The following is a 522626-nucleotide window of genomic DNA, read 5'->3' on the forward strand; positions in this document are numbered from 1 at the left end:
TAGAGGCTAAGTGAAGTCCTCAACCAGAAAAGAGTCTTGCCTGAAGCTGGGGAGTACTTCGCCTGTATTCGTTTCCTCTACATGCTGCAACAAGTTTCATAAACTTGGTGGCTTGAAAGCCGCAGAAATGTCTCCTTTCACAGTTCTGGAGGCCAGAAGTCCAAAATCAGGGGCTAGCAGGCCTGCACTACCTCTGCAGCCTCTAGGGAAGGGTGCCTTCCTAGCTTCTCTGTGCTTCTGGTGGCTGCCAGCATTTTTTGGCTTGTGGCCATATTACTCCACTCCCTTCCTTGGTAGCAGGTCCTGTTGCCTCCTCTTCTGCTTGTCAAATCTCATTTATTTCTCTCTCCCTGTTGTTGTTTGTTTGTTTGTTTTTGGCCACACTGTTGCATGTGGGAAGTTCCTGGGCCAGGGATCAAACCTGTGCCACAGCAGTGACCTGAGCTGCTGCAGTGATGATGCTGGATCCCCAGCCCAGTGTGCCACGAGCGAACTCTTTATCTCGCTCTTTTAAGGACACTTATAATTGCATTTAGAGTCCACTCAGATAATCCAGGATAATTTCCCTATTTAAAAACTATTATTTTATTGTTTTTAATTGAAGAATGGTTAATTTACAATATTGTGTTAGTTTCAGGTGTACAGCAAAGGGGTTCAATTATATATGTGTGTATATATATATATATGTATTTTTCAGATTGTTTTCTGTCATAGGTTATTGTAAGCTATTGAATATAATTCCCTGTGCTATACAGTAAATCCTCATTGCTTATCTATAAAACCCCTACTTTAATCATACTTGCAAAGCTCCGTGTCCATATAAGGTAATAGTCATAGGTTCTGGGGCTTAGGATGTGAACATCTTTCTTTTTCTTTACTTTGAGAGTTATGTTTTATTTGGTAGACATTCTGAGGACTCAAGCCTCTGATAGAGCATTTCAGATAATACGGAGAAACTGTTAAGAAGAGGAAAGGGGAGGAGCCAGGATATAAGGAAATTTTTGCAAAAGAGTACATGTAGTCAGAATATCAACATCACTGTTTTTTGTTTTTCAGCCTCTTGGTCTATTTTGTTTTCATGGCCCACATTGTTGTTGTTGGTTTTTTAAAAATTATTTCCCCAATCCAATGTTTTTCTTTCTACCGTACAGCATGGTGACCCAGTTACACATACATGTACACCTTCTATTTTCTCACATGATCAGGCTCCAGCATAAGTGACTAGACATCGTTCCCAGGGCTACACAGCAGGCTCTCATTGCTAATCCATTCTAAAGGCAATATCTTTCTTTTATTTTAAAGTATAGCTGACTTACAGCATTGTGCCAATTTCTGCTCTACAGTCAAGTGACCCAGTCATAAAACACATACATTCCCTTTCTTATATTCTCTTCCATCATGGTCTGTCCCAAGAGACTGGATAGAGTTCCCTGTGCTGTACAGTAGGACCTCCTTGCTTATCCATCCTAAATGGAATAGTTTGCATCTATTACCCCCAAACTCCCCATCTATCCCACTCCTTCCCCCTTCCTCCTTGGCACCCACAAGTCTGTTCTCTCTGTCTGTGAGTCTGTTTCTGTTCTGTAGATATGTTCATTTGTGCCATATCTTAGATTCCACATATAAGTGATCTCATGTGGTATCTGTCTTTCTCTTTCTGACTTCACTTAGTATGATAATCTCTAGTTGCATCCATGTTGCTGCAAATGGCATGATTTCATTCTTTTTTAATGGCTGAGTAGTATTCCATTGTATGCATGTAGGATGTGGATATCTTTCAAGGGGCCCTCTTTCATTCTATCATACCTCCTCAAGCCAAGAAAGGGTGGCATTGAGAGGGTGAGCTGGTGCTGTCATGGGAGCATATTCCAAAGAGATGGTCAAAGCCTGGCTGAGGAGCTAGGGCACAGAGCTAAATGGAGCTCTGAGGGACAGAAGTGAAGGTCTGGACAGTTCTGCAAATAGTTGGGGATGGGGCTGTGTGAGGGGGAGAGGGGGAAGCAATGCCCATGGCTGGGTTGGTGCCTGTTTCTATGGGAGGAGGGTCTTAAGAAGAATCAGCCTCTCAGGAGCCGGCTTGATGCTGCCTCTCTGTGAACGCACAGAGCCAGTAGGAAGACTCTATGTACCTGCATAGATATAAGTGCTCACCCCACATCTCTGTCTTGCCTTTATCCATTCATGCCATCGAAAGGCCTACTCACGTGTTCCTTTCACCCCATGAGAATTCCCACTACCTGTTCCTTCTAAGGTGCCCGTGGCCCTGTCCCCAAGTGTGCCCAGATCTCTAACTTAGCCTTTCCAAGGTTAGTCAATTGCAGTAAGGTAGGAAAGGAAAGGTTGATTGGGGGTGGGGGGATGAAAATTCAGAGTTCTCTTGGACTTGACTTCAACCCTTTACTTTCTACTGGAAGGTTGTTCTCTTTGTAGCAAAGACGACGGAATCAGTAGCAAACATGGTGTGGAAACTTCTTACGGTGTTTGACTTTATAATGCTTTCAGTGACTGAACTGGGGACGTGGTTGGCCAAAACAATGTTTTCTTGGATTTTGCCTTCCTTGTAGCCTTGAATGTATGTTTTTAAAAGCCAAACATTAATACCATATTTAAGCTGTTATCATTTCAAAGTCACTGGAAGGACAAAAGAGCACCTAATCCTTGGCTAAATCTCGTAACTCATGGTACCATCCAAGACAGAGACCTTAACAATTCGAGGAGCTACTTTTACACCTTTCTGGCTTTAGCTTACTCTCTGGAGAAAATGAAAAAAGGGTTTTCAGAATGCCACCGTCTTTCAAATTAAAAAAAAAAATCAGTATGGTTGATTTACAATATTAGTTTCAAGTGCATGGCATAGTGATTCAGTATTTTCATAGGTTATGCTCCATTAAATGTTACTACAAACTAATGGCTATATTTCCCTTTGCTGTACAACGTAGTCTTCTTGCTTGTTTATTTTATACGTGGTAGTTTGTATCTCTTAATGCCATACTACTATCTTGCCCCTCCCTCCTCCCCTCTCCCCACTGGTAACCACTAGTTTTGTTTTCTCTATTGTGAGTCCCTTTCTATTTTGCTGTATACATATTTGTTTTATTTTTTAGGTTCCACAAATAAGTGACATCATATAGTATTTGTCTTTCTCTGACTTATTTCACTAAGCATATTACTCTCTAGGTCTATCCATGTTTCTGCAAATATGTATTCATTTTTTATGACTGAGTAATATTCCGGTGTGTGTATGTATGTGAGTACCGCTTCTTTATCCAAGTGTTGATGAACACTTGGGTTGCTTCCATACCTTGCTATTGTGCATAGTGCTGCAGTGATGGTTGGTTGCCATGTGTCTGTTCAAATTAGTGTTTTTGTTTTTTTCTGGATATATACCTGGGAGTGGAATTGCTGGATCATACAGTCACTCTGTTTTTTGGGGCTTTTTCAGGGGTGTACCTGTGGCATGTGGAAGTTCCTGGGCCAGGGATTGAACCTGAGCCGCTGCAGTGACAATGGCGGATCCTTAACCAGCTGCGCCATAAGAGAACTCCTATTTTTAGTGTTTTGAGGAACCGCCATACTGTTTTCCACAGTGGCTGCACCAATATTACATTTCCATTAACAGTGTAAAAAGGGTCCCTTTTCTTCAGATCATCAGCATTTGTTACTGGTGGACTTCCGATGATGGCCATTCTGACAGTTGTGAGGTGATAGCTTATTGTGGTTTTGATTTGCATTTCTTTGATGATGAGCCATGTTGAGCCTTTTGTCATGTGCCTATTGGCTAGCTGTTTATCCTTCTTTGGAAAACTGTCTATTCAGGCCTTCTGCCTATTTTGTAATTGAGTTGTTGGTTTTCTTGACATCGCGTTGTATGAGCTGTTTGTGTATTTTGAATATTAAGCCCTGTGGGTCACCTCATTTGCAAATATTTTCCTCCCATTCCATAGGTTGTCTTTCCATTTCGTACATGGTTTTTGTTTGTTTGTTTGTTTTTGCTGTGGAAAAGCTTTTAAGATTAATTAGGCCCCATTTGTTTATTTTTCTGATCTTTCTTTTGCCTTAGACAGATCCAAAGATATATTGCTGTGATTTATGTCACAGAATGTTCTATGTTCTCTTTTAGGAGTTTTCTGGTTTCAGGTCTTACAGTTAGGTCTTTTATATCTATTGGGTGTGTTATTTTAAACGGTGCAAGGAAATGTTCTAATCTCATTCTTTCACATGTGGCTGTCCAGTTTTCCCACCATCTCCTTGCACTGGGTGGGGCTTCTTCGGAAAAGGCCTTCAACCAGGGTCTCTTTTTTTCAAAACCTGGAATCACAGACATCAGTTGCCATACACGTAGCTCACAGCTCACTCACATAGTTATCCAACTGCCCACTTTGCCCAGGAAGAGCAGGAGGAAAGGTAACACCCCTTTTAGGAAGGAAAAGTGCATTCCATATTTGGAAGGTGCCTTTGTAGACTAAGAGCTAGAGTCTCCAGGGGCTGCTCTCTGCAGTCTGATTTCCCACAGAGATAGCGCCAAGGGCATCTAGAAAACCAGCCTTTAAACCCTGCACTCACTGAGGCAGACAGACCCAGGTCCGCAGCAGAGAGATTCAGAACATGTGAAAGCCAGGATGAAAATATGAACAACCAGAGAGGATCCAGTTCAAATTAGTCCCACAGAGAAAGACAACTACCATTTGATATCACTTATATATGTGGAAGCTAAAATATGATACAAATGATAGAGTTGCTGCTGTAGTGCAGCGGGTTAAGGGTCCAGCATTGTCTCTGCTGCCGCTTGGATCTCTGCTGAGGCATGGGTTCAATCCCCAGTGGGTTAAGGATCTGGCATTGCTGCAGCTGTGGTCACAGCTGCAGCTCAAATTCAGCCCCTAGCCTAGCACCTGATACAACTTCCATGTGTCAGGGGTGCAGCAAAAAAAACCCAAAAAACAAAAGACCTTTCTTTACAAAACAGAAAGAGACTCATAGACGTAGAAAACAAATTTATGGTTACCAAAGGGGAAAGGGAGGGGGGAGGGTTAAGTTAGGAGGTGGGGAACAATAGACACATACTAGTATATAGAAAATGAATAAACAAAGAGGATTTTTTTTTAATTTATTTTCTGTCTTTTGTCCTTTTAGGGCTGTACCCACGGCATACGGAGGTTCCCAGGCAAGGGGTCCAGTCGGAGCTGTAGCTGCCGGCCTACGCCACAGCCACAGCATTGCAGATCTGAGCAGCGTCTGCGACCTACACCACAGCTCAGGGCAGCCCCGGATCCTTAACCCACTGAGTGAGGCCAGGGATCAAACCCGCAACCTCATGGTTCCTAATTGGATTCATTTCTGCTGCGCCACGACAGGAACTCCAACAACAAGGATTTACTGTATACCGTATGGACCTATATTCAATATCTTATAATAACCTGTAATGGAAAAGAATCTATACCTGTATACCTGAAAGTAAGATAATATAAATCAACTATAGTTTAATAAATTTTTTTAAATTAAAAAGTGTACTTTCATCTCTATTGATTTCCCTTGTTGTGGGCATTTTATTAAAATGGAATCATATACGACTTTTTGCGACTGGCTTCTTTTATTCAGCATAAGGTTTTCAAAGTTTATCCAAGCTTGGGAGTTCCACTGTGGCACAGGGGACACGAACCTGACTAATATCCAGGAGGACGTGGGTTTGATCCCTGTCCTCGCTTAGCAAGTCAAGGATCTGGTGTTGCTGTGAGCTGTGGTGTAGGTCACAGATGCTGCTTGGATCTGCTGTGGCTGTGACTATGGTGTAGGCTGGTAGCTGTAGTGCCATTTCAACCCCTAGCCTGGGAACTTCACATGCCACAGGTGTGGGCCTAAAAAGCAAAAAAAAAAAAAAAAAAAAAAAAAACTCATCCAAGTTATAACATATATATATATTTATTTATTTATTCCTTTTTATGACTGAATAGTATTCTATTGTATGGACATAACACCTTTGTTTAGCTATTTATCCATTGATGGGCATTTGGGTTGTTTCCTCCTTTTGACTAGTGTACAAGTACCTGTTTGTGTCCCTGCTTTTTTTTTTTTTTTTTTGTGGCCTTTTAGGGCCACACCTGCAGCATATGGAGGTTCCCAGGCTAGGGGTCGAATCGGAGCTATAGCTGCTGGCCTACACCACAGCCACAGCAACACAGGATCCCAACTGCATCTGTGACCTACACCACAGCTCACGGCAATGCACGATCCTTAACCCACTGAATGAGGTCAGGGATTGAACCCGAAACCTCATGGTTCCTAGCCAGATTCGTTTCCACTGTGCCATGATGGGAACTCCTGTGTCCCTACTTTGAATCCTTTTGAATATATACCCAGGCATGGAATTGTTGGGCTATATGGTAATTCTGTTTGGCTTTTTGAGATATTGCCAAACCATGTACAAGTTTGTATGTGGATGTGTGTTTTCAATTCTCGTAGGTATATTTGACCTAACACTCAAATTGTTGGGTCATATGATACCTCTGTGTTTGACATTTTGAGGAACGGCCAGATGAGTTTCCAAAATAGCTGCACAAGTTTACATCGGCATCAGCAGTGTAGGGAGCTCCAATTTCTCTACATCCCTGCCATCACTTATTCTTTTCCTTCTTTTTTTTTTTTAAATATTTATCCTAACGGGTATGAAGTGGTATCTCATTATGGTTTTGATTTGCATTTCCCTAGTGGCTAATGGCAGTGTTGAGCATCTTTTCAAGAATTTTTTGGCCATTTGTAAATCTTTGAATAAATGTCTATTCAGATCCTTTGCACATTTAAAAAATTGAGTTTTTAGCCTTTTTATTGAGTTGTAAAAATTCTATGTTTTTGATATATATCCCTTATGAGACATGGTTTGAAAATACATTTTCCCATCCTGTGAATTGTCTTTTCATTTTCTTGATGGTTTCCTTTGAAGAACAGACTTGTTTTTTCTTTTTTATTTATTTATTTTTTGGCCACATCTGTGGAATGTGGAAGTTCCTGGACCAGGGATTGAATATGTGCCATAGCAACAACTCAAGCCACTGCAGTGATACTGCTGGATTCTTTGTTTTACTTGTTTGTTTGCTTTTTAGGGCCGCACCCTCGGCATATGGAGGTTCCCAGGCTAGGGGTCAAATCAGCGCTACAGCTGCCAGCCTATGCCACAGCCACAGCAACATCAGATCTGAGTCACATCTTCGACCTACACCACAGGCAGTGCTGGATTCTTAACCCACTGAGCCACTGGGGGACTCCAAAGTGCACACTTTTAAATTTCAACAATGTCCAGTGCACATATTTGTTGTTATTTGTGCTTTTGATGTTATATCTGAGTAACCACTGCCAAATCAAATGTCATATGGATTTACTCTTGCGTTTTTTTTCCCAATAAAGTTTATTGTTTTAGCTCTCCTGTTTAAGTCTTTGATGTATTTTGAGTTAATTTTTACATATGGTGTGAGGTAGGGGTCCAATTCATTCTTGTGCATGTGGATATCCACTCGTCCCGACATCATTTGTTTTTTGTTTTTGTCTTTTTAAGTTTTATTGGAATATAATTGACTCAGTTGTATTAATCTCAGGCATATAGTACAGTAAATCAGCTATACACATATATACATATCCATTCTTTTTCAGATCCTTTTCCCAAACAAGCTACCACATAGTAAATCTCCCTGTGCTATACAGTAGGTGTAGTTATCCATTGATTCCATATATAATAGTATGTATCAATCCCAACCCTGTAATTTATCCCTCCCCACCCCCCATGTTTCCCCAAGTTTGGTTTTGAAATCTTTTGAGTCTGTTTCTGTTTTGTAAGTTCTATTGTATCATTTCTATATTAGATTCAACATTTTAATGATCTCATATGATAATTTGTCTTTCTCTGACTTACTTAGTATGTTAATTTCTAGGTCCATCCATGTTCCAGCACCATTTGTTGAAATAGACTATTCTTTTTCCATTGACTGGTCTTGGCACCTTTGTCAAAAATCAATGTATAGGAGTTTCCACGGTGGCACAGTGGGTTAAGAATCTAACTACAGTGGCTCTGGTTGCTGTAGGGGTGTGGGCTCAATCCTCAGCCTGACTCAGTGGGTTAAAGAATCTGGTGTTGCCTGCAGCTGCAGCTCAGGTCACAGCTGTGGCTTGGATTCAATCTCTGGCACAAGAACTTTGTATGCTGCAGGTGTGCCCATAAACGGAAAGAAAATCAATGTATACGTTTATTTCTGGACTCTCAGATCTATTCCATCGATTTATATGTTCAGTACTATAGTGTCTTGGTTTCGTTGCTTTATAGTAGTAAGTTTTGAAATGGGGAAGTGTAATTCATCCAACTTTGTTCTTCTTTTTCAATACTGTTTTATGAGTCCTCTGCATTTCCATATGAATTTTAGGATCAGCTTGTTAATTTCTGTCCAAGAAAAGACTGGCTGGGATCTTGATAGGAATGGTGATGCATCTATAGAGCAATTTGGAGAGTATTTACCATCTTTGCCTCTTTGGATTTTTTCAATAGCACCAGGCCCTGCTAGCTTCCCTATCAGTGCCAGGCATTTAGGGTGGCAGGTGTTGGAATAGCCAGAGAAGCCAATATTTTCCCATGATTTGAATTTCATATTAGTCCTAGGCTGTACTGTCCATTTTCAGAAGCCACTGGCCACCTGTAGCTATTGAGCATTTGAAATGTTGCAAGTCCAAAGTGAGATGTGCTATATGTACATTGTAAAGACATATCTGATTTCAAAGATTTGTACCCCAAAGGAAAATATTTCATAAATATTGATTATATATTGAAATGATATTTTATGTATTACTTTAAAATATGCTATTGAAATGATTTTCACCTGTTTCATTTTACTTTTTTAATGTGTCCTAGAAAATTAAAAATAGCTGCATGGCTTGTGTTATATGTCTGTCGGTCATCATTCGTCTAGGGGTTCTTAACATGGAGTTAACTTAGGCCATGGCGTGAGATTTAGGATATCCTGGAATGCTCTGAACATCTGTGCAAAATCTTGTATGCATGGGTCTGTGTTATTTATTGCTGTGTTACAAAGTATCCCATAATTTAGCAGCTTAAAAAACCAAGTATTTATTATCACATGATTCTGTGTGACAGGAACCCAGGTGTGGCTTAGCTGGTGCCTCAGGCTTAGAGTCTTTCATAGGCTGCAGTTGAAACCGAAGCACCTCTGACTCAAACCCAGCCTAAACTCAGATTGGGACTTCAACCCATGTTTTTTTAATTAGAATCACTTACCTGGTGATCCGGACTTATTGAGGCTCAGGTTCTTTGTATCTCAGCACAGAAGGAATTCAGCGAGAGGCAGAGTGATGGGCAAGAAATAATTTATTAAGATAGGATGCTTGTGAGGGATACAAGCAGGCAGGCAAGGAGGCTCTGCCCCAAGGGTTAGGCGGGCTACATTTTTGTAATCCAAGGAAAGTGGGGAGGGGGAAGAGACCTCCTTTTCTCATTCTTTGAGTGGATGTCAGGCGTACATCAATAGCTCCTCCTTTGTATTGGCTACGAGTATTTGACCCTATGAAGTCAAACTAGGACCGTCGTGCTTATTCACATTGGCAGAAGGGTGGGAACAGATGCTAACATATGTTAAATCATCTCAGGTTTCCATATCATGAGGGTCTCCTACTTTGGAATGTCTCTTTCCCTTAAATTCACGTCCTTGGTGTCCCCATCATGGCGCAGCAGACACAAATCCAACTAGTAGCCTGAGGATGAGGGTTTGATCCCTGGCCTTGCTCAGTGGGTTAAGGATCCGGTGTTGCTGTGAGCTGTGGTGTAGGTCGCAGACATGGCTTGGATCCTGCATGGCTGTGGCTGTGGCGTAGGCCGGCAGCTGTAGCTTGGGTTCAACCCCTAGCCTGGGACTTCCATATGCTGCGGGTGTGGCCCTAAAAAGCAAACAAAAATAATAAAATAAAATTCATGTCCTTGGTTCTAAGGCTCATTATCTTGCTGAACTTGAATGCAGGCCTCATTTTATGCAGGCTTCACTTAATGACCTGAGGCATAGCTCATGCTTTTATTTATGGTTTTATAGTTGAGCAAGTCTGCTTCCTTCCACAGTGTTCAGAGGGCTTACTTGAGCGATTATTAACTTACGGTGGTCTCCCCAAAATTCTCTCTCTGTCTTTGTTCCCCTACTGGGACTTCTACAACTACCTGGGTAATTATCCTACTCTATCACAACCAAGTATCGGCCCGTGCTGCTTTCATCTCAGGGCTTGTCTGAAACTGAGTCTGCTTCTATACTCACTTGCATGGCTGTTGGCAAGACTCAGTTCCTTGCTAGCTATTGTCCAGAGACATTCGTTTTTTTGCCGTGTGAGTCTCTTCGCTGTGTACCTTACAACATGGTAGCTGGCTTCTTCAGTAAGAGCAAGCAAGCAAGATGCAAGTTATGGTCTTTTGTTGTTATTGTTGCTATGGGAAAATATACATAAGGAAGCCATAGTCTTTTTATAACTTAACCTCATCTCTTTTTGCCACATACTATTCGTTAGAAATAAGTCACTAAGTCCAGCTTCTACTCAACAGGAAAGAATTACTCAGGGGTGTGAATATCAAGGGAATATTGGGAGCCTTCATAGAGGTTGCCTGTCACAGGGTATCTGTGCTATTTTTTTCTAGAGAGACCTAAGCTGTCATATGATTCTCAAGGACTTCTTGTACCATCCTCAGTGCTCCCCCTCACCCCCAGGTTAAGAGCTAGTTCGGAATGCTATGGTGCGATGGGATCAGCAGCATCTTGTGAGCACGGGGACGTGGGTTTGATCCCTGGCCTGGCACAGTGGGTTAGGGGTCTGGCCTTGCTGCAGCTGTGGCTCAAATCTGATCCCTGGCCTGGGAACTCCATGTGCGTGGGGCAGCCAAAAAAAGAGGAAAACCGAAAAAACCCAAAGTTATACTTCAGTGAAATGAGATGACAAGGTCTGTTTTCCCGCAATTTATGTAGTTTTCCCCCAGGCTCATTCCATTTTCTCAGCTGCTGATATCCTGGGTTCCCACCGTGGGGATTCACCTCTCAGAAAGGCCTGATGGATAGTCCCATGCTTTTCTGTGACAACAGATTTGAGATGCAAATGTAGGTTGCTCTGGTCCAGATGGTTTTCCAGGGTCTGGAGCCTTCTCTGGAAGAGCCCAGTTTCTCCCCACGGTCTCTCGGGCAGGGTCCTCAGTACTCCAGAGCCAGCCAGGGCCTCTGGAGATGGTTTACTGCGGCCCTGGGGGAGCCACATCCTTGTGGCCCCAACACTTAGCGTCGCTAGCGTTATGTTTCCAACCCACTTAGCTCCTGCTGCAGATGAGGGTCGCTTTCTCCCCACTTCCCAGCCTCTGTCAACCTCTCCTTTTGGTTCTAAGAACCAAGTGCATGAACCCCTCCTACAGCTGTGATTTCCAAAGGCCTTGGCCAAGCCTCAGTGACAGGGGGGGGGTGTATAAAAGGGAATGCCCAGCCTCCTTATTCTGCCAGCAAGTGGAAGTGAAACAGTATGTTGGGCCAGATATGCTGTTATTCTTGGAAAATAGTTGCTGGAATCAGCGGTTGAATTCTCCCTCCCTCTAATGAAGGGCTGAGCACACATGAGGGAGGCCGCTCTCCAGATAAGTGCGTTACTAAGCTTCCAGGGCAAGAGGCCGGAGCCTGGACTTGAGTCATCGCAGAAGAAAAAGGCGGCGCCATGGGTGCAAATGTGTTTTTTCTTCTTCTGGGCCCTGGAGATGAATCTCCATCTGTTTCTCCAAGGAGAGTTCATGGCTTTTAGGGCTCGTAGGAAATACTTATTAGAATAAGCTCTCTATCGACTGCTCCAGCCCATCTTCCAGTTTCCAGGCAATTTAAGGATGCCGCAAGGTATTTATTGGTCCGATTCTCGTCGCCGGCACTGATGACAGGAGGGGTTAGAGGTAAGACGCCAGCGACTCTAAGATGATAGAGAAAGCTCTAGTTTCTGGCTTGGCCCATGCTGTTCTGTTTGTGATCCTCCCCACAGGCTTAGGACCAAGAGAGCCCTGGGACTGGGAGCCAGGAGGCCAGGCTCTAGAACCATCCTCCATGTCCCCCATTTACCCTGTGGCCTGAATTTCCCCCTCTACTGGCTGAGGGGACTGGACTTGACCTCAAGGGCCTGCCTGCCCTGCCCCTGCATGACTTCTCTCTGTCCGTCCCTGGACGCAGCGGCCAGAGGGGGACATGCTGAGAATGAGGAAACCCAGCCTCCGGGCTGGCCGTGGAAGGGAGCTCTGCCAGTGCCCTTGTTTGAGAGGCAGAAGCTCAGCCACTCCCAGGCCCTGGCCAGACTCTCACTGGATCGCAGCCCCCTGGCAACCCCGGCTCCCACACCTCCAGCTACCATTCACAGCGGCCGCCCGGATCAGCACCGGGAAAACTGTGTTGGGGGCTCAAGGCAGGAGAACCATGCTCCCCAAGAGCTCAGACAGGGCTGAGATGCTCATTTCCCCGTGAAAACCAGCCCCTGAGAGTGAGGGGGCCCTCATCATCTAACTGATCCTTTTTTTTTTTTCCCCCAAATCTCACGTGTTTTATAAGAATGGTTAGTGGGTTTGGAATTATTACACGTGAAAAATGCCAGAAGATTTTTGGATAAGAAGCACTAGGCTCTGCATCTTCCAGAGAAGTCTTTGAGAGGAAGAATGTGGAAGGGGCCGGGCCTGGCTGGCTGCCCGCTCTGAAGCCTACGGTTTCATCTGGACTCGCAGGAACATTCTGGATGGCACCTTCTGAGGAGCGTGGCAGCCGAGGCCCATGGCATTTAGCTGCTGCGCTGCGCCTTTTAGATCTTGAGGCCAAACGCTAAGGGGCACCCTCAGAGGACCTTTCTCTGAGCCCCATCTGCTGACTGGCTTCACCCCACCTGCCAAGTGGCCTTCTGGAAGGGGCCTGGGCCAGGTGGCGTGCGAAGGCCTTCTGAGTCACTCCTTCGGAGCTCAGACCAGGCCGAGAGGTGTGTTGTGAAGCCAGAGGAGCAGGGCCTGTGGCTTGCAGAGCGGGAGCGGGGAGCCGTGGATCAGCTCAGCCAAGCCCAGGAGCAGGACTCCCCGCAGGCCCCGTCCGGAGAGGGGGCGTCCTGTGTGGGCATGGGAGCGGGTGGACTGCCTGCCTGCCTGCCTGCCAGGAAAGCCACTCTGTAACTGAAGCTCTGGTCAGGGTTGACGGGGTGTGCAGGCCTGGCAGGCCCTTGGAGAACGCGCCTGCCTTTCCCTTGGGTCTGTGGCTGGCTCAAGCACAGGCCTCAGCTGTTCTGGTCAGCTCTCGGGAAGCTTAAGTTTCCTCACAGTTTGGCTCTACATAACCTGATCTTTGTGTATTTTTTTGGTCTTGGTAGGGCCACACCCTCGGCATATGGAGGTTCCCAGGCTAGGGGTCGAATTGGAGCTACAGCTCCTGGCCTGCACCACAGCCATGCAGCATCTGAGCCGCATCTGCGACCTACACCACAGCTCACGGCGACACCGGATTCTTAACCCACGGAGCGAGGCCAGGGGTCGAACCCACATCCTCATGGATACTAGTCTGGTTTGTTACTGCTGAGCCACAACGGGAACCCCGAACCTAATCTTTAGATACACAGCCCTTATTCACAAGGTCCTGTTGGGCCGTAACCTAGACACACCTCTAAGTCGTAGATGGCTTTATAATGAACACAAGCCTTCTGGAAAACCTAGATTATGCGCAAGAGTGGGTTGGTGACTTCAGTTGGCTTTGACTGTGCCCTGCGGGTGACTATGGTGAATGAGCATCCCTTTGGGCCTTCCCTCCTGCCCAGCTGAGGGACAAAGCAACAGGGACCAATAAGAGAGATGTTGGAAGATTCCTGAAGAGGATTCTTGAGCCCCTAAGTGCAAAAGATGGAGGGACTGGATTTCTGTTGCATTGTCTGGCAGAATCAGACCACTGGTAAGGCTTTAAAAAAGCTATTTCAGGAGAGACAAAACAAGAGAATGAAGCAAAAGAGATGAACAGTTTTTTTTTTTTTTTCAGCAGCAGCAGTCATGTGGGCTCTTGGCCTTGGCCCTTTGTGAGTTTTCAATAATACTCCCTTCAAAAGGAACATGGATTCTTGGCATCCAGTGAAGCCAGAGCGTTCAGTTCTCAGTATCCATCTTATTCTCCCCCTTCTGAGGTTGACCTCCGGCTTCAAGTGCGAAATGCTTGCAGGAGGGGGAGGAGGGCGGGGGTCTGGAAGCCGTAAACCTTTTCCTGTGCTGTCTCTGAGACATTCTTTTGATATGAGGCCCAGAGCCTGTGGTGACAGGAAGGGGTCTGAGTATGGCAGGTGCTGCTAAGCAGTTACATGCTCCTCACGTTGAAAATTTGGTACCTTTTTTTTTTTTTCCCCAAAGCCTCTAATGGACGTATCAAGCTATCGAAAAACGCTTTGCTGTCCATTCCCTCCCGTGAGCTTTAGGACAAACAGTGCAAGGCTTAATGGGATCGATAATGTGCTTTTCCCCCCCGCTTTTATTGAGCTGTAGTTGACATTTACCATCGCGTAGGTCTGAGGTGCTCCAGGTGAGGAATACGTGTACATCCAAGTTGATGATCATAAGAGGTTTAGTGAACACCCATCACCCCCACATAGTTAACAAAACTTTTCCCCTTAAGATGCAAACTTTGAAAATCTACCAAAACGGCGAGTTCCCACTGTGGCTCAATGGGTTAAGGGTCTGACATAGTGTCTGGGAGGATGAAGGTTCGAGCCCTGGCCTTGCTCAGTGGGTTAAGGATCTGGCCTTTCTGTGAGCTGGGGTGTAGGCCACAGATGTGGCTTGGATCCCGCTTTACGGTGGCTGTGGTGTAGGCCGGCAGCTAGAGCTCCCATTCGACCCCTAGCCTGGGAGCTTCCCTATGCCCTGTGGGTGTGGCCCTAAAAAGACCAAAAAAAAAAATTTTTTTTTTTTTTCCAAAAATCTACCAAAATGTTCTTGTTGAGAGTTTCGCTGATCCAACGATAGGCAGTGAGAGATTGCTGACTAAAACGTCTCCAATTTTCTAAGATTTTCTCAAAACTCACATGAGGGACCCATGCTGGGGAAATCATAGATTTTATATTTTCAGGTGCCAAAGGACCAAATGAGTATCAGAAATCACAGGGAAATAGACCATCAACGCTGGAAATAACCATTAACATTTTTTAAAATTACAGTTGATCTACAATGTTCTGTCAATTTCTGCTGTACAGCAAAGTGACCCAATCATACACATGTATACATTCTTTTTCTCACTTTATCCTCCATCACGTTCCATCACAAGTGACTGGATAGAGTTCCCTGTGCTCTACAGCAGGACCTCGTTGCTTATCACTCCAAATGCAATAGTCTATACCTACTCACCCCAAACTCCCAGTCCATCCCACTCCCTCCCCCTCGGCAACCACATGTCTATTCTCCATGTCCATGGGTTTGTTTCTTTTCTGCAGATAGATTCATTTGTGCTGTGTATTAGATTCCAGATATAACTGATATCTGGTATTTGTCTTTCTGACTGACTGCACTTAGTATGAGAGGCTCTACAAATGGCATGTTGCTACAAATGGCATTACTTTGTTCCTTTTTTATGGCTGAGTAGTATTCTATTGTGTATATACACCAACACCCCTGTTTTTACTTGTGCTCCGAGACAATACTTTTGCCCTGTGGTGGTTTTGCAACCGTAACCATGAACAAGTTCCAGAAAATTGTGAGAGTACCCAACTTTCTTGTTGGTGAAACGGCAGAACACAATATGATACTATTCCAAGGTTAGCCTGCCCTCAGTTACTGCCGAATGCTCCCTGGGTAGGAGGTCAGATTTCACATCTGGCTGGTGCTGGGTGGCCTCGCTATACAGATGTAAGGATTTAAGGTACTGTTATTGGTGGGAAAGTGTGTAGTTTCCACCCTATCTGCCAGGGCTGTGGCCACTCAAATCGCTGTTCGTTCCGCAAACGTCTTCTGTGGCGCTGCCGTGTGTAAGGGGTAGACCTCAGTGCCGTGGGCGACCCCGGGCTGAATGGTTTCATTGACAGCAAGCCTAAGACGCATTCTTATTTGTAGTTCTCTGCGCTCCAGAAGCTTCTCCCGTCACCAGTATGGTGTCGGGGGAGGCTGGGGGGGGGAAGGATGCCCATTTTAAGAATTTCCAGAAGGGTAAAACATTGTCACTACCTACCGACAGTACATCGCAATGGCAACAGCCATCAGCCCTGTGAACCGTGAAGGGTAAATCATGCCTCTCTTTGTCCTATAAGAGTATAAAAATTCGGAACAGTTGATATCAAGAGAGCAAATGAAACCCTGTGAAATCTGAATAATCTGTGCCCTCCCCCATGTTTTTGTCTTGCTTATACATATTTTGGCTATTTAGGGTAAAGTCAAATCTGCAGATCTGCCTTTGTGACCTTACTCCAGAGCGTAAGCCGTCTCTGTGATCCAGGCAAAGAGAGACTTTCCATTTCCAGGGAGACAGCATTCTGTGCTTTGGCGAAGACAAAAACATGGGCAGCCAATTCATCCCAAGTGCAGAATGAGGATCACTGGGGGGCTGGGGGTATTTTCAGAGACAGAACGCTGCCTCCATCTGCCATTGGTGAATTTGATGTGTTCGTTTTCCAGAACATTCTGCCTCCGCGGCTGAGTGACGGGGTGGGGGCAGGGGGGCTGCCTCCCTCCTTCGCTGAGAGACCAGCATCAAGAGGGTTACCCAGTTCCACTGTGGGAGTTGTTGCTGCCTCCTGGATGGTTCCGTGGAGGCCCATGTCTAGACTGATTACAAAAGCACCAACAAAACAAAATAAATACCTAACATCTTACGGGAAAGGCACGAAACCAAACAGGGTGAGTGAGGAGAACAAAGCCCCTGTTGTGACATGGAGTCTTCCTGGGGAAGATGGAATTCTCGCACCCTGGGTTCCGATTTGTAAGGGCAACATTCGGCGTCTCGAAGCAGGCCCTGGCTTGAACACATTAATTTGGGAAGGCAATGTGTTCTGTTAGATAAGGGAATTTATTTTTTTAACTGCCGCTAGGATCAAAACGAAGATCAGTGTAGCTAACTCTGGATGCACACAGATTTCAGAGAACAGCCTTGACTGTCGCTCACCAGTGTAACCAACCATCTGTTAATTCTGTCCTTTCAAGGTGATGAGGTGTATACCATGCGATGCGAGAGGCTCTGGTTGAGTCCGTCTTGATTTTGCACTTACCTTGCTGTGTGACCTTATGCGTGTCTCTTAGCCTCTCTGGGCCTCCCTTTCTACATGTGCAAAATGAGTGGGTGGGAGCTGATCGTCTATCTCCGTGAGCTCAAGACTCTAATAAAGCAGAATAAGTATTACAGTTCTTGCTTAAGCGTACTGGGAACCGGGGGTTTTCACCGCAAAAGAAAGCGCTAATGGTCACCTGTCTTAAGGAGCTCTTACGTGTGTTGTCTCAAACCAAAGCTTCTGGGAAGTGATGGGTCGTTTTTTATTTTTTGTCTTTTTAGGGCTGCAACCACGGCAGCATAGGGAGGTTCCCAGGCTAGGGATCGAAGTGGAGCTGTAGCTGCAGGCCTACACCAGAGCCACAGCAAGGCCAGATCCTTAACCCAGGAATCGAACCTGCGTCCTCGTGGGTCCTCGTCAGATTCGCTTCCCCTGAGCCACGGCAGGAACTCCTATGGGTCACGTTAGCATCCCCTCCGCAACTGCCGAGCTCAATGTGTAACTGGGTGGCAAATAGCCACATCTTGAAAGCATGTTTCATGAGCCGATAGGTTCAAGTGGCCCGAGGTGGACCGTGCCGTCTGCTCATTTGTTTATTCTCTCCGTATGCGTTTCCTGAGCACCTACTCTATGCCAGGCAGCCCAAGCCCCCTCCTTTCCTTCTCCACATCTGGTTTCGTTTGTTGCCTCAGGTTCAAAGGGTCAAGTTAAAGATCGCCCTCCGTTCATCATGTATCATCTGAGTTGGTGCAGAGAAGGCCCCTCTCTTGCTTTGTTAGATTTACTCATTTATTCCTTTTTATCCCCAAAGCCCACTCCCCTTCCCCTCCATGCAAAGGCAACCCCTCTCATGTGCTCAGTGCATGTCTTTTGGTGCGCAGGTGTTTTTTGGTAAAATGTATATTATCTTCTGTGAATATATCTTCATTCATTTCAAAGGTGAGTTGCGATATAGCCCATCTGGTTTCTTGCTTTTTCACTCCATTATGATTTTAAGATACACCAATGCTGCTGGGTGTAGATATTGCTCATTGCTTCGAACCACTCCCTGGTGCTCTGTGCGCCCTCCACGTGACACCTCTCCCCTGTCCCATGGATAGGCGCCCTGCTATCCTGCAATTGCCCCATGATGGCAAATACCAGGACAGCCTTGCGCATGGTCCACTGTGGACCTGTCATACTGTTCTGCCCAAGACTCTGCCCCTTTGTAATCTGGAGAATTTCTATGCTTTCCTCAAAAACTGACAATATCTCTCCTTTCTTCTACATTTTCTACAAGGGCTATATCCCTGATCTGTTGAACCTAAGATGTTCTCCATTCTAGGCCGTCTGCACATCCCACGTACACCCTTATTGCAGTGTTTATATGGTATTGTAATTTCTTGTCAGTCTCCCCCAATAGATGCAAAATCCCATGAGAGCTTGGACTGTGTCTGTCTTATATGCTGTATCTCTAGGACATGACCCAGGGTCTGACAAAGCATTGCTCAATATTGGATTCATCAGACATGTCGTTTTTTTCAAGCTTATATTTCTCCCTTTTTATTTCCTAATTTTATTTTTAAAATTAAAAAAATTAATACAATTTTTAACGATTACTTTCCGTTTACAGTTATTATAAGTACTGGCCGTGTTCCCCATGTTGTACGATATATCCTCGAGCCTATCTGACCCCCAGTAATTTGTATCTTTCACTCTCCCACCTCTATATTGCCCCTCCCCCCCCACTTCCCACTGGTAGTTCATCACTTATTAGAAAATGACTGCGTGCCAGCCCTGTACTCCATGTTTGTTTTTGTGAATTGAAGTATAGGTTGTTTACAGTATTAGTTTCAGGTGTACAAAAGTGCGATTCAATATTTTTATAGACTCTACTCCATTTAAAATCATTACAAAATAATGGCTGTATTCCTCAGTGTGGTGCAATATACCTTGTAGCTTACTTATTTTATCCACAGTAGTTCGTACCTGTTAATTTCCTACCCCTATCTTGACCTTCCCCATTTTCTTCTCCCCGCTGGTAACCATTAGTTTGTTCTCTGTGAGTCTGTTTCTCTTTTGTCATAGTCATTTGTCTATTTTTATTTTCTAGATTCCACATATTTGTCATAACTAGTACAGTATTTGTCATTCTCTGTCTGACTTATTCACTAAGCATAATATCCTCTAGCTCAATCCACATTGTAGCAAATGGTGGGATTTCATTTTTATGGCTGAGTGGTATTCCATTGTGTATGTATAGGTATATGCATTTTCTTCATGTGTTGATGGACCCTTAGGTTGCTTCTGTGTCTTGGGTATGGTGGATAGTGCTGCAGTGAATATCAGGGTGCATGTGTCTTTTCAAATTAGTGTCTTCGTTTTCTTTGGGTATATATTCCCAGGAGTGGAATTGCTGGATCCTATTTTTATTCTAGTTCTATTTTTATTTTTTTGTGGAACACGTATACCATTTTCCATAGTGGCTGCACCAATTTACATTCCTACCAACAGTGTACAAGTGTTTGCTTTTCTCTGCATGCTCTTCAGCATTTGTTATTTGTAGCCTTTTTTTTTTTTGGTCTTTTTGCTATTTCTTTGGGCCGCTCCCGCGGCATCTGGAGGTGCCCAGGCTAGGGGTCGAATTGGAGCTGCAGCCACCGGCCTATGCCAGAGCCACAGCAACGCGGGATCCGAGCCACGTCTGCAACCTACACCACAGATCATGGCAATGCCGGATCGATAACCCACTGAGCAGGGGCAGGGACCGAACCCGCAACCTCATGGTTACTAGTCGGATTCATTAACCACTGTGCCATGACAGGAACTCCTATTTGTAGCCTTTTGATGATAGCCATTCTAACAGGTGCGAGGTGATACCTTGTTGTTTGAATCACATTTCTCTGATGATTAGTAATGTTGAACATCTTTTCTTGTGCCTGTTGGCCATCTGTGTCTTTGCAAAAATGTGTATTCAGGTCTTCTGTGCCCGCAGCATTCAAAAGTTCCCAGACCAGGGATCAAACCTGCACCACAGCAGCAACCCAAGCCCCAGCAGTACCAATCCTGGACCCTTAACTCACTGAGCCACCAGGGAACTCCTTTCTGCCCATTTTTTGATTGGGTTGCTTTTTTTTTCAAATTTGGGTTGTATTTGCATATTTTAGATATGAACCTTGCTGGTCACATTATTTGCAAATACTCTCTCTCATTCCATAGGTTGTCTTTTCATATTGTTGATAGTTTCCTTTGCTGTGCAAAACCTTTTATGTTTAACTAGGCCTCATTTATTTTTGCTTTTATTTATTTTGCCTTAGGACTGATCCTTGGATCCTTGGAATATTGCTCTGATTTATGTCAATGAGTAGTCTGCCTATGTTCTCTTCTTGGAGTTTTATGGTTTCCTTCTTACACTTAGGTCTTTAAACCATTTTGAGTTTATTCTTGTATATGGCACGAGAGGATGTTCTAATCTCATTCTTTTACATGTGGCTGTCCAGTTTTCCCAGTACCACTTGTTGAAGAAATTTTCATTTCCGCATTGTATATTCTTGCCTCCTTTGTCATAGATTAATTCACCATAGGTGAGTAGATTTATTTCTGGGCGCTCTGTTCCGTTCCATTGAACTATTTGTCCATTGTGTTCCAGTACCATGCTGTTTTGATTATTGTAGCTTTGTTGGATAGTCTGGAGTCATGGAGCATACTTCCACTTTTGTTCTCTTTTTCTCAAGATTGCTTTGGAAATTTGGGGTCTTTTGTGGTTCCATGTAAATTTTAGGGTAATTTGTTGTAACTCTGATAAATGTCATGAGATTTTTGAAAGAGATTGCACTAAATCTTTAGATTGCTTTGGATATATGGATGTTTTAACAGTATTCTTCCAATCCATGAACATGGAATATCTTTGTATTTCTTTATATGGTCCTCAATTTCCTTCATCAGTGTTTTATACTTTTCAGAGTAGAGGTCTTTCACCTCTTTGGTTAAATTTATTCCTAGGTAGTTTATTCTTTTTGATGTGATTTTAAATAGGATATTTTTTTTTTCTCTGCTTTCTGTTTCTGTTGGAGACTTTAGGGTTTTCTTTATATAGTATGAGTTCATCTGAAAATAATCAGTTTTATTTCATCCCTTCTAATTTAGATGCCTTTTATTTCTTTTTCTTGTCTGATTGCTATGGCTAGGACTTCCAATACTGTGTTAAACAGAAGTGTGAGAGTGGGCATCTTTGTCTTGTTCCTGATTTTCACCATTGAGTATGATGTGGGTTTATCATAAATGGTGTTTATTAAGTTGAGCTATGTTGCCTCTACCAACTTTGAGGAGTTTTTATCATGAATGGATATTAAATTTTGTCAAATGCTTTTCTGTCTATTGATAGAGCATGGAATTTTTATATTTCCTTTTGTTACTGTAGTGTATTGCATTGATTTTGTGTATAGTGAACTATCCTTGCATCCTTGGAATGAATCTCATTTGATCATAGTGTATGATCCTTTTTATATGTTATCGAATTCAGTTCGCCAATATTTTGTTGAAGATTTTTGCATTTATTTATATTCATCAAAGCTATTGGACTATAATTTTCTTTTTTGTGATATCTTTGTCTGGTTTTGGTGTCAGGGTAATGGTGGCCTTGTAGAATGACTATCAGAGTGTTTCCTCCTCTTCAATTTTTTGGAATAGTTTGAGGATGGTAGGTATTAGCTCTTTTTTATTTGTTTGGTAGAATTCCCCTGTGAAGCTGTCTGATCCTGGACTTTTGTTTGCTGGGAGTTTTTTTTTTTCTCTTTTAGTAGCTTCATTGAGATGTAATTCATATACCATATAATTTACTCATTTAAACTGTAAAATTGCATGTTTGTTTTTTTTCATAACCACAGAGAGGTACAATCATCATCATGGCCAATTCGGGATCATTTTCACCACCTCAATGAGAAATCCCAGACCTTTGGCAGTCACCCCCATTTCTTCTCAGCACCTCCATTCCCTGCCAGGCCTGGGAAAATACTGATCTACTTTCTGTCTCTATAGATTTGTCTGTTCTGGACATACCTTATTAGAATCATATAATGCATAGCATATTTTTAACTTAGCATATTTTCAAGGTTCATTCATGTTACAGCATGTGTCAGTAATTCATATGTTTTTATTGCTGAATAATATCCATTGTATAGATAATCCATATTTTATGCTTTTATCTATTTTTAATGTCTGTTAATATTGCTTTATGTATTTAAGTGTTCTTATATTAGGTGCATGTATATTAATTTGTTATAATCTCTTTGTATTGATCCCTTTCTTATTATATCATGTTCTTGTCTTTTGTTAAGACTTTGTTTTATTGTGTCTGATATGAATATTGCTACCCCCACTTTCTTGTTTCCATTTGCAGGAAATATCTTTTTCTATTTTCTTTCTTTCAGTGTGTAACGTGTTCTTTACCTCTAAAGTGATTCTCTTATAAGTAGCATATGGATGGGTCTTGGTTTTTTTAATGCCTTCAGCCATCCTATATCTTTTCATTGGAGCATTAGTTGAAAATGCTTACTGATAGTTGTTTACCTATTGCCATTTTGTTACTTGTTTTCTCATTGTTTTCATTGTTCCCTTCATTTCTTCCTTTGTGGTTTGATGATTTTCTTTAATGGTATGCATTTATTCCATTGTAGTTTTTGTGTATCATAAGTTTTTGAGTTGTAATTACCATGGGGTTTCTGTATGTTGACCTGTAACTGTATCTACATGTTTTAAAATGATAGGCATTTAAGTTCAAACACATTCTAAAAGATCTACTTTTTTGGGGGGCTGCACCCATGGCATGTTCCTGGGCCAGGGCTCAAACCTGCACCACAGCAGTGACCCAAGCCACTGCAGTGACAACTCCAGATCTTTAGCCTGCTGCACCATAAGGGAACTCCAAAGATCTACATTTTTGGAGTTTCTGTCCTGGCTCAGTGGAAACGAATCTGACTAGCATCCATGAGGATGCAGGTTTGATTCCCTGGCCTTACTCAGTGGGTTATGGATCTGGCATTGCTGTGAGCTGTGGCAAAGGTCACGGACGCAGCTTGGATCCCACATTGCTGTGGCTGTGGTGTAGGCCGGCAGCTACAGCTTGGAGTTGACTCCTAGCCTGGGAACCTCCATATGCTGTGGGTGTGGCCCTAAAAAGACAAAATAAAGATCTACATTTTTTATTCCCTTCCTCCACATTTGGTTTTTGATGTCTTATTTTATATCTTCTTAGTTTATCTTACAAATTTTTGTCTTTTTGCTATTTCTCGGGCCACTCCCGCGGCATATGGAGGTTCCCAGGCTAGGGGTCCAATCGGAGCTGTAGCCACCGGCCTACGCCAGAGCCACAGCAACGCGGGATCCGAGCCGCGTCTGCAACCTACACCACAGCTCATGGCAACGCTGGATCGTTAACCTGCTGAGCAAGGGCAGGGACTGAACCTGCAACCTCATGGTTCCTAGTCAGATTCGTCAACCACTGTGCCACGACGGGAACTCCTATCTTTTGATCTTTGTAGTAGCTTAATTTTTTTTGTCTTTTTGCCTTTTTTTTTTTTTTAACCTGTGGCATATGGAGGTCCCAGGGGCTAGGGGTCTAGTTGGAGCTGTCGCTGCCGGCCTACGCCACAGCAACACCAGATCCAAGCTGCGTCTGCAGCCTACACCACAGCTCACGGCAACACTGGATCCTTTACCCGCTGAGCGAGGCCAGGGATCAAACCCGCAACCTTCATGGTTCCTAGTTGGATTCGTTTCCACTGCGCCATGACAGGAACTCCTTTGTACGAGCTTAATTAAGTGATGGATCCTTAGCTTTTACTGTCTATTTGCCTTTACTACTTGGATTGTTCTTTTCCTATAGATACTTCTTATTGTAGCTTTTTCTTTTCCCTTAAAGAAGACCCTTTAATATTTCTTTTAGGGTAGATTAGTATTGATGAACTTAGTTTTTGCTTGTCTGTTTTCTTTATCTGTCCTTTAATTCTAAATGGTGATTTTGTTGGGTAGACTGTCCTAGGTTACATATTTTCCCCTTTCAGCACTTTAAATATATAATGCCACTCCCTTACAGCCTTCAAAGTTTCTGCAGAAAACTCAGCTGATAGCCTTATAGGGGTTCCCCTGTGTGTGACTCTGTTTATCTCTTGCTGCCTTTAGAATTCTGTCTTAAGCTCCAATTTTTGCCATTTTAATTATGATTTGTCATGATACAGGCCTGTTTGGTTTCATTTGGTTTGGGACCCTCTGTGCGTCTATTACCTGGATATCCATTTCCCTCTTCATGTTTGTGAAGTTTTCAGCCATAATTTTATCAAGTACATTTTTTTGGGGGGGGGAGGTCTTTTTGCTATTTCTTTGGGCTGCTTCCGCAGCATATGGAGGTTCCCAGGCTAGGGGTCCAATCGGAGCTGTAGCCCCCGGCCTACGCCAGAGCCACAACAACGCAGGATCCGAGCCACGTCTGCAACCTACACCACAGCTCACGGCCACGCCGGATCGTTAACCCACTGAGCAAGGGCAGGGACCGAACCCGCAACCTCATGGTTCCTAGTCGGATTCATTAACCACTGCGCCACAACGGGAACTCCCTATCAAGTACATTTTTGACTCTCTTCTCTCTCTCTTCTTCTGGGACCCCTATAATGCAAATGTTGGTGTATTTTATGTTGCTTCAGAGATCTCTTAAAATTTTCTCATTTTTCAAATTTGCTTTTCTTTTAGCTGTTCTTATTGGGTGATTTCCATTATTCTATTTTCCAGATCACGGTGTGTGTCCTTCTGTATCACCTAGTCTGCTATTAATTGCTTCTAGTGTGTTTTTCATTTCATTCATTGTATTTTTCAGTTATGACTAGTTGTTTTTTATGTAGTCTAGTTCCTTGTAAAATTCTCATTGTGTTCATCTATTCTGTCCCCTTAATTTCAGTTTGCGTTCTTGTTACTTACCAATGCTTTGAGCTCTCTATCTGATAAATCATTTTCGTTTCTTGAATTGTTTTGGCTACACCCACAGCATGTGGAAGTTCCTGGGCCAGGGATCAAACCTGCACTGCAGATGCAAGCTGCGCCCCAGCTCTGGCAATGCTGGATCCTCAACCAGCTATGCCACAAGGGCACTTCCTCCTTAGCTCTTTTTTCAAGGGTTTTCTCTTGTTCTTTAAATTGGAAAAAAAAATTCTCTGCTTCTCAACTTGCTTATCTTTGTCTCTATGAAACTAGGCATAATGAGTTCCCTATTGTGGCCATGGAGGGGTATCCTTGTGTGGGAGTGTCCCTATGCCGTCTGCATGTGCTCAGTGGCTTGGGTGGGATAGCTGGATCTGACATGAACACAAGTTACATCTTTACCTGGGATGTGGGGGCACTATTACCTTTGGTGGGAAGTGGAGCTGGAGAAGAAGGGGCTAAGGACATGGCCAGGTGTGATCTGGAACTTCTCCTTTGCTCAGGGGCCAGCAACACCCTATTGGAGGTGGGGGTTGGGTCTCGAGTTGCTGGAGCAGAAGCCCTGAGTTTGGGACTGAGCTGCCTCTGTTCCCTCTAAATGTGTCCTCTCCCTACTCCCAGCCCCCGAACTCTCCCTCCAGAAGGGAGCAGTGCTGGAGGAAGAGGGGCAGCTGGGGGTGCTTGATGTGGGCCTGAGTGTGGGCTATGGCTACCTGGCCAGTCAGAGTCTGGGACCACTTCTGATGCACTGCCTCTGTAAACTCCAGTAATGGCTGTTCAGATGCTGTTCCAGGTCAGGTTGGCCCAGTCCCTCCTTCATAATGGAGCATTCATCTCGGGTGCAGCAGCCCCTGCCCTAGTGTGGAGGTGCACCGTGAAGCAAGCAGGCATAAGAGATGCTTGGTTCAGGCTGGAGAGCTTGTTGGAGTGGTCCTGGGAAACCAGCCAGAACCCCGTACAGATTCGCTTTTTTTTTTTCCCTGCCTTGTTTCAGAAGTAAGCAAGCGTGTGTGTGCACTTTACTAGCGGAGCCTAGGCTCCTTAGAGCCTCCTTGTTAGTCTCTCTGGTTTTCTAACCAACGAAGAGGATGCCTCTTTCTGATGAGGAACCCCCGAGCTGGGGTACCCAATATGTGGCTGGAGCTGCCCCCTCCCCAGGGAGGACCTCTACCCTTGTAACCACCCCCGCCCCCGATTCTGTGTCCCTTCTGAAGGACACAGGTCCAGACCTGATCGCTTCCCTTCCCTTCCTGCCCGATTGTGTATGGCTCTTTCTCACAGCTTGGGTTGTACAGAAATCTTTCTGCCAGGCTCCAGCTAGTGTTTGCTGAGGACGCGTTAGTTGTATTTGTGATGTGTTTGGGGGGGGAGGGGAGGGATGCTCCCCATCCCCCTGCTGCGCCGTCTCTCTCTTATCCCTCTATTTTTTATTGTGAAACTTTCAAAGTCAGTATATATATATATTTTTTTTTTTTTGTCTTTTTGTTGTTGTTGTTGTTGTTGCTATTTCTTGGGCCGCTCAAGCGGAATATGGAGGTTCCCAGGCTAGGGGTCCAATCGGAGCTGTAGCCACCGGCCTACGCCAGAGCCACAGCAACGCAGGATCCGAGCCGCGTCTGCAACCTACACCACAGCTCACGGCAACGCCAGATCCTTAACCCACTGAGCGAGGGCAGGGACCGAACCCGCAACCTCATGGTTCCTAGTCGGATTCATTAACCATTGCGCCATGACGGGAACTCCTCAGTATATTTTTTAATATATAAAAGTGAATAAAATGGAAAGAGCTTATTTTTTGGTTCCTTGGCAAACCGAGCAGACCTTCTATATCCGAACTAGTGCTGTGTCCTTCTAAGATGTACATTGTCCTCAAATATCGTAAAACTTTTCTTTGGGGGTTAAAGAAAAACAGGCCCTCCATATCCCATAGCATGTTCTTTGGAATCTTCTCAGGGAGGCCTTTGTTTCTTGAAGGCAAATTTGGTTTTTTAGAAACAGCTGAAAGTTACTTGGCAGCAAATCCGGTGACTGAGGTGGGTGATCAAGCCGAAGAACATGATTTTTGCTTCCAAACAAGGTGTAACTATAAAGAAATGAGGCTGATTTTCTTGTACGGTACGTAAACTAGCTCAACAGCCATTCCAAAAGAGGACTTCCAAAAACGTGTGGCCTTGGCAAGAAAAAAAAATTCCCTACTCCAGTATGCACACACACAGCGTATAGCGTCTGGCCCAAATAGATAGACAAGTAAATTAAAAAGCCCTTGAAATTTAGTTTCAAACCATCGATTACACAAGTATGGGATGGAAGAGACCCGACTTGGAGGCCACTGTTGCAAAAGCATCTGGGAATTTCAGTTGGCTACAAGCTCATGAAGAGAGTGACGTGGCTTCTGGGTAAATGTCTGCATTCTAGAAGGGCTCTCTGGTGGGGGTCTTGGGCTCTATGAGAACAAAACCTGTGCTCCATTCTGCATGGCTTCCCACTGTACCATGAGCTCAGCTCTGGGCATAACAGCGTAAAAGGACCACTGACCACACTAGAGCATGGACCGGGACTGAAGGGGCTGAAAAAACCAAGCCGGAAGAGGCAAGAATCAGTGATTGCAAATTATTGTTGAATTGACAGCAGTGTTGAAAAGTGGTATCATCTTAATCTCATGTTGGTCTTTACGGAAGAGCCAAGACCAATGGGTGGGAATTATAGGAAGGCAGATTTAGGCGCAACCTACCAGAGGTTGAGTCATATTATAGAATTACACATTAATTTTAATCTCGTGTGTGAATATACATATACAGAGAGATAAAAGTGATTGAAAGGGTATAAGCCAAGTATTTAATAGTAAATACGGGGCAAGGGATTATGGCATAAATATCATTTTTAAATGTTATGTTGTTAGATTTTTATTACCTGTATGTATTTCTTTTGAGAAAAGCTGACTTTCTAAAAACTGAAGGGGAGTTCCTGTCATGGCTCAGCGGTAACAAATCTGACTAGCATCCATGAGGACGCAGGTTCAGTCCTCGGCTTTGCCCGGTGGGTTAAAGATCCAGTGTTGCCGTGAGCTATGGTGTAGATCACAGATGTGGCTCAGATCTGGCTTTGCTAAGGCTGTGGCATAGGCCGGCAACGACAGCCCCCATTTGACCCCCCAGGCCTGGGAACATCCGTATGCTATGGGCGCAACCCTAAAAAGACAAAGAAAAGTTGAAGGTGTCCAGCAACCAAATTAGATGGCTTTGTGATCCAATGAGAGCCCAGCCTGAGATGCTAATCAAACACTGATTGTGGGATTGAACTAGTGGGTCCTTTTCAACCTACGGACTCGGTATATTGTTCTATGATTTAACCTTGTTCGAATACCAGAGTTGAGCTGGTGGCAGTTCCCGCGTGTATCCAATGAGAAGGGGGCTGGAAACTTCCCAGCAAGATGGGGCAACTTCCCAGCTGCCAGGCTTGTTCTAAGGACAAAACAGTCATCTTAACAAAACTCAGGGAGGAAGTTTAAATCAAAAGGGGTAGAATAAACACTTCAAAGATGACAAACCACCACCAACTGGCTGTGAACCTAGATTGTGAACTAGAAGAAGAATAAATACAGAGGGATAGGAAAAGGCACGAATAAAATGCTAAGAGCCAGGCTACTGGGGAGAAGTAGCATGTCAATAGGAGATGGTGGACTTGGCGTGTTTTGCAAATGTCAATGGCGATCCATTTTAATTGCACCAGGCCAGCAGGCCTTGGACATGAACGACTCTTCTGGCTCTCAGCACTCAGCGTGCTTGGACCATAGCTGGCAGACACTGTACCAAGATCGCAAGAAACTGGCTGGTTTAGGTCATGTTTTGAGACCTGAAGTATATCAAATATGACCCGAAGTGGGCAAAGTCTTGAGAGGCACATGGGAATAGCACATGCACAACACCAGCGCTGGGCACAGAGACGGGCACTTACTTCCTTTCTGGACCAATGGTGCCACGAAATTGGAGCAACGAAGAAGCTAGACCTTTTGATCCCATTCTCCACTTTTCAAGAGGGAAACTGAGGTCCAAAGAGGGGAAGTGAATGACAAGCGTGTGTGTTTATTTAGTTTTTTTTTTTTTTTTTTTTTTTTTTTTTTTTTTTTTTAGGGCCACACTCCCAGCCTTTGGAAGTTCTCAGGCTAGGGGTCGAATTAGAACTGTCTTTGCCAGCGTGCACCACAGCCACAGCAACATGGGGTCCAAGCCGTGTCTGCAACCTAAACCACAGCTCACGGCAACGCTGGATCCTGAATCCACTGAGCGAGGCCAGGGATCGATCCTGCATCCTCATGGTTACTAGTCGGAGTCATTACCACTGAGCCACAATAGGAACACTTGAGGAGGGTGTGTATAAACTGACATCCCCCTGTCTCCCAGAGAGGAGAAATGGACTTTAAAACACTTTCCTTCTGGAGTTCTCTTGTGGTGCAGCAGGTTAAGGATCCGGTGTTGTCACTGCTGTGGTGCGGGTTCAGTCCCTGGCCTGGGAGCTTCCACATGCCCTAGGTGCGGCCAAATGAAAACAGTCCCCTTCTGTGTGCAGGCAGAAAACCTGACTTTAGAGTCACACATTAAAGCCTTCGGGTGGAATAACAGGGACAGTGATTAAGCAATAACTGGGATCTAGAGCCTTCTTCTGGTCTGGTGGTGGTAGCGTGTCACACTCTTGAGTCTAAGGACCAAGGCTTTGCAGTATTTAGGTGTCCTGAATCAGAGTAAAGATTTTCATAAATCACTTGCAAATACCAAAATAATGATGGTTTAAAAGACAAAGGTAGTGGAGTTCCCGTCGTGGCGCAGTGGTTAACGAATCCGACTAGGAACCATGCGGTTTCGGGTTCGATCCCTGCCCTTGCTCAGTGGGTTAAGGATCCGGTGTTGCTGTGAGCTGTGGTGTAGGTTGCAGACGCGGCTCGGATCCCGCGTTGCTGTGGCTCTGGCGTAGGCCGGCGGCTACAGCTCCGATTCGACCCCTAGCCTGGGAACCTCCACATGCCGCGGGAGCGGCCCAAGAAAAGGCAAAAAGACAAAAAAAAAAAAAAAAAAAAAAAGACAAAGGTAGTGCCCTGTCAGGTCTTACCAGCCACGGCAAATCACTGGCATCATATTAACAAACACAACCGATTGTCGTCCTGCTTCAACAAAACCAACCAACCAGAGGAAGCGCTAAACCAAATGCTTCCAGTTTGTGCTCAAAACTTTCTGCAAAAGGTGAAGATGGATGTGGGAAACGCGGGCTCCGCAGGAGAGCTGGACAGAAGTGCCTGGTGACAGCGGGAGGGGGACAGTGTGAGCAACCCCACCTCCTGCTTCCTGTGAGCTGATCTCCTGCCACCAGGCAGAAATCGGAGCTCCGGGCTGGGACCACGTCCTAGAATCAAAGGGGCTTGGGGACATCTCAGGCCGCCCTTGACCTCCGCTCCCACTCTGTCCCTGCTCTTCCTTGCCCTGCCCTCAGATGCCAGCTGCGCCCCCTTCTTCGAGTGGAGGACGTTTCTGCTGACCTGACCAGGCCAACGGGTGGGAAGCCAGGCTTCAGAAACAATGGCCAGTTGGTTATTCCCGAGCTTCTTTGGCAGCAGAACGTCCAAGTATCAGCATCACCCCCGCTTCTATTTGAGACGTTGTCTGCGTGCAAAGCAGACTTAAGTAATAATCCCGGGCCTATACCCCCGACAGGAAGCTGCCGCGGAGTGAGTGCTGGTGCCAGACCTTCAGCTCCGTGAGAGTGGGGATCAAATCTGTTTTGTTTTCTATTGTCGCCTGCAGCTGGGACGGCGCCTGACAGCCAACAGGCCCGAGGACTGTCGAAGGAGCCCAGGTGAGGCTGCGAGCCAGCGTGGCTCCAATCAACTGTGAGTGTCCCACTGACCATGTCTGTGACCAGACCCTGGGGGACAGAGAGCAAAGGAGCGGGCGGGGGGGGGGGGCGCAACTGCTTCTTTGCGCTCTTTGGGGGGGAGGAAGAATATCAATTCTGTGTATGACCCACACAAGATTGCTTTCTAGGTGGGCAGAGCGTTTTCAGCAAAGTGACATTTGTAAAGAGAAACGGGGCCATTTTTCTGAGCTTCCCAGGGAAGCTACTCTAACCTGTTTCTAAGTGGAGACTGCGGACTGGGTGTGTGTTGGGAGGGGAGTGGCTTTGACTGGGGCTTGGGACCAAGACGGATGCTCACCCAGGAGATGGGCAGAGAGGGAGGCGGGTTTCTTGGACGGAATAGGAGGCTAGGCGAACAGCAGGAAAAGCATTGCACGGTCCACATGTGAGGGCTTACCAAAAAAAGACCCAAGGCATTTTTATTTGAGCATTTATTATTTTTTTTCCAAAGAAATCCATGCAAAGGGAAAGAGAGACAGAAAAAACATGGTAACCATGTGCTAGCAGCCAAACATAGGAAAATAATTTGGCACAATTTGATTTTTTTTTTTTCTTTGCAAAAGGACAATCTATGCTACCACTAAAATTTACCTTCCTCGCAAAGATCCATTTGATTTTCGAAAACGTCACGCAGGGTTAGTCTTCTACTTAATGGCTGGAGGAAGTAAATAAGGTAAAAAAAAAATAGAAAAGAAGAAGAAAGGTGGTGCCCTTCAGAGAGGGAGAACCACGGGGCACTGAGGAGCAGTCAGTGCACCAGCAAGAAGTAGCACAGCACAGAGACCGCAAAGCTGGGGAGGACCTTGGGCGCCGAGTGGCCGTTCCCCAGGTTGTGGGAGGCGGCCAGCTCATTGTCCTTCTCATTCGCCTGCTGCTTGCTTCCGGGAGCATCGTCCATGTCCAGGTCATAGGCCAGTTCTGCCGAAAGAAAAGAAAGACTTCAAATACCGCCTTACCCGCAGCGACAAGCCTGGACCGCGGCCAGGCAGGCCGGGGCTTCCATGGAGATGGGAAGACGGGGTGTGTGTGTGCGTTGCGGGGGGGCACCTGAGGAAGATGGGAGTGCTGCTCCCTCCGCAGAGCACACCAGCAGGGAGCCAGCCGGCTGCTCTCCTCCCCGCCTCAGGCTCCGCCCGCACCCCAGGGTGCACGTCTGTCTTGCGCCTGGCAAGGCTTCACGCTGAGGTTATTTTCAGTGATTTCACAGGTGTCAAAACACAGGTGTGCCGTTCCCGTTGTGGCGCAGTGGAAAGGAACCCGACTAGCATCCATGAGGATGGGGGTTCGATCCCTGGCCTTGCTCAGTGGGTCAAGGATCCGGCGTTGCTGTGAGCTGTGGTGTAGGTCACAGACACGGCTCGGATCTGGCGTTGCTGTGGCTCTGGCATAGGCCGGCAGCAAGAGCTCCGATTCGACCCCTAGCCTGGGAACCTCTATATGCCGAGCGTGTGGCCCTAAAAAACAAAAAAACAAACAAAAATCCATATAAGCTGCCATGTGTGTGACAATGTGTATGTCCTTGCGCATGTGTGTTGCAGGGAGGGGATGTGGCGGCCCCCGACCCTGGTGTACCTTTCCTGGGCCCTGCCTCCCATACAGATTTCCCCCTGGGAGCCCTGCTCCAGAGTTGAGGGCAGGGTCCTTTGCCACTGAAAGTTTTGTTTTTCCCCAATAATTCTTCTTTATTGTCTTTTCACTACCCCTCCCCCCCAACACACACACTTGATATAATGCATAGGATTTAAACTGATTATCAAGTCAATTAAGACCCTAACCTCCTCCTTTGTCTGCCTACCGTTTGAGACATGCTCATGATTCTGAAAAGAAATGGGGGATATTGGGGGGTTGGCCTGATGTGCAAGTCTCCCAGCAAGCAAATCTAAGTAGATTTGCCTTCCCAGATTTAGAGGTCAAGTCTCCTCCCTTGACTTTTCTAGATCTGGTCACCAGCGTTTCTATTTCAACAGCCTGTGAAGGTGATGTGATGCGAGCGACCTCGGCAGCCAACTGTCCCGTGGCCGATGGAGCCAGAAAGATCCCTTGAGGACACTGAGATGCTTAGCAACAGGCACAGGGGAAGTGACTCGGGATTCGGCAGAAGGAAGGAAGGAAGAGCTCCTCTTACAGAGGATGAAACACGCAGTAAGTCACAGGAAGACGGTGTGGAGGACTCAGCTGGCCCAGGACGTGTGCAGAGCAGGGCCCGGGACCAGGGCTGCTGGCGTTGCTTAGGGCAGGCAGCAAGGTCAAAGCGATCCAAGCTGGGGGGGGGGTCTAATTACCGAGCCCGAAACACTGCTCGCCAAAGGGCGACTGCAGTTTATAGGCCACCGGCAATGAGGAGGGACCCACAATGACTGTGCCGCAATCAGGAAAAGATACTGTACTCAGTATAAGACGAGAGCTATTTCAAAGTTTCTTTAATTGGCATACATTTGATTACTAGTATCAACGAACTTTTTCTACGTTTGCGTTTACATATTCTATTTTTCAGTGACTAAGAGTTCACATCCTTGGCCTTCTCATCTAATGGGTAGTAATGTGTTTCCTATTCATCTGAATATATATCTCACTGGGTCCTTTGCCTATCATCTTCCATACAAATAATTTTGCTATTTTGTTATTAACTACAATTAGTTTTCACTGCTCTACAAACGATGACCTAACTTTTAACATATGTGAAATCTGGCCACATTTGGCCCTTCTGAAGCTGAGAAAGTTTTTCTGGGGAGCTGATGATAATTCAACATTTCCAGGGAGCCCTTTTATGGAGGGAAAGGCAAATCAGCAGACTAATCTCCATTCTCTCTCCCCTCCAAATAAATAGATACAAAGAAAATAAAAAGAGGAAAGGAACAAAGGGCAACGCTCTACTTAGAAATCAGACCTCTTTGTCTGAAAGGTGAACTATGCCCAGCGCACAGAGAAGGCGGAGGTCAGCTGTCAGGCCGCAGGGACAGCACAGGCTTAGGTCCTGATCAGATTTCACCAGAGTTGAGAACACATATGGCTGGAACTGTTGAAAGGCCAGCCTTGAGTCTCAGGGCAGCTTCTCAACTTGAATGAGGAGGCGTATTTTTAGGGCCGACCTGTACGAACGCGCTCTCAGCAGCGCTTTTCAGATTCCTTGTCTGGATGTTCCCCTTTTGCCCAAATTAGGATGAAGCAACATCTTTAAATGTGGCTCCACGGCTCTGCTGCTATTTATCTTGCTCTTCAAGTAACCCATGACCATGACACAATTTTGTCTACTATAGTCTGTATGGTCAACTCAATGGTTACAGTAAATCCAGTAGTTTCTCATCTTTTTGCCACCAAACACTTTTTTTTTTTTATTTCTTTGGGCCGCTCCCGCGGCATATGGAGGTTCCCAGGCTAGGGGTCCACTCAGAGCTATAGCCGCCGGCCTACGCCAGAGCCACAGCAACGCGGGATCCGAGCCGCGTCTGCAACCCACACCACAGCTCAGGGCAATGCCGGATCCTTAACCCACTGAGCAAGGGCAGGGACCGAACCTGCAACCTCATGGTTCCTAATCAGATTCGTTAACCACTGCGCCACGACGAACACTTCTTCTGTGATGTTTCTCTTGCTCGGACCCTACATTTTGAAATGATCCATTATTGAGTCCTTGTTGTGTGCTAAGTGCTTTATGTATATCGTCTCATTTAATTGAACCTTCTCAGCAATGTTAGGGAGTAGGTATTATAATTCAAATATACATATACAAGTATGCATATGTGTATGTGCATATATATGTATGTACATATATACAAATTGAAAAATTTTGTACACCAAATAGACTTCAATGATTAAGCAGTAATAGATTCCTTCTCAAAAAAAAAAAAAAAAAACCAAACCCAAAACCTTGATTAGTGTAATATATCCAGTGTTTCCACATACAACTGATCACATACTTGATTAAGGAGCCTTATTAAACTTTATGAAATACTAAAAAGAGCTCTAGGTGTGGGGACCCAGAATGGGAATTATATTAGTTCTCTACCTGAAGAAATTGGCAATCATGGCTGAAGCCATCAGACACATCTGGCACAAAGCTGGGCCAAGTGTTCTACCTCCAAGGGGGCCCAAGAATATTCAGAATAATACCTCCCTGTGCTGCCTAAGCTGCGGCTGCAGGTTTCCTGAGGCTTCCAGCTCAGCAGCAGCCAAGCTCTTCCACCCAACCCTACAGCTGGGCTCCTGGGGCTGATACTGATGGGCCACCATCCTGGAGATTAGAGATGAAGGGGACAGCTTAGCATGACAAGGAAGCACTATGGGAGACAGAAAAAACAAGAGTTTTGAGAAAGAGAAATGTGGATATTCCTGAACAGAGGCACTATACGCCAATTTAATTCAACAAACCTAATGGTAGCCTGTTCTGTCCCAAGCACTGAACTGGAAGACTGGCGAACGATCGAGTGTGTGCCTTCAGGAATCCCCCACCCTGGCAAGGAAAACAGACCACCAGAGACCCCAACACGACCCTCAGCAGAAAGTGGAAAGGGTTCCAAGAAAGGCACTAGCAGAGCGCCAGGAGGATGGACGGGGGACAGAAACATTCCAAATAAATGGCTCTGGGAAGGCTTCTTGGAGCCACTGGGGAGGTCATTTAACGCAGGAAGGATGGGCGGCCCCAGGGCAGGGCCAAATGAAACAGTGATGCATTTCAGGCAGAGGGTCCAGCGCCAGCAAAAGCAGCTCTGTCGGAGAAGGCAGACAGGGCCTGTACTCACAAGAGCAAGGAGCCTCTCCGCAGGAAAGGAGCGCAGCGTGCACACTGTTGGGGGCATGTTCCATGGCGGGTGACAAAAGCTAAGGCGGGAAGGACAAGTGAGGGCCCAATCATGGCGGGCTGGGATGCCAAGACTTGATGCTGGGGGCCCTAGGGAGCCAACACGGGTTTTTTTTTTGTTTTTGTTGTTTGCCTTTTCTAGGGCCGCACCCGCAGTGTATGGAGGTTCCCAGGCTAGGAGTCTAATCAGAGCTATAGCCGCCGGCCTACACCACAGCCACAGCAACGCGGGATCCCTAACCCACTAAGCAGGGCCAGGGATCAAACCCGCAACCTCATGGTTCCTAGTCAGATTCGTTAACCACTGCGCCACGACGGGAACTCCCCAGCGAAGGGTTTTAAGTAAGACATCCGTACAATGTGTTTTGTGTTTTTCAGAAAGAGGACTGGTAACAGTTTGGAGGACAGCCCCAGGTGGCTCCGGGGAAACTTGTCAGACTTCTTGTCGTGGGAAAAACAAGAAGCCTTGTGGGAACAGTGTCTGGGGCTCAGCCAGGAGCAAATATTAAAAAGAAAAAAAAAATTGTAGAAACCAACAAAGAAGCTAAATCAACACCAAACCAAAAACCTCATTTTGCTATAAACCAGATGCATTCTGGGAATCACCACAAACCATACTCTTAAATCCTTCATATTTTTGTTTATCAGTGATTTTTTTTCCAGAATGTATCTTCGTTGTATTAGGCACACATCATAGAAGGCAGACAAACTGTTTCTGTCTTGCAGTTAAATGTCCGTGAGAACCGTTTGGGCCAGCAAGGAGACTTTCAGGCTAAATCCAAAAATCTGTTTCTATTTGTAATCAGTTTAAAGATACCCAGAGGGTAGACCCAACAGTCTGTACTAATTACACACTCAGCCCTGACTCTCATGTCCCTTGTGTTGCAGATTAGATAATCCCTTGAAATTATCCTCCATCCTTAAAATCTGCACTTTGGGTTGAAAAGTTTCTCTGCACTGGGCGAGGCCCTCGGTGAGAAGCCCCCCCCCACCGAGCTGTTCCGTCTCCCAGTGGAGTTCCTAAGACAGGCAGTACCATCCTGGGAGCTGGGCTGGCTCAGTTACTGGCCGACGGTTTCCCCTTTGACAAGTTATGTCCCCTTGCTCTGGGTTTTGGTCTGGGCAAACTGGATTTCCCTTGAGTTTTATGTCTGATTCTGAAGCTCTTGAGGCCCAGCGAAGGGCACAGTCGACTGGAGGCTGTGATCTTTCCCCTACGCACAGCAGCCGAGGTGGCTGTTCCCACCAGAGCATCTGTGCGCGCACAGAGTCAACCAGTTGCTTCTCCCGGGGTGTGAGTCTTCCGTGAGGTTCACCAGCTCCTGAATTCTGAATCCTCTCTCTCCTCGAGGTGGTCTGTGGTCTAATCTTGGATGAGAGACCCTGGCAATAAATAAACCCATGCTGGACTGTGTGTTTTCTTTAAACCTCGCATAATACCTTCTCCTAAAGGCAGTACACACACAGCTCTGGGGGAGAAGTTGCTGGACCTGGGGTGCATCCAGCAGGCCTGCACCGGCAGCCGAGAGAAATCTGTCAGCCAGTGAAAGAAAGAAAAGCCTTCGGGTCCTTACAAAGCAACCTGGGTCTGGAGCATATGAGAGGATGCCAGGGCTGGCCCTCTGGGGGCATGGGTGTCAAGGAGGGCCTATGGGGGCCTTACCCACTCCAGCAGGCAGACGTCACAGTGCAGGGGAAAGAGGAGCTGCTGTCAAAAGTGCCAGGGGAGTGACTGCTGCTGTTGAGCCAAGCACAGGGGTGTCTCTCTTGCCAAGCTTACACCAGCAGCTGACTAATCCAGCCCTCACCGAGCACCAGAGAAATACTGCTCTCCCCGCATTGTGTGTTCGCTGTATACAGCTGGCCTCCAGGACGTGAATATGCAAAACCTTCCCTGCATTGCTGGTGGAGCCCAGGGGCTGGAATTTGAGAAATGGCCAGAAATCCCGTTCATGGCATTACTACGCACTCTTGCTCCCCTTCCCGCAGAAGCCTGCTGGCCCTGCCGTGGGCTTCTGAGTCCCAAATAGAGCTCGGTTCCCTTGTCCTCTCCTCAACACAATGTCCTTCCCTGCCACATCCACCCCCCTCCCCAACCTTTGTGAACTTTCAGGTGTGAAATGACTACGTGGGCTTGAAAGCAGAGGAACGTGACTTTGCTAATGACCCGCAGGTCCCTGGGAGTCTAGATTTTCTTCTTCATGGATCAGATGCCGGGGAAACGGCACACTTGAGGCCTCTGGTTTTACTGCCTCTGCTGGGACTCCCTTTAGGGCCCATTTCACAATATGTCTTCTTGACAAATAACTGAGCTGCCCATTTCACCCACTAAATGACTAAATTCTGGGAAGACTCCAATGGCCTCTTCTGGATTCCCATTGCCCCAGCCCTCTGGGGCAATGAGCTGCCCACTTCATTTCTTACAGCTGATTCCAACCTGCGAACACCCTCAATCCCACTGCTGGGATGTTCAAAGAATACCATGGATTTTGCCATATAGACGTAGCCTAACTTCCCTGTTGGCCTCTTTCTCAATCTGGGGTATCTGTAGCTTTAGGTTCCACTGCAGTGGGCTATGGGTATATGAAGCCGCAGCGTGTTCTTCCTGAGGATTTGGGGGAAACAGCCTATTTTATACTGAAACATACAAGGCTGGCTGTCAGAAGAAATACACTATTTGTCAAGACTACAATCAGGTACTCACCTCACACCCATCAGAATAGCCATCATCAAAAAGTCTACGCATATATACACTAACAATGAAAAGATCAGCAAGAGAAATTAATAATCCCACTTAGCATTGCATCAATAAAATAGAATACCTAGGAATAAATCTACCTAAGGAGGCGAAAGACCTGTACTCTGAAAACTATAAGATGCTGATGATGGAAAGATATACCATGTTCTTGGGTCAGAAGAATCAATATTGTTAAAATAACTATACTACCCAAGGCAACCTACAGATGCAATGCAATCCCTATCAAATTACCAATGGTATTTTTCACAGACCTAGATAAAATGTGTATGGAAACACAAAAGATCCCAAATAGCCGAAGCAATACTGAGAAAAATGGAGCTGGAGGAACCTGGCTTCCTGACTTCAGACTATACTACAGAACTACAGTCATCAAAACAGTACGGTACTGACACAAAAACAGACATCTAGATCACTAGACCAGAACAGAAAGCCCAGAAATAAACCCACTTATGGTCAACTAATCTATGACAAGTGAGGCAATGATATACAATGGCGAAAAAAAGTCTCTTCAATAAGTGGTGCTAGGAAAACTGGACAACTACATGTAAAAGAATAAAATTAAAACAGTCTAACACCATACACAAAGATAAACTCAAAATGGATTAAAAACCTAATAAGACTGGATACTTTAAAACTCTTAGAGGACAACACAGAACACTGACATAAACCACAGCAATATCTTTTTGGATCCATCTCCTAGAGTAATAACAAAAACAAATGAGACCTAATTAAATGTAAAAGCTTTTTGCACAGCAAAGGGAACCATAAGCGAAATGAAAATACAACCCACAGAACGGGAGAAAAATCTTTGCAAATTATGTGACCAACAAGGGATTAATCTCCAAAATATATAAACATCTCATGCAGTTCTCTATATTAGAAAAAAAAAAAAACCTGATCAAGACATGGGCAGAAGATCTAAATAGACATTTCTCCAAAGAAGACAGCTAGGTGGCCAAAAAGCACATGAAAAGATTCTTAACATTTCTAATTATCAGAGAAATGCAAATCAAAATGAGGTTATCACCTCACACTGGTCAGAATGGCCATCATCAAAATGTCTACAAACAAGTGCTGGACACGGTGTGGAAAAAGAGACCCCTCCCATACTGTTGGTGGGAATGTAAATTTGTACAACCACTAGGGTGAACAGTATGGAGGCTCCTTGCAAAACCAAATATAAAACTACCATATGATCCAGTAATCCCACTCCTGGGCATATATCTGGATAAAACCATAATTTGAAAAGATAACATGCACCAGTATTTACATTGTTCATTGCAGCAGTATTTATAATAGCCAAGACATGGAAGCCACCTAAATGTCCATCAACGGATTGGATAAAGAAGACGTGGTACACATATGCAATGGAATATTAGCCATAAAAAATGAAATAATGCTATTTGCAGCAACATGGATCTAGAGATTCTCATACTAAGTGAAGTAAATTATAGACAAATACCATATGATAGAAGTGGAATCTAAAATATGATACAAATGAACTTACCTATGAAACACAAACAGACTCACAGACTTAGAAAACAGACTTGTGGTTGCCAAGGGGGTGGGGGGTAGGAGAGGGAAGGATTGGGAGTTTGGGATTAGCAGAAGCTAATGAGTATATATAGGATGGATATACAAGCAGGTCTTACTGTAGAGCACAGGGAACTATATTCAGTATCCTGAGATAAACCATAATGGAGAGAAAGATGAAAAGACACATCTATTACCGAGTCACTTTGCCATACAGTAGAAATTAACATTGTAAATCAACTACACTTCATTAAATTTTTTAAAAAGTGCACTATTTGCATACTCATTTAAAACTTGATAAAATATTTCATGTTTTCTAGGACCTTCAGGTCATGTTCCGGGTGCTTAGGAACAGGTGTCACTCTGTCTTCACTGCTGGAACACTTGGGTCACCTCGGCTTTCTAAACTACCAAAACTGGGCATTCTGACTCACATGTTCCTGATTAATGACTTAACAGCTTTTTTCTATGACAACTTGCTTGTCAAGAAAGAACGCGCCAGGAATTGCCCTTAGCTGGGGCTCAGACTGTTCAGCGTCTGACACAAAATGGTTTCCAGGGGATTCAGCCACTAAATATGCTTCAGTATTGCATCCAGCCTTTGAGAAAGGAACAAATCAAAATGTCACATAAACCCTTTGGAAATCAGATCCTCTTACTGTAGAATCTTACTCTGACATGGGCCAAGACTACACTCGTTTGGGTACATCGTGAGTCAAATCCTATTCCCAGAAACAGAACCACTCCCTCCTGGTAAAGTCTGATAATATGAGTTTGGCTTGTGGGCGCTGGCCTTCCCCACCAGCCCTGGAATTGTCACCATCTTCCACAGAAGTGTCACGCCTGGTATGCGCCTGTCTACACATCCTTCTCACCTGAGGCTGCCTCACAGTTCCACTGGAGTCACAGCCCATCAAAGCCTTTCCTTCCCACAGGAGAGGTTACCGCATCCCCAAGAGCCAGTGGAATATTCGAGAAGCTGGTGACAGAGACACTGTTCAGCCAGGACCAGGGAAGAAGATAAAGAGAAGAGGCTTCGGGAAAGGCAGAAGGGAAGAGAAGGCTTTAAAGTAAGGACTGCGAAGAAGCTACGGGAGATGTTTGAGAGATGTTTCGGTCAGGTGGGTGGGTCAAACACCAGACGGTACTGAGTTGAGAAGAGAGTGGGAGCGGATGTGGATTCACTGGATACTCATTAGCCTTGTGGAGAAGTTCGAGAGCGAGTGCAGTGAAGCACCGTCACCCTGAGCGTGCTGAGGTGTCGTGGCAGCACCTTGAGCGTCACGACACCTGTGCAACCAAGCTTCTTGGAAGATGCCTCCAGAGTTCCAACTCAAGGTGGCCTTTGGCAATGCTATATTCTTGTTATGTCTCATGCATTAACAGCCTGTAGACACCACATACTTGTATGCCAGTGTTTGCGCAGATTATTCACAGCAGCCAAAAGGTGGGAGCAACCCAAGAGTCCGTCAGTGGATGAATGGATAAACAAAATGCGGTACATTCACACGATGGGATGTTCTCAGCCATAAAAGGAATGAGATACTGATATGTGCTACGAGGTATATAAGCTCAGAAACTTGATGCTGAGAGAAAGAAGCCAGTCCCAAAATAGCACATAGTAGATGATGCCATTGACATAAACTGCAACTGGACAGAAGAGGCAAATGTTAGCAACAGTGGTAACGGTTGTACAACACTGTGAATGCAATCAGCGCCACTGAATTGTATACATAATGGTTAGAATGACATGTTTTGCAGTTGCCTGGTGGCTCAGTGGGTTAAGGACCCGGCATCGTCACTGCTGTGGCACAGGTTTGATCCCTGGCTTGGGAACTTCTGCATGTCTTGGACTTGGCCAAACAACATTGACAAATGTCTTGTTATATATATTTTACCATCAAAAACTATAGAGAGGGAGTTCCCGTCGTGGCGCGGTGGTTAACGAATCCGACTAGGAACCATGAGGTGGCGGGTTCGATCCCTGGCCTCGCTCAGTGGGTTGGGGATCCAGTGTTGCCGTGAGCTGTGGTGTAGGTCGCAGGCGTGGCTCGGATCCCGAGTTGCTGTGGCTGTGGTGTAGGCCGGTGGCTATAGCTCTGATTAGACCCCTAGCCTGGGAACCTCCATATGCCACGGGAGCGGCCCTAGAAAAGGCAAAAGGACCAAAAAAAAACAACCAAAAAAACCCCCAAAACAACTATAGAGACCAAAAGATAATGGCATCTGGGGCGCATCCTACTTCCTAAGGGGAAGGGAGGGCGAGGGCCCTGTTCCTCTGGCATTTTACTCGGTAGAGGGGCGAGTGTGCCTGTTTGTACCCGATGCCAGGGCAACTGGCCCTAAATGGCACTCCTTCAGCGCTTTGAAAGTCAAGTTGTCCGAAAGAGTTAAAATGGATATTTAAGCACTACCTCAGCTCTGCAACCGTGGCTCCTCGATGAGGAATGAAGGAAGGGGGCAGTTTTTGTCAGGGATTTTTAATCCGAGGCTCACTATTTTAAGGGAACTTACATTTACTTTCCTGAGTCACACAAATGATGCTGAGTTGAAAATGCCTTTTTAAAAAGTCAATGAAGGAATGAATACACGCTGTCCTCATTACTTTAAAAATGTAATGGCTTAGATTCACAGAGCTCTGCTTATAATATAAATTGTAAGCATGACACAGCTACAGAGGTATGCCTCTTTGGGTTCTGAGGCTGTCGAAGGAAAACACAAAATGTCACTTTTTGAAGCCAAATCAGATGGCTGGGCGGGCGTGGTGGTCAGGAGAGTGAGGGAGTGGCCTTACAGTCTCCTGGAGCCCAGAATCCAAGATGCTCAAAAAAAGCAGGGCTTTACATATCCGTTGATGGGGAGACCCGAGGGCTTCCTTTTCTCTTTTTTCTGGCCACGCCCGAGGTGTGCCAGGAAGTTCCCAGGCCAGGGATGGAAGCCGCGCCCCAGCAGTGACAAGGCTGAATCCTTCACTGCTACGCCACCAGGGAATTCTGGTAGTCTTCCATTTTTAATCAGCCGTGGTGGACCTTACAATGTATCCGAGAACTAAAATGCATGTGATATCCTGCCACTGTCCAACAGCAAAGGCAAGTTGATAGTACAAGAGCCATTGGGTCAACATGACTCAAGTCCCTGAAAACATTTAGCCTGAGTGTGGGAACATCATGGGCCAAAAAGCAACAGCAGGCAGATGTCCTCATAGAGGAAAGATGAAAAGCCTCGCTAAGTTGTGCCATCTGAATCTGTCCCCTAAAAACTCTCTCATCATCAGTGGGAAGCTGTTTTCCCCTTAATTTCCTTGGAAGAACACAGCGTCATTCCGGCTCCATCCTCTTACAGTTGGGATCCTCTGTTTTCGGATCCGGACTGTCTGTGAGTCGCCATTCCCACGTTCCCACAGGTACCATCGCCTCTGTCTTTGGACAGGGACCACGTCTCCTCTTTCCTCCAGCCTCTCTCTCCCCACTTACTCCCCTCCCCACAGGGTCCTCAATGCCCCAGCTAGATAAGGTACCCCTGCCTCTCCACTGGCCACGGCTATCCTGTGACAGCAGCAATCAGACCATACTCTTTTCCTAAGTCACATGTTGAGAATCACATTTCTCTTTCTCGGAATCCCATGACGGCTCCCTCCTGCATGGGGGATAAAGTCCTAATTCCTCAGCGTGGCATTCACACGCTTCTCCATCTCACCTTGTCTTGCTTTCCAGTTGCAACTGCCCACATATTTCCCCAAGCACCGTACCATCCCACGTATCATTTGCTGAAAATGGCAAGTACTTTGAGGTTCCCATGTCTTTCTTCATGCTGTTCCCTCAGCCTGGGATGCTCTCTCTCTCAGGCTTCAACATACATGCCACTTCTTAGAGGAACCCTTCCATCCTCCCCCTAGCCCAGAGGAATTACTTCCCTCTCTGACTATGAGTCAGATTGTACGCCTTTTTGGGCCATACCCATGGCATGAGGAAGGTCCCAGGCCAGGGATCAAACCCAAGTCACAGCAATGACAATGCCAGATCCTTAACCCACTGAGCCACCAGGGAACTCCCACTGGGACTGTACTTCTACCAGTGGACTAGTTTCATTCTGCAACACAGTAGTCATTCAGCTAGACTAGGAGCCCCATCAAAGGAAGACACGAGTCTACACACAGCACATGACTGGCATAGACACTGAAAAACTGAATGAATGCATGCATGAATCAAGGGCTACACAGATGAACCTATATTCCCAGTTTACTGAGAATACGAAGGTGAAGGGCTTCGTCCTTGGCAGAGACCCTTCCCATGCAGACTGTCCTCATCAACTGATGAGTTCCTTGGGGGAAAGAGTCCCACTGAACTAAGATGAAGAAAAGACAAAAGCAGAGCCAGTGGTGGGCGTGGTGCAGGAAGCCAATGGCAGGACTCAAACCCCGACCTCTAGATGCTAAAGCCCTTCTGACAGCAGCCAGTTCTCATTACCTGTAGCATCAGTTCACTCCATGTAGATGGATGCAATCAACAAGATCATTTTCATACTATCTTTTGCTGCCTAGAACTTGATGCTCTGCCCGGGGAGCAGGGGACATATGCCAGCATTCTGTGTGCCATGCTGGCAAGGAATCCGGATTTCCGGTGAGCGGGTTTCATTTCTTTATCACTTCAAACCTTGTGAGTTGGTTCCCATACCTCTGACCCTTGCTTTTGCCTCATAATCTACCCACTGCTGGGCCACACCCTGCCCCCTCCATCCCCATGGATCCCCAAGTGCAGGGGTTGCTGGCGATGGACATGACAGTGCCTGTCTCTGTCACATGAAAATATAGCTTCATTAGTGAAGTCGGTCCCTCGCTTGGCTGTGACAGCGCGAAGCACTGAGACTTCCATCCGCGCAGTCCCCTCCCCTTGCAGAGTCTGCGGGATGACTGCCAGGAAAATACAATTACGGGCTGGCAGGGGAATAAATACAAGTCCTTAACCTAAAAGTTCTGTGTTTTCATTTTCCCCCCTTTCCATGTCTCTATACACATCTTTTTCTCTTTCCATTGCTCCTTAAATTCATTTCCTGTGTCCAATTATTCCCTTCTCTGCTGTCTAGTTGGTGCTTTCCTAAACATTCTCTGCTGTCTCCAGAGTGATCTGTTCCATATCCCGAGGCCAGGGGCAAGGTTGGACTCCTTTAATGGATTCGGAATGTTACAGATGCCTGTCTGCTCCTCTGCCCTTTGAGGTAAATCTCTAACCCGGGTTCCCATTGCTTTAGAAGAGGTTCTAGTATCTCCTTCCTCCGTCTTCCCTCAGCGTTTCCATTGCCTTCCTGTTTACTCTGCAGCGCCATTCCTGCTTCTCAGCTCAGATTCCCTTATTATGGCCCTGGCTTCACCACCCTCCTCCTCTGGCACTGCCAGGCCCTGCGCCCGCGCATGCTCCCTTTGGTACTTCCCATCTCAGATGCTTCTGGCCCAGAGCCATGCCATTTGAGTACTGCTGTTTCACGGCCTCGTCTTTCTTCTAAGGGGAAAATGATTTGGACTTAAAAGAAATAAACTTTCTAGTAATCAGTGTAATCTGACAGTTGTGCCGGCTGCCCGAGGCAGCGAGACCCGCCTCTCGAGGGGGGTCCATGAGCGTTTGGACAGCCATTGGGCAGAGAGATTGGTGAAGGGATTCAAACATAGAGTGAGGGGGTGAAGGTAAATAGCTCCTGATGACCCTTCCAACCCCGAGATTCTAGGATTTCACTCAGGCCTTTAGAGGGCTCATGGCAGGGATGAAGGGGGAAGGGACAGGGTTCAAGTGACCTCTGCATTCCTCCCTTTGACACAGACGCTGTCTGGAGAGGCATCTAAGGCGAGCGTTGTGGAGTCTCTCTCAAAGAAAGGGAGCAGTGTTTTGGGGAGACGAGGACCAGCTTAGAGAGGAGGGCGTTAAATTCGCCAAGGAGTTCTCAACCAAGACATAACTTTAAGGGCGTAGCTACTGACCTGCCCATCCTGGGGAGAAAGAATTACGCAATCTGCCCTGCGTACCAAGGTAGCGGCTGTTTATCAGGCAACGTGAAATGTACATGTATAGTATGGGACAGTATAGAAGACAGAGCAGCCAACTCAGGAATTGTTTCCATGGATTTTTTGTTTGTTTGTTTCCTACCAATGGGAAACGATGCTGGACACCTTGCTCAGTGCGGCCATGACGGTACCGCTCAGGAGCCAGACAAAGAAAAGAAGAGGCATCAGATGGAGAAGATTCTTTTGGGAAACATGATGAAGACAGGAAGCCGGAAGGACTCAAGGGGAAGGCAATTGAGGAGCCAATGCTGGATCATCCCCACACAAATAGCTCTGTGGCATTAGAAACAGGTAGGCAAGCACAAAGGGAGTCTGGGAAAGGCGAAAAGATGCCCAGTGGCTCAAGCCCCCAGCTACAAAGAGGTAAAGGGGAAAAGGAAAATTCCGACTACAAAGAGTGGCAGCCGGGGTCCCTGAGAAAGAGCAGCAAGGAGATACTGAGCCCAAATAAAAAGAAGATGCAATTGGCAAGAGATCAACTTTAATTTAAAAAGGTCAAGGGTGGCCTCAGTTCTGCATAACTAAGACGGGGCCAAAGTTTTCCATGTCGTTGTCACCTGTCTACAGAATGTGACAGATGAGCCTGTTAACTAGGACAGGAACATCTCGTTGACCAAGTCCGTTGAAGTAGGGGGATGGCTGAGAAGAGCAAGGCATCGGGCTATAAGCATATCAGAAAACGATGCGATTTCAGAGTCAAAAGGCCTTGCAGGGCCAAGAAAGAAGCCACATTTAAACACACAAAGATGCAGTCAACAACAGTAAAAACAGACCAAAACTAGGGCCTTAGAGCCTGGCTCCCTAAACTTCTGGAAAGACATGCTAAAAGAAGAACAAATACAGCAACTATAGTTGCAATTCTCCAAAGAAAGAGAGGGAATATGGTGGCAATATTTATAGCTCAGGGGAGAAGCAAATCCAACACAAAGTCGTCTTTTGCTCTTGCAAGGGAGTGGGGGAGGCCAGGCTGCGGCGGGAGGAAGGCGCCCTCCTGCCAGTTCCCAGTTAATCCCCCGATGGCCTGGCTTCCGTTTTCCACGTCCAGCTCTCAGTCTTGGAACTTAGCGTCCTCCTACCTTTTCAACGCCACCTCTGCCCTCCTCCGTCCTTCCTCTAACTGTTCTCAGACTGCCCCGCGGGCTGTTTTTCTTTTAAAGGGTCCTCTCCTTCTTTGGCCCTCCACGCTTCTCACTGGACGAGCGTTCTCGAATGCTCTCCTCGGGGGCCCTGGTTTTATTGCTCACCCAGGACTCCCACATCCACCTCTCGCTCACACGTCTCAGGAGATGGAACCGTTCCTGGCCACTGCTGCCCGGATGTCCCTTAGGCAACTCAGACGCAACACAATCCCCGCAGCATTTCTATTCCTTCCCTCAGCGGCTCCCTTCCTGCGGGTCCCTGCCACCCGGCCCCCTCCCCGGTGCACGGAGCGGTCTCCTAGCCGTCCAGCTGCCTGCAAGTCACCCTAGATTCCCCCCTCCTTTTTCGTTCTCCAGGTCTAATTAATTAACACATCCCATAAACTCTGTTCCCTTAATATTCCGCCAATCCTTTCCCTTCCGGGGGCCAGGGCTCGCTAGGGCTGCTGCTTAGACAGAAGGTCATTCAACTGCTTCCCTACCTGGTCCTCAGGCAAACCATCCTCCCCGAGTTGACAGAATCCTTTTATTTTGTTAATTTTTAAGCTACTCAACACATGAATACATCCTTGAAGCTAAAGAGTCAAACAATACCTGCGTCTGTAGAGTTAAAAAATAAGCAAGCTAGCCCCCTCTTCCCCTTGCCCCCTTCCACAACCCCCCAGGGGTAATTGCTGGGAAACTGTACTGTCTATGCATATGCATATGCTAGGAGGTCTTGGCAATCCTTGCATATTAATACAGGTAGGACTGCTTCATTCCTTTTAATCAGAGCGAGAAATGCCATGGTGGGAATGAATACAATCACACTGATAGGCCTTTCATTTGCTTTTCATTTGTCCCTGGCACCAACAATGCGGCAGCGAGCATCCTCTGACTTACACCTTTGACTACCTGGTGTATTTCTGTCAGGTATATTCCTAGAATAACCCCGGCATGTAGGCATGGAGCTTGCTTGGGAGACAAGTGGCAGAACAGTAGGACAGCAGTTGGGAAGGCTTGGCTGGAGAAGATTTTGAGAGTAAGCAGATTAATGTATTTTTTTTCTTAGAAAGATGATATAGAGGATATCAATGAAATCAGATGATATTAAGGCATCTTTGGGAGAAAAAATCATCAGGTTATCACCCTCCTGCAAGAGCTATTTTTAAAACAAACATTAATTTAAAGCAAACCATGCACTTTCAACTTAGGACAAATACGGATGGGCACCACTGCCCTAGAAGACAACGTGGGAGTGACAGTGGCCCGCCGCTGAACATGATTTGGCAATAGAGTTTCTTTTCATCCAGGTCGTGAATATTATACGCTAAACTACATGGTCTGGATTGTGGAGCGAACCCTAGCCCATAAGCGCTCAGTATGGTCCTTGCGTACACCCGTTTTACTATCGTATATTCCATTTTTATTTTCGCAACTTTGGGAGGGTCGTGCAAATACTTGTCCGGGAAGAGAATTGAAATCATGAAGAGGGTGGAGAACAGATCTTTTCGAGGAAATACCAAAGAAATAGGATTGGCTCGTGACCTCTGATTCACTTCTAAAAGTGGTGACATTTTGGTCCCGAGAGCCACTTGGCTGAGTTTTTAAATTTTTTAATTTTTTATTTTTCCCTGCTGTACAGCATGGGGATCAAGTTATTCTTACCTGTATACATTCCCCCCCCCACCCTCTGTTCTGTTGCAATATGAGTATCTAGACATAGTTCTCAATGCTACTCAGCAGTGGCTGAGTTTTTAATGCCCGGAATAAGTTCACTGCCCTGCCTGCAAATCCACAACGGCATTAGCAGCAAGCATCGCGTCAGGGGAAAATCAAAGTGAGCAAAGCATCATTAGGTGCGCCGCCCCGTGTCACCAGAGAAAGCAATGTACTCAAGGGATTACCCTGATTAAAGATGCCTTCTCCTTAAACAGAGATTGTTTCCTTCCACCGATTTGTCCCCCATCAATTCTCCCCATGTCACGCAGCATTCCCGTCCAACAGCAATTGCTGGTGTCTTTTTAGTTTCTCTGCCAAGAGATTAGAGGCAGCAAGTGGAGCCTGGGCAGTCACCGTCATTTCCTCCCCGATGGAAGACGTATGAACGGAGGGCTGTGGAGACGGATTACAGTTTAGGTCACCCAGGGGAGAAATCTGAAGCCCCCTTTTGATGAACAACGAGGTAAGTAATCCTCAGACCTTCTTTTTTTCCCCTGAGTATTAAGCCTAAGACCAAGTTTAGGAGGCCTCCTTTTCAATTTGATTTTTTTTTTTTTTTGCCTTCACCTTTCTCATGCCCCAGGCAGGCTGGCCGGCAGCAAGGAGAGGGTGCGGGGGGTGCCCTGAACACGAGCTCCTGCAGCCTTCTTCAGGGACCAGACTCCCAGCCTCTCTGGTTTACCGCGCTATTTTTTTCTCTTTCCCTAAAACCTCTTCTAACCCTTGCCACTTCCAGAGTATTCTTTTAGGGGAAGAGAGGGTTAAAAATGTATCAAGAGTCTGGGTCCTTGTCTCTGTTACCACTACCCGAGTCTTTCTAAGACATTTCAGTTTACTGTGTTATCACGGGAGTTCCTGTTGTGGCGCAGCAGAAACAAATCTGACGAGTAGCCATGAGGATGCAGGTTCGATCCCTGGCCCCCCCTCAGGGGGTTAAGGAGCCAGTGTTGCCATGAGCTGTGGTGCAGGTTGCAGACACATGGCTGGGATCCATCATTGCTGTGGCTGTGGTGTAGGCGGGCAGCCGTAGCTTCGATTCAACCCCTAGCCTGGGAACCTCCATATGCCGTAAGTGCGGCCCTCAAAAGCAAATAAAATAAAAGAAAAATGCAAGTGTTATCACGAATAACTGCTTGAAGTGGAGGAGTGGTGGCTGTGGAAGGGTGTGTGTTGCGTCTGTTTAGAACAACAAGGTAATTAATTGATTATCTGTTGAGGACAAGGAACATTAGTGATAACACCCAGAACTGTGCAGACCAGGCCCCGCAGATACAGGAGATCCGGAGCCTGACCGCAAGGCCTCGCCATCTAGCGGGAGATGCATACGTGCTGTAGGTATCAGGAGGGGCGGCAATGAATTGGGCACCTGCTCTTTGCCAGACACGGTGGCAGGTGCTGCGGTGCATACAGAGATGGAGAAAACTCAGTTGTTGGCTTCAAGGAGCTCTCTATCCATCAGGAAGACGAGATGGCTACAAAAATAACTGCGTGCAAGTGGGAATGTGGTAAATGCCACCAGAGAGCCAGGGACCAAGGGCTGCGGGGACTCTGAGCCTGATCTCCTCCTTTGTGCCCTGCCTGCAGGCAGGGCACCCTTGGTTATTTAGTCACAAAGTCGTACTCCTTCTCCAGTGAGATAAGATCGATCGGTAAATGGGACTCCACAAACCTCCACAAGCATGGTATTTCTGGTTATTTGAAGAAACCATACTTAGTAGATCTTTCTCTGGAGAAACACTGCCTTGTGCGCTGGTCGTAGTCACAGACTAACAGGAAAGCCAGGTCAGTAGCTCAGGGCTGGCTGTGCAGAGGCTCAGAGGTTCCCCAGGACCGCCCTCGATTTGCAACGCGCCGCCCCACTGGTGTTCGGTGTATCTGAGCCCAGGCGTGGTGGGGCGCAGCTGCTCTTCAAGTGAAACCCTAAACCCTTTCAAACACTCGGCAATCTTTCTACTTTCTCCGCTTGCGAGGCTCTGAAGATTTCCCTCCGTGCATTTTTCCAGCATGATGTGAGATGCCTGTGCGTCCAGAGAGATTTACGAGACGGCCTTTTAAATGTAGCCTCTTTTTCAAACGGAGGTCCCTTTCCCCTGGAGTTTTGGCCATTAACTCTCTGTCTGTTTATTTGCACATTTTATGAACCGAGGGGCAAGTGCGTTCTCACGTACAAACAAACAAGACACCCCTGGATGGGTTATTCTGCCAGTCCTGACTCCTGAAAGGAAGACAATGAAAAGCCAGACAGAGATAATCAAAGAGGTGGGATGCAAGGAGATAAGGGAGTGACAAATCCCGAATCTCATGTTCCCATTCCTGCCTAGACAAAGAAAAGTACATTTACTTCAACAATGCAGGGCAGGTCTTACTGAGGAATTAAAGACCTAAGCCTCTTGCCAAAGAGTTTCTGGCCGACAGGCTGCGGCTACCCTTGATCCCCCTCCCAACTCCCCCCGCCCAGTCGTCTATCTAAAAATACCAACTCACCTTGGGTGAGAAGCTGTAGTTATGGGAAGGTTTCATCCAGCAGATTGGTAAACAGACTATCAGCTTGAATTACTGAAATTAGCAAGGCTAATGCAATGTCACTATTCAAAACTGGGCCAATTTGGAATTTCTTAATGGCCTTAGGAGAGGGAGTCTTTATACATCCTACAATCTCTCTTCATTCTTACCTAAATTCCTTCTCAGATGTTATGAATGGCCTGTTTTGTAGCCAACACAAACTTTGTCCGGTAAAATAATGTAAGGAACTCAGAATGAAAAGAGATTAGCTGTTCCTGGCTCCTGTTATTTTACAGCAGAAATAACTTTGGCTTCTACTGATTCATAGACAAAGCTTGAAATGCAAAGCATGCTCAACTCTAGATTCAGCATGAAAAGGACCTTAAAATATGCCCAAGTGCAAGTAATGGACTTATTAAAGGGAAGAAAAGAGGCACTTTTCACACACTCCCGAGCTCTTTAGTCCTGTCATATCAGTAATCTTGCTTAAGAATTTCATTCTATTTACATTTCTCCTCCCTTTAAATATCCTCAGGACTCACATGGCATCAAGTACTGAAGCTTGTGAGACATTAATTTCTTTATGTTAATTACAGGGAAGGCATGTAAAGTGCACAAGTGATAGAACTTGGGGGCACTTGCAACCATTTCAATAGGAATTAAAAATCAGTTCTGTAGTTTTAATTGAACACCTGATAATTTAGCCAACAGCTATTTTGGGAGGCAAACTTCAGGTATCTTCTTTGGACTATTTCCAGACCAAGTGCATTTTCCATTAGGAAATCTAGTTTATATTTGATGACAAAAGCATGAACTGCCACATTTGGGTGATTATGAAACATTTTATAAAATCATAATAAACATGGGAGGCTTTCAAGCCACAGTACATAAAGCACATGGTTCTCAAATACGCACATGAACGCACGTCTAGGCTTCCTGTTTTAATTTTAAGAGAACTCGGAAGAATAAAAATAGTGCCTGAAAAATTTTGCCCATCTTGGAATATTTGTGTGCAATTACAAAACAAACAAACAAACAGGAGTTCCTGTTGCAGGGCAGTAGAAACGAGTCCGACTAGGATCCATGAGGATGCAGGTTCGATCCCTGGCCTCGCTTAGCGGGTTAAGGAGCTGGTGTTGGCACAGCTGCGGCATAGGTGGCGGCTGTGGCTCAGATTTGATCCCCGGCCCAGGAACTTCCATATGCCATGTGGCGCACCCGCCCCCCGCCCCAAAAAAGAAGAAATTACTTGATGTCTGTGCCTTAGTCTCCATCTGTAATATGGGGAATGTGGTACAATAGGACTTGGAATCTGCAAGGGCAGATGCATTCTGAAGAGGTGCCAGTCTGCTTCCACAGGATTCTTACAGTGAGGACACTACCCTGGACCCGCCAAGGGACCGTTAGGATCTGGAAGAGCAGTGTGAGGGATGGAGTAATCCAGGTTCCTAACCCCCGTCCTCCCAGGTCCCTCACCTACTAGCTATGTGACCACAGTCCTTTGAATATTGTTTTCTGTTTAGGGCCACACCTGCGCCATATGCAAGTTCCTAGGCGAGGGGTCGAATCGGAGCGGCAGCTGCCAGCCTATGCCCCAGCTCATGGTAACACAGGATCCTTAACCCGCTGAGTGAGGCCAGGGATCGAACCTGCATCCTCACGGATACCAGTCGGGTTTGTAACCCGCTGAGCCACAACAGGAACGTCCATGAGCTTTTGATTACGAGCCTGCAAAATGGACATAATACCAGTGGTTTCTGTCTCTGAATAGGACGGGGGGGAGGAGTACGCAAGGGCTGAGTTTGGGTGTATTTAAATTTTAAGAACCAGTAAGCGCAGCTGTGCTAGATTCCAAAACACTTGGGGGGAAAAAAGGCAACCGGCTATCTAACGCTATGCACACAAAAGAGTTACTGTGATGAATTCCAATTTCTCTTCTAGAAAGTTAATCCAACTGCTTGGGTCTAGCTAGGTAGATTGAGTTTGAATACAAACTTAGTGGTGCTTAGCGTTACACACATTAGAAAGACTCTGATGTACAAATTCTGTTCAAAAGCAAAGATGAAGAGGTCATTACAGGTAATGATTAAAACTAAAGCTATGGGGTGTTTTCTTAAATGAAGTTCCAGCAACTAGTTTGAAATGCCAGATACTAGACGTTCAGATATAAATCAAGCTGTCGTCTTCAGAGTTTTCTGACTGGTAAAAAACCACAAGCCAGAACATCAAGCATTTTGGCAATGACAAAGTTCAAATACTTGCTTTTTCCTTTCCAGGCAGGTCAGTCTCCTTAACCCTTCATTCTCTGACAAGGCTTCCCTAAATGTTCTTCCACCACAGCCAGGACCCTGGGCCCAGGCCTCTGGGAGTATTTGACTTAGCCAGGCTCAATCCTAGTTCCCATTCCTTCTAGACGTGCCAAGATGGGGTGTTCTCTGCCCTGGCCCCTCTAAAAGCAGAAACGGGGATCTGCAAGGCACCAGACTTCATTTCCCACTCTTCTAGAAGGGCTTTGGAAGAGAGTGTGCTGGAAAGGTGAGGACAATACCAAAGTAGGAATTTTCCATAACTTAGAAGAGGAATTAAGGAAGGTTAAAGGCTCCTGGAATGGAGTCTGGGATTTTGCCCGCCCCCGAGTGACCTGCCACTGTTAGCTTGGCTTGGGGTCATTTATCAACCTGGAGCTCCCTGACTTCCCATCCACCAGCTGCTTGGGAGAGGCGGATGCACAGAAGTGATAGGTCGCTGTCCCCACCAAGAAATCTGACGTTGTTATACTTCTACCTGGGACAAAACTGAGAAGATGACAAGCGTATCTTTGTTCCCCTCTCCATCACATCGGCCTGGTGGTCCTTCCTTATCCTCGCAAGAGATTTGTTGACTCCACGCGTCCTGTAGCAGATCAGAGCAACCTTCCGAGCATCTCATTCTGTTCCAGGGATTCATACTGTGTATCCGCCAGGAGGGCAAAACAGACCAGGGAGGGAGGTGCTCTAGGACAGTGGTCCAAGTCCTGGACTGGGAGCCAGAAAACGTGGCTGCCAATATCGGCTCTAGTACCTCCCAACTCTGATTGAGGGCAAGTTCCAGAACTTCTCTGCACCACAGTTTCCTCACCTACAAAACAGGGTGGCTGAGAGTTTATGGCAGACCATCTAGTCTGGTGTCTGACACAGAGTAGGTGCTTCCAAAATATAAACATTCTTTTTCTTTTTTTTTGTCTTTTTTTTTAGGGCTGCACCTGCAGCACATGGAGGTTCCCAGGCTAGGGGTCCAATCAGAGCTGTAGTTGCCAGCCTCCACCACAGCCACAGCCACACTGAATCTGAACCGTGTCTTCCACCTACACCACAGCTCACGGCAACACCAGATCCTTAACCCTCTGAGCGGGGCCGGGGATTGAACCTGCGTCCTCATGAATGCTAGTCAGATTTGTTTCCGCTGAGCCACGACGGGAATTCCTAACATGTAAATGTTCCATGTGGAGGGCAACAGAGAGAGGAGATTACTGCCCCCCCCCCCCCGCCCAAGCCCTGAAGATGTAAAGGCCATTGCAAATCTTATATCCTTCATCTGTGCCTGCCAGGGCACCAAAGCTGCAGGGAACTTTAAGTCTTGTATAGATTTAAACCTGAATCACTTTGTTGTACAGTGGAAATTAACACAACATCACAAGTCAACTCTACTTCAATAAAACTCTAAAAACTGAACAGAAAAATAAAGTAACAACTTACACCTTCTTTTTCTCTCTCAAGGATTCTTTTGGCGGAACCAATACAAATATGCTAGGAACACAAACCAGAAGAAGAATGGCAGATGAACAATCGCTATAACCACTACGAAAATATCAGGCAGCTGCTCTTCGCTCAACTGGTTCAAAGTCGCTAAGTCTTTGTGCTGGTGTCTCCTTTTTAAACAAATATGTTGCCGCAGATGGTTTGTATCCTCTCCCTTCCACTGTGGGATTTCACATGCATGGGAGGTGCTAGGCAAAGATGCAGACACTGCTGCATCCCAAAAACCCCAGCAGAGCCCAGTCAGGCTTTTCCAACACCCACCGCCCCCTGCTCTTTCAGGGCCCCGTGCTCCACCCCTACCCTCTGCAGTAGCCTTGCGGGCAATGGATAAAGCATACCCTGGGAGCAGGGGTCACATCTCTGCTCGAAAGTCACCAGTGCCTCACCGCTGTCCACAGAATTAAGCACAAAGCCTTTAGTGTTTCTGTACCCGCCTTCCTCCTCGAGAGCAGGTGTGGCCTCTTTATCCGCATCGAGCCGCACACTGTATGAGGCACAAGGGAAAGGTGTGAGTTTGAGCTGAAACAATGGGTTGAATTGAATCCTCTCTCTGAGCACCTTCTCTTCATTCCTGGCACCTGCCCATGTGAAGGGAGATAAGGGGAGTTTCCTATGCCATCAGGAAACTTCTACTATCCACAGACAATTAACAGAGAGGAGGAGTTCCCACTGTGGCCCAGCGGGTTAAGACTCTGACTCCAGCGGCTCAGGTCACTGTGGAGGCACGGGTTCAATCCCTGGCCCAGCAGAGTGGGTTAAAGCATCCGCAGCTGAGACGTAGGTTGCAGCTGTGGCTCGGATTCAATCCCTGGCCCAGGAGGATGGTATGAGAAAAAGATGCTGTGGGCGTGGCCATTCAAACCAACCAACCAGCCAACCAACCAACCAACCAACCAGAGAGGGACTTGGGACACTTTGATGGTTGCCACTAAAAATCATGAAACAGCCTGTCCTCAAGGGACTTTTGTAAGGATGGAGCCCTTAACAGACGTAGGCTTTTTGGTAGAACTGAGATATGAAATAATTTGACATAAGGAGAAAGAATTCCTGATTTGCCCCAGAGCAGAATAGGGAGCAACAGAGGAGACAGACCTGAGAGCAAACCCCAGCTCCACCCTGAGCAAGTCCCTTCTCTTCCTTCTTTTAGCCTCACTCTTGTCATCTCTAAAGTGTGCCTAATTCCCTCCCCGCAAGGCTGCTCTCATTCAATGAGAGCACGTAGGCCAAGTTCCTCACAGAAGCCTTGGTATTTAGTGGGATCTCAATAAACGCTTGTCGATGGAAAGTAGAGGAACGACTCATCTTTCCAAATAAAGCAGTCAGGGTGGGGCTGGGCTGGCCATAGTGCTTCCTTTTTAAATTCAGTCATTATTTTTTGCCTTTCATTTCCTTTTATTATAGTTGGTTTACAGTGTTGTGTCAATTTCTGCTGTACAGCATAGCGACCTAGTCATATATATATATAAAAAGATTGTGTGTGTGTGTGTGTGTGTGTATATATATATATATATATATATATATATATATATAGTCTTTTTCTCATATTATCTTCCATCCTGGTCTATCCCAAGAAACTGGACAGAGTTCCCTGTGCTATGCAGCGGGACCTCATGGCTTATCCATGCTAAATGGAATAGTTTGTGTCTGCGAACCCCAGACTCCCCGTCCATCCCACTCCCCCCGCATCGTGGGGCTTGCCAGGCTCTACCATGATACCCACCCCCAAAGTGCACACTGCTGGCCCAGTGGCATCTTCTGAAGATGGCCATCTGTTGGGACGATGCTGTGTCTCCTAGGACAATGAGGGACCATTTCTCTGGGGCGCAGGTGTGGAGGAGGGAGGAGCGAGTCAGATGGGTAGCCCAAGAACTATCATCCATCTCCAGACTCCTGCAGGGTGGCCCTCCCCTTGAGAGGACACACGAGGCCTGACCTAGACGCACTTCTCTTCCTAACACGGGGCACTAGGGCTTCTTTTGCTTTTTATATTTTTAATGAAAAACACCCCCAACCCCACCCACATGGTGAATGGAAGTCAAAGGGGCAATGGTACCACTTGTTGTCCCCGCTTCTTCCAAAATCTCCAGCTGTCCTGCAGCTAAGCCTGGGAAACCCACTAAGGCCACAGGGAGAATCGAGCTGAGCCTAATGGGCATGCACAGCCGCAGGGGTCTGATGCAAATCAAATACTCCCCGCGGGCTTCGAGCTGGAAAAGGTGAGCAGACTGTAGACCAAAACATGGCCTCAGGCCTCTGCCTCCTACAGAGCCGGCCTCGGCCCCCTCAGCTTCAGCTCACCCCTCACCATGCACAGAACCCTGTGACCTCGCTGCAGCCTGACTTCCAGGCCAGAGAAAGAGGTTGGTCAAAGTGATGAACAATGAACAAAACCCCAAGCCTTCAAGTCTGTCCAGATGTCAGTTGCTCCCAAGTAGAGACAGGGAAGATAGAAAAACATCAAAAAGGGAGTCTTTTCTTTTCCTTCTACCTTTCTTTTTTTGTCTTTTTGCCATTTCTTGGGCCACTCCTGTGGCATATGGAGGTTCCCAGGCTAGGGGTCGAATCGGAGCTGCAGCCGCTGGTCTACACCACAGCCACAGCAACGTGGGATCCTTAACCCACTGAGCGAGGCCAGGGATCGAGCCTGCAACCTCATGGTTCCTAGTTGGATTCGTTCCGCTGCGCCACGACGGGAACTCCTCCTTCTGCCTTCTTCCTAACTTCAGTGATGCCCAAGCAGGACTCATCTCAAGTCAGAAGGGTGGAGAAAAGATCAGTGTTTTCCCAATGGTTCTCCTACACTGACGCTAGCAGGAATCAGTAAGGAGGCATTCTCATCAGGCAAGGGCTCTCCTGTCTGTTCCAGTGCTGGGGAGTGCCTACAGCGCCCCACATGATGGACTGAATGCTGAGTCTCCCAGGTGGGCCCTGTCTCCCCGCTTCCTAGAGCGCTCGGAAGCCAGCAGAAGTATGTGTCTGTGGCACAGGATTGCACATCGTCTGTCTCGCCACTGGACCCTCACCTTGGCTCTGAGAAAAGAGAAACAACTACACAGACTAAATGCCCTGAAGACTTACAAATGATGGCCAAATGTCTGGATGTGGTCCAATCACCCCCCCCCCCCCGAGCATCCTCCTCCAATTCGGACAGCAGTTAAGAGGTGCACATCTGGCCTGCGAAGGACCAAACGCACATTCTCCTTGGCGGACAAACCACTGGTCCACAGCAGAGCCCTGTCAGCGGGGACTTTTCCTCCATTTGGGTTCCCTGACTCATGTTTGGATTTATCTTTGCCTTTGTCTCCTGAAAATGTGGTCAAAAGCTATTGATCAGTGTCTCTGGCACTGCAGATTTGTCTTCCCTTTCCCCTAGGGGTACTTTTCTGAAGGAAAAAGAGAAACGCAATTGAATGGAAAGTGAACTTGGAATTCAGCACACCCCATGCATCTGCCAAAAAGGGATGGCAGAGAGTCCCAGATCCAACAAAGAAAAACTAGTGCGCATTTACTACACCGCGTTTTCCTCTTGACCTGACCATTGGGGCACTTTAGGAGAAACCAAAGCATTTCATGACTTTTGAAGGTGTCACAAACTTTACAGAACCTTTCAAAGAGATATTGAGAGAAAAGGAAGTCATGGTGGCCAATGATAAACAAACTACCAGACCCGTTGAAATTGGTTTAAGACCCAACAAGGCAACATAATGAATGCAGCCCTTGGTAAAGGAACGGTTCCCGACGCTACATAGGAGAACAAAGCCACTGAGAGGAGCCAGGTGGCTAGAATGAAGCACCAAACAGCCCATTGGCATTGCTCAACCTGATCACCCGCTAAAGAAGAGAGAGCTCACAAGGAAGACACTGGAAGGCAGGTGACAGACACTGCAGATCATCTTCTAGAAAGCTCGGCCTCCGTCTCCACCACGTTCCTTGGTTAAAGGCTGCCTCCACGCTCCACGTTCACACAGTACCGCTCCAGGCCAGGTACAAGGGCAAGCGCCCTGAGGCCAGAGCTGAACGAGACATGATCCCGGACCTCAGGGTGAGCCTTATAAGGATTCGATGATGGCCTTCGCTCGTGACACAGTGAGTGGGTTAAGGATCTGGCATTTTCACTGCAGCGGCTAGGTTGTTGCGGTGGCACGGGTTTGATCCCTGGCTTGGGAACTTCCACATGCTGCAGGTGTGCCCCCCCCCCAAAAAAAGAATCCTCTGAGGCAGGCGTGTGTGTGTGTGTGTGTGTGTGTGTGTGTGTCTGTCTGTCTGTCTGTCTGTCTATCTTTTTGCCTTTTCTAGGGCCGCATTCACGGCATATGGAGGTTCCCAGGCTAGGGGTCGAATCAGACCTGCAGCTGCCGGCCTACACCAGAGCCACAGCCACGCCAGATCCAAGCCATGTCTGCGACCTACACCACAGCTCATGGCAACATCAGATCCTTAACCCACTGAGCAAGGCCAGGGATGGAACCCACAACCTCATGGTTCCTAGTTGGATTCGGTAACCACTGCGCCACGACAGGAACTCCTGAGGCAGGTGTTATTATCTCCATTTGATGAATTTATGGCCTGAGATTCAGAGAAGTATCTTCTCCAAAGCTGCCCAACTTCCAAGTGGCTGCACTCTTATCCACCGTGTTACAGGGTCTCAGCCGGGTACAGAGAACCGAGGAAGTTTAGAGGCGGGATGGACCCCTTATGGATTGGGTATGTGAGTATTTTAAGATCAGGGAAGACTCTATGGAGGAAGACGCATTTAAGTGGGGGCTGGAAAGTGTGGGTAGGTTTGGGTATGTGGAGGCAAAGGGGAAGGAGGCAGTGGGAGGACAGACGTAACTATTTCAGATGGAGAAAGGATGGTATAGAGAGAAGCACAGAGGCATGCGAAACTGAAAACGACTTGGGAAACAGTCTGGCTGTGTTGTGTGAGAAGAAGCAAGGGATTCGATGGAAGAGGCTGCGTAGGACGGAGGTGCAGAGGGCCCTGAAAAAAAGGAGTAGCAGATGAAGAAATGAATGAACAAATCTAAAGCAGTTGTCCAAGGAAGATGCGTGTTTAACCCTGGAGCTACAATCCTTTAAAAGCAGCTATGTTCCTGCTTTCCTTCTGTCTACAGGCAAACACTAGAGATATTTTAGGACCAACTCTGGGTTGCTAGTGTGTGTGTGTGTCTGTGTGTGTGTGTGTGTGAGAGAGAGAGAGAGAGAGAGAGAGAGAGAGAGGGAGAGTGAGAGTGAGAGAGAAATTCAGGAACTATGATCCCAATTCTCAGAAATTGGGGACAGAAGTTGCCTTTGCTCATAGGGGAGTCCACTGCCATGGACCTGGTTCATCCGCAGCACTGGAAACTTTAACTGAAGGTACAACTTTAATTAGAATAGCCTCGAAGCATCATTCCATAAATTCCTCTCCAAGCAGAGGTTTTATATTTTTCTGAGCAAAACTAGCATTTGGGAATTAAAACGTTGCATTTCAAACTACTCTGTGCTGAATGGATGTTAGTATCCATTTTACGGTTAAATGTGAGACACATGTGGCCATAAACACCTATCTGTGTAGTGTCCCTATAGATATAAACAGTGAGCTCTTAAGAGCCATTTCCATATTGCCTAATGAATATTAGCAGATGGAAGTTATTTCTAGATTACAAAACTTTTGGTTACGCTAGAAACTTCAGCTTTAACACATTTGTATGAAAAAATTTTCTGAGACAGAGGGATTAATGAATGTAATATGCAATGGGCACATGTGTGGCTGACTCATTCTAGATGAACAAAAGCATTCTCTTAAAGGCATCCATTCTCCAGGCTCCCCACAGCATTAGGCCCTGTTGAGTTTGGGCTTCTGTCTTTTCTCAGCATGAAATTCACTGCCTTTACTAGCCTGATTTACCAAAAGAGAAGTAGATACATGGTCTAGAGCTGAGAACCTGGTCTTTGGTCCCGCGACCAAATGCCAAAAGTGATTCACCATTCCAAGATGGTCTTTGGCCATCTTTATATTGCAGTAGCCAGTGTGTACCCAATTTGATTACTTAGAGACAGGATATTTTGTGGTTGATTTTAAGACTATTCATGTAAGAACTCCAAAAATCTCATAAGGAAAGGTTCTCCTGTGTTTCGATTAAACTTACCTACTGTGACAGTCTGTAATTTTTACTATTGCATACTTTTAGAAACTTATACACATTTGCATGGCAGAAGTATCATGAGAATTTAGAATCATGAAAAGAGATTGGATTTGTTTTCTTTTTTCTTTTTGTCTGGAAACCCACATCTTAATTGATTTCTTTGATGTTTATTTGCAATACCTTATAAATCTACGAGTGAGAACATTTCCCTGATAAAAAGCAATATTGAACACCATTTAAAATGGGAAATTGGTTCCAGAAGGTTTTTTTTTTTTTTTGAGGTATAGCCAGCTTTTTAAAATGGCATAAATGATGCCAATAGATAATTTAGGCATCACATTTGCCGTCATCCAACCACTCATACTCAGCCATTGTGCTCTATGCATTTAGTTGGCTACTTTGCTCAGGTGTCTTGGCAGCCATTTTGTACAGCTGATCCATCTGGTCACCAAGGCGACTGAGAACGCTCGTCAAATGGAGGTTTCTTACTGGCTGAGGCCTTATGGCTTCAGCAACAGACTAACAAACCACCATGTTCAGAAACTCAAAATCCCCTCTTTTCTCTGCTGGCTTACATCAGCGGCCTCAGCCTGGGAAGAGTGGTTCTAAATGGCAGAATTGAAATGGAAAGGAAAAGACTTCCTGTAGGTCTGCTTTTCACTCCTAAAATCAAATGGTAATTGTGAATCACATGCCCTCTTCTGAAGGACATCAAAGAAGGATTATTGATTGAATCTTGTTTTGAAATATGAAGCTGAAACTGAGAAAATACTTGACACATCTTCATATCAACTTTGTAGATAAGTGGATCAGTTCCCAGCAGAATATACATTCTTTTCAAGTTTACATGGAACATCCTCCAGTATAGATGATGTATGAGGCCATAAAATAAGACTTGGGGAATTTGAAAAGATGGAACTCATGCAAAGTGTGTTCTCCATGCACAATTTAGTGAACTTAGACATCAACAGCAGAAAGTTGTTGGGGAAACTCACCAATATGTAGAAAGTATACAACATAATTCTAAGTAAGCTGAATCAAAGAAGAAATCACAAAGGAAATTTGAAAATACTTTCATTGAGGTAAATGAAAATGAAGATACAACATATCAAAATTTATGAGATTCAGGGAAAGTAGTGCTTAGAGGGAAATTTATCTATATTATAATCACCTACATTAAACAAGAAGAAAGGCTTTGAGTAAATAACCCAATCTTCCATGTTGAAACATGGGAAAAAGAAGAGCAAGTTAAACCCAAAGCAACCCGAAGGAAGGAATAATAAATATCAGAGGCAAAATTAAAGAAATAGAGGGCAGAAAAACAATAGATAAGATCAATAAAACCAAAAGTTGGTTCTTTGAAAGATCAAAAAATTGACCAACATTTAGCTAAACTGAACAAGGAAAAGAGAGAGAGGAACCAAATTACTGAAATCAGGAGTAAAAAAAGGGACATGACAACTGACCTTACAGAAAAGAAAATTATAAGGAAATGTTATGAACAACTGTATACCAACACATTAGATACCCCAGATGAAATGAATAAATGCATAGAAATATATAAACTGCGAAAACTGTCTTAAGAAAAAAGAAAATCTGAATAAACAAAGCCCAGGCCCAGAGGGCTTCATTCTATCAAATACTGAAGGAAGAATTAACAATAATCTTTCATAACTCTTCTGAAAACCAGAAAAGGAAACAATTCTAACTTATTCTATGAGGCCATGATGCCAAAGCTGTTAAAAACCCTACAGACCAATATCCATGATAAATATAAGCACAAAACTTATCAACAAAATATAAGCAAAGCAAATCTAGCAACATGTAGAAAGAAATATATACTGTGACCAAATGAGATTTATCTCAGGAATGCAAGGCTGGTTTAGCATACAGAATATAAAAAATATAATACACCAGGATATCCTCTTGAGGTATAGTGGGTTAAGGATCTGGCATTGCCACATCTGTGGTGGAGGTTTGATCCTTGGCCCAGGAACTTCCACATGCTATGGATGTAGCAAAAAAAAAAAGTAATGGTAAAAAATCATACTGCTAGAATAAAGGAAAAACCCCACATGATTATTTCAATAAATTCAGAGAAAGTATTTAACAAAATTCAATATTCTTTCATGATGAAAACACTTGACAATCAAAGAAGAGCGGGGAACTTTCTCAAATTGATAAAGGGCATCCACAAAAAACCCAGTGCTAACATCCTATTTAAGGGTGAATGTATAAAAGCTTTCCACATAAGATCAGGAACAAGAAGGCTATTGGCTCTTGCCTCTTCTACTCAATATTATATTAAAAGATATTGTGAATGCAGTCAGGCCAGAAAAAGAAATAAAAGATATCAAGACTAGAAAGGAAGCAGTGAAATCTTTATCTGCAAATAACATAATCCTGCATGTATAAAATTCTGAGGAAATCACTAAAAAATATTAGAACCAATAAATGAGTTCAGCAAGGAAGCAGAATGTAAGACCAATATACAAAAATGAAACGTATTTCTATACACTTGCAAAAAGTGACCTGAAAATTAAGTTATGAAAATGACTCCATTTCCAATAATAGCAAAAATAATAAAATATATAGGAATGTATTTAATAAGAGAAGTGCCAAGTCTATACTCTGAATACTACAAAACATTGTTGAAAAAAATTAAAGACCTAGATAAATGAAAAGTCACCCCATGCTCACAGACTGGAAGGCTTTAATATTGTTAAGGTGTCAACACCTTCAAATTGATCTACAATTTGCAGAAATTAACAAGCTGATCCTAAAATTCATAGGGCAATTCAAAAGACCCACAACAGCAAAAACAATCTTGAAAAAGAAGAACAAAATTGGAGGCCCCACATTTCCCTGTATAAAAACTTACTACACATAAAGAAATCAAGAGCATGAGGAACTGGTTTAGGTATATTTTGGTACAACTGAGAATCTAGAAATAAACTCTCACATTTATAATAAATTGACTTTTTTTTTTGTCTTTTTTTTTTTTGTTGTTGTTGTTGCTATTTCTTGGGCCGCTCCCGCGGCATATGGAGGTTCCCAGGCTAGGGGTTGAATCGGAGCTGTAGCCACCGGCCTACGCCAGAGCCACAGCAACGCGGGATCCGAGCCGCGTCTGCAACCTACACCACAGCTCACGGCAACGCCGGATCATTAACCCATTGAGCAAGGGCAGGGACCGAACCCGCAACCTCATGGTTCCTAGTCGGATTCGTTAACCACTGCGCCACGATGGGAACTCCAATATAATAAATTGACTTTTGACAAAGGTATGAAGGTCATTCAATGGAGAATACACAATGGTGGGATAACTGGATATCCACACGCAGAAGAATAAATTTGAATCCCTACCTCAAACTATGTGCAAAAATTAAAATGGATCAGAGACCTAAATATAAGAACTAAAACTAGTACTGCAGGAATTGGCACATTATAAATCAACTAGACTTTATTATTATTATTATTATTTTTTGTCTTTCTGCCATTTCTCAGGCCGCTCCCGCAGCATATGGAGGTTCCCAGGCTAGGGGTCGAATCGGAGCTATAGCCACCGGCCTACGCCAGAGCCACAGCAACGCGGGATCCGAGCCGCGTCTGCAACCTACACCACAGCTCACGGCAACGCCGGATCGTTAACCCACTGAGCAAGGCCAGGGGCCGAACCCGCAACCTCATGGTTCCTAGTCGGGTTCGTTAACCACTGCGCCACCACGGGAACTCCTACTAGACTTTAATTTTTAAAAAAGAACTAAAACTATAAAAATCCTAGAAGTGTAAATCTTCCTGACCTTGAATCAGACAATTATTCTTTAGATATAGCATGAAAAGTACAAGTGACAAAAGAGGAAAATAGATAAATTGGACACCAGCAAAATTATAAACTTTTATGCCTCAAAGGATACCATCGAGAAAGTGAAAAGACAACTCAAGAATGGGAGAACACATTTGCAAATCATATATCTGATAGGGGTCTTGTATCCAGAATGTATAAAGGCCACTTACAATTCAACAGTGAAGAGAAAATAACAATTAAAAATGGTCAAAGGATCTGAATAGACATTTTTCTAAAGGAGATATACAAATGGCCAATAAGAACATGAAACGATGTGTAACGTCATTAGTTACCAGGGAAATGCAAATCCAAACCACAGGGAGACACCACATCACACCTACTAAGATATATTCAAAAAGACAGGGAGAACCTTTGTTGGGAGAACCAAGGGTAAGGAGGCTTAAGGGTTGGCCAGTGGAGCCCAGCATAGTTAGAATGACCCGTTTCAGGCCCTTAGTGCTGAATCCTGGGCCTTACATTTCTGTGGACCTCAACACTGGCTGAAGCAGTGCCTGTGTGTCTCATGGGCTGCCAGCTGAAGGCTTACATGGCATAGACAAGTGTATTATGAAGCAGAAAGTGGGGTGTCAGGGCAGAGGTTAGTATTAATAATTTCATGACCTTTGATACCAAAAAGGGATGGGTTTGAATCTCAGTTCGACCACTTGTTAGTTGTATGACCTTAAGACATTTACATATTTTCTCTGAGCTTCATTTTCCTCATCTGTAAAATGGGGATTACAGTATTACCAACCTCTCATAGCATGTTGTGGAGATTAAATACGGTAATACTGAGGCCAAGGTCAGCATAGAGAGAATGATCAGTGTTAAGTGGTATTGTGTTTCTGTTATTCTGGTTCTTGTTGTTATTGCTAGAATGAGATTCACTTCCATAATCATGAATGTCTAGAACATGCAATCCTCTAATGCACAAAAGGCCTACAAAAAGCCAGGCCCACGCACGAGTATGCAATTTGTTTTTTCCCCCACTGTATTGTGATTCCCCTTATTTAAAAAAATTTTTTTATTCAAGTATAGTTGATTTACAATGTTGTGTCAATTTCACGAATGCAATTTAAAATTTAGAGTTGCCAAAAAAATAAATAAATAAATAAAACTTAGAGTTGCACTAAAGTGATGATGAATAATTCTAAATGTATTATTTTGGCTCGTCTTTGGCACTGGGCCCAAGACGAGCACACGTGGCCTTTAGCCTGGCTGCTCAGTATCCCAGAACTAAGATTATACAGGTATCCATAGTACTACCATATGACCCAGCAACCCTACTCTTGGGCATATATCCGGACAAAACTTTCCTTGAAAAAGACACATACCCCCGCATGTTCATTGCAGCATTATTCACAATAGCCAAGACATGGAAACAACCCAAATGTCCATCGACAGATGATTGGATTAGGAAGATGTGGTATATATACACAATGGAATACTACTCAGCCATACAAAAGAATGACATCATGCCATTTGCAGCAACATGGATGGAACTAGAGAATCTCATCCTGAGTGAAATGAGCCAGAAAGAGAAAGACAAATACCATATGATATCACTTATATCTGGAATCTAATATAGGGCACAAATGAACCTTTCCACAGAAAAGAAAATCATGGACTTGGAGAAAAGACTTGTGGTTGCCAAGGGGGGAGGGAGAGGGAGTGGGGTGGATTGGGAGCTTGGGGTTAGTAGATGCAAACTATTGCTTTTGGAATGGATTAGCAATGAGATCCTGCTGTGTAGCACTGAGAACTATGTCTAGTCACGTATGATGGAGCATGATCACGGGAGAAAAAAGAATGTATACATGTATGTGTAACTGGGTCACCATGCTGTACAGTAGAAAAAACATTGTATTGGGGAAATAACAATAAAAAAATAAAAAATATATGAGTAACAAATAAATAGATAAATAAAATTTGACTCTAAAAAAAAAAGATTATACAGGTTTCCAAAGCTACCTTCAGGATAAGCTGTTTCAACCACCTGCTGCCCCAGCAAACAAGAGCCTAGGAAGTACTTGGGCAAGATGGTCACGGAGCACAAGAATGTGCCGTGGCTCCATAATTATAGCTCTCAAGTGGAGCAGAGAGGAGTGAAGTACTTGAACAGCGTGTGCTCTTCAGTCCCTCCTTTCTGGGGCCAGGCTCAGGCACCCAGAGGGACTGTGATTCACGCAAAGATACTGCAATATGGAGAGAGAGAGACAAAGGAGTTCCCTGGTGGCATGGTGGGTTTAGGACCTGGTGGTGTCACTTCAGCAGCTTCGGTTACTGTTACTGTTACTGCTGTGGTGCGGGTTTGATTCCTGGCCCGGGGAAGAGAGAGAAAGAAGAAAATTCTTCTGGGAATCCATATGAGCCCAACAAAATTGGGCAGAGCCCTGTGCTTTCCTAATACCACTTAACCCCTACACAGCCTGGAGGGGCCCCAAACTACTCCTGTGAAGGCTGGATTCTGATTCTGAGAATCACCTCCATGGGAAAAGTCAAGGACTATTTACTGGCCCAAGAGGACTGTTATCATCGCCGTCAACAAATATTTATCGGCTCCATGTGAAATGCGTTTTGTCATCAGAAAGAGCTGGGCTCCAAATCTTACTATCCATGTGACCTCAGGCGGGTCATCTAACTCTCTCCGCCTTGGTTTTCTCCTGTTAGAGGTTGAACATTAAAGCCCATCTCACAGGACTGTCGGGAGGATTTAATTAGATGCTACATGTGAAAGGCGTCTGTAAATCACAGTCTGCTCCCCGATTGTTGTTACGTGCAGAAGGGTGGATATAAGGCCTTTGGAAAAGAAAGCGATGTCATGGGCAGCCGAGGCCCTCGAGTATGAGTTTTGTGGAACAAGAGGGTCTTGAAACACTGGCAGGTGTGAGGACGGAGAATGGAGAGCATCGCAAGCAGCTGTATGAATGACCTGAGCAAAGGTAAAAGGGGTAATGAGACCAGCATGTTCAGGCAAAAGACGCACATTTACAGCTCTAAAAAGCTCCAGAGAACACTGTGGAATCATTAGCAAACCCACGGTCTCATGGTCTAAGTTCAGGGTTCACAGGCCACCTGATCTGAGGATCCGGAAATCCAGGCAGCACAGTCCTCCTTGTCCCTTGACCCCAATGCTGAGCTGCATGCTCGGGTCACAGGGCAGGGACATTTTTCCCTCCTGGCCAAGGCACCTGTCTCCTAGGAGTGACTGCCACTCTGCCGCTGACACAGCCCATATAGCCAGACATGAAGCTAAGATGAAAATAACAATATGTATATTAGCCACTGAAATAGCCTAGTCCTTAAAGCAACTGGATTCCTGATTGGAACACTTAAGTGGGGAAGGAGAAAGTCCTTTAGAAAAAAGCAGGAATCTACGAAACAAGTGGATCAAATATATACGTTTACATACATACCTATGCGCATTGTGTCGTTATGGAAAATAAGAAAAGGTTAATCATTGGGAAAAAAAAAGCACAATTTTTTTTTTGGTCTTTTGTCTTTTTAGGGCCACTCCCACAGCATATGGAGGTTCCCAGGCTAGGGGTCTAATCGGAGCTGTAGCCGCCGGCCTATGCCAGAGCCATAGCAACCTCAGATCTGAGCTGCACCTGCGACCTATACCACAGCTCATGGCAACGCCGGATCCTTAACCCACTGGGCGAGGCCAGGGATTGAACCCGCAACCTCATGGTTCCTAGTTGGATTCGTTTCCACTGCACCAAGATGGAACTCCAGGAAGAAAACAGCACAATTTAATGTGATTATTCTCTTAAAAGTCCAATACCCTTCTAACCTTGCTCTTTTAATTTTACGAATGCTAGAGGTATTTTATGTTTGAAGATACATTTGGAAATCATTTAGGTTGTCAGTTGGCTAGGCTTGTTTTAATTCACTTTCCTACTGATGTCTGCCCCTGTGAGCAGAACAGATGTGGTGAAGGCAGGATGGATCTATACCCACATCACAGAGCTCTTCTTCTAAGAACCATAAGTGCTTTGGTTTCCAAACATTAAAGATGAACTGATAAACCCTAGCACGGGTGCCTGGTGACCTCGTTGGCTCTATCCATTTTCATCCAAGTGACTCAGTGACATGTTTTCAGCTCTTCTTGCTCTAACCTTCTCCCTCGATGCCATAGATTTTGCTAGCTCTTCAATATTTTACACCTTTCTGTGCAGTTGCTTTATCTGCGAAACAGAAATGATAATATGACCCACCCCATAGGGTTGTTGGGAGGATAAAATCAATTGCTTCACATAAAATGCTTATTAAAACAGTGCCCAGCATGTAGTAAGCACTCCAAAAAAGTGAGCTATTATTATCACACCAAACCTATCATTACCTCCTTCACTCTCTCTGAATGGCACTGGCATCTGCCCATTTGCCTAAGGTGGGAACGATGACCTGGTCCTTGACTGTTCTTTCTTCCTCAACCTGCCACATCTGAAGAATCGGGTTCTTAAGTGTGCATGGAGCTTTCCGAAATGCAAGTCTGCCCACGCCATGATTTGCCCATAACCTGCACTAGCTCATACTCCCAAGCGCCACATACACACGTGTAAAGTCTTACAACCAGCAAACCGGAGTGCCACCTCCAGTCTCTTGGTGGTGTTCCCCAAAGCACTCTGTCGAGCAGGATTATGAGGTCACATATGGGTCCAGTGGAATGGGGTGCTGTGATTGATTACCAATGTCTTCTATGAGAAGGGTGGGGGTTGGGGAGGCTGATGACCCATATGTTGTGAATTTGTAGACCCTACTATAGGATCATGGGCAAGCTCCTTACTTAACAAGGCATAGAAGGCTTTCATGCTCTGACCTCTAACTAATCTAGCTTCGCCTCTCTCCTCTCTGCTGCAGTCACGCCAAGCTGCACATTGTTCCCAGAACCACCATGCTCTTTCTCACTGCCCTGTCTTTTTTGCACACTATCCTCCCAGCTTGCAATGCTCGCCCCCTTTCACCTGACCCCTACAGTGTTCTGAGACTCAGCTCAGCTTCTGACCACCCCAGTCTGGGTTTGAAGCTTTTCCTTCGTATTTCCACAACCCCATGTGCATATTGCAACTAGCACTTGAACCACATTACATTATAATTACCTAGTTATATGTCTGTCCCCCCGTCCCGCACGGCTCCCAACTAGACTAGCAGCTTACTGTGCTCATGGCCGGGGCCATGCAACAAAAACTTACTGAGACCCAGTTAAATGCCAGGCACTAGGGATTACCTGACTTCGAATTGATAGCTGCTCGAATGGGTACTCACACAGCACTCTGCCTAGGACAAGGATTCACTGAGGAGGAAAGCACATCTAAGCTGGGTTTTAGAGGCCGAGGAGGGGAGACTTTCATGGGCTTACGAGCCAGCATGTGCACAGTATGATCGGCCGGCATTTACTAGAACCTACCAAGGTGCAGGCACTGAGCTAAGTGCTTTAGGTATATTGCAAATACAAGCATCTGTAAAGGCCCAGGCAGGCCTTAAAGAGCAGAACAGCCAGTTCAGGAACAGTGAGAAGTTCAAGGTAGTTGGAGCAGAGGGCAGGGTAGGGATTAGTGGGAGATGAGACTGGCGAAATAGGCTGGGCCTGACTGAGGAATGGCTGGGCCGAGAGACTTGGCCGCATCCTTCCTCATTCCTGCTGGAACTGGGACGGGTCAGGTGGGGTGGGGTGGGGTGGGTGCAACAAGGAGAAGGCCCTTCTGCCTTCAGGTCGGCAGAGGAGGAAGACTCTTCCCAAAGGAAGGCAGGCTCCTTTCTTTTCATTCCTTAAGCAGAACCTCATTCTAAATTCCTTTGAGATGCTAAAAATCCTCTTTTAGGCTGAAGAATGACCTGCGGATGCAGAAAGCCCCAGAACTGAAATGTGCAGGATGTCCACAGATCCCGCCCAAATCCTGATCACTGCCCAAACCAAATCCATCTGCCCCGCTCCAATGACCATTTTGTAGGGAGTGGTGTGTGGGGAGAAGGAAAGCTAGAACAGAAAAAAAAAAAAAAAAAAAAAAAAAAAAAGAAAGAAAGAAAAAGCAAAGAAACGGAGAGAGAAAGGCATGGCTCCATGCTCCAACAAGCCTGAGTCCAAAAGATACTAGTGCAGAAAAGTGCTCTCTCTCTCGGGTTGTTGACTAAAAATGATAAAGAACTTATGAGCCCACAGCACGAAATCCCTAGGTTCCTTTTCTGGTTTAGACTTCTAGTGCTGTGTGCACACACCGGGGGCAGGCGCTCTAGAGCACCGCTGCACACTCTCCAACCAGAAAATCTCCAATTCCCCAATCCAACCACATTTGGGGACAATGTCATCCCTCAGTCCTCTAAGCAACTGCTGCTGTTATGTGAGTGTGAGTAATATGTCACCTCCCTACACAAACAAGAAAGAAGTGTTACCAAGGAGAGTGGGGGTGTGTTCCAAATTTAGCTTTCAACCTCTGCCCATATGGTTGGTGGGTAAAAAAATTATTACCAAGCCAACACAATGTAACCTGATATTAAGAGTTCCATTCTAGCTCTGTGAAACCAGGGCTAGGACCAGCCCAGGGTATTCATTTGTCCTAAGGCCCGCTGTCTGGTACAGGGAGACCCAACTCTAAAGGTGGGTCTTGCTTTGGTGCCCCATGAGTTGGCCGATGAGACTCCCATCCAAGTTTGGGATAGGGGCTGAAGACATTTTCATTGGTTAGCACAGAGATTTCAGTGGGAGTCTGTCAAGTTCAACAGGAAATAATGGGTTCTGAGAAAAAAAAATGTATCTGAATCTGGTTAATTCCAAATTCAGTTTCCAATTCCAGGATTCCTACTGCTAGATTGCAGAGGAACTGAAAATGCGGGGCTCTTTCATTGGCCGGCAGAACTTTGGAAGAGAGACATTTTCTCCCACTTGTGGTAGAAAGAGCTAGCGATTTAATCCTAGAAGCTTTAAGGATGAAGGAAGGAAAACAATCGTTTAAAGTACCCCCTTTACCCCATGTGTGCTAGTAAAATGTTTAACAACTGGCTCTCAAAAAAAAAAAAAAAAAAAAAAAGCATACATGTTGGTTTATTTTTAAAGTTTGCTGGAATAAAGGATGTGGAACATACAATTTACAAATAATAAAAACTATATGATGTTCTTTGTTGTAAATTCCATATAGCCAGTTGGTTCTCAGAGAGCTTTCACTGATTTTTTGCCAGATTCTGGCATCTATGGCCAAACCAGGGATGCGATTAACAAGCAAGTTCCTGCAAGAACACACTTGATGTGTGGGTTTACATTAAGGAGCAAGACAAAAATGAAATAACAAAGGTGTATGCGGGAACGTCACTCCTTCATCAGTGATAGGAGTGACTTTTCTTGCTGAATCGGATAACAATTTTCCAATACAGGAAGAATAGTTTCTCAATGTATTGTGCTATTCACAATGTAACGGCTATAGAGACAACACGATATCAAGTTTAATCTGCATTATTAAAATTTTTTCCCATCACTTTCTTAAGTCTAGATTCTAGACAATCAACAAAACAATAAGTCAAGCCCTGATGTGCAGTTTTTGGTGACTTCTGGGGTGTAAATTTTCCATCATGGTCTATTTCTTTGTTTTTTTTTTTTTTTTTTTTTTTGCCTTTTAGGGCCACACCTGCAGCATATAGAGGTTCCCAGGCTAGGGGCTGAATAGGAGCTACTGCTGACGGCCTACACCACAGCCACAGCAACGCCAGATCTGAGCCAAGTCTGCGACTTATACCCCAGCTCAGGGCAATGCCGGATTCTTAACCCACTGAGTGAGGCCAGGGATCGAACACACAACCTCATGGTTACTAGTTGGATTTGTTTCCGCTGCACCACAATGGGAACTCCTATCATGGTCTATTTCAAGCTACCCATGTGAAGGTACTACCCACAGGGTTGGGAAGAGTATATAGTACTTCCACCGGCCAGGCACAATTAGACACAAATAACCCTGAGAACATAGATAATAGTACTTCTTATAAAATAATGATGATGTGATGAGTTTTGAGTATTTTTTTTTTGTCTTTTTTGCTATTTCTTGGGCCGCTCCCGCGGCATATGGAGGTTCCCAGGCTAGGGGTCCAGTCGGAGCTGTAGCCACCGGCCTACGCCAGAGCCACAGCAACGCGGGATCCGAGCCGCGTCTGCAACCTACACCACAGCTCACGGCAACGCCAGATCGTTAACCCGCTGAGCAAGGGCAGGGACCGAACCTGCAACTTCATGGTTTCTAGTCGGATTCGTTAACCACTGCACCACAACAGGAACTCCTGTTTTGTTTTTAATAGCATATATCTAATTATAAATCCATAGACTTTAATTTTTAATAACAGCTAGGTTTGGAGTTCCCTGGTGGCCTAGTGATTGAGGATCCAGTGTTGTCGCTGCTGTGGCTTTGGTTATTGCTGTGGTGTGGGTTCGATCCCTGGTCTAAGAACTTCTGTATGCCACAGGTGCAGCCAAAAAAAAAAAAATGGCTGATGAAAATTCTGAAAGGAACAATGGCTCTTGTGAGCCAGTGCAAGCCAGGGCTCCAACACCACGGCCCAGGCCCTGTTCATGAGTCTATTCCACCACGGGGTCCAAGGGTAAGGAGAGGCACAAGGCAGAGACACTGAGAACAGGCTAGTCCTCCCCATACAGCCTGGGGCCTGCTGCTCTGCTCTTTACTGCCAAGCTCTGAGGAGGAAAGTTCAGAAGGTAAAGTAAGCACTTAGACATTTTTAATTTATTTTTTTGTCTTTTTGCCTTTTCTAGGGCCGCTCCTGTGGCATATGGAGGTTCCCAGGCTAGGGGTCTAATCGGAGCTGTAGCCGCCGGCCTACACCACAGCCACAGCAACGCAGGATCCGAGCCGCGTCTGCGACCTACACCACAGCTCACAGCAACGCCGGGTCCCCAACCCACTGAGCAAGGCCAGGGATCGAACCCGCAACCTCATGGTTCCTAGTCGGATTCGTTAACCACTGCACCACGACAGGAACTCCACTTAGACATTTTTATAGCAATTTGTAAGTGATTTTTAGGTCTGCTGAGTCTCAGAATTAAAAATTGTGGCTTGGAGTTCCCATCGTGGCGCAGTGGAAATGAACCTGACTAGGAACCATGAGGTTGTGGGTTCAATCCCTGGCCTTGCTCACCCATCGCTGCCGTGAGCTGTGGTGTAGGTCACAGACCTGGCTCGGATTCGACCCCTAGCCTGGGAGCCTCCATATGCCACAGGTACGGCCCTAAAAAGACAACAACAACAACAACAACAAAAGCAAAATAAATAAATAAATAAAAATGGTGGCTTGTATTCTGTAGGCCTTTTTGTCATTTTATTTTTGTAGCAATTCATTTTTATTTTATTTCATTTTACACACGTATTGGTCCCCGACAGATGTGGGAGGAACCACAACAAAACAACAAACAAAATAATCCAGTCCTTATCGGAGACGCACTCACTGGTCTATGCTGTGAGGCCGGAGTCGGAAGGAAGATAGGTGTGAACGGGGACAATGGCCAATGGACATTGGCCACTCAGCCCTCGGGGCTGACCGTTTGTAGCCAGAGGAGGCGCTGTATCCCAGTTTGCTTTTCTAACATGGGGGCAGGAAGGCCACGAGCCTGGAAAGAACTGGGAACTCATGGTAGAGAAACAAATTTAGAGGCTGTGAGTGACAGACTGGGATGTGTTGAAAAGAACTGCTCTGTGGAAAAGTCTGCCTGCCCATCTTTCTCATATATGGTTACTTAAGCTTTAGTCAAATACCTCCAGAGTCAGGAAGCTGACTGCCTCCTGGAGCAATGCATTCCACCCAGGAAGAGCTCGAAGGGTTGGAGGCGTCATCCTTTTGTCAGTCAAAATAGATCTCCTCCTAAATTCCATCTAATGGGTCCAGATCTACCCTCATCTTCCATATGCTAGACCCATAAATAGGAGAAGACAACACGCACGTCTCCCGAATTCTGCCCTGGTGTAGACCCAACATCACGCCTTCTTCTCACGGTCCTGCCACCGACCCCATTTGCAGAGTCTTCACCCTCCTGCTGACTCTCTAAGATGCACCCGAGGCTGCGGACACACAATGTCTCACGCAGCGTGTCCTCCCCCTCACAGGAGCCCCTACCCTTGTGTCGACTGGAATAGGGAGCTCCTATCTCTTTGCTCACAATGTCACTTCGGCTGCCTGAGGATGAAGGATGCTTTGAGGAAGCTAATTAAAGAAGCACTGAGGGTGAGGGCCACCAAATAGGAGGCAAAAAGAAGCAAATGCTGACAAGTAAACATAGCACATGGATAACCAGTATTTCTCAAACATCTGCTAAGTGACAGTTACGGGGCACGGCAGGTGACTGAGCGCTGATAGGTGTACACATAGGATGACGAAGCCTTTTTTTGCTGCCCTGAGGAGCTCGTTGTGAATCAAGGAAACCCCTTTCCCCAGAACGCCATCCTGAAGCTGCCAATGAGATTGGCCCCTGCTCTGACACAGACTCTTCTTAGATACTAGCAGCCTCTACTCCATTTTTCTGTACTTGGTAATTATATTACTGTTGAAATCCACCAATGAGCTACAAATTAAGAGATTCTGTCTGCACTGGTGTTTCTCTTCTCACCTTGAAAGGTTTATTTACCATCAGCCATACGATTAGGCTTGTAAAACAAAATCCAAAGGCACTTTTTAAAAATCAGTAGGGGGTGTTCCCCTTGTGGCTCAGTGGTAACAAACCCACCTAGAATCCACGAGGACGAAGGCTGGATCCCTGGCCTCGCTCAGTGGGTTAAAGGATCCGGTGTTGCTGAGAGCTGTGGTGTAGGTCGCAGACCCGGCTTGGATCCTATGTTGGTGGCTGTGGCGTAGGCCGGAAGCTGTAGCTCTGATTCGATTCCTAGCCTGGGAACTTCCATATGCTGCGGGTTTGGCCGCCAAAAGGTAAAAAAGTAAATAAAAATAAAAGTCAGTAGGTATATTTAGAGATGTTAAGAACCATCCCTGCTATGGATCATTTTGCTGAATCACTAAACATCTCTTAGCTCGGTGTGTATGTAGGCAGGCTCTATGACGACAGTTCCTTTCAGGGAGTTCCCACCGTGGCACAGTGGGTAAGAATCTGACTGCAGCTCGGGTTGCTGCTGAGGCGCAGGTTTGATCCCTGGCCCAATGACATGGGTTAAAGGATCTGGCATTGCTGCAGCTGCAACTCAAATTCAATCCCTGGCCCAGGAACTTCCATATGCCATGGGTGTGGCCGTAAAGAAAAAGATTTCCTTTCCAGAAGACTTACCAAAAAAAAAAAAAAAAAAAAAAAATCGCCTGTAATTTCATTCCTACGAAAGCAAACGAGAAACCTCCTTGTGCCTGGCACAGGCAGATAAGGGGGAGAAAGAGGTGATGGCTGTACCTCTATTCTTTTCACCGTATTAAGAAAAGCTCAAGGACAGCAGTGTCTGAATCAGAAAGAGAGACTCGATAACATGTGCGTGCACGGGTGGCGTTTCAGGGGCCGTGCGGAAGGTCACTGACTGCAAGGCGTTCGATGGCTCTGAGCCCCTCCTCCTCCCAGAGCAGGACCTCAGCCTGGCTTCAGATCTGACCTCCACCTGCAGCCACGAGGATGCTGCTGCTCTCACCCTGCAGGCTCCTCTGATTCGGCTCCCTCGGGACCACTGTTCATCAGAGGAACTTCGGACCACCACCCAGGTTTAATTAGACATCCCATCTTTTCTCTTTAGGATGAGATATTTCTTTTTGGAGGGAGCACTTCCCATCAGAAGGCACCCAAGCTGGATCTCCCAGATCCCGTGGGGACATTGTTCTACTGGGACGGCTTCACTTCTACCTGGCAGCCCAGCTAGAGGTTTGCGGCTTGCCACCTTCCTGCTGGCGCTGCCTCCCCTTCCCCAGCAGTGAGGGGAAACCCTTGCCCTTCTCTTCCTTCTCTCTGCACCAGACGACGACTGTTCAGCGGAGGCTGTCACTCAACTGGCCACCATGGCATCATTCAGAGAAAAGCAATTGCACCCTTCAGCTACACTCATAGTCACTGGTCACCTTTTAATTTGAAAATTCATTATAAAATATAACACAGTGGTCACTGATGGCTGACACTATCCCCAACACTCTCCCAATTCTTAGAGTTACGTGCAAGGCCAAGCAACAAGTCCAAGTTTTACAGCACGGCTCAGACGGGAAGTGTCGCAGGTTCGCCCACCAGCGTGAACCCCAGAAGATGTCCTCTCAAAGAACAAGAAACCAACTCCCTAGAGCATCTCAAGGGATGGCAACTTTAGAGGAAGATTTTCCCTTGCCTCACTCTCAGCCATCACCCACCCACCTGCAGTAATTCTCTAGTTGACATGGCGTGGGGATGGCCCCTTTGGGGGTACACTTACTCAACTGGCAAGTACTATCACGTGAGCACGTGCATCTAAACCCCTTCGCGAGTCAGGGGGACTGCACAAAGCTCTGGGGTGAGGTGGGACTGGCTGTCTTGTCAGTCCATTAGCAAGAACCTCCTGGGTGGATCTGGGAGCCAAGCGCTTTTGGAGTGAGCTCTGCTTGTGGCATTTGATCTCTAAAAGAAACGACCAAGGCAGGAAAGCAGACTGCTTGGAGCTAAAAGCAAGAGAGAATGGAAAGAATCAGGGCCCCTCTCCTGACCCCTCCCCAACTCGTTGTCCGCCCCTGCCCTCCCTGCCCCGCTAATACCAAAGAAAACAAAGCAGAACTAGCCTAGATGCTTTCAAGATGTAGGTGCCTTCCACTTGTGTGACTGGCTATTTACACAACTCAGCAGACATATTTGTCATTGTTTAAATACCTTCTCACTGGGCTGAAAACAAGTTAATGAGTAACTGAAAATGCCACCTTGGGGATGAAAAAGAGGGAGCACATTATAGAGAAATCTGTTGGCCAGAACATCGGGGATGTGATTTATACTTTTAGCTGCGGGCTCTTGGCAACGACAATTAATGTATGACCCAATGGTACGAAATAATATTAATAATAGTACCTAAGTGGGCAACGGCTTTACAGTTTATAAAGGACTTTCATATCCATTATCACGTGTGTTTCATTCAACAACTTATGAAGCGGGCAGGTCAGGAAAGATTTCTGCATTATTTTTGCATATGAGGAATATGAAGCTTGGAGGAGGTGAGTGACTTTGTTCACGGTCAACCCTGGGAAGTGACAGAGGCGGAACCGAGACTCAGCTTGTCTGACGATGTGGATGCAATGCCCTTCTTTCCCTCTATGCCTCAAGCTTCAGCAACCCAAGGGTAGGAGGGTATCCTGTTCACCCACCAGATGGGATCTACTTTCCAGTGTGCAGGACATGGGGTCCCCTTCCACTGAGGTCACATGTTTGAGGGACCAATATCCCAAGAAAGAAGGCTGGAGGGAGTCACCACAAGATCTCGCCTGAGAATCCCAGAGGTGGGATCCTGAGTGGGAAGAAACCTGCTACGTACGTGCCAACGATCTCGACTGGTGCGTTTCCAAGGAGTGCAAGGGAAGCAGGACTGGGGTGTTCACACCAGAAGACATCGCGGGACAGCTGTCATGATCGAGCCCTGGACTTGTTACCAGCAGAACAGTAGAAATGGATATATTACTATATCCACATGCATTTGGAGCTCTGAACAGGACCCAACAACTTTTTCCATTAAAAAAAAAAAAAAAAAAAAAAAAGCCAGGACAGGAATTCCCATCATGGCTCAGCGGAAACGAATCCGACTAGCATCCATGAGGATGCAGGTTTGATGCCTGATCCCACTCAGTGGGTTAAGGATCTGGCATTGCTGTGAGCTGTGGTATAGGTAGAAGATGCGGCTTGGATCCGGCGTTGCTGTGGCTGTGGTGTAGGCCAGTGGCTATAGTTCCGATTCGACCTCTAGCCTGGGAACCTCCATATGCCATGGGCGTGGCCCTAAAAAGACAATAAAACCAAAAACCAAAAAAAAAAAAAAACCCCCACCAACAGGACATTTCATTCTCCTATGAACCTTGTACTCATTCTCCAGCAGGCAATATGCTTTGTTCTAAAGCCTGAAAATGTTGCCGAGGTCACCCATGATAGAAGGCCCATCAGAGGGTTCCTCCTTCACTAGTCTTACCCTTTTCACCAAACCAACCCATTACGAGTTTATTAAAACCTGTGACTGCCAGCCCACACGTGTGAGGGTCTGATTTCACAATTTAGAAGAAGAGTTAAGCCACTGAAGAGCCCTCTACCTCCTCTGTGGGCACAAGCCTGGTAGGAGCAGGAATATGAGGTTACATTTGATCCCCTAAAAAAAAAATAATCGAAATCATTGACTTAAAAGATGTTTCCTAAGCTCATCTGCCTCGAGATTGTAGAGGCACGACTGGAGGGAGGGGATTTTGGGTGCAGGGCCTCAGGTGGCCACAGCTGTGAAGTCTTAATGGCTTCGTTTCAGTGCAGCTGGGAAGGGGTGACCGGGGGCGGAAGCCTGGAGGTGACAGAGAAGAATGTGGCAAGAGGGACACACCTAGGCCTGGATCTCACTTTCCTCCTCACTCCCAGACCAGGAACAAGCCACAAGTTTTCTCTTTTCAGTTCTCCCACGAAAAGGGAGAGACTGAAAGTTTCTTGAGGGCAAATGTTTCCATGAGAAACATCTGTTTCAGATGGCAAGAAATGGCCATTTGTTTTTGTCTTTTCTTGGCTGCACGCAGGGCATATGGATGTTCCCGGGCCAGGGATCGAACCTGAGCCACAGGTGGGACCTATGCCACAGCTGTGGCAACGCCAGATCCTTTAACCCACTGCACCAGGCTGGGGATCAAACCCACACTGCCACAGAGACAAGGCCAGATCTTTAACCTGCTGTGCTGCAGCAGGAACTCCCCATTTAATTTTTTGCATTATTAATTATTTTTTTTTTGCTTTTCAGGGCCACATCTGCAGTATATGGAAGTTCCCAGGCTAGGGGTCAAATCAGAGTTATAGCTCCAGCCTACACCACAGCCACAGCCACAGCCACAGCCGTGCGGGGTCCGAGCTGCATCTGCGACCTACATCACAGCTCACGGCCACGCGGGATCCTTAACCCACTGAGCAAGGCCAAGGATCGAACCCATGTCCTCATGGATACTAGTTGGATTCATTTCTGCTGTGCCATAAATAGGAACGCCTTCTGCTAGGTTTCATTCCACAAATTAAAAGAAAACGACACTCTATTTTCAGAGCTTAGGTATTTTTAAAGGGCCACAAAAGGAGAAAGGACCTGTTCTTGCTCCAGCCCACACTACTCTGGGTACAGCCAGAGCTCACTGATGAGCCTCCTGTCTTCCTAACAAGGAGTCAACAGCATCTTTGCTACCTGGGAGTTGACCCTGCCCTGCGTGAGCCACGGGAGAGAAATTCTAAAAGGCTTTTCAAACCTACGGTCTGTTTCCGCTTTCCTCATCCAGAGAACTAGGTTTCTGCAGTGTCCATTCCTCGGCCCAGCTTGAGACAAGAGTGTCTTTGTTTTCTGACTCACTGTTAGGAAGGCAGTAGGCTCATCAGGTCCAGGGAGGACAGCAGTGAGGGAGTGGTGAGACAGATGTCCTTGAGATAGGTATTTCTTGCTGGGAGGTATTCTGTAAGTGTATATTTCGATTGTGTTTCCAACAGCAGGTATGCACGTGTGCGCACACGGCTGTGTGCGTGTGTTTCTGTGTGGGTGAGACTTGATGGAGACGGGGCAGATGTTTCAGAGGCTTAGTCATCAGGTCTTGGCCAGGGACACATGGCCGGAGCTTGCAGAGCTTCTCAGGGATCAGCCCCCGCCAAAGCACTGGGAGTAGTTAGCTTCCCAAACAGCTTACAATGAGAGCTCTGACAAGGCCAAAAACCAGGAACAATGCTGATGGCAACCTGGCAACAAGACGGTCAGCTTATTGTACCAGGTCCATCACGGATCATCTAGCTTTGGAAGGGAGTCTGAGCACGGGGGTTCAGTTCGAGTGTTTTTTAACTCATGGGCTCAATTCAATCTTTGGAGAAAAGACATGGCCAACTAGGGCTGCTGAGAAAGCCAAAGAGATTCCAGAGAGTTTGGAATAAGAATACTGGTCTTTTGGTTGTTGGAAATATTTTTAGTGCTTCAGGGGTTACAAATACTTTCATAGCCATTATTGCATTTGATTTCACAACTCATGGAGGTAGGCAAGGATTATTATCCCATTTTACAGCTGGAGAAACAGAGGCTCAGAGCTGCTACACAACTTGCTAGAGGTCCCACTGCTAGCAACTATGCTGGGACTAGAGCCCAAGCGTCCTCATCGGTCACAAGGATGACGGGCCTCAGACCTCTCTTCTACTTTCTAGAATACTTTGCTCACTGCGGCACAGGTTAGTGGCTTCTTGGATGCCTCCAGCATTCAGCCTAAATGCCGCAATGCCGCGAGAGCTCAATTAGAAGGTGCTAACGGCTGTAAACCAATCAAGTAGCGATCTGGTTAATATGACCTTATGAGTTGCTAGGTCTCGAGGTGGGCCAGGGATTCTGCATTTCTAACAAGCTCTCAAATGATCCAGATGTCACCGCGCTATGGACCCCACTGGGAGTAGCAAGGGGTAAGGGATATGGCTGAATGTTGGCTATCTGGTTTGAATTGCCTTTTATGGGTCTTAAACAAACAAACAAATAAACAAGGCAATTACTTCTAATTTGCGTCTGCAGGCTCCTGGAGCTCTCGTAGGTCAGCAGCAATGGCAACAGACCGGTTGCTTTAATGGCAGGTGACACTTCACTTTTTGAGTGCTTGCTAGGTGCCAGGCACTGTTCCAACTGCTTTGCATGGATTATTTTATGTCATTGCCACAAGCCAATGAAACAGGCTGCGAGACACAAAGTAACCCACCCAAAGGGAAGCACGTTAGCCTTGTTCTGAGACGTGAAAAGGACGAGGTCAGGCTGTAACTGTGGGTTTGAGGACATTGTGTGATGGCCACCTCAGCAGCAATTAAATTCACTGGTCAGAGAGAAGCGTCAGACGCTAAGAGTTCTGTGTTACATTTAGAAATAAAAATTATAGAAAGAGAGGGCATTTGGGGAACTTTAGGATGAAGAGTTTAAAAGTGAATGTAGCCCAGAAGCCCTGGAAACTACTCAGAACGTCTTAGCATCCTGGCATAGAGGTGTGCCTCGGGCCGGGTGTGGGCAGCTCTTGGTAAGAAGTCTGGCTTGTCTGATTGGGAAAGTCAAAGGAGCTGGGAGTGGGGAAAGGGAAATCTTTTTAAAAAAAAACATGTAAATAGCTTAGGAGAAGAAAAGAGTGGACCTGCAAGGTCAGAAGGTGTCCCCAAAAGGCCAATGAGCACCTGGCCAGGGACCAAAGCCAAATAAATGAACATCATCGGCTGGCACTAGAATGGTCTGAAAAACGTCTGGCATTCTCTTCATTTTACAAGGGGAGAAACTGACTGCTAAAAAGAGGAAGGGGCTTTGCCCTGGGACACGTGGGGGTTAGAAGTAAAGCCAAGAAGCAAAGCGAGGTGTCCTGCACTTCATCCAGGGCATCCCAAGAAGGGAACGAGTGGGCCAGGGAAGCCAGCCAGTAGGACCACTCACCGGTTATGGTGCGAAAGAACTGTTCAGGGACAAAGGGAGATGGAAGAGAGTCTGGACATACTCTGAGCCTTGTTTTTGTATTTGCAACTTGGCTCAGGGGGAAGGAATTTGGAAGTTCTAAATGAGATGGCGGTAAAGGCACGCAGTGTTCCAAGTCTCGTTGACTAAGTGGATGTTGATGAATCACCGGGACCAGATGGCATCTACCCAGATTTGGGGTAAGATTGTGTAACAGCTGACCCAAGTGTATAGCTTGTTATTCCAAATAGCGATTGTGCCACGAGCCTGGCAGATGGCCAGCGAGGCTCCTCTCCACGAGAAGCATTTCAAAGGGGCCCAAGGACGTCCCGGCTGGTAGGATCACTGAACATGTTAGGCAAGTGTAACCTATTGGGAGCAAGGCATCATTTTTCCTGTAAATTAAATTACCCACCATTCGGGTAGCGTTTTACAGTTTACAAAGCACTTAGGGTTAATCATGCCTAACTAATTGACTAGAATTCTTTGAGAGAATCAATGCGCACGTGGACAAAGGAACCCAGTGGATGTAATCTATTCAGATTTTGAAAAGGCCCTTGACAAGGTTCCACACCAAACGCCAAGTTAAGAAAGTTAAGCCACCATGGAATTGTGGCATCGTGTTTTGAAATGGATAGGGAAGTGGCTTATGGGCAGGGAAGCAAGACGAGGGATGAGTGGGGACTTCTGGAGAAACACCAACAGTAGCGTTTACTACGGGTCAGTGTGGGGACAAGCCACCCGTTTGCTGAATCATCTGAGCAACCTTTAGATGGCCAAAAGCTTGGGGGGGGGGGTAGCAAAATGCAAAGGAGATTTGTCCAAAGAGAGGCCTCTGAAAACTGACTGCTTGGCCCTGAATCCTGACTCTGACCTTAGTGATGGCATGACCTGAAGCCAATTCCTCTACCTCTTCCAGCATCAGTTTTCTCATCTGTGAAGTGGGAAGGAGAACCGTGGTGTTGTGAAAATGATACAGGCAGTGCAGGTAAAGCTCTGCCACAGTGCTCAGAGCATGGTAAGTGTCCAATGAACATGAGTGCCTATTATTTTTACCTACATTTATTCAACATCTTTTTTGGTAATTATTCTTCCCCCCCGCCCTTTTCAGCTGCACCCACGGCCTATCGAAGTTCCTGGGCCAGGGATGGAACCTGAGCTGCAGCTGTGACCCACGCCACAGCTGCAGCGATGTCGGATCCGTAACCCCCTGTGCCACAGTGGTAACCCCTCCACATTCTTTGTATAAGATGCCAGGTTTTGAGTGATCATGTTATGCCCTAGGAATGGCACTTGGGAGCCACTGCAGACTATCTCTTGAACACATTGGCAGAATTTGTCTTAGTAGCTCAGAGCAAAGAGATAACTATAGACGGAGATGGTTGTGAAATAGCTCATTGCTGGAAACTAACAATTACGGAGCACTTAGGATGTTCTAGCTACTGGGCTAGATGCTTTACACATTTCTCCCTTGATTTGCTGCTGAAATAGTCCTGGGAAGTTGGGATCGTGATTCCCATTTGATGGGTGGGGGAACAGAGACTTGGATAGGAGGTTAAGAACCCTCCCCCCAAGGTCGTGCTAGCTCATAAGGAGTAGAACCAGAGTTCAAATACAAGTTCGCTCTACCCCACACCCTCTCCTTTTCACTGCATCGTACCTGAGATGCCCTTTCAGGGGTGGGCGTAACTTAAGAAAAAATAAAAGAGGGATGGATATCAACATAGAAGTACATGTGAGCAATGGTATGAAGACAGAAATAAGAACAGTACGTCTCCTCACGCTCACGGGGCAGGAGTCTGATTGTTCTTGCCAAAGGGCAGGGTTCCTGTGGGGCTAGTGGGGGGAAATGAAGCTGCCGGAAGGGCACTCGAGGCTAGACCAGAAGGCCCCCAGAACTCTGCAAAGGAGTCTGAGCATTGTCCTCTAGGCAGTGGGGATAGGATGAGGGCAGCTGAGCTAGGGAGAGGTAGGAGATGCTTCAGAAAGACTAACCTGGCAGCTGTACAAGATGAATTTGGTAGAATCTTCTGCCTGGGTCTCTGATTCTTTGTTTTCTAATCTGCTAGCCTAAGGCTCTCAATACTCTTGTCTTAGCCTAGAAGCCAGGGGACCTCTTAAGATGTGACTGAAATAGCATATGCAGGAGGTGAAAGGGGGGACAGAAATGAAGCAGAGAGAGCAGCAGAAAAAATTACAAGTAATCTAGAGTGATTTGGTGCCCAGCTCTATATGAAGGCAGGGAGACGAGTCCAAGATGACTTTAGTTTTAAGCCTCAGGGACCGGGAAGATGGTAGTGGTATTAGAAAAATAAGGATATTAAGGGAGGAACCAGTTTGGGATGGTCTGTTGATAAATTTGATTTATGACACATAGAGTTGGGAGTAATAGTGGAAAAGCCAGGAAGAAATGCCTCGTCAGCAGCTGGAGATGTAGGATGGGAGCTGAGAAGAGCAGTTAAGATTGGAGGTAATGGAGTTCCCGTCGTGGCTCAGTGGAAACCAATCTGCCTAGCATCCATGAGGATGCGGGTTCGATCCCTGGCCCTGCTCAGTGGGTTAAGGACCTGGCGTCACGTGAGCTATGCCGTAGGTCGCAGATGCAGCTCGGATCTGGCGTGGCTGTGGTTGTGGCATAGGCTGGCAGCTACAACTCCGATTCGACTCCTAGCCTGGGAACCTCCATAGGCCGTGGGTGCGGCCCTAAAAAGACAAAAAAAAAAAAAGGTAGTGATTTTATGAATTATCCTCCCAGCGGTACAATAGTTAAAGAATGTTCACTGCAGCCTTATCCAAATAGGCAAGAGGTAGGTAAACAACCTGTGTCCGTCGATGGATAAATGGATAAATGAATCGGGGTCCGTACACATTCAGTGGAACCTAATCCTGTCCTCATACGGAGAGCAGACGCGACCGGCCTTTAGTTCCCAGTCATCGGCGCTTCAGCTCAGCTTTGAGCCAGCGCTCATCAATTACCTGCCAGGAAGCGGAGCTGATTCTTCACCTTCATCATTCCATCCCCAGAGCCCCCGATACACTCATCTTCATCGTCGCCGCAGTCGCCGCTTTCGAGCCCCTCCTCGTCGAGGTTTTTGTCCGGCACTCTGCCTTTTGGCACAGACATGGTTCTCAGGAGCTGCAAGAAAATAAGCAGGAATGCTGCAGCTCTTCAGATTTCACAAGTGGGTCTCACAGTGTGATGAAAGGGATGATGGCTTCAAACGTTAAAAGAACGTCTTAACAACCATTTCCCATTTTACGCAGATGTACTCTGCTTATACTCTCTAGAGGCTCATCCTTCTGGACCTTTCCCTAGCCTCGGACAGGATTCGCCGCTCTTCTACTCTGCTTCCACCATCCAGTAGCCAGAGCACACATTGCATCAGACCTTCACTAAATTAACACAACACATGGGAGTTCCCTGGTGGCCTAGTGGATGAAGGATCTGGTGTCATTGCAGCGGCTCGGGTTGCTGCTGTGGCACGGGTTTGATCCCTGGCCTGGGGACTTTCACATGCCGTGGGCATGGTCAACTCCCCCCACCCCCAGAAAACAAACAAAGAAAACCCCCCAAAATGCATCCCGCCAAATGAAGAGAAGAGCAGTGACATTTTATACACATTTAAATGAATACTTATCATTAATTGCCTTGTCCTATGCCCTGACTACTGGAAACATTTAAAAAATATTTCTTTCTTCCACAGTTTCCACAAGATGCTTTGAAATTCATCTTGCTTTACTGTAGATACTATGCCTAACGAGAGGCATGTCTGTTTTGTTCTTGTGTCTGGTTTTCGGGTCCCCCAGTCAATGCTTTTCTAATCTCAGGGTTTCTCTCACCTCCCCAAAGTCTCTCCACTGACTCGGACGCCCAGCTCGCAGCATGCGTGGGCTCTGAGGGCAAGTCTCGACTCCGTGTTACCTTTCCTCGCCATCTCTCTCCAGGGCTGTATTCCCACATTCCATCCTGCTGCTCTGGCTCTTGCCCTGCCACACACGTCTAGTCCTAATTCTCAGCCCCACCTATTTTTAAAGCGTGGACAACGGATGGTGCCGGATATGCAGAAAGCAAGATTTTTGCGACTGTAGAAGAGGTATCCGGAAAAAAATGCCACACACACACACACACACACACACACACACACACAGGCACATTTTGGCTTCTGTGGCTTTCACTGTCTGTGTTCATTATAACTGCAAAATACACCTGTATCTTCTGCACCTGCCATCTAGCTGGGACACCAGTCATCGGAACCAGCTATGTACCATAGTGAAATGTGACTCCAGGTTTGTTTCTCTTTAAGAAAAAGTCCACCACAAAATTTGGGTTCTTTTCTGCCCAACCATCTCTCATGGTATCCGAGCAGCCAGCCCACCTACCACCTCGCACTCCAGCACCATGTCCACACTGCCGCTCCAACACAGTCCCTTCTCTACGCCTCGCCCCCGCCTCACCTGACCCATCTAAACATATAAGAGAGACCCACAGGCTAGGATAAGCGAGGCCAGCGGTTCTCTTTTATTTACTTATTTATTTTTATAATGATTTCTATTTTGTCCATTATAGTTGTTTTACAGTGTTCTGTCAATTTTCTACTGCACAGCAAGGTGACCCAGTCACACATACATGTATACATTTTTTTTCTCACATCATCAGGCTCCATCACAAGTGACCAGACATAGTTCCCAGTGCTATACAGCAGGATCCCATTGCTTATCCATTCCAAAGGCTATAGTTTGCATCTGTTAATCTCAAATTCCCAATCTATCCCACTCCCTCCCCCTTCCCCTTGGCAACCACAAGTCTGTTCTCCATGTCCGTGATTTTCTTTTCTGTGGAAAGGTTCATGTGTGCCGTTTATTAGATTCCAGATATAAGTGATATCATATGGTATTTGTTTTTCTCTTTCTAACTTACTTCACTTAGGATGAGAGTCTCTAGTTCCATCCATTTGCTGCAAATGGCATTATTTTGTTCTTTTTTATGGCTGAGTAGTATTCCATTGCATATATGTACTACATCTTCCTAATCCATTCATCTCTCAATGGACATTTAGGTTGTTTCCATGTCTTGGCTGTTGTGAATAGTGCTGTAGTGAACCTATGGGTGCTTATACCTTTTTGGATGAAAGTTTTGTCCGGATATATGCCCAGGAATGGGATTGCTGGATCATATGGTAGTTCTATGTATAGTTTTCTAAGGTACCTCTATACTGTTTTCCATAGTGGTTGTGCCAATTTACATTCCCACCAACCAGTGCAGGAGGGTTCCCCTTTTCTCCACACCCTCTCCAGCATTTGTTATTTGTGGATGTATTAATGATGGCCATTCTGACTGGTGTGAGGTAGTTCTCTAACTTTTAGATTTCAAGACCCCTTTATACTCTTGCTGGGAATCCTGGGGAACTTTTGACTATTTAGGTATCAATGTTTACCATCTTAGAAATTATAACAGACATTAAAAATTATTTAATCACTAATTTAAAAACAACAGTAAGAAACCCATGATATATTAACATAAATAGCATTTTAGTAAGAAATAAATATATTTTCCCCTGACATTAAACTGTTAGAAGGAAGGGTGGCATTGTTTTACATTTTTGCACATCTCTTTAATGTCTATTTTAATATGATAGCTGGATTGTCATATCTGCTTCTCCCTTCAATCTGTTGTTATAGAGAATTCCCATCATGGTTCAGTGGAAACGAATCTGACTAGCATCCACGGGGATGCAGGTTCCACACCTGGCCTTGCTCAGTGGGTTAAGGATCCGGCATTGCTGTGAGCTGTGGTGTAGGTCACAAACGCAGCTTGGATCCCGCGTTGCTGTGGCTGTGGTGTAGGCTGGCAGCTACAGCTCCCGTTCAACCCGTAGCCTGGGAACCTCCATGTGCCTCGAGTGTGGCCCTAAAAAGACAAAAAAAAAAAAAAAAAAAAAAAAGAAACCTGTTGTTATATGTTGTTTTGGTTGAAACATCTGCAGAAAATCCAGACTCTCACAGATATGTAATGGGAAAAGAGAGAAGTATTTTAGTAGTCTTTGAGATAATTGCGGATATTTTTCATTGGTACTACATAAAAATTAACCAGTGGGAAAGATTCGTTGAAATACTGAAAATGAAACCCTGTCAATAAACTTTTTATGTTCTGTTACATTAAAAATCCATTGGCATGTTTTGAACTTTGCATGGGCCTTTTAGCCACTTTGTCTCATCACGCATGGACCATCTGGAAAATACTGCTTCACTGAGCTCTGTACATCTTCCAAATGTTGACACCTTTCATTATAGGATATCAAAACAATCACTTTCATTAACATCACCTCCAATCTCATTAAAAAAGTCTTTTAAGTATTGGGACGCTCTCAAGGATATTTGTTCCTTTTGAAGATAATGTCTAGCAAATACTCAAGTCTGTATAACCATGGCTTGTCAGCCTTTATCTCCAGTAAAATGGCTTTGCATGAAAAAAGAGGCTAGTTGAGCTCATAGCTAAAATAATCTCGCAAGTGCCTCTCCTTAAGGAGCATATCAACATCGCTTGCAGCAGAAGTACCTTAAACATACTGCAAATTTCATAACGCAGAGTATTCTTTAAAGGTATACACAAGGGTTAAGGCTTAATCATATTTATGGCCAAGGATAAAATTCAAACTTTCAAGATAAAATTATAATTTTGGAATTCTTAGATGTGCTACCATGACCTTGAGTTTGACTTTTATCCTTGGCAACACATACTGTCAGTTTTTCCTTTAACTGTCAGGCTCGGTTTGTTCCTTTGGAAGAAAATGTCTAGCAAATACTGAAGTCTGTAGAACCATGGCTTGTCCGTCATTATCTCAAGTAAAAATGATGATGCATGAAAATATCAGCACCATGAAAGTGGCAAATAACATTTTAGTATTGTCGTGCATGTGATTTTGACCTTGGGACTCTGTGGATTTCATGGACTGCCGGGGTCCCTAAATTATTCTTCAAGTACTGCGAGAATGGACTTTATAGGATTTCAGCTGGACCCAAACACCCTGATTTCCTCTGTTACCATTATTTCTTACAGGAAAATTGCTCTTGACATACACGTTTTTAGGTTAATTTTGAAAAATACCTCCTTCATGTCTGTCATGGATTACCTGAATTGGAATCATTCACGTACCGGGAGTCGGTGGTTGCATGCAGCTCTGTGAACTTGCTATTTCTTGAGCACGGCTCACATCCGTGCCTTTCATGAATCCCTTCAGCAAACATTAAGTGAGCACCTAATGGGAGCTGTTTTCCTTTCTGACTATTGAAAGCACGCCATCCTTTCACGCCAAGTTCAAATGTCACTTCCGAAAGCAAGCCTTCCTGGCTACCACAGATGGTCTTTTTCGTTCTCCTTTTCCCTCTTCCACCACTGCTGCCTTTATCTGTGCCTCTGAAATAGCGCTTTCCGTATGTATCCTGGTTTTATGTATCTGCACACGTGACTTTGCCCCACTACCAGACTGTGAGCTGCTAGGGCTTGCATCTTATTTACCTTTGAACCCCACAGCATTTAATGCAGTGTCTGTCACATAGTAGGAACTCAATAAGTGTGCCACTGACCTGAAGCAAAATGAAATGGCATGCATCTTTAGTTCTTTAACAGCTGCTTCCACAGGCTTGTGAAAAAGGAGAAAGTCAAAGCACAGATTCATCATAGGAAAACCTGGGAATGAATAGCTAAGCCCATTTGGACAACCCTGGCTAAGATCTGTAGCTAATCTCTGAGAGGCTGTTTTCCAGCCTGGTATCCTCAATGCCCCCAGTATCCTCTGGCATTTCAGTTTTCTAAAGTGAAATTAAAAAATAAACTTTAGGAGTTCCCTGGTAGCTCAGTGGTTTAAGGATCCGACGTTGTCACTGCTGTGGTGTGGGTTTGATCTCTGGCCTGGGAACTTCCACATGCAGTGGGTTCCGGAAAAAAAAAAAATAACAAAAACAACAACAACAAACCCCCAAACAAACCAAAAAACCCTTTAAAACTTTGCAGAGAAATGACTTCTTTAGTTCTTACTCCCATGTGGGAGACAACGTCAGCTTTGAAGGATTAAAGCACACTTTCAAACTCTATTCCACAGACTCTGCTGACAAGTCTAACCCTCATGCATTATCGAAACAAATCCAAACCTAGAAAGCTATTGTTCATTCAAATGTCTTAAAGAAAGAGTCTGAAGCTCCAGAAGGTGGAAAGAAGGGTAATAGGTCAGAGCTGAGGACCTGCCAGTGAGGATGGTGGATCTAGCACAGCCTGGTATTTGGCCCAGAATTCAAATCAGCCAAGTACAATTCACAATACCGCCCTTTTCGTTCCTTCTCTCACTCTCGACCGCGTCTTCCAGACCGAATGCTCACTTCACAAAGTGAGGAGGGCCTTGCACACACATCCGTGAACTCGAAGGGCCTAACCCTTTACGTAGAAGTTCCCAGGCCAGGGATGGAACCCGTGCCACAGCAGTAACCTGAACCACAGCAGTGACGATGCTGATCCTTAACATGCTGTGCCACAAGGGAACTCCAGGGTACCTAGCGTTTTGATGAACTGTTTGCCATTTTCACAGGACACTATCCTGTTAGCTTTTAAAAGCCAGGGCTCAGAATAATGATTATCGAAGTAAACTACTGTATGAAAATCCAGGTCTGATGATTTCAGTCCACGACCCAGAGCCATTGTCTATCCCTGACATTTCTGCCAGGCGTGGCTGGCCGCCTAGGTGGGAGGGACACGAGGCCTCTCCACTGGCCAGCTCTGTCCATTGCTTCCACCCTCCCTGCTTCTCTGTTTGACTCACACCCAACCATCACAGTTGCTTGCATATACAAGAATATTTTCATTATATAAGTATTGATATAGAAAGATGAAAGGAAAGAGAAATAAGTGAAAAAAAACAGTTTTCAAACTTGAAGAACTAATATTTGTATTTTCAGGGTCGGGTTTGTTTTTCATGTCTATTTTTGTATGGTTGAACTTGTATTTCAGCATCAGACTAACTGGGGTTAGAATCCTGGCTTTTCCCCCCTTACTCACGTCTTTCTTTTTCCACTTATTAACGTCACTGCACAATTTCCCTAAACCTCAATGTCATCTGTAAAATGAGGAAGCTAATGCCTGCCACATAGAATCGTCGTAAGGCGTAGCTGTGATACGTGTAAGGCTTTAGATGCGATCACAGCACCTACACAGCGCCCTTCAGAGATCGACGGGCACTTACGTAACTATTCTCTTAATCCTGGATGTTGACATTGCTTCTTCTGCTCTTATAAATTGAGATGGAGCATCAGGAGCATTCGGCAACTCTTGCCAGATTTGGGATTATTTCCTTCGTTTCCTATGAGCAGGATTACTGGGTCCAGGGTCTGTGCATTTTTCTCCACGTGGGAGTGAGTCTTCAATTTCCATAAGAATCACCCAGGGTGTTGGTCCAAACCTCTGGCTCCCAGGCCCCACCCACTGAGCTTGGACTTCTAGGTCTGGGGTGGAGCGCAGGTCCCCACTGCGAACTAGATCTGCCCCCAGGTCCCGGCCCCCACCTTACTGTGAGGGAACCACAGACCACACTTTAAGAAAGGCTGTTTCAGGGTCCCTCCGCTTCCCAGAAACCCAATGAAACCATCTCTGGATGAGAGTCACCTCTGCCCCACGTGTGTTTGCATCCTAATGCATATGCTCTTCAAACCATTTGATAAAAAAGTAAATGCCATCTGCCGCTTTCTTTTCAGTCAGGTATGGACTGCATGACCTTTTGTCTTTGTAGTTGATGAAAATACCCTTGCGTAAAGTGAGTGACTTCATTTGATTAGAAAGGGAAATATTTAAAGGTAGCCTTGGAACAGGAACTCAGGGTTGTGTGATAAAAGGAAACAAAAAGCCTGCAATAATTCCTTAAGAAAATTAGAGCCACCGTGTAAGAGAAGGGAAGGCTTTCTAGAATATAGCAATTTCATGTTCTTAAAGCCATAACCAAGATAACAAAAGAACACTGCAGCAGGGGACAATGAGAGTTGGCCCAAGCTCTTTTCATGCTTGGTTGACAGGAGAACAAAGATCAAATGACATACTTGTTCTGAGGGGGATCAAATATGCTGAAATGAGACCGGTGAGAGCAGCAACTCGTGATCTGTCTATATGGTATAAATAATGCGCCTTTTGGAATTATCTTGATTGCAAAGATAGGAACCTTATCAGCCACATACTGTGCTAGAGCTGAACATAAGTTCTCTCACGTGATCCTCGAATCCACACCATCCATTTGTGTCAACGAGGAAGATGGCCAACCCCGTCTCCCACGTCAAGGGAGGCGCCGCCGAGAGGGGATAAAACTTGACCGAGTCGCTAAGTAAGTGAGAGAGACCTCATTACAGATAAAGTCTTCTCCCAGAAGAGTTTTACTATATTCCGATAAAGTAAAAAAAAAAAAAAAAAAAAAAGCGAACATGTAAAAAATAAATAGTTTTCTGCTCCCCAGTCCAGAGGTCTTCAAGAAAAACATGGCCTTCTGCAAACCCCAGTTCAATCTCACTTTCTCAGCTGCTATCCAGGAACTATCTACCTTGATGGGAAAGTCTTTTGTTGCTGGGAGGGGGACATGGTGATTGGATGCCTCTTGTGTCTTCTTCCCAGCCTTGCCATCTCCTGTGTTCAAATAACCCAATCATCTCATCATAACACAGGTTCGTTTCGGAAAACTTCAGACAGCTGGTTAGAATAGAATGAAAAATTCCATTACTGCTGCTACATGGCTAAGCGTTTTCTTGACTTCAAGCTCTTTAGCATTTGAAAAATAAAGGATAAGCAGCAAACCAGATACTACAAATACAGGGCTTGGTACATATTTTGAGGATTTGGCTGGTTTTGTCTCTTTTGGCTACTCACATACCTCTCTCTAGGCATGAAAAAAAAAATATCTGGAATCCAGGTTACATTTTAAAGCTCTTAAGCTGGGCTTACAAAACTGATTTGGAACTATCTGGATGCTCAGCTTTATACAACCTGGGAGGAATGCTTTGGGGGCTCGGCTTTCCATGTCCACAGCAATGTAAATACATGCTTTACTGTTTGTATTTGAACAGCATAAGCTAATGGGAAACAAATGTGGTACCTCCAATGAATTCCAGCTTGTTTCGAATGCCATTATTATTTATACGTCGTGCACATCCACAAGACCTAGGGCACATGACCTCTGCTTTGCGTGTACACTTTCTTTGAACGAATGCACCAAACCACAGCCACAACTAATTGGAAACAATTGCAACGCCACACATTTGAGAGGAAGCCAGACCCAAAGTGCACAGGGCTGGAATGAATGGCTATATAGGCACTTCTCACATTGAAGAGGCAATAAAGTAGAGCCGTTAAAAGTGTGAGCTCTGGAATCTGACCAGCATAGATTTGAATTTTGACTCAGCCTAGCTGCTAGCTGTGTTACTTTGGGCAAGTCACTTAACCTCTCGGAGCTCCAGTGTCCTTGCCTGTAAAATAGAGGATAATGCTATGCATTAACACCGCAGGGTTGCTGAAGAATTAAATTCAATCGCGCCTTTCACTTTTCATATCCCATGCATCCTTCCTTCATGGAACTTTCCAGAGTTTGTAATTACATATTCTCCTGTTGCACCCCACTAGACAATCAGAAGAAATAACGGTCTGATTCGATTACCAGTGTGCAGCACAAGGTTTGGGACAAAATAAATGTGCAATAAATATTCACCCAATGGGTGACTGAACAAATAAATAGAATAATGCGTGTAAAGTGCTTAGCACATTGTCTGGGCAGGGTAATTGCTTCTCAGTCATGGCTACTCTGCTGCTCAGGGTAACGATGGGGATCTCGAAGAGGAAGACAGGGAGGAGGAGGAGGAGCAGCGACAGCCACAGTAGCAGACACGGAGAGCTTCTTACAGAGGCCTGGTAAAGCAAAACAAGTTACACGCCTTTGGCCGAACACGGAAGCATCAGAAAGAAGATCGGGTGAAAGGTTTCTAAGAGTCTGAGGAAACCCTTCTGGATGCTCCCGGTACAAAGAAGGGTCTCTGCATTAAGGATGCATGCAGAGATGTGCAGTACGAAAGAGCAGAGGGACCAGCTAGAGGCTGTGCTCCCACGTGGTGACAGTCAGAAGGCCAGCCACACCCAGATTAACTCTTGTCTGAGCGTAGCTCCCATATCTGCCTCTTACCCACAGCATGCGCTGCCTCTGCCACTTCCCCGGTTGTCTCTGGATGTTGGTGAAGGCAGCGTGGAAATTTGTGAAAAGAAATCCTCCCAATTAAAGAAATACGCAGATGGTAAAACCAACCAGGATGTGAAAGAAGCCAACTCTGGATGAAATTAAAACTATTTCGGTGGGGCTCCCTCCCAGTGGTAGAAATGGTTCATTGCAGTTTCTGGAAGCTGTCCACTGCCTTCAAATGTAAAAAGTTTATAATAATGTTACCAATAGCTCACAACTGTGTAGAGTTTTATGCTTTTCCAAGAGGTGGCAAAACATGGTGTTTAAAAGCTCACATTCTAGGAGTTCCCATCGTGGCTCAGTGGTTAACAAACCAGACTAGCATCCACGAGGACACGGGCTTGATCCCTGGCCTTGCTCAGCGGGTTAAGGATCCGGCATGGCTGTGAGCTGTGGCGTAGGTTGGAGATGCGGCTTGGATCCTGCATTGCTGTGGCTGTGGTGTAGGCTGGCGGCTACAGCTCCGATTGGACCCCAAGCCCGGGGACTTCCATATGGCGAGGGTGTGGCCCCAAAAGGACAAAAGACAAAAGACAAAAAAAAAAAAAAAAAGCTCACACTCTAGAGACAGAAAACGTGTGTTCAAATCTAGACTTTATTATTTCCTAGCTTTGTTGTTATAACTAAGTTATTCTTTAACCGCTCTGAACCTTGTATTTTTTTTATCTATTAAATGGGTACAATAATGCCTCTATCTATCTTCTGCTTTGCATTATCGTAGGGATTAAATGAGATAATCCATGTAAAATGCTAAGCTTGCTATCTGGCACACAGTAAGTACTCATATAGTAATGTATTAAAAATATGTAAGATCTGAACCTCGGAGTTCCCGTTGTGGCTCAGTGGTTAGTGAACCTGACTCGTATCCATGAGGACATGGGTTCGGTCCCTGCCTTTGCTCAGTGGGTTAATGATCTGGTGTTGCCATGAGCTGCGGTGTAGGTTGCAGACATGGCTCGGATTCCGAGTTACTGTGGCTGTGGTGTAGACCGGCAGCTATAGCTCTGATTGGACCCCTAGCCTGGGAACCTCCATACACCGAGGGTGTGGCCCTACAAAGACAAAAAAAAAAAAAGATCTGAATCTCTGAAGAGGATGAATTCAGAGTTTTTGGTTTCAGTTAACATTCAGTTATGGCCTGGGTAGGATTCATTCTCTGGGACATTGTAGGCTCTCAATAAATCTTAGTTATTATGTCATTACAATCAGCATTTCATTTTAAAAAATAATTTTAAAATAATTATATATATATATATATATATATATGTTTGTTTTTGCCTTTTTTTTTTTTTAGGGCCGCGCCCACAGCATATGGAGGTTCCCAGGCTAGGGGTCAAATCGGAGCTGCAGCCACTGGCCTACACCACAGCCACAGGAACACGGGATCTGAGCCTCATCTGCAACCTACACCATAGCTCCCTGGCCATGCTGGATCCTTAACCCACTGAGGGAGGCCAGGGATTGAACCTGCGTCCTCATGGACGCTCGTCAGATTCGTTAATCACTGAGCCATGATGGGAACTCCTAAGTAATTTTATTTTTTATCATTTATTCTTACAACCTCCATATCTGTTTTCTTGGTCAATCCATCCCAGACCCCTGTGAGGCAGCAGGGAAGGTATTACTAGCTTCATTTGACAAATAAGGAAATTGGAGCTGAGAGCAATGTGAGGCAATGTGCCCATTTTTAGCTTGAAAAAAGTTTGTGTAGCTACTGTACGGCAGCTGGGATTTGGCACGGGGCTGGGACGAGGGCTTCTGCACTCCAGGATTAATTGGAAAGGACGTGGCCCTGGGACCAGCACGGTGCCTACCACATTGTAGGTGCTTAGGAAATGCTTGGTAATTGAAAGAATGAAGGAACCAATGGGCTAATAAAAGAAACGAGCCATTTATTCGCCAACTCTTGATTCTCTCAATCACTCTCTCTTCAGCCCTGGTCTGATCTGCCGTTGCTGCTGCTCCGGTATGGTCATCGCTGACCTGCCAGGGGTCCCTGGATATGCTGAGGCTAGACAGCTAGACAGATGTACAGACAGACTGAGTGACTGACTGCCTGTCGGTCCCACAGTCCCCTCCAGCTGAGGGAGCGTCCTCCTTTGAGAAAGCGGACGTGACGTCAAAGAGGATCTTTTAAAGCAAATGAACCAACTAATTCGAAGAGATGTGGCCAAGCAAAGTGCTAGGTGGCTGAACGAGGTTCCCAAGGCCACCTGGTGAGCCTCCTCCAATCCCCAGATGAGCACTCCGTTTGCTATAGCACTTGGCCTAATGTGGTTAATTCTGACCTCTTTCAGGATCTCTAGCATTATTAGAATAAATCTCAGTTTCAGGGTCCCAAAGCCTCACAAAATACAAAACATAAGGCTGGCCTCGCCTCCAGAAGCCGGCCAGATCTAGCTGTTTGCCAGGTGGGGCAGCAAAATGCAAGCATAGCAGGGTAACCTTGCAAGCCACCAAGTCCAATATCCCGCTGAAGGCACGGCATCCTGGCTACCACCACTGCTGAAGGTTAGCAACTTTTGTGGCCCCAGGTCCGTTTCGAACTGTGAAACGCCTCAAGGATAAAATCTATCTTTTTCTGGCAGGAAAACTGACTTCGAAGACATCTGTGAAACCTCACAGCACTGCTTGGTTAGATGAGGGCCACTGACAGAGGGCAGGGGTCCCGGAGTGAGAGCACACCAAGGTATCACAGGTTACACAGACTTGATCTGCGCATTTACTATTGTCGTAGTGGATAAATCTGATTCATTCCAAATACGCATTCTGTGGTTATACTTTTGGGAAATGAGAATTCTTGCCTCTAAAAATAACCTTTGTGTTTGAACCACAGCAGCTATGTCATCAAGCACAGGGCTTTAAGAGTCAACCTCAATGGTTGGAGGAAAGGGTTCACTGTCTTCCAGAAGGCATCTGGCCCACCAAGGATTAGTGAGATGCCTCTAGTTTCCCTGTCAAAGCTTCCTGCCTTTAAAGGCTAGGTCTAGATCAGGATTTATAAATAGGATTTCAGGGCTTTTCTTCTCTGGTATACTATTTGAAAAATATGAATTTAAAAATATGTTTCAGATAATTAAGGCTGCATTGGATTATTCTTAAGTGTAATAAATGGCCTGGTACATCTGGCCCAAATAAATTAGCTGGGACTTGATGAAAAAGCAGATTCTGAGTTTCTAGTTATCATTTCCTCGGAGGTCAGAGAGCTTCAAATCTTGCCCTAAGTCTTTGGGTATAGATTCCTAAGGAGGAAATGGGTTCCCACAGAAAACAGGAAACATGAGTAAAATTATTTTAATATTCATGTCTAATCACATAGTTTTAAAGGTTGAAAGAGAAGAAGCAAAAGAATGGCACTCTTCATCAATGTTCATAGCAGCACTATTTATAATAGCCAAGATATGGAAGCAACCTAAATGCCCATCAACAGATGAATGGATAAAGAAGATGCAGTAGGAGTTCCAGTTGTGGTGCAGTGGTTAACGAATCCGACTAGGAACCATGAGGTTGCGGGTTCGATCCCTGGCCTCGCTCAGTGGGTTAAAGGATCCGACGTTGCCGTGAGCTGTGGTGTAGGTTGCAGACTCGTCTCGGATCTGGTGTTGCTGCGGCTCTGGCACAGACCGGCGGCTACAGCTCCGATTAGACCCTTAGCCTGGGAATCTCCATATGCCGCAAGAGTGGCCCTAGAAAAGGCAAAAAAAAAAAAAAAAAAAGACAAAAAAAAGAAGAAGATGCAGTACATATATACACAGTAGAATACTACTCAGCCATAAAAAAGAATGAAATAATGCCCTGTGGCAATATGGATGCAACTAGAGATTATCATACTAAGTGAAGTCAGTCAGACAGAGAAGGACAAATATCATATGATATCACTTATATGTGTAACCTAAAATATGACACAAATGAATTTATTTATAACAGAAACGGACTGACAGACATAGAAAACAAACTTATGGTTACCAAAGTAGAAAGGGGAGCGAGAGAGAGAGATAGATTAGGAGTATGGGATTAACAGACACCACCCAAATAAAATAAACAACAAGGATTTACTGTATAGCATGTGGAACTATATTATCTCGTAATAAACTATAACAGAGAAGAGTATGAGAAAGAATATATATTTATATATATATATGTCTAACGGAATCACTTTGCTGTACACCAGAAACTAACACAACATTATAAATCAACTATACTTCAATAAGAATCAATGGCTTCGCCCTAATCTCGGAGATTTTATTCTATGTTTTATCTAAAAGTTTTACAGTTTTAACTTTTATTAAGTCTATGATTACATTTTAAGTTATTTTCTTATTTAGATATACTTCACTATAATGTTTGCCCTTTTAAAGTGTACAGTACAGTGGCTTTTTTTGTTTTTGCCTTTTCTAGGGCTGCACCCGCGGCATACGGAGGTTCCCAGGCTAGGGGTCAATCGGAGCTGTAGCCACCAGCCTACACCACAGCCACACAACGCAGGATCCGAGCCTCGTCTGCACCTACACCACAGCTCTCAGCAACACCAGCTCCTTAACCCACTGAGCAAGGGCAGGAATCGAACCCAAACCTCATGGTTCCTAGTCGGATGCGTTAACCACTGCGCCATGACGGTACTCCTACAGTGGCTTTTAATATATTCACAAAGTTGCACAATCATCACCACTGTCAAATTCCAAAAATATTTTCATCACTCTAAAAAGAAATCTGTACCCATTACACGTCACTTTCCATTCAGCCTTTACCCAGCTGTCTTATGAGTGGGAAGTGGTACCTTATTGTGGTTTTGCTTTGCATTTTCCAGAAGACTAATGGTGTTGAGCATTTTTCATGTGCTTATTGTCCATTTGGATGTCTTCTTGGATCCAGATCCTCTGCCACTGTTAGTTGTGTTATTTTTTTCTTTTTAATATTGTGTTCTGTGTACATTCTAGATACAAATCCCTCGTTGTACGTATTCTTTGCAAATACACCTCTCCCATTCAGCCGGTTGCCTCTTCACTTTCTTCATGATGTTTTGAAGCCCAAACTTATACATTTTCATGATGTCCAATTTAAATGTTTTTTCTTTTGTCTCTCACGAATGCTTTGCCTAACTTAAGATCACGAAGATTTGCTTCTTTATCCTCTAAGAGTTTTTAGTTTTATCTTTTACATTAAGGTCCATGATCTATTTTGAATTATTTTTTGTGCATATGTTAAAAAGGGGGTCCAACTTCATTCTTTTCTGTGTGGATATCTGTTGTCCCAGAATCATTTGTAGAAAAGACTTTTTCTTTATTGATTGCTTTGGTATCTTTTGAAAATCAGTTGACCATAAATACATGCATTTATTTCTGGATTCTTTTTCTATTTTATTAATCTATGTGGCTATCATTATGAAAACCACATAGTCTTTGACTACTGCTGCTTTGGGTTAGTTTTGAAATTAGGAAGTGTGAATCCTCCAGTTTTTATTCTTCCTGTAGAATTTTTTGGCTACTCTGGGTATTTTGAATTTCAGTCATGAATTTTAAAATTAGCTTATCAGAGTTCCCATTGTGGCTCAGTGGTTAACGAATCCGACTAGGAACCATGAGGTTGCAGGTTCGATCCCTGGCCTTGCTCAGTGGGTTCAGGATCCGGCGTTGCCATGAGCTGTGGTGTAGGTCCCAGACGCGGCTCAGATCCTGTGTTGCTGTGGCTGTGGTGTAGGCCGCGGCTACAGCTCCGATTAGAGCCCTAGCCTGGGAACCTCCATATGCCACGGGTGCGGCCCTAAAAAGACAAAAAAATAAAAAAAAAGAGTTTTACGTGCAATGATATTGTAAATGTAATTGTTTTCTTTTTTGATATTAAAGAATTATTATTTTCTTTTTAATTGAAATATACTTGATTTACAATGCTGTGTTTGTAATTGTACTCTTTTCTTTTTTTCCTTTTTTGGCCACCCCACGGCACATGGAGTTCTTGGGCCAGCAATCAGATCTGAGCCACAGTTGTGACCTAAGCTGTGGCAACGCCGGATCCTTTACCCACTGTGCCAGGCCAGGGAATGAACAGTACTCCAGGGATGCTGTTGATCCTTTGGCACCACAGCAGGAATGCATGTAATTGTTTTCTTCCTTTTTTTTTTTTTTCTATTTTTATGGCTGCACCTGCCACATATGGAAGTTCTCCGGCTAGGGGTTGAATTGGAGCTGCAGCTGCCGGCCTATGCTGAGCTGCTTCTGCGACCTATACCCCAGCTCATGGCAATGCCAGATCCTGAACCAGGCCAGGGACCAAACCTGCATCCTCATGGATACTAGTTTGGTTTGTTACTGCTGAGCCATGACGGGAGCTCCATGTAACTGTTTTTCTTAATTTCATTTTTGGATTGTTTCATTGCTACTGTATAGAAATACAGTTGATTTTTAAAAAATATTGATCTTTTATGCTGCAAAGTTGCTGAACTCATTTAAAAAATTCGAATAGTTTTTTAGTGTATGCTTTAAGATTCTCTATAGGCAAGATTATGTCATCTGCATGATACTCTCTATAGAAAACCCTAAAGATTTCACCCAAAACTAATAGAACTAAGAAATGAAGTCAGCAAGGTCACAGGATACAAGATTAATGTACAGAAATCTTTGCATTTCTTTACACTAGCTGAAGCTAAAGAACTGGGGAAGAGGGCTAAGACAAACTTATGGTTACCATAGGGGAAGGCGGGGGATAAATTAGGAGTTTAGGGTTAACAGATACACACTACACTACTACACAGAAAACAGATTAAAAAACAAGGACCTACTGTACAGCACAGGGAATTATATTCAATATCTTGTAATAACCTATAATGGAAAACCATCGGAAGCTGTACACCTGGAACATAATATTGTAAATAAACTATAGTTAATGAAAAAATGACATCCTCCCAGCGTTTTCTTCACTTAAGATGATGCTGAATATGAGGAGTGTTGTTTAGTGTCATTTTACAACAGTCTACCAGTTTGTTTCTGCAAGTTTGGAAATCAATAATAAACACTCAGGAAACTCTCCCAAAAAAAGAGAGAGAGAGAGAATGGTGTTCTTATCTTTTTTTTTTTTTTTTTTTTTTTAGCATCACTCCTTAGGTGAAGATTAACTTCAAAAATGCTTGGGTAATTTTTTTAAGTATGAAAAGCTGGGATGTGCACTGAAGCAGTGCTTTGTGTGGAAAGCCCAGCATCAAAGATGGCAGAACAACTGGCTCTTTCTGAATCCACTATGTGTAGGTTTGCAACACTGAGGTCACAGAAGACAACTAGAGAGAGGTTGCAATTTTATGAGGGCCATTGACAACCCACCACTGCGGCCTCTAAATGATCAAGTCCTTCCTTATATTGATGGAGTTTTCCTTTCTGTACCTTGAATGGTTTGAATGGAGTGCTCCAACTGGATGGAGGAATATGAAATGGAACTGGTGGTAATTCTCGAATAGCAAAGGAATTTGAGCCCTACTTTTGGTAACTGCTTAGGATGCTGTTTTAGAGGAAATCACTGAATACTGCAGTAGAAATCAATCTTGGCCATTGATACTTTCAATACATTCAGTCCCATGTTGGAATCACATTATTTGGTCAAATAGTCTTTTAACCAAAGTCACAGCCAATATCTCCTTATTATTTAAATAAAAATGTTGTATTTTTTCTTTACTATGTTGTGTTAGTTTCAGGTGTATGGCAAAGTGATTCAGTTGGACATACATATACACAAAGAGGATTTTAACATTTTAATTGGTTTATTTATTTTTCTTTTTAGGGCTGTACCTATGGCATATGGAAGGTCCCAGGCCAGGGGTCAAATCAGAGCCGCAGCTGCCGGCCTACATCACGGCCACAGCAACACTGGGGCCTGGATCCGAGCTGTCTCTGTGGCCTACACTGCAGGTTGAGGCAACATCGGATCCTTAACCCCCTGAGCGAGGCCAGGGATGGAATCCACATTCTTATGGATCCCAGTTGGGGGGTTTGTAACCCGCTGAGCCACGAGGGGAGCTGCTACCTCTACTTCTTATTGATACTGGTGATCATTCTTCCAATTCTAGCTTAGTCAGTGCTAGTTTCAAAACGTTCAGTTGCAGAATGTTCTGCTGGGTTGATTTAGGTACTTACACCATCATTTCGACTTAGCATTTGACTACACTATCCTTCAGAGTCATCTTTCATCCCTTAAATAAAATGCTCACTAGTATATCTAAACACTTGCCATTGGGTAGCATATGTTAGATTAACTTCACTTCTCTGAAGTAAGCATCGAGTTGGAGTCTAGTACAGATACAGTCATTTCATTCCCGTCTGGACCTCTCTCATCATTGCTGGTTATTCTCAAATTCCAAACCTCGTCCAGCGTTTCTCCTATGGGCCCTGCCTAGGAATGCAGTCCTCAGACAGGCCCCTTGTTTTTCCTAAGCAGCTCATTAGAATTTAACCACAAGGTCTGGGAAGAGCACCATGTAGCTACGTCCAGTTAATTTGTACTCAGTGTCGGGCAGGACTTGACTCTGAGTTTGGCAGGGTACCCGTCCTGGAAAGTACGGTGAACTGCTTCCCCTGCTGGCTCTCTGTGGCGGATGGGGTGTGCACATTGCGCTTGCTCCTAGGACCAAGGGCATGGCTGGCTGTCTTAGCTGGATTCCTTCCGTGCTCCACAAAACCATGTGGTGATGATGACAGTGATAGAAGGGCAGGAAGAGGAGCTTGTAAGTGTGGGAGGGAAGAGGGACAGCTTAAAACAGGCTGCAGCCAACACGTTTATCATTTCACCCTTCTTTGTTTTTCTTCACTGAGCTCAGCAGGCGAGAATGTCTTGTCCAGTTCTAACACGCGCTTTTCCACCACCCTCTGAAACTCCTTTTAGTCAGATTAAATTAACATTTTGTTAAATAAACATGTTTCCCTCCCCCACAAAGCTTAAACCCTCCCTGTGTTTTGGTCATACCCATGCTTGTGGAAGTTCCCAGGCCAGGCATAGGACCCAAACCACGGCAGGAACCTAAACCACAGCAGCAACAATGCCAGATCCTTTACCGACTGAGCTACTAGGGAGCTCCCTAACCCCCCTCCCTTTTTTTGGTCTTTTTGCCTTTCCTAGGGCTGATCTCGTGGCATATGGAGGTTCCCAGGCTGGGGGGCTCATCGGAGCTGTAGCCACGGGTCTTAGCCACAGCCACAGCAACATGGGATCCGAGCCGCGTCTGCAACCCACTCCACAGCTCACGGCAACGCCAGATCCTTAACCCACTGAGCAAGGCCAGGGATGGAACCTGCATCCCCATGGATGCTAGTCAGATTCATTAACCGCTGAGTCACGACGGGAACTCCGCTAACCCCTTTTGAGATAGCAGATAATATGCATACATTCTGAACATCATGTTTGTTCAGCATACTTTATCCATACAATCAGGGTCATTTTAATCTCTGAAGAGATTAACTCGCATGCCCTAGCTTGATGCAACAGGTCAGGAGGTGGTGGGGAAGCAGAGAACTTACCTCCTAAAGGATGGTGTCTAGTATGAGAAATGGAGATATCGGATGTCCTGAGCACCCAGAAGTATTCGGCATGACATTCAACATGCTACTAAGGGAATCAGGTCATAGACTTGGAATGGTAAGTGAGTTAGAAAAGACCTGAGAGATCATATGGTCCAATCCACCCATTTTACAGATGAGCACAGCAAGCCCACACGCATATTTATTAGTAGAACTTTTTTTTTGTCTTTTTTGTTATTTCTTTGGGCCGCTCCCACGGCATATGGAGGTTCCCAGGCTAGGGGTCGAATCGGAGCTGTAGCCACCAGCCTACGCCAGAGCCACAGCAACGCGGGATCCGAGCCACGTCTGCAACCTACACCACAGCTCACGGCAACACCGGATCGTTAACCCACTGAGCAAGGGTGGGGACCGAACCCGCAACCTCATGGTTCCTAGTCGGATTCATTAACCACTGCGCTACGACGGGAACTCCTATTAGTAGAACTTTTGAACACACCAGTGCTATAGGTAATGCTAGCGTTCTGTCTAATCCTTGGGGGTTAGCACAGGAGAATCAGTTGAGAGCAGGTAAGAGACTTGAGAATTGCAAAATGCCTTTAGGTCCAGGAAGGAAGGCAATGAAGTTGATCTTTCTGGGTCCTCAGCCAACCTGGTCAAATCATGGGCTAGCAAGAGGACAGCATGGCCTCTGGGAACAAGTAGCAGCCAATTTCCATGTTGCCATGGGTAGGAGTTAGCAATAGAACATGGAGCCTGCCATCAAGAAAAATATAGTTGGGGAGTCCCCGTCGTGGCTCAGCAGTTAACTGTCTGACTAGCATCCATGAGGACGCAGGTTTGATCCCCAGCCTTGCTCAGTGGGTCAAGGATCTGGCATTGCTGTGAGCTGTGGTGTAGGTCACAAATGTGGCTCGGATCTGGCGTTGCTGTGGCTGTGGCATAGGCCAGCAACTACAGCTCCGATTTGACCCCTAACCTGGAAACTTCCATATGCTGTGGGTGCAGCCCTAAAAAGCCAAAAAAAAAAAAAAAGAAAGAAAAAGAAATATATAGTTTACAAGGAGTGTTTCCCTAGAAGGTGTGAAAAGCAGTGGAATAAGACCTTCCAAAGTCCTCATCTTATCTGCTTCTGATTAGGTGGATAAATCTACTTGCCAAGGTATAGGTACTTCCTTATTTTCTCCCATTCATCTCTTTCTATCTATTCCCAATTAATTCCAGTTGAAAACAACCTAGAGGCTTAATCATACTGAAATCTTTGCATTTGCATTCAATTAAACATCATTCCAGTTTGTTTGCTACTGTCTTTATTTATATACATTTAAGCAGTTGATCAATTTTGTTAAAACAAATGGTGAATTCCTAAGTTATGGTGGCTTTTAGCTAAACTAAAACTTCAAATATGTTGCTGTCTCAAAGATTAGATTTGGTGGGCTGGTTATAATTTATACGTCTTTAAATAGCAACTATATTTAAGGACTACCCTGACATTTCAGATGGTGGACATCTTGTGTTTTCATGTTTCCAGAAAGAGACGGGAACATATACACAGGGTAACCATCAGTGAAGTTGTATGTAGCGATTCCGCAAGTTTGAACTAAATGCCAGCATCCTCCTCTATGAGTTAATAGTGCAGAGACCTTCTGCTATAAATGCACCACCCACAATATCAGGGACACATTGTCCAACAAATTCACACTCGCAGGTACTCACACTTATGCAGAAACCTTAATTAAGGAAAAACAAATGCATAACTGCTTTAATTAGTAGTATAAACCTAGAGGGCCACAGGGGTTTGCAGAAGGCTCCTATTACTGCTGACCAAGCTCTGCTCTTTCCCAAAACATGTCCCTATGGGACATCACCTTAGCTTGACTTCTGTTTCTCATTCTAGTTATACCAACCAGAAAGGTGATCTATTTTCCATCAACTTAACTGGGAAAATAGTTCCTTCACTTTTGTCATTAACATAACACCTCCTTTATACAGGCCAAATCTGCACACTTAGAAACACTACTTTGCTTTTAGAGGCGCATACTCATTCACTATATTGCTTTGTGAAATTCCACTTTCCAGTTCTAGGAAGTTCCAGATCATTATCCAAACCTACTATTTCTCACAGCTCTGTGTTTAAAATCAAAGCCATGGGGGAAAAAATGTAATTGTAATGTATACATGTAAGGATAACCTGACCCCCTCGCTGTACAGTGGGAAAATTAAAAAAAATTATTAAAAAAATAAAATAAAACAAAACAAAATAAAATAAAATAAAATAAAATAAAATTAAATTAAATTAAAGCCAAAGAGAGAATTATGAGAGCAGGGAGAGAAGCAAGTCATCGTATACAAGTAATGATCAACAGGATTTACAGCCAATTTCTCATTAAAAACCAAGGAGCCCAGAAGACAGTGGGATAAGAGATGCAAAACACAGAAAGAAAAAAAACCAACAACCTATAAACCAGGAATTCTATATTTAGTAAAACGGTCCTTCAAAAAAATGAAGGCGAAAATAAGACGGTCCCCGATAAACAAAAGCTGAGGGAACACTTTTAGCTGAAATGAAAGGATACTAGACAGTAACTCCAAAGTTGTAGGAAGAAATGAAGAAAACCAGTAAAGGTATCTCCATAGGTAATTATTATTATCATTATTATTATATTTTGGCTTAGTAAGTATTTTTATACTTAGTACTGTTAAGTTGGCATCATTCCAAGCTAGATTGTTCTAAATTAAGATGTTCATTGTAAGCCACTGGGCAACGACTAATAAAACAGATATTTAAAATATAATAAAATAAATGACAAGGTAATTAAATGATAAAATAGAAAATATCTAATGCAAAAAGCAGTACTGGAGGAACAGAGAGAAAAAAAGAGACTTAGGATATGCAGAAAACCAGGAGCACAATGATAGGTGTCAATCTTGTTGCATCAGTAATGACATTAACAGTAAATGGATTAAACTCTCTCAAGGCAGAGATCTAATTATATGCTATGCATCATATTCTAGGACAAAAATAGGTTGAAAGCAAAAAGATACTGGTATCAAGAAAAATATACCAGGCAAACAGTATCTAAAAAAGAGCTAGAGTGGCTATGCTAATATTAGACAAATATATTTTGACAAAAATTGGCACTATAGACAAAGCCTTTTTTATTTTAATTTTAAGTTTATTTTTGGTGGTGCCCATGGCATGTGCAAGTTCCGGGGCCAGTGACTGAATCCATGCTACAGCAGTGACCTGTACCACTGTAGTAACAATGCCAGATTCTTAACCCACTGAGCCACAAGAGAACTCTAATTTTTTTTTTTTGACAAAGGCCTTTTTTAAAATGACTGAGGGTCAGGGAGTTCCTGTGTGGCTCAGTGGTTAATGAATCCGACTAGCATCGATGAGGACACGGGTTAGATCCCCGGCCTTGCTCAGTGGGTTAAGGATCGGGTGTTGCTGTGAGCTGTGGTGTAGGTCGCAGACGTGGCTCGGATCCTGCGTTGCTGTGGCTCTGGTGAAGGCCGGTGGCTACAGCTTTGATTCGACCCCTAGTCTGGGAACCTCCATGTGCTGCCAGTGCGGTCCTAAAAGACAAAAATAAAAAATAATAAAATAAAATAAAATAAAATGACTGAGGGTCAATACCAATAATTTACAATTATATATATATATATATATATATATATATATATGCACATAACAACAGAACTTGAAAAGACATTAAACAAAAGGTGACAGAAGTTGAAAGGAAAACAGGTAATTTAAAAATAATAACTGCAGAATCAATACCCCATTTTAAATGATGGAGAGAGCAACTAGACAGAAGATCAACAGGACATAAAAGACCTAAACAACATAAACTAATTAGTGCTGAGGAAACTGGATATCCATATGCAAAATAATAATTTTTGATTCCTACTTCATACCGTATACAAAAATTAACTCAGAGTGGAATGAAGGCCTGAATGTAAGAGCTAAAACTATGAAGCTCTTAGAAAACACAGGGGTAAATCTCTGTGAACCTGAGTGAGGCAAAAGCATATGTGCAAAAGAAAAAAATAGATAAATTGGATTTAATTAAAATAAAAAAATTTTGTGTATCAAAAAATGCCATCAACAAGTTCCCATCGTGGCTCAGTTAACGAACCTGACTAGTATCCATGAGGACACGAGTTTGATCCCTGGCCTTGCTCAGTGGGTTAAGGATCTGGCTCTGCTGTGAGCTCTGATGTAGGTCACAGATGTGGCTCGGATCCCGCGTTGCTGCGGCTGTGGTGTAGGCCTGCAGCTACAGCTCCAATTGGACCCCTGGCCTAGGGACCTCCATATGCCGTGGGTGTGGCCTGAAAGAGACAAAAGACGGGAAAAAAAAAAAAAAGCCATCCAAAAAGTGAAAAGATCACTCACAAACTGGGCAAAATTTTTTGCAAACCACATATCCGATAAGGGTCTTGTTATGTAGAATATCTAAAGAACTCATGAGGCAAAAATGAAAAGACAACCCAATTTAAAAACACAAAAAGGATCCGAGTAAACATTTATCTAAAGAAGATATAGAAATGGCCAATGAAAAGATATTCAACATCATGAGTCATTAGCGAAATGCAAACAAAGCCACAATGAGACAGGATTTCACAACCATTAACATGGCAATAATAATGGTGGGAATGTAAAATGCTACAGCCATTGTTGCAGTGCTTTAGTTGTTCTTCAATAAGTTACGCTGTTACATATAAGTTGATAAAATTATATATATAATATATATACAATTATATACATTATAAATATATAATTACCATATGACCCAGCAATTCCACTCCTAGGTACATAACCAATAGAATTGACAGCAAGGACTCCGACAGGTACTTGTCCACACATGTTCACAGCCATATTATTCACAAGAGCCAAAAGAGTAGAAACAACCCAAATGCCCAGCAATGGATGAATGTATACATAAAATGTGGTGTATCCACAAAACAGAATATTATTCAGCCATGAAAAGGAAAGAAGGTGCTGGTGTACACTGCAACACGGATGAACCTTAAAAACATCAGGCTAAGTGAAAGAAGCCAGTTGAAAGGGCTATACATTATATGATGCCATTTAAATAAAATGTTCAGAATAGGAAAATTCATAGAAATGGAAAGTAGATTAGCGGTTGCCAAGGGCTGGAGGAGGGGAGAATGAGAATCGACTGCTAATGGCATGGGGTTTCTTTTTTTTTTTTTTTTTTTTTGTCTTTTGTCTTTTTGTTGTTGTTGTTGTTGTTGCTATTTCTTGGGCCGCTCCCGCGGCATATGGAGGTTCCCAGGCTAGGGGTTGAATCCGAACTGTAGCCACCGGCCTACGCCAGAGCCACAGCACCGCGGGATCCGAGCCGCATCTGCAACCTACACCACAGCTCACGGCAACGCCGGATCGTTAACCCACTGAGCAAGGGCAGGGACCGAACCCGCAACCTCATGGTTCCTAGTCGGATTCGTTAACCACTGCGCCACGATGGGAACTCCCGGGTTTCTTTTTGTGGTGATGAAAATGTTCTGGAATTATGTAATAGTGATGGTTGCACAACTTGGTCTATATACTAACAACCAGTGGATCATACTTTTTTTTTTTTTTTTTTTTTTTTTTGCTTTTTATTAGGGCCGCACCCATGGCATATGAAAGTGCCCAGGCCAGGGGTCTAATCGGAGCTACAGCTGCCAGCCTACGCCACAGCCTACGCCACAGCCACAAGGGATCCAAGCTGCGTCTGCAACCTACACCACAGCTCATGGCAACACCGTATCCTTAACCCACTGAGCGAGGCCAGGGATCGAACCCACAACCTCATGGTTACTAGTCAGATTCACTTCCGCTGAGCCGCAATGGGAACTCCTGGATCATACATTTTCATAGGGTAAATTTTAAGGTATGTGTATTTTATGTCAATAAAAAGAAGAAAGGGGATCCAATGAATTGGGGGAGAATTTGCAACCCCGAATTTAGAACTAAACTTCCTATTATTGGCATTAAAGAGGTCATTGAGAAATTCTACTCTTTGTAGATAAGGACTTGGTGTCCCCTCCTGTGAAAAGATATTTTCTTGGAATAATCTTAAGGGAAGACGTTTGTTTTATTTTTCTATTTGTACTTGTTTGAAAACTATTATACCAGCACATCAATTATCTTATCACAGCAAAGTCTCCGTGGCCTGAATCTTCCACACAAATCTTCCATGGATTTGCTTCCAGTACTCAACCAGACCATGGTAAGCAGCTCATGCAAGGAGATGGGCCTTCAAAGAGAAGCCACATAGCTAGTTCTGATGCGACAAGGGCCCGCAGAATTTTAGCACGTGGGGAAACACGGGGGAGAAAAGAGTTCCGTCAATAGGTGTCATTTGGTGAAATTCTTGAGGTAGAAAATAAAATGATTCCTAAAGCATGAATAATAGATTGAAAGGTTATGGTTTCCTGAGGGAGTTGAATTCACTCCTACTGTTAATAGTCATAGGTCTGTGGAAACAACTTTCTGGATACCAAGTGAGAAACTTGGCGTATGAGGTTGTTATATTTCTGAAATTTCCATCATATGTCCGGCTTCATCTTACCAAGGAAATATTACCATCTGATGCTTTGGGAACATGGCTACACTCCTTTAAGCTAATGGTGCTGGCTTTCTGTCTGAGAAGTACAAATGCATCAAAGGCCTCGTTCTCAATTTGAATGGATGAGTCAAAAGTTTATCTGTTTCAGTCTGCAGGTATCTCGGGACACCACATGTAACATGTGGGAGACTATTTTTACAAACACAGGAAAATGGCAAATTCTAAGTACATTCCAAATGTATAAGGAAAACAAATGAGCCTGTGGGCAGTCTCTCTACAGGGAAACGGAGACCACCTCCCCAGGCTCCGAGTTAACACAGTGCCCTGTGGGCAGTGCCTACTGCAAGGCTTATATTCACCAAGCCCTTAATTCTCTTCATGAAAGAGTGGCCCATTAGGCTTCCTGTTTGTATCACTGCACCTTTTTGACATCTGTTGATCACACCAGGAGCCTGGAGTCTAGGACAGAGGGAAAATATGGCTTAACCAGTTTGACTCTTACTTGTTATCGCTGGCTTTTTCCCCCCACTTTTTCAGCTGCACCTGCAGCATATGGAAGTTCCTGGGCCAGGGATTGAATCTAAGTTGCAGTAGCGACCTACGCCACAGTGGCAGCAACGTGGATCCTTAACCCACTGCCCTGGGCCAGGGATTGAATGGGTGCTGCCACAGAGACAAACCGGATCATTAACCCACTGCACCACAGTGGGAACTCCTGTTGTTGCTGTTGTTTCCATTTGAGGTTGTTTTATAAATAAAGTTAAGCTATCTTAAAATACCTAGACTGAACCTATTTCAACATCGTTTATGCAGTTGATGCCTTCTCCCAAGAAACTATTGAAACCAGCATGCTCCAATTTTAATTCTTCTAATGGACTAAGAATTCCTGAAGAGAACAATGAAATAAACCATCAGAACTGTCATCCCAGTAATTGGTTGATTGCTGATAGCTCCTAAACCGGTTAATGCCATATGGCCTTAAATACATACAAACCAGTTTGTTAATTAGCAAGTGAATATGAATATTACCAAAATGGAGCCCCCTCCATTTTTTAAGTAACATACATTTCTTCTGTTAGCCAAATTTCTGATAGCCAAATTTTCCTATCAAGTCAACAATTTCCTGCTTTTTATTTAGCTACATAGACTGTGTATCACTTACAAATAGGATCTATCATACGGAGTTCCTATAAAACCTGATAATTCACAGTAACATTTCCCTCCAGAATCTGAATAAATCTGCTCTGGGCATCTGCACAAATCAAAGCCACCAAGTAATTCCAGCGGATATATTTGACCTAATTGCTATATGTTTACACATAAAACAAAATGTCACATTCTAGTTGACTGTACATCCATCCATACATGCTGTGAACACTGCTTTATTTTAGGTTTTAAGTTTCATGCTCAGCCTACAAATTGTATTACCTAAGAGAAATTGCATTCTGGGGTTCAAATAAAAACCCGTGTTATTTGCTTGTCTCATAAATTATGAACAAGTTTGATCTGGAGTCACAGCTATACTGGGCACTCGCAGAGCATCGTCTGATGGCACAGTGTATTGCAAAGAACTGTCGGTGTCCTCGGTTCTGTCATTCTTTGGGGCTTGGAGGAAATCTCTTCCCTTCTCTGGGCTTTGCTTTCCCCATAGACCCAAGGAGGGAGTTGGACTTGATGACTATAGGTCTTTCCTAGCCCTGACAGTCTATGATTTTTTTTTTTTTTTTGAGAATGCTGAGGCGACATAAAGAGAAGAAAAGGGGAAATTATTTTGGAATGATTCTTTATGAAAGAGAGTTGAGTTTTGGAGGCTGGGGATTTTTTTTTTTTTGGTAGCTATGCAAGGAAACTTGATCTAATTTCAGCTTCAACACAGTAAGGAATAATTGCTAATCAAACGTTAATAAAATGCTTACAGGCTTTAGGTCTGGAAAAGTCATTTTAGAGGCTTAGAAAAACAATTGGGAATGTCAGCTGTTTTTTCACCTGCTCCTAGAGGAAATTCTTGGCTTTTAACCATGACATCCTCCTTTAACTCAACGACAGTACATTGAAACTACTAGCAACCTCTCGTTTTGAATTACACACAAAGATATTCAACCCAGAGAAGTAGCTTTCCCTTGACCTGAATCCTGTTCATCCAAAGTTTCTAGCAGCGCATTAAAGTTCCTGCTTAGAAGTGCCTGCTGTCTGCACTAGAATGACTGATGCCTTAATGAAACCATGAAACGTTATAATGAGATACTAAACATTGCTCTCCGCCCTAAGAATACTTTGAAAATGGGATGGTCTCCGCTCACAATGGCCAAAACGCGGGGCTGACCTTGCAAGCAGGCAGGTGACAAGCAGAGATCAGAAAGGCACTGGTAGCTCTGTATCCCAAATCTTTTCCTTCTTAGGCCCTTGCAGGGCTTGACATTCTATTTCTAGAGACACATTCCTTTGGGATAAACACTGATCATCTCAGGTGTTGTAATAAAATGTCTAGTAGGGAGGTAAGATTTTAAATCACCAATCCTTTATAGCAGTATTTCCTCAGGCGAATTCCTTAACACACTTTCCCCAGTTCCTTAACCTTCTGGAAAAAGAGCCCCATGGTCAGATCAGCTGGGAAAATACATAATGCTACATCTCTCCTTAGAGTCGTAATGCACATTAGCATAGCAAAGGTTCTAAGTCCTGCTGCAAACAAACTAAATTAATTTTGTTCAACCCACCATTTCCTTATTTGAACATCTGGAATGCTTTTGAAAAAAAAATTTTTTTTTTGTCTTTTTAGGGCCATACCCACTGCCTATGGAGGTTCCCAGGCTAGGGGTTGAATCCGAGCTGTAGCCACCAGTCTACGCCACAGCCACAGCAACACCAGATCCAAGCCGCGTCTGCAACCTACATCACAGCTCACGGCCATGCTGAATCCTTAACCCACTGAGCGAGGCCAGGGATCGAACCTGCATCCTCACGGATCCTAGTCGGGTTCATTAACTTCCGAGCCACAATGGGAACTCCAAGTTGACCATCTTAACCACTTAAAAATATATAGGTCAGTAGTGTTATGTATGCTCGCCTTGCTGGGCAACCAATTTCCAGAACATTTTCACTTTGCAAAATTGAAACTCTGAACCTATTGAACAACAACTTCCCATTTCCCGCCCTCCCCCGTCCCAAGCAACCACCATTCTCCTCTCTGTCTCTATGAATTTGACTATTCTAGGTACTCCATGTAAATGTAATCATACAGTATTTGTCCCTTTGTGACTGGCTTATTTCACCTAGCATTATGTCTTCAAGGTTCGTCTATGTTGTGACAAGTGAGAAGATTTCCTTCTAGGCTGAATCATATGTCATCACCTGTACATCCCACATTCTATTTATATATTTATCTGTCGATGGTCACTTGGGGTGCTTCTACCTCTTGGCTTTTTAAAATAATGCTATGAACATGGGTGTGGAAAGAGCTCTTTGAGATTCTGCTTTCAATTCTTTTGGATATGTACTCAGAAATGGAATTGCTCTATCATATGGTAATTTGATACACCCACGGCCTATGGAACCTTAGCCCAGGCTACGCCACAACCATGGCAACGCCAGATCTGAACCACATCTGCGACCTACATCACAGCTCATGGCAATGCCAGATCCTTAGCCCACTGAGCAAGGTCAGAGATTGACCCTGCGTCCTCCTGGGTATTAGTCGGGTTCATTACTGCTGAGCCACAGTGGGAACTCCACGTTTAATATTCTTGATGCTAATAAAGAGGCAATGTGCTCGCTGATTTGGCCACAGCACTCAGCTTCTGCTGCTCCTTTCCTTCTCACAACCCTTCGGTTCGTGTGCTCAATTTAGCAGTTTTTTAGGTTCTGCCTTATATTATTTTGTAATTGTTCTCTATGTGGGAATATTGACTGCTTCATAATTTGTAAGTTCTTTAGGGGAAGGGACTGTGTTTTATATTTCTTTGGCATACCCCAGTAATAATAATCATATTCTCCAACTCCACCCAAGGAATATCAGCTAACAAAGGATGTGTCTGGGTGTGTGTGTATGCTATATGTGAGGCGGCTTGGGAGTCTTCACACGGATGTCAAAATACTGAAATTCTGGTGCATCCTCCATAATTTACGAGTCCAAACAGACAAAATGCTTAAAAACGTGCCCTTGAATGATGCAGAACACTTCCCCAAACCCCTACAATAAGACATTCTTAAAGCCTTAGGGCCGCTGAATCTGGTAAATTAAAAAAGAAATTCTCCAATAAGACAGACCTGAGTATTCTCATTTCTCCATTTATTTTTTTTTTACAATATTTTGACCCTCCAATTTAGCATTTTGTCAATTAAACCTTGTTTAGTTGGTTTTATGTAAACTGATTTGTTCCCAAAATAATCTCCAATCAGAATATGCCATCTCATCCATTAGATTTCCTCCTTTCAACAGATGTTCTGAATCCTCATTGTTTCCAGATTACAATCAGGTTGTCCGTCATACAGAGACCCAGACATCTGGGCCCAGGGAAAACGGGCAAAGCCATTCAATCAGGTGATGGAGGAAATGCTTCCTGAAAGTTGGTCCAGCAGCATTCCCACAAGTAATATCCTGAAAGGCGCTTGGTCTGGGCTTGCCGCACTGCAGTTCTGATACATAAAACCAGAGCAGACCTACAAGTGTGGTTGCCTGATACAGTAGAAAGAGGAGAGGATTGGGAGCCAGACCGCGGGTCAAAACTCAGATCTACCAACCTACCAACTGATTACACGTACGCAAGTTAACCTCCCTCATCAGTCTCGCCATAAGAAGCAGGTGATAGGAGTTCCCGTCGTGGCGCAGTGGTTAACGAACGCGACTAGGAACCATGAGGTTGCGGGTTCGGTCCCTGCCCTTGCTCAGTGGGTTAAGGATCCGGCGTTGCTGTGAGCTGTGGTGTAGGTCGCAGACGCGGCTCAGATCCCGCATTGCTGTGGCTCTGGTGTAGGCTGGTGGCTACAGCTCCGATTCGACCCCTAGCCTGGGAACCTCCATATGCCATGGGAGTGGCCTAAGAAAATGGCAAAGAGACAAAAAAAAAAAAAAAAAAAAAAAGAAGCAGATGATAGAAGTGCAGTCGTCCCTCCATATCCATAGATATTGGTTCTGGGACCCCACATGGATACGAAGATCCTCGGATGCTCACGTCCCTTATATAAAATGGTGAAGTATTTGCATACAACCTAAGCACATCTCCTGTATAGCTTAAATTATCTACAGATTACCTATAATATCTAATACCATGTAAACAGTTGTGAATGCAATGTAAATGCTCTATAAGGAGTTGCCCATGCACAGCAAACTCAAGTTTTGCTTTTTGGAACTTTCTGGAATTTTGGTTTTGGTTGCGCACGCAGCATATGAAAATTCCTGGGCCAGGGATCAAACGCATGGCAGAGCAGTGACCCAAGCTGCTGCAGTGACAATGCCAGATCCTTAACCCTCTGAGCTACCAGGGAACTCCTGGAACTTTTTTTTTTCCTGAATATTTTCTATTTGAGGTTGGTTGAACCCACCGATGTGGAACCTGCAGATAGAGAAGGGCAACTGCAGTACCTTGTAGGGCAACTGTGAGGAATCAGTGAGAGGAGACATGTGAAAGAAAGCATTTTGTAACATGTCACCCAAAGTAATTGAAAGTAACTTTATCTCTGCTCTGGAACAGAGAAACTCCAGTCTTGCAATACTTAGAAGATTATCAATATCCTCACAAGTGCTGCTTAGCCCAGTGAATGACAATGGACCATTTCAGTCCTTTACTTATCTAAAACAAAACAAATAAATCAAACCCCCCAAAATACTACAAAAAGAGACAAGGGCTAATTCACACATGGGAGGCAGGAGTGCAACCCCCTCCAAGCACCGTCACATTCTTTCCACTTCTCCCCCCTTATTTAAACTATAAAATATCCGTGCAAAATGATCTGAGCAGACACTTCATCCAAGAGGATATTCGGGTTGCCAAGAAACACATGAAAAGATGCTGCCTACCAGCAGGACTCCCGAGGGAAAGGCAAATTAAAAGCACAATGAGGTACCACTGCGCACCCGCTAGAAAGTGGATACTCGAAGAATGGCAAGTGTTGATAGGATGTAGACAAGTTAGAACCTTCATACATTGCTTGTGGGAATATAAAATGGTACAACCACTTTGGAAAACAGTTTAGCAGTTTCTTAAAAAAGTTAAACGTACATTTATCATACGACCCTCCTGGCAATCCACCCAAACGAAAATAAAATATATGTCTACACAAAGGCGTCTATGTGCATGTTCATCTCGGCGTTATTTAGAGCAGTCCAAATCTGGAAGCATCTAGGTGTCCATCAGCTGGAGAATGGATAAACAAAATGTGCCCTATATCCAGACATTCAAAGACCACCGGGCAATAAAAAGGAACAAAGTATCAGTACGTATGTGAACCCCGAAAATATTAGGCTAAGTGAGAAAAGGCAGACACAGGAGACCCTATCTTGTATAACTCTGTTTATATGAAACATTCAGAAAGGGCAAATCTATAAGGACGGAAAGTAGATCAGCGGTTGCTTGGGGCTGGGGGTAGGAATGGGAAGCGGCGGCAAACAGGTGTGGAGAAACCTGCGGGGCCCATGGAAATGCTCCAAACTGTATTGAGGTGATAGATGCACAACGCTTTAAATGGAGTACAATTCTTCACACTGTATGTACGTTTATAGCGGATGAATTGTATGAAATGTAAACTGTATCTCAAAAAAGTGGTTACAAATATCTTGGCAAAAAAGGGAGAAATGCTAGTCAAGGAAACAAGGGAGGAGCTCACGCTTGGATGGATGTGCCGGCTCTCGGAGGCAAAACCCAATAGGAAGCCAGCAGCATCTCACCGGACTCCTTCCTTATGCTCGTTTTTAGCCACTATCGTCCTGCTACTAGCCCGAGACATAGTAACTGCGCAAAGCTCAAGATGACCCTTTAAAAAATGCAATTAACGTCTCTTCTGAAATCTCTTTCCCATGCCTGTGTCTCTCACTTTTCTCCATATTTATTTTATTTTATGTTGGCCCCCAGGAAATGGGTTTCTTTCATCAGTTTATACATACTTCTTTCTTCTCTAGTATGCGTGAGCTCTTTTCTCTACCTCTCACCTAATTCCCTGGCTCTTACAGCCAATACTTCATAGCAATGACTTTATGTTGGAACAGACAGATCCCATCCGATAAGGGAACCACTTACTTGTAGAGCCAGTCATTTCCAATGTATACGCACACTTTTATGGAGGCAAAATATCATTATTTATCCAACAATGCAGGCGTGACCAGAAAATGAAAATAGGACAGCTAGACAGTCCTTATTTGAGTTATTCTGGGAGAACTGGAGGCCTCTGAGACAGAGCCAAAGGCAAAAGTAGCCAGAAAGAGTCTTTGACATTGAAGTGACAACTTAAAGCATCTCCAGCTGCAGTACAATGCAGTGAGGTAAGGAAGTCTGTTTTAGAAAGGTTTCTTTAAAAAAAAAAGAGTCAACATTTTGAAATTGCGGTCTTAACGTTCAGGTGTCAAAAATACCTGGGCTTTCCAGAATCCCCAAGAATTCTAGTAACTCAGGGTTTAAAACGTACCTAAGAAGGTACGCCAGACCGCTGATCCATTCACCAAACCACAAGCAACAGATGCATTAAGCTACGGTATGCTGCAAAGAGGAAAGAATTTGGAGTCAGAAGACCTGGATTCCTATCTTCTTTGTTTCCTCCACTTGCTAGAAGTGAAACTTTAGGCAGTTCTCTGAACCTCAGTAATCCCTAGTTTCCTATGCTATAAAATTAGGAGAACAGCAATACCTCCCTCACAGGGTTATGGGAATTAAATGTGTTTGTGTATGTTAGACGCTATATCTACTTTCCAGAAAACGCCAAAGGTTTTCATATGTTATTCTGAACTTACAGGGCATCCCCTCACATGACTTTGAAAAAAACATGGCTTTCACTTCCCTACCTTTAAGGGGGCTTGTTGACCTGGTCTCTAAATCTGGCTTGACCTATGGCAGGTTCTTACTCTCTGCTGTACGTGTTAATGGTTGGTCTGCCCAGTGTTTGGATCTGTTTCTTCCACTTCCACTTCCTGGCTCACAAAAGAAAAAAAACGCTGCCAATCCACCCTTTCTACTGCATCACTTCTCCCAAAGGATTTCCACATATATTCCCCATGGGGTGAAATGTAATCATTGTTTAATAGACCTAGCAGCACTGTACAAGAGCCTAAGACAGGATGCGAGAGAGGCAATATTATATGCAGCTGAAAGGACCGGGGAAGCCAGTGTCAATGGATGTGATTACCAGATGTGAACTGCAGCCAAGGAGGTCAGGGCAAACTCTCCTTGAAGAAGTGCCACGGGATCTTTAATGCCCTTGCAACCTTGGCATCCCATCTTATTCAAAATGGAATCTTCTGGAGCCCTGACGCCTTGCTGTTGCAGCAATCCAGTTCTGAGTAGGTGTCGGGGTGATTTCCGTGGTCTTGTGAGCAGATCTCCCCTTGCTATTCAGAAGGAAATCTCTCTGGAAAATTCACTTCTAAATAAGTACTTGGCATTATTTGGAGGGATTTAAAGGGGGGATAGCTGGAGTGGATCTGGACACAAGCCACGATTTCACACTCCTTCCCCATGCGGCTGCCTTGCCCTGCTCCAACACAGTGGGAAGAGCAATAGTACTCCAGCCCCACACAAACTTGGAATGAGCCAACTGTCCTTATTTTGTTCTCCCTTTGACACGTACTTCCTTTCCAATACAAGACAGGTGCACTGGTCCTTGCAGTGTAGGGCAATGGAAAAGTACTGGGATGAATGATGCTCTGAAAGGCAGCAGATGCCTTAGCCAATAAGACCCAAGGGGAGAGTAAGGAAGTTCATGCTTGGTAAACCACACTGGCTCCGGGGCAGCCCCTCTAAGGCCAGCCCCTGGGACTTGCATGATGGTGTCCAGAAAGGAACTCTCCTCGGGGCAACATTAATTCATCCAAACTTTAAAGCTATGAAATTCCTAGAGGCGAAATAACAAGGACGCGTAAACACCTGGTCCTCAAAATGAGTCATTACTAAACAGTTGAATTGAATCTATTTTCAATACAGCAGGAAGTGTCAAGTCCTTATGTGTTCATACATGATGAGACGGCCTTTTGTTCCCTAGGGAGTCCACATGTGGGTCAGACAAACTTCCTATTCTCACACCTTTACAAAAACAAAGAAGGAATCTGGCTGCCTGCTGATTCTATTCTGTGCTAGGAGGTGTTACTTCAAAAATGTGAACAGGTCCTTTATTCATGATGAAAGGGGAGAAAAACCAATCATCTTGAATTTGTGATCAGTTCATTTTCTCATGCTCCAATCCCAAAATGAACTGCTTGTTCTTCCACCTGCCAACCTCTCTCCTCTGTCCCCTTCCTTCCCAACCACTAGTGTCGATGAATGAGGTCCATTCGTGGTTTCTGAGCATGTTACCCTAGGAAGGGTGTGATATTTAAAGGCCAGGGGATGGACTGAGGCTCCGAGTTGGCCTCAAAAACAGTAAATCACCGGACTTCCCTTCATGGCTCAGGGGAAATGAACCTGACTAGTATCCATGAGGACGCGGGTTCGATCCCTTGCCTCCTCGCTCAGTGGGTTCAGGATCTGGCGTTGCCGTGAGCTGTGGTGTAGGTGGCAGACGTGGCTCTGATCCCATGTGGCTGTGGCTGTGGCTGTGGTGTAGGCTGGCGGCTGCAGCTCCGATTCCACCCCTAGCCTGGGAACCTCCATATGTCATGGGTGAGGCCCTAAAAAGACAGAAGAAAACCCAATAAATCACCAATAATTTATCTGGCGCTTTCCCACTTTCAGTCCTCAGCCAGTGCCCGTGCATATTGGGTCACAGGATCTGTAGGTCATTCTGTTTTCTAGCACAGGTGGATATGAATGCCTTGCCTCTTAATTCAACGGCGGACCTTCAAAGTGCAGAAGCTGAGTGCTAACAGTATCCTCATGGGATCTGGCTCCAAGGGAATGATACTGTTAAGATTTTTTTTTTTTTTTTGTCTTTTTAAGGCCGCACCCACGGCATATGGAGGTTCCCAGGCTAGGGGTCGAATGGGAGCTACAGCTGCCAGCCTACACCACAGCCACAGCCACACGGGATCGGAGCCACGTCTGCCACCTACACCACAGCTCACGGCAACACTGGATCCTGAACCCACTGAGCGAGGCCAGGGATCAAACCTGCATCCTCCTGGTTACTAGTTGGGTTCTTGCTGCTGGGAAGATTTTTTTTTTTAAATCTGTTGTTAGACTTTTCTCTCAGGCTCCTAACCCAGTTCCAACCCTTGCAGTACCTTCACTCATCGCCCTTCTCCAAAGACGCCCTACCAGGCTCACACCTCCACGCTTTGCGCATGCTGTTCTCCTAGCCTTGAGTAACCTCCTCTGTTAAAACGCTATTTATCCTCCAGGAATCATCTCCTGTGTCATTTCCTTCCCAATTGCTTCCCCTATTTCTGCAGCTGAATCGAACCGTTTCATCTAGGCTCCCACAACCCTTTGGATCTGTCTTAAAATCCCCATCACATTCGGCCTTGTATTGTAATTATTTGTGTCTGCGTCTGTCTCCTTTAGGAGACCAACGGCTTTTTGAGGGTGGAACTGTGTCTGATTCATCCTGATGCCTCTACAGAGTCCCAGGGCCCAGCCAAGTGCCTGGCACTCAGTGGCTGAATAAACAATAAACATTTAGAATATGAGCTCAAGTCCTATGCGTTGATTTATGGAACCGTCTGCCTGTCTTGTAGTTAATAAGGGAGCCTGGCATAGACCATAAACCCAATACAGAACACAGAACATCTGTGTCGGAATAACTCCCCCAATTTTTAAATGTCAAATTTTTGGAAATTTGTTTAAATTCTTCTGCTTGCACGAAACCTTTGTAGGCCTGGCAGTTGATAGGAAAAAAAAAAAAATCACTGACTTACCTCCAAGAGTTTTAGCCACAGAACATTTTGCAGACCATTAAGAATGAGGGCTTCTGTTTCAGCCGTACTGGTTAATTTCGAACAGAGAAAGTTATTTCTGGTCACGGCACGAGGGCAGAGATGATTTTTCGCTTTTCTCAACACCGTCACGCCCTGAACAAACACTCCTTTTTGGAAAGCCCGCCTTTCTGAGGGGCCCAGATAATAGGAACCTCTACTGGGGTGCCGTCTGGTAATGCACGCCTCCCCTGCAGCTGATGGCAAGCTGGGTTGGGGGCGGCCTCCCTGTAGGCCCTTCTGGTGACCCTTCTCGCATTGGTCACCAGGCATTCCACATCAATGACCTAAAATCCTTCTCTAGAAAAAATGGGGAGAGAGTCCTTCGGAACAGGCTCTAGGGATCCGATCTAACACTGGCCAGTGTCTCCAGCGTCAGGACCCGTTAAGTCCGAGGGACGCTAGGTGTCAAGGTGTGCTGGCCTTTTTTCCCCTTTTTCAATATCCATGGATATTCCAACAGGCAAGTTCTCATCGTGACTAACCCAGACAGAATTACCTGCTGCTACATTCCAGGTATGTTTTTGTATTTCCCTGTCTAACCTGCTTCCTCCATCCAGCTGTCTTGGTGTTGGGGCAGCGGGGGGAATGGGGATTCCCCCCCCCCCTGCATCTTCTCCAACAACTGTGATGTCCAATGCAATTATTTGCGGAGGAATCTGCTGTAGGCATGGATGAAAGGGACCCATGCAAATCCTCAACAAGAAAGGGAAATACCAGCCATGGGGAAATACGTCCTGAAAGCATGCCGCTCTGGCTGGCTCTGCCCAAGGCCCCCTGCGCAGATACTAACAAGCTGAACACAATATGACTTTAGGAATGCAAAGAAAAAAACTGTTTAACAGTTGAAAAATCTCCTCCTCAATCTGAGGTCAACCCAGCTAATAAAAAAAAAAAAAACAAAAAAAAACACAACTTCAAAAACTTCTGAAAAACCATGAATAAGCCCCAGATGTTCCCGTTCTCAGCTGAACTTTCCACACATTATTTCATCCCTCTGTTTTTTCACAAGGAAAAACGATTGCAACCTCTTGGACTAGCCTATATCTCTTTCCAAAGAAAATTGCCGCCAGTCGAATTCCTTCTCCCACCCACAATAACTAATTGTCCATAGTATTATTCATCTCCTTTGCCAAAGAAGAATTAAATTGGCAAGACCCCTTAATGCAAGGGTGGGGACCTTTTTTTCTATCAAGGGCCACTGACCCACAGAGGAAAAAAAAAATCAGTGGGGGCCACACACAAGTAAGAAGCCCCTCACTGGATTGAGTTGATTTTGTTTGTTTGTGTGAAAGAAAGAGAAAATACTCACCTCAATGAACTTAAAAAAAAAAATAAGAATGGGAGATAAAAAAGCTGCATTCAAAAGATAGAATAAAGAGGTAAAAAAAAAAAAAATACTCCAGGTCTAGGCTGGAGCAAGTTCGTGCAATGAGGTGGTTTAAAAAAAAATGTGGAAGCAGAGATAAGAGAGATTGGGGGAAAACAAGGTAAAAAAGAGAAAGAAAGAGGCTAGGAGATGGTAAGAGGGAAGGAGAAAAACAGACACGGCGAGAAGGAAAAGAGGGGGAATAGAGAAAGGTTTGGCAAGCTCGCGAGTTAATGTGCTAGTTGCAGTAAACAGCTTGTCCCACCCCCGGTGCTCCCTGTACTCTGGGCATCACAGTAAGTTATCACCGCCCTTTGAAATCCTTATTAGCTTTCTAGCAGTTTAGGAAAAGTCCTTTCTGTGCTGAGAAACAGCTGGTCTGCTTTGATTTTCAAACTTCAAAGCTATTTTGCGAAATAAAGGTTATTTTCTCAAGAAAGCCCGAAGGTTTTACATGTGATTTGAGAGAGGAGGGCTGTCCCAGTTCATAGAGTCTGAATGTTATATTTGGAATCAGCATTGATTTCGTTGATTTGAAAGGTCCCCCCCGCCGCCGGCCCTCCCCACCAAATCAAACTTAGTTTGGGGGATAACTGGATGCTGGTGTCGGAGAGAACACAAAGTGGGGACCACATACACACGTCTCGAAGTTAGGACAAAACAGATGAGCGTTAGCAGCGTTTTGATTCCTCCTCTTCTCCCACTGAAAGCTGAGCTTGGGAAGGTCGGCACCTGGCAACCCACTAAGAAGTGGCTTTTAAGCTGCAATATTGATTTGAGAGCTACTATATATGTGCTACTGTACCTTATTCCCAGAATAGTGGGGATTACCTTCTGCTGATGGCATCTGAAAGAAGACGAAGTGGAACGGGAAAATGTCCAGACAAGAGCAAATAAAATAACGAAAGGTGGACACCAAGGCAAAGCCATATGGGGACAGACTAAAATCACGGGCCTCACGAGTCAGAAAAGATGGAAGCTCAGGGGGAAAATGAGAGGAATGCCTACGATTGTGATGAGGAGGCTAAGTACAATCTTACTGTCTCAGAACACTGGGAGGAGGGGGTTAAGCCCTTGAAGTTGAATGAGACGATTTTAGGTGGATGAAGGGAGGCCCTGCTTTGACTATCAAACACTAAACTTAAGGAATTCATTTCCCTAAGGCGTAGGGCAGGCAAAAAAATAGAAGAACTAGATTCTAAAATGTCTGGGCTAATTTGTGAATGCTGGACGAATATTGCGTTATTCTGGGAAGCTCAGAAGATTAGGAGGCCACCTCTGAGAACGTGTTTCTCTTCCTGCCTGTCAACAAGGAGTCCTGGGGGATCATGAGGCTGCCCCCGGGGCCATTTCTCAAAAGGTCCTCTAGAATTAAGGTGTTGATGCTGGGCTATGAGGCGGAAACACTGGGTCAGGTTGCTCTGGTCAGGAGGCCACCAGACCACACGATTCCCGCCCCTGCCCCCAGCCGCTGCCTCCTTTCAAGGCCTAGTTTAGGTCCAAGACGGCCAAACGGGGATGGGACAGAGGCATCGTGGATGCGGACGGAGGAGGTGGGAGAAATGTGGCTTGGTCCAGGGTGCTTTCAATCTTACACCTGTCCTCATCTATTTCAAAGTTTTTGTTTGTCTGAAATGAAAATAGATGTATTGCTTTTTCTGATTTAAAGAAGATTTTAAAAAAGTATTTGGGCAGAGTACAGAGAGATTAAAAAAAATGAAAATGACCCTGATATTGCTAATGTTTTGATATATGTTTTTATAGACTTTTCCCCCATAAATACATGTATACATGTGCTAGTTTTTTGTTGAAATTAGATTGTACTTTACTACTGTCTCTTCACCTGCTTTTTGACTTAACAATATATCATGGACATCTTTCTAGTCACAACAGTAATTTTATGTATTGACTTATTTTTAATGATATTTAGTTTTTCCATTATAGTTGGTTTATAGTGTTCTGTCAATTTCTACTGTACTATATATATATATATATATACACACACATATATATTTTTGCTTCATCAGATCTTTACTTGTGAGGTTTCATTCCTTGAAGTCATTTTTTTTTCCTTTCCCACAACAGTATTTTACAACTATTTTTCACAGCTACAGATTAACCCCTTGTATAGAAATGGCATGGTTTGCATAATACATCTCCTATTGATAGATATCTGGTTGCTTTGAATTTTGTTCTATGCCAACTCCACCACCAACATATTCTTGCACAGTGTTGCGGAGTGCCACACTCCAGCCTTGGGAGAAATGGCTAGAGGCAGAGCTGCTGGTTCCAGGCCACTGGCCGGAGCCTCCTGGAGAATGAGACTGTCTTTATGGTTCTTCTTCCCTCACAGAGTAGAAGGAGAAACAGGGAACTTAGAGTCGACCTTTCAGTTCCTTACCGTCTGCGAGTCCACTTCTTCACCTGTAAGAGAATATTACCGATGGCTGGCTCACACGACATCTAGGGGCCTCATAAACTTTAAACCAAAGACTCTGGAGGCACCTGTAGTGAGTGCAGTCTCTAGATGTCCCCTACCCCAAGAGGGCCCCATCATCTGGAATGACACTTCTGAGGCTCCAGACCCAAACACACTGTCTACAGGGACTGGGGGGACCTTTCAACTTAGTCTGGCTGCCACATCCCAGGATGGCATTTGGCTCCCCAAGTTTTGTGCTAGAAGGCATTCACCTGGTGGTTGCTAACCATTGTCTGCTGTACTGGGGAGGAAAGTTTATCGTGTTCTCTTCCTCGTTCGGCCCTCTATAAATATACCCGGTTTGTGTGGGCCTGAATTGAGCGCTCTGGCAAGAAACCAACGTTCTCAGGAAGAAAGAGATCAGTTGCATTACAACACAACTTGCAAATTCCTTTCCAAACTTCTGGTGTTTTTGCTTTGAAAAAAAAAAAAAAAGTGCTGCTGTTCATCATCACCAGCCAAAAGCATTTATAGATTATGGATTTTTTCTTTAAAATCTAGAGAGGGGCACACAGCAAGCCTGGTGCTCTAGCCAAAATCATTTATAGATTATAGATTCTTTTGATCTAGAAGGGAGCATATAGCAAGCATGGTACTTTTTATTGGATGTTTTGAAACACCCAGCAGTACCAACACCCAGCTAGCGCTTGATAAATGCCACTTGGTCTTGATCACTGTCTTTCTCCAGGAGTCATTTTTAAATTACTTTCCATTAAAGACAGAATCACTAAGGGCATAGAGAAAAAAAAATCAACTTATAAGAGAAATTCTTTTTTTTGGTGGGGGGGGGACTGTGCCATGGTATGCAGAAGTTCCTGGGCTAGGAGTGGAACCTGTGTCACAGCAGTAACCCAAGCCACAGCAGTGACAGTGCCAGATCCTTAACCCACTGAGCCATCAGGGAACTCCAAGAAATTCTTAAATTATGTGGAAGATGAGAGTGGCTGGCTAGGAAGAACAGGACTGAGGAGTTATAGGGAAAGGTGGGAAATCCATGAGCATTTTTACGGGAGAGACAGAATTTATACAAACGAATCAATGAAAGAAAAATATACAGTGAAATATAAATACAAGTCATGATGGAGACTACAGAGCTATAGGAAAATCAAGATGTATAAAAGATTATGGGTCCCTAGACGCCAAGGGCAGTTGGCATCTCATTGATTTTTCTAGCCCTTGTGCCCACTGGGGGACTGATGGTGAAGGAGATAGGCCTGGACTAGGGTGTTGGCACATGGATGGAAAAGGATCTCAGACAAAGAATGACCTCAAAGCCCTTGGTGACTGAGGGCTCCGGGGAAGAGAGTTCAGGACTAGTGATGGCAGCAGAGAAGTGATAACTTAGAGGGAGTGGCGCATAGTAGGTTCAAAGAATGGGCAGAAAGTAGACAAGATCACAGATGCATCCGGCCTTCCTCACACAGTTTTCTATGGCTACTTATAACTGAGGCGTGAATCACCACAGACTTCAGGATCCAGGAAGATGAGTCTAGAAATAAAATAGGCACATGAACTACTATTTCATCTCAGCTTTTCAGGCCTCAACAAGCTGAGCTTGGACTTGAAAGGAGACAGCCAGAAAATGAAAGTTCCTATTGCTCAGGCTCTGACACTTAAAGTAGGTTTCCTGTCTTCGCTCAATACCGTATTTTATGGTGACACAACAGGCACAGTAGGAGGGAGGAGGCCATCGCCCCGGGTCGCCATCAAAAATCATTGCACAAGGTGGGAACCCCGGCCTGGCTGCCAAGAAGGTCCGAAAAGGGAGATGGAACAGCAAGTTCACGGATTTTCCAGCTTCTGTCAGGTGAAGGAACTCTTGAAAGAATGGAATGGGGGAGTTCCCGTTGTGGCTCAGTGGTAACAAACCCGAGTAGCATCCATGAGGACTGGGGTTCAATCCCTGGCCTCGCTCAATGGGTTAAGGATCTGTCATTGCCGTGTAGGTTGCAGACGCGGCTCAGATCCTGTGTTGCTGTGGCTGTGGTGTAGGCCGGCAGCTGCAGGTCCGATTTGACTCCTAGCCTGGGAACCTCCATATGCTGCAGGTGTGGCCCTAGAAAGACAAAAAAAAAAAAAAAAAAAAAAAAAAAAAAGAAGAAGAAGAAGAATGGAATGAGGACTCACGGGGAGAACATGGTACAATGCCACCACGTTTCTCAAAAAAGTGAAGAACGGAGATCTTAAATGTTCTCACCGAAAAAAGCAATGGTAATTATGTGATGTGACGGAGGTGTTAGCTGATGGTCATTTTACAAGCTCTAAGCGTATCAGATCCACACACTGTACACCTTAAACTTTCACAATATTACAGGTCAGTTAGAGCTCAATAAAGCTGGAAAAAATAAAAATAAAATACAATTTTCAAGTGAAGGAGGGACTATTCTAGATGACTTTTGGCAGATTGAGAATATTTTGTATATACCTTAAAGGTAAAACTGCAGGAATTCTCTGGTGGCTCAGTGGATTAAGGATCTAGCACCATCACTGCAGTGGCTCAGGTTGCTGCTGTGGCATGGGTTCGATCCCTGGCCTGAGAACTTCTGCATGCTGCGGGTACAGCCCCAAAAAAAAGGAAAAGAAAGAAAAGGTAAAACTGCAGTGTCACATATGTGATTTTTTTTTTTTTTTTTTTTTTTTTTTTTTTTTTTTTTTTTTTTGCTACACCAGTGGCATATGGAAGTTCCTGGGCTAGGGGTTGAATCGGAGTTGCAGCTGCCAGCCTACGCCACAGTCACAGCAACACCAGATCTGAGCCACGTCTGTGACCTACACCACAGTCAACAGCCATGCCGGATCCTTAACCCACTGAGCAAGGCCAGGGATGGAACCAGTATCCTCATGGACACTAGTTAGGTTCGTAACCTGCTGAGCCATGATGGGAACGCCTCCAAAATTGTTTTTAATGGTGGAAAGAATACCCCTAAGTCTCCTGCTCTCTCTCTGAACATGCACATACATTTTCTGGCTTATTCACATCCGCCCCATGTGCAAGATACATCCACCATAAACCAGTAGCCCTTAATGTCTCAGCCCCTGACAGCATCAACTCTAAGTCCAAAATCTCTTTAAACCTTCTTAGCTCAAAAGTCCCAAATCTCATCATCTCAACCAAGTACTGGTGAGATGTCACATATGGTCCCTTCTGGGTCAAAACTCCCTTCCACCTGTCTACCAGTGAAACTAAAAAACAAGTTATCCGCTTCCAAAATACGATGGTGGGACAGGCCTAGGATAAAAGTGACATTCTTCCTAAACTGGAGCTACACGGCCAATTCAACAGTTGGAACCGAATCCTTCCCTCATTCATGCAATACATAGTTATTTGTTGCCTACTCTGTGCCAGGCAGGCATGGTTCTAGACGCAGAGGACAGCGTGGCAAGTGGGGCAGATGAGACCCTAGCCTTGTGGAAGTACTGTAAGCAGGCGTTTCCACTGCCAAAAGAAAACACTTTATCCGCTGCCTTCTGGGCACCTGCCCTGACTGGCACGGGCAGAGGAGGGCCAAGGTGGAGGGAAAAAGTGGTATCGAGTGCCTGCCGGCCCACCAGTCTTGGTGAAGGGTCAGCTCAGCTCACTGTCAGCACATGGCCGAGTGACATGAACAGGCAGGGCCCTGTGCAGCGTGCACCCAGTTCTTGGAGCCCATACTAGGGAAAGAGCATGACCTCTCTATGAACCATATAGAGCTGCCACAATTAGAGAAACCGGGCGCTGATAAAAAACGGGGAATGTGTTTTGAGGAGGGTGCAGAAGGCGAACAGTCACTGCATCGCTCGGGCCCCGCCACGCCTCTTTGTGAGGCTGTCACGGAGCACAGCAGTCTTTCCAACACATCTAAGCGCCCTCAGTGGCAGCTGAAGAAAAACCACTATAATCTCTCTCCATCTTTCTCACAGTTTTGGTCATTTTTGAGGCTTGAGTGAATGGATGGCGCTCAACATTCAACAGCCAAGGAGCCACTTTTAATTGGAATCCCGGCTAAAAAAAGTGTGTAACCAATTGATTACGAAGTAATAGTTAACACATTCATCAGGGACTCTAAATATTCCATTGTGAGACCTTCTACTGAAGGTTCAAAGAGGTGCTAGGATGAAACACTTTTTTTTTTTTTTTTTCCACCGTGAGACCTGGCGAAGGTGCTGGTCTGCTGTGAGATCTCACCCTGCTGCCTTTGCTCCTGAGATCCGACCCCACGCCTGCTCCAGCCTCCCGGTGTCCTCGCTAACCGACTTTGGGGACAGAGCAGTTCCCATCTCCTAGAATGTTCCATCAGGAAGTGGCAAGGATGGTTAATGAATTTTAATAACGAGCTTCGCTTCCCTGCCTCGTAAACCCTACCAAGCCTGGCTGGATTCCTTGCTTCCAATTTCTGATCTCCAAGCCACCCTTTATGCTCCTGGCAAGAGTTCGCATCATAAAACACGGATCTGACCGTGTCACTCTTGCTCCAAGGCCCTGGCTGGCTCTCCCCCAGGTAACAGAATAAAATTCAGATTCCCTTTGCTATTCCTGGCCTCCCAAATTGTGTGCTGCCTTTTCAATCTCAACTTTCACTGCCTACACCCTCGTCCACTCTGGCCCGTGGCCTCAGTCTCTGGCCACTTAAGGCTACTGGTGTACTTTCGGTGTCTTTGTGCCACTGTTCACACCATGCTCCTCTGCCAGGAAGATCCTTCTCGCCAACCTCTATCTGTCAAAACTCTCCTCATCCTTCAAAGCCTTAAAGGCTACCTATTTTTGAAGTTTTGTCTAATTCCCTTAGTAGAAATGAATCCTTCCCTTCTCTGGGCGAGCACAGTACTGCCTTTATATTTCTCTTGTGACACTTATACGACGCCCTGGATTAGAGTTCCAGAGGTATATTTTCATCACCCTCCTGGAAAGCAAGAAGCGTGCCTAAGTTATCTCTGTGCCCTTGTCCACAGCCCGTACCCCAGGACCTAGAGCTGATCGACCCAGAGCAAAGGAATTCACATGATAATGACATATGTGGACAGGAAGGAGGGGTTCTCTACGTCTTTCTCAATAGAGGCTGCCAAACTCAGCCCTACACACACCATGAGCATTCAATAAATAACTGCTAAATACACAGGGAGGAGGTATATACCGACATATAAAATATATGTTCTACAGTATACAAATGACGTGCATAAATGTGACTTTACGTCATGTTTTTCCTCATGAGTTTCCCTTTTGAAAAGGAGTCAGAGAAGCAGTCATGGCTTAAATGATCTCCAAGAACAGCAGATTAAGAACAAAGGCTATTCACCCACGTAGAAGCTCATCTTATAATGAAACCTGCAGCTTTAACAATAATGTGTGCCGTGGGTTATCAGATTGCAATTATTGATCAACCAATTTGCCACACCATGGCTCGGGGAATGGCATGCTCCAAAAGGAAATCAGCAAGAAGAAACGTGCTCCCCACAGGCAAACCCTTATCTTCCACTTGGGCCTGGGGAACAAAGGCAAGAGCGCCACTGGATTCTGGTCTGGAGATGCATCCGCTCTCAACTGCCTTCACGAATCCATATGCAGCTATAAGAAATGCCTCTAGCGTGGCTTGATCTTTTGTATTAGCTCATTAATGAGTCTGGATTCCTTCCCCATTTTCCATGGTATCCCAGGCAGGGACAAAGGCTCAGGCAGCAGGGGGCAGCTTTCCTTTCGCCTGACAACAAGTGGTGGCTGGTCCCAGCCTGTAGCTAATGAATTCCATCGTTCTTTGATGGTAGAGCCAATGGAATAGGTCTTGTCTGCCTGAGGCTGTGCAATGCAAAATCAAGCTTTGGGAATTCGGGCCTAGGCAGTGTTCCTGGCATTTGTGACATCGCCGCAACAGCTGAAAGTGATGGTGTCTCAAGAAAGCTCAGTAGCCCCAAGCCCTGTGAATTCTTTCTGCCCTGTCGGCATGTGAAACGCACACACTCACGAACATATTATATGCCGCTCAGAATCATTCTAAATACCTCCTGTGAGACATCTGCCAATAAGGATACCATGTCAGCCGGGTTTTAAATATAGGAACCTCTCACCATCTTCAACTGGAGAGCAAGATGCAAAAGGAATGCAGATTAACTTGCCCTGAACTTTATAGCTCTGCAGTCTCTTCACTTGATACCATCCTTCCATGAAAGGTCCCGGTGGGGCTGAAGATTAAAATGGGACTTGTGCATCATGTGGCGAGATCTCTAAGCTGTAGGGCAGCCTGCCTATTTATAGATCCTCCACTTTAGGGCAGAGTTCAGACTTGGGAAAATCTGAGGAACTCGATTTAAACACACACTCCTTCATATATATATAAAATTTTTTAAATTTATCATCTTCATTTTCCATTCAGTTACCTTGAGCCAAACCCAACTTTAAATAGTTTAAAAATCTGTCGAAGGTTGGCTAGATCTATTTTTCCAAGAATCTTTACGGTTGAGATAATTAGATGTAGACTTTTAAAATCATTTAAACAACAATCCAAACCAGAAAAGCTGTAGTCTCTATGTTCCAGAAACTGATAAACTGAGGCGCGGTGAAGCAAGCTACTCAAAAGATTACTTCTGACTGCCCTTTACGCTAACTCTTCCTATTGTCATAACATGAAGACAAAGAGTAGCTGTAACTTCTTGTGCTTGTACAGGTACTATCGCTCACACTGCTACCAACCCTTCAAGTCAGATTGTATGTAGTACACCCATTTCACAGATGAGGACACTTGAATACGGGGTGTTTAAATGCTTTGCCCATCAGCGAGGCAACTTCCAAGTGACATATCTGGGACTTAAACATAGAGCTCTGTTTGGTTCTAAAGCCTTTGTACTTCTCCCCAAACTAGATTACACGGCGCTGTGGCTCTCACGTTTCTCATTATGACTCCAAACCACATACCAGTAAGACTTTAGAACTTGAAGAGGTACTACTTGGTTTATTAAAAACTCACGTGGAACAGCGAACTTGACAATCCACAAAGAGTCCTTTTGAACCTTCAAACGGGATAGATAATATTTCTCTAGCTACTCACTTCCATGCCCCCTCCCTCCTCCAGCCCAACCCAGGTACATGCACAGCCCCGTCCCCGCCCCATCAAAAGAGCCACCAAGTCATGTTTGTGAATCTACGCGTACACTTTCCAGGTATCCCTGCAACACTGCACTTTTGTTAGTTTTCTTTGCCATTCCATCCTACTGAGATATTTCTAGATCCTGACTGTGTTATCTACCACTAAGCTAACCCCATCCAGCGTCGTGCCATCACTAAATAGTAGAATATGGCTTCTCTGTCTTCAGTTAAGTCGATGGTCAAAACTTAGGCAGTAATCAGGCTCAAAGCAAAGAGCTAAAGGCCTCTCTCCAGGCTGACACTGATATGGTAAGAAAATACTCTTTAGGAATGATGGCTAATTAGCTACACATTTACCAAACCATATGATTACTTAGCCCATATTTTGTGTCCCTTACGAAAAAATGCGAGTTCCTGTTGTGGCTCAGCGGGTTAAGAACCTGACTAGCATCCATGAGGATGTGAGTTCGATCCCTGGCCTCGTTCTGTGGGTTAAGGATCCGGCGTTGCCATGAGCTGCAGCATAGGTTACAGACACGGCTCAGATCTCACGTGGCAGCTCCAATTCGACCCCTAGCCTGGGAACCTCCATATGCTATTAAAAATAATAATAATTAAAACATAAAAACGATCACGGGAATCTCTGTCAAGCACCTTGCTGAAATCTAGATATACCACGTCTGTGTGCTAGATACACCTCACGCGTGCACATGTAAGGGAAATGGCCTGACTTGTTCCGAGTGAGCCCACCGTGGCTCCTGGCAGTTTTCGCCGTGGCTTCCGACAGCTCATGCTCTCCCAGATTCCAGTCCGATTTCCACTTCTTCTTAAAGGGGAGGGTGAAAATGTGTGCCTGCCTGTCACCCGTCTTTGGGCTCTCCTACTTGCTGTCATGACTCACAATTTGCTAATGATAATGACCAGAAGATTCTTCAGCGCCCTGGCATATAACGGACCTGAACTTAATTATGACATGCCATCATGGTAATTCTCTTAGCCGGTTGGGTCTTGTCAACTGCTTGCTCATAGCCCAGAATAGATATTACCTTGAAAAGGGAGGACTGAGCAAAATGTGGGCTGTGAAGACAATAATATCTAGATCAACTTGTTAAACAAATTAAGATCATACTTTAACCATATTCGGACATTATCCAATAAAATGAACTACCTATGCATAACAATGCAATTTTCACTTTGGACATTAATTAGAACTCTGCTGGAAATAATCCACGTAATAGCTGCTATGCCAAAGCACTGTGGTCGCTGTCTAAGGAAAGCATAGAGTTAGGAATACAGAATTGACCCCATTATTATTAGTTTGCATTCACTGAGTACTGACTGAGCCCAAACAGAATATGGAACCATCCCTGGTCCTGCATCAAGTACGTTTATAGTCGAAGGTTAGATCTCAAATAACCACGGACGTAAAGGAGGGAGGCCAAGCATGTGGTGGAGCCAATTAAGACAGGGCTGCCATCCAAGGGCCAAAGAAGCTGCTCTCCACAGAGAAGCTAGTTTTATTCCCATTGAATTTCGTCAGACTCCTCATGGCAGGGGCAGGGAAAACTTGGTTGCGTTGGTCTTCCGCTTCCTGGGGCCAGAATCATCAGCCTCCCGATAGGAACATCACTTCCAATTCGAATAATGTCTCCGCAAAGCCATTCACAGTCTCCCATGCTGTCTGCATTTCAACTCACGGTTCCCCCTAGGAGGTGGCTGATGGGGACTGGAAGGCATTCTGTGAGTGCCTCGTGTACTGTAGATACTTAGTACATTCATCGAGTGACTGCTCAGATGAAGAAATGGGCTCATGTGGGATATAAACCTTTAATATTAGCCTCAAGGGCACCCCGAGATTTTTTTTTTTTTATTGTTTTAGCAGTTGAAACCCTTCGCTTAAGTGAAATCTTTCTTAGAAGGCCCATGTGGAAAGTTGATTTTAGACCTGCTCTGGTTAAAATAGGAACAGGGGACTCAGACTAACCCCCATGGCACCTCTCCCACATCTCTGCTCCCTGTGGAAACGCCATCTGAATACACTGCCTGATCAACTGAGCTAACTGGCACAGAAGCCCACTGACTAATAGGATGCTAATTTTGCCATTCTGGAAGGCGGGAGAAGGCACTGGATGCATTATTATAGGGTGCCCAGGAGGGTGGAGGAGTTGTGATAGAGGATGAGAGTGAAAGGATGACTCATCCTGAGTGTGGACAGGAGCCCAAGTCCGATTCTGTGAGTGGGTGTAAGGCCACAAACAACGCGGTCCTGCTGACTCGGTCTAGTGTTGGTTCAGTGATCCCAGCAGAGAGACCTCCCCCCCCCGGCCCGCACCCCCTGCCCGTGTGCAGTAACTGCTCACTGGGTTTAACGAGGCAGGGGCACGGAGGTGTACTTGTTATGAACAAACACTAGTTAATAGACACGATGAGGGATAAATGATTGTCAAGTTCCTTCCCCGAGCTATACCACTTTTTGTTCCAAAGATGAACTGCTTGCACGTATGTTTTACACGATACACGAGCCTTTTCAGCAGAGCAAAGGCACTACAGAATATTGATCTGGTCATTCCCCAGTCCCAGCTTTGTCACTGACTAGCGGTGTGCCTTTGCCCAAGTCATTTCCCTCCCTCGGCTTTCATTTCCTCATCTGTAAAATCAGAGGCTTGGACCCTATGACCTAAAGGCCCCTGCAAATGATAACCCTGCACTTGCGTAACCTTGCCCTTTAGTACAGAAACTGGTTAATACTGAGTGTGAAAAGTAGCTTAAATTGAATCTAAATGTAGAAATAAATCGAGGGCAGCAAGGGTTGAGTTCTTTGAGTGAATCGATGAATAACATATCATATACGAGCGCATATTCTGTATATGACACCACATTAGGTACTATAGGAAACAGAGAACTGTATACAGGATCCCAGACATAAGGGGCTGACAGTCCAGAATATCTATTTATGAATAGATATTCATAAATATATCTGGGTAAAACGTTGTCTCTGAATTTCCAAATAGTATTTGAATATGCATATACCAAAATACTGCTTATGATCAAGGTTTATGGGAGTAGAGAGCAATCATTTGCAACCATTTATTTTTAAAATGTTGTGTGTCGTATTTGGCCAGTAGGTAAATATAAATAGAATACGAGACCCTATGGATTTCATAGATATTTGGTAGTCTTTAGAGCTTGAGAGTGTTCCCTTTTCACATGCAGAACTTGTCTTTCTATAGCTAACACTTCCAATACGTCCAACAATGACAAAAAAGCTTATGAAAGAGGATGACACAGCAATGATGAAGGCTCCTGTAGTTCCCTTCATGGCTAGGTCAAGATCGCCAAGACACGGCTCTCAACAACATTTTGGCTTACCACTCTGGACTCATCTTCCATTTTTGGATTAATTTAATTTAATATACAAAGACTTAAATACATGACCCAATCTGAGTACCTTTAATCCTATATATTCTAAGTAAAGCAAATAGTTCATTTTTAAGAAACTGAATATGAACTCCTTGGGAATTCATCTTGCTGCAGCGTTATTAAACTGTACGTAGTAATTAAGATATTAGAAACACACGCTCTCTGAAGCCACCAGACACTGTAATTATTTTTCAGGCTATTAGGCAAAGTGGCAGAAGATTTTTTTAATGATAAATGTGTTTTGGAATGCACCAGCTAATTCCTTCTTATTTCATGAAATCATGTTCAGCTCCACAGAGTCCGAATCTGACATTTAAAGACCAACTCACATTGTCCCTTTGTAACTCAGCAGTCATTCATTGGCTCTTGTTAATATGCCACTATAGATACTCTGTCATACACACACACACACACACACACACACACACACACACACACACACACACACACACTGACTCCATATGGAAACGGCAATTACTAGAGTTCTATCAAGCTATTTGTTTGTTTGGTCTTTTTGTCTTTTGGGGCCACACTTGCAGCATATGGAGGTTCCCAGGCTAGGGGTCTAATCGGAGCTGTAGCCACCAGTCTACACCACAGCCATGGCAACACAGGATCCGAACCGCATCTGCGACCTACACCACAGCTCACGGCAACACCGGATCCTTAACCCGCTGAGTGAGGCCAGGGATCGAACCCACATCCTCATGGATGCTGGTCGGGTTCCCTAACCACTGAACCACAACGGGAACTCCCTGTCCTGCTATTTGTATGTGAAGAAGTGTGACAAATGCTGGAACATAATTCCATGTGGAGAGGCCTTTTATTTAAATTTGACCCTCAAAAGGTTTCTTGTTTTGTTTAGAAACTTGAGATCAGTGTTGCCTTTTCTAGCAACCATTGGAGGAGGCCAGCATTCTATGAGTCTCACTGCTTTCATCGTGAGAAGACTATGAAAGAAGTTACTCAAAGGATTTTCAATCCTGTTGGAGACTCATTTAAAGATTTTTAAAATTACATGCTAAGGAGTGCCCGGGGTACTTTCTGACACATAACAACTTTACTAATTAACTTACTAAAATGTTAACTTTCCATTTCAAAAGTTAGTGTCTTTTCAAGACGGTAATCTGCCAGGCATCCTAAAATATACTTTTCAGGTGTTTATGCAGGGGGTGGGAGGCGGAGGCGTTCCACTGGCTGCTCTGTATTTGATTTTTTTCTTGGACCGTTCCAGACCACTTCATGAATTAGTGATAGCTCAGAGCAAGCCTGTCTGCCGTCTGTCACTCAAACCCATATCACACAGGGCCTCAGTTTCCACAGCATACAGTGTGGTGGATAGTTTTCGAAGAATCTTTCCAATTGAGACTTGGTAAACAACGAGCTTATTCTTCCTTTGCTGCTGATTTTAGAGCTTTGGACCGCAGCCATCACTATATTAGGGTCCTGGAAATCATTAGACAAACTGAGGTGTCTCCGCTATTTGTATCTCTGCACATCTTTTGTGTATGGAAGCGAAGAGCAGAGACTGAACTCGGTAGCCCTGGAGTCTAGGTCTGATTGCAACGCTTAGCACGCGTACGTCTCTTAGCCATCTCGTGCTCATGGTCTCTTCATCTGCTAAGTCGAGGCCACAGCGTCTGCTTCTAGGGGCCAGTGTGATGATGGATTTCTATAACGTGTGTGAACGGGCTTTACAAACGGATTTGCGCTGGGCAGGTTTACAGCCAAATTGTGATCGTTCAGAGGGAGTCACATGGCTAACGTCCCCGAGCTGGTTCTGGAGGAGGGTGATAAATGCAAGAGTGTTTTTCTGGTGTAACGTTTTCACAGCCTAATGAGAACAGGGTGGTTGACGAGAACGGGGTGGGAGGAAGGGCAAGGTGAAGTTCCATCTGCCCAGGCTGGAGGGCGGGTGGGAGGGGAAGACTCTGAACGGATGAGAGCTTCCAAAGGGCAAAGGGGTGGCCTGCGCACAGGGTGTTTTCAAAAGAGTGGCAGAGCAGAGGAGAAAGTCACAAGACCTGTTCACAAGAGGGTGCTGGGTTAAAGCCTGACCTCGAGCCGCACATCACGGGATCACATGGCTGGAAGGACTCTGAAGCGGCCCCCTCGTTCACGTCCCCAGCGTTCAGCAGGACACATGAACCATCCCAAGCAGCTGAGACTTTATCCAACTTGGAATGAAAAGCTCTGACAGCAAATGGGCAGGTATTGACTGCTCTGGCTTCCCCTGTTTACAACAGGCAGGAAAACAATTTCTGGAATTTCATCCGAACCTGAACTGAAACCGGGGAAAACCAAGAAACAGCCAGATTTTCCTTGGGAACCATGCCTCCTACAGCAGTTTAGGCACTGCCGAATTAGCGCGAACTACACAGCTACCCTTAGAGAGAGAAAATGGTACCAGCGAACTGGGGTAGAGGACAAACGGCCCACAGTGTCATATGGGTAAGAATGGATTGCGACCATTCTTGGTATTTGTGGGGGTCTTCTCTCCACGCAGGAGCCTGGAAGCAGGAGACAAAGAAAACCAAAATTGGCGTTTTTCAAAAAAGCAATATGGCCCTGCAATTCCAGGACTGACCCTGAGGACTTAAAACAGTTCAATTCCTCTCCTAACTCTGGGCAATAAATCCTCACACAAATTAGCAACTGAAAAGGAAAGCAAAGCTCCTCATTTTCAATCCTGGGAATGTTACACAAGAACTCCGGCTTGGGAGGAGGAGGGGAGGATATTCCACACCTGCAGGGCTTCCCCGGAAAGGGGCTCAGGGCTGACCTTGACCCCATCCCCTCAAGGTTACACCATGGGACCGTCGGGAGGGAAATAATGTCACTTGATTCCCTTAGTGAGTAGATCGTTTCCAGGGCTGTCAACAGCAGCCACAACGTGCAAGGAGGCAGCTGAGAATTTCCATGGAAGAAAGTAAAGAGTCATATAGGGATAGGCTCATAAATGGCCGAGCCGCAGTCCCTCTGGGTGGACATACGTCGGCACAGACGCGCAGAGAGGTACCTCTGTATTTACAGTCGTGTGCACTGGAGCATCCTGCTGGCAGTTTCGTGGATACAACACCAAGCAAGGGGCTTAGGAAAATAACATCATACTCCTGGATTCCCACTCACTTACACGTGAACTTGGGCAAGTCAACCCGATTCTACCTCCTCATCGCTAAAACTTGAGGTCAGGTTAGCCAGGCATTCAGTGAATCCAGATGTTTGGCAGTATATAGGAAACAACATCTGGAGGATTGATCGAATTTTTCTTTTCTTTCTTTTTTTTTTTTTTTTTTTTTTGTCTTTTTGCTATTTCTTGGGCCGCTCCCGCGGCATATGGAGGTTCCCAGGCTAGGGGTCGAATCGGAGCTGTACCCGCCAGCCTACGCCAGAGCCACAGCAACGCAGGATCCGAGCTGCATCTGCAACCTACACCACAGCTCACGGCAACGCCGGATCCTTGACCCACTGAGCAAGGGCAGGGATTGAACCCGCAACCTCATGGTTCCTAGTTGGATTCGTTAACCACTGTGCCACGACGGGAACTCTGATCGAATTTTTCAACCGAACTTGCTGGATGTTTGGGCAGCATGCCCACCCAAGCCTTTAAGACTTTCTGCCTTGGTTTCCCTAGCTATAAAAAAGGGCAAACATTATCACCTACTTCCCAGGAGGCAGTGGGGATGAAATTATATCCAAGAGTAACAATCGGTTCTTGAAAAGATGATTCTGTGACAGTGCTATACCTTCTACCGTTCCAGGGTGGATATTTTTTTCAATAGAAGCAGTGGGGCTTCCAGGCATAAAAGCACTTTGAAATATGGTTAAATGCTATATAAATATAACACGTGGTCATTATCCCATCAACATCATCATCACGATAACATCCTTGTTTATGACTTCCCTAAAGTGTCTCAGTTTCAGATTGAATCATGGCCAAAATATGAATTTTATTGAAGATCAGAAAGAAGATATGTTTTGGCCATGTAAAGCAACACAGCTGAGAAAAAAAAAAAATCAATGTGGATGTTTGCAGCCCAACCAATTTTAACAGCTCATCTTAAACAGGTAAAACTGGTCTATCAATGAGAATAAACTAGTTGGTCAATGGTATGTGTAAGGGAACCAAAAATATTCACACATATGTCCATGGCAGAGGCAGGAAAAAGGAATTGTAATGGCCACAGACGACATACGCCTCCCTACCTATGAAGTGGCTTCAGCTTTGGTGGCTGGAAGTTAATGCAAAGAGAAAGGAGGAAACAATATGGGAGAGAAAAGACTAGATGCCTCTTTGATCCACTCAAGATTTGGGGGGCAGAATTAGATCAGCAAAAGGTATTGGAATACTGCTCTCTCTCTCTCTCTCTTTTTTTTTTTTTTTTTTTTTTTTTTTTTTTTGGTCTTTTTGTTGGGTTGCACCCAAGGCATATGGAGGTTCCCAGGCTAGGGGTCGAATCAGAGTTGTAGCCACCGGCCTACACCACAGCCACAGCAACGCCAGATCTGAGCCGCGTCTGTGTCTGCGATGTACACCACAGCTCATGGCAATGCCGGATCCTTAACCCACAGAGCAAGGCCAGGGAGCGAACCTGCAACCTCATGGTTCCTAGTCAGATTCGTTAACCACTGAGCCACGACGGGAACTCCAGGAATACTGCTCTCTTTCAAACTCACTCAAGTCCTACCTATAGAGAAAGTCCTAAATATAATAATTATCTTAACTGTGTCATGCAATGCCAGTATGTACGCTGGTGTACATATGTAAAACATATAATGATGTATACACATCTCATATAATGGGACCATATATAGAGACACACAGATAGAATTCCCCATTCTCACCATAACCTTGCAAGGGAGTTTTTGATAACTCTCTATACTAGAGACCAGAAAACTAAAGCTCAGAGAGGTTGAATGATCTGCCCAAGGTTACACATCTACTAAGACCTGCAGCTGAAGTTAGAGTCATCTGGATCCAAAGTCCACATTCTTTTCACTGTACTAACGGCCTCCCTTACAATGAATATCAGGCATCCGAAGTCTTCACCAAAGGGCCGTGCTATAAATCCTTTGAGTGACTGCTGGATCATATGGAAGCCCCCGTCTGATGCAGCTTTCCCCCCTTTCCGGGGTGGGGATCCATCCTCAGGTCTCTCTCTGATCTCTCACGAAACCCTTCTCATGCTAGCCTAGCCCACCTTAGGCCTAAGCAAAGCACCCAGAGCTGACAGCAGCATCACTCCCAGGCTCTTCATGATAGGCTGCCTTGTATTTGCAATTAAGCACTTTCCCTGCTGTGCTTCCCCTCCAAGGAAGCTGTGAAAACAGAAGGTTAGTCTTCTTTTGAATCCTCAAACTCCCTGGCCCCTGGCTGTGCACACAGTGTGTCTTTCTTAACGTCTGTTGACCAAAGAGATGGGTTGACAATATTCTTCTATTATTCAACACTTACGGGCACAGTGATGGCCCCGGAGATTTTGGCCTCACCAGTGCTTGGGTCTAACTGGCTGAGTGGAGCCACCCAGCCCAGACACATGTGGTTTGAGATAATTTGGAAGTAATTCAGAGGTCATATACTGCCACTGTCCCCAGCTCAAGCACACCACTTCAGTAGGGAGTGGTTTACACTGGGCTCTGAACTCTTCAGAGATATGTTTTGAAATAATCCTATGATATCTAACCAGGCTTTATTATTTTTAAAAATTTTTGTTTTTAGGGCCGCACCCGCAGCATATGGAAGTTTCCAGGCTAGGGGTCCAATCAGAGCTACAGCTGCCGGCCTACACCACAGCCACAGCCACAGCCACGCAGGATCTGAGCCATGTCTGCAACCTGCACCACAGCCCACGGCAACGCCAGATCCTTTAACCCACGGAGCGGGGTCAGGGATCGAACCTGCGTCCTCATGGATCCTTGTTGGGTTCTTTTCCTTTGAGCCACGACGGGAACTCCTAACCAAGCTTTATAAACTTAGTGAGGTTGTGCGTTCACCAGAAGGAGGCTGCGTTATGCAAATGCTGCCTCTATCATGTGCTCTGCAGCGGCAGTGACTCCTTAAGTGCTGCAGAGGGCAGAGCGCTTTATGAGGCACTGGAGGGCTCACGTGCAAATGTGTAGTAAATACTTTCACGACACCACCGGCAGTGAAATACATCACTATTTGAAAGCCCTTCCAAACATTTGCTACGAACCACAAAAATTTCACTGCTAAACTTCAAATTAAAAAACAAAATCGTGCCTGTCATCATACAGAAACCTCTGTCCTTGCATAAGGACTTGAGTTTCATCAAGTTCTTCCTAGGCTACAAATAGAAGTCAGGGGTGCCAGGGCCCTCCCACCCATGGATCATGGGGTAGGAACACTGTCACTCTGGTATATGGTAGCATTTTTGATGGCATTTTTTTTTTATTGTGGCCACAAAGCAATCACAAGCAGATGGTACCACTAACTTCTATTTGCGTCTTAGTTACTAAACTCCTTCTGAGAAGAAAAACTCTGTGTACAGGTCAAGGGAATCTGTGGGTGTTTCTGTGCATGGCAGTGAGTCAGAAGTTGGCAAGGGTGCAGTGAGGCTGGTCCTCTGTGTCCTGCTGGTGGCAGTGAAAGCTGATATATCCCCATCAGAAAGCAGTTGGGAAACCTGCATTCAAATGTGCCTATCTTTTAACCCGATAATGCCAGTATTTTAAGACAATGATCTAAGATCAAGAGGTAGCGCTATGCACGAGAGGTAGCTTTCTTTATAATGCTAAAAACTTGAAACAGGCGTTTCCTCTGTGGTGCAACGGGACTGGCGGTGTCTCTGGAGCACCAGGACACAGGTTTGATCCCCGGCCCAGCACAGTGGGTTAAAGGAGCCGGCATTGCCTTACCTGTGGTGTGGGTCACAACTGCAGCTTAGATCTGATCCCTGGCCCAGGAACTCCATATGCCGTGGGCCAAAAAAAAGCTCTATGCAGAAGTTCCCGGGTCAGAACAAGTACCACAGCAGTGAAAATGCTCGCTCCTTAACCCACTGAGCCACCAGGGAACTCCAATAGCAGACTGATTAATAATAACTAATACTTAAAGGAATCTTATGTGGCCACAAAAATGATTAATACGAAGATTTGTGACAAGAAGAAAACTGTCTCCAATGTAGTATTCATTGTAACAACCAGAAATCAATTGTATGCTTCCAATTATGTAAACAGTTTGTGTAAATATGGTTTTTCAGAACAAATATTAAAAAAGAACATCTAAAAATGAAACCAGGGGAAACCAGCGGGATTGGGAGAAAGACCTTTCCTTCTGTTTTCCAAGCTTTCTCTGATGTTACAATAGTTTCTTTACCATTTCAAAGTAGGGTAAAAAACAAAGGTCAGACGTCCTCTTTAGCAGAGAGAATCGCGGAGGAAAATGAACAGTGGCGATCTCTCAAAAAGCACGAATGCAGCTGGAACACTAGGCACCATCCATCTCACTTCTTCGCCATTTCCATTTTTGCAGGATATACACATACCTGGTTAATGTGCTTCAGTTTGTCAATAATTTGACTGACCACTGGCTCAGGGCCCTTCATTTTCAGCTCATGGAGGTTGAACTGGTTTTTCATTCCATTCCTGGCTGCCTTTTGGCTGTACCTGCAAACACGAAAGTAAAGAAAAGGTTTGTCACAAGAGAGTTGCCAGCAAAGTGCGACTTGACTGTATATAGCACCAGCCCGCAAGGTGCAAAGAGGGACCACTCCAGATTGAGTCTAGAGCAGTGGAGCACATGCCGTCTACAGGTCAATGAGTATTAATTCAACTCCTTTTTTCCCCTTGGCGTTGGGGACACGACAATGAACAAGACAGACGAGGTCTGTGCCCTCCTTGTGCTCTCTGGCTAGTGTGGGTCCCCGGGAGCATGCGGAGTGAGAAGGGCGATGGCTCTTGGCCAGGGAAGCCCACAGGAAGGATCTGGGTGCGCTTTCCACTCCTTCCAAGGAGAACGTCTCTTGCACGGTCTTTCTCTCTTCCTCCTTCTCCACTTCCTCCTCCCACCATTCCTTGCAGGGCTGGGAGCTGGGCTGCTTTTCAGGACGCCTTCCCAAGCCATTTGCAGCATCAGGTATGCCTGGAGCTTCCATCTGTGTTCTTCACCAGAAGACAGAACCCCAGCTCAAGGGAAGGTTTGAATGTGCTCCCCCAGGATAAGCCATAGGCTTTCGTTTCAAGATTGAAGTTTCAGGCATCTACGGCCAACCTCACCAGCGCAGGAATGGGGAATATTTACAATCCTGGGCAATTCTGCCTTTCAGTGTGGGGCTCTCCACCGGGACCGGGACAGTAATTCACTAAGGAAGTGGTGTCTTTTCATTTCTTCCTTCATCTTTCATCATGTAGAAAGATCAGAACACTGTTACCGAACTGGGAAAACCTTTTTGATCTCGTTTTGACTTTTTCCTCATCCTGAGAATAGACTATTTTCTTAAAGGAATGGGAAAACGCACAGGTCTTTCGCCCTCACTTTGTACATGTAAAAATTACAGTAGGGTAGTTGGATTTGGGGGCAAACTCATATTTACTTTACTCCTTTTTAATTACAAAAATAATAGTGCTCATTGTAAACAAACAAAAACACAGAAATTAAAAAAGTATAAAGCCAAAGTTCTTAAATCACCCTATCCTTCCAAAAGAGAACCATGGTTAACAATTTGTTATATCTATTCTTCTAGGTGTTTTTCTATGCAAATGCTAACTTGTAATTTTAACTGAAATTGGAATAATACTAGTCATACCGATTTGCATTCTCGTTCACTTAATGTCTATCTTGGGTATATTTCCATGTCAGAACATAAATAACTGCCTTTTTCTTATTTCCCTGTATGGCTATATCGTAATTTATATATCTAAATGAATTTACTGATAAACCATTGGGATAGTTCTAATATTTTGCTAATATAAACAATGCTACAAAGAACACCCTTATATACCCATCTTTGTACATCTGCATGAATATCTATAAAGGATACATTCCTAGAATTTAATCAATTTGTATTTCAAATCCCAAATTATGACATGCAATGAATAATCAACACGACTGTATTTTTGCCCAGAGTTTTACAAAGCAGTTTCCTATCACTCGACTCATTTGAACTTCTCAGCGACACTGTGAGGTCAGAGGGCAGATTTCATTATCTCTTCATTACTGAAAAATTCGCAACTTCAGACGCTATCGATCTGATTCTGTTAGATGTTCCCTTGCAGGAGATGATGCATCTGCCAATACTAAGGACACGCTTTGATGCTACCATGCAAGGTAACAGAGGGGCGTCAGGAAATCAAGGTCTGACTTTTCGAATTAAAAGTCATCCTTGGAGAAGGAAAATTTTTTGGAGGAACGGTGAAGAGAACATTTGATTGCATGTCTTCTCAAATGGTCACCGAACATTTTCAGCTTACCTAACTTTATTTATTCATTTGTTTGTATGGCCACACCCACGGCACATGGAATTTTCCGGGCCAGGGATTGAATCCAAGCCACAGCTGCGACCTACGCGGCAGCTGCTGCAACACCAGATCCTTTAACCCACCGTACGGGGCAGAGGATGGAACCCACACCTCTGCAGTGACCGGAGCCACTGAAGTTGGATTCTTAGCTCACTTGGCCACAGCAGGGATGCCTCAGCTTACTTAACTTTAAAAGTTAGTGAATGCAGAGTTCCCGTCGTGGCACAGTGGTTAAGGAATCTGACTAGGAACCATGAGGTTGCGGGTTCGATCCCTGCCCTTGCTCAGTGGGTTAACGATCTGGTGTTGCTGTGAGCTGTGGTGTGGGTCACAGACACGGCTCGGATCCCGCGTTGCTGTGGCTGTGCGGGATAAAAAAAAAAAAAAAAAAAAGTTAGTGAATGCACAGATCACCAACTGCCAAATACAACTGCCCTTGGGGGCTGTCTTAAAGAAATCTAAGCAACAGTCTTAGTTTCTTTCTTTCTTTTTTTTTTTTTTTTTTTTTTGTCTTTTTTTTGGCTATTTCTTGGGCCACTCCCACGGCATATGGAGGTTCCCAGGCTAGGGGTCCAATCGGAGCTGTAGCCACTGGCCTACGCCAGAGCCACAACAATGTGGGATCCGAGCCGCATCTGCAACCTACACCACAGCTCACGGCAACGCCGGATCCTTAACCCACTGAGCAAGGGCAGGGACCGAACCCGCAACCTCATGGTTCCTAGTCGGATTCGTTAACCACTGCGCCACGACGGGAACTCCCCGCCATCATCTCCCTCTCGATGAAACCACCGACTCCATCTTCTTTTTCGTTACACCTACTGATGCCTGAAGCAGAGCCCCTAGCACAGGTAAAGCAGTAAGACTCATTCTAAATCTTCTGAAATGAACATGAGGCATATGTCCCTAGAGACGGATTCATCTCGAAGCCTGCTGGCCACTTTTATGCCCACTCCTACACAACAAGTATCTTCCTAAAGTTTACTATCCTCATTGGAATAGTGTAAAGATATCTGCCAACTTAGTGATTTTGCCCTGTACTCCCTCTTCCAAATCATTTATAATATTAAATCAAATTTGTCCTGTAGCTGATCTCTTTTAGCCCTGCTGTCTTATTTTCTGCCATTCAGAAAAGTGCCCCTTTAGCTCTATTTTATTTTTGTTTCTTATCTCCAAGCCATGGATGAGCAGCCAGAACTAAACACTGTTCCCCAATCCCAACGTGACTCCAATTTTTAAAAACAGCCTTCAGTTGAAAAACTTGCCAAAGGTTTTGAAAGTCGAAATAGCATCCACTGTTCTGCTCTATCCATGAGCTATTTAAATCCTCAAAAGACGCTAGTAAATTAAGCATGGTTTCTGGTTACAGGGGTGTTGGGAAGAGCTGGTCAATGGCTTAGACCTAAAACATGATTTTATTTACTCCACAAAACAGTAACCAAAAGTACTGGTTTGACTGATGTCTATAGCTGCCAAAAAATGGTGGCACTATTTTAAATCTCTGTGTTCTTGTCATATCCCTTTAGGTGTCTCGATACCTCTACCCCCAACCCCCAAGATCATGTTCTGTTTCTCACCTCTATCCGCTTCTCCTCAACCAGACAAAACGTAGACCAGTACCTTAAAAGCCATGAGTGTTAGAATGGAGTACTATGCAGACATGAAAAGGACAAAGTCGATCTATATGTGGTGGGGCTTTTTCTTTTTTCTTTTTTTTTTGTCTTTTCAGATGCCCCCATGGCACATGGAGGTTCCCAGGCTAGGGGTCGAATCAGAGCTGTAGCCACCAGCCTATGCCACAGCCACAGCAACACCAGATCTAAGCCACGTCTATGACCTACACCACAGCTCATGGCAATGCTGGATCCTTAGCCCACTGAGCAAGGCCAGGGATTGAACCTGTGTCCTCATGGATACTAGCCAGATTCGTTTCCACTGAGCCACGATGGGAACTCCTTGTTTGCTTGACTTTTTGGCTGCACTTGTGGCATGTGGAAATTCCTGGGCCAGGGACTGAACCCACGCCATGGCAGTGACCCAAACCACCACACTGACAACCCCAGATCCTTAACCCAGTGAGCCACCAGGGAACTTATATGTGTTGATATGGAGCCGACTTCAAGATATATTGTAACAAATACAAGCAGTGGTTAAGAATGTGCAGTGCGATTCTATCGCTGTGAAAGTGGGTCTGCAGGTGTTTTACTTCCATATGTGTTCAAATACACACAGACAATTTTTAGGGGGATCCATAAAAGAATGGTAAAAGCAGTTACTTTCAGTGAATGAGATATTGGGGAAGTTTGACTTTTTTCTTTTATGTCCTTCTATACCTTTTGCATGTAAAAATCTTTAAAATCATGTAACTTTTAAGGAGTGCAACTTGAGGTAGTAGTTGCTTTTTAAGGCAGATGAGAAAACAAAATGGAACAACAACAACAACAACAAAACAAAAGGAAAAGTAGAAGTGGGGCCTCTGGGAGATTCTTCTTGTCAATAAGAGTGATGCCAGCCATCACTAGAGCCTCTGCTTAAAGGTGACTTCTTAGGAGCACACATATTTGGGGCAATACATACAACGCCGCCCCGGAATTCCTGCACACCTCAGCTGGTCATCGTCAAGTCACAGCTCTACATTGTCAGGTTACACACAGCCTGTGTTTTCGACTCGTTCAATGAGGTGACACTACCCTGCTTCCTTCAGAGTCAGAATTTTGGTAAGGATGCGACTATGAATGTGCAGGATTATAAGTAGCCTCTCTGACAACAGAGGCACAAAAGCCATCCAAATTCTGGCCCACTTTCCCTGCAGATGCCTCTCCTGATGGGAATCGAGGGCCTCCCCAGACCGCTCTGATCCAGCCTGACCTGCTGCCCTTGCATCTGAATGTATCGCGGGTACCACCCAGAGTGGCTGGTGCTCCTTTTCTGTGCGTTCCATTTGCCAGCCCATAGAGTCTGAGCTCTCTGAAGGCAGAGGCCTGGATAGGTCTCTTTGGTACCATCTACAGCACCTCACGGTGCTTATAACAGTCCTAGGCTGTCCGTCCTGAGCGCTTTCTCTGTGCCAGGTGCTGTTCCAGGCACTGAGGAAAACCAAAACATGCATCACCCCACTTCATCCTCCTAACAACCCTAGACAATACTATTAACAGCCCCTTTTGCAGATGAGACCACTGAGGCACAGGGGAGTGAAGCCACCGTTTCCAAGGTCACACAGCAGCTAGTCGATAACAAAGCTGGAATTTGAACCTCAGAGCCCACGTCCGGCTGCCTCTGTTCTTAACTGCTCTGCTACCATCGCTTCCATAAAAATAATCCATGCTGATGAAATATCTGACGTTTCCATACCACACTGCCCCATTGTAGGGGATGAGGAGCAAGTTACTTGCAATGGCCCATAAGGCTGGCAACAGTGGCGGCAGCAACCGCTCTGTTTATCTACTCAGCAGATTCCCGGGCTCGCCCCTTAAAAGGCCTTGGGGAGGAGTTCCTGTGGTGGCACAGCGGAAACGAACCTGACTAGGAACCATGAGGTTTCGGGTTCGATCCCTGGCCTCACTCAGTGGGTTAAGGATCCAGCGTTGCTGGGAGCTGTGGTGTAGGTCACAGATGTGGCTCAGATCTGGCGTTGCTGTGGCTGTGGTGTAGGCCAGTGGCTATAGCTCCAATTGGACCCCTGGCCTGGGAACCTCCATATGCTGAAGGTATGGCCCTCAAAAAAGACAAAAAAAAAAAAAAAAAGCCCTTGGGGAGAGCCCTGTGTGTGGAGCTTCTTCTCCCAGAGAGCAGTGCTATTCTGTGAAATATCTGCATTCCTAAAGATAAGATGTTGCATTTAGAGAAATAAATAATTTTCCTCCCCCACCATCACCACGGCACTAGACAAACACCAAAGGTGATTTGAAATCTCTAAGGACAACAGCAAAATGAATGCTGTCTTGAAGCAATACAGTATATGTGAGGGGCCCCCAGGGAATTTCACAAAAACGTGCAAGCTCCGAGCTTCACGCCCAGAGGGACTCAGCTGGGGATATCTCTGCAGAGTTGCATGAGTGAATGAATGAATCCAGCATTTCGTTTCTGCTCAGTCCCTCTGGGCCACTGGTGTACCATGGTTCATGACAGGCTTCGAATGAGGATGCGCCACTGCAGCCACAATTCTCCGCATCCAGACTGCCCCAGTGTTCAGAATGGGGATTTTAAGGATGGGAACACTCATTTCTAATTAGATTAATTGTCTTCTCTCCAGAACCCTGCTTTTTCCTACAGCTTTGGCGTGGTTCTGGCAGCGGATACTGGCCAGGAGAGGCAGAAGAATAGAGAGAAATCTAAACTCGCTTTAACTGGACGTGTTATGTGCCATGTTAGAAGTGTCACCTTTAAGCCTTACACATGGTGTCTCCTTCCCCCATCCAGCTTGGGGCCTGCTCAGCCTGAAAATCCCTGCCCTGATACCAAGCAAGCCTGGTCTGTGAAGTGAACCTGCTTCTGTTCAGGCAGATCGGTCAGGGATGGGGGCGGGAAACGAGGGGAAAACTGTGCAAAAGGAACCCAATTAAAACAGGACATCTGGACATGCTGGTCTTGGGACAGTTGAAGCAAAGAGAGCACTTGTAGAAGAGGAATAGAGTCAAACAAGCGTAAAATGGGCAATCTTTTCTTCCCGCTTCTGTCCTGGCTGAGGCGGCATGGGTGTAGTGGAAGGAAATCAACGGATTCAAATGTAGACCATTCGAAATGGAAGCACCCTTAAGAGAGCATCTTGACCAAGCCACTCATTGTGGAGCTGAAGACACAGACCCAGAGAGGGGCTTTTCTAAGAGCTCATTATTATCATAACTCCCACAAGAAATTCCTTCTTTAAAAGGTTCCTTAAATGCACATTGCTAGTACTGACTTAGGAGAGAGACGTTGCTAGAAAATTCACTTTCCTTCTTCTCCTAGGCATTACATTGGTGGCAAGAGCATGAAAACAAGTCTTAGAAGGACCAACCGCCCTCTCCTCCAACCAGACCGAATATTCGTTTTCACCAAAGTTTCATTTGCTGCCGCGATTATAGCGGCTGCAGATGTTACAGATCTCACATTCTCAGAGCGCCATCTTATGGATAGATGTCAGTATTGCAAGTAGCCCTCAACCCGAACCGAGCGATTTATCGGGCTGTTTCCTTGGAAAGTAGTCCAGCTGCAACAATCACTGTGGAAAAATGGGATAATTGGAAGAGTATAAATAGCCTTAAAAGCAAACTAGAACCCAGGGCATAAAACCCAGCTTATTAAGAGGCCCAAGAAAATGTTCGCCTTTTCCAAGGTGCAGCCTTAATTTACATAAATGAACAGACACATAAAAGCAAAGGTGGTAATAGCCGGTTTCTGTAAATATGGTTCATAAAGATAGCAACAATTTGTTTCTCATTTATTTATCCACAGAGAGAAAAATGCTGTTTATAATTGTTGGCACAGCAGTGCCCCTTCAGAGCAAATTCCAGGCAGGACAGTGCTAGAAACATATGACTACCATACGCTAAGAAGTACCTCTATTGTCACACAACAGCCTTTCAGAAATTCCAAATCAATTTCAACAGAAAGGAAGCAAAAGCTGGAGAAGAAACCAGAGACTCAGAGGCCCGTTTGTATCTCATTTGGTGGACATTAGCTAGATAAGGGAATCACTGTATTAGAATCTGTTTTTAGCCTAGTTTCAAACCTCAGTGTGAGGAGAGATTGGTCTTGGAACATAATCAAGAAGTCATTTAAACCTAGAGAGGCGAAGAATACTTTCCAGATGGTGAGAGAAGCTTGAGAAGAGTCTGTGGCTCTGGGGAGCAGCCCCCTGCAGAGAAGGGGCAGCGGAGAGAAAGGGCCTGAGATGGGGGTCACTTGTCTGAAGCAGCCAACTCCGCAGAGGAGCCTGGAGGTGAGGAGAGGAAAGTAAATGAGGAAGCAACAGCGATTCTTGGGAGAACAGCAGCGCACGCAGAGCCTGACGTGTGGCAACGCTGGCGAGAATTCTGCCTCCCCGGCTGCCAGCCCTGACCATGGGCAGCCGGGGTACTAACCCAGGGCGGGCGCGGCCAATGACGGGTTCTCTGAGGGGTGTCCTGGAGGGGTCCACACCGAGGAAGAAGGGGGCCCGATCCAGTTTAACCCTTGCAAAAACAGGAGGCAACATGCAATTCAAAGCTCAATAATTGGACGGGAGTTCCCACTGTGGCTCTGTGTTAATGAATTCAGCTAGTACTCATGAGGAGGCAGGTTCGATCCCTGGCCTTGTTCAGTGGGTTGAGGATCCGGTGTTGCCGTGAGTTGCGGTGTAGGCGGCAGACATGGCTCGGATCCCACGTGGCTGTGGCTGTGGCGTAGGCTGCCAGCTACAGCTCCGATTCAGCCCCTAGCCTGGGAATTTCTATATGCTGCAGGTGTGGCCCTAAAAAGACCAAAAAAAAAAAAAAAGGCTCAGTAATTGGAAGTGGAGGTGTCATAGAGAACAATGTGTGATGACGAGTTATTATTACACCACCCCCCACTCCTTTACTGAGTCCTTCTGGCTGTTTTCTTGTCCCCCTGGAGTTAAACCCAAAAGGAAATGATCTTTACCTGTTTTTAAGCGAGGTTTTTTGTTTTTTTTTTTTTTTAAAGTTGGATTTTAACTCACAAATATCTGAGTTGGAGAGGATGCTTGAAACCATTTAGTCCCATGCTCTCCCCTTCCCGATGGGCCGGCTGAGCCCCAGAGAGACCCGGCCGCAGCCGCCCCCCCTTATTCCTGGCATCGCTGCAGATGGACATGACTGGCGCTGCAACGTCCCCCACAGAGAAGAGCCAAGAGGAGGGGGTCGAAGAACGGGTCCCACACCTCAACACGTGAGGATGTTGTGGGAAAGTAACTGATGGGTCAGCTAGTGATCCGTGATTCCTCGTGCGAGGTAAACGTCTAGGACGCAGCTGGCGGAGACAGCGGAGACACACGGCCTTTTAGAAAGGCTGAGTCGTGCGGTGGAGAGAGCGCTGGCCTCGGAGTCAAGACAGGTTCAAAAGCTGCTACCGTGCGACTTTTGACACGTAGCTAACCCCTGCTGAGCTTGGGCTTCCTCACCTGTGAAACGGGGCTATTGCCACCCGTGCTGGCTGTGAGGCTCAGCTGACAGAACGAAGGTTGGGAAGTTGAGATGCCACAGGGTCTGTGTGAGGCCTGGTGTTATCATTGTGTGAAAGCACCGGACACACAGTAGGTGTTTAAGAAATGTTGCTTGGAAAAGGGTTTGCAGAGGGAGGATGACTAAACCTTGCAATGGATAGTTAGGACAAGTTTCAAAGCACCGAGGGAACTTCAGAAATGGAAGCATGGGAGTTCCCTTCTTGGCACAGCGGTAATGCACCAGACTCGTATCCATGAAGATGTGGGTTCAATCTCTGGCCTCGCTCAGTGGGTTAAGGATCCGGCGTTGCTGTGGTGTAGGTCGCAGACGTAGCTCAGATCCTGCGTGGCTGTGGCTGTGGTGTAGGCCGGCGGCTGCAGGTCTGATTCGACCCCTTGCCTGGGAACCTCCATATGCCATGGGTGTGGCCTGAAAAAGACAAATAAAGAAAAAAAAAAAAAGAAATGGAAGCATCTCTGCAGTCTAAGCATGTCCTAAAGTACCAGTTGAAGCAGGGGTAGAAATGGTTTAGGATTAGGGCACATGAACAAGGCCAAAAGCTCCAGAGCTTTCTGTGGTGTATGACTGAGCAATGACATGTGAGCAGCCTGTAGGTCGGGCTGAAAAGAACTCTCTGTGATGTTCCCACAAAGCTTCCAGGGGACTGGGCATCGGAGGCGGAGGACTTCCCAGTTAGGACTTCGAAGGCTTCCAAATTCATTTTAGTTCATGGAGGAACCCGGTCATTGACCCGTGGCCCAGGGCAGACAGCCGAGCTTCCCAAGGGATCCACTTGGGGTGGCAGCAGCTTGTTCGGCTCCCTTCTCCCCCATTTCATAGTCCTCCTCTCTGCGACAGAAAATACGCTGCCTCCACTCTGTGTAACTGTCCCAAGCAATGCATGAGATGGCTCTTGAAAACACCCACGCTCCCTCCCCAGTCTTTCTCTTGGGGACACCGCTTTGTTGGCCCCGGGTCCTTGCAGGGTCCCTCACGAACATCATCCCCTAAGGCAGGGAGTTTCACAATGAAGGCTCCACCCACAGCCACCTGTCACCATCACCGACTCAAGTCTGGTTTGAGGGAGAGGTGAGTCGGAGTCAGGGAAGAGTGTGACCTGTGAATTTTCTTTCTCGCCTTGCGTGTCACAGAGGAAAGCCTCCTACACGTGGCTTTGGACAGCCTACTGAACCTTATTTAATGAACGGCCAAAGAGTACGAATAAAGGAGAAACTGCACGTGCATGGGTGCCACCGAAATTCTTTAACAGAGAGCTCAGCCATCCTGCCACTGTTGGGGCGTCTTGTCTTAGCCGCAGGCATGTGTAGGTCCCAAACCTTCGATGTGCAGGAGAAGGCCTGCCTAGACCCTGAGCCAATGGTGACAAAGGTAGGAAGGGGATGGCTTAGGTGCCTGGCCTATCAGGGCCCAGACTCTGCAAGGGGCCTTGCTCCTCAAAGCCAGCATTTCGTGCTTTGGGAGTGAACCGCCGATGTTCAGGCGCGACTTTCTCTTGCCCCCAGCACTGTCGCAGGTGGTATGGCCTGAGCTCCGCCCTGGCACACAGGAGGCAGCCAATAAGGGTCTATTGAATGGAACAAAGACTGAGGGCCTCACCCACAGTTCAGCTTTGGTGGCAGAGACTCGGACCTATTCGGCCCAGCTCTGGTCAGCCTGTTCCCCTGGGGTCTTCCCCTGAATCTTGGGTCAGTGATGGAGCACCTGCCCCTTGTCTGGGCCCTGCCAGGAAAACATGCCCCTGTGTCCCACCCACTAGATGGCACCACTCTGGAAAGGCACGCCTCATTCGGGATGGCAGGATGCCTGCCCTGTGCCCCAGTGAACGTCATTACTCAGGGAGTGGGGCACGTCCCACTTGGACCAGCCAGACAGGAGAGAGGCCACAGCCCAAGCGCCGCTCCTTCCAGCCCCTGCTCCATCCCCATGGACCAATCACTGGGCTCCCACCCAAGATGCACACTTGCTGGTAATGTCAATTTGCATCACAAACCCTTTTCTGAGAGTGGACCCACTTCTGGGTCCGATTTAATGAGATTTTGCTATAGTGAAAACACCTGTTATACTTACTATGGTCAAGGCAATAACTTCGAGAGTCTTCCCTCCTTCCTTCCTTCCTTCCTTCCCTCACTCTCTTTCTTTTTTGCTTTTTAGGGCTTCACCCAGGCTAGGGGTCGAATCAGAGCTACAGCTGCCAGCCTACACCACAGCCACAGCAGAGTGGGATCTGAGCTGTGTCTGTGAGCTACACTGCAGCTCATGGCAACGCTGGATCCGTAACCCACTAAGCGAGGCCAAGGATCGAACCCGTGTCCTCATGGATACATCAGGCACATTACCACTGAACCATGACAGGAGCTCTGGAGAGTGTTTCAATTCTGATGGTGAAGTTTCCAGGTTCTCAGTCTTGGGGGCAGAGGAAGGCTCTGCCATCTACAATGCAGATACCCTCTACTCAGCACTTAGCTATTAAGCATCTAGGTAGCCCTGTGCTCAGCCAGAGAACCCCGGTCACGGAACATACTGAATTTTCCAGTGTTTTAGGCCACTCTCTCCAATTGGGACCTCCCGGACCCCATCCTGGTTTTGGCAACTCTGCTCCAAACGAAGTCTTCACTGAGGGACTGTGTTGGCTTCCCTTGCAAACTTGTGCTTGAGAGCTCCACTGACGTAGGACCCAGGGACACACAGTGTCCTACCTCGTGACACCCAGCGTGCTGGCAAAGAGCACCACTGTGGCTGATGGGAGGGACAAGGAACTAGCAAGAATAAGGTGACTCCGGGTTAGGTCTGGCCTGAAGAACATGGAACTGTGACTTCTGCCTTCTCCCAAAGGCGTCCGCAGAGCCCCAGAATCTAGGCTGCGGTCAGAGCCTGGAGGTGGCAAGCGCTGGCCTGCTGAAGACCTTGGCCATGGGGGTCATGGCCAGAGGAGCCAGAACAGAGCTGAGTGCACAGGGGAACAAGCCTACCGTTGCCAATACCTATCAGCCCGGCGCTGCTGCTCTCTAGCCGCCAGCAATAAAAGAACACCAAAGAATAACAGAGGGAAGGAAAGGTGAAGCGCAGTGTCACCCGCCCCCCCTCGGTGCGCCCCAGCGGCCGCAGGTGCCTTCAGCTCCTTGACTCTTTGCACCTGCCGTCCTGCCAGAACAAGGGGCCCATTGTGTGAGGTGGCATGCTGGGAGGTGCTCAGCAAACAAGAAGTGACCCTCTTGATTATAAGGTAGATGGGCATCCAGGAAAACTTGGCTAAGGCAAATAAAAGCGATTGTAAAGCACTTGGTGAAATATAAACTGCTACACAAATACTTAATAAAAGCTTGCTGCAATGCGCATAAGGACAACTGGCTCAAAAATCAGCCGAGCCCTCTAGCCCGGAGGGAAAGTGCAAACAGTTGCCCTAGCTCGGGTTTTCTCAGCCATGCTGTACCCTGGCTCTCCTCTAGATGCGTCTCTCTGTTTCACTGATGTATCTCCGTGGTTAAAGGGTTCCTCCTTTTCATTCTGAGTGCTCGTGGCAAACTGTATTTAGAGCAACACAACCTGAATTCCATTTCTTTTGCTCAGAGGCCCCATTGGGGCTGTGTGGTGCTGGGGCGGGGAGACACTTTCCTTAAGGTTTAATTCAGCGAATGTCACCCCCCCCCCAAACTCTCCAATGTCAGAAACTGAGAACTCTGACAACCTCTCAAACCCCAGCCTCCCGACTCCCCTGTAGGCCCCAGATACCTGGGCGGATCTGTCCTAATGAGAACGGTGCTTCCCTGCGGCTCCTGTGGAATCACTTTCACCTTGGCCTGTCTGGGAAGCCATCAGGGAAAAAACTGGAAGTTCAAAGTCATCAAGGTGGCTTTGGGGCATCCCCTCCTTCCAGACTCGCCCCTCCTCAAATATCGTTTGCCATCTCATGGCCTCTTCATGCTGCAAAGAGCTTTCAAGGTCCTCTTGTCTAAGGGCTTCATTTTATAGATCAAAGGCTGAAGGGCAGTGCCTCAGCCAAGGTCACACAGACCAGTTCGTGGGAGAGCTAGGACCCAGGCTGGACTCCCAGACTCGGGCTCATGGGGTCTCTTCTTGCACGGGCTCCATAGCTCCACAGGGGACACACAGGCAATGGCTTTATTATAGGCACCACTGCAAGAAGGGGTGAATTGGAGGGCTAGCCTCAGAGGTAGGGGAAGGTCACGGACTCTCTCTCCCAGGGGATGCCACCTTCCAGCCTTAAGATCTGGAGCAGGGAAGCCTGGTGCACCAGGCAGGAAAGGCACTGCTCCTTTACTTGTCCTGGACCCAGAAAAGACCAATGAAAGGACAGGGTTTAGCAGCCCCATCTCGGGCAAAGCCAGACAGGACGCCCATCCCGGATCTGCTGGATTAGAGAGGAGAGCAAGCTCAGGCCAGTGCTTCGGTCAAGATCAGGAAGAAGGTAGGAGGGTTTTAAACCCATGATGGGAGAAGCCAAGCATCTGACAGGCAGGGCAGTGTAGGGGGGAAGGGAGCACAGACTGCCTGACTTTGGAGCCCCGCTCTGCTACTAGTTCCATGGCTTTTGTTAGGTGAATTAACCTCATCAGTGAAAGGAGAGCAATTGCGTGCAGATCAAAATAAGAATTCACTTCATGCGCACATGGGAGGCGCCAGAGAAATGTTAGTCATTATTATTATTATTAATTTTTTTAGGGCCACACCCGTGGCTTATGGAGGTTCCCAGGCTAGGGGTCGAATCGGAGCGGCAGCTGCCAGCCTACACCACAGCCACAGCCACATGGGATCTGAGCCACATCTGTGACCTACACCACAGCTCACGGGCAACGCTGGATCCTTAACCCACTGAGCAAGGCCAGGGAACGAACCCACATCCTCATGGTTCCTAGTCGCTAACCACTGAGCCATGATGGGAACTCCACGTTAGCTGTTAGTATCATTAACCCCCTTTGCTGTTTCAGTCCTACTTTCTGAAGCTTCACTTAGAAGGATCTGGGGTGGAGCAGCGGGGAGGCAAAAGGAAGAAAGAAGTTCTCAGAGTGCCTCTGGGAGGAAAAGGTAAGAGAAGGTAAAAAGGGAAGGCAGAAAACCCAGCAGAGCTGCAGTTCCCCGCTCCCGCAAGGGAAACCTCCCACGACTGTACCTTTCCCCAGATTTAGTAGCTCCTAGGGGCATAGGTGCCAGGAGGTCCCTCTTTGCCTGGGACTGAGGGATGCCAGGACGTGGGGCTCTCTGTGCCCAAATTTCAAAGTCTCAGGCAAACTGAAACAAGCAGACAACCATCCAGAGGGTGTTCGCTGTTCAGAATTCGTTTTCGCTATAACCAGAGCTCAGAGAACTGCTGCTAAATGCCATATCCACTGGGGTTTGGCAAAGCTGGGTTATCCAGAAGCCATGTGGAGGGGGTTTTAATACGACTTTTTTCGAGTCTATGGGGCGGGGGGAAGTTTCTTAAATAAATGGCTTTTGCCAGGGGAACACTAGCCAATTTGAGGAGGATGGTCTTTCCAGAACATTCACCAGCAAAAGCCTCATTATCAAGGACTCTTATTTGTTTGCTTCAATTCTTTGACGCAGGCTGTCTTTCTCAGCCCTATTATTGTATGTGGTTGAAAGTAATAAAGCTGCGTTGATTTTAAAATAGTCTGTCACTCAGACTTTTCATTAATTTAAACTGATGCTCTGAGTTCCCTGGGGGCTCAGTGGGTTAAGGATCTGGCATTGTCATGGCTGAGGCATGGGTTTGATTCCTGGCCCATAACTTCCACATGCTGCATGTGTGACCCAAATAAATAAATAAAATAAACCGCTGCTACCAATGCCTCAACGTATTTCCTTATGCAGGGCCGATTGGTTTATTCACCACTACAGACTGACTTGTTTGAAAATAGAACTCATAGGGAGTTCCCTGATGGCTTTGCAGGTTAAGGATCTGGCATTGTCACTGCTGTGGCACAGGTTGGATCTCTGGCCTGGAAACGTGTGCATGCCATGCATACGGTCAAAAAAAAAATCATAGAATTTGTGGGAACAGGTAGATTTGCTGAAGGAAAAAAAATGCTTGAAGTACTATTTCTGGAGAGGTGTAGAGAGTGAGATACTCGGGAAGCTGCTAAAAGCTCTGTGCTTATAAAGAGAGCCTAGTCATGCTGCGGGAAGCAGCTAACATACAGTTCCATCTGTTTAGGGGAGAACTTCCCTCCATATCTGGTCCACTTTTCTTTTTCTTTCTTTCTTTCTTTCTTTTTTTTTTTTTTTTTTTTTGTCTTTTTGCCTTTTCTAGGGCTGCACCCGAGGCATATGGAGGTTCCCAGGCTAGGGGTCGAATCGGAGCTGTAGCCGCCGGCTTACAGCACAGCTCATGGCAACACTGGATCCTTAACCCACTGAGCAAGGCCAGGGATCGAACCTGCACCCTCATGGTTCCGAGTCGGATGCGTTAACCACTGCGCCACGACGGGAACTCCCTGATCTACTTTTGGACATTAACACCTGGCAAATGGAGGGTGCCTCGCAATTTTCAAAGATATTTCATATGCCTTTGTTCTTGGAGGCTCACAACCACCCTCAGGGAGGCAGGGGAGGCGCTGACTTTGCCATTTTGTGGAAGGAGAAAGCAAAACACAGAGGATGCCAGTAACTGTCCAGAGGCACAGAGACAGACCACGGGGAAGCCAGATCTGGTACTCGGGTTTGTTACCTGCGAGCATGTTTGTGGGTTCATTTACTGAATTCGATAAACATGCATGGCGAGTCTGCTCTGTGGCAGGAACCATGAAGCAATGAAGACGCAGAGAGAAGACACAGCACTGTCTTCCGGCGGAAGATGAGAGAGGACACGTCAGAGCTCCCAGGACAGGACATCTGTTCGAGGGCCACCTACGTGTCGAGGAGCTTAACCCAGACTTAAAGAGAAGGCATAAGCTAGTCCAACAGCTCTCGTTCTGGCCCCTCTAGGATGGCTCTGGTCATTAGCTTTTCAGCCTGAGTTCTTGGGTAACAGGACCACCCACCGCCCTCCGACCCCAAGCTGGTGTACCCTGAGCTTAGGGGTGGGGAGGGCAGCTCACTCCGGCGTTCATGAAACAGGGACTCGCTGGGCCCGAAGGAGTGCCCAGAAGCAAGCAAGTGGACGAAATGGGCAAATGAGTGGCTCAAACCAAGGTGGATTAGGATCTGTGTGACACATCAAAGTACGAGGGGGCAAATAGTAGGAAGCCCCTGTAACACTGGAGCTGCAAAAGCCAGCACATGTTCTTTCACTGGAAATGAAACTTCCTTACAGAAGTGACAAACCCAAGGATCAAAGCCACACTCACGTAGAGGAGTAAAATTCACTGGCTTGAGAAATTGGCAAATCACGACTGATTTTAATGGCCTCTCTCTTTTTCCACAAGGGTTAACCCCAGGGCCACAGAAAGAACTTTCGAGTATTGGGCAGCTAGATTTGACCTGCAAAGAGACCCATCTGGTTTCTAATGGAAGTAAAATAGAAAGATTGCCTGACAGCTGCGAACTATGGGAAGTATGTGTGGTCCCTTATGATGGAGCATGATAGTGTGAGAAAAAAGAGTGTCTACTACATGTATGTGTAACTGGGTCACAGTAGAAAATTGACAGAACACTGAAAACCAGCTCTAATGGAAAAAAAAAATCATTATGTATATAAAAAAAAGAAAGATTACCTGGGTCAATCACTGTTAGGAAGTTGGAGGAGGAACTGTTGAACCAGCTCTTGCTATAAAACAAGATACTGAAGGCAGGAAGGCCAGTCCAGTATGAACCCATAGATGCAAATACCTCTCGCTTGATCGCCAGTGGATCCAAAGGTTCCCCACTGGTGCCAAGCAAGACCAGGGATGAGGATTTTGATGGATTTGCAAAAGGGTGAAGAAAAAAAAGATAAACACGAGAGGGAATGGGTGCAGCTGTCTCCCTGAAGAGTTAAAAACTGCATCATTGAAGGGAGGTCATGTCAGGCCTCTCCATCTATCTTCCAGTAAAGAACTGGAGCCACCATTTTTACGGGCTTATTTTACTGAACCACGGCAATCATAGCTACCATTGCTTGAGGGCTTCCTGTGTTCTGAGTCCTCTACTCTCTACTCCACGCTCTCTCTGAGGGCTCTCAGCCATCCATTAAGGTGGAAAGTATTAACTCCATCATGCAGACGCGGCAACTGGGGCTCAGAGAAGAGCAAGAGCTACCACGTACTGGAGGGGAGATCCAAACCCAGGCTGGCTGACCCCAGAGTTGGGCACGAAAACACTCTATGGCTTTTTACGGTTGCCATGTAGCTTTGAAATTAGCCTCCCTGTGCTTTTTGCTAACTCCCAACTGTTTGGCCGGATATCTACCCATAAAAACCATCAGAGAAACTCAAGCAATACTCTGTACTTGCTTACCTATAGAAGGAAAGGGCCAAACCGCAGAGCTGAGGTTCCTTCAAGGGAGCCCCACACCCTGGAGGAAGAACGGGGGCTGGTGGCAGCAAAGAAGTGGCACCTGCCGACTGGTTCCTGCAGCCTGCAGGGGAGAAAATTATCACCCCAACCACAACAGTCTCAACAACAAGGGGCCAGAGGAGTCAGAGAGCAGGACTACCGGCAGGAGGCGCCCAAGAAAGAGGCTTTCCCCACAAACCTGTCCCTGTCCAAACTCTGATGCTCAAGAGTCCTTTTTTTTTTTTTTTTTTTTTTTTTTGCCTTTTCTTTTTAGGGCCACACCCGCAGCATAGGGAGGTTCCCAGGCTAGGGGTCGAATCAGAGCTATAGCTGCCAGCCTACACCACAGCCACAGCAATGCCAGATCTGAGCCACCTCTGCCACCTATCCTGTAACTCACGGTAATGCTGGATCCTGAACCCATGGAGCAAGGCCAGGGATCGAACCCGCAACCTCATGGTTCCTAGTCAGATTCGTTTCCGCTGCACCACGACGGGAACTCCTGGAGTCCATTTTCTTGATGCCCAGTCACTGACTACCAGGAAGAACTCTCCTGGGTCAGAGAACCTGGATGAAAATGTTTCAGGGACGTTCTACCTGTGTCGGTCAGAGGTGTTCTAATGATGTGACCCTGGTGTGCTACAGGACCGACCATCCACCTCATTAGGAAAAGGCCAGGGCCCTTGTCCTGCCCAGCAGCCTTATTTCAGTCAATTCTCCACTGACCTTACCTGCTCTCCTAGGGGTGACTAGAAAGGAACAGCAGATTTCAAAGTCACCAATAAATATCAACCAGCATGTACACAGCCCAAACCATGTTGTGTCCCATCAGTGACTCTTCCCCCCCGCCCTTTGGCTGCACCCTCAGCATGTGGAGATTCCTGGGCCAGGGATTGAACTTGCCACCACAGCAGTGGCAAGAAATAAATGGCCTCACTGTTTCATCCGGTCACCCCACATGGACCGCAAATGGTATGACCTTGCTTGGGCAGCCTCCTCAGCCAATAGTTTGGTTCCAAAAGATGTATAGATATTTTCCCCCAAATCCAGTTTCCCTTTAGGGGAAGAAGGGCCTACAAATCTTCACCTTTACTGAGGACGTTGACCCAGCCCGCTGGACCACACTGTCACGACGTGGTAGCATCAACCCCCGCCGGCAGTTATTCAGTGCCTGTGCGCCAACACATGGCTTTGCAACAACCCTGTAGAATAGGTACCACTCTCCCAGCTTACAAATAAGGCAACAGAATATGATGTTAAATGACCTGCCAGAAACACACGCTCAATGTCTAGACCAGAATGAACGTCTCCCTCTGTGTCTTTCCAAAGACTGCACTCACTCTTCCCAATAAGCACCCATCACCCGGCTCATGTTTCCTGACCTCTCCGGCTCTTCCCCCTGTAATTCTCAGTCTGTACCACTGATGATCAACGGGCTGAGCCCCAGGAGCTTGCAGACTGCGGGAATGGCCATGCACCCTTGAGGTTTTTCCCCAAGAAGATGCAGAAAAATACTCTGAGACCCAGCAGTGGAATCAGTCTGCGACCCACCAAAGTGCCTACTCTGAAGGAAGCAATCATCCTTCAAGGACATAGAAGCTCTGCTGTGTTGAATTAATAACTTCTTAAAAGCAGTTATAGGCTTTCAGGGACCCATCTCCTAAGCCCTCAGCAGACAGAGAGCTCTGGTGCATGCAGCAGTGATCATAAGAGGAGCGAGGCTTTCCTCTACCTTCAGAATCACATTGCAAACAGGACATGGCACGGTGCTATTTATTTGTGGAGGGTACGGATATGCCGGGACTGGCCTGGAGGCCCCAAGTGCTCGCTGTATAATGAAATGAGCCCACTGAGCACAGGTGGGGCGGGCACAGGTACTGAGAGGATACCATCTGCTTAAAGAATGAGCCAGCCTGGGAGTTCCCATTGTGGCTCAGCAGTAACGAACCCAAGAACCATGAGGATGTGGGTTCGACCCCTGGCCTCACTCAGTGGGTTAAGGATCCAGCGCTACCATGAGCTGCAGTGTAGGTCACAGACGTGGCTCAGATCCTGCGTTGCTGTGGCTGCGGTGTAAGCCGGCAGCTGCAGCTCTGATTGGACCCCTAGTCTGGGAACTTCCTTCCATATGCCGCAGATGTGACCCTAAAAGACAAAAAAAAAAAAAAAAAAAAAAAAGCCAGCCTTCAACCAGTGGTTAGAGACATCGATGTTGGGCCATGGGGATGTCTCCCCCTGCTGTGACAGACAGGACAGTTGTCAAGTGTGATCCATCCTGAGGGGGGCTGACCCTTGTTAAGCTGTCCGTCGGTAGGATAAGCTGGGGTTTTCTCAGTTCTCCAGGTGGAGCTACTGTATGTGACACTACAATCTTAAGGGATAAATGTCACCGTAGTGCCAGAGAGTAGGTCCTGAAGAATAGCTGTCACTAGAGACGACTTTTGAGATAAATCTATGATGGAAGATATGTCAATCTAAGCCCTTAGAGGAATTATTACATGGGGATGCACCCTAAATTTATCTGTCTTACCCTAAATTTCTTTGTCTTACCTTACCGGGATTATAACAAATCTTTAGCGGACACAAATATTTCATGCTACACCAAGTTAAATCATTTTCCATGTAATCTATTTTTCCTTTAAAATCTGTCCAGGAATAATCTTGACCTATCTACGTAAAGCAAGTTAGAATTTTTAAGCTGCCTTACTAGCAGCTCAGTACTTTCATTCTGGAACATACTCTCAGGCTAACAGAGCCATCTCACAAATCAGAAAGAATGACGTATCATGTTCCGGCTTCCAGGAAACGAAATAAAATGAAATCCAAAAATATCCTAAGGGGACCAAGAGCATGGAGATAGTCAATGAATAAAACAAACACCAAAGCCCTCCTTGTCCCTTACTCCTCCAGAAGCAGAGCTTCCTGCAGGATAGGGACAAAGGAAGAACCAGCAACGAGAAGAAAGAGCTGGGATATTGAACGCTGCGCCTCCATGTCTAACCCTCCAACCATCACGCCAGAGGCTGCTCAGAAGAGCTATAAGCCTTGGCTTCAACATGAGTTTAGTCTGGCTTGTGCCTAAACAAGCTCAGCATCAAATGACTTTAGGACGTGACTCAATACCATTGGCTATGATTTCTAATATCCACTGTTTGTTTTCTTTCCTGTGCCCCCTTCCTATTGGCTGCGTTTCCCTATCTCACGTATTTGTTTCCCCGAGGGTGCCTTCATTAGCTACCCCATACTTAAAGTTGTATCAACACTGCCTTGAGCCCTTTAGAGAAAGGCTACAACTGAAACCTAAACAAACAAATTACAAACAATAAATAATAACCTATTTTAGCATGAGGACATGGCTGTATATATATACGAGTGCTGTGGATCGCTGGCCTGTTCTGATGTGTGATTGAAATGAGCTCTGCGAGTGTGTACGTGTGTCTGAATATGCACACACTTCACACATAGGTCTTTTCTTCGATTAGGTCCTTCGCCAGACTGAAGATTCTAAGGTCTGTCCAGGTTGCTCTGTAAGCCAGTGAAAAACTCGGTAATGTCAGAAATTGGTTCCTTTTCTGTCTCAAGTGCTCAAAACCCTGTTCTTAAAATAGCTGCATTATAAACACAGAATCAACTCTTCTTCCTCATCTTTCTTAGATTATAGGGAAAACCAGCCATTTTGTTCATCTCATTTTTGTTGGTCTTTTTATGGCTACAGGTGCGGCATATGGAGGATCTGGTGTTGCCGTGAGCTGTGGTGTAGGTCGTAGAGGGAGCTCGGATCCGCATTGCTGTGGCTGTGGTGTAGGCCAGCAGCTACAGCTCCGATTAGACCCCTAGCCTGGGAACCTCCATATGCCGTGAGTGCGGCCCTAAAAAGCAACAACAACAACAACAACAACAACAACAAAAAGGTTGAGAGATCTGTACACCCATAGAAGGAGGGTATAAACAGCTCTGATAACCCAGCAGACACGGCCATGGATCACTATTCTCTTCAGCATCAACATTCTCTATTCTGTCCATCAGCTGCCTCTATGGACCAGTCTTGTTCTCTTTCGTGACCCTTGATGTTCATACATTTTCTAGACTAAAAGTAAAGTATTTTGCAAAGGAGCACAAAGCCAGCCAATAAAGATAACAAAGTTACAGCCCATTTGACAATATGAAGCAGCAGCTGTCACTTAAGACTAAATGAAATGAGAAATTTATGGAAAACTCCAGAAAGAGGATTGAACTATGGATGAGACACTCACTGCAAAGCCGGTCTTTATAAACGCTGCTCATAGAGGGCACACATGTCCTCAGGCTACAGAACTTCGTACTATTTAATGTATATCCTGAGTAATTTTTTAAAATCTGGTTTGACACTATTCTAATCAGTCAGGTCAGTAATTAAAGTACAGGTTAATTTATAACCCAAGGTTACAGCCATAGAAGGTCACTTCCTGGATGACATTACTCTTAGTCTGTCTACAAATAAGTTTGATTTCCTTTCTTCCTCTTCCTTCCCTCCTTTAGTTCCTGGATTGTACATATCAGCAATAAAAGTTGTTTTGAAAACATAGGTTTTTGGAGTTCCCGTCGTGGCGCAGTGGTTAACGAATCCGACTAGGAACCATGAGGTCGCGGGTTCGGTCCCTGCCCTTGCTCAGTGGGTTAACGATCCAGCGTTGCCGTGAGCTGTGGTGTAGGTTGCAGACGCGGCTCGGATCCCGCGTTGCTGTGGCTCTGGCGTAGGCCAGCAGCTGCAGCTCCGGTTGGACCCCGAGCCTGGGAACCTCCAGATACCGCAGGCGCGGACCAAGAAATAGCAAAAAAAAAAAAAAAAAAAAAAAAAAAAAAAAAAAAAAAAAAAAAAAAATAAAAAAAAAAAAAATGACATGACTGGGACGCGTCAAAAAACTGACAGAAATGTAAACCGCATAATGAAAAAAAAAAATCATAAAATGAAAAAAAAATGAAAAGCTAGCAAATTCAACAAAAAAGTTTAACAGAGTTATTTTAATGGTGCAAGAGTGCACTGGGTTAACTCTTGGATTCATGCAAAGTTAGCAGAATTTGAACTCTACCACTTGCTAGAAGAAGACATCTTTGGCTCCAGGACAACAGTCTTCTAAACATAAAACAGTTTATATGGTCAAATTCAATTTTTAAAAATTAATTAATTAATTAATTAATTAATTTTTGTCTTTTTGCCTTTTCTAGGGCCACTCCCTTGTGGCATATGGAGGTTCCCAGGCTAGGGGTCGAATCGGAGCTATAGCCGCCGGCCTACACCACAGCCATAGCAACGCCAGACCCGAGCCGCATCTGCGACCTACACCACAGCTCACGGCCATGCCAGATCCTTAACCCACTGAGCAAGGCCAGGGATCGAACCCGCAACCTCATGGTTCCTAGTCGGATTCGTTAACCACTGCGCCACGACGGGAACTCCCTCAAATTCAATTTTTAGAAATCCCACTAATTCAAAAAACACAGGCCTGCCTAAGAAGAAATTCTTTTGAATGAACTAAAACTGGATGATCTGATATATCAGAAGATATATCCCGTGGGGTTACAGCGTTTGTTCTACACGATCACAACAATGATAGAACCAATATTAGAGATTGATACAGAGCAGGTGCTTAAATATTTTTTTGTTATATGACTAAATAAATGAATGAAGGATTACATTAGTAAATAAACATAAACTCAAATTTCCTTTTTAATAAAAGACCATGGTTCAAAGACATACTGCTTAAAACACATTCGTGTTCAGGAATCATTCGTTTTTCACCATATTAATGTGATATACCAGTGGGTATGTCACTGGGATGGTTTCTCATCAAGTTTATGCAAGAACTACATATTTGACCTGTGGGCATTTTCTTTTTTTAATATTATATCATTTATACCTGTTTTTAAAGCATCTGCTTTATATAAAGCCAAATACTAATGGCTTTTCTTTGGCAGTTTAAATCAATAGGTCATAACATGACCTATTGTCACAACATGTTCATGATTCTGCTCGGGACCTGAGAGAGCTTTTAGGGCAATAAACATACACCACGTCCCCAGAGTAGAGTGGGCTGCATGGGGCCATTAATCCCTCTGGCTTGACTCACATCTGCTGCAGAGAAGTCTACCTCCATGCAAGCTCGGGGCTCGTCCAGGGTGGCGTGCACCCTCAGTCTCATTAGCCCCTCATTCTCATTGCTCCTTCTCAGTAAAAAGCATAGTTGAGACACAAGCTGTTCTCAGGCATATGTCCTACCTTGCCTTGGGAAGAGGAGAGGCAGTGGGGAAAGCGGCAAAGCAGAGCAGAGAAGCAACACGAATGAAGCTTCGCGCATGTGCCAGTCTGTGAAGGGCTTTCCCTCACCTACTAGTTACAACAACCCTGTGAGATGCCCTTTCCTTATAGAAGACGACCTTGGGAAGTGACTCAGCCAAGGCCACAGGCAGTCACGGAACTGAGGCAAACCCAAGTTCATCTGGCTCCAAAGCCTTCCTCTGTCCGTGACAATACATTGCTAATTCATTCCATTTAGCATCATGATTAATCATTCTGTCGGGATACTGGGTTCCACTCTAATGTAAGCTCCTCAATGCAAGTAACTTGCCTGTTTTATTCACCCTCATATCCCTCCAACACATAATATCTCAAAACATAAGTGTGGACGGTATGGATGAATGAAGAAATCAATGAGGAAATAAAATGCACGGACTGTCGGAGCGAGGGGTGCTCTGATCCAACCATCTCATTTTTTAGATGGGGAAACTAAGCTCCGGAGGGATTAAGTCACTTGTCCTAGCTTAAACAGCTGGGCAGGCAGAGAGTCAGAACTTGCATCCAGGTCTCTTCTGTATTCTCCTCTACAACACGCTACCCCCCACACAAACATGTTTTTTGGCTGCACCTGCAACATGCAGAAGTTCCTCGCACCCACACCACAGCAATAACCAGAGCCACAGCAGTGACGACACCAGGTCCTTACCCTGCTGAGCCACATGGGAACTCCCCACGCAAACATTTTTGAAAGCATGTTCACCAAGCCCATGTGGTTTCCTTAGCATTCTTCCTCCTGATTTAATTCTTTAATTGCAAGCTATTCCTTACACACACAGAGCAATGGAAGCACAAGGAATCGCATTCGCCCACTAGAATTTAAACTCCATGAGGACAGGAAAATGCGCCTGTTCTACTTACTCCTTTCACCATGACTGGCACTTAGGAAATGCTCAGTAAATATCTGCTGAATAAATGAGTATCTATTATTTCCTTTCAAGCAATGAGCAAAGATGACAAATGTTCGCACAGTTTATACTAAGAAACACTCAAATGATCAAACATTCCAGTAAAACTGCTCTGAATGCAATGGCATGCCTCTTTCCCTCCCCTCTCTTCTCTCCCCATCCTCACCCTAACAGAGGCGGGGAATAATGCTATTTCATGGGATTGGTGTAAGGGTATAAGGGTTAATATAGACAAGCGCTTAGCACAGTTCTTAATACATAGGTAACGCCCAATAAATGATAGCTACTAGTACAAACTGATTTCTACAAATCCATCAATCAAGCAGGGCCCACATATGAGGAAATGAGAGAAGCCAAACACTGAAAAAACAAAAACAAAAACAAACCCCAAACAAAAAGAGTTGTTTTTTGCTTTGTAGAATGTTCCTGAATCCATGGTTCTCCATGTGCTTCAAATTTTCTAAGTTCTATGAGGTTGGAAGTGGTATGCAGCTGCCATGGCATAGATGTTCAGGTGTGTTTTTTCTAGAATTTTTCTCATGAAATGAATGGAGAGGAGACATAACTAACCTTGAGATAAACATATGATGATGACTCCTCGAATATTGCTATATTTAACATTCAAAAAGATTACCTCTCCACGAGTTCTTGTCCATTCCAGCAGAGAGTGTCATTTTCGGCCACAGGGCTGTGGCTGCAGATGTAGCCAGGCAAAGCACTGTAGAAGCTGATGAAAGATTTCAACTTCTGAATTAGTTCCCTGAAAGAAAAACAAAACATCTGTGCATAAGACGCAAGAAAACCCAGTGTGAGAAAAGTTTAATTTCCTTATCAGCATGACAGAAAGACTCTACCAGGCTGATTAGACCAATAAATGATTTTTAAAGTCATTCTTGGCTACAAGGCCACACTTTAGTTTTTTGTTTTTTTTTTTTTAAATCAATAAAATGATATTAGGGGGAAAAAAGTTGCCTGCCATATAAGGTGCTGTTCCTATGAGAAGGATGATTTAATTCCAACATCCATTTTCTAATATATTCAGCTTCCATTTTTTGTTCGGATGCCGTCACCTCCATTGTCAAAGGTGCTGATTGCAAAGGCGCACCACAGCACCACGTATCTCTTGGTTTCTGAATGTAATTGAGTGCATTGATTGTAATTTACAATGCGATTACCCTAGAGATGGCCCCTTTCCATATAGACTCTGGCTAATAGTGGCAGATGAGAATCACAGGGTGCTCAGAGCACTATAAGCCCCATGAAATTCTCCTGACAATATAGTCAGAGAAACTCACATCTGCTAGAGGAGGAAGGTTTCTTTGTTCTTTGTTTATTGTGGTTCCTATAGAGGGTGGGCAGAAGGGTCCTAGTACATTTTATTATATATTTGCTTTGGCTTTTATGTTATGAGAGAGAGAGAGAGAGAGAGAGTATGCGTGTGTGTGTGAGAGAGGAGAGAGGAGCGCGCATGCAACCAAGTGAGCATATTATGTATGAAAAGATGTATAAACACAGACATATAAATACCCAGCAAAATTTTTGGCCTATTATCTTGATTCAGATATTCATGGACACAGAAAATAAGGCATTATAGACTGGAACAAAGTGGGTATGCTTATAAAGGAAATATTAAAATATCTATGCAATAGATGTCCAGCAATAAACAAACACAAATAAAATGCTCTCGTTTTCTTTTCTTTTCTTTTTTTTTTTTTTTTTTTTTGTCTTTTTGCCATTTATTGGGCCGCTCTCGCGGCATATGGAGGTTCCCAGGCTAGGGGTCGAATCGGAGCCATAGCCACCAGCCTACGCCAGAGCCACAGCAACGCGGGATCCGAGCCGCGTCTGCAACCTACACCACAGCTCACGGCAACGCCAGATCGTTAACCCACTGAGCAAGGGCAGGGACCGAACCACAACCTCATGGTTACTAGTCGGATTCGTTAACCACTGCGCTACGATGGGAACTCCTGCTCTCATTTTCTAAAGCAATGTTCCTGGAAGAAAGGAAGTTAAGGGGTACTTCATATATATCCAAGTCTATCTTAAGTTTCTCCTAAGTTTTTAGAGACTCTCACCAGGGACTGTGCTGACAGTGGAGTAATTACTCAATACTGTCTCCAGGCTAAGAATGGACTGACCTGATATATAGGCCTTTGGAGGAACCAGAGGCCTGAAATTCATTTGGACACTGGTGGGAACCCAGAAATGCCTTCTGAGGGTTGTTCTCAGGTCTGGCCAAAAGAGGAAGACTGGTGGAAATTATTTTCTTGCATTTAAGGCCATTTTCCATTTCATTCAGAAAAACGATTCATTTCAACTAATGATTTAGAGAAAGCACGAGAAAGAGAGAGAGATGGAGAGAGAGCTTGCCATATTCAGTACATCTTCCCAAAGACTTGGGTCATAGGAAGCCAGGGTGATGGACAGAACAACTCAAGAAGGGTTATTGAGACATATATAACTCCTGATGCCCCAGCAGTTACTTCCTGCTACGCACCCACTCCCTCATAGCCTATCCCGGCTGAGCTCCGTCCATCTCCAAAATGAAGAGGCTGACTATAGGGCTCTGAAAATAAAAGTCAACATTATAGGTTCTCACAGAAGAAAAAGATGGGTTCAATTAACACTAAGAGGGGAGATGCTCTGTTTTACAAGGTAATAATACAGTTTCCAAGGGTGGAAACGGAAAGACTAAAGGCTGAGGCTGAGTAATTCCCCCAATTCCATGAGGAAATGGAACATGGCCATTAGTCTATGCAAAGCAATGATCCTCCTTTTAATGAAAGAGCTTCCTTTAGGCTTCCTCCTACCTCCAAACCCTCTCTCACTAACATAGCACATGGCAGGAAAAAATGAACTCATGGCAAAGCCTTCTGATTCGACTTCCCCAGAAGTTAAAAAAACATGACACTCTGAATGCCTTCTCGCCTCCTGACTCTTTTTTTTTTTTTTTTTTTTGTCTTTTTGCTATTTCTTTGGGCCACTCCCGCGGCATATGGAGGTTCCCAGGCTAGGGGTCGAATCGGTGCTGTGGCCACCGGCCTACACCAGAGCCACAGCAACGCTGGATCCGAGCCGCGTCTGCAACCTACACCACAGCTCACGGCAACGCCGGATCGTTAACCCACTGAGCAAGGGCAGGGATCGAACCCGCAACCTCATGGTTCCTAGTCGTATTCATTAACCACTACGCCACGACGGGAACTCCCCTGACTCTTGAAGTTGTGTTCCTTGGCTGACCGTAAGGATCACAGACAGACTGGCGAAGATTCAGAGAGGGTCTCTCCATGGAGGGCTGTGCTAAACACAAGGCCTCCCACTTGAGCAAGGAAGGAGAGCGCCCGGTGGGGTCAAGCTGAAAGTCTAAGGAAACCACAAAGTCTGAGACTCATGTCTCGGTCATCAAGTTCTAGAACTCAGGGGAATCGCTTTGAAACCTGAACAAGGTAACCTGGAGCAAGTGAAACACGGTCCTCCTTACACCTTGGACATAGAGAAGGGACCTATGAAGAGACAGCGATCGTGTTTTAAAAACGTGCTTCTGGAGTTCCCGCTGTGGCTCAGTGGGTTATGAACCCAACTAGTATCCAGGAGGTGGTTGATTCGGTCCCTGGCCTCACTCGGTGGGTTAAGGCTCTGGCGTTGCCGTGAGCTGTGGTGTGGGCCGGCACGGCAGCTCCGATTGGACCCCTAGCCTGGGAACCTCTCCATAGGCTGCAGGGGGGGCCCTAAAAAAGCAATAAATAAATAAATAAATAAATAAATATGCTTCTGCATTGGTTATTTTGAATTTAGAACACAGTTTCCTTCAGTAACTATGATATGAGGATGGCTGGATTTTCAGAACTGCCTCTTAAAACCTGTTGGGAGTAGCAGCTAAGAGCACTGATTTTGGAGTCTGACCTACATGAGTTTCAAATGCCAGTTATTCCCTCACTTATTTGGCAGAAAAACTTGGTTTTTTATATTATTCAACAAATTTATTCCATTTATCAATGTACAATGACCATCACACCCCAATTTTATAGCATTTCCATCCCAAACCTCCAGCGCATCCCCCCACCCCCCAACCCATCTCATTTGGAAACCCTAAGTTTTTCAAAGTCTGTGAGTCAGTATCTGTTCTGCAAAGAAGTTCACTGTGTCCTTTTTTCAGATGCCACATGTAAGTGATAGCATGTGCTATTGGTTTCTCATTGTCTGACTGACTGACTTCACTTAGCATGACAATTTCTAGGTCCATCCATGTTGCTGCAAACGCCATTATTTCGTTCCTTTTAATGGCTGAGTCATATTCCATCGTGTGCATGTACCACATCGTCTTGATCCACTCCTCTGTCGATGGACATTTAGGTTGTTTCCATGTCTTGGCTATTGCAAATAGTGCTGCAATGAACACTGGAGTACATGTGTCTTTTCAAGTCATGGTTTTCTCTGGATAGATGCCCAGGCCCAAAAACACATGAAAAGATGTTCAACATCACTCATCATTAGAGAGATGCACATCAAAACCACTCTGAGGTATCACCCTACACCAGCCAGAATGGCCATCATCCAAAAGTCTACAAACAATAAGCGCTGGAGAGGGTGTGGAGAAAAAGGAATCTAGTACACTATTGGTGGGATTGTAAATTGGTGCAACCACTATGGAAAACAGTATGGAGATGCCTCAGAAAACTAAACATAGAACTAGTATTTAGCAGTAAAACTTATTAGGCAGATTCTAAACTTCTCTGAGCCTTAGTTTCTTTACCTGTAAAATGAAGCAAATGATAGGTTGTCGTGATGATTAAATGAGACAATGCATGTAAAGTGTTTAGCATAGTACCTGGCACAGAGTAATACTTCCACAGTGTTAGCCATTTGGCAATTTATTTCATTATGAGCCTGTAGAATATAAATATATATATGTGAAATATATTTTATATTCCAGATAAATTCATATATGTAAGATACTTAGTTTTTTCCCCAAGTTCCAGATAACTTTATATGTACAAGATACATAATCCTTCATCTTTTGAGGTGGTTATTCAAAAGTACAACCACGTTCCTGCCCCAAATATTTTTCCTGTGTTTCTTTTTTCAAAGACTAGCTAGCTAGGGGGCTGGGTAAATCCCTGGACTCATCTGGTGTAGCGATTTGGAGGGTCTTGCCTGGTAAGGAAGTGGTGGTAGCTTTCACAGGGATTTGTGTCTAAGAATCTGATGTGGAGCATTTAATGTGAAAGGCCAAGCCAGGGTAAGTTGAGTTTTAAAAGGCAGGTTAATCATCAGGGAAATGCAAATGAAAACCACAGTAAGATGCCACTTCACTAGGATGACTAGAGTAAAAAAAAGACAACGAGGAGTTCCCATTGTGGTGCAGCGAAAACGAATCTGACTAGTATCCATGAGGATGCAGGTTCCATTCCTGGCTTCGTTCAGTGGGGTAAGGATCTGGCGTTGCAGTGGTGTAGGTGGCAGACGTGGCTCGGATGTGGCGTTGCTGTGGCTGTGGTGCAGGCCGGCAGCTGCAGCTCCAATTGACCCCTAGCCTGGGAACCTCCATATGCTGCATAGAGTTACCACGTGACCCAGCAATTCCGCTACTAGATATATACCCAAAAGAATTAAAAGCAAGTATTCAAACGAGTACATGTACAGGCATGCTCAGAGCAGTGCTATTAACAAGAGTCAGAAGGTGGAACAAGACAGATGTTCATTAACTGATGAGCGGAAAAACAAATACATATTCTATACAATAGAATATTCTTTAGTTTTAAAAAGAAAAACATGTATTCCTGCATGCTTCAATGTGGGTGAACCTTGAAAACATTCTAGTAAGTGAACAAAACCAATCACAAAAGATTTTATATGACTCCATGTATGTGAAATGTCCCCAATGGGCAAATTTAGAGAGACATAAAGTAGATTAGTGGTTGCTTTGGGCTGGGGGGATGGAGGTTGGGGAGTGGTAGCTAAAGGGTATGGGATTTCTTCTTGAGGTGAAAAAAATGTTCTAAAATTGATTGTGGTGATGGTTGCACAATCTGTGAATACAGTAAAAACAGCTGAATTATATACTTTAAATGGATGAGTTGCATGGTGTGTTATTTTGAGATATAACTCCAACAGAGGGCAGAGAAGAGGTGAGATATGTCTCAGAGAAAGAGGCTTTGCCTCTAAGAGAGAGGTACTCCTTGGAACAGTAGAAAGAGACAGGCAGGAAAGCTAAGAAAGAGCCAGGTTTTGCAGGGACATGAAATAAAGGCATGAGTGATGGGTGAGACCAGAAATTTGTAAGAGCCGAAACTTCAGCACTGCAAGAGCTATAAACAGTGGCTCAAAATATATTTATTCCCTCATCTTGTAAAATGAAGTCTGTTGGTTTGTTTTTTTTCTCATTGTAAAAGAAATATATATTCACTATAGAGAATTTATCAGACATAGAAATGTAGAAGGGAAAAAAAAATCTCATTTATAGTCCTAAGAGCCAGAGGTAACCACTGTTAATAACTGGCTATATTTCCTTTCTAGTCCTTCTTCTCCAGTAAAGTTTTATGTTTATTTCTCTAAAACCTATTCTTTTTAATAGGCTTGTTCACCGAGTTCTTTTCGGTTCTCGGTGTATATTATTCCCATTAGACCCCACCTAGAATCCAAGGTGGATTTGATGAGAAAAGAAGTCAGAATAATGAAATAAATGCTCGTTCTCAAATAATTCCTAGGGCCTGTGGGATGAGGCAGTAGCCGCTTTCATGAGAAAAAAGGAGCAGGGCTCCAGCACATTCAGCAAACTGGCCAAGACTCGGAGTCCCCAGATACAGCGTTACGGTCCAGGCCATTCCTTGAGGCTACACCCACTAAATACCGTGAGAAAATAAACCCTGGTTTCCAAAGAAACTTTGATTTTTGAAAAGAAACCCAGACATGCTCTTTTTCAGGGTTGAAGACTTTCTAAAGTAATGGGGAGTTAACGAGCTTTTCAAAGCAGAGCGACAACAGGTGATAAGGTCCTTGGACACCACAGCCCGGGAAGCAGCAGCGTGTGAAGGGGCCGTTTCCTGCCTTTGGAGGTGGCGGACCTCTCTGTCCCCTCTTCTTTGTCAGTCCTTCCTAAACTCTTTCTGGCATGGGAATTAGGTGTATTTTATTTTTCTCTTAAAGTTTTCTATCAGCCTGTTCGTAACTTTAAAAGGAGGTGCGTTGAATGTTTCTCTTTCTCTCCTTAAATAAAGATACCTGAGATGAAATTAAGCGACATGTTAATTACCCCTGTATGACTCAGTCCAGATTGCTCTCCTTTGTCCTAGTGGCCCATGACGAACCACAAAAGAATCTCCACCCATGACCAAGGCACTCTGCTCAACTGAATTATCTCTGGGGGGAAGAAAAGGGATAGAAAGTTTGGACAATGAGTTGCCTGGGATGGGCACGACAACTGGATGAAAGGGAATGTCCTTTGATTCCGATGCCACTTTATTCGAATCATACATGCCAGACCTGCCATCTGACATATCCACAGTGGAGCCTACGGCTCTCACTTAGGACAAACCCAACACCTTGCTGACAACAGTCCACTCAGGAGAAAAAAGAGTCTCTTCCTAGGGGTTTCCATTCCATGTATTAAACGTGAAACCAAAGGACAGGGCCCCTTTGCGTGGATGAGCCATTTTGAAATATTGCGGCTCGGCACCGGGATCTCCCCTGGGGGCCCCTCCTCGGGGATGAGCGGCCCCTTCTGGGGCTGGGGGAGGGGGATTCCCTTTGCTTTCTTGCAATGAACTGCTTGGGCAGGCATCAAAGCAGCACTAATTGGAACCCACTGCAAGTAAAAGCCGCCTTTCATCCCCAGCTGCAGATCCGGAACGTTCCTCCTTTATCATTAAGGATGTTTTTTTTTTTTAATATAAAATAATACTAGCTCATTCCTTAAAAAAAATGAAAGCACAGAAAGGGACATACACTAAAATCGTTGTAATTAGAATGAGGCAGGAGCATGCTTAATGCTGTGGCAGAAAACCTTTCAGAGTCTGACCCCAAGCTATAATTTTCTACCATTCCAGAGACTAGCTCACACTTTTTCTCAGCCTGTTCCCTTTGCCTGGAACACCCTCTTTTCCCTCCTCAATCTGGTGAATTTCTACCAGGTAACAAGTTACCTTTTCGGAGAAGTCTTTCTTGACCCTTGCAGGAGAACCACGAACTTCCATGACACTGCCATTCTTTTATACATGGCTCTGTTTCAGCATTCACCCCTTAATGTACCAAAATTATTTGTGTGGGAGTTCCCATTGTGGCTCCGAGGGTGAAGAACCCAACTAGGATCCATGAGGGCACGGGTTCAATCCCTGGCCTTGCTCAGTGGGTTAAGAATCTGGTGTTGCCATGAGCTGTGGTGTAGGTCGCAGATGTGGCTCAGATACTGAGTGGCTGTGGCTGTGGCTGTGGTGTAGGCCAGCAGCTTCAGCTCCGATTCGACCCCTAGCGTGGGAACCTCCATATGCCATGGGTGTGGCCCCAAAAAGACAAAAAAAAAAAAATTTGTGTGTCTCTGTTCAGAGGGTGGAAGGTGCCACTCAGCAGACAAAGCTGCCTAGCCCAAGGAGAGGGAGTGGGAATAAGCACTGATTTTGGATCAGGGAGCTGAGATCAGCTTTTGTTTTTTTCTTTCATTCACTAGGTCATTTACTAGTGTCACCTAATCCATTGCCCCTTTAGACCAAGTCAGAGGGGCAGGGAGGAGCGGGGTGCGGGACAGGGAAGGCTGGGATACACAGACGTAATTTCACAAGGCTGGAGGGACTCTGTGACTTTCTCACAGGTTAGCAGTCGGGCCAGAAGCTTGGTATTTAGATGCTGAATGGACTCTATTCAACTACAGATTCTGGGTTTGGAAAAGGGAAAGATACTGTTCATGTCACAAAATACCACACTTTATGGGGGGATACGCAAATGACAAGTTAAACAGTACGGGGGGGCCTGGTGATGAAAGAGACAGACATTCAGTAGAGTAAAGGACTGACATCCGTGACGTGCTGAAAAGATCAGAGTTGGAAAGGGCCGTGAAAATATCATTTCTTCTCTTCTGCTTGTACTACTCGTACATCGTAGCCTACCTGCACTGTTTTAAATCTGATGATAGATATTTTCAATATGCGTATCTTAAAGGAATGCTGAGTTCCATTCTTAGGCCACCAGTTGAGGATCAAATCGCCTTTAAATTGAACTAAGCTATTTCTAAGATTAGTTGTGTGTTGCAAACTACCCAGTTGGGGGCAGACAAAACAAACAGATGACTTCTGAAGGCTTTGGAAGGAATCCTGCATTTCTTTGTGCGTTGTTATTTTAATGAGGCAACGGGCTTTTCTACTCATATAATCAGATTCAGACAGCTTGCTCACCACCTCCACAGACTGAAGGCTACAATCGGGTTCCTTTCCAATGATCATATTTTTAATCACAGAGGATGGAACTTCGGCATGGGTGGGGGGCGGTACTGGAAGGCACATCTATTTTTCTGGACAGTGTGAGATGCTGGGTAGGACATATTGAGAAATGTATAGAGGCACTGAGACTTTGCCAAAACAAGCCTGCTTAATAACGTCAGATGGCGGGCTGCGGCGCATTTAGCAAGAGACCCTCTTAATCCCCAATTCTCCACTGGCCCTAAGAGGGTTTACAATGCCTATTTGAGGGAGTTAAGTGAAATCAGACACTCTCCTGTTGTTTTGTTTTCTTATTCTGCCAGAGATTTCAGAAAGAAGGGCTCCTTCTGAGACTCTTAGGCTTCAGTTGCATAAAAGAAACCTGCTGGGGTGGCTTCATGCTGCCCACACCCAAAGGAGCCCTGTCTGACCACCACTTATGCAAGTCTATAGGCTTTGTAATTTTTCTTAACTAGCCTTTCTTTTCTTTAGGGGCTAGCAACCCATTCAAAAGTGAATCTAAACAAAGTGCCAAATCTGGGTGCTTAGCCAAGAACTCATTTATGGATTTCTTTTCCTGGAAGAATCAACCCCCATAGCGCCCTCCCTGGTAAGGCCAAAGGGAATAGGTCCCACAGAACCCAAGATAGAAGCCAGGGCTGCAGGGACTTAATAAACCTATTTACTTACCCATGTGTCTAGGAGGGCAGGGTGATCTCAGAATGGGACTGGAATCGTGTCTTATTTTGGAAAAAAGCTTTGCATGTGATGCTGGTATAAACTCATACACCATATCCTCCATGAAACCTCCACTACAGCTCCCTGGGCACAGGCTCCCTCTGCCACAGAAGGCTGGACCTACATTCACACTTCTAAAATTGTTCTGAAATTATTTGTATTTAAGTCTATTTTCACTTTAGACTGATTGGAGAGCAGAGACTGTGCCTTGATTTTCACTGGCCAGTATACAATCTGGCACCTAAGAGTTTCCCAAATTTCTGCTGAGTTGTGCAAAGCAATATGTATTATATATATTGTTTATAATACGATAGAGACATAACATTTTATTTATATTCTGCTATAAACTCAAAATAATATAAATAGAATAATATATAAAACAAACATTCTATATTATAATGTATATTTCCTTTTATATATTGTTTATAATCCAATAATATATAATATTATATAAAATCCTCATTTCAGGGCAGTATGCAAGGGGTTTCTACTAGTTAAAGATCAAGAAGAAGGGGGAGTTCCCACCATGGCACAGTGGGTTAAGAATCTGGCTGCACACTATTCACAATAGCCAAGACATGGAAACAACCTGAATGTCCATTGACAAATGAATGGATTAAGAAGATGTGGTATGAATACACAATGGAATACTACTCAGCCATAAAAAGAACGAAATAATGCCATTTGCAGCAGCATGGACGGAACTAGAGACTCTCATACCAAGTGAAGTAAGTCAGAAAGAGAAAGACAAATACCATATGATGCTTATATCTGGAATCTAATACATGGCACGAATGAACCTATCAACAGGAAAGAAACTCATGGACTTGGAGAACAGACTTGTGGTTGCTGGGGGCAGGGGGAGGGAGTGGGATGGACTGGGAATCTGGGGTTAATACAAACTATTGCATTTGGATGGATGAGCAATGAGATCCTGCTGTAGAGCACAGGGAACTCTATCTAGTCACTTGTGATGGAGCATGATGGAGGATAATGTGACAAAAACAATATATACATATATATGACTGGGTCACTTTGCTGTACAGTAGAAATTGACAGAACACTGTAAATCAACTATAGTAGAAAAAATAAAAATCATATAAACTTAAAAGAAAAAGAATCTGATGGCAACAGATCGAGTCATTGTGGAGGCACGGGTTTGATATCCCGCCCCATGCAGTGGGTTAAAGGATCCAGCACTGCTGCAGCTGTGGCGTAGATCGCAGCTGTGGCCCCGATTCAATCCCTGGCCTGGGAACTTCCATATGTCACAGGTGCGGCCATAAAATTTTTTAAAAAATTAAAGAAAGATCAAGAAGAGAGGTTAACTCCTCAGGCGGTTTGGGCAAAGAGCGAAAGCGAAAGAAAGCGATGGACAAATGACCATCAGGGGCTAAAAAGGGCCTGAAGAATGACCTAGTTTTGTTTTCCTAGAAAGACATTAATTTCCCCAAGAACTCCTATGGAAGCAGTCTGCAGAGTGTTTGGGTGTGGTGGTTTTTAAATATTTCCACACAGTTTTTGATAGTCCTCCTTTCAAGAGCTGGAGCTTCATTCCCCTCCCCGTGAATGTGGGCTAGAACTGGAGACTGGCTTCTAACCCATCGAATGTGTCAGAACTGACAGCACGTCACTTCCGAGAGTGGGTCACAGAGGCCATCGCAGCTTCCTCTCTGCTCACTTCCACGCATCACTTATCCCGGGGCGGCCCGCAGTCGTGTCGTGAGGATGCTCTCGAGGCCCATGTGCTGAGACCCTGAGGCTCCCCCAGCAACCAGCACCGCCTTGCGGAGCCTGGACGGGAGCCGCCTTGGAGGGGCGCCTCCGGCAGCGCTCAGGGCACCACGGCTCCAAGCAACACCTGGACTGAAAGTTTTTGAGACTGAGGACCACCCGGCTAAGCTGCTCTCAAATTCCTGATGGAAACTGTGAGATAATAAATGATTGTTTTAAATGACTATGTTTTAGAGTAACTTTTTTTTTTCTTTGCCTTTTCTAGGGCTGCTCCCGTGGCATATGGAGGTTCCCAGGCTAGGGGTCGAGTCGGAGCTGTAGCCGCCGGCCTACACCACAGCCATAGCAAAGCAGGATCCGAGTTGCATCTGGGACCTACAGCACAGCTCACAGCAATGCCGGATCCTGAACCCACTGAGTGAGGCCAGGGATTGAACCTGCGTCCTCATGGTTCCTAGTCAGATTCGTTAACCACTGTGCCACAACGGGAACTCCTGGCGTAACTTGTTATACAGCACCAGATAACTAATACAGCTCCTTTATGTTCTCGAAATTATGGAGGAGCCCAGAGAGCTTTTGTTTACATGATATGTATCTATTGATATTTCCTGTTTTAGAGATTAACACAGTTTTAAAAATTTATTATTAACTTTAAACTAAGAATAATGATTCTTTTTTGGGGGGGGGGTCTTTTTGTCCTTTTAGGGCCGCATCCGTGGCATATGGAGGTTTCCAGGCTAGAGGTCAAATTGGAGCTGTAGCCACTGGCCTACACCACAGCCACAGCCACACCAGATCCGAGCCATGTCTGCGACCTACACCACAGTTCATGGCAACGCCGGATCTTTAACCCACTGAGCAAGGCCAGGGATCGAACCCGCAACCTCATGGTTCCTAGTTGGATTCATTTCCGATGTGCCACGAAGGGAACTCCAAGAATAATGATTCTTTATATGTTAACATAGATAATAACATTTTTATGAAAAAAGGGGAGAAAAGTGATATTGCTCTTGCATTTTTGCAAAATATCTTTACTGCCTGGATTAATAGGAGACAACTAAATTCCCCCATTGCTTTCTGCATTTCATGTGTTGCCATATATTATTTTGGTGAAAGTGCATGAATAAAACCCAGCTTCACATGGACATGTAGTAGTAAACGGAGGACCTCACAGTCCCTGTGAAAGGCTCTCTGGGACTCCCTGAGTTCTCAAATCAGAGTTCACAACCACTGCTATAGGGAAGTCAGAAACTTATGAGGTTGGAAGTCACAAAAGAGAAGAAAATGTCACTTCCTGAAATGCTTCTTGGAAGACCACCTCTCAAGTTGTCCTGCTGCCCTCTTTCACTCTAAACTGTATCATCTATGACTGAGTTACCATTTCAAAATCTCCTGTAGTAAGTGGGTATGAATGGAGGAATTGAGGCCAAACCAGAGATGTTACTTATTTCATCCCTTAATTTTCCATCTCTGGGCCAGCATCTCCCAATCCTCACAGTCATCATGAGCCAGACCTCGTGTCGGGCTGTTCTTGCACCAGCGGCAGGGTTGGCTGCCTGTGCGGTCCTTTGGGGGGGAAGGCAATTCTCCTAAATTTGTGTTGAGCTTCCCATCCTCCCTCCATCCTTTATTCATAACCATGACACAGAATAAGGAAGGAGAGAATCTGGATAGAGGGAGGAGGAATGAAGAGAATAAGAAACAGACTTAAATTTAGTCCCTTGATTGCTGTCTGAAGGAAGAGAAACACCAAATTCTTCATTTAGTCATGTTTAAGCGTGTGTAGAGTGTACTCCGTGTGTGTGTGTGTGTGTGTGTGGCGTGTATACCTGAGAGTATCTTGCCAGGTTTTCTTTGGTGAACTCACCCCTGATTCACTGTTAATAAAGGGAAGAGCCACAAACCAAGCCATGGAATTGTGAGACCAGATCATAAGCAGAAAAGGTTTTGTTTCATCAATAGATTTTGAATAGAGAAGTCTATCCTACTCTGTGTTGCTGTACTAAATACTTACATATGGCAAATTTACATTTAAATATAGCTTGATATAATACAGTATCTTTTTTTCTTTAACATTGACAGATGATAGAATTTAATTAATCAAACACTCTACTCAGAAGAACTCAATATAACATGTATTTAAGAAGCTTCACTCCAATGGTTTTTGACCTTAAAACACAATTGCTAATTGTATGCTGAAATAGAGGGGGGAAAAAAAACCCTCTCACCTTCTCCGGCTGGATAAGGTTTCTTCATGTTCTACATGAGCAACTTTTAATACCTTCTTGTCAATAAACAGATCTTCAGGATAATAAGCAGATCTATACTGACGTTGCTGAGAATGGGCGCATAACTTGCCAATCTGAAAAAAAGAAATGCAATATAATGATACGATACTTTCACAGATATGAGAGTAGAAACAAATGCGGAAATGCACTTCAATTTCTTCCCCAATTTCTTTTTAAAGAGCAGAACGAAGCTATTACTGGAGTCAAAAAAGGTGATACGCTTTTAAAGCAAAGACCCATCTGGGGAAAAGCAGGCTGAAGACTGTGGTGAGGGCACTGGGCGCGCAGTCTATCCAGAGATTTCCTGAGATGAAAGTGCTTTTTTTCTATAGTGAAGCACACGTTTGAGAGGTGCCGCTACACAGGACTTAGGAAACAGATACCTTCCGATGGCACTTGACAGTTATCCCCGTCAAGTTCACCAACGGAAACTGCCAAGTTTAGGAAAGACTAATGCAGGAAGGGAGGGGTGTGTGAGAGGTGTGCAGAGCCGTCTGTTAATAGCAGAGCCACCTCCTGATTCTTCTAAGCTTTTTGTGAGCTCTTTTTAAAAATTATATACATTTCAGGTACATAGCATTACAGTTGAAAGCTTAGTTCTTTTACACTCATGGAGCAATGATTAAAAAAATGGTGCCATCTTTCTTATCTCAATTCTAAATAATTTCCTTGGTTAAATGACTTAGAGGGTTGCTGCTTTTTTCACTTTCAATCAAAAGCCTGCATGGACTTCTACATAAATAAACATGAATATTAACATATGTCTCCCCTGTGCCGGAGACCACGCTGCCTTGATTTGTGTGTTATTTTAATACGGCAAAGGGCTTTTCAATTCAAGTTAGATTCAGCCCCATTTTATAGCTGAGAAAACTGAGGCCCAGAGAGGTTAAGTGGCTTGCCTAAGACAAATAGGCAATGGATTTACTGTCTGACTTTGAAGCCACTGATCCAACTTCAAAGCTTATGCAATATCACCTCCCCAAAAATGATGCTTGATTTCCTTAGTTGCTTCCATTCTATGTTTTGAAAAAAAAAATAAAAAAAAGAATTCCTAGCTCTCAGAAACATAGCCACCATAGCCAAGGTGAAAATATAGATTGTATACTTCAGGAAAAATACTAGAAATATTTTGTGAAGACAAGGGTTCTATCTTTGTCACCTTTATACCTCCATGGAATTCAGACTGGATTTTGTGCACTGTTGGGCACTTAATAAAGACAAGTTAATTGAAGTGAATTGGAGGAAAATTCTAGTATCTGATCTGGCACACCATCCACTGGTGGGCCATGGACTCTGTGATCATCCAGCTTTTAAATTTCTGGAGATGGCCCCGGTAGTATTTATTAAGTTATCTATCTCTTTTTAAAGGTATAAATGGCATTGAGTTTGTATGGCTTTGAGAAGTTTTCCATATACAAATAAAGTTCGGAATTAGAAAAAAAATCTGTTAGCAGTAGCATCACCACCATTTACGAACGACAGCAGCTATAGTAGGATATTCAATATTTCATCTTAATGGGAATAAAAAACTGCAGACATTTTTAAATATTCCGTTTGGCTTTCGAACGTACGATACTGAATATTTGACTTGGGATAATATTAACTTCAAATGAAGAATCTGCATTCTCGGAATTTGCCCTACTTGGTAGCCATCTGGTGGGTACTTTAGGTAGGGGGCTGCCTGGCGGGACCAGGAAGTTAGGTTCTAATCGCTTCCAAAGCACGTAATGCACCTACAAACAACTGAGGGCTGACTGTACGTCACAAAATTATGCCCATAGACACTTACATGTTTGTAAAATTGCAGGTGCACATTCGTGGAACAAAATCTTGATTTGCCTTCCGCAAATACCTATTTAGGGGAGTTCCCGCATGGCTCAGGGGAAACAAATCTGACTAGCATCCATGAGGATTCAGGTTCCATCCCTAGCCTTGCTCAGTGAGTTAAGGACCCGGTGTGGCTGCGAGCTGTGGTCAAGGTCGCAGATGCGGCTTGGATCTGGCATTAGTTTGGCTGTGGTGTAGGCTGGTGGTTGTAGCTCTGATTCGACCCCTAGCCTGGGAACCTCCATATGCCATGGGTGTGGTCCTAAAAAGACAAACAAACAAAAAATCTATTTATGACTCTGTGACCATACACCAATGTAAGAGTCTAGTTCACCAGGATCGAAGTATTCTTGGCACATTCAGGAGCACAGGACACACGCTCTCAAGTGACACCTGTTCCAGACCCAGCACCAAAGTCAAAATCTTTCACTCATCTTTCCCAGTAACTTGCCTACTTGCAACCCACAGCTGTGAAATCGCCCTCCCCATTGAAAGCCGGTTCTTTGTATCTGTGAATACTAATTGGACCCCAGCAATACTCTAAAGTTTTCGGCCCCTCCCAACTTACTGGAAAGGGGTGCAGCCAAGGCGAACGTAGGAAGGTTAAGAACAAACGCGAATGTAGCCAGCCTACAGTCTGACCTTTCTTCCCAAGCCACCCAATGTGGCATTATCGAGCTGACTTCCCAAGGCTCTGTGTGGGGTAAGGGGCAAACAATGGCATCCTGCCAACACCCCCGCTCCCCCATCTGAAATCTGCCACATCTTATCAGACAGCCTGTACTTTCTTTCACCAATCTACCATGAAGCAAATTCTTCTCACATACAAAGCATTTGTCAAATGCAGACCCCCTTTGGGGCCTTTCTCTCCACATCTTTCACCTCCATACTGTGTGAGCTGTAGGCGAATATTATGAGCTTATTTTGAGGAGAAGTGGACACAAAAAGAAAACATAGTTTACAAAGAGATGCCGCAGGCGCATGAAAGAGGTCCTTTCAGCTTCATACTTGGGAAACATCAGGCGAGGCTCGGAGACCTGGGTCTCGTTCTACAGCTGCACTTGCTCAAGAAGCCAGCCTCCCGAGTGGCATTTTAGAAATCAGTATCCTGCCCAGGAGGTTTCGGCTCTTAAATAAGAAGGGCAAATCCAATTTCCTTTCGTTGACTCATGCACCTCGTCAAGGATGCTGCCACCTTTAAATTTAGTCACTTGGAGTGAATTTATTGGATAGGTGAGTGTCTCTATCAATAGACCTGGAATATAAAACCTTTTTGTTTCCCATGAAATGTGATTCCTAATGTTGCTTTTATTTATGCGCCAGAACCTGTGGCAGAGAAAGCAATGGTGCTATAAGACTTGAAACATAAGAAGGTAGGGCATCTGACCATATCCGGGCCAGCAGGTCATTCTAGCAACCTTAGCACCGTTCTTCTTAGCCAGGGTCCGGAAGCACTGGCTTTGTACACACATGACGAAAATACACTGCTGGGCCCAGCAAGGTGTAGAAATAGCCCGGCAGACTGGACATCGGGGAATGTGGCCGACGACCCCACTTCTACCTCTTGTGCTCACTAGAGGGACTTCCTTTTGACCTGATCCCACAGTTTCCCTCCACCTGTAACTTTTGTCTCAAACAAAAGAGGAAGATATGGTATTTGAAGTGTTTATTCTGGGCTCCTTTGAAAAACAGGGGGAAATTACTTTCCAAATGGAGTATGTCATCAAAGATTTTGAAAGCATACCAGCCAGCGGGGTCTGATGCAATTCATGCATGCACCCCATAATTGACACATCAGGAAATGCAGACACTGCACTGGTTAAATGCATTTTTTTTTTGTCTTTTTATCATTTCTTGGGCTGCTCCCATGGCATATGGAGGTTCCCAGGCTAGGGGTCGAATGGGAGCTATAGCCGCTGGCCTACACCACAGCCACAGCAACACGGGATCCAAGCCACGTCTGCGGCCTACACCACAGCTAACAGAAACACCGGATCCTTCACCCACCGGAGCAAGCCCAGGGATCGAACCTGAAACCTCACGGTTCCTAGTCGGATTCGTTAGCCACTGCGCCATGACGGGAACTCCTGGTTAAATGTATTCTTAAGCCCCACTGACTATTGGTTCTAGGAACTCTCAGATGACAAAAAAATTCAAATTTGCTCTTTCCCTCCTAATGGCTGAGCAGAGAAAGAGAGCCTACATTGTAAGCTTCTCATCAATGCCAACACGTCAGCAATACCAATACCAATACTGCATTTGTAACAAAATATACCTTTTTTGTCTTTATTTGTATTTATTTTTAAAATAATTTTTATTTTTCCATTATAGTTGGTTTACAGTGTTCTATCAGTTTTCTACTGTACAGCAAAGTGACCCAGTCTCACACACACACACACACACACACACACGCATATATATTCTTTTTCCCACATTATCCTCCATCGTGCTCCATCATAAGTGACTAGATACAGTTCCCTGTGCTACACAGCAGGATCTCACTGCTTATCCACTCCAAAGGCAAGAGTTTGCATCTATGAACCCCAGATTCCCAGTGCACCCCACTCCTCCCCCTCTCCCTAATAGAGCTCGCTTCAGCCTAGTGTTTCACAGGTAACTTCTCCAGGGAGTCCTCCAACCACCCTCTGAGGCATTCGGTCCAGGTATTAATGACTCCATTTTAGAGATAGGGAAACAGAGGCTCACTGGGACGGGAGCACAGACCAGACTTTAAAAGCGATGTTTTTTTGTATTTGATTTTTCCCCCCATGCCATGGATTTCTGTCAGGAGGATAGACTCCGGGGCTTCCCAGTACAGCGGGTGGCCCAGTTCTGCAGTCCTGTGGACCACCCACCCAGAACTGGAGAAAGAGAATGATTTTGAAGATTCTCAAAATGTACTTCAAAGAAGGACTCATTTTGAAAGATAAACAGAACACCGACATGCAACTGTAACCTAAGTTTCTGACAGTACTGCTAGTGGAATGGTTTAAACTCCCTGACTAAAGCATTGGATGTCAAGTTCTGTGGGACGTGGGAAAGGGGGTCCTCCAGTGAGTCCGGCCTGCTGCTTGCTGCCTGCAGGATGTCCCTGGACCCTGGCTCCTGAAGTCAGATTCTTGGATTGACTACAAAATCTTCTGTAATGCCTGCAATTTAACCCCGGTCGAGGCTGATGTCTGGCCCGAGTATATTCTATATAGTTTCCCACCCAAATGGAGATTGCACTTGATCCTATGGCTACAAATATACAACAGGTTTAAACTTTTAGCTATAACAGCCTAAAAGATTAGATGGAGTTCCTGTCGTGGCGCAGTGGTTAACGAATCCGACTAGGAACCATGAGGTTGCGGGTTCGATCCCTGGCCTCGCTCAGTGGGTTAAGGATCCGGCGTTGCCCTGAGCTGTGATGTAGGTCGCAGATGCGGCTCAGATCTGGCGTTGCTGTGGCTCTGGCATAGGCCTGTGGCTACAGCTCTCATTCGACCCTTAGCCTGGGAACCTCCATATGCCGCGGGATTGGCTCAAGAAAAGGCAAAAAGACAAAACAAACAAACAAACAACCTAAAAGATTAGAAAACGGGGAGCGCAACTACATTAGAGGATCTTTGACTCTCTCCTACTCTCAGCTAGCTCTAACACATCTATTTTGCTCTTGCTTTAAACATCAGATAAATTCTCTTTCTCAAAAAATAGCTAGGTTGTGTGTGTGTGTTTGAGTCTGTGTATTTTATTTTATTTTATTTGTTTATTTTTAGGGCTGTACCACCCATGACATATGGAGGTTCCCAGGCTAGGAGTCAAATCAGAGCTGTAGCCACCAGCCTACACCACAGCCACAGCCACGCGGCATCCGAGCGCATCTGCGACCTACACCACAGCTCATGGCAATACCAGATCCTTAATCCACTGAGAGAGACCTGGGATTGAACTTGCGTCCTCATGTTTACTAGTCAGGTTCATTAACCGCTGAGCCATGATGGGAACTCGTGTGTATTTTAACTTATATGGCTCATAAAAGAAGGAAGAGGAGGAGGGAGTGGGGAGAAGGGGAGGAAGGAAAGGGAGAAGCAGAAGCAGAAAGGAAAAGTTCCCATCACCAAGTCCGTGGCAGGAGAAAGGCCAGGGACACTTCACACTCCCCTGGCAATCTGACAGCCTTTTTTTTTTTTTTTTTTTTTTGGGTCTTTTTGCCTTTTCTCGGGCCGCTTCCCGCGGCATATGGAGGTTCCCAGGCTAGGGGTTGAATTGGAGCTGTAGCCGCCGGCCTACACCACAGCCACAGCAATTCAGGATCCGAACCGCGTCTGCAACCTACACCACAGCTCACGGCAACGCCGGATCCTAAACCCACTGAGCAAGGCCAGGGATCGAACCCACGACTTCATGGTTCCTAGTCGGATTCGTTAACCACTGCGCCATGACGGGAACTTCACAATCTGCCAGCTTTTGATGGCGAAGATGGGTGTCCCACTGGATCACACCCAACTCCTCTCTCAAGAGCTGTACCTGAGGCCACCAAGACTTGAGGAGCTCGAGGACCTTTTGTTTTATTTAATTATAGAACAACAATGCTGCTAGAATCCAGCTGATGTCTGTGGTCCCAAGGAGTGCTTTTCTGAGAAATGTTGCCAAACAATTGGTATAAACTTGGTCTTTGATCGTCAAAGAATTCATCAGAAGCCTGAAGATTTAAAAACAAAGCTTCCTCTATGGTTATGCAATTGAAATATCAATTCTGACCCGTGGTGCACTCTGGAGGAATATTAGCTGTGGCATCTGTTTTAGGGCACCTTGGGGCTGGGGGTAGGGTAGAGTGGAAATGCTTCACGTTTCCAGTTAAAATAAAATACTGAACTTCAGTCCATTCTGTTGAATTAACTTTTGTATCGTTGTTCAATTTCATTTAATTAAATCTTAAAAGTTTAAAAACAAAATATACATTGAAATTAAGTGATATACAACATAAACTTTTAAACAGTAGCAACCATGCCCATTTAACAATTCTACAGGTATAATAAAAATGCTAATATATGTTAATGTTTAGCCTGTGGTTAATGTTTTGTCTTGTTAATTTCCCCAGGGCTTTTATTACTGATTTAAATCTGCCACACTACTCAACTGATTGCACTGCTTCCACAAACTGCATGGAAGTAGCTCAAATGAATACTGATTAACAGAAATGAACAAACATTTGGCTGGGCAAACCATTCTTATTATATGCTCGTAATCATTACATACATTTTCTTACAATGAGATGGGCATGGCAGGCATTTTCCACTCATTTTTCCTACAGAAAATATGCATATGAGCATTACATTAATTTATAACCTTGTACTTCAGGAAGCACATCAGTATTAATTAACTATTGATTCGATATAGAGCAGAGGATAATGAACAGACCTGGTGACAATGTGAGCACTATCCCCCCCCCCAGATTGGCTGCGACTCATCATTAATTGCTTGACCATTAAAATAAAAGTTGACGAATAATCTGTAATGTATTCTGAATCAAGCTATCTTAAGAAGTCAGGTGCCATTGTTAGAACATTGCGTTCAGGTCAGCTCTTTAAATGAACTGGAATCCAAAAAAGGGAACGAATGTCCTACAGATCAGTCTGTGGTTAAGCTGAACGAGATCGAGCACGATATTGGAGTGAAAAAAAAGAGCATACAATTCGGAGTCAGGAGACCTGAGCTCCAGGCACAGCTCAGCCTCTTGCCACGTCAATAACTCTCAAGTCTTTTCATTTCCTTCAAACTCGGCTTCCTCATCTGAAAAACGGAGGCAATGCTGCCCGCCAAACGCGGCAGTAGTCTGAGGGTCCAAAAAAATTACAGAGGAACGTGCGTGTCTCCCACATCCACACGGAAATCTGACTCACTCAATCCATAGGAGGGAACTGCTCGCTTTCTGCAGCCCGCTCTGTGTATTAGCATCCTGGCTCTGTTCTTTAAAGGGGGGACTCGGGCAGCCAGTGAAAAGGTGGGAGGAGTCTGGGTCCTCACCATGAAAGGGAACCATACCAGTCTGACCTGTTCTGCTCTGGGATACCCGGAGTAGCCCCTGCTCTTCTTCAGGGCCCCCGTGGTTCTGCTGATGACCCTGGTTCTAACCTGTTGGATGTGTCCATAGGAATGCAGGCTGTGGGGATCAGAGACAGGTCTTAAAACACCTTTTGTGGAAGAGACTTGCATTTTACACATTTCTAGCTGCCACAAATGGATTCGGAGCTGAAAACAGAAGCCTGCATGTATACCTAACACTTTTTATGCAGCACCAATCCCCTCGCAGCACCGGAAGCCTGTGACATTATTGCTTAATCACGTAAGCAATAGTGTGGGGTTAAAAGAGAACTTCATGCACTCAGTAAACTCAACACTGAATTCAAATACCACTCCTCCAAATGTCTGCACCTGCTGGTGTTCCCTGGCCCAGGGAAAAGGATCAGCATCTACTCAGCTGCATAAGCTGGAAGAAATGAAAGGACTTCTGGTGACTTCACTAAGTCTTATTTTTTTCCTCCCTCCTGAACAACTTTTTTTTGCTTTTTAGGGTCACACCTGTGGCTTATGGAGGTTCCCAGGGTGTCTAATCAGAGCCGCAGCAACTCGGGATCTGAGCCATGTCTGTGACCTGCACCACAGCTCATGACAATGCCAGATCCTTAACCCACTGAGCGAGGCCAGGGATCGAACCCGCAACCTCATGGTTCCTAGTCAGATTCATTTCCACTGTGCCACAATGGGAACTCCCAAGAACAACTTTTAAACTTGTGTGTTTTTCTCCATACGCGGGCTTAGGATACCACTGACTGTCTCATGGAGCAGGGCTTCTCAAACTTGAATGTGTATACAAATCACCTGGGAACCTTCTCCATTTAGAGTTGGACACAGGAGATCAGGGGTGAGGGGTGAGATGAGCAGCGGGGCTCTAGTGCAGTGGTGCTCAAAGCGTGGCCTGGGAACAAGCAGCATCAGTGTCATCTGGGAACTCGTTACAAATGCAAATTTGAAGGCCCAACCTTAAACCTACCAAAGCAAAAACCCTGGGAGTGGGGACCGGCCAACTGTTTTAATAAGCCCTCCAGGGGCTTCTGCTGCACAGTCAAGCTGGAAAACCACCACTTCAGAGACCATTCCAATATCCTCTTAATTGGTCTCCCAAGCTCCAGTTTTGACCTCTTCTGATTCATACCTACTAACTGCAATTCTTTGAGAACCTCTCAAGAGGTCTAGAGGTCAAACCTATTATCCTAATCATGCTAATACTTTATTTGCCCTTTTCACTCATTTTTTAAAATTTTTATTTTGGTCTTTTTAGGGCTACACCTGCGGCATATGGAGGTTCCCAGGCTAGGGGTCAAATCAGAGCTGGAGCCTCCAGCCTACACTAGAGCTCACAGTAACACCGGATCCTAAACCCGCTGAGCAAGGCCGGGGATCGAACCTGCATCCTCATGGATGCTAATCAGATTTGTTTCTGCTGAGCCACAATGCAAACTTCTGCCCTTTTCACTCTTAATCCCTCACAAGTAATTTTCCAAAGGCTTCATGTTGTGTAATGACATCGTTGCTCTGGAATGCGTGTTTGTTTATTCTAGAATTCTCTAAGATAGCAGGTTTAGGGTAGAAATATATATTTTTTTCAGAGGCCAAGTTAATCTAAACCTTTTCTTTTGTCAGCACCCGTGGCATATGGAAGTTCCTAGGCTAGGGGTTGAAGTGGAGCTACAGCTGCTGGCCTGCGCCACAGCAACTCAGGGTCCGAGCGAGCCGTGTCTGAGACCTACACTGCAGCTCACGGCAACGCCCGATCCCCAACCCACTAAGTGAGGCCAGGGATCCTCATGGATACTAGTTGGATTTGTTTCCACTGCGCCACAATGGGAACTCCCTAAAATCTTGAACTTTTATGTCTATGTGAAAACATAAGAAGTAAATAATACACTTTGTAATCTTATTTGCAATATTTATACATTTTTTTGAAAAAGCAAAGTTTAAATATTAACTATAACTGTTATCATTATAGACTCTGTTCAAAGAAACAAAAATATGACCAAAGCTATCATTCTTTTGGCCTTATGGACACTAATAATTCATTTTATTGTGTCTGATTCAACAGACCACTTCAGGATACTATTGCAGCGTGAGCTACGTTGCAGAGTCATCTTGAAATCAATCATTCAGAGTTGAAAGAAAAAGGAATTAAATATTTAAAAGTAGACGTTATGAGCTCTTTAAAAGTCAAAATTATTTGTCACAGAAATGGAAAAGCAACCGAAACCTGCATGATGGCAGCTGGAGAGGTACACACAGCAGTGGAGAAACTAACACACACTGTACGGTTGACACCTGCTCATCAGGTACTGGATAGAGTCAGTAGCGGAAATCACACCACCTTCCAATGAAAGAAACTAACTCATCAGAGTCAAGATTTAGCTGCAGACATTAGAATGGAATTACTATCTCCTGAGCAGAATTGCGTTTTTGCCTTTCGGATGGACAAATCTACAGACATGAGCTGGACTTGCTGTTGTGCGTCAGTACCAACGAACCACTGAAGAAAATCCATAATAGGAGAGCTTGGGGGGCAGGGGGGAAACATGAGCAGTGCTGAAATATTCAAAGCATTGAATAATGTTGAAATTCATGACTTACCCTCAACAAATGTGAGGACATTTACACTGATAGGGCAGAAGATATGGCAGGTTAAACTGCTGGCCTCTTAGCCTGAGTCAGGGTCGAGGTATCAAGGTCTCTAACAGCAGTCATTGTATTTTCCACTGTTAAGTACTCCCAGCGAAAAAAAAGAAGCCGGTTTCACTTAAGAATGTACTTGAGGGAGTTCCCGTCGTGGCGCAGTGGTTAACGAATCCGACTAGGAACCATGAGGTTGCGGGTTCGATCCCTGCCCTTGCTCAGTGGGTTAACGATCCGGCGTTGCCGTGAGCTGTGGTGTAGGTTGCAGACGCGGCTCGGATCCCGCGTTGCTGTGGCTCTGGCATAGGCCAGCAGCTACAGCTCTGAGTAGACCCCTAGCCTGGGAACCTCCATATGCCACGGGAGCGGCCCAAAGAAATAGCAAAAAGACAAAAAAAAAAAAAAAAAGAATGTACTTGAAGAAATAACAATAATTTTAGAAAATATTGACTCCGGACATGTCTTTTTAATATTATGTGTGCAACAGGGGAAGTAGGCCGACAGTGCTTCTATTATTATACTGCACTATGATTACCGAGAAGAAATGCCCACGTGTGATTGAGTTATGAGATGAAGTAGACATTTTTCCTCCTTTAAAAAAAAGTTTGGAGTGCCCGTCATGGCTCAGCAGTTAACAAATCTGACTAGCATCCATGAGGATGCAGGTTCGATCCCTGGCCTCCTCGCTCAGTGGGTGAAGGCTCCGGCGTTGCTGTGAGCTGTGGTATAGGTTGCAGATGCGGCTTGGATCCTGCGTTGCTGTGGCTGTGGTGTAGGCTGGCAGCTACAGCTCTGATTCGACCCCTAGCCTGGGAGCCTCCATATATGCCATGGGTGCGACCCTAAAAAGCAAAAAAACAAATAATAAATTTTTTTAAAGTGAAAAAAAGTTTGTATATGTTGTTTCCTTTTTTAAAAAATTGAAGTTGATTTACAGTGTGGTATTAAGTTTCAGGCATACAGCACAGTGATTCAGTTTTATATACATATATACTCTTTTTCAGACTCCTGTCCTTTATAGGTTATTACAAAATATTGAGTATAGTTCCATGGTTGTCTGTTTTATATATAGTGGTTGGTTGTCTGTTTTATATTTGTAGTATAGTCTGAAGTCAGGGAGCCTGATTCCCCCAGTTCTGCTTTTTTTTTTTTTTTCCCCCAAATTGCTTTGGCTATTCAGGGTCTTCTGTGCTCCCACACAAATTTAAAAAAAAAATTTGTTCCAGTTCTGTGAAAAATGCCATTTGGTAACTTGATAGGGATTGCATTGAATTGTAGATTTCCTTTAGTAGCACAGTCATTTTAACAATATTGATTCTTCCAATCCACAGACATTGTATATCTTCCTGTGTCATCTTCAATTTGATTCTTCAGTGTCTTATAGTTTTCAGAGTACAGTTCTTTTGCCTCCGTAGGTAGATTTATTCCTAGATATTTTATTCTTTTTGATGTGATGGTAAATGGGATTGTTTTCTTTTTCTTTTCTTTTTTTTTTTTTTTTTTGTCTTTTTAGGGCCATACCCATGGTATATGGAGGTTCCCAGGCTAGGGGTCAAATTGGAGCTGTAGCCACTGGCCTACATCACAGCCATAGCAATGTCAGATCCTATCCACGTCTGTGACCTACACCACAGCTCATGGCAATGCTGGATCCTTAACCCACTGAGCAAGGCCAGGTATTGAACTTGTGTCCTCATGGTTCCTAGTGGGAATTGGTTTCTGCTGAGCCATGATGGGAACTCCTGGAATTGTTTTCTTAATTTCCCTTTCTCATCTTTCATTTTTAGTATACAGAAATGCAACAGACTTCTGTGTATTAATTCTGTAGCATGCAACTTTACTGAACTCACTGATGAACTCTACAAGTTTTCTGGTAGAATCCTTACAATTTTCTATGTATAGTATCATGTCATCTGCAAACAGTGACAGTTTTTAACTTCTTTTCCAATTTGGATTCCTTTTATTTCTTTTTCTTCTCTGATTGATGATGCTAGGACTTCAGAAACTATGTTGAATAACAGTGGTAAGAGTGGACATCCTTGTCTTGTTCCTGGTCTTAGTGGAAATACTTAGAATATTCTGGTTGCAGGTTTTCCCCTTTCATCACTTTAAATATGTTGTACCACCCTCTTCTGGCATGCAGAATTTCAGCTGATAGTCCTATGAGGATTCCCTTGTGTGTTATTTGTGGCTTTTCCCTCACGGAAATTTAATATTTAATCTTTGTCTTTAATTTTTCTAGACACTTTTTCATAATTTTTTTTTTTTACTTGAAAGACTGACAAACTAGTGTTAATCAAACTTAGTATACGGAAGGTGTTTTCTTTCTTCCTTTTCCTTTTTAGTGCCACAACTGTGGCATATGGTAGTTCAGGTTAGGGATTGATCTGAGCCATGTCTGAAATGTACACCACAGCTCACAGCAATACTGGATCCTTTAACCCAGTGAATGAGGCTAGGGACTGAACCCACATCCTCATGGATACTAGTTGGATTCTTAACCCACTGAGCCACAATAGGAACTCCATGGAAGGTGTTTTCTGAGAAAGGAACACATTGAGCCTGCTACTTTAAGGAAAACAATCCACAGTTTGCAACCAATGATAAAATTTGCACTATCAGGGTTTTCCAGTTCTACATGTAAGGAGCTTAGAAGTTACCACTTGTTACTAAAAATAAGTAATAAGCTAAACAGACAGAAAAATCAACAACCACTATGGAAAAGAGCATGGAGGTTCCCCAGAAAACTAAATATAGAACTACCATATGATTCAGTATTCCCACTCCTGGGCATATATCTGGGCAAAACTTTCATTCAAAAAGATACACACACCCCTATGTTCACTGCAGCACTATTCACAATAGCCAAGACATGGAAACAACATAAATGTCCATGGACAGATGAATGGATTAAGAAGATGTGGTACATATACACAATGGAATGCTACTCAGCCATAAAAAGAATGAAATAATGCCATTTGTAGCAACATGGATGCAACTAGAGATGCTCATACTAAGTGAAGCAAGTCAGAAAGAAAAAGACAAATACCATACAATATCACTTATATGTGGAATCTAAAATATGGCACAAATAAACCTAGCTACAAAACAGAAACAAACAGACATAGAGATCAGACTCGTGGTTGCCAAGGGGGAAGGGGGAGGGAGTGGGATGGACGGGGAGTTTGGGGTTGGTAGATGCAAACTACATTTAGAATGAATAAGCAGTGAGGTCCTACTATATAGCACAGGGAACTATATCCAATCTCTTGGGATAGATGATGATGGAAGATAATATGAGAAAAAGAAGGTATATATGTGTATGACTGGGTCACTATGCTATATACCAGCAATTGACATAACACTGTAATTCAACTATACTCTAACAAAAATAAAATTAAAAAAGAAAAATCAACTCTTGCTGGATCCATAAGAGAAGAGGGGACAGAGGGAAAAGCACTGCCAACCAGACTGGAGAAACAAAAAGACAAATACACAAAGTCAGGGCTTACCAGAGCAGAGACTCAGGAGCAGAAACTGCCTTGGGACCCAGAGCTGGGGTACGAAGACGGAAACTGTAATTGACAAGTTGCTGGAGGCTCAGGGCACACAACTATGAAAGTTAAAACCTCCAGGAAGACCTAGTCATAAGGGCACTCCCACAACACTGTGAATTTTAGCTTTAGGAGCATGACCAGATTCCCACAGTAAATATGTGAGAAAAATTCCCCCATGCTGGAAGCATGGGGAGGGGGAAAGGAACCATTTTGAATACATCAGAGCACTCTATTCTTCTCAACAAGGCCTGCCCTCAGGAGAAACTAATTAGCCAAAGCCTAATCTGCTAGGGTATTTTCAGAGCCTTACTCACCTGAAGATGGTAAATAACCATTCTAGCCTTCCTGCCACACATAATGGTGGGGGAGAATTAAAAACACCTGAGAAACAGTGGAGATGGTCATGGTTCAGAGGCAAAGGCTCATTAAAACACTGAGACAGGTGTTCCCATCATGGCACAGTGGAAACAAATCCGACTAGTGAACCATGAGGTTGTGGGTTCAACTCCTGGCCTCGCTCAGTGGGTTAAGGGTCTGGCATTGCCATGAGCTGTGGTGTAGGTTGCAGATGTGACTCGGATCTGGAATGGCTGTGGCGTAGGCTGGCAGCTGTAGCTCTGATTAGACCCCTAGCCTGGGAACTTCCATATGCCGTGGGTGTGGCCCTAAAAAGCAAAACAAAACAATGAGATCATCATAGAACTATAGCCTGCTTCCCTTTCCCCTGCACTTTATCACCATATTATTAGTGGCTTATTTACAGCAGTTCCTTTTAACAGTACATCATGTCTAGCAATCAAGAAGAAAATTACAAGGCATACTAAAAGGCAAAAACCACAATTTTGAAGAGACAGCAAGCATTGAATTCAGACATGGCAGGGATGTTGGAATTATCAGACTGGAAATTTAAAACAACTATAATTTACTAATAATGGATATAGTAAACAACATGCAGGAACAGATTGGCAATGTAAGCAGAGAGACGTAAACCCTGAGAAAGAACCAAAAGAAATGCTAAAGAGAAAAAAAACAAAAAACCACTAACAGAAAGGAAGAATGCCATTGATGGGCTTATTAGCAGACTGGACATAGATGTGGAAAGAATCTGTAAACTAAATTTATGTCAGTAGAATGCTCAAAAACTGAAATCAAAGAGAACAAAGACGGAAAAAACCAATGCAATATCCAAGGACTATGAGACAACGATAAACAGCGTGACATATGCATAATGGGAATATCAGAAGGAGAAGAAAGGAACAGAAGAATTATTTGAAATAATAATGACTGACGGGGTGGCAGCAAAAGGCAGGCTACGGGACTTCCACTTTTGAGTGTTTATTCAAAGGAAATGAAAACAGTATCTTGAGAGACAGCTTCATCCCCAGGTTTACAGCAGCATCATTCACAACAACCAAGACAGTGATACGACCTAAGGGTCCATCACTGGATGAGTGGGTAAAGGACTGTAGTGTGGAGATATGGAGAATGGAACATTATTCAGCAGTGAGAAAGATGGAAATCCTACCATTTGAGACAACATGGATGGACCTTGAAATAAAGGTAAGTGAATAATGCTAAGTGAAATAAGCCAGACAAGGACATTAAATACCTTCTGTTCTCACATATATACAGAACTTAAAAAACCCAAACTTATAGAAACAGAGTGTAGAATGGTAGTTTCCAGGGGCTAGGATGGGGGGAAATGGGGAGATGTCACCCAAAGGATACACACTCCTAGCTAGAAGATGAATAAATTCTGGGGAATCTAATACACAGCATGGTGCCTATAACTGAAATTACTGTGTTCTTTTCTCCCAAGTCAAGAGACTAGATATTCAATGTTATAACCATACACAAGAAAAATGGTAATTTTGGAGGGGATAGAGGTGTTAGCTAATCTTATTGAGGAAATCATCTTGCAATATGTAGGTATATTAAGTCATCATTATATGCCTTAACCATTGAAAAAATGAATAATGACCAAGAATTTCTCTGAATTAATGTCAGACACCAAACCACAGATCCAGGAAGCTTGGAGAACACCCAGCAGAATAAAAGCCCTTCCCGAAAAAAACCCTACACCTAGGTATCAGATTTTCAAATGATACAAAGTCAAAGATAAAGAAAAATTCCTTAAAGAAGCCAGGGGAGGCTTCTTTACCTATATAGAGAAACAAAGATAAGAATTACATCTGACTTCTCTTTAGGAACCATGCAAGCAAAAAGAGACTGGAAGGAAATAATTGAAGTGTTGAGACGCAGAAGAAAAATCACCAACCTAGAATTCTGAGGGTAACCTGAAAAATTACCATTCAAAAGTGAAGGAGAAATAAAGACTTTCTCAGATAAACAAAAAATGAAGGGAACTTGTTGATGGTAGACTTCCCTTGCAAGAAATGTTAAAAGAAGTTGTTTAGAGAGATGGGAAATAATACAGGTTGAAATCCGATCTACATGAAGAAAGACGAGCATTGAAGAAGGAATAAGTGGAGTTCCCGTCGTGGCTCAGTGGTTAACGAATCCGACTAGGAACCATGAGGTTTCGGGTTCGATCCCTGGCCTTGCTCAGCGGGTTAAGGATCTGGCATTGCCCTGAGCTGTGATGTAGGTTGCAGACCAGCTTGGATCCCGAGTTGCTGTGGCTCTGGCGTAGGCTGGTGGCTACAGCTCCAATTCGACCCCGGGCCTGGGAACCTCTATATGCCGCGGGAGCAGCCCTCAAAAGGCAAAAAGACCAAAAAAAGAAAAAAGAAGGAATAAGTAAGGGTGAAATAAAAATGGAAACTTTTTTCTTACCCTCAACTGATCTAACAGATAACAGGTTGTTCAAAATACTTATAATAGTAGTGTGTTTGATTATGTATGCTTATGTATATACCTTGCACACATATCAATATATATAGTTAAATGAAATGAATGACAGCAATGATACAAGAAATGGGAGGAATTGGGAATATTTTGTTATTGTAAGATATTAACACTACCTATGAAGTAGTATAGTGTTATTGGAAAGTGAACTTGAATTAGTTGTGAATGTATATTGCAAACTCCAGGGTAACCAATTAAAAAAAGTTTAAAAGAAGTATAACTGATTTACTAAAAAAGGAAAACATGGAATTACATAAAAAGCTCAGTTAAAAACCACAAAGGGGGAGTTCCGGTCGTGGCACAGTGGTTAACGAACCCGACTAGGAACCATGAGGTTGCGGGTTCGGTCCCTGCCCTTGCTCAGTGGGTTAACGATCCGGCGTTGCCGTGAGCTGTGGTGTAGGTCGCAGACGCGGCTCGGATCCTGCGTTGCTGTGGCTCTGGCTTAGGCTGGTGGCTACAGCTCCAATTCGACCCCTAGCCTGGGAACCTCCAAATGCCGCGGGAGCGGCCCAAGAAATAGCAACAACAACAACAACAAAAAGACAAAAAAAAAAAAAAAAAAAAAAACCCACAAAGGGCAGATGAGTGGAAGATAAAACCAAGAAAAACGTACAAGGACAACAAATAGAAGAGAAAACACAGCAACCAATATGGTAAATATTAATCCAACTATAGAAATAACGACTTGGGATGTCAGAAGTATACTTGCATCAATTAACAGACAGAGATTATCAAGCTGGATCAAAGAACATGACCTAACTATACATTGTTAAAAAAAAATTAAAGACACATAGATTAAAAGTAAATGCGTGGAAAAAATACACCATGCTAACATGAATCGAAGGGTAGCAGGAGTAGCTATATTGCCTTCACACAAAGCAGGAAAGTAAGGAAACTTTTCAAAGTAAGGAAAGTTGTCAGGGACAAAGAAGGGCACTACACAATGATAAAATGGTCACTTCTGCAAGAAGACATTAACAATTTTTATCACATATGTGTATAACAATAGAGCATTAAACGACTTGAGGCAAAAACTGATAGAATTGCCAGGAAAAATAGATGAATCCACTATCATACTTGGGAGTCTTCAGCACTCCTCTCTCAGAAATAAACTGATTTCGGCAGGCACAAAAGCAGTTAAGGACACAGCAGAATGTAACGACGCCATCAGTCAACTGGATGTAATTGACATCTATAGACTATAGCAGAAGACGCATTCTTCTCAGATGCACGTGGGACATTCACCAAGATGGACCACGTTCCGGGCTATAAACACATCTTAACACGTTTAAAAGAAAGAACTCATATAACATCTACTCTGTGACCACAACAGGATAGAAATAACAGAAATCAGGAGTGCCTCCTGTGGCGCGGTAGAAAGGCATCCGACTAGGAATCATGAGGTTGCAGGTTGGATCCCTGGTCCTGAGCAGTGGGTTAAGGATCTGCCATTGCCATGAGCAGGTCAGACTGGGCTCGGATCTGATGTGGCTGTGGCTGTGGTGTAGGCTGGCAGCTGTGGCTCTGATTTGACCCCTAGCCTGGGAACCTCCACATGACTCAGATGTGGACCTGAAAAGCAAAAAAAAAAAAAAAAAAAGACAGATAGAAAAAGAAATCAATAACAAAGATAAATGGAAAATTCTAAAGTACTTGGAGATCAGTTAACACGTTTCTGAATATCACCTGGGTCAAAGGAGACTAAAAGAAAATGAAAGCACAACTTACCAAAATTTGTGGGATGCAGTGAAAGTAGTGATTATAGTGAAATATACAGCCTTAAATGTATATATTTAAAAATCAGAGCGTTCCGAGGAGCAAGACCCCATGGCTGTGTCCAGCATTGTGACTCAGATTTGGAAACATGCTTAAAACAACCACACTGGACACTTTTCTACACTGGTGCAAAATGGAATATTTTGTTCGTTTCTAAAATGTGGTTTTTGTATATACTTGTATATGTATGCCAATTTGGTACTTTTTGTAAGGGAATTTTTGTATGATAATGCCTGGTCATTGTGTGACTGGCGATTGTTATAAAGAAGCAAAGGGGGAGTTCCCGTCGTGGCGCAGTGGTTAATGAATCCGACTAGGAACCATGAGGTTGCGGGTTCGGTCCCTGCCCTTGCTCAGTGGGTTAACGATCCGGCGTTGCCGTGAGCTGTGGTGTAGGTTGCAGACGCGGCTCGGATCCCGCGTTGCTGTGGCTCTGGCGTAGGCCGGTGGCTACAGCTCCGATTCAACCCCTAGCTTGGGAACCTCCAAATGCCGCGAGAGCGGCCCAAGAAATAGCAACAACAACAACAACAACAAAAGACAAAAAAAAAAAAAAGAAGAAGCAAAGGAAGCCACCAGGTTGATGCAGCTGCCCACTTTGTTTCCTCGGTGGGAGGGAGGGCTGGGTACCACTCACAGGCCTGGGAAGGGATAATGTACTTACTGTATTCCAATGTCTATTCCTGACATAAGGGACGGTAACTAAGTTTGTGTTATATGCTGTTTTAATACATGCGCAGCTTTCTTCCAGTAAAAATAAATAAATAAATAAATAGAAAATAAAATCAGAAAGTTCTAAAATCACCACCTCCGGAAACTAGAAAAAGAAAAGCAAATTAAATCCCAAGGAAAGAGAAGAAAAGAAATAATACAAATTAGAGTAGAAATCAATAAAATTGCAAACAGGAACTCAACAGAGAAAACCAATGAATCCAAAAGCTGGTTCTTTGGAAAGATCAATATAATTGATAATCCTCCACTCGGGCTAAGGAAAAAGGAGAGGACACAAATTTTACTAATGTCAGAAATGAAAAAAAATTCAAAGGATAATAAAGGAATACTGTGAACAATTCTATGCTTACGAATTGGATAACCTACACGAAATGGACCAATTCCATCAAAGACATGATGTGCTGAAAATTATACAAGAAGTAGATGATCTGAGTAGGCCTTTATCTAGTAAAGAAATTGAATCAATAATAAATATCCATCCAAAATAGAAAACACTAGGCCCAGATGGGTTCACTGGTGAATTCTATCAAATATTTAGGAAAGAAACTCTGCCAATTCTCTACAATCTCTTTCATAGGCTAGGAGAGGCGATACATCTTAACTCCCTATGTGAAGCCACTCATTACCCTATTACCAAAACCAAAGACATACGAAAAGACCCTTCACATTATATGTCCTAAGAGAAATGCAAATGAAAACGAGATACCACTACATACCCGTGAATTAGAATGGCTGCAGAATTATTCTGGCTGTTAGAAGGCCCCACATCTGGAACACTAACACCACCAAAGGCTGATGAGGCTGTGGAGCAAGAGAAACTCTCACGCGCTGCGGGTGGGAATGCAAAATGGTACAGCCACTTGGGAAGACAGGTTGATGATTTCTTTTTTTTTGTCTTTTTGCCATTTCTTGGGCCGCTCCCACGGCATATGGAGGTTCCCAGGCTAGGGGTCGAATCGGAGCTGTAGCTGTGGGTCTATGCCACAGCCACAGCAACGCAGGATCCGAGCCGCGTCTGCGACCTACACCACAGCTCACGGCAACGCCAGATCGTTAACCCACTGAGCAAGGCCAGGGATCGAACCCGAAACCGCATGGTTCTTAGTCGGATTCGTTAACCACTGTGCCACGATAGCAACTCCCTGATGATTTCTTATAAAACTAAACACACTCTTACTTTTATGATTCAGCAACTGCACTCCGTGGTATTTTTCCAAAGGAGTCAAAACTTACGTTCACACAAAAACCTACACAAGGATGTTTACAGAAGCTTTATTCATAACTGCCAAACCTTGGAAGCCATCAAGATGTCCCTTAATAGGTGAATGGATAAATAACTTGTCGTACATCCAGATAATGGGATATTACTCAGCACTAAAAAGAAATGAGCTCTCAAGCCATGAAAGACATGGAGGAACTTTCCATGCCTATTAGTAAGTGAAAGAAGCCAGTATGAGAAAGGCTACGTACTACGTGATTCTAATTATATGCTATCGTGGAAAAGGAAAAAATGTGGAGACAATAAAAAGATCAGTGGTTGCTCTGGTTGGGGGAAGGGGCAGACATGAATAGGCAGAGGATGGAGCATTTTTAGATCAGTGAAAATACTCTTTATGGTATTATATGAATGGAGATATGTCACTATTCTTTTGACTAAATCCATAAAATACAGAACATTAAGAGTGAACCCTAAGATAAACTATGGACTTTGGGTGATTATGGGTGTCAATGTACATGCATCCTTGGTTAAAAAAGAATAAGAAAGGCATTCCTATCGTGGTGCAGCAGAAACGAATCCAATTAGGAACCATGAGGTTGCGGGTTTGATCCCTGCCTCGCTCCATGGGTTAAGGATCCAGCATTGTCGTGGGCTGTGGTGTAGGTTGCAGACGTGGCTTGGATCTGGCGTCGCTGTGGCTGTGGTGTAGGCCAGTAGCTGTAGCTCCAATGAGCCCCTAGCCTGGGAACCTCCATATGCCACAGGTGTGGCCCTAAAAAGACCAAAAAAAAAAAAAAAAGAATAAGAAAAAGAAATAAAGGCCCACTCTGGTGAGGAATGTTCATTACGGGGAAAGCTCTGCATGTGTGCACGTGGGGGGACAGGTGGAATATAGGAAATGTCGGTACCTTCCTTTCAGTTTTGTTGTAAACCTAAAACTGCTCGAAAAAATAAGGTCTTTAAAAATACATGTACAAAAATTTCGGTATCTAGCAAAAACTAGAATTTGGAAAAATCTGTATCTTCCACCATGAGCTCGATAGCTTCACAGTACTTCAAGGCTTTTGGTGAAGATGTGGCGATGTTAAAGTATATGATATTTTGATATTGTACAGTCAAGTGTGCTAACCTTTGGCGGGTCTGCATAACTCAGTGAACCAACATTTTTCAAATGACCCATACAGTAGGATAAAAGAAATCGCAAAATGGCTAAAGATCCATTCAAACTGCAATAAAGATGTTTAACAGAAAATGAAAAATTAATTGATATGGTTTCAGATTCCATATTACAGCTAACCTTTATGAACCTATCACTTGTCAAATTTTTGTATAATATCCGAGAAATATAGCCTTAATTACCCGAAAAGTGTATTAAAACACCGTTCTTTTTCCAAGTGTGTATCTGTGTGAGGTCGAATTTTCATCAATTTAACCAGATTGAGTGCAGAAGCAGATATGAGAACCCAGCTGTCTACTATTAAGTCAGAAGAAATTAAAGAGATTTATAAAATGTGAAACAAGTCCACTCACCCCACTGAAGTATTTTGTTTTGGAAAACATCTATTTTCCCAGAAAAAAAAAATACAGGTGAACAAGTGATGACTGAATTATTTTTGCTTTGAAATAAAACAGTAAAGAAATATTTTTAAAATCCTGTCTTCATTTCCAATACAACAAATAACAACAGGTACAATTCACGTAAACAAGTCTCTTTGGGGGCTTCTATAGTTTTTAAGAGTGAAAAAGAGTCCTGATACCAAAAGTCGGCTCCACACTAACACCCAGAATCATTTGAAAATACTAACGTATAAGTAAATTATCAAGTATTTATAGCAAATAAAATATTATTTATGAATAGTTTATTAATGTATTTCCTACTATGTGTCCTAAGTGCTGGACTTACAGCAGAGATGGCGTCATTGCTTGGCTTACAAGTGCTCAATGGCTTCCCATAGCCCTTAGGATGAAGTATGTATTTTAACTTCACTTCAAGATCCTGGATCTTGTTGCTGCAAAACTCCTAGCTTCATGTCACCCTCCCCCCATCGCATTCTGTGCTGAGTCCCTTCATAGCATGATGAGACCTTACACATGCTCTGCCTTCTGCCTGGAAACCATCTCCTCGTTCTACACTTGACTTCCTTCCAGAAACTTTTCCTGCCCCCCAGAGTCTGAATCTGATGCCATCCTAGAATCTACAGCCCTCTATACTTCCCTGGTCTTGTGCTTTATCACACTACATTGCAAGGATTTCCAGTGCTTAGCAAAATGCTCTACAATAAGCATAAGGTGATATAGAATGCTATATAACATAATAGTATATCTGCAAAAAAAATTCAGACTAAGGATATGGGAGAGTTCCCTCCTTCACAAAAGCTGTGAAAAAAACTGGCAAAAAAATGTCAGAATAAATTCTTTTTTTTTTTTTTTCTTTTCTTTTCAGGGCCACACCCATGGCATATGGAGGTTCCCAGGTGAGGGGTCGAGTTGGAGCTATAGCGGCCGGCCTACACCACAGCCACAGCGACACCAGATTCAAGCCCCATCTGTGACCTGCACCACAGCTGATGGCAACACCAGATCCTTAACCCACGGAGCAAGGCCAGGGATCCACCCCACAGCCTCATGGATCCTAGTCAGGTTCGTTAACTGCTGAGCCATGGAGGGAACTCCCCAGAATCAATTTTTTTTTATAGCTCAGGAAATTAACAAAAGAACTGCAGCAATCCAAGAAGCATTTGTTCAAGGAGATGGTGGGACCTCACTAAGAACAGGGAGCACTCTATGAGGCCAATATTAGCGTGATATCAAAATTAGACAAAGATATCACGAGAAAAGAAAACTACAGACAGATGTCACTTACAAGCACAGACTGAAAAATCCTCCACAAAATTCTAACGAGGCAGATCCTGCAACATATCCCTGAATTTGTACCCCTCCCTCATGCCAAATACAAAAATCCATGGAAAATGGGTAAAGACCTCAATTTGAGTGCTAAAACTATGGAACTTTTAGAAAAAACAGTCATGGAGTTCCCGTCGTGGCGCAGTGGTTAATGAATCCGACTAGGAACCATGAGGCTGCAATGTATACATCTAAGGATAACCTGACCCCCTTGCTGTACAGTGGGAAAATTAAAAAAAAAAAAAAAGAAGTATGTAAATGGCCTCACACCAGTCAGAATGGCCATTATCAAAAAGTCTGCAAACAGGAGTTCCCGTCGTGGTGCAGTGGTTAACGAATCCGACTAGGAACCATGAGGTTTCGGGTTCGGTCCCTGCCCTTGCTCAGTGGGTTAACGATCTGGCGTTGCCGTGAGCTGTGGTGTGGGTTGCGGACGCAGCTCGGATCCCGCGTTGCTGTGGCTCTGGCGTAGGCAGGTGGCTACAGCTCCAATTAGACCCCTAGCCTGGGAACCTCCATATGCCGTGGGAGCGGCCCAAGAAATGGCAAAAAGACAAAAAAAGACAAAAAAGAAAAAACAGTCATAAAGTTTTGTGACATTGGATTTATTTGGCTTTGGCTTCTTAGATATGACACTAAAAACCCAAGGGACAAAAGAAAAAAATAGATAAATTGGACTTCATATTAATTAAGCACTTTCATGGTTTAAACGACACTATTAAGAAAGTAAAAAGACAACATACAGAATAGACCAGGAGATAATATTTTCAAATCATATATCTGATAAAGGTCTAGTATTCTGAATAGCTTAAAAAAGTCTTGTGACTCAACAATAAAATAATAATACTATTATTCTCAAATGGATACAATCTGATTAGCCCCTTTATAGTTTGTCACTTATCTGATACTCACTAAATGCATGTTTCTCATAGCTGCTTGCAACTCACATGTCTCTCTTCCTATCCACTATGCCCAGTTAAAGCTTGAGTCTGGTTTAAGATGGAGTTTTGGGGAATGCTTGGTATATAAAACCGAGACTATCATGTAATATTACACACCATCCTGTCACAGAATCCCAAGTCATATACAACAGTGTCCCTGCCATCCCCCAGAGAGCAGTATGTCAAGAAAGCCAAATTTTGGATGTGATTTTACCCACTGTCACTATCACCGATGTTGAATTCTGAAAGGCTGAAGGGGTACAAGATGGGTTAAAAGGAAAAAAATACTAGAGGGCAAATACATTATTTTCATACTCCGTTTTTCATGCAAACATTACAAAACCACGGTATTTAGCCAGATTCCATTCCTCCAATTGCATGGGAAGCACTGTTCCAAGATCGTTCCCACTGTGACTTCAGTCAAGCCCAGTACCCACAGTCCGTCTAAAGAAAGCCTTAGTCTCTGACCAACACCCCAAGTCTCTGCTGATTGCCCTACATGGTAGATAGACCTCTGCTGATTGGTTTTAGCAAAAGTTATAATCAGAATGGCTCAGAGACACTTCCGAGATGAATTTTGAAAAGGACATGATTGAACGAAGAGAAAAAAATCAGGTGAACTGAGAAGAATTGTGGCCCCTGGACAGAAAATAGCACAAAGAGACTTGTCTTGCAGATTTCCGCTGTGTGACAGCAGCACTGAACACTGCGATCATTCCAAACCCCTCTGTTGAGAGATGTTATTTTCACTTTCTCTTCCAATCTCTTCTTACACCCTGGATTGGCGTCTCTCTTGCCCTATCCTATTCATGAGGGAATACTGTTTCGGCAGCTTTTGATTCTTTTTTATCCCCTGGTATTTGTACACCCCCAGCCATGCCACAAAACCTTTGGGCATCATCTAAAACTGGCTTTCCCCTGCCACCTTCCATCTGTATAGACTCACAGAGGGATGAGCGACACTCACCTGGATGTCAGAACTGGCAGGCACCTTGGGATCAGTTAGGGTAATTCTCCCTTTTAAACATGGGAAACCAGGAACCTAAATGTCCATCGACAGTTGAATGGATTAAGAAGATGTGGCACATATATACAATGGAATATTACTCAGCCATAAAAAGGACAGAATAATGCCACTTGCAGCTGTAGCTCTGATTCGACCCCTAACTTGGGAACCTCCATACACTGTGGGTGCGGCCCTTAAAAAAAAAAAAAGATGAAAGGGATTGTATTAACTTAGGACTCCCAACTCTGGCATCTTAAAATTCTATGACTCTAAGCGCAGGACTGGTGCAAGGAATAAGAAGAAATTTATCTTTGAAAATAGAGGATGTCTCCTTCTTTTTCCCATCATTCTCACACTTTTCCCCAGTGGTTTTGCAGCAGCCGTAACAAAGTTAAGACCTGGACAAGAATTATGTTCCTTTTTTTTTTTTTGGCCACACCCCTGGCAAAACTTGTTTCTTGTACCATGATCTTTGAACAGCTTTCATAATTTAGCATAATGGTGTGACAAATAACAATGAAAAATAAAGAAGTAGCACTTTGGGGGCCATACCTAGGGCTCCTGGCAGGCACCATCCGTGAGACAGGCTGCAACCTGTCAGGAGAGCGCGTTACCCTGGGCAACTGGGGCTCAGAGCAGATTGGAAGGTCAGGCCACAGAGAGTCTCCCACTGATTTCAAATGCCCTTTGATGGTGCCCCAAATACTCTAAATAGAAAAATCTCTGCTCTGCTACCGACTCACCTTAGACAAATCATTTAAACTGTATGCAACACAGAGGAATTGCAAAAGATGTTTGTTCCAAGGAGGAAAGGCGATGTTGACCAAAAAAAAAAAAAAAATCCCTGTTGTGACATGGGATTCATCCCATGTGGGGATTGTTTGCTCAAAATTAGCAATTTCTATGACAGAACACTGGTAGACACAATTGCGCTGGTTCCACAGCTTGCATGGCAGCTGGAGAAACCCATTTGGATTGGGAACATCTGAAACATCCTGTGCCACTTGAAGAAAAATCAAATCACTTCATTTTGGAGATGATTTACAGGGAGTGAGAGCGGGACCTCTAGGACCTAAGGCTAGAGGAGGGCAAGTGTGATAAAAAAATGAGTTACCGTGACTATGACCGAAAGAAAGAGAGGAAAAGCAGCACTTGGGTACACGTAGCTGGTGACAGTAATTCTTCCAGATCTTCCAAGCATGCGCGCTTTCCCCCGCCCCAGGCTTTTTTTTTTTTTTTGTCTTTTTGCCATTTCTTGGGCCGCTTTCGCGGCATATGGAGGTTCCCAGGCTCGGGGTCCAACCGGAGCTGCAGCTGCTGGCCTACGCCAGAGCCACAGCAACGCCAGATCCGAGCCACGTCTGTGATCTACACTACAGCTCGCGGCAACGCCGGATCCTTAACCCACTGAGCAAGGCCAGGGATTGAACCCGCAACCTCACGGTTTCTAGTCGGATTCGTTAACCACTGCGCCACGACGGGAACTCCCCGCCCCAGGCTTTACAAAGAGGAAGAGAAAGAAAAGGAGATTCGCTTTACAACCAGGGCACAGGTGCAAGTGTTGGTGATGCTGCCGAGGTGACCAGGCAGCTCCGACACTGAAGTCCAATAGAGCCACTGGGGAAAGTCAAGATGATAATTAGCTTCTTTTGTATTAACGTTCCTTTAGCAACTTTTGATTAACTGACAAATCGGCAGACTTGCTGCTAGTGTCATGAAATCATACATATCTGCAGCCAAAGAGAGGGAGCGAAGCTGGACATAGGAGTGCCCTATCTGCTCAGTTTTATTACAAACTCATTGCTTGGTGCTAAGATCCATCACAAAAAATTGCTTTTCTAATAAAGGCAATCTCTTCATTCTCTGTTTGCTTATCTAGGGTTTCTCTAATATACAAAACAGCATCTGCCTCATGTCTTGCTATCCTGCTAGAGCTAATAACAGACATAAATCAGAAATGGATTGTTTTGATCCAAATGTTGGCAGCTCGGCAACAAAAGAACACACTGGTATCGAGGTTCCTTCCCATTCCTCTGCAAAAAGCTGCTGGGTAGGTCTCCCTTAGGACATTGCCTCAAATATCAACTGAGACCGGGACTCTGGATTAATGAATCAAAATAAATGTTTACAAAGCAGTAATTAAATAATCATAATAAAACACACATGAAGTAGAGTGGCTACATAAAGTTAGCATTCAGTTTTATGGATCACTCCATAAAAATATTCCTTACACAAATGTCCAAAGATCAAGCCAAGTAAAGAGGAATTCTCTGGAGTCTTTTTTTTTTTTTTTTTTTCTTTTTAGGGCCATACCTGTGGCATATGGAAGTTCCCAGGCCAGGGGATGAATCAGAGCTGTAGCTGGCGGCCTACACCACAGTCACAGCAAGGTGGGATCCGAGCCGCCTCTGCGACCTACACCACTGCTGATGGCAACATCGGGATCCTTAACCCACTGAGCGAGGTCAGGGATCGAACCCACATCCTCATGGATCTTAGTTGGGTTCATTACCACTGAGCCACGACGGGAACTCCTCACTCCCCTTCTCTTAATACAGCATCTACATTTCCTTGCTTAGACTATTAGGCAGAAACCCCACCTCAGCCATCCATCCCGGACCTGGCCTTAGATTTCAAAGTGACAGCAGCAGCAGAAGAAAGAAACACTCATTGAATGCAGCTTTCAAGGCAATGCACAACTTTCAAGCAGAGCAGCAAGACATCTGTATGGGGTGCTTTACTTTGCAAAATTAGAGAGGCTCCTGGAGATAAAAAGAAAGAAATACATTAGCCCGGCAGCTAGAAAGACTTAACACAGGGGAGACATTTCCTTGCTTTCTTTCAAGCCAGAATGGGGAGATTTAGCTGATGTCATGAGGCAGACAAACCAAGAAGGCGGCAAAGTGAGACTCAGAAGCAGAACAACATGAGCAAATGCGATATGACTGCCTGTTGTAAAGACAGCAAAACCAAATACTAAGTGGGTAATGGAGCAGCATCTGTAAGTTTGGGGATCAAAGGAAAAATCCATAAGTACTTCAAGATGTTTGCTTTGTACTGTTTGGCTAATTGGCCAAATGTGATATCAACTTATAGGGGCAAGTGAAACACTTGAGTGTGGAAATGTGGACAAGTAGTTCAGCTTAGCACAAGCATACATGTCCAGGAAAGAAGACCCTAAGAACCAGAAACGTTGTTCTTGGGACTGGCCTCGTGGCATTTTTGAAAGCTGGGATTCTGCTCCATGAGGGGCGCCCCAGGAAGTATCCTCCCAAACCACAAGCTTCCCTTAAGGGTCTGTTCTTAAAAACATCCTCAGGGAACCCTGACCTTGCCCTCAAGGACTCTTGTTTCTATGAGTGAAACCTCTTCTTTTCTGATCCTGGAAAATGTTCTCACTTCTCTTGGTCTCTCCCTCTTCTTACCTTTGTCTGGTAGGTGTAAAAAGTTGTTTTTCTTTTTCTTTTCTTTTCTTTCTTTTTTTTAGGGCATATGGAGGTTCTCAGGCTAGGGGTCGAATCATAGCTGCACCTGCCGGCCCACACCACAGCCACAGCAACGCTGGATCTGAGCCTCGTCTGCAACCTACACTGCAGCTGGAGGCAACACCAGATCCTTAACCCACTGAACCCTCATTTCCATGGACACTACGTCATGGGTTCTTAACCCGCTGGGCCACAATGGGAACTCCTGTTTGTTTGTTTGTTTAAATCAATTTTTCACTTTACATTTAGAGTCAGAGAATGCTACATTCGGAATGACCCTTGACGATCTAGTCTAGTCTTATTTGAAGATGAGAATACTGAGGCATCCGATTTGAGACAAAGGATTTGCCAAAGATGAACTAGTTAACATCAAAGCAGGGTAAAATCTGTGGCTTCTGACAAACAGGCCACTATTCTTTCTGCTATACTATCCATCTCTTTGATATGGCATAGTGAGTATGCGTCTATGGTTTGCTTTTAGAATTATTCTATCTGCTTCTACCTAAAAATATTCAAACTAGCATCCAAGATGCTTCTTGATTTCTTTGCTTTTTGATTGTAGGATTCCTAGAAATCACAATAGGCACATCATTAGTATGGATTTCAACGCATGGACTATTATGAGCATTTTTATGTGAAGAAGAGAAATAAAATAGGCAGAGGATGAAATTCCTTGCCAAGATATTTTTGGATCTTTGTTTTTACAAGGTACCTGAGAACTTCTTTATGCAGAAGGAATCAAATATAAATATGCAATCGAGGCTTGGAGAACATCTGAAATATGGCTTTTTATAGAAATAGGAAATGGAAACTGCCAGTCTCGTTTCTCCCTGCTTAGATCCTTGCACAGGTCCAAGCAAATCAATGCGAAAGTGTTGCTCAGAATGTTATAGCCAATTAAAGGTCAGCATATGTAATTTACACGAAATGGATGGGCAGGAACAAAAGGTATCTGTTGGGCCAGGAGAAATGATCCTATTTCATTTGCTGGAGAGTACCACAGAGGTCATTGAAAAATGCACGATGCAAATCAGTGTTGTTTTTTTTTATAAAGCATTTTTTTCAGGTTTGGTCTTTCAGTCAGTTTTATTCTCTCGTTTGCATGCATGCCATAGTCATTAGTACAATTGAATTATAGAATGACCTACAATGTTAGACCGTTAGGCTGCTCGATTGAAATTATCTTTATAATGGAAATCAGAGAACACTTTTAACCTTGTTAGAGCTCCACTGTACCGTTGATTAATATAGAAAGCAAGTCATAAATTGCACAGTGAGCTATTTATTTCCCTACAATCTTGTGAAAGCAGTTTGGGCTATATTACAGAAACTTTCTTCATACCTTTGTCAGGCTGACACTAATGATCCTGATTCTTTCGAGGACTTTCAAAGCGTCAGGGTTAATTAAACTAATGCTTTAAAATATGGGTAGGAAAGAACATTTGAATATTACATCTTAGATGTTTGACAATGTGTATGGCGCTTCTTTTGTTACCTGGTTAATTTCAGAAAACAGACTTCATTTGATAAGGGTTCCCTCTCCTGCAGCAAAAGCTTGCCTGACTCAGTGGTAATAACTAATGTTGCCAAGGTCGCAGCTTCATCTGTATAGTCAATGTGTATTTGTTGAGTCCTTTAGATATAGTCTGTGCTAGATTATATGATCTGAATAAAAGAATTTTTTAAAACCAGGCCCCTTCCTCAAAAGAATTCCTGGTCTAGTGAGGGAAACAGTCACAGAAATAGAGATTGTCCTGTGTGATTGTCCTAAGGACACAGGTTTAGGGGAGATCAGGGAAGGGTCTTAAGAGGATTTCTGTCTGATCGAAGGCTCTTCCATCCAGCGAAGAGGCGAGGGCAGCGTTTCTGGGGAATACGTGACTGTTGGCAAGGAGCCACAGAAGGAAGCATGGGGCAGAGACGGGGGGATCGTGGCGGGAAGAGGACCTTTCTTACTTCCAGAACGCATCCTATGGCTCAGGCTTCTGTCCTGAGCTGTACCAGGCCACCCAGATCCCAAGACCTTCTATCCACCCTGGCAGAAAGGAGTCTGATATATTGCCTTTCCCCAAGCCCCTCCGTAGCTGGGTCCCGCAGCAAGAGGGCAGCTGGAGAGGTCAGGCCTCCCACACTGGACCAGCCACCCGCATATATGGGAGGTTTGGAAACAGGAGCTTGTAAGTCTGGGAAGGCCTGGATTGTTTCCAGAAAAGGAAAAAAAAAAAAAAAATAGGTTGGGGGTGGGGAAGGGAACTGGTCCTGTTTCTAAAGAAACCACTCTCTCTAAAATTATACCCTTGCTTTTAGACTCCTATTAGGGGAATGTAGAACTAATTAAGAGACCCGAAGATCATCAATAATTTTTCTACTTGAGTTTTATGAGTAGTAATTTTTTTAAAAGCCTTCGTGAAGTCACTGGTAGAAAGCTAATGCACAGCTTTTCAGTATATTGCCCTTCGAGACTCGGGTTTTATTCAATCATAAATTGCATACAAATAGCTAATTGCTAGCTTCCAGAGAAAAATGTACTTCTTGTCTCAAATTGGATAAATAGCTTTAAAAGTCAAACTATAGCCAATCTTTGTTTTTAGAGAACATTGCTGAAGGAAACGCCAAGCCAAATGGCATTGGCAATATGATGCCGAGGGCACTAGGCTGGACTGGTGTGCTTGCAGTTCGTGGGAATAGAATTGGGTAAGCTCACTGAGTCCAGGATGGCTTTAACTACATTTTGCAACAGCAGAGATGCATAGAATGAATCCTGGCTCTTACTTGAGAATATATCTCCTAAAAAGTGACTTTGCTTCCTATACAAATGCTCCTTCAGCTTCTCATTTTTCTTCAAGAAAAAATGTACTAGTGAGAACAGACTGCAATTTCCTTTTAAGGGATGGATGACCTGCTCCGTAGTTTTTTATCTGCAGAGGCTGATCTTTAACTGAAGAAGTGAAGCCAGAGGGTGGCCATTGCCAAGCAGGCCACTGGCCTCAGAGTGTGGCTTCTCACTTGTGGGGAGAACCACAGGTAGCCTTGTGCCTTTTCATTGCCCATAGGGAAGTTTGCAGGACTCCAAGTGGAAACTCAATAAAAATTGCAGAAGCAAATAAACAGAACCTAGAAGGCTTGTTTCCCTGGGGATGGAGAGGTACCATGTGGTAGTTTCATGTTTTCAATCAAAAGGCCAAGGCCTCATCTAAATTGTAGCAGTCAGTATTTGCTTTCCAGAGGTTTGCATTGAAATGACGAATGTCTTTATTTCTCATGCATGTTTCCCCGATCAGAGAAAAATCCAGCACAAAAGAAAACGCCCTTGAGAATTTCCTATAAGACAATTTCCTATATGGTGTGCTATTGATAGCTAACCCATTTATGTGGGAGTAGTTATAACACTTGGTTGCCTGGGACCAGATTACAGAATCTGGGCAAGAAGAAAGCAGCATCTAGGCAAAGAGTCTGAATGGCTGGCTAATGGAATCAGCAAAAAGGAAACTTGAATCCCAAGCCACTTATTGTCAAAGCCAGAGAATAGCAGGTGGATACCAAAATCGAGGGAGTGCAGGAGAGTGCAGAGTACACACACACATAACCTTACAAAAAGTCAGAGGCCTGCATTAGTTCATCCGACTGTCCCCAAACCTTAAGCAAACAGGGCAGACGTGGAATTGAGTGAGAAAGAAAATTTAACAGTTAATGGGAGAGTAAATGGCAAGTTTTCCTTAAGAAGCAAAGGGAAGTTGAGAATGAACAAAGTTCAAGTGCCAAGAAACCTTTAACTGCCCTAATCAGACAAAATGGTAGAGGGAGAGTTCGGGGCGGCTGTACAGATGGGCCCACTCACCGCACTACCTCCCAATCTCCAACCAAGAAAAGAAAAACTACACCGTTCAGGAGCGAGAGGTCTCTGGAGGGCCTGGATCACCCCAAATGGCACCTGAAATGGCTCAAATATGTCCAGTCCCCGGGTAGCTTTCCCCTTGCTCGGGTGTGGTTCAGTCTCTTGGAAGTGATGCACCCCAGAATGTTGGTATTAAGAGTTCGCATAGAAAATCTGAAAAAGCTTTTTAATATCTACCCTTTATTTTCTATAGAAATAAAAAAAGCCCTGCTCTCATTGACTGAAATATTAACTAGTCCCCATAAATTAATTTTTGAATGCTGGAAAGTGTGCTCCCGATGAGCAGTTGTGTGTCAGTGAGACCACACACTTTGTTCTGAGTCACTTCCTTTTGCTCGTGGGCACTTCTCAGCAGGGCAGCTAGAAGGGCAGTTAGTTATATTTGGAGAAAGTGGCCTTCCTGGGGTGGGATTGGAGTTGTCACTACATTCCTTCCCAGAGGGGAAGGTGGAACTACATTGTCCCACTGTATCGTGTGACCACTGAACACATGAAATGTGACTAGTCCAAGTCGAGATAAAAAGTGAATATAAACTATCTCATTAGCAATTTATAAAATGCTGATTACATGCCAGAATGCTAAATTGGGGACATAATTCGGCTAAATAAAAGTATTAATTTCACCTAGCTGTTCTTTCTATTGTGGCTTCTAGAAAATTTAAAATTACATATGTGGCTTCTTTATTTCTATTGAGCAGTACTAACCAGGACACCACACTGAGATACAACACGGCCAAAAGAAAGTACAAAGTATGTTGAACTGAAAGGAGAGAGGAAAATTAGAATTCTATGAAGACCGAGCACAAAAGAAGTGCATAGCTGCAAAATAAGACTCCAAATTAGTTGGCAGAACGGACAGTAGAAAAGAACCACGAGAGGGACTTTTCCAGAATAACAGATCATTTTCAAACTCTAGGAAAACAAGTAGACTGCTGTCTGGCACTAGAGTGGATAGGACATTGAGGAAAGCAGAGGCGTAGTGTATCTACACCTCGCTGCAATTGAGTTAGTATAAATGTGAAGTAGATTTTGACAAGTTCAGTTGCAACTCCTAAGAAAATGACCAAAAAGTAGTGAAAAAAAATAGGTAAAGGAACTAAAATGTTACACTAGAAAATACTCACTTGATGGCAAAGAAAGTAGCAAAGGAGCGAGAGAGGCCCAAAAATACATGAGACATACAGACAAGAAAGAGTAAAATGGCAGCTACAATCCTACCATTATCGGTAATGACATTCAATATAAATGCATTAGACATACCAGTCAAAAGAGAGATTGCCAGATTGCATAAAATATATACATAGGAGTTCCCGTCGTGGCTCAGTGGTTAACGAATCCGACTAGGAACCATGAGGTTGCAGTTCGACCCATATGCCGTGGGAGTGACCCAAGAAATGGCAAAAAGACCAAAAAAAAAAAATATATATATATACAACTATGTGCTATCCATAGGAGACAGACTTTAGATTCAAAGACACAAAGAGATTAAAAGTAAAAGAATGGGAAAAGATATATTATGCATGCAGTAAGCAAAAGGAAACTAGAATGGCTACACCAACATCAGAAAACAAATAAACATATATTATTAGGGATAAAGAGGAATATTTTATACTGATCAAGGAGTAAATCCATCAGAAAGATACATTTATAGACATATATAACAAAAAAAGAGCAAGCCAAATACATGAAAAAAAAAACCTTGAAAAAATTTAAGGGAAAAAGAAACAAGAAATAATATCTAGAGATTTCAATATACCAATTTCAATAATGAATAGAAAAATAGGCAGAATGTCAACAAGGAAATAGAAAACTTAAACAACACTATAAACCAAGTAGACCTAACAAACATCTATAGAACACTGCACCCAGTGACAGCAGAATACACGTTCTTCTCAACTGTGCATGTAATATGCTCTAGGACAGATGACATGCTAGGCCATAAAAAAAAGCCTCAATGAGAGAATAAGGATTGAACTCATACCAAGTATGTTTTCCAACCACGATGGAATGAAACAAGAAACCAATAAAAGATGGAGTTCCCGTTGTGGCACAGCGGAAATGAATCCGACTAGTATCCATGAGGTTGTGGGTTCAATCCCTGGCCCCTCGCTCAGTGAGTTGAGGATCCAGTGTGGCCGTGAGCTGTGGAGTAGGTCGCAGACACGGCTCGGATCCGGTGTTGCTGAGCCTGAGCTGTAGGCTGGCAGCTGTAGCTCCGATTAGACCCCTAGCCTGGGAACCTCCATATGTTGCCGGTGCGGCCCTAAAAAGCAAAAAAAAAAAAAAAAAAAAAGAAACCAATAAAAGAAAGAAATTTAGGAAATCAACATATATAAGGGAATTAAACCACATACTCCTAAGTAAACGTGTGGAAATTAATCAAGAGACTGGTATATTGCCTGTAAGACCCTAAGCATAAAAGGGTAAAACAGAAAGTCATAAGGAATATGATACAACATGGATAAATCTTGACAACATTATGTTAAGTGAAAGAAACCAGACATAAAAGGCCATATATTATACGAGTCGATATATATGAACTATCCAGAACAAGTAAATCCATAGAGACAGAAAGATTAGTGGTTCCTGGAGGGCTGAGTAGGGGGTGGGGGAAGGGAGACTGGGAATTACAGCTAATTGGTATAGTGTGTCTTTTGGAAAGATAAAACTGTTCTAATGTTGATTTTGGTGATGATTACACAACTCCATGAACATACTAAAAACCTCTTCAAATGGGTAAATTGGTAAATATATTACATATAAATTATATATCTCGATAAAGTTTTTTAAAAAAGAAGGTAATGACATGGAATTTACTGCTAACCCAGTGGGAAGAGGAATGTGGCGTGGAAATCAAATTGACTTAAAAGTAAAAGATGCTCCAGATGGTGGAATATTATTTAGCACTAAAAAGAAATGAGCTAGCAAGCCATGAAAAGACATGGAGGAAGCTGAAATGCAGATTACTAAGTGAAAGAAGACAATCTGAAAAGGCTACATACTGGATGATTCCAACTATATGACCTTCTGGAAAAGGCAGAACCACGGAGACAGTAAAAATAGCAGCAGTAGGGGTGGGGCGACGGCGGGATGAATGGCGATGCACAGAGGATTTTTAGGGTAGTGATACTGTATGATGCTATAATGATAGATACATGTCATTATATACATTTACCAAAATCAATAGAATGTATAACACCAAGCATGACCCCTAACGTAAAGGATAGGCTTTGGGTGATAATGATATATATCAATACAGGCTCATTGATTCTAACAAATGACCCACTCCGGTGCAGGATGTTGATAGTGGGGGGCCTGTAGATGTTGAGGGAGCAGGAAGTACATGGGAAATCTCGGTACTTTCTGTTCAACTTTGCTGTGAACCTGAAAGTGCTCTAAAAATAGTCCTTTTTTTTTGAAAAAAAAAAAGCAAAAAAATAAAATAATAAAATAAAATGCACTCTTTCTTACACTTCTGATTTTGCGGGTAGAGATTCCTGCTCTCTATACTTTAGGTTGCCCCTCACTATGTCAAGGATAAACTTCATTCCCCTTTAGCTTTATTGAAGGGAAAACTTGGACCCCTGACCTATGTAAGACGTATATGAAAGGATGAGGGGAGAAGGGTAGTCTCACACATTAAAACCGAGGCTTGATTTAAGAAAATGCCAGGTAAGTCACAGTTAATACATGTTGGGTTTTTTTGTTGTTGTTGTTGTTTTTTTTTTTTTTTTTTTTTGCCTTTTAAGGGCCTCACCTGAAGCATATGGAAATTCCCAGGCTAGGGGTCGAATTGGAACTGCAGCCTCCGGCTTAGGCGACAGCCACAGCAACATGAGATCGGAGTCACGTCTGCAACCTACACCACAGCTCACAGCAACACCGGATCCTTAACCCGCTGAGCAAGGCCAGGATTGGAACCCACGTCCTGATGGATACTAGTCGAGTTCGGTATCGCTGAGCCTCAATGGGAACTCCATATTGTATATTTTTAAATCTAGAAATTTGTGCCTGACTTGTATGGTGCTCGCATAAGTGGGGCAAGGATTATATTAAGTAAATACGCAGAGGACATGGGCCAAGAAAAAAAAAATCATTTCAAATGGTCTGATTCACTTCTCATGTTTCTTTTACTCTCCTAAAAGTCCTTTCACTTCCTCCCCCATTTCCTTCCTTTCCCTGCATGAAAAGACATAGCATGATAAGCCAAATTCCCTACATTAGAAAGGTAGTTGCCATTCATTATAAAGGGGGGGGAGAGACTCTGAATAGGCAGGACGGATAAGAACACACGAGAAAATTTAGGGATTTAATAAAAGGACAATATCTAAAACCAGGGGCTATCATTAAATTATTCCAAAGACATGTAAGAGATATCTATCCATTTTTACACCAACCTAAATTTAATCACCATTTAATAGTGGAACCCAGCAAAAGCAATTTAGCATTAGACTACACGACACATATAACTTCCAAACAAAGGAGCCATAAACACAGCTTGAGTCCTCCTCTTCTTAAGGATTTCAGCACTAAACCCGAGCAAAGGAAGATGAATGCTAAAAATCCCCATTGGGAATCTAGATATAGTGCACTGCCCTTTATTCGTGAGGCTTCTGTGAAGCCCACTCTGAGTAGCTAGAGAACTTGTGTGTTCCACTGGGTCTGCCTGGCTGGGAATCAACTTGTCTGAACATCTGGGGGAACAAGATTGGTCCTCCTGGTGATTAGTGGCCAGAGCTGGGCAAATGGAAGCAGATTTGAACAGCCGTACAGGCTGGATAAACTTGTTCGAAGACACACCAAGCTCTGGCTGGAAAGACTAGTAGGAGAAACGTGGAGTACCTCACCTGAAAAAGCCATCCTAACTAACCATCCTAATGGTAGGAAAAGCATCCAGAAATTCTGCTGCAACCCAACTGATCTCGTCTCTTCAAACAGTTGCCTGGTATCTGCGCGGACAGCTTTAGTCATAGGGTCTCTGTCACAGGAGCTCAGTAAATATCCCAGCGAGGGCGCTGCTAATAGGAAGGCAAGGCCACTGTGTCCCATGTGACATGAAATCAATCACATTACCCACAAGATTTTATAGTGTGACTATGTGCTAGGCATTACTGCTAATGTACATAGTGGTTCTATGAGGTTGGCGTTTTCATTCCCATTTTATAGATGACGCAGCTGAGGTTCAGGGAGGTTATGCACTAGGCCCAGGGTCACTAAGATCAGGAACGGCTGAGCAGAGATTCACATCGTAACTCCCGAAGCCCGGCTTCCTTCAACCACAGCACACAACCTTTTCTTACTCTGCTCCATGCAACACCAAATTGACCCATTCCTGTATAGGGTATCGACGCCGCTTTCCATCTCAAAGCTTTGCTCTTAAAAATCTCTACGGTGCTATTAAAAAATGAATGTCTGTTGCAATTTATTATTCCTTGCATCTTGAAGAGTCTGGTCAATGATACCTAGAGCCAAGACAATTCTGAATGGAGCTTTTCAGAGCAGAGCAGTTGAAGTCATGCATTAATTTTTTCTAAATCAATGGATTACAGATTCAGAAGAAACGGTGGGGGAGGAAACAGACTTTTAAACTTGATAAACACAGATGTGTGAGGGAAATGTTTCCACCACGTATATTCTTTTACCCTCTGTGACCTGGGGCTGTTAGTTAGCATCCTTTTCATACTGGAAGGAAATATAACATGCATTCGATAGCTTCTATCTGCCAAGTTTGATTATGCCCATGTATCACAATTACTGTTTTATTTTTAATCAGAGTAAAGGCACTAATTTAGTTTCCTGTTCTTTTGTCCAGGGTACTTTGTGTCTAGAAAACTTGACAGTTCAAGGGTAATTTAAAGTGTTCACAATTAAAAAAAAAATTCTGGAAGATTGCTATAGTTAAGAAACATTAAGAATTTCTTAAGTGGAATGGGACAACTGAGTAAAGCAGAAACTCAGTTACTATGGAACGCTTCCCATGTTTGGGAAGAGATCATTACAGGGTTTAATGCACAATAAGAAAGCCACAGAGCTGGATATTTTAGCATTCTTTGGAATTCTGGTCTGAAAGGGAGAAAATTTAGTTACCATATATCTTCTAAAATATCTTTTTCACCTAAGCTTATCATAAATGGATTTTTTTTAAAAAAAAAAGGGTAAATGGAATAGACCCCGATCCTTGGGGAAGTCTGAGTTCTAAACAGATTTAGAAAAATCTAATTAGGATTACCACAAGCATGAGGAAAAGCGGAGAATCAAAGCTAAGCCCACTGGAAGTTTCCACGCTGTTCTCAAGGCCACAAATAGGCAAGAGGATGAATGATGACTGGGAGAGCAGGCAAGAATGAAAGAGCCTTGGCAACTGCCCGACTCCACATTCTAAGTCATTTCCACCAAGTTAGCTTGTGTCCACCTGCAGAGGGAGTCAGGCTCTAGCCACACATCCTAAGATGGGGAATGGCCCTGGGCAAGAGAGGATCCCCAGAAGCTCCTGCAGCAGAGAGCAGCGGAAGCAGCCTTGCAGAGGGCACCTACTTTCAAGTCTCTCTGCCTCAGTTCTTTAACCTGGAAAATGGTACCAATGGTAATTTTTCCTTCCTTGTCAGGATTGTCATAAACATTTTTTTTTTGGTTCTTTTTAGGGCCACACCTGTGGCATATGGAGGTTCCCAGGCTAGGGGTCCAATCAGAGCTACAGCTGCCAGCCTACCCCACAGCCACAGCAACACAGGATCCGAGCCGCATCTGCGACCTACACCACAGCTCATGGCAACACCAGATCCTTAACCCACTGAGCGAGGCCAGGGATTGAACTCGCAACCTCATGGTTCCTAGTTGGATTCGATCCCACTGCACCACGACGGGAACTCCCATAAACATTTTTGACAAGTTATTTAATCCACATAAAAGGCTTGGAACTGTGTGTGGCACACAGCAAGTGCTTAATAAGTAATCACTCTCATCATCATTTCGTCATCATGGTACAGATCAAGTTGCTTTTCCAAGGCCCCTATCCTGTGGGAGCACAAGGCAGAGACCCTATGTCAATATTCTGATTCCTGGACTGATACGATTTCTACCGTATCATGCACAGCAGGTGATTTCAGCAGCACCAGAAGGTCCCTTGTACACCTAGATATTTTCCCCTCCAACTGTGTCCCAGTGACTGAGCGCTCCATCCTTGATAACCCGCCCCCATTTTTTTCTTTCTTTGGCCACACCCACACCCATGGAAGTTCTCAGGCCCGGGATGGAATCCGAGCCACAGCTGCGACCTGTACCCCTCAGCTGCAGCAACACCCGATCTTTAACCCACTGCCCTGGGCTAGGGCTCGAACCTGTGCTGCTATAGAGAAAATGCCAGATCCTTAACTCCCTACACCACAAACTCCCTTGATAACCCTTTGGAAGAATTTTCTGGTGATGGAAAAATCTGGCTAAGTAAAGTGAGTTTGTGTCTCAGGAGAAGGAACATAAGAGAAGCTGCAGAAGCAGAAATGGACTTCCGGTGATGACTGAATCATGATCAAATGGCATCATTTTGAACCAAATGCAAGGCCTAAATGAACAAGACATTGAGCAGGGTATAATTTTGAAGGCGAGGGCGAAGGGATCGGCTTGGAGTAGAGGCTGGTCAAAGGTGGGGGCCAGGCAGCTGGGAAGAAAGGGCAAAGGCTCCCAAGAGTTTCTTCCCATGAACTTGAACCTTGAACTGAGACCTGATTATTCATAATTTTCTAGACGCATAAGAGAATCCTATACCCAAGAACCCAGAGATACGCATATGTTGCCAAGTTGATTTCTGTGCCAAGTCCAAGTCTCCTTCGGCGCTACTGCATGAGATTTCATGATAAAAATAACTCAGAGCGTAGGCTTGAGTTAGAAAAAGAGGGGCTCATCTATTAACAACACAAGAATACCAAGAATGATGTTTAAAAAAATCATACAAAGAATTTTTTTTCTGTGGGCAAAAAAAAAGATACCACATTAACTTCAAGCAGGGCTTGGGCTGCATATTTGATGAGGTTTATTTGTACTGCCTATCTTTGATGGGCTCTATTTGTGGCTGAAAGTACAAACATGCTGATTACAATCACTCCTTCCTACATTTAGGAGCAAAATTAATTATCTGCAAAAAGCAGAAAGACTCAGATAGACTCCGAGTCAGTAAATGATAATAGGCAGCACCCAAATATAATGACTCCATTTCCTACTTTATCTGTTTTAGGCATTCTGAGCGGAATGAAAAAAGGAGAAATTAATTCACTTTCTGAATATTCTTCAAAAAGGACTTGAATTGGGTAATAAGACGGCACTGTCTACCCTCCGTCACCTCTACCCCCCTCATTTCAAATATGAAAGCAGCCTTGCTGGATTATGCACTTCCCAGATGGGCGTGTTTCCAGCACTGCTCTCCTTTGTTTCTGTTTTACTTTATATAGTCATTTATTGGAATGATGTGGTTAAAATTTACACACGTATTGTTTCACTAGCTGTTTTATAATATGTGCATGCGTCGTCGCATTGGAAATGCTTTATATATTTTTTAAGTCCATAGGTTTTTATTTTATGAAGTCCTTTCCCCACAATGTTACGAGGTATGTTCTGGGATCTGTACAATTCGGCCATTTCAAGTGATTCTTAATAAGTGTACCACGTTGTGCGACCATCATGACAAACCAGTTCAGCAACGTTGTCATCGCCTCAATAAGATCCCTCATGCCCATGTTAGCATTGCTTTTGAGAAGTCTGATGCATGCGGAACCCTAATCCCCAAGGCGACATTTTAAAAGGACATTAAGCAGTCTATACTGTCACCAAAGCAAAGTTTATTTGTCTCACCCTATTAACAGTCCCTCCAATAAGGAAAGGAACGGCAGACAGTGAGACCTAGGATGGGTGCCCGGGACCAGGACTCACAAAGTTGTAGCTGCTGGTGATAACGACCGTTTGTATTTTCTCTTACGCAGGCTGTCACATGCGGGAGGAAATCTCTTCTTGGTCCTTAGCGAAATTCGTTATTACAGCAAAAAGTACAACTACTCCCTTCCTGGAGGAAATTACTGTGCTACGGTGGAACTTCATTTATGTACTGATTGACTTTGTCTTTTGTCTGTTTCGGGTCACACCTGTGGCATATGGCGGTTCCCAGGCTAGGGGTCGAATCGGAGCTGTAGCCGCCAGCCTCCACCACAGCCACAGCCACTTGGGATCCGAGCTGCGTCTGTGACCTACACCGCAGCTCACGGCCACGCCGGATCCTTAACCCATGGAGCGAGGCCAGGGATCGGACCTGTGACCTCACGGATGCTGGTCAGATGCGTTTCCGCTGCGCCACGAGGGGAACTCCCTGGAACTTCATTTAAAAATGCTTCTGTGATGTTCAAAATATGTGTTCGATTTTTAAGGTGGGGTGAGGGGGCTGCTTTTTAAGAAGCAGTCTCAGTAGCAGGCACTTTCTGCCAGAGACCTGAGCAATAGAGCAAAGTGCAGAGGCATAAGTGGGTAGTGAGCCAAGGCCACCCGTGGTGCTACTACCAGGGAATGATGTGGCTCCACAGTTGCCAAGAGTAACCTTATCCCAAGGGGGTAAAAAGGAATCCAAGGACTCACGCGGTATACATGACACCATGCTTTCTGAGGCGTTTTAGGTTTTGCAATAAAAAAGTAAGTAGCTGGGGGCTTTTCTGTGCCCACCAGATGGAAGCTCCTTTCCCTGTGCTCTCATTCCCTGGCCATGCAATACTAAGAAGGCATTTCTGGACTCCCTCACTCTTATCCTAGGAACACATGGATGGATATTCAGAATACCAGGCCGTGAGGGAGGGCTTCCTGGACTTCTGCCCACTTGGACAAACATGCCTGACGTTCTAACTTTGCAGAATATACTCTGAGCACAAATCAGTCCTCCACGTCCCTCCAACAAACACGGATAAGTGTTTGCTCGCTACTCTGTGGTCCGCACATGCTTCATCTCAGATGTACAGTAAAAGGAAAACTCCTGGCCAAGCTACTCAGCAATACAAAACTTCCAACCCCAGAGCCTCAACAAGCAAAAAAGGAAACAATAGCTTGGAGACCCAAAGAGAGAGCAAGGCTAGTAGCTGCAGGCCCAAGGGAGCAGAGTTTACTCTTCACCAGAGGCAACTAGTCAGGTGTCCCTTCTATACTTTTCAAAGCATTCGCCGAAGAGCTGAGAAAGTTGCCACTCTTCTGTTGTTAGATGTGACTTCTGCTACCCTCCAACAGGTGGCATGTGGCCCAGCCTTTTGATCAAGCAGTCAGGGCTGAGCTAAGCATTCTTCCATTAACTTCTTACTTCTTTGCCTGCTCCTCCAAAAGCAGTGAACAAGAGAGGTTTTTGCAGCCGTCCAGGGTTGGGGTATCACGCACTGACCTTTTCCATAGGTCTCTTGTGTTTCTGCATGTCTTATAAACAGAGACGCTTTTCCCTCAGACTATCTTTATCAAGTACCTTTGTATAGTGAATAGTCTTGGAAGACAGTGATAGTGTCTCCCTTCAGAGAAAAGAACGGGCAGTCTTACTACCTATTATAAAAGATCTGAGTCCCTTAAACTCAAGGCTCCTGTCCTGTAATGCAATGCACCTTGTGTGCAGCCGTCATCTGGTTCTTCTGGCCTTTCCCCGTGGGAACTGTGTTTGGGGAAGAGGCGCAAATGTACACATGCTCTGGCTACTGCTATCGCTGTGAGAAGTAAACTGTCCTGCATCTCTGAGCCGGGAGTCTTGCATCTTTAACCAGCATCCATGAAACTGTGGCCAGTTAACTTGTCATCCTGCAATTAGGGTAAAAATCTCAGACCTTTCATAGCTCTAGAGGACATTTTCCTGCCACATCAGTCCAGAGGCCACAGAAAGGAGGAATAACTCCTTTCTAAAGATTCAAAACATATAATCATGCTGCCAGTCTTGCCAGGGCAAAGGCAAGTAATTCTAGATTTGTGAGGAGTCCATCTAATTTCTTAATATGACCCATAATATTCATAATTTCAGGATGAAGCATCATAAAAAGCTTCTCACGTGTGACCACTGTATGAAACTTGCCCTGAAATTAATACTGAGTGCTTAAATGTGATGCCAGTTTTTTCATGTGTATTCTCCCCTTCAATAAATAGGTAATCTATGCATTAAAATTACATATTTTCCCCATGAGAATCACTAAATCTACTTTTATTGTGAATGAAAAGACGGCAGAGCGTAAACAGTTTTCTTTCCAGAAATGGACCTCATGCAAATAAAGTTGCCTACCACAGTTCTAGATGCTGACCTACAGATATTAATCAGGTAGTAAGCCATTTGCTTGTTTTCATCAGTTCGAAATGACTTGGTACTGAAAATAGCTTGGATGAATTCAGACAAGGCGTCTCTATCTGAGACCAAAAAATGGAAGTTCAAAGCGATAGCATGAGGAGAAAAACACTGACATTCTGACACCTGAGAAATAACCTCAGCCTTCACAAGGGGAGAGGAAGGTAGGGCTAATCTTGGAAATTTTGATGAGTTGCCGTCACTCACACAGATAGCAAAATACAAGAATCTGAAAGAGTGAATTATTATTGAGCATCAACAGAGACTCTTCCCCAGAGCTTCCTAGCACGCATAAATAAACACGGACTTCACTGAAGGTTTCTTCAAAAATTCTAACAATGGAAATGGATGTACTTGGATACCAGAATGTGTTAGGTCCTCAGTAGGCAATGTCACTACTAAAGCAACTCCATGATGGAGACCTGGATGTACTAAGGTCCAGAATCAAAGACAAATGCATTAAAAACTACCTGTTGGTCCAACAGGCAGATTCCAAACATTGCATCTGGAAGATAAGCTGTACCTCACCACAGGCACTGTGCACAGAGATTCTAGGTAAAGCCAATTGGCTGTATGACTGGCTCTTCCATCACCTATACAAATATTCCTTCTTCCCCTAGAAACTACTCCATGCCTTCAGGTTATGAAGACTAAAAATCACATGCTTTTTAGCACTTTATTGGGAAACAGTAGAGCAAAAGTCTCCAAGGAAGGAGCATGAATTCAAAAACTGATTATGCAGGTGGAAAAATAGTAGAGGATAATATAGGATATTAAATAAAATAACATAAAGGCCTACTTAGCCTCTGTTCAAGGAATGAAGACACTAGTGAAAAGAGAGTGGAACTATCTGAAAGAGCAATACAGAGTAATTGTGAAAAACATAAGCTCTGGAGTCAGCCAGAGGCCGCTTTGAATCCCAGCTCAGCTACCTGCTGGCCAAGTAACCACGGAGAACAGCAGCTGTCATGGTCATGCCATTTCCTGTGCCCTCTGTGCCTACCAGTGGTTCCACAATTAGAGGCTCAATAAGTGTTCCCTGAAATGAATCCTATTTCAGATAATGCTAAAATGAATATCACAATGAGGAAAGAAAGGGAGAAATGGTGAGGGTAGAAAAGGTTGCAATTTTGCACAACATTCAATGAAGCATATGCCAAGTCAAGGTAATGAAATTAGGGGAGAGTGAGCACTAATGCTGAGAGATTGTGAGATGCATCAATAAAGAAAATACATGAGAACAAATGGGAAAATAAAAGTGTAAACAGCCATGCGAGGATATGTGAGCAATTACTCTGGGGGAGATGAAGAAAGTAAATGAAGTCACAGAAAGTTTGGAGAACTTTCTGAAAGAGCAATAAACATCCAACATGCAGATTATTATTCATTTAATCAATGGATCTGAAATGTACAATGGCTATTCAGAAAATAGATACATAGATATATGACAATCAAAAGGGTTTTAGAAGAAGAACAACTGAATTTTTAAAAGAGGGTTTGGGCATTCGACAGCTTGTGTGTAGTGTAACAACAATGTTGAAAGTATATGTATTGAAAACTGCCCATACTGGAGGTTTCTTTGGCCACACCCATGGCATACAGAAGTTCCTGGGGCAGGGAGCGAACACTCGCCACAGCAGAGACCCAAGCCACGGCAGTAACAACACCAGATCCTCAACCTGCTGAGCAACCAGGGAACTCCAAAACCATACATATTTGCATTTGCCTCAAGGAATAAGATGTGGCATTCAATAAAAAGCAGATACAATTCACAAAAGCCAAGACACAGAAGCAACCTAAAGGCCCACTGACAGAGGAATGGATAAAGAAGATGCGGTACATATATATACAATGGAATATTACTTAGCCATTAAAAACAATGAACTAATGCCATTTGCAGCAACACCGATGGACCTGGAAATTATCATACTAAGTGCCGTTAGTCAGATAAAGACAAATATCATGAGACCAAAGAAAAATGATACAAAAGAACATACAGAGCAGAAACAGACTCAAAGATTTTGAAACCAAACCAAAGGGGAAGTGTGGTGGTGGGGAGGCATCAATTAGGAAGTTGGAATTAATATATATGCACTACTATATATATAAAATAGATAATCAACAAGGACCTGTTGTATAGCCCAGGGGAACTCTACTCAATATTCTGTAATAACCAATATGGGAAAAGAATCTGAAAAAAGAATGGAGATATGTATATGTATAACTGACTCACTTTGCTGTACCCCTGAAACTAACACAACTTTGTAAATTAACCATACTTCAAGAAAATTTTTAAAAATGTGCTGATAAATTTAAAAATGCTACTCTCACTCAAACACTATTAAAGACCTACTCAGTACTCACTCGGGGCCGTGATGCTTAACCTAGTCGACAAACGTGGATGAAGAGTCAAGATGGATCTACTTACAGTCCCATCATTAATACCTTCTTCAACTCAGTAAAAATGTCCTCTCTTTTCTTCCTTTTCTCCTCTCTCTCCCTTTTCTCCTCCTCTCCCACACATATACTCTCACACACTTTCTATTTTTAATGACATTAAATATCTCACCCATCACAAATAAGTGTAAGAAAAATTCATCGTCCATTTGGCACCTAGAAAAATGTTATAGAAAGAGCACCACACTGAGGCTGAGTGAGTACCTACAATGTGCCTTCGAACCTATCATTTCGATGCTTCCCCATATTTCGACACCAAAGGGTAGATGAGGCCTCTAACATCATAGCTTTGCCATTACTTGTCATTCACTTCCAACATCTGGGCCTTATTTTATCTTCTAAACAAGGTGGCTAGATTTGCTCCCAAGGAATTATAAGATTCAAATGGAGTACTTTCATATTCTTTATTTTATTTTTTATTTTGGCTGTGCCCACAGCATGGGGAAATTCCTGGGCCAGGAATCAAATGTGCACCACAGCCGTGACCTGAGGTGCTGCAGTGACAATGTCAGATCCTTAACCTGCTGCACCACAAGGGAACTCCTGGAGTCCTTTTTAAAAGACAAATTCTCTGGCCTCTCCACAGACCTATGGTATCAGAATACTTGGGGGGGGGGGCTCCAGGAATCCGTTTAACGAATTCTCCAGAGGATCACGGTGATGAGCTAAGTTTGGGAACCACACGCCACCCCCAAGAGTGCTGCCAGCAACAACACAATACATTTGCCCACATGCCTGTATGTGGTAGTCTGAAGAGCTAAAAACTACCTTAGGGAAAACTAAAACACTAAGAGATCATACTTATTAAAAAACCAACAGTGTCCTATCCACTTAAAGTGATAAGACCAAAGTGTACTTCATGATCTGGGAGAGATGGTAGCCACCAAAAGGTGTGAACCAAGTCCCCTGTATGGCAGACCTCATGGCATGGTTAATAGCTAAAAAGGCTGTTCACGGGGGTCCCATAAGGAGAAGAGAGAGAAAGGGCCTGTGAAAATATCTGAAGAGATGGTAGCCTAAAATATTCCTAAGAAAACACTCACTCAAGTCTGGGAAGAATGGAGAGTCCTACACAGCATAGACAAGAGGAGGAAAAAGCCAAGGCATATATTAATCAAACTGACAAAAATTATTAAAAGCAATGAAGGAAAAGCAACGAATAACATACAAGGGAATCCCCATAAGGTTATCAGCTGATTTTTCAGCAGAAACGCGGCAGGCCGGAAGGGAGTGGCATGATAATATTCAAAGTGATGAAAAGGAATAAACGACAACCAAGAGTACTCAACCTAGCAAGGCTCTCATTCAGATTTGATGGAGAAATCAAAAGTTTACAGACAAGAAAAAAGCTAAGAAAATTCAGCACCACCAATCCAGCTTTACAATAAATGCTAAAGGGACTTGCCTAGACAGAAAAGAAAAGGTCACAACTAGACACAAGACAGTTATTAAATGGGAAAGCTCATTGCTAAAGGCAAACATACAGTTAAGGGATGAAATCATCCACACACAAATATGACATCAAAACCAGCAATCATGGGGAGTTCCTGCTGTGGATTAATGATCTGGATAGTCTCTGTGGCAGTGCCAGTTCGATCCCTGATCCAGCACAGTGGGTGAAGGATCCAGCATTGCCACAGCTGTGACGTAGGTTGCAGCTGCAGCTCAGACTTGGTCCCTGGCTTAAGAGCTTCCACATTGTGTGGGTGCAGCCGAAAAACAAAAAAACAAATGAAAAAAAACAGCAATCATGAGAAGAGAAGAGTACAAATGCAGGGTATTGGAAATACAATTGAAATTAAGAGACCAGCAACTCAAAAAAATTGTACATATAATCAATCAATAAATATTGAGGTATATATATCTACACACACACACACACACACACACACACACACACTGTTATATCAAAACTTCATGGGAACTAAAAACCAAAAAAATATATTAGATACACACACAAAAAAGAAAAAGCAACCCAAATACAACTCCAAAGATCAAATCACAAGAGAAGAGACCAAAAGAGAAAAAGAAGAAAAAAGACCTACAAAAACAAATGCTAAACAAGTAACAAAATAGCAATAAGAACATACATATCAATAATTACCTTAAATGTATATGGATTAAATGTTCCAATCAAAAGACATATACTAGCTGAATGGATACAAAAACAAGACTTGTATAGATGCTATCTACCAGAGACCCGCTTCAGATCTATGAACACATACAGACTCAAAGGGAGTGGATGGAAAATGGTATTTCACGCAAATGGAAATCAAGAAAGCTGGAGTAGCAATATTCGCATCAGACAAAATAGACTTTAAAATAAAGACAGTCACAAGAGCAAAGGACACTACAAAATGATCAAGGGATCAATTCAGAAAGAAGATATAACAATTATAAATAAATATGCACCCAACATAGAAGCATCTCAATATATAAAACAAATACTAATAGCCATAAAAGGAGAAATTGACAGTAACACAATAATAGTGGGGGATTTGACACCCATCATACATCAATAGACAGATAGTCCAGACAGAAAACAAATAAGGAAACACAGGTATAAAATGACACATTAGACCAGATGGACCTAATTGATATTTATAGAACATTTCCATCTGAAACCAGCAGAATACATCTTCTTTTCAAGTGCACTTGGAGCATTCTCCAAGATAGATCACATTTCAGGGCACAAATCAAGCCTTGGTGAATTTAAGGAAATTGAAATGATATCAAGTATCTCTCTGACCACAATACTATAGATTAGAAATACAATACTATAATATTAAATTAGAAATCAATAACAAGAAAAAAACAGTAAAATACACAAACACATGGAAGCTAAACAATATGCTACTAAACAACCAATGGGTCACTCAAGGAATCAAAGAGGAAATATAAAATACCTAGAGACAAATGACAATGAAAACACGATGGTCAAAAACCTATAGGGTGCAGCAAAAGCAGTTCTAAGAGGGACGTTTATAGCAATACACTCTTACCTCAGGAAACAAGAAAAATCTCAAATAAACAACCTACCCTTACACCTAAAGCAACTAGAGAAAGAAGAACAAACAAAACCCAAAGTTAGTAGAAGGAAAGAAATCATAAAGATCAGAGCAGAAATAGAGATGAAGAAAACTATAGAAGAGGTCAGTGAAACTAAAAGCTGGTTCTTTGAGAAGCTAAACAAAACTGATAAACCTTAGCCAGACTCATCAAGAAAAAAAGGGAGAGGGCACAAATCAATAAAATTAGAAGTGGAAAAGGGAAAGTTACAACTGACACTACAGAAATACAAAGGATCACAAGAGACTATTGTAAGAAATTATATGCCAATAAAATGAACAATCTAGAAGAAATGGACAGATTGTTACAAAGGTATGACCTTTCAAGACTGAACCAGGAAGAAAGAGAAAATACTAACAGACCAATCATAAGCACTAAAATTGAAACTGTCATTTAAAAATTTCCAACAAAAAGTCCAGGACCTGATGGCTTCACTGGTGAATTCCATCAAACATTTAGAGAAGAATGAATACCTATTCTTCTGAAACTATTCCACCAAACTGTAGAGAAAGGAACACTCTCAAGCTCATTCTATGGGGCCACCATCACCCTGATACCAAAAACAGACAAAGATATCACAAAAAAGAAAATTACAAGCCAATGTCACTTGTGAACATAGATGCAAAAATCCGCAACAAAATACTAGCAAACTGAATCCAACAGTACACTAAAAGGATTATACACCATGATCAAGTAGGATTTATCCCAAAGATGCAAAGATTCTTCAACATTCACAAACCAGTGTGATATACCACATTAACAAGCTGAAGAATAAAAGCCAGAGGATTATCTCAATAGATGCAGAAAAGGCTTTTGACAAAATAGCCACTTACGATAAAAACTCTCCAGAAAGTGGGCATAGAGTGAACCCAACTCAATATAATAAAGGACATATATGACAAACCCACAGCTAACAAACATTATTCTTAATGAAAAGCTGAAAGCATTTCTGCTATGATCAGGAGCAAGACAAGGATATCCACTCTCACCACTTTTATTCAATATAGTTTTGGAACTCCTACCTTCAGCAATCAAAGAAGAAAAAAAAATAAAAAGAATTCAAATTGGAAAAGAAGAAGCTAAACTGTCATTGTTTGTAGAAGACATGATACTATACAGAGAAAACCCTAAAGATGCTACCATAAAACTACTAGAGGCCATCGATGGATTCAATAAAGTTGTAGGATACAAAATTAATACACAGAAATCACTTGCATTTCTATGCACTAAAATGAAAGATCAGAAAGAGAAACTAACAATTCCAATTACCACTGCATGAAAAAGGATAAAATATCTAGAAATAAACCTACCTATGGAGATAAAAGACCTGCACTCTGAAAACTGTAAGATGCTAGTGAAAGGAATTGAAGATGACAAAAATAGATGGAAAGATACACCATATTCTTGGATTGGAAGAATCAATATTGTCAAGATGACTATACTACCAAAGGCAATCTACAGATTCAGTGTAATCCCTGTCCAATAACCAATGGCATTTTCCACAGAACGAGAACAAAAAATTTTTAATTTTTATGGAAACATAAAAGACCTGGAATGGACAAGGCAAGCTGGGGAAAGAAATACAGAGCTGGAGGAATCAGGATCCCTGACTTCAGACTATGCTACAAAGCTATAGTCACCAAAACAGTATGGTACTAGCACAAAAACAGAAATATGGATCAGTGGAACAGGATAGAAAGCCCAGAAATAAACCTACCTCCTATGGTTAATTAATCTCTAACAAAGGATTCAAGAATATACAATGGAGGAGTTCCCGTCGCAACTCAGTGGTTAATGAATCTGAACAGCATCCATGAGGACTTGGGTTTGATCCCTGGCCTCACTCAGTGGGTTAAGGATCTGGCATTGCTGTGATCTGTGTTATAGATCCAAGATGTGGCTCAGATCCCACATTGCTGTGGCTGTGGCATAGGCTGGTGGCTACAGCTCTGATTTGACCCCTAGCCTGGGAACATCCATATGCCACCAGTGTGGCCCTAAAAGACAAAAAAGACAAAAAAAAAAAAAAAAAAAAGAATATACAATGGAGAAAAGACACTCTCTTCCTAAGTAATGGTGGGAAACCTGAACAGCTACATGTAAAAGAATGAAATTAGAACATTCTCTAACACCACACACAAAAATCAACTCAAAATGGATTAAGTCTAAATGTAAGACCAGATACTATAAAACTCTTAGAGGAAAACATAGGCCAAACACTCTCTGACATAAACCACAGCAATATCTTCTCAGATCCACCTCCCAGAGTAATGAAAATAAAACCAAAAATAAGCAAATGGGACCTAATTAAACTTAAAAGTTTTTGCATGGCAAAGGAAACCCTAAACAAAATGAAAAGACAGCCCAGAGAATGGGAGAAAATATTTTCAAATGAAGTGACTGACAAGGGATTAATCTCCAAAACATCTAAACACATCCTGCAGCTCAATATCAAAAACCAAACAACCTCACCAAAAAATGGGCAGAAGATCTAAAAAGACATTTTTCCAAAGACGACATACAGACAGGCAAAAAACAAACAAAAAGATGTTCGTCACTAATTATTAGAGAAATGCAAATCGAAATTAAATGAGGTCTCACACAGGTCAGAATGGCCATCAACAAAGAGTCTACAAGCAGGAGTTCCCTTGGCGGCTCAGAAGGTTGAGAACCTAATGTAGTTGGGTTCTCCAATCCCCGGCCGCGCTCAGTGGGTTAAGGATTGGTGTTGCCACAAGCTGCAGTGTAGGATGCAGATGCAGCTCGGACCCATTGTTGTTGTGGCTGTGGTGTAGCTCTGATTCAGAGCTCCGGGCATAGCTTGGAGCCTCAGGTGCAGCTCCAATTCGACCCCTAGCCTGGGAACTGTCACGTGCCACAGATGCAGCTGTAAAAAGGAAAAAAAGCCTACAAACAATAAATGCTGGAGAGGGTGTGGAGAAAAGGGTATCCATCTACACTGCTGGTGGGAATGTAAATTGGTACAGCCACTATGGAGAACTAAAAAAACTAAATATAAAACTACTATATGATCCTGCAATTCCACTCCTGGGCATATATCTGGAGAAAACCATAATTCAAAAAGATACATCCACCCCAATATTCAATGCAGCACTATTTATAATAGCCAAGGCATGGAAGCAACCTAAACGTCCATTGACAGAGGAATGGATAAAAATGATATGGTACACATATTCAATGGAATACTACTCAGCCATAAAAAAGAATGAAATAATGCCATTTGCAGCAACAACCCAGGATGGAGCTAGAGATTATCCTACTAAGTAGGTGAGACAGAGAAAGACAAATGCCATGTGATATCACTTCTATGTGGAATCTAATAAAAATGATACAAATGAACTAATTTACAAAATAGAAACAAACTCACAGATGTCCAAAAACAAACCTACCCTTACCAAAAGGGAAATGTGGCGGGGGTGGGGGGGATAAACTAGGAGGATGGGGATAACGGATACACGCACATCTGTATATAAAACAGACAATTAACAACTACCCACTGTAGAGCAGAGGGAAATCTACTCGATATTCTGTAATAACCTATAAGGGAAAAGAATCTGAAGAAGAATGGGTATACATAGATGTATGACTGAATCCCTTCTGCTGTACACCTGAAACGAACGCAACATTGTAAATCAAGCATATGCCAAGAAAACTTAAAAAAAATAAAAATAAAAAGACTGTCCCGATAGAGCTCTGGAAGAGCTTATTTTCAAAGAGGTCTCTTGCCACAGCTTAACCTCAAGCAGGACTGAATGGCAAGGTCTTAACATTTTATCTCTACAGGAAGGTGAAGGTGCTACAGCAGAAGCTCATTAATGCTTTAGTTTTCAATCCGCTTCGGCTCTGGGGCATGCTGTGGTTTTGTTAACAGAGTCCTGCCGTCTACTCAGCCCTCCCTTGCCCTCACCCCCTATAAACGGCCCAGCCCCTTTCTGGCCCGGACAGAGTGTAGCTGGATCACACCTGGCCAATGATTCTCCCACCCCCACCTCCGGGTACATGGTACTTGGAGTCGGCAATCCGAAAACAGCAACAAGGCAGAGTCTACATATGCTTCCTGCTCTCGTTCAAGCGGTCCCCAGGGAAAGCAGGCTGCACGCTTTCATAACCAGCTGGGAGCTGGGAGCAATCAGGCCCTTAATAGCCAAAACAGAAAGGGACTGCATCACTGAGCACCCCCTGACAGCCGAGGCCTTTCTTCCTGAATGATAATGACACCAAATGTACTCCGCCTATGGGTGCAGGCGCGCGCACACAGGCACCTAAAATAGAGCAGGTTTAGCGCCCCCAAACACCTGTTAATTTTAAGTTCATGATGTATTTGCAAAATCCTACTGGAGGTTTCAGGGCGGAAGTCTGGGAGGGTCTCGTGGGAGACAGATCGGCGCGGTGGAAAGAGAGCTGTTTGGAGCAGCAGGAGACCCTGGAGTCTACTGGCTCTTCCGTGAATTATAGCACGTTGGGCAAGCCTCCCCGATCTTATTTCTTCATCTGCAAATCAATGGGCCTGGACCAGCTAATCTCCCCCAGCCCTTCCAACATTCACATCAGAGTGAGATGTTTCCTACGGTGAAATTCATTCAGTTACATGCCTGGCGGTCAGGGAGACTGTCCTTTTGAAGACCTAAGAACTCTGCCTTGGGTACCTGAGTACCCAGCACCTGGCCAAGTGCCATGAACAGAGCCAATGCTTAATAAATGTTTACTAAATAAACTTTCATGTCTAGAGCCTGATCAAAACAGTGCGCTTAATCCTTTACCAGCTACCCATCCTATTTTTGTGTGTTTAAAAGCACTAGCGAATACATGCTTTCAAGAGGTCGCTGTCAACTGACCAATATCAGAGGCACAGTTGAAACACTCCCAAACCCGGCCTTTCATGTTGCTGTCTCTCTTTTTTTTTTTTTTGCTTTTTGGGGCCTCACCCACAGCATATGGAGGTTTCCAGGTTAGGGGGTCGAATCGGAGCTGTAGCTGCCGGCCTACACCACAGCCATAGCAACGCAGGATCCGAGCCGCGTCTGCAGCCTACCCCACAGCCCATGGCAACACTGGATCCTTAACCCACTGAGCGAGGCCAGGGATCGCACCTGCAACCTCATGGTTCCTAGTCAGATTCGTTTCTGCTGCGCCACAACAGGAACTCGAATAGTGTCTCTTTCTTCTTCCTCTCATATATGACACTCCTCACCCCCCTGGCTCTCTTGCCTTGTTCCTGACACACAGTAGGCCCTCAACCAGTATCAGGTGAATGAACATATGAATGCATGGACTTCTCATTTTTCCAGTTCTGTGAGATTTACTTTTGTAGGAGGCCCTAGAATCTGGCCTTGAATTATAAAGCAATCAAAGGAATAATTAGCCACAGAAGAATACTCTCGTTAGGACATCGCTGTTCATTTTACTATAAAATATTTTCTTGGCAAATGTGTTTTAAATGGCTAACACTGTGAACGGGGCAATTAAAGCAGCTCCATAAGTAGCCATCCTGTCAGTTGTATCATTTTTGTCCTTCTTTCTAGTTTAATTCACCAAAGAAACCAATTAGCTCCATCACTTTGTACTTCCAGAGTTTAAAGACAGGACTAAATTGCCCAATCTGCCCTCCACATTCCGGGGGAGCAATGGTTTGGAGTCGCAGCAATTGTACTACATAGAAGATAAGAGCATGAATCAAACAAGGCAACAAAGCCAGGGCTAGAATCCCAGTTCCACCCACCTCCACTAAACTGGCCTTGACATTTGGGCAAGGTAGCTAGGCCCTCGGTGCTTTGTTTAGTCCTGTGTAGAGTGGGGATAAATTTGAGGACCTATCCCATTGATTACTGAGAAAAAAAAAATTATACAAACTGGGCAGCAGAGCACCTAAAATGCAATAGGAGCTCAACCAGGGTAGGGTATTTTATGATTCTGCCACCTCCTTCTACAAAGCTGCCAGCATTCAGGAACCACCACCTTAGTGAGAGCTGGCTGGTAGCTCTTGGCTGTATGTCCTGCTCTGCCTCGAAAACTGGTGCCCCCCTGACTCTGGCCTTGAAAACCAGTGCCCCCCTGACTCTGGCCTTGAAAACTAGTGCCCCCCTGGCTCTGAATGTGTGTGCGCTCTACCTTGGCAGGTACAATGTAACCACCAGTGTCTGATGGAGACCAAGCAAACTGTGGCTGGTGGAGCTGTCCCACCCCCATCACAAACTCCATCAGGCTAACCCTGGTATAAATCTGCTGGAGAACATGAACCGCAGAAACAAGTGTTGGAAACATGAACGTTTTCATTTGCTTTTGTTCATGTGTAGGTCTAGCTAGTGGGTCCCTAGCTGGGTCTCCTGTGTTTCAAGTCACGACTCAAAACCGTCATGTGAGATACATGATGAAGAGCACAGGCGGGAAATCAGCGTCAGAAAAATAGGGTGATGACCTAATTCAGGGGAGACCTGTTCCACTTCAAAATCATGGCTCTTCCACCGATGACAGCCGGGTGCCCGTGGTCAAGTGAGAGTCACTGAGCTTCCGTTTCTTCATTTACGAAACGGAGATAATTGCTCCTACCTCACAGCGTTACCAGGAGGGTTGGGATACCTATCAACAGCGGTCATGACAGCTAATGATCACTGAGCAACTGCTGCATCCCCCCGGACCTATGCTCAGTGCTTTAATGCGTTATTCCCTATGAAGAAGACATTCTTTTTCTCCCCCATTTATGAATCAGAAATATGAGCCTCCTACAGACAAAATGATTGATCCAAGGTCCCCAAAGCAAGCACGTGGGTGGAGCTAAGCTCAAAGCCAAGCATTATGACTCCACAGCCCGCGGACCTCCTGCGCTGGCTGGCTTTGGGAGGCCATTCAGTCCATCTATCATCCTCGCCCACTATTTTTCTCACTTCTCTCTCTCAGCACCTGCTACTGGCCAGGCCGTCCCGACCCCCATAGAATCCAGTTCCTCTGAAAACTGTAGAACGGTACTCACAGTGGTGGCCAGCTTTCCTCCATTCTTCTGGACGTACTGGATGGAGTCGTGGATGGTTGAAAAGAGCCCAAGCAGTACATTCTCCATGTCATAGATTCTGTACATGCCATTCACCAGTTCTTCCAGAGACAGAATGTATTCTCTCCAGTACTTGTCAATCTCCACCACGCCCGCCATACAGCCTTGCATGACCACGTTGCAGTAGCCACCACAAGGCTTAACCATCATCAGCCCCTGGCAGTACGAGCAATACCACATTCGGGTAAGCATTCGGCCGCAGTCCTTACTGAACTTCAGGTGATCTGTTGTGTTGATCACTTCAATTCCGAGATTCAGGGCCTGAAGGAAGATTCTCGTGACTTGGAGTGACTTGGAAACCTGGGTCATAATAAGCTTGGGGAAATTCCCAAACACTTTCAGGTCACGCCTCGCCCCTCGGAGGCACTCATTGATGTCCAAGGCCGACTCGGGCAGGCCTGGGTTCATCAGCTGGGTATAGATGACTGGGAACAGGCTGTCAAACAGTTCATTGACCATGTCATCCACGTTGATGTCCGAACCCAGGATGTAGAGAGACACATCGGTGAAAAATTCACCCACGAACTCAAAAGCTTGTGGGGTCAGGCTCGGATAGTTGTTCTTGAACATGGCGTTGGTGTAGTTCTTGGCATGGCGAACAACGATTTCAAAGGCCTCTGTAAAAGAAGAGACACAGAAAGGCCCACAGATTAAAGCATGGAAATCTGCTGTGTAATTGAACTGGATGTTTCTCTTTCGCTGTGGTGATCAAGGTCCCACTTGCCTTAAATAATTGACTCGTATTTACGTCAGGCACTTGTTTGTTCCTATAAGTCGATTTTCCTTTCTGAACATGAGTCCAAACCCTGATGTGCACATAAATTCTTAAACACACAAATTATATTTCAAATGACAAAAGCCAGAATTCAGTTAACATTCTGGCTTCTCATAAAAATATTGATTAAAAATTGCCTAAATGAGAAGTTACTTCTCTTTCTCTCATTGATTTATTCCGTTGAAAAGAAACTGTATTTCGAGATATTTTATTTGTAGACAGAGATAAATATTTGACAACAAACCATATACTATATAAACTCACATAACAATTTAAGCCTGTTCAGCCCTGGAGGAGAAGCAAGTTCTCAGCCAAGAATAAAAGCTATCACAAATTTAATCATTTTGGTAGATTTTCTCTAGATAACGTTAAAGGGAGCTATCTGACAGATTGCCAGCCCTGGAAATGGAATTTATCCCCTAAACGTGTATCTGGATGGAAAAAAACAACCCATGCATTTATCTATATGTTTGATACTGAAAATAACACCTCTGCTATTTGCAAGCTGAACATCTGGAAAGATAACCGCTAAGCTTCCTTGGTAAGTTTGGCTTCCACATGGCTTGGAAGCCTTATCTACCCTACAGGGACCACAGATTCAGGATTACATCTGCTGCCCCTACCCCTTGGCATAAGGCCCAATGAGTGTCACTGGTTTAAGAGAGACAGTAATAATGGCACCATCTCATTTTTTCGAAACCCAAGCACTCCACACACACATTATCCCAAATAATCGGAGTTCCATATTCACATGCGAGAAAGGAAAACAAGCACGATACGGGATTTTTCAAGAAATAAGACATAGGTTAGAAAGAAACAAAAATAACCACGTTTCCCAAGACATTTCAAATTGACTGAGTACTTTCTTTCATTTCCTTCCAAAGTGCAAAGGTCCATGACAGATGTACCCCAAATGATGCTACTCCATGAGCCTTGAAAAATCAAATTATTACCACTTTCAGACTACTAGAGAGACTGCATTCCAACAGCTCCCTGAGATCATTTAGGCAAACATCTCAGTCATCTGTGGCAGAAGTGATCGCTAGGATGTACCACCACCATCTGCCCCAGAGCCCTCACAAGGGAGACACGCTTGCTAGAGTCTTCCCTTGGGTTGACGACATACCCAGCAATATTCAGAAGATGCCAGAGCAATGCTCTTGGGCCTCCAAGCCCACTTGAGAAAGTTAATCTTCATTTTCATCCATTGCTAAATCTTCATTTGTTACCTTTGTTTTGTTTAGAACATTAAGCAGGTCTTGGAAAGCTTCTCCATCTTAAAACAACCTCTTCCTAACTCCACACACCACTTTCTTTGCAATCCTTGAATCCAAAGACTGAATGAGGCAGAGACCATCTAGCCCAATACAAGGGACGAGTCAATTAATACTTTAAAATCATCAGAAATGTGGACATTTGTAACGATCCATTCACTTCCATTTCAGCTAGCAACCATTTATTACATCCTAGGTTCTGTGCAGCATACGAGGTATATCCGTGCTAGGTAGGTGGAGATAAATAATGCACCATCCTTGTCTTAGAAGTACTCACAAGCTATGTGGTTTGTCATTTACAAAGCATTTCCAAGTATATTATGATTGCTACCTTTTACAACAATCTTCTGAATTTGATACTGCAATCCCCATTTGACAGATGATGAAACTGAGGCTCAGCAGAGTTTAAGCACGTTCCCGGGGTCATGCAACTGCAAAGTAGTAGTCCACTGAGGCTAGTGTCTGCCAGCCATGACTTCACGCCAGCTGCCCTCAGCTCTATAGTCAACACACAGTCTCCAAAAGCTTTGTCAAAAGTTAAGTTCCTTTTTTAAGCTCATTATGTTCCCGCTGGCTTCTGCTCTCAGAATGGAAATGTACTGGAAGAAATCGTAGCCCCAAGACCAATACAGCAGAGTCATACTTTCAGCTTTGCCTTGGGGCAGCATGAGGTCAGAGAAGGAAGATTGCTGCTGCCATGCTACCCTGTGGGTCTCAAGCATCTAAGCGACCCCCAAACAAATCCTCCACAAGGCAAACTTCATCTCTAGCGCAGAGCAATTGTTCTCTCATGTACAAGATATATGAGAGTGAAATTTCATAGACTGTACTGCCATAACTTTTTTTTTTAAGTTTCTGTTACTAGCACGGCTGGATCAATAGAAAAAGAAAATTACAAAAGATCATGGACTCTTCTGCAGAAAGAGTAACAACAACACATATTGCAGGGGGAAAGGGCTCGAAGTTCATATCTAACCTCAAGCTCACGTGTGCTCCCTGCTCTAACTTTCACAGCTCAGAATCCACTTAACACATCTCTGGGTTTTGCCCCCCCCCTTACTTCTATATCACAGGACAACAGACCAAACCATAACCTCTCAGGCAAAGGCTCCTTGGGGACTTACAGGAACCAACACTAGGTGAAAAGTGATGCTCAGCTTGAGGTTGGCAGCTTGAAGTTTCATGAAATGAAGCCAAGAGCTAGAATTATTGCAAGAAAGTGAAGCCCATTGTTTGTTTTTTTTTGTTTTTTTTGGTCCTATAATAATGGACACTCAAGCTAGGGGAGGGTTTTCCTCTGTTTCCTTCCTGAGGAGAAGTCAAGCATTATATTCAGGAAAATTTGGAACAATGTAAAATCAGAGATGTAAAGAAAAATCTGGCACCAAACAGAAATTATTCAAATTTTTAAACAATATATGGAAAGATTCATGATAAAAATAAATCTAACAAATTAACATATGCCAATCTAGCAAGGTTTCTGGATTTGTTGATGGCTCCAGCATCATCCCAGTCACACACTCTAGTGTTTGGACACACTCTAGTGTTGTCAAGTCCTTAAATTATGGTGCTTAAAAAGGAACACAATTCTTCAGTTATGCTTTGATATGCAAAGTGTGCAATTCAGCTATTACCGCGCTCGTTGCCTGGTTCAGAAACTTCTTCTCCCCCATCCCAAACCAGAACATACAGCCTGTCGCTGTAGCAAAGTAATTCTCCTTAGCACTTGGTGCCAATGTTTTTTGTATACAGACCTACACAGAAAGAAATGTGTTTTCGGAGTTCCCATTGCGGCTCAGTGGCAACAAACCCAACTAGTATTCCTGAGGACGCGGGTTCAATCCCTGGAGCCACTCAGTGGGTTAAGGATCTGGTGTTGCTATGGCTGTGGTGTAGGCCGGCAGCTGTAGCTCCAACTTGACCCCTATCCCCAGAACCTCCATATGCCGTGGGGGCGGCCCTAAAAAGAGAGAGAAAGAGATGTGTTTTCACAGGCCTTTTCAGTAGAGGATGCTTCTTTTTAAAGGAGAGCAAACTTGCAGTTGGAAGAGAGGAACAAATGAAAGACTGAGTTCCCTTCAAGCCTTTCCGAGTAAAGTAGTCCTTATAGAGGTACATTACTTTTTTCAAGGTAGTTCTTGCCACATTATAAGAATGGCAAATACTTTTTTTTTTTTTTTTTTTTTTTTGCCTTTTCTAGGACCGCTTCCTGCGGCATATGGAGATTCCCAGGCTAGGGGTCTAATCGGAGCTGTAGCCACCGGTCTACACCACAGCCACAGCAACGCGGGCTCCGAGCCTCGTCTGCAACCTACATCTCAGCTCTCGGCAACGCCAGATCCTTAACCCACTGAGCAAGGCCAGGGATCGAACCCACAACCTTATGGTTCCTAGTCGGATTCGTTAACCACTGAGCCACATCGGGAACTCCAGAATGGCAAATACTTTATGAGAACTTTTTAAATTCCTAGGATAAATGCCACACAATGGATTGAACTCCAAACAATCTCTGTTTTCAAGCACAGGTACCTTCATGGAAAAAGAAAACTGACATTTATGATGTACCTGAAATGCACAAGCCAAGATCTGTGATGAACTTGTTCACATACGTCCTTCAGCTTAACATAACCATATGCATTTGTAACGATTTTTACTCAACTGGGAATGAAACTGAGGCTCAGACAGGCTGAGTGACTCATACAAGATAATATCTCTAGTTAAATGCCATAGCCTGAATTTGAATGTAGGTCAGTCTAAAAGCAAGACCCTTGCTAATTCCACAACATGCTCCAGCCTTGAAAACTGGACATTGGGAGACGTCCGGTCTCGCCGACAACATGCAAAAAACTTGGAAATTATCATTCCTAGTCTCAACAATAAGACAACCGCTGAACGAACTGCACATCAAGGATTCTTCTTAAACGCATCAGGGAATTGAAGACACAGGGCAAACTGCTACCCTGAAATCTGGAAAGAGAGGCAAATACAGAGAATCACAGCTGAGATATGCTTACTTGGAACAGAAGCCACTGAAGCCATAAACTAGTAGGCACACTTAAATGGCAATTTTGACAAATTGATAGAAGCTGAATGGGAACTAGCTTGAAAGTTAAAAACTCCTGGGTCCCCAGTTTCGTCCATCCCCCCACACTCCCACAGGATTTCCTCAAGAAAATGCACAAAGTCCTCATGGTTAAGAGCTGAGAAAAATCTCCTTGTTTTTTTTTGGTTCAGGTAGAGGAAAGCAATAATTTAGAAATATACCATGAGCTTCTCCATAACAAATGGCGGCTCTCCAAGGGACACAACTTTACCAAAGCCTAATATTCCTGGAGGAAGGGCAACTAGACAATTCCACTCCCCTCTAGCCTTCCTAGAGCTAACCCCTAAAGGGAGAGAAAAAAGGCTGCGAAAAATTTATGAGGGTCACAGCCCATGGACTTAAGAGTAGTCGTAACATTATAGACCACTTCCACTCCACTCATACCTGACCACCAGAAAGACATGGATCCCACTTAAAAGAGTTCTTAGAGAAATCCAAAAACAACAGGTGAGAGAGAAAAAAAAAAAGACACAAGTATCTATAGCTACAGCAAACACTAAATATCCCAGTTCCTAGGCGATCCTGTTGTGGCACAGTGGTTAACGAATCCGACTAGGAACCATGAGGTTGCAGGTTCGATCCCTGGCCTTGCTCAGCAGGTTAAGGATCCGGCATTGCCATGAGCTGTGGTGTAGGCTGCAGACGTGGCTCAGATTAGACCCCTAGCCTGGGAACCTCCATATGCCGCAGGTGCAGCCCTAGAAAAGACAAAAAAAAAAAAAATCCCAGTTCCTAGCCACATTAACAAAACTTCACACTAAAAGTCTGATTACTTCAGGTCCCATTACTCAATATATCACACCCTGCTTTCAACAAACAATTACACGCCATGCAAAAAGAAAAAAAAAAGTCTGAAGGGACGAAGCAATTAGCATAACCATACTCAGATATGGCATAGACTTTGGAAATATCAGGCAGAGAATTTAAAATAACTATTCTTAATATGTTCAGGGATCTAATGAATGGACAACATATAAGAATAGATGGAAACTGTAAATATGGAGCTGGAAATGTTAAGAAATATTGAATGGCAATGCTAGCAATCAAAAACAGAAACAGAAATGAAGTCTGCCCTTCATGGGCTAATCCGTGTACTAGAAACAACCAAGGAAAGAAACATCAATAGAAACTTCCCAAACCAAAACAGCAAGAGAAAAAAGAATGGAAAAAAAAAAACAGAAAAGAATATTCAAGAGCTGTGGGAGAAATTCAAAAGGTGTAAAATATGTGTAATTGCAATTCGAAAAAGAGAAGAGAGCAAAAGAAATATTTGAGGTAATAATGGCCAAAATTTCACAAAATTCATGATAGACACCATCCACAGATCCAGGAAGTTTAGAGAATAACAAGGAGGTTGAATACCAAAATGCCTGCTCTTAGGTGTATCATATTCAAACTATAGAAAATGAAAGAGAAAGAGAAAATCTAAGAAGCTGGAGGAATTAAAAAATCTTAATCTTACCTATAGAGGTACAAAGATAAGAATTACATTAAACATCTCATCAGAAATCATGCAAGAAAGAAGAGCGAAATGCAATATTTAATGTTGAAAGAAAAAAAAATCAACCTAGAATTCTGTTTCCAGCAAAATTATCATCAAAAATGGAAAGAGAAATAAAAGACTTTCTTGGACAAACAAAAATGGAAGAAATTTGTCACCAGTAGACCTGGCTTGCAAAAAAATATTAAAATATGTTTTTCAGGAAGACAATGGTAGAACAGACCTACATATAGAAAGGAAGGGCTTCAGAGAAGGAATAAATAAAGGTATTATAAATCTTTTCTTTTTAAAAAATTGATTTAATAAATAAATTTGTTCAAAGTAGTAATAGCAATAATGCAGTAATATATTAGTGATTATAGCATATGAGTAAGTAAAGTGAATATTATAAGGTACCTGAACTACCAGTGCAGCAATATAGTGTAATTTGAAAGTGAATTTAGAATAGTTAAAAGCATATATTTCAAACTTTAGGGGAACCACTAAAAAGTTTCATAGAAAGTATAACTGATAAGCTAAGAGGGGAGAAAAAAATAGAATCAAACATAAATGTTCAGTTAAAACCAGAGAAGGCAGGAAAAGAGAAGAAAATTAAAAGTAAAACAAAGAACATGTTCAATAAATACAAAGCAGTTATAAACAGGAGTTCCCATCGTGGTGTAGCGGAAACAAATCCGACTAGGAACCATGAGGTTGTGGGTTTGATCCCTGGCCTCGCTCAGTGGGTTAAGGATCTGGCATTGCTGCAAGCTGTGGTGTAGGTCACAGATGCAGCTTGGATCCTGCATTGCTGTGGCTGTGGTGTAGGCCAGCAGCTACAGCTCCAATTTGACCCCTAGCCTGGGAACCTCCATATCCTGGGGGTGTGGCCTTTAAAAAAAAAAAGGAAGGAACTCCAGGAAACACATCTTAAATACAGAGATACAGCTAAATGGATAAAGAAAGACATATCACGCTAATATGAGGTAACAAAAACTGGAATAGCCAAATTAATTTCAGACTAAGCAAACTTTGGAAGAAGGAATATTATCAGGGATAAAAAAAAAGAGAGTAACATAATTATGAAGGGGTCAATCCTCCAAGAAGACATAATATTTATACATACAAATCCACAATTACAGTTGGAGACATCAATACCCCTCTATTAGTATATAATAAATCCATCAGGTGGAAAATTAGTAAGGCTATAGTTGAACTGAATAACATCCTCAATCAACCAGATCTAACTGACATTCATCCATCAACAGCAGAATATACATTTTTCTCAAGCTCACTTGGAACACTGACCAAGATAGACCATATTGTTGGCCATAAAACATGTTAACAAATTTAAAAGAAATCATACAAAGGATGTTCTCAGAACACAATGAATTTAAAATACAAGTCAATAACAGAAAGATAACAAGACAATATCGAATCATTTGCAAATTAGACAACACATTTCTACACAGCATATGGGACAAAGAAGAAATGTTAAGAGAAATTTAAAAATATTTTTAACTAAATGAAAATGACCATACAATTTACTGAAATTGGTGGGATGAAGCAAAAGCAGCACTTAGAGGGAAATTTATAGCATTGAATGCATATATTAGAAAAGGAAAAAAGATCTCAAGTCAATAATTTAAGATTCCACTAGAGGAAACTAGAGAAATAAGAACAATATAAATTTAAAGCAAGCAAAAGAAAAGAAATAATAAAAAATTAGAGCAGAATTCAATGAAGTTGAAAACAAAAAATCAGTGGGGACATCTAGTAAAACTAAAAGCTAGTTATTTGAAAAGATCAACAAAGTTTAAAAATATCTAGCTAGGCTAATGGAGAAAACAATAAAAGATACAATTTACTAATAAAAAATGAAAGAGGGGTCATTACTACTGATCGTATGGATATTAAAAGGATAATACGTGAATATTATGAACAACTCTATGCCCAAAAGCTTCATTAAATTAATGAAATGCACCACCAATTTCTTAAAAGACAAAAACTACCAAAACTTATATAAGGATAAATAGATAATTTGAACTGCCTCATGTTCATCAAAGAAGTTGATTAATTAATAACCTTCCAAAAGTAATGTACCAGGCCCAGATGGATTCACAGGTGAATTCTATCAAACATTTAAGGAAGAAGGAATACCAAATCTCTATAATCTCTTCCAGAAAACAGAAACAGAGAGAATATTTCCTAACTCATTCCATGAGGCCACCATTACCCTAGCACCAAAACCAAATAAAGACATTACAAGAAAGGAAAGCTACAGATCGATACTTCTCATGAACTTACTCTCATGAACATTATTTATTATTTATAAATAAAATAATCCACAATGACAACAAAAATTTTTTTTCTTTTTAGAGCTGCACCCACAGCATATGGAAGTTCCTGGGCTAGGGGTTGGATCAGAGCTGCAGCTGCTAGCCTACACCACAGCCTCAGCAAAGCCAGGTCCGAGCCACATCTGCGACCGGCAATGCCAGATCCTTAACCCTCTGAGTGGGTCTAGGGCTCAAACCTGCATCCTCATGGATACTGGTTGGGTTCATTACTGCTGAGCCACAATGGGAACGCCAAAATTTTAGTGAATCAAATCCAACAATGTATAAGAAGAATCATACACCATGACCCAGTGGTATTTATTCCAGATATGCAAGTCTGGTTCAAACTTCAAAAATCAGTTAATCTATCATCAGGCTATAAAGGAGAAAAATCACATGATTGTATCAATAGGTGTAGAAAAAGCATTTGCCAAAATGCAACACGATTCATGCTTTCAAACTCCCAGCAAACTAGGACTAGAGGGGAACTTTATCCATTTGATAAAGTTTATCTACAAGAAATGTATAGCTTATACCATATTTAATGGTGAGGAACTGGAAGCTTTCTCCCTAAGATTAGGAACAAGGCAAGGATGTCCCTCTCAGCACTTCTATTTAACACTGTATTTAAAGTTCTACTTGGAATTTTCTTGTAGCTCAATGGATAAAGGATCCAGCAGTGTTACTGTAGCAGCTTGGGTCGCTGCTGTGCTGCAGGTTAGATCTTTGGCCTGGGAATTTCCACGTTCCACAGGTGCAACCAGAAAAAAAAAATTCTACTTAATGCAATAAGACAAGATAAGGAAATGAAAGGTATACAGACTGGGAAGGAAAAAATAACCTGTCTTTGTTCACAAATGACATAATTGTCTTTATAGATTGTGTATACAGACGATGAGAAAGAATTGAAAAAAAATTCTCCATGAACTAAAAAGTGATTACACCAAGGTTGCAGGATGCAAAGCTAATATACAAAAGTCAATTGCTTTTCTATATACCAACAATGATTAACTGGTATTTCAAACTGAAAACACAATACCATTTACATTAGCATCCCTAGAATGGAATGCTTAGGTATAATTCTAATGAAATATATACAGGAATGAATGGAATATTACTCAATCGTAAAAAAAGAGTGAAATAATGCCAGTTGCAGCAACATGGATGGACCTAGACATTATCATACTAAGTGAAGTCAGAGAAAGACAAATATCATATGATATCACTTATATGTGGAATCTAATGAAATGATACAAATGAACTTATTTACAAAACAGAGACAGACTCAGAGACATAGAAAGCGAACTTATGGTTACCAAAGGAGAAAGGCAGAGAGGGGGGATATATTAGGAATTTGGTAGTAACATATACACACTACTATATATAAAATAGACAAACAACAAGGACTTACTATATAGCACAAGGAACTATACTCATTATTTGTAATCATCTATATAGGAAAACAGTCTGAAACTGAATCACTTTGCTGTACACTTGAAATTAATACATTGTAAATCAAATGTACTTCAATTTTAAAACGATGCACATCTCACTTTAAAAAGGATAAATGAGGAATTCCCATCATGGCTCAGCAGAAACGAACCCGACTAGGAACCATGAAGTTGCATGTTCGATCCCTGGCCTCCCTCAGTGGGTTAAGGATCCAGCGTTGCTGTGAGCTGTGGTGTAGGTTGCAGACGTGGCTCGGATCCCACATTGCTGTGGCTGTGATGTAGGCTGGCAGCTGTACCTCCGATTAGACCCCTAGCCTGGGAACCTCCATATGCCTTGGGTATGGCCCTAAAAAGACAAAAGACAAAAGACAAAAAAAAAAAAAAGGATAAATGGAGAGATATTCCATGTTCATGAATGGAAAGACTCAATATCGTTAAGAAGCAAATTCTTCCCAATATGATCTATACAGTCAATGGAATCCCAATCGAAACCCCTGCAAGTTATTTGTGGATAACAATACTAAAGTTTCTATGGAAAGGCAAAAGACCCAGAATAGATATCACACCATTAATGAATAACAAAATCAGAGGACTGGGACACCCAACTTCAAGAATTCCTACAAGTTATTACAAGAAAATGGCTATAATTCCCTGTGTGATATCCTTGTTGCTTATCTATGTGATACACAGTAGTTTGTACCTGTTAATCTCATACCCTTAATTTATATCTCACCCTTTCCCTCTCCTCTTTGGTAATACCTTATAATGGAGTATAATCTGCAAAAAATACTAAATCACTATGTGCTACATCTGAAACTAATAAAATCTTGTAAATTAAAAAAAAAAAAAGAAGCATTGGGAGCTCCCGTCGTGGCTCAGTGGTTAACGAATCCAACTAGGAACCATGAGGTTGCGGGTTCAATCCCTGGCCTTGTTCAGGGTGTTAAGGATCCGGCATTGCAGTGAGCTGTGGTGTAGGTTGCAGACGTGGCTCAGATCTGGTGTTGCTGTGGCTCTGGTGTAGGCTGGTGGCTATAGCTCTGATTAGACCCCTAGCCTGGGAACCTCCATATGTCGTGGGTGTGGCCCTAGAAAAGGCAAAAAGAAAAAAAAAAAGATGTACTAGTGGGAATCAATAGATTGTTAACTATTATTATTTTCTTGATGTGACTATTTACATACAGCCACATGTATCTACAATCAGATGAGAAAAACACTGAGGCCAAAATAAACTTCTGAAAAGGAATAAAATTCGTACAAATTACAGTAATCAAGACAGCATAATATTAGCAAAAGAAGAAATAGATCAATGGGACAGAATACTGAATCTAGAAGTAGATTCACAGGAAAGGGAAAGGAAACTGAATGGAAAAAGGATAGTCTTTTCAACAAATAGATCTGAATCATTGGACGTATGCAAAGAAATAAATCTTGATATAGACCTTATACTTTTCATAAAATTAAAATGGATTATAGACCTAAATATAAAATGCAAAACCATAAAACTTCTAGATGATAACATAGAAGATCTTGATTACTTTGAGTTTTGCAGGAAGGTTTTTTTGTTTTGTTTTGGTTTTTTTTTTTTGTCTTTTTGCTATTTCTTTGGGCTGCTCCCGCGGCATATGGAGGTTCCCAGGCTAGGGGTCGAATCGGAGCTGTAGCCACCCGTCTACACCAAAGCCACAGCAATGCGGGATCCGAGCCACGTCTGCAACCTACACCACAGCTCACGGCAACGCCAGATCATTAACCCACTGAGCAAGGGCAGGGACCGAACCCGCAACCTCATGGTTCCTAGTCGGATTCGTTAACCACTGCGCCACGACGGGAACTCCCTGCAGGAAGGTTTTAGATACAACATCAAAAGTATAATTCATGAAATAAACAATTGGTAGTTGGACTTCACTAAAATTTAAAACATCTGTTTTGTAAAAAGAATAAGAGACAAACATCCGTTCAGAGACTGAAAAGGACAAGCCACAGGCTGTGAGAAAATATTTGTAAAGCATCTGATAAAGGACTTGTATCCAATCTATACAAAGAATTCTTAAAAATCAAAAGACAGGAGTTCCCGTCGTAGCGCAGTGGTTAACGAATCCGACTAGGAACCATGAGGTTGCGGGTTCGGTCCCTGCCCTTGCTCAGTGGGTTAACGATCCGGCGTTGCCGTGAGCTGTGGTGTAGGTTGCAGACGCGGCTCGGATCCCGCATTGCTGTGGCTCTGGCGTAGGCCGGTGGCTACAGCTCCGATTCGACCCCTAGCCTGGGAACCTCCATATGCCTCGGGAGCGGCCCAAGAAATAGCAACAACAACAACAAAAAAGACAAAAAAAAAAAAAAAAAATCAAAAGACAACAAACAATTCAATTAAAATTGGACAAAAGATCTGAACAGAATTCTCACCAAAGAAGATATGTAGATGGCAAATAAGCATAAGAAAATGTGCTCAGTATCTTATGTCATTAGGGAATGGCAAATTCAAACAACAATGAATAACTACTACCCAGCCGGGAGAATGGCTAAGATTCATAATTCTAACAATACCAAAGGCTGACAAAGATGCAGTACTATATTACTGGTGGGAATGCAAAGTGGTACAGCCACTTTGGAAGATAGTTTGGCAGTTTCTTACAAATATAATTGTGATCCAGTATTTGTGCTCTGAGATATTTACCCAATTGAGATGAAAATGTATGTTCATACAAAACGCTATACCTGAATGTTTACAGCACTTTTGTTTATAATAATAAAAAACCAGAAGCAAGCAAGTGGTCCTTCAAAGGATAACTGTCGTATATCCATACAACGGAGTACTATTTATCAGTAAAAATCAATGAGCTATCCAAGCCACAGAGAGACATGGAGGAATCTTAGATGTCTATTGCTAAGTAAGGGAAGCTGGTCTTAAAAGGCTGTATACTGTATGATTCCAACCATTCGACATTCTGGAAAAGGCAAAACTTTTGAGACACTAAGATCAGTGGTGTCCAGGGGTTTGGGGGGTGGGGGAAGACGGGCGGGGGGTGGGGGGAAGGGTGAATAGGAGAAGCATGGATATTTTTAGGGTGGTGAAATAGTTCAGTATGATATTCTAATGGAGGATACAAGACAATGCATTGGTTAAAACTCAAAAGAACTGTGCAACACAGAGCAAATTTTAATGTAAACTACGGACTTCGGTTAATAATAATGTATCAATACTGGTACATTAATTGTACGAAACGTCCCACACTAATGCAGATAATGTTAATAATAGAGGAAGCTGTATGCAGAAGAAAGCAAGCAAAGAGGACCTCTGTACTGTTTGAATTTTGTTTAAATGTAAAACTGTTCTAAAAAACTAAAGTGTATTAATTTTTTTAAATGAGAAAAACTGGACCTTGGAAATTCGTTCTTGATGGAACTGGTGACTAGAACCACTGGAAAGTGTTAAATCTCCCTCTGCTCAATCTGCTTTGACATTTTACATTTCTTTCAAGAGTTAGGAAGTTTTAGCATACAAATACACACCATATGGCATCAATGTAATTTTAATTGGAAAAACCACTGGAAAAAGTTAATGGACCAAAACACCCAAATAGGTAACACATTTCAATGTTATTTTTGAATAATGAATGATGTTTTTTAAAAAATTAGCCACATAAAAATACAAGTTTAGGTGGTAAGGAAAGCTCCCACATTTCCCACAATAGTTCACAGAGAAGATACGAGAAGTGTTGCTCCAAGTTCTATTGGATTTTTCTGGAATTTTATGTTCCACATTAATTTAGATAGAATTGGCCAAGCATAGAGGTAAGTTACTATTAAATATAAAACCACTGATTTGTGCAGGTCCATGACTAGACTGTAAATGTATATAGTCTTGCTTTTTAAGTTTCATATGCTAAACTTCTAAATACAAGGCTGGAATTAAAGAAATGAGTGAAAGACAAAAATGAAGGAAACATTTTTCAAGGGCTATTACAGATGTCGTTTCATAAATAGATAGATAGATAGGCGATGGATTTTCTCCCCAAGGCTATTACAGAACAGAAAAGAAAATTAAAACGATTCGCTCCAAGAATCCTCAGAAATAGAAATAAATATCCATAACTACTAAAAAATGTATGACTCTGCAATAGCTGACCACCCTCTGCCCCATTATCCCAATTAGTTCTTATCCTTTACCCTCCATTAGCTTTTCCGAAAAACTAGTTTGTTTTAACCTTCCGGACATTCTGATTCATGCATCCGATCATTTTTCCCTTTTCACATTTATTGCTGGAAAGCACAGACCAAAGGTGTGGTCTACTTCTATAGAGCATAATAAACTTCATGTCATGCATTTTCCATCATGGCCCGAGTCCTGGCACCATCTTACTTTCCTACCTGTATTTTTCCCTTTGCCTAATTGTTCCTATGTACTTTAGTTGCATTGTATCTTGCTTGTATTGTGTGCACTTTTGTAGAGCACTTTACAGTCTTTTCAGGAGAAGGTAGGATACAAATAAATAGGCAGGTAAATAAATGAGGAGAAAAAGAGGAGCTGTCCCTACCACTTTAAAACAAAACATCATTTCAACAATGTATTCTCACGAGTTTTAGTAGCAATGATAGAAACACTTAGGTTCACAAGTGGCCAGACCCTTGTCAAGGACTCACTGGCCACCCAACACTGTCTTCCCTAGCAGTTGTTAGGGCCCTTAACTGAATCTGCACACATGATCCTTCCAAAGTCTTTTATCTTTATACCTTTTTATCATACCTTAAAATTTGGGTCAAGTGTACAGATCATTAAAATTAGGCAGAGACAAATAAGGCTGGCTTCATCATGGCTCAGAATATGTCTGTTTCCATATTGGATTCAGGAAAAGGGCACCCTTGAGAAATCAGGAAAGTAGCTCAACAGTAGAACATACAGAAACTCCAGATGATGACTTGTTTCTAAAACTGATAAAACTTTGAGAACAATTTGTCTTGGAACTCGTTTTACTGTGAACACACCAAGAATAATTCTGATTCTTCTAAGATAATCTTGTGGCCCAACATTTTTCATACTAGACCCTACTTTGATCCATCATCTTGATAAGTTAGTTCTAAGACTTGAATTTTAGCCCTTTTTTTTCATTCTTCTGTCTCCCAGGCCTTCACTTGAAGGAGCCCATTCTTGGTTGGTTAGGAAATATTCTTACATATTCGAGGGTTCCTGCGGCTAAGAAATGACACCTACTAAAAGAGACATCAGGGTCACATTCTTTTTCTTTTAGGGTCACATTCTTAGGGTTGTTTTTTTTTAGATTTTTTTTTTTTTTTTTTTTGTCTTTGTAGGGCCGCACTTGTGGCGCATGGAGGTTCCCAGGCTAGGGGTCCAATCGGAGCTGTAGCTGCCGGCCTACACCACAGCCACAGCAATGTGGGATCTGAGCCACGTCTACGACCTACACCATGGCTCACTAACCCACTGAGTGAGGCCAGGGATCAAACCCACGTCCTCATGGATGCTAGTCAGGTTTGTTAACTGCTGAGCCACGATGGGAACTCCCACATTCTTGGATCCTATAGTTTGCTCTTTACCAAAGAAAGCCTGACAGTATCCAAGGAAGTAAAGTTTTGAAGTTCCTCCCAGAAACCACAATTAAATAATTTTTAAAAGCCCCCAGAGTCCACCAAATCATTGCACCTCACTAAAATATTTTTGTAAAAAAATATTCTTCTCCAAAGAGCCTATAGGGAGGAGACATCGATTGCTCCAAACAAACAGTTTCGAGAAGAATGGCTTGTGTCTTAGCGAGACCAAAAATCACTAAGACAGTCTAGGTCTGGTTACTGTCTTCTCAGCTTGTGGAATTTTCTTTTTGTGGTGCATGACCATTAATTCCACAAACCAGGGCTAAAGACTTTCTTCTCTGAACTCCCTGCTATTACTAACCATAGCTTAGGAAAATAAAAATAGTCTATTGAAGATATACTGAACAAACGATCCTGCTCCAGAAAGAGATGAAGGGCTTCATTTGAAGGTTAAAATGCAAACGTTCTGGGAGGGCTTTTATCTTAAAAAAAGCCCCCTGTATTCCTTTTCAATATCCCTTTAGATTTTTGCGAAGAAAGAACACAACCAGGGGGGGGTTTGTGGTGGTGGTGGTGTTGTTAGGACACTTAATGTGTTCGTTTGACACCGTCTTGCTCTTGTCTGCTGGTCTTTCCTTCTTTGACACTTAACGAATATCCCAAGAAAAGTCAATTGTCAGTAGTTTATTCAGCCATTGTAATTGCAGAGAATTCTGTCTGTAACATGTTATTAGGGATTCCCATAGCACTTTATATTTCTGCGAGTGCTTCACAGCCAAAGCTTTCGTGCTGATAAGAGCAACCTGGTTGCGGGAAGATGCAATCCCAGGCTCCTTCCTCTCGCTAATGAGAAGTACCAGCTCTGAGTTGGCTTAAAATGTATATACACACCCTGCGGAGGTTTTTTCACTCCTATACTCTACAAGTACTCACTGAGCACTCTTTATAACAAAGTTTTTCGGTTTTCATACACAGAGAGCCGTGAGACCACTGTCTGCTCTCTCGTGAAGGATAAGGTGGACCTGGGATAAGAGTTTCCAAGCCCCAAAGGTTTGGGCCATTGCTTCTCCTGCTGAGCCACAACGAAGTCTCTCCAGATAATGTGTTCAAACCAAATCTCAACCTGTTTGGGACCTAAATTAGCAAGGCCCCTGATATTATGTTAAGTCAACAACTTGAACCACTTGTTAGAAAACCTATTTAAAGACCACTCTTGAGGCATCTTGGCCATCTCATTAGATCAGTTGCACTTGTATAAAACATTTTTTCCATTTAGCACTTACTGAATGCACACCCTCTGCTAGATTGTGAATGAAACATGCAAATGACATGGTCCTTTTGCCCCAGAGGCTTGCAATAGCCAGCTGGGAGAAAATACTGGACAGTCCATTATCTTTGAAAAGCATAAAATACCTTGCAGATATGAGAGTACCTTCTAGTCTGAGAAGGCTATAGCTGAAATATACATAGGAAACATGACAACACAATCCCCGTAGCTGAAGTGTTTCACGTCCTTTCAGAGTTTTAACATTCGCGTTCTCATTTAATCCTCCCCCTTTTCTATCATGGAAAGTGAGTGTGCATGCGTGTGTGCGCACGCCCACATGCACGTATGCAAACAATAGTTAAGGGAACTATTTCTATCCTAATATCACAGATAACTGAAACTAAGCTTGGCTCTAAATCATGTAGCTACATGGCAGTTGGTACCAGCAAAAAAACCTGGGATTCCTGACTCTCTGTGCAACGTTTACCCCGTTATGTCTATCTCCTTCCAAGTAAAATATTGCATGGCACCTAAAAATTAGCTTTAGGTCAAGCAGAACTATCATCTATGTCTGGGGCATTTACCTCTGCCAGACAGTGTTTCAAGCGCTCTATGTGAATTAATTCCTGTATTATCAGAAGTCCCCTAAGAGGCAGGTGTACTGTGTCTCTATTTTAAAAACAAGAAAACTGACGCATAAAAAGGTTAAAGAAACTTGCCACAGGTTATATGGTCAGTAAATAGAAGAGCTGAGATCTGAATTCAAGCAATCGGACTCCAGAGCTTATCCACTAAAACACTGTGCAATAATGCCTTGAGGTATGAGTAGCTTGTTTTTCTTTTTTTCTTTTTTTCCTCTTTTTATTGGGTTCACCTCTAAAAGAAACACCATTTCAGCTCTTTGGCTATCCTGGGTTTACAGGACATCTCAGGAAAATACTTTCATAACTTGGGTAGGATATGAAGAACAAGGTAAAAGCCTGAATGCTTTCAATGACTTACTAACAATAATTCCGTAGAAATACACTGCCTGCAGTGCCTTAAAGCCATGATGAAAGGGAAATTATAAGAAAATAAGAGAAAAGGGTCAATACTGTGCATTTCCTCGGGATTATGGATACGGGTATGAAATCTCAGAGCTCTCAGCTCTAACCATAAAACTAGGGTATGTAATTGAAAAGATAGCCTTTGCAAAAAGGCCAGGCCCTCCCTTGAGCCATAGTTCCTTCCAAGTGCTACTGGCAGAGACAGGACTCAAGGGCCAGGATCGTGACAATTTCTTGGGCCTCAGCCTCTTGCAGGCTACTCTGGCTCGGGAAACACAGCAAAGGCGAGGGCTGGGGGACTTGGGAAGGCTGGCCTGATGCACTCAGGGGGACAGGGCGGCTCAGGTGCACTCAGGGGGCTCTGGCAGCAGGCAAAGACTTGGCAAGAGGGTCAGCATCCGCACAGAGACTCCAGCTGCGTTCAAGGGCAAGTCGAGGGCATGGAACATCGGCGAGGGTCAACCAGGGGGCTTTCCCCTGAGCTTGTCCAGAGGACGGGATGTTTCACTTTTAGCAAATGGATCTGAAATTCTAGAAACCTCATCAAATGATGTTTGCCTCCACAGGAGAACTGAATCACGTTGCGTGTGCGTCTGGCACGTGTCTGTGGATGAAAGGGGTGGGGGAGGAGTGAATGGCTAGGGTCAAGGTTAGAATCTGACCATAGACATCAGCAGGTAGGAAAAATTGCAGCATTAGGCTTGATGACGTCCCTGGTGAAGCTGGGCCTGGTGGCTTCTGCTTCCTTCCAGGAGGAACATCAAGGCGTCGAAGCAACCACGACGATTGCAATTATGGCCTCCCTGCCGGAGGCTTTGATAAACGCTGGATGCTTCTCAAAAGGTCCAAAAATGTTTATGTGCAGAAAGGGAGGTGTTTCACAATTTCCTGAGCCTCAAGCACCTCAAGTAAAGTGTGCTTTCTCCCGGAAGAACTTGACAGTAAGGAAAGGGGACCCCGTAGACTTCTCATGAGTCACGCTGTTGTTGCTAGATATTTGATCATCTCTTTGTGACATTGCCTTTGTTTTGTTTAGGAAGAAAATTGTTGTCGTGTATCCCAAACACAGTGTGTACATACCTGAGGGCCACCCATGATTTCTCTCCTCCTCCACAGCCTTTGTTATCTCATTCCCCTCCACCTTAACTTTTGGATGAAGAACCAATTCTACTGACATCTAGAATGGTGAGATGCAGCAGGAAAAAAGACTACGGTACCAATATGATCTCTGAGGCGGGTCATCTAGTCTCCGTAGGTCTGAATAAATTATTCATTGGTACCTACTGACACCAAAGCAGCTAAATTCTGAGGCTTGACGGCTACCTGAATTCTGGTCTGTAGCAGGCACTGGGGGCTTCAGGAAGTCTCTGAAGAGCCCAAAACCTTCGTGCAACTTCAAAAAGAAATGCATGAGAGCAAAGTCTCCTTGATGAAAACCTCAATTGTATTGTTGACTATTTCAGGGAAACATGGAAATGGGTTTAGCGGGAAGTTATCAAACTGGAGAGCCAGCAACTGACATAATCCTAGAAATACAACCTGGCAGAAGAGAGGGTAAGAAAGACAAGCAGCCACTGTCCCAAACGTAAATGCTGGAGCTTGATCCAGCCTCCCGTTTTGCTTTGTCTGAGTACCTCCGGCGACCGTCATAGGCAATGTATCAAACAAAAGTCAGCGTGAGAACCCCAGGTCCTGAGTAGCAAAAAGGAAGAAAGCCCCTCAGTGCTACCTCGATTACTTGCAGCATCAGAGACGTGGACAACTTTGGCTGCCACTCGTCCTCGAGCTTCTGATGAACTGCAGGTCCTTATCTGAAGAAGGCCCCAGCTAAGGGGGCACACGCAGCACAGGATCCTTCTCATAGCAGGATGCTCTTATCTTCTAGGGGTTTCTCCCTCAACAGCTCACAATGATCTCCGTCCTTTTAACTCTTCATTCCTAGACCTCCACCAACTCAACTCAATATTGAAATCTGGGGAGTACCTGTCGTGGCGCAGCGGAAACGACTCCGACTAGGAACCATGAGGTTACAGGTTCGGCCCCTGGCCTCGCTCAGTGGGTTAAGGATCTGGCATTGCCGTGAGCTGTGGTGTAGGTCAAATATGCAACTCGGATCTGGCTTTTCAGTGGCTGTGGCGTAGGCCGGCGGCTGTAGCTCCAATTCGACCCCTAGCCTGGGAGCCTCCATATGGCGCAGGTGTGGCCCTAAAAATACAAAAGACCAAAAAAAAAAAAAAAAAAAAATCGAAATCTGGGAGGGAATGTGGGCCAAGAACTGAATCAATGGAATATAGTTCCGTGGGGCACAGGGACAAGGGACACTATATCGACAACTTTCAAGGCTCAATCCCTGTGAAGGGAACATCTGCGGGAAAAGAAATCCAGCTGTTGGCTGGGAAGCCCCCTTTGTGTCTGCTTCTGGTACACTGACATTTTCTGAGTTCAAAGAAAACAGCGCCGAAATTACAAAAAGGCCTGGGCACTATTGAAAAATAATGCTTGGAGTGATCCGATGTCTAAAGTGGCTTCCTGCCAGAAGGACCTTTGCCACAGTGCTACATGCAAGAGAGCTTATTTTAAATGGGCATTTTAAAACTGGTCCATTTCTGTAATTTGGCAATGTGCCTGGAAAAAGCTGATTTTGAGACTGGGCCTTTTAAAGAAAATCTCTAAAATATAAGGCACAGTGGCTTTCCCTAATGAGGCTTTCTGATCCTGTCGCTGAGCGCTTTCCTTAAACATGCCTGGGGGCCTCTGTGCAGGCCTGGGGGCAGCCCCGGGTCCAGGGCGAAGGAAGACAGGGCACAATTGCTGCAAGAGCTCCTCCGCCGACCTAACTGGCCTCAACTGAGCTATAAATTCCAGCTCGTGGGGTCTAGAACAGTGGAGCTGACAGCGCTGAAAATTCCATCTGTTTAAAGAAAGAAAGATGAGGGGGAACCCCTCAAATATTATTGTTCCAGTTTGAGATATGTGCCACAAAAAGACAAATTAAAATTCGATTTTTGTCTCTTTCCCAGATCTGCCTGTGAAGTCACTGAGGTCAATTCTCTGGCCCAGAATGACTGAAACCAAAGTAGAGAAGTGAATTGTTTTCTATTCTTTTTTGGCACTAAATTCTTTGGGCAGGGGAGGGGGAAGGAAATATTAGAGCCCTATGGTCTCCCTGGCCTATGAGGACATCAGTGGTTCACTGGCATATTAACACGAATCATGTTCACGCTGCCCCTGGGAATAGACCCACAGTGAGGCTGCCTGATTTCTGGGCTGTATCTTTTTTCTTTTGGTCTTTTTAGGGGTGCACCTGCGGCATACGGAAATTCCCAGGCTGAACTGGAGCTACAGCTGCAACAGCAACACAGGATCCAAGCTGTGTCTGCGACCTACACCACAGCTCAGGGCAACGCCAGATCCTGAACCCACCAAGCGAGGCCAGGATCGAACCTGCATCCTAGTGGATCCTAGTCAGGTTCATTAACCACTGAGCCATGAAGGGAACGCCCCTGTGCTATATCTTTAAGCTTTTCAGAATGGTTTGGATCTGAGCTTTGACCACAGAACAAGTTACCGGTACTCATATGCTGCCAAATTATAGCACATTGCTTCTCCCGGGCCCCTTTCCTCCTCCTCCTCTATTGCATTTTCAGTCCTTCCATGTGCCTCTCAAAAATGCCAAGTGAAAGACAAAACAGAAACAAAAACAGAGTCCTGCCGTGGCTCAGTGGCTAATGAATCCAACTAGGAACCATGAGGTTGGGGGTTCGATCCCTGGCCTTGCTCAGTGGGTTAAGAATCCGGCATTGCCGTGAGCTGTGGTGTAGGTTGCAGACGTGGCTCGGATCCTGCGTTGCTGTGGCTCTGGCATAGGTCGGCGGCTACAGCTCCAATTCGACCCCTAGCCTGGGAACCTCCATATGCCATGGGAGCGGCCCTAGAAAAGACAAAAAGACAAAAAACAAAACAAAAAAACCAACCAAACAAAACCAACCAACCAAACGAACAAATGCCAAGTGGAGGTCAGCAAACGTGGCCACAAAAGGGAAAAACCGAAGTTTACCTGCCATTTCTCGATGCTTGTTAGACCACGAGTATAATGCTATACAGTATTTTTGGTTTGTTTGTTTCAGCTGAGGGGTTTTTGTGGGTCAGCTCATACACTGCTAGCCAACTTGTTTCCACAAAGTGAGTCAGGCCAGAGGAGAAGGCTCATTTATCTGAGCAGACACTTGTCAGAACTGACCAGAAGGAAAGGTGCTGGTGGTTGGCACCTCCCAACAGCGAGAAAGGTCTGCGGCTGACAGCAACCGGGGAAAAGATTGGCCACGATGGGTCCCAACTTAGCTGGAATTGTGTCCCTTTCATCAGCTCCTTTGGGCTGATGTTATCATCATACCCCACCCCACCCCATAAATGCCAGGTGTCCTTTTTTTCCTTAAAATTAAAATGAAGGTAGAAAAAAATCGGGGACATAACAGTTGATTACAATCGAAAAAAAAGGGAAGGTTCAAGAACGCCATGACTCCTCTGGAGCCAGTGTGGATGCTGACAGCCCAGGTTGAGAATTGCTGGTTAACATGACATCGGCAGACTGGTTCTATGGTGATGACTACATTTCAACAACAACCCCAATAATAATGGTGACAAGAGGGACAGCTAATATCTGCATAGCACATTCATTTGAACCAGGCACTATTCTAAGCCTGTATTAATTCATTTCATTCACGTATTAATTCATTTCATCCCTACAACTGCCTCATGAAATAGGTATCACTATGATTCCCAGTTGATAAGATGAGGAAACGGAGGCTCAGAGAGCAGAGGTAACTTGCCCAAGGCCCAACAGCCAATAAGCGGTGCAGAGCCGGAGTTCTGGAGCGAGGTCTCTACGGTTCCGAAGCTCTTAAGCACCTCTCTCTAACGCCCAGCGAGGGAGACTATAGAGTCTCCCAGAGACCAGGAGCAGGAGAGGGAAAGGTAGTGTGCCATGGTACATTCATGATTATTGACATTTCAAACAACAGAAAAAGAAGGCATGAGATTTTCATTTTTTATCCTGTGGAATTTTGGATAGAAACAGAGGAGGTTCATTGGCGGGAGGAGGCTGGGAGACGGGCTAACGAGGAAACCTCATCAGGTCCAGAGTTGAGCGCATCCTTCTCTCAGGAGAGAATTCACATCAACCAAGCTCACAAAAGGCTATGTTTAAAAATTTTTTTAATGTCCAGGGTTTGGAGACCCACAACTCAATTTTGACAACCTCCCAGATTCATTGAACACATGATCTCCAAGCAAAGTCCAAACACTGCTGAATCAAAGTATCAATTTATAATGATACATCTAATTTACAAAGTGACAGATCCTCATGTCATCTCCCCACTGGTAAATAACACGGAAAGCCCAACTATCATCTAAGACCTGTTTACAAACATGGAATCAGTACCAACTCCAATGCCAAGATGTGACTGTCTAATAAGCGTCACGTTAAGCTGTATCTCTAGGAATAAGATTTTCTAACACTATAACAATAACATTTATCGAGGGATTACCATGTGCCAGGCAATGTACTAAATAGATACATTATCTTCTTTTTTTTTATGGCCACACCCACAGCATATGAAGTTCTTGGGCCAGGGATTGAATCTGAGCCACACGGTGATGAGCTGTGATTTGTGCTGCAGCTGCAGCCATGCCAGATCCTTTAACCCACTGCGCCCGCATCTCTGCAGTGACCCGAGCCACTGTAGTTGGATTCTTAACCTACTGTGGAAACTCTTAAATTATCTTCTTTCGCTCTTACAAAGGCCCGATGTGGTAGGTAATGTCATTAAAATTCCCGTGTTAAAGGCAGAAACTGAGGCTGGGAATGGCATAGCCACCTGCCCAAAGTCATAAAGCTGCAGAGTGCTAGGCCTGAGACCCGAACCCTCATCAGTCGGGTTATGGGATGGCTCCCATAACCACGTTGCTTTGTTGCCTCCGTGCCTCGTCCGGAGCTGGACAAGGCAAGTCTCTCTCCCGGGGAGAGTGGGCTGATCAGTGCTGCAAGCTTTCGCTGTGACTTTCTCCTCTTTCTCTGCTTTCATGACCGACAGCCCCTGACCCCCACTCCCTGACGGACACACACTTTCTTCAGCTGTGTTAACACGGTCACTCTGGCTCCTGTCTGGTCTTTCTTCCCCAGGAGCCATTAAATCTGTCTGTCTCTGGCTCCGTCTCGCCCCTCTCTCTTTCTGAAACTTAAAAAATAAAGTTTAAAGAAGGAAAATAATCATCACCCATATTCCTGCCAACTCTCATCAGCAATAGGTAACGTTTAGCAATGCGCTTCCAATCCTTCGTCTACACTGATGCTTTACAAAACTCTACAAGGAACACGGGATGACTTGTTCTCTTGTAACTCAGTCCCTTCAAAGGGAATTTCCATAACTCTGTTCTCATTCATAACTTGTTGGTTTCCTAGCTGAACTCTTAGGGGATAATTTCACTTCCAGTATTTTCAGGTCCTTGGAGAGGCCCCTCGAAGCTGCCGTCATGCCCCAACTACGTATTACCAGAAATGATGAGATGGACACACAACCAACCAGGTAGGCAAGGCTGACCGTCTTATTAACGTTAGAGCTCAAGACCATACACTCTGTCTAGCCTGCCGAACTCTCTAAATTGTCAAAAAATCCAGATCAGCAGGAAAGATTGTAAACATGGGTATTGTGCAGCAGTCAAGGACTACACAATCTTTCCCCAACAAAGCCAAAGTATTTATACACTGACAAGGAACTTACAAGAGCGGACATCAACAATGAACTATATGGGTGATTTTGGCAAAATGGAGAGCATCGTTTTGAAAAAAGGATACCTTGGACACAGAAAAGGAAGCTATTAAGAAACACTTCTGAATATTTCTGAAACTCCCAGACATCATTCATGATCTCTGATAACTATGACATTTGGCATATATTTATTTCAAAACAAAAAATTCAAAGGGGCATTGGTTTATGGGTTTAAAGAAAGCTGTATGCCCAGAACTATTTTTAAGGGTTATCTGAGGAAAGGAGAAGACCACAAAGTTAATGGAAATTAAAAAGGCTTCCCAAAGGGGAAAAATGTGGTGTGCAAGGCAAATATCAACAAGTGAGCACAGCGAACAATGGTCAAAGACATCTTTTCTAGCAAATCAAAGAAGTCTTTTTCGGTCTGTAATGCATTAAACTTCTAGGGTTCTCATTATGGAGTTATTTTTATAGTTGACCTACTCTAAATATATCTTTCTAATAATTTATATAGCAGAAAACTGAGGAGATATTATAAACTAAATTCAGTGCTGGAGTTCCCGTCGTGGCGCAGTGGTTAACGAATCCAACTAGGAACCATGAGGTTACGGGTTCGGTCCCTGGCCTTGCTCAGTGGGTTAAGAATCCGGCATTGCCGTGAGCTGTGGTGTAGGTTGCAGACGTGGCTCGGATCCCGCGTTGCTGTGGCTCTGGCGTAGGCGGGGGGCTACAGCTCCGATTCGACCCCTAGCCTGGGAACCTCCATATGCTGCGGGAGCAGCCCAACAAATGGCAAAAGACAAAAAAATAAAATAAAATAAAATAAATAAATAAAAATAAATAAACTCAGTGCTATTTCAGATCAAAACACTTGTCTCAAAGAATTTCATCACAGATTATAGGTATCAACCAAATGACTGGCTCCCCCTCCTGGCCATCCCGGGGATGACATAAAACAATCCTCATGCCTCAGCCCTTCACAGAACCTTTCTCAGGCACCATTTGTCGGAAACCCTACTATACAGAGGGCCACAGAGGGTTCTACTGCAAGCATCAAGACAAGCAGATGGCTAATGCCCTTATTCTGCTAGGCTTTTAACTAGAATCGCAAAACATACCTATTTGCATATCGAATATCTTATGACTCAAGAGACATTTGTGTTCCAATCACAGCCCATGCACTTGTTTGCTCTCATCCTCTTACAGCATGGTCCAAAATTAGTGCAGAAAGTAGACAGTCACGTCCTCTTTTTACTAACATCTTAGTCAAGAACTCTTCTAGGAACTGGGCTCTCCTTCTCCTGGCCTCAACTCTTCTTTCTCCGCTCCTCTGTTGGTCTCTGCCCCTCTTTATCCACTTCTTACTTACATTCCAAATATCAACCAAGTCCTGTAAAAGGCAGGCTTCTGCTCTTTTCTAGGCCTTCCTGTCTGCCCCAGACCTTTGGATGCCAATTGCTTGACCTGAAATTGTGGCCTCACAGTGCTCGTCCCCCCCTTCTAGGTTGGAATGCCGAACCCTCACTCCAGCCCGTCTGCTAGACACACACAACCTCACCAACATCTTCCAGCTGGGCCTGATATACTGAAAATGCTAGTTCCAGAACACAAAAGCACTGCATGAAAATATTTGTCAATAAATTTTATTGGAGTATAGTTGACTTTGAAGGTTGTGTTAGTTTCAGGTGTACAGCAAAGTAAATCAGTTACACATATACATATATCTGTTCCTTTTCAGATTCTTTTCCCAATTAGGTTAATACACAGTATTGAGTAGATTACCTTGTGCGAGACAGTAGGTCCTGGTTACCTCTCTATTTCATACACAGTGGTATGTATAAGCCAATGCCAACCTCCTAATTTACCCTTCCTACCTCACATTTCTCCTTTGGCAAACATGATTTTTTTTTTTTTTTTTTTTTGGCTTTTCGCCATTACTTGGGCCGCTCCGGCGGCATACGGAGGTTCCCAGGCTAGGGGTTGAATCGGAGCTGTAGCTGCCAGCCTACACCAGAGCCACAGCAACGCAGGATCCAAGCCGCGTTTGCGACCTACACCACAGCTCACGGCAACGCCGGATCGTTAACCCACTGAGCAAGGCCAGGGATCGAACCCGCAACCTCATGGTTCCTAGTCGGATTCGTTAACCACTGCACCACGACGGGAACTCCGGCAAACATGATTTTTGTTTTTGTTTTTGTCTTTTTAGGGACGCACCCATGGCATATGGGGGTTCCCAGGCTAGGGGTCCAATCGGAGCTGCAGCTGCCAGCCTATGCCATAGCCACAACAAGGCCAGATCCGAGCTGCATCTTCGACCTACACCACAGCTCACAGCAATGCCAGATCCTTAACCCACTGAGCAGGACCAGGGATTGAACCTGCGTCCTCATGGATGCTGGTCAGATTCGCTTCCACTGCACTACAATGGGAACTCCTGGTAACCATGATTTTGGTTTCAAAATCTTTGCGTCTGTTTCTGTTTTGTAAGTTCTTTTGTATCATTTTTTGGGGGGTTAGATTCCACATAATAGTGATCTCATATGCCAACTGTCTTTCTCTGTTTTTTAATGAAAATAGTAATACAAGGCTCCTCTTAATCAAACCTGCTTATTTTCATCTATCATTTAGATTAGAAATCATTGATACTAGAAATATACATGTTTAAACCTGAAAGTGGCCTTATAAATCATCAAATTCGGTGACTCTTAGGCATTTTTGGTTTGCAAGTCTACGAAGTCAGCATCTCCTGGGGTGCCTGTTAAACATATAGATTCCTAGGCCTTACTATAACCCTCTAAATTCAGAGTTTTAAGGCATTGGTCCCAAGGATCTACATTTTAACAAGTGCCCAAGGCAAGCCTGGTGCAGAAGTAAGTCTGGGCATACTGATTATCAAAGCCTATCGTGTCTCAGATGAGGAAACGGATAGAGAAGGAGGCCCATGGGGCCCAGTCTTCTGTTCTCCCTCTCTTTCCACTTTCTCTCCTGCTGGGAGAAGACCTTAGAACCATCTTGCATGAGAGCTAGTTATAAAGGCCATCCCCATAAACAGCTTGTTTGTAAAGAACACAGTGGCCTGTCTGCTAAACCTTCTCAAGACCCTTCATATTAACTGCTGTATATTTGTGATTTCTCCCTCCCGCCCCCAAACTCACGCGGGTCAAAACCAGGAGAGACCGTTGTGTTGGAGCATCGTGCTGGAGCATGAGAGAATCACATGACGATGATCACTTGAGCTGCATAAACTACGTGTTACCCCTTCTTTATAAAGACTATAGGATGAGAACCAAACAGGGAAAAGCAAAATGGAAAAGAGGCACTAACAAAGAAAGCATTAATAGGTCCTAGTCCCTTAGATGGCCCTCCCGTTGGCTGCTTATACTTTAGCTATACCTTACATTCAACCGTCGGAAGAGAGTCACACAAATAGTTTTTTTCCATTACAGATAAATATTTCAGAAACAAAATTTGTCATGGACCTTTCCCAAGTGACATGAACTGAAACAGGAGTGTGATTATTAGATAATATAACAATGGAGTTCCCGTTGTGCCTCAGTGGTTAACGAATACAACTAGGAACCATGAGGTTGCGGGTTCGATCCCTGGCCTTGCTCAGTGGGTTAAGGACCCGCCGTGGTGTAGGTCGCAGACACGGCTTGGATCCTGTGTTGCTGTGGCTGTGGTGTAGGCCGGTGGCTACAGCTCCGATTTGACCCCTAGCCTGGGAACCTCCATATGCCGTGGGAGAGGCCCTAGAAAAGGCAAAAAGACAAATAGACCAAAAATAAATAAATAAATAATATAACAACTGAGACTTTAAGATAATAATCAAGTATGTTTGGGCCTGGACGAGATGACCATAAAGGCTATTAGAACATTATCACGAACTCCCACTTGGTAAATATGTAAAAAAAGGTCAGTTCAGATTTAGTTAAATATAGTAGCCAAAGACATGCAAGACACACTCCTATCCTTCTGAAGCTACTCCAAAACATCGCAGAGGAAGGGACACTCCCAAACGCACTCTGAGGCCACCATCACCCTCATACCAAAACCAGATGAAGACACCACAAAAAAAGAAAATTACAGGCCAATTTCACTGATGAACATAGATCCAAAAATCCTCATCAAAATACTAGCAAACCGCATCCAACAATACAGTAAAAGGATTGGACATTGTGACACACTCACTTGGAAATACCAGGTAGTCCTCTTGACCTGGGACTGCTTGAATGCCTCTGAGAGCTTGGTTTGCGAATAATAACAGAATAGGGGCCATGGGTGATTCAAGAAATAGCAGGTGGAACTGTGAAGAGTTATATTTAAAGATGTGCCAAAGGCACTGGGTTTCTATAAGTGATCAGAGTCGACACCAGAAGTATTTGGCTATGAGTGTAACAAGATCCAAATGTAATGCAGGTTGGGAAACCCTTGTCTGGCAATTGCCTACAAAGGCACAGGGCCTTAAAGCCTATATGTCCGCACACGCGCGTGTGTGTGTGTGTGTGTGTGTGTGTGTGTGTGGTTGCTAGGATTGAGAAAATTCATTAGAAGAGAATGTATATATGTATGTGTGGCTGGCTCACTTTGCTGTACAGTAGAAAATTGACAGAACACTGTAAACCAGCTATAATGCAAAAAATAAAAATCATTTATAAAAAAAAGAAAGAAAGACATTTCCTTAGAATGGATAGACAACAAGATCCTGCTGTATAGCACAGGGAGCTATATCCAACCTCCTGGCATAGACTATGACAGAAAAGAACATAAAAAGGAATGTATAGATACGTATAACTGAGTCACTTTGCTGTATCGCAGACATTAGCACAACATTGCAAATCAACTACAATTTTTAAAAATTGTTTCAAAAAAATAAATTTTGGATTAGTATTTTGGTTACTGGAAAGAAAGAAAAATTACATAAGCTTCCAATTTAATGAAAAAGAATCAACATCCTCCCTATCTTGGCCTGCTCCCCCCCAACCCCCGTCTCTCTTCTGTGCTCAACAGAGTACGCTGTGTGTACATCTTCATACTAAAGTGTAAAGACTCTCTGCTCTTACAAACATCTCCCAGCACAAGTGCTCTGAGGACAAGGACTGTGTGCCTCATTCATCTGAACTCTAGCACCTGGTTCTGGTTACATAGGAGACTCTCCACGTGCACTTGCGAAATGGACAGATGAATGAGAAATTGCAGGACGCTGGCCAGATAGACACCGGGGGTAGCCCACCCTGTGCCACAATGCGTGCTGGAAAAATTAAAAATTAGTCAATCCATCCATTGGTTGGTCTACAGGATCTCAAACCAGCAATCTGCTCTTTTTTTTCCCTCCCTCCAAATATCAAGACATTTCAGGCTATGTGGTCACTCAACTAGAACTGAAGGACAGGAAACACCTTAGCCTATTGCACAAGACTTGGAAAATTCACATATATTCTGCCTTTAGTTTTATCCCTTAGGACGTGGTCTGCAATAGTGTGGGGGTATTTTGAAAAACATCTTTACTATTAAAGGAAACCACAAAGACTTTATTAACATTATCTCATTAATCTTCCAAACAAAGCTGTAAGGCAAGAACAAATTTTACCGATGAGGAAACAATTACGAAGGAGGCTAAGTGACTTATTTACTTAAAGTTATTAAGTTAATTACTGACTCCGTTGACATTTGACACTCTTGATATCCTCCTTCCTAAAGTGCTTTCCCTTGACCTCCCTGACACAAAACCATTCTCACTTCTTCCCTTTTCTTATGAGTTTAAGCTTCTTTATCAAAGAATGAATCTAATGTTAGATCCATTCATCTGTATTACTGCCAACTGTCTTCATCAATGTATCTGTATGTGCTCAGCTATGTTTACATATTTTTTGATGTTCTTTTCCAGGTACAGAGCCAGCTGTAGTGTGGTAATGAAAAGTATAACCTCTTGTATGATCCAGCAATTCCCACTCCTGGGGATATACCCAGAGAAAACCAGAATTCAAAAAGATACTTGCACCCCCATGTTCACTGCAGCACTATTTGCAATAGCCAAGACTTGGAAGCAACCTAAATGTCCATCGACAGAGGAATGGATGAAGAAGATGTGGTACATATACACAATGGAATATTACTCAGCCATAAAAAGAATGAAATAATGCCATTTGCAGCAGCATGGATGCAACTAGAGATTCTCATACTAAGTGAAGTCAGACAGAGGAAGACAAATATCATATGATAGAACTTATATGTGGAATATAATAAAAATGATACAAAAGAACTTATGAAACAGAAACAAACAGATTTCAAAACCAATCTTTTGGTTATAACAGGGGAAACCATGCAGGAAGGGGATAAATTAGGAGGATGGGGATAACATATACACAATTCTGTATATGAAACAGATAGTTGGAGTTCCCGTCGTGGCGCAGTGGTTAGCAAATCCGACTAGGAACCATGAGGTTGCAGGTTCAATCCCTGGCCTCGCTCAGTGGGTTAAGGATCCAGTGTTGCCAGAGCTGTGGTGTAGGCCAGCGGCTATAGCTCCGACTGGACCCCTAGCCTGGAAACCTTCACATGCTGCGGGTGCGGCTCTAAAAAGGCCAAAACCATCCCCCCGCCAAAACCAGATAATTAACAAGGACCTACTATATAGCACAGGGAGATCTACTCAATAGTCTGTAACAACCTATATGGGAAAAGAATCTGAAAAAAGAATGAATATACGTATATGTATAATTGATTCACTTTGTTGTACACCTGAGACATACAACATTGTAGGTCAGCTACACTCCAATAAAATCTTAAAAATAAAAATTAAAAAAATCATACTGCAAAATAAAACTAAATAAAACAAACAAACAAAAAGCATGGGCTCTGGAGCCAGAATACATACTTTCAAATCTTGGCTCTACTGCATGCTAGATGTGTGACCTTGGGTCAGTCACTTAAACTCTCAGTATCTTGGATTATTTACCTGTAAGATTGGGAAAATAATAGTATCTACCCTCAGAAGGTTGTTACGGGGATTACACGATAAAATGTTTATGAAAATGCTTAGAACAGTGCCTGTCATATAATAAGCACTCAATGTGAACTATCCTTAATGACATTATTTCACTCTGCAGTGTTCCATTGTGTTCCTATGTCACAGGTCGCTTAGCCAATTTCACGTTGTTTAATTTCAACAGTTCATAGGAGTTTGGAAAATCACTGAACATCAAAAAAAAAAAAAAAAAACAAAACAAAAAACATCATCTTTGGGATTCAATGGTATTTCTTCGAACTCCTTCACTGATTCAACCCCGCCCTCTCCCATCACATCCAAGCCCCCTTTTTCTCCAGGTTGTGGCCACAACCCCAGCCCAGGCACTCAGCACCTGGTAATCTTTTCATGGAGCCCATGTAGGATGCATGGCAAACTAATAAAGCCACCACCAAAGTGAAGTGATATGGCATTAGATCACACCACACCTAGCAATGTCCTACACATGGCACCTTCCTATAAATGCCATGGGGTGGTTGGAATGAGATGGTTAGGTGGGCCATATGGCAGAGGAGGCTGGAAGCAGGCCGGGGTCAGGCGGGCCAGGGACCTAAACGCCATGCTAGAGAGTTTAGGTTGGATCTTATAAGCTATGGAGAGCCTCTACATCTGTCCAAATTATAAAAGTGGGAAAGAAAAGAAAAAGCCTGATTTGTAGGCTTAAAGAGTAGTTTAGAGTGAAGTCGGTTGCTCTTTAGCCCTGCTGCAACTGTCCCCCTTTTCTGACTTGGCCTTCCACGGGGAGGCTTTAAGACATATGGTATTTGCTTTTGTACTTTGTTTTAATAAAGGATTCTTTTGTTGCTAGAGGACTCAGCCGTACCTCATTTTACATGCCTTTCTGTCTTACAATATTTAAGAGAAACAATCTGAGTCCAAGATTACCCTGCCTGAAAGACAGGTAGTTGCTGGTGGCCTGCGAAGTCCAGACCTGAGCTAATTGTGAGTTCCAGCTGGTAAGTTGCACAATAATTACCCAGCTCGGAAAGCAATCTATGTAAGAACACATAATTACCCAGCAACTTGCTTCGGCAGCGCTGAAACTACAGTCTCAGTGATAGGCACCCTTCAGAAATGTGGTCCTTAGCCTAGAAACAGAGCAGGTGCTACTGCTAGCGGTTTAGGGAGAGATCGATGGGCCACATCCCACCTGGATCAAACCTCTCGCCGTCTACTTGGGGTGTTGTTACCCCAAAGGAAAGCGAACAATGAACTTGAGTATGTCGTTAAAGACTTCCAAAAAGGAGGCTCCAAAGAATCTGTGTTTTAGCATCGTTATAGTGCAGTCGTAGTGAAGAGCAGCTCATCAGAGACGTCTCTCCATGACGGCTTATTCCAAATATTTACTTAATGTTTCTCATATCCCAAGTCCCTCTGGAATGACCATGTTCTCGCTGACGTATTGAAAATTACTGCAGAAACGATGCTCTCGGTAAGAAAGGTATTGTATTTCCTCCCCCAATTACAGCCTCGCATTTTGTTTCTTTTTAATTCGGTATTTTTCTTCTCACGCTCCGAATCGATTCTCAGCACCTACGAAGGCAGCTCTGTATTTTCTTTCCCAGCTGCCTCGCTGATGTCCTCTGGCAACACAGGCCAGAAGGAACTCTCTCGCTCAGTCTCATTTCCATCACTTCCAGAGTAAATCCGCTGGTCTGCCTCGTCCACAAAAGGTAACGGGAACGTTTTCCTGCCGCACGAGTCAATCCTGACGCAGGAAGTGTGAAAGGCCAGGCCAGATGGCATGTGTCACAGCTGGCTGGGTACACTGCCAGGATCACAGAGGCTAGAGCTGGGCCAGGTGTCACGGCTCCAAATGAGGCAACTGGGGACACCATGAAGTGACTTCAACGCCAGGATGACAGGAGACCAATAAGATACTTTTCTGACAAACTGAGAAAATGACCTGCACCCCCATCTTGACTCCTGGACTTCTTCTCTTTGCAAAGGTGAACCCCAGACTGTTTGGCAGAAGAGCTAAACTGGGAGTTCCCGTCATGGCGCAGTGGTTAACGAATCCGACTAGGAACCATGAGGTTGCTGGTTCGGTCCCTGCCCTTGCTCAGTGGGTTAATGATCCGGCGTTGCTGTGAGCTGTGGTGTAGGTTGCAGACGCGGCTCGGATCCCGCGTTGCTGTGGCTCTGGCGTAGGCCGGTGGCTACAGCTCCGATTCAACCCCTAGCCTGGGAACCTCCATATGCCGCGGGAGCGGCCCAAGAAATAGCAACAACAACAACAATAACAACAACAACAAAAGACAAAAAAAAAAAAAAGAAGAGCTAAACTGGAGTAGACGTCTCTGCTACAAGCCTTGGACAAGGCTGATGAAGCAGAAACGGGGTGGAAGCTGGCAAGGGCAAGTGGGGGAGAGGCAAGCTGGAGGTACGGGAACTGGACAGGGGGAATGCGATGGCGAGAAGGGACCCTTGGCCATCGAGCCTCCACCCCCATGGACAGTGAGTGTCTACACTGTACTATGGGTGCCAGGAGCCCCAAAGAGTCAGGCACAACTCTTATCCTAAAGGAATTTCCTACCTGGTCTGAAATCCAACCTCTACCAGGCCCTCAACAGCTTATTTAGGGTCCCTGGGGGCTTTAACCTTTCCAGCACTTCCAGGGACCAAAATTCTTAACTCTTTTGGGGTCACAAGCACTGTCATTTGCAAAGACCTCTGCGAATCATGCAAACTAGCGATTCATCAGAGAGCCCATTCCCCAAATAGCAATTGCCCTAAATGCCACCATAGGGCTCCTACTTATTGAGAACCCCAGCCATTCCCTTCCAATTCCTCTGTGGGAGACAGCATTATCCTAAGCCCCTGGCCCATCAGCCCTCAGCCAAAGCAACACTGTGGCTAACACTCTGCTAGAGGCTGGGACCTTTACCGTCATTACCACCACGTGCTAAATTTCATCTCGGTGGAAAGTAGAATAAAAAGGTGGCTATCCATCTGAGCAGCACGTGTTGGAGTAATCAAGCTTGAAACCAAGATAGAAATGCAAATCTGAGGTTCCTGGTTAGTGAACAGAAGGCAAAGGACAGCAAGTCAGTTACGGGGGGGGGGGGCGGGGGGTGCGCTCAGAACTCCCACCTGTTTTAACTCACAGAAACACTCTCCGCAGCCTCCTAGTCACATTTCCTATTTCACACGCCCCCCTCCCTCCTCCATACCCCTCCGTCTGGTTCTTTCCCTTTTTCCCGTATCTCCTCTTCTCTGCCCTCTCCTAGATCCTTGCTCTATCGCGACCAGACTCAGCACAGTCCCTCTTTATCAATGGCTGCCTGATGGACTTGTGCTGGTCCATTCCAACAGCAAACGCAAAGGAACTGGGGACCCTCCAGCCGATCCGATTGCCTGCTTCCTCCCCATTAGCACTAACAACCAAGAAATGACCATAGAGATCAGACTGGATGCCTGGCATGTGGACTTCCCATGCCTCGTTGCCATGGGAACAGATAGAGATGGGTCACAAGGATAGGTGTTACATCCATGCAAACAGGCTGCCAAAGCTTTCATCTCAAGGCAGCAAGAAGACAGGGGGGCAGAGGCCAGCCCTGAGAGTTTGTTAGGCCTGCAGAGTCTGGCAGATGCCAAGGAGTCAGCAGGCAGGGAGTGGGAAAAGAAGACCGAGCAACCAGAGCAGACATCAGGCCAAAAAAGACGTCAAGGTATTCAGCTCAGTCAGGAGAGCCCGAGCAGAAGGAAGCCAAACAGAGGCAGGGACCGTAGATCTGGAGATGCTGGGGCCAGGGGAGCCAAGGCACAAACCGCCCCTTCCTGACCGGAACTGCTGGGCAGCATTTCGAGGCATTTCTTTAATAGCAGCGATGGTGCACAACAGCAGAGGCTGCATTTGAGGAGGGGTGAGGCAATGCCAGACCACAGCGTAGATGTGCAAAGCTTTTGGGGGTCCTTTAAGATGAGATGAAAAGCTGTGTTTTATGGGGCCCGGGAAGATAAGCCCGCATATCTCAGGTATCTTGAGGGCGGATTACCTCGCTTTCATGTTCTTATTAACAAAGTTTGGCAGAGCAGGTAGATGAATGCCTGATGCAGCCTCGCTTTTCTTTTCACTTCTCTACACCGGCCTGCGACTGAGCAGGAGGCCTTCTAAACGCAAAACACTTCATTATTTTCATCTAGCTGGTAGAAGGCCCCTCTGGGCGAAGGGAATGCTAGGATTCTTCAGCAGAGCCTAGAGCAGACGGATGTGTGAAGAGGGCTTTGAGGGGAGATGCTGACCAGCGGGACTTCCTTATTTTCCCCCCTCTTCTGTTCTGATGCATCCAATGAGTCAAATGGGTACCAATACACATCCCAAAAGCAGGGAGACTTGCAGATGAGCCACACCACTGCTTTTCCCCATTCGCCTGGAGAATTTAGAGCTGACCATAAGCATGTGGATCCTTGGGAAACAAAACTAAGCTTTATAAACACCTTCTGGGTCTTGTTTTAAGGAGAAAAAAAGAAAAAAAAACAAAAACAAAAACAAACCCTGATACTGGTTTGTACGACGCTTATCAACATTAGGGTTTTCAGGACACATTAAACAGCATCACAAGTCGGAGCAGACTGGATTCATTAATGGAATTAGACCGCCTCTCTAAACATCAGAGCAACTTTTTAGTAATAAGAAACCTTACTTCCTCCACTTAGTTGAGCTGGAAAATTAATGTAGTGTGCTTCTGAAGAAACACATAATGAACATGATGAATTTTCATCATCTTGCTGGAAAGTGATTCTTTATGTTCTTATTCCAAATTTACAGCAAGTAAATTTAATGTTCCAAAGCTGCTGAGCCTTTTTAAGACCTCACTATCAATTTGTGGGGTGCTTTAACTGATTCTGACCTGGAATTGATTAGTGCTCTCTGCACTTCAAGATAAATCAAGTTATTTGGGGGAAGTTACACTTTAACTATTCACATTTCTTCTAATTAAAAAAAAAAACAGCCTTTACCTGGGCATTCTGCAGAGTGTCAGGGACCCAAACTTTCTCTGACTTTCATAGGAACGCTGTAATCAGGGAGTTAAAAACTCTCCATTGATAACGTGGAGCCCAGGCTGACAGGCTCCTGGGCAGAGCTGGTTTTAAAGTCGCCCACTGTTCTTTGGTCAAATGTCAGAGGCCACAAAGGGCCTCCCAGAGCACTATGAACCCCGAGGATACGGATGCTCTAAGCAGATGTTCCATTTAAAAAAATACTGAGATATAATCCACATGCCAGAAAATGTACCCCTTTAAAGTGTACCATTCAGTGGGTTTGGGTATTTTCACAGAGTTGTGCACCCATCACCAGTTTCCAATTCCAGAACATTTTCACCCCCCCAAAAGGAGACCCTGAGCCCAGGAGCAGTCACGCCTCATTTCCCCTCCGCTCTCCCAGCCCGGCCAGCACTATCCCACTTCCTGTCTGTACGGATTTGCATCTTCTAGACAAGCCTTCCTTTTTGCATAAGGGGTTTGATTTTTTTTTAAGTAACCACTAGATTTTCTCCCTTCAGGAAACAATAAATCAGTAGGAAATGTTGAGGGGGGGGTCCCATTTAAAATTTAGGTCTTTGCATAAACCAGTAAGGGAACTTCCTAGGGGGGAACTTCCCTCAGGGGGATTTACTGGGGGATGGATGGCGGCTGACAGAGTGCTGCTTGAGCCCAGACCACACCAGGTAGAATTCTTTCTTCCCCATTTGGTTGAGGAAGTGGGGGGGGGGTCTCATGTTGCTATTTGTCAGAGACAGGGTACGTATTTGAATATCTCAAAGCCAGTGCCAGTCTGTTTGTGAGAAGCAGAGTCGCCAAGCAGACTCCAAAGTCAGGTAAACTAGATCCGAACCATAGCTCTTGCACTTTTTATGCATTCCAGGCTGTGTGATGACGGGCATGTTACGAGACCTCTCTGAGCCTGTTTCTCACCTATAAAAGGTTAGGATCGACCTCGCAGGATTTATTGTGAGGACTAAATGAAATATAGAGAAACAGATGCAAATGTAGATGTAGACAGCTAGCTTGGTAGCTCAGCAGGCATTAGTAATACCTCAATAAGTGATATCTAAAATTAAATGCCTATGATGTGCCAGGAACTGGTTTTTGCATTTACTGTTTGCTTACTTACCGGTGCTAAGAGCACACCATTATAGGAGATGTGGGATTCTTTTTTTTTCTTTTTCTTTTTTTTTTTTTGCCTTTTTAGGACTGCACCTGTGGTATATCTGTTTGTGGCATTCCCAAGCTAGAGGTCGAATCGGAGCTGTAGCCACTGGCCTACACTACAGCCACAGCAATGTGGGATCTGAGCCGCGTCTGCAACCTACACCACAGCTCATGGCAATGCCAGATCCCTGACCCACTAAGCGAGGCCAGGGATCGAACCCGCAACCTCATGGATACTAGTCGGGTTCTTTAACCCCTGAGCCACAATGGGAACTCTGAAAGATGGGACTCTGAATACAAGGATCGGCAATGCCTATGAAAGATATCAACGTAATAAGATGACATGCTGTCTGATCAAGTACGAGACTGCTATCACACCAGTCAACACTGGCCCCAGATTAATTTCTTGGCAGGTGAGGCAAGTTGACACTCTCAGGAAATTAAAATTCAACATGTTCTCCCTGCAAAGAATACTACAGTCCATGAAAATCAATATGTTTCACCCTGACTATACAGCAGTCAGTTTCTCTGGTAATATAGCAATAGCTATTCATGCACAGTATAATATAAAATCTATAGATCAATAAGCCCTTTGATTTATAAAAAGTTACAGCAAATCGCTAGGGACAAAAGATCTAGCAAAGATAAACGTCTCTCATCAAAAGGCTCCTTTAAACGTAATCCTGTCAAAATAAAAAATACATATTTTATAAAGTACATGTGAAAACCTAATAGGGTTTTTAAACACAATCAAGCATATATCTTCATTAATAAAAAGTTCAGAGTCAAATATTTTATAACTGCATACATGGTCCATCAAAAACAAAGGGATTACCAGAGGTCTCTACCTGTAGTGATTATTTAACTCCTTTTGCAGGTTCGATGGCCATTAACTTGATGCTTGATACTGTTCACAGCAATAGAAAGTGATTCAGAGCAGCGGGTTCCTAAGAGAATTCCATTTCTATAGGGTCTCCTCTAGTCTTTAAGAACTGGGGCCATTTGAATCCCTGGTCTGTGACATTACCTCAGCCTCATAAAATAACATCCAGAAAGAACATACTGGAGCCACTAACGTTCATCTGTGTCAAAGGAATGAGGAGTCAGATTCAACTATGGATCCCCGCCACGGCAGTGGCAATGCCGGATCCTTAACCCAGTGTGCCAACAGGGAACTCCCATGGCAAATTACTTTCTTTTAATTTTGTCTTTTTTTTTTTTTTTTTTTTTAGGGCCACATCCAAAGCATATGGAGGTTCCCAGGCTAGGGGTCGAATCAGAGCTATAGCTGCTGGTCTACACCACAGCCACAGAAACACGGGATCTGAGCTGCATCTGCCACCTACACCCCAGCTCACGGCAACACCGGATCCTTATAACCCACAGAGCGAGGCCAGGGATCGAACCCACAACCTCATGGTTCCTAGTCAGATTTGTTTCCATTGTGCCACGACGGGAACTCCTGGCAAATTACTTTTGATGCCAAATTGCAAATCTGCTTTTTCTTCCTCTTCATCAGACTACTTCTACCTTCCATTTGTTCATTTTCCAAAGCACTCTAAAGATGAAGACACGGAGGCTCAGAGAGGAAAAATGACCTGCCCAAGGGGCACAGCCGATAAATACAAAAAAGTCCTCAGATGGTGGAAATGAACACGTGCCTGATCATTTTTCCCCAGGGAAAGCCGATGGGCCAGGCAGCCACTACGAGGCTTCATTTGGACAAATTTACTATGGTCCAAAGTGTAGTCCTCAGCCTCACCCAGCCAAAAATTGCATTTTGTCCCTGTCCTAGGCGTGCATCTGACTTAGGCTAAGAAAGCTCCCAAGAAACTGACATACGCAACCAAAAGGCCTAAGTATTCCTTTGCAATATGTATTATTATTCCTAAGGAGACTAGGTTGTCATATTCTCTGGCCATACTCTGTGTAGATGAGTTACATGAAAAGATGAATCATAATCAGAAGAGTGGGTGGTGGGTCCGGAATCATTACCAGGTGACTTAGCGAAACCGTGCACCTGTTCAGTGACTTCAGGTCCTTGTGATCTAAGGAACCATCTCCACAATGAAGACGAACCTGCCACAGGAAGTGGCCCTTAGACCGAACCAGAAGGCTCTGCAGAATGGCTCCAGTTACTCCCTCCAGCCTCTCTTCTCATTGACATAGCGCTTCTTTAACCATGTTAATACCTTCCGGTGACAGCTCTTGGCATGGATCTATTACATTTACATCTTGTTTAAAGTTTATCAGAGAACAACCCACTTCCAGAGTCTTCAGGGGACACCTGTCCCCTCTATGGACTGCCAACCGAGACCGGGTCCTCCGATTCTGAGCCAATGCTCTGATTCTTTTTTTTTTTTTTTTTTTTTTTGTCTTTTTGCCATTTTTTGGGCCGCTCCCGCGGCATACGGAGGTTCCCAGGCTAGGGGTCGAATCGGAGCTGTAGCCACCGGCCTACACCACAGCCACAGCAACGCGGGATCCGAGCCACGTCTGCGACCTACACCACAGCTCACAGCCACGCTGGATCCTTAACCCACTGAGCAAGGCCAGGGATCGAACCCTCAACCTCATGGTTCCTAGTCAGAGTCGTTCACCACTGCGCCATGATGGGAACTCCAATGCTCCGGTTCTGAGCAATGCTTTCGACCACATCATACTGTCTCACCCTTAAACAGGATGAGCCTGTGTCCTTCACAGGGTTGTTAGGGGAGAAAAAGGAAACAAACACAAAAACGCTTTTCAAGGACCGTGCACATATAAGCTCTTATCATTTAAAAAAAAAAGTAACAAATGGATCATTTTGCTATCCCTCACCTGCAGCAAAGAAAGTGGCCCACAAAAGCAGAGAGTACTTAGCAGAAGAATTTCCAAAAGGGCACAAATGCTCCGTCAGCTAAACACTTGGGGGAACTCCTGCTTAACTACTGTTTTCATTTAAGCTCTCCAAGGCTATCACCAATTTCCAAAACAGTGCTGATGCCAGACGAGAGGATGAAATGAGGTCAGTGAGGGCAGGGAGAAGCCTAGGATACCCAGGGCAGAATTAGTTATGAACTGATAGATGAGGAGGCAATTGGCTGGATGACACAGAAGTGGAGATCGGCCCCCCAAAAACAAAACCCCCCAAACACAGGCTGATTTAGGAGAGAGAAAGAGAAAGAGGGGGAGAGAGAAGGAGAATGATGACTCATAAAGTCGCAGGAAAGAAGTACAGGGAGCAAAGCAGCCCTGGATATCGGCGCGCACCGGAGACCAAGAAGGCATCTCTCCCCGCCCACCAACCACAAGAAGCCCCCTCTCCCTTGAAGAGGAGGCGATTACTTCCTCAGGAGGCTGATTCTTCTCACACAGGCCAGCCTGAAAGCTGACCTCAGATCGTACTCGTCACATTTCATTTCACACGCTCATGTTTGGACACTGCGTCCCTCTCGGAGTTGGAGGTGGGCACAGAAAAGGGTGTGTTGTGTTAGGAGACGAAACATCTTTTTCTTTCAAAAGGACAGGTTTTCTGCTAGAAATGTCTTTACTCCGAACATGCTCATTTAAAAAAAAAAAAATTCCCTGACATTCCTGCTGTGGCCCAGCAGGTTATGGACGTGGCGCTATATCTCTGTGGCAGCACAGGTTCAATCCCCAGCCCAGCGCAGGGGGTTGAGGAGCCGGCATTGTGGCAGCTGTAGCGTAGGTTGCAGCTCTGGCTCGGATTCGATCCCTGACCCAGGAACTTCCATATGCTGTGGGGGACCCCCCCTCCCCAAATTCCCTTTGGTAGTAGGAAAACCAAAGCTAAAGAAAGGCTACACCAGTCCCTACTCCACGCTCATTACCGGCCTATGGGCGTGTTCAAAGGTATGTCTACAATTAGGCTGTCAGGTAGGACACCGTATCTATATGTGATAATGGATTTTTTTTTTTTTGGTCTTTTTTTTTGTCTCATCCGTGGCATATGGAGGTTCCCAGGCTAGGGGTCCAATCCAAGCTGCAGCCACCGGCCTACACCACAGCCACAGCAACACCAGATCTGAGCTGTGTCTGCGACCTACACCACAGCTCACGGCAATGCCAGATCCTTAACCCACTGACTGAGGCCAGGGATCGAACCCTCAACCTCATGGTTCCTCGTCAGATTCGTTCACCACTGTGCCACGGCGGGAACTCCAACATGTGATAATGGATTTTAAAGAGATGAAAACCAGGCCTCAAAGGTCAACTAGAAAAATCCTCCCTTCCAATCTTTCCCAATCTTTGAAACATTATGTAAAAAGAAATGAGAACAGGAGGCTATTTCTTCTGAAGAAAGATCTCAAGCCAAACACACAGCTCGGAGAGCCCCATAAAAGGAATGGGAGTTGGGAGGTAAAAGCAGGGAGGGCCTAGGGCCTGACAAAGAGTGTGCGGGGGCGTGGGGGGGGGCGTGCTCTCAAAGGCGGGGGCTCCTCTGTCTATCTTTAGTGACTGGACTGCCCTGCGGAGGAAGGTTCCAGGTCATTAGTGTTCTGACCCTGTCTCTGAGTCTGATGACCTTTGAGCATCACCCCCGCCATGTTTGGAATAATAGAGCCTTTCCCTCCATGGAGGCCTCCTGACTTGGCGCCTTTCAAAGCAGGCTGAGACAGCCCCTCCCGCCCAACACAGAGTCCAGGAAAATATAAGAAGCAGCCATTCTGCTGGGGCGGGGGTTGGGGAGGGGACAGCAAGTGACCCAATGTTGCAGCTACCCTAGAAACCCATCTTCCAAGGCACACAGGCCACACAGCTCTCACCTGGCCCAGCCACCAGAGGATTACGGTGTCATATTTGAGCAAGAGGATTGCCATTCATACGGAGTTCCCACTGGGACTCAGTGGGTTAAGGGCCCGATGTTGCCTCCATGAGGACACAGGTTCGATCCCTGGCCTTGCTCAGTGGATTCAGGATCCAGTGTTGCCACAAGCTGTGGCACAGGCCACAGCTGCAGCTCCTATTAGAACCCTGGCAGGTATGGCCATAAAAAGAAAAACACATTGCCATTCATGCAGGTGACAGCTGACTTTTCTATGCAAAAGATACCTGTCAGACACAAACATTTAGACATTCAGCCTCTCTCTTAACTTCAACTCATGTTTGTGTGTCTCCCCCCAACCCAGGGTCCAGGTGTCTATCTGATATGTAGAAGCAGCTCAATAATGATTTTTTTTTCCTGTTATTTTACCTGGATGCAGCACAGAGATAAGAACATTGGCTTTGAAGTCAGGGAACACAGGTATTCTAGTCATACTCGTGCTGTGAACAAGCGGTGTGTCTTTAGGCCTGTCTCTCCCTCTCGCTGGCCTCACTCCCCTGGGGGTGCTGCCAACGCTGTGTTCTCTCATTTCACCCAACGCTCCTCCCACACACGCCGTCCTTGGAAAGGCTTTTGTCCACACCCTATCTAGACTATCATCACCGCCCGCATCCCTCTGTGACGCTAGTCTGTCTACCTTTTGCTTCACAGCACTTACTACGCATGTTTAATTGCCTTATGTTTGTATTTCCTTGTTTGCTGTCTCCTTGCCCTCCACCTGCTGCCCCGCCAAGAGAACGTGAGTCCTATTAGGGCAGAGATTTTGCTTCGTCACGGCATCCTTTCCACTGCTGGACCCCTAGCTTCAGAACACAGTGCCTATCACACAGAAGGTGCTAATCGCTCTCTGTTGAATGAAAAATTAAAAGCGTAATTAGATGCTCAATGCAGGTGTGTAGACAGAGACAATGAAGGCAGTGAAATGGATGAGCTCAAGGTCCATCCTAGAGGAGAAAGTCTGAAGACCACGGCATTGGGACCTTCTGATGAGAGTATGGCGCTCAAGCAGGCACCTCCAGAGCTGCTCCCAAGGGCCAGTGAGAGAGCTCGGGTGTTTGTCTCCCCGGGTTCCCAAAGTGCAGAGCTGGGCTCTTCTGCACCTCTCCAGGCTGGACAGCAGAGGGCAGTAGACCCACACTTACTGCCTCCATCCAGTAGAGGGCCAGAGGTCGGGGGAACTCCCAGTTCTGGATTAATGGAGGTACTGGGAGGTCAAACTGGCCGGTCGGGAAGGGGTGCCTGACTGCCCCCCGATGTGAGGAGCTGCGGACGGCAGGACAAAGGGTTCGGTACAGACTTCGTTCAAAATTTGTAACATGGAAATCAAAGGTGAACAACAGACCCCAAAACCATCTGTTCTTGCCAAAGGCAGGACGGACTCCATGGCCAGCTGCCAGAGGTGTCCTGGGTTGTTCTATACACACCAGGGGAGGGAGCCACGTTTCCTTGCAACAAAAGGCCATTATATAAAGGGCCGCCAAACACAATCTTCCTTTTTTTTTTTTTTTTTTTTTTTTGTCTTTTTTTTGCTATTTCTTGGGCCGCTCCCGCGGCATATGGAGGTTCCCAGGCTAGGGGTCGAATCGGAGCTGTAGCCACCGGCCCACGCCAGAGCCACAGCAACGCGGGATCCGAGCCGCGTCTGCAACCTACACCACAGCTCACGGTAACGCCGGATCCTTAACCCACTGAGCAAGGGCAGGGATCGAACCCGCAACCTCATGGTTCCTAGTCGGATTCGTTAACCACTGCGCCACGACGGGAACTCCCACAATCTTCCTTTTGATGTATCCTCTTTGACTAGAGTAATGTAATAAAATGATAATGATAATCTTTCGGTTTATGATTATCCCGTTAGCACCCTCCCCCCCCAAAAAAAAATCCAACTTCTGGCCTCAAAGTAAGCTGACATTACAAGCTGATCATTTCCCTCTCCAGGAAATTTATCATTGTGACTTGCTGAAAGTGCATTTTAATTAAAACACTGTACCCATTATAAATTGGGGCGTTTTTAAAAGAGTATGATTAAATCCAAAAATTGAACACCCTGCTATAATATGAAGGGATGTATGAAAATATATATAAAGAAAACCTTCTTAGAGTTAACATGTATGGGCCTATGCCCATAATTTCCATTAAGAAACTTAAGGGCTTGATGAAAATCCCAAACCATTCAATATGTGAATTTCTCTTGTGGGTGACACGTTCCACTGGTGTTGGGTTTGGAGCCACTATGATGTATATATTTCACTTTAACCACAGCTTCTTGCGAAGGCAAAGGTTGGTGCTCTTACACCTAAACAGATTTTCCTCATATTTTTTCCTAAGTCACCAAACCCAGAATATCCTAATTCTGCTCCCCGGCTACATCCTTTTATGGACTCCAATCTTACAGACAACCTTGCAGGCCACAGAGTGCGGTCTGCTCAAAATACGAACAGCCTATACATATCTATGTGGCCAACCCCAAATCGCAAGCATCCAATGCCTGGACCTCGGAGAGGCTCCTGTCTGGTGTTTCGTCTATAAACCTACAGGGCACCCTGGAGGCTTCTGATGAATGCACGTGTTCATTTGCAACTAGATAAGCTTAGCAGGCTTGTCCCTTCAAGTTCCTGCTAATAAAGTCGAGCGCATTTCAACCCTCAGGAGGTAAAAAGAAAGAGCTGGTCCATCTTGTGCCGTCGGAGGTGATTATTTTCAGCTGGCCCCCTGATAGGCCAGCACATGCATCCCGTTTAGCATCATTTAAACCAAGCTAGGACAGGAGGCCTCTCCTCCATCTGCACACGAGACAGCAGAAAGGAAGGGAAAACACCCACAGCTGAAACTTATGTCAAGAACGCCGCAGATGCTCCTCAGGCACGTCTTTTTCCTTTGAACAAGACGAGCAGAGAGCTGGTTCCATTTAGCGCTTTCATCCGCGCTGCCGCAGATCCACGTCACCTGCTCAGGGCATGGACCCCAGCAAGCAAGGCTTGGTGCCTGCTCCATTTTGAACTTCTTATCATTTCTACAGAGGCTTTCGCTTGGAAGCCAGAGAACAGGAAATAAGCTGAAAGCAATAAAACGCAGCACCGAGCAGGGCCTGTGAATTCCAGGGAAAAAACGTAAGTGCTTGAGAATGTCCCTGAGCACCAAGGAGGCCTCTCGTTTGTGTGAAAGCTGCTAGGAAGGAACCGAAGGAGGAGACGGCTAACTGGAGCTGACTGAAGATACACGCGGTCTACGCCAGGGTCAGTCGCCTTCTGAGCCTTGAAGGCGCAGAGATGCGAGCCAGGGTTGGGGTGGGGAGAGGAGGCACCCGCAGGTGCCTCTTCCTCTATTCTTCCCTTCCGTGCTTCTCTAGCTTCCTCCCGTTCTCTTTCCTCCTGCCTCCCCTCACTGTCTGTTCCTTCTCAACCCTGTCCAAGAGAAAGACCAAAAGCAACGACCTTGAATTGGGGTTGCAAATGGGCTGCCGCCCCGGCCTCAGGCATCCCGAGGCCGAAATGGATCCGCTTTCCATCTCCACAGCAGTGCCACAGCAAAAGCCCTTGCCCACGACAGCAGGTTGGCTGCTACGGAGCTGAAGATGCTCGTAGCTTCCCAGCGCAGTTGAAGGAAGAGTTTAATATCTATTTGGTGAGTAGCAAGTAAGAGGCCAGAGTCTAAGAGGCAGAAAGACCATCTCTGCTCCGGCTCCAAGAGCACAATGCAACACATTGAACATACCCCTTTACCCCTCTGCCCTCCCCACCACCTGGGAACCCTTAGAGGGTGGGGACTCGGTGGCTCTCCTCTTTGTGTCTCAGTCTTGACCTCAGAGTCTGACACACAAGGGCGCATTTGCTAAGTACTTGTTTCACTGCACCAAGCTGTATATTAACAGGAAAACAGTGTCTTCAGCCTAAAACGTGCCAGCTGAAAAGAATCTGATGCGTGGATGGTAGAATGTTTGCAAAAACACAGTAGTTAAGACACATAGGGCTATTCCAACCAGCCCACAACGGACAGAATCAAAAGAAGCCAGGAAAAACGGGAGCAACATCCTTTGGAAAGGCTATCCTTTATCTGCCTGTCAGGAACCATGTCCCTCCCTTGCGGTAATTCACATAAAGTGGCCATAGCCACGAAAACTACAAAGGCAGAGGGACTGCTTATGCTTTGCTAGGATTAGATAGTCAATAAATGGCTAAGGGTCACACATGGTCCCAATTCCAAATTCACATTGCAATGCCTGGTCAAGGTGGGGTGAGACAAGAGAAAATGTCCAGCTTCTATTCTGAACAACCTGGCTTAGGTCCGATTAAGATAGATGGTCAGGAAACCCATCCAGTGAAACATAATTTTTCATTCAAATCTTCAAAAAGAGAAAACCAGTAAAACAAGTTTACTATCTTGTGTATGTATCTACATACTTATGGACTTCAAATCTGTCTTTAAAAGGTTCTATTACAAGCCATATAAATTATCTTGACGCTTCTGAAAAGCACATTATGTGCTAGAATCCTCTTCTCCTTCCCTGAGCTGCTACGGTATGAAAAATGGTGGATCAAGCCTCTCATAAGCATCTCGAATAAACAACCGTCATCCATATATTACACGGCGTCAAGTACATTCCGTGGAGCAAAAGCCCTCGTGGGCAGTGCCTAGAGCCATTTTTTATAGTTTAATATTTCAGTAATTTATATTTTCTCCTTTCAACTTAGAAGGCAGTAAGAGCCATTTTCGACGCCATCCACAAAGTTTCGTTTCTATATGCTGAAGTCTAAGTGCAAAATCAACCCGAAGCTGATACAGTTTTGAAAGTACCACAGTTTAAAAGCCACGTACGACAAATCCTTAGATGTGCCTGAAGACAAAGGTACCGACGAGTTAGACATGAGCCATAGTGATGCCGAGAAAGGGGCGCCCTGGGGAAAAACAAGTGGGTTTAAGGGAAAGCAGGGTAATTAGAGCTGGCTATGCCTCCGCTGACACTCAAAACACAAACTACATAAAAGGCAGCCTTCCAAAAGTCTGGACCATTCTCTCTTCCCATAGCTCAGGTCTGGTGCTTACTCAGAGGAGGTTTCTCTCGCATGCACTGCTTCAATCACCTGGGTAGTTACCAGGCAAGTTGGGATTTCTGAGGACACATCTTTTTCAAACTCTCCAACAGCTTAAGTAGTCCAATTTATAGACTGTCAGAGATGCCTCCTTCTTTCTTCTTCAAGAAATCATAACACTTTAAGCTGTGCCTTCAGAGTTGACCCAACCCAATTTCATCACCACTATTTTCTGAGTGACCACAGACGAGGCCTCCTTACAGCAGCCCGGGGTCATCTCTAAAGCCAGGGGCATTCTTAGGAAGCACGGCCATCGCTTGGCATCAGGTCTCCCTGGGCTTCTAGTCCTGCTCTGACATTTTACTCTGCTTGCAATAGCCACGCCTTTGGTAACTCCTGGAGATTTCTATACCTCGGTCAGTTCCAGCCATTTTGGGCTTGTCCTTGACACTGACTGAGTTCTTGTCTTGGTTTTCTGGCCAGAAGTCTCGTTCTTCTGGATTACCTTGCTGCTCACTCCTTAGGGTCCTGCCGCTAGAGCCTCGGATTAAAATCCACGTTCTTCACCATAGTCCGAAGGGCTCCGCTATAATCAGATGTCCTGATGGGCCCCTGGCTATCTGCCCTCCCGGAGTGTGAGCTCGGGGCCAAAAACTTTATTCCACGCACAAAGCACAACGCCCAGAATACAGGAAGCCTGGAGAGGACTGAATGGGGAGACCTCCGCCGTATTTATCACCTGCTGCCAGGCCTCCTCCAACCTGCTGTTGTGTTCATGAAGCTAAACTTCTCCCGCTTACCTGCTCCTGGAATTTTCTCTGATCGCCAGCCCCATTGCCCTGAGTCTCTTTAAAGGCGAGGGGCCAAGCGTCTTAGTTTTTGTACGTAAAGTACATTAAACGATTGTTAAAACTCTCAATCCCCCCAACACGTCTAAGAAAAAAAAAATCCTCTTTCTGAAAAAACATTATGTTTCCTGATATCTCACATGAACAAATCTTTCCTCAATAGAGTAAGTCTGCCAAAAGGTCAAGATCCCCTTTTACAATGCTTCTTTAGCACGAGTGAAGAAAGGTCCGTTTCAAAGGCAACTGGAGCGCAGTAACACGTTGAGATTGTACACCTTGCGGTACGTGTATCGTGTATCGGGCTAAAATAACGGAGCCAACCAGCTCTCTCTGAAAGTTGAGGCTGTAAATAATGAAAACTATTGCTGCTCAGGTGGATGGTACAATGACGGTGTTCCCGAGAGAGGGGACCCTGGTCTACACGTCTTCGGGTCACTTGGCTTCGACGGCCCACGTGGCAGGTGCCCACGTGGCTGAGATGCCGAAAGGGCCCCTCAGCGTGACATGATCTCCCTCCGCAACGTTGGACGGTTTGGTTTACAAAACCTCCGCCTTCCCTGATGCTCGCGAGGGAGGGAGGAGTGGGGCTCCGTCTTCCTGCAGCCACCACCGAGGCTGCTGGGTACTGAGCACCCCATGTGACCCCCGTGGGACACAGGAGGAAGGGGCTTCTTTTAAAGGGCTTAGCTGATCCATCTAGCTGGCTTATTTACCTTTTGAGAAAAAAACACAGACACCATCAGACTGCCTGTGCCTTGTGTGTGAGAAAATACGCCCTGACGAGTTGTGTACACAGCACAGTTCAAACGCTGTGGTTGGCGCTGCTTTTGCTATAACTATGATACACACCTGGTTTCTTTTTGTTTAGGGGCTGCACGCACGGCTTGGGTTAAGTTCCCGGGCAGGAATCAAACCCGAGCTGCTGCAGTAACAACGCCAGATCTTTTACCCACTTCGCCATGAGAACTTCCAAAACCTTGTTTCTTAAAAAAAAAAAAAAAAAAAAAAGGCAACAAACAAAAGATCCACCTGAAATTCCTTTGAAAATTACCCTTTGCTAACTTTTTTAGAAGGCAAATCGTCCTCCGAAGGGAAAACCATTAAGTCCTCTAAACCTAGGTAGAATTGAGTTTATTCTGGCATCTCCTTCACCAGACAGGGCTAGGGTGGCACACAGGAGATGAAAGTGTGCAAAAAAGGGTGGTGGATATTTTTGTTTCACTTCAGGCTGACACTTGTTAAAGTAATATGGGGTACCAGCAGAATTTGTGCAGCTCAGTGCAAAATAAAAAGGCGGCATATCCTTTTGTTAAAAAAAAAATTAAGAATTGCAGAGCTCTCTGGTAGCTCAGCAGGTTAAGGATCTGGCATTGTCACTGCTATGGCTTGGATTCAATCTCTGGCCTGGGAACTTCCATATTCTGCCACGGGCACAGCCAAAAAAATTAAGAATTCCAAGTGGGAGGAGTTCCTGTTATGGCTCAGTGGGTTAAGAACCTGTCTAGTATTCATGAGGATGTGGGTTTGACTCCTGGCCTCACTCTGTGGCTTATGGACACAGCATTGCTGCAAGCTGTGGTGTAGGTCACAGATGGGGCTCAGATTCCTTGCTGCTGTGGCTGTGGTGCAGGCTCTGATTTGACCCCTAGCTCAGGAACTTCCATTTGAATTGCAAGTGGGCAACAGATCTTTTAAACCCACTGCACCAGGCCAGGGATCAAGCCCACACCTCTACAGTGACCCAAGCAGCTGCAGTCGGATTCTTAACCCACTGCCTCACAGCAGGAACCCCTAGATTGTTATTTTTTTAATGAAAGTGTAGTTGATTTACAATGTTTCATTCAGTTCTGTTGTAAAACAAAGTGACTCAATCACACACGTTTCCCTGTGCTGTACACTAGGGTCCATTTGCCCATCCATTCCAGCTATCATAGATTGCATCCAAGAAAACCCCCAAAATGCTCATCCATCCCACTCCCTCCCCTTTCCCCCTTGGGAGCCCTAAATCTGCGCTCCTTGGCCATGATCTGTTCCTGTTTTGTTTTGTTTTAAGACAGGATCATCTGTTCCATATTTTAGATTCCATGAATAAGTGATATCATATGGTATTTTTGTCTTTTTCTTTCTGACTTACTTCACTTAGTATGAGAGTCTCTAGATCCATCCATGTTGCTGCAAATAGCTTTAGTTTGTCTTTTTTTATGGCTGAGTAATATTCCATTGTATATATGTACCACATCATCCTTAATCCATTCATCTGTCCATGGACAATTAGGTTGTCTCCATGTCTTGGCTATTGTGAAGAGTGCTGCAATGAACATACAGGTGCATGTATCTTTTTCAATGAAAGTTTTGTCTGGTTATATGCCCAGCAGGGGAATTGCTGGATCATATGAGGTACCTCCATCCTGTTCTCCATAGTGGTTGTGCCCATTTACATTCCCACTGGCAGTGGAGGAGGGTACCTTTTTCTTCACACCCTCTCCAGCACTTGTTATTTGTTGACTTGTTACTGATGGCCATTCTGACTGGTGTGAAGTGGTACCTCGTTATAGTTTTGATGTGCATTTCTCTAATAATTAGCAATACTGAGCATTTTTCATATGCCTGTTGGCCATCCATATGTCTTCTTTGGAGAACTGTCTATTTAGGTCTTCTGCCCATTTTTCAATTGGGTGGTTTGTTTTTTTGTTGTTGGGTTGCATGAGTTGTTTGTATGTTTTGGAGATTAGGCCCTTGTCTGTCACATTGTTGGCAAAGATTTTCTCCCATTCTGTGGGACCTAGATGGCTATTTTGTCTTTAGCTAACCTCCTCTGCCATCAGAGCATTCCCCAGAGCCAAAGAACTTTTTATTGAATGTACCACAGAAATGTTCATCTTCTTGACACAGAGAAGAGACCATATTTTATAAACGCCAGACTGGCCGGATATTACAGATTACAAATCAGGGCATTCAGATTTCTGTGGACTCGAGCAAAGAACTCCAAGTCCCACTCTCAATCTGATTTCATCCACTGCATGCAGGACTCTGAGATACAGTTATAATGGTGTCCAGAGACAGGCACTAAGTTGATGAGCCCTGGCAATCTAGCCCTTGGGGGTTCCTTTTGTTCTGAAATCTCGTTTGGTGGTCATTTATTCTAAAAAAGAAATGAAAGAAAAACACCCATGCCCATGGCCTTGAAAATAATAGAGAGGGCTGTATATGCGCAAAGTAAAAGCAAAAAATTTCCCAAGAACATTCTGGAAAGACTGTCCAGAGAGCACTATTAGAGCTGCATACAGCAGGAAGGTCCAGTTGGATAACAAAACAGGGCCAGCAGTCTGATTGGAATGGAACTAAATTTCAAAGACATCATCGAAGAAAACCACCAATGTCTGAGAGAAAAACTCCCAAAGTGAATTGAAGTCCACCTCTTTCCCTAGGGGGAGGATTCAATGGCCATTTGATGGGAGAGGTAAGCCTTCGTTTAAGCACGTCTGTGGGTCCATTCCAACTAGTCTAAGCTGCAGTGATGCCATCACTGCTTTCATTTGAAGTCTACTCATGTGTGACGTGTTCCCTTGCGCCACTAACCGAATTAACAAGCATCTTCCCAGTAAATGAACTAGGAGATCTGAGCACTAGTAATCCAGGTTAGTAGGGGCTGATCAGTGACTTCTGAAACCTTCTTGTAAGGAATACCTCACAAGAAAAAAAAAATGTGGCAACACAGCTCACCAAAGGGGTTCCTTTTTATTCAAAGAGAAATATCTACCCCCAAGAGCTTTGCATCTGAAGCAGCCACAGAAATTAGATAGCTGGTCCTGGTCTTTAACCAGCCCACGCAGAGATGCTCTTTGAAATACATTTTCTACTTTTCGACAGGTTCATTTGAAAGCACGCTAAGCAATGGAGTTACTGCTTGCTTCCTTTCCTTCTTTGGCAAATGGAAGTTCACGGGTCTAATTTTTTATCCAAACAGGCCTATTACTGTGCATCTTTCTGCTTGGGAATCAGGTGAGTCCACACAAAGTCTAGGGCAATTGTATAAAATGATGCAGGAAAAAAACACTTCTTTCTCTCTCTCTAGGGAACGAGACAGCAAGTGTGTGTATAAAAATCTGACAGCAAAACTGGTATCATCTCAGCAAATACTAATCTTTGGCGCTTCAGCTAAATCGAAGTCATCTCTTTAGGCCTTCATTTCAAGGGATTTTAATTAAAAGGTCAAGAACACTAAAATACAACACAACATGTATTAGCACATCTTGGTTAAACAAAGAACACTTAGAGATACATTTTGTCAAGGCTGTAAAGATTCTTTATACCTCAGGCACTCAGATGAACTTCACTAATAGGTCTCTTAAGCTTTGGTTTTTTTATGTGTTGTCTCCACGAAGTCTGCATTCTAAGTTTAATTGCACATGAATGAATGAACCATGGGGGGGGTGTGCTTAAAGATAATAAGAGAATGCAACTAAGAAACAGAAAATGGGCCTAGAGGAAAAAAAAAACCCTTGCTGACATCTCCATTCCTGTTGACCATTTCCCAACACACTTCATTATAAACGTGAACACTCTTAATCATAAATCTCAAGCCTTAGCACCCCTTCCCCGCTGTGAGAGTCAATACAAATGAAACAATTAGATGAATAATTAACTTGCTGACGTTCTGGACACAAGCAGCATTTCACAGTATTCTACATCTTAAATATAGTATACAAATTGGGCACGCTGCTAAGTGTAAAAGCCCTCTGGCACTGGGGGAAAAGTCAGGGAGCACTAGTTTGTACACACTCTCTCTCTCTAGCTCATTCACACACACACACACACACACACACACACACACACACACACGCACACATGCTCATCAATTCATGAAAAGTTGATAGCATTGTAGAAGGAGGCATTATATTCAAAACACTGTACCATATTAAGAGCCAAATCTGTGACTCAGACCAGCTTTGTAAACAGTCTTGTGTGAACTGTGTGCTTCTTACGAGGGTGCTTAATCATTTTCCTTGTATGTGCAAACTCATAAAAATGAGGATCCCCTGCCTGCATATTTGCAAAGCTGTTTCAAAGGCCATGTATCCTCTTAGCCCTCACTCCCCCTCTTCCTGATGCTACCAGATGGCTGCATGGCAAGGACCCTGGGCTGAGATGATTCTGAAACCTTGGTTTCTAGTCTGGAAAATGGTGATATTAAACCTCCCCTCCCCTCTCTATCTCACAAGACAAGTGTGAGAAGCAGATACCACGCATAAAACTGTTCTAAAAACTTCCCCCCAAATATGCACTAATACTTTATCAAAATAAACCATCTATGCATTACACGCTAGTGCCTGAGCAAGCACTCGGAAATCTCTCCAAGTTGCCTATCTAATGAAAATTCCTGCCAGAGACCAGAGAACGTGTCCAGCTGCACTGGGAAACACCTGTCTAGCTCAGCAGAGGGAGAGAATGAGCAGAAGATTTGGGGAGGCGTACAAGGTGCAAGGTCACAACAGAAGAAATTCACAGAGCGAAGTATGATGACTCGAGCGGGGCTTAGCCAAAACAAAAGAGTGGACTAAGGTGATTTAACCAAAGCAGATGGAATTGTTTTAATTCCATAGACCACCTGAAATTTCCGGGTTCCCTATGGGAGTCCAAAAGATCCCATTCTGGGCTTCCAGGTCATCTGAGAAGTCAAGCCTAGTTCACAGACCCTTTCTAGCCCCTGGGGGCTTAAAATAGCCACTGTTCCCGCCACCCTTCCCTTTGAGTAGACTGGCCTTAAATGTACTCAGAAGGAGTGGCGTCCTCTCCTCCCAAGGCAAAGGCGAAAGGGAAAAATCCCTCACGGTTCCATCTGTCTCAAATGAGAAACAGATCTGAGTCAGGAAGCCTGGAGTGCCCTGGGCTTAAACTTAGATCTGGAGATAACCCTTAGAGGAAAATATCTAATATTCCACCTCAAATACGGCCCAGCATCTATATCTGATTCAGGCTAATTTGTACCAGAATTATCATTTACCCTAAATTACTATCCAAAGACAAATTATTCCCAAAGTCCAGACATGATTTTCCCATCTACAGGGCTCGATTTAAGAAAAAAAATAAAATGGTATTTTTAGTGTAGAAGCCACTCAGAGTTGCAAAGCATATTCAATTTGTTTAACATAATAGTGCCCTGGTTTTTTTCTTTATGACATTATTACTGTCTATGTGACTTTGGAAAATATGCAAAAATTGCCCATGCAATATCTGAGTGAAGTCCACAAAAATGATTTTCTTTCTTTTAAACAGATAAACAAATTAAACCCAGGACTGCAGTAGAAATGGCTCCACTGTCTCTAGAGTTTTCATAACTATTTCCTTAAAATATCTTTCTCAAACTTGCTTTGCTTTGGAAACTACCCTCTTTTGAAGAGACAGGAGAGGAATCTTTCACATTTTATAATCCCCCTTGGAGGCAACAAAGCCACAGCCAAGTCCTGAGTTGATGGAGGAGCCAATGAACTGACCTGGCTGCAAATCAGAATGGCCTGGGGAGCTTGTTAAAAAAAAAGGGGGGGGGAACCAGCGACGAGATGACAACAACAAAACAGGCCCCACCCAAGAACCTCCAAGAGCAGGAGCAAGGAATCTGTAGTTTTAACTAGTTGCAAAACATCTGTACCAACTCATCCCATTCTCAAGAATCAACTCTGCTCTCTTCTGAGGAGTCTGCTCTCTCTCCAGCCCTGGCCTTTCTCCTGCCTCTGGGTGTCTCGGGGGCACCCAAGTGCACTAAGGCCAAAATACTGAATCCATTTCTCTTCCTTAACAACTTGTTCTTTCTTTAAGTCTGATTGCCAGTTCTTGTTTTTTGGGGTTTTTTTTTTAACATATGCTAAAAAGGCTTTGATAAAATTCGTATGACTTGAACATCTCTCATTTAGTATGTTCGCTTTGTTTTATTTGCTTTTTACGTATTTTTATATTTTTCTTCTCCTGTTGTATACAGGAGTTTTAAAATTACATTTTCTTTTTCACATTGTAGTTTATTACAATGTTCTGTCAATTTCTGCTCTACAGTAAAGTGACCCAGTCATACATATATATATTCTTTTTCTCACATTATCCTCCATCATGTTCCATCACAAGTGACTAGATAGATGTATTTCTCTGTGCTCTACAGCAGGATCTCATTGCTAATCCATTCCAAAGGCAATATAGTCCGCATCTATTAATCCCAAACTCCCAATCCACCCCACTCCCTCCCCCTCCCCCTTGGCAACCACGAGTCTCTTCTCCAAGTCCATGAGTTTCTTTTCTGTAGATAGGTTCATTTGTGCCATACATTAGATTCCAGGTATAAGTGATATCATACGGTATTTGTCTTTTTCTGACTTACTTCACTTTGTATGAGAATCCCAAGTTCCATCTACGTACGTCGCTGCAAATGGCATTACTTTGTTTTTTTTTATGGCTGAGTACCAGTTCTTGGGTTTGTTTTTTTTTTTAACATGAAAAACAGACATGCGCCAAGATCCCTCACATTCCTATGAACTAGAATTCTAGCTGGCTCCCAATATTATACCTTAATCTATCTTTAAAATTATTATTATTTTTTTTTGTCTTTTTGCCATTTCTTGGGCCGCTCCTGTGGCCTACGGAGGTTCCCAGGCTAGGGGTCGAATCGGAGCTGTAGCCACCGGCCTACGCCAGAGCCACAGCAACGCGGGATCCAAGCTGCGTCTGCAACCTACACCACAGCTCACGGCCACGCCGGATCATTAACCCACTGAGCAAGGGCAGGCATTGAACCCGCAACCTCATGGTTCCTAGTCAGATTCGTTCACCACTGCGCCACGACGGGAACTCCTCTTTAAAATTATCTTTTAAAACTGACAATGAAAAAAACTTATGATAAACCTTTACCATCCCATATTTGCCATTTTACTTCAGACCATATACATTTTTTTTAAAGCAAGGGACTCTAGGAAGCACTCTGCTTTATTTGCAAAAATCTAATAGCCATAATATATTATCCATATGCGGAGACGGAATATTCCCATTAGATACCAAATGGTGTCCCTTTAAAATAGGTCTTGATTAAAGTATCAGGAGCGGCAAATTTCATCAACTGTTTTTCAGAGAGATTGTTTATTTACCAGATTACACAGAAGCAAGCACATCTGGGTCAGAACTGGCCCTGGAGTTGTGCCGCGTATATGAAACTAGAATTGAAGCTGTAGCCTTTGTTTGAATTATCCGGTCTATCATTTAGTCTTGCAATCAGAGGGAAACACAAAGAAGACAAATATCAGGCCTGGAGAGCTGTGGTCCTGGGTCCTCTAGAGAGCTTCATCTTCATCCTCTCCCTACCTCTCCAACTGTTCCTTCACCCTCATCTAACACTAGGAAGAAAATAGAAGTGGGTGGCATGTCCTGGAACTCCCTCTCCCAGAATGCCTCGGGAAGGGAACTGAACCAGCGAAAGGGAGGAGAGGTGATCGAGCACTTGGAGATAGTGAAATAGAAGGTCAGGTTCTAAGTCAAAGTTAGAACTGGATGCAAAACCGCTTATCTTTGAATGTGGTCAGCAGTGAACTCTGTCATTCCTCTGCCTCCCCAAACACAATTCTCTACACTCAATTACAAGACAAGGATGATGGTAGCTTGGGAAAAGCCCAAGCTTTGGAGTCAGCCAGACCAAGGTTGGGATCCCAGCTGTTCTAACTAATAACTTTAAGCAAATCCCTTAACCTCTCTGAGACTCAGTTTCTTCCTTCATAAAGAAAGGACACTGGAGTTCCCGTAGTGGCCCAATGGTTAGCGAACCCAACTAGCATCCATGAGGACGCAGGTGCAGCCCTGGCCACACTCAGTGGTTTAAGGATCTGGCGTTGCCGTGAGCTGTGGTGTAGGTCAAAGATGAGACTCAGATCCTGCGTTGCTGTGGCTGTGGTGTTGGCTGGCAGCTGTAGCTCTGATTCAACCCCTAGCCTGGGAACCTCCATATGCCACAGGTGCAACCCTAAAAAGACAAAAGACAAAAAGAAAAAGAAAGGACGCTAAGAATATTAATAATACCTTCTAAGTTTGTTGAGAGGAGTTAATGACAAATCACATATAAAGTACAAGGCATACAGCAGGCCCTGTATAAATGCCCGTTTTTATCCTTATCATCATCAAATACCTTGAAGAATCACTATATTTCTATTTTATTTTTTTATTACTATTATTTTTTTTGTCTTTTTGCCATTTCTTGGGCCGCTCCCGCGGCATATGGAGGTTCCCAGGCTAGGGGTTGAATCGGAGCTGTAGCTGCCAGCCTACACCAGAGCCACAGCAATGCAGGATCCAAGCCACGTCTGCGACCCACACCACAGCTCACAGCAACACCGGATCGTTAACCCACTGAGCAAGGCCAGGGACCGAACCCGCAACCTCATGGTTCCTAGTCGGATTCGTTAACCACTGCGCCACGACAGGAACTCCTATATTTCTATTTTAAAATTGTATTGTCTGTAAGCATTAGGTTGAATCATACCAAATTGCCAATTTTTTTTCTGATTAAAAAAGGTCATGTATCAGCAATTTTATGTGGTACAACCTAAAATTTTAGGAAGTGTGTCCAGGGAAAAGGGTATGCTGTGTTTAATACCTAGTTACATGTGGCAAATGCACAAGCTGATCCTTTGGCGTTATGGAAAGTGAATGACTATGCCGTCAAAGGATGACTATCCAGTGCTTGGTGCAGAATGGAAAGAAAGCAACTCTGTTAACAATACTGGCCAAGTGCTGAAGGCCCAAGCAGTACAATGCCATTGGCACAATTTGGCTACACCTACTGTGAAGCAATTGAGAAAGGACGCTGAGAATAGGGACGAGACCGAGTCTGCATCAAACAAAATGAAGCGTAAGCCCAGCCGCATAGGGTTGTTCCCTACAAGAAAGGCCGAGAGCTTAATCAAAAACACGCCTTCAAGATGGGGAGAAATTTAACACACTCTGCCTTTCCTTCTTAGTCTCCAACGACAGTTTGATTTTTCAGAGTAATCCATATGTGTTGCGGAATGAAAATGGGGGAAGGGTTATCCAATCCCCAAATACACATCAAAGCTTAGAATGCTTTGGAAATTAAAACAAAAAAAGTTACTCTGCAGACTTTGGGATATAAGGAAATCAAATACAAGAACACCGAGACCAGTGGGGAAAGAGGTCTGGTCCTTAGAGGCTATAATATCAGGAAGTAGAAAGACCCAACCATTTCTGTTTGGAAGCAGTATAATATCATGGGAAGAGACTGGGGCTTTGGAGCCAAACGCATTTGCATTTCAGTTCCAGTTCTACCACTTACTAGCTGTGAGACTATGCGAAAGAGTCCATACATTAACAGGATTGCTGTGAGAATTAAATGAGATGATGTATTTAAAGCACTTGTCACACAACAAATATTATAAAACCAGAAGACAACCAAATATCTCTTCTAACTTTGAATATTTATAATGCCACTACCTATAGTTTTGACTGTATTCCTATATACCCTCGCCCACACAAAGAAGCATAACATACAAAATGAAACCTCATACGCATTAAAAAAAAAAAAAAAGAATTCTTGGCTTCTGGTATTTCCAAATACAAATAAAGGAGATGCATTTAGATGGAGATATGTTTTGAATGCATTAGAAAAGTTAGTTTTTAACTCTGTCTTTCAGCTTATTCTCTTTTTCCTATTCAAATCCTTGTCCTCTTAATTGAAACAAGGTTCATCACACGCAGAAGAGAAAGAAGATGGAGCCGAACTGCAAGCATATAAGAGTCAGATTAGAAAGCAAACCGAAATGAAGGCCAAGAAGAGAAATGTCCATTCTGGAAATGTTGGAGACGCGTGTGAGGAGACCCAACATGGTGGCCGGAAGGATCAAGAGGTGCACAGACAAATGGCTGGAGGAAATAATTGGCCAGCCCACAGCTACGCTTACACAACTGTATAGACCTCCACCATGGAACTTTCCAGGAAGTTCACTTACAATGAAGTTAGTTATACTGGAGCTCCTTTTTACTCATTTGTTAACCTTTGTAACTTGCGAAGCCAAAAGGCTGACCTGCTTGGAGAGCCAAAGGTTTCTTTGGAGGAGAGAGGAGAAGGGCCCAAGGAAGGAAAAACAGAGGGGACAGAGGGAGGAGGAACCAGAGACACCTTCATATGCCATCCAGGGCCAGTCCTGGTGTGGGCAGGTACCGCTTCCCAGCTTCTTAGCCTAGGTTGGTCCTCGTCCTCCAAATATACAATCCCTCATAAAACAAATGCCAGGGTTATCACTGCTGCCCACGGAACATCCTCCTCCTCAGAGTCATTAGACAAATGAAAGCAGGAACTCCAACCGGCTTGGAGAATCAGTGGTGGCATTGGGCAATGCTATTGGGTCAACGAATGATGACCCCATAAAAGGGGAGTGAGAGATTGACGTCACCATTGAGGGCTTGTTACCAGTCACATCCCTATTTCCATTACGATCTGATGCTATTTCATTCTATGTCTTTATTTTCCATGTATTCTTGAACGTATCTGTGTATCTTCTCTGTCATCTCTCCCCCTGGTAATGAAAGTTTCTGACAGCGAGCTGTATTTTGGAGCCCATTCTCTTCATGACTGAGGTTATCACCACACTGCCTGAGTGTCATCAGAGAAAATGGCTCTAGTGTGTGAACAGGGATGAAAGGATACACACAGGATAACAGCAAGAGGAGACAATGAGAATTACATTTATAACCTTCATCCCAGTTTCTGGCCCATTTCCTTCTGTTACATTTTGTTCAGTTGCAGACATGTCAGCCACAGCTGAGAGTCTTACTCATTCTCACCTCTCACCCCAATGCAAAAGTTCAAGTTCATTATCTCTGGCAAAACTGTACTCCGTTGCCCAACCTTGGCTAGTCTGAAGAGCATGCCCCCGAAATCAATTATGGATTCACTTGGTTCCATTTTTAAAAGAAAAATATTTTGGAATTGAAACTCTCTGATTGTTTCTATAATATCTAATTGGCTTGGGTTTGATGAACTTATCATCCGAACTAAATTATAAGAAAATGAGAGAAAGACCACAGTGAATTTGCAGCGGCACCAACCAGAATCAGTGCACTAGGTTAGCTGTGAAGCGCTGATCTGCAGGAAGAAGGGCTAGTGGTTCTCGTGTCTGAGAAGTTTCACATCTAAAAGCTCTCTATTGGGGAGTTCCCCTGTGGCACAGTGGAAACGAATCTGACTGGTATCCATGAGGATGCAGGTTCGATCCCTGGCCTCACTCAATGGGTTAAGCACCCGGTGTTGCCGTGAGCTGTGGCGTAGGTCGCAGACGTGGCTCGGATCTGGCGTTGCTGTGGCTCTGGCATAGGCCAGCAGCTGTAGCTCCAGTTCGGCCCCTCGCCTGGGAACCTCCATATGCAGCAGGTGCAGCCCTAAAATGCTGAAAAAATAAAATAAAATACAATGTCTCTATTAGACAGGAAAGGACAACCATGAGAATGAGATGGCTCTGTGCTGTCTGTCCTTCCACCTTGCTAGAGTGGCGAGGCAGGTGGAGCAGGTGAAAGAAGCCTGGGCTGGGAGCAAGAAGATCTGGATTAGAGCCAGCCCTGGTGGGTTCCGAGTCTCCGTTTCCTCTGCTAACAGGTGTAGGCTAGATGCTTTCCAAAGCCTCTTACCCCTTAACACTCCCGTCTTCTCTGTGAATAAGGTGACCACACATCCTGAGTAACCTGCTACAGTCGCAGTTTATACCTTTGAGATCAACGAGCCTGTTGAGTGGTTTTAGCACTTCTTTCATGCTCAAAAATGTCCCATTTTGGCCAATAACTGACCTTGTCACGCTGTCTCTGAGTCATTTTTTAAATGTAAGCTCTGTGCTTTGGTACAGAGCCCTAGCTAATTACATATCTCTAGCTAACAAACTTTAAATTACAGAGCTTCACTGCTGAAGGAAGGAAGGAAGAGAAAGAGGAAGAAAGGAGGGACAGGAAGGAGGGAGAGGGGATAAATCCAGTGACGTAAAATGAAGTACGATTGAGTGAGGGGAGTACGAAGTTGAATTTCACTTATTTGGCTAAAGAGATTTAAGGGCTCGCCTAACTGAAATGAGTGAGGGGTTTTTTGTTGTTGTTGTTGCAGAATAATTACACAGGAAATTCTCCTATATAATCCAGCTCCCATGGGACCATTTTAAATCGCTAGTTCGCATCTAGAAACGGTTATTTATATTCTGCTTAATGCGCACTGATGCTGCTGCTTACGTGTGACTCACCCCCCCCCTTTACCATCAGACCTCATTTACATACAGAGTTGGTTAAGGCAGATGAGTTACATTAAAACCGAGCCATCCCAAAGTCACAAAAATCAACACAGCTGCTCTCAGAGGCTGAAATCTGCCTTCAGGTATCCACAAATAATTCTCACCCAAATAATCACAGAGTGTAGGTGGCGAGTTTAAACTTGTCTTGAGTATTTCAGGCTTAACCAACTTCTTTAGTATGGAAACTACTTACAAGAAATCTCTCAAGAACTACCCAGACCTAAAACGTATATCTTACATAAAAGTTTTAGGTTAAAAAGCAAAGGTGGAAATGAGATTTGATTGGAAATAGTGGTGAAAGACCCCAAGTCCCCCTTTTCTGGGATGAAAAAAGCCTATAGCAGGCTATTGTAAAAGCCCAAAGCCCTAGCTAAACTAAGGAAATAGATCAAAATTTCAACAAATATTCATGCGATTTGGATAAAACCTTATTGAGCTTCCATTGTAATCTAAATACTTCAATTGTGGTATCAAGCTAGAAACAGATACGCATGAGTGTCTAATGGACTTCATCATGTAAGAAATATTTAGAGACTTCTGGTGAAGAGTTACCTGGCAGACAGGTCTAATCTCAAAAACTATTTACCATTCTAGCCAGAAGGTTCTACTTATTATTATTATTATTATTATCATTACAAAACCATCTGAAAAACAATGTGCCATTAATAGTTAAAGTCGAACAAATTTGGATCTTGAAACAGTTGACTCAAGCTACGTATTCAGATACACAGATGTGTCTGAAAAGCGAGAGCCTTAATTTCCATCAGCCCTAGGGGAAACTGGGGGTGGAGGGTGGGCATGGGGGGTCAAGGAGATATAAAGGGACCTTTGTCCAGATCTTCCAAGCTTGACTTTGAATTACTCTTGCTGCCTGGGACCTGACTCAGGTTTAGGGAGACCATTTGCTCTTATAACTGGACTCTTGCATATTTGCTATGTGCCCGGCTGCCCTGGCTGGTAGTTCAGAGTCTCTCCATCCTCCGCACTCCCCCCACGCCGCCCCTTCTCCCACCAGCCCCATAACTCAAGCTACTACCTCTGAGCATCTAAGCTTCCATTTTCTTAAAACAATCCCTTCTTGGGAAACCAAAGAGAAAACAGTTCAGAGTGGCTTCTACAAGCAATGGACACAAGGTGTCCTGGCTCCCTGTGAGCCGCTCTGGCTCAGCGAGCTCATGCTCATCGACCCTAAGAACGACACACTAGACAACAAAGGAAATAATCTGGCCCAGTGCCCAGACTTTCTGGGTCTCTGGGTAGATGTTTATCTACCCCTCTAAGTTCCGATACCACTGTCAAAGCCACCTGCTTAAGACTTACCTCCGGCTATGAGCTAAACTACCACCTGCCCCACTCGGAAGTCCAGTGATGGCAGAGTCTCTGAGAAGGTTCACTGCTGAACACTTTACCTGAGAAACTCTCTTTCAGAGAATTCACTTGTCAACTTAAAGGGCGGGGTAGGAGCTCCCTAACAGACCTTCTGACTGTACGAAACTCGCCCCACAGACCAAACCTATTAGGTTTAAGGTTTGCCCCATTCTTGGCACAGCCAGCACCTACTCATTTGGGGCCCTGATACCAGCCTTATAAAAGCGAGATTTCAGCTCTGCAGGATCTCCTCATGGGTGCTTAGCCATGCCTCTGTTAGGGAAAAGGATGTTTAAGAAGCAAGAGCTGTTGTAGCTCCTTAACTAAAATGAATATCCACATCTTACTTATAAAGTTGATCGCCATTCCGATAACACTGGCTGTAGCAAAGATCAATGGACCTAATTACCCTGTCCTATGTACTCTGAGGACTAACCCCTGGGGAAAGCGTGATTGGTACAAACACCATAGGCAGCATTAAGTATTAATGACACTCTCGGGTTATCTGAAAAGATAGGTAAAGTCAGGAAATTAAAAAAAAAAAACGGTGATTCTTTGACCAGCATTAGAAAACCAGCCCGCCCATGCGTGTCAATATCACATCAAAACTTGTGAGGCAGAATGAAAGAAGTGTGGTTCACAGCCACACATTCAATGGAAGACCATCGGGTGACACTGCTGATGAGTTGTCTAATTGGTGAGGGTTTGGAGTTACTGGGGCACCGAGCACCCATCAGCAGATAGCCCTCTGGTTAGCTAAAATTCTGGACGTCATGCCACTGTTTCTTCTTTCCCTCTGCTCAGGAGGATATCCTGAAAGAGCAAGTGGCAGCTCGCAACTTCTTTCTTGTCCACGCAGGTCTGGGCACTGGGTGGAAATGGACGAGCAACAGTAAGATGCCGCGAGGACAGCGCCCAGGCTTCCCCAGCACAGAGGACCTGCACCGTACAAAAGCCACTGCCTGTCTCCAGGTGGGGATTCAACTGCACAAATGTCAGAAACGCAAGGGAGCAAACTATGTGCCCGTGTCAAGGAATGCAGAGGAAACATCTGCCCGATGGCATCTCACAGGCTGTCAGGGCAAACAGCGAGGCGTGGAGCATGGAGAACCGACAGCTGTGCTTTTAGGGGACATTTTCGGATGCAGAGGTCACTGGAGAAATATGTCAGTTGGCGCGGTGAGTTACCCCATGCTAAGAGAAACCAGATCAAGTTTTTGGCTGGTTACCCAGGACACTCCGGGATACCTCCTCTATAATACGATTTTCAACCCACAACCTCCTTCAGCAAAGGGAGTATTTGTTTACTCAGTTTTCCCTTTTCTCTGAAGCACACATACTTTGTGGGGCTCCTTGTCAGAAACGGTTCCCCACCCTGGAATGAAATCTGCTGATGTGGTTTCCTCAACTGAGGCTTGTCTGCTCACTAGGAGAGACAAACAGTTTCAATTAAGGACAGCACGGAAGCCTTGTTTGAGATGCTACATTCTGTCCAAACCAGAGCAAGCCAGGGCAAAGGCTGAGCGGAAAGCCGACTGAGGTCTTTGGAGCAGATTCTTAGTTTATCAGAATCCCAGAGTCCTAGGAGATCAGAGGACTTAGAGTTCACCCAGCCTGATGTTCTTGCTTAACCAAATAGTTCCAGAAATGAGGAAAAACAGGCGCCCAGCTTTCCCTAAGCCACCCACTTTGGCTTTAGATTCCAAGTTTCCAAATACCCGAGTTCACAAAAAGTAAGTTATGGTAGCAAGCTTTTCACAACACATCTGCCGCCTCCAAACTTAGAGTTTGATAAAACAACCCGATCATCCAACAAATACACCAAGTAATTACATAGAAACTGCGACAAGTCATGAACCGGAGAATAATGGCAAAGCTGATCCCTGTCCACAAGGTGTTTTGACTGAATAATCCCCCCCCAAAAAAAAGACATGAAAAAAGCAGTGAACAGTCAGGAAGCAGGTGGACAGCTTCCTATTTTGCAACACTGCAAACTCGCGAGTAAAGCACAAACCTGGCAGAACAGTGCATCACAAGGTACTAATGGAGCCATACAGACAATTGGAAAGCACAAGACAAATTTGAAAATGGCAAGAACTGGAGTTCCCGTCGTGGCGCAGTGGTTAACGAATCCGACTAGGAACCATGAGGTTGCGGGTTCGGTCCCTGCACTTGCTCAGTGGGTTAACGATCTGGCGTTGCCGTGAGCTGTGGTGTAGGTTGCAGACGCGGCTCGGATCCCGCGTTGCTATGGCTCTGGCGTAGGCGGGAGACTACAGCTCCGATTTGACCCCTAGCCTGGGAACCTCCATATGCCGCGGGAGCGGCCCAAGAAATAGCAAAAAGACAAAAAAAAAAAAAAAAAAAAAAAAAAAAAGAAAATGGCAAGAACTGCGGGGACGGCAACCAGGGAAAAACACAGGAGCTGGGGGCTGGAAGGAAGGCTGGATGGATGAGGCCAGGCATGCAACGAGGATGCGTGAGCAGCATGAGCAGAAATTCAGAGGCGGGAGTGAGGTCTGCCTTGTGAGAGCACATTTAGGGGAGAGAGCCTTGATGGCCATGCCTTCTGGGAGTCGGGTAGGGTTGGACAGGTAACCGTGGAGACCAGTGTCTGTGGGTCTGAAAAATCAGACGGAAGATTTTATGTGCTGGGAGGTAATAAGCATTGAGGAGACATTTTATGTTCTTTGGTAGAAAATGACAGCTCTCTCCCGAAAGCTGACAATGTGCGAGTACTCTCTGCTCAGCTCCTAACGTGGATTCTCTCATTGAGTCGTCACAATAAGCCTACGAGGTGGTAGAAAGCATGACCCCTGTTTTCTAAAGGGGAAAAGGAAGATCAGGAGTATTAAGCACCTTGACTGGGGTTACACAGCAAATAGAAGGAAACGTCAGAATTGCAACCCAGACATGTCTAACCGCACTGCCCATAAACACTGTTCTTAAGTAGCATGCTCTTTGCGATGAGGGGCTTTCTCGAAAAATAAATCGGGCATCACTGTAAAAAAGAGAGGGTTAGGAAGCAACGATGCTGGATAAGAGTAGCCTCAAGAATCCAGTCACTAGGGGAAAGGGTCCCAAGAGACACTAGTGAAAGTTAGAACAGAGAAAGGATAAATCCTGGAGGCAGGGCTCATGTACCAGACGTAGGTGAAAGCAAATGACCCCTTGAAGGAGGAGTTCCCATTGTGGCTCAGTGGTTAACGAAGCCGACTAGGAACCAAAAGGTTGCGGGTTCGATACCTGGCCTCGCTCAGTGGGCTACAGAAACGGCGTTGCCGTGAGCTGCGGTGTAGGTCACAGACGCGGCTCAGATCCTGCTTGGCTGTGGCTGTGGCGTAGGCCGGCGGCTACAGCTCGGATTCAACCCCTAGCCTGGGAACCTCCATATGCTGCAGGTGCGGCCCAAGAAATAGCAAAAAAAAAAAAAAAAAAAAAAAGATGCCTTGAAGAAAAGTAATGGCACGAACACAAGGTGGGGGAGGGGTGAGATGAGCGATTAGTTTGCAGGGAGGTGGTACAAAGGTTACATTAAATTTTAGACGTGTCGACTTGAAGAGGACAATGGAAAACCTCCCACGGAAAAGCTAATGGTGTGAGCTGGACGATGTACCTTTGTTTTCTTTAGGAGTCCCTAAGAAAATCTGGGGATCCATTCCCCAGAAAATGGACACATGAGCATACTTGAAATTTGGCTTCATATTTCAGAGAACCAGTGCCTCTTCAAAACGCATCCCACAGTACCATGGGTATGAACCATGAGCAATAAATTGAGGATGAAGATATACAGACTGGGGAGTCTTATTCCCAGTGGGTCTCCCGGGACCTTCTCCTGAATTCCAGGATCCTGTCCTTCCCGGTTCCCACCTTCCTTTCTGATCACTCCTTTTTCATTTCTTTGTTTGGCTCCTACTCTTTTCCCTGCCCAGTAAAGTTAGGTGTTAACCAAGACACTAGACTATTCTTGACCCTCCTTTAGCCTCTCTACAGGTTCAGCTGGTTGATTCTTGCAGAGATTTTGTGAGTATTAAAGGAAATAATACATGTAATTTGAAGAGGACAGTCCCTAGCTTGTAAAAACACTCTTAGCAAATGGTAGCCACGAGAGCCACAGAAGAAAGAAGTTGGTTGAATGCGACAAAGAACAAGCTGCCAACGCGGTTTTGAGAAGCTTCCAAAAAGAGCAACATGACAGAAGCGCAAGGAGAAGAGCTTGCCGCGGAAGGTGCAGGAGGATGGTTAGTCGCGTGATGTGCCTCAACTAGAGGAAGAGAATAATGTTCAGTGCTGTTTGAATTGTCTCAAGTTAAAATCAGGCAAGAAGACTCTTCTTACTCCAGGTCAAAAGAATAATTCCCAAGATGCACCGCGGTGACCGATCTCCTTTCCAATAAGGTGCCCCATATTGACACAAGAATACCAGTGTGCTGCAGTGATAGCGATGGTTGCTCTGGTTTATAAGATAATTTAACCCTGTCATCGTTAGAAAGTTTGGAAAAATAAGCCCTCCAAAAAAATCTTCCAACCCACTCGGAATATAGTTTTCAAGCTGAAAACTCAGAAGGCAAGCATGTCTCAGAAGCCAATTTTCCCCTAATCAGGTTCCATGCATTTAGAACAACCACTGAGGCAAGAACGTCATGCAGACATGCCTCTGGCAGCACTGAAATGAAACAGCATCCTCTTATCAGTTCCCAGCCTGGTCTCTCCCAGCATATGCTTCTCAACATACAAATAAGTGCCAAGCTCTTACATTTGCAAATAGATTCATCAGGTCTCTTGGGAAATTGGCAGGATTTCTTCAAGTTTCAAGGGGTAAGATCGTGGTTTCCTCAACTGTTTAATGGGCCACATGTCAAGAGAGGTGCCTCTCTGAGAAAGTTCTACAGCTTATTTATAGTTTTTCCTTAAAAAAAAAAAAAACCCACAAATCTGACAACTTCTAGGCATCTATTAAGTGAAACTAGAGCTCCATGGTTGACTTTGAGAATGCAGGATTAAGTTCTAGCAGGTCTGCTCCTGAGTCACGTATTAGAAGACAGCAGGACTCCTGGGGAAGGAAATGCTTATTTTTCCCAGCAACTGGGTATTATCACGAGAAAATATGTGCATGGAGGAGGGAGGAGGTGGAGAGTATTTGAACCATTTCTGTAAATAAACAAGTCAGTGAGTAGTGTGCATAATTCCTAAAATTTGCATCTGCAAATTTGCATTTCAGATTTCTCCAAAATTATAATTCAAGTTAGCTGGCTTTTCATTCCTGCCTCCCCTCTCCTGTGATCATCCCCAATTTCAGCTCTGATTCACTAAATATTTTTTTCCCCATTGGAAATTATAAAATGATATCCTAGCTCATTGTTTCATTTTATATTGAGCTTCATTGGGTTTTCAGACATTTACACTGTCAGCTCTCCTTCCCTTACTGTAAAATCTTTTTTATTGACAATTCAATCATGTCAAGTTTGGAACAGGAGAGGCACTGATTTGATCAGCTATCATTGGATTTACAATATATAAATGACAGCACCATATCTGGCCCTCGTCTAAAGCAGCTGCCTTTTATCGATTTATATTCCACTAGCAAGGAAGAAAAATTGCAGCACAATGTAGTGGTATGGTCCAAGATCAATACCAATTTTTTTCTTAATGACACAAAGGCCAAGATAAGGACAGCATAAGTCAAAGCGAGACAGATCAAATTTGTCCGATATCCCTTTCAATTACTGGAGAACATGCACAGGGATGTATAACATTAAAGCAAAGGAGCATATTATTCCAAGTGGTTTAAAATTACGACATCAAGCAAGACTGGAGTAGCATCCTCCCCAGAGTTAGGCTTGCTCCTGGAATGCAGAGCACTGGTTCAGCCGTGCAATCCAAACAATGAGAATTGAAACCAGGACTCCAGCACCAAACATCCCGAAGGCCTCGGATGTTGGTACTGAACGATAGGTAATGAAGAGTGAAATAGACCGGTTGCCCCCCCCAGAATTTAAGACATGTTCCGCGAAGCTAAGAAGCAAATTAACCCAAACAACTTAACAAGCTCAACGGAGTGGTTAGGCCACATCTACTCTTGGGTAAGTTGTAAAGTTATAGGCATCTCCACCGAGGCAACAAACGGCTGCCCGATCCCCGTGGGAATTTGGGAAGATTCTAATTACCGCAAAAATGGAGCTGGGTCCAGGTCAAAGCAGTTCTTTCTAAAACAGGTGCGCCACAACCCCAACCCTACATCATGACACATGGTAATAAAATCAGGAAATGGGAGTGCTGGGGGGGAGACTACCTTGGTGATTTTCTCTACTGATGGTTTTTTTGTGAAAACTTAGCACCAAGACTGAAGGAGGCAGGGGCTTCTCCTCGTTAAATTCTGTCCCTGTTCTGCTTGCATGTCTTTCTGATGGACCCTTCCCTTCTGCATCCTCTCCAGCATAAAACAGACATGGTGAGGCACTTTAAATGACAACAGTTTTTGTTTTTGTTTTTTTACCGTCGTTGGGTGTAAGCTCAACACAGATTAGGTAAAGTACAGATAAACTGGAGGTGTGCAAAGGAAACATGATGAAATCTTGGGAGGGCATTGGTGAGATCTGCTGTGAAGGGCATTCAAATATCTGATCAGTGGTATAACAGCTGACGGCCGAATTCCTTCCAGTCCTCTGCTTCTTTGTTTCTAAGGAATAATAGCTCACAAGCGCTATTGCTAGTAAAAAACAAAAAACAACAACAGCAAAAAAAAAAAAAAAAAGGAGTTCCCGTCGTGGCGCAGTGGTTAACGAATCCGACTAGGAACCATGAGGTTGCGGGTTCGATCCCTGCCCTTGCTCAGTGGGTTAATGATCCGGCGTTGCCGTGAGCTGTGGTGTAGGTTGCAGACGCGGCTCGGATCCCGCGTTGCTGTGGCTCTGGCGTAGGCTGGTGACTACAGCTCCGATTCAACCCCTAGCCTGGGAGCCTCCATGTGCCACGGGAGCGGCCCAAGAAATAGCAACAATAACAATAACAACAACAACAACAAAGACAAAAGACCAAAAAAAAACAAAAAAAAAAACAAACCCAGAGTAAAAAGGGCATACGGAGTTGGAGAATCTGTATGAAAACCATGACCCATATGGTTCCAAAATCTCCTCTTAGCACTGTAGGCCTTCCAGTCCCATCTAAGCCTGAGCTATTCTCTTCGCTGTCTCTCTAATCACTAAGAAATCAGGCTTGGGCCACATAACCTCACCAGAGCTGCATAATCCCATCGACACGTGGAGCAGCCAATGACAACTTAGACGCCTGCTCAGGAAATGCTGAGAAATAAAACATGAAAACCTCACTTCTTCAAGCCATGTCTGTTGCCAATGTCACCATAATAATATATCTAACTAAAGAGAAATAAATGCCACAACTCTAAGGACAAAAATGGAAGTTGTAACAAGAACACAAAGGGCAGCAGAAGACGTATCTTATGAGCCTATTTTGATTTGAGTTTCCAGCACTGCTGCTAATGTATTTTTTTCTCACAAATTAGTACAATATTTACAGATCATGACATCTAATGATGCACTTTAGCTGCGGGTAAGAGAAGCAGGCAGTTCAACCTGGTAGGAAGTAATCAGAGATGGGATGCCTTGTTTTTCATAAAATGTCATGCTAGGACTTTGAGTGACAGTCAAACTGGGGTCACCAGATGAGTTCTGGGACTGGGAGGGTTGCTGAGACACAATGACAAGGTCAGGAAGCCAAAGCGGTAGGACAGAGATCAAGGAACACACGGACATGAGAAGTCAGAAGGGGCCGTGGGGGCATGTGTTTCGGGAGAATACATGGGGGAGAAGTGCATACACGAATCACTAACTGAGGCACGTAGCTTGAGCCAGATAGTCTTACGTACTTCCTCTCACACAAAGAACATACCAGCTGTCCTCAGCCAGCAGCAGAGAGGGAATGATATCCGGCTGAGTGAAGGCGACGGAGGAACCACTAGCTGGTAGATGGGAGACAGTACGGGAATGTGACTAGAGTTATAATTGAGAAATATACCAGGAAGTGAGTCCAAAAGCCAGCCCACAGTAAGATCTCGATGCGTTTCGGAAGCCTTGCAAAGGCATCATGCCTAAAAGCCAAAGGACGCAAGTTTCCAACTGTATACAAAGTGATCTCTCTAGCCACACACCACTACAGCAACATTTATGATAAAATCATATTTTTCAACACATAATAATGGACAGTGAAGGTTAATGACCAAGTATGACCTCAATAGAGTGTATTTTGGAAATAAAAACGAACACTAATTACTGCCAGCTAGCAATATGTGTACTACAATGACTAACCAGCTTTCTTGCTTTGTAAGAAGGAAAAAAGGATTTCCGTAAAATCTATAGTCATATTTTGAATTTTGGTCTAATTCTGGCACATTCTTAAGTGGCCCAAGTGAATGAAAATAGTCAGCAGTATCTATTATTTGCGAACATTAGCATGTGGTTCTGTTCAAATTGTAACAGAATGGGAGTTCCCGTCGTGGTGCAGCAGAAACGAATAGGACTAGTATCCATGAGGATGTGGGTTCAATCCCTAGCCTCACTCAGTGGGTCGGGAATCCGCCGCTGCCGTGAGCTGTGGTGTAGGCCAGAGACGTGGCTTGGATCTCATGTTGCTGTGGCTGTAGTGTAGGCTGGCAGCTGTAGCTCTGATTCGACCCCTAGCCTGGGAACTTCCATGTGCTGCGGGTGTGGCCCTAAAAAGCAAAAAAAAAAAAAAAAATGGTAATAGAGTGGATAGTTAACTTATCTCTGCTGAAGGGTTTCCTTCCTTTGCTCTCAGATTATGTACCTAATAGAGACAACTTGGGGCTATCAAGACGCAAATTATTTAGAGTCAGAAGACCTGAGACCAAGGCTTAGTTCTGTCACTTACTGGATGAGCAAACTCTCTGTGCCTCAGATCCCCAAGCTACATAGCAAAGGTAACAACATCTACCCTTCTCAGTGAAGAATTATTTATCTTTATAGCCATCATGAACCTGAAAATTGTGCCAGACAAATAGTGAGCAGATGCCCAAGAAACATTTGTTGCTTGCTGATGAAAATTCCAAGAAAAAGTAATATTTTTTGACCCTGGAATTTTGAATTTGCCAGAAAGACACTCAGATTAAAACGCAAATAATTCTACACATCATGCCAGTCAAAAACATTTTGCTGAAATATATTGCTTTGACTTGATTTAAATCTCATCTTTGAACTGGCATCACTTGATCCAGTAAGCAGATAACTATATATAGCAGAGAATATGCACTTTTACCATCCTAAAGGACATGCATAACTAACACATGCCAAACATTCAAACATATTTAAAATATAAAGATTAACTTCATTACCATAGGATATAAATAAGATCCAGAGTCTCACAGTATAATATACAAAATGTCCAGGATACAATCCAAAATTACTTGGCATACAAAGCACTAAAATAAAACAAAAAATAAATCTCAACTCACACGGGCAAAGACAATCGATAGTTGCCAACAAATAATAGAGTTATCAGACAAAGATGGGAAAGCAGCTATTATAAAAAGGCTGCAACAAATAAGGGTAAACACTCTTGAAAGAAATGGAAAGACAGTATGTTTTTGCAAAGAAAGAGACGATTATAAATAACACCAAAAGGAAATTTTAGGGCTAGGCGACACAATAATCAAATTTTAAAAACTTACCAGATGCATTTCATGGCAGAATCAAGACAATAGAGGAGGATTCAATAAATTAAAAGCAATAGAAATTCTGCATTCTGAGTAGCAGGAAAAAGACTGAAAAAATAAAATGAGCAGAGGCTTAGGGATCTGAGAGATGACAACATCAAGTCTAATATTTGTACTATCAGAGTCCAAAACAAGAAGGAAAATTATGGTACAGAAAAACATATTTTAAAAAATAGAGGCTGAGAAATTCCCAAATTTTGCAAAATATAAAAATCTACACATTCAAGAAGCTCAGCAAACGTCAAACTGGATAAACACAAAGAAATCTACACCCAGAAACACAATTATCAAACCGCTGATAACTAAAGAAAAAGAAAAAATCCTTAAAGTGCCCAGAAAAAATAACATAGTACTGAAAATGGAATGGAATTACAATTTGAGTGACTATGATTTTCTCATGAGTTTAAAGCATGGAGGTAAGAAAAAAAGCAGCATATTTTTAAATGGCTTAAAAGAACTATAGACCCAGAATTCTGGACCCAGTGAAAAGATCTTTCAGAAATGATGACGAAATAAAAAAACATTCCCAGGTGATGGAAAACTATGAGAATTCAAAGCCATTAAACTGCTATCAAGGAGTTCTTTGTATAAGAGGGAAATGATACCAGAAGGAAAACTGGAAAATCAAGACTAAAGTCAGAGAGGCACGGGTTTGATCCCTGGCCTCGCTCAGTGGGTTAAGGATCCCGCGTTGCCATGAGCTGTGGTGTAGGTCGAAGACACAGCTCGGATCCCGTGTGGCTGTGGCTGTGGTGTAGGCCGGCGGCTACAGCTCCTGAATCGACCCCTAGCCTGGGAACCTCCGTAGGCCGTGGGTTCGGCCCTAAAAAGACAAAAGACAAAGACAAAACAAAACAAACAACAAAAAAGACTAAAGGAAGAGAAACAGAAATAAAGAACATTTGGGTAAATAAAATAGACTATTTTTCTCCTCTTTAGTTCTTTAAAATATGCTTCAAAGTTAAAAGCAATCATTATAACAATATCTGAATATCTGGAAGGATTTTCAATGTATTTGGATAAGAGAAGATACAAGTGAAGGGAAAAGAGACCTGTGCAGTGGGAGATGTGTGCAGTCACCTTGGGGTAGGAAACTATGGATTTGTAACAAGACTATGCAGAGTGAAGGATACACATTGCCATTTGTAACCCCCCAGAGCAACCACCAAAGAAAAAAAAATTATACAAAGAGATACGGTAAAAAATAAACTAAAATGGAATAATAAAAAATGTTCAGATAAGCCAAAGGAAAACAGAAAAGGAGAAAAAGAATGGGAAACAGAATAGGGAAAAAAAAAAAGAAAAAAGAAAACAATAGATTTATGCGCAGGAGTGGGATTGGAGCATCATATAGTAGTTACATTAATAGTTTTTTCAGAAACCCCCGCACTGTTCTCCACAAAGGTTGTGACCATTTACATTCCCACCAAGATGTAGGTTTTTCTCCATACTCTCCGGCCTTTATTATGAATTTGTGATGACAGCAATTCTGACTGGTGTGAGATGATACCTCACTGCAGTTGTGAGATACATTTCTCTAATAGTGAGCAATGTTGAGTATCTTTTCATGTGGCTTTTGGCAATCTGTTTTTCTTCTTCGGAGAAACGTCTGTTTAGGTTTTCTGCCCATTTCTTGATTGGGCTTTTTGGTTTTGTGTTATTGAGCTGTATGAGCTATTTGCATATTTTGGAAATTAATCCCCCGTCAGTAGGATAATTTGCAAATGTGTTCTCCCATTCCATAGGCTGTCTTTTTATTTTGTTTATGGTTTTCTTTGCTGTGCAAAACTTTTATGTCTCATTTGTTTATTTTTGTTTTTATTTCCATTACTCTAGCAGAGGGATCCAAAAAGACAGTGCTGTGATTGATGTCAAAGAGTGTGCGCCTATGTTTTCCTCTAGGAGTTTTCAAGTGTCCAGTCCACATGGAGGTCTTCGATTCATTTTGAGTTTATTTTTTGGTGGCAGATTAGAGAATGTTCTACAATATAATCCTGCAATGCCGCTCCTGGTATGTGTCCAGAGAAAGCCATAATTTGAAAAGATATGTGCAACCTAATGTTCATTGCAGCATTATTTACAATAGCCGAGACATGCAGACAACCTAAATGTCCATCGACAGATGGATAAAGAAGATGTGGTGTATTTATATAATGTAATATTACTCAGCCATAACAAAGAATGAAATAACACCATCTGTAGCAACATGGGTGGACCTAGATAATCATACTAACAAAAGTAAGCTAAAAGGAGAAAGATAACGATCATATGATACTGCTTTATGGGGACTCTAAAAAAAAAGATACAAATGAACTTAGATACAAAATGGAAATAGACTCACAGATCTAGAAAACAAACTTACAGCTGCCAAAGGGAAAATGTGGGAGGAGGGATAAATTAGGAGTTTGGGATCAGCATTTATACACTACCATATATAAAATAGAACTATACTCAATATTTTATAATAATCTATAAGGGAAAAGAATCTGAAAAATTATATATGTATTATATACAACTGAATCACTTTGCTGTACTCCTGTAACTAACACCACATTGTAAATGAACCATACTTCAATAATAAAATAATAGATTTAGATCTGAATGTATCAATAATGACATTAAGTGTAAATGTCCAACAATCCAATTAAAAGATAGAGACTGTAAACTAAGCTGTCTATGAAAGATCCACTTCAGATATAGCTACATTAAAAAATAAAGGAATGGAGAGTAACATTAGCAAAAATGGCAGAGTAAGGACTTCTGAAGATTTGCTTCTCCATAAAAGCAATGAAAAAAACTGGTAAAAGTGTGAGAATCAAAATTATGGAAATTAACCAAAAACTTGGAACTATCCAGGGAGCATTTTTTTTTAATGGCTGAATTGCAGAGAGAGAACTGAAATTTAGGAAATTTTTAATTGTCTAGATCTATCTCCTGCTCTCCAGTTCTACAGGAGCCTTGAAAAATAAAAGCTTGAATTCCTGAAGGAGCAACACAGAACATAAGATCTCTCACAGCCTCATTCCTGAAGAACTACCATGAATTGAACTTTCTGGAGGTTGTCTGGAAGACCAAATTAAAGGCTCTCTGTATTTGACCTAAGTTGGAGTATGCCTACTATGAAAAACATGTGCACTGTGTTGGGTGGGAAATGGTATCACTCAAAGGAAATTACTGGTAAGTGTTTTAACTTGGTGACTGTCTGAAGTAGTAGACAACAGTTATAGCAAAGAACAGACTAAATGAAAAGCTTAGTAAAAAAAAAAAAAACCTGGGGACAACGTATGAAGAGGGGATTTGAAAATACTGGAAAATATTGGACATATTCCCAAGAATATAGATGGTTATGCACATATGTTGGGCTATGCTCATGCTCAAGAAAGACCTGGCAAGGCACTACAATCTCACAGTTGATTTTCAGGTTCTGTGCTTGTAAAAAGTGATGGTTAAGGCAGAATTGTCAACTGCCTCACGGAGTGTTGAAGGTATGGTCCAACACATGCCCAAATCCATAGCAAAGACTGGAAAATTTTATTGTTCCAAGCATTCAAAGAAATCTCTGTCCAATGGTTAGCTCATCACTAAGCTAATCAAACAGAAATTTTAGTGGCCACACACAGCAAAGAATACAGACTTGAGAAAATTAATTCAGAAAACTCACTAAACAAATACAAAGAAGACAGGTAGCAAAAACAACGAACATTGGGAAAGGGGTAGAATCTGATTTCCAGAATTCCCATATGGCATTATTTAAAATGTCCAGTTTTTAAGAAAAATAATCACAAGACATGTAAAAAAATAAGAAATTGTGGCCTATATACAAAGGAAAGAAAGCAATCAATGAAACACCCTGGGGAAGAAGTCACTGGACTTACTGGACAAAGACTTTGAATGAGTTATTGTAAATATATTCATAGAGCTAAAAGAAACTATCTAAAGAACTAAATGAAAGCACCATGAAGAAAATATGAATAAAGAGACGGAAGGTATTTAAAAATCTAAATAGAAATTCTGGAGTTAAAAATTAAAATACTTAAAAATAAAAAATTCACTAGAGGGGCTCAAGAGCAGACTTGAGTAGACAAAAGAATCAGTAAACTTGAAAATGTATCAATTGAGATTATTCATCTGGAGAACAGAAAGAAAAAAAGAATGAAAAAATTAAGAAGAACAGAGCCTTGGTGACCTGTGGAACAACATCAAATAACAACTTAAAATAATATAGAAAACCTTTGGTCTGCTCCACCCTCTTCTTTATGCTACTATTTTCATAAATTATATATTCATATATTTCATTTCCATAAACACAAATTTACAAGAGTTCCCATCATGGCACAGTGGAAATGAATCCAACTAGGAACCATGAGGTTGCGGGCTCAATCCTTGGCCTTGCTCAGTGGGTTAAGGATCTGGCATTGCTGTGAGCTGCGGTGTAGGTCGCAGACGTGGCTTGGATCTGGTGTTGCTGTGGCTGTGGTGTAGGCCAGCAGCTACAGCTCCGATTAGACCCTTAGCCTGGGAACCTGCATATGTTGCAGGTGTGGCCCTTAAAAAAAAAGAAAAAAAAACAGATTTACGATATTTACTTTACACTATTGTCTTTTAAACCAGGTAGGAGGAAAAAAGGATTATAAATGAAGAACACATTTATACTCTTTTGTATATTTACCTATATAGTTACCTTTACTGGCGTTCTTTGTTTCTTCATATAGTTTGGAGTCACTGTCTAGGGTCCTTTCATTTTAGCCCGAAAGATTTCCTTTAGTTTTTCTTATAATGCAGGTCTGCTAGTGTCAGATTCTTTTAGATTTTGGTTATCTAGGAATGTTTTAAATTTCTCTTTCAGGAGTTTCCATTGTGGCGCAGCAGAAACAAATCCAACTAGGAACCATGAGGTTGCGGGTTTGATCCCTGGCCTCACTCAGTGGGTTAAGGATCTGGCGTTGCCGTGATCAGTGGTGTAGGTCAAAGACACAGCTTGGATCTGGCATTGCTGTGGCTGTGGTGTAGGCTGGCAGCTGTAGCTCCAATTAGACCCCTAGCCTGGAACCTCCATATGCTGCAAGTGTGTCCCTAAAAAGCAAAAAAAAAAAAAAAAATTCTCCTTCATTTCAAATATTGAGGTGAGATTTACATACCATAAAATCAATCATTAAACGTGAACCATTCAGTGACAATTAGTACATTAACTACGTTGTACAACTACAATCTCTATCTACTCTCAAAACATTCTCACTTCCCCAAAAGAAAATCCTGTAGCCATTTCTCCTCTGAAAGATAATTTTGCTGGATATAGAATTCTTGGTTTTTTGGGTTTTTTTCTTTTAGTACTTAGACTATGTTAATCCACTACCTTCTAGTTTCCATGGTTACTACCTTATTAGTAATGCTAGTAAGTGGGAATTTATTATACTCTCTAATTAAAAGGCAGAGATTGGGAGTTATCCTATGGTTCAGCAGATTAAGGATCTTGTGCATTCACTGCAGCAGCTTGGGTTGCTGCTGTGATGCAGGTTTGATCCCTCACCTGGGAACTTCGGCATGCAGCGGGAATATAAATGATGTATAACTCAATTTCTTTTCACATTAAAAAAGGCAGAAATTAGCAGAATAGATATAAAAACATAATCTAACTATATATTGTCTACAAGAGACATACTTTAGATTCGAAAATACAAATATTTTGAAAATAAACAGACATAAAAGATTTAGATATACCATGAAAACAGTAATCAAAAGAAAGCTGGAGTGGCTATACTACTATTACTTATATACTAATATCAAAAAAAGTTAGTAGACCCAAAGGACATTTTATAAAGGTAAAGGATTAACCATAAAAAATATAACAATCATAAATAGATGAATCTAATAACAGAGTCCCGAAATACATAGAGCAAAAACTGACAGAATTAAAGAAAGAAAGAGACAATTCAACAATAATAGTTGAAGACTTCAATGCTCTAGTTTCAATAATGCAGAGCACAACTAGACAGCTCAGCAGAGAAACAGAAGACACAAACAACACTATAAACTAACTAGATCTAACAAATACTTAATAGAATGCTCTCGCCAAAAACAATAGAATACACATTCTTCTCAAGTGCCCATGGAACATTCTTCAGGACAGACCTCAAATCGAAAACAAATTCAAATAACTTTAAAGGATTGAAATGATACAAAGGATGTTCTGACCATAACAGAATGAAATTAGAAATCATAACAAGAGAAAATTTGAGAAATTCACAAATATGTGGAAATTAAAAGCAAAAAGATATGAAATAAATTACCATGCAAAAACTAATCAAAAGAAAACTGGAGTAGCTATATTAGAAGTCCAATTGGCTTGCCATTGTGCAACAGAGCCCTGGAGTAGCTATACTAAAATCAAAAAATGTAAATTATAGAGTAAAAAGAATTATCAGGGATATCAAATTACATAACGATAAAATAGTCAATATACCAAGAAAGCATACCAATTATAAGTGTGTGTGCACCTAACAAAAGGGCTTCAAAATACATGAAGACTCAATATGGTAAAGATGTCAATTCTTCCCAAATTGATCTCTAGATTTAACATCATTGCAACCAAAACTCGTGCAAGATTTTCTTTGTACATACAGACAAGTTGATCCTAAAATTACTATGAAAATCCAAAAGATCCAGAACAACTAAAACAATTTTGAAACATAAAAATAAAATTGAAGGAATCATAGCACACAATTTTATGTCTCACTATAAAGCGCCAAGACTGCAAAGAATAGATGGTATAGTACTTACATAGATCTATGGGCAAGAGCTGAGAGTCCAGAAATAGATCCACACAAACATGGCCAATTGAGTTTTGACAAAGGTTCAAAGACAATTTAGAGGAACAAAGACAGTCTTTCCAACAGTGGTGTCGGATTAAACACATGTGTGGAAACATAATGAAATTTTCCCTAAAGTCATGTTTTATACAGAGACTAAATCAAAACTGATTACAGATCTAAATATAAATTATCAAACCATAAAACTTTGAGAAGAGACCATGGGAGAAAATTTTTTGCCCTTGCGTTAGGCCAAGAGCTCTTTTACATGACACCAAAAGCACAATCTATTACAGAAAAAAATTGATAATCTGGATTAACTCATCACAGTGAAAACTTCTGCTTTGAGAAAGAGACTTTTAAAGAGAACAAAAAGACAAGCTACAAACTGAAGAATATTTGCAAATCATATATTCCACAAGGCACATGCATTCACAATATATAAAGAGGTCTCATGTAATAGATCCCCAAGGGCATTAGCCAGAGGGGGGAAAAAAATCCCAAAATGTTAGTTTGTTTCCACTTGTATACTTTTCTTGAGGTGACAAAATGAAAGTGAGAGAAAACAGATCTGTGGTTACTATAGGTTAGAGTTGAGGGGAAAGTATGACTATCAAAGGGTAACACAAAGGAGTCTGCTTATGGTGATGGAACATTCTGCATCTTGATTTTTATGATGTGCATTTGAATCTATATATGTAATAAAATTTCAGCAAACAATACATGAAAAAGTACATGTAAAGCATAGTTAAATCGTAATTAAGTCTATACCCACGTGAACAGTATCATGCAAAGTCAGTCTCCTGATTTTGACAATGTACTGTGGTTACGTAAAATATTATCATCACGGCAATCTAGGTGAAGGGTACATAGAAATTCTCTGTACTGTTTTTTAATTTCGTAGAATTCTTAAACTATTTCAAAACGAAAAGCTGTATTAAAAGAATGCAACAATATGAAAACAAACAATCCAATTTAAAAAGAAACAAAAGGAGTTCCCGTCGTGGCTCAGTGGAAACAAATCTGACTAGTATCCATGAGGACGCAGGTTTGACCCCTGGCCTCGCTCAGTGGGTTAAGGATCCGGGATTGCCAGGAGCTGTGGTGTAGGTCGCAGTCTCGGCTCAGACCCCACATTGCTGTGGCTGTGGTGTAGGCTGGTGGCTACAGCTCCAATTCAACCCCTAGCCTGGGAACATCTATATGCCATGGGTGAGACCCTAAAAAGATAAAAAAATAAATAAAATAAAAATGGACAAAAGACTTGAACACTTCGCTAAAGAGAATACATATATGGCAAGTAAATACATGAAAAGATGCTCAAAATCATTAGCTACTGAGGAAATTCAAATTAAAGTCACTTTGACATATACATATACACACCTATACAAATGGCTAAAATAAATAATTTTTGGGGGGGGGTCTTTTTAGGGCTGTACTCAAGGCATATGGAGGTTCCCAGGCTAGGGGCCAAATCAGAGCTGTAGCCACCGGCGTACGCCACAGCCACAGCAACGCCGGATCCGAATTGCCTCTGCAACCTACACCACAGCTCACCACAATGCCAGATCCTTAACCCGCTGAGCGAGGCCAGGGATGGAACCTGTGTCCTCATGGATTTGTGCAAGATTTGTTTTCGCTGAGCCACAACGGGAACTCCAAATAAATACTTCTGACTATACCAGGTGCCAATCAGGATCTGACAGACAGCAACCCTCATTCATTGCTGGCGGGAATGGAAAATGGTACAGGCCCTCTGGACAACCATTTGGGATGTCTGATAAAGTTAAACATACACTTATTATGTGACCCAGAGTTCCTACATCTAGGCATTTATCCCAGAGACATGAAAACTTACAGAACTTACATGAACACAAAACCCTGTACTCAACTGTGTATAATAGCATCCTTATTTGTAATTCCCCCCAGACTCGAAACAACCCAAATATCCTTCACCTTGAAAATGGAAGAACAGGAGTTCCTGTTATGGCTCAGCAGGTTAAGGACCCAATGTTTTCTCTGTGAGGATGCAGGTTCGATCCCTGGCCTCACTCAGTGGGTTAAGGATCCGGCATTGCCATAAACTGCAGCATAGGTCATGGATGCGGCTCCAATCTGGTGTTGCCATGGCTGCGGCGTAGGCCCCAGCTGCAGCCCCAATTTGACTCCTAGCCTTGGAACTTCCATGCGGCTATAAAAAGGAAAAAAAAAAAGAAAAGAAAAGAAAAGGGAAGAACAAATTATAGTACATCCAAACCATGGAATACTACTCAGCAATAACAAGGAATACACTCGTCATGCATTCAACGACTTGAATGAGTCCCAAAGGCATTACGCTGAGTGAAAGAAGTCAGTCTCAAAAGGATGCAACACTGTAAGATCCCATTTATACAACAGCCTGTAAAAAGCAAAACAATAGCGATAGAGACTAGATCATTGTGGTCATGAGTTAGGACTGGGGCGTTTCAAAGGAGTAGCAAGAGCAAGGTTTTGGGGGGTGATGTCTATTCGGTATCCTCCTTCCGGTGGTGTTCACATGAATTCACGCTTGTGTTAATAATCAAAAACCTGCACGCCAACAGAGTCAATGTTATGGAATGCTCATTTATAAAATATTTTATAAAGTTAACCTAATTACGCCAGTCATACTATCATTTCACAATCTAGAGATTTAAAAATAAGGGCACAGGAGTTCCCTTCGTGGCTCAGCGGTTCACAAAGCCGACTAGGATCCATGAGGACGTGGGTTCAATGTCTGGCTTCGCTCTGTGGGTTAAGGATCTGACATTGCCGGAACTGCGGTGTAGGTCGCAGACACGGCTCGGATCCCGTGTGGCTGTGGCTGCGGTGTAGGCCAGCGGCTACAGCTTGGATTTGACCCCTAGCCTGGGAACCTCCATATGCTGTGGGTGTGGCCCTAAAAAGACAGGAAAAAATAAAAATAAGGGCACACATCTACATAGTGCTTACATAGTATAGGCATGTTCCTAAGCATTTTACAAATATTAGCTCATTTATTTTCACAATAACCCTAGCAGGAAAGTCCTAGAACTCCCCCCATTTTACATACAAACAAAGTGCCACACATTGAGGTTAAACGATTGGTCTAAAATGACGGAGCAGTGAGGCTGGGATTAAAGCCGAGCTTCAGTTTAAGTCTGCGGGCTCTGCTGTTCACCAGGCAGCTTTACCATGTTCTATGCTCTGTGCTATGAGCTCCCTACAAACTACTCTCTCCTCATTAATAAACCTCTTTCAGATACTTATTAACGGATACTTTCTGGAAAAAAGCTCTTAAGATTTAAATTCATACAACCAATTATTCAGAAGGGGACAAAAAGAGGAAGCAAAAACCTACCTGTCATAATTTACGCCTTACTTTCCCACATGCTGTACTGATTAACACAGGAGGCTGGTTTCTTGCCATGAATTTTTTTTGTTCTCCTTGCATAAATCCATATGACACTCATTTTTAAAAGAGAGACAAAAATGAACCTTTATCATTCACCCAATTGCCAAAGGAAGTTTGGGTTTCCTACCGTAGCTGGACACGTGGAGAGGAGGAGTTTTTGAACTTGCTTGCTGGTATTAAAATTAATTTCTAAAGGCATGCAGGACAACAGCACTCAAAAGATTATTAATTTATGCAGTCTAGATTTGTGTTTGTTCCCGCCACATTGCCTCTGTCTACATTCAGAATAGTTAATGAAAACTCACACATGCCAAAGTGCTGAGCAAAGACAAAACAGAAGTAACACAGAATCTCTCCTTGGGGAAAAGAACGAAGAGAGGCTAGAGAGGACCATGCTTAATGATGGTTTTTGAAATAAAACTGACCCGAAAAATTAATTGAGTGCTGCTGTTTAAATCATCCTGTCTCTTCAAGGTCTGATTTTACTTTGAGGGCAAATCAAAGCCAGATTTGCTGCTTGGGGAGGGAGCTGGACCCCTGCTGGGTTTCAGAGTTAGGGTGACTCTGGATCGTTTCCTTCTTTTATGTGGTCAAACTGAGTCCTAAAATGAAGGGAGAAGTTCACCAAGGAGACCAGGAATAAGCCTGATTAGAGGTTAGGTAATGTATAAGAGCAAGGATGTATCTAAATTCATTGCTCAACAACCCTGGACACATTCAACGACTGTTCCCAAACCCACACTAACATACCACAGCCAGCTGCATGCTGTAAGGGCCACCATTGGAGAACCAAACTGCCTGTTGCTATTTCAAATGCATGACTCTGCCAGTGATTGGAAAGTGTGAGGGCAGAAGTATACCAGTGGCCAAGAAGGAAGAAGCGGGGTCTGATGAAAACTGCGAGAAGAGCATGATACACTTGCTATTCATTCAACAAACAGGCACTGAGTACCTGCTAAGTGCTGGGCACTGCACGGAGGGCAGGAGATACAGATATGGCTAAGACTCAGTCACCACCTGCTGCTGGGAGCTCACAATCTGGTTGGGGAGATCCTAGCGCATTTGGGAAAATTCTAGTGGGGCCATGTGCTGGAATTTACAGGGCATATGAGAAAGGATACGAGATGGTCAAGACAGGCGCTGAAGGAATATGCAGTGAATACATGCTGAAGGGCTTTGTTTCCCATGCCAAGGAGTTTTACATTTTATGTCTGTTGTTGAAACACAAATAATCTATGTTCACTGTAGACTATTTTAGGAATACAGGACACAAAGTATTTCTTTAAAGACACCTGTAATTCTACCGCCCAAAGCTGCACACTCCGGGTCGGTCTTTCCCCTTTTCTAGATAGACAGATATGTGTACCTCTACATCTATGGAGAGAAATACACACACGTGCGTGCACACACACACATACACACCCAACACCGCTTTTCCCACTTAAAATACATCGAATGACTATGTGTTCATATCATTACAGCTTCTCCAACATCTTTTTGAATAGCTGCAAAGGCTTCTATCATATTGCTATTTCAAAATTTAACCAGTCCTTCATGGCTTGTTGTTGCCGAGTTTGGCAATTAGAGTAGGAGTTCCCTTTGAAATGCGATGGTGTTTGCATTCTCTGACAGCAGTTGTCCAGAAACACGGTAGTTGCAGGCTGCTCCAGGGTAGAACTGCTAAAGAGAAAAGGCAGAGGAGAGCAGCGGCTGATAAACAGGAGAGAAGGTGCGCAGTTTGAGAAAAAATTGATTCATGTACAGTGGCTCGTAGGAGAGAGAGACTAGTAAGAGGCAGGAAGAATCTGTCCAGACTGTGGGCCCTTGTAAGTTTTTCATTCCAAAACAAAAAACAAAAAACAAAAAACTTTATTAAACTCCTACTCAAAACACAGGAATCAACCCAGCCCCTGGGTCCTAGAGTTACCTGAGCGAGGTTTCCAATGTGATTTGCTATGAAAGCTATCACCAGTCAATGGTTCACTTGAGGCCCCTGACCCTTGAGAAAGAAGGGACTGGGCAGGGTGGCTGGATGCTCACCTGCATTCCCCAAGTTCCATTTCCGAATTAAAGTCAACCATCAGAAAACCAGGTACCTGGACCGGACTACCTCAGCCTCCAAAGAAATGTCGAAACTGAATTACGATTTAATATCACACTCGCACCCTTGACATAGAAGGTTAATCCAGGAATTATCCATTTCAACAGGGTGGTTGTTCCTTCGCAAAACTGTCACCGAAGATGTCCACTCTAATCTATTATCTCTCAGAGAAGCATCCATAGAATGAATTTCATGATAAAATTTGTCTGGGGAAAAGAAGTATACATAGTTTTCGGCAGTAACAATAAGAACTATACAAGCCAATGTATTTTCCTGTTTACTTGCTGCTGCTAGGATACCGACGATTGGATTGGCCCGTCCAAATACCTCAGGGCATCCACTCTTTCTGGTTCCTTCGGTTTGTCTCCATTCTTATATTGTCAAGGTCCTCTATTTATGGGGTTTAATTTGATATGCTACCTCAGATCCTTTTGAAGGTATATGGAATGCAAGGAATCTTGAGTACATTTAGTCATTAAAAGCTTTTTGGTAATAATTGGGCCACAGGCTCCCCAAAAGTGGCTCAAGGCTTATCCATACCTGATTCGGGGCTGAGAGACGATATTTATAGTGGATAGTTTTGATTGTGGTATAATTAAAGAGTCTCCATATGATTAATGCCTTGAAATATGCCATTCTAATTTGTTTTCATAATGTAAATGTACCCGTGCAAGTGCTAATACTATGGCAGCTCGAGAGGACTAAACTTCTAGAGAAATCTCCAACTCGCATCTTTAATGACTACAACCCGGAGCCATCCCTTTTCTGTGGAGAAAGCAGTAAAGAATGGAATGAATCCAACTCCAAACTGTATGAATGTGCTCTTCTCTCTACCTCTGATCTGAAGACAGATGACTTATAGTGAAACCGACTTAAAACTCTCCGACGGCTCTCCACTTACAAGAGTTTTTCTCTCCTTCAGGATAAAGTCCAACTGCTATGGTAAGACGTTCATGCCATCTTAAGGAAAAAAGGCAAATTACCAAAGAGCATGATCTCAATTTTATCACATACATACAAATAGACCAAAAATGGCCACTGACCTTGGTAAGAGGGTTAAAAATGATGTTTTCTTAAATTCGTGTTCTTATTTTTCTAATATAAGCATGTGTTAGTTCTGTCATCATGAAAAAAAAATCATCTTTTTGAAACGTTCAAATATGCACATATCTCAAAACTTAGAGCCCACTGGAGGCATGTTGGAGCTGGTGGGACACTCTAAACCTCTCTGTCTTTAGACTGAGTCCACCTGGGTTGTGAGAGGACACGTGATATCCACAAAGTGTCACAGCCAATCAATGAGAGTCTAGAATCGATCCCAGGCTCTATCCAGTCCAGAGTTCTGATGCCCCAGCTACCTGTTTGAGTAGACTGGTCCTCTGTTAAGAGGCTCTAGCAAGGACTTAGCCTTTGGGGCCAGGCTAGGCTACAGGAATTGAAGATTCCTTCCAACTTTGTTTAAGTGTCTATAGGAGTAACCACCTTGGCTCAGTGGTAATGAACCCGACTAGCATCCATGAGGACGCGGGTCTGATCCCTGGCCTTGCTCAGTGGGTTAAGGATCCAGCATTGCCGTGAGCTGTGGGGTAGGTCACAGATTCAGCTCAGATCTGGTATTGCCTGTGCCTGTGGTGCAGGCCGGCAGCTGCAGCTCCGATTCGACCTGGGAACTTCCATATGCTGCAGGTGCAGCCCTAAAAAGACCAAAAAAAAAAAAAAAAAAAAAGACTCTATGGAATATAATCTGGCAATACAGCCTTTTCTCTGGTTGGAAGTCCTAGAATCAGACAAAAGGAAAAGAAATTAAAAATTATTCGAAGGCAAAAGTTTTTAAAGAAACAGAATCATTTTTGGACCTCTGGGACCGACATAGCTCTAGAATTCAATATATTTTGTTGTTGATTGCAAATTGTACAGCTTGCTTGTTTAAAAATAACATTTCTACCTAAGTGAAGAAAATATGGCCGATACAGAGAGATCCTTTGGCTGGCCTTCTGACCTCTTGGTCCAGAGGCTCATTAAAGGCTCTGTCGGGAGACGGATTTTTATTCAGGGACTGGGAGTTGGCCTGAGCTTCCAAATTCCACCTCCTCCTTCCAATAGAATGGTCTTGCCTTTTACGTGGGCCTCTGAGCTGGGGCTCCACAAAGCCTCAGGCAGACGGGTGTGTTGCTTTTTGAAGTGCGGGGATGATGGTAAATCGAAGCAGCAGGCTAACTTTTGGACCCCTGGCTCTCCATCTCTGGTCACAAGGCAAATTACGGTGACCAAGAGACACCCTCCCTAATTTCCTGGCTGAACCTGGAATCCGGTTTGGAGGACAGACGTTTTGTTTGGGGAGATAACGTCGCTTCAGACTCTCCTCTTCCAGAAACAGTACGAACAGTGAGGGCGGCGGTGCGTTGTCCTCTCAGCAGCAACTCCCAAGGCCGGGCCAACAGTGCTTCAGAGGCCGTCTTGGCCTTCGTCTGTGCTGACAGACAGTTCTCCATGGAGCTCTTGTGTTTCTACACATCTTGTGAACAGAAACACTGAGGGCCATTGTTCTGGAAGGTCTTTCCAAGGAGGTGTGTGTAGCACACGGCCTTGGAAGACAGAGATAGTGTCTCACTCTGAAGGAAAAGAGTAGATGTGCTTAGAAGATACAGATGACCATGGTCCAGGATGATAAAATCATGTCCTTCTCTGGAGCGAAGGGCTGGTGTGCTTCCTGCCCGTTATAAAAGATGGGAGCTCCCTCAACTCGGGGTGCCTCCCCTGTAATTCAATCCACTGAGGGTGCAGATATGACCTGGCTGTTTTCACATCTTCTGGGTACTGGGGTGCAGAGAGTCAGGGCAAAAATGCTGATACCATGGCTACTGCTGTGAGTCATGAGCTGTTCATCGTCTCTGATCCAAGCGTCTTGGGTCTCCTGCCAGCATCCAGGAAACCGTCTGAGGCTAACTTGCTGGCTTGTAAATCAGGTAAAAGTTCCAGACCCATCATAGTTCTTCACAATCTGTACTCCCTGCCTGGACTGTGATAACAGCCATGGAAGGAATTAGGAAGAAAGTAAGGAACCTACAGCCAAAAGGTTCAAGGATTGCCTGTGGCTCAAGAGTCAAGGTCAGGTAACGACTGCAAATGTCTTTGACAATTAACTACTTTAGTTCCAACTGGGGCCACAGGGTCTCAAAACCTCATCGGTGCTTGATTTGGGGCCATGGTGAGAAAAGACCAAACCCAACATGTCTTCAAGGGCAGGTTTAGACAGAAGCGGAACTGACTTCTAAAGAACCTCCTTGGGAGGATCAAAAAGTCCCATCATTCATCAATTCTGTACCTGGGAGAACTTTGGTTTAACTCTCAGACTAAATACCAACAAGTCTTTTTTGACATTTTGTTGAATTTACATAGTATCACTGTTAGAAAAATAAAATATTCAGAATAACTAATTCATTGTCGAGGGTTTCTGGAGGAGGGTTTTTTTTTTCATTTTATTTCCAGCTCATTATAAACCGTACAATATGCCAATGTATTCTTTCAGTGCAATTATACAGAAGAACTATAATGCACGACTGGACCCCTTGATTCAGCAGTGGCCATGTTCCAAAAGCTAACTGAGAAAGATGTTACTTCCACTCCAAAAAAACAAACAGTAATTCATAAATGCCTACAGAAAGCCGAATGGCTTTTTAGAATTACTAGATTATTGCTTTACTACTGAAAAAAATTCAGTAATTACATCTTAGCTGGGGGGTTACATTATTCAAAATACATCACCGGAATAGCCTGCTTCTCTCCATTCTAAAAAATAAGCCCCCTTTTCCATTATGAATATTGTTATCTCTGCAACTAAAATGACTCATCATTTGCTTTTTCCTGAAATAATAGGTAATACTCAGAAATCCTCATTTCTAGCTACGAAAAGGAAGGGAGTATGCCGCGGGGCGGCCAAAGCCAAACAGAAAACCAAAAACCAAAAACCAAAAAAAAAGGAAGAGAGATGAGAGGGATATTCCCATCTTCACCTCCACGTCTAGCAAATAAGTCAAGGCTCCCCACTGTCTTTGCCTCAAAGGGTCCCCAAAGTACTTGGGGAAGCAGATGTTATATGAGACTCACACTGAGAACTTGAGTCTTTTTGCTCCCTGAACACATTAACTTGACATTTGGAAATATTGTATTTGAAAGTTCTCATCACACGTGAAGTTCTTAAATATTTCTCAAAGAAGAGAGATGCACATGGTGTCAATGAAAACATCAGTTTAATTAATTTTTAGGTACCGAAAAAGCTTCATTTCCCCGCTCCCTATACTCCTGGTTGTGGTCCAAATTTATTCTTCAAATGCAAATTCAGATGTTTGCTGTATCTGTCAAAGCTGCAACAACTCTTCTTGCTCCTGGCCTAACGGAGGTACTAAAGCTAAAGCAATGCTAAGGGGCATAACCCCGAGGAGTTTGTGCCCCCACATCCACCTGCCTTCTGCAAAAAAAAGCAGTGGAAGCCTTTCTACCAGGGCCTCTTGGTGGGAGGTGGCAGAAGCAGCTCCAATGGGATGATGGGGAAAGAGTATTGATCTGGGCTAAGGGAGCTGACTTCAGCAGGCAGCTATCGGATTCACATACACAGAGGCCAAAGAGCGGCTTTGAAGGACAAAGTTCCAGCCAGAGAAGCAGGTAAGGAAAGCATAGCACTGGCTGGTTGCTCAGAATCGCTTTATTTGTGAGAGCAGAGTTTCTTCAGCTGGAAGTCCAAATACAAACACACTACCATCAGTATCAGCCCCATCTGCTTTTCCTTTTTGGAGATTGTGCTGGGAGATCGTTACTGGGAAAACACACAAAAGAGGAAGCTGGATTTTCAGAACCTGGTACTCCAGGGAGTTCCTCGCCTAGTCCCCAAAGCATTTTTGGCTCCCCCTTGTGGGCAGAAGCTGTATTAAAGGACCCCTTGGGCCAGGACGCGGGACCCGAACTTTATCAGAAGGTCAGAATCCTGGGACAGTATACTTATTTTAATAAGTTGAGGGAATCAAGAGGGCACTTTGGTGAAGGCAAATGAGTTATCAAAAACTTTGGGGTGATTCTCAAGTTCACAACTAATATTGGTCCTTTATTCCCCAATTTAAAAAAAAATACATCATTTGAGATATCTTAGTACACAAAGCACTCATGTATATCTACTGGCTAATGAAGATTAGAAATATGGCTACAAACATTAAAATAGAAGGGAAAAAACAATGAACTAGTGTTTTTTTTGGGGGGGAGGGGGGGTTTGTCTTTTTAGGGCTGCTCCTGCGGCATATGGAGGCTCCTGGCCTAGCGGTTGAATCAGAGCTGTAGCTGCCGGCCTTCACCACAGCCACAGCAATGCCGGATCCGAGCCACATCTGCAACCTACACCACAGCTCATGGCAACGTCGGTTCCTTAACCCACTGAGCGAGGCCAGGGATTGAACCTGTCTCCTCAGGGATCCTAGTTAAGTTCATTAACTGCTGAGCCACATTTGGGAACTCCAAAAAAAAAAAAAAAACAAACAATGAACTAGGTTTTAGAAGACTTAGGTTCTAGGCCCTGCTGTGTCCTAAACTTACTGGATGACCTTTTTTTTTTTCTTCTATAAATGGGGGTAATAGCTTTCATAGATATGCCATGGAACTGTTTTGAGAGTTTCAAATCAGAGATACTAAGTTATTAACAGACGTTACAGTGTCCCGTATCCAGCATCCGTATTTATTTATGTTTTTGGTCTTTTGTCCCTTTTAGGGCCACGCCGGTGGCATATGGAGGTTCCCAGGCTAGGGGTCCAATCGGAGCTGTAGCCGCCGGCCTACACCACAGCCACAGCAACACCAGATCTGAGCCACATCTGCAACTTACACCACAGCTTATGGCAAGGCCGGATCCTTAACCCCCTGAGTGAGGCCAGGGATCAAACCTACAACCTCATGGTTCCTAGTCAGATTCGTCTCTGCTGCACCACGATGGGAACTCCCGGCACCCGTATATTTATAGGTAACATGTATGACTTAAGAGTTCCCTCTAACTCAACGATTCTAGGCAAAATCATCTCCTCTATGAAAGTAGGCAGCTACAACAATTAACGTGAGGCTGAGGGTTGTTTAGGGGCCACAGAGAGTCTTGAGTAAGACAGACATCAATCTTCAAGTGAATCCATCTATCTTTCACTGCGTGATGGGAGCGTCAGTTTGCTCATCTCTAAAATGGGGTTCAAGAAGCTCCCATCGTGGCTCAGCAGTAATGAACCCGATTGGTATCCATGGGTTCGATCCCCGGCCTTGCTCTGTGGGTTAAGGATCCGGCATTGCCGTGAGCTGTGGTGTCGGTCGCAGATGCGACTCAGATCCTGCGCTGCTGTGGCTGCGGCGAGAGCCAGCCGCTAAAGTTCCGACCGGAGTCCTAGGCTGGGACCGTCCATATGCCTCGGGTTCAGCCCTAAAAAGACAAAAAAAGGAATAAATACATAAAATGGAGCTCGAGATAGTAGTATCTACTCCACTGAACTATTGTGGGGGTTAAATGAGGTAATGCAGAGCGATCACTCAGCACAGTATCCGGACTATTAGAAACCATTCAGAATGTGTGAACTATCGTCATTGTCACCACCACTCCCCCTTTCCTTCCCTTTTGAGAGAGGTTTCAGTCTGAGCATCTCAGAACCAGTGCCTTAAATGGGCAAAACACAGGTCAAAGGAGAAAGCTGGAGTTCTGCCGAGGTTGGAGCACGGAGTGGCTGCCAAGGGCCCAATCAAGGGATTTTTTTGGATAGGCACGTCTTTGTTGCCATCTTGATGACGCCTGTAATTGTGGCTCCGTTTTGGTAGAACAGGACATTGAGATGTCAGAGAACAGTTGACAATGACGCTCTGACCTCTCTTCTGGTTCATAAAGAAGTACTAGAAACAACCCAGAAATATTGTAACTATATATATATATTTATTTTGCCCACTTGACCCTTAATGCATTACCTATACTTTAAAAAGTTTGTTTAACAAGGTTTTCTTATAATTTTTTTTTACAGTATGACATTCCATTATTCTTAAAAGCATAAAGAGATCTATAGAGAGAGATTTTTTTTTTTCAATTTTTAGGGCTGCACCTGCAGCCTATGGAGGTTCCCAGGTTAGGTGGCGAATCAGAGCTTCAGCTGCTGGCCTACACCACAGCCACGGGGACACCAGAGGCCAGCTGCGTCTGTGACCTACACCACAGCTTGCGGCAATGCCAGATCCTTAACCTACTGAGCAAGGCCAAGGTTGGAACCCACAGCCACATGGATACTACCTGGGTTCTTAACCCACTGAGCTGCAACAGGACGTCCTGCAGAGAGATTTTATAATGCATGTATTTGTTCACCAAACACTCCAATGTCCACGTCATGCCAGACAGCAGCTTAGTCATGGGAATGAGAAGACAAAAAAAAAAAGCTGGCCCTACTCTCAAGGAGTTCACAGTCTGGGGATGAGGCAGGTCTTTTATCCCGAAAGGGGGTGCAGGAAGGGCAAGTTTACACAGGAAGGTGGTCAGTTATGTTTTGAACGTGTTCCGTTTGCGATGCCTTTAGAGCTGGGTGCTTGTAATGACAGACATTTAGGCTGCAACTATGTCCTTGAGTCCTCAGCACTAAGTACCTGTGAGGTCACCCAGGTAAAGTGTAGATATACCATGAGACCAGAAACACAAAGGGGAGCGCCTTAGGAAACAAGCTGAGAGGCTAAACCGAAAAGGGATCCATGAAAGACACAGACGAAATAGAGGCAAAAGTAAAAAAGCTAATCCAGAGAGAAGGCCAGGCCAGAAATTCCATAAGGAGCTTTTACACAGAAATCACTAAGACAGAAGAGTAGTCCGTGCTATTACAGTTACCACTATTCCTATTTTCACGCGTCAGAAGGTTCTTCCTTGTTCACATGGATGAAGTGTAGCCAGCCTCCCAGGGGGCTCCCAAGGATGCCTATCTCTTGTGCCCTTGTAGAGTCCCCTTCCAAAATGAACCAGACCTGGCCCCCCTTGGCCAGTAGAACACAGCAGGAGTGATGATGGATGGCTTCCAAATCCAGATCCCCAAAGGCATTGTGGCTTCCACTCTGGTCTCTTGGATCCCTTGTTCTAGGAAAAGCCAGCTACCATGCTATGAGGACATTCAAGCCAACCTATGGAGAAGCCCATGTAGACAGGAACAGAGACGCCCCCACCCCACCACAGTCAGGACCAATTTGCCGGCCAAGTGAGTGATCTACCTCGAAATATACCCTCCAACCCCAGTCAAGCCTTCAGATGAATGTCTGACTGCAATCGCATCAGAGAACCCCACTCGCAACCACTCAACCAAGCCATTCCCCTATTCCTTGTCCACAGAAACCCTGCGAGATAAACTCTGAGTCATTTTGGGTGCATTTCATTGTCTCCCCCCACCCCACCGCCATCCTTTATATCAGTTAATATTTTAACACTATATGAACTGCATGGCTGTGGCCGGGAGGCCTTCTTTGGTATATCCATCCTCAATTTGAGCAAGATGTCACAGAAGACAAATCATAAGAAAGCTAAAGACCAACCCAGGTGTCTCCCAAAGGAGGGACTATGACTGGCAAAATATATCTGCGAAGAAAGACATTTGCATAAATGACATCTAAGGCCAGCAGATCCTTAAAAATGGGACCGGACACTCCCTGGTGAGGTCAGCTGTCCTTGTTCTCCGTAAGAAAGTGTACGAAGAGGCCACACTAACCACACAAACCCCGTGCTGATCGTACAAGAGCCCTGGATCAATAGAAGACGGAGCAGAGCTATTTGTGACACCTTGTTTGGTAAATATGTTTTGTTTGGAAGGAAGGAAGGAAGAAAGATCAGAACTTATTTTTCACATTCTAAGGCAGATAAGACTTATTTCACAAAACCTCTCTCACTCTTCCTGCCTCCCTTCACCCTCACGCTTATGGAAGGTGGGGGAAAGATGGCCAGATATGTGGCTGACTTACAAGAGTCATAATCCTCTATATATGCTCAGTATATAAGGAACAGTTTTAATTTTTAAATACTTGGGCCCATGTGAGATCACAGGCTCCCATCAGGTTCAGTGCAGAAAGGAACAGTCACTGCAGACAAAGGGAAGAAGCAGAAACGCCACGTCCCTTTTTTGCACTCCCCTCCCGTGCCTCCTGGGTGGAGCTAGGATGCAACCTTCCAAGTTGAGACCACTGACTCCTCTGGCATATATGCTAATTGGGAAGAGAGAAGGTGCTGGTCAGGAGAAACAAAAGGCAAGCTGAGACTTCAGAGCAGCTCAGATGACGCGAAAGGGGAAGTCAGGCCCCAAGGAGCTGAAAGCTGTGAGCAAAAAGGGCAAAAGTCTGAAATAAAGTATGGGAAATGCATAGCTACTAACTAGCAGAGGCCTGCGGTGCCAATGCGCCTGGCTGAGGAGAGAAGGTGGGTTTGGTTGGGTTTTTCCCTTTTTGCTTTTTAGGGCCACACCCACAGCATATGGAGGTTCCCAGGCTAGGGGTCCAATCGGAGCTACAGCTGCTGGCCTACCCCACAGCCACAGCAACGCCGGATCTGAGCCACACCATAGCTCACGGCAACACCGGATCCTCAACCCACGGAGTGAGGCCAGGGATCGAACCCGCAACCTCGTGGATACTAGTCGGGTGTGTTAACCACTGCGCCACGATGGGAACTCCAAGAAGGTGGGGTTCTGAATGAAAGCTTTTCTTTCTTCAAAGATGAGGGGAGCCTAGGAGAAGTTCGACCTTTGGCAAGAATTATAGACTAAAACTAGAAAAGAGAGAGCGTGCTTCTGAGATGCGCAGAAAAAGAAGGTCCAAGTCTGAGATTCGTGTAGGTCCCAGGAGCTGACCATAAATACCTAGGACCTTGGGCTCCCTCAGAAGCGTCTCTTTAGTTGAATACCTCACTCCCTAGAGGTCAGAAGACTGTGGTCGAAGTGACCCTAGGAGAACTCCTAAAAACATCTGTTAATTTCTATCAAAATGACACAAGCCACACAGCATGGCAAGTGAAAACAGTATCAATGGCATTTGGTCAAGGAGCACCAAGAGATGCCATGCAATTAACTTTCATTTAGCCTTCTCTGCCCACTACCACCTTGCCAGGCTCTTCCACCCTCACAGCTTGAGTGAGATCCCTGTAAATTCATTGTCTTTTACGGTACCAATAAAATGTTAAGAGCCCTTTTTTTGCCTTCCTCCATGCCAATGTTTAGATTTTGACTCCCAAGATAACACTCCCTAACTCACAACTGAGAGCGAGTAGAGATTTCTCTCATCTCGATCCAAAATTCTGAGATGGTGGGGGAAATATATGGGGATTCAGACTTGGGGGTGGGGGTACTGTTTGCAGTCTACTGAGAGTGGCCCAGCAAGGATTTTTGCCTCCCGTGCAAATAACCCTTTGAAATTAGTATACCAGGCGCTACTTCTAAGTATTTGAAAAGTTTACTCTCTTAAGCAGTTTAAAAGCTCCCTCAGGCACTCTTGTTTACAAATTAACAGAATTTTGAATTAATGAGGTTCAACTGGCCGTTCTTTTTTAAGTAACTTCAAACACAGGCTAACTTGCATACATGTGGAAATAATCCCCCCTCCCCTGCCACCCCAATGATACATGGGACCTCAAAGACTTTTCTTCGGGGTGCTACTGAAGAATTCTTGGAAAGAGAGTCACTTTCCAACGGCGCTGTTCTGAAGTGAAGGACAATTACTCTAATATTTACCTCCTTATTCGCGACATGACTAATGAAAGTACGTATTTGTTTTCTGTGCTACTCTTTCCATATTTCTCTCCAAAGACCTGAAGGGCTGGTTTGGTTTTGCAGACATCATAAATTTCTTATACTGAACTTCTGACCCAGTCTGGATGAGAACCAGAATGATATCCAACAAGAAAAGGGAGAATTCTTTCCTCTCTCAGTGCCACCAACATGTTTAATTTTTTGAGTTTAACCAGCCCTAATAAACACACACCATAATGTTTTTGTGCCTATGAGTTACAGATAAATAAGTCTAAGATTTGCTATCACACGAGTCCATCTCATTTTATCAAACAAAACTTCATCACCTAAACTAGTGTTGCCTAAGAACTCATTCTGAAGCTTCCATTCCTCAAGCTGCTCCTCATGAGAACTAATAGATGAGACTTCTTGTTTTGAAATCTCTGGTATGTGACCCTTCCGGTCACAAAGCAAAGAAAAAACCAAGCGTACCTAATTTCAGTGGATTTATGGAATCAAATTATATGTATATGTAGGTATACACTGAAGATATGCATATGAGTTAAGATAAAGACAACAGATATCCGGCAAGGCAAAAACCCATAAAATGTTTCGAGATGAAAGGATATAATTACACATGATACCACATACAGGGCATTTCTCTACAGTTTGCCATCTGTAGTAAGGAGTATTTTTATTTCTCTCACCGAAGGGGATATTTTATCCTTTCTTACTTCAGAAGGGGCATAGATACCTTCCAAAAAAAAATTTTTTTTTTAAAGCTGATTCCTGTTTGAAGATGTATTTCCATGCCGTAATTTTCATTATTCAGGAAGGATATTTTAAATGAATTGTAGATGTCATATGCTCTCAATTTCAGATACCACCATATATGCACTCACTGAAAGTAGAAATCCAACTGCCTATATAATGGTTTTATAGATGGAACGAGTTGGCTTAAATTGGAACAATTTTAGGAGACTTTTCCAGGGCCTATTTTCCATGACAGTTCTCCAGCTCGGGGCTTTCGAATCTGAAATAAAGATCTTTTACGGTAACTGTTGGCATAGACACATACTTACCAACAGGACATTTTTCATAAGTCATGCTCGAAAATAAGAATGACCTATTTCCCAAACTAGGATGAGTTAATACCGAGGACTGTGCTCACTGACCAAGAGAAAAGCACAATGCAGAGGTCCTGCCTTGCTGGATGGGAGTCAGAATCAGGATGAACGTTTTGTGCTTGCTTATTTCTCTGATGCCTGCTTCTATTAATGAACAAAAGAAGGTGACCATGAGAAAGGAAATTTGTATTAAAAAAAAAAAAAAAGCCAGTCGGAAGAGACAAAAGAAACAGCTACTCACAGAGACAATGTGTGTCAGATTGTTTTTTCTGAAAATGGCAGCGTAATTAACAGATGAAAATCAACGCTGCCACTTCAAGGAAGGAAGAGGGAGGGGTGTCATTTCCAATACATGAAATGATAGAAAAAGGCAAAAGAAATAGTTCCTGTATTTCTTATACAAGGTCCGTCAATATTAATAAAAACAAAGGTGGAAAGTGATGCTGCCAATAGTTATTACAGAAACATTCCCGACAACCAAGCATGCAGAATTTGCTCGAGCTAACCTACATCAGAGGCCACTGACACTTGATGGCTACAGCTTCTACACTATTTCGAGGGGAAAAGAGATAAGCAGTGGGGGTGAGAAAAGAGGTTGGAATGGGGGGGGCGCTTCAAGGAACAAAGAAGGAAGAATTTGTTACCTTAAAAAAAAAAATCCATCGGAGCCGTGCTTCCTGAAAGAGTCTATGGTATTCATTCCTCCCGTAGCGCCCACAGATGGAGAAGGTAATGGGCTGAAAGATGAACTAGGAGATACCCAATCTTCGCAAAAACCAGTGGAAGTGGTCACACCAAATGCAAAGCAGCCCTGAAGCATGCAGGCTGAGAGACCGCGCGCATCACGAGCATTCCCAGAGCAAACTGAAATCCTGGAGACCCAGGTAGGACACCCAGCCTTGCCAACGACGCTGATGAATTTGCGGGGGAAGGCATTAAAATTGCAAGGTTCAAAGGCACACCCTGCCTATAAGGGCCAGGCGATCACACAACTGGCAAAGTACACACGGGTATGGTGGGGGAGGCGGGGCTGCTGTGCTGCAGCACTGGGCACAGTGACCCGCACCCTCTCTAAATATCTGTGGCAAGGAGGAAAGAGGTAGAGAATAAAGAGACAAAGACGACCCTCAAAAAGTCGGGGAGTGGGAGTTCCCATCGGGGTGCAGTGGTTAACGAACCCGACTAGAGTCCCTGAGGATGCAAGTTCAATCCCTGACCTCGCCCAGGGGGTTAAGGATCCAGTGTTGCCGTGAGCTGTGGTGTAGGTCTCGCAGACGTGGCTCGGATATCGAGTTGCCGTGGCTGTGTAGCTCCGATTCGACCCCAAGTCTGAGTACATCCATGTGCCGCGGGTGTAATCCTAAGAAGCAAAAAAAAAAAAAAAAGTCGTGGAGTAAGGTTATGACATTGGAAAGGTAATGACATTGGAATTATTTAAGCTTAGATAAAATGGGGGAACCATGTAACAAGTCTTCCAGGATATATCATACACGTGGCTGATCTCCATCTCTGCAGTTAGGTTAAATATAAAGAAGACTTCTTGTCAAATAGTTGAACAGATGCCTAAAGGAAACTGAAGGTATTTTAAAAATAAAATGTATTCTCACCCGACCCAGATAAACTAGGCTGGACAACAGACTAAATAAGTTCCCTGATGTTCCATATGCCTATGATCAGTTTCTAATCAATTCTGGCAAGAACTCGAAAATTCAAATACAAACTCTATAGAGACTCTGGAGGTACACGTTTTTTCCAATCACTGTATTTAACATCCATCCTGATCTGTCAACATTGAACAATAATATGCCCATAACTCACCATAACGTTCCAATAAAGTTTAATATCAGCATTCAGCTCGAGAGGTAACCATTTCCATTTCATCAGCCTCCCTTCCTCTTTTTTTGCAAACTCCCCTCAACCACTTTCAAATCTTTTCCATCTGGCAAAAAAATTAACAGAAAAATCTCATTTCCTGTGCCCAGCCCGCCTGATCCTTGCTGGAGACAGGACCCACTTAACTGTCACCTGATCCTGTGGTTCCGTCCTTACCTGATCTCCCGACCCCCACTCAACTGTAACCTCATCCGCTCAAAAACCTGAAGAACCTTGTGTTTATACCTTACTTGCCACACGGGACGAATTCTACCCTGGATTAATATTCGGCTGTGTCATCTCTTTCTGCCCAGACTAGAAGTCCCTTGAGGGCAGAGATTATGGCAGGCTCATCGCAGGATCCCTATGACTCCAAGGCAAGTGCCTGGATACTGAAATTTATCGAGTTCAACTACAGCCATCTCCTGGGTTTAAAGACATGGTTACCTAATCAATAGTTCACTGACAGGAATTCTCTTAACTCTCTATGTCTTTTGTTTCAGGTCTGGATTATTGTGCAAAATATTATCATGGATAAAATCAATAATCTTTATTTACTTCGAGGCCTGAGATTAAACCCTAAGATACCAAAATTCTATTCACTAGCTAGGTTCTTCTTTATGGGCTGACTTTTTTTTTTTTTTTTAATAAACCTAGCTGTGTTCCTCCTTACAGCTTAAGATGAAAAAAAAGAAAAGTTCAAACTTTACTGTTCAAACCCAGCAAATTCGCAGGATACTCATTAGCTTCTCCACAGTTGCCTGTAAGAGGGTTTGAAAAGCGGAGGTTCAGAACTTCACACAATTATCAGAACCTCCAAACTTGGGAAGTCCTCTGAAGAATGAGAAAAGATCACGACTGGCCAATTTCTGAGGGGGCTGGAGATCAATAGCAAATATCACTCGAGCCAAGGAGAGACACAGTGTTCACCCAGTCATCCTTCCAATAGCTGCCGGCCTCAGTCAAAACTTCCAACTTTAAGTACAGAGACCCGCTAGCTGAGCTGAGCAGAATCACGCAAACTCCGTTTAATTGCAAGAACAATGCTCAGGCAACATCAAGTATTTCAGACACGTGTGCTGGGTGAGTTGATCCTTCTCACCAGTGGCAACTCCTCCTCTGCTTCGGGGCCCCCGCAATGAACTTTGGATGAGAACAATCTTCCCTTTGTCCACCTTCTTTCCCGAAGCAGAATCTCCTCCGATTAGGAGTGAAACGGAGAGAATATGCAGGATTAAAAGTGAGCTTTCATTTGTTTAAAGAAGGAGCTCTTCCAAATTTCATCCCTCAAAGATCCTACTCGTCATTTATATTCAGCTCTCGTCTAGAGAGGCCTTTGCCCTGGCCCACATAAACACCTGTTCAATAGGGATACTTCTCAAATGTGACTTCTGCTTTTGCCAAGGCCTTACATAAATCCTTGCTAAAGAAAACCCCATAATGCACATCACTCCAAAATATAGCATTAAAGAGTTTTTCTTTACTTGTGCTTCCAAATCGGTGGATGACTCAGCTCTTTAGAGACCGCACGCACCGCCATCCCACCCTCCCGGGAAACCAGTGCATAGTTCCATTTATCTGCTTTCCTTTCCAGCTTTTCAGTACACCGGGTAGAGGGAAGACTGCAAGGGTTTGGTACGATCAATCTTGTTCTCCCCATCAAAGAGCTATCCCCTCCAATCTCGCTAGTCTCTCTGAAGTGGGCTTTAGCTCTTCCAATTATTTCACACTATGACTCTAAAATCTCTCTCTCCTCCTGAGTCATTGACAATGACATTAACATAGGCTCTACTTCCCCATCCCGTTGCTTTCCTCCTCCCATATAGCACTTCTTGCTTTTGTTGCATGCAAATCTATGCTAACATCAGCTATATATTTTCCTTTTCTGCTTACATCCCCGCGGATGGGCACGATTCTTCACTGCTTCCACTGTACTCCAACTCTGAGTACTCTGCAGCAAATTTCATTGTCATGCATCTCCCCAAGATTTCGAAACTGCTCGTATCATTTGGGCTTAAAAGCAGAGCTAGAAGAGAATTCAAACAGTACGGGTAACTTCTTGACCATGAGAGAGACTTAGACTTAAACCCCCCCTTCCCAAAAAAAAAGACCGAAAGAAAATTAAAAGATACACAATGTCTCTTTAGAAATTTTTTCAGATAAGATGAAAAAATCACAACTCATCTTCGGTGGAGCGATACCCAGGCAGAGGGATGAACCAAACACATTATTTACGTCCTTTTGAGGTCTCAGATCCTACCAAAATTCTCATCTAACTACATGTCTCAAATTTTGCTAAGAATATTTTAGATTCTAGTAGAATGATGATAAAGTTCATAAAGACAAAGCCAAGTCAAGCTATTCTACCCGATGACCCAATATTTTATTCAGTTTGAATTCCTCCTGGGAACAGATGGAATTTGTAATGTAATAAGGCCTTTGAGGGGTGGAAGGGTGAGACAGACCCATCTTCCTGGCTCCCCTTAAAGCTGGTGCCAGGCTGCCTCTAGAAAGGAGGAAGGGAATAATTAGACAATGTACTGAGTCTGGAGCCTTGTGCATCCAACTAGGTGCAATCAGCAGGTATGGATATTAGTTTTGTTTTTGAGAACACATAGCTAAAATGGAATTCTTTGAAGATCCAGGCAAGACTTCCTCATTGTTGGGGAACTAAATACATCTTAAACTTTTAGAATCCTGGCAAGCAACGAATCACTTCTAATTAACTGCCAATTGGTGGTGAGAGACTAATAGATAGGAACCTTGCCAGTCGAGAGATAAACACCATGCCGAGATGGGGATCACAGAGCCAAGAGAGAGGCAAAAATGTGGGAACTGGCCCAAGGTGGGCAGGTTTCCAGCAACAGCACACAGGCTCCCTTCAATCATGAGGCGAGAAAACATATGGGTAACTTTGATGCTTCTAATACTGCCATTGCCTTTCATTCATATCATTGTCGCCTATAACTTTTCCTTGTAGAGCATGTCACAGGTAACATTATATACATAAGCAAATCCAAAAGGCTAGGAATTATCAGGGAAATTTAGGGAACGTCTAAAGAGAAGGTTTGCCCCATCATGAATATTTGATGAATGCGACATGCAATTTTTTTCATTCTTAAAAAAAGCATTCTTATATTTTGTTCCATTTAATGCTAGTAACCTGAACTCCATCATGAGAGGCCACATAGAGTCTCAGAAAAACCCAAGGGAAAGAGAGGTTTGGAAATCAGAGTTTGGATTCCAGCTCTGTCACTTCATACCTGTGTGACCCCGAGCAAGTCCATTAGCATCTCTCATTTCTTTCATCTGTAAAATGGACGTGATGCTACAGTAAGAATCACTGCGAGGAACGCGTACAGGTCAACACACAGCACAGCAGCCTTTGGTTCACGATAACTCTTCGTTCCTCCTAGGGTCTCCTACCCACTATCTCCCTCCTCCAGGCTCCTCTGTTTCCTTCTGATTCTCCTTCCCCAGGCAGTTTTCATTTCTCTGCAATAGTTCATCTCCTTTCCAACTGAAGGCTTCATGGTGGCAAAACCCTAGCAATTAGCAGAAATTATTGGGAGGGATTGGATGCCTGGCAGAAATGTATACGACTAGAAAGACTTCTAGCCATTGAGGGCTTAAATGCCAAAAATCTAACGGCACAGCTTTGGTTTTCAAGGTGAGTATCGAGATACATCGAGCTAGATGTTGGAGTTACGGAGATAAGAACTCAGACTCTATCCTTAAAGGGCTCAGCGTCTACTGGGGGAGACAGACATAGAAACAAGGAATTGTAGTAGAGTGTGAAAAAGTACAAGAAGACAGATATGTGGGAACCCTAGTGCACTGTTGGTGGGAATGCAATTTGGTGTGGCCACTATGGAAAATAGTATGGAGGTTCCTCAAAAAATTAGAAATAGAATTACCATACAATCAAGCAAATCTACTCCTGGGTATATATCCAAAAAAACTCCAAAACACTAATTCAAAAAGATACATGCAGCCCCATGTTCACAGCAGCAGTATTTACAATAGCCAAGACATGCAAACAATCCAAATGTCCATTGACAGAGGAATGGATAAAGATGTGGTACATTTTTTTTTTGGGTCTTTTTCTTAGCGCCGCACCTGTGGCATATGGAGGTTCCCAATTGGAGCTGTAGCTGCCGTCCTACACCACAGCCACAGCAACGGGGGATCCGAGCCGTGTCTGAGACCTACACCAAAGCTCACAGCAATGCCAGACCCTTAACTCACTGAGCGAGGCCAGGGATGGAACCCACATCTTCATGGATACTAGTCGGGTTCGTTAACTGCTGAGCCATGATAGGAACTCCAAGATGTGGTACAATGGAATAGTACACAACCATAAAAAGAATGAAATAATGCCATTTGCAGCAATGAGGATGCATGTAGAGAATATTATCCTTAGTGAAATGTCAGACAAAGACAAAAACTGTACTGGAGTTTCCGTCGTGGCGCAGTGGTTAACGAATTCGACTAGGAACCATGAGGTTGCAGGTTCGATCCCTGCCCTTGCTCAGTGGGTTAAGGATCCGGTGTGGCTGTGAGCTGTGGTGTAGGTTGCAGACGCGGCTCGGATCTGGCATTGCTGTGGCTCTGGCGTAGGCCGGTGGCTATAGCTCCGATTCGACCCCTAGCCTGGGAACCTCCACATGCCGCGGGAGCGGCCCAAGAAATAGCAAAAAAGATAAAAAAAAAAAAAGACAAATACTGTATAATATCACTTATATGTGGAATCTGAGAAAACCCCAACAAGCTCATAGATACAGAGAACAGACTGGTGGTTGCCAGAGGCAGGAGGGGTGTGGTGGTGAAGGGCTGAAGGTCATCAAAAGGTAAAAACTGGAGTCCCCCTCTGTGGCTCAGCAGTTAACAAATCTTAACCAGCATCCATGAGGATGCGAGTTCGATTCCTGGCCTCGCTCAGTGGGTTAAGGATCCAGTGTTGCTGGGAGCTATGGTATAGATGGCAGACACCGCTTGGATCCTGCATTGCTGTGGTTGTGGCTGTGGCCGGTGGCTACAGCTCCTATTGGACCTCTAGGCTGGGAACCTCCATATGCCACAAATGCGGCCCTAAAAAAAAAAAAAAAAGAAAAGGTAAAAGCTTCCAGTTATAAAATAAATAAGGAGCGAAGGAGTGGGGATATGATGTACAGCATGGCAACTATAGCTAATAATATTCTGTTGCATATTTTAAAAGTCGCTAGGAGAGATCTTAAAAGTTCCGATCACAGGTGGAAGAATTCTGTAACCATGTACAGTGACAGATGTTAGCTAGACTTATTGTGGTGACAATATATACAAATATCAGATGTTTTTTTACACCTGAAACTACTGTCGTTCAACAAAGGGGCAGGGGGAGAGAGCATGCAAAGCTGGCCAGGGGGATGCAGAAAGCCCAGATGCTGTGTTGTACTGATGGGGGCGCTGGGGACAGGAGTCAAGGAAGATGTCTTAGAAAAAGACACTCGTTCCAGTCCTCGCTGTGCTCTTCCACAAGCTACATCATCCCCTTGGCCCATTTCAGCTCAACCCTTTGAGCCCCACTTTCCTCACTAGAAAAATGAAGGAGTAGGACTCAACCCTCTCCATCAGTCCTTGTGGCTTTAATATTCTGCGACTTCTTACCAAGTAGGAAAGTGAAGGGAAAATAGCTCCAGATTCCGTAGTTCTTCTCTCCCCCCTATTTCTTCGTGCCCATTCATTTTCCCTCACGGTCCTCTGGTCATTCCTAGTAGCTTTGCTTTCGACTCCTTTCTGTCAGGATGGTGCTGTGTTTATAGATTTGATATCATGGCTGCAAAAGGGCTCTTTTGGCAAAAAGAGGGTCCCTTGTATGAAAAGATCAGTTGCTTCCTTATTCCTTGTAAAATACGATGATATGCCGAGTCCTGAGCAAGGACTTTAAATTTTAACTCCATGGATTCTTTTTTTAACTTGTCAAGACTTCAAAAACTATTTTAGTAACTTAACATTGACCCTCACAAAAGCTCCACCTCCATATCCATTTAACAAGCATTTATTAAGGCTTTTCCTGTGTCAGGCATTAGGCTGGGGGCTATGGGAGATGCAGAAATGATTAAGATATGGGTCTGGTTGTCAGGGAGCTTATGATTTATTTAGCGGCTGTGGCACTGAGCCCAGTGCTATATAAAACATATTAGCAAGGCAATCTTTGTTCTGTCACAACTGGAGCCATGAGTCCTCAACATGTTTATGTGGTTTTGCCTAGAACTTGTGCATTCAGTAGGCGTTGAAAGCCACATGTCGAAAATTGAGCTGCTTTTTTTAAAAGTTCAACCTTATTAGGAATCAAAGAAAGTTTAGTTAATACAATGAGATTCCATCATTCTCCTAGCAAACTGACAAAGATGTAAAAACATAAAATGCAATGACAATGACGAGGTACTGGGAGAGGTCCTCATACACTGCTAGTGGACATGATAATGGTAAATAAACTATTATTTGGTGCCTCCATAATAAATCACGGTACAGCCACATGAGTGAATTCCATACAACCATTAAAGATAAATTTTAAAATATATAATGATATGGTAAAATATTCATGATGCAAGATTAAGGGAAAATAGAAAATCTCAAACTGTATGTGAGCATAATCACATTTTGTTAAAACGATGTATTTTTCTTTGTGAATGCGTAGAGAAAAACAACCGAAGGAAAACATACCAGAATGTTCACAGTAATTATTACTGAGTAGTGGGATTGCAGGTGATTTTACTGTTCTTTGTGATGTTTCTCTGATTTTTCCAAACTTGCTGCAACAGTGCTTTGCTTTCTAGCAATAGAAAGGCATTACAATGCCTGTAAACAGAAGAACCTACACCAACATGTTACTAGCCATTTTCTTCAGATAGCAGGATGATGGCATGCATTCTATGTTCTTTGTGTTTTCTATATTTTAAACATTTTCTAGAGTGAACACATGCTAACTTTATAGGGCTAAAACTCCGTTTGAAGAAACCGACGAGTTAGCAAAGACAGATATGAATACACATATATGGCCCTTATTCCATGAGTTTGTTCCACTGCCATAGAACGCAATACTTTGGGGGTCCATCCCAAACGATTCGGGTTTGGGGCAGGTCACTTAATTCCTGTGTGTTTTAAGGAATCGATTATTGCTGCGTGCTTCCAAGGGATACTGGGGTGGTGAGTGTGATCGTGCTGGGGAAATGCTTTGAACTCAGGAAAGAAAAGACCTACAGCAAACAGTAATGGATAGTCTAATGCTCTGTGTACCGTCTGTGTTCAGATTATCCTCAGCAATTCCACCCACTCTCAGTCCTTCAACTGCCATTTGCGAAGATGACTCCCAAATCTCTGTCTCCAACGCTCCACCCCACACAAAACACTTCTCTTCCCTAAAGCCCCCTTCTCCTGTCCTCTTCTTCTTGTTCTCTGGCTCATCTTTCTGCCATCTCTTGCTTGTGCCCACAAATATTTTCATATGAAGTTAAATTGATTATGAATGAATCATGCACTTGATTAACCAGTTTCTCTTAAATCAATAAAAGTTGGTTTAATTAACTTGGATGTGAAGTTTATAGAACTGTTTTAAAACGACTGTTCTTTGGCTCCTGTTAGGTATAGCTATCTATAGAAGTTTTATATGCTAGAAAACATTCAAATATGCATGGAACCACCCCTCCCACCCTGCAAGTTCAGCCTCAAAAGCTACACGTCCAAGAGTCCTTGCATGAGGGTCAGAGGAGCTAGGTTCTCTTGGGCCTTAGGTAAGTCACACCTCCCTTCTGGGCCTGTTTCCTCACCTTTGAGGTGACAGGAGCAGCCTGGATGACCTAAAAGGCCCAGATGTAAGATAGGAAACTGGGAAGGACCGCTGCACAAACGCTCTGCCTCCACTGTTCACTCTGTCCCAGCCTCGCGCAATACCAGGCACGCCCCGGGAGCTCCACGTGCGACACATAATTGCAATGACTCACGAGAGCACAGAAGCCCATATCCCAAGCCAGCAAATAACCTTTTACTGGCAAGTACAGTCCACTAAGCCTTTTGGCAATTATTCCTGAACAATAAAGCTGTCAGCCCTTGCTTTAAAAAGTGCTTACAGATAAAGGGATGGAAAAGGGGAAAGGCAGCTCATCTTGTTCTAAGGGCGGGTGAGCAGAGCGGAGGACGTATTTTCATCCCCTCACCATACTCGGAGATGCTACGGTAGTAGATGGGCGATCAGACTGGTATCCAGATGAATGCATATCTGGTACAGAGAGCACGCCATATGTATAGAGGCGAACAAGTGAAAGGGGACAGTTCAGGAAAGTGGGCTGCTGATGGAGTTACCCTGCCGTGGTCCAGAGAAAATTCCCAACCACCACTAATCTTCCCTCATTCATCCCAAAGAGACATTCTCGCCTTCAGACCATCACTGGTCATTATCCTTAGGACCGCTGCTAGTACACTGGGCACCTTTGCGCAAAGTAGGAAAAGGCTCCCCTCCTCTGGCACTAAAAGGCACCCCCTCTGGCCATCCATCTGGAAAAAGGATGGAAGGGATTGCAAATGGTGCCCTCTGGGAGCAAACCAAAAAAAAAAAAAAAAGCATTGGTTGGTAAGCAGTACCCAGGCTGGATCTTGGCTCCAGCCTGGCATCTACCATACTCCAGGGACCTGAGGGCACATGCTCCCACTCCCCACCCCCAGCTCCCCAGCCCACTCCAGCATTAGTCCAGGCCAGGTCCATGTGTGATTGACTGTTGCCCATCCTGCATTTGCCCGCCCCACCTCCATCACTGCTCCAAGTATGCTGGGCACTATGTCATTTCTATTGTGCTTTGGATTGGGACCAGATTCATCCCTGAGTGAAGGAAAACTAAAGGTTTCAGTCAGTACTTTTTTTTTTTTTCTTGTCTTTTTAGGGCCACACCTGCAGCTGCGGCAAATGGAAGTACCCAGGCTAGAGGCTGAATCGGAGCTGCAGGCCTAGGCCACAACCACAGCAATGCGGGATCTGAGCCGCCTCTGTGACTTACACCGCAGCTTAGCTACACCAGAACCTTAATCCACTGAGTGAGGCCAGGGATGGAACTTGCATCCTCATGGATACTGGTCAGGTTCATTACCACTGAGCCACAACAGGAAATCCAGTCGGTATCTTGATGAAAAGAATATCATTTTGGAAGATGGAAACCCGAATGAGTCTCATGAGTAGTGGCGATAATACTTCCAAAAGTGGGTTCCACCTAACAGGCTGTCCATGAGTTACTCCTTGGAAAAGACGTCTTTTGGTCTAATAATTTTAGGAAATTCTATGGACTCTATCTCTTGGAGCTTAAAATCACACATTAGTGAATATGCCTCTGTTTCTCTCACCATTTCCCAAACTTATTAACCATGAAACCTTACTCAGAAGCCCCTCTCTTCCTTCCACTCCAGGCTTCATCCCCCGGACACTTCCAAGGACACGGAGCTCTGCTCTGCCCGGCCAGCCCTCCTGCCCAGGAGAGAAGGCTGAAGGCGGAGCTGGTGGGTCCTGGGGGCGGGGGCGCCTGGAGAGCAACAACTCCAGACGGAGAGCCCCTGGCTCAGCGGGTCTCCAGGAATCCCCTCGGGACTCCCAGGTGCGCATCCAGGTGAGAGACGCTGTCGTCAAGGAAGTTTGCTCTGCCAGGACCCCAGGGCCCGGTGTGGGTGGGGAGGGCAGGAGAGCGCCCCCTGCCTCGGAGTGCAACAAGTGACATCAGCAAACAAGGTCTGGGGCACAGGACAGAGACGGTGCGGGTCTGTGCCGGTGTCAGGCTCCCAACAAAATGAGAATTTCAACAGACACCCCACCCCTCCTTCATACATAGCTGTGTCCTGATTCTGAGTTTGCAAAGCACTACTGGCATTCTCTCGCTGGACCCTGAATTACGAAAGGGAGGTAAATTCCTAGTATCTATGTAAATCATTGAGACTTTCATCCATATGTTAGTGTAGCGAACAATTCAAATCTTCATAACAACCCAGTAAGTGCCGTGAGGATCCCCCTTTTATTCCAGACTTGGCAACTGAGGCTCAGAGTGCTGATTTTACAACAGTCACTGGACTAGGTGCTGGGAATAAAAAGGTGAATCAGGCAGACATATAGCCCTTTGCAGCAAGTATTCACAGCCTAATGGGGGAGACTGACCAATAAGCAGCGCTCAGAGAACACTGCGAAAACTACCATGAGAAATAAAAAGCTAAATGAGTGTTTACTATGTGCTAGGCTCCATGCTAAGTGCTTTGCATGTATTATCTTATTTATCCTAACAACATGCCTAGGAAGAAGGTTCTGCGTCATTCTAAAAATGAGGAAACTAAGCCCGAGAAAGATGAACTGACTATTCTAGAGTTAACCGGCTAGAAAAGAGGAAGTCCAGAATTCTAACTCAAACTGGTTTCACCATAGACGTGCTGTTAATTACGAAGTTCATTTTTGAGGGTCCAGTGGACTCACCATTGAGAGCCTATTAAGCTGCATATTCCAGCACCCATCATAAATCTTCTTTTTAAAAAGTTAACTGGATATTTCAATACTTTTCAAAATGATTGCCATGATAAGTCTAGTTACCATCTGTCACCATAGAAAGCTATTACATAGTTATGGACTATATTACCCACCCTGTACACTTCATACCCGTGACTCATTTAATTTGCAACTGCAAGTCTGTACCTCTTAATCTCCCTCATGTATTTCTTTACCCGCCTCCCACCTCCCTCCCCTCTGGCAACCACCTGCTTGGTCTTTGTATCTACAACTCTGTGTGCATTTTGTTATGTTTGTTCATGTGTTTTGGTTTTTGGATTCCACGTACAAGTGAAGTCATACAGTATTCAGCTTTATTTTTGTCTGACTTCTTTCTTTTTTTATTATAAATATGGATAGTGTTATATGATTCTAGTTAGGATTGTGCTATCTATGTAGTAATTCTATTGTTGTTTTTTGTCGTCTATAATGATGTTCATTTTTTTCCATTATAGCTGGTTTACAGTGGTCTGTCAACTTTCTACTGTACAGCGTGGTGACCCAGTCACACAGACATGTATACATTCTTTTTTCTCACATGATCATGCTCCATCACAAGTGACTAGACATAGTTCCCAGTGGATCGCATTGCTTATCCTTTCCAAAGGCAATAGTTTGCATCTATGAACCCCAAATTCCCAGGCCATCCCACTCCCTCCCCCTCCCCCTTGGCAACCACAAGTCTGTTCTCCAAGTCCATGCGTTTCTGTCTGACTTATTTCACGTAGCATACTACCGTCTAGGTCTATCCGGCTTGTCACAAATAGCAAGATTTCATTTTTCTGGTGGCTGAGTGATACTGCATTGCATCTGTATGCCACATCTTCTTTATCCATTCATCTACTGATGGGCACTTAGCTCGCTTCCATGCCTTAACGATTGTACAGAATGCTGCGGTAAACATAGCATCACCAGGTTCCATAACAGGAGCTACCATGGCATTTGGGGCAGGTCCCTTCTACTTCAAAAACAAACTCAGAAAAAAAAAAAAAGAGGTGAGATTTGTGGTGAGCAGAGGTAGGGAGTGGGGGTAGGGAGAACTGGATACATGTGCTCAATACATGTGCACACATTTCCAGCGACGAGATTAATGAGCACGAGGGATGGAAGGTACAACATGATAAATAGAATGAACACTGCTGTACGTTACATGTGAAAGTTATGAAGCGGGTGAATCCTAACAGTTCACAAGAAAAAATCAATAGCTGACGTAAAGCGACAAGTATCAGCGGCAAATAATAAGCAAAGGAGGGAGCAAACAGCTTGCACGGACGGTACGCTTCCAAAAGCTAAATTCCGAGAGGGTGCTTATAGCCATCGTATTTCCACAGGAGAGAAAAACATAGAGGACCTTGTCGGTCACGTGACTCTGTATGTGACTGTTACGAGAAATTTTTTTTCTATTTCTTTAATTTTGGATCTATGCGAGATGAAGGTCACTAAATTTATTGTGGTCATCATTTCATGATATACATCAAATCACTCTGCTGTACATCTTAAACACAGACAGTGTGAGATGTCAATTATTTCTTTTTCATGGCTTGAACAGATTTTATTTTTTATTTTTATTTTTTTTTGGTTTATCTGAGATGGCATTTTTTTAATTTTTATTTTTTTATGTGTGTGTGTGTGTCCATTTTTCAAATTTTTTAATAGTTATTTCCCCAATCCAATGTTTTTCTTTCTACCGTACAGCATGGTGACCCAGTTACACATACATGTACACCTTCTATTTTCTCACATGATCAGGCTCCAGCATAAGTGACTAGACATTGTTTCCAGGGCTGCACAGCAGGCTCTCATTGCTAATCTATTCCAAAGGCAACAGTCTGCATCTATTAACCCCCAGCTCCCAATCCACCCCACTCCCTCCCCCTCCCCCTTGGCAACCACAAGTCTGGTCTCCAAGTCCATGAGTTTCTTTGAGCTGTCAATTATATCTCAATAAAGTTGGAAGGAAAAAAATTGATTGAAATACTCATTTTCACCCAGGTGAGAAGAGGTCGAATTTATATAGGCACAAAACTGCAAGGGCTTTAAACTTGTATTTATAGACAGTCTCATCAGAGTGAATGACTCATCTGCATCTAGTCTGGTTACCCTTAACTTGGGATAATCTGGAGCTGCTAGGCTCTCAAAAACAGAGAGGAGTTCCCGTTGTGGCTCAGCAGTTAACGAATCCGACTAGGAGCCATGAGGTTGCAGTTCAATCCCTGCCCTTGCTCAGTGGGTTAAGGATCCGGCGTTGCCGTGAGCTGTGGTGTAGGTTGCAGACGCGGCTCGGATCCCGCGTTGCTGTGGCTCTGGCGTAGGCCGGCGGCTCCAGCTCCGATTCAACCCCTAGCCTGGGAACCTCCATATGCCGCGGGAGCGGCCCAAGAAATAGCAACAACAACAACAAAAAGACAAAAGAAAAAAAAAAATTTGTTCCGGAGTTCCCGGAATCAATGGCGCAGTGGTTAACGAATCCAACTAGGAACCATGAGGTTGCGGGTTCGGTCCCTGCCCTTGCTCAGTGGGTTAAGGATCCGGCGTTGCCATGAGCTGTGGTGTAGGTTGCAGACGCGGCTCGGATCCTGCGTTGCTGTGCCTCTGGCGTAGGCCGGTGGCTATAGCTCCGATTCAACCCCTAGCCTGGGAACCTCCATATGCCGCGGGAGCGGCCCAAGAAATAGCAACAACAACAACAACAAAAGACAAAAAGACAAAAGACAAAAAAAAAAAAAAAAGAGAGAAGGAAGAAACTATATCTGAAGAAAGAGAAGGAAGAAAGCCCAAATTTATATAAGAATGGTTTTTTCAGCTCCTTAAATCAAACTCATAAATTAGTTTTAAATGTGAATATAAACTTACATTTCCTCATTACTGGCTATAATCTTAGTATTTGGGGGAAAGGGGGATTTCTTTTTTTCTGCCACTCAGTGACTGAGAGGTTTTACTCTCCACTCTTTTTTTTTTTTTTTTTTTTCCTAGCGCCGCACCTGTCGCATATATAAAAGTTCCCAGGCTAGGGGTTAAATCAGAGCTGTAGCTGCCGGCCTCGCCATAGCAACGCAGGATCTGAGCTGCTCACAGCAACACTGGATCCTTAACCCACTGAGCGAGGCCAGGGATTGAACCTGTGTCCTCATGGATACTAGTCGGATTCGTTACCACTGAGCCACAACAGGAACTCCCTACTCTAACTTTGAAAGAATGGAACACTTTATTTATTAAGACAAATGCCTGTTCTAATTTTTTAAAATTTATTTTATTGAAGTGTAGTTGAGTTACGATGTTGTGTTAGTTTCTGCAGTACAGCAAAGTGATCCAGTTGTACACATATATGATAGTTTGTGTCTGTTAAGCCCAAGCTCCCAATCCCTCCCCGGCCCCGGGCCCTCCCTAAGCAATCGCTAGTCTGTTCTCTATGTGTGTGAGTCTGCTTCTGTGTTGTAGGTGGGTTCATGTGCGGAACACTTCTCTAATAGGTCATATCAATCTTCCTGTCTAAGCAGCAGACGCTAAAAAAATGGTTGCCCCCTCCCACGGTGGAAATGCAATCGTTCCTAGATGACCGCACAAGGATGTACCAACATGTGTTAATGTCCAACCAAGAGACCATGTAACAAAAGTAAAACAGGGAGTTCCTGTCGTGGCTCAGCGGAAAGGAGTCCGACCAGGAACCATGAGGTTGCAGGTTCGATCCCTGGCCTCACTCAGTGGGTTAAGGATCCAGGCATGTCCGTGAGCTGTGGTGTAGGTCACAGACACAGCTCGGATCCTGTGTTGCTGTGGCTGTGGTGTAGGCTGGCAGCTGCTGCTCCAATTCGACCCCTAGCCTGGGAACCTCCGTATGCCACAGGTGCGGCCCTAAAAGGACAAAAGACAAAAAAGTAAATAAATAAATAATAAAAACAAACAAAAAACAGAAACGAAAGTAAAACAGGCACCCTCGCCTTTCTAAGGGGCCAAGCCATAAATTAGAGCCTCACGTCCAGATGACATTAGTCACAGAAGAGGCCGAAGCCATCCTCCTGCCTCCCAGGCTTCCACATACGGTTGTGCCTTTCACAGCTCTAGACAGTGCCCTTCACGCGGACCACAATGTTTATGAGCAGAGCGTAATATGCACAACTGCACACAGCAGCCACTATCTTTCCCCACCTCTACCCCTAATTACCCCAAAACATCTCTTGCCTGGTTTTTACTGCTTTTTTTTTTTTCTTGCTTTTTAGGGCCATACTCATGGCACACAGATGTTCCCAGGCTAGGGGTCTAATCGGAGCTACAGCTGCCGGCGACACCAGATCCAAGCCACGTCTGCACCACAGCTTACAGCAATGCCAGATCCTTAACCCACTGAGCGAAGCCAGGGATCAAACCCGCACCCTCATGGTTCCTAGTCAGATTCATTTCCGCTGCGCCACGACGGGAACTCCATCTTGGGCGGTTTAGATTTTCGCATACCTCCTCTGCTCACTTCTTACACTGCTCATCTCATGTCAAGTCTCAGAACATTGAACATTTTCATTCTTTATTAGACATTAATGAAAACAATAAGCAAAGTTGGGTCAATAGTCATTGGTCTCATGTAGAAAATGACAGCCAATCAATTATTTTTGATAAGCCCCCAGAAACAGCAAATAAAACATCTGTGCAATAATCTCTTGTCAATAGAATAGCCATAAATCTGGATCTCAATACTCTGACCAATGCTCTAAGAAAAAAAAAATTTTTTCTTTAAGCATAGGAAAAGAATTTTGAAGAATGACGTCACTGCTAAAAAAAAAAAAAAAAGAATGACATCTGCTCCCTCTCTAAGAGTGACTATTTTGATCACCTTGAAAATTTCTTCTTGGTTCCACTGGGCAATAGGAACAGTTTCAAACTGTTTTCCTGGCTGGCAGTAAATAAATGGATGCAAACGCCTCTATATTCTGGGGTAGCCTTAGCAGGCAGAGAAGGGGGTCACCCAAGTGATGGGATTTGAAGAGTGATGAGAATTCCACCCAACTAATAAATGCTACCATTTATGTTTCATGACTTTTTATTAAGGGCAGTGTACAACCACCAACCAGTATCAACTCCTGCATGCATGCACACACACACACACACACACACACACACACACACACACACACACACACCCTAGTTGACATGGAAACATTCCTAAGAGAAATAGCACACTACGCCTCTTTGATTCCTGGCACATTTGCCTTCCCACAGACAGTGTCTGAAAGAAAAGGAAAGCCCAGTAATTTAGGTAGAAAGAGAAGAGCATAGGGCAATAGATTCAGAACCTTGACCACAGAGTATTTTCCAGAAGGAGTGCAGCACGGTGCTGGTTTGGGCTGGAGGAGTAAGGACAGGGGCGGAGTATTGTAAAGGCACCTTAGAAGGGGAAAGGAGAAGAAGGGATGAAAGTTGAAGGTTAAAGGGCATGAAACCCAAATTGTATTCACGTCACGGTTTTGACTAAAACCTTTCCTGATCCCATTTCACAGGGATTGACTCTGAAGAAATTTCCCATAATAGAATTAGGAACGTAGGCTATGATTTGGTATGTGTTCCTGGAAGGCTCGCATTAACCGACGGTAGCTCCTGGGAATTTATACCAAATTTGTTCTCCAGCTGTTGGCCTCTCGTGACGGTGGGTAGATACAAACAGCTGCAACTCCCATGGCCTCTCATTTCCATCCCTAATCTCTGGGAACAGGCAACGCTCACATCTCCGGCAGCCTGGTCTATCCTGGACCCAAGTGTAACTGACAGATGGGCTACGTTGCCCAATTTAAAAATATTTTTTCTTGGGAGCATGCTTCTGAAGGTTTGGTGAAAATTTATGGGGGAAATGTGTTACAATTCCCCAACATTTGATCTGACTTTTTTTGTTGTTGAACATTTTTATTCAGGAAGCCAGAAAGTTTCTTATTCAAATATGAGTGTGAAACACCCCTCTCAAACTGTGAATGAAATGAAGCTAAAATAACTCGTGTTGATTTGGGGTCTGCTTTCATTCTGAATGTCCCCGCATTTCAATAGCCTATGGAAACATACCTGGTGTTTTACACAGATGACAACTCACCAATGGCAAAAGGGATGCCCTTGATCTTCTTGAATTGAAACTGTGCTGTGGGCCCAATAAGCTTCCTCTTAGACACCAGTACCTTAAGTGTGCTGTTGTTTTCTGTTTTTTTGATTTAACGTGTCCAGCTGTTGCCCTATTTACAAGTTCTCTTCCTTAATAAAATTCAATTACAGTTATCTGTGGGATGTCTTTTTATTTATATCCCCCACAAAATGGGAAGATATTTTAATATTAATGCTTTCTCCCGCTACACGTTAAAAATTCCAATCTATCATGGAAACCATAAACTCTAAAGGGGGATAACATTATACTGTGTGATTTTGGTACTTTTTTTTTTTTTTGACATGTAAGCCAACAAAACAATGTAATGAAGGCTACACTATCGCAGGGGATATTTTGCAAAATAAATTACTCTCGCAACTTTTCACAAAATGGATGTCTATAAATATTGCCAGTGCGTGCTGGAAAGTCACAAGCCATCCTCTCCGGGGAGCACCTACTCTATAAGGATTCTTATTGAATCAAGCAGGAGAGAGAAAGGACAAGAAACAGTTCGCACAGGAAAATGCACTCACAGAAGCGAGCATCGGTTTGGGTTTCGGGAGCTGCACCACAAACCTACATCAAGTTCACTTCCTTTGCAATGCGTAGGCAGATTAAATCCGTGGATTCTGCTGCCTCAGTGAACTGGGCTGCCCTCTTCCTATTTCCTTCCACGTGGTAACAGGTAAGCAAACAAGATGAGCATCGTTACAAAACCGTGAAGCCCGCATCTAATTAAGCCCTGGCACCATTTTGACATGGAATCTTTAGCACAATTAGGAGGGCCAGGCCTTTCACTGAGCTGTACCCCGACAAGCTCAACCAAGCCACTTCGAGGGGGTGGGGGATGCTGGGCCTCACAGGTTTTAGCAGACGGTGCTATGTGGATGTCTGCAGGCATTCTAGAACCCCTTATGCAGCTCTGTAAAGTAAGTATTACTTGTCATGCAAATTTCTGGTTTTAAGAAGTAGCCAGCTACTGCGATTACTCGGGTATACAAACAATTTAAATGTGAAAAATCGAAATGAAAACGGACCAATAGATGTAGTATTTCCAGACACAATCATCTGAAGCTATTTTTCTGCCTTCTATGTGAGCAATCGGAAGAGAAAGAAAATGATACTTAAATTGAAAGAAACTAGAGAGAAATGACCTCATGTTCCATTAACCAAAATCAATACCTTATATATGCAAATGCAAGTTTCAACAGGGTATCCATATGCAAATTGTAAATATGAAGCAGCATTCCTTTTAGTGCACAATCGAGCATTAGGTCGCTATTTATTTAGGAGATTTTCAGTAAATTGCACGCTTTAATCTCTATGTTATGGGAAATGGTCCCTTCACCTCCTTCAGAAGTTACCTATGGCAGCTATTAATGCCTACAAGCAATGCAGTGACCTTGGCAGTGCATAATTCCACAGGACATATTTAATTTTGAAGGTGAAAAACGAGACATGCTCCCCTCATAACACTTATTTTTATGACTCTCCTAATTCTTTGAAATTTATTATTTTCACTAAAAGCACCCAGAAGGTAATTGAAATAGATTTTCCAGATACATTTCTAGATTATCTTAACCTATAGTAACATGTTAACTCATTTATAATATTCTCAGCACATACAGGACATGGAATTTCCCCACTCAAAAAATCAATCACTCAATCAATTCCGACTAATCTGCGACTTCAATGCTCTTCAAACAAACCCACAAGTCATTTTCAAAGAACTTCTGTGTTTTTTTTAGAGATCAAGCTATGGCCCCCACACCTCTCATCAGTCAATCATCAGAACTAGAAAAGGGAACTGGTGAATAAGAGATGAGAGTGGCTCTCTGGGGTCGAAACTACTAAGGAAAGAACCAATCCTTTCTCAGACTCCTGGGCTAAGCATTTAGTGCCTGAATAAGGTCATTTACTCGAAGATGCTCTTGCTGCTGGCTCAAGATGTCCAAGTAACTCCCAGGAAGGAGTCTGTTACCATCGCTGCCAGGTCTGGCAATGACTCTTTGCTGAATCAGATATTGAATTATTGGGTTACTGGATCCAGAAAATAAATAGCTGAAAGAGAACTGGTAACAGTTTGCAGAGCCAAGGAAATATTAGCTAAAACTGCAACCGGGAAAATGAGAAAAACCCATGAACAAGTCACCGGCGGCACAGAACTGAATGAATCCCGTGGAATCACAGGCAGACTCGTCTTGGGTGTCCAGTCTTCTCACCCAAGCAGGTGACTCCTGGAGGGCAGGCCTCCATCTCCAAAAGCCCCTCTATCCCTCCAGTGGTGGTGCTCAAAGAATACTTGCAGAATCCGTGGGAGAAATGGCAGAGGGTAGCCTACATTCACTTGTTCAATCAGCCAAAATTATGCACAAGACCCTGGAGCAGAAGCTGCGGGAGAGACCAAGAGAAAGTCATCACACCTGCCCCTGCTCAGAGTCTAACTGTGGATATGTCTATAATTAGCTGCTACAAGACAATAGAAAGGGAGTGCCCGCCGTGGCTCAGCGGAAATGAAACGGACTAGCATCCATGGGGACGCAGGTTCCATCCCTGGTCTCGCTCAGAGGGTTAAGGATCCGGCCTTGCGGTGGGCTGTGGTGTGGGTGGCAGATGAGGCTTGGATCCCTCGTTGCTGTGGCTGTGGTGGAGGCTGGCAGCTGCAGCTCCGATTCGACCCCTCGCCTGGGAACCTCCACCTGAGTTCCAGCTAGAGGAAAAAGAGAAGCCCTCATAAGAAGGGACCATTTGAAAAGGGACTTCTTGGAGTCCCCCTCAGTGACCTTCACTCTCTTCTCAATAGGCTCTGGGTGCCGGCCCTCCCTCCCCTCCTCTGCTGCCAACACTCACTCTTGGGCCCGCTGCCAAGCAGAACACAGCTCCACAGTTACCCCATCTGTATCTACTTAAGCCCAGAATCCCTTCTGAGGTTTTGTAAAGGGTTTTACAGCTAATAAGTATAGGGGAGCAGACAAGGCTTAATCACACACACCGAGAAGTTCTAAGAAACCAAAAAAGCCTCCAGAAACAACCATCAGAAATCCTAAGTGGAGTGGAGATGAGATTAGGCCTGAGGCCCCCAGTTCCTTTCACTGAGCTCAAGGCTCAGTACAGCCCACCTTTCTCCGCCCCTGTTCCCATCCTTTTCTTTCACGCACTCAAAACTTGAAGAGGAAATGTAACGGCGGGAAACCAGGTATCTCTACATCTCAGAAAACGGGAGCTCAGTTTAAGACCTCGTGCTGCCCACAAGCATAGCCATCTTAGATCAGGTGCGTGGTGCGTAGCAAGAACGGATGCGCTTTGGAAGAAAGGTCTTGCAAAAATCCGCCCTCCTAGAAGTTCCCGTTGTGGCTCAGTGGTTAATGAACCCGACTAGTATCCATGAGGACGCGGGTTCGATCCCTGGCCTCGCTGAGTGGGTTAAGGATCCCGCGTTGCCATGAGCTGTGGTGTAGGTTGCAGACGTGGCTCAGATCTGGCGTTGCTGTGGCTCTGGTGTAGGCCGGCAGCTACAGCTCCAATTGAACCCCTAGCCTGGGAACCTCCATGTGCCACAGGTGTGGCCCTAGAAAAGACAGAAAGACCAAAAAAAAAAAAAAAAAAGAAAATCAACCTGCCTGGGTAATAGTCAATGTCGTGAGGGTAACTTCATTCAAAGTGCGCCCAGAGTCCAGCACTAAGATGTTTTCACGCATCTTTCTTTAGGTTCTATGTTAAGTCACACCTGTTGGGGTTCAGGGACCACAAGCAACCGTAAGCAGGATGGGGAATAATATTGACACAAACCATGTCAACACAAACACATTTCAAGCTTGAATGGCCCAGCCTGCTTTAATAAAGGGCTCAGAATAGGAACATGACCTTTCCAGGGGGAGGGGAAGGAGAGTAACTTTTCTTTTCTTTTTTTTCTTGGTTCCTAGAGTCCTGGGCAGTCACAGAAATCACCACTTTATATTTCATATGGCTTCAATGAATTCTCACACATGGAAATTCAACTTTTTGTTTGTTTTGTTTTGTGTTTTAGTGATGCCCATCACTCTAACAGCACTAAGTTGGGGGGCGGAGGAATCCTTTTTCTTGTCTAAGCCACATTGGGAAGGACAATTAACTGCACTTATTTCAGAGGGAAGGCGTGGTTGGAAAGTGGGTGATTTAAGGCATCACTTTTCCCACATAGCCAAAGCTCTTGGTAGTGCCCCCTGAAAGCCCCCGTCTGTGGGACCCTTCCCTAGCCTCAATTGGCCCACTCCCAAATCATTTCCTTTCTCTGCTCCCATTCCTCATTTCATGACTTTCTCCACGAAAACTTGACATCTTGCCATTTGGATGGCATAGCTTCACCTTAGCCAAGTCCCTGCTGATGTTCAGAAAGCCTTTTCCTTGCACCGCGCTGACGGCCTGTCACGTTCCAGCACAGCCAAGCTAAACCTTTCCCATTTTCCACTCTTCCCCTCTTCCCAGGTCCCACACCCAACCACGTCCTCTCCACTCGGGGCAAATGACACTCCTCTTTGCTTCACCTGATAAAACTGCAGATCCCAGACGTGCGTTCCTGTGATGTCCTGCCTCTGTCTGAGGACTTCTGCCTCCTGGATCTTTTCTCTTTTCCTCCCGTCTAAAGCCACCGCCCTCTCCTCCCCTCCACTCCCAACTATACTAAAAGAGGAATCAGCACTGGCATCCGCAACTCCAATTCAGGTGGCTTCATGCCCAGCAGTCAAATGCAACGCGGCTGTCCCACAGCGCCTCTGCCCTTGGAGCTCCGAGTGGCAGCGGCCACTTCTAACCTCCCTCCTACCTTCTACCTCTCGATCCTGTTGGACGCCACTCCTTCTTCAGCCGCGCCGCCTTCCCTGCTAAACATACCCTCAAGGTTTTCATTCGGATTCTTTGGCCGTTCCTTTGCTGGACCTTGTTCTAAAACCGCTTCTTTGGCGAACGTTCCAACTCTCCCGATTTCAGTGTTGATGCCTTACGTAGGTCGCTCCTGGACGTCTCTGTAAGTCTCAACCTCTCTCCAGAGCTCTCGGTCTATATTTCTGACTCTTTCTTGGACGTTTCCCCACGGGGGCATCACCCAGATAGCAAACCCAACATAACTCAAGGCATCATCTTCCCTCCTGCCGTGACTGCCCCAATATTTATGGTTTCAACATGCCATCCTCTCCCGACAGATGCAGCCAAGCAAACATTAACCACCATCAGTGCAAACTGGCACTCCCAGAAGAATTTTGTTTGCAACCCATAAAGGCCTGGAATAAAAAAAAAAAAAATCCAGGCAAAAGATCGTACACTTTTAACCATATATACAGTAGGATGAAAGAAGTGGAATCTGTACAATACACACTATAAGTGGAATCCTATTACCTCACATTAAGAAAGGTAATGAGGAGTTCCCGTCGTGGCGCAGTGGTTAACGAATCCGACTAGGAACCATGAGGTTGCGGGTTCGGTCCCTGCCCTTGCTCAGCGGGTTAACGATCCGGCGTTGCCGTGAGCTGTGGTGTAGGTTGCAGACGCGGCTCGGATCCCGCGTTGCTGTGGCTCTGGCGTAGGCTGGTGGCTACAGCTCCGATTAGACCCCTAGCCCTGGGAACCTCCATATGCCACGGGAGCGGCCCAGGAAATAGCAACAACAACAACAACAACAAAGACAAAAAAGAAAAAAAAAAGTAAGGTAACGATACAAGAGCGAAAATGGTACTGATATATTTACTCCCTCCCAAAGGGAGCAACGAGGATGCCAAACAGGACATTGTCCCTTAAATTGGTTTCCGCCCTGCTTAATACCCAAAGAACTTGAAGATGAGACCAGGTTCCCTTTTACATGAACTCTCTCCAGGCACATCACACCACCTTTTCCTTAAAGACTTTTAAGGAACATGACAGGAAGAAAAAGAACAGTTTTCTATTCCGAGTACCTACAAACCCCGTGTATTTTTTTCTCTGCGTTTCAGACATTCTCCTTGGTATATAAATGTCAAGGGGATGTTATGCCAACATAACCTCTTGCAGAAAAAAGCTCCGTGTCTATGGCTACCTAACTGCCTCGGTGTGCATCTTGGTGTTACTGAAACATTTCATATCATCAGTTAAAGACACATTCCTTGTTAGCATCATTCACGGTCCTTTGGAGCTTAAAACGATGCATGCAACAAATAGTGCTGGAGCAGAGGTGGAGAGAAAGCAACTAAAATACTAAAATGATTTCGGCTTCCACTCAGCTGTCTTTTCCTTGTTCCTGTATTGCCTTGGGCTTTTGATGGGACCTAGAGAAGGATGGGGATGAAGGGAAGCAGAGATGAGAAGAGAGGAAGAAAGGAAGATACAGATGGTGTTTCTAAGTTGTCACCACTTAAGGGAGCCTGCTTATTTGAACTGATCATTTGCCTACTGGCTTTCACGTCGGCCTCTTTTTTTCCTTCAGTTCTCTTTTGCTGTATGGGTTGAACTACAGTGGCTTCAAGAGGCTCCTGGTGCCACGGAATCCTGCAATCTTGGGTAGGAATAGCATCACTGCCAGAAGAACATGCCTGACCTAAACCCTCTGGGGCTAGAGGGTTTCGTATTCTGCCTCACTTTGTGTCCCCAAAACACACGTGTTGAAAACCATCATTTCTGAATGACCACTGCTTCCCTCACCTAGTGCCAAATGCCATGATGGCAAGCATGTTTAAAAGGTACCCACCGAGAGAACTTTAACGTCGTTCCTTTCCCTTCTATTTCCTGGTACAGACAGTCTTCCTGAAATAGGAACTGTGCAGTACCTAAGAAAAATCTGAATTTGCTAAGAAGTTTTTATACCCTCAAAAAGTAGCCCTGGTGAAAGATGTTATCTACCTGGCAGGAACTGCACATGGAACAGACGCCTAGACCCTCCATCATGTCATCTTCTTAACTTTGCTTAATGGACCCTGGCTTGCTGCCATCCCAGAAATATACTACAAAAGCAAAACGCACGGCTCGTGAATTTTTAAATGATGCCTGGCATAAACACTACCCTTTGGCAGTCCTTTGTCATTGAACACATGTCACAGGCAACTCTGCAGGTTCCCAGGTATACCGGCCAACACAAAGTACAGAAAATACTATGCCGGACCCAATGTGTATCCCCCCCCCCCCCACCCATCAAATCCAAACAATGCTGATGAGACATAAATCATCCACAAAGTATTACAAGGAACGATATGGTGCCAGGGGTATCAGCAAGATGCTTTTTCATCTGGGTTGCAACATACCATTCTGGGCTCCCTGGATGACGAGAGAGAATAAAGCTTGAGAAAGTTAGCTGCTATCTTCAGGGGGTGCTATATGAAGGCAAATTATAGACCTCAAGCACTTCAGTCAAAATAGATGAAGGTTGAGAAGGGATATAATCAGTCTGTCAAATAATAATGGATATTGACCAGGGGAAATGAACTCATTTGCCAAATTCTAATACAGTAGAGATAAAGAAGACTTCTGAAACTAAACAAAGAGAAGCTTAAAACAGATTTAAAAAGGGTGATGTTGTGGGAAGCAGCTGGTTTAAATAGATGGAATGCATTTCCTTATTCAAACAAATACGTGCTGATGGCTGAAAATAGATGCTTTCCAAAAAATGGAGGTAGACACGCTCATAAGGTTGAAATCCACAATGGCTTCTTGAATGAGCATAATTTCAAAACAGACCCTGATCTTCAGAAGCAGATTCTTGGAAAACATAGAAATGATCCACTCTAATTATGATATCTAAGAAGACATCCCAAGGCTTACTTGGGATTCAATTTGTAACCCCCCAAAATCACTAAATCATAATGAAATATTTATGGACAAGTCCTTCTTGTTAAGGAACAAGATTATTCTCAATTATTTTTTCCTGGAATAATTGTATAATACTCCCATCCCATATTCCATAGTCATCTGCCCCAACCATCCAATCTTTTGCAATTGCATTTTGGGAGTGTATAAACCATCCCTTTTTTCTTTTTTTAATCTCAGAGAAACTTTTTCATTTTCTGCTTGGTTTGATCAATAACTGCTTGAGCATTAAATGTCATGTTATCTTAGTCTTTAACTTTTTAAATTCAAACAATCTTTTTTTCTTTTTCTTTTTAGGGCCGCACCTGCAATATATGAAAGTTCTCAGGCTAGGGGTCAAATTGGAGCTATAGCCTCTGGCCTATGCCAGAGCCACAGAAACGCCAGATCCAAGCCACCTCTGTGACCTATGCGACAGCTCACAGCAACATTGGATCCTTAACCCACTGAGTGAGGCAGGGATTGAACCTGCATCCCCATGGATACTAGTCAGATTCTTAACCAGCTGAGCCACAACAGGAATGCCCATATTTCAAACAATTTGTTTTTGTCTCTTTTTTTTTTTTTTTGTCCATTTTAGGGCCGCGCCTGCGCATATGGAGGTTCCCAGGCTAGGGGTCAAATCAGAGCTGCAGCTGCTGGCCTACACCACGGCCACAGCAACGCAGGACCCGAGCCGCGTCTGCGACCTACACCACAGCTCACAGCAATGCCGGATCCTTAACCCACTGAGCAAGGCCAGAGATAGAACCCGCAACCTCATGGTTCCCAGTCGGATTCATTTCCACTGCACCATGATGGGAACTCCCAAACAATCTTTTAAAGATTGGTTTATGTCACTGAACCCTAATCCTTCCATTCCGTGCTTATATTTCTTTCCTATAGACAACTATCCGACTTTTTCAAGTCTTCTGATTGTGTTCTCTTCCATATTTGTTGAGGACAAACTAAGAGGAAATAGTGGTAAGCCAGAGAACAAAATATTTCAGTTAGACTTAGAATGATACTGTGTAAATACTATGGTATACAATAGGTGAATTTTTTTTTTTTCTGGTGGTGCCCATGTCATGAAGAAGTTCCGGGGCCAAGGATCGAACCCACGCCACTGCAGTGATCAGAGCCACAGCAGGGACAACACCTGATCCTTAACCCTCTGAGCCGCCAAGAACTCCCACAGGTGCTATTTTTGTTCTTTACCCAGCATGGAGCAGGTTATAGGAAATTAAGCCAGCCTCTCAGCAGCTCAAGTCAGACCTTTATAGTAAGACTTCATTATTCAGTTTGAAAACGAATTTCAAAAACAGATTCACTCATCGTCAAATGTAAGTATAAACAGACTTTGCAAGTTCCATACAAATGAGTTATTCACCATCTGCCATTTGTAATTGCCCATACCTCTGGTTCCCTGCCATTGATTAAATGCATCAGAAAATTCACCTTAGAAGGTGGATTTGAAAAGTAAAGTTTTAGGGTCTTGATGTGAAAAGAACATGACGGATGAAGGCAGGAGCCAAGACAGAACAAGAAAAAAACAGGTCATGTGTCAAGGACAGCTTCTGAGCCCTTTGGCTCGTGGAGTGTCTCCTATGAAGGGCCTGATGACTTTCACTTCCAAACATCCAGAAATATACACTATATCATTTAACTAGAAAAGTAGCGAGTTTGAAATCACACAGCTGCTCCGCTTGATCCAACGAGATGTTAACCACTTGGGCAAATTTTCTAACCCAAGTCTCTCATTTCCAACTGATCTCATTGGGTGGCCCATATGATAGACGCAGAGACTAAAAAGAGGGCTATTTAAAGGAGGACACCCCGAAGGAGTAGTTTACAGTGCCACATGGTGTACAGATTAACGCAAGATATTGGTCGCTGGATGTTGCCTTAAATTAGACAAGTTTTTTAAAAATTTATTCATATTTCTTGAGTTCTAGGCATATAGCCTTAGAAAACAGCTGGGAAATGGAAAAAAAGGGTATTCTGTCCCCTGCCTGCCTTTTCAACTTTCTCTTCCACGGCACTGTTCCCTTTAAGGAACCTTGTATTCCAGCCCAAATAGTTACTTTGGCATCCACAAAGCTCATTTTTCCTGGCTCACAGATTTTGTTCAGGGCATTACATATATAATACATGTCACCGTCTCTCATGCTCTTTCATCAAGAGCCTCTCCAGCATTTGGGCTTAGCTGGGAAAAGGATGGCACGTGCATGGCCTCCTGGTCAACTGGACTATAAGCTCCCTTGAGAGCAGACATTGCATCTCACGTACCACCCCCGCGGTCCCCAGCGCAGTGCTCGGCACTTCGCAGCTATCAACAAATACTTGTAGGAGTTCCCACTGTGGCTGAGCGGTCATGATCCCAACTAGTATCCATGAGGATATGGGTTTGATCCCTGACCCTGCTCAGTGAGTTAAGGATCTGGGGTTGCCGTGAGCTGTGCTGTAGGTCACAGATGCAGCTTGGATCCCTCGCTGCTGTGGCTGTGGTGTAGGCCGGCAGCTACAGCTCCGATTCGACCCCTAGCCTGGGAACCTCCATATGCTGTGGGAGCAGCCCTAAAAAGACCAAAAAATCAATTTTAAAAATTTAAAAACATAAACAGGAGCTCCCGTCGTGGCGCAGTGGTTAACGAATCCGACTAGGAACCACGAGGTTGCGGGTTTGATCCCTGCCCTTGCTCAGTGGGTTAACGATCCGGCGTTGCCGTGAGCTGTGGTGTAGGTTGCAGACACGGCTCGGATCCCGTGTTGCTGTGGCTCTGGTGTAGGCCGGTGGCTACCGCTCCGATTGGACCCCTAGCCTGGGAACCTCCATGTGCCACGGGAGTGGCCCAAGAAATGGCAAAAAGACAAAAAATAAATAAATAAATAAAAACATAAACACGTGTCAATTGAATCAACTCATCGATCAATATCTGTCTCAAGATGCTTACAGTAATATGGACATTCTTGAGACTCTAACTTTAGCAGATGCACATATTCCAAATATAGTTCTTGTTGTTTGAAAACAGTTAAGCAACAGGGACCTACACTATTACCACTCTCTGAATTCCGTGTAAACACCTTGATAAGAAATTTGTCATTTCCTTGGGTGAAGGTGGTCAAAGGGTAAAAAGCTGTGTACGTTCTGGGGATACATGGACTACGTGGTGACCACAGTTGACGGTGCTATACTGTGTGTTTGAAAGTTGCCGAAGAGTTAAGTCTTTTTTAAAAGTTCTCTCCACGTGCATGCACGCATGCACACATATGTATACCTACACACACACACACAGACACAGACACACACACACACTATATATATATGTATATAACTATGTGAGGTGATGGATGGATGTGATGGATGTGTTAGCTAACCTTATTGCGGTATTCACTACATGATCTATACATGTATCAAAGTCATTACCTGGTACATCTTCAACTCAGACACCATGTCAATTCCATCTCAATAAAACTGGAAAAAAAATAGTCATTTCCTGAAACACTGAAGAACTGCTACATTCAGAAGCATTATTAGGCTATTAGATCATTATTACTAAAGCCACTGAGATTTGCCATCTACCCCAAAGTGGTTCAACCAACACAAAACAACTAAAGTAAGGAACATTTACACCGCATTTTAGGCAACTGGTATAACATGACCCCGATTCCTGGGCATCTTTAATTTTTTGTCAAACAGAACAAAATTCATATCCCATAGACGCATTAATGATTGGAAATAATAATTACAAGGGCCTAAAACAGAACGCAGGTCCCGTGGGAAAGTTTTTCTCTTCCAATGGTATAGCAGGATACAAAAAACTTCTAGTCAATGTACTCCTAACCCCAGAAGCAATGGTACCTCTTCACCACTGAGAGGGGCCTCCCAGGCTAAGGCGATACTAAAGAAAACACAGCCTCAAATAAGACAAAACCTTATGCCAGCTTTCAGAATCGGAATGTTTGAGTTCCAGTTTATGTCCTATCTACCTGGGAATCCAGAAGCAAAACACTGTTATCCCATTGATTCTCTAAGACAAAGAGCAAAAGGCCTTCAGCGGAGCCCAGATACGGCTCTCCGGAGACCTAGAAATTGTGAATGGGCCATCCCCAGAGACGGGCCATGGTGCCTAGCTGTTCTAGGAATTGCGTGCATGCTGTGGGAAAGAAATGAAGACTCCTGATGTGGGTTTTCCTTTTGGCAGTATTGTTTTGTTGTGTTTTGGTGGTAATGGGGTAGATGTTTGTTTTACTTGCCACATTTGGTTTGGTTGTATTCCTTAACTGGGACATCCCATCTCACTCTGAAGTCTTGATAGAAAAATGGTGGGTTTTTTTTTTTTTTCTTCTTGTTCCAAAAAGGAGAGTCAACAAAAGTCTCCGTTCCTTTTGCAGATGTTAAGGGTTACTTCTTACGGTTTGAGAGAAGATTTAATCCTGACAGAAGCAATCTTTTCAATGTCTTGAAGTGGAACTGGAAAGGCTATTACTTAATAAAGAAGAATACTGTAAACCCTGTTTGTGTGTCCGGAAAAGAACAACAAAATCACTGTAGGCTATTATTTCTCACTTAAGCCTAACCTCTGTAGTGGCTATTTTAGGTGCAAGTCAGAAAACATATTGCAAATATAAAAGAATGCCTTTGGGAAGTCAGCCATGCATTCGTGTTTAGTCCTCACTATATATCAAATTCCCAACACATTAGAGTGTGTAAATAATAATAGAACTAAATTTATTTTAAGGCCATGGCTGCATGAAGTTTTCCTTCACAAATTGCACAGCTATATCGCTATAGATCTGTCACCAAGTTTACTCCGGCAGCGGTGGAGTGCAAAGAATATAGAACTGTCAGAAAACCAAAGGACAAGTGATATTAGTCATATGACCCTGGGCAAGTCTCGAATCTCTCTAGACCTGGTAAAGTAGGAATAATATCGACTTTTCTCTACTCATACACTGCTGGTGGGACTAAACAGAAACAACTTTTCCAGGTGGAATTTGGAAAACACATCAAAGAATTTTCCATCCTTATACATGTTTTTGGACCCAGTAATCCTGAAATTTTAAGAATTTATCCTGAGAAAGGAATCAGAAATGCACCCAAATACTTAGGCGCCAGAATGTTCATCACGGCATCAGCTCCAATTGAAAAAGTCCAAAAAAATCTAAAAAGACGATGGAGTCCAAATAAATTATGCTCTAGCCATACAATAGAAACTATGCAGCATTTAGAAAAATACTTAATGAACTAGAAGGTGCCCAATAAATAAATGGCGGGAAAAGGAGGTTTCAAACCAGTACATATACAAAACACAGTACATACAATAAGATGCAAACGGTGATACAAACATACGTTTGTCACGGAAAAAGATTGGAGGGAAATAAACCAAGATATCAACCACTGAGCCACTCTTCTCTTTGGGTGGAATTATGGCTGATTTTGAATGTCTTTTCATATACGGCATTTTCAAATTTTCTTTCAAAAACATGCACTGCGTTTGTAATCAGAAAAAAGGAAGCTTAAGCAACATCGCCTCTCTACCTCCCTTTTAGACATGACATGAGATATTTGTGAAAGCAAATATTACAGAATAGGATCACGTTATTGTTCGAGAGGCTCAAGGCCTCCCTGTTCACAGACGACAAAGAAATAATTCAACTTTGGAGCAAATACCATCAAAATGGATTTCTGAAAAGAACTGAGCTGCGAAAGTGTCTCTGTTGTTCTTGATTGACTTTTCCTCACCCAAGATGTGCTTCTGGTGTTTTCTTCTCTTTCTCCACACAGTACCTGATAATACAGGTCAAAACCTGTTGAAAACTGGAGTTATTTTAGCTGCACGACGTGTTGGTTTTCAAAGGTGAGAAATGAGGTGCTGCTACTCTGCCCAGTGTCCACGTGGCTCCTGGAGTCCAGTCAAGATGTGTTCTGATCAGCAAGTATGAGAAATAGGATGCAGTGCATTTATCTGGCAAGGCTCCGGGTCCATGGGACGGACTTAGAACCTATAAACTGCTAGAGAAGAGAGCAGTTCTAGAAAAAGACACAGGGCAAATGTCTCCTTGGGAAAATACAGGAAAATGGGACTAATACCAGCAAAGAGAAGTAAAAATGACAGAATTTTTAAGTCCAGTGTTCACCCGATTACTGCGGCTCTGTTGCATTGAGTCAGCTTCAAAGAGAAAGGGTCAGAGTACATTCCAGAAGACATTGAAACTGAGATAGAAGGAAATTATCTGCATAGGATTAAGTGCTTTGCCTCTCCATCCCCTCCCCCATCCGGAGTGATAAGAAAATGTCCCAAATTTCCATCTATGGCTTTTTAAAGGTTTAGTCCATCTATGTATAGAATGCAAACTTCTCCAGAGCACTGGTGGAGTGCTGGGTGATGCCTAGCAGGCTTCACATGCAAAATCAAACAAGTCAGTGATTATCTCTGTAACATCTAAATGAAAATTCAAAAGGTAGTGAAAAAGTTGATGAATGGAAACAATAAGGATAATTCAATGAATAGATGTGATTAAAAAAAAAAACCCACAAATGCGATCCTTATTAGAATTCATATATTTTTGAACCAACGTTCACTACCTTGCTTCGCTCAAAGACTCTTCCTTTTTTTCATAGTTTAAACGCTTTAAAAAGATTTAAAGAAAAAACCATCACCCATTTCCTTTTATGAAGATTTTACTATACAATCCCATAAAACTGAATATAAAGGTAAGAGAGAAAACAGGCCAAGTGCACTAAGAAAAAACACCATAAAAGGAAGACAAAACCCCAATGATGCTTCTAACCCAATGTTTATGGCCCCACATCCGAGCGAGAGAAAATAAACACAACTTTTATGAGCACAGTAGCTGACTTTGAGGTAAATGGTCATCGGACCCTCATGTGACAGAAAAGCGGGTCAGGTCCTCAAGGAGAAAGGAGATATCCTGACGGAAGGTAGCAGCAAAGGATCTCGTCTTAGATTTAACGGATGCTATGAAATAATTTTTCACTCAGATTCAACAATGTTCAACGTGAACTTTCAACAACCTATTAATATGAGTTGAAAGCAAGACCCTGATGTTGACCAGACAACCACAGCCAGTTTCTCAGAAATGTGAACCCACCCTGGCAAGTCACCAACCCCACTGGGCCACATAATCTTTCCCACTGGTCCACAGTGACTATCAAAGGCTTACAGGCAGCATCTTACTGCTTCCAGCTACACACACTGAAGACACTGCAACAGTCACAACCTTCTCCCATCTGAACACTGATTTTTAAAAATGAAAAGACCAATTGACATTGACAGTTGCCTTGCCTACTTTTTTTTTTTTTTTTGGTCTTTTTAGGGCCGCACCTGTGGCATATGGAGGTTCCCAGGCTAGGGGTCCAATCGGAGCTACAGCAGCTGGCCTACACCACAGCCACAGCCACGCCAGATCCGAGCCATATCTGTGACCTACACCCGAGCTCACAGCAACGCTGGATCCTTAACCCACTGGGCGAGGCCAGGGATCAAACCCACAACGTTGTGGTTCCTAGTCAGACTCGTTTCCACTGCGCCACAACGGGAACTCCGTGCCTATCTGTTTAGATTTGCTAATTCGATCTTCTATTTGATAAGAAGTCAACATGACGTGTGATTTCCCCCGTGGGAAAAGACTGGTTGCTCTTTTCCAGAAAACTGTAAATGAGATCTCTCCAAAGATCGGGGGGAAAAAAGCCAGAAAGACCATGAAAACAACCCAAAATGTTGCAATAGGAATGTGTGGTAACTTTTATGATCCCTGATAGAAATGCTGAAATAAAAGTTATTTAAAATAAATTGAGGGACTAGGCTTCAAAGTACCACCCTGAACTGTAGCGCTTTTGCTGAGATTTGACCCCGCCCGCCCAAAAAAGTAACCTAAGCCTTGGAGTTGGGCGTATCTTGACTTGATCTACACGGCTACCTTCGAAACAGACCCAACTGTTTAGGAAAACCCAGCAAAGTTACTTGTTTACAACCAGAAACATGCTTTTTAAAATCATTAACCAATTTGCAAACATTTGAGAACCTCTCGGCCCTGAGATATTTCAAGAAAGACAAGTTTGCTAATCCTTTGGTCATGCTGCAATTCGATAGCAGCAGCGGAATCAAGCCTTAAGCCCCTTCAAATTCTAAAATACCTTCCAGAATCCCTCACAGTATTGCCAAGGGCTTTTCCTGTTCTCACTGGGCACCAACAATCCCCCTCGGGATTATGTGCACATGCCCCATTTGTCGCTGACACTCAACCCAAGACACAGATGGACGTGCTCCACTGGAGGACCCATTTCCAGAGCAAGAGATACTTTCAACGAGACAAACAACCTCCCCCCCACCCCCGCCCCGCCCCGCGTGCTCTAATTGCCTGTGTGCTGTGAACGATTTGAGAGGCACGAAGGGGGCTGGGGGGTGGGAGGGGGAAGATAGTAGATGGATTTTAATCTACAAAGTGAAAATTAATATGTACGGCATTTTATTTTCAAATTTGAATCATTTCCATTACGTTTAATTTACCTAATTGTTAATGAATTAGCAAACGCATCTAGCAACCAAATCACCTACTAATTGGATACTAATGAACACTACTTAGCGGCTTGTCTTCATGGCAATCACCAAGTACAATTCACCAGGGGTGAACTCCACCCCAGGCCTCCGGCTAGTAACACTGTACTTTGTGTTTTTCCCTCCGTTACCTGGATCCTCAAAGGGTAACGTGGAGAATTAACTTCTTCTTTTTCTCCCTCTAGGGTCAAGGACCGTGTGGGCTGCAAACTATAAAAAGCACTACAAAACATTGAGGTCTAAGGGCAAAAGGAGATGGCCCAGCTCCAAAAAACCCGGACTGTAGAATCTGTCTGTGTCACCGCTCACTGATGCGGCAGCTAAAGCAACGTCCCCCACGTTGGTGGCCCGGGCTTCTACGCATCTTCCAGTTTTCAATATAAAGCCTGAAACGAGGCTGGAAAATCTGGAGATGCTTTAGAAACATCTTCACAGGATGCCAGAGGGCCCTCCCCTTCCCCCTCCCCTGCTTTTCCCCTTCTTCAAGGCGCAGGGATGGAGCCCGAGGCAGGGCTTCTTCCGGTGGAATGTAGGGCCAATTACGTGTGAGTCCTTAAAGCCTTCTGGGCTCCTTTGGTCTGGGGGCCAAGGCTTCAAATGAGGGTCTCCCCCTCCCTCACCTCGATTCCAGAGATAACAATCTTACAATCCATTCTCTTTCCTCTATAAACACAACCCAATGACCTGCTTCCTTTTGTAACTGGTGCCAGACCCTGAGTTGATTTCATCTCACCTTTCCTAATCTCTAGCTTGACCCGGCTAACAACCATTTAAAGCTGGACCTTGACTAAAATTGTTTCTGGAGGCGACTGAGCAAAATGGCCTTTAAATCCTACTTGGATTTGTCTGTTTTTGTTCCTAAAAGACACTGGACCTTGGACCTGCTCTTTAGAAACGTGCTTTGTATACCCTTGGATGTGTAGGGACGCATCGTCCTTTTTTTTTTTTTCCACCCAGAATGAAAGACAAATCATTTTGTCTGATTTCCATTTAAATGGCCAGCAAATATTTGAAACAACTCATTGTGGCTTAGGTGCCAATTGAATTAACAAGGAGTTGCCCTTGGGGTACCAGTCGGCATCCTTTACCAAAAACCTCAATTGCGCCTGCCAACTTTAGCCCTAAACATAAGCAAAGTTACACACCAACAGAATTCACTGTTGCGCACCATTCACTCATGGTGTGACTTTGGGCAAAGTGTGCAAAAAGGAAGGGAACAATGCAGAGGACAGGGTCAAAGGGGACGCTGTCCTCCTGAGAGGCAGGAGGCGTGGTGGAGGATGGCCTATCGAATCCCTTGAGAGCTTCAGTCCCCATCTGACCCTCAGTGGGTCAGGGAACTCAGATTTTCCCACAGCTGCTCCCTGGCTCCGTTCTCCAGATGGCCCAAGATCATGCCCATCTTCTGCTAAAAGAGCTCTCTAGGTCCAGCAGAATGTCTCAAACTGAGCCATCATTGCCTAAAGAAAGGTTCCGAACGTTGTTCTAAATGCCTTCACAGTCTGTTAGTCTAAATGTAGAAATATATATGTGTAAAAAAAGTGTATATGTGGGCATACACTAGGGTTAGGGTTAGGGTTAGGGTTAGCAAATAAACCCTGCAAGCAACCTTTTAAGCAAATAACGCCTGCAAAAGGTAAAGAGTACCTTTATTCTGAGCCTTTCAATACATATAGATCCCACTTGTATTGCTTTCCAATACAATTACCGCAGAAGGGGAGAGAGATACTTAGAAATACCACCGCTCTCGAATCAGCAAAATAGCCCCTTTGGTACCATCTGCTCTACCCCTTCATTTGTATGAGCATTGACAGTGCCCAGCTTAGCAGGGCCAAAGCAAAACTTTCTTGTGTGGTAGGCATTTGTTTCGGTCAGGTTCTATCACAATGAGGCCATGATTGCCGTCCTGCCCCTAAATAGACTTTTACATGCCGTCTACACCGAAGGCATATGTGCTGAAAGGACACAGAATGAGAGAAGGGACTTTAAAGTCAGGATTTATGGACCGCGAGGAATTTAAGTTGAAAGACAAGAGCATGAACGAGAAGCCAATGAAGGCGAAGAAATTTTTTAGGCAACCCTATTCGGGTAGACACTAAAAATGGGTTGAGATATGTCCTAGAATCTAGACTCAAACTCTTCCCCCAGGAGCCCTCCGTATTCGCATCCTCTCTGAAGGTTGTCTTCCACATTCTGGCTCTATGTCAAAGATATGTTAAATGGTCTTTTAAATTTTTTAATTATTTAGTTCCTGAGTTCTACAACCCTACTGCGATAATTAACCTGTGGCTTTCAAGAGTGATTAGTGAGCCTTTATTATGGTAATGACGGCTCCTTCAGACGTGGAGTTTCTTAAGCCTCTGGCCCAGAGCTCACTGAGTTCCCAGAGTCAGGAGAAGTTCCCACGGGCCCTCATCTAAAAGACTATATCCTGAGGACGAGAGAGACTCCAGGCACCCGACAGCACGGTTTCACCAGCAGAAGAAACAGACAGCTTCTAACTGCATTTACCCACTGCCTTAAGAAGTTTTCACTTTGGTGAGTCAGGAATACTCCACTGAGATCGCCTAACAGTTTTCTGCAAGCACGCTGTCTTCACTTCCCAGAGAGTCTCATGCTTCTGGACGGCAACAAGCCCCAGGGCCTTCAAGAGATTTGACAAACTGCAAGAAAAAGACACAGCTAGCTCACTGGCTGGAGGTGTCCTCAGCCAGTCATTAAAGCCAAGCCTAGCTTCGGGGGGTAATATTAAGGTACGGATTTCTAGGGCGTGCAGGTACCGTACCAGGTGCTCGGCACATGCTCTCTCATTGAGGCTTTACGGCAGCCCTTTGCGTTGGTTGCCCCGCATTCCATTACACGCACGTATCAGGAAACTGGGACACTGAGATCAAGCAATGAGCCCCAGATCACAGAGCTCAAAGGTGCTGAGTGCAAGGCCCAAGCTACAATGTTGCCATTGCGTATCTATAGAGAGAGCCTCAGGCACATTAATAGACAGGAATCTTCCTGAATGAAAATCATCGTGAGTCATTTGTATGTAAATACACAACTGCCCAAGCTAGCGGCCGGCGTTCACTTGAAAGCCCAAGGATGTTCAACAGAAAGCATACTCCAGGAAAGTTCGCCTGAAGGAATATCAGATATGAACTGTTCCCCGATCTTGTCAGATTAGGAAAGGCACGAATGGCAAAGTCAAAATTTTAATCACCCCTAAAGCGGGTCCTTTCTGGTACTTTTTTACTCTCAAAACCTCAGCCCGCCACTCTGTTGCACACTCTGACTACTGCCTGTTGGCAAATACTAACCAGCTACTGGGGATACGAGTATTTCCCCTGTGTCTATCAGGGGGACGTTATCACAGCACGAAATATTGTACTCTGTCTGGTAAACACGTCATTTGACTCAATCTCAGAGAATTCCTCCTCCCCAAGACACTGGACTCCCTATCACCTATTGCTTTTGCAAAGCTTGTTTCTGGTGATTCTGGCCATACCTGACCCAAGGTGAAGAACGATTGACCGCAGCGCTGGGTCATGTGTTACAGAGTCATTACAGGTAGTTTCCTGAATAGTTCCTTTGAGTGAGTGAAAGAACATTCCTGTCATCAAAAACAGGCATACATTTTACTGAGAAATATTATTTGGATTTCCCTGATAGACCACCCTCAGTGGCCAGAGGTAGAGAGGAAATCAAAACATGATCAGAGGAGTTCCCGTCGTCGTGGTGCAGCGGAAATGAATCCTATCAAGAACCATGAGGTTGTGGGTTCGATCCCTGGCCTCGCTCAGTGCGTTGAGGATCCGGCATTGCCGTGAGCTGTGGTGTAGGCTGCAGACGTGGCTCGGAGCCGGCGTTGCTGTGGCTGTGGTGTAGGCCAGTGGCTACAGCTCTGATTGGACCCCTAGCCTGGGAATCGCCATATGCCGCAGGTGCGGCCGTAAAAGGCAAAAAAAAAAAAAAAAAAAAAAAAATATATATATATATATATATATATATAAAATCAGAGAAAAGGTATCTTAGCTGCAAAAACGTGGATTCCCTACCCCCTCAACCAAGCCCTCATTCAGCACTGCCTACTTTTGATTTACCCTGAGTCCCAGTAAGTCTTATAACCTAGTTTTTAATCCCCGAATGGATTAAAAGCAGCAAGCTGTGTGCGTGTGTGTGTGGCAGGGTGTACTGGTATTCTGGTGAGAATTGTAGAAAATGCCACAAAAGCCTTATATTTTAAGAGGCCAAATCTATTAAGATCTAGATAGATGTCTATCATTATGAAAGGCCAGTGGCTGAGAAGAAAAAAGTAAAAATTAAATGACTCTCAATAGATATGATTTCATGATTGTTGAACACAAATTTTGCTGGGTATGAGTGCCATGTGTCTTTGTGCATTTCAGTTTTTTATATGCCATGTCAGTAGTTCATCATTGTGCTATAAATCACCCTTAAAGACCACATTTAAAATTTGGGGTTTTAGAAATTGTGACAATCCATTTTAGGCACAAATTAAGGAACAGGGAAGTTGAAAGTCTACTGAAATGGGAAAATAACAGGATTTCTCTCAATTTTCCTCTTTAAATTCCCTTACATACTCATTAAAAGTATAAAAGTTTATGGAGTTCTCACGACGTACCAGGCGATATGCTGAGTGAACTGCAAGGATGACTTCATTTCATCTGTGCATCCACCCTGTGAGACAGATATTATCACCCCATTCTATGGATGAGAAAACTGAGGCTCCGAGAGCCTCCATCTGATCAGCAATTAGAACGCAGGTTGATCTGACTGCAGACACAGAAATCTTAACCTCCACCCTACGCTACCTCCTGCCCACAAAAGTCACTCAAGAATACATCTTCCTGTAGGACCAAATGTCTTCATCTCCAAATAGGCTGTCAGAATGGTTGTATGCCAACACACAAACGAACTGGCTTGATGTGACAAGCCCGTCAGAGCAACTGAACAAGTTTGTGTGTACTGATGCAGCGGAAGGCAAGACGAGCCTATTATTAGCATACACAAATCTCATTTATGATGTAAATGGAACACAGATTTGAATTTCCTCCGCCCAACAGTGGCATGGAATGTAGTAACAGTTTCTGAACGCGTTTACACCATGCTGATAATCAATGCTTAATGAGGTCCTTTTCTCCAGACTCCAGCCCTTTCTGTTACTGCCATCCTGTTAACCACCTCCTTTGCCCCCACGTGAATAGCTTTGTCCTCTTACAAAGGCCCCTCGCTATATGAAAGTGGCAGTATAATTAATTTTTTCAGCAAAAGCCAAATTGTTTGGGCTCAAACATCCTGCAGTTCAGGACATGTCAAAATGTCAGACCGCGGAGGTGGAAATCAACTCTGCATTCCACTTCCAACCACTTCCTGGAGGGAGAGAATCGCTCGACATTCCGTTTCGAAAACAGAAATACTCAGAACCGCTTCACAAAAGGGACTCAGTGTGGTTCTGATCTGATAAATATGCCAATATCAGTACACCTTAATCGGTTTGGAGTTAAACCTAACACCCCAGTGCTGCTGGAAGAGCCTGTTACCTCTCTAGAAAGCTGCTGCTCTCTAGAAAGCATTTGCATGTGAACATGATACATAAGCCCCCACACTCCCTTCTGGATTGTTTTTAGTAATAACATGGATTTTTAATTTCCTTATTACAGAATACATGTGCGCCATAAAGTGTCTAGCACATACTAGCTACTGAATACATAATTATCAGATAATTTTGGAAAAATCAGATGAAACAAGACGAAAATAACCCCCCATAATCCCATCCTCTAGAGAAAACCACTGTTTTTGGTTATCTATGATTCCACCATTATTTCCATGAACATTAAATACATGCTTTATAAAAATTGGATCACAATTATAAGTTGTCAGCCTTTTCCTATGTCATTATCAATTCTTTGAAAGCACCATTTTCAGAGCTGTACAGTATTCCATCACATAGCTATTCCATAATTGAGCCAACTTCTTAATATTGGAGATTCAGGTCATTCCCAGTTTTTCACTGTCATAATGTCACCATGAATGTCCTTGTAACACTTTTTCTAAATTTCATTTTTTATGGAAGTATAGTTGATTTACAATGTTGCATTAGTTTCCTGTGTACAACGCAGTGATTCAGATGTGTGTGTGTGTGTGCATATATATATACACACACATACCTATATATTCTTTCTGAGATTCTTTTCCCTTGTAGGTTATTATAAAATATTGACTAGAGTTCTCTGTGCTATACAGTAGGTCCTTGTTGGTTATGTATTTTACATATACTAGTGTGTATAGGTTAATCCCAATTCTTTATCCACCCACTTGGTTATTCCCTGAGGATAAATTCCTGGGCATGCAAAAAAGGGAAACAATGCCCATAAATGAATAAATAAAATGTATATATCCACACAGTGACATATTACTCAGCTATCAAAAGGAATGAAGTTCCGATACATGCTGATACGTGGATGAACCTTGAAAACATGATGCTAAGTGAAAGAAGTCAGATAGGAAAGGACAAATATTGTATGATTTCACTTACACAAAACGCCCAGAATAGGCAAATCCATAAAGACAGAAAGCCAAACAATTGTTGCAGCAGCTGGGGGAGACAGGGAACGGGGAAGGGCTGCTAATGGAGACAGGGCTTCTTTTGGGGGTAATGAAAATATTCTGAAAGATAGACAGTAGTGATGGCTGCACCACCATGTGAATACACTAAAAACCACTGAACTGTATGCTTTGAAAGGATGAATTTTATCTCAGCAAAGCTGCTATTTTAAAAATTCTGGGGCATGTTATTGTTTGACCAAAGGTTGGGCAAAAATTTTATGTTTCGATAATTAAAAAATTAGAACTTAAAATGAACCAGAATTATTTCTGTCTTGAGAATGTTCTGAATGTTCTGTAACAACCAGCGAGATGGCCTAGTTTCGTTGGAATCATCTAGACTGAGAATTAACTTTGGCATAAAAATATTAAGATCATGAATAGCAATAGCTTTATTATTTATATATGACAAAATCCAAAAAGGACAGAGTGCTTTTTTTGGATCACACACACACACACACACACACATATGTTTTCAACATGAAAATATACAATAGTTTTCAAGCATCAATAAGGTTACCTGAGGTGTTATCCCTCAAAATGCGAGATTCTAGGTCAAGGCAGAAATGGCCGAAGGGACATCAATCCCTGCCTCTAAGCGTCTTCTCATCTGAGATACACTGCATTGCTCTCTCAGGGTCCCTCTACTCTCTCTGAACAAAATGCCCTGAAACACCGTTTTACTTCCTGAGCAGAACTTTTTAAAACGACCACAGACAAAGGCCTCAGTGTCCATTCGATCTCCGTCTTGGTGCCCCTTCCCATCTCCTATCTGGGAGGCTGCTCCCATGGGCACCTCCTAAGTGGTTCAAGCAAAAAGACCCAGCAGAGCCTTTTTTGCTCAGTGAGGGCAAGTTTGAGCCACAAGTCACATACCTTCCTGAGACCTTTAACCTTGGTGAATTGGGTGGGAGAGGGATGAAAGCCAGTCTGCATACCAGGAAGGTCTAATGTCACAGCTTACAATCTGTCCAAACAGGATGCTTGGATTTGTTTTCTCAGTGGTGACCAGGGTGGCTCAAAAGCAGTATTCCTATGGCGACACCCTCAAGCCACCCCACACCAAACGAGGGGGAAGGTCAAGCTGGAAAAAGGGAGCTACCTGGCCTGACAAACTACCTGCAAAGCCTGCCCAGAGGAAGGCCTGGGTAGCCCCTGCAAAGAACTTCACATGCCCCAGGGAGGAAAAAAAACCACTGTCCACACCAGTGGCCAATCAGGAAAACCCTCGCCAGCAGGGCACAGGTTAGGTTAAGTAAAAGCTGCAGTCATAAGATGCCAGCCAAATAGAACCAAAGATGTAGATGCATCTTTAATCCCTTTACAAGGGGCTGGCTCAAGGATTTCTCGGGGCTCATTCTTTCAGAGAGCCTTCGGTAGCTTCTTAAGCTTCTAATCAAATTTCAGTTTTGAAGTTTCTGTCATTTCTCAACGGTTCCTGAAGCCACTGTGGTAGCTGTGAGGCATCTGAGGAGAAGATGGCACTTTCCCGGCAGGTTTAGCCTCTTCAGTCCTCAGCATAATCTTTATTTCATGAGGCCTGTTCAAAGCGCTTCATTTAAAAAACTAGAAATCATGAAATCAATCAATAAAGTAATGAGAGGCAGGTTTCGAGCCCCAAAGCAATGGCATCTTGCAGGGAAGATTTATTTTCTTTTGGCTTTTTGTCTTGTTCAGGCTACACCCGCAGCATATGGAGGTTCCCAGGCCAGGGGTCGAATCGGAGCTACAGCTGCCGGCCTACACCACAGCCACAACCACACAGGATCTGAGCCGCATCTGCGACCTACAGCACAGCTCACGGCAACGCCGGATCCTTCACCCACGGAGCGAGGCCAGGGATCGAACCTGCGTCCTCGCAGCTGCTAGTCGGGTTTGTTAACCGCTGAGCCACGACGGGAACTCCAGGGAAGATGTTTTTTACACTGCAAAGGACTTGACCCTCAGGAAGCGTGCCAGTACCAAAAAGAACACCCACTGCCAATTACGCCAGGTGAAATCAGACTACTGAAATGATGAAACTTTTGTTGATGAGGGAAATCCCTTCCTACTCAGCCTCCTTGCTGTGGGGTATCTCCTCGGGACCCCAGCAGGTCTGAGAAACAGTCTTGGACTTCTGGTTTTGCAAGGCTTGCTCAGAGGGCTCTGTCCCTTGGAACGGCAAAAACATACCATCAGAATTCGTCCCGATGTCTCAGTCTCCACAAGATAATCACAGGTACAGCCTCTTGTCTCTCAAGGAATCAAGAGAAGATTTAAATTGTTCTCTCTCCTCCTTTTGTATAATAAACATGATCTTCACCAACGCGTGTGAAATTCGCCCAGACCTTTGTAGTCGTTTTTTGTGCTGCGTTTTACATGCAGGGAGCTCTGCCAGTGCCTCCCCAGTAGGAAAGCCAGGTTGCTTCTCTCTTCCATGTTGGAATGGAAGGGCTTTTGTTGATGGAACTGTTTCAGTTCTCGAACAACGACCAGCTGTTGATGGGTGGATTTCTGTGCGTGAAATGCATAGAAATGGCCAAAGAAATCAAGGACACTGTGGTCACACAGAAACCAATTTAACACACTTGATCTAGGGACCCAAAGCATCCACTGGTTACTTGCAAGTGCAATTTCAATCAATCGACAAGTCTTTTTCGGAGCTCCTTCAACGACCTGGCCCTATGCTAGGTGTGGGGGACACGAATGAGACATGGTCTGGGCCCTGGAAGTATTCGCAGTGCAGGGGAGACATCACCAGACCACGGAATCCCTACAGGGCTACTCCCAGAACAGGCTCCAACTTCCATTCAAAAAGATTATTTCTTCTTTCTACTCCAGCCAGGACTATAAATGGAAAACTGGTGGTGGGAATTTTGCTACCTCCTTGGAGTAGCCAGTTCCCTCTTTGGGAAGCTTAGGTGGCTGGAGAGTTATTGCCAAGCTTGAGAAAGCTATACCTCCCTCTAGCTCTCCTCCATGGATCCTAGCTTGCCTCCTCCCACACCACAAAAAAAAAACAAAAACAAAAACAAAAAAAACCCTACCTTTTTAAAAAAGAATTTTATGGCCACACTTCTGGCATATGGAAGTTTCCAGGCTAGGGGTCGAATCAGAGCTGCAGGCCTACGCTACACGGGACTGCTCACCTGCAAGAGAAGTTTCTGTCCTTGCTAAGCTTCTGCACCCTTGGACTTAGTGTCTCTCCTGTAACTTTCACTCTACGCTAAAATGTCCAGGAGTTCCTGTTGTGGCGCAGTGGAAATGAATGCGACTAGGAACCATGAGGTTGCAGGTTCGATCCCTGGCCTCGCTCAGTGGGTTAAGGATCCAGCATTGCCATGAGCTGTGGTATAGTTCGCAGACGCAGCTCGGATCCTGCGATGTTGTGGCTGTGGTGTAAGCTGGCAGCTGTAACTCTGATTCGACCCCTAGCCTGGGAACCTCCATATGCCGCGGGTGCGGCCCCCCAAAAAAGTCCAGTTCCAATTAATAAAGATGCAGAAGCCAATTGTCCCCATGAATTTTAGGTGTGAACAAAGAATCCCAGTGCTTCTTTAGTCCGGTATGTTTTTAGATAGAAGAAAGTGAGCCCTAGAAAGGAAAGTGACTTGTAAGTGGCAGAGCCCTGACTAGAACTCAAGTTTTATTGGTTTTCTCTGCTTTCTATGAAAATGCCTCTAGGTTAAAAAAAAAAAAAAAAAAGCCTGCACAAAAGATCAAGAGAAACGTAATTCACTAATAGCGGTATCTTGAGAAAAAAGGTCCCTGTGGGCTCAAAGCTGTACTGAGTTCGGGTCTCCCCGCCACTTCGTCCCTCTTTCCAGCTCCCTGTAAATGTGGGCTTCCTGTATCCACTTAAGGCCGCAGAGGACATTAAGTCTGTAAACAAAAGCAGACTCTATAAATAATATTTACTGGACAACCACCAAGGACCGGCATTTTCACACACAGGATCTCGTTTCCTCTTCATAGTAACTCCACGAAGCCTGTGCTCTCAATGCCCCTTTTCCAGATGAGCCGCCGGAGCTCACGCAGCTCGGACACCGCAGTCTACGGTCAGGAGTCCGAGCTTCACCTCTCAACTCCAAGTCCAATACTCTTTCTGCTACTCTCCATGCGCCCCCTTTCATGACCCATGATTAGGGTAGTATGGATGGTACCTTCATCCAAGGTTTTGCTTGCTTGCTTCACAAACTGAATTTTTTTTTTTTTTTTTGGTCTTTTTGCCTTTTCTAGGACCACACTGGGGCCATATGGAGGTTCCCAGGGTAGGGGTCGAATCGAAGCTGTAGCCACCGGCCTACACCACAGCCACAGCCACGCAGGATCCGAGCCGAATCTGCGACCTACACCGCAGCTCATGGCAACGCCGGATCCTTAACCCACGGAGCGAGGCCGGGGATCGAACCTGCACCCTCATGGTTCCTAGTCGGATTCGTTAACCACTGCGCCACGATGGGAACTCCACAAACTGATTTTTTTAAAGGATTATCAGGTTAAAATTCTCAAAGATCCCACCTCTGGCACTCTTCTTTGCCTACGAGGCTGCAGCGGTATCCTGCCTACAGCCGGCGGTCCGGGAGGACAGGAGCGCTTTCCATCACAACTGGCGGACTGTAAGACACCTCAACGGCGGCACAAGCAGAGACGAGGCAGTTTATTGAAACATGCTTTTCTGGGTGGTGCCCGGAAGCCCTGGGGCCAGTAAAATAACTGGGTTCCCCTTTCGAAGGCTCACAGCGCTTAGCCTCAAATAAACCGTGACACCCACGTCGGGGGAATCAGGCAGCCTCACAGGCCACGGATACCTCCAGGTTCCAGCGCAAAGGAAGGAGCACGTTTCCTGATCCCCACATTGAAACGCTCGGTGTAGCCTCCCGTTTGTAACCAAGGAGCATTCCCAAGGACAGGCGGGTCATGGAGGATGAGCATTCCCTCCCAGCATTTCTAATTAACTGCTGGTTGGATTTATTGGTCAGCTCAGCGGGGAATCAGAACCTACTACTTGGGGGCTATTTTTATAGCCTTCTGGAGTTGGGTTGCCTTAGTACAGACACCTGGCGCGATTCCTAGACGTAGTTCGATCTAGATTTTTCCCTTTTAAACAGCAACCAGTGAGTAAGTTTGAGCATCCCAGGCATCTGGCTAGTAATCCAAAGCAATAAAGGTACCCCTTTCCCTTCGCACTGTGGTAACGCAGCATATGCACCACCCGTTTATCCCTTCATATCCAGCAGCAGGTCAGAGGCAAAGAGAGTGCGGTTAAAACACAAAATGAGTTCTGCAAAACCTGGGAAGCAAGGGGCCATATCCATCATAAATACATTTATAAGCCATAAAACCAGAAGAAGGAGTCTCTGAATAAACAACAGTTGATCTTATCAACTCTGAATTTCTCGCATCCGAGTTTCAGCTCATTTCCTTTTTGCCTTCCTTCAGATGAAACACCGTTTAGCCAAAAAGAGTGACTTTGGCCATAGGATATCTTTTTACAGCCTGCGTTAACAATCCCTGTGCAGATATTTGGGTGCAATTGTAACCCAATATCTATTTTGCAATAAAACCATCACAGCATTAAATTGACATAATAGAGACAGAAATTCTATTCAGTCAAGTTTTGGTCATGCAGGCACTCGCTTTAATGTGGGAGATGAATTAAGCTCATCCTTGGGAAATCCAAGGGTAATGACCGAAACACAATGTGATTGAGCTAATTATCAACCAGGTGTGCTTTAAGGAGTTGATGGTTCAATCTATTACTGCTAAGTGCACAAGCCTTTTGGGGGGAGGAGTTTATGAGAGCAGCCCAGACACTGCAACTTCTCAGAGGGCGAACAATGTTTCTGCAGATCTTGCATTATGCCGGGCCAACCCAAATCTTGCCTAACCACCAAGGCCAGCCCAAGAACCTGGAACCTTTTCCTGACTATCCAAGGCCCCAGGGACCTGGCCATCCCCTGGAGTCCCCTGGCAGGTGCTGTCTATAAGCAACTGGCCTATAGTGCGTTGTAACAAGAGTCAACTTTTCGTGTGTATATGTCTGGTCTCTTCAGCTAAATAAACTGCTCAAAGGCACACACGTGTTTTTTTGGTCTCCCTACCCCCGGCCCCGCATTGGCTGACCTTGTTAAGTATTTGCAGATTGAGGTCCTCTGGATAAAAGGTAACTTTTTAAATACTTACACATTGCCGTATGGCTATTTCTTACAGTTGTTTGTCTCTACATGGAGTTCTGCACATGAAACGTAAACTATGCAATGGCTCTGGTTCCGTATAATGAACATACAGTCTCACACAGGGCGGGACACGGAGCTGGATGTGCCCTGACCTCATGAGAGACCCAACCAACCTCGGCACATGTCCCTCCACGGAGCCCTGCTTCTCTGAGGCCACATGCACCTTCTCACAGCCCTCCGGCGTGCCTTCCTCCACTGTTTCTTATCACTCTCTCCACTCATGCATCTCCTTTGCTCCTCCTTGTTCTAGTTCCTCGAGGAGCCTGGCACTTCCAGATGCCACCAACCAACTCCAGGCCTCCTTTCTTCTGGCTGTCAATGTGTGTCTTCCTCAACTGGACCCTAAGCAATCTTCTGCAATAAACCCGAATACGCTAGAGTCTAAGATCCGAGAGAACAGGGACTAAGTGGACACACAGGAGTGGGTGTAGAATCCACCACCACCCAACCCAGAAACCTCATTCGGTGAATGGTCAATAAACAGATTAACTGAACTTCGGGGTTCTAGGCTGCCCCCCAGCTACTGGAAGATCCTGATCCGCTGGCTGGCTGTTCAGAGATGTGACTAACAGTGTGGTGGTTATTCAACTCCTCAGAAAGCAAAGCGTAGAAGCAGAACACACACGCCAACTGACCCATGGGAACGAGTTCCAAGCATTCAGGCAGGCGTTCTCCCAGCAGAAACTTCTTTGGTGTTCTGGCCCAGGGAAATGTCAATATTTGAATGCTAACGGGTGGATCTGCATTGAGATGATAACGATCAATCAACTATTTATTGATGGCCCAGCACCTACAGGACCCGGTGCAAAAAAGTCTGTGAGGAAAAACATGGGTGTATTTTCAAGAGAGTAGTGCAATCAAGGGTCAGGAGCAAGAACACAGCGTCAACTCCATACGCTTTTTCTTAAGAGTCAGAGGCCATCCGGACAGACTAGCTGTGGCCATCTCACTCTCTGTGGAAGGTCTGGGGATTAAACAAAACAGAGATACAAGGCTTCATCTTCTTTCAACTTTTCACCGATCTATACTGAAAATCAATTTCCTTCTGGAATGCCCTTCCGACAAAATGACCAGGAGGAAGAGGGAATCTGATGCTGGAATGTGAGATCCTACCTAGGACCCCTTTTAAGGTCATCTAAGGGTTCCCCATTTGCTGAAACCTTCTCGGATGGAGCTCCCACTGCTCAGTGACTGCCAATGTTCTCCTGGCTACTTGGTGGTGCCAGAGCCACTGCCACGGAGCCAAGCAGGCTTGCACACAAGCTCCAGCTGGGCCGGGGCTATCAAAGAACAAACTACGAATACCAAAAGGCCCAACAAGCACCACCCCAAAGGAATCTGGGAACTTTTACACCAAGTAGGATTCATTTTGTAAGGTAAATTATGTTTGGTATTCTCTCTCTCTCTCTCTCTCTCTCTCTCTCTCTCTCTCCTTGGAAGAATATACAGTTCAATCGCTCATAAAGACCATCGCAGGGGTTTTTCAGGAACTTCTGTTTGAATCGAACCAATCCCTTCTGTTTCTGATGCAGAATCAATAAAAGAGTGAGTGGGAGTTCCCATCGTGACTCAGTGGTTAACAAATCCAACTAGGAACCATGAGGTTGCGGGTTCGATCCCTGGCCTTGCTCAGTGGGTTAAGGATCTGGTGTTGCCGTGAGCTGTGGTATAGGTCGCAGACGCGGCTCGGATCCCCCATTGCTGTGGCTGTGGCATAGCCCAGTGGCTACAGCTCCGATTAGACCCCTAGCCTGGGAAGAACCTCCATATGCTGAGGGAGCGGCCCAAGAAATAGCAAAAAGACAAAAAAAATAAAAAATAAATAAAATAAGTAAAATGAGTGCATTTCTGGTTAATGCGATAACATACCACAATAAAAATCCACCCAAAGAATCACTTCTATGATAGATGTATTTAGAGGTATGTGAAATGCTACCTTTCATTCAGAAATTAATTAGAAGTCAAATAATTCTGATTTTTTAAAGAGGGCATAGCAAAAAAAGCTTAGAAGATATTTACCTCAGTGAATTTTTACACCAAATATTTGTTTAGTATGAGCGTCTTTTTGGTTTAATTTTGAAACATTCTCAAATACAAGCACCAATTTTTTATTTCACCCAAGCAAATAACTGTGTGTGTGTGTGTGTATATACGCACACAGACACATATATTTTTACTTCGTGTCTAGATATTTTTGAGTTAAAGTTATACATCTGAAAGGAAAACAAGAGGTAACTGCTTTTTTAGAAAAGAAATCTAAAGTATATGTTTTTTAAAAAGCTACCACACTTAGAATGTCAAAAGTGTCTTTCATCATTGGAAACACAACTGATAGATCTAAGGACTCGGAGTTTCAGGTAGGTTAAAACTGTGCCTAGCAAAGAACACTGTCAAAACCTATTGTTGAGCTTTACCCAGTGTTGGGCCAGAAGATATATTAAATCCTTTCCATCTCTAAAAACCATGCTTGAAGGTTCCATCTAAATATAAGGACCTATTTGTAAATATCTTGTATTTGAGCCCTCACTATTTGATTTAGGTAACGGAAACTGCGATGATCCTTCAAAGTAAGCCCTTCTGAAAAGGAAGAGAGTTTTATTTAAAGAAGGACTTCAGGAGTTCCCATCGTGGCTCAGCAGAAATGAACCTGACTAGTATCCATGAGGACACAGGTTCAATCCCTGGCCTGGCTCACTGGGTTAAGGATCTGGCGTTGCCATGAGCTGTGGTATAGGTTGCAGATGCAGCTCGGATCCTGGGTTGCTGTGGCTGTGGCGTAGACCAGTGGCTACAGCTCCGTTTCAACCCCTAGCCTGGGAACCTCCATATGCCACAGGCGCAGCCCTAAAAAGACAAAGAAAGAAAGAAAGAAAGAAAGACTTCATTGCTATTATTTTTATTTTTTTCTATATTTAAAAAACTTCCCATCATGCAAATATATCTTTTGTTCTCAGAAAAAAATAATTTCCTCCATACTTGCATGTAGATTTGGAGATTAAAGGTAGTGGTAAGGAATGTTTTTAGATTTCTGATTATAAAAGTTATAAATTTGCATTATAGAAATTTTAGAATATATAATACAAAGGAGAATGATCCATAATCCTACCAAAATAATCTTCTTTAATATTTTAGAATTTTTTTTGTCTTTTTGCCTTTTCTAGGGCCACTCCCGTGACATATGGAGGTTCCCAGACTAGGGGTCTAATTGGAGCTGTAGCCGCTGGCCTACACCACAGCCCAGCCACAGCAACGCCGGATCCTTAACCCACTGAGCGAGGCCAGGGACCGAACCCGAAACTTCATAGTTCCTAGTCGGATTCGTTAACCACTGTGCCACGATGGGAACTCAAGCATATTTTCTTATAGTATTTTCTCTACGTATATTATAGATAGTCAACTGGAATCAGAAATATTTTGCTTTTTCACATTATTATTTTGTGACTATTTTCACTGTTATTAAGAATCTTTGAAAAATACCATTTTTAATGGCTTTATCATAGTGTACTGTATACAACCATTCCCAACTGTTCATTATTAATAAACAATGCAGCAATGCACTCCCATCTAATAGGTTTTTGTGTACGTCTCGGATAGCTCTGAACTTGTATCTCCTCTGCAGCAATTCAATGGCCAAGACAGAAAGGGCAACACTGTGGGGAGCCCGTAGGGGGCTGACTCGTCCCATTGCCACCCCTCCCCGTTGGACTTGCCTTTCTAGCACTCAGTCTTCCTCTTCCTGGCTCTAGATTCTGACGGACTCTGACCCTGACGCACTGAGCAGCAGTGGCTAAGGAAACAGACACACACGGGGTTGCAGGTAGAGGAGCAGGGAAGGTCCCAGTGACCTGGCCCTCGGGGCTACCTGCTCTCTGGCCAGTGGACCAAACGGCATGGGCACCAGACAAGCAGTATCTGGTTTTCCTAGGCTGGCTCAAGATCTCCATCCACACAGACCCCGAGCCTTTGGCAATAGCCATGCCAAGGCACTGCTATTCTGCCAAGGCAATCAGAGGGCAGAATAGCAGTGCAGATGAAGTGCTTCGAAAAGCTCCATGTACTGTAATCATAAAATAAACATTCAGACTCTCATCAATGTCCACTGTGTTTTTTCTGATAGATCTGCCATTATTTTTTCCTTGGCTTCCTGGAGCCCTGTGTTTCTCATCATGTTTCTTCCTTTGGTCAAAAATTGTGGGACAACAAAGTATATCACTGGATTACACACATCACATCAATAAAGGAATTATTTGGTAAAACATAGTCTCTCCTTTCAGAGCCCTGCAAACGAACTGGGAAGCAAAAGGGAAAATACAAGGAAGAACGAGAAAATAATAACGGTAAGAGCTGAGACTACGGCCAGACTGGCAGGAGGTGCTCTGAGAGGTCAGGCAAGGGAAAGAGGAGGTAAGTTTTAGCAGCAAAAACAGATGGTTTCGGCGTTCCCGTCCTGGCGCAGCAGAATCGAATCCGACTGGGAACCATGAGGTTGTGGGTTCGAGCCCTGGCCTCACTCAGTGGGTTAAGGATCTGGCGTTGCTGTGGCTGTGGTGTAGACCGGTGGCTGTAGCTCCCATTAGACCCTTAGCCTGGGAACCTCCATATGTTGTGGGTGTGGCCCTAAAAAACAAAACAAAACAAAAACAAAAACCAAACAAACAAAAAACCAGATAGTTTCTGGCTACCCAGACAGAGACAGGGAAGATTTCCTAGTTCCTAAGATTAACAAAGCCACTGAAGAGGGACTGTGCCCCCAAGAGTACTCACTCGAGCATATTGACCCCCACCGGCTCAAATGGTGCCGGAAAGGCAGGAGGCAGTCAGGCAAGATACGCTGGCTAGGTGACTGGCTCAAACCTGGTTAATCACTAGAGGCTTTAAGAGAGTGCGTTATAGAGGTAGGACCCAGATACTTCAAAGAGCAACCGAAGCCCTTGATGAAGCAGCACTAAAGAAGCAGCCATAAAAAAGGGAAACTAACAACCGACATTGGGGCCTAGCTCTGTATAAAAACAAAAATAAAGAAAAATAGCCTTTCCTGAAAGAAAGTTGACATCCAAGTGCAAATGGCCTCCGGGGTACCTTTCATTTGCTTTCCTGGCCATTTGTACATGACCTTACACACATGGTAAAGGAAGCAAATTTACCACATCATCTTTACCCCATGGGGTACCATCTGCTCCTTTCGAAATAAATGTTTCCCCTGTCTTCACCAAGCACCAATATTTCACATAGTTAACTATCAGCAGACACTTACTTATTCTTAAAACCATTTTAAACAAAGAACTGACAAATCATTTCATCAGGGAGCCCATTGCATAGGGAAGTTGGGGCCTGGGAAAGACTGCATCTTCTCCTTAGATTTACCAAAGTGTTTTGGATGTACTGGGGGAAAACATTCATAAACTTGTGCTGTCCCTGCCATAAATCACTCCAGCAGAATTCTTTCTGAATTATTCTCTCTCTATCTATATGGAGATCAAAGACCCACTGGCTATTGCCCACTGAAATAATCCACAGAGTTCCAATGGAGTTATCTGGAAGCAAATGATGGAGCTATGAACACTTGCCAGACCAGGCAGAGTGTGAAGTTAACTGCAGCGGAGGTGAGAGGAGCTTTGAATTACAGACCTTTCTTTCAAGTTTTCCAGATCCCCATTTAAGAATACCCATCCCCGCCATCACACCCTTCAGGTCATCAAATGGAAAAATCTCTTGTCAGTAACAACCAACCTAGGACATCTTGAAAGAAAATGCACATCAAACCCATTCTCAAAGGCTCTCTGTTCTTTGGCTCTGCAGGAATGTCAATGCAATGCTGTATGAACATTTTCATGTAGCAGAGATTTGGGCTAAAAAACAAGGGAATTGACCAGTTCTGAAGAACAGTTTGCTTCCCACTGAGACAGAAGACAAGGTGATACAAGAAAAGATGATGGGAGTTTTTTATTTTTTAATAAGAGAGGAAGAAAACATGAGAGGGGGAGAATAAAAGGCCAAAAGATAGGCAAGGAACAGAAATAGTTGTTATGGAATCCATCCGCTTAACAGTGTCTCACTACCCTCAACATGCAATATATAAGAAAACAAAAGAAGACAATTCCACAGAAATAGACATGCTATGCATAACCCTAAGTCACTTCAAGAAACCCTGTAAGTGAACTACTCTTTAATGAAAAAATATAATAAACAATAAGAGCTCAAAAAAAAAAAAAAAAAAAGATCACCAAATGTGACCATGTATAAAAACTCCATTTTCTTCAAACCTAGAGTGTCTTCAAACATTGTGAACATTCTCAATGAAACTGGATCTCTTATTTGCCTCTGGTAGAATGCTGGTCCCTGCCACCCCCACGCCCCAACACGACAAACAAAATTTAGAACCATTTAGTTTCTTGAGGTCTGCAGGGTCTTTTTTTAAGTGGGAACATAGGGAAAAAAAGATGATGCAAATGACTCGGGGACCAAGAATCTCATCAGAGAAAGAGGAGGGGAGAGGCTGTATCAACATGGAGCCCACAGGGAAGTTTGCATCAAATGTGCCTGTGAACACGTCTTCTTTGTGGAAGGTAAACCGGGTGCTAAATGAAACAATGGCTATTGGGAGAGCTACTAGCAATTCTGATGGAAGACGAAATTGGACTGAACTGAATGTCTAGAGTCATGGGTTAGTGCAAATTACTTGTAATGGATGCGTTTTTATAGTAGACAGAGGTCTGACAGCTTGAACTTTGATACATCTGAGCAACATCTAAATATCCATTAGCACAGACTTTGATTTAACAAGATAATACCTGATGTCCAGGTTCTTCCAGCACACATCAAGCCTCTCGCAATCTTACCCATTCGCAATCAATTTCTCATTCTTCCCTTCTCACCTCCAGGAGCCAGTCATTCAAGACTTTGTTAAGTGCCTGTCACCTGCAAGGCACATGTTCACGTCCATTTGCAAAAGGTACCTGGCTCTTTAGAATCTGGGATCCTGACCTTTTTTCTTTGTAAGAGTTGTATCATCTTTTATGTGTAAAGTTCATTAACATAACCCTTGATCCAAGTGTTCATAATATACATTTACACAAATGGGCTCTGAATTAAAGTGAATTAAGATTGTCTTCATGAAATTTAGAATTAAAATCACTTTTGCTCTGAAGATGTTTGGGTTTGTTTTTCCCTCACAATTCATGAAAGCCCCCGATATCACTGGTGATATAACCCCAGACCTGGACTCGATGGTTTCTTACTATGGACTCTAGGGTTTCTTACTAGACATAATAGCACACGCTAGAAATTGTCCTCAATGTAAAAACTGCTTTTAAAGGACAACTTTAGAAAATGCGAAAAAGAAAACCGAAGCAAAAACAGTATCAGTGTGATCATCTCACACGGAAAAAATAGCCCCTGTTGACATCTTAGTATAAGACTTTCCAGGATTTTTCTACATATAGGTTTCGGTTTATTTATTTCCATGCAGTTGTATCATATACACAGCTTTATATCCTGTGGAAACTATAAACTTTAATGGCTTGATAACATTCTATGAAATGGACACATCACAGTTTATATAACCACTCACTCCTCTATTATTAAATGTTTTGCTGCTTCCAATTTTTTGTTATCAGAAAACACCTCTGTTCATAAGGGTTTTTTTTTTTTTTCTGTATTTAGGATGGTTTTCATAGGAGAAAGTCCCAGAAGTGGAATGCTTGGATCAAACCACAAATATTTTCAGGCCCTTGATAATACATGCTGCCAAACTGCTGTTCCGAAAGGGTTGTACCAGAAAATGCATGAGTGTGTCCACTTGACTAAAGCCTCACTGGCAGTAGATATTATTTTTATCCACTCTTTTCCTCATCTGCAAGTAAAAAAAATGTTCTCCCGTTGTTTTCATTCCGCATCTCCTTGATACTAGTGCCTGAACGTTAACTCAGTTTTTAAAATGCTCCTTTTGGGGAGAATTTTTTTTTTTAAGATTTCTGTTACAGCAGACATGCAAATCCAGTATCAGGTGCTAGCAGACGCCAAAAGCAAATGAGAAAAGAAGAACCATTCAAAAACGTATAGGACCTTTTACATTCTTGTTGCATTTACCTAATGACTACAGATGACAGGCGCTGCAGTTCTTTCTCAGTTTCCCCTGGCTGTACGTGGGGCTCTCACACTTGGCAATTTCCCTCCATCATTCCCTAGGAATTGCTGGGGACCCAACCCGTATCAAGCGCAGTGCAGGGCCCATGGATGTCCCAACGAGCAGAGCCCTGATCCTGCTCCAACAAAGCCCTAGTCTAGTGTGTCCATGAGACTCTCCAGGGGAGTGTGGAAGTTCCTGGCCAGGAACCTAACCAAGACTCGAAGGGTCTAAGCTGAAGCCTCAATCGCAAGCCGAAGCCCCCAGTTGGTTCCTTCAATCATTTCTCATGTGACATGATTTTCAGACCCATCTTGGTCACTATCTTCTGGATATCCTCAACTTTGTGTCAATGTTCGTAAAATGTGGTGACTATATTTGAACATAATACTCCAGATGTGGTCTGATCAGCACACATGCTTCTAATACAGCCTAAAATTGTTTGGCTTTAAAAAAAAAATAAGCTACACCACATTGTTGGCTCATATTAAACTTGTGATCAACTAAATCCCCAAGAACTTTTTACATAAACTGCTGCCAAGTCACATCTCTCATATCCTGTACATATGCAATTTTTTAAACCTAAATTCAAGACTTTACATCTATCACTGTTAAATTTCATCTTGTAGGTTTTGACCTACAGTTCCTACAAGTTGAAGTCATTTTAAATCTGGATTCTGTCCTCCTCTCATTAAACGATGCCACCCAGCTTTGGGTTATCTGCAAAGTGGAAAGCCTGTCTTTGTGATCAATGACGATCAAGAATTTGCACCTTCCAGGCAGAGACTATGTTAGGGACACTTCTGTGTCCCTGCCAATGCTCAGGATTTAGTACATGAATGAATGGCCAAGTACAGCCAAGTGTCCCGTGGCTCTTCACTAAAACATCTTCTTCCAGCTTGATGCCGAATCAGTTGCTCAACCAGCTGCGAATTTGCCTAATTACTAGTTATGCAGTCAAATTTCACAATCTTATGCACAAGGATATTACAGAAGACTCTCAAATCTTTTGCTAAAAACCAGACATCCTATATGTCTATTTGACATTCTGGCAGGGTTATTCAGATGCAGACATTATGACACAGCCAGGAAAAAAACAGACTAAGAGAGGCTGTTTATCATTTACCTCCCTGACACTTTTTCCTTAATCCTTACCCAGATTATGGGGGCCTTGCATGTTCTTCTTTTTTTTTTTTGGTCTTTTTGCCTTTTCTAGAGCCGCTCCCACAGCACATGGAGGTTCCCAGGCTAGGGGTCGAATAGGAGCTGTAGCCACCGGCCTACACCACAGTCACAGCAACGCAGGATCCGAGCTGCATCTGTGATCTACACCACAGCTCACAACAACGCCGGATCCTTAACCCACTGAGCAAGGCCAGGGATCAAACCCGAAACTTCATGGTTCCTAGTCGGATTTGTTAACCACTGTGCCATGACGGGAACTCTGGGACTTGCATGTTCTACTTTCTTCACCATGAATATTTTTGAATATTCCATCCTTTGATGCCTTGAGGTTCCTTACATTAGAGAGGCAAATTTTTGAAACTAATTTTACATTAAAAACTGCACTGGAGGAGTTCCCCATGGCTCAGTGGAAATGAACCTGACTAGGAACCATGAGGTTGCAGGTTCGATCTGTGGCCTCGCTCAGTGGATTAAGGATCCAGCATGGCCGTGAGCTGTGGTGTAGGTCACAGACATGGCTCGGATCCTGAGTTGCTATGGCTGTGGTGTAGGCCAGCAGCTCTAGCTCTGATTCAACCCCTAGCCTGGGAACCTCCATATGCCACGAGGGCAGCCCTAAAAAGACCAAAAAACAACAACAAAAAACTATACTGAGAGTGTGAAAAACTCATACATTCATCATCAGAAAAAAGATGAATTTTTAGATTTGTTAGCTTTTCAAAGAGGATAAACCTCAAAAGAACCTACCAGTGCCATTCCCTCAAAACAACATAACAAAATTTTTACAGTTTTTAAAACAGCAGAAGCATGTTGCTTTTCCAGAGTATTTTACATGGAATATTAATGAGAGAACCGGTAGACACTGACTCCAAGATTGCCGGTGAAGCCTGGGTCTGAGACTATAGAACACATGGTCAACCAAATATCCTTCCCCACTCCACTCCTGCCCCTTGAAAGTGTGGAATCAGAGATTTTAAGAAATGTACTTGGAGTTCCCGTCGTGGCGCAGGGGAAACAAATCCGACTAGGAACCATGAGGTTGTGGGTTCGATCCGTGGCCTCGCTCAGTGGGTAAAGGATCCGGTGTTGCCGTGAGCTGTGGTGTAGGCTGCAGATGCGGCTGGGATCTGGCATGGCTGCAGCGGTGGTGTAGGCCGGCGGCTACAGCTCTGATTCGACCCCTAGCCTGGGAACCTCCATGTGCCGTGGGTGAGGCCCTAAAAAGACAAAAAGACAAAAAAGAAATGTACGAGTCAAGAAAGAAAAGAATTCTCAAGGAATGAGCAGATAGTGTGCCCAGAATGATTAATGGCCTTTCAAGGATGAGCAAGTGTGGGAAACACATGACTCCTGGCGATGTGTGCTTTGCCTGCCAGATGGTGCCTGCCCGGCCACTCCGGCCGGCATCCCTTCTCGGAGCTTCACCCCCCATGATGCCCACTCCATCCTTGACCTCCTCTCCCACCTCATCCCTGATCTCCACCGTCAAGGCTGAGTGATGAGGTGAGGCTGCCGGTTTTGCACATGACTTGGTAACAACCAAAAAAAGTAGCTGAGTGTTTTATTAGTCTGTTTTGCAGGCTTTTGTAGGTTTCCCCCGTGGTAAAATGGATTTGTCTGAAGAAGTTCCCCGCATCAAAATAGCTGATCAAAGCAAGCATGTCAAATTGTCATATAACTACCGATATGATAGAATGAAAAAAAAAAAAAACCGTTACCTAGGAATTGGAAGACTTGAGTACAAGTTGCAACTTCTGCCACTCGTCCGGCAGACCTTGGGAAATTTCTGCTCCTAATCTGAGCCTGTCTTCCTTGTAACTGGCAAGTTTGGGCTAAATGACCTTCACGGGTCCTTCTCAAGCTATGATTCGCAGATTCCCTAACACCGTTACATAATGATTTCATGTGTAATTACCTTGCCTTTAAGCATCTCTAGTCAAGGACCATGGCTCGTACTCCCACAGAAGGCATCACACAATCTGAGCCCATAGTAGGCACTTACCATTTTGTAAGCGAACTGCCTTCCCATTAGTGAACTGGCTAGAATGAGGCTGCCAGGCAATAACTTAACTCTAAACCACACAGGATATCACAGGTAACCTTGGCTGCTGGTCAGACTCTAACTACCGAAGGCCAAATTCTTTGTTCGTAGAACATAAAAATGATAGGAACGGCCTGAGAAAATATTGAAACCTGCCCCCCTAACAAATGAATCTGATGCAGGGTCCCCCACGATACACTGTGGCCAGATGGACTGATGCTTCCAAATGACCCTTTCTTCAGCTTTCCCTCCTTTCTACTGCCCTTGGCCGAACTGGCGTGTGCTAAGCCAAAGGTGAAAAATAATCTCCATAGTCCAAGAAGGAAAAAAGTGGCCTGGTGAAATAGTGCTGATATTTTACATTTTCAAAGCAAGTTTTTCTGGAGTTCCCACAGGGGCACAATGAGATCGGTGGTGTCTCTGCAGTGCTGGGACAAAGGTTCGATTCCCAACCTGGCACAGTGGGTTAAGGATCCAGTGTTGCCGCAGCTGTGGCATAGGTTACAACGGCAGCTCGGATCTGATCCCTGGCCCAGGAACTCTGTATGCTGCAGGGAGGCCAAAAAAGGGGAGGTGGAGAGACAGAAAATTAAAAAAAAGAATCAACCAGCTATAACAAAAAATAAATAAAAATAAAAAAAGAATCAAGCTTTTCTTGGAACATAAGCATTTCAGTGATCATTTTTCAAGTTAGATTTTACCCCATCCAACTTTTATTTATGAAATTCCCACTGTGGCACAGTGGAAGTGAACCTGACTAGTATCCATGAGGATGCAGGTTCGATCCCTGGTCTCGCTCAGTGGGTTAACGATCTGGTGTTGTTGTGAGCTGTGGTGTAGGTCACAGAGGCAGCTCAGATCCTGAGTTGCTGTAGCTGTGCTGTAGGCTGGCAGCCGTAGCTCTGATTTGACCCCAAGCCTGGGAACTTCCATATGCCACGGGTGCAGCCCTAAAAGGACAAAAAAAAAAAAAAAAACCAAAAACAACTTTTATTTATGCTAATCACCATAGGGAACCTGTCCTAATAATTCAGAATTTTTCAATCTTCATTTTGCTAACGTAACAAAATCATATTACAAATGTACATCGAACTCCAAGTACATGCTAGGCCCTCTGCTAGCTATGGATAACATACGGGTCTATACCGTACATATAGGATAAAATTACACATTCGCTCAACTAGATACAGGTTAAAATGCTGGAAAACACATCAGCTTTTTATTTTCTTTTCATGACAGTGATTAAACACCCAGGTCCTCAGATTTTTTTTTTTAAGTATGTTCTAATTTCCTTATGAAGAAGACAACTCACCAAGAGGCTAATCGGAGTATGTTTCTCTTTTGATACCATGCTCCTACCATCCTGGTCAAGTCTGATTAAAGCCTGGTGTCACTGTCATTCCAGGCTCCCATTGCTTTACTAATAGAAGAAATTGAAGTGCTGAAAAGACAACCGAAATTTCTCAATGGTTCTACGCTTTCCTTTAGCCTGGCTTGACAAGAACAAAATACGATTGAACTTTTGACCTTCTGAACTACTTCCATAAAAAAATGATGGCAGCGATTTCTGCTTTGAAATGAAATGGTCACAGAGATGCTAGCCGTACTAGTAAACACAGCCCAAGTAAAGCCTTGGGTTTGGCACGTACAGACCTCGCAAGGAGATGCTGTTGCCTGGTGATCCTGTCATTGGACTTCAAAGAGCGGTGGAGTTTCTCACTTCTCTGACTCTTAAGAAGCATCAAGTTTAAAATTTTGTAGCATGAGGCAAACATACCACCCAGAAAAGAAAGCTGACCCCCGCCAAGGACTATCTGCGCCTTCCCTAATAAGCGGTGGAAGTGGTTTTCAAACTCATTGTGTCAGCACATTGCTATGTCCCGATCAGCTGTGTGTCCGTTCTGCATCAGCTGTTCCTACTACTCAACTACCAAGGTTTGTGAGTTTCTTTTTTAAAAAACAGTGAATTGAAAGTTGCTCCGATACTACAGAAACACCATCACGAAATAAATCATCCGCATTCCAACAGGCTTTCTAGTCCAAGAGAGGAGAGAGGGGCGGCCTTCCCGCCGGTGCACTTGGAACTGTCCAGAACCTGGGAGAGCCCCGCCCCTGGGAGGGACCTGCTTGGAAAGGGTATCTTGAGGATCCATCACCAAGGAACAGCCCGGGCTGAGAAGTATGCTTAACTCCGGGCAGCCGGAACACGCAGTATGGGCAAGTTAGCAGACTTAGCTCTCCTAATGGTTGGGAACTGCTCATCGGTAGGAGAGCTTGAATGTTCATGTTTAAGATACGAGGTTGTAATGAGTCGGGCTTGGGGGATTTTGAGGAAGTTGGGTTTATTGGAAAGGGAGGGCATTCTTCCAAAGCAAATACCTGTCTGATTTTCAACTCTCTCAGCCTGCAAGTGATATAACAGAAAGTGGGAGAGGGACACGGCCTTAAAGTGAGACGTGTGGAGCCAGAGAAGAAGGAATTCTCTTTTGGACCTGCTGAGTTTCAGTTGATGGTAGGAGATCGGAATGGAAAAATACAACCGTATGTAACTTATTTGAGCTGGTTTCCTCTTATGTAAAATGGGCTTAAGACTATGTGCCTTGAAGAGCGCTGCTGCGAGCATTAGAGGTGACATAGAAAAAGTATAGAGGACAGTCCCTGACTCTGAAAGGCAACGTTAATTATCATTAGTCCCCGAGATATATAGGACGAGGGCGTGGGTTAGAAGTCAGAACTGGAGCGTTAATGACATTGAGAAGGCATTTGATACCATGCCTATGAGCAACGAGTAGAAGGGGACGACAGCCCTAAAGGCATCCCTTCCGAGAACAGTGGCATTGGCATGGAAGAGGATGCTGTGTCCTCAAAAAGGAGAGAAGGCGTGCTCAAGAGGGGGGGAAACGGATACACGTAGTGCCACAAGCCGAGCGCAGGGAAACATTCCGGGGGCGGGGGGGGGGGAGAAAAGCCCCACTGAATTGGGTAAAACCTCAGTCGCCGGGAACCTGCAGGGGAGCCATCTGAGGCCAGAGGCAGTGGCAGAAGCCAGATGACAAGGGGTTTCAGCAGGAGCGGTCAAGAAATGGAGCCAGCAGATGTAAACCACTCACTCGAGAAGAGAAAGTCAATATCTCAGTCTGACAGCTGGACCTGGTCCAGACACGCAACAACAGAGACTTAGCCGTAACGACTTAAATGTGGGATTTTAATATGGAATTTCTGGTGGCTCCAGGTACAGAGGGGCCTCCCCCGGGAAAAGCACATGGCTCCTCAAATTAAATGTGGCTTTCACAAGCTCCACAAAGAGAGGCCAACCGTGGTTGTTTCCTCAATCTCCACAGCTTCAAGATAATGCCACTCAATGCTAGACTGAAGAGAGGAGAAAAATAGAATGAAAAATTCAAGAATGTGCCAAGATGGGTGAAGAGCCTTCTCTCTTAGGTGGCCCCTCTGCAGAGCTTTTGTTCGCAAAATTCCTAGGCTCTCCAAGAGTCTTAAGGGAGCCTTACGCAATCAAGCCTCCTCAGGGTAAAGGGGTGGGTGGGGGGCTTGCCTACTAACTCCAAACCAATCACCTCCTGCTTCCCCTGCATCACACAAAGTCCCTGCTTTCAGTGAGTAAATACATAACCGCCCTGCTTTCCTCCCCGGCCCCCCGCAAGCAGAGGATTTTTCTGGAAAAGCTGGTAGGGTCCACAAAGCTGATTAGGGCTTGTTTATTTGAAAGGTTCAAATAAAAGGCATTTCAACTGGCCAGGAATGTTTGAGGACTATTAAGATGTGACAGGATTTGCTAGGTAAACATGTCCTGCCTCAGGCTTCTTGGAGCCCCTAATCCCTATAACAAGCAAGGTCCTAAATAAGAGAAATAATAATACGAGCGACCTTGGTGGCGCAAGCGTCTCATTTAATCCTCACAATAGCTCTCCGAGGTTAGATATTATTAACCCCAGGGATGCAGGGCCCCTAGGCTGACCCCCGGCAACAAGGACCTCCCAGGCTTCCCAGCAGGAATGCCCGAGGCCTATACCCGGACCCGCTGCTTCTCTTTTCTTATCCCAGGGCGGTTTTGGCTGCATGGTTTTCAACCAGTCCAGAAAAACCTTAAAATGGTGTCTTTTTCCTGTCTCTCTTATATCAGACGGGCTTTGGAAAGAAATAGACCCAAGTTCATATCCTCCTCACTCTGCCCCATCCAAACTGTGTGATTTTAGCCAAAGAGACACTCGGAATACCTTCCAGTGTTCTGAAGACTGAGACACTAGTACAGTGCCTAGCACATAGGGAATAATAAACATAAAATGTTATTTTTTTAAAAATTTAGCATGAAGTAATGATTTGATACTTTCCTCACTCAGCTAAGATTATTTTTAATAGTTCCTTTATATATATGGCTATAAATTCTTTGAAAAATTCAAAAAAAAATAGAGGAAAAAAATGAGCTCTCATTCCCATCATCCAAATAAAAGAAATACCACTAGATATTTCAACATAAATATACATGTGTTTTTCCCATAAAATTGGAATTTTATATATATGTGTGTGTGTGTATATATATATATATACACATCCTATTCCTTATAAAGTTTTAATATATTATGAAATATTCCGTGCAACTGTCATTGTTAACAGCTTCATAATATTCTACTGTATACATGTACCGTTACTGATTTAATAGACACAACACTGATTAAACAAAACAACTGACTTTTAACCAAAGTTTTCAGTAGCTCAGCCAAGAAGATTCTTCCAAAGAGAATTCCAGGGAAAAGGGATTTTCTGTTTCCCTTAAATTACACCTCACATTCAGCCACCGTGCTTCCAGCTGTCTCTGCCAGGGGTTACTAGCTTTAGGGCTGCCTATAGATGTCTAAACAGAAACTTCACAAGTTAGACTTTGGGGCCATGGCCAAGGCAACCACTTGCTTGAAAAAAATTTAACATTATGTATATTCAACCACAGCTAACAAATAATAAAATACACATTTTGAACATTTGAACAAGCCACATAACCATGCATGTGGGACATCAAGGAACATTATCGAAACAGAGAGGACTGGTTCTCATGAAGGTATCCAAGATGTGAGTTCCCATAGTGGCGCAGCGGAAACAAATCCTCAGGAACCATGAGGTTGCAGGTTCGATCCCTGGCCTTGCTCAGTGGGTTAAGGATCTGGCGTTGCCATGAGCTGTGGTGTAGGTCATAGTCTTGGCTCAGATCCCGCGTTGCTGTGGCTCTAGCACAGGCCAGCGGCTACAGCTCCGAAATGACCCTAGCCTGGGAACCTCCATATGCCACAGGGGTGGTCCTAAAAAGCAAAAAAAAAAAAAAAAAAAAAGGTATCCAAGATGGATTGGTTAAATATATTACAGTATACCCAGACAATAGAATATTGCATAGCCATTACAATAATGTTGACATCTGTGTAATAATTTGGGAAAGTGTTCGGAAAATATCATTAGGCTGTTTAAAAACCAGGGCATAAAATGGTATGTATATTACAAGCCTTGTAATGTATACATATAATTTAAAAGTCTATTAACCAAGCTGTTAAGAGTGGTTATCTATGGGTTTTGTTATCATGAGTGCATGATTTTCTTCACTATCTTATCTGTATTTTTGAATTTTCTAAAGTTAATAGGTATCATACCAACAAATTATTCTCCCTTTTAAACAACAGCCAAAGTTGGAGTTGTCACTACAGGTTGCTGCTGTGGTGTGGGTTCGAGCCCTGGCTCAAGGAACGTCCACATGTCACAGGTGCAGCACCCCCCCCAAAAAAACAGCCAAAATTGTACATTTGCCCACATTCTAAACCCCTACTATGGTGGTTGCTACCATTCTCTAGGTATTCTGGCTTATCAAGACTTAATTATACCAACAACAATAAATAACCCTGATGGAGCCAGTAGAATCCTGGAGTTAGGCATCACTTTTTTTTTTTTATTTATTTGTTTTTTCAGGGCTGCACCCACAACATATGGAATTTCCCAGGCGAGGGGTTAAATTGGAGCTGCAGCTGCCAGCCTATGCCACGGCCTATGCCATGCCAGATCCAAGCTGCATCTGTGACCTAAACTGCAACTCACAGTAACATCAGACCCTTAACCCAACGAGTGAGGCCAGGGAACAAACCCACAACCTTACGGATATTAGTCGGGTTCTTAACCCACGGAGCCATGAGAGGAACTCCAGAAATACTGGAGTTAGAGTTCAAGTCCAGAATTGGAAACTAAGCTCTACCCACTCCTAATATTATGCCCTTGGCAAATTACTTAATCTCCCTGAGCCACCACCGTCATCAACGGAGAATATATTATCACCTTACAGGGTTGTTTTGAGTTTAAATGAGGCCGGGCAGGTGCAAGCACCTGTTCCTATACCGGGCGCACAGAAAGTCAGTTAAACCTACTTCTAACACCTTTCTCAGCAAGAGAGAGAGGGCAAAGTGACTCTCGTTTTCATTATTCAATTCCGACTCTGTATTTCTCTCTTCATTCATTGCGTCCTCCTGTGTTCAGACTGGAGTCTGAGAAAGAATACACAACTAGGAGAGAGGCCAGTGAGAGTGGAATACCTGAGACAATGGGGCAGGCACATATTGGAGGAGCACAGTCCTTGTAGCCCAGGCACACTCTATAGATGCCTGATCACAAGTTGAATCGAAAGCAATATAGTGGATGGCCCTTACCTACTCTGGGACCATAACTTAAACCAAAAAAAGAACACCACAGAACCTCAGGTTTAAACCTCATGTTTAAATGGTCCCGTGTGAATGCAGCCATGGCTGCCAGGGGGACACATCTGGTTTAAGCCTTGTGGGGGGTGGGGAGAGACGTATTTACAAGCGTGGTTCATCGTCCTAAGGGAAGGTTAAAGGAAACCCTCGTTGAGTTCCTAACAGAAGAGAAGGGCTACACGGGCAATGTGACGTATGCTCTTGTTTGCCATAGGATCTTATGGGAACAGTTCTGCCCGCTCCTGTGCTAATGAGCGCCTAAAATGAAGGATCTGTCATGTGCGTTTTATTCCTGCCATTGGTTTTTCCAAAAGCAATGTCATCTTTGTCCTAGAGAGAAAAAAGGATGGTATTTCCAGACAAAAGTTCTCATCATCATAAGCCTCCAGCCCTTCCTCTTCCTCTTTCTCCACCTCTGTCTCAAATAAGGTGGTTGATCATTCCATAACTCACAGTTTCCCCAAATTAAACTGAAAAATGTGATGGCATTAAATGTGAATAACCACCTGCTCCATCTCCTGGAGGAGACCTGGAGCTCCAAACTTCAAATACAGGACATCAAAAAAGCCCACCCTCTGGCACACCTAAGCAAAAGGGTTCTTTCAGCCCGTACACTCAAAAATTTAAAAAGGTAGGTGAAAGAGTGAGCTCTTCAGTCCAAAATCTCACTTTTTACTTTCATTTTTAATTTTTTTTTTTTTTTTTTTTTGCTTTTTCAGTGCCACAGGTGTGGCCTACTGAAGTTCCCAGGCTAGGGGTCCAGTCAGAGCTGCAGCTGCCGGCCTACACCACAGCCACAGCAATGCCCGATCCGAGCTGTGTCTACAACCTACATACACCACAGCTCCCAGCAACGCCAGATCCGTAACCTACTGAGCGAGGCCAGGGATCGAACTCGCATCCTCAAGGATGCTCGTCGGATGCGTTACCACTGAGCCACAACAGGAACTCCGAAATTCTCACTTTTTAACGTCTGCAATGTAATGGAACATTCAGAATTGTATCCGGGGTTAGAATTGTATACTTGGCGTGTCTTCTTTAACAATCATATTAATCAAAAACTACCAGAAATCTCAAAACATCAGATAATATGATTGATTTTATTCTTTTATGACTCTACCTGAACAGGAGAGAAACGAATGGGCTTCAGAACCCTCTTGTTTTTTTCCAGCAGCTTTCTTACAGAATAATATACTTTCATAATGAAATGTAAGATTATAAATTGTCAAATTGATTTTGCATCAGTGGCAAAAAGTCCTAAGTGACTAAGTGTCCTAAGGTGACCTAGTATGTTACAGAAAATGTGAAACCATAGTATACTGACAGTTTAATTGGTTTAGCAAGAGTTCATATCACTTGGCTGAAATGCATCATTGGCCTTTTTATCGTTACATCTTATTGCAGCTTTAAAAATAAAGCAGATGACAATCTTGTGAAATGTTTCCTTTACTGAATCAGGTTCCTGTCCTTGACTTTATTGCTATGCCTAGCTTCCCAAAGCAATGTTTACAAACTGCCTCTGCCTTTTAATATATTTTGAATAGTGAAATTTATCTCCCAACTTGATCCTTTCGAGCCTGGAGCTGGGAACACACTAGTGTACAGTCGGTGGGAGAAACACCGCAACGGATATAGCCTCAAGGAGTTAAACACCAGAGCGGATGGCACCTTGACATTTATTGCTGTCTAGTGCAAACCAGAATATATAATTTGACTCTTTTACAGCATTAGGAGGGTAATTTAAATGCGTTAGGACTTGAACTATCAAAAGATGCTGTCTCCTGTCTCGAGATGTAATTACAAGACAAGACTATTAAAGCAGTCTTAGAAATACAAGAGGATCTAAGCCTGTGAAGGGCGACACAAGTGGAAAGAACTACCTCCCCAGGGGTGACACTTTTCGGACGGAGCGGTCCCCGAGGCAGCACAGGAGGCCTGCTCACAGGCTAGGGCGCCCCCGCCCCCCCCAGAACCACTGGTGTCAAGGGAAGGCCCTGAGTTCGAGGGCAACCCAACATGGTGAGACGGGAGCAGGAGTGACATTGCCATCACCAAGAACATTCTAGGCCGCCTTTTGCCTCCATAGCGCCACTGCAGGTTAAGTAAGGCAGATTCCAGTCATTAGTCCTGCTGATGGAGAAGCTCCTTACTATCTCTAGGGAGCGTCCAGTGCCAGGTAACGGCGCATTTAGTAAATCCAGGCCGTGCCTTATTGTTATTCTCCAAACCCCGGGGTGTAGTGACTCCCTAGAGGGCACCTTTCATTTGTTTTCCCAACTCCCTCCCTTCAGCGATATTAACGTGTAGGGGTGTAGGCACGTGCGCGCACGTGGAACTATCAAAAAAAAAAAAAAAGAATCAAGATATTTGTGAAGTTTACAACATTCCTGGAACTAAAGTGAAACAGCATCTCCAGCTGCTTGTCAATATGATATTTTCTTCTAAGAGATCATGTCCCAGGTCATTACCACGTTAAGGAATTATATACAAAAATGGGTAAAAAGGATGAGGCGGGGGGCTAAGCCTGGCCCTTATAAAATCACAGGTTGAAATGCAGATTCTCAGCAGGGAACCAAGTTCGAGCAGGTGCAGGCAGAACAAAGACGCTGGTTCTCTTTTTTTTTTTTTTTTTTTTTGTCTTTTGTCCTTTTAGGGCAGTACCTGCAGCATATGGAGGTTCCCAGGCTAGGGGTCTCATTGGAGCTGTAGTTGCCAGCCTGCGCCAGAGCCACAGCAATGCCAGATCCGAGCCGTGTCTGCGACCTACACCACAGCTCACGGCAACACTGGATCCTCAACCCACTGAGCGAGGCCAGGGATCGAACCCGAAACCTCATGGTTCTTAGATTCGTTTCCACTGAGCCACGACAAGAACTCCAAGATACTTGTTCTTAATAGGAAGCCTCAATGTTGATGAGGATGGAGTGACACAGGCACTTGCACACTGCTCCTGGGTGTATAAATAGGTTAAAAAAAAAAGAAACCTCCTCTGGAAGGCAATGTGGCATTAATTATCCAGATAGTTTATAGGCTTTGATGCAGTATTTTACCTTTAGGTCTCTACGCCCAAGGAAACATCAGAAATAAGTGCAAAGATATGCGTACACAATTGTTCACTGCAACATTGCTTATACTAGAATAAAATGGAAACAACCTATATGCACATCAATAAGGTTAGGTATACTATGCATGTTAATGATCACACTTACGTGAACTTTTAATGGCACGTGAAAATGCATGCATGTATGGCTATGGAAAAGGGCGGAGTTCAAAACTGTATATAGAAGTAGCAAGCATCCTAGTCTCCTCACCCTAATCCTGTCATCTTCAAACACAGTGCAGTGAAATTAAAAAAAAAAAAGTAGGAGTTCCCGTCGTGGCTCAGTGGTTAACGAATCCGACTAGGAACCATGAGGTTGCGGGTTCGGTCCCTGCCCTTGCTCAGTGGGTGAACGATCCGGCGTTGCCGTGAGCTGTGGTGTAGGTTGCAGACGCGGCTCGGATCCCACGTTGCTGTGGCTCTGGCGTAGGCTGGTGGCTACAGCTCCAATTAGACCCCTAGCCTGGGAACCTCCATATGCCGCGGGAGCGGCCCAAGAAATAGCAACAACAACAACAAAAGACAAAAAGACAAAAAAAAATAAAAAAATAAAAAATTTTTTTAAAAATTTAAAAAAAAAGTAGAAAGCGTGGATTGACCTAGAGAATATTATGCTTACCGAAATAAGTCAGAGAAAGACAAATACTGTATGATATCGCTTATATGTAGAATTTTTTTTTTTTTTTTTTTTTTTTTTTTTTTTTTGTCTATTTGCCATTTCTTGGACACTCCTGCGGCATATGGAGTTCCCAGGCTAGGGTTGAATCGGAGCTGAAGCCGCTGGCCTACACCAGGCCACAGCAACGCTGGATCCGAGCCGCGTCTGCAACCTACACCACAGCTCACGGCAACGCCGGATCGTTAACCCACTGAGCAAGGCAGGACCGAACCCGCGACCTCATGGTTCTAGTCGATTCGTTAACCACTGCGCCACGACGGGAACTCCTAGAATTTAAAATATAATACAAATGAACGTAGCGGCAAAACAGAAACAGACTCACAGATACAGACAACAAACTACTGGTTACCACCAGGGAGATGGAAGGGGGAAGGGCAAATGAGAAGTATAGGACGAAGAGATACAAACTATTCTGTGTAAAAGAGATAAGCAATAAGCACATATTACCAGCACAGGGAATTATAGCCATTACCTTGTAAATAACTCGATGGAGTGTAATCTGTAAAAATACGAAATCATTATGCTGTACACCTGAAATTAATGTATTAGAAATGAACGACTCTTCAATTTAAAAAAAAAAAAAGTAGAGCTTGGTATTGTTGAAAGTAAGAGTTTGGTCACTCAATTAAAAAAAACCTTTTTATTTTGCAATGATTTTAGATTGACAGAAGAGTTGCAAAGCTAGTTTCCCCCAGGTTCCCCCAACATTACCACCTTACGTAACCACAGACCATCTGTCAAAATGAAAACACTGACACTGGTACGATGCTGTTAACCAGACGCAGCCTTTATTCAGATCTCCCCAGGTTTTCCATTACTGTCTGTTCCAGGCTCTCATTCAAGATACCACATTGCATTTACGTGGTCACTTAATTTTAACAAGATAATTCAACCACGTGCCTTACTCAAGATTCATAAAATGTCAATTCATTTCATCAGGTTTTCTGTTAGCTTAATTTCTATCAGAAGAGCCATGAAAGCATAAAGAAGACACCATTTTAGAATAAGTCAAAATACTCTCTTTCCCTGACTTGCACATGGATTTCAGAATTCTTCCCCGAGGACTTGGTATTTCCCTCGCCTGTGGCCCCCAGATCCCCTTTAGCTGGGTTCACATGCCCCCTGACAATCAGGCCCCTGACGGTTGGGCACGAGGACTGCACCACCTCAGACAAGGAACAAGAGCAGGTCCTAAACTGAACAGAACAGAACTTTAAGGTGGGGAGCTACTATCAATGCCCCCAATCTTACCAGAATCAACCTCTGGAGAAAAATGATTCACTTAACAAACATTCCTTTCGCACCTACACGTAAGAACTTTTTCAGCGTGATGTCCATGATTTCAATTTCAGACTGGTGCAGAGAAGCTTAAGGAACTCAACAAAAGGTCACTGAGCTAACAGGTGGCAGAGCAAGGACTCAAACCCTAGTTCCCAGGCGACTCTAAATCTGTGACCTTTTTTGCGGGGAGGGGGTGCATCCGCGGCATATGGAGGTTCCCAGGCTAGGGCTCAAATCGGAGCTGCAGCTGCCGGCCTCCACCACGGCCACAGCAACGCAGGACCCGAGCCGCGTCTGTGACCTACACCACAGCTCATGGCAACGCCAGATCCTCCACCCACTGAGCAAGGCCAGGGATTGAACCCACAACCTCATGGTTCCTAGTCGGATTTGCTAACCACTGCGCCATGATGGGAACTCCCTAAATCCATGATCTTAAGGGTTCTACTATTGTGCCTCCTTGAGAGACTCTCAATAAAAGATGGAGCTGTATCATTCCAGCTCCGGCTCTTGAACCCTGGCTGTTCCAACCTCGAATTGAACTCTGACCCAGCACTGGTTCTGATTTGATCTTTGTGGCTATGTGTCTTCCTTCCCCTTGGCCTTACCTCCTCTGGGATACTGTACATGTACCCACCCAGGTGACCCCTCTATAATGAGTCTTGGTCATGTCCTATTAAAACTTGCTGGATGTGCCTGCCTCTTCTGGTTGGGGACCATCCTGCCTCTCCTTGACAATGAGGGGCCTCTGCTGTCCTTTGCTCGGTCAGCCAGTCTGGTTGCCAGCTGGCCAGTAAGCAGTTCTAGACCTGCTCCTGGCCCTCTGCTGCCCTCTAGCAGTCACTGGCCCCTCTGCCCCATCTGGACCACAGAACTCGCTTGACCTTTGGGTCCTGTCCACTACCAGTGGGCTCGGTGACCTCAGAGCCAGGAAAAGAGAAGTCTAGCTGAAACAGTCTGGACCCCCTAGGAAAGGGACACTTGGCAGAAAGTAGCACAAGGGAAGTGACTTTATTGTCTTCCCTTTTTAAAGAAGGCTGGAGGGAAAGAAGGAAGAAAGCCTCATCCTACTCCTTTTCTTCACACCGAGAATCCCTCAAGGGATGCTGTTCCCAAAATGGCACTTGGGAAGACCCAGGGGGAACCTCAGACACGTTAGCGTGTCCCAGCTTACACGGGAGCTTCCCCACTCTAGGAATGAAGGACACAGGCGGCAGCAAGTCCTTGAGCCTGCGGCAAATGGATCCATCAGTGACTTGGCCCAATGGGTACTTTCTAAACTCCTCTAGTCCCTACAGGAGTGACCTCAGGAACGACCAGCTGTGCACAGGTGGCAGAAGCCTTTGAGGCCTGGTTTCCTCTCCCCTAGAGCCATTGAGCAGCAGGAGGGGCTGCTGGGTGGAGGCAGCAGCTGTTTGTTTACTCTCATGACACTTCCCACTGCCAAAGACAGCTCTTTGATGGGTCCCCCCTCAGAAAATCTAGCTTGTTCTCCAGGGACAGAAGCAGTTTGGGGATCCACGGGTTGTGCAGTTTCCTCTGGGTCAAACACTGGAGCCTCAGCAGAAAACAACGTTCCCTGGTGCTGTCTCTACAAAAGGACCACCGCCACCCTCTTCCCACCTCTTTCTCTGGCCCTTTTAGAAACCGTCCATACAAATGCTATAAACTTTGGTTGTGATCATCATTGTACACCTATAAATGTAATAAAATTCATCGAGTAATTTTTAAAAAACGCTCACACGGGTTTATTCACTTGGTCCACATGACAACTGCATGCGGTAGATACTTCTGCCATCCATTTTAAAGATGGGGAAACTGAAGCTCTAAGAATAGAAGTCTCTTGCCCAAGATCACACAGAGGCAGAACCAAGATTTGAACTTTAACAGTCTTCGAACTAAGAGAGTCCCTGAGGATTAAAAACAAGCTTTGGAAAAGAAGCCTTACACTCCCCGCCCAAGCAGCCTTGCCAACATACACGTATACATACCCACCGCCACCACTACCGTCATGCCAGTGATTGTCTTTTCCAGCAAAGAGCAATTTAATCTCCCTTTAGGAAACAAAATCTGACCCATTTCCTCATGGAGAGGAAAGTAAAAATCAAACTTGCTGAAAATAGGAAGTAGAAAAAAGCAGGCTGACCAGCTATAATGGAAAAAAAATAACAAATAACAAATAAGAATCATTACTTAAAAAAAAAAAGCAGGCTGGAAATTTTGATCAGAGAGATGGGATACAGCAGATGTCAGGTACCGCTGTCCCACTTGTGACAGGCTCTGCAGCAAGAACTTAGAAGAGAAGCATTGAAATCATGTCCTCTCTAGAACCTCACCCTGAAATCCAGGCTAGGGCTTGTCTAATGACCAGGAGGACAGAGGAAAGGAATTATTGCCTTTCCCCTCTAGCCTTCCCTGAATTCCAGCATGAGTCAAGGCTGGGAATCCAAGACACGAAGAAGGAAAATTGGAAGAATCCCTAGGAGGAGGGCTGGACACTGCCACCAGCAGGTCAAAGGACCAGGGGATCACCCCGGACAGCCTGGGAATATCTGGGACACAACACCTGGTTGAGCCAAGGCTTCCCGCCTCTAGCTTGGCAGCGACCCAAACCCACTGTTTATTTGCATTGCAAAAGCATATCACCCTCAAGCTGGAGCTTCCCAAGATGAGAACATCAGTTCCCATTTAATTATGACAAAGGAACAATCACAATAAGCAGATGGCTTTGGGTTTTCCTCTACTGCCACAGGTAGAATCTCAGGGCTGATGGAAACTGACAAATGCCAGGTTTTGGGGGGAAATGGCAGAATCCTGAGCTGCCCTGCTTGGGCAGTCTCTGTCCTTACTGGCTGCCCAGGAGCCTTGTTTTTATTTATTTTATTTTTTATTTTTTTGCATTTTCTAGGGCTGCTTCCCGCGGCATACGGAGGTTCCCAGGCTAGGGGTCTAATCAGAGCTGTAGCTGCTGGCCTATGCCACAGCCACAGCAATGCCAGATGTGACAGCCACAGCAATGCCAGATCTGAGACGTATCTGTGACCTACACCACAGCTCATGGCAACGCCGGATCCTTCACCCCCTGAGCGAGGCCAGGGATCAAACCCGCATCCTCATGGTTCCTAGTCAGATTCGTTAACCACTGCACCATGACAGGAACTCCAGGAGCCTTGCTTTTAAAAGAGAGCAATCACCTTGAAGTCCTGAGGATTCTATATTTGGGGATCACAGTCAGATTCCAGTGGTTTTTACATGACATTTACATATGAAGACATTCTTAATGAAAAATATATTCTATGCTGTTTAGCATAACACTGGCTGACAAATATTCCACTATGTGTGCTGGTACAAGGCTGCAATTGAAATTCCAGTTGCTTTTAGAAAATGCTCAACATTTTTGAAGCTATTTCCTACCCATGAGTTTATCACACAATATATAGAACCCAACTGGCCACTTTAAACAACTCTAGGAGGCAACTGTATATTAAATTCTGCCATAATGGATTTTTAAAAATTGTTAAAGAAACTCATCAACCCTCAGTAATCATTTTAAAGTAAAAATGATTCAAGTCATAACTAAGCCAGTGCAGCCCCGGCTCCCACTCCAGAAGCCACGACCATGAGTAACTCCGATTCACCCCCAATTTTGGAAGCACTAATTACCTCCAGGGATGCTGCAGAGGCAGCTGAAAAGCCGGATGACCACAAGCAATTAGCCGATCAATTTGGCTTGAAATCACCCCCAACACAATTGGCAGAAAGCCATACATGGCGTTTAAATGGCAGTCACCTATTTGAGAGGAAACAATAGGTTTTAGGCTCCCACGCTACACTGACAACCACCCTGATGGCCAAAATTACCACCATCCTAATCACATGTTGGGATTTCGGCCCTACTCAAAAAGCAAATAGGTTACAGCATTGTCCAAAACATTTTAGCCCATTAGCGCCCATTGGCATACTAAGTAGGTCTCACCTAGGAAAACTGAGGGCAGTGTTCTGGCGGAACGGGAAGGAGGAGAGTCAACCCAAGAGGAGAGTCAACCCAGCGTGGGAAAGGGGGACACACAGAAAGGAGTATTTGGGAAACACACGTGTGGGGGAGACGGGGACGGTGGGTGAAAACAAAGCCCCTCCAGTTGCCATATTCCTTAAAGGACAAAAGAAGGTGGCTGTCACCAATAATAATCCCACCAGCCTAACATCAATCCCAAGCCAGATTTCAGAACACAGCATCACGCAGATTTGTGAGCATTTCCAAGAGGAAGACACCATCACAAGAAGCTGGCAGAGTTTTCTAAGAACAAGTCATGCCAGACGAACCGCCTTTCCTTTTATGATGGGACTACTGGGCTGAAAACCAAAGGAAAGCAGTGGCCATACTGCTTCTGGATTTCAAGAGGATTTAGGACGAAGCGAACAGGCATGTCCAAGACAGACTGCTACAGACTGAAAAGAACGCCACGAGCTGGTTCCTTCACCGCTTTAATGGCTGTGCCCAACGGTGCTAGTTCATAGATTAATGGCCATCAAAAAGGAAGCTTCTGATGAGGAACCTACGTCATCTGCCCCGCTCAGCATTTTCATGGATGACTAGAGTGACGGCATAAATGGTACCTGAATAGAATTTATAAATTCTATGAAGCTGGAAGGCACAAGTGAATCCCTTTGGAAACCCTCGTGATCTTAACAGGCTAGAGTTCTGGCTCAAGTTTAATAAGATGTTATTATCATATAAGACCAACACCTCAAACATAGAATGAAGGATGATGACATCAATCCGGAGGATTTCGCTGGACTTTAAGCTCAACGCCCACTGACTCGTGAGTCTCTTGGGCTGGCTGCCTCCAGGAAAGTATAGTATGTGGACTATAGGAGGTGACAGCTACCTAACCCTAACCCTAACTGGGTAATTTTCGGCACAGCAATCTGGGGGACAATAACCAAGTAGAAGCCTTTCCACAGGAGAGCAAGCAGCATGGTGAAAGAGTCATAAGAAGATGGATTTTGGCCCAACAAACATAAAAACTAGCCGTCAGAGCTAACCAGAAATGAAATGAATGGGCTCTTTCCTCTTCCTCAGGGTGGGGGGTGGATTCCTTCATCGGAGGAGGTTTCTCACTCCAAGACCAAAGGATCACTGGCTCACACTACGTCGTACAGAGGAGTCACACAGAGGCAGAGGGGTTGCCTTCAATGACCTCTGAAGCTCCCTGTCAACTCTAAGAGAGTGTGACATTATGAGTCACCTTCCTTAATTTCTGAAAAAGGACGCAGACCTAAAACCAAAACCTCTCGGTAGTAAATTAACACTTGAAACGAAATATTGTGAACCCAGTAGCGAGACTAGGGAAGTAGCAGGCAATCCTAGTCCTCTCCTTAGCTGTAGGGGTCTTGTTTGCATGGAGAGCTTGGGAGTTTAAATAAACTTCACTTGGGTGGCTGAGATGTTTGTAATGAGGATGGGGGTGGGGGGGGCAAATGGTGATGTATAAACAACTTAGTACCCTGCCTTCTGTGCAAACAGAATTTGATGTTTTTCTCTAGAGAAAGGGATTTCTATGAATAGGGAACCCTCCCCCCCCAAAAAAAACCAAACAAACAATGAACTAACCCACTTTAAGAGGATTATTTGTGACATACGATTGAAACTCCAACTAAAGCAAAGCATTTCTTCCATAAGCCCTTCATTAAGACATAAAAATAACACACACAGCATGTCCATAGGCAGACAAAACCACATTTGGGAGGAACACAGCTGCATACCACCATGTGTGGGTCAGAAAGTGCCCCGCAGTGCCCGGCATACCGTAGGTGCTCGCTAAATAGCTGCGGCTGCCGGAAACAGAGAAATAAAGTTTTTGAGGCATCTGACCAAAAATGCCCCCCACATTCCAGCCTGTAGGATGACATCAGGCTTCGGGTCTTCTGCTTGAGACAAGTCCCCAGGGCTGAGCCAGGCGCTTGGTGCTCTCTGGCTGCCAGCACACTGCCGTAAACTCTGTTTCCTAGGTAGACTGCTTGGGGGCAGTCCTCGGGTGCAGTCAATTGGGTGCTTCCCCAGTGAGCTACGGAAAATGCTGGCTCTCTCTGCACACTGGGAAGCAGGAAAGAGTGCAATACTGGCCTGTTACCCCTGGAAACCTTGTCCCACACCCAACATTCCTCTTTCGAGCAGGTTCCGTCCGCTCCAGGGTTAGCCTTCCCAGTGCATGAAAAGGTATGACCAGGATATTCTCTGCAGTGCTGTGTGCCAGAGCAAGAAAAAATAAAGAACACACCTAAACGGTTGCCAATAAGGGAGGGGGTGGATGGGAATATCATGCAACTGTTTTTTCAAAGGACACACTAAGTGTTCCCGCTGTGGCACAACAGGATCGGTGGCATCTCTGCAGCGCTGGGACGCAGGTTCCATCCCCAGTCCCGCACGGAGGCTTAGGGATCCGGGGTTGCTGCAGCTGGGGCGTAGGTCACAATTGCGACACAGATCTGATCCCCGGCCCAGGAGCTCCACATGCCTCGTGGGGTGGCCAAAAAAGAAAAAAAAAATTAAAAGGACACATTACTCTCTTCATTGGCGTGTCCTTGTAGCACAGCGGGTTAAGGATCCGGCCCTGTCACTGCAGCGGCTCGGATCAATGCTGTGGCGCAAGCATGATCTCTGGCCCAGGAACTTCCATGTGTCACAGACAGAGCCAAAAAAAAGACCAAGTCTTTAAGTTACTTGTTTTGAAACATGCCAAAAATATATCAAGTGAAAAAGAAAGTATGCGGCAAAACCGTACACATGGGCGGTATGGTCCGGTTCACGCAGGGGAGGCAACTGTGCGGCGTGAGTGTGCATGTGTACACACGCGCATGGGGAAAGGTTTGGAAGGATACACACGTCAAGCTTGACGGTGATGGCAGGCGACAAGGCCAGTTAGTCGGGAGGGGACAAAAGGAGGACTCGCACATTTTTTACATGTACTTTTTACTCTAAGTATTTCTTTACAGCTTTTTTTTTTTTTACATTAAGAATATCTAAATACTACACACGTTTTTCCACCTCAGAAAATTACCTTTATAATTTGAAAAAATATTAAAAAATGAAGAAGGGGGGCCTTGGTGAAGGCCTCCAGCCAGGTCTGCTCGCTCTCAGGGGTGGGGGCTGGCAGGGGAGACGGGTTCTCTTTGGTGGCATGTGGCCCCACGTGGAGGGACAGTTTAGAAATAAGTGATTTTCTCAGGTGCTCAAAACCCTGGCAGAAGCAACAAGCCTTCCTCCTAAGAACCCTTTCTCAAAGCCTTCTCCTAAGAAACAGCAGCCGGGCCCACCACGACAATTACGTAATGCCCCTACCAAAATCCTTGACATTGTCAAAGAAATACTTCCGATGGAGAAAATCTGGCCCTTGAGGCGAAAAGCAGCTCAGTAAAATGAAGGCGCTGATTCACCCAAGCCTCCAGGCAATAAAACCTTGATATGCATGTCCTTTTCTATCCAATCCTCCCAGACACGCTCACGCACAAGTTGTTTAGGAAAAGAAAATGAGGCAGCAGCGAAGAGCTAGATTCAATCAACACAGCCCCCCTGTGAATCATTCGCGAGCATCGCTTTGGTTAGTCACCAAACAATTTCTACGCTGCATGAAAGAAAGGTTAATGCTCAGAAGCATCGCATGGAATGAGGTCTCCCTTATCAGAATGTCAACGGGAGGCAACTCGGTCCTCAGTTTTGATACATGAAAATAGGAACCATGTGTCTCATGGAAGTGAAAAATGTTTTCGAGTGTTTAGATGTATGTAAATGCAGAATTATCTGATCCTGGGGTCACTTTAGTACTCCAAGTCGATCAAAAATGCCTGAGAGTGGTTCGCTTTCAGCTTCGAACTTGAATTTGGACTGTGGGAAAATGCAAATTATTTTTCAAAATAAATGAAGAAAGAGCCATAGAAGGCTTCCGGATGACGGCAGTACTTGAGGCAAAAGACAGAATAAGCAGAGGCCGAGAGACTAGGTTCTCAAGTGGGTTTGTATTTGAAATTCCTGCTCTGGCAGGTAACAGCTTTGTGACCAGTGCCGAGTTAGTGAACATCCGTAAAACAGAGTATTACTAGTACCTACTTCATCTGGTTACTGTGAGGATTCAATGACCTGATGCATACAATGAGCTTAGAGGAGTAATTGATAGATAGTATACAGCTACGAAGCATCAGCTAGTATCACATTGTTAATGAAGCAGACCAGAGATAACCAAGTTATTATGGGACACAGAGGAAGGTAACCTAATCCAGGGGAGGGGGGTGGTCAGGGAAGGTTTCCTGGAAGAACAAGTACCTGAGTTACACCTTAAAAACGGATAGACACTATTGACAGAGGAATGGATAAAGAAGACATGGTACATATATACAATGGAATACTATTCAGCCTTAAAAAAGAATGAAATAATGCCACTTGCAGCAACATGCATGGACCTAGAGATTATCATACTACGTGAAGTCAGACAGAAAAAGATAAATATCACATGAGATCCCTTAAATGTGGAATCTAAAAATATGATACAAATGAACTTATTTACGAAACTGAAACAGACTCACAGACATAGAAAGCAAACCTCTGGTTGCCAAAGGGGAAAGATGGGAGAGGGAAGGACTGGGAGCTTCGGATGGCATGTGCACACTCTGGTATATGGAAGAGATGGTCAATGGGGTCCTGCTGTCTAGCACAGGGAACTCTGCTCGATATTCTGCGATCACCGCTATGGGAATGGATGTGCAGATAGGTATGGCGTAATCATTTTGCGGTACACCAGAAATTAACACAACATTGTAAATCAACCGTACTTCAAGAAATTTTTTTAGAAAAACTGACGGACCCTAGAGGAAGGGTATAAAACTGGAGGCAGGGGCGTTCCCATCTAGGCACGGCAGAAACGAATCCGACCAGGAACCATGAGGTTGCGGGTTCGATCCCTGGCCTCACTCAGTGGGTTAAGGATCCAGCGTTGCCACGAACTGTGGTGTAGGTCGCAGAGGCAGCTCGGATCCCACATTGCTGTGGCTGTGGTGCAGGCTGGTAGCTGCAGCTCTGATTCGACCCCCAACCTGGGAACGTCCACATGCTGTGGGTGCAACCCCAAAAAGAAAAAAAGAAAAAAAGAAAACTGGAGGCAGGGAGATTAGTTAGGAAGTGGTTTAAAAGACCAGGCTTGGGCTGAGGGTCGAAACCGGGGCAGTAGTTGTAGGGATAGAGAAGTACATCCAGCAGGACCTGGTGATGACTGGCGGTGGGCGCAGGGAAATTGGGAAGGAGCGGGCAGACGGTAGTACTTGAACGAGCTGCTGAGCCTCTCTGACCTTCAGTCTTCCTCATCCATAAAATGGAGATAATACCACCTACCTAACAGGATTACTGTAAGGGGTACATCAATTTTATTTAAAAACCCATCACACTGTGGTACATGGTAGACAATAAATGGAAAGTCTATTATTATAATTATTATTAAAAATAACTAGAGGAGGGAGTTCCTGTCATGGCTCAGTGGTTAACGAATCCGACTAGGAACCATGACGTTGTGGGTTCGATCCCTGGCCCTGCTCAGTGGGTTAAGGATCCGGCATTGCCGTGAGCTGTGGTGTAGGTCGCAGACACGGCTCGGATCTAGTGTGGCTGTGGCTGTGGCATAGGCTGGTGGCTACAGCTCTGATGAGACACCTAGCCTGGGAACCTCCATATGCCACGGGTGTGGGCCTAGAAAAGACAAAAAGACAAAAAAAATAAGAATAATAATTAGAGCAGCCTTGAACTGGTCCCTAGATGATAACTAGGCCAAGAGGCTCAGCATCAGGAAGAGACTTGAGCAATGACACCCTATCTGCTTAGGGGCAAAGCCGTGAATAAAAGCTCGGTCTTCCGCTTCCTGCTCTGTGGTTGGTCCTTCCCCCACTATACCGGTTCTAATGACTGGTTGGAGGATTCTCCTCCCAGAGATATGGTGAGGTCACCCAAACCGTCAGCCGTCTCCTTCCAGTGTCAGTAGCGAAGCGGATTCTAAAACAGACTGGAAGACCGCCTCCTTCTACCCGCTGTAAACACCGCCCATGCTTTTATTTAAAAAAAATGTATTATAGTTGATGGCCCATACTTCTTTATCTGATAGTTTTCGCCCACCTCTCTTTATTAAAACAGAAAGCTCAGTGACCATAACTAAGTTGACTGCACCTTGCTATTTCTGCAGACGTTGGGATTTTCACAGTGTCATTTCCCAAAAGAACTGAATGGGGTACAGTAGCCTCATTAGGATCAGAACAAACACAGCGGGGTCCTTAAATGGTGCCACCCCTCTAACACCTCTCCTGGGCTTGAACTTGGCTATTGCTCTTTGATTTCTTTAAGGGATACTCACTGCACTCAGTTGACAAACATGAGTAAAGCGTCTAATTCTGCAGACCAAAACCCAGCCCCTCTTAGAAGCAACACAGGTGAGGACAAAATAACGACATTTGAGAAAGGAGATGGGAGGCAACACTCGAAAGAATAGTTCTCTCCTCAAGCCACGTTGGCATCTGGGTGGTAGCAGAATAAGCCAATAACTGGTACCCAAATGGGTATTATTAAATCTGGGAATCCTGACTTTAGTGCTGTTAGAATAACTGAGACTACTTATTTGAGTCCATTAAATATTCTTACATTTGAATCTATTTGTTCAGAGCAGGAGTCTTCATAGAATCAGATTAGAGCTGAATGGAATCCTGGAGATTAGCTAGCCTCTCTGGTTCTTAGCTGTTGGGAGGTCCACAGACCCTCCCCAAATTTGATTTAAAACATGTGCTCGCTCTCTCCAGAAAAAAAAAAAAAAAACAGTTATGTATACAAAACATTTTATATATAATCTCAGGGGCTTTGAGGACCCACTGCAACCCATGCAGATAAGGACCAGTGTGCCCGTCTACGTACCTCTTTAGACAGACAAACTGCACTTCAGAAAGGTTAATTTGCCCAAATTCCATTAAGAAGATGGACCTAAATTTTTAAATGTGAATCACATATAACAACCCTAGTTTGTAATAGCCCCTCACATGAGTGAGTGTATAGTGCTCTTTGGTTTAATATGCAATTTGATGTAGGCATGTTCATAGCGTCGTAGCTAATACAGATGGACATGTTGTAGCTCCCTTTTATAGAGGAGAAACCCAAGGTTTCCAGAAATTAAATAACGTTCCATCCACACGTGCTGAACATCTACTGCATGTATCTCCCCAGCAACACCCAGCTAGGAGGTGGACAGAGAGAGAGAGGAGCTCAAAGCAGACCCTCGCGGAGCTTCAGTTCAGCAAAGGGGACGGACATCCGCCTCCCCCGTGCCCAGAAATCACGAGAAAGCCCGTCATTTCTAGTTTGGTTAAGTGCTAGGACAAAAGAAAGGTGCGTGGAGCAGGGGCAGGGGGGCTGCGCAAGACAGCAGAGGAACCCAGCCCAAGGTGCAGGTTTGCGAAAAGATCCCTGCTTGTCACAGGTGCCACGGCTGGAAGAGTGGCCAAGCGGGAACGTTCTGGAACCCATGTGCTCTGATTCTAAGGCCGGGGGCTTCTGCATGGGCTGAGCTTCCCAAGGGCCGTGCAACCAAAGGGGGGTGAAACAAGTCTTCGTGGGAGCGCCGCTTCCGTCACTTCAGGAATAAAACCGCCTAGCTCTTCAATTTCCATTCCAATAAACGTCACTCTCGGTTAGTACCTGCTCGATACATGCACATTGGCTTTAGCACATGAAAATGAATTAGCCACGACTCAAACATGCGCTCATTGAGGATGTAAACCTGAAACCATTTCTTCCTACCAGGGACCAACTCTCAAGCCTCAAACGTTCTCCCTCTGAACCCCGCAATTTTCTCATCTCGCTTCCTTTGTGTTTTGCTTTGGCCTTAAGTATTTCTCTCTTTTCTTTCGCCTATGCGGGGAATCAGGCCCTCCGAATGGCTGGGGAGGGAAAAAGAAAACAAAAGCGCCTCTTAGAGAAGCCATAGAACTTTATTCTAAGTACAAAGGCACATTTCTGCCGTGGTTTCACCGTCCTGGAGGAAAGGCGGCTGGCAAATGAAGAATCAGTGTGGCCTGGGGGCTGGGCAGCGCGCCGCCGAGGGCCCGGCTCAGGATAGCTGTGTTTTAAGTGTTTTGCTTCTTGTCTTCTCCTCTCCCTGACCTCCCCGTTGTCCACTCCCCCCGCCACCATCCCATCCCGTCGCAGGTGAGGAGCACTTCTGACTCGAGATGAAGTATTTCCCTTTTCAGAGTCGCTGGAGCTCTGTTTGTAGCCCTGTTTCGTATGATCTGCAGTGCGCGTGTTTCATTTGACCATTGCGCATTTTCTCAGTCCTGAATATATGTTAAGTTTGTTGAATCCTTTAACTTTTTAATGACCTCTGGAGTACAACATTTTCTGCGGTAATATATCAGGATACAATGCAAGGCTTAGAAGAGCTCTGATTCATAAAACTGACTTCCATATAATTTTTCAGCATGGTCCCGGTTAGGCCAAGTCAGACCTGCCTACTGAGGGCCTAAAGAATAGCGCTACACGTAATAATAAAACCTTATTATGACAACTAAAGCATTATCTCATTTGGGTCTCGTAACAATTTGAGCCTTAGGAAAGACGAAGATTATCCCCATTTTACAGACAAAGAAAATGAGGCTCAGATAGGTTAAGGGGTTAGTTCAAGGTCACACAGTTTCCACATGACAGAAATGGGGCAAGAAATCAAAGGTAAAAGTTTGTCACACTTGCTCAGACTCCTCGGATGAAAAATATCACAGCTCTCTCCCCTTGACTTAAAAGTGCTAACAACGGCTTGTGAAAAATGAAAAGCCTTGAAGGAAGGCAGAATAAAAATCTGGGAGACAATCACTGATCTTTTATCTTCTCGACTTCAAGCCGAATCAAGTTCTTCAAAAAAACCCAATAAAGCCCAGACATTTTCATCATAACAAAATAAATAATTCAGTCGGGCTGTAGAGGACTCCTGCACCGTGATTGGCTCTTTGCTGTATTTGTGACTTAGCCGCCACTAAACTGATTAAAGCTAACCTCATTGACGCGGCTCTGTCGACCGAGCCTTTGACACTGACAGTTATTAATGGAAAGTGTAAATAACAATAAATAACCTGGAGCGTCCGCAGTTATTCCTAATGGAGGATTTAGCACTTTCAAAAGTCAAACGCCTGATAGGCTAAAAATTACAGCCTTTGGTCTCTCTGGCGCCGCAGACGGCGTTAAGATTCATCACCATCCTCTGTTTAGGAAGATAGCCACAGAGCCTCGGGTTCTTCCAGGCAGGCAGGCAACTTGGATTTTAAAAAACTCAGACTCTTTGCGCTGCGAGCGGCGGGAGAAATTATCTGGTCTAACCCCACATTTTATATACGAGAAAAGGAAAGCCCAAGAGAAATGAAATTAATTGCCCAAGGCCATCCAGTGAGTCACGATGGAGTCAGAGCTGCAAGCCTTATCTTCTCACTCCCTGTCCAATGCTCTTGTCACTAGACCACACAACGGGGAAAAAATCCCCACCCAGCCTTCACAGGCATCCTCTCCCTCGGCCTCTCCCTCCCCACCCTCTCTCCCTCTCTCTCATACACACACACACACACACACACACACACACATCAATTCTAAATTATAATAGACCTATAAAGATAATTGAATCCATATTCTCTGTGCTGAATTTCTATTGGTCTCAACAGAAACAGATCTGAGGAGGACTCTCAGAGGTAAAATTATATGTAATTTTTCAAGTCCAAGTCCATCTCATGATTACAAATTAATGCCCTATTTTAAGGCACACCTGAAAATAACTGAAAAGAGCATGCTCCCTCTCCGGTTGATCACTAATGTGTGCAGTAAAATTCCATTTTTGTAAGAAAATACACATCATGTGTATTTGACTATATGCAGGGAGAAAGTCAGAAAGCCTACCGTCCTCTGTAGGAGTCAGGATTCTGGATGGTATCTATATTCTATTTTATATTTACCAGTATGTGCCAATTTTTCTTTCAAAACTAACACCTATAATTTATGTGATAAAGTATCAATAGGACAGCAGAAAAGGAATACTATGAGATGTGTGATAAAATATTCAGACATACTAAACTGTCGGTGTTTTTCAGGCTCCAAAATAATGTCACAATCGTAACTCACGGTCAGCTAAGCTTATAACATAATACCTGCTCAATGAGAACATCCCTCCTGAGAAACTGAAAAGACTTTGAACCTGATAATTATCCCTTTCCATGTGGATATTTGGTCTATTGAATAGGTCAGCCAATTAATTAAGTTTCTGTCCCAAGATGGCCTCTCGCCCCAATCCGGGAATGGCCAGCTCCACAAACAGGATGCTGTCCCGGACCGTGTTCACTAATCGGATTTGATGAAGCAAAGAACCCTCTAAGTCAGTGGGGTGTGACTGACTACTTTCTTTCTTTCTTTTCTTTTTCAGCTGCACCTGCAGCATATGGAAGTTCCCGGGGTCGGGGATCAAATGCGAGCCACAGCTGCCACAGCTGCTGCAATGCCAGATCCTGAACATCCTGCCCCGGCTGGGTATCGAACCGGCGCCGCCACAGAGACAAGCTGGATCATTCATCCACTGCACCACAGTGGGAACTCCCGACCGCCACTTTCTAAGCATAACAAAACACCAGCTAACCTTTATGGAGCACTTGCTGTATACTAGGCACTAATCTAAGTTAGGTTTTATATACATCATGTTTATTTCTCACAACAAACGTGTATGGTCAGGTTCTGTTATCTACTGTCTCTGTTTTAGTGATGAGGAAATGGAGCTTTAGAGAGGTTACGTGGGCTCCTCTAAGTAACAAGGTTCAAGCTCAAGCCCACTTATTCCAGAATCTATTTTCTTAATATACATGATCTTTTTATTATTTTTCCAGACCCAGAGTAACTCAAACTCATTGCTAATAAAGTACTTCCAAGTAGAAGTTCTATGAGGTTTGTTTTAATAAGCAAAGCTCATTGTAATTAGCAGCCCCATTAATGGGCTTGCTCAAGTCCTTCCAGCCAGTTAAACAGGCCTTCCTGCAAATCTTATATATGCTATAATTTGTTTAGCAGATTCTGTCTTCATAAATGGGAGGAAAGTAAACCTCAGTCCAAGCCAAATTATGACAATATTCAAATTAACAGAGCGAGTTAATGAGAGTTCACTCTAGATCATCCATTTTTACAAAATATTTACCTCCTGCCTTGTGTTCACTTCTGCCTTTTCAGGTTTATTGCTTGTATGTTTAATGTACAAACATATGTTTGCATTATTACAGTTTTCATATAAAAGGTTCTGACTGCCTTCGAAATAAGAAGAAAGAGCCCCACCGTGGTCCCGCTTTATTGCAAGACATTTCTAACATAGTCTCTAAAGAACTGGGCTTTAATAATTGTTAAAAGCCTAGTGTAAAGCCAAGTAAATATACAATCGAAGCAAATGCTTGAGCTGCATGTGTAATTAACCCTTGCATTCAGTGTTCTTAAAGAGTCCCCCCTCGTGTGCCAAATTTGATGTTCCCAAATTTCGGTGCCTGAATTTAGTACCAGTGCACCCCGCTCCCCAAAGCCAAGAAGCATCATCAGACCGCTCCTGCCCAGCTTCTCTCTCCCATGTACATCACATGGCACAAGTTTTGGATCAGATACTAGCTCCTTATTTTGATCGCTTCAGGTAGGCGACTCAACCCTCTGAGGTCTACACTCACCCAAGAGAAAACAGCAAGTGCACCGCCAACTCGCAACTCGGAAATGCTTGAAAACAGAATCACTGCCTGTAAAGCACATGGAACTCCCTTGAGGAAAACTACGGTGGGTACAAAGCATCATTTATTATCCCGTGAAAGCACTGGCTACTTCTCCCGTGGTCTTCATATGCTTAGCAGATATGAGCAAAGAATTCGAGTTCAAGGAGTCCAGTTCAGTGTTTCCTGTAAGGAGGTTTGTGAGCAAGGAAATGACAGACCCACATGTTCCTGTAACACTGCAGTGCCCAGATTTTAACCAGGCCAAGAAAGAGAGGCCCTGTGTGGTATGGCTAACGACTTATGGGAGTCATTTCACCAGCCAACTCTAGCAAATTTATTTCAGTTCCAGATATCACTTTCCCCATTAACTCAGGAGACCAAAGGAGCACAACCGCCTTCCTTTCATCCCTGTCAAACTCGGCAAGTTTCTCAGGAAGCAAATACTATTTAAATCATTTTCATAATTCTAAAATGCCTGTAAGACAAGTCCAGGGTCTAATTATGCCACTTAAATTTGTTGAAGATGTTTGGGTTTTTCTTTTTTTAATTTCAATAACGAAAGAGCCCAAGGGTTTAAAGCCCTAATAATCTAATAAACTTTGCTAAGTGAACATTGTAACAGATACGCCTGGATGGGATTTTGTAAATACCAGACAATTTCCCCTGATCTTTATCAGGGAAAAGAAGTCTAAATCTTTGGCAGGAAGAAATTAAATGTAGTGCAAAATAATAACATCTGGCCAGATTGTGTTCGTCAGAGTAGCAGCCCCTTTAGATGTCAGGCTGCAAAGTACTAAAATGAACTCGGAAGGGGTGTGTGCGATTCTTTATGAGGCAATAGGAAAGGCTGCCGAACTGCCAGCGAATACTCAGGGTACAATGAACTTGCCCTAGGATGTCCCTGCAGAAGATGGTTTCACATGAATGGAATTCGAAGCCGTGTGCCAAATAAACTCGGGAGGTGGGGGGGCATTCTTGGGGCATTTTGTCTCTTTCTCCATTGCTGTACAGATCCTTAACGGCACTTGCTAGTTCTCACAACACGCTGTGATCATTTTTAATCACTTGACAAAGCTTATTTTTATGTTCTACCCCTAAGGGAGACAGCGTGGCTCAAGGAAAAAAAAAAAGGCAATGACTTTGAAATGAGAAACTTCATGCTGCCGTCACTTCCTGGTTATGCGGCCTCGGGCGGACTGCTTAACGGCTCCTAACTCAGTTTCCAAATCTGTGAAATGGGGATAATAATACTTAACGCTATCACTACAGCAGGACGATTAACCAAACCCGAGCACAGAGGAGCCTTTCAGTAAACTTACTTCGTTAACCTTGCTTCTCCTTCGTGGAAGTGACCCGGATGAGGCCAAATGTCTAACCTCGCCGGCTTTCCAAAGGCCTCTGACCTTCAAGAAGGCTTGAGTTTTGCAAGTATACACTATCTTTCCCTCCCATCAAAACAGAGACAAAACCCCTCAAGGTTACATTCGAAATAATACGTGCCTCATTTAAGCCTCTTCTTCCACTACCAGCCATCTCAACCATCTGGCAGAGACTGCCAGAAAGAACATACTTTGTTTTTCCACTAAATGATTTCTTTGATGCATGAGATACTTAAATTGTTTTTCCTGCCTCTGATTTTTTTTTTTTTTTAATCTGGCATTTAGCGCGGAAGAATTCTGGTCATCTCACAGCTTTTTTTTTTTTTTTAAAGGTTTTCCCAGTAAACAACTCTTTCCAGACTGTGTAACACAAAACAATGCTAAACCAATGATTTATCGGATCGGTCAGTGTATCTGCTTCAAGAGCTAATTGCTAGAAAGAGTACCGGTTTTCCAGTCCCCAGGGAACAGGAGTGTGGCCAGAAGGCCTCAGGGTTTTCCCCCACCTACTCCTCTGCTGGACAGGAACAGGCCCTTTGGCCTCATTGAGTGAGCTTCTTTCGCTAACCTTCAAGGGCTGGGGCGTGGGGGAGTCAACACGCATGCTACATCAAAGAATAGTTCCAGGGCCCATTTTCCCAGCTGGGAAGGTGGGAAGGATGCCCAGAATCCATGCTTCAGGCAAAGAGACTGGTGGCAGGCACCGTCTCACCATCCTCCCAGCACCTTTCCAACTCCCAGCAGCTCCAGACCGAGATGACGACCTAGGAAGTGGTCGGAAGGGGCTCACGTCCAGGGGGTGGGGGTGGGGGTGGCGGCAACGCGGTTATCCGTACAGTAAACAGGAACTCATTCAGACGAATGGTCAGTGTCAAAGACAACTGAATAACAACCGCAATAATCCTTGAAACGTTTCAAAGCATTTTCATATACATTACCTCTTTTGATCTTCAAAAGCGCTGGCAGATCGGCGGATCAGGTGTTATCTTATACAGAGGAAAACAAACTCTGACTCTTTATGTTACTTACCGATTTCCACACAGCTACTGTCAGAACAGGAAATAGAACACATCTAAAGCGAACATCAATTAGTAACGAGTCAGAGACTATATTGGAAGCCAAAGGAAGATATGGATACATTTGTCTGAAGCTGTTTTCAAACCACCATAAAAAGCGAAACACTGGCTTAACAGATCAGTAAAGGCGACTAATAACATAAAAATGGGTTTGCATCCTGAATATACAAAGAGCTCTTCAAAATCAATAAGCAAAGGGCAGCTCATTAAGAACAAGGACTGGCTACATTTTAAGTGATAAAAGAATATTAATGAGAAAAATCACAGAATAAAAAGTACAAATGACCAAAAAAATCTTCCTAGTAACAAAAGAGTTCTGTTTCTTCACCCAAACAGGGGTTACTGTGAAAACGCAAAAGGCAAATGATCAGGAAAATGGACATTCATACATTGCTAGCAAGAGGGAAAAGAGATACAATTTTATGGAAGTCAAATAGGCAATAAATGTGAAAAACCATAAAAGCTGCAGAGCCTCTGACCCAGCGATTCCAGTTCCAGGAATTTATCCTGAGGAAATAATGAAAGACAGGCACCAATATCTATTTACACAGACACTGTATATGTCATTAGGGGCTACCGAAAGTAGCCTAAATTTCTAACAATAAAGAGGCCTGGATTAATAACATAGAGACAACATGATTAAGCACTAGATGGCCTCTAAACACTCTATTGCTATTGTATCATAGAACTACTTACATGGAAAGATGGCGATCATATATTACATGAAAGCATAATGTAATCCATTTTAAATATATACACACACACCTATATATGTACAATACTGAACAACAGTATGTAAGATTACATACTAAAATGTTAATAGTAGCTGTCCTCCAGGGGCTAGAACGTGGGTCATTTTATTTTCCACGTTTCCATTTTCTCTAATAAACATGTATACTCATTGGTATAATAAAAACTTATTTAGGAGTTCCCTGGTGGTGCAGCAGGTTAAGGATCTGTCATTGTGACTGTGCCGGCAGTCCCAAACCCTGGCCCAGGAACTTCTGCGTGCCACAGGTACAGTCAAAAAAAGCCTTAATTTTTTTTTAAATGTCCTGAAACAAAGTTTGCTCTATTAACTTGCCCACAGTCATCCGCAATGACATATAAGAGTGTATTTGGAAAAGCTGAGATGCCACCAGTCTCGTGATTCTTGGTCACAAGGTGTTCGTCCATGGCACTGAAAAGCCTAGGCTGGAAGAAAAGACCAGCCAGGGAGGGCAGAAGCAGAGGCGGGAAGGCTCAGATGAACATAAGATGTGCCATTTCAGTGAGCAAGCGTCAACCCATTACCAAGACTTTTAAGATCTTACATCTGAGTCGATGTCAATACCTGGCAATAAATGCTGTCAGCAACCGTTGATAACTTTTCTGTCCTTCTGGTCATAGTGGTGGTTGTTGCAGAGGAAATGGAAGAGATGGTAAATCTATTTCCATTCAGATATTTCTTTTAATGGTGCGTGTGTGTTCCCTAAAACATTTTCTGAGTGCCTACTATCTCATGGGGGGGGGAGATACAGGGTTGAGGTGGAATACACATGAGCCCTCCCCTCAGAGAGCTCATTCGCTAGTAAAGAGACTCATGTTAATCAAATAACCATCATGTTCTCCTGCCAACTTGATAAGTACTAGAAAGGAAAAAAACCACAGGACCCCAGAAGAGGAAATTACGGTAGAACCCGGTATGACCTGACGATTCCATTTCAGTTAAGCAGGTCCAGTACTAAAGCTAAAGAACTTCCGCCAAAGGAGGGGAGCAAGAGAGACATCCTGATTTCATCTTTTTCTTCTCCCACCTCTCCTAATGCAAGCCAAGGAAATCAGAGTCTGCCCCTGCCAGTTAAAGCTAGAGGCTACGTTAACGCATTCAGACCTCAGACCGCTAGAGGACTATTTAGAAACCAAATAGAAATTCGGTCTTACATACACACACATACACACACACACACACACACACAGAGCAAGAATGAAAATGCCCAAAAATGTTCTAAGCCGTTTTCTCTGAATGATAGGGTCATGAGTGGGTATATCCGAGCATTTCGATTTTAATTAAGTCATGGTAAAGCATGAAAAGCATTTTAAAAATGTCTATGTGCCAGATATGTGACACTCACTACTGCGAAGCAGATATTATATTTCCTAGGCAATTCTGCTTGTACACGTACAAGGCGGACTAACAGAAACAACATGGCGGCCACACATTTGCTTCCTACAGACCAGCATGGGGCTGGGCTCTTCACGGTCCTCACTGGATTTCACCCTCTTGGACGAATGGCTCAGAGAGAAGACACTGGCCCTCGGTCACAGAGGAAGGAGGTGCCAGAGCTGGGCCTTGGCCTCCAGGCAGCCTGACGTCGGGGCGCACGCCTGGCTCTCTGTGCCGCTCTGCTTCCCTCCTAGGGGTTTGGCCCTTTCCAAAGGGCCGACGACAGGCTGGCTCGGGAGGCCGGGAAGCCTGGAATCTAGCAGGCACTTCATACTCTTTCACTTGAGAGGAAGATGTGCGCTCACTGACCTGACTCCCGCACCGGAGTCCCTCCCTCTTCTCTTTGATCTAGAGCCACATCTGTCTGGAGAGCTCGGAAAGGCCTTCTCCTCCGAGAACCTCTACCCTCTCGTTGGAAGCAATCTTTCCAGCCCCACAGTCCCACACAGAGGCGAGTGTCCTGTGAAGCTAATGAAACTTAAGCTACAGGGACCTGCGCTTGTCCACTTCCTCCGAGAGGAGCCACAGGCATTTCGCATTTATTTCCCTTTTGTCTCCTCTTTCTCAGAGGGCCTCCAGAGGGTGTAAGCTTTGGGCCCTGCAAAACCTGGATCCACTCCGACTCCCCAGAGACCACTGCTCACCTTCTTCCTACAGCATTTCCCTTAGGATGCCTCGTTCTCAAGTTAGTCACGTGCAAAAGTCTTGGTTTCTGGAATGTGAGCTACTTTGAAGGGAGGCATGAGGTACTTTTTATCTTTGAATCCCCTGCAATACCTGCCTTCAGCCATGCGAGGTGCTTGCTCAGCAAACGTTTTTCAGGTAAATAGAATTGAAAGCGAGCTAGAGTTGGGGAGCTGGTCCAGGCCACAGAACACGTGGTGATTCGGGGCACAGGCTCTGCAGCTGAAGTCCTGGGTTCAATTCCCATCTCCACCATTTATTGGTCATGTGACTTCAGACACATTACTTCCTCTCTCTCCACCTCCACTTCCTCGGCAATAAAATATGAGGCTAGTCACAGTACCAATTTCATAGGGTTGTTCTGAGGGTTAAATGAGCTACTACAAGGAAAAGACTTTAGAACAGATAACTTTTTTGGGTTTTTTTTGCCTTTTAGGGCCCCACCCGTGGCATATGGAGGTTCCCAGGCTAGGGGTGGAATCGGAGCTGTAGCCGCCAGTCTACACCACAGCCACAGCAACGCTGGATCCGAGCCGTGTCTGTGACCTACACCACAGCTCACAGCAACGCCTGATCCTTAACGCCCGAGCGAGGCCAGGGATCGAACCCGCATCCTCATGATTCCTAGTCAGATTCACTAACCACTGAGCCACGACAGGAACTCCCAGAACAGGAAACTTTTCATTCATCTCTCACTGACGGAAATCCGTGTCCAGAGAGGATGATTCTGACCCTCACCTCAAGCCCTGGACGTGCTGTCCCGCACCCGCGTCCACACGTCCTCGCCATCCTCCTCTAGACGCATTCACACCCAGCCCGAGGGACCCCAGAGCCTGCCCCCGAAACCTTGCACCCCACCGCTGACCTGGGAAGCAGCGGAGGCGGCTAAAGGCATCAAACCCAGCTCGGCCTCTGCAGGGAGTCTAGATCTGAGCTGCTGGAGCCTGGAACTAAAATCAGAGAGAAAGAGCCAGAAGGCAATGGCGCGTGATAAGACAACGGAGACCCAGGGGCACGGGATGGAGGAAAAGGATGCGAGGAAAATGACCCAGGAAACAGGACTGGTGACTGACTGCAAGATGAGACAGGGAAGAGGGGTTGGTGCGGGGCCACCGCAGCCCCGGGAAGCATGTCCCAGCGGATAGAGGGAAAGGTGTTTTTAATCTCTAGTTACCACTTCCAGCTCCGAAGAAAATCGCTTCTCCCTCCACTGACTGACAGGAGAATTCAAATCTCTCAAACATATGCTTCATTGCCCCGTATCAGGTACTTCAACTCAGTGAGACAGAAAGAGGAGGAGGAACAGATGTTTTCAGAAAGTAAACAAATCCCAGTGGGGGAGGGTGGAGAGTAACGCTCTGGGCACAAGTGGTATTTTTCCTGGAAGCTTCTAGAGGGCAGGGACAATGTCCTTTAATTTGCACGTTGGGCCCTGATGCCTTGGCAGCTATAGGGGGTGAGTTCAGAGCCCGATTGAATCAAGGGCCATGGGCGGAGGTAAGGAGTTAATCTGCATAATCTCCTCACCTCAGTGTAGGCCCAGAACATTCCCCACCCACCCACTGAGTCAGGTTTCCAAGCTCTTTTTATTAAACAGTGTTCAGTCTAATTACTGACTTTTGAATCAATAGAGGGCACAGGAAAGGTTTACACCCCACCCCCGCCCCCGCCCCCGGCTCTGCGAAAGCCACAGAATTTTGAAACTGAATTAAATCCAAAAGGTCTTAGTTTTAAAACCGAAATAACTTTAAACACCCAGTTTCCCATTGTTTTTCCAATAGCACGAATAAGTAAAGAATCACATTTTTTTTTTAAACTCTGCAACCAAAATATCTCTTTGAGTCAGCACCATAAAAGTACAGTAATTAAAGCCAGCATCTTCTGGGCCCTGATGAGAAATTCACCCTTTTATAATGGGATTACTAGAGCTTTGCCATACAGATGAGTGGTTTGATTAATAATTTACATTTTTGAGGATATATAATCGCACTCACGTCATGGTTTACTGTTCCTAAAATTCTCCTATTCAGTTCAGGGTTATTCGAGTTAGCCCTGGCAAATGAATTGAGTTCTGATTAGACATCAAGGTAATTATTCTCTCCCATACACTATTTTCCAACAAGAAAGGGTTGTGACGAAATAGCCGACAGTTTGAGCGGGGGACTCAGTGGGGCTCAGACTAGCCAAGGGGAAAAAAGTGTGAAATGGAGGGAAAAAATTGCTCAGTACTCGCTTAAAGCCCCCACTACCTTATAAAACCTAAATTAACAAATGATTGAATCTCAAAAACATGTTTATCAACATCCAAGCAATTACTTAGTCACATATTAACTGTGAAGGAAAAAAGCTTTACTTGAATAACGTCCCTAAACAGTTATTTCAAGCAGAAAGGACTGGAGAAATTGCTCTGAACGGGTGGAAAAGGGTATTCTAGGCAAGGGCGACTGTATTTAGAGGGAGTGGGAGAGACGGGAACCTGACAGAAAAAAAGCCAAGAGCAGGTGGAAAATAAGGGCTAGAAAAACAGAAGCAGCGCAGGACCACTGCCCCCCCGTATCCATCTCCTCCACAGGGAGCAGGTAGGAGAGAGCCTTCCTCCTCTGCCACGATGGCACCGACCCGGAGATGCCCTGAACACAACTAAGCCTTCCTCGTCTAGCCTCTCGTGTGTGGGTACAATGCACCAGACAGGAGCCAGAAGAGAAGCTTCAGGAAGCGGGGGAAAAGGACTGCTCCTGGCAGTACTGACGTGTCAAGCGGGACAGCTTCACATGTAGGAATGCGTAAAATGAACCCCCTTTTCAAAGGGTCCTTTGTCTAAGTGTGCTCGCACCTACCTGTGCGCTGGCGCTGCTTCGCTATCCTCTACACGGGCCGAAAGTTGTTGCATGCCATCGCAAATGCCAGCTGTGTCGAGCCGAATGTCGGCCATGGTCCTGCGTGGTTTATCTGGCCTCGCCTGGGGTCCAGTGATTCCCCCCAAAGGAGCTATCGAGATAACTCTGCATGTAGACAGCGCTTTACAGCTGTCCAGACACTCCCACATGCATTACTCTCGGAAGTAAGCACGACTATAATTTTTGGCCCCATTTTGCAGATAAGAAAACTGAGGCTATTGAGGCTATCGGCGTCTAACCCATCACCCAAAGTTCTGAAGCTCATCAACACAGAACTGGAGTGAGAAGGTAGATTTTTCTGACTCCAAGTCCACTGTTTCTTCCATTGTTGTCTTTAAGCACCAAGAATATTTTTAGCCATTTACAATGGAAATGTCACGAGAAAACCAGTGATGTGTAACTTGATCTTTCCGCATCAACGCACAACCATCACTAGCAACATTGGCTGTTGGATCTACCATAATCCAGGGGCCACAGAGGCATGTCGGGATGTACCCTGTACGAATGCCCCCAAGTGCCACACTCAGTGAGCCCCTGAGTCACTTTTAGGTCCTCCACTGTACTGTCACTCATAACTTCTTGCTGCTCATATGTACCTCCCTCCGGCAGTCTCGCAAAACCTTTCTACTCACCTGCTGATCTACTCCTGGCTAAAACAATGAGAAACTCCAGCTGGTAAAGACTGTGCATAAATTCAGAACAGCAGTGGTCTATTCACCAGGACCCAAGAGCTCTCAGGTGAGTCAACGACATAAGGACACAGAGATGTTTTCTGCTTAATCACCGTTTCTCCTCTCTGATAAAGACAGTTCAAGTTGTGAGATAGGCCCCTTCCAGAAAAGCCAAGTGCCGCTGCACTCTGCCGAGTCTGTTCTCACTCAAAGTCAGTGGTACCCTGGAGAAGACTGGAAAAGAACCTGGACAAATATTTCCTGATGGTACAGGGTGGAAAGTGACAGCGAAGTTCTGCAAGGAAAACAGAACTCAAGGCTTGAAGGGGTAGAGGTGATGGAGATAGGATCAGAAATTCAGAAGTCTAGCACATTCTTCTTTTCAGGGACCATACGTCCTACAATTACTGAATTTCGTTGCACCTCAAGCTCCCTGAGAACAAGGAAAACCGTGTCACGGGACAGCTTGGAAAAAGCGGGGGCATCAATGTGTTTGCTCATCTGTAAAAGGGAGCTAATTACAGTATGAAGCTCAGAGGCTGCTGGGAAAATTTAATGAGATCATTATGTAAAAGTGAGCATCATACAGTAGGCGCTTAATAAATTATCACTATCACCACCACCACCAGCAGCAGCATCATTATTAGGTAGGGGAGAAGAAAAAGAAGAGAAAATCTCCTTTGAGTGGAGTTTTTCGAAAAGAATTAATTAAGCAGAAACAAAAACCAATTGCGTTGCCCCATTTTACTAAGCACATCTAAGTAAATTAAATTTAGGAAACGAGGCAATGCAAAGATGGAAAATAAAGAACAACTTTTTAAAATGCTTCAATCATGATCAAAACAACATTAGCACGAGCGCTCTCCAACCACTGGCGCAAAGGGCCCCAGGCTCATTTGCGAGGGCAGAGGGCTTCCCGCAAGCGAAGACAAAAACTCTACATCGAGGCGGTAAGGATTGCTCGTGGAACTGCGCACATATTTGCAGAAAGCACTCACTGCTTAATACCCCCGTTCAATGGGGACCAGCGAAGGAATCTGAAAGAGACAGTGGATCTCGGCCAAGATCAGGATGAGCTTTCTTCAACTTCATGCGGTGAAAATAGCTCACAGCCAATTTCATAGGAGTGAAGTACTGGAGCAATTTTCTCCAGAATTTGCTCTACCAGAATCTTGGAGAGGGGTGTATTTTAGGGAAAAAGCAACAGGCCCCTCCCCCAAATTAAATTCATTGGAATAAGAAGTAGTTCTAAGAAAAAAGTAGATAACTCCTCTTTATTTTTCCCCTCAGCAATTAATAAGACAGGGTCTGGGAGTTCCCGTTGTGGCTCAGGAGAAAAGAATCTGACTAGCATCCATGAGGATGCAGGTTTGATTCCTGGCCTCGCTCAGTGGGTTAAGGATCCGGCGTTACTGTGAGCTGTGGTGTAGGTGGCAGATGCGGCTCGGGTCCGGCGTTGCTATGGCTGTGGTGTAGGCCGGCAGCTGCAGCTCCGATTCGACCCCTAGCCTGGGAACCTCTATATGCTGCAGGTGCAGCGCTAAAAAGCAATGCCAAATGGACAGCTGCGTCAGCCTCTCTGCCTGCTAGCATTACCTGTGCGTCCACTCCAGCATCTTCTTCCAGCCAGGCCAAGGTAGTCAGGCCAACGACACCTGTGCATGTGCTTATTCCAGGAAGGAAACGAATCACAAATGCTCCGTTCTCGAAAAGCACCTTGACACCCCACAGAGTAAGATTCAGCCTCCGCTTCAACTTGAGTCTGTCACATCACGCCTCATCACCCTACTTTCAACCAATGGATGAGCTTCCAAACCAATCTAAGAAGTGCACGAATGGTACATGTATTTTTAAAATCGGCTTAAATTATTCATTCTGTGGCCAAATTGTTAGTCTCGACAAACTCTTCACAAGAGTCTGACTGCATAAATAGGTTAACAAATACTCCGAGCGTATGTATTGTACTTCGTATAATCAACCCAACATCCCCTGAGGCTTTGACCCAAGAAACTGTGGTGAATGTACGTTTTATTAGCTAATCGGAATAATTTTCTTAGGTAATTCTAAGTATTTCATTATAATACACAACATAAGCTATAATCAACCCACCTTGTAATCCAAAGAGGTTCATTCTTACAAAGGTGCCATAAATCTAAAGATTTAGCATGTCAGGTAGTCAGGCTGCTATCTTTCTATCTGACCCCAATTCTCTCCTTGAGGAGCAAGAAAAAGGCAGCTGAGTCCAACTACTTCAGGAAGCATAGAAGAAAGCCCCCAGGTCCGTAATCGAGGCTCCTTCACAGGAAGCCTGCATCATGGGGTAGTTAAAAGCAGAGCTTCTGAGGGCCAGGCCGCCTGGGTTCAAATCCTGCTTTCCCCATTTATTCCTTGTGTGACCTTGGGCAAGTTACTTAACCCTCTGTGCCTTGAGTTGTCAACCGTGAAATGGGGAAACTAAGACCACCTCCTCCTTCATAGGGGTTATAGTGAGGATTGAATGGATTCGTGTAAGTAAAACGCTTACAACAGCACCTGGCACAGGAGTTCCCGTCGTGGCTCAGTGGGTGATGAACCCGACACGTATCCCTGAGGACGCGACGCGAGCGCCATCCCTGGCCTCGCTCTGTGAGTTAAGAAGGATCCGGCATTGCCGTGAGCTGTGGTGTAGGTCGAAGATGCGGCTTGGATCCCCTGTTGCTGTGGCTGTGGTGTAGGCCGGCAGCTGTAGTTCGGATTTGACCCCTAGCCTGGCAACTTCCATATGCCGCAAGTGTGGCCCTAAAAAGCAAAAAAAAAAAAAAAAAAAAAAAAAAAAAAAAAACAGCTCTTGTTTACAGTCGTGCACAGGTGTAGTAAGAACTGAGACGCACAAAGAGAGAAAAGGTAACCACGCACACCAATGAGAGAGCATCGGGCCATCAAGTCACTTTCTCGCCCTCAAAGGGACACGGTCTAGGTGGTCAGAAAGAGTCCCCGCGAGTTCCACGCCCAGCCAACTCACTCCGGGAGCCAACTGGGGTTTACGTAAACTTTTGTGTGTGTTAAGCACGTCTTACGAATTAGCAGAGAGGACGTACTGTTTAAAGGTCTCTGCGCAGAGATTCACAGTGTTCACAGATGGGTACACGCAACGTCCCTGGTCCCTGATTTTGGCCACTACCCACCTTTGCAACGATTGCAACGCGGCTTCTCTAAAAACCGTGGTGTTCCTGAACCAGAATGGCTCACTGGGAGGTTTTTCTACCAAGCATTACTGCTGGAATGGTAATGGATGCATGAGACTCAGCGTTTGAGAGCCCGGTGCCCCAAGAATGATGCCATCAAGCGGCACTTCTCAAAGGAACCCCAGAACTCACCTTGGAAAACCGCAGCATTCTGAATAATTAAGAACTTGAGCTCCATACTTGCAGACTGAAGCAGTTGTTCCATGTTCAATCGCGCTGTTAGTTGGTATTTTTCTTCCATCTTTCTTGAGCAGCATGTCGGGCCCTTGGGGAGACATACTTGTAAATCTGATCCTGAAACAAACAAGTTTTTCATGTTTCAGTAAGCGAAATGTCACACACGCATAAAAGAAGCCAACAGGGCAAAACAATGCATTTCTTTTAACATACAGTACAATCTTGATGATTCAAAATCAGTGTTTATCTTAACTAATCCCTGCTTTCTCCCAATTGTCCTTACGACTGATTCTTTTTGAATAAACCTAAGAATTAACTGCCTAGGTTTGACTCCTAAATTCTGTATAAACTAATTTATTGCACAAAGTATATGTCACTAAGCCCCGATAGCTCATTTGTCTGTTAAAAGATCAATCTCCACTCCTACAATTTCTTTTTCTTGATTATAATCTATGAATGAGAATGCAAGCAGGAAGCAATTTTCAGACTTCCAGTTATGATTTCCTAATGAAATGGATTGTCTGGCCAATCCAATGTTGCTTTGGGGGAAAAACGATTAAAGCACCAATACCATAGCAAAGCGACGTTGTTGTTGTTGCCCTTGTTGGTGTTGTTTTAACGAAAGGTCTGGGGCAAGAGTCACAAGGGAAACATCCGCAAGATACTATTGACATTCCGGCAATCACCCAAATCCCTTACAGCCCCAACAATTCGAGCTCTGTCACACAGGTTGAGCCCTTGTTCCTCGCAGCTGCTGAGCCCACCCATCACCCCCTCCCTTATGATGCAGAAGGCTTTTTTATTTTTGCACCTCCATAAAGATTTGCCAAATGAATAATCTTCTCGATTCTTCCCAAATCGGGGAATCAGAACCTCTTCCCAGTCCTCAACCAACGTGATCCTTTGCAGTCCTCAGAGTTGACCAATCCCCCCTTAAAAACTACCCTCCCCCGGAGTTCCCATCGTGGCACAGCGGAAACAAATCCGACTAGGAACCGTGAGGTGGCGGGTTCAATCCCTGGCCTCGCTCAGTGGATTAAGGATCCATTGCTGTGGCTGTGGTGTAGGCCAGCAGCTACAACTCCGATTCAACCCCTAGCCTGGGAACCTCCCTATGCTGCGGGGGCGGCCCTAAAAGGACAGAAAATACACACACATACCAAAAAACTACTCTCCCCTCTTGTTTTAGCAAAGCTGCCCACCCCGCCCACACCCCCATACACCCCCCTAGTGCTATGGCCTTTCTTCTCGGTCTTTTCCTGCTTCCTCGCGCTCTGCCTATCACATAAACGTTGTTGCCCCTCTTTCTCATTCTGTATCTCCCCCAACCACCGAAAAAACCCACATGATTGCTGACCTCTCTAATCCTGCCCTCACTTCTGTCCTGAGCTCCGCAATGCTCTGGATTTTCAACTGCTCTCTGGGAATCTCAAATTCAGCACACCCCAAACAGAACCCAACAGATCCCACGTGCAACACACGCCAGTGGCGCCTCCCGTGTTCCGCCTCTCAGTTCATGATCAACATCTACCAAGCGTCCCAATGACAGAACCTTTGTTGTTTTCAGCTCTTCGCCAGTGACACACTTGTGCATCCATGGAGGCCATCAGCACACGAAAGAGAACCGAAGCCATGGAAGCAGGTGAGAGTCATTCCACAAACATTTCATTGGGTACCTCCTATGTGCCAAGCACTGTGGCCACAGCAGTATATAAAGTCCCTGTCCTTAGGGACCTTATATTCTGGGAGACAACAAACTACACATATATTTATAATTTCAAGCAGTGATAAGTCCTTTGGGGAAAATAAAAGAAGGAAAAACAAAGTGTGGTATATACATACAATGGACACGCAGCCATAAAAAGAAATAAGCCATTGATATCTACCACCACATGGATAGAGCCCTGGAACATTACGCTAGGTGAAAGAAAACAAATTAAAAAATTACACGCTATATGGTTCCATCTAGAAAGTGAAAATTATAGAGCCAGCAAGCAGTTCGGCAGTTGCTGGAGGAGATGGAGGGCAGGGAGGGGGTGAGAGGGAGGAGACTGGGGGGAGTCGGATAGATATGTTCATTATTTTGATTGAGATGACTGTTTCATGGCTGTAAACATATGTCAAAATTTTCAAATTGTACCTTTAAAATATGTGTGGTTATGATACGTCAATTATACTTCAATAAAGCTTTGGCACTTTTTTTTTAATGTTTTAAAAACAAAGTAAGCGAGATAGGGAGTGTGGTGGCAGCAGGGACGATCCTATGTATACAGGGCAATCGGGGATGGCCTCTTTCATAAGGTGCCATTTGAGGAGGGTCCATGATTTTATACCCTCTACCAACACTAGCAAATGTTAGGGCTCAATCAATACTTAAGTCCAACCTCCTTCCTCTGCTGCAACTCCTGTTTTACTCAGACTTTCCCTTCAATAAGCGTTTGTTGAGCTCCTTCTTTGGTGGCCGGGAAAATGGGCATCGCAGACCTCCGACTGCAGGGAGTGTGCGTGGCTGATGGTTGCAGCTGCTGGGCTCTGAAATTCACTGCCATGTTGTGTCCCGGCTACCCTCTCTAAGGGCTGCTCCCTGCCCGAGGCTGAGCATGGCCAAGATGCCAAGCCCCAGGAGACACAGGACTGTGGCTCGAGGACTCCCAGCTGACCTGGATGAGACTTACTTCGAACTACGCTGCAGTCTACATTCTTCCTACCCCAGCTTCCCTCCCTCCCTCCCTCCCTCCTCCGCAGAGGTCAGACCCACCCCGCAGTCAGACGGCTCTTCCAGCCTCCTTCAGCCCCGTTCATTTCCTTCCCAAGGCTTTTCCCCAACGCATTTCTTGCATATCGAGTGCCCTCTCGGCATCTGCCTCTCAGAGGACCCAGTGTAACAGATCTTCTATGTGCCAAGCTCTGCGCTGCATGGGGGCGGTGTGACTTTGAACGAGACGGTCCCGACACCAAGGGGCTCACTGTCTAAGGGAGTCATCAGAGAGGAAAACCTAGTGCATATAAATGAATGCAATAAACCAACATAACTAGGATGACAAAACATGTATATGGGATAACCCCAAGGGGGGGACTCCCCCAAAGTCCCGTAAAGTCCTTCCTTGGCAAAGTAAGCCTTCATGATAAACATCAAACCTTATTGAAATGAGGCTAGAAAACATGTTCAGAAATATCAGACAGCTTTTCAACGACTGAAGGGTTTTTTTTTTAGAACAGTGTATGGGAGAGTTCCCTGGTGGCTCAGCAGGTTAAGGACCTGGCGTGGTAACTGCTGTGGCTCTGGTTACTGCTGTGGCATGGATTCAATCTCTGGCCCAGGAACTTCCGCCTGCCATGGGTGTGGCCAAAAAAAAAAAAAAAAGAAGGTGGGGGGCGTTAGTGAGCCCTGAGTTACCAGAAAATGTATTTGTATTACCATGTCTCATTTCCCTAGGAATATTCCAGTTAACCGTAACCTTACTGTATGTGTCCGAGTTTTCTTTTCTTAGTTCAGGAATGAAATTCGTCATGTTTTACCTCACATGACATCCCTGCTGGCATCCACAGGACTGACTGCAAGCGCACCCCTTCCCCCTCCTCAAGGGAGAGGCTGACAAAAGCAGTAGAGGAGAACACAGATAATAATACACAGCGCCAGACCTAATCCAGCGCTGCGATTTACAGTCCTGGATGGGAAGGTGATATTTAATGTGTCCAAATACAATTTGGGGTCTGGAGGCCTAAGCGTTCAGATTTATCTCCTATAAATGTCAGTCTCATGTATAAGCCTTAAACCAATTTTAAATAGGGTCTAAGCTTCAAGGCTTTATGATTATCTTCAGAAAAAAAAAAAAGAGAGAGCTAGTTCTAAGCTCACTGGGTTCTTTCTACATGAGGTGACAAAATGTACTGCTTTCCTAGCAGTCGAAAGTGATGCCGTTTACTGGACCAAGAAGGCAAGGAGTCCCCTGGGCCATGAGTGGCTAATTTAGATTTAAACAAGATCGGCTGGGAGACGCCTCGATAGGACAAATCCTCGATAGCAGGTACTTTCCATATAGCAAGTTCCTGTCCAAATGGTTTTCTTTCTTTCCTTGGTAAACCGATGCCTCAGTAGTGTGTTTCAAAGGCAAACACTCGCATACATTCATAGAGGTGAATGCTATAGATAAAGTTCTCTGCGTTTCTAAATTTCCATTGGTGATGACTTCCGGTCTTCAAGAATGGCAGGGGTTCGTGGGCAGAGCAGTGGTTAGTACTGTTCTTACTCCCACCAGCTCTGGCTAGTGGGAGTTATAAAATAATGGGGCTCGGAGCTTTTCTTTGTCAAGTGCTCAGAGTTGCTCTCATCTTGGAAGGTAACAAACTGCCACTCAATGCTCCAGCGGAAGCCCAGGGATGACTCTTTAAATGACCATGACACTGGCTGGTTTGCCTTAGTATGATAACTCATAAAGACACTTAGAGCATGCATGGGGTACCCCTCCCCAGAGCTGCTCAAATCTCACCATCGTATAAACTAAACTCCCACTACCTCAAGAATCCAGCCAGCCAAAATCTTTAAAGGACTAAAACCTCCAACGAGGACTTAGGGGACAATACATCAGACGTCATGCAGAATGGTTACGTGTTACATCCAAATGGCAGACATGTTTATATCGCAATATTTCTTCTCTCTCCCACTTAGCATGGCCTGGTTAATCAATCAACTGGTACAATTCATTGACTGGGGGGCCCATAGTTAGCTACAGATTTGAGGCAATACAGCATCTGTCAACTAATAAGAACTCAGGATTTCCAAACCAGGAAAGAGAAGAACATAGGCCAAAGGAAAAACACATTTGGTTGTTTAAGTAAATTTCATATGATTCACAGGCCAGCCTAAAATAAGCCTCCACACATGATGGCATAAGGAACAAAGTGGGCCAGGAGAGCTAGACCCGCCGGAATGAAATGACAACGTTGAAATATAACCATTTCATTGCCTGAACGAGCACATGAAAGAAACAAGACAGAAAGAACACTCCAAACAGAAAGAAACAGAGAAAGAATTTAGAGGGGAATCCTCATCAACAAAACAAAGAATTACTCTGGGAACCAAATCCCAAGTGGGATGAAAAAAAAGTAAAACCCAGGGCAAAGGACTAAGGAGGTACCCTGAGAACCGGTACAGACTTGTGGGAATAAAAGCAGAAAGGCCAATTCAAGAAATAAGATGCAACCTACAAAAGACATAGTCAATGGCAAAGCTTTCTTTAAGTATGTCAGGAACAAAAGAAGGTTAGGGGAGAATAGCTCCTTTATTCGATGGGAAGGAAAAGTAACTATGGACCACACTCGTCAAAGAGGTGCTTACATTTTGTGTGTGCGTAAAAATGAAAATCACTGGGAGATGGGAATGGAGGCAAGCAGGATAGCCTGGGACAGAGATAAGGAGAAGACAGCAGTTGACTATTCAAATGAGTCAAAAAGCTTCAACTCTTTAGAGCTTAATAACCTGCATTCCCAGATGCTAAAAACAAAAAAACAAAAAAACAAATTAACCGAAGTCATTACAGAGCTGCCAGCTCCCATGTATTCAGAAGGATTAAAAAGTAGCTTCGTCCTAGAATCTCCTCTATTAGATCCTACTTCCCGAAGCCCGGAGGACGACGCCCATGCCTTTAGGATGCCCCGTCCACCCCAGGGAGCCCTGCGTGTGCAGCGCTCCCTTAATCGGGGCTGCAGACTGAGCACACCAGTAAGGAACTTTCTGTCTGATCTCAAAAGAGGGAGTGGAGACAGACGACCCTGAAAATGTGACATCTCTATGCTTAACTTTGATCTTGGAAGAATATTTTAAAATACCACAGAAATCAATTTCTCAACATCTTGAAGATGCACAAATAGATGTTTCACTTGAAGGCAATATGAAGTCATTGATTTCTAGTTATTTTGAGACAATGTCTTGCTTGGACTTTGGGTCCAGTTCCGAGTCCCACAACTGAAGCAGGATATGTGAGCTGTGGAGGCTTTTTTCTGGGGGATTGTTCTCGTGTGTATCCAAGCTGGGTGCCCTGACCAGTCCCCTGCCCTTCCAGAGGCTGAACCACGGGTTGGTTCTCAGAAAGCCCCCTCCTGATGTGTTCTCTGGTGTAAGGGGCTCTCTTAGGTCCGGCTCCCTGCGGCCTTGCCTTCTTGGCCTCCAGAGCAGACTCCTTCCTTTAGGCCTCGTTTTAGCTCTGTTTTGGCTCCATTCAAGGACTTGACATCTTAGACGGCTCCTGGTTTCCCTTCGCCCCCTCCTCCAGGACTGGGTCTTTAGTTGCTCTTGGCCATGCAGTCAGGTGCAGCAGGCTCGCTTGGAGACCCCCTTCCAGGCCTGAGCCCTGTCGCTAGTTGGAAGAGGACATGGTGGATAAGGTTGTCTAAATGTGTCTGTGCTACTGGATTTCATGCCAAGTCAGTAAGTACTAATGGCCCGGAGGTTATTAGCATCATAGCCAACACTAGTGGGCAGGAAAGAGCAAAGGCACTTACCTATAGCCTGTCTCATCAGGTCGCTTCCAATTTAGTCCCAGCCCCAGCACTTACCAGCTGTGCAAGCAAGGCTGGGCTATTTCACCTCGACATGCCTTTTTATCCTTTTTATTTTATTGTTGCTTTGGGGGGCCACACCCACAGCATATGGAGGTTCCCAGGCTAGGGGTCCAATCAGAGCTATGGCCGCCAGCCACAGCCACAGCCACAGCAACGCAGGATCCGAGCTGTGTCTGTAACCTACACCGCAGCTCATGGCACTGCCAGATCCTTAACCCACTGAGCGAGGCCAGGGCTCGAACTCACAACCTCATGGTTCTTAGTCGGATTCGTTTCCGCTTTCCCACAAAGGGAACTCCACGTTTGTGTCCGTATTATCAATACCACCCACCCTGCAGAGCCGCTGCAAGGACCGTGTGAGATTATGCATGTAAGACTCTTGGCCTACTTGGTACAAGGTAATTATTCAATACATGCTAAGTAAAATTAAAAGAAACAAAAAATAAATTCACGCCAAGAGACCAGACTTTCACACACAAAAATAGCTAGAGAACGGTAAAAGTCAATATATGGTTAGGTGACAAAATATGCAGCATATTTTCTGAGGTGATGGAAATAGTTCATATTTTAACTGGAGTAGGAGTTACACGAGTATGTAAATTTGTCAATACCCAGTAACTTCTTCACTCAAAATGGGGGCACTTTATTATTTGTAAATTATATTTCAATCACGCTGATTTTGAAAATATGTAATAGAGACAACATTTGCTAGATAAGCGAATGCTCCCCAGAGGCTCTAGGGGTCAAAGAAGACTTCCAGGAAGAGGTGGGGCTTGAGCTAGACAGTCAAAGATGAGAAGGCCAGTGGGTAAAATCTATTTGGCACTAGAAGAATCGTAGGGCAAGACCAACCTGCCTGGAGAGAAGCTGGAACCGGGGGTAGAGCCAGCTTATCAGGCAAGATGGGCCAGAGTCTGAAGGGACTTCAATGCAGACGGAAGACTATGGGCTTGACGCCAGGGGCCAGAAAGAAGCCCTGCTGAGTCGCAAGCAGAGGTCTAATACGATGAAGGGCGCTGTTTAGGAAGATTAGTCTTATAGCTTGAAATTGGGAAATGGGCTTTAGGGGAAAAAACCTCTCAAGGTCACTTCCAGCCCTCCTACTCTCTAATTACCTTTATTATGCTCTATATGTTGGTTATTTTACTAGACTGCAATTTTAGCTAATGACTATAAATTGTCAAAATCACATTAAAAAACACATTAAAGAACAGAAGAAATATTAATGTAGACCTTGATCCTTATACTTTTCTAAAAGCAGATAGAACATATTCAAACAGCAACAGAAGAGACTAAATCATCAGGGCTGAGTAACAATGAAAATTGAAATCTTTTCCATATATATATATATATATGATAATTTGACACATTTCATTGCCAAGGTCTGCTTTATGAACAGATATTTTTTTGCTAACAAAGGTACATTGTGCTAAAAATAATAATGCGCTATTATAATTAAAATAATATGAAGCAAAGCAATGAATGATATCCAAAACTCGTTGCTTCATGACGTGTAGGGAAAATAATAGATGCCTATTAAAATTATCCAAAGGATTAAGTGTCGGTTGCTCCACTAGCGAACCAAAAAAAATATACCAAAGCATTTTTAAAAGGTATTTTTTTTTCAACAGAGGACAAGTCAATTTGCCATCCAAAAATATTAAGTCATTTCCTTGGCATATAATAGTGACTTGCTATTAGAACGGTGCCTTTTCCCCTAATTAATCATTATCTAAATCAAATCTTACACGCTCGTTAATTTCTTACTAATCAAGATAGGAATACAGATGAAAGAAATGGCTGCGTTCGAAGCCAGTGAGGAAGGTGGTGATTGCTGGTGAACCCAGATGAAGGTTCCCTTCTGTTATTTAGCCTGGAAGGACATGACCTTGCAGAGGGCACACCTGGGTGTCTCGAGCTCCGACTTTAAATCAAAGATTTAAAAGTAAAAGGCAGGCCACAGTGTCGCTCCCACGCTGGAGTACTGGGAATTTAAAGCGACCCTGGAGATAAGCCATTCTCTAAGCCTGAGAATGGAAGAAAGAATTACCTTTCTCTCTCCTGCCAACTGGCAATGAACAGCGTTATCATTTCATGCCCCGAAAAGGCTGAATCCCTAGATCGCGACACCCTCCCACAAAGAGCTTCTTTCTGGACCACGTTCCCACCCCGCAGTCCACGCGGGCTCGGGGAGTACAAAGTCACGGACCACGTGCAAGCCTGCCAAAGCGGTGAATGCGTCACTCATGCAACATTTGCCTACCGCATGCCTACTGTGGGCCAGGACTCTGCCCAACCCAAGGAATACGACAATGAGCCAGACGCAGTCCCTGTCCCGGAGTTCACAGACTGCTCCAGGAAACGGACACCCGAACTAACTCGAAACCTCGAGGTCCTTCTGGACGCCTCATGCGCCCTCATCCCCCAGAGCTCGACGGCCCTAAATCCTCCGGGCTCCGCTTTTTCAACGTCCCTCATCATTGCCCTCCTTCCCATCTCGGCCTCACCCCCTCACCTCGTTGCACTTGGACAGTTAACAGAGCCTCCAAACTGGCCTTCCCGACTGGACACTCTCCTCCAGCCGAGCCCCAGAGAGACATTGCAAAAGTACGTCTCTGATCACATCCTCCTCCTTCTTGAAAACGGAGCACGGGCACAGGGGTGCAAAAGGGGGTGGCAAGTCCAGGCACTGCCAAAGAACCTGGTAAGGCTAGAGGGAAGGGGAGCGGGTGGAAAGGGGCGGGGGCCGGGAGACGGGGAGCTGGGGGAGCCCTACCGCACGACGATGCCTCGTTATCCTTGGCTATGTTTTGTTTGTTGTCTTTTCAGATTTGTGTCCCAGCATTTCGGAGGTGCACCTGGCTCTGAGTTACCTCCGGATGGCATCCTCGCAGGAGAGAGTGTTGGTGGGAGCAGAGAGAGACTCCGCAAGCTTTCTGTCCTCGGAATTCCCAGAGCCCTCCGCGGCCGCTATAAAGGCACTTCTCACACTCTCCAGCTTGCATCCGAGTTCTACTTGCATGCCTTATCTTTGCTAGATTTAAGTTCCTTGAGGGAAAAGCCCCTTGACTGACTCATCTTTGATGAGTCTCCAGGGGCCTCAGAGGTTTGGGCTTGAGGCCCCGTCCTTTCACTTGGAACCAGTGCCGGAACTGCAAGAGAGTTCTGGTTTAAAGGAATGAGGTCAGATGCATTGATGCTACTAGAACAACTCGTGGAAGTTTCCAGAGAAGATGAAGAATCATCAGAGCCCAGCAGAGAGAAAGAACTCTCTCTTCCTCGTCTCTCCACCCCACCCCCATACACACATGTGATTGAGATGGGAAAAAAACCCTTATAAAAACAAAACTAGGTTGGAGAGTATGCCAGTTGGGATAAAGAATCTTTTAGAATTCTGCCAGAGGGACTAAACCAAGGCAATTTTCCTGTATCCCATAGTCACTCTTTCAGTAATTGTTATTCTACTCAGATAAGTAGCTGAGATTCCATCTTTTAGGAGATGTATAATTTTTATTTTTCAGATACCATCTTCAAATATGCAGACCTGAAGCACAGCTGAGAATTTCAACACCCTGGGCCCAATCTAAGCACCAGGCCATTTGGCTTGTGTATGAAATCATGTCAGGGAGAAAAAGAGCCTAAGACTAAAGTGTTATTATCTGCTCTGCTACCAAATCAGCTGTGTGACTCAACCAAATACCTTTTCAAATCTGGGCCTGACCGTACAGCCCTGTACGTAATTTCAGGACTGAGAGTCTAAGTTTGCCAACTATACGTCAATTGACAGTCACTGAGCCCATTCTGACTGGGCATTGGGAGGACACAAAAGAAGCAAAGGAGGGACTTCCTATTGGGGTACAGCGGAAACGAGTCCAACTAAGAACCATGAGGTTGTGGGTTCGATCCCTGGCCTCGCTCAGTGGGGGAAGGATCCGGTGTTGCCATGATGTAGGGTGTGGGTTGCAGATGCGGCTCCGATCTGGCGTTGCTCAAGGCCAGATCGGAGCCACATCTCTGACCCCTAGCCTGGAAACCTCCATATGCCTCCGGTACAGCCCTAAAAAACAAACAAACAAAACAAGGTCTTGCCTCTGCCCTTCTAAGAAGGTTTTGTCAATAGCACTTGACAAGAGCTGTACATGACCACGGACATGGGGCCAAGGCAAAGACCAACCACTCTGCCTTCGCGGTGTTTCGCCCTGTGTAATAATCCCACTGGCTTTTATACACCCCTTTGTCTCCAGACAGACACCAACTAACGTCAGGGAGCTTCCTGATGGATGGTGGGCAACAGCACATCAGACCGACCAGGGTGTGAACCCCAACTTCACCACATAACATCTGTGTAAGCTCAGGCAACTTACTTAATCTCTGAGCCTCAGCTTCCTTATCTATAAACTGGGAACAGTAACTCCCGCCCCTAAAGGTGGCCGTGAGAATTAAACTCCTAGTTAATGGTTCCCAAACACACGCCTTCGTTTCTTGCTTCCCTATTTCGTTCAGGCTTTTTCTGTCCCTGGAATGCTCTTCCCTTCGCTTGGGCTATGAAAACTGTCCCATCCACAAGGTTTTTCTCAAGTGTCCCTTTCATAAGGTCTGTGTGCCCGCCCCAGCCACCCTCTCCACGCAATAAAGCCCACGAGCTGTCAATTCGCAGAACTTCCAGCACACTTCGTACCTCTAATACTGCATTTCGCAGTATTGGTATATTTTTATAGTATTGGCATATTTTTCTTATCCCTACCGTTAAACTTTAAGTTTCAATCGGCAGGAGCTGTATTTTGGGAATCTTCGTATCCCTGACATGGCATCGTCCCCGGTATATGGTAGACAATCAATCAATGTTTGTTGACTGAATGAACAAACACCCCACAACGAGATCCTGCTTCCTATACCTGGTAAGCTCCTTATGTCTCGAAGCATTCAAGCATAATTTGGGGAGCCACACAAAAGAGACCCCACCACAGGGACTCCTTCACTATGCAGGAGGCTGGACCTGGTAGCCGCCAACATTCGTTTCTCCCTTCATTCCATGAAGACCCTCCTAACTCACTCATCACTGTACGTGCCAAGGTTGCCACAAATGTTACAACATTGGTTGTAGGCAAGTGCGATGGCATTTCTTCGGAGCCTGTCTCACCCGTGACTATATATTTACCATTCTGCATGCAAGCTGTACCCAAAACTCAATATGGTTGAACCTAACATGGCAGAGTCTTTTGCTGCACGGATGTCTCTGGTTTCTAAAACTCGCTGTACCTGCTGTCTCAGCAAACCATCAAGACTAGGTGGAAGGCTGTGCCAGACTGGAAGCACACCAGCACCTTGGTCCTACCTACGGAGCCTGTGAAAAGCCTTTTCAGATGGCTAATAAGCAACAATTGCCTTCCCCTGGCTAAAGGGCTTAGGAAAAAATATATTTCCGCGGGAAAAAAAAATCCAAGAGGAGCTGCGAGTTAAGACACAAAAAGTCCACGCGGAGTAATCGCCTGTTATGTTCAGAACTCCTCTTTGGATCCAGAGTGACTTGGGGCAGTCCATGCACTCCCTGGGCCTCAATTTAGCTATTTGGAAAGTGGGTGAATGGCCAGTTGCCACCCACATTCCTCCTCTCAGGAAACACATTGAAATCTTACAACTGACTTTAAGCTTCCCTAGAACTAGTTCCCCTTGGAGTTCAGAGCTCTGGTCACTGGCACGACTCAAGAGGCCCAGAAAGTTCTCTTCTGCAGTGGATTGAATGGCGACCCCCCCCCCCAAAAAAAGATATGTCCACGTCCCAACCCCTGGAACCAGTGATTGTGAGCTTATTGGGGGGGGAGTCATTAAGGCTCTCAAGATGAGGTCTGCCTGGATTATCCAGGTGGGCCCGGAATCCGGTGACATGTGTCCTAATAAGAGACAGACAGAGGAGAGATACGGAGAAGGCCCTGCGAAGACAGAGGCTGGAGTGATGCCCCAGCCACAAGCCAAGGAAGGCCTGGAGCAACCGCGGCTGGAAGAGGCGAAGGCAAGGAAGGACGCTGTCCGCGAGCCCTGGGATAGAGCACGGCCCTGCCCACACCTGGATCTGGGACTTCTGGCCTCCAGAACTGGCAGAGGATAAATTCAGTTGTTTGATGCCACCAAATTTGAGGGGAGTTGTTATGGCAGCCCTAGGAAGCTAGCATATCATCTCCCCCGCGGCAAGGAGCTGCCTAGTCATGTCTGAAGGTTCCATCATGGGGGAGTGAGGGCTTTGGTCAAAAGCAATTTGATCGGGTGTTGCCTTAAAGCGCAGCAGTCGCTGATGGGCTTACCTGGGAGCCTCTGTCAGCACGGGAAAGAGGGGGTAGGGGGCGTTAACCCAGAACACCTGGAGAGGGACAAGGGGTGACCTCAAAGGAAAGATTACAAAAAGGTTAGAGAGACCCAAACCAGGTTTCATCTATGCTCAGCCTTGAGAAAATCACACTGACACAGCCCAAACGTTCCTTTAAGAGCTGTCCTAGGCCGAAAGACAGAGGAAGCCCTGCTTGGCTCTAATTGCAGGAAGTCTGTGGGGAGGGTGCTGAGACGAATCCAAATGCCTCACTCTCACTGCTCAAATGTGTTTGCTTTCTTACACCTAACAAATTAGATGTATTTGGTACGCACGGGGAAAAAAAAAAAAAAAAAAAAAAAAACGGTTTCAAGTTGTTAGCAATTAAATAATCACAAAGAGAGCCGGGCAGCAGTGGAATATGCCCATCGGTCTGGGCCTCCTGCCGGACCCTGAATTTGGTAGGCGTCTCCGTTCACATGACACCTGCCCTCAGCACTTCTGGAGATGCTGTTTAACCAGCTCTCAGGCAAATCTTTCCGATGCCCAATTGCCCTGACTGTTAAGATGCTTCTCCCAGCTCTAATGGCTAACCTAAATTTCAGTCTCAAGCCATTGCACCTTGTAATTACTTTCTCAGCCACTGTAAATAATCTGTGCCTCTATTTATCTTTCCTCTTTCCCTAGGAGAGGAACCTGCGGCCAAAGGAGTCGGTTGCCTTGTTAGTACAACAGACACACTGCGCCTGAGCAAAATGCAACCCAAAGAAAATCACTCACTCACTCTTGAGCCCTGAGTGAGAAGCAACGTTATTGATCTCTTCCTTTTTCCCATCCTTCAGCTGATCTGAGTGTCTACACTGCCATGCTCCAGCGCTGTGGCATTTATGCCATCTTGGGGAATCGCTGTGTAAATGCTCCAGTAATTTTGTTCATCCTCGACTTACTGTTGTGTTAGAACTTGAGTAGCCGAAGGACTGGGAAGGACAGATTTTCCTGCTCCTGCTCCTCTTCCTCCTCCTCGTCCCACGGTCATGGAATATGAATCAGAATCCTCACTCATTGGCCCTCCCCCTGCATGTTCCCAAAGTCTGGACTTGGTGGCACCCCCTTCCGTGGAAGAGATTTAGTGAAGGAGGAAGGGCATGGGCGGGGAGTTGGCAAGCAAACCACTGCAAGGCAACTATAAAAAACTTGGGGGCACATGGATTTGGGGATGAGCTGAGGCTGGAAACTAAAGATACTGTTTCAAACACACACACACCCACACTCTCTCTCTCTCTCACACACACACACACACACACATTGGTGAATGCACTTTACCCTGAGCCAAAGGCTGCCTACGATTGAGGAAAATTTATTAATGTAACGCATAAAAGAGTTTTTTCAATGATGCTGAGTAGTGACTTTCTTTCTTCTTGTTTTCTTCAGGAGCTATGAAAAAGGAAAATAAATTACCCAAACAGGTGATTTGGGGATCTGTCTTCCATTCCCATGATTTCGCTGAAAACCTCAAAAAATTGCTACTAGGGACTTCATTCTCGTGTCAAGCTGGGGGGGATCCAGATACAGAACTCTCCAGAGTCCAGTGTGGGCTCCAAGAGGCAGCCAGGGGAGCTCCCGATCAAGCTGAATGAACAAGCCTGGATCCAGGGGTTTCCCTGGGGGCTGCTAGTCTTCACGTGCCTTCAGAAAGCCACCACCAGCTCTTGAGACCACAGCAATTTGGTTTGGGAGTATCTGCCTCATTTACTTTTTACTTTTTTTTTTTTTTTTTTCAGAGACGAACTGTAATAAAGTAGAAATAGGGACCCAGGAACTACGGAGCCAATTCTCCCAAACCGTGCTGGCCAGGCATGTTTCAGGCGTGCTGGGTTCAAGGCGGCTGAGGTGTGGAAACAGGCCGATGCAATTACCAGCGCGGTTAAAGTCAGCGCGAGCCGATAACTTTCAATGAACAGGAAAGTCAAATACCCGTGACCCCAGGCTGCTGAGCCGCATCCCCACAGGTTCGAGCCATGGCCCTGCCCTCCTCCTTCCCTTCAATAGAGACCCCTCTGAGCCGGCCTTCCTCTGTCTCCACGGCTGCCTTTCCCACCAAGAGCAGAGAGCGCGGAGCACTTGACCTCGCATCCCCAGCATCTCACACCTACTGGGTTTCAGGAGGCATTCCCAGACATGCAGAGCCCACCACAAAAGGAGGCCTTAGGAACGGGACTCTGAAAGCGGGCTAAGCGGGTTGAATTCATATTTCTTTGACCTTGGACACGTCACTACAGCTCTGCAAGCCTCAGTTTCCTCATCTGTAAAATGGGAGAAATAATGATCCCCACCTGGTGGCTCTGTTGTGCGGATTAAATGGGATGTGGCCCATAAAGGGCTTAGCACAGCGCCTGGCTCAGTAAATGCTAACGATTATTAGCACCGCCCCCCCCCACAGGTGCTCAATAAAAACTTGCTGCATTGAAGTCACACCAGTGGCAAAATGACTAGCAGATGTGATAGCAGCCTGAGCTTGCTTTTTTTTTTCTTTGAGGTTTTTTCCCCACCTCACTTGGTACCAGATGACCTCTGAGAATTTTTTTTCTTTTTTTTCCTTGTCTTTCTTTTTTTTGAGAAAAAGGAAGAACAGGGGATAGATAGGCTCCATTTTTGCTGAGAAATATGGCAAGGCTATTAGAAACCCTACATGAAAGTTGTGTAATGAGCATGAATCTGAATACACTTAAATTTCCTCTAGATCCAGTAATTCCAGCAACATCCACATATGTATACATATACATTATTTGCTTTAAGTGTGCTTTTCTGCAAATGTGGGGAGCGCAAAGTCCTAAAAGATAGCAGAATTTCTTCAAGGGTGGGGGTGGGGTGGCGTGGGGGAGGGGACACCATTGTCATGAAAATTAACCCCTGAAAATGCACAGGATTTTATTACCAAACGGATGCTTAAGGAGATTACTAGATTTTTAGGGTCTTTACTATCAAGAGAGCAACCTGCATGCCAGAAAGAATTAAGAAGAAGAAACTCAATTATCTAAGAAACTGAAATTTCAAACCACCCTACTTACCTAAATGGGAAAAGCTGCTTAGACTAAAGCATCATTACTCCTATTTAAACAAGCCTCAGCAAAGATATACAAGGAGCTACGGAATGGGACCCCACATTCTTCCCTAAGCCACAACAATGCCTGTTTATGTAAATAGGATTTTCAATAACAGAACGGAATCTGAAAAAAATGTTTTCATTATTGTCTCTGGAAAAAAATGCAAATGCCGAAGATGAAAGTCAAGGGGCTTTCACTATGATGGGCACCGAATACCCTAAAATATTCATTCTCTGCGCGTCTGAGCCTGGATTCCAAGTGGATCTAAGAAACAAGCAATGACTCTTTCTCCTTAAAAAGGTCTGAGTACAATATGATGAAGCACCAAGGTTCCTCGGACTCCGTGGTAAGTTGAGCACGAGTGTCCTCAAACACTGAGTTCAAAAAAGACAGAAAAGTAGCCGTAGGTATCTATTTACCTTTATTTGGCAGCCCTTTCCAAAACCTAGGCCGAAAAATAAATATCCTTGCCTCCCTCATCATCACCATCTGCCAATCAAACCCTCCCGCATGACCATAATAACAGCGGCCGGCGCAAGCGAAAAGCTCATTAAAGACCATAGGAAGGCTATTTATGGAAGAACTAAACAAAGGAGGAGAGAACGGAAAGCGACATCAATTAGCTGGTCATACTTGTGACCACGATTACTATTCGTTTGAACTCAAGTGTCCAGCTCCTCTACTGACAGGTATTGATGACGGCCGAGATGCCAGATAGCCAGAGTTTTAAACTGACCCTGTAGTTTTTTGGTTCAAGGACTCCGGTTTTGACCTATACTCTGTATATCAGCCTTCCTGTTGCTGTTTCGGCAGCTGATAAGAGGCAGAAATCCTTCGTGCTCATTAGGCCATTAGCTGCTATTAAGCAAAGGGCTCAGGGAGGGGGGGTGTCCAGTGGCCCAGAGGAATGTGCAGAGCTCCACATAGAAAGCCAGCCCCAATGTGGGGTTAAGAATTTAACCTTAAAAGGCTGACAAGTCATAAATTTGCCTGAGGTTCATATATATGTGTGACTTTCACAGTTTATATTTCCTAGCCAGGACTCAAAGTCCAAACAGGCCCCTGATTAATGAATGGTACTAATTGTTATTCCCGACCGGAGAACATTCGTCTTTATCCAAAATATTTTCTTAAAAAACACACCATCTCTTACTTAAAACTCTCTGGCTTCGGGGGCTTTGGCCAACTGGTGGGGAAAAAAAATAGGAAGAGGAGCCTATCTGCTCCTTGGTGCTACCATTTTGGTAGCCAACAGTGACTGAAAAACTTCCATTTCACTGTGTCCATCAAGCAAAGTGCAAAGGAATGTCCTCTAAATCTAAACATCTGAGATAAAGCAACCATCTGTGAATCCGCACAAAAACTGAGCGGGGGCCGGGGCTCTGGGGAGGTGGGGGGGGGGCTGAAGTATCTTCAGGCACATTTTGTCTAACTTATCTTGTTAAATATTTATACATAACTGCATAACCTAACAACTTTGGCTAGGCTTGGAAGAGATAATAGATACAGGACAAACCAAAGATCCCCGGAAGGGGAAAGCAAAGGAAAGAAAATACCAGGAATAGTCCAGTGGGAATCCACTCTCTAAACACGCCATCAGATTGGAAACTAGGACAATACACATCCTACAAATGAAACAAGGTCCTGCAACGTGATAACTTCGTCAGGGAAAAGCAGCTACAGTTCGGCTAAGTGCCAAAAAGGTAGGTGGTCAGTTCTACTTATGCTACCGGTGTTTCAAAGGGGCTCCCTTAGGTGCGGAAAAAGGAAAGGCATTCGGTCTAAGAAAAGCAATTCCTAAGAACAAAGATGCAATTTGCATCCATTGAGAATTATGACAAAATGAGAGCCAATGTCAACAACAGTGCAGTGACCCGAGGTGTATCTGCGTCAGATCTATTTAGCCTTGTCCTATCTGTACACAGTCTTTTATATACTCAGAGGTCCCAGAAAGCGGAATGGAAATTCATCAGCGCAGTTTAGACCTTGTCACTTCCAAACGAAAGACCTGAATCTCGCGATATCCCCAAAGACGGAACCAGATGCCCAAACGAAACACGTGGGCAGAAACGGAACCTGTCTTCTCTCCAGAACCACTGAGGACAAGCGGAGGAGGATGGGGAAGAGTCGGGACCAAAGGGAATCGGGAGCTACGGGAAAAGGAAACCCAACTTTAAAAGAGAGAGGAAAATATAAAACATTCCACGCATCTATTTCTTTTGGAGGGGGGGTTAAGAAACACAAAACCATTCCATAAATATAACAAACCGTAAAACACCTCCTGTTCTGAATTATAAACACTTGAGAGAGGGTGACGGTGGAGGTGGAAGCCAGGAAGGCGAAAAGGGAAAGATGTGACAGCCGAGGGGCTCTGGGCGTAGCCTAACCCCAAAAGGGCTGGGATGGGTGTGCACAGAACAGCTACTCTTCCCCTCGCCACGGCTGGCAGAGGAACTGGAGATTTTTGCCCCAAATTGTTCGTTGGTAATAATGTCTGATGGACCCTGGGACAGAACTTGAAAATCAAAAGGGGTATTGGGGAGGGCTGGGGGAAGACTCTGAATGACTGAATAAATACATGGTGGTTCCAACACCACCTTCAGGCGTTGTGAACCAGGCAACCTGACTCTCCCAAAGAACAAAAAGGCAATCTGACAGCTTTTGAAGGCCAAAAGAACCTTCAGGCAACATTATTAAATGGACCCACAGCACCGACGTTTCAAAGGCAAGAAATGACTTGGGCTTTAGAAATTAACACTTGGATAAAACCTTCAGAATGCCGGGGAGGCAAATAAACCTTGATTTCAGAACTAAACTTTGAAGTCTAAAAACAAAGCAGAAAGTCAGTTTCTGAAAACAGAAGGGACTATCGGAAACAGCGGGCAGCACAGTTCTTCCCTGGCTCTTTGAAACGCTTGTAAGTGCCACTCTGATGACCCGAGGAGAAGACACACCTCAGGATGCCAGCGAAAGCTCTAGCACTCGCTCCGAGGGTAAGAGCCAACTCATCTCAGGAGATGTTTGCCCCTGGCCACCTTAAATTAAGCCAAGGCCTAGTCAGAGAGGTTCTACCATCGAGGGAAGCAAAGGCTGTTTTCCAAACTAGTCACAAAGTTATCTGCAAAGCAGCAAAGATCCTGAAGGCTGGAGAATCTCCAGCCCACCCATTCTCACTTTCTTAGGCTCATTCATTCCCTCCCTCTCCCTCTCCCCACAAACCCTCAGAATCTCTCTTTCTTTCCCACCCCCTGGCTCCCCCACTACACCCATCTACATCAATGAATAAAGAGGTAAAGCACAGCTCAAACTTGAGAAATCCGAAACACAGAGATTATATGCAAAACCATCTCTTAAATACTGCAAGGTTTTACCCTCAAGGAGTTTACACATGCATACAAATCACCTGGGGAACCTGTTAGAAAATACAAATTCAATGCTGCAGACGTGGGATGGGGCCTGAGATCCTGCCTTCCTGCCTTTCTCGCTCTCTTTCTTTCTTTTTGGCTTTTTAGGGCCACACCTGCAGCACAGGTAGGTTCCCAGGCTAGGGGTCGAATCAGAGCTATAGCTGCCGGCCTACACCACAGCAGCGCGGAATCCGAGCTTCATCTGTGACCTACACCACAGCTCAGGGCCGTGCTGGATCCTTAACCCAGGCAGTGAGGCCAGGGATCGAACCTGCATCCTCATGGCTACTAGTCAGATTCATTTCTGCTGTGCCACAACGGGAACTCCCAGATCCCACATTTCTTACAAGCTCTCGGGTGCTGCTGGTGCTGCTGGTCCATGGGCCACACTTTTAGGAGCAAGACTCCAGCAAGAAGACAAACGTCAAGTACAGACACAACGACAAGAGCAATGGAGAAGCAAGGCATAGGAGAAGAACAGCGGGCACCAATGAGAGGAAGCCAGGCAGGTGGTCTAGAAGCGAAGGCTTGGAGGCAGATAACCACAGGGTCCTTTCAGTATTGCGTTAGCAACTTGTCACACTTAAATAGAGGGCACGCGAGTCAAGAGGACAAGAGTGAGAGGCATGATACAGGCAGACTTGCAGGACTCAGCCATTTCGTTTGGATGGGAGATGTGGAAAAAGAGAAGGCAGAGATGCTTTCAAGAGTTCAAACTGGGTACCACGCAGAGATGCTATCGCCAGAAATGGACAGGGAGAGAAAATGCTAGACGAAGTTTTTACTGCATTGAAAGTAAAGCAGTGGCAGGACTTCTGGATGGAGATCTCCCACGGGCAACGGGGCAGCCCGGGACTGGGCGGTAAGGAAGAGGTCAGGTTGGGGAGAGATAGGGGAGTCTCTGAAGCAGCAGAGATAATGATATCATGGGAATGGTTGTGGGAATGAACCGAGGGAGGAGGGAAAGGGCAAAGGACAAATGCCACTGGAACCCTTGAATCTAATAAGGGTGGGAGGAAGAGGGTAAACAAGCCAAGACAGGATCAGCTTTACAAGTGGGAGGGGAACCCAGAGGGCACAGTATCACAGAAGGCAAAGGAGTGTGGGAACTCAGACGCTTTCCATCCTGGCCCTCGTGATTCAGGGGCTGTACTGGCAAGAGCAGGCGCTAGGAAGTGAGACAGATCCAGCTGCGCATGCTGGCTCCGCTCCTCACGCCACCCTTGGGAGAGCGAACCTTTCTGGGCCTCAGTTTCTTCCTCGTTTCCGTGCTCTTCTCTTGGGGCCCTTCCAAACGATTTCAGCCACCTAAAGGCAGCCTCAAAACAAGCTCCCGAAGACCTAGGAGTTTCAACTGCACGTTGAATGAAAGGAGAAACCTCAGGAACAACAGGGAAATCAAAGAAACCACTTACGCCAGAAAAACAGAAAAGTATCCAACCTTCTTCCCCCACCGAACCCCCCCCCAAAAAAAATCACATCTCCATAGACGCTTCAGATCAGCCCAGTTACAGAAGTGCTCCTAAGATCTGCTTGGAACAACATGTTTTCAAAGATTAGTCAGCAGGGCCCCATCTGAAATGGCCTAGAGACCAGAACTCCAAAGCTCCCCACTATTACAGCTTTCACCCTCCGAGGGGGGAGAGCCAGAGGGGCCTCTGTGTTGGAACCAGGCGGGTCCGTGGAACTGAGAGCCCACAGATGCTTTATGAGTGGCTGCACTGTTTGTGCATCAGATGGACGGAAACAAGGCTTTCCCAACCAAAGGTACAGAACGGTTGTGAAAGATCCGCCACTGCTAAGAGTAACGACAACTTGCAGACTCTTTAAATGACAGAATTATTCATTATTGCTATCAAAAATAATAGAAATATGGTCCCTTGATTCCAGTGAATTTTTCTACATAGAAGTCTCTGTGTGTGTGTGTGTGTGTGTGTGCACACGCGCGCGCGCACACGCTATGGTGTAGTTACATTATCTTATTTGCAAAGTCTTGGACTATTACAACATATACTCATACTTTTAATCAAGAGAGTCTTAAAGTCTCTGGCAATTTTTTTTTTCAAATCACCAGATGTTGGCAAATCACATTTTAAGACATGTCATATGCAAAAGCCTGGAAAACATCACCCACACCCATGACTTCCAACTTGAGCCTATATGCTCATGAGTCCCAACTACGCGTCTCCTGAACTCCAGCAGACAACATCCACGCTTTCCCAGGGATCTCATCTATTCCCGGTTTTCTGTTACCATCCAAATGCTGAGAATGTCCAAGCATATATCTCCAGCCCGGGCGGCTCTCTCTTCTACAATCCAAAACACAACCTGAACGACCTGCCAGCCATGTCTGCCTCCATGATCGAAGGACCCCTCAAACTCAACCTCTTCCAAACCAGACTCGTTTCACCCCTCCAAAATATGTTCCTCCTATGTTTCACTCGTTTATTCAACAAATATTTCCCGAGCACCTATCACCTGCCATAGCCACACCATCCCACAAAACTAGAAGTTCCAGATTCTTCCTCCAGTCCTCATAGCCAGCAAAAGCTCTATGACATCGGTGACAATTAGCTCTGAAAATGGCTTATGGAGCTCTGAAAAGCTGTGCCCCCTAGGTCTTCCCACTGTAGGTTAGGCTTATTCTCTAGATTACTAAGGGTGTACAGCTGTAGAGGCATCATATGTGTGTATGTATGGGTGTACGAATGTGTGTGCGTGTACTGGAAACAAGCAGATCTGTGGAACTCAGAACCTGCAGACGCTTTATAAGTGGTTGCATTGTTTGTATATAAGATAAACAAAAGCACAGCTCTCATGGTACAAATGCAAGGTATGATGGTGCAAGACCACCCACTGCTAAGAGCAGCAATTCCCAACTTTCAAACAGTTTAAATAACACATAATTATTAACTGTTGCTGTCAAAATAATAGAAATACATATTTATATATAATCTATAAATATATCTATATATATAAAAAACATATGCAAACACCACATTTAGATAAAGCTGCAGCTAAAAATCTCTCTCTACTTGTCACTTCCTCCTCAAACTGCAGTTTTGAAAGAGGGGCAGCAAGGCTCCCAGGGCCCCAGAGAATAGAAAAATATGTTTCAACTTCACCAGGCACCTTCCTCAGTCTCTACTGCAGATCAGCTTAGACAATGATGCGTTCAGAGGATTAGTCCTTCTCTAGGGAGGCCATCCTGGGACCTCCCTGGCCAGTGATCAAGCCCTCTGGACTATGTCTTTAGGTCTTTAGTCTTAAAATCATTCCAGCATTTCTTAAGAACTCTGTACGGGCCCTCTACCCACCACTCTAGCGGGTACCACGACAATCGGCTCCTACGCTCAACGCGCATAGCGTCTGGCGGAGGCTATGAATAAACTGTGTACTTGAAAAAAACAGGGATACTGGGGGATGGATTGGGAACTGGGGATTAGCAGATGCAAACCAGTCAAGATCTTGTGCTAAACTATAATGGCAAAGAATATGAAAAAGAACATATACATAGGCATCGCTTTGCTATACAGCAGAAATAAAAAGTAGAGACAGGAGTTCCCGTCGTGGCGCAGTGGTTAACGAATCCAACTAGGAACCATGAGGTTGCAGGTTCGATCCCTGGCCTTGCTCAGTGGGTTGAGGATCCGGCATTGCCTTGAGCTGTGGTGTAGCCTGGCAGCTACAGCTCTGATTCGACCCCTAGCCTGGGAACCTCCATGTGCCGAGGGTGCGGCCCTAAAAAGACAGAAAAAAAAAAAAGCAAGCAGGAAACTATACAAAGGGAATTCTAACATTATTTTCAAGCGATCATCATCCCTGTCTCCTTGCCCTTCTTTCCTCCTCGGGTCTCTCTCTGAAAGAACTCCCGATGGGTCATCCCCAGCCACCTCATTGAGTCTTCGCAGCTGACTTTCAAAGTATGCCCCGATGCAAACAGAAAGGAAGAGGACTCTGGAGGTTCCCCTGTGGCACAGCAGGTTAAGGGTCCGGAGTTGCCACAGCTGCGGTGCAGGTCGCTACTGTGGCACGGGTTCCATCCATGGCCTGGGAACGGGCACATGCCACCGGTGCGGCCAAAAAAAAAAAAAAAAAAAAGAGAAGAGTCTCCTGAGGCCCTTGATACCGCTCCAGCAAAATTTCCACGGCTGAATATCCGCTCTGGATTATGTCCTCTTAAAGGTACATGCATGAAGCTTGATGGTACAGGTCACACCAAACCCTGAGGAAAAACTTATATACATTCACTGTATGTGTTTGTAACTGACACCAGTGGCATTACTGTCACACTAAATACCACACATCTGTAAAGTGAAGATAAATATATGCATTTACGTATATGCAGATATATAACATTTAGTTTGAAACTACTGAGAATAACCTTGCAAACAAGCACAAACTACTTACCTCTTGTAAGCTCTGGCTAGTCTACTTTTTCCAGGGAGTTATAATACAACCAAATGAATGAAACCAATGTCCTTTATCACTTACCTGTAGACAACAAACGGATTTGTGACCTGAAAAAGTAGTTACTTTCTTAGAAACCTTAGTATAGCAGTAAAAAGGAATCAACTACCTAAATATGTTTTATGGAAACTTTATAGTACATTTAATTCCATTAACTTAGCCCACAAATATTTATTGAGTACCTACTATTTGTACTCTGCGCTACATTACACTGAGAGCACGAAAATAAAGAAGATACAGCCCCTATAACCTTGAAGAGCTCTAGGAAGAGAGAGATAAGTCTAGTAGGGAGATACAGATAAATAGGGCCATGTACCTTAAAGATACCATAATCAGGAGTTCTGATTTTCCAGTAGTACATGTATACTCAAAAGGCAGACTCAAAAAGGCCAATTAAAATTCTAATCTAAAGGAGTTCCGGTCGTGGCTCAGTGGTTAACAAATCTGACTAGGAACCATGAGGTTTCGGGTTCGATCCCTGGCCTCGCTCCGTGGGTTAAGGATCCAGCGTTGCCGTGAGCTGTGGGGTAGGTCACAGATGCAGCTCGGAGCCTGTGTTGCTGTGGCTCTGGCGTAGGCCGGCGGCTGCAGCTCCGATTCGACCCCTAGCCTGGGAACCTCCATATGCCACGGGTGCGGCCCTAAAAAAGGCAAAAAGACAAAAAAAAAAAATCTAGTCTAACATTCCACTGGATTTGTAAGAAATAAGTGCACACGTCATTGTGGAAATTTGGAAAATGGAGCATACTCTCCAAATCATCACTTCTGAGACATGTAGGTCTTTCACCTTTCAGGTGGATGGATGGAATACAGCGGTGGGTGGAGGGTTCATTTATAACGGCTTTAACTTCCCTGTCCCATTTTACTGCCACTTTCACTGGTATTTTATCTCTCTTCCTATCAATTATTTATCAATATAAGCCTATTAAGAATACTTCAAAGAGCCTAGTAGATTTACTAATCTAGCATATAAATACAATTTCAGCCACTAGGCATAATCAACTGTTAATTTTGGTCCTAACATTGACTCCTTTTTACTTATGAGGAAAAATACAGACTCTCAAATAAGGCTTTATCCAGCTACACCCAAAGAGAGGCAAAAGTGAAAATGCCTTCCTTGTTCCTCAACCTTGGTTCATTTTTGTTTAAAAATGGCAGAGAGTTCCCACTGTGGCACGGTAGGTTAAGAATCTGACTGTGGCATTCCCATCGTGGCACAGTGGTTAACGAATCCGACTAGGAACCGTGGAATTGCAGGTTCGATCCCTGGCCTTGCTCCGTGGGTTAAGGATCCGGCGTTGCCGTGAGCTGGGGTGTAGGTCGCAGATGCGGCTTGGATCTGACGTTGCTGCGACTGCGGTGTAGGCCGCAGCTGTAGCTCCGACTGGACTCCTAGCTTGGGAACCTCCATATGCCGCGGGTGCTGCCCTAAAAAGCAAAAAAAGAAAGACAAAAAAGCCATCTGACCCCAGCAGCCCGGGGGGGCTGCGGAGACTCGGTTAGATCCCCGGCCAGCGGGTTGCGGATCTAACTGGTGTTGCGCAGCTGTGGCTGGGATTCCATCCCTGGTCTGGGAACTTGCATGTGCCAAGAGTGAAGCCATTAAAAAAAGAATGGCAAACAAGTGTTTCTAATCATTAGCACTGGGATAATTGATATTTAATTGGCCTCATTTGACGAAGAGAACTAAATTTTTTTTTTTTTTTTTGTCTTGTTGCCATTTCTTGGGCTGCTCCCTCGGCATACGGAGGTTCCCAGGCTAGGGGTCGAATAGGAGCTGTAGCCACCGGCCTACACCACAGCCACAGCAACACCGGATCCAAGCCGCGTCTGCGACCTACACCTCTGCTCACGGCAACGCCGGACCCTTACTTAACCCACTGAGCAAGGCCAGGGATCGAACCCGCACCCTCATGGTTCCTAGTCAGATTTGTTAACCACTGTGCCACAAGGACGGGAACTCCTAAATCTTTACTTTGTATATTCAACAAAGTATTCAAGCGAGACTAACCTGCCGGGGTGCGGGTTTGCCCCCCACACAGCAGTTCAACACGCACGTTCTCCCTGCCGATGTGGCCACCTTCACAGAGCTTTCTGAGTGGCATTCTTCCTGTCGTGTCATCTCAGAAGGTAAATTCCTGTTTCTTCATGCTGTCTCTAACGCTGGTCTGGGGCCCATGATTTGGACTCTATTTTCTGATGCTCATTTCTTAATGGAGTGCTGGGGATCCTGTTTCAAGCCGGACAATTTGCTAAATATGGGCAGATGAGTGGGGGCCTTTTCTGCCCACACTTTCCATTAGACCCTGGGTCACCGAAAACATCGAAGCCGCTGGCGAGCTCCGCTAGGGCTGAATAGATGCTGGCTCCCAGGATGGTCTCTGGTATTGAGCCTGTGCGCCAATTCTGATCCCAGGTTCCAGAAACCTGTGAGGTCCTTCAGCAGGTCGGTGCATGTGTTATAGCTCAACTCCCAAATATGGTAATGTCAACATGAGTGAGAAAGGTCTGGCTGACATCAAATCAAAGAGGGTTTGATTTAAGAGATGTCTTACAATTTATGCGCTATAATAATTGTTGCTCTTTAATGATACTAAGCCAGTCACAACAATGTTGCTAATTTCAATTTGTTCCCCGGGTACTCAGCATTGTAAGCCCTGCCTGATGGTAAGAGGCACCAGCTGAGGTAAGTCTGAATCAGCCTCCAGTCAAAATATATGCCGCTTGAAAAAGTTTGTCACGTAGCCCAATCACGTCCCATAAAAAATCTGGACTTAGACTTAGGAAATAAGTAAGATGGGGTGCTCCGCTGTGGCTCGGCAGGTTAAGGACCTGGCGTTATCATCGCTGCGGCTCGGATCGCTGCTGTGGCGAGGGTTCGTTCCCGGGCCCGGGAAATCCCATACGCCGCGGGTACAGCCGAAGAAAAGAAAATAAAGAAGAAAAGAAAAGAAAAGAAGTAAAATGACATATGGCTTAAGAAAGTATTGGAGAGTTTCACAGAAGAGTGCGTAATGATCTAGAAATTCGATCATCAATTATTTACTACATGCTCTGTGGTACTCTTAGCATGATGCTCAGCATTGCATCAAATGCAGTGCTTTCCCTTTAAGGCGCTTATAATCTAAAACATACAAATAACCATATGCAGAAAAAAGCTAGAGATCAGAGTAAAAGGAAGCATTCACAAAAATGTACAAATTCAGCATGCCAGAACTTTTCAGTTGAGCAATATGATCCCCAGTGAAATTCTTTCCAAATGATGTATCGTGTGCACAAGTTATAAGTGATTATCTTCAATTTTCTTCGAAATGAGTAATAAGATACCTCTTAAGGCCCACGCTTTTGTATATGCATCAAACACTAAAGTTGGCGTGGTCCTATTGATAGCTGCCATTTAAAAAGAAAACATATTTTCTGTCTTGTCTCAGAGCAGACAGATCCAGACCTCTCTTCTCCCAGGTTGGTAATAAGCAGCCTTTCTCTAGGCTCCGGGGAACAGCAAACATTGCAACTCTAAAGACGGAAGCAGCAGAATGCTCAAAAATATTGCATCAAAATATTGGATACAATCTACCAGCCCGTAAGAAAAAAAGCCACATTGCAAAACGGACACCATCTGTGTCACTGAGTCTCCATCACAATCTTCTTATGCCTGTATTTCCTAATGCTTCCCAACAGAGTTTACGCCAAGAATTAAGAAAACTCTTTTTAAGATGGCGGCCCTATTAAGCCACTTCTGTCTCCCACTTCATCTCTTCAGTTCTTTTCCCTCGCCCAGGCTGGCTATTGTGACCACTGCAGCCAATTTCCTGGAGGTATTTTCTAGCCCCTTTCACCCTATTTAATCCTACACGTTTCCTGAGAAGCCTGTTGATTCGTCGGCTCCCCCGCTAGACTCTGAGTGCCTGGACAAAGGGGACCATGTCTGGTCCTCCAGGCGCCCCCAACAGCCAACACAGAGCCTGCCAAGGAGCACCGCCTTCCGCTCCTTTCAGGCCGAGGTGCTCCACGGAGGAGCAGCCATCTCCTGGGTCAGACGGCTGCTTCCCTCCAAGGGCATCTCGGCCCCAGCCATCAGGATTAGCGCAATACGTCGATTCAGACCACAGGTGAGAGAGCTCTCCCCTCGGTTCCAAGAGAGCCCACGACAAGACACCTTTTTCAGAGTCCTAACAGATCACCCGCTCACCCGGATGTCGAGGGCCAACTCAGAGACAGCCCCCCCACACCTCCCTTAGCCTCTCTCACCACGGCCGCTAGGACCGCTGGTGGCCTCAAGCTCGCTGGGGAGCCACAGCTGGCAGCCCAGCCGAGGTTGCCAGTTCTCATCCTTGACAAACAGCAACAGCAACAACAAATTCCAAACTCCCGCTTTTTTTTTTTTTTTTTTTTTTTTTTCCGGAACGGTGATTTTTATTTGTATGTCGGTTCATCTATTTTGAGAAACTCCAAGTCGCTTTTGGCTCTTCAAGGCTGCCTTTTACCCATCCGGGTGGTTGGCCTTCTGGATTGGTTCTTGCACTTTCCAAGGCCCTCTAAGGCAAGATTCCTCAATCTTTGGGGAGTTGCAACACTACCACGGTTTGTTTGATTTTCTCATTCCCATCCGTCCCCTTCACCACCACCCCCACAAAAGCGGTGTATGGCATTCATAAAGTGAATTACACTTGATTTTTGTTTGGAGGAATTTTTTTTTTCAGACTTCTGTAACATTCCCTTGAGACAATTGGAAACATCATTGTCTGATTACTAGCTCACTTTCCTTGCCTAAAATTGTATCCATTCTTGATTGCGCCTGTGGGTAGGTTAAGCAAAACAAAATAAACATCTAGACTTATGAGCTCATTGGCTTTTTTTTTTCTGAATTTTTCTAAATTAAATAAGGGCAAAAGAGCTGTGCTGAAAGTCAGTTATATGGATTTTTCTGCCAAATGCTAACTCTGTGTGCCTGGTTTCCATCTGTGGTGCTTTCCAAGTTACAAATACTTAGAAAAAAAACAAAAGAGTGGGGTATGAAAAGATCTATGGGTGTGGGGGACATGCTATATGGGACTGCTCTCCTGTGCCTTTGAACACTGAAAGAAAAGGGAACCTGAGATTGTATGGCTCTAGATCAGCTTTGTGGACGTCTAGTGTCGTCCTTCAGCACCAGTGATTTATTTTTTAGGCTGGCTGATTTCGAATGCCATTGAGTCTCATCCATATTAGCATAAGAAATGTACCTTATCCACGCTAACCCAATTCCCCTAATGGCCCAAGTTAGCAGTCAATCCCAAATGCTCCCCCTAAGGGAGACAGGACATTCTTGAGGATTTCTCCTTAGTGCGACCAAACCTCATTTTAGCCGGGACAAAGAAAGCTTTAATGCAGTTCATACAGTGGAGCGGGCCAACTGAACATGGCTTAAAATATAGATGGGGCGGGCGGGGAGGCAGGGGGGGGAGTCAAGCGGTCATCACGATGATTCCTAACTATCAAATAATTTGCAGCTCTCTTTCAATTTCCAACCACTGAATGACAGCAGCAAATTACACATTTATTCATTTTAAAATTATGCACTTGCCATTGTATTTAGTCGGCCATTATCATCTCTTCTCTGAAATACTGATGAGCTCTTTCCACACATGGACATTAGGATTTTCGCCCTGTTTTCCATATCGACAGTGACCATATTTGCCCAACTAAAATTCAGGACACATGGTTTCGTGCCAGGACAGAGTCCTGGAAAGCTGCACCGCCCCAGAAAATCTAGCCTATATGATGGTAGCTGTGTGGGGAGCACCATGCTGGACGTTTGGCTGAGCTCCAGGGCGAGCCAGAGCAGTGCCTGCCATGCTGAAGATGCTCGACCCCGCATCCGCTACACAGCCGTGAAGTAGGGGTGCTGGCTTTACATGGGCGAGACCCTTGGACCGTGATTTTCCTTACAGCGTTTGGACTCTCTGAGGAAAATGAAACATCTCCATTACCAGCCTCTGTTCTCTGTGTGTAGCATGGCCTTCCTTAGGCCGGGAGTAAGGGAGCTTGCAAGGAAGGAGCCCAGGCCAAATGGCACACACGCAGTGTGTGGGCCCTCCCAGGACTTTTATACAGATGCTGCAAAGAGGCAGGCAGCCAGAGAGCTGGGGGAGGGCGAGGGAGGGTGCGCCGGCAGGAGTCTGTGTAGAGGGGGTTGCTAAATGCCTATCTGTGCATTCCCTCTGCTCTTTTTCCTCTTTTAAGCACAATCTTTACTCCTTGGCTTCAAATCCGCCCAGTGTAGCCCCAGCCCCAGCCCCAACCCGGGACCCATTCATCTTGTGAGGGCTCATCCTGTGAGGACCAATTTTTACATTATCCACAAAAGCATGTTCTCTGGCCTTAGCAATCTAATTACCAGGGCACTTCGAAGGGAGAGATTCGCCTGTTGTTTCAGCTCTGTGGAACTGATTCATAGGTTGCCCCTTACGGCTCCCGCACACGCCCACGTGGGATGTTATTAACACTCAGCAGTGGAAGAGGTAGTTCTACCCTCCCTTAGAGCGAAATCCTGCAAAGCAATATTTAACATAAGCGCACATGCGTTTCAGTCCCCCAAAAGGGTGACCAATTACCTTTGCAACTAAACAGCAGGCTCGCTCGGCTCTTTTCATCCACCTAAGAAAAGGCTGAGGGCGCGCTGGCTGCCTAGGTAACCTCCCGCCAGTGAACGCTCGCTGGCAGTGCCCACAGGGCGCGCATCGCATTCACAACTTGGTCCAACCATCAGGCCCGCCTCCCTGACTTGTTGAGAGCCCAGAGCCAAGTTCTGGCGAGGGCTGCTCCCCCAGATCCCTCGGAAGCGCGGGGCGCACGCCTGGCTGGATGCCTGGGTCGCGAAGCGACCCTGGAGGCCGCAAACGTCTTACGGTTTGTGGACTACAACCCGCCCTTTCTCAGAGAGCACCTCGGATCAATTAACCTGTTTGAAGCCGACTCTCCTTGCCGGCATTGTCAGTGTAGCAACTTGTCCTAATTGGAGTCTCAGGCAGGCTTTTGGAGTCCAACCGCGGGACAGTCAATCACACAAGGCCATTAAAATTCATCTGTTGACAGCGGCAGCCCTCAGCGAAGGCTAAAATATGCCCTTACAACACGATCCGATTGTGCAGAACAAAAGGCAAGCGTTCAGAAACTTTCCTCCACCTAAAATCATCTCCCCTTCTGGGTCTAGCCTGTCAAGAAGGCAGATGAATGTGAGGAGGGGAGGAGTTAAATCATCTTTGGACTCCTGTTCCCTGGGCCAGCAGCACGGTTTTGGAAGCGATTTCGCCAGCCCAGAAAAGGGACGCTGTTTTGAAGGAACAGGCTCAGTCCTGCTCATTTGGGGGGACCCTCCTACTCAAAAGTTTCCCTCCGCCTATCTTAACCTGCCACTGCGGATTCGGAGATTTGTCCTCAACTTTGCCTGCACTTGGGCCCGCGAGCCTCGGGAAGCCAGGCTGCGGAAAGGAGGGCGTGAGGGCAGGTTGGGGAAAGAATGGCCGGAGCCGCGGTCCAGCTGCGGCTGATAGTCTAGCACGTACGTGTGAGCGAGGGTGGCCAATTCCCGAGGCACCAGATCGGATGTAGGGCGCCAGTTCGCCGAGGCGGGGACAAACAGCTCCAACCTTCCCGCTCTCCCCCCAAAAATGGGCGCTTGCGGGAAGGCCAAGCCCGCGCGGTTCCTCCCACTCGCACCTTCGCTGACAGCCAAGCGAGCCTGCGAGATGCGGACACCGTCCGCACACACCCTTTCTTCCCTCCCTAGGGAGACCCAGCCGGGCCTGGGCACGGCAACCACTCCCAGGTGCCCAGCGGCAGGGCGCACGATCGCGGCCCCGAGGGGCTAGCGCTCTCGGGGTACGGCCACCACGCGCCCCTTGGCTCTCCGCGGAGCGCTTGGAACGCGCGAGGGACGACTCCTCACCTGGCACCGGGGTTTCTGGCACCCACTTGAGTCCGGGCTGCAGTCTCTGGAAGAAGGAGCGGACCTGATGACAGGTGGCGTCCGGCGGCGGCGGGGGCTGCGCCTGTCCGGGGCAGTCCAAGCTAAGCAGCATCGCCACCACCAAGCACGCGGTGCGCACGGTCCCTGCCATCCTGCTTCGCGGGGAGCGAGGAGAGCGCGGGAGAGTAGCGGCGGGGGCGAGAGCCGTCCCAGGACTCGGCAAGCCTGGCAGTGGCCCCGAGGAGCAGGAGACCTGCCGCTACCCAGCCGCTGCAAAAGTTTCCTCGCAGCTACCTGGGCGCTGGGCGAGGGCGGGAACTGATCGGCGGCTCAGGGCGGGGCGGGGCTGCCTGGGTTGGGGCGGGGCGAGGAGGGACCGGGCGGGGCGGGGCGGGGCCAGGGGAGGCTGTCGGCGCGGCCGGGGGGCGGGGGCCGCGCGGCGAGCCGCCTGCGGGCGTGGGGCTGCGAGGACGGCTGGGCCACCGCGGCACCGGGACCCGGCGGGCGCGGCGCGAGAGGAGGACGCGGAGCGCGTGCAGTGGCTCCCAGCCGCCCAGCCCAGCTGCCCGCTCGCCGCCGCTCTACACAGGGCGCTCTGGCATAACTACTGCAGAGGGGCTGCAGGCTCGGGCGCGCTGATTGGCTTCCCAGCAGCCGTCCCCTCTGACTGGCTCTGGGAGAAGTTCCCCAGCCTCACTCCTCCTTCCCGCTGCTCATTGGCCTGCAGCCGGGAGGGCTTTTCCCTTTAGGATTTTTGCGACCTCCCTATCCTCCCTTGGGGTGCGTGGGGGTTCCTGGCTCAGGTGCCCCTCCTCCCAGCCCAGTCCAGCTCGTCTCTGGCCACCAGAGCCGCTCACGTCCTCCTCCTCGCCACAAAATCCACCTCCTCTTCCTGCTCTCCGATGGGGCTTCCTTCGAACCGTTTTCCCCAACGCAGCTCCGGCGGGGTTCGCAAACCCAACCCACGGATGGTCTCACTCAGGGGCAGCTGGGGACCACAGTTCGCAGCCTGCATCATCTTCGAATACCGTACCTCAAACGTCTGACAGCCGTGGGGTTTCCTAGGGTTAATTTAATAGAGCCACACAAAGGGTAGGCACCTGATCCCAGGTTGTTAAAAGAATCGTCTCCTTTAAGCTCGCCCCCGGTGACCCTTCATGAAGCCAAGCATAACTGGGGACAAGATAACCTGGGGCTTAAAGTCAGCCTGACCCATGAGAAAATCGCTTCACACAGCACATTCATTGAGCCAGAGCTAGCCTGTTTGAGAGGTCTCCTAGCCCCAAATCCCCACCTCTTCCCGCTTCAATTTCACCATCTGAAATTCCGTGCTTTGCCAGTCAAATGCTTCTCAGCGGAGGATGGCATTTAGTCATGACCCCATGCGCCTCAGTAGGGATCTTTAACTCCCACATTCCTTCTGATGACTTCCACACACACCTCAGCACAATGTCAGGCACATAGTAGGCCCTCAAAAGTACTTGTATAATGAAATGATTAGCACCTCCGTGTGAGTGTGTGTTGTCTTGATCTAGGTCAAAATAGGTTTGGCTAAGGCAGGGAAAGGGAGAGCCTCTGCCCCAGGAATCCTGCGGGGAGAGCCAGGCCACGGGCGAGGAGGTCCTGGGCCAGAACTGGCGGGCTGAGGAGGGAGGCGAAGGGAGGGTAGGTGGCCAAGGACCTCATTCATTCATTCGTTCATTCACTGACAAATATTTGAAGTGCTGCTACGTGCCAGACTCTGCGAGAGCCTAACAAACAATGGGGATACAAAGATTAACCTGTGGTACCTGACCTCAAAGAGCTACAGGTCTTGTGGGAAAGGCAGCCAAACAGAAAATGTTAACCCAGTATGTGGGAAGTGCTAACATCGAGGCAAATGCAGAGTTCTAAGGGGTGAGAAAGGCAGGTCACAGAAAGCTTCCCAGAAGAGGCGGTGCCCTAAACTCGGGCTTGAAAGACCAGTAGGAGTCGAGGTGAGAAAAGAAGACGTGTGTGTGTGGGGGGGGGGGGTCAAGGGAAAAGAAGCAAGATGAACAAAGACTCTGACAGGAGAGAGCCTGGCATAGCCCAGTGGGATGGTGGAAGGTGCCAGTAATGGCTTCAGGCTGGGGACTCAGAAGAGCTAGAGCAGCGGAGGCAAGCGAGTGTCGGATTATGCAGAGTCCCGAAACCACGCAAAGGAGGCTGGGGAACCGCTTAAGGAATCTTTAAGCGGAGGGGTGACCTGATCATATTTGCCTTATGAAAAGATCTCTCCAGCAACAATTGTGGAGAATGGCTTGGAGAAGGAAGAGGATTGAAAGCAAGTTAAGAGGCTGTGAAAAGCATCCAGGCAAGAAATGATAAAGTCCTGTGGCAGAGGAGACTTGGAAAGGGAAAAAAAAAAAAAAAAAAAAACCTCCTGGATACATTTAGGCAATAGAATTTAAAAGGCACCTAGTGGCTGTGGGGGTTGGGAGAGGAGTCAAGGACGGAGGGCTCATTCATTCTTTTTTCAACAAACAGTTGAGTGCCGCCTATGTATCTGGCATTCTTCTCCTACTTCATAATTTTGCCTGGGGCTAGGCCTGCGCCTGCATTGAACATTTGACAAATGACATATCCACTTTAAAAGAAACACCAATTAAGAGTCATAATTTGGCTGGTGAGTTTGATATGTTCCACCTGTGGAGCCCTGTGACCAAAGGGCAGATTGGAAGGCAAGCATTGATTGAATTTCATGACCTCGCAGAGGAAGACATGACCTCCCATAAATTCATGATCTTCCAGAGCCCATGCAACTAACTACAAAGGCAACAGTTGTTTTCAACTACTGGGTTTGGGGTGCCTTGAAAAGAGGGACTGTGACTTGTTTTCAGTATATACTTTCATATCGAATACACTCTGTATGAGCCAGGCCAGTGCTTCCCCAAGTGAAGTGTGTGACTCCCTGCTGGTATGTGGGCCAATGACTTTTTTGGATTTTATTTGAATAAATATTTGTTGTGATGTGGCTCAGAAAGGGATGCATCCAACCCATGATTTCATGAGGACAAAGCTCAGAAGACCGTAGGGTGGTAAATTTATTCCAGTCCAATTGCGAGCTACCTTAAAGAAAACTACTAAATCTTCCGGGGAAGACGAGGATTTAGCAAAGCTTGCGGGGTGGTATATACATGACTAGGATTTGGACCCGGTCATAAGCAAACCGACCCTGAGGTTTCGGCAAATATGTCTTTGCCAAATATTTCTGCTCCCCCTCCAAGCAGCTACGTGAAGGCTTTAAGCTGACCTGACGCAGGAGTTAATAAAACTTGGTAGGCATAAGGAGTGGCTGCATTCTTTTTCTGGCCCCACTCGCGGCATGCGGAAGTTCCCAGGCCGTGGATCGAACCCAAGCCACAGCAGGGACAACGTGAGAGCCTTAACCCACTGAAGCACACAGGAACTCTTGAGTGGTTGCGGTTTTATAAGTGACTCTCAAAGCCTTTCTAGCCTTCCAGTCCACGAGCTATGACTCTAATAGTGGAATTTCAGACACTGGAATGGGCCCTGAGGAAGAGGCTTTGGTCGGGAAAGCCTGCAGGAACCCTATGGCCAGCTGTCCATTCCGCCTATCCAGGGCGTGGGATTTCACGGACGATGTGCAGCTCCTTTACCGACTCTGCTACTTTATATGCTCGGTACTGCCGAGATGGGTGACCGTGTGAATTAAGGCTGCGTTTCCTTTTTCCTCTCTTACAGAAACAACCGTCCTACTTTTCAAGGCTCCCATCCTCATGTTAGACGTCAGGCCCTCGACTCAGCCCTCCTCTTCCACCAGACGAGACAAAGAGAAGCAATCAGTCCAGAAACACAAAAGGATGTGCTGATTGAGCCAGGGTTCACGTTCTACAATTCAGGGCTCCGTGCTGCCAGGCCCAATTGGAAGCATTTAGAGAACCCCGCCGGGCCCCATCTTCCCCTTTGGGCCTCAGAGGAAGGCTACCTAGCACAGCAGGCCCAGAAGAACTTTTCTTCACCTTTCGTTCCTGGTCTCCAGTTTGCAAGAATTCGAGAATTCCCAGCTGTAGCCAGCAGCTATTATCTTGCTGTAGCTGGGAGGAGAGTCTGGGTCCATGGCTCCAAAAGCAGCATAAATCAAGGTTTCTGGGAGAGGCTTACGAAACGGTGTTCAACAGCTGCCGCCTTGGGAGGGGCTCACACAGAGCCATGCACGCGGCCACACACACACAGGGTTTGTCTTGGGCCCAGTTCCCTTGCCCCCCCCCCCCCGCAGGTGATGCTCTCCCCTCCCCGTCCCCCTCGCGCGCACAGTACCTTCTCCCCTTCGCGCCTCCCTCAAGACCTGCTTTCAGCGGAGAAATTTCCAAGCTCATCTGCTTACAGTGTATATGGTCGATAGGATATGATGGGGCCGCCCACCCAGGGGCAGGGGTCCTTTAACAGGGATCAAAGCTCGAAACCAAAGCAACAGGGCTCTAAAACCTGCGGAATTCTAGGCATCTGCCAGTGGGAAGGGAGTGTTTAAACTGAGGGGCAATGAGGCCTTTTTTGGTACACCTGAAATCACATCATGTAGACAGTTGCTTATATGTCAGGCCGGTGCTGCTCACAGCCAGCACCTCCCTGGCCACACCTCTGCACGCTATGGCACACAGCCACTTTGTCTCCCTTCTCCCGCAGTGTATGACTCCTTTGTGGGGCGGAGGGGAGGGGAGGCGCCAGGCACACTGATCCCAATTCTCCCAAATGTATAAGCTATGATCAGAGAATGAATTATGGTCCTTTGGGAAAGAGTGTTCATTCATTCATCCCAGCCAGCAGGCCAGTGCCATGTAAATGGTAACTTTGTAAGTTGAAAGACTTAGAGCCATTTTGAAAATTGCATAATAATCCCAGGCAGAATTTGGCTCCATGTGTATGGAAAATTAATAGGCCCAGCTGAGATGCTTGCATTATGAGTTGTGGATGGAGAGCGTCTCCTCAGACCAGGGCTAGGCTTTGCCTCACTAAATCCACAAAATATACTGAGGTTCTTGTGAGGTAGATGCAAGACTTGGGAAAAAAACCTTTTGGGATTTTTATTTGTGGCATCATGTTGGGATGACTTCCAATAAAAAGTTATTCTGTGCTGTCTGCATGTGTCGAAAGGATATTGATCTAGATGGCCAACGTATTTCTTCATACCCCTAGTCCACTTTTTTTTTCCATTGGCCAGATATACTGTATTTTGTCTCTCTTGCAGAGGCTATTTGGTTTCATGTTAAAACTTAAGAGGTGTGTAGTTTGGTGAGTGAGAGGATGGTAGCTTGAAACCTAAAGGCTGGTGATGCTGCCTGAGGCGTGGCTTTATGTGCCACGTGGCAATTCATGAATACTTCGTATTGCTTTGAATTATTGTGGCCCCCAAAACCCAGCAGTTCAGGTAACGTAATATATTTATTTTATGTACGATGTGTGGAATCTATAAGTAAGTTGACTGTGCTTTTTCCTGGGACGTTATGCTCTGGAACCTGGGGCCCTGGAGGTCCCCAGTGGATCTCCAACGGCTGACCGCTCGCAGGCCTGCTTCCCTCGGGATCCTCTCCCATCTCCAGAGCTCCCTTAATTCCCAGCAACGCATGGGAGGACGTCAGCAGCCACCAGCACAGACAGCCGCTCGTACTTTCAGCGACCTCCTGCACCCCGCTTCCCAGGCCTCATCTGCAGTCTCAAGGCTGGGCGATTTCACAGGTAGCATCTCTCTCATAAGAAGAGGCCCTTCCCCAGCAGCACCCCGACCTCTGTAGTCATCGTAAAGGCTATCCATTAGGAACCGTGTTCTCGAGAGGCAGTATAGGGTTGAGACCTACAGCCAAAGAAAAGGAACAGCCGTAGCAGACCGTTCCACACCCCACCGCCCTGCCAGCCCGGAGCCTCCCATCCTTGCTCCACCACCACCTGGGGTGACCACTGCCTTTCCCGCCTTGCATAGCGAATGCTATGTGTACCATTCTGTCTCCATCACGACTTGCAAGCTTTAGATGCCCAGGGCTTCATAGTCATGTCAGAAAATGAAAATAATAGAAAGTAAACTTGATCCTTCACTACAGACGGTGTGAGAAGCCTTACCCTAAGCAGGCATACGGTGCCTTGGCCCATGGTAGTCGCTGAGTAACTGTTTCTAAATAAAGCCCCGAAAACACTTTTCCTTCTTCTTTTTTGTTGTGTGTGTGTGTGTGTGTTTGCTTTTGTTTTTTTTTCAGCCACACCTGTGGCATATGGAAGTTCCCGGGCTAGGGGTTGACTCGGAGCTGCAGCTGCTGGCCTGCACCACAGCCATGGCAACACTGGATCCGAGCTGCATCTGGGAACTATGCCACAACTTGTGGCAACACTGGATCCTTAACCCATTGAACAAGGCCAGGGATCGAACCTGCATCCTCACGGAAAGTACATTGGGTTCTTAACCCACGGAGCCACAGCAAGAACTCCTAAAATGCTTTTCTTTACAAAAATAAAACTACCACATTCTCTAATGAGAGTTCCTATTTTTTATTTTGGTCATGCCCACAGGACGAAGAAGTTCCCAGGCCAGGGATCGAGCCCAAGCCGCAGCAGTGAGCAGAGCCACAGCAGGGACGTTGCCGAGTCCTTAACCTGCTGAGCCACCAGGGAACTCTAGAGGGTTCCTATTAAAATCACAACACATAAAAACTTTCCAATAATACGTAGCCCATTTGAAGATAGATTTCTTTTTTTTTTTTTTTGTCTTTTTGTCCTTTGTTGTTGTTGTTGTTATTGTTGCTATTTCTTGGGCCGCTCCCACGGCATATGGAGGTTCCCAGGCTAGGGGTTGAATCGGAGCTGCAGCCACCGGCCTACGCCAGAGCCACAGCAACGCGGGATCCGAGCCGTGTCTGCAACCTACACCACAGCTCACGGCAACGCCGGATCGTTAACCCACTGAGCAAGGGCAGGGATCGAACCCGCAACCTCATGGTTCCTAGTCGGATTCGTTAACCACTGCGCCACGACGGGAACTCCTGAAGATAGATTTCTAACGAAAAGATTTCTCCTACAAAAATAATCCCACAGGAACACTCTTCTTCTTTGGCTCACTCTTCTCCAAGCAATACTCAGAAGACAGTGAATATGACTTGCAGGAGATTTTGATTCTCAGTTAATCTTGGTGTAAATTACAGAACAGAGGTTGAACTCCACAGCCTCTGTGTTTTACCAATTATTTCCCCCCTTAATTGACATCATGTTCTTTGTCATAAAGGAAAGAGATGCTAGCCTGTGCACCAAAACTTAGCAAAGGTACCAAAACAAAGCAAGATGTTAAGATCCAGAGAGAAGTACTGCTTTCGTGGAATGCCTTCATCTCATTCATTCTTATAAGATGTCAGAAGTACAGCAAGTCTCCTTGCCCTAAATAAATTGCATGTCATTACTCAGAAGTTTGGAGCTCTGTTGGATGGCGCCAGTCCTTCTCTTAACTCCTGTGAAACTCACGGTTAATGCCACATGGGTTGACAGCAGCTTTTTGTCTGGTATTGTTCTGAAGGTGTTTCGTGCAGGACTGCCCTGTCTTCCCAAATGGGATGGAATGAGCGAAAGAAGAGAGGACCAGCCGTCACAAGAGCTGGTTTCTAGATCTGGTTCTGCCACGCTGAGCACTGTGACCCTGACCAGGAACTGCCCATCTCTGGGCCACAGCCTCCTTAGCTGGAAAGTAAGGATGGCAGAACATAAGCTCGCTGAGGCTCCTTCCACCTCTAACAGCCTGTGTTTCTGCCGTTGTGAACTCCTTGAGGAAGGATTCTTAGACTTCTGTACCCAGAATTGAGCAGGGCCGAGAACGGAGTAGGCCCCCAATACATGTTTATTAAATGAAGGGTGGAGTGCACCCCTCACCACACAGACCCCAGAGACGGCTCTACAGGAGATTCTCAAGAAAGAGTTGTTGAGTCATCAGTGCACTTCTTAATCAAACTACTGGGTACAGCATTTAAAAATCTACTTTTTCTCCTAACAGGCTGCACACTAATGCTTGTTGTAAGCAACGTGGCAAGAGTGGAGAAATAAAGACATACTTCTTTTGTATTTTCTGTATCTCCAGAAATCTAAATCAGAGCTGGGTTTAGTAATTAAGTCACTAAAATTTTTAAATAACTGAGGCTTTGATATGGACTCTTGAAGGCTGTGAAGTACTAAAGGTAAGAGAGTATGTTTATGGAAATCTCACTGCGGGGGAGGGGGTCTAGCAGATTATTGCATTGTTTGGAAATGATGGTGACAGACTTTTAGGAGGTTTTAGTATTTATTCCTTTTTCTGTGTTGAAAACCTGCGTCAATCCTTTCTATGAAAATCTTTCTGAAATGGATTGCATATTTCCCTGCCTCAGTAAACAAAGTATATGAAATCTCCCCTAATCTATTCTTGATGTTCTATCATGGTCAACTTTTGATCTATGGTATGCATACACAGAAATGGTGAGACAGTGAGCTGAGTCTACACTGGAGCCACTACACGCCATGAAACTTGCTTTCTTAAATACCACAACAAAAATCCCCTGTAAGGACTGTCCCTACCTCTCTGCCACATGATCTGGAACATATAAATCCACACCCTCCTTCATTAGTCTGCTTTTTACAAACTGTAATTCTGCGAACTAAAGGCTAAAGCAGCCCTCGCTCGGATGTTCCTTTGGTCTCGCCCCAGTACCTTCACCCTAGGAGTGGATTTCAACCCACTCTTCAGTTTACTTGCTTGAACTTAGGTTGCAACACAGGGATCACCAGAGTCCACCCAGCGTGGTGGAACGGACACAGTTTGCAGAGTTCGATAGTCCCAAGTCCAGTCTCCTGTCCTATTACTTACTGGCTGGGCGACCTTGGACGCGCTGCCTTACGTGGCTGAGACTTCACTTACAAAATGAGGATTAAAAACTTAACCTTGGTCGATGAAAGGGTAAACAGATAGATCCACGTGACAATGCAAGTCTGGTACAAGGCTAACTGTCGAATTTAGGTGTCGGAAAACTAGGATTCTCTCAACTTCTCCGGATGCTAGGAAAAATATAATCTTGAATAGATGAAGCTTCTGGCAAGTCGTAGGCTGTCACGTTATCCTACTAACCTTACGGCTATTTCTTTTCAAGGCCATCAAAGCCAGGTTTTTTTGTTTGCTTATTTATTTGTGAGAGGCATTGACGAATGTTTTATGACCAATATTTATGAAGCAGTCACTATGCTCTAAGCACTGGTGATACGGTAATGAAGGCAGAATTCTTGCCCTCACCGCCCTCATCCAGTTTGTTTTTAACCACCAGGGAGGTCCGGCCCTTTGGGTTGGGATTTCACTGCCGGGTTTATCACGATGGCGGCTTTGGGAATGCCAGAATAGCAAGATTTGTACATGATTTGTAAGGTTGAAGGAAGCCCTGCTCTTAGAGGGTCCCCTTGAACTTCACGATCTTGGCTCCAGCTCAGTCTTCCTTCAGCCTCCCTTAAAACAGGTCCATGTGGAGGGTATGGGAGCTGAGCAGTGTTCACTCATGGCCAGGGTCCAGCCAGAGACCTGCCACAGGCCCAGGAATTCTCAAACACTGATTTGCCTTTCCATTTCCCAGGGCTTAACCTCTGTCGGTTGGCCTCCCCAATTACAATTACATTTCCAGACTTTTTTTTTTTTTTTTTTTTTTTTTTGGCCTTACCCTCAATTCCCAGCCTTAGTAATGGCTCGTATTTCCTGGATGTAACTACAGGAGCTCAAATTCACTTCTGAAAAAAAAAGTTTTCCAACTTGAGCTTGCAGGCACATATACCCCAGTTTTCAACTTCACAGTCATACTCACATATACTCATACCATTTCTAACTTACCGCTGTATGGAAATATCATGCCATATGTCCTTCTCCTTTTTTTTTCCTGCTTGATACTAGGCAATGAATTGACTCTTCTGCAGAGGAAAAAGGCCAGTGCGATCCTGACAACGGGAAACTATGCCAGTCTCTTCAGCTGTTAGTCTATATGTGGAGGGGACAGCATCTCCCCCAGAGATGGAAGGGAAAGTTCATCTTCCTTGGCATAACTGCTGCCATGGCAAAGAGGTCATTTAATCACATACGATCAGCTAGACAAGATGCTAATATAAAGCGGGATTTTGCAGGCTGCTAAACCTTTGTTTATCAGATGGCCCTACACCACCCAAGGATGGGAAATCCTGACAGAGTTAAAGAGGAAAAGCATCAAGGAATGAAGGATGGATTTGCCTCGTTTCCTCTGGTATACTTTCAGAGACATGGTAGAGTTCTTGTCTCTAAAACGAGAAGCTCAGCAGATTGTCCTTCTAGGAGCAGTTGTGCTCACCACTGAAGCAGCCATGATTCTGAGATCCAGGGAAAAGTTCTTTCTTTCTCACTTTAATTTTGCTGCGGACAGAACTTGTAAGATTATTGATGGGCTTTCACACACTGATAAGTGTCATCAATATTAAAAAAAAAAAAAAAGAAAATTGTAAGCCTGCCCCACTTCCTTATCTCTGCGCGAACATTATTTTGGATTCTCCAAACCGAGGCAGTGTATTCATTCATACCATTCTTTCCTTAGAATTTGATCTCTGAGGGTGCTTAAATTCAACAAACAGGGATTAAAGTAGTGGTAACACACAGTGCAAGTCCGTGACCTGACAACCAACCTCTTAATCTGAGAAGAGGCCAAGTTTCCAGGACTACGTAATAATCCCAGTTAAACTGTCTCCTTCCAGAATCTCTTCCATTTGTTTAAGACTTCATCTTCTTACAAAGGGCTTCCCCATATCTTATCTGGAGTGTTCTTCACGACAGCCCTCTGAGATAGACCAGGCATCCCCATATTGTTACCCCAGTAATACTGATGAGAAAACCTCTGAGATTTAGAGGGTAAAGTGATGCTCCCAAGGTCACGGAGCAGGTCAGCAATGAAGACAGGACCATGACCCAGGTCATATACCTCCAATACCTTCCAAAAATAAAAACTCCCAACCAGCCATGTGGCAGTGGTTTAAAACCTAAATGTCATAGGCAAAAACTTTTGAATGTTATCCAGATGTCTTTGAAAGGTTCAGGGGAATCAATATTCACCTTAAAGAGCCAGGCAAGAAAAATGACATGTTATGAAAAACATGCCAATTTGGGATTTACTACATGAGAGAGAAAAGCTGGGGACAACAGAGACAGGGCCAAGTTTCAAACAAACTATTTCTTGTGCTCTCCGACTCACTGCAGACAATGACCTTTGCACAAGATAGAAAAGGTACAGTGTTGGCAGTAGGAAAGTGAGTTTGTATCATGTGATTCACTCACAATTTGTGGGGGAAAAGCGGAAGATGTGTTGAAAATCACCCCTGCAGTTTGATTTTAAATGTTTGGAGAACCTTTTCTTCCTTGTAAGTGAAAAAAGCCAAGGTGGTTCGGGGGAAGTCTGTCTCCCTTCTTCTTTCAGCCTGTTATCAGGAGGGTCAATGAAGAAATCCAAAGAAGCCCCAGTGAAGCGGCCTTTGAAAGCATCCGAAGTTCACTTCCTCGCGCCAGCCGAATTTGACAGCTCATTGTGGAGACCATAGACGACTGAAAACTCGGAATTTCTCAAAATGCAGTCGTAACGCCTGGGTAGGAAGCACGGGGTGCATTCGTGACAGGAAATGCACAGCTTCCCTCGGGGCAAGTGGTTCCATGGGTCAGAGTCAGGCCTCGTGCCTGCAACGGCGGGGGGGGGGGGGGTTCAGGTCTCCCCGAAGCCCTCTTCTTCCTTCCTTGCCCTTATAGTCTGAGAGGGGCACTAAGCCCGTCACAGGAGAGCTCCCCACAGGAAGGAAAAGTTCGCCTAAGAGGGAGCTAAACCGACAAAGCTGAGTTGCCAGAATCCCTCCACAGGCCACCCAAGCAGTGAAGAAATTCATGGAGAGAAAGAAAGAAAGAAAAGACCCACAGCCGTGAGCAGAGCCAGCTGGGAGGGATGTTATTACTTTATTTCTATTTTCTTAACTGTGTGTGTGTGTGCATGTGTGCGTGCATGTGTGTGTGTGTGCGCGTATGCGTGCGCGCGTGCGCGTGCATGTGTGTTGAGGGGGAGAGAGGATTGATTGCAGAAAATGTCTGGGTCCACAGCACTCAAGATGGAAACTTTTGTTGATATAATTTCTCCTAACGTTCCTCCACCTTCCTTCCCTTCTCCCCCATTTCCCCAGTGGCTATCAAGAGCTGTATATATCTGACCACAAAACAGCCAGTCAGTTCAAGTCAAAAATGCAGCCAGCCATCTGGATTGACTCAAACTCTGTCTACACACACCAATTGGCTTGGGGGTAAAAAAATGTAATTCAGTGGAACAACTGGTTATTTTTAAAACAACGAGTTGAATTCAGACAACCATCCAATTAGTTGATTTCAAAATGCCTGTTTGGCGACATGAAAAGGGTTATTTTCAAAGGGCCTTGTGTGCGCATAAACAACCTGAATGCTATTAAATTGACGAGCTATTTTGGAATCAAGTAGATAAGGCCCAAGCGGCTGGACTCTGTTTACAGAGGGGAAACCTGTTAGGGTAGGCACTCCAGAGGGTGACACCTTCTGTTGGAAGGATGAAGTCTGTCCCCTGACAGCGGCACGACCATACCCTGCTCTGTAGAGCCAAGCACCTCATTCTTCCCGCCGACGTGCCCTGGCCCTGGACGGGCCCCGCCGGCCAGAAGGCCCAAGATGCGCAAAAGGCTCCTCAAAGGCACAGGCGCTTGCTTGGCTTAGCTAGTGCCACGTACGTAACACGTCTCCTAACGCGCGCAGGGATGTTAACTCGTTTCTCTCTGCCCTGTAACCGGCTTCGGTCTCACTCCATCCAGCAAGAAAGCCTCCTCCGAGCCATCTGACCCAAGTCATCCTGAGGTGGGTCCCTTTAAACTGCACGGCTCTCTCTCTCCTCGAGCTTCTCTCCCCGTGTGGCATGGCTAAGAAATGATGGAAGAAAAAAAGGGGGGACGAAGGTCTCCTCCCCAAGAGAATTTTATTTGCACTCCCCATGCTTTGTCATAAAGGCCATTCAACCGTGTTAATCATATAATAAGTTTTAGAGAAGCTCTCTTTTTTCACATTAGGCTTAAGACATCACCCCCGAGGTGGCGCCGATGGCTCCCTTAGAAAAGATTTCTTTGACGTCTAAGACACAAAGGACCTCAGCAAACGCTCTCTCGGAGTTAAATGAGTGGCGCTTAAGTGCTGACTCTCCATCCCCGGTGACAAGCATTTACTAAGTGAAACTTTTGTTACTGCACATGTCTTACTTGGGTGTGTCTTAATCCCGAAATGTTGTGGAGGTTTTGTTTTAGTGTGTGTGTGTGTGTGTGTGTGTGTGTGTGTGTGTGTGTGTGTGTGTGTTTAAAAAACATTTATTTTATCAGAAAGGATTCTCACAATGGAAGCATTCATTGCCATGGCTGTGGCTGGGTCTTTAGGTTTAAGACTGGTTAAGCTGCCCCAGGTAGAAGTGTTTGCACAGCTACAGAAGGATAGAATCACAGCCCCCGCGTTGGAAGGGGCCCCATTAAGCCAGTCCTTGCCTTTAGGCATCCAAGCCAGAGGAATAGCCACCCTTTGAGATCTCCAAAGACAAAAACTCCATATATAGTTCTTTTTATTAGAAAAAGTGAACTGTGAAACATATTTACAAGGGAATAATATTATAATCCACCTTTAAACATTTGCTTTCCCAAGCTTTAAAAAATTAATACAGTATAGTTTCCTTTTTCCTTTGAAAAAAATCCTTTCAGTAGAAACATTTCTCCTCTTGTTGAGGACCCGCATGGGACTTTTCTCTCAGGAAATTCTACCAGAAATCATTATATTTCTCCTTAAAAGCGGGTTTGCTTTTATCTTATGGATGCTCTGAATCAAGAAGTGTTTCCTTTTTCCCTTGGACTGTTGGAAAGCTCAGATCCAAATGTGTAACCAATGAACGCCTGCGCCCCCTTCATCCGTTTTCCTTCCCTTCTTTTCCCTTCATCCCAATTTTTTTTTTTTTTTTTTGTCTTTTTGCCTTTTCTAGGGCCATACCCACAGCATATGGAGGTTCCTAGGGTCGAATCGGAGCTGTAGCCGCCGGCGGCCTACGCCAGAGCCACAGCAACACGGGATCCAAGCCGTGTCTGCAACCTACACCACAGCTCACGGCAACACCAGATCCTTAACCCACCGATTGAGGCCAGGGATCGAACCCGAAACCTCATGGTTCCTAGTCGGCTTCGTTAACCACTGCGCCACGACGGGAACTTCCTTCATCCCAGTTTCTTCACCTAGTTGTGTTTTGGGTTGTTGTTTCTGGGCTTTTTGGATTGGTCTGTTTTGATGTCTGTAAGCAGTTTCACGAAACAATTAAGAGCAGCAGAGGCTCTGGACCCCAGCTCCACCCTTCTGTAGCTGAAGCTCTTTGAGTCTCAGTTTCCTCATCTGTAAAATGGAGATAACAATAGTAGTTCCTACCTCATGCGGATGTTTGTGGGTGTTAAATAATAAAACCCACATATAGTGCCAAGCCAATAGTAAGCACTTTCATTATTAATATTATAATTGTGCAACCTTAAATCATTTGGGGAGCAAGAGGGCAAAAACTAATTATTTACTCCCCGAATCAAATTTTCAATCTTTTATCCCACTTCTCCTTCTGTCTTTTGTATAAACTACCTTTCAAGTGAGACCATTTGATGTTTCACACTTTGATGAAACCCCTTCTACTACTTTATAGGATAGAGCTTCCCAAACTTGTGTGATCTTAAGAACCAGCAGAAACACCTATTAAAAATGCACATTCTGGAGTTCCCGATGTGGCACAGGGGGTTAAGAATCCGACTGCAGTCATTCAGGTCGCTGCAGAGGTGTGGATTCGATCCCTGGCTTGGTGCAGTGGGTTAAAGGATCCATCATTGCTGCAGCTACCGCATAGGTCGCAGCTGCGGCTCAGATTCGATCCCTGGCCTATGGGACTTGCTTATGCCATGGGTGCAGCCATAAAAAATGCATATTTCTACTCTTGGACACCTAAAATTGTTGTTTGATCGTCAGCTTTTTGTGCAGTATATGCCACATTGTCTATACTTTCCTATAAGAATCTAATCACAAACTTCCAAACTTGGCTTTCTATGGAGTGAGTGTCCCACTAACACTTTAAGTTTTGTTTCCTTGCCTTTCCTTCAGTGACTTTTTCTACCACTGCTTTTTATTATTTTACTTGCTGCCCTGCCACTAGTATGAGCCTAACTTTTTCCAACTCCCGATGCCCCTTCTTCCTTCCCTACCCCTCACCCCCCAACGCTCCTTTGGGTGAAGTCTATCAGAGCTAAAGTTGTAAGCCTGTTTGTATCTTTTTGTGACTGAAGGTATATGGACACTAAGAGAAAAAGAGTTACTCAGTAACCATTCCAACCCCTTCTTTGGGGAGAAAAACATCTGCAGCCTTTTTTATTTTATTGGCCTGCTTGATGGCTCTACAACCCAGTGAAAAAGGAGCCCCACCCACCACAAGGCTCTTCATCCTGCTGGGGAAGCCATACATAGTTGAGAGACCAAAAAGTGCAAAAAAAAAAAAAAAAAGGGGGGGGCTTGTATCCGCCTTCCTCTGTTTTCCATGGATAAATGCCAAATCCCTCATACTTAAACTTTTCCCCCTTCCTTTACGTTGCCTCCCAGTTTTCTTTTGAATGAATGAATAAATTGTCCACCTCTCCAAATTTTCTCAATAACCTACCTCTATAGCTCATTCCAGTGTTTAATTACCTTGACAAAAGAAAGAGAGAGAGAAAGAGAGAAAGAAAAAGAAAGAAAGAAAGAAAGAAAGAAAGAAAGAAAGAAAGAAAGAAGGAAAGAAAGAAGGAAAGAAAGAAAGTCTTGCCTACTAACATCCTAAAATCTCTCCTGCTTTATCTTAAGACTGTTTGGGCTGTTTCCCCTTGTTACATGTGTGTTGCTAGGATAGTACAAGTATTTTCAAGATGAATTCTCTGCCAAAAGATCTTGCTACTGAGTCATCACCATCCCCATCTTTTTAAAAACATGAACAAGTCTCAGCAGCACTTCATTCACACTAGTAAACATTACCTAGGGAAAGAAAGAACAGGCTTCGAGAACAAGACATCGTCATTAAAAATAAATGTTTACTGAGTACCTACTCAGTGCATGGCACTGTTAGCCCTAGAGATATAATAAGCACCTGCCTTTAGGCACACATGCATACACATGTACCACCGTGTGCTAAATCCAGAGAAGTGGCTCACACTAGCAGGATTATTGGAATTCCAAGGAGGGAGCAATTCTGCCCGAAGGGCCTGGGTGGTCACAAAAGGTAAGGCTCCAAGCGCTGAAGAAAGGGTAGCAGAGAGCCTGAGAGAATTAATGGGAACAAAGACCAGGAAACAGGAATGAAAATAGTTCGAGGGGAAACAATTAGGAGACCATTTGACGGGGGCAGACAGTTTGTGTGGACGGGAAGACGAGTGGGAGACCATAATGGAGCGGCAGGCCTTAGTCTGCTTACAGAGGGCCTTGAATGCCAGGCTAATTAGTGTAGCCTTATCCTATAAGCAATAAGGAGCGCCACCCTCACAGATAAAAGAAACAGGAGACCACTGGGGCTTCTGGGTACCTTCAAGGAAAGGAGGCAGGGACACTGATTACAAGAACTTTGTGCAATGGCTTGAGGTTGTATAACCGGTCTCCGTATTTGCGACTCTGTTCTTCCCTTAAGGTATCGCCACTGTTTGGGAGGACACAAGAAGACAGGAGTGGGAGCGATTACATCCTACCCTAAAGGAAGGGGGAAGGACCCCGAGCAGTGCAGTAAGTGGTGATGGTGGTTTTAAGCGTAGAAAAACAGACCAGGAAAACCCCTGAGGCTCCCAGAAGGGCCAAGACATGCTGTATGTTGTTTGGTGCCAGCCTGGGACTGCGAAAGGCCTTCCAGGGCTTTGTAAGGAACCCTAGGTATTTCCCCACCAGCCGCATTTTTCAAAGGTGTGTCTCATGCTAGTTTAGAGAAGGAAACTTAAAGGGGCATTGTTAACTGAATGTACCATTTTGGGAACCCCAGAGAACTCGCAGAACATTCTGTAAATACTGCCTTGTTGAACTGTGGGATTGACTAGGTACCAGGGAACATCTTAAGTCCCCTAATTTGAAAGCACTACTGGGGCCACAGCGGCTCCCCACGTCCTCTCTCAGATGTGATGCAAAAGGGAAAAACAATTCTTTTCAGCCAAGTGTTGATCGGGCCCGGCTAAGACAAGCAGTGGATTTGGATAATCAAGTGCTGCTCTCTGCTGCTCTCTTCCTAATTCAATATGGCCTCAGTATTGCGGACGGGCAGCTGTCTGTCCAGGACCACTTGGGAAAGGCTTCTGTCCCCCGTGATCTTCATTTCTAGCTGAGCTGCTCTCCGTTCAAAATTCACCCTTTTCCCCTTCGCAAGTAGAGAAGCCGCAGTGTTTAGCTGATAGGGCACAAAATGACTGGGAAAAACCCTGTTTCCGCTTTTCATCCACTCTGCCCATTAGTCAAGGAAACATCCCTGACTTGCACGATCATTTGGCACCTGGTGCCTAATAGATATTTAATAGTATTTGCTGAATGAATGAATGAATGAATGCCCGGCACAAGGTGAGGTTCTGGGCATTCTGCAGTAAAGAAGAAAATAGACCCAAATCCCCACATTGTAGTGAGAGAAAAGAAGAAACCCAAGTTATATCAGACACAGCACTAAGCACATGCTAAGTACCCAATAGATATGTGGTGAAATGGGAGACTTTAATATAATAAGGCATCTGCCTCCTCAGCCTCCTCAAAAAACTTATTATCTTCAAAAATTAAAAACAGAATTACCACATGATCCAGCAATTCCATTCCTCGGTATATGTCTGAGAGAACTGAAAGCAGACGCTTTAACAGGTATTTGTTACCAGTGTCCATAGCAGCATTTTTCACGACAGCCAAACGCTGGAAACAAAATGTGGCATGTGCATACGAACGGAATCTTATTCAGCCTTTCAAAGAAAGGACATTTTGATACATGCTACACCACACACAGACCTTAAGGACATTATGCTAAGTGAAATAAGCCCGTCACAAAAAGACAAACACTGTATAATCTCACCTCAATAAGGGGTCTAGAGTAGTGAGATTCATAGAGACAGAAAGCAGAAGGGTTGCTTGCCGGGGGCTGGGAAGAGGGAGGAATGGAGGGTTTACTGCCTGGCAGATGTAGAGTTTCAGTTGCGAAAGATGAAAAAGTTCTGGAGATCTGTTGCAGGCCAATACGAATATACTTAATGCTATTGAGCTGTGCACTTAAAATGAGTAGCATGGTAAATTTTATGATAAGTGTACTTTACCACAATTAAAAGAAAATTAAACACGTATGCACCCTCTTTTGGTCAGAATTGTTCAAAGATTAACACACACAAACCCTTTGCTAGAGTTTACATTGTCATACAGACCCTTCATGATGTGGCCAGGCGTGTCAAGGCCATACAGACAAGAGAACACAAACATCAGCCCAGATATGGAGAGGCGGCTGGGTATTTACATTACCTAACAGAGCAAAGGTGAGTACATTTGGGGATGAAAGGAGGGCATGCTGTCCACACAGGGTGATGTGGCTAGATGCTGCTCCCGATGCTGCTCTCAAAAATGTATCCATACCACTGTTGCCACATACAGTCCAAAGCTGTGGTTCCCTCTTTTTGAATCTTGAAGGATTAAGATCTTCCACAATTCCTAGTGAGCCGGCAAATGACCCAAGAAGGGGCAAGACTGGTTTTGAGCTGGCAGTTCGCTGCCTGATTTTTATGACAGGGCTCCAGGATGAGAGATGAAGCACTGGGGGAGGAAAGGAGACGGGCGGGCGGGCGGGCGGGCAACCAAGATCCACTTCCCACTTGCACGCCCTGGTGGAGGAGGCTGGCAGGCAGAGACACTGAAGTGGCAAGTCCACACTCACACAGGCGTAGAGGGGTCATCCCCCTCTCAAATCCTGGCGAGGAAAGGAAAGTCACTGCTGAAGCTTAGCCCTCCAGAGGCAGTGAGCTCCGTTCCTGCCACCCAAGGACTCCGACAGAGGCCAGGATGGGGAAGGGGTATTTCTCCCAACTCTACATTCGGTGCCTCTCTTAACGGAGACAGCTGGCTGAAGCGCCTTCACTTCACCCACCAGCACCGTCACATCTCAGTCCCTCCGGGGACACCAGCCGTGTGTGTGTGCGAGGGTCCTAGAAAGAGGTCTCCTTGCATTTTCCATGAAGAAAGAGTTGGCTGGGCAGTATTCTTGAAGCCACATCACAAATGCATTTTTATCTCCTTAAAGGGACAAACTGTTTTTAAGGACCTCAGCACATTGTTTATGAGTCAATGGAAACTGCTAATAACGAATGGGTCTTATCTATTCATGAAAGCAAGCCCCGGAGGATCTCTCTTGGGAACCACTGTGAGCAGTTAGTTTGAGTTATTGTACACATAGACTTCAACTAATAAAAGGGCATGTTTTAAAACATTCCAGAATTCCAACCTGTCACTAGTTCAGATGGGTCTTCCTGCCCCCGCCCCCATTAGTCCAAATAGATGAGATTTTGCTGAAGCAGATTTTCGAGGAGTTTGCAAGTAGTAACGAAAAAGAGGGGGTTTCTCTCACTCTCTCTCTCTTAATTTGAGACACATTGTCTGACATCTCACTATGAGGATCAATGGGTGACAATTTCTCCCAACTTGTTATTTACCTCGGTTCTCGCTAGAAAGTTGCATTACAACAAGAATGGGCAATGACGCTCTTGCCTGGTGCCAAACAACTTTCTTTTTCGTAGACTGACTCTTCTGATTTCATGAAAGTCATCATTAAGCTAATGTCAAATTTAACTTTCATTCATTTGTGAACACGAAGCCCAAATGCTCATCAATAGGATAAAGTATCCTAGAAGCTACTCTGGCCAGTCACTCTCTTTGAAACATCTCTTTGGATTGCAATGATAGCGGTGATGTGCTATATTTGTATAATTATTTTCTAAGATTATCAAGCTAGAAAATGCATGCTCAAAAAAAAAAAAATCCAGAAGCCATCTAAGTGACATGTGGAAAGAGAAATTTAAATGAGCATGTTTCATTTTTCTAATCAGATAAAGAGCACTTCATCCCTAAAGCCTGTGGGAGCCCGTCATGCCAAGGGTTCTAGTCCGCATGCAGGAGTGGAGTTTCCCAGGAAGACACTGAGCCAAGTTCAGAAGCTTTAAATAGGCCTTTGGTTTTATGTACATACATACACACACAGGTCAAGTGACAGTTGCATTTGCTTCCTCTATCACAGGAACTGTGACTTGAGAAAGCATTTTCAGATCCACAGGAATAAGAAAGGAAAAAAGAGGTCGCTCTGGTTCTGATTCTCATCAGTAGAAAGGGAGTGCCAAGACTTGGCGATAGGCACTTACCTGGCTCGCCGCAGGTGTGAAGTGTGAAGGAGGTCTGAGGCAATTTGGTGCTGAGAGGAAAGTATGCTGAACTGGGCTCCGTAGCTCAAATACTTTGTCATCCCTCGCCACCCAGCATGCACCTCATGAAATAAGCTTTAAAAGCTTACGAGGCAGGCAGCTTATAACAACAAAGGGATTCCCCTTCCAAGAAGTTTCCGGTCTGAGATGACACACGTAGTACAGAAATGTTCCATTGTTAAGCAACCTAATATATGCATTAACTGAGGGATAGAAGAGCATAAGCGTTTTAGCTTCAAAGGCAAAGTCAACGAATTTGAGATGCACAATCTTACAATTAAGACTTCAAAACCAATTTTCAAAGCACAAGTAGATACAAGCCAATAGAAGAGGGCGAAAGTAAATGCAGGATCAACGATGCTGTGGCTAAAGCAGGTGGAAGTGAATCGTAGAGAGGCACTTTTCTTATTTAACAGGTGCCTTGGGCTCAGGCAATTGAAATATGCATGAAATCTCCTCCCTGCAGTCTTTCCTCTCCGTCGCTCCTTCTCTGGCTACACTGCCTTTTGGTCTCACTGTGCCTGGTGCACACGCCATCACATCAACCATAACAACTTACTGCATTCCGGCGTCCTCGCTGGATTTTTAAGTACTTTGAGAACAAGGTCTTATTCTTTGGTGTGTCTCCATCACTCTAGCTCAACGCCTGGTACATAGTAGGTGCTCAATGCATTGTGTTTGGTTTGGTTTGGTTTTGTTTTTTGAATGGATGATATCCCATGATTCCCTGTGGTGAAAAGAGCCACAGCTAAATAAACGTTCCTGTTAAACTTATGTCAAGCCAATTTAGGGCCTCGAGGAAGAAAGAGAACTGTAAATTCCCAGCTCCTAAATCAAAGGTTGAAAGCTTGCTCCTCCCTAGCCATAGCTCCTTGATATGGCTCCTGATTAATAATCTGTTACATCCTCAAAAGGGGTCATTTTAAGGTAACCCAGAGGAGCTCCCATGACCTATTGACCTTTTATATCACCAAAAAGGAGCTAACTTTGGGTCAAAGGACGGCAGAATACTACGCCGTGATTCACATATTACCCAGAAAACTTTGGCTTCCTGGAATTCATAATAAAAATTCCAAATCCCCAGCAATAACTTTCAAATCCCACAATTTTTGCTAACACAGCAGAGTAACACTTGGATTCTATGCCAGGCCTTCTGACCTTTTGTTAATTGCAAAATAAACAGATCTCCAGTTTAGAGGGGCCTTCTCCTTTTATGGGCTCCCTGCAGTGTAGGCACTGCTTGAATGGTATTTATTTCAGCCATATTTGCTTTCCAACACTTGTTCAGAGCAGGAGGCAGGTGTCTGGGAGTGGAAGGAATAGGAATTGGAACAAGAGGAGAAAAGCAGGTGCCCTAATGTGCTGAAAGAAGCACCCGACTTATTCTTCAGAAAAGGCTGAGGTCCTAGAAGGATGCATGCAAGTGAAATTTTATTCGATTTACAATTTTTCAACAAGTATTTCTGAGTCCCTACTCTTGCGCTTCACCCCGTCCTCACATAGCTCACTATGACAGAAGCACAAACCAAACGCTGGGCGAGCCCAGGGTTGAGAGGGGACTGTTCTCCTCTGGCCAGTGCTAGAGATTGGCACAGAAACGTGCTAAGGAATGGCTGTGGTGGCATCATGAAGATGTGGCCACAGGTCGTGGATCCCCTCAGTTTTGCAGATTCAGAAACTTAAGTGTTGCTCTAGGGCTAGTCAAACTCCAAGAGCTTGATCCATGATACATCAGAAAGACAAATACTAATACAAACAATAAACTCAAATTGATTTACTATGTATTTACTGTACGCCAAATGTTCTAAGTGCTTTATATGAATTATCTCATTCAGCACTCATGGGACCACTATGAGAAAAGTACTATCACCACCTTAATTTTTTTTCACCTGGGCCGTAGCGGTGAAAGCACCGAGGTCTAATCACTAGACTCTACCAAGGAACTCCCCATCTTCATTTTTTTGTGGCCACACCCACAGCATGTTGAAGTTCGAGGACCAGGGATTGAACCTGGGCCACAGCAGTGACCCAAGCTGCTGCAGTGACAACACCAGATACTTAACCCACTGCACCCCAAGGGAATTTTCCCACCTTCATTTTTTTTTTTTTTTGTCTTTTTGTCTTTTTGCCATTTCTTGGGCCGCTCCTGCGGCATATGGAGGTTCCCAGGCTAGGGGTCGAATCGGAGCTGTAGCCACCAGCCTATGCCAGAGCCACAGCAACGCAGGATGTGAGCCGCGTCTGTGACCTACACCACAGCTCACGGTAACGCCAGACCCTTAACCCACTGAGCAAGGCCAGGGATCGAACCCCCAACCTCATGGTTCCTAGTCGGATTCGTTAAACCACTGCGCCACGACGGGAACGCCTTCCCACCTTCATTTTTAAAGTAAATGGCTAGGAAAGGTTAAGACTTGCCCGAGCTGGTCAAGTCAGGATTCTTATAAAAGTCTGTCTGATTCTCATGCCCATGTTCTTACCCCTTCCAGACACAGTCACTCCTTATTTTATACTGAAAAACAGTAATTTTTGGCTCGTTTGTGCATTCCCGCTTAAACAAGGAAGATAATGAAAACTGAATTAAGTCCTGAAGATTGTTTGGTAAGTATCAAAATCAGAACAAGGAGCTCAATAAATACCTTACGTGGATGAATAGTGAAGAGTCCTCAAACTACGCCAGCCTAGTGAATTAGACTCCCTCACTCCTGCGCAACAGATCCCAGACCTTAAATCGATGAGTCAAGGCGCTCTCTCCCTTAAAGCCCCCATGATTGAGTATGATTATGCGTGGCTGCCTTTGCTGCCCTTGAATACCCTTAGTTGGGCCCTACTTTAAACCTCAGTCAGGGACTAGGGTCTTCGATATCATCCTTGCTCACGTTCTGCCAGCCTTCTTCTGAGATCTAGATCCTTTTCTCCTTAGATCTCAGGCCCCTGTCATAAGGCTGCTCCTTTTATCGGGTGGGTCCTCCTAAAACGCCTGATGACCAGAATTATACCTGAGTTAGCTGCTTCCTTTGGACCACCCAGCTAGCCTCAGCAAAGTTCATCCATATACGCATTTAACTAATCGTTACTGTGTGCCTGCCGTTTACCAAGCTCTGTGCCAGGAGCTTGAGGGACATGGCATGTCTTACACTCCGGGTGATCCTGTGACTCTGGGCTTGGGATATGGTACAAGAATCACCCAGGTTTATCAGTGAAGGCCAGGGCAGGACACGGATGGGGCATTCAAACTGAGTAATCTAGGGAGAATTTCATAAAGGGGATATTTATCAAGGTGTGAGTAGAGGGTTGGCACCTCACAAGAGACGAGGTGGTACCCAGGAGTAAGTAACAGCCAGCAGCCAAGGAGAGGGAAGAGCCTGGAGAGCGTGGCTTTATGGGAACTGTGGCCTTCCGCAGAGGGAAGCAGCTGCTGCCAGTTCTCAGGCCATCAAGAGCGAGCCTGGGGAATAAATACTCCAACTTCACTCTCCTCCCACCCTCCAATCTCCAACTGGTGCCAAACACAACCAGAAGTCAGGAGGCAAGGGAGCCCATTAATGCAATCCAGATGGGTCAGCCGCCCGTGGCACAGAACAGGGTGAAGGGCGGATCTGGGTATCTTGTAACACCATGCAACCTGATTATTTCCTCCCTAGCCCCAATCTGCTGCTCTACTTATGATTTCTTCCACTTCCGCCTTCTTCTTTATTCCATATGGCCAGACTGCCCTTCTTACCACGAGACTTCCAGTCTTTGTACACTGAGCATCTCACAGACCCATGACTATTTAGTGACAACATCAGACTGCCGACCTGAGCCCCTCTCCAGCCAATGCGTTTTCTTCTGCAGCACCTCACTCTCATCTGACACGAGCGTCATGATCATGATGATGATGGCTGTCATTTCTGAGCTCTTACGAAATGCCAGGAGTTCTAGTATTTTACATGGAAGGCCTTGCTCTGAAAATAGTATGCCTTCCACAGATACCTAATCGCGGGCAGGAAAAAAACCTGACTTCCAGCGGACAGTGAGAAGAAAGACCAACTTCTTACCTTTACAGAGAGTGGAACATTTTTATGGGTACCATTTCCATTCTCCCTCTGTCACCCTCCAATTGCTGTGTACCAGATGCAAAGAGGATGTAGTTAGCACATTCTAATTATGGGCTCTAGGAAGAGAGCTGCTTTTATGGAATGCACTCCCGCTGCCACTTTGGCTTCTGTTGCAGAGGCTGCTGAGTGTGCTAAATGCTCTCCAAATGCCCAAGGGGCAACCTCAAGATTTGAACATGCAAACAGAGGAGCTTAATTATGGATACTGAGAACCGGAATGATTCTATTTATAGCTTTAAAGTCCTGAAAAGCAAGGTAAGTGTTTAGGGAAAATCTCCAGTTGCACCTAAGGGCCAACACAGTTTCACCAATGATTTGACATATCCATCTAGTTCAGTTCCCCCCAAAGTTACAGAATCTATAAAGGAACTCAGTCTCTACTTACTGGACTTTCCTGGGGGAGGGGTGCAGGGGAGGGAGGCTGAACAGAAGCCCAGGAGGCATTCCCCCCAACACGCAGAGCAGCTTATCTTTGTTTACCAAATGTTTACCCAATAGTATGTAAACTCCATCAGGCCAGGGATTTTTGTCTGCCACCCCCTCTACTGCAGTATCTCTAACACCCAGCATGGTGCCTGATGTATAGTAGGCACTCAATAAATATTTGCTAAATGAATGAAATCGGGGGTTTCCTGGGCTGCTCAAAGACTCCATAACAACTCCCAAGGTTATGCCAGTTGGAAATTGCCCTGGGCATCTGGAGGATACTGTCTCTCCCACTCCCTCATACTTTGGAGTTTAACACTTTACCTTTCACATAGCATTTTTCCAATCATGGTCAAAATAAGGCTTTTCGTAGCATTTGTTCAGCCCAAGCCCACTCAAATAAGTCAAATGAGCATCATTAGACCCACCTGAAAAAAAATGTAGCCATTTACTCCTTTGCTTGTGGATAGCTTAGTGCTGGAGCTGAGTTTGAGAGATTCTCAGAAAAGAGATAACAGGCCCAAACTTCGCTTGACACGCAGTGCCATACTTAAGGTTAACTGTTTCTGCACTAGTGAGCTTTTCATTATTCAGCTGCTGCCCCAGCTCCTGAGATGTGGGACAACTGACAAGATGGGTAATGAGCTTTCATTTTCTTTATACAAAGTTAATTAAGGAAGTGGGTGGTCTCCACTTATTTTGCAGCTTATTCAGATCAGTAACCTTCTTTCTTCCTTTCTGATAGAGCCTTTCCTATGGCTGGAGACTCAGTGCCAGAAATAGAGCAAGTTTAGCTGCATTTATACTCTGTGTATTTGCTCAGGGGAAGGACATGCCTGTTACTCCAAGGATTTGCAAGATGGTCAATTTACTGCAAGCAAATCAAACCAGACTGGGAAGCACTCTAACTTTCTAATAGATTTTATTTCCAGATCCTTAGCTGAGATCCCCAAGGTGGTCCATTTAGACTAACTAGATTTCAGTCAAACATGTATAAACTGCTAGATTTGTCAGTTCCCGAGGCAACTGACAAAAGTCTGTCTCACTCAGTACTGGGTCCTCTGTGTCTAGCTCACTCTCTGGCACCTAGCAGGTAACCAATGAAGTACTGATGAATAAATGAAGGAGTCCTTTATAGAACAACTTCTAAGTCTGCTGGCCAAATACCCCAGTAAATACTTTAGGCATCTCCCAAAGAAAGAGCGGTGGTGAGAAGGATGACCAGCAACGGTATCTACTCTCTTTTGGATCTGAGCAGTCCTGTGTTTGGGCATGTGGTCATTCATTCATGTAATAAACATTTATTGAAACATGTTCCACGCGCCAAGTATAGGGAATACAAAGGTAAATAAACTGTGGTTCTGACTGTCAAGGAGTTCAGTTTTTCTAGGGAATAGACAATAAAAATCATTGCGATGCCATCTAATGAGTGCTTGAGGGGATAGGCGCTGAGGGCCATGGGAGCACAAAAGAGGGACATCCAGTTTGAGCTGAGAGGTCAGGAAAGGCTTCCCAGAAGAGAGGAGAGTTAACTCAAGTTCTGTAGGGCAAAGGAGAAGTTAGCCAAGATGAAAAAGAGAGAGAGAAAGGCATTCCAGGTATATTTTAGGCACAGAGAGGTGAAACCAGCATGATGCTTCCAAGGAACTATAGGTAGTTGATACAGTCACTATTGGCATTTTGGGCTGGATAATTCATGGTTGTGGGAGGCTGTCCTGTGCACAGTAGGATGTTTAGCAGCAGTAGCTCTAGATCCTACCCACTACATTCCAGTAGCACCTCACTCCCCTGAATTGCGTCAACCAGAAATGTCTCCCGTTATTGCCAGATGTTCTCCAGGGGGCAAAACCACCCCTAGTTGAGAAACACTTAGAGCCAAAGGTATGTGTGAGGAAGTGATGGGAAACAAGATTGGAAAGCCAGGCAGGGGTCCAGGTCATGAAAGCCATGTGCTCTGTGATAAGAAGTTTGGACTTTATCCTGAAGATCACAAGAAGCCCTTGAAGTATTTCAAACTAGAAGATAATACGGTCAGATGTGTGTTTTAAGACTATCACTCTGGCAGCAGAGCGGAGTGTACATGTGAAGGGGGTGTGTGGCAAGAGTGGAAGCAGGGCAATGAGTTAGGAGACTCTTGCAATCATCCAGAAGGGAAGTGATGAGAGCCAGTGATGAGAGTGAAGGCAATGGCAGTGGGAATGGAGCAAAAAGGGAAGATTTGAGAGAGATGAGAAAAACAACATTCTTAGGACTTAGGGATTTAAGGATGTTGGGGGGGTGCTGAGGAAAAAGATGTGATTCCAAGTTCCTAGTTTCAATAAGTGGATAAATTATGGGGCCATTCACAGACACAGGGACCATAGGAAGAAAATCAGGTTTGAGGAGGACCATACATTTTATTACTGACATGTTGAGTTTGAGCTACTACGGGACATTCCAGTGAAAATGGTCAGAAGGGAATTTGCCATACGGGTGCGCATTAAGCCCAGAGTTATGGGAGCGACTAGGGTAGATGGGTCCTGAAAAGGACCTATGTGACAGCCTGTCATATACCACTACATTTGCTACTAAACAGCTCGGAGCCTTCTCTCGCCTTCATTTGTTTAATAAACATTTCCGAGGTGCCAGACTCTAGGCTGAGTGCAAGGGATATAAAGAAAAGGAAGACAGGGCTCCTGCCTTCAAGGTTCTCACAATCCACAGAGGGAGACAGATAAGTAAACATACAATAGTGATGTGGTGCGAGAAGCGCTGTGATGCATGCACGCAGAGGGCTATAAGAGCGGGAGAGCAAGGGCATCTAATGGGGTGCGTCTAAGGGGGAAAGGCAGAGACAGCTTCCCGGGAGAGGCAATAGGATGGAGAGGTGAAGAATCGCAGAGGCCACGAGAATGCACCTTGCAGGCCTCCAGCCAAGGCAGCACTTCTCAGCCTCAGCACGATTCATATTTTAGACTAGATCATTCTTTGTCGTGGTGGCTGTGGGATGTTGAGCAGCATCCCTGGCCTCCAATCACTAGATATCAGGAGCACTCTCCTCCAACTTGTGACAATCAAAAATGTCTCCAGATGGTGCCAAATGTCCCCCCCTGCCACACCTTCGTGGAGGGACAAAATTAGCCCTGGGGATACTGAACTATGAGCAGCATCATTTGATCAGGGCCAAAGGTGCCATATTCTGAAATGCATCACCAAGTGTGCACAAGGCTGCACTTCCCACGGGCTGTTTCTGACCAAGACACTAAGCATCAGGGACACTCACGTAAACCCGTCGCGGGGAGATGAAGGACTCCACTGACACCATCCTTTGGCTCAAGGATTCCGTGAAGCCCTCTCTGAACCCTTCTTTAACTACCTGGCTATCTCGGATGTTCCTACCCAAGCTTCCCCCCGCCCCTTTTCACCAGCGGTCAGATTTATGTCTTACTCTGATGGCTCTCTCAGCCTTCTCCAGCAACCTCCCCAGTTTCTCTCATACTGGTGTTTCTTTTAGTGAAACCCTTGCATGTTTAATCCCATGTTGGCTTCTGCTTCTCAGAAGACCCAGACTAACATAGGCAGTCAGACTCTGGAATCAGAAACATCGGGAGCTCCCATCGTGGCTCGGTGGGAGATGAATCAGACTAGGAACGATGAGGTTGGGGGTTTGATCCCTGGCCTCGCTCAGAGGGTGGAGGACCCGGCATTGCCGTGAGCGGTGGTGTGGGTCACAGACGCGGCTCGGATCTGGCATGGCTGTGGCTGTGGTGTAGGCCGGTGGCTACAGCTCCGATTCGACCCCTAGCCTGGGAACCTCCATGTGCCGTGAGTGCGGCCCTAAAAAGACAAAAGGCAAAAAGAAAAGAAAGAAATATCTGGGTTCAGGAGTTCTCTTGTGGCGGCGGCAGGTTAAGGATCCAGTGTTGTCACTGCAGTGGCTTGAAACCTTCACATGCGGTGAGTGTGGCCAAAAACAGAGAGAAATATCTGGGTTCAACTCCTGGTTCCTCTTACTAGCTGTGTGTCCTGGAGCAAGTTTCCATACTTCTCTGAACGTCGTTCACTTGTGGGTAAAATGGAGGTACCAGTAGCCACTTCAGAAGGTTTCTATGAGGATGAGATGAACCAGTGCACCTAAAATATTTAGCTAGACACCAACTAAGAACCCATTAAGTGCTGATTCTTGGTAAAGGACGGACATGTGGAGAAGGGCATTCTGAGCAGACTGGACAGCGTGATGCACAGACGTGGCGGGAGGGATGCGAAACGGTGTAAGCAATCCAGTACCACCGAGGAGACACAGCGTGCAAGCTGCAAGGGACGAGAGCTCATGTGAGAGGCGGGCAGGTCTCGAGCAGAACAATTCCGATCCCTTCAATCTTTGTGATTCAAGTTATATGTGCCAATCCTTTCATCAGCTCTTCTGAGCTTTCTTCGAGTTCACTACATCTGTCTTTAAGCTAAGAACCTAAACCTTCACACAAACTTCTTCCACATTCTCTCATTCCAAGGTTCTGACTAGTTGGGGGAGAGACTAAAGGGTTTGTTGCTTCCCAGTCCCCCCCTCAGGATTCCAATTTATGCAGCCTTGAATGGGGATTACTTGGAGGGAAAAAGCTCTAATCGCTACTTGGCCCTTGCCCTGAAAACTCTTTCATTCGATCCAAAAACATTAACAGGGACCATTTTTCCCCTAAGGAGAGTTAATCATTACCCCAGCCTCCTCCTCTCTGCCCTCTCTTCCCCCTACCCGCCCCCAAGAATAATCCAGCCATGTTCATGAGCATGAGAATTTAAAAACCTGCAATAATATAACCAATGCATGGATGTTCTGCCAAGTAGACTTGAATTCAAGTCCCAACCCCAACAATGAACAGCTTTACAATCTTTAGCAAGTCAGCCTCTGAGCCTCAACTTCCCTTTCTATATAATAGGGTAATAAATCATACCCTGGATGAAAAAAGCATTTTGAAAACTGCAAAGCACAGGACAACTTGTGTCAAGTTAGGGTGCCCTTCAAAATGTTCTGTGCTTCCCGTGACATGTTTACCCAGGCAATAGATGTGAAAAAATCCAACTGATCTTCTCAGTAAGCACAGAAACAGCTGCCCAACACTTCTCCGATGGAGAAAAGTATAAGCCCCAAAGGACTGGCAATACCAAGCTCTGGACTGGGTTTCATTCATTCAGCTTCGCAAAATTGAAATTTCTCTCCCTAGTCCCTCAACCCACTCCTGTGGCTTAGCGAATCCACTCTTATCTTCTCTAACTTACTTGGTTTAGGAGCTCCCTTCTTTACACCTAACATTACTCTATATGTCTGTCTACTTGTTTACCATCTGTCATCCTCTACTATGAATGTAAGCTTCATGAGAGCAGTTTTGTGGGTTTTTTTTTTTTTTGCTGTTAAACCTGTTGCTTTATCTGCAGGACCATGCACAGCGTCTGGCACATGGTAGGTATTTACTTCACCTCTGCATGAATGGATGGATGAATACATCACTGAAGTGCAAGACACCTGCAACAGTGTCCTGGCTGGGCTTCCATCCTCCAATCTCTCTAGTCCTGTAGGCGCTCCAGGTGAGCCTTTACCTGAGTAGAGCTAAGAATAAGAATGTAGATTTTGACGAGCTGGTGAAGGAGCACAGGCTCCATTCTCAGGAGTGGAAGAATAATAGGAAGAAGGCTTTAACACTTCCAGAACCATCAGAAGAAGGGTATTTGGAATTATAAGCATGGGTAGACTTGCCCAAAGTGTCTTCTGTAGAAAACTAATCTCATGAATGCTTCTCAACAAAAGGGTTCCACAATCAAGTAAGTTTGAGAAACACGGCATCATTCATTCCACACTAAGTGCACCCAAAGATTTCCAGGGTGTATTAGCATATTAAAAGCTTTCAAACATCAGATGGTAAAGAAATGTGCTTAATTACAGGGCTCATCATTAGAATCTGCAGAAAATATTTTAGAAAAAACTTGTCTAGGAAACAACCATTAGAAGAAATTTATCGCATTTCTAGAAGTCTTATGCTTCCCCAGATCTTTAAAATCTGCAGCCTGTTTCCATTTCGTTATCACCAGCAAAATGGAGCTTTAAAGGGAAAGGAAGCTGAGTGTTCAAGAGGAGTTACCAAAATTAGGGTGCAGTAAAGGACTGGTGAGACTGGCCAAGGCAGAGAGGAGCTCAAGTATAAAACTCAGCTGGTGGGATCTGTGGAAAAAGGCAAAAAGCAAGCTTCTTATGATTCACTCTCTCAATGACTATAATCCGCCTTTCCCTCCCCACACGCCCCTGAAATCGCCCTCACCAATGGATGGACCCCTGTTACAAATCCCAGTGGGCACTTTTCTGTCATTAGCTCTCAGACGTATCTGACACAGTCGACCCTCCCTCCCTTTTGAAACATTCTGCTCCTTTGCCTTCTACAAAACCAGGTTCTCCTGGTTTGGGTCCTGCCTCTTTGGTTCCTCCACCTCCGTCTCCTTGTATCTGTCAATCCTTCAACAGTGGCATACACTGAGGCCGTGTCCTCGGCCCGCTTCTCTCCTCATCCGACACATGACCCGAAGCACTCACTACTCCCATGACTTCAAATACTATCTATAGGCTGGTAACTCCCCAAATCTGTATTTCTGGCGTGGTCCAGCCCCTTGATTTGGGGATTTTTATTTTTATTTATTTATTTACGTTGCTTTTTAGGGCTGCGCCTGCAGCCTATGGAAGTTCCCAGGCTAGGGGTCTAATCAGAGACGTAGCTGCCGGCCTACACCACAGTCACAGCAACGCTGAATCTGAGCCAGGTCTTTGACCTACACCACAGCTCACGGCAACGCCGGATCCTTAACCCACTGAGCGAGGCCAGGGATCAAACCCACATCCTCATGGTTACCAGTTGGATTCATTTCCACTGAGCCACAAGGGGAACTCCTCATTTTTGAATCTTAATATCCAATTTTCTACTCAACGTTTAAACTTGAACGTGTACTCAACTTGCCCAAATCTGAATACATCCTCTTTTCATGATATCAGAAAAACAGCACTGCCATCAACCCAGCTGCCCGAGTGAAAATCCTAGGAGTCAACCTTGACTCTCTCTCTCTCCATTCAATCAACTCCTGTCAATTCATTCTCCTAAATATTTCTGAAATAGTCTATTCACTTCTTTTTATCCTCATTGCTACTGCTTATTCTTATTTCAGGCCCCTAATTTCAGACCACCTCCTTACAGAACTCACTGCCTCTGATCTTGCCACTGCCCCACCCCCATCCCGCCCCAATCCATTTGGTCATGTCCTAACAACAATGCAATACAAGTCTGATCTTATCACCTCTGCTTAAAACACTTCCGAAGGACCTCAATATAATTTCTAAAGCCCTTCGTGATCAGCTCTTGCTCTCGCAGTCAAGTGTAATGGTTAGACTAGGGAGCAAGTCTGGCTGGGTTCAAAGCCCAGCTTTACCATTTTTAGTAATCGTGTAACTTGGAGCAAGTTAACTTTCCTGTGTCTATAGTTTTCTCATCTGTAAAGTGAGGTAATTACAGTACCTACATTCTAGGGTCGTTTTAAATATTTTGCTAATGTATGCATAGTATTCAAACAGTGCTCTATAAATATGAGCTTTTTCAAAAAATTTGTTGAAGTATAGTTGATTTACAATGTTGTATTAATTTCTGCTGTACCACAAAGTGACTCAGTTATACATATGTATACATTCTTTTTTATATTATCTTCCATCATGGCTTATCCCAGGAAATTGGATAGAGTTCCCTGTGCCATACCACAGGACCTCATTGCTTATCCACTCTAAATGTACTAGTTTGCATCTACTAACCTCAAACTCCCAGTCCATCCCACCCCTTCCTCCCTCCCCCTTGGCAACCGTAAGTCTGTTCTCCATGTCTGTGGGTCTGTTTCTGTCTGGTAGATGGGTTAATTTGTGCCATTTTATTTTATTTTATCTTTTTAGGGCCACACCTGCAGCATAGGAAGTTCCCAGACTAGGGGTCAAATCGTAGCTGCAGCTGCCGGCCTACACCACAGCTACAGCGACACAGGATCCGAGCCACGTCTACAACTTATATCACAGTTCTCAGCAACTCCAGATCCTTGACCCACTGAGCAAGGCCAGGGATGGAACTGGCATCCTCACGGATACTAGTCGGGTTTGTTACCGCTGAGCCACGACGGGAATTCCCACTTATGCCGTATTTTCGATTCCACATATAAGTGATAGCATATGGTATTTGTCTTGCTCTTTTTGACTTACTTCACTTAGTGTGAGATCTCTAGTTGCATCTATGTTGCTGCAAAGGCCATTATTTCATTCTTTTTAGTGCTGAGTAGCAGTCCATTGTATATACGCACCACATCTTCTGTATCCATTCACCTGTCGATGGACACTTAGGTTGCTTCCATGTCTTGGCTATTGTGATTAGTGCTGCAGTGAACAGAGGGGTGCATCTATCTTTTCGAATTATAGTTTTGTCCAGGTAGATTCGCAGGAGTGGCATCGGGATCCTACGGTAACTCTATCTTTAGTTTTCTCAGGAACATCCTTACTGTTCTCCATAGTGGTTGCACCAATTTACATTCCCACCAAGAGTGTAAGAGGGTTCCCCTTTCTCCACACCCCCTCCAGCAGTTGTAATCTGTAGACTTTTTGATGATGGCCATTCTGACCAGTGTGAGATGGTACCTCATTGCAGTTTTGATTTGCATTTCACTAATGATTAGCAATGGTGAGCATCGTTTCATGTGTTATTGGCCATCTGTAGGTCTTCTTCGAAGAAATGTCTATTTTGGTCCCTAAATGTTAGCTTTTAGTAGTAATATCTCTTCAGCCTTATCTCATGCCACTCCTTCCCTCACTCTCCAACCTCTGGCCATATCGTATATTTTTAGTTTCTATAGCACAACACATTCTCCTTTTTTTTTTTTTTAAGTGCACAATTCAGTCGCTTCTAGTATATTCAAAGAATTGTGCACCCATCATAACAATCAATTTTAGAATATTTTCATCACCTCAAAAAGAAGCCCCATAGCCCTTAGCCATAACCCCCGACCTCCTCCACACCTGCCCTAGCTCTAGGCAACCACGAATCAATCCACTTTCCATCTCCATGGATTTATCTGTTCTGGACGTTTCATACACATGGAATCCTACAACATGGGGCCTTTCTATCTGACATCTTTCACTTAGCATATCTTCAATGTTCCTCCGCGTGGAAGCGTGCCTGGTTATGGACATGCCATGTTCTCTTTCGGCCTTTGTACTTGGCGTCCCCTCTGGTAGTAACACATCTCTGCCCCGGATTCACATGGCTAACTCCCATTTAAACTTCAGTTGTCCAGCTAGATGGAATGATAAGATTTCTTCCTAGAAGCCTTTGATGACAACCCTCTCCCATCTCCTCTCCCGCTCCAGTCTGAATTAGGTAAGCTTCCCAGGTGCTCCCCCAATAGCCTGCACATTCTCTCTTGCTTGTCTCTCTCTTGGATTGCCGGTGAAGAACAGCTGCTCATACCCAGCACCAGCAGAGTGTGTGACACACGGTAGGCACTCAGTTACTTTGCTGAATTAGTGAAATGGGGAACACGACAGGCTGGCCCAGAACAAAAAAGTGGGAGGTTTTCTGCTGTGGGACTAGACTAAACTTTCAAAAACACTGCTTTTTTCAAGCCTAATGTTCTCAAGCAAGATGCTGGGCCTCAGTTTTTCCTTCACGAAATAAGACTTCACCTGAAAAATCCCTACAATTCCTTTCAGCTCTGACACTGATTGCTTATAAGTATGGGTTTAATTAGTCTTCTAATTATGAAGGAGAGCCAAAAGGATACCAAATGCATTAAAAATACATTTCTCTCAAATTAGTGGGAAAATGGCACTGTACAAAATATTGCTTTTTTTCCCTTAAAGCATTAGCAATGTGACATTTACTGGGTTCAAATAAACAAAAAAATTAAAATAATGTCTTACATCGGAATGGTTAAGGAATACAGCCTCCATCAACTAGAAGCTTCCGAATTCTCTTTTAATCAGTTCTATCTTGACACTTGATTGAAATATTAGCAGTAAGTGCCTCTGCATTTATCAGCATTTAAAGACCTGAATTAATTTCCCTCCACTGGCCTGGCTTTTTAAGATGGAATGGAAAGTACGAGGTACCATTTCCTCTCCAAGAAGCACTTGCCAGCTCTATCAGCCAGGCCCAAGCTATTGTGAGTGGACTTGTATTAATGAACAACCCTGTGGCTCCTTCTGGGTCTGGACTGCTCTCCATTAGAGCAACCAGAGCTAAAGATGGCAGAAGCAGCAAAAAAAAAAAAAAAAAAAAAAAAAAAAAAAAAAAAAAACCCTTTGGAATCACAGCACATTCTCTTTCTGTATACCACTCTGAGGTTTCAATATAATAACTCCCATTTATCAAACCCTGTATTAACCCTTTATAGTATAATGTTGATACTAATCCCATGGAATAAGTATTATTATTGTTATTTCAGTAGTATTATTACCTTCATTTTTACAAATGAGGAAACAGAGAGCTTGAACAACTGCCCAACGTCATGCATCCAGTAAACGGTAGGGCCAAGGTTTAAAATGAGGCCTTTCTGGAAGCCCCCTGGTGCTCCTAATGGTTAGGATTTGGCTCTTTTACCACTGCGGCCCAGGTTCAATCCCTGGTCTGGGAACTGAGATCCCACTTCAAGCCACCATATGTCGCAGCCCCCCCAAAACACACACACACACACACACACACACACAAATAAAACCAGGCCTTTCTGAACACAGAGGCAGGGCCTAGGATGGCATGGTACACACGCCTCTCATTATTTAATAAGGAGTCATTTACATATATTCCTCTCCCACTGTGCTACGAGCTCCCTGCGTTTGTGGCACCAGCATGTAGCATAATGCTTGACACGTTGGCTCATTCATTCCTTCAAACAGACCTATTGAGTGTGTGCTGTATGCTAAACACTGGTTCCAGGACTGGACCACAGGGCAGTGAACAAGGCAGTAAGATCCCTGGCCTAGTGGAGCTTACATGCAGGTGAAGGAGACAGACAAGTAAACAAACAAGATTTTCTGTGAAGAAAATAAAGCAAGAAAATGCAATTAAGAGTAGCCTGGGGGTGGGGGTGGGCAGTGCTTTGCGAGACTTAGGTGATCAGGGAAGGCTTCTCTAAGCGGGTGACAAGCGGGTGACAATTCATCTGAGCTGAGATTCAAATGATGAGAAGGGCCAGAGGAAGCACAGTCCAGGCAGAGGGACCAGGATGCATAAAGGCCAGGAGCTGAGGAAGTGCTGGGCACATTTAAGGGCAGAAAAGAGGGCAAGTGTGGGTGGAGCACCGGGCTGCGTGGTAGATGTCAGATCTTACAGGGCTGTGGAGGCATCGGGCACCTCCCGTTGTACCTACATTTAGGATTGGGACTGCTGCCCCCTACTGATTCATAACAAGAGCCGGGCTGGAAGCAACAAGTTTATGAAGGGGGGATATTCAGGGGCAAGATCGCCGGACTCTGGGAAGGAAAGCATGGCCTTCCTTGCACCTGCTTCCTCTGCTCCCTGGGAATGCCCTTCTTTTGTAGCCTACTCCATTTTTTACGCTCCCTCTTCCTCCTCCTTCACACACATCTCTAAAACAATATAACCATGCAAGCCATATCGTTCCACTCCTCCTGGCATCATGAGCCAGCTCGTCTGTGCCTTGAGCCTCTAATGCTAGAAACACGGAGTAGGATAAGACGGGGCAGTGGTGGTGACAGTGGCAGCAGCCACGTCCTGGCTTGAGCTCTGAGCTCCAATTCTTCCTCCGCCTGACCCCTGGAGAGAGTCAGACAGAGGTAGCTTGGCTAAAACATCAGTCTGGAGGGCCGAGCTTCCTAACTACTATGGTGAGCAGGAAGGAAAGTAAGACTCAGAAAAAGCAAACACCAGGGAACAAGAATTACAATCACAGCCTCCGCACCTACACCAGACCGGCTGGGAGGAGGGCTCCTGGCATAAATACGCGTGGGTTTCAGCGCAGAGAAATGCCTTTTCCTCTCCTGAAAGCCGGGTCCACCGCTTCTTACTCCCTACCGCCCCACTGTGGAGAAACGGTTTTGGAAAACGCTGACGCGCAGGGCTTATTGGGGGGAAAAGATTCACTGCCACATCCTTCTTCCCGGCTTTGAGCGGCTAGCAATCCCCACTTCCCATTTCCCCCAACACGCATCTCGCTCAGAGAAAGCGGGTTTTAACAGATGTACGACGGCATCGTCCTCACCTCTCACGGCTAAAATTTAAGGCCAGTAAAATAAACATTGAGCTTAACATCTTTGACAAAAAGAGCAAAACATGGCATGAGAAAATAGGAGGAAGGAAATAATAAAGATAAAAGCGAAAATAAATAAATTAGAGGCTGTAAAAACAGTGGAATGAATAAATACATTCAAGAGCCAGTTGCTTGAAAGGGCTAATAAAGTAGATGAACCTCTGGCAAAGCTATGTAAGAAAAACATACACATAAAATTAGAGATGAGAAAGGGACTGTAACAAAGAGTATAAACAATATTTTTTGATCGTAAGGAACTGCTGTGCACAATTGTATGTTAATAAATTTTTGAAATATAATGCAATGGATGCTTTTTGCTATAAAAACATAAAACATTAAAATTCATACTCTGAGTAGGAAATTTGAATGAATTAATAACTGAGGAATAAACTGAAAAAGTGTCACCACACAAAGTCCTTAAATCTAATAACAAATATGCTCAAATCTTAAAGGAAGAAAACACTTTTAAAAAGTTAGGATATACCTAATTTATTCTATGAAACAAATATGGTCCTGGTCCCCAAACCTAACGAAGACAAAATAAAGCACAAAAATCAGAGACCAATATAATCTCTGAATATAGGAACAAAAACTTTAAGCTATTAGCAAACATGATTTAACAAAGCTTGAAAGGAGTGAAACATCACAGTCACAAAGGGTTGACTCTAGGAAAGGAAAAATGGTTCAGACGAAAGGAGTCTATTAGCATAAGACTATAGGTTAAATCAGAGCTTGCCAGCTTTTGCAGGGCATACAGAGAAAATGAATGCCTGTATGTGTGGGCCATTGGGGTATGCAAATGCGGCTGCTCGCAGCTGGAGGAGGGGAGAAGGGGTTTCTGGCTGAGGGGCTGGATATACTGGTACATGCACAACCAAGGGTGCTCTTCATGGTATTTGCCAAGTCTTTAGGCACAGGAGTCGACCAATCACCATGTACTTGGATTCTGGGCAGCAGCATTAGATCAGGGGCCTGGCAGTCCCAGGCTGTAAGAGATGTGACTCCCGTAGTCGGTGGATTCTGGAGAAGCCTGGAGGAGGCAAGTCCCAGAAAATGGCTGGTTCTGTAAGGGAGAATTCAGGGTGCTCGGGGCAGCAGTGATTTACTTCAGAAGTATTTCAGTATTTTAAATGATCTGATTGTTTTACGGTGGACCGCCTGAATAGCAACTCTGCCTGCAACCCGGACCCAGCAGGTGCATCATTTGGGAAGATCCGGGTTAAACTATTTTAGGACTTACCACCCTGTATTGTAATGGTTGGCATCTTGTCCTCCTGACTAGTCTGTGACACTATTCATCTTTGTCTCTCCAGCACCTTTGCATGGTACCTAAAACATAGCAGAAGCTTAATACATGTCTGCCAGATGGATCAAGATTTATTTCCGAGAGATAACCAAAAGAGAAACTAACAGGTAACACACATTCTGTAAAATGAGGAATTTATGGATAAATAAAGTATATATATGAAAGTGATGAGGATAACATGACCAAAACATCTTTTTTTTTTTTTTTTTTTTTTTTTTTGTCTTTTTGCTATTTCTTGGGCCGCTCCCGCGGCATATGGAGGTTCCCAGGCTAGGGGTCCAATCGGAGCTGTAGCCACAGGCCTATGCCAGAGCCACAGCAACGCGGGATCCGAGCCGCGTCTGCGACCTACACCACAGCTCACGGCAACGCCGGATCGTTAACCCACTGAGCAAGGGCAGGGACCGAACCCGCAACCTCATGGTTCCTAGTCGGATTCGTTAACCACTGCGCCACGACGGGAACTCCAAAACATCTTTTTAAACATGAAGCAAAATAATATTTACTGAAGATTATTAACAGTATTTATTTTTATAAAACAAGAAAAACAAGGATAACTTCTATCATTTTAAATATTGTTTTAGAAGTGATCAACTCAATAAGATATAAAAAAAGATATGGATATTAAATAAATTATGATGGAAAACACAACATAAAGAACTTTGGAATAAGCAAGACAATTTATATAACCCATATAAAGAAAACTACAAAACTATTGGAAGATAGTAACAAAAAGCTCTCATCCTAAACCAACAAAAACGTGCTTTTAGTATGAACAAATGATACTATTGTGTTATTTTCTAAAATTGTTGTCAAGTTATGGCTGTAGGGAAAGTCCATACTCTTGTGGGCAAAGCATGAGTGGAGTCTCCCTGGAAAACAGTGGTTATTCCAGATTATGAGTCATCTGAGTGAAAAGGTAAGAATATGCAACTAATAAGGCAAGTCTTAGATATGAAAAGAAATGAATCACTTGTCTTTAAGTCTAGTGCTCTTGGATTCAGGCATCCAAGGATTCAGAAGTTCTCTCCTTATGCTCCTGGATGGGGGCTTGCTAAGATGGTACCCACCCTGTGGAAATACTTAGGGAGCAAGGATAAGACGGGTTTCTGAAAGGCAAGTCTTATATTCTAAAGTACAAAGATCTGGAGTTCCCATCGTGGCGCAGTGGTTAACGAATCCGACTAGGAACCATGAGGTTGCGGGTTCGGTCCCTGCCCTTGCTCAGTGGGTTAACGATCCGGCGTTGCCGTGAGCTGTGGTGTAGGTCGCAGACGCGGCTCGGATCCCGCGTTGCTGTGGCTCTGGCGCAGGCTGGCGGCTACAGCTCCGATTGGACCCCTAGCCTGGGAACCTCCATATGCCGCGGGAGTGGCCCAAGAAATAGCAACAACAACAACAAGACAAAAAAAATAAATAAATAAAAATAAAGTACAAGGATCTGGTTTGATATTATTCTCTGTATTTATTTATCTGCTGTTATTCCTTAGTCTTTAGAGCAATCTTGTTAAATGTTCCATCCTTACCTCAACTATGCTAGAAAGTACTCAGGAAAAATTAACGTGTCCACATTTAAACCAAAGTGGGGAAGATGGGGAAACAGAACCTCTTCTTTCACAGGCAGGGGGCTGTGGGTAATTATGTGGGTAAATGACTGCTTGAGCCAGGCACTGCTTTACACACCTTATCTCTTTTAAACAAACCAGTGAAGTAGGTGCTTTTATTTATTTATTTACACTACACCTAAGGAAGTTCCTGGGCCAGGGATCAAATCCACACCACAAGAGCGACCCGAGCCACAGTGGTGACAATGCCAGATCCTTAACCTGCTGAACCACCAGGGAACTCCAAGCAGAAGTTTTTATTAACCTTCATTTACAGATGAGAAAACTGAAGCTTAGGAAAACGTATTAATGTACCTGAAATTACACAGCAAGGGAAATGGCAGCGGTAAAAGCTCTGTCAAATGCCATGCTCCCACTGCTACTTACTCCAAAAGACCTCAGGGAAGAGGACTGTCAAGGACAAGAGTTAAGAGTTCTAGGTCTAATTTAATTAACTCAGGTAAACATTTTCCTTTTCTGAGATATAAAAGATGAATTCAATACACAGAACACATGCTATGTTCATAGCTGGGAACCCTAATATTGTAAGGATGTAAATTCTCCTTGAATTGGTTTGTTACTTTTTAGCATCACATTCTAAAATAACTCCAGAGACACACAGAATCTAGGTAGCATATGACAGGACAGTCTGGGTATTTTTATGAAGGTATTTTACTTGACACACTTAAGACAGACACCTCAAAGTCCACTAAGGGTGTTGTCTTCAACCTTGTCCAAAATATGGAGTTCTATAGCTCTAGTTTCTCCCCTGGTAACTTCATGCCAAAGGTCCTTAGAACACAGGAAGACACGCGTACTTGGCTGCTAAGTCCCTCACCCACAGTCAGCTCCCTATTCTCTAAGCAGGAACCAAAGGCCCTTCTGTGTTTTGATTCTGCTTTCTCCATCTTTTCTCAAGACTTTTCTTCTCGAGAATAATTTATCCCGTTTTATAATCACTTCTAACACTCTTACTTTTTTTTTTTTTTTTTGCTTTACAAGCTTGCTGCTTTTATACTGATGGATAGAAGCTCATTAAATCATCAAAGAGAGCATTTTTCTCTGCACACTGTGGGCATGTGCAAGTATGGAAGGGATTCACAAATAAAACACTTAAAGCATTAAAAGCATTGACCAGGGAGTTCCTGTCAAGGCTCAACAGTAATGAACTCAACTAGTATCCATGAGGATGTGGGTTTGATTCTTGGCCTTGCTCAGTGGGTTAAGGATCCAGTGCTGCCATGAGCTGTGATGTAGGTCGCAGATGCAGCTTGGACCCTGTATTGCTGTGGCTGCGTGCGGCATAGGCTGGCAGCTGCTGCTCCAATTCGACCCCTAGACTGGGAATTTCCATATGCCATGCATGTGGCCCTAAAAGGAAAATAAAATAAAATAAAATAAAAGTATGGACCAGCCCAGTGATCATGGATTTAATTCTGGAATTAGCTCAGAAATATAGAAATCTAATTGTTCTCCACTAGGCAGTCTGAAGAAAGAAAAAAAAAAAAAAGGAAAAGTAGCCTTCACTCAAGGAGGAATCCCAAGGGGTTCAAAGCACCCTATATCACAAAAGAAATCCACGTACACTAAACACAGAATAATAATAACTACAGCAAAATAAAAAATTGGCCTTGGGTTATTGTCAAAATCTTGTTCTGATTCCAGAGAATATAGACTCAGAGTTCTTGTGTGCTGCAATGGCTTTGGGATCCAGTGTTGTCACTGCAGCAGCTTGGTTTGTCACTGTGGCATGGGTTTAATCACTAGCCTAGGAACTTCCATATGTCATGGGCATGGCCAAAAAAAAATAGACTAAAGGGAAGAGGAGACAAGAAGGCAAATCAGATGGGCTTGAGCTCACCCCCTCTCACGAAACCACCAAAATCACAACTAACTGCTGAACAAAAAAGACTGAAACCTACCACAAAAGGCATTTTAAAAGCCCAAACAAAGAAAAAGCCACAATGAGCTCACAGGAGGAGCACTTTTGTGATATAATCCAATCCCATCCCCTACAGGTGGGTGACCCACAAGCTGGAAAATAACTCTCACAGAGGTTCCCCCACGGGAGTGAAACTTCTGAACCTCGCCTAGGGGTCTGGCATCAGGACGAGGAGCCCCCACAGCATTTGGCTGTGAAGGCTGGCAGGGCTTGAGTGCAGGAGCCCCTCAGGACTGGGGGAAACAGCCACTCCACTCTTGGAGGGAACACACACGCTTCCACATGCACAGGGACTGAGCACAAAGCACTGGCTCCAGAGTACCCTGGGCCAGACCTACCTGTGGGTCTCTGGGGAGGTGGGGGTCGGCTGGGGCTCACTGTGGGGGCAAGGACACGGGTGGCAGATGCCCCAGGGGATACGGATTGGCACGAGCTCTCCCTGAGGTTGTCATTTTGGCATCAAGACCTGGCCCCACCCAGCAGCCTGCAGGCTCCAGTGCTGGGACACCTCAGGCCAAATAACCAGCAGGGTGGGAACGCAGCACCACTCATCAGCAGATAGGCTGCCTAAAGTCACCCTGAGCCCACAGCTGCTTCAGCTCTAAACAAACCCCTTGACGTGGCCCTGCCCACCAGAGGGACAAGACCCAGCTGCACCTACCAGTGGGCAGGCACCAGTCCCTTCCACCAGGAAGCCTGTGCAAGCCCTTGGACCAACCTCACCCACCAGGCGGACAGACACCAGAAGCAAGAGGGACTATAATCTTGCAGCCTATGGAATGGAGACCACAAAAATTTAGACAAAAATGAGATGGCAGAGAAATATGTTCCATACAAAGGAACAAGATTAACCCAAGAAGAACAATTAAGTGAAGTGGAGATAGGCCATCTACCTGAAAAACAATTCAGAGTAATAAGAGTAAAGATGATCCAAGGTCTTGGAAAAAGAATGGAGGCACAGAGCAAGAAGATACAAGAAATGTTTAAGAAAGAACTAAAAGATTTAAAGAACAAACGGAGATGAACAATACATTTTACCTCAATTGAAAAAATTCATAATATGGGGAGTTCCCATCGTAGGTCAGCAGAAACGAATCTGACTAGCATCCATGAGGATACAGGCTCTATCCCTGGCCTTGCTCAGCGAGTGAAGGATCCAGCATTGCCATGAGCTGTGGCGTAGGTTGCAGATACAGCTCAGATCTGGTGTTGCTGTGGCTGTGGTGTAGACCAGCAGCTGTAGCTCTGATTCAACCCCTAGCCTGGGAACCTCCATATGCTGCAGGTGTGGCCCTAAAACGACAAAAATAAATAAATAAATAAATTCATAATATAAGAGTTCCCATTGTGGCTCAGCAGTAACAAACCCAACTAGTATCCATGAGGATGCTGGTTCCATCCCTGGCCTCGCTTAGTGGGTTAAGGATCCGGCATTGCTGTGAGCTGTGGTATAGGTCACAGACACAGCTCAGATCTAGCACTTGTGTGGTTGTGGCGTAGGCCAGCAGTTGTAGCTCCGATTAGACCCCTAGCCTGGGAACTTCCATATGCCATGGGTGCAGCCCTAAAAAGCAAAAAAAAAAAAAAAAAAAAAAAAAAAAATCATAATGTGATATACCAAAACCATTGAATTGTACACTTAAAAGGATGAACTGAATGGTTTTTGAGTTATAATATATCTCAATTAAGCTGTTCAAAACAAGAGAATGGACTATTGATACCTGCAGGTTGGATGAATCTCAAAATAATTATACTGAGTGAAAGAAGCCAGATAAAACAGAGTATATAGCATGTAATTCTATTTATATAAAACCGAGAAAATGCTTACTCATCCATAGTGACAGAAAGCAGAACAGTGGTTGCTTGGCAGGGGGGCTGGGAAAGGTCAGGAAGGAGGTATTACCAAGGGGAATGAGAAAATGTTTAGAGATGACAGATCTGTTAATTATCTTAATTGCGGTGATGGTTTCACAAGGTGTCTAAGCTCCTCAAATATACAAATATGTGTTTCTTTTATGTCATTTACACCTTTACAGAACTGTTTAAAAAATATACTTTTTCAGAGTTTCCACTGTGGTGCAATGGGATTGGTGGTGTCTTGGGAGCAGTGGGACACAGATTCGATCCCTGACCCAGCACAAGTGGGTTAAGGATCCAGTGTTGCCATAGCTGCAGCTTTGGTCGAAACTATGGCTCAAATCTGATGCCTGGCCCGGGAACTTCATATGCCACGGGGCAACCAAAAAAGAAAAAGATATAGGTATATTTTTTCAAATGGCTGGTGTGAATGAAAATGGCCTGACACATGGTAAATGCTTTATAGATTATAACAGAAAAATCAGATATATAGAACAGAGTAGCAGTTATCAGAGGGGAAGGGACAGAGGGAGGGCAAAGTGGGTAAAGGGGATTGACTGTATGGTAATGGATGGAAACTAAGTTTTTCGTGGTGAGCACACTGTAAGGCATATAGAAATATAAATATAATGTACACATGAAACATATAATAATGTTATAAACCAGTGTTATTTCAATAAAAAATTTTCTTTAAAAGGTAAAAAGCCCAATCATATACAAATGGTCAATAAGCACATGAAAAAATGCTCAACATCCTTAGCCATCAGGGAAGTGTATATCAAAACCACATCACACTCACCAGGGTAGTTATAATAATAATTCAAAAAAAGATAATAACAAGTGTTGGCCAGGATGTAGAGAAATTGGAACACTTGTATATCGCTGATTAGAATGTAAAATGTACTTTGGAAAACAGTTCAGCAGTTCCTCAAAAAGTGAAACGTAGAGTTAACATACGGCCCACTCTTAGGTGTATATCCCAGGGAATTGAAAACACACGTCCACCAAAAAAAAAATCCATACATAAATATGTACGGTAGGATTATTCACAGTGGCCAAAACATGGAAACAATTCTAATGTCCATCAGCTGATGAACTGATAAATAAATGTGGTATATCCATACAATGGAATATAATTAGCATTGAAAAGGAATGAAATACTGCTACACGCTACAACATTGATGAATCTTGAAAGCATTATGCCAAATGAAAGACGCCACTCACAAAAAATCAGATATCTAGAATAGGCTTGGAGTTCCCGTCGTGGCGCAGTGGAAATGAATCCGACTAGGAACCATGAGGTTGCGGGTTCGGTCCCCGGCCTTGCTCAGCAGGTTAAGGATCCGGCGTTGCCATGGGCTGTGGTGTAGGTCGCAGACTCGGCTTGGAGCCTGCAGTGCTGTGCCTGTAACGTTGGCCGGCAGCTGTAGCTCCGATTCAACCCCTAGCCTGGGAACCTCCACATGCCACGAGTGCGGCCCCAAGAAAAAGACAAAAGACGAAAAAATAAAATAAATAAAAAAATAGAATAGGCTAATCTGTAGAGACAGAAAATAAATTGGCAGTTGCCTATAGGTGGGGTGGTTAGGGCGAAATGAAGAGTGATTGGTAATGGGTACCGGATTTCTTTTTGGAGTTATGATTATTTTATAAAATTAGAGAGCGATGATGATTACATAACTCCAAGAATATATTAAAAATCACTGGATTATACTCTATAAATGGCTGATTTTATGGTAAGTGAATTATGTCTCAATAAAGCTGTTCTTTAAAAAAGTCAGTGGGTCAATAAGTATTATTTTCTTTGTGTTTGATATGGGGCTAATGTCCCTTATGCCAGCATCAACTATGTAGTAATGTGAGTAGAGAACATTTCTCATTTCTTTGTTTCTTTTTTTTTTTTTTTTTTTTTGCTTTTTTTTTGCTTTTTAGGGCTGCACCTGCAGCATTTGGAAGTTCTCAGACTAGGGGTTGAATCGGAGCTATAGCTACAGGCCTACACCACAGCCACAGCAACATGGCATCCAGGCCTCATCTGTGACATACACCACAGCTCACAGCAACACTGGGTCCTTAACTCACTCAGCGAGGCCAGGGATCAAACCTGCGTCCTCATGGATACTGGTCAGATTCATTACCGCTGAGCCATAATGTGAACTCCCTGAATAGAGAATATTTCTATCCAGAGGAAATATTTTAAATTGTTGTGGAACATGTTGGAAATATGAATGAAGGAAGTGGGCTCTAAAAACGTATTTGTTATACAGTTTATTGCAGAATATAAAGTGTCTTGTAGCCTAAAGCCTTGCTACTCAAATTGTGGTCCAGCAGCATGAGCACCACCTGGGAACTTGTTAGAAATGCAGAATCACGGGTCCCATGGAGACTTAGTGATTCAGAATCTGCATTTTAACAAGATCTGCAGGTGTTTGGCATGCACGGTACAGTCTGAGAACACTAGCCTGAAGGTTAGCAGGATGACTTCATGACACTTTAATTTGCCTTGTAATCAGTCTGTAAGTGAGATGGTGGCAGCATATTTAATATTGTATTATGTTGAATATTCTCTATGTAGATTAATCATAGATGTAATCATAATCCTAAAAATTGAAGGTGAGTCCATTTTAGTACAATTTCTCTCTCTACTTTTAATCTATTACTTTCCATAGCCCTCTGTAAAATTCTAGGATACATTTCTTTTCAATGATAGTATTTCAGTGGTAATTTGTCATTATTATGATTAATATTTGCACATTTCAGGAAGACACACCTGGTTAGTGTACTTTTTAAAATTCCTGGAATTTTTAAATAAAAAGTGTGCATACATAGATAATTTGCAGTTTTGGGTTTTTTTGTTTTTTGTTTTTTGCTTTTTAGGGCCGCATTCACGGCATATGGAGGATCCCAGGCTGGGGGTGGAATCGGAGCTACAGCTGCCTGCCTACACCACAGCCACAGCAACGCAGGATCGGAGCCGCATCTGTGACCTACACCACAGCTCATGGCAATGCCAGATCCTTAACCCACTGAGTGAGGCCAGGAATGGAACCAACAACCTCATGGTTCCTAGTTCGTTTCCACTGCATGATGACGGGAACTCTAATTGTAGGGTTTTGTTTTTTGTCTTTTTAGGGCTGTAGCCACGGCATATGGAGGTTCCCAGACTAAGGGTCCAATTGGAGCTGTAGCCACCGGCCTACACCACAGCCACAGCAACTGGGTATCCAAGCCACATCTGCAACCTACACCACAGCTCACAGCAACACCGGATCCTTAACCCACTGAGTGAGGCCAGGGATCGAACCCGAATCCTCATGGTTCCTAGTCAGATTTGTTAACCACTGCACCAAGACGGGAACTCCCAATTTTCAGTTTTTAAGTGAAACTTCCTAGTAGTGAAGAAAACTATTTGATATTTAACGCATTATTTGCCTAGTGTGCCAAGTAGGTAAACTATTCTATTCAGTTAAAAGCTGTTCATTTTCAAAGCATTGCTGTGTCCTTGTTAAATTGCTAAACTACATTTTCAATTTATAAGACTGCTCTTTCATTCATGTAGAAATTAAAATAAATTAACAGACTAGTTTCGTAAAATAAAACCGTCAGGTACATTAATTTGAGCAATATTTGATAACTATATATTGCACATACTTTGGAGGAGGGACCATATGATAAACTTGGAAAGCATTTTTGAGGTATCAGTCATATAAAGGCATTTTGCAAAATTCAAATAATTCTTTTCTTGCCTTCCTATAGCAATATTATGCCTTTTAGTATCCATTTGTATGATAAAATGGTTTTCTTGATCTTCCTATATTGCTGGGACTTTATTTTGCAATCCAACTGCAAAATCTCTCAAGTATGATCATTATTAATCATCACCTAAGACAGAATCTGTGTTCATTTCCTTCCTAAGTGGTTATAACATACATAGAATGTAGTTTATATGTGGTTTAGTTTAGGCATCCTTCATGAATATGATTTGATAGTATAAATGGCCTCATTTCTTCTTGACTTGCTCTCTTCTGGCCCATCATTTTACAGAAGAAAAGGGACAACTTTCTCTTTAAGAATTACTCTGTTGTGATACTCCATGGAGATTGTAAGGCAAGAGTTTGGGTGTAAAAGAGAACAGTCATCCCAGCAGGAGCAAGGTCAGAGCTGTCTACTAGTATTTTATAAATGAAAATATTTTTGACCCAAGAAATAGCAACAACAACAACAACAGAAAAAAAAAAAAAAGACAAAAGACAAAAAAAAAAAAAAAAAAAAAAAAAGGGAGTTCCCGTCGTGGCGCAGTGGTTAACGAATCCGACTAGGAACCATGAGGTTGCGGGTTCGGTCCCTGCCCTTGCTCAGTGGGTTAACGATCCGGCGTTGCCGTGAGCTGTGATGTAGGTTGCAGACGCGGCTCGGATCCTGCGTTGCTGTGGCTCTGGCGTAGGCCGGTGGCTACAGCTCCGATTAGACCCCTAGCCTGGGAACCTCCATATGCCGCGGGAGCGGCCCAGGAAATAGCAACAACAACAACAACAGAAAAAAAAAAAAAAGACAAAAGAAAATATTTTTGAGTATTAATTGTATTGTAAAGGCCAAAATTCTTAACATGAATCTACAAAGCCCTGTATCATCTGGCCCCTTCCTCCCTCACTGTAAAGAAACTTTAGGATTGACTGTTTTATTTCGCTTTGTCTGTGTCTAAAATCTGAAAGAGATCTTTCAGTAAATACAGAATAAAAATTCCAAATGAAAGGAAAGCATCAAGTTCTTGTTTGATTGGCAGTGTTTATCTTTTCCTAGTATTGCATAAAATAACAATGTGTCTAACGATGTGACTGGTGGCTTAGATTCACTGAAGTTTAGTACTGCATTTTCCTATTCAATTACCCCAGCCTGGAATCTTATTCCCCTTTCTACACATGCTAAAACCTTTCCTATCTTTCAAGTCCCAGAAGCTCCATCACCTCCTCTATAAAGACTCTCCTAATATCACCAGCTAGAACCAATCTGCCTTTGAATTTACATATCATTTAATCTCACGTACTTCTTTTAAAAAATTTTTATGTTGTATTATTTTCAGGTATACAGCAAAATGATTCAGTTACACATATACTATATCCATTTTTTTCCCATAGCGGTTATTACAGAATATTGGATATTTTTCCTTGTGCTGTATGGTAGGTCCTTATTACTTATCAATTTTATATAGAGTAGTGTGTAAATGTTACTCCTGTCCTCCTAATTTATCCCTCCCCCCGGTTTCCCCTATGATAACAATAAGTTTGATTTTGAAATCCGTGTTTGCTTCTGTTTTATAAATATGTTGTTTTGTATTATTTTTATTAGATTCCACATATAAATGATCTCATATAATATTTGTCTTTCTCTGTCTGACTTACTTCACTGGGTATAATAATCTCTAGGTCCATCCATGTTGCTGCAAATGGCATTATTTTGTTCTTCTTTATGGCTGAGTAGTATTCCATTCCATTTCATATCTTCTTTACCCATTCCTCTGTTGATGAGCATTTAGGTTGCTTCTGTGTCTCAGATATAGTGAATAGTGCTGCTATGAACATTGGGGTGCATGTATCTTTTTGAATTATGGTCTTCTCCAGATAGATGCCAGATGTAGGATTGCTGGAACAAATGGTAGTTCTATTTTTAGTTTTTTAAGTAACCTCCATACTGTTCTCCATAGTGGTTGTACCAACTTACATTCCCACTAACAGTGTAGGAGGGTTCCCTTTTCTCCACACTCGCTCCAGCATTTATTGTTTGCAGACTTTTTTTTTTTTTTTTTGTCTTTTTGCCATTTCTTGGGCCGCTCCCACGGCATATGGAGGTTCCCAGGCTAGGGGTTGAATCGGAGCAGTAGCCGCCAGCCTACGCCAGAGCCACAGCAACGCGGGATCCGAGCCGCGTCTGCAACCTACACCACAGCTCACGGCAATGCCGGATCGTTAACCCACTGAGCAAGGACAGGGACCGAACCCGCAACCTCATGGTTCCTAGTCGGATTCGTTAACCACTGCACCACGACGGGAACTCCTGTTTGCAGACTTTTTGATAATGGCCATTCTGACTGGTGTGAGGCCATTTACATACTTCTTCTTTTTTTTTTTTTTTTTCCCACTGTACAGCAAGGGGGTCAGGTTATCCTTAGATGTATACATTGCAGTTACAGTTTTTTCCCCCACCCTTTCTTCTGTTGCAACATGAGTATCTAGACATAGTTCTCAATGCTATTCAGCAGGATCTCCTTGTAAATCTATTCTAGGTTATGTCTGATAGTATTTACATACTTCTTATTTTCATCATTATATTATAGTTATTTGTGTACAGGCCTATCTGTTTTTATAGTATGTAATTTTTATTCATATTTTTATCTCTCACAATGTCCTGAATTTAGTAATTAAATATTTAGATAATAATAATATTTGGATAATAAATAAATATTTGGATAATCAATACATGACAGGTACTGGAAGGCCTCTTCTTTTCCATCTTCAAAACGGACTCTTCTTTTCCATCTCCAAAATTTAACTGAACCAAAACATCAGTTCTCATCTCTTTCTTTGGACTGAGCATTGCCACCCCTACTCTGTAAGGCCTCCCACCAGGGAACCTCTGGGGAAATAATTTCTAAGATCTTTCCGACAGTGACTGGAGATTCCAAGAAACATAGAGATCACTGGAGGAAGGAATATAAAAATGGGAAAAGGAAACCAAAAAATGGAAGGGAGGCTTTGGTGATGATGACAGGCCAGCATGTTTAAGACCAGCTCTGTCCAGGGTTTGATGGAGCCACTGGCTTAAGCTGTAATCTGATTTTCTTGTTAGAGCACTCATGCTTCTCAGGAATATCTCAGTTGTTATTGAATTGTCTCTTTTTGATTTTAAAATTTACTGTTAGGACAAAAATAAAGGCAATTTTAGAAGGGGAAAAAATAAGTCTTAATTTGCCTACCTAAACATGGCTGTTTTCTTATTTTCATGATCCATTCCAATATAAGTATATGCAGAATTTTGTATTCAGTTTTTTTTTTTCTTTTTGTCTTTTTAGGGCTGCACCTGCAGCACATGGAGGTTCCCAGGCTAGGGGTCAAATCAGAGCTGTAGTCGCCGGCCTACACCACAGCCACAGCAATGCCAGATCCAAGCCACATCTGAGACCTACACCACAGCTCACGGCAATGCCAATCCTTAACCCACTGAGCGAGGACAAGGATGGACCCTGCGTCCTCATGGATTCTAATCATACTGGTTTCCTCTGAGCCACGATGGAAACTCCCTCAGTTTTTTATATTATAGCATATATATGCATATAATGTAAGAGTGTTTATATATATATCTTAGTGTCATTACATAATCTTTGTATTTAGTACCCTTAATAGTTACATACTATTCCATTGATTATTGATTTATATAGCATACTTTCTTTAAATATTTCTCAGTAGTTGTTTGAGTTCTTACAATGTTTGTTCCTATGGGTTAATACAATTATTCATGTAATGCAGAGATAAAGTAAGTACTGATGCAGATAGCTTTAATTCATTTGAACGTGTTCCTTGGGATCCATTCCCAGGAATGTGACTAGGTTAAAGGTTCTCGATAGGTATGTCCAAACTGCTTTCTGCAGTGCACATTGTGGTTGTCTTCCTAGCAACCACTTGATATGTGTGGAACTGATTCCACCATCACCTCCAAATGTGAATCCTCATTACTCTTAACCAATCTGAGTAGCCCATCATTTTTGCCATAACATTTGGCTGAGAGAATCCAGGCCTAAACTATTCAGCACATGGTATTCCTCTGGTCACAGAAATTGATTCAGTAGTAGCTGAGACAATATGAAGCTCAGGACTTCTTTCCATGCTTATAAAAAGCAGCAAACTCTCTTTCCCAAGATATTCAAGAGGAAACATACAGCCTCATTGCTTTGGCAGCCATTTTGCAGCAGTGAGGAGCAGCAGACCCAGGATGAAGCCAACACAAAGAGGCAGGCAGAGGTGAAAGAATTACAAAGAACAAGATCTAGAACCATAATTAAACTGTGCCTTTAAAGCTCCTTACCCTTGAACTCTTAGTCATATGATTCAATGAATTCCCTTTAAGTCAATTTGAATTGGGTATCCCATTAAAAGCAGAAGCATACTGACATGTTTTTAAAAGATGTCTATTAATTTATATTGCTACTATTTGTGTGGGGGTTTTTTTGGTTGTTGTTTTTTGGGGGTTTTTTTTTGTTTTGTTTTTTCTTTTCAGGGCCATATCTGCAGCATATAGAAGTTACCAGGCTAGGGGTCAGATTGGGGCTACAGCTGCCAGCCTACACCACAGCCACAGTAACACCAGATCTGAGCCATGTCTGTGACCTACACCACAGCTCACGGCAACATCGGATTGTCAACCCACTGAGCGAGGCCAGAGATCAAACCCGCATCCTCATGGATACTAGTTGGGTTCGTTTCTGATGAGCCACAAGGGGAACTCCTATATTGTTACTATTTGAACTGAAATGTCTTCATTAAGCATTTTTAATTGCTAATTTAATTGTCTTAATCCCTTTTTATTTTAATGTTTTTCCATGTTTGCTTCCTGTTTTTATCTCGTGTGAATTCGTTCATGTCCCTTATTCATTTATATACGCATTCATTTCTTCATTCATTCAACACATTTCTCTTGAATCCCTACTACGAGTCTAATCAATGTCATTTTCATAAATTCAGATAAATCTTTATATAGAAGAGTCATTAAGCCTTTGCCTATCATGATTTTTTTTTTTGTCTTTTGTCTTTTTAGAGCCACACCCGCGGCACATGGAGGTTCCCAGGCTAGGGGTCGAATCGGAGCTTTAGCTGCCGGCCTACACCACAGCTCAGGGCAAAACTAGATCCTTAACTCACTGAGCGAGGCCAGGGATCAAACCGGTGTCCTCATGGATACTAGTTGGGTTCGTTAACCACTGAGCCATGATGGGAGCTCCTGCCTATCATGCTTGATGCAATTTTTTTCTATGGTAGGTTTTTCCTCTTATTTTACTTTTTGTTCATTCAGCAAAAAAAATTTTTTTTTTTTTTTTTTTTTGCTTTTTAGGGCTGCACCCAGGGCACATGGAGGTTCCTAGGCTAGGGGTCGAATCAGAGCTACAGCTGCCAGCCTATGCCACAGCCACAGCAACGCAGGATCCGAGCCACGTCTGTGACCTACACCACAGCTCACGGCAATGCCAGATCCTTAACCCACTGAGTGAGGCCAGGGATCGAACCTGCAACCTCATGGTTCCTAGTCAGGTTTGTTTCTGCTTTGCCTCGGGAAGTCCTCATTCAGCAAATATTTATTGAGCTCTACTATATGCCAGGTTCAGTTTCAGGCCCTGAGTGTTTATCAATGAAGAAATTTTTTTTGCCTTCACAGTCCTTAAATTCTAGTAGAGTCAACAATTAAGAAATAAACAAATTATGTTAAAGGATGATAAATGCCATAGTTGAAGAAAAATAATGGACAGTAATGATGATAAGGAGTGCTGGGTGGAGGTGTTGCTATTACATTTAGGGTGTTAAAGGACATTTGAGCATGTGTGTATTTGGATGGACAGCATTCCAGGCAAAAGAAAATAGCAAGTGCAAAGGCCCAGAAGTATCCTGCATGGTATGCTCAAGGAGGCCAGCATGGCTGGAGCAAAGATAGATAAGTTCAGAGAGAAACTAGCAATTCAGATGATATAGATCTTTGCAGAGTATCATAAGAATTTTTTTATTTTATTGTGCAGAAATGTACTTGCTTAAACAGTGCAATCATAAAACTTTTATCATATCCTTTTAAATTTCTTTCCTGGAAAATATCTTTCCAAAGATATAATACATGTTATTTTTTAGTTTCTGTTTGTTTTTAATTAATTTGATTTTGAATATTTAATATTTTATCCACCCAGAATTTATGTTGCATAATGTCTGTAATTAAACCAAAATTTCCCCCAAAGTGGCTATCGTTATCCGAGCAATATTACATAAATATTTCTTTTCTGTGTTTGATGGTGCCTATCTCATTTCCATAGTAAATTCTTATGTATAAATGATTTGTTTCTGGATTGCTTTCTTTTCTGTTGCTTCTCTTTATCTTCCTACTTTCCAACAGTAAGATTTTATTATTATTATTATTTTATAATGTGTTTCAGTATTTGGCAACGTTGGTCCCTTCTTTTTCTTCCTCTGCAAAATATTCTTTTGATATTATTCACTTGTTTATTTTTTCCAAATGAAATTTAGAATCGTTTTGTTGATTATCAT

General features: G+C 44.4%; 1 protein-coding gene and 3 long non-coding RNA genes across 4 annotated transcripts; 3 read left to right on the forward strand and 1 right to left on the reverse strand.

The window, feature by feature from the left end:
* LOC102164147 lies at positions 11738-37304 on the forward strand. The gene is made up of 4 exons (XR_309289.3): positions 11738-11944; positions 30891-31032; positions 33060-33234; positions 36269-37304. It is a non-coding gene; the product is annotated as an uncharacterized LOC102164147 (long non-coding RNA).
* On the reverse strand, positions 31509-468619 carry GPC3 (glypican 3). The gene is made up of 8 exons (XM_013986449.2): positions 468256-468619; positions 436438-436599; positions 239869-240563; positions 183050-183183; positions 169574-169699; positions 144136-144256; positions 85906-86065; positions 31509-32010 (listed from the first exon to the last, which is right to left on the reverse strand). Exons 1-8 carry the CDS (start codon positions 468425-468427, stop codon positions 31841-31843), a joined length of 1740 nt encoding a protein of 579 aa, XP_013841903.2. The 5' UTR covers positions 468428-468619; the 3' UTR covers positions 31509-31840.
* Positions 42312-55873, forward strand: LOC110257860. Its single transcript, XR_002340889.1, has 3 exons — positions 42312-45395; positions 49380-49536; positions 55331-55873. It is a non-coding gene; the product is annotated as an uncharacterized LOC110257860 (long non-coding RNA).
* LOC110257861 lies at positions 468681-474446 on the forward strand. Its single transcript, XR_002340890.1, has 2 exons — positions 468681-470252; positions 472003-474446. It is a non-coding gene; the product is annotated as an uncharacterized LOC110257861 (long non-coding RNA).

The sequence above is a fragment of the Sus scrofa genome, chromosome X (assembly GCF_000003025.6).
Source record: "Sus scrofa isolate TJ Tabasco breed Duroc chromosome X, Sscrofa11.1, whole genome shotgun sequence".
Classification (NCBI taxonomy): Eukaryota; Metazoa; Chordata; class Mammalia; order Artiodactyla; family Suidae; genus Sus; species Sus scrofa.

Coding starts and splice junctions, on each gene's coding strand:
- GPC3 (XM_013986449.2), bottom strand. CDS start 468,427: ATGGCAGGGACCGTGCGCACCGCGTGCTTGGTGGTGGCGATGCTGCTT. Junction 436,600..468,255: donor GCCAGAAACCCCGGTGCCAG/GTGAGGAGTCGT, acceptor TGTTTGTTTCAG/GATCAGATTTACAAGTATGT. Junction 86,066..144,135: donor AACTGAAGCACATTAACCAG/GTATGTGTATAT, acceptor ATTTTCTTGCAG/CTCCTGAGAACCATGTCTGT.